The sequence below is a fragment of the Hippocampus bargibanti genome, linkage group LG18, assembly GCF_051943395.1.
Source record: "Hippocampus bargibanti isolate YZ-2025 linkage group LG18, ASM5194339v1, whole genome shotgun sequence".
Lineage (NCBI taxonomy): Eukaryota > Metazoa > Chordata > Actinopteri > Syngnathiformes > Syngnathidae > Hippocampus > Hippocampus bargibanti.
Window position 1 is genome coordinate 9697509 of NC_142751.1, and position 552500 is coordinate 10250008.

Sequence of the window (552500 nt, forward strand, 5' to 3'; positions counted from 1 at the left end):
GTTTATTTATAATTGATAAACTGTTTTATAGTAAAACCTTTGCAACAAATTAAAGTTCTGGACATGTGCCCATGCTTTCAGTCTAATGGGAATGTAATGTTTTGTACTTTACAGGAACAAAACACTGCAAACAAACAGTTTGCTCACCTTAGACCCCAATGTGAGTGGAGTATTCACAGGGCCGTACCCGTTTGGAATCGATCCTGTGAGTTAATACGTTTATCAGTTACAGTTAGTCAAATGCTGAGATTATTATTACTTATTTAATTTGTTTGCAATTTCACAGATCTGGAGCATGGCGGTTAACAGACTGTCCTTCCTTAATTCATATAAAATGAAGATGTCTGTGATCATTGGAGTCATCCACATGAGTTTTGGTGTGATTTTGAGTGTCTTTAATCACTTGTAAGTCGACACAGTTAGGAACCCCAGAAACGATTTTTGCTTAGTAGCGAGACTTTAGCTCATCATCCATCTGTTCTTTCTTTTGCTTTAGGCACTTCCGACAGAAATATGACATCTATCTTCTGTTTCTCCCCGAACTGCTCTTCCTGCTTTGTCTCTTTGGCTACCTGGTCTTCATGATCGTTTATAAGTGGTTGGCCTTCTCGGCGCGGGACTCCAGTCAGGCTCCCAGCATCCTTATTCACTTCATTAACATGTTTGTCATGCAGGGCAAGGATATCGCTCCTCTTTACTCAGGACAGGTGACGCCATGACACGCAAGACTAAGGACCTTAACTCATTCACTGCCATTCACGAATTTATTCTGAAAATGAAAATATGACATAGAGCGCCATTCCAGAATTTGTTCGGCTTTTGTTTGCGCTATATAAACCAATATGTATGTATTGCATTGTATTTTGGACAGCTGCCCTTATTTTGAGCTCATATAACTCCAGACCCATATAATTTAGGAATTAACTTTTATCCCTGATGAAAGAAGAGAGTCTAAGGTTTCTAACGCTGCATTGAATGTTTATGTAGTCCTAAAACTCAATATTCTGTGGGTCCTGGAATTCAAGTAACAATGACAAAAACCTTGGCACTGGAGTGGACACATTTTTGCACATGTCTGGCAGTAAATGAGTTAAAAAATGTATTTTTAAATATAATGTACATATTTTTTTCCTCCTAAATCCCCTTTTGTTTCCCAGACGGGTCTGCAAGTTTTCCTGCTCGTGGTTGCCATGCTGTGTGCTCCTATGCTGTTGTTAGGAAAACCTTTGTTCCTCTACTGGCTGCATCGCGGAGGCAAAGGCCTCCGTAGGCGCAGGGTAGGTCTTACCTTGGCACCAGGGAGTGATGCATGAGATTTCAAAATAACGGTTGATAAATTCTGGTTTTAACCTTTGAAAATATTGGAGAACACTTGTAATTTTGGGGCAGCGAGCAACCAGCTCGCCAAAAAAGTCAACCATCAGAACTAATTTTAGGTTTTCTAAATCATATTTGGTGCGTAAAAGTGTTCTACTGCATTTGCATAGAGGTCAACCAGAGCGTGTGTCTTTCGTAAATTAAGCTGAGAGCAGTAAAACATCACATCCAAGTTTCTCTGACCACGTCCTCAAGGGCTACGAGAGGGTGAGGCGCGTTAGTGAAGATGACGGTTCGGCAGGGCCACCTTACGAGGACGATGAAGAGGAGGGACTGGATGAGATGACACACAGGGATATTCATCCCAGGAAGGTGAGAGAAATCCTAGTTGACCTTTTGAACACATTTTTTGGTGTTTATTTTTAATAATGCATAATAATACATTTCATTTATAAGCACCTTTCAAAACTGTCATGGTCACTTTACAGTCACAGGTTTTTCAGTGGATGAGCATCGGCAGCCACGCGCCAGTAGCTAGTAGCTAGCTAGATAGCTAGCTAATAGCTAGATTGCTAGATAGCTACATAGCTAATAATTATAATTATGTATTTTTAATAATACATTTAATTTATAAGCACCTTTCAAAACTGTCATGGTCACTTTACAGTCACAGGATAGGTTTTTCAGTGGATGAGCATCGGCAGCCAAACGCACCAGTGTTCACTCAACTCGGAAGTAACTCAAATAGAAAGCAAGCAAGCTATTAGCGAATAGGTAGCTAATAGCTATCTTGCTAATAGCTATCTCGCTAATAGCCAATAGCTAGCTAATAGCGAGATAGCTAATAGCTATCTTGCTAATAGCTATCTCGCTAATAGCCAATAGCTAGCTAATAGCGAGATAGCTAATAGCTAGGTAGATAGCTAATAGCGAGCTAGATGGATGGCAAATAAATCAATTAAAACATTTTTTTACTAGCTGGTGGATTTCTATTGCCATTTGAGCGCTTAGTAACTTGTTCCCGTTGGCATTTGTGCAACAGTTTGACTTTGCCGACGTGCTCCTGCATCAGGCCATCCACACCATCGAATACTGTCTGGGCTCCATCTCCAACACCGCTTCGTACCTGCGACTCTGGGCACTCAGCTTGGCACACGCGCGTAAGTGTCGCACATTTTGACACACTCGGGATTGTTAGGTTAAATATCACAAACTAATATTTGCATTAACAATAAGCTTTAACATTTAGTGATTATAAACGTAATTAAATAATTACTTTAATACGGCGACGTTGTAACCTAACAATTGGTGCGTTCATTGTGAGACGGGTAACCAAAAAGCCAGCAAGTTACTCACAGAGAACTTTTTCCTATCAATTCGATCGAATACAGAATTCTCTGTCTCAGCTCACTGACAGAAAATATTTGAGTGTCCTCAAAATCAGTAAGAGACAACACCCAAACTGAGGAGCCCAGATTTAAAGGGTTCTACATGCATATTCAAATTTGGCTCAAACAAAGGAGCATGTTGCAACCTTACACCTCCTTAGTATGTAAAAGCCAGCCGCTCCCCCTTAAAGGACAACCAACACCATTTTTTTGTTTCCTAACTGACATCAGAAAAAGGTTTTCTAGCATCTAAAATACCCAAAACATGCAGGCTGATATTTTTCGTCAAATGCAAAACACCAATTAAAATGAGTTAGTGTCCCAGAAGAGTTAGTGTTTCAGAAGGCCCCGCCCCCTTGTTCGTGACGTCACGCCAGGACGTCTTGCCTTGCTCTAGAATCAAAACAATGGCTTCAGATTCAGAGAAGATGATTTCTTGTTACTCATCCAGTTATGAATATGATTCAAATAGTTCTGAAGAGGAAAGCATAAATGTTTGCAATTGATTAAAGAATTATATGTGCCATTTTGAGCCAACATTGGGGGAAAATCTCTCACCCAAAAAAAAGAGGCACAAAATGGCGACCTCCGGTGGCGACCTCCGGTGGCCCCCTCCGCTTCCACAGGCTGATAAATTCCTTATATGGTGCTTGGACGTCCTCTTCTGGCGGCTTTTGGGTCCAACACGAGGTCCCCAGACCAAACAAGTACAGCAAAATACATTGATGTGATGGAAGGACCGCTACAATGCGTTTTTTTTACAGTCAAGGACGGTCCTTTAGTGACCTCACGTACGGACTCGTCACCAACTCAAAAACAAGTATCCTGATTATTCAGCGCGTATCAATTCGAGCCGTCAGGACTCCAATGTAGCGTCCCAGAAAATGCACAAGATGGCGCCCAATCGCCGTAGGAAATGGGCTGATTTGTCTGCTGGGAACTTGTATCAAATAGTAGTCTTGGTGCAACACACAACGATTCACCAACTCGGAAACAAGACTTCCTGAATATTCAGCGCTCGTCTTAAAACGTAAAATATGCCGTGGAATCTTTGTAAAATACGCTCAGTAGAAGTCATTTGAAGTGATTTTAGACATGATGGGCACAACTTATCCGGAGGCGTCGGTTGTCCTTTCACCTTGTCGTAATGCTCTTGCAGAGCTGTCAGAGGTCTTGTGGGATATGGTGATGCGCCTGGGCTTGAAGGTCACAACCAGAGTGGGCGTGGTGTTTTTAGTGCCTGTGTTTGCAGTCTTTGCACTGCTCACTGTGTCCATCCTGCTGGTCATGGAAGGTTTGTCAGCTTTCCTGCACGCTCTTCGCCTGCACTGGTGAGCTAACGTCATCAACTACGTTCTGAAAGCACACATTGTCCTCTATTCATTAGAACTGGTTTTGACCACTGGGCAAAAATTGCATGTGAACTGGGTGCTAAAATGATCATGTTTGTTAACTCATTCACTGCCAAAATGCAAAATGTGTCCACTCCAGTGCCAGGGTTTTTGTCATTGTCACTCAAATTCAGGGTCCCACAGAATATTGACTTTTCGGACTACATAAACATGCAATAGAACATTAGAAACTTATGGGGACCTGGGAATAGATTATTCTCATTAATTATTCTCATTTCTATGGGAAATTAATTTTTGGGAGACACAATTTTCGCCTTACACACTGTCTGGGAACCAATTATCAGTGTACTTATAAATGCCTCAAATTCCCACCATCTAGAATCAGCCATTGTAAATCCAACTTTGACAGTTTTCTATAATTTTCCCTTAGATTGCCTTCGTTTAAAATGACTGCGTCATCTTATGTTTGTCTTCAGGGTGGAGTTTCAGAACAAATTCTACCATGGGACAGGTGTCAAGTTTGTACCCTTTGACTTCTCGCTGCTGCCCTCTGTTTTCGAGCACGATGGCCTCCTTTAAATTGTTGAATAGGCAAATGAAAGTGGGCATTTTTAAGTGGGAAAAAATGCTGCATACACTGGGACGATTCTCACTGTGAAAATGACAAGGAACCCTCAAGACGATTTACTCTCGTAGCAACATTCACCTCCGGCCCAGCACATAATTTGAAACAAGAAAAAAAAAGACCTGCTTTGCTGACTGCCTTTCTTCTCCACCCAGTTTAAATCACAGGTTGTATATTTGTTAATGACTTTAAAACTACAGTTGTGATATCAGGCACTTCTCCAAAACACACCGGTCGGTCATTTTAAATAACATTGCTCTGTGGATTGTCTATCTTGAATTGAAAACCAATTATTCAGCACAGTGTAGCGTGGATACACATTTTTAGGATCACAATACAGTGGCAAAACCCTTTACTAATTTAAAGTGGGTTTTTGCTCCCCCGGAATGTCAACAAAGAAATGAAAAATTCTCGAGCAAAATAAGCACTTTTCAGAAATGATTGTATACACTTTTTCCTGTTTATGATTGTGATGATGCCAAATTCGAACAGTGTATTGGCTATTTGATTATTCGTTCATTTATTTAAATGTTATATTACCTGTCAAATGTCGAAAAAAATGTCAACCAATGCTTCTTGTATATGTCGATAAGGTTAATCATGGTATTTATTTAAACAACTACTGTATCTGTATAGAGTTGATATTTTGCCATTTTAATGTGTTAAATAAAGCTTTTAATAATTGAAAGCTCTTAGAAAGCATTTTATTTCATTAACACGGAGCGATAATGTAGCAAACGAGTGCATTTGGCACCAGTAAATTTATCACGACAAACTGGCCACCAAGTCACAAATTATGCAGAAATTACATAACCTGAATAAAGGTTTCCATCCATGCACTCTATCTGTGCCGTATTCCGACAACGCTGTCGCAAACGAATCGCCTTTTTTTGCAATTTACTGTTCTGTCTTTAGAAGTTTAAATTAAATAAAAAGTGGCAGTACAAAATGAACCTAACTATTTTTCAACTCGTTTTACATTCAAACAGCGGGTTAATTTTCTATTTCAGTATCTACATTTCATTTTACATATTTTTTCCTCAAACGTTGCCATACACCTGCCGCCACCATTATATGGCAACGTCGTGAACGCTTTATTACAACGTTCGTCGTCAAAGTAAAAGTGGTGAGAAGAAAGATAGTATCACATTGGTTATCTCTGCAGGTTATTGTCGTATCTTCACAACCGTCGTGAAACACACCGCCTCCCCCCATAAGTCATCCCCCCTACCGGGGGACATGGTAGGCACCGAAAGGAATCTTTGACAGTTCGTGCAGTCGGCGTCCAGCTGCAGGCTAGCCGTGGTTAGCATCCGGTTAGCTTCGCCGCACAGCTGGGCTCATCTGGACTGGGAGGCTAACGGCACCGGGCGGCGTTTTCCTGAGAGGAGTCCATGGATGAGCTGGTGAGGAGTTTGCCCTCCCCGACTCTCCCGGGGATCCAGCTCTCTCGTCTGGACACGCACAAGGGCTGGCTGTTTAAATGGACCAACTACTTGAAGGGATACCAGAGGCGATGGTTCGTCCTTAGCAACGGCCTGCTGTCCTACTACAGGTACGGTAAAAAAAAAAAAAGAACGGGCATGGGCTACGGTTAAGTAGTATCGATATTTTATGTATGATATTAAAACAAGCAAACGAAATATGATTTTTTTTCAGTGGTAAAACATTTCCAATATTTATGATTTAACGTCAAATATAATTTTCTTAAATTGATTATTTTACAGGCCTCGATATCCACATAAATATCCTTTTTTCAAGTTATGAAATATTGGAATTAATCCTGCACAGCAGAAGACATTGACTCAACACATGATAAATACAATACTCTATATACAAATGCATACGGTATTGTAGTGGCTACAGTTGTATTTGTATATGATATTTGTCCATGTTAACTCGTTTACTGCTAGACGTGCAAAAATGTGTCCACTCCAGTGCCAGGGTTTTTGTCATTGTCACTTGAATTCCAGGACCCACAGAATATTGAGTTTCAGGACTACATGAACATTCAATCAGAAAGTCTAAGAAACCTTAGACTCTCTTATTTCATCAGACAAAAAGTCTATTTACTCAATTATATTTGTCTGGAGTTATATGAATTTGAAATGAGGGTGGCTGTCCAAAATGCAATACACACATATTGGTTCATATACATAACGCTTTAACAACAGCTGAACTTGGAACAAAGCGCTAACATGGAAAAAAGGGTAATGCTGCCCCATTGTGGAAGGGAAAAAACATTGCTAGAGGTCTGGGCAGCACTTTATCGGCACCCAAGCAAGAAAAAACAAAACAAACAAATTCGGGAACGGCGCTTTATGTCATATTTTCAATTCCCGGATAAATTTGTGAATGGCGGTGAATGAGTTAAGCGCTTTGTTACAGCTTCAGTTGTTGAAGCGCTATATAAATCAATATGTATTGTATAATCAGCGCAAAGATGGAGAAATGATGGAAATTAGTCGATCATGTTCAACTAACGTGCAGTGTATATCACATCAGCTGATTTATCCTGAGATCAGAAAACCTTTATTTGTCCCACAATGTGGAAATTTGCAGTACACAGCACCAATTTGAAAGGGGGGGGGGGGTGAAAGGATAGAATAAAAAGATCTTATAAGCATGTAAAATAATGTCAGCAGACTGAGATGTATACTGTTAATGTTGAAGACAAAATATTTTTTGGGTCAAAATATGACACTGGGTCATAATTTTAAGACGGTGACAACGTTGATTGTGTATGTACCGTACACCAAAGTACATACTCCAGATTGTAAAGGAAGTAAGCAAATATTTTCGTTCGCGCCCACCCTCCAGAACACAGGCAGAGATGGGGCACACCTGCCGAGGCACCATTCCTCTGGCGGCCGCTCACATCGAGCTGGGTGACGCGTGCCACTTATTGATCACCAACGGAGGTCGGAGCTACCACTTGAAGGCCACCTCTGAAGCAGAGTGTCAGCACTGGTTGTCAACCCTGCAGCAAGCTAAAGTCAACGCCAATGCGCTCATTCATCACTCGGGTAAGGCTTACATTCCACATTATGTTTCAACACATTGATGGTGCTGTTTAATGTGTCTGGATTAGACAGGGGTATTATCCTTCTGCCATCTGCACCACCCACCCTGTGCAAAATAGATTTGATGAGATTAGATGATCCTTTATTTGTCTCAGAGTGGAGAAATGTACATTTCATAGCCGTTAAAACAAAATACTGGAGCTGCTGTAAAGGCAGCTACTCACGTGGCGCCATCTTGAAGTCAAAAACAACAAAATATTGTGACAACATAAAGGACACAGATAGTCATTAAGCACTTTCTGCGGCCTATTTGTTACATGAAACAGTTCTAGATGAAAGAGGAGAGGATCAAAGCCTCATTTTCACCAGTGGATCAGAAACGTCATGGTGCAATGTGCACATCTGCTACAAGCTAAATGTTAAAAGCAAACACGAAGCTGTAGCATCCATTGACGAAAACGGACTCGTCTCATCTCACATCTCCTATCCCACGTAAATCCGCTTTCAATTCCAAGCCACGACAGTTACACATACGGAACGGTGCTCTGCGCTGACGCTAAAATAGCTCGCACCTGTGCCAGCTCTATTTGAATGAGGGGTGGGAAATGGGTAAATTACGATGGATTTATATTAATTATAATTATGTATTTTTAATAATACATTTCATTTATAAGCGCCTTTCAAAACTCTCAAGGTCACTTTATAGTCACAGGATAAAGTTTTCACTCGGTGAGCAGCGGCAGCCACAAGCACCAGTGTTCACTCAACCCGGAAGTAACTCAAATAGAAAGAAAGCTATTAGCTAATAGATAGCAAATAGCTAGCTAGATAATAGATAGCTAATAACTAGATAGATAACTACAGAGCTAATAGATATCTAGCTAGCCAGCTAGATAGCAAATGGATAGCTATAGAGCTAATAGATAGCTATATAACTATTAGATAGATAGCTACCTTGCCAGCTAGATAGCTCATAGATAGCATAGATAGCAAAGTTGTCTTGTTGTTGTTTATTATATTGTTTTTAGCAATAATCATGATGCACTCAGGCAAGAACGAGACTCAAGATGGCAAAGATGTGCCGACAAACTCCTTTGTCATGACTCCAATGGCAAAATATGAAAATACTGCCTTAGATTTCTGGCTGAGTCGCCACAACGTGAACACACAAAAAAACTGTAGGAATTCTGTGTGTAGTGTGCTGAACACAAGAGGGAAGTGTTGTTCAAGGAGGACCGCTCAAGGGCGTTTTAAATTTAAAGTGATGTAGAGGGCTGCAAAGCTTGACGTCATCATGTCGTCCTTAACTTCACCGACACTATCATTAATTACAAAAAAATAACCTATCGTTAATTTGCTGCTGGCATGTTTGCCCTTCATGTGTAATGGAGTGTCATAAAATGAATTGAATACACGTCTGGTCATGCGGTCTGAGTGGCACGTGACGTAGGCAAACCCCTCCTTCCCGGTGTGCTCGCTATGACGACAGCAAGATGAATGAATGACCTTGCTTTAGGCTCCACCTCTCCTTCTGCAACCACAAGAGGTAAAAAAAACGAGAGGCAGCCGAAAGATTTTCATTCAAAATATTATTTTGCACACAAAAAGGCAAACATGTTCGGCATGAGTGCAGAACCCCCAATGAAAATGACCTTGTAAGTAGCCAGTTCATTGCTTAACGCTCGGACAAGATTAAGACTTTAAAATAGAGGCGTTCGCCACCTGTGTGTGTGTTACCATGCATGTCGCACGGCTGCTTTTGGTTACCTCTGGTGGGCTTTTCAAGACGGGAGAGAGCGAAAACTTGTCATTTATTTATAGCTGGAGGTTACATGCTTGAGTTGCTCTTTGCATACTCTTGTAATGACGTTTTCTATGTGAATATTTTACTTGAACGATTTAGCATTATTTGAGTCAGAGTTATTCGCTGTCACATTGACAAATTGTGTCTTTGGGCAGATTCCTTTTGGTCAACATGATCGCTTGTCCATGTTAAGAGCTTAGTTTTAGCTGTTGTTAAAGCGCGATATAAATCAATATGTATTGTATTGTATTTGGGATTCAATTTTTACTTTTGTCTATTTTAGCTTTTATAGTATGGTGATACGCTAGCAAAAGTATCCCGATATAAAAACACAAATATTTCTGTATTGGCTTAGGTCACAAGCATACATGTGTGTTAAAATAATGTGATCGTTATAAAAGTGTAAATTAGAAGTCAAAAAAACACCAAAAGGCTTTCATTGTACATTCAATTAGGAGTGTATTTTTTACATTTTCTTTTGTTTCACCTTACAAATGAACTGCCTGTATTGTGTCAATAGTTTCTTTATAAAGTGAGTATTGTGGTCAAATTCGGGAGTCTACCGACCAAATCGTGAGACTTAACATGTATGCATAGGATAAATGGGCTGTGGTGATGCTTCAGCGACTGTTCACCTCGTTAGCGAGTCCAACTTTGATTCTGTCCTCCCACACGGTGTCCATAGTGATGCACCATCCATTAACGGTGGGTGTACTTGCACTCGTTAGTCACCAAAAGACACCCAGAAACATCTCCCAACTCTCCAACATACCGTACTTATATTTACAGATCCACTGTACGTTATTGCTCGGTGTGTTCTGGCAGGAGACCATAGGGTGCTTCACCATATAAATAACATTATTGAGATACATGTAATTTATTTCCTGTTCTATATGGGTCATGAATCTACTCCTAACATTTGCAGGGTTTTCCAACCCCTCCTTTATATAATTTCCCCTGCTAAGATTTTGCTCATTCCAGGCAGAAAAGCCCATCCCAAATGCCCTGCTTTTAAAATCCTTCAAATTTAATTTTTAAATTTAAAGTCTCATAAAAATAAAGGGTGGCGGCAAATTGGACTCCGTCACCCACCACCCCCATCAACGCCCCATTACTAAATATAGCCAAGCGTTCTGACTATACAGACTTATGTTTCCAGGGCAACCATGCCCATTCACATCTTCCCCTTCTCGTAAAAAAAATGCAGAGTACGGGATGGGCTGTGGCGTGTTTTCACCCGCGCTTCTTCCTCAGCAAAATGAGATGAAATTGAGGAAGTTGGATATCTCACCTGTTGCATCTGTCTTGACACCATCAAACATGTCCTTGTTTTTCTTTGCATTTACTCACATTTGAGCCTTTTAAGGAATATACAGGTGTTAGTGACAATTATTCAGAATATGATGATATGATACGTGGACTCATAGACACTTTGCTTCAGATACGTTGACTTCCTCCCGCAATCCAAATACATTCAGGTTAGTTATTAATCATTCATTCATTTTAATTGTAATTAATTACTTTTATTTTTTATTATTTTATTAATTATTAATAAGTAAATGTAAATGTTTATTTTTTTTCTTTGTTATATTTAGATTAGTTATATTTTTTATTTATTTTCTCATTTATTTATTTATTTTATTTGTTCATGTGTTTATTGATTATTGATTTATTTACGTGAATTGATTGAAAATAGTGGCAACAATTATTCAGCATATGATGATGTATTATACGTGGACTCATTTGCTTCAGATACTTTCACTTCCTCCCGTAATCTAAATACATTAAGGTTGTTTATTATTCATTTTTATGTATTTATTAATTAATTTAATTATTTATAATAATAATAATAATAATAATAATAATAATAATAATAATACATTTCATTTCTAAGCGCCTTTCAAAAGTCAAGGTCACTTTACAGTCACAGGATCAGTTTTTCTGTGGGTGAGCAGTAATTATATGTATTTTTATTGTTATTTGATTTATTTCTATTTATTTATGTGAATTGATTGTTATTCCCTGCAATTGACTGTCAAGCAGTTCGGGTTGTACCTCTGTGGATCAGCTCGGATATGCTCCATTTCACCTTCTAACCTAATGAGGACAAACACTGTCGAAAAATAAACGGATGGAATCCATGTGTTCTCTTTGGTGTCGTTGAGCAGATGACTCGGGAGATGAAGAAAGTCCTGGCCCGCATGATGCTCGTTTCTTAAGCCAAGGCGCGCTGAAGACGTTAGCAAGCAAACTGGATGATCTGAGCACCTGTAACGAGCTGATCGGAAAACACGGCGCCGCCCTTCAGCGCTCCCTCAGCGAATTTGAAGATCTCCGCGGGTGCTTGGACGGCACCGATAAACTGAAGACGGTTAACGAGCGAGTCGCCCTATTCCGCATCACCTCCAATGCTATGATCAATGTGAGCGTGAGCTGACAGCTTTCCTCATTAGCTTCTGCTCTCCGAGCCGGCGGTGGGGGGGATGCTTTGTCTAAATTCGGTGTTATTTTCACACCTCAGGCTTGTCGCGATTTCCTGGATGTAGCGCAGTCTCAAAACCGGAGGTGGCAGAAGACCCTGCAGCATGAGCAAGAGCAGCGTCACTACCTGGAAACCACCATTGAACAGCTAGCCAAACAGCACAACAGCCTGGAGACGGCCTGGAGGGAGAAGCCCACCACATACACAGGTAAGACGCACCCGCCATTTACGCTTTGTGGATGAAAGAAAAAGTGCAAGATACTGTATGTGTGATGATTCTTTTTCAGACTGCCACGATATGTTCTCTATTCTGTGATTTAATATACGCACTGTTTAATAACTGTATGCTTAAAGAAAATGAGATGCGAAGTCAAACTCCAGATTTTAATCTAAAGAGTTTGATGTTTCCACAAATCCAGTTTAGATGCAGTTAAGTCTAGTAAACATCCAATATGGCGGCCTTGGAGCTGTTGAGTGAAGAAGAGTGAGCCAAAATTCTTCCACAGTGATTTGAAAGACTTATCGCAAATAATAAAAGTACAATATATACATTTTTTTCCAGTCTGTCTGTGTAGGCTCTCAGTCGTGCAGGAGTGGTCCATCGATGAAAAGAGTTTCTTCAGCCGTCATCTGTACTTCTTTGAAGGGTTCATCCGAAGAGCTTCGTCAGCGAACTAAAGTTGTGCTGGTAACTGGCAAGTTAGAGCAGAGATCTATCACAATAGTGGTCTGGCATCGCCATCTCTGTCCATTAGGGATATATAGGGCCAGAGTTACCAGCACAACTTTAGTTGAATGACGAAGCTCTTCGGATAAGGAGCGAAATGTCCGACAGCTTCAAATAAGTAAATGAGACGGATGAAGAAACATTTTCATGGTTCCAGTGTATAAGGCGCACAGGAGTATAGGTGGCACCCCAATAAATTGTGTATTTTCAAACGTTTTACATATACATATAAGGCTCACCGGAGTATAAGGCTCGCCTTTAATGAATTAAAAAGAAAATGTTTCTGAAAATAATATATAAATACATAAAGTTTCCAAATATAAGGCACACCATATTATAAGGTGCTTCAGAAGAGGCTAGGGTTACGCACGAGGGGGAAATGGAGTCGGTGGTTTGCTGACAGTAGTTCCCCGACCTGTTGTGGCTCAATATTACATCACACATCTAAGGCGCACCTGCGTATAAGGCGTAGGGTCATCTTTTGAAGAAAATGAATGCTTTTAGGTGCACCTTATACACCGGAAAATACGGTATATATTGTACTTTTTTTTCATAAAGCATCATAAGCGAATGATTTTTGTTCTCTTTGATACACAAATATTTGTGACATTACGAATTGAAAAAAATAGCGTTACTGTTCCGTATGTCTCCGCAGGTGCGCAGAGATCTCGCGAGGTGGATGAGAGTGACGAGAACGATGAATTCTTTGACGCCATGGAGGACGCTCCATCGTTCATCACAGTGAATGCGGAAACCAAGCACAGGTGACATTTTGTGGGTAATATGAAATGAATGGTCCTGTTTTTTTTAACAGGACAATTATTTCCTTCAGGCGCTCCGGGAGTAGTCAGAGTATCATGAGTGGAGGAATCCCCAGTGACTGGACCCATAATGAGAACGTAGGTCTCTTTATGCTGCTTTTTTTCTGTCTGACACACAGCAGCAAAGACAATGACACGACAGCCATCTTGTTACAATTTCTCTCAGGAAGCCTTGGACTCAAACCGCATGCAGCTACGCAGAACAAGGCGCAATCGCATTCCAGATAAACCCAATTATTCCCTCAACCTTTGGAGCATCATGAAGAACTGTATTGGGAAAGACTTATCAAAGATACCCATGCCTGTAAATATGCCTCAAACTGGTTACAACCACGATTGGAAGCCAATTTCGCTTCATCGTCATCTTCCGTCCTCCCGATCGGTGGCAGGTCAACTTCAATGAGCCGCTGTCGATGCTGCAGCGTCTGACCGAGGACGTGGAGTACAGCGAACTCCTCGACCGGGCGGCTCGCTGCGATTCATCCTTGGAACAGATGTGCCTGGTGGCCGCCTTCTCCGTTTCCTCCTACTCCACCACCACCCATCGCACGTCCAAACCCTTCAACCCTCTCCTGGGGGAAACGTACGAGCTGGACCGGCTGCAGGAATACGGTTACCGCTCCGTTTGTGAGCAGGTGTGTCAAAGGTTATGATTATCAATCATTCTCAAGCAGTGATTACATTTTTTTAGCCTGAGAAATTATGCCTTTCCTCATAAAAAAAATCATTTTAAAGGACAACTGACACAATTTTTTTGTTTCCTAACTGACATCAGAAAAACGTTTTATAGCATCTAAACACGCAGGCTGCTATTTTTAGTCAAATGCAAAACGGCAATAAAAATGAGTTAAAGTGTCCCAAAACTACTTCAAAATGACCCCGGAAATGGCGAATTATTATTCGTGACGTCATGCCAGGACGTATTGCCTTGCTCTAGAATCAAAACAATGGCTTCAGATTCGGAGAAGATGCTTTCTTGTTACTCATGCAGTTATGAATATGATTCAAATAGTTCTGAAGAGGAAAGCATAAATGTTTGCAATCGATTAAAGAAGTCCTTCCGTATCAATTTGAGTCGTCTGGACTCCAATGTAGCGTCCAAGAAAATGCACAAGATGGCGCCCAAGCTCCACTGGGCATGGGCTGATTTGTCTGCTGGGAATTTGTGTCAACTAGTGTGAAATAGTAGTCTTGGTGCAACACACGATTCACTATCACGTTATTTATCTGTTTTCCTTCTAATTTCGCCATCAACACGATGTTTTCAGACCAAAAAAAGTACCCAAAATGCATTGTGTGTAGCTTTCTCGCTCAGGGGCGTTCCAGACGTGACGTCACATCTGCAATCGTTACAAACTCCAAAACAAGACTTCCTGAATCTTCAACGCGAGTCTTAAAACGTAAAATATAGCGATATGAGGTGGAATCTTTGTAAAATACGCCATTTGAAGCCATTTTACAAATTATGGACACAACTTGTCCGGAGACGTCGGTTGTCCTTTAAGTATTGTGTGTCATTTCTTTTTCACCCGATATGTTTTACTCCCAGGTGAGTCATCATCCACCAGCTGCTGCCCACCACGTCACTTCCCAGCGAGGATGGACGCTATGGCAACACATCACGATTGACAGCAAGTTTCGTGGGAAGTACATCTCTGTGGTGCCCCTCGGTAAGAAGCATAAGCACTTTCACTGTATGTTTTCATGATGCCTTTTTAACTCATTCACTGCCAGACGATGTGCAAAAATGTGTTCACTCCAGCGCCAGGGTTTTTGTCATTGTCACTTGAATTCCAGGACCCACAGAATATTGAGTTTTAGGACTACATAAATATTCAATAGAGCGTAAGAAACTTTAGACTCTCTTCTGTCATTAGAAAAAAATAGTTAATTCCTAAATTATATGGGTCTGGAGTTATATGAGCTTGAAATGAAGACGGCTATCCAAAATACAATGCAATACATACATAATACATATATATTTGTTTATATAGCTCTTTTACAACAGCTGAAACTGGAACAAAGTACTAACATGGAAACAAGGAAATGCTGCCCCTTGTGGAAAAAAAACAAAAAAACGAAAAAAAAAAGCCTTATTGGCACCCAAGCATGAAAAAACAAAACCCGAACAAATTTGGCAATGAATGAGTTAAATTAATTTTGTTTAGGTCACATTATTTGTTATTTTGTTTTTTGTTTTAACTTCAAGATGGCGCCGCGAGAGTGGCTGCCTTTACAGCTGCTGTGTATTTTTTTTTGCTGCTGTGAAATGTAAATTCCTCAACTGTGAGACAAATAATGACTAATCCAGACTGCATGTATTTCTATTCAAAATAGGAAAGATTCACCTGCAGTTCCACTCAAGCGGGAACCAGTACGTTTGGAGCAAAGTGACCTCAACGGTTCACAATATTATCGTGGGGAAACTCTGGATTGATCAGGTCGGCCGGTTTTCCATTATTTTGGGAACATTCGGGGAATGATTCATTCAGACTAAGAACCTTAAAGGACAACCGACACCTTTTTTTTTTGTTTTTTAACTCACAACAGAAAAACGTTTTATCGCATCTAAAATACCCAAAACGCGCTGGCTGACATTTTTAGTCAAATGCAAAACACCAATAAAAATGAGTTAAAATGTCCCTAAACTACTTCAAAATGACCCCGAAAATGGCGAGTTTCAAAAGGTTCCGCCCGCTTGTTCGTGACATCACGCCAGGACGTCTTGCCTGGACTAAAATCAAAACAATGGCTTCAGATTCGGAGAAGATGCTTTCTTGTTACTCATCAGTTATGAATATGATTCAAATAGTTCTGAAGTTAAAAGCATAAATGTTTGCAATCCATTAAAGAAGTTCTTCCGGATCAATTCGAGCCGTCAGGACTGCAATGTAGCATCCCACGAAATGCACAAGATGGCGCCCATGCTCCGTTGGAAATGGGCTGATTTGTCTGCTGGGAATTTGTGTCAACTAGTATCAAATAGTAGTCTTGGTGCAACACACAACGATTCACCAATGCATTATTTATGTGTTTTCCTTCTAATTTCGCCATCAACACTGATCAACGCGATGTTTTCCGACTAAACAAAGTACCCAAAATGCATTGTGTGTCGCTTTCTCGGTCAGGGGCGTTCCAGACCTGACGTGACGTCTGGAATCGTCACCAACTCAAAAACAAGACTTCCTGAATATTCAGCGCGGGTCTTAAAACATTAAGTATAGCTATATGCGGTGGAATCTTTGTAAAATATGCTCAGTCAAAGTCTTTTCAAGTGATTTTACAAATTATGGACACAACTTGTCCGAAGGTGTCGGTTGTCCTTTAGATGCTTTGAATGATTGAAATGTGATAAGGGAATGCAAAAGTCAAATATAATTCTCTCGCTTTGTTGTTTCTGACAGTCCGGGGACATCGACATTGTAAACGTCACCACCAAGGACACCTGCCATCTCAAATTCTCGCCCTATAGCTACTTCTCCAGAGATGTCCCCCGAAAAGTACAACGGCAGCTTTGTTGTTCCAGTAAGACACAAAAACATTCCGCATAGCTATAACGGCAAGTGATTTCTTTTCCAGGTGACGGGAATGGTGGAGGACATCGAGGGCACAGCGCATTACATCTTATCAGGAACGTGGGATGAAAAGATGGAAAGTGCCAAAATAGTCGATAGCAGCCAAGGAAGCGGAGGCTCCGAAGGCAAACAAAAAACAGTTTATCAGACTCTTCAACCAAAACTGCTGTGGAAGAAATACCCTCTCCCGTACGCCCTTTCAAACTTCCTCCCCACCTTTCTCTGCAATGACTGAATGCGTCATTTCTCACTTCCATCTCCGCTTTCCCTCCCTTAGGGACAATGCAGAGAACATGCACTATTTCTCCTCCTTGGCTTTGACTCTGAATGAGCCGGAGGAGGGAGTGGCGCCCACCGACAGCCGCATGCGTCCGGACCAGCGGTTGATGGAAGCCGGGTTGTGGGATGAAGCAAACACCCAGAAGCAGCGTCTGGAAGAGTGTCAGAGGCTAGAGAGGAAGAGGAAGGAGGTCCAAACCATGCATGGCCTGGAGGAAGGTCAGTCCTTTCAATATTTTCTATCATTTAATAAGTTGTACGAAAACTGATTTATACAAATCTGCGCTGTTTGTAGAAGACCTTCCTCTCTTCTGGGAAGACTTATAAATGAAATGTATTATTATTATTATTAAGATTATTTTTCTCTTGCCAGTTATACTGCCCCCCAGTGGCCATATCGGCAACAGCAAACAAATCTGTCATTAATTACCGTATTTTCTGGTGTGTAAGGCGCACCCAAAAGCCTTGATTTTCTTGAAAAGATGACCCTGCGCTTTATACTCAGGTGTACCTTATGTGTGAAGTAATATTGAGCCACAACAGGTCTCGCCACTACGACTTGCAGCCGCATACTCCATTTCCCCCTGTAGAAGAAATTGTGCGTAGCCCCAGCCTCGACTAGTGCCTTATAATGTGATGTGCCTTATATTTGGAAAACTTTTTTCATTTTGACCTCATAATAATAATACATCACATCTCATTTATAAGCGTATTTCAAAACTCTCAAGGTCACTTTACAGTCACAGGATGAGTTTTTTTTTTACTGTGGGTGAGCAGCGGCAGCCACACACGCCAGTGCTCACTCAACCCGGAATAACTCAAATCGATCGAAAGCTAGCTAGATAGCTAATAGATAGATAGCGAGATATTTAATAGATAGCTTGCTACCTATATAGCTAGCTAGTTAGCCAGATAGCTAGATATGTAGCCAGCCATATAGCTAGGTAATAGATAGCAAATAGATAGCAAGCTAGGCAGCCAGCCAGATAGCTAGCTAATAGATGGCAAGGAGATAGCAAATAGATAGCAAGCTATGTAGCAAGCTAGCAGATACCCAGCTAGGTAGCAAGCTAGCAGATAGCCAACCAGATCTACAATTGACTTGACCCCTCTTTTTTTCTAAATCACAAGTGGTCCTCCATTGAGTGAATTTAAATACGCAGCTGTTGCAAAAGCGCCGTATAAATAAAGATGAATCGCGTCGCTATATTGTGAATATTGCCGTTGTCTGCAATGACTAACTTCCTTGTTTTAGGACCTAAAATGTGTACGTCAAATTCTTTGTTTGCTGCACGCCATATTGTAGTTACGGTTTCCTGTAACGGGCCGTTATGAATTTGAGGAAACCATTAGAATGTTTACTCTCCTCCACATATTACATATAATAACTAGTTTTCAAATCTGAAATCCAGAATAATGATTGTTATTGTAGTTTACATGGCACAATTTGAAATTTTGGTTCGGACTTTAACAGGCATGATGGCACTTGACATGCTTGATTTGCTGTAGCGGGCTGAAGAAATTGATGTGTTGGGCCAGATTTGGCTCCCGGGTCTTGACTTTGACACCTGTGTACAAGGTCATTAGCACAAGCATGTTAGCATATTTTCTGTTAACCACTATTTTGTATAAATAGTGTGGTTGGGCATTTTCTAATCTCTGTTTTAGGCCATCTAAAATACAGTGAAATATATAACCCATGATCTGTGTGTAGGGCAAGAGGTGGAGGTATACCAGCCCCTGTGGTTTGAGAAGAAAACAGATGAAACAACAAGAGAAAGCAACTACATCTACAGAGGAGGCTACTGGGAGGCCAAAGAGCGGCAGGACTGGAGCATGTGCCCTGAAATCTTCTAGAACAAATGGAACCGAGTGGCTGTCACTTACATATGATGGACTAAGGTCAGATCATATATAAACCAAAACATACTGTAGATGTAGAACATACTTCTTGAGACTTGCATCTTCTGACACCCTGCTTCATTTACATCACAGATCACAGATGTCAAAGTCAAGGCCCGCGGGCCAAATCCGGCCCGCCACATCATTTTTTTCGGCCCGCGAAAGCAAATCAAACTTGTTAAATTCCATGATGATTGCTCAAATCTGAGCCAAAATTTCATATTTTTGGATGTCAACCACAATAAAAGTCATTATTCTTGACTTGAGATTTGAAAACGAGTTATTCATTAATTTTCTGTGTGCTCTATATGTAATATTTGAAGGGATTTAAACATTCTAATGGATTCCCCAAATTCATAACGGCCCTCGAGAGGAAACCATAACTACAATGTGGCCCGCGGCAAAAAATGACTTTGACACCCCTGATTTACATGATTCAATTCTGAAATTTCCTAAATGAGAGGAAACTGCTTTCCAAGTACAGGTAACATCCGACTTACAACCAGCTCGACTTACGACCACCCGTACTTACGACCACGACCTCCATTTTTTTTTTTTTTTAAATTCCAAGCCTTGCACTGCAAGGCACTAGCAGGCTGGCAACGTGTTCGACAATTTTGGCCAGCCAGCATCTCACTCTCGCATAGCAATCGATCATGTGATGGCACCAGAGGGGGTAGTTTGCGAGAACTCGGTCATAAGTCGGATGTTACCTGTATATCTTATGGAAATGATAATAGTATTTGTTAAGAGGTAGAATACTTGGACATAGTTAGCATGAATGAACTAGTGAGGTCTTTACTGTTCCTAGAAAACAATCATCATCCATGACTGTAATAATTTTGGCTCTGACAAGTTGAACACAGTGAATCGACTCAGGAAGAGCTTGTCTCTACTGCCGGCGAGAGGCGCGTTTTTTTAAAAAAAAAATTATAATGAAGCGACTCTGTGTTCGCTCCTCCAACTAACAACTGACCTCTGCAGCCTTTTCCGGCTTTTTATTAAGTCATTCACTACCATTCACGAATTTGGATTGGATTGGATATGCCGTTATTAGTCTCACAGTGGAGAAATTATTCGGGAATTGAAAATATGACGTAGAGCGCCATTCACAAATTTGTTTGGCTTTTGTTTTTTCTTGTTTGGGTGCCGATAACGCGCTGGCCGTGGCCTCTGACAACATTTTCCCTTCCACATGGGGGCAGCATTTCCTTTTTTTCCCATGTTAGCGCTTTATTCCAGCTTCATATTAACTTCAGCTATTGTTAAAGCGCTATATAAGCTAATATATATGTATTGCAATGTATTTTGGACAGCCACCCTCATTTCAAGCTCATATAACTCCAGACCCATAAAATTTAGGAATGAAGTCTTTTTTTCTGATGAAAAAAGAGAGTCTAAGGTTTCTTACACTGCACTGAATTTTCATGTCGTCCTGAAACTCAATATTCAGTGGGTCCTGGAATTTGAGTGACAATGACAAAAACCCTGGTACTGGAGTGGATACTTTTTTGCACGTCTGGCAGTGAATGAGTTACTGAGCAAAATACATCTAATATTTTTTTGAAATAGAAAATTGAGAATTCAGTTTTTGTTTCAGTTCCGCGGACATCATGTTGCTCCTTCTTGTTTGTACGCCTCGGCCACATGAGGGCAGTAGATTACACACGTGCAGATTTACATGCTATAAAGAAGCTGGTCGAAAGTAAAGAGTAAGTAAGGGACAGGAATATTAGTCATTCTTTGCAGAGGATAAAGAATATATTACTGCAAATGTGTTTTTTTTTTCTGTCTCCATGTGTTATTCTACCGGTTGTGTTTCTGCATCCATTGCTTAAAGGTGTATCACATTGTGACAGAGATACTCTTTTTGCACATGTCTGGCAGTGAATGACTTAATAGCGTATGCAAATTACAAGTAACATAACACTCGCCCCATTTCCATGCCGTAGCTCTCGGTGGACATTTGGAGGCCAAGACACCTCCTTGTTTAACTAACAGATACTTTCTTATCACCTCTCCACCTACTGAAACAACTGTTGTATGTCTCAAGGACATCTTATGACGCATCCTGTCCGCCAAAAGTTACATTTTTCTTCCTCTATAATCAGCTAACAAGCACTTTGACTTCATTCACCCCAAATTGGCCCTGATGTCAAGGAGCAAAATGAAACTTTTTAACCATGATAGTGTTGTGTTTGACTATTCTGCATCAATGACATGAAATGTATGAAATCTGACTTTTAAAAAGTAGACTAAGTAGAAGATTTGAAGAGATTTTTTAATTATGTTTTCGCGATAACGGGGAGTTTGGCTGAGACAAACAAAATGAAAATTCTAAGAGTGCTTTGTGCCATGTAATTGCCATTTAGAGATGTCTGCAATAAGTGAACTCTACTTTTCAAAAAATTAATAGGCTCAGGCAGCAAAATGTGCTTTTAAGCCGCACGAAAAAAATGTATCCTGTATTCTGAATGCCAATTTCTTTATATATAAACATCCTATTTATTAATGATAAATGTTGCTATCTGAATAGCAAAAGTACCGAAGGCCATGAGCTCTGCTTCAGAATGGACAGTTAACATCATATGTTTATTCTTCACATGTATAAGTCGCTGGTAGACTTTTGCTTGCCTTTTGGAAAAAATAGAGTAGAAGTAGAATGGTGTCGTTCAAAATTACTGTGAAAGGGTTTCATATTTATTTGACTCGACTGTTTAATATTATATCAAGAAAATACTGTAAAATATCAGGAAATTTTTGGTTAGCTTATGATGTGTGTTGTTCCGATAAAGCACAACAGTGATGTTTACATCCGAGTTATCCGAATACCAAGCTTTTGCCACACAACATGTAGCTATGCATGTTTTTTATTTTATTTTATTTCTTGGGGGGGGCTTGACTTGAGCGACTATTTAAAGGACAACCGACGCCTCCGGACAAGTTGTGTCCGTAATTTGTAAAATCACTTGAAATGACTTTGACTGAGCGTATTTTACAAAGATTCCACTGCATATAGCTATATTTGACGTTTTAAGACTTGCACCGAATATTGAGCAAATCTTGTTTTCGAGTTGATGACGATGCCTGACGTGATGTCACGTCTGGAACGCCCCTGACCGAGAAAGCGACACACAATGCATTTTGGGTACTTTGTTTGGTCTGAAAACTTCGCGTTGATCCGTGTTGAGGGCAAAATTAGAAGGAAAACGCATAAATAACGCCATGGTGAATCGTGTGTTGCACCAAGACTACTATTTGAAATTGTAAACATTTATGATTTCCTCTTCAGAACTATTTGAATCATATGCATAACTGGATGAGTAACAAGAAAGCATCTTTTCCGAATCTGAATCCATTGTTTTGATTCTCGAGCAAGGCAAGACGTCCTGGCGTGACGTCACGAACAAAGGGGCGGGACCTTCTGAAACTCGCCATCTCAGGTCGTTTTGTAGTACTTTTGGGACACTTTAAGGCATTTTTATTGGTGTTTTTCATTTGACTAAAAATATCAGCCTGCGTGTTTTTTGGGGTATTTTAGATGCTATAAAACGTTTTTCTGATGTCAGTTAGGAAACAAAAAAATGGTGTCGGTTGTCCTTTAAAAATTGGTGTAAAGGTCTTTCAAATAACTGTGAGTAGGACATGTGAACTCACCATTTGTGCCCGACGACCTTGAAAATGTTAACTTTTTTTCTTTTCGAGATCAAATAAAAACACCACGACACTGGGATAGGAGTGTTTACTGTCCATGCTTGCCGGTATTCGCTGCTGCCAGCGTTAAAAGTGGCCATATTTTATACAAGCTTTGATGTAATACGCTTAAAAATCATCTTTTTTTCCAGTTTAGGTATTTGATTATATAGAATTGGAAGTTTATATCTTTTTTTTTTTGCTAGGACTATTTTCCTTTTCTGTGCAACATGACAGATTACAGTACTGTACTGTACCTAAAAACTGAATGCAAGTAAAAGGCCAATCTAGAAAGTTCAGTTATAATAATTGTCTATGGTAATTAGGGAGTGGCTTTGTATCGAATTCCAGAACTGCAGTGGAGTAGGTTAGTATAAAGGGTGGAGGCTGTGGGCAAGACATGTTATATAAAATGTATTGAAAATAAAATTCTAAATATTACGTTTGTACGTACTGAATGATTGTCCTGGCAGAACTAATACGGTGGTCAGTGAGTGTGTTAATACATATAAATTGCTGCATTTGGATGGGAATTAATGTTTGAAACCAAACACCTAAGCCTTTGAATTCCATTTGTAATAATTTTACAGTAGTTTTTCATTTGGGTGTAACGATGACATTGTGCCATTTCAAAACATTTACTTGAGCCAAGGCACATTTAAAATAATTTTCCATCACACCATAAAAAAGAGTGCTGTATAGTCAACTAAAAAAAGACTGTTTCAGTTTGCAAATAGTCTTAGTGTGAATTCATATTTAGTTGGTCATACTTGTTAATTGTGCTTTTTGCCATCTAATGTAAAAACTTTGTAATGTAAAAATTGTTCAACCTGTCACTGAAGCTCGCTGGCATAGATAGCTGAACAAAGATGTTATTTGCAATTTTTAAAATGTGAAAATGAACAAAGTTATTCTAAACAAGGGTTGTTGGGATACTAAAATTATCCAATTTACTTTCCACATTACATCACAAAACAAACCCTTGTCTCTCCTTTGTCCAAGACAAATGGATTGATATAGATGCTTTTAACCATGTTTATCTTCTGGACTCTAACGCCGTTTTGGATTTGGATTTGCCTTTATTAGTCTCGCAGCGGAGAAATTTACATTTCACAGCAGCAAAGTTATGAAATGAATGAAAGTAGTCAAAAGAACAATAAAAAACTAAATAACAAATAACATTACGACACAGACACAGAGAGTCATTCATTCTTAAGCACTTTCTATACCCTCTTTTTTATACGAAGCAGTTCCAAATGAAAGAGAGGATTAAAGCGTCTCTTCACCAGTGGATCAAGGACATCAGTTTTCACTGTCATTTGAAATGAAAATGTCAAGTAATAGAGATTGCCTGGTACTAAGAAAACAAATGTTTGTCAACGGGTAAATTGATTTCAAAATAGGTGTGGTGGACGTTAAGTCAGATCACTGAAAAACTGGTTAACTGAATTTTGTTTGGCGTGTTGATTCCCAGATGCATCGTGTGATGTGGATTTACGTTAGGAACCTGTCCTACATTAAATGATTAATGTTCATATATCAGCAACAAAAAAATCAAATGATCTATATACGTATGTGTATGTTTTTTTCATAATTTAGATTTTTTTTTAAATGTTTGCTACAAAATGACGCAGAGGGGCCATGTCGTGTCGGGGTTTGCCTTTTGGCCTTCAAATGACTTCTGTACACGCATGGCTTCAAAATGGTGCTCTGGCCCTTTAATTAAACAAACACGCTATGCAGTTGACGTTTTTTGAGACCGCCTTGTTGCGGCGAGGTTTCGATGTTGACAACCAGACACTTTCAATGCGTCGGCGAAGGACAACCCGACGAGCTTGTTTGTTTTTATGTATTTCTTGTCTAATTTGAGGCAAATGCGACGGGTTCGTCGTGCTGTCGACGTCTCAACGTTGTAAGGCTAACAGGTTTTTGATACATTGCTAGTGAGCCACGAACGAACGTTAGCATGACAACACGAACAACACGAGGGGGAAACTGGCTCTTTGAAAAGGTCAAATAAGGTAAGCGTTTAAAGCTGTATTAAAAAAACTTCTGCTGTCCTCAACATACATATTTTGGGTTGAACGCGAAGCTTTATCGAAACACGGTCATTCGAAACGGCGGCCTGAAAGGATTCACTAAATAGCTAGTTGGCGCACAAGAGTATGTATTGATCTGCTTTAAATATTCAGGAAAATGTCTCGAAACCTTTATGACAGTAGACTTGTAGATACACTGTAGTTAATTTTACGGTGAATCATGGCGCGTCTGCTTTGGCATTTCTATATTCATTCAACCATTACGTCATCTACATTTTTTCCCGCTGAGTCTTGTGTCGCAAGGAGTTTAGTTAGGTCGGGAAGCAAATTAAAAACCCTAGCGTGACGTTTCTTCTGAGATTCTCGTGTTTTTGTTTTAGTTTTTTTTAGCGATGTACCGCAGTTTATTTGTTCCCCAGCAGGTCGTTTTCGCTACAACTATGTCATCAAAATAGAACCACGTGGACAGAGGCGGAAGAGGGACTGGAGTGGTTTGGATTTGCCTTTGAGTCTCGCAGTGGAGAAATTTACATTTCACAGCAGCAAAGTTATGAAAGTATAAACACAAAATACATGAGCTGCTGGAAAGGCAGCCACTCTCGCGGCACCATCTTTAAGTCAGACGGAACAAAAAAAAACACCAACAAATATGACACCACAAAGACAGTCATTCATTCTTAAGCACTTTCTGTACCCTCGCTGTCAGATTTAGCAATTTCAGCATTGTAATTTTTTCTAAAACTAATTAAAAAAAACAATTGTCTTAATACCTCATCCTTGCCTCCCTGAGTGTAACAAATATAAATACTGTAATATGGATGGAGCACCACGAATTATTCTTGAACAAATGGGCGTGTGACATTTCAATTACTGTCAGAACATATTAATTTGCCATTGTGTACCCTATGTTGTTGAACAAATTGGTGGTGCCATTTTTATTACTGCCAGAACATTTTAAATTTGGCATTGAATCCTATGGTGGCCCTCAAACGTTTTGCATCTAGTATGACCAGGGCCAGAGGAAGAGCCATTAGGCATCTGTCAGTCATTGCAGTGATGTACAAATGCAGGATTGAATGTCACAAACAAGGTGGACATAACCCTCTTCTGCGTCTGGCGCACTCGTTGCTCGGAGCAAATATATTTCAATTAGTGAATTGTTAAAATGTTAACATCAAACAAAGCGTTCAGTTTTTCATTCTCAGTTCCCATTAATGTGCTGTTGGACACTTCCTCAACAGCGAGCACCATGACCCCATCATGATCCACGCCGATGGCTTCTCCAAGTACGATGCAAGCACGCAACCGGGATGCAATAGGAGACCCCCTGCAGAGATGTTCCATTTGCTCTCTGCAATCGTTGTTTGGCTCGTGACCGGCACCACCATCTCCAGCCTCAACAAATGGATCTTTGCCGTGTACAACTTCAGGTACCCCCTACTGTTGTCCGCTCTGCACATGCTGACAGCCATCGTGGTGGACTACGGCTTGATCAAACTGCGAGTGATCAGCCACACGGGAGCGGTGGTGCAGGACTTGACCCCTGAGGCGAAATGTAAAGTCTTCTTGCTGAGTCTTACATTTTGCGCCAGCATCGCCTTCGGCAACATGGGTCTGAACTATGTGCAACTGTCCTTCGCTCAAATGATCTACACCACCACACCGCTCTTCACTCTGGCGATCTCCACGTTGATCCTGGGCAAGCAACATCACATCCTCAAGTACACGGCCATGATGCCCATCTGCCTGGGAGCCTCTTTTAGTATCATGGGGGAGGTCCAGTATGACCAGACGGGCTGCTTGTATGTCATCGCTGCCACCATGTTTCGGGGCGTCAAGTCCATTCAACAGAGTAAGTTGTACTTGATCTTTTTTTTGTTTTTTTTTTCAAGCTATTCCGGCGCAGAAAGCGATTGGATATGGCTAGTGCTTTCTCTAATATGGCTTGCGAAGCATTTATCGGCTAATTTTTGGGATAATATTTAGCCTTGAAGGACAACCGACACCACTGGTCAAGTTGCGTCCATAATTTGTAAAATCACTTCAAATGACTAAGACTGAGCGTATTTTCCAAAGATTCCACCGCATATAGCTATATTTTACATTTTAAGACTCGCGCTGAATATTCAGGAAGTCTTGTTTTGGAGTTGATGACGATTCCTGACGTGATGTCACGTCAGGAACGCCCCTGACAGAGAAAGCACCACAATGCATTTTGGGTACTTTGTTTGGTCTGAAAACTTTGTGTTCATCCGCGTTGATGGCGAAATTAGACGGAAAACACATAAATAACGCAATGGTGAATCGTTGTGTGTTGCACCAAGACTACTATTTGATACTAGTTGACACACATTCCCAGCAGACAAATCAGCCCATTTCCAATGAAGTTTGGGCGCCATCTTGTGCATTTTCTGGGATGCTACATTGGAGTCCTGACGGCTCAATTGATATGGAAGTACTTCTTTAATCGATTGCAAACATTTATGCTCTTCAGAACAATTTGAATCATATACATAACTGGATGAGTAACAAGAAAGCATCTTCTCCGAATCTGAAGCCATTGTTTTGATTCTCAAGCAAGGCAAGACGTACTGGTGTGATGTCACGAACAAGGGGGCGGGACCTTCTGAAACTCGCCATTTTCGGGGTCATTTTGAAGTAGTTTTGGATCACTTTAACTCATTCTTATTGGTGTTTTGCATGTGACTAAAAATATCAGCCTGCATGTTTTGGGTATTTTAGATGCTATAAAACGTTTTTCTGATGTCAGTTAGGAAACAAAAAAAATGGTGTCGGTTGTCCTTTAAAGAAGTTCCAGCAGCAAAGTGGTTGAACTGGGACACATTCCTCTGTGGAATTAAAGTCATGCGCATTGATCGTTCACTCACTAAATGGAACCAATGTTCCAATTCATCTCAAGTTTTTTTGCCACAGGCTAAACTTCAGTAGTTTTTTTTCTTTTTTCAACAAGATTAGATTCGTGCCTGTAACATGGTTAAACCTTTACTTCGCTTTACCCTCCCATCAGGCATTCTCCTTCAGGAGGAGAAGATCAACTCTGTGTTCCTGCTCTACCTGATGTCCATCCCCAGCTTCCTCATCTTGGCCGTGGCGGCCCTGACGTTGGAGAATTGGGCCCAACTGGAGTCACCAATGCACTACGACCAGCGCCTTTGGGTCTTTATCCTGCTCAGCTGCCTCGGTTCGGTCCTGTACAACCTAGCCAGCAGTTGCGTCATCACGCTCACGTCAGCCGTCACCCTTCACATCCTGGGCAACCTGAACGTTGTGGGCAACCTCCTGCTCTCTCAGCTGCTCTTCGGCAGCGAGATTTCGTCGCTGAGCTGCGCCGGCATCGCCCTCACTCTGTCCGGAATGCTCATCTATCAGAACTCCGAGTTCATCGGCAGCTACATGGACACGCGCAGAGTCAAAATGGCGGACTCGCGAGGTGAGAACAAAATGGATGCCGCTGAAATGAGGTACCGCCGGCAAAGAACAGAGCAGGATAAGGAGTGTAAGACTACCTGAACTACGGGGAGTTCTGATTAACTCGTTCACTGCCAGACATGTGCAATAATAGTAATGATAAAAATCATAAATTTCATTTATAAAAATATGTCCACTCCAGTGCAAGGGTTTTTGTCATTGTTACTCGAATTCCAGGACACACAGAATATTTAGTTTTAGGATGACAGAAACATTATTTTAGGATGACAGAAACATTAAATGCAGCATAAGAAAATGTAGACATTCTTCTTTCATCAGAAAAAATAAGTGAATTCCTAAATTATATGGGTCTGGAGTTATATGATTTTGAAATGAGGGCGGCTGTCCAAAATACAATGTAATACATAGATATTGGTTTATATTGCACTTTAACAACAGCTGAAGCTGGAATAAAGCGCTAACAAGGACAAAAGGGAAATGCTGCCCGCTTGTGTAAAGAAATAAACATTGCCAAAGGCCATGGCTAGCACTTTATTATCACTCAAAAAAGAAAAAACCACCCGAAGAAATTCGAGAATGGTGCTGTACATCATATTTCCAATTCCCGAATAAATTCGTGATGGGCAGTGAATGAGTTAAAATGGTGGAACTCAAGTAAAAAAAAGTATATATATCTAATCTTGACAAAAAATATGTTCCGTTCACCCCACTTGTCAAAACATGGCATTTCAATAAAACTTGTTATGGGTTGAGCAGCATGCTTGGCTGAAAATGGCAATCATGCCTCATCTGTTATCTGGGTTTGGTCATGTGACATTCGAAAGGTGAGCCCATAGTTGTTTTCAGGCGATGGCGAGTGGCAGGCAAAATGGCTGACCTGTGAGATGGGTACAAACGGGTGTTTTTTTTTGTTTTTTTAAATCCATTTCATTTCTAAGCACCTTTCTAAACTCTCAAGGCCACTTTACAGTTTTTCTGCTTCATTCATTTCCCACAAACGCAATGTTGTGCCAAATGCCGTGCTTTCGACAAGTGGGGCCCGAATGGAACGTACTCTCAATTTTGAATTTCCCCTTGAATTAGTCGAGAGTGGCCAGCCTTATAAAGTGATCCTCACTGACGATGATGTTCCATGGCACAGGAATCCCTCACCATTTCAGGGCGTAGGGACAGTCCGACTGAAAGTAGTTTAAACATTTGCCTTTAATTTTAAACTTGATCTTGATTTAAAATTGATCACCCAAGTTCTCAATTGATTTTATTGATCAGATGAGACACATAGGTTTGTAATAGGGTATGCACAATATTGGAAAAAAACATACCATACAATATGGATGTGAACCATATTATTATGATATTGAACAAGTGCCTAAAGTAATTTAATTTATTTATGATGAAAAAGTCAAAAAGCTTTCATAAGTAAGCTAAATGGGTTTTTTGATCATATATTGTAATTTGCCTTGATTATGTCCCAACTCTGTGTTGGTGACGTGCATTGAAGTTTGCATCCAACTAGTCCAATTTGGATAAAAGCAACATGTTTCACTTTATGTAGAATCGTCTCTAATAACGTACGATGCAATGCAGTTGCAAGATTTTCCCAGTGAATCACCAATGTGCCCCCCGCCTCCCCCAAAACGATCTGAATTAGTGGTGGATTTCTGTCCTCGACCATCATCCTCATTGTGCCAATTCTACTGTCCCATGGAAACCAGAAGCGGTGGTCTTTGTTTTATTTATTTTTTACATTTTTAAATCCAGCAGAATGAGCACTCCTGTACATAGCCCCGTTGTTTGAATTGCACTTTGACCTGGCCCACAAGTGGGATATTAAAAAGCATGTAAGCACATTTAGGCTGTTTGGAAAACTTTCACGGTTACATAACACGTCACCGAAATTGCACTGTGATATCGGGATGTAACGATAATGGCCATGTACATTAAGGTTTGTTAGTTACCATGTGCAATATGAACAATGTGTCTAATTTTGAACTCAGCGATTGTATTTTGTGTTTTGTATAGACCCCCCCCCCATCCCAAACACACACACACACACACAATTTAACAGTCCAAAGAGAAAATCCGGTCTTATTAGTGCTCACTTGGACAAAAGTATGTTACAACATACTGCAATGGTTATTACTCCTATAAATCTGTTCTACAGGCAAAAAAAATACATCTCAGTCAAGATTCATTTATTCATTCAGTTGGTCAATCAATTTTTTTATATATTGTATTTCACCAAACTCCCCAGAATTTGTCAATTAATATAATAACTATTGGTAGTGAGATAAAACTGTATCATGGCGGTGTCGTTACATCCCTACTGTAAAGAATACATTGACGTTTGAAGCAGCACTGAGTAAGATGGAACTGTTACACCATTTTTTGTTTTTTTTTTAATTGTTAAGATATGCGGGAGCTATGATTTTGGCAGCCCAATTCATGTGTTTAATGGCAATTCCAGAGCGGCATCCATCTTGAATCCCAGCCAATGTCACTTTGACTATAAAAGACGTGCGTCATATTCTGACACACAGCTTTAAAACGGAACCTCTGTTGGACTTTGCCTCTTTAAATATGGTTTACTTACATTTTTTTTTTGCCTATTAAAAATATTTATGTATTTATTCGTCAATAGGAGCAGTCTCTGGTTTAGCGATATTACCAATGTTTGTTGTCGGGCACGCAGCGGACTGCGACTTCCATGGAGGTAAAGGCCCAAGGACGATGGCGGAGATTTCCTTCTCCTTTACATGTAAACGTGTATGTCTGTGCTGTATATGGTTGTACGTGCAAGCTCAACATTAACTTTTGTTGAAGCGTTTTCATCGCACTCCGTTGTCAAACTGGTTTCACGCCAGAGGGATGGCAAAGCCAATTGTTGGGATGGAAATACAATTCATTTCTGTCACTCAATCCAAAAAAGTGAAACTCATATTTTTTTACAGATTCTAAACTAGAGTGAAATATTTATTTATGTATTTATTTTGCAGATGAAAAGGTTTCTTCAGCTGTCATCTGTACTTTATTTGAAGGTGTCGGCCATTTCGCTTCTCATCCGAAGAGCTTCATCAGCGAACTAAAATTTTGCTGGCAACTCTGGCCCTATGTATATCACTAATGGACAGCGGTGGCTGTACCACCTTTGTTCATTAGGTACAGCCACTTCTGTCCATTATGGATAGATATAGGGCTAGAGTTACCAGCACAACTTTAGTTCGCTGACGAAGCTCTTTGGATTAGGAGCGAAACGTCCGACACTTAAAAAGAAGTAAAGATGACGGTTGAATAAAACTTTTCATCGATGGACCACTCCAGTACGACTGAGAGTCTACACAGACTTAATTTATTTTGTGTTATTTCACTATTATTTACAATGAAAAATTCAACCTCTAAATTTGAATATTACATCAATTACTTTTATTGCTTGCGCATAGGGGCACACTCGTGAAGGAGCTGTTGTCAACCGCAGCTCACAATAATTAAAGTATGTTTATAAAGTTGTTAGGTAAGTTTAAAAAGTGTTAAATTCACATTGAGAGGAATCAAACTAGTTTAGCTTTTAATTGGAAGAAGTAAGCCATTTTGAAGTAGGGGTAATGTTTTTTTTTACACTAGACGTTCCAGAATTTGGAGCTGCCATCAAATCTGGGTGTGTCAACTTATCTGACAATCATTAGATTTTTTTTGTGCTTTTGTCTTGGTTGAGGTGTTTTTTTTTTTGTGCCGATTGTAATGATTCTGCACTTTTATGATGTTGCTTTTCTGTAATGTTTTCAGAAGTTCACTTGATGTACCTGTAAAGTGCTCAGTGCAACGAAGGACGGGCCCTTATATTGCTGTTGAATGCAGCTTCATTGGAAATCAAAGGTCAGAATTGGATTTCTGAGAAAAGTGTTCTCAAAGTTGTTTATAGAAACTACAAAAAGATGAGTTTCACTTATTAATTTTTTTAGAATCAACTGTCTCCTATATGTATGGGGCTCATCCGTTGAAGATCAGAATCAGAAAGCCTTTAATCGTCCAACAATGGGGAAATATTCAGATGCCTGGATGGTTTGGTTTGGCAGTGACGTGTTACAAGCAAATTGTTCAATACATAGCTGCTGATGGGATGTACTTGTTTGATTATATATGATATGATACGATTGGTCGCCCGAGTTCCGAATGTATGCTGCCTTATTGAGGCATTCTTTGAGAGTATCGCATTTTGTGTGGAGGCAAATGTGTCTTGGCAAACAAACTGCTGTTTTGTCGTTCAAAATAAACGGACCGGTACAAGAATTTACATTTGAATTGCATAACTTCTTCATTGCAATCGTGAATGTGAGACCAAATGGCACCCCCCTATTTATATATATTTTGTAATTTATTTAGGTTTGCATGCAGTGTTTACTATTGTTTTAAAGGACAACCGACGCCTCCGGACAAATTGTGTCCATAATTTGTAAAATCACTTCAAATGACTTCTACTGAGCATATTTTACAAAGATTTCATGACATCCAGCTATATTTTATGTTTTAAGACTTGCGCTGAATATTACACGGCTTAGAGGTTTGGGGTAGAGGTTTTCATTTTTAGCTGTTAAAGGCTTAGGGTTTTAGGGGTTTCAGGCTTATTCAATGTAATCTTTGAGAATGTGTTTATTGTATTCATGAAATAGTAATCTTAACGTCCATTTATTTCTTTTTTTAACCATTTATCTGTTTGAGAAAAAAAAAATCATGGCCATTGAGCATCAAGGGTGACCCGACCTGGCTCTAGCTCTCTCTGGATTAAACTGCCCTCCCTCCCAGTTTTTCATATTCCGTCACCATTTGGATTTGGACGCATTTGTGACAGTTTTTTTCCAGAGAAATGGAAGCAGGATCTTTCCCCAATATGCATCTCGTTGACGAGAAATGCTCAAGTGAGAAGGAAGCGATGACTGAAAGTCATCCAAAGAAGACCTCAACAACAGGTAAGAGCATCCCGTGTGGAATTGTTATGCTCCAATGCTATTATTCCGGCACGCGTTGCTTTATTAGGGCTTTCCTTTCACTGCCTTATCTGATGCCTGCGCTCTCCCTGTTCCATTACTATATTTGTACGTGTTTTTCCAAACACTGGGGCCAGCACTGCAGTGACGCTGAGAGGCACTTCTGCGCGTTTCCTCTCAGTTTACATTCTTTGTCCTAACATTACAGGCACACTGGATGCTGGGAATGTCCGACTTGTATCTCCGTGCCATTTCTTTCACACTTTAGAAGAAGACTTGTAAGCCTCGGTGATGGAGTCGACGCCTCAACATGAAAACGGAGCAACTGTGAGCGTCAGCAGCGAGCAGCTTGCTGCGATTGATGATGAAGATGTCCTCAACAAGATGGTGAGCTCATGTGTTAAATGTGCTTTGTGTGTATTTTTGATCAGGAATATGTTAGTTTGCATTTTCAATGTTTATACTGTTGTTTGGGAGAAATTCATTAAGAACTAGCTACACTCGAAACATACCTTTGGATTAAAATAGTGTTTACCCCCCCAAGTTGGATAATGCTGGAGAGTTTGAAGAGAGGCGACTCATCCGTGCTGCGTTGAGGGACCTGCTGAAGAAGAAACGAGGTGAGTTCCAATCTGGGAGATGTCCACAGGTGTGAAAAACGCTGGTGCAAATGGCTGCCGCTGCTCACCCGCACACAAAAAAAAAAATCCAGCGACTGTAAAGTGTCCTTGAGAGTTTTGAAAGCCGCTTGGAAATTAAATTTATTATTATTATTAATGATAAAAAGTGTTTGGGCCTTCCTTCAGTCTGTTTTGGTGTGTCACATTTAAATGTTTCCCAAAGACAAAACAAGTAAATATGAAATGCATGTTTTAATTTCTTTCTTTTTGATCCTAATTCAAAAAAAGTGTAGTTATCTATATATCTTTCTAGCTTTCCATCCGTCATCACAGAGGTCTTGGGAATCATTCAGATGTCTTTTATAAGAGTCAGACGCGCTTTGTTTTTTTTGTTTTGTTACGATGCTGTGTGCGTCATTATTTTCATTAAGCACTTACCTGGAAACTATTCAAAAACATTTGAGAATGGATGAAAAATCCTTCTTCGTGGCACGAATGACAAACATGATTCAACATCGACAATTCTTTTGTCAGACAAACGGGAACAGGAGCGAGTGTCCCGTCAGCGGGACTTGAAGCAGCAGGGCCTGAGCAAAGAACCCTTGCCAGGGAGCGCAGTCCTGGGCACGGCGAAAGCACCCGCCAATCAGCAGCCTACAACAAACAGTGACTCATATCTTCTAAGATTTACTCCTGATATTACTGTATTGACAGTTTTGCAATATTCACCATATTCTATGCTTTTTTTTTTTTTTTTTTGTTCCCCATTAGGTCGACCGGCCTACTCCATGACAGCAGGCGGGTAAGAATTTATTTTGCATATAAAATCACACATGATTAGTTGGCATGCTATTGTTTTTCTTTTCGAGCATAAAAAGGGATTTACTTGAAACACTTTTGGCCATTAATTGAGGTCTGGTAAATAAATACGTAGATGGATAAATACATAACTAAAAAAATATATATATAAATGCATAAATAAATCACATGGGAATAATAATAATAATAATAATAATAATACATTTAATTTCAAAGCGCCTTTCAAAACTCTCAAGGACACTTTAGTCACGAGATATTTTTGTGCAGGTGAGCAGCGAATTACTTGATGCACCAGAAATATGAAGGAGGTTTCTGTTTGAAGGAAAACAGTAGCCACAATTGTTTTATAATTATCCTTCTCTCAAAAAATACAATTTTCCGACCCAAAAAATACAGTGGAGATTATTTGGCAAATAACATCATTTTGCAGAGAGGCTACAATTTGAGGGTGTAAATATTAGATGTATTAGATATATTTGATGTATTTTTTACCATACCATGTATGCTTAGTAATGCTAATGAGGTGATACTAGAGCTATTAAGGCAATCAGAGCCAGGGATAGAACATTAAAGGTAATGCACCGCATACATATATTGCCTGATTGCCTCAAGAGCTCTAGTACCAATACAGGTTTCTTATACAAGCCTTAAACATACATTCCATACAAAATATAACACTTAAGCAACTTACGAACGAATTCACCTTACGAACATCCGTTCGGAACATATCTCGTTCTATGTTGGGGAGCGTCTCTATTTGCTGTCTAATTAGATGTGTACTCCTCAGTAAAGCCAGTCCTGCTCAAGCCGCCCTAAAGCCCTCCCCTGTGCAGCCCCCTCAGCTAAAAACGTCAAACAGATGCTTCTGGACTGGTGCAAGGCCAAAACGGAGCCATATGAGGTCATCGCGGCCTCACTGTGCACTCACTGATCTGCTTGTCTTTTGTCAACATTAATGTCTGCACTCTTTCAGGGAGTGGACATCCACAACTTTTCCTCCAGCTGGAAAGATGGAATCGCTTTTTGCGCGTTGGTGCATCGCTTCTTCCCTGAAGCTTTTGAGTATTCCACCCTGAACCCTAACAAAGCCAAGGACAACTTCCAGCTGGCATTCAGTACCGCGGAGTAAGCCCTGCTTCATGTCACCGTGTTTCCTGAATGTACATCTTGCTTTTTTTTTTTGCACACTCTGACGTTACAAGTCTGATGTCGCTTCAATGTCTGCAGGAGGCTGGCCGGTTGTCCCCCACTCCTGGACCCCGAAGACTTGGTTCGGATGAAGGAGCCTGACTGGAAGTGCATTTATACGTACATCCAGGAGTTTTACCGCTGCCTGGTTGAAAAAGGCTTGGTTAAAACCAAAAAGAGGGATTAAGCTTGGTCTGGGTGGTTGGACCTTAGCATTTAAAGGACAACCGACACCATTTTTTTCTTTCCTAACTGACATCAGAAAAACGTTTTCGAGCATCTAAAATAGCCAAAACACGCATGCAGATATTTTTAGTCAAATGCAAAACAGCAATAAAAATTACTTAAGTGTCCCAAAACTACTTCAAAATGACCTCTGAAATGGCGAGTTTCAGAAGGTCCCGCCCCCTTGTTCGTGACGTCACTCCAGGACGTCTTGCCTTGCTCTAGAATCAAAACAATGGCTTCAGATTCGAAGATGCTTTCTTGTTACTCATCCAGTTATGAATATGATTCAAATAGTTCTGAAGAGGAAAGCATAAATGTTTGCAATCGATTAAAGGAGTCCTCCCATATCAATTCGAGCCGTCAATGACAGCAATGTAGCACCCAGAAAATGCACAAGATGGCGCCCAAGCTCCGTTGGAAATGGGCTGATTTGTCTGCTGGGAATTTGTGTCAACTAGTATCGAATAGTAGTCTTGATGCAACACAAAACGATTCACCATCGCGTTATTTATGTGTTTTCCTTCTAATTGCGCCATTAACACGAAGTTTTCAGACCAAACAAAGTACCCAAAATGCATTGTGTCGCTTTCTCTGTCAGGGGCGTTCCTGATGTCACGTCACGTCTGGAATCGTCACCAACTCCAAAACAAGACTTCCTGAATATTCAGTGTGAATCTTAAAACGTAAAATATAGCTATATGCCCTGGAATCTTTGTTAAATACACTCAGTACAAGTCATTTGAAGTGATTTTACAAATTATGGACACAACTTGTCCGAGGCGTCGGTTGTCCTTTAAGTTTCATTTGGGTGGCTGGACAATTAGCATAGCACAAAGTAAAATAGACAACTTGGCTTTCTGTGAAGATATGGAAGGCATAGCTTTTGGTATGTGATCATTAATGGATACTTGATCAGGTACATGCGCACTGTCTGAGTGCAGTCTGCTTTTACAAATAATAAAATGCAGTTTGGAATGACATTTTCATATACAAGGTTTTTTTTAAAGCAGTCCTTTTTATTCATGTGATGATCCGTGACAGATTGATCCAAAAGAAAATAATTATAGGGATTGGATGGAATTTGTGAATGGCAGTGAATAAGTTAACTAACGTTAAATATTTTTACTTTATCAAAACGAATTAGCAACTGTATTTGATTATTGGTTCTTGGGGCGACCTCACTGATTTTGAACTACAGTGATACCTTGGCTTCGAACTTGATTCCCAGACAGTGTGTAAAGCAAAAAGTGTGTCTCCCAAAAATTAATTTACCATAGGAAACCATTAAAATGAGAATAATCCGTTCCCAGGTCCCCATAAAACATAATTTTCTACTTTCTAATTTTCAAAGCCTTAAAACTACACAAAGTATACCTTATTTTATGTATAATAAATGTGCTACGGTATTATAATTAAAGAAATAAACTGTACTGTATGATAAAGTCGTTTTATTTACCTTTGTGATGGTCGTTGATTGCTTGATGGAATGGAGTGGCCGGTTTCCTCAGCATTTAACACTTGATGAGGAACGTAACCTTCTTTCACCATCTTGAGGAATGATCCCTTGTCGGTGCTTTCTCTGCGATAATTTTACCTAGTTCCTCATCAATTGTGTTCTGTTTAGCTGGGTGGATAGCTTTGTGTACAGATGGCTTGTGCGGGTTGTTTGTTGAGCCTGATTGATGGGATAGTTTAACCTTGCAGTCTACACTCTGCCTTTGAACTATCAAAGTTGAAACTCTCACTGTTGTCTGCTTGTCTCTTTAATGTTTAAACCACCCCCCTCGCTGCTACGTTCTTGACCAATCATGTGGCTTTAACCGAAGACTGGGGGCGGGGAATAGAGGACAAAAACAGTCGGCTGCCATTTTGTTGGTAGAAGAACGGGCTCGTTCGCGAATGACACATCACTCATTGAGGCAGCTCCGTGTAAGAAAAAAGTGTGTATGCCAAGGTAAAAGTTTCATCAATTTAATGTTCGTAAACCGAAAAGTTTGTAAGCCAAGGGGTTGGTAAACCGAGGTGTCACTGTAATGACAAAAAAAGTCCGGCGACAACGCTAATTAAATTCCTTACTTTTTGCTCCTATGGTTGGCACGTTCACTCATTGAGAGTATGATCAGAGAAAGCTGGAACTTGCTGGAGTGGTTCCAAGAGAGAGAGAGAAGAAACTGGGCAGGCTAAAGAAGATGATTGGCAGACTGAAAAGAGGTAAAAAAAAATCCAAGGTTTAGAGTATCGGACATGTTTCAGTTCTCTCTACTTTTTAGGAGGAGATGCAGATGTTGCTATTTCAGAATTCTGCGCAGTATCTGATGTGGGATCTGGTACAGTTCTGAGTAACTGCCTGAGGCTTGACTTAAAGGGGGCCCACTTCTCCTTCTCCCAAATCTTCTTGTAACACTGCAGGTTATCCACGACCGCCTTGGAGATCCTTGCATACCTGGCCGTGTCTGCGTCCTCAGCCTTGAATTTAGCCAAGCCTTCCGCTATCAGGATGAAACCGGTCTCCAAGTTCTTGCACGTAAAGTTTTTGCTTTTTATGGTTGATTTCATTTGCGGAGATGACTTCACATGCTCTTGATCCTGAATGACAGTAGACTCGTTTAAGTCAAGCCCGTCGCCGATGTTCCGCTGTGTTTTTCTCCGTTTCGATCGCTTCACGACGTTTAACTTGACATCCATGGTGATGGCTTTCCTTTTCTTTGACGTATGGCCGCCGGAAGGCACCGTCTTGACTTTAGGAGGCATTACCTCAGCCAGAAAGTCACTATAGAAAAAAAATGTATATATAATCAAAGCAACCAAAATGGCCGACGGTGCAAATTCTCTTCAGTCAAAACACGTCAACCTATTTCAAGTCGTTTCTATAACATCAACATAATTTTTGTACGAACATAACATCCTATTCAGGGGTTTCAGATTAGATTAGATTAGCTTTTATTTGTCTCACAGTGGAGAAATTTACATTTCGCAGCAGCAAAAACAATAAAGAAGCTGCTGTAAAGGCAGCCACTCTCACGGCGCCATATTGAAGTAAAAAAAAAAATATAAATAAATAACATAACAGCTTCCATTCACGAAAAGAGATTGTCTCATCTCCTGTCGCATGTGAATCAGAATCAGAAAACCTTTAATAGTCCCACAATGGAGAAATTTGCAGCATCCGCTTCAATTCCAAGCCGCTACAGTTCCACATACGCCTCAGCGTTCTACACTGATGTTCCTTTTCCTTTTTGTCATTTTATGCAGCCCCGAAAAGCAAATCATGCGTCAACTTCCATGTTTTTGCTAAAATCTAATAAATAACAGATATTTTTGCAATAATTTCGTTACCCTGTTTACACTCACTTGAAAAATAACTGGACAAACTGATATTTGACTGCTTTTCAAAACTAGTAATACATCAGTTTCTTGTGTACAAGTATTAATACAATGAGGCGATGAAACGTTTCTTGGGTTTCACTGACATAGCGAAGACAATTTTGTCAATGTAGAGTGGAGACAGTGGGGGGAAAATGAGTTAGGACACTACTGCCGGTGTCATGAAGTATATACGTTTGAACAGCATTTCTGTTCTATAATTCATTCATAGTAAAATGAAAATAAACTATTGCAAACGGGAAGAGACCAATTACTTACCTTTTGTTTGCGGATTTTGACGCGCGGCTGACACTGAACTGCGTTCAATGGCTTCACGGTAACTTGAAATCCATCGTGATGGCTTTGATTTTTATTAAGAGTAAACGCTGGAAGACTACGCCTTCCTCTTTGATGACATTACGTCATCTTCAAAATCACTAGAGATGATATGCGATAACCTTTATTAGTCACAATGGAGAAATTCCCAATTCGAAGCGGCAAAGTTATGAAAGGAAAAAGTAGAACAAAATATAGCTGTAAAGGCAGCCACTCTCGCTGGGCGCCAGCTTGAAATCAATGTAAAATAATGTTCATAAATATGACACAACACAAAAGACACAGTCATCCAATCTTCAGCACTTTTCTGCACCCTCTGTTGAGGGTGAAAGAGAATGAATGAAAGAGATTACCAGTGTCCTTTTCATTCGTGGATCAGAGACGTCACGGTGGAATATGCACGTCTGCTACATACTAAGTCTTGAAAGCAAAATAAAGTATAGAAGGAAAAAACGACGCAGAACCACAGGAAAAAATAACGATGAACGTCGCAAAACAGTGTCCTGTGCCACAACGCGACCAGGTATTCCGAGATCGTTCTTACGCCCATGACGTAACTTTTGTAGAACGTAACGTTAACCATGTCATGCCGCAAGAAAAACGCTTAGGTGCCAAAATTTGATAATAGACGAAAAAAAGCGAAGTTACACACTCCTCGTTAGTCTGAAAGCTACGGTTGGTTTAAAGTCAGAATTTTGATAACATAATCAGATTTGAGTTTAATGTGAGAATTCTGATTTTAAAGTGAGAATTTTGAGATTAAAGTCAGAATACTAAAGTTAATGTGTGAATTGCGTCAACCCTTTTCTTTCTTAATTGGCCCTAATCCTTTTCCGTAGTACAATAACGTCTATTCCTTGAATTATTTTTAAAACTCTATCCATCCATTACCTTACACGTTTATCCTAAAAAAAATAAAGATAATTCAACATCCCTTTATGTATTGTATTGTACTCTGGTGATAGTTTGGGTCGTCAGCCTGCTGACGACGTTCTGTTCAATAAAAAAAATTCTAATCATTAAAACACTGACATAATTTTTGCTCATAATACACACACATTAATGTCCGGATGTCACCGCTTGAGGAAAAACAATAATCACTATTGTTTTATTTTTTTCAATCAAAAACACCTGGAGATTAATTGGCAAACAGCATCATTCAGAAATGTCACGATTCAAAGAAAGAGAATTGTTTATTTCAAAAGCAAAAATGTTTTCCACACAAATGTCATGTTAATGTACACAAATAAGTACTTTGAAGATACAATACAATAAGAAAAAAAAATACTCTCACAATAAAGAAATTACCATTTATAAAATTCTGAAAGGTAAAGCTTGGAGAACCTTTATTTTCTGTCTTATTAGATGTGTACTCTGCTATCCTCACTTTTCCTCCTCAGTAAAGCCAGTACCGCTCAAGCCATGTTGCTTCTCTCTCTTGCAGGAAGCTGGCCAGCTGTCCCCCCACTCCCGGACCCCAAAGACTTGTTTCGGCTTAAGGAGCGCATCTAAAGGTACACGTACATCCAAGAGTTCTTCTGCTTCCTTGGTTGAAAAGGCCCTGGTGAAAAACATAAAAAGATTGCTTAGTCTATTGTCTATAATAGTATTGGAATTGTCATTATAGTTTTTTTTTTTCATGACGTTTTCAGTCATGAAGTTAATTTCAATCAGACATCAGTGGATTTGTCAGGGGTTTTTTTTTCTTCCTGAAAATGCTTTATCGGTTTAGCTTTTTAGAAACCGTCCCAAAAACTAAGGACATTGTGGATGCAATTATAGTCCTTCAAGATGGTGCCCTGATTTGTAGCCGTGTGGATGTTTTTGCCTTGTTTTGTCGAACGATAACAATCTGTGATGGTTGGGCCTTCACATCAGTGTGTGAGTACTGGTATAGATTTTGATTGGGGGAATGATGGCACAAAACTGCTTGGAATTGAAGTGGATTTACACGGGAGAAGAAAAATGATCCAATCTTTGTTTTTTTCATCAGTGGACACTACACCTTATTTCCTTTAAAGGACAACCGACACCATTTTTTTGTTTCCTAACTGACATCAGAAAAACGTTTTATAGCATCTAAAATACCCAAAAGACGCAGGCAGATATTTTTAGTCAAATTCAAAACACCAATAAAAATGACTTAAAGTGTCCCGCGTCATTCTCCTAATCAAATGCTGTACACTGTAGTTACGTTTCCTCTTGGTGGCTGTTATAAATTTGGGGAAACCATTAGAATGTTTATATCACATATGATATACAGAATGTACAAACATTAATGAATAATTAGTTTTCAAATCTCAAGTCAAGAATAATGACTGTTATGGTGGTTTACATACAACAATTTGAAATTTTAGTTTGGACTTTAGCAAGCATCATGGCATTTGACATGCTTGAATTGCTTTCGTGAGCCGAATAAAATGATGTGGTGGGCCAAATTTGGCCCTCTGGCCTTGACTTTCACACCTGTGTCTTAGAACGTGTTCTGGCTATTGTTTTGTTTCACGTCACAATCAAGCCAAGCTCAGTGTTGTCCACAAACAAACATTTGCCACGAGAAATATTGAATACATTGACATTTTATGTCAAATTACGCCAGATAGCTTTGTAGAATGTTTGTACCCTTGTAATTCGGTAGTAATGACCCAAAATATTTGTTTGAAAAAGAAACCTTACCTTTACTTCGACAGCTGGCCGGCGTGTAATTGGAGAACATTGGTTGGAACTTGTTGGTGAGGTTGCAAGAGGGAGACAATAAAAAAACAGGCAGGCTCAAGAAGGTGCTGGAGATACTTGAGGAGGTAAAGAAAAAAATCAGATGAGGTGGCAAATATAGGACATGTTTCAGTTCTCTCTACTTTTGACGAGGCGATGCAGGTGGTTCAGGATCTGACTCAGGATCCGGCACAGGATCCAGTGGAGGATCTGGTACAGGTCTCACTACCATCTTGAGGAACCCCTCAAGGTTTGACTGGAACGAGGTTCTCTTCTCCTCCTCCCAAATTTCATTGTAGCACCTCAAGCTATCCATGACTCCCTTGTAGACCCTTGCGTACCTGGCGGCGTCTGAATCTTCAGCTTTGAATTTAGCCAAACCTTCCTCTATCAGCACGAAACCGGTCGACAAGTTCTTGCACGTAAACGTTTTAAGTTTTAAAGTCGGGGCATCTTGCTCTTCCTGTTCCGGGTCTGCCTCAACCTTCGTGTTTAACGGAGGCTTCAAGAACAACCCCTGACCCAATAGTTGTTGCGCACAGCAATTATTCACCCCCTTCCTGATAACCTCCGCCAAGGCAGCCTGGAAATCACTCGCTGATTCATTTTCACTACTACTCCCGGCTTCCCCTTCCACTTTAAGGTTGTGCAAATTAGCGCGAGCTTTGAATCGCATGAACCAACCTCGACTAGCCACGAACGGTTTTCCACCACTGACTTCTCCCATTTGATTCTTCAGCATCTCGAGTAAACGTTTCGCTTCTTGCTGGATCACTGCGAGGTTCACGGGGAGACACTGTTTTTGCTGGTCCTCCAGCCAAAGCACAAGTCGTCTTTCCATCTCTAGCATAACACCGCTGTTCTGCTTGCTTATGATGGTCGATTTCATGTGGGGAGATAACTTCACGTGCTCCAGTATGCGAGCTTGATCCTTGATGATTGTCGCGACGGTAGAGCGGCTTAAGTCGAGCGCTCGGCCGATGTTCGTTGGCGTTTCTCCCCGTTTCGATCGCCTCACTATGTCTAACTTGACATCCATGGTGATGGCTTTCCTTTTTTTTTGAGGGTGTCCGTCGGAAGGCACCGCTTTACACTTGGGAGGCATTATGTCAACTAGAAAGTCACTCTGAAAAGAAAAACAACTATGTATAAGCAGAGTAAAGCAAAATGGCGAGCGGTGCAAAGTGAGTGCCGTAACTTTCTCTTAACCCATACGCGGCGACGTATTCCGAGGTCGTTCCTACGACACCGACGTAACTTTTGTACGAACATAACCTAACCTACGTCACACATCGCAAACGTAAAACCCGGGGGGAATTTCCATCTCCCTGCGTCATTTTATGTGCCCCGCAAAAGCAAATCATGTGTCAACGTCCATGATCCTTGGTAAAATCTCTTTCGAAATAAATATAATAATAATAATACAGTATAATAATAATACATTTAATTTGTAATCGCCTTTCGAAACTCTCAAGGATATTTTACAGTCACTTATTTTCTATGAGCCAGCATTCACTAAACGCGGAAGAAACACGCATTCACATCACGAACTCAAATATAAAATGGTCATCGGCACAATTACATTCAAATAAAGTGAAATGTTAGTGCGTAATAAATAACATTGAGATGTTTCAATAATTTTGTAATCCTGTTAACACACACTAGAACAAACTACTAGAACAAACTATTGTTGTTGTAGCTGGCCTAAAATATCTTGAATCACGGACTGATGTTAATTATATTTTCTCCGTGAATACCTATTAAATAATTCCAAATTGTCTTTCAGCTTTCCTTCATTACTTTTCCGTTGCGCTGCTTCCAGATGCGTGTGTTCGTCTTTAGGCATTTAACCAATCCCATTTCTGCCATCATTTGTTACCAGAGTCAGAAATCCACCTGGACCCAAAATGCGTACCAACGCCTCTTTGAAAACGCTGGTCAACGTCAGAGGTTTTGCCAACTATGATAGGCTTCACCACTAACCAATCAGAGTTTTTGAAAACTGTTCTGATCACTAGCAGTAGTGACAAGAGCATACTGGCCAGAAATACTAATAATATAGTAATAATGATAATAATAATAATAATAATAATAATAATAATAATAATAATAATAAATTTCATTTATAAACGCCATTCAAAACTTTTTATCAGCAGCGAGCTGAATAAGCACATATAAATGGAAATTTGTTGGAGAGTTACTGTTTAAGCCATTTTCAAGATTGATTTTTTTTCAAGAAAAAATGGGCATCATTAAGAAAGGTCGGTCAGTTATTTCCTGGCTCGTGGTACCCTTGTGGACTTGTAGTAAATCACACCGCAGCGTTTTTCAGTCTGTATTGATTCAGATGTAGCACTACTGAAGGCCTAGTGATGAAATCCACAGCCCGCTATTGGTATTAATATGATGGGACAATTAAACATTTGCTTTCACTCACTGACACAATGCACCTTCGAGGGAAGATGTAACTCCAAAGTAGACCATGACAACAATGTCTCTAACTATGTAATGCCGTATACACATTATTTTTGATATATGATTCGCTAATGGTAAAAACGGAAAAAAAAGTTTGAAAGTTTTTTTTTTTTTTTTTTTGCTCCCAAACTGTGCCGGACATAAAACAATGTGTTATGTATCCACTTCAAGAACGTTAATGCTTTGGAAAAGTCATAATAATAGCAAATAGTTATATGAAATTCTTCTTGACTATAAATTAAGCTTTTGAGACTGGTCCCTCAATGTATTCTTATGCCACGACATAATCCATTTCGCTGTTTCAGTTTTAGAACGCCGAATAACTATTCTCCGCATCTAATCCGTCTTCATCATTAACCTGCCCCATCTGAAGTCATAAGTCACATGAATTATAAAACATTGGAACCATCAATCACTAAATACGTTTGTCTCCACTATCAAATTAAAAAAGAAAATGAAATCTGATAATACCACTTGCCTTTCCGCTGCTGATGGTTTGGCTCCTGTTGCCTTTCCGCTGCTGATAGTTTGGCTCGTCTGCTGTCTGACTGCGGTCTGTTAAATATTCTTAAATCTCATTCAGTGACTACAACTGCGACGTAATTGTTGTGCGTATTACAGCGTAATGTCAAAAACGGACATACACTGACGCGTGAGTAAAAATTGCATAACCAAGCTTCCAGTTTGAAAAAAAATGAGCCATAAAATGTATTATCAATATTACCTGCGTCTTTGTACAGTAATGTACTGTACCGGGGTGAGGGGGGGGGGGGTGGCGACGTAAATTTCCTTTCGGAGTTACGTTGCATGGCACCGACGTAATTTGTACGTAACACACAGTACTGTACTCTATCACTATCCTACGACCACGCTGTCGTAAAATCCTCTTTTCATTTAATATTTTCTGTGGAAAATATATAATGTATTCTTCATATGAAACCATAAAAACTAAAACTCGCGTGACAGTATGGCAACATTAAATACGTTGTTTATTACCCTTCACCGTTCTTAATTCGTTGGGACCATGTTTTTTTTTAAACACTCCAGTATTAGATTCCTGCAATGCAAAGTCGCTCATCAATTCAATGAATATCAAATTAGTACCTCGTGTCAGTAAGTGTGTTAAACAAATGAAGGCAGGTCCCATGCCCTGAGGCATTATCGTCATCGTTTATTAACACAGCCATAATTTGGGCCCCAATTTGACACGTTGCAGTTATTTTAGCGATCAGTTGGTGGCAGCAGGCTGCAATGAAAGTCGGTATATTAAAGCCACATCGAACTGGACTGGCGCCAATATTGAATTATTGTTTGCCATGACAACACAAATAACATTTATTTGGGCTTGTTGGTTTGTAAATGCGTTTAATGTTTTTATGTGAACCTTATTTTTGTTTTTCTTCAAATCCCCCTCATGTTTTATTGCTTGGATCACTTCCGGTTCCGTGTTTCCATGTGCAAGAAATCGCTCGAGACCACATATCAACGTTATCAAAGTTGATCTACTTTCGGTTACCAAAGTGCACACGGTACGTTATTAATTTGCTTATTTATGTCTCGTTGAACATATTTTAGTCATGTCGATTGTTGTTTTAATTGTCTTTTAGTTTTCACGGTGTTCCACAAGAAACGTTTTGGACATCAGAACGAAGCGTCATCCTTGACTGCGGTAGATACAGTGAAAATGTGTCATCAACCTTCTGGAGGGCGCAGGTGCTTCCCGCCTCGCGGCAATCTATCGGCTTCTGCGCACTCCTGTCGCAAGCCACGAGCTACATCTAGCGTCGTCGCACTCAACCACGTGTCACACAGCTAGCCACGAGCTACCTGGACCATCGTCGCACTCAGTGACGTGCGGTGAGATTCATGACGGGTGAGGCACTGGCGTCATCACAGTCAGATTTACAAACATGGACTCTACAGAGTAGCTTATTCACCATTAGATGGGCAGCAGTTAACGTGTTTTGTTTAAAATGTCATGTCAGCATTCTTTATACAAACTAGCATAGAACAAAAGAATAAAAACAAACGTTATTATCGTCTTACCTTTGCTTATAAATGAAGTCCATGCTCCGCTCCTTCTGAAGAACGGCACCGATAATGTCTTTGTAGTAACCTTCCTTATCTTTATTCAGTTTTAAAAGTCTCTCTGTCACAATGGAGATCACTGCCAGTGAAGAAAGTCGTCCTTGATCAGTCCTTTTCCGACTGTATGTTTTCAGTGCTGAGAATGACCGCTCCACTGATGCTATAGTAGCTGGAACAGTGAGCACGAGCTGGAGCAACTTGTCGCCTCAGGAATAGTTTCAATGAGATCCTTCTGGCCCTAAACGCTGAGAAGCTGTCCAGGAGATTTACATCCAGCTCTCACCGTTTGCGAACTATACACTCCCATGTTGGTCTTCCTTTAATTATTATTTCCTGCTTCGATTGAAAGTCCAGTTGAGAAAATTCTTTCAATTTAGACATGTAATCCTCCATTCTGAATATAAACCCAAGCAACATGAAAAAATGACTGGATAGTTGCACTTAACTTGCTGTTTACTGTAGATTTCTGTCACTAATTCTATTATTCTGGAGCCGAGGAGTCGCAAGAAGAATCTAATCACCAGCGCCCTCTGTCATGAGGCAGGAGAACTGTGTGCCTCACCTATTCACAGTTTTGATAAAAATAAAATAAAATAAACACTGCAGTACAGTGTTTATAATGTCCAGTGACTGTACATTATATACACCAGCTAAACTGCAGGAATTTAGTTCAAACTATGTTCAAACTAAGTTTTTGAACACTTTAATCGTGATATGCAGAGGGACAGCAATGCGGTCTCACTGCAAAGCAAGCCAGCACAGTTAGCATAGTCATTGCGCAATCCACGTTGAGGCTCAGCCGGCTGCTGCCTCACCGCTTGTCTCTACTTAGTATTTGAACGGTAAATGTGAAAATTCAGCGATTTTGAAAAAAAAAAAAAATGGTGAAGTTAAACGGAAAAGAACTTTAAAGTACAAATCACTAAATCAATATAACTGTTTATTTTTTCATTTGATATTTGACAGGTGAGGCACCGCACGACATGATGGATAAAGTTGAGAAACTTGAGGGCAAGATGAAATAAATATGACAGTGTCCAAAGCCAGAAATGCTGAAAATCCAGGCATATGTATATATCCTGTGGAGAAGAACACTCAACATAAATGTCCAAGGCTTCTGAGAATGTCTTCAGAGGAAAAGAAGAACATACATTTTCCAAAATAAGTTGTTATTTTGCATGCCTGAAAAGGGGTCACAATTCCAAGCAATGTCGAAATAGAGCTACCTGTGGCGTATGCCAAAAGAGTCATACAACCGCATTACATGAAGATCGCTCTTCAATGGAGATGTCCTCAGCACAAAACACCACTGAAGACATGCTCAATGTCTTGTTGTCTCAATGGAAGTGATGATGAGAACACATGAATGATTGTGCCTGTCTGATCGCAGCACCTCATGCAACTGGTCCTAGCTTATGCGCTCTTGGACACAGAGCTGCCACATGTTTGTCGATCAAGATTTATGTGCTAAACCTAAGGTAGATATGCACCAAGTTAAACTGAAATTCCCCACAATGATGGGAAAGGACTCAGTCCTAAAAAGCAAAAGATTTTGTTGACTTAAAGAGGATTTTCTACAAACATTTCCATTAACCTACCTCCAGCCTACACAAAAGACTTCATGCCTGTTGACCGGACACATATTCCTACCTGCAAAACAGCCTCGTCATGAAAACATGGAAACAGGAAAGGGTTTCTTCAGCCATCATCTGTACTTCTTTGAAGGTGCCGGACGTTATGCTCCTCATCCGACGAGTTTCGTCAGTGAACTAAAGTTGTGCTGGTTACTCTGGACAGAGGTGGTGTGGCCAGACCTCTGCTATGATAGGTCCCTACTCTAAGGTTTGGGGAGCAGATGCCTATTCCCTGAAGCCAATCTGATTGCCTCTTTCGTACTGTGTGATTACCTCTGATGTTCTGTCCCTGGCTCTTATAGCCTCATTAGCCCTGGTATCATCTCATTAGCATGACAAAGCCTACGTGGTAACGACCTAAGGGGTAGAGTAAAGATACGTGCCCCCCCAAAAAAATCCACCCGACCCAACCCGCGGGTATTAAAGCCCGACCAGAGCCCGGCCAATTAACTTGATTTGCAAGCCCGAAGCAAACTCGAAATTGCACGTCATTTACCGGTGCGTGTTTGTCTTAACTTTATCCTCGACTTCTTGCTCCATAGTCCACATCGGGGATAGAAGGTCAAAAACTGTGATGCGGACTTGCCGAAAGAGACGGTCGAGGGATAACTTTCAATAGATCGCAGCGATCGAGCTGCTCTGCTACTTACGACACCCTGACCCAGAATCAGGTCGTTTGCAGGTCATTTAGCACCGAGTCTTTGATACGCATGCGGTGTAGGTAACTGGAGAGGGTGCCCCCATCATCCGGGCGCACCCCGGCCCAGTGTCGAGGAGCGTTCCGCGCGACGGGGGGACCTCCCGCTGCTAACCTTAGCCAGCCGTAAGGCCCCGGCGCCATGGTATCGGCGCGTCTAGGCGGGATTCTGACTTAAAGGCGTTCAGTCATAATCCCGGCTGCGTCATCATTCACAGTTCAAGCCTAGACTCATTTAACTTGCGTTGACTTCAGCATTTTCAAAATTGGGGGACTCGTTCAGTCTCGAGATGGCAGGATTTAGCACACGCCGGCCAGACGTTATTGATTTTATGACGGAGGCTGCGGGCCGGATGAAAATTGGCCACAGGCCGGACTTTGCTTTAAAGTGATTGAGTCCACTTCCTGTCGTGAAAGCGGTCTTCTCGTGATCTTCCTCATTCAATTGCACCTACCAGTATCCAAGGTTAAGGTCCATGGTGGAAAACCAAACGGAACCTGAGTGCATCCAAGGCATCATCCACTCTTGGCAGAGGACGTGAATCTTTGATGGTTACAGTGTAAAGTTTTCTATAAACATAAACAGAAAGTCCATTGTTCTTGCGGACCAGATTAACGGGCGCGGCCCAAGGACTGTAGCACTCTTCGATTACATCTGCTTTCAGAAGTTTGTCAACTTGGTGCTGGATTTCCTGTTGGTGGTCTGGTGTCACCTGTTATGTTCTCTGCTTGATTGGTACTGCAGCTCCTGTGCAAAAATGATGTTTGATTATATCCGTCCTACCATGGTCATCTTTGTGATTGCTGAACACAGCAGAGTACTTAGACCGTAAGGCTTTCAGTGACTGGTTTTGCGTTGGAGTCAAAACAGGTTTCATGTATCTCAACCGGAGGAACACTCATTCCATGTTGTACTTCGCTAAGTGTATGGAACACAACAACATTAGATGAAGGGTTGGGCATCAGGACTTCAACGTAGTCGGTTCGTACTGGAGATGCGGCTGTCGGACCCTCAGCAGATTCCTGTAAACACCAGCTTGTGAAGGAGCATTTGCTCATTCGGAACAAGCTCTGTCATGTCGTCCCATAATGGCCTTCCCAATCTTTGCCTAGCCGTTTCAACTTCACAGGTTCTTTCTGCTCTGCCATTGGGGCTGTGCTGTCTCAGGAGCACCAAACACCAATCACCAAAGCAGAGACAAAATGGTCCATGTATGAAAGAGAACTGTGAGCGATCATCTGGTCTGTCAGACATTTTAGGCATTATCTCTACAAACAACCTTTCATTCTCACTACTACCCCCAGCTTCCCTTTCCACTTCAAGGTTATGCAAATCCAGAATCCAAAAAAGCATGGATCAACCTCGAGTGGCCACAAACAGTTTTCCACCACTGACTTCTCCCATTTGATTTTTCAGCATCTCGAGTAAACGTTTTGCTTCTTGCTGGATCACTGCGAGGTTCACGGGGAGACACTGTTTTTGCTGGTCCTCCAGCCAAAGCACAAGTCGTCTTTCCATCTCTAGCATAACACCGCTGTTCTGCTTGCTTATGATGGTCGATTTCATGTGGGGAGATGACTTCACGTGCTCCAGGATGCGATCTTGATCCATGATGATTGTTGCGACGGCAGAGCGGCTTAAGTTGAGCCGATGTTGGTTGGTGTTTCTCCCCGTTTCGATCACCTCACTATGTCTAACTTGACATCCATGGTGATGGCTTTCCTTTTTTTTTTTTTATGTGTCCGTCAGAAGGCACCACCTTACCTTTGGGAGGCATTGACTGAGACCTCACCATTCCCAAAAGTTGCCGCTGACATCTTGGAATTGCCAGTCACCAGAAATGCCAGGAATGTCTAAATATGTCAACCTCTACGCAATTCTGTATCAAACGTTCAACAACTGTGGCCAAATGCATCTTTGAGAACTTCATCAGAGAATGTGGGATCCCAGAGAATCTTCATACAGAGTCAGACCTAGTGAAACATATTTGTGGTCTCCTGAGAGTGAAGAGGACAAGGACAGCCTTAATGTGACGGTACGGTGGAGTAATTTAACCGGACACTCATCGACCAGCTATCCAAGACCCTTCTCCAGCAGTCTGAAGAGTGGGACGACTGCCTCAATCAGGTGGCCTAAAACACCAGCCCTCACTCCTCCACTGGATTCACCCCTTTTTCCCAACACATGGTCGAGAGGCTCGGATGCCAGTCCACGTCCTGCTCCCCTGCGATGTGCAATCCTCAATCTCCACATCTGCCACTTCAGCTGATTATGCAGTACAATTAACTGAAAAGTTACAATCTGCCTTCAGGTCTGCGACTGTGAACAGTGATCAAGCTCATGTGCGACACAAACATCAATTCGATCGACATGTTAACCAAACTCCTTACGCCCCAGGGGATTATGTGTGGTTCAGTGACCCGACTACCTCACATCAAAAGCTGTCTTTACACTGGAAAGGGGCATTTTGTAATTCTGAATTGTCTTGGATCTACTGAAGAGGACTGACCTACAAGATCAAGTGTCTGTGTGATCCACCAAGTAAAGTTCAAACAGTCCACTAGGACCAATGACGTCCCTTTTACACCGCCCTAAAGACAGTGCCTTTGGATACCCCATCAGCATCTTTGTGCCACACACCAAATCCACTTCTGGCCCGATCAGAATTATCAGGTGCTCTACCTTTCCAGATCTTCAGTGACCCTGAGCAAAAGCCTATCTGACAGTTTATCGCCTTGTCTGGGGCCACTGGAAAGGCCTCAACCTCCTAATGCAGACTCATCTGTGGAATGGCACCGACATTTGTGCAAAAATAAGCTTAACCCTGCATGGCTTCCAAGTAAGCTGTTCCTCAGTGTGTTCTCAAGTCTCAGGGGCACTTGTTAGACAAGAAGCTGAGCGTGCAGCATTGCTGGAATGTCGTGCAGCAACGAGAGGAAGTTGAGTTCTGTCTAAACCTTTAATGGTACCATCCCCATTTGAAAAAAATAACCCTCCAGCCGCAGAAACAGTTTTGGAAATTAACAAGAATATCCATTTCAACATGGTTTGTATGATAGGGGTTGTAATTTGTTGGGTTGTACAAGTCACTTAATGAAACTCACAATAAGCTTTGTAATTCCCAGAATGCTTTAACAACGCAACCAAATGGAATAAAAACAATATGGAGTTTCAATAATTTGATGTGTACTATAATTGATCAATTGATTGGTGTAGTACGATATATTGTTAAATTGAGATTTTTTTTCCCCCCTCTAGTGGTCTAAGTTAATTTCATTGATTTTATTTGAAGTAAGCTATGTGCTTCTTCAATATTCAGAATTTGTTTCTTGTATGGATTTTTGTAAACAACAATATTTTCCCCGATATACTTTATTTTTCAATATTTGTTATGTATTATTTGTACAATTGTGACATCTGGTTGCCTGTTCCGATGACTCAATTTGTTTTCCCTCAGCCATCATGAGTGTAAGATTAATGTAGATTTAGTGATAAACGGATGATCTCTCCTATATATGAGATGCATGCGTCATTGTTAGAGTGAGAGAGGTAGAACGACGTAGGGAGGGGGACCGGAGGGGGCTGACGTGCAGAGTGCTGTGTCCAACTGCGCGGTGTAAGTCAGATCAGCGGCATCATCATCATCATCACCACCACCGCCATCATCAGGCAACATGGCCAAAATCACGTGTCCGCCTCCCGTCATGACAGCCGGGTGGCCCGCGTAGCACCGCCGCCATCACCTCTTTGCGGTCCGGTCCACCATCCTCTTATAGGGAATTGATGAGCAGTGCTCGGCGCTTCACCTTGCAGCAGAACGCATGAAAGGTAGGACAAATATGCTGATTAATTTTTCCATTTCAACATCACTGTCACAAGAGACTCAATTTTAGAGTTGTATATCAAATTCTTCCTTTGTATGGTGCTATGTTAATGTTGGATTTGAGCCTATGTTGGATCCTAATTTGCATGTCATGAATAATTGAAAAGGTGCTCGGGTAAACAACAGTGGAGGTGGGGTTTGTTGGTTGGAGGGTAATGATGAGTCCTACCTTCTGACCTGTCTGAGCTCAGGGACATTGCTTCTGTCCTCCATTGCAAAAAGGAGGTCAGCCTCTAATTAACAATACTCAGAAAAAAAGAGGTCAAAACTTAATTCTTCAGACCCTATTTGCAGACTCATGATGGGATCATCAGTGGTTGTCTGGGGGTTCGCTCGGTGGTGTCGGATAGAAAAAAATATCATCAATTAAAAGAATTGGAGACTCCACTGAAGTAAAATTGACTAGTGGTTTGCATGTCTGTCTCATAATTCTTGGTTTGAGTCTCAGATGAGTTAGGTACTGTGGGGAGTTGACTCTTAATTGTCCTTAGGGTTAGCATATGTCGCATTGCACCTGATCTGCTTCACAATTTAGACAGGAAGTAATCCACTTCAGATCTTGTCCCAATTATCTGGTGTAGAATCCAAACAGCCTCAGATTCAGTCACTGGATAGGAATGTGATCAGATTATTGTGTTTGTCTTTTGATTTAGTGAAACGGCAAGGTTATTTTTTTTACTCTGATCAATTGTATGTTTATAATCATGAGGTAACAGGTTCTCCTCTTTTGCAGAATTAAAACCAAAAAGGTAACAATGTGTTTCCTGGATGTTGTTTTGTGCAGGGCAATGGATCACACAAGGCAGAAACCACCCACAGCGCTTGTGCAAGTCAGACCCTGTGTGCAAACCACGCCAGGTCCAGGTCCACCTCGTAGACAACCGGTCATTGGACAATCAGGGACTTTGCAAGACAACCACCCAGCACTAAATCCTCCTGCGGCGAGAGACCAAATGCAAATCAAGTCTGGGTCATCCCCCGTGACGCTGACCAACATTAGTCGACCAAGACCTACAGCCCTCGGAACAAAACTTTCTCCCAGAGCCACCGGAATCCCGCCCAAGGATATCGATTTAATGCCAGTCTTCATCCCGGGACCTCACAGTGTCAACATGCTGCCTCGTTCCCCGCCAGAGCCCACATCGTCTCCTCACAATCCGCAAGCCTCCCTGAGCCCCAAATCAAGCCTCAATCCTCCACCACCTCCCAACCCAATACAAGGGCACAGTGACAAGAACATCGGATCAAGAACAGATCACAATGACTTCAGGTAAGACTGAACCGATTGACGTCTTTAGAGACACCTTGTCTGTTAAAAACTGTCCGTTTGGCCATTGGGTAGAACTCTCAATGTTCTGTTCGAATGCAGATGCAGTCGTGCAAGATAATATGCTGCGCCTGAAGGCGTCATATCAATCAAAACGCCTTTTTCATTTTACAATTTCTGGGAGGGAAGGGGAGAGAGACAGAGGTAGAGAGAGTGAGACAGAGGTAGAAACAGCGGTAGAGACAGGTAGAGAGGCAGACACAGATGCAGAGTGAGAGACGGAGGCAGAGTGAGAAGTAGAGTGAAAGAGACAAGTAGAGAGTGAGACAGAGGTAGAGACAGACGGGCAGAGACTGAGGTAGAGACAGAGAGGCAGAGACAGAGTGCGAGAGACAGAGGTAGAGTGAGAGAGGCAGAGAGTCACAGACGGACAGGTAGTCAATCCACTTGTTCAATCAGAACAGAACCAGTACCTTTTTAATACAATGCAACTTGCTTTAGAAGCAGGGACAACCTAGCAGGAAAATGGCTGCCGCAGTCAATAGAAAATATCTGCACACCCCCTCATCCGTTTACTGATGCTGCCCCAACTGGAACAGTCTCAATATGTTCTTTTCCTTGTATTATTTTATATGAAATGTTTACCATTGTATCAACTTCACCCATTTACGCTGACAGTGTTCATAAGAACACAGATAAATTCATTAAATAAAATCAAAATAGAGTATCAGATAGGTTCAAGCAGAGTATACAATTAACAATATTATATGTAATTAACAATAATTAATGTGACAAGAAACAACATTAATGCATTTGAAAAATAATTTATCTGAGTTCATATGAACACGCTCGGTCTAAATGGGTTAAGTGTATGATTCCTATTTATTTATGATTTTGCCAAGTGACAATGATGGAGTCAAGCGGTGAATGAGACAAAGTATGGCGCCACTCAAGTGAAACTCTAACCCGAGGGTGTTGTAGTTATGGTTTCCTCTTGAGGGTTGATATAAATTTGGGGAATTAGAATGTTTAATCCCCTCGACATATTACATCTAGAGCGCACAACAAATTGATGAATGACTGGTTTTCAAATATGAAGTCTAGAATAATGACTGTTATTGTGGTTTACATACGACAATTTGACATTTTCGTTTGGACTTCAGCAAGCATTATGGAATTTCACAAGTTTGATTTGCTTTTGCGGGCCGAATAAAACGATGTGGAGGGCCAGATTTGGCCCCCGGGCCTTGACTTTGACACCTGTGCGCTAACTTATATAGTATGTCTATTCTGACTTTGTGTGTCTATATGTAAGACATGTACTGAGAACAGTCCCCCTGCCATCCCGGAAGTAAAAAGAAAAAAAGGGATTAATACTATTAATACTGCTTAACCTCAACCTCTCTATCCAGCCACACTTAACGCTCGAGCGTCCACTTTGACTATGATCGAAAAGCTCATCTGGCGCTTTGACTGTCACAGGGTCCACATCGCCACATGGAACGTGGGCTCGGCCGTCCCACCGGATGACGTCAGCGCTCTGTTTGAGCCCAATGTGGCGGATGGCAGCGTTGACATGTTTGTCATTGGGTAAGTGGGGTGATGATTCCAAGGTGCCCACTCAACAATCTGTCCCTCTTTTGAATTGGTGGGTTTTTTACACTGTCACTGTGCAGGCTTCAGGAGGTGAATTCCATGATCAACAAGCGACTGAAGGATGCTCTTTTCTCGGATCAATGGAGTGAGCTGTGCATGGATAAACTCAGTCCATTTGGATACGTCCTGGTTGGTCTAGACTCATCTGATTTACTGTATTTATTTATTTTTTTTATTTTTATTAACTCACTTTGGGAAAAAATATCTTCCGGTGGTCATAGTTCCAACACAAATCAAACAAAACTTGCAGTGGTGCCTTTATGTACTACAAAAAATGTAGGAATGCAATGTGTTTTTTTAACTCATTCACTGGCATTCACAAATTTATTCAGGAATTGAAAATATGACAGAGCGCTATTCCCAAATTTGTTCGAGTTTTCTTTTTTTTCTTGTTTGGGTGCCAATAAAGCACTGGCCATGGCCTATGGCAATGTTTTTTTCCACAAGGGGGCAGCATTTCCCTTTTTTCATGTTAGTGCTTTGTTCCAGCTTCAGCTGTTGTTAAAACCCTATATAAATCAAGATGAAAGTATTGCATTGTATTTTGGACACACACCCTTATTTCAAGGTCATATAACTCCAGACTCATTTAGTTTAGGAATTAACTCGTTTTTTTTTTCTGATGAAAGAAAATAGTCAGTTTTTTGCCCTGTATTGAATGTTTATGTCGTCCTAAAACTCAATATTCTGTGGGTCCTGGAATTCCAGTGACAATGACAAAAACCCTGGCACTCGAGTAGACACATTTTTGCACATTTCTGGCTGTGAATGAGTTAATGAGCAGAATACATCCATATTTTTGAATAAGAATATTAAGAATTCCATTATTTTTGCCAGTTTTTGTTTCAGTTCTGTAGACACTAATTAATAAAATGTATTATTATTATTATTATTATTATTATTATTCATCTTCTTGTTTGTACGCCATGCCCACTAAGAAGCAGGTTAAAACTCCAGACTGAGCCAAATGAATATTAGTTCATCTTTACAGAGGATAAAGAATATATTGATGTGAATATGTTTTTTTTTTCTGTCTATGGGTGTTACTCCATCTGTTGTGTTTCTGTATCCATTGCTTAAAGGTATATTTACACTGTGACACCGATGCTATTTGGAATTTCACACAAGCGGCACTTGATCACTGAGCCAACTGTTACATTATATAGATGCATGGATTGCCATGCACAAATGCGCATTCCATTCAATTTGTCTATACAGTTTAAAAAAAAATAATTTGAAAGAAACAAGAACATCTCATGATGTTCTACTTTTTGTACATCTTTGTGAATCGTGCGTTAATTTGTGTCACTCTTTTTGCCTGCAGGTAGCATCACAGCGCATGCAGGGCGTGTTGCTGCTGGTCTTCTCAAAATGTGTCCATCTTCCATTCCTCCGAGGCGTACAGACACAGAGCACCCGTACAGGACTCGGTGGATGTTGGGTACGCGCGAGCCACATGCTGTTCATGAATTTACGACAATTTGCCATCATCCGGAGCCGTGAAATGAGCAGGCTTTGAAAAGTGGCGCACGCCAGCAGGTGTTTGCGAGTGCGTATAGGGCAGTGTGTGTGACCTTCTGTACGGCGTCGATGTCGGCGTCACACCAGTGATGCTGCAGTCTCCTTCGTTTTTAGGTCAGTGCTGCAGCGGGCGTCTGGCTTGCTGCTTTGAAAATAAGAGCATCTAAAGGGCGCAGACTGACGCCAAGGTTGTTGTGTTGAGTCAATAATTAATGTTGACCATGGCATCATTTACATATTCTCAGGTCGCATTTCCATTAAAGGACAACCGACACCATTTTTTTGTTTCCTAACTGACATCAGAAAAATGTTTTATAGCATCTAAAATACCCAAAACACGCAGGCTTATTTTTTTTTTTTCGTCAAATGCAAAACACCAATAAAAAATGACTTAAAGTATCTCAAAACTACTTCAAAATGACCCCGGAGATGTTTCAGAAGGTCCCGCCCCCTTGTTCGTGACGTCACGCCAGGACGTCTTGCCTTGCTCGAGAATCAAAACAATGGCCATAAACCAATATATATGTATTGCATTGTATTTTGGACAGCCACCCTTATTTCAAGTTCAGATAACTCCAGACCCATATAATTTAGGAAATAACTTTTTTTTCTTATGAAGGAAGAGACTCTAATGTTTGTAATGCTCTGCTGAATATTTATGTAGTCCTAAAACTCCTAAAATATTCGGTGAATCCAGGAATTCAAGTGACAATGACAAAAGACCCTGGCACCGGAGTGGACACATTTGTTCACATTGTCTGGCAGTGAATGAGTTAAATAATGCAAGATAATCAACTTTTGTTCCTCATGGATTTTTAAATGTTCATCCCCAAAAAATACACTAATGAGGTTGTTTTGCTTTGTGCGCTCTCTGCAGGGCAACAAAGGTGGTGTTAGCGCAAGGATGACCATATTTGGACACCCCGTATGCTTCCTTAACTGTCACCTGCCAGCTCACATGAGGAACCTGGAGCAGAGGATGGAAGACTTTGAAAGCATCCTTCAGCAGCAGCAATTCGAAGGAGGGGCCGCCACCGGGGTGCTGGATCATGAGTGGGTCATGTTTTTTATTTTATTTTATTTTTTTATGTGCACCAGAAAACCACATGTGAATGCTCACCATAACATGTTCTGTTTCTCTAGCGTTGTGTTTTGGTTTGGAGATTTAAATTTCCGAATTGAAGACTACGACATCCATGTAGTGAAATGCGCAATTGACAGCAATAAGCTCCCTCTACTGTGGGAACGAGATCAGGTGAGGTTCACCAACATCATCAGTATCAAATAACCACACTGGTGTTAACGTCAGGAAATGACATTCAAATCCATTTTCATCTTTTATTTTAACCTGCATGATCCTGCGCCACATCATGGCCAAGTACTTAACCCATTACCTTTTTTTTCTTGCTCTTTGGTTTCATTTTAAATCTATCCCTGTTGTGTTTTACTAGCCTTGTCCATGCTAGCGCTAAGGTTCGGAGTCCAAATTTGCATGAGAGGCCACACACAGCTCTGTGTTTTGAAAGGCGCTTATAAATTAAATGTATTATTATTATTATTATTATTATTATTGATGACCTGACTGCTTAACACAGTGGACACCAACTTTTTTTGTCCCATGGACCGGTTCAATGTCAGATAATATTTTCAGGGACCAGCCTTTAACATATGACAGTTAAATACAACTAAATAATGCATGAAAACTGGAGTATTTGCTAAACTGAAATAAAAAAAACACAAGGAACTGGCCGCAACAAACTTTGGACTCTGAGGTAGCAGCGTACCTTCAAAATAAGATATGCAGCAAATCCAAAGTATATGAAAAATACAGCTCACTGTCACCGAATATTATGCAGCTTCTGGGTTTCATTTTAGGAGTAATTTATCACGTGACCGAGAGGCGCTCCTTGACCCTGCATTAAAAGTGACATATTGTAGCCAGACAATACGGTAATTTTCCAAAATTAAACGTTTTGGATTCCAAAATGAATAAAACTGATGACAAAATGAATACAACGGAAGTAAATAAAGTTGTATTCTTTCTCTGTGGCCCGGTACCAAATGACCCATGAACCGCGTTGGGTCAAGAAGATATCCCGAATGTTGTTGTTTTTCCTCTTTTCATAATAATAATAATACATTTCATTGATAAGCGCCTTTCAAAACTCTCACGGTCACTTTCCAGTCACAGGATAAGTTTTTTCTGTTTTTCTGTCACACTCAACTCCAGAATAACTCAAATAGAAAGCTAGGTATCTAGCTAATAGCTAGCTAGCAAGATAGCTAGCTAATAGCCAGATAGCAAATAGATAGCTAGCTAGGTAGCCAGCTAGGTAATGTATTTATTTATTTATTTATTTTGGTTGTCATTGTTAATTCTGGGATGTCATTTATTTTGATTTTTAGAGTGAGAACGACAAAAACAATGTTCTCTTATAAAAGTGGTTGAAAAATTCTACTAATAATTGAGAACTTTTCTGTAAAACTAAACATAAAAAGAGTGCATTACACTTTGTGTCAACATGCAACTTTCACAAGGTTTTTTTGTCTTGTGTCCAGCTCAACATGGCCAAAAGCACAGAATCCATACTTGAAGGCTTCCTGGAGGGTCCGCTCAAATTCCCGCCGACATATAAATTTGATGTGGGCACAAACACCTATGACACAAGGTCTGTCCGGCATCATTCGTACGAGTTCAACCTTTGCCCTTTCATTTCATGACATTTGTGCAGAGAACCTAACCACTATTTTTAATGTTTCCGCATGTGATTCAGCGCTAAAAAGAGAAAGCCCGCATGGACCGATCGGATCCTCTGGCGCCTTCGCCGCACAGGCACACCGGTTCCTACCCATAATGCAGCACTTCAAAGGGGTCTAACCTCCTGGTTGGGCGGCGCAACTAGAGTGACGCAGCGCACTTACGAGAGTCACATGGTGTTTACCATCAGTGATCACAAGCCAGTGTCGGCCATGTTTTCCCTGGACGTGCGTGAATGTTACATTTTTGAACACGGCAATCACATGAGATCTAAATGTTTAATTTTTTTCTTTCATAAAAATGTTTGTTTGTCATAGTTCCCATACAGGGTAGACACGCCTCTGGTGGAGATGCAGGCCAACAAGCAATGGTTCAAAGTCTCCGATGCGACAGTCAAATTCACTTTCGCATGCAGCTATCACCGCAGTTCTTGGGATTGGGTAGCGATATATAAGGTAGAATCAAAAAAAATGTTCATCTGATTGCCTGCGTCGTCACTTTTGACATTTATGTCTGTCCACAGGTTGGATTCAGACACTACAAAGATTACCAAGCATATGTGTGGGCCAAGGGGGAGCATTCAGGGCAGGTGGGACACATTTTGTATATTTCTTATTTCTGGTATCAGCAATCATTTTTGCCTCCACCCCCTTTTTTCCAGGTGTCTTTTTCAGAAGAGGATTTACCAAGAGATGATTGTGAATACATCCTTGGCTTCTTCAGTCATCATATGAACAGCATTGTTGGATTGTCGACAAACATCCAGGTATTGCTATTACATAAACATTACAAAACATTACCTGTACAACCAATGCCATTTCTTATTAAGTCAACCACCCCCAAATTTTCTTTCCGATATGTTCTACGCAGCACGGACAAAAATAATGCTCTGCCAAGAAAAATAATTTGACTAAAGGGACACATTGAACTAAGGTGTGTCCTCTCATTAGCATCACGGGTGTCTCAATCAGCCTGTTTAAAAGGGGGAGGGGTGATAACTGCTGTTTGATAAGATGGAAGCAAATGAGAGATTTGTCCTTGCTTAGACTAAATATTATAATCGAGAACACAGGTGTCAAAGTCAAGACCCGGGGGCCAAATCTGGCCCACAACATCATTTTATTCGGCCTGCAAAAGCAAATCAAGCATGTCAATGCTAAAGTCCAAACCAAAATTTTAAATGTATGTAAAGGTAAAGTTTTTGTCATTGTCACTCGAATTCCAGGACCCACAGAATATTGAGTTTTCGGACCACATAAACATACAATGCACCGTAAAAAATCTTAGGTTCTCTTCTTTCATCAGAAAAATAAGAGTTATTTCCTAAATTATATGGGTTTGGAGTTATATGAGCTTGAAATGAGGGTGTCTGTCCAAAATACATATTGGTTTATATGGCGCTTTAACAATGGCTGAAGCTCGAAGAAAGCGCTAAAATGGAAAGAAGAGAAATGCTGCCCCTTGTGGAACAGAAAAAAGATCCGGCTAGCGCTTTATCGGCAGCCAAGCAAGAAAAAACAAACCTGAACTAATTCGGAAATGGCGCTCTACATCATATTTTCAATTCCCGAATACATTTGTGAATGGCAGCGAATGAGTTAATAAGATCCATTCTCTTCCTGCACAGATCAAACTTCCGATCCACAGCCCATCAGCACACCGCTCCGACAGCTCTGAGATGAGCTCGGAAGACGATAGCACCCTCGTCTTGCTAGCTCCAAATTCCCGCAGCCCGAGCCCCAAACCCTTGAAGCATCATCACTGCCGCCACCGTCGCAGCCGCAGCCCCGCCGTCCCGACTCTTTCGTCCAATCCACTGCCCTCCCTGCAAGGTCTCAGCCTGTGTCCTCTTCCCAAAGAGACAGGTTGCCGCTCACCCGGTTCCAACTCTAAAAAGGAACGGCTATTTTCCACCGGTTCTCTGTCATCTCCATCCGTCAGCCCTCTCAGTCCCCGGAGCCCTCTGTCGCCGGGCAACGGGGTCACTGCACCGGAGGCACTGATTGCCGCCATATTAGGAGAGCATGGGCCTGCTCAGGTAAGCCCCATGGAGCTCAAACAGATTGGACATGCAGGGAGAAACAATCCGACATAGAGAAAATGAAGGCTGAACTATGTTATGTGTGAGTAACAAGCAACTTAAAATGTGTTTATCTGGCAGTCACATCCCTCATACAAGTGCTTTAAAGGACAACCGACGCCTCCGGACAAGTCGTGTCCATAGTTGTGTCCGTAATTTGTAAAATCACTTCAAATGACTTCTACTGAGCGTATTTTACAAAGATTCCAACGCATATAGCTATATTTTACGTTTTAAGACTCGCGCTGAATATTGATGAAGTCTTGTTTTCCAGTTGGTGACGATGCCTGACGTGACGTCACGTCAGGAACGCCCCCGACCGAGAAAGCGACACACAATGCATTTTTGGGTACTTTTTTTGGTCTGAAAACATTGTGTTGATCCATGTTGATGGTGAAATTAGTAGGAAAACACATAAATAACGCCGTGGTGAATCGTGTGTTGCACCAAGACTATTAGTTGATACTAGTTGACACAAATTCCCAGCAGACAAATCAGCCCATTTCCAATGGAGCTTGGGCGCCATCTTGTGCATTTTCTGGGGGCTACATTGGAGTCCAGACGCCTCAAAATGATACGGAAGGACTTCTTTAATCGATTGCAAACATTTATGCTTTCCCCTTCAGAACTATTTGAATCATATTCATAACTAGATGAGTAACAAGAAAGTATCTTCTCCGAATCTGAAGCCATTGTTTTGATTCTAGAGCAAGGCAAAGACGTCCTGGTGTGACGTCACGAACAAGGGGGCAGGACCTTCTGAAACTCGCCATTTCCGAGGTCATTTTGAAGTATAATTTAATTTAAAGCAGATTCTTTACTTACAGACAGTGTACACTTACAGACACCTACACTGTCTGTAAGTAAAGAATCCTATCACGTCCAATTCTAACCCAATTAGTTTTTTTGTGTGTGGTTTCCTTGAAAAAAATCATTTGTTTACATTCTTGGCTGTCTGTGTTTGCTAATAAAGACTGAAAAATAGGACATATACTGTTTGTATACAGCTCTATGATCTTGGAGTGAACACAGCAGCATCACGGGTCAGGGGTTCAAATTTCAGCCACAGGCTTTGTCCAGGTACCCTGATTTCTTTCCACGTGTCAAACATGCTTGTCAGCTGTTGTCCATTTGTGTGAATCATGTCTGTATGTGCTCTGTTGTTTACAAGTTGTAAAGATAGTCTATGCTGTAATTTGGACTTTTGTTCTGATCAGCAGCAGATGCAAAACAGTGTTGACAACTCAGATCCATAAAAATCTAGTTGCAGTAGATTTATTCATCCCGTTTATTTATTTATTTTTAAACTGGAAGGTGAGACGATTTTGGATTAGACAGATTGGCAGGCAAGATAAACTTCACTGGATAAAGAAAAAGGAGCAATTATATCACCAGATTAAAAAGTGTTTCATATAAAAAGATCTGAGGTTCATTTGTTTTTTTTTCATGTAAAGGTTGTCCCATAAAATAAATGTACCAAGAGCTAATTACAGTATAGGTTAATCTGTGAGAAATTATATATTAAAAATAAGATATCGATGTCCACGCCGCTATCTTTGTTTGACATTTTTAACAACACGCCAGAGAATTAAGTTAGGAGCAGTGTTTTCTGGATATCCAGGCAATTCAGACTAAAATATCCGAGCAGCAGAACGCTTCAAAAGTCGTGACACACACGTAATCGTTTTCATTTTGACAGACGCAGGGTCAAAATTTTATATTTTTGCAATTTATGTCTCAATATTCTCTTGTCATTCCAGTTGACAGAGGAGCAGCTTTGCTCACTGATCAGAGATACCTTGTTCACGCGAAGCCACGGAAAAATGTATATTGAGGAAGTCTGCACTGGACTTCGGTATCAACAAAAGTTATGATAGATTTCTGAGCATCATGATCTCCCACAACCTGAAGTGGGCCGCCTTTCTGTCTCTGATAGTCCCAAAAACTGTTGACACGCGCACACCCATCTGCGCCACATGGTAGCACTTGCAACTTTAATAGGCTACACTCCACATAGGCCACTCCTGCCACTACACATGAAAGAACCGAAGCAGCCCAACCAGTTTTTAGATCAGCAGTGGCGGGTAGCCTGAAGCACGACACCGGGCCTTAGATATTTTATCGTGTATCTGAGTCATATACGCAAACTGTTCTCTCCCATATTCCCACTTTGAGAGGAGGCTATCCAAACGCCTAGCTTGTCGGCTAACAGTGTTCAAGATGAACGGCGAGCTGAACGGTTCCCATAACTACTCATTCGTCGACGACGACTGCTTCCTCTTCACCTCCGAATCTGTCGGGGAAGGACATCCCGGTGAGTTTTATTATAATTAGATGTATTTATTTATTGTTTTTACAATGAATGGACGGACAATATGAATGCCGACATTACACTCACTATAAATGCTATTTTGACAGGACCTCCTCTGAGGTCATGTCGCGTGTCTCTTGTGTAGTACGGAGTTTTTTTGTGGTCTTTTACACGTGTTTGAACTTTTAAGGAGGCATTTTATACCCCCGGCCTCCGTGGCAACTATCTTTTATGTCACTATCATAGCCGTGCATAAAGATTAGCTAGTTCCTTAGACACGAAAGCTAAATGTCAATGAAGTACGTACACGTCGTTTAATAAAATATATTTAAAATGTATCCCGGCTAATTTGTATCAGCGTGTTAGAATGAGAAATAAATATTGAATTGAGTTGGGGGGGGGGGGTGTATAAGCTTTCATATAGTTATCACGCACCACCGAATTACATTCTCGCCAGTCAAAATCAGTATCCGGTTAGCTTCCTGCTCCATTCAAAGTGGCAGCAGAATAACGGTCGTCAAGGATACGTTTACACTTCTTGTAAATTGAAAAGTTGGTCAATTTTGCCGTTTATTTGTCTAACAACGTCTTCTAATATTAGAATTAGGAATGATATTAACAAAATACGATGTTATTGGGAATTTGGTATACCACAGATAAGAATGATTAACAACATTAGCAAATGTGAATGATAAATAACAATTGCAGTGAATTTTAAATGAGTTTTCAAAGTCATATCAAAACAATGTTATGTTCACCACTTTCAAATATGTGGTCGTGAACCCAAAATGCCCTGCTCAGCTGACAATGACATACCCCTTCTATGACCTGGAAGGATGAAAGCGTGTTTGTCTGGCATCCCACTTGGACATCTCACTTGCAATTAATTAACTTAGTCTTGACTTGTTTGTAAGGCTGGATTGCATCATTTGACTTTAAAAATGTGTAGTAAGAAGCGGTTGAACCTGTCCCATAACATCTACATGAATAAGCATAAGGTAGGCAATAATGATTCTGTGTTGCGTCATGCGAAAAGGTGTTTCTGTTTTTTTTGGGGGGGAGGGTGAACAAAAGCATGGTGACATTCTGGATGGAGTAGGGGAGTTGTTTACCACACCAACAAACATATTGGTTACTAGAATTTGAAAAGGGAATCAAAACATTATGTTTCAAGTAAGTTGTCATGCGCAGCAAATTATTTTTTTTACCCACACAACAAGATTGCTTTGATTTAATACTTTTTGTTGACATTATCTCAAATCAATTTTTGCTATACAGATAAGATATGCGACCAAATTAGTGATGCTGTTTTGGATGCGCACCTTATCCAAGACCCAGATGCCAAAGTAGCATGTGGTAAGCCCCGCCTCCCCCTTCATTTCAACTATAGTCTCATGATGATTTTATTCTCATTATGACATGTTTTGTCTTACATTTTTAGTTTGATTTTCATTTAAATTGTAACATTATTCTAGTCAAAGTAATGTATTAAAAATGTTTTTCATAGAACTTCAACAGTTTTCACGCGTGAGATTTATATTGTTTGTTCTTGTAGTAATATTTTTAAAACCTGTCACATTATGATTCTCATATTTTCCCTCAATGTTGTCCTTTCTGATAAAGCTAATTGCTTAAATATAAAAAAATTAAAATCACTCTTAATTCTTGAGCTCTCAGGGCGCTACAATATTCCATTTAATGATTTAATGAGCTGTGTCTTCATATAAAGGGAATGGAACATCTCCTGCGGCTCTTTTATTCCCTTCCTATTTTTCCAAAACACAATCTTGTTTGCTTTTTCACTGAAATTTTTATACGGGGGTGTTTACAGTCCCAAGCCTTTAAGATTTCCCTCCCAGAGAAGTTTAACATTCAACATGTTCTTTATTTCTTGAATGCAAGACTCATTTTATGTTGTACTCGAGGATGTTTCACTCTTAAGATTTAACTTAATCTTTCACTCGAACAGAGACGGTCGCTAAAACGGGGATGATCCTGCTGGCCGGGGAGATCACCTCCAGGGCTGTGGTAGACTACCAAAAGATTGTGCGAGAGACAATCAAGCAGATCGGTTATGATGATTCTTCCAAAGGTAAACTTAGAAGCTCAAACAAAACAAACCTTATTCAATATTCTGATTGCTTCCAGTCTTGTGCTTGCTCGAAAAGTGCAGATAATTGTTCAAAACACTCAGTTAGGCAATATCTTCTTAAGGAAGTGGGTTGTTGCTGTAGGATACACACTTTTGTCCTGACACCAAACATGTTTGAAACCTTTTTTTTTTAATCATAGCCTTAACTCTTGGCATTTAAACAGCTTCTTCCCTTTCAACTCTTTCAACAGTAGCCAAAATGGAACTGTATAGTGCCACTTAGCAGTTTTTTTTGACGACGATACTAGTGCAGCGTGTTCTACCGGAAACAAATTCCTTGTGTGTTCTACATACTTGGCAATAAAGATGATTCTGATCAATGTCCACAGACATACGAGGTCTATTTTCTTACTTGACAAATGAAATTACCATATTTTGCAGTATAAAAGGTGCACCGGAGTATAAGGCGCACAAAATCAAGGCTTTTGCGTGCGCCTTATACACCGGAAAATATGGTAATGTCAAAATACGTTTTTCTTATTCTCATCTGGTTGTCAAACACGTTCACATCATAAAAACAGCATTCAAATTGAAATTGTGAAGCTCCTCCATGTCTGTTGCCTTCGAGTAGCTGTCCCCTGCAGCGCTTTTAGTCTTATCATGTAGATTTGCGCAGGTGAGGCATGCGACTTTTGTGTAATGTTTGCTGCTTGGAAGCACACACACACACCACAGGGCAAATTTAAAGCACACTTAAGAGCGGACTTACTTCTTTTGGGGGTATATTTAATTGTCAATGGCAGGCTTTGACTACAAGACCTGCAACGTTCTGGTGGCTTTGGAGCAGCAGTCCCCCGACATCGCTCAAGGCGTTCACCTGGACCGCAAAGAGGAGGACGTAGGGGCCGGCGACCAGGTCTGAGGGCACACCTGTATGAACTTGCTCTCACTACCGTTCATGCTCTCACCCGTGACTAATCTCATGACGACTCCCTTAGGGTTTGATGTTCGGCTACGCCAGCGATGAAACGGAGGAATGTATGCCTCTTACGATCATCCTGGCCCACAAGCTCAACGCCAAGATGGCCGACCTACGCCGGGATGGAACGCTCCCGTGGCTTCGACCAGATTCCAAAACTCAGGTCACATACGAACCTTGTGTCCGTTTTTTTCTGCCCGGTCAAATGAGACAAACTCATTTTCATCAAAGGCTGCACAACAAGTTAAAGTTTCTTGAAAATAACATTAATATATAATTCATTATTTTATTGTATATGCAATTGCCCCAGTGTTTGAGTATTAATTATATAAAACCATTACCAAATATTTGTAGTGGTGTGTAGAAATCTCCCAATTTATTTATTGGCCGATTCATTTTAACTCATTCACTTATTCGGGAATTGAAAATATGACATAGAGCGCCATTCCCGAATAAAGCGCTGGCTACTGGCAATGGTTTTTTTTCCACAAGGAGGCAGCATTTCTTTTTTTTTTCATGTTAGCGCTTTGTTACAGCTCCAGCTGTTGTTAAAGCCCCATATAAACCAATATGTACAGTATGTATTGCATTGTATTTTGGTCAGCCAAGCTCGTATAACTCCAGACCCATATTATTTAGGAATTAACTCGTTTTTTTCTTATGAAAGAAGAGAGTAAGGTTTCTTACGCTGCATTGAATGTTTATGTAGTCCTAAAACTCAATATTCTGTGGGTACTGGAATTCAAGTGACAATGACAAAAACCCTGACACTGGAATGGACACATTTTTGTATAGCGTCTGGCAGTGAATGAGTGAAAGAAAAAAATGTAATCATGCTAACTGTCCTTTAAAGTGTCTTTACGGGGAAAAGGACATTTCTGAGTGTCCCTGAATTTGTTGCTGCATATTTTTACAGTTATCGTAACACATAAGAAAAAGTGACAAGCATTGTTTATTTATAATAAGGGTTTTGCTGGGGGGTGGAAATGCTGAAAATAGCTGTTAAAACAGGGTTAGGCAATTAAAATTGCAAAAGAGTGACACTAGTAGGCGAAACTAGCAGGCTCACCTGAACTTTGAGTACCAGTATTTTATTTTTCATGTATTTACAAAAGGTGTATTTGCTGGTTTCCACAAATTGCTTCATCTGTCACTATTGTATGTATAGTGCACCAACTATCAACTCGTATTAATCCTTCTTAGTCAGGACTCCCAAATATAAAGATAAATTGGCGGTATAGTATTATTGACAGTGTTCTATAATGATACAGGAGGGACAATCTGAGACTGTGGGCAGGCCAAATGTAGCCTAGGCCACATTTTTACTAAGCTCTTCGTGTCTCCTTTATATCAAATATAGTGGGCCTTGATTTTGCTCTTGTGCTTTTTTTGACTGCTACAATATATTTTTTCTCTGACAGGTTACGGTCCAGTACAGACAGGACCGTGGCGCCGTGGTTCCGCTCCGCGTCCACACCATTGTCATTTCCGTGCAGCACGACGAACACATCGGTCTGGAGGAAATGCGTCGCAGTCTGAAGGAACACGTGGTAAAAGTGGTGGTCCCTCCCGGCTATCTGGATGATGATACCATCTATCACCTTCAGCCAAGTGGTCGCTTTGTCATTGGTGGACCGCAGGTAAGAAATGAAATGCTCTGTTGGCCTTGCTAATAGGTCAAAATACAACGAAATGGCTGAGATTGAATGGTTTGCTGCAATGAAAATGGCTGGGATTTAATGAGTTAATGTTAATTTTAAGCATTTTATTCTTGTGTGCGTTTAAAATAAATACACTGATAAATAAATAGACAAATAATTAAATAAATACTACTGCTGCAACTACGACTACTACCACTGATAAAATAATAATAATAATAACGATGGCCAGCCGGTGGCAGCATTTAGCGTCGATTGGAAGTCCTCACTGTGTTACGCACAACGCTTGTATGCTTCTGGCTGCAATTACTGCAATTTGTTAGGATGGTTGTGGCATCACTACCAAATTATTAGCATCAGAGCCACTGTTGTAGATGGATATGTGGATTATATCTTGCCATTAAAAATGTTTCACTCATTCAAAATAAGTGACATCGGTGAAAGCAACCCATAGTGTATACTAAAAATGAAATAAGGTCCAAAGAGGTCAACATTTTTTAATGAAAGAAGAGATGTTACTTTCTGTGCAACGGTGCGAAGATAACACAATTTCTCCACTGTGAGACTAATAAAGGCATATCCAATCCAATCCAATATTCTGTGATCCCAGAACAATCTCTCACAATGTCCATAATTAGCTGGCACTCAATTTTTTTATTTTTTTTATGGCTGGCAGAGAACATGTTAATATAGTGAATGAAGGCGTTTCACTCTAATCAGTGCCGCACCTCCATGGAATTGTCAAGTGTCTGGTTGAACAATTAAAGCATCTCATCTGGGAAAAATGATGTGGTACACCAACCAGGGTATAGTTACATTTTAATACATATTTTTTCAATCTCGTTATCATAGGTTTTGCGTCTCAATTGATTGGCTGATGCATCATCTTAAACAATAAAGTGTCTCATCTAAAAGGCTTTGGAAAGTACTTATGTGGTGGGACTAGGATGGCATCACTATTTTTGAAAGTAAAATAGGAGAAATATGTAAAATAGGAGAAAAAAATTGCTTTCTAGTTGTATTTGGTAAAATAAAGAGCTCAGTTCAAATAGACACAAAAACCCAACGAGCACACTCTGCAGGTGCAGGAATGGTTTTTCATCGATCAGGATTGTCTTGGGGCTCATCCTCCGGTTTCGCTCTGCGCTGAGGCTCCTTTCTTCTCATTGCGGGCTCGTAAAGCCATGCATGCATCCAGCTGCAGACTGTCCAACAGCACCAACCTTTCCGCTGAACGTCGCGGGGCTGTGAAAATGCTGCTCAATACAGGCGCAAATAAGTACAATCGCCCCAGTACAGTCAAATGGCAGCGACATTCCTCTCAATCAAAAACAGTGCTGGCATATTCATGCGGTCGAAAAGGTGCAACCGCTCAGCACAGTCTTCTTCTTAATGAATGTTTCCGCCCGCAGGGTGACGCTGGTCTGACAGGGCGCAAAATCATCGTCGATACTTACGGCGGCTGGGGAGCCCACGGGGGCGGCGCTTTTTCGGGCAAGGACTACACCAAGGTGGACCGCTCCGCCGCCTATGCCGCTCGCTGGGTTGCCAAATCACTCGTGAAAGCGGGACTGTGCAGGCGTGTTCTGGTCCAGGTGAGAGTGAAGCCTATCTGAGCACATCTAGGCAGATTGTGGCTAAACACTGCATGAAACCCCAATGCCTTCAGGTATCCTACGCCATTGGGGTTGCACATCCGCTCTCTATCTCCATCTTCCACTATGGGACATCCCAGAAGAATGAGAGTGAGTTACTGGACATCGTAAGAAAGAATTTCGACCTACGTCCAGGAGTCATCGTGAGGTATCCTCGTGGATTTTTTGGGGACTTTTGACAGCATATTTTACCTTTGTGACTTCGTTTTGTGTTTCTTCCTGTGGCAGGGAATTGGACCTAAAGAAGCCCATCTACCAGCGCACTGCAGCTTACGGCCACTTTGGTCGTGCTCTGTTTTCATGGGAGGTTCCCAAAGAGCTAAAATATTAACTGCCCTACCCTACCGCTAACGGCCTTCTTCGTTTCATGTAGCGTGTGTTTGTCTCTTTCCCATCCTCCTCTTCCTCCGCACAAAGTAGCCACGTTACTGCCCCATCTGTTTCACTATGTACTTTGCTATTGGGCCATTTTGTCAATTTGCTCAACCCCATTCAAGAGCTGAAATTTGTCTTGAAAGGATTTTCTGCTCAAGGCAACCAAACGCACAACCGTCGTCGTTTTTTTTTTTTTTTTTTTTTTTTTTTTTTTTCCGTGCTGCCTCTTCACGCCAATTTCTTTCTGACGTTTTACAGAGAAGTCAGAAGCTGCTACTGACCGTTTTTGGTTGTGTTGGGGCTACACGTAAACTTCACTCCATTTTAAAAAAAAATATTTTGTTACTCAAAATGTCAGGCGGTCATTCTCAACGAGGTTAAATGTTCTGGGTGTCATTTCAGCATAGCCAATCCCGTTTACAGAAAGCGGGGATTCACATGTGGCACTGTCTTGTACTTGAATCATAGAAAGTCTTTTGATTGTCGTGGGACCGATCTTGTTGCCAACGGCAGCTAAAAAGGTCTATTGAGTTCCTGCTTCTCCTTAAATCATTCGTAATAGACGCCCGTTGTGTTGCCTCAGTTTCGAATGCTGACTAACGTGATCAGATTTAATTCATTACTTGCGACTTACTCTTTGCACCTAATTAAATATGACCTACACTCCTATGTTCAATCAAGGTATGGCCAAAGTATTTTTGTAATGGTAAAGCACATATATTCATCTAATCTAAACCACAGATGTCAAAGTCAAGGCCTGTGGGCCAAGTCTGGTTGGGAACATTTTATTCGGCCGGCGAAAAAAAAAAAATAATTGTGAAATTCCATGATGCTTGGCCAAGTCAGAACCAAAATTTCAAATTGTCCCATGTAAACCACAATAACAATCGTTATTGTTTTACTTCAAATTTGAAAACTAGTTATTCATTAATTTTTTGTGCGCTTTATCTGTAATATGTTAAACATTCTAATGGCTTCTCTAAATCCATAACGGTCCCCGAGAGGAACCCGAAACTACATTGTGGTATATACTGTATGTGTGTATATATACATAGAGAGCACGCAACAAATTGATGGAAGACTAATTTTCAAATCTGAAGTCAAAAATAATTACTATTATTGTGGTTTACATATTACAATTTGACATTTTGGTTCGGACTTTTGCAAGCATCATGGAACTTGATTTGCTTTCGCGGGCCGAATCAAATGATGTGGTAGGCCAGATGTGGCCCCCGGGCCTTGACTTCGACACGTGCGCTCTAAACCAATGATCACGGATTGCTCGTCACTATGTTCGTTCCAAAGATTAAAGGACAACCGACACCATTTTTTTGTTTCCTAACTGACATCAGGAAAACATTTTATAGCATCTAAAATACCCAAAACATGCAGGCTGATATTTTTAGTCAAATGCAAAACACCAATAAAAATGAGTTAGTGTCCCAAAACTACTTCAAAATGACCTTGGAGATGCCGATTTTCAGAAGGTCCTGCCCCCTTGTTCGTGACGTCACGCCAGGACGTCTTGCCTTGCTCTAGAATCAAAACAATGGCTCCAGATTCGGAGAAGATGCTTTCTTGTTTCTCATCCAATTATGAATATGATTCAAATAGTTCTGAAGAGGAAAGCATAGATGTTTGCTATCAACTAAAGAAATCCTTCCGTATGAATTCGAGCCATCAGGACTCCAATGTAGCGTCCCAGAAAATGCACAAGATGGCGCCCAAGCTCCATTGGAAATGCGCTGCTTTGTCTGCTGGGAATTTCTGTCAACTACTATCAAATAGTAGTCTTGGTGCAACACACAACGATTCACCATCGTGTTATTTGTGTTTCCCTTCTAATTTCGCCATCAACACGGATCAACACGGATCAACACGAAATTTTCAGACCAAACAAAGTACCCAAAATGCATTGTGTGTCGTTTTCTCGGTCAGGGGCGTTCCTGACATGATGTCGCGTCAGGAATCGTCACCAACTTGAAAACAAGTCTTCCTGAATATTCAGCGCGAGTCTTAAAACGTAAAATATAGCTATATGCTGTGGAATCTTTGTAAAATACGCTCAGTAGAAGTAATTTGAAGTGATTTTACAAATTATGGACACAACTAGTCCGGGGGCGTCGGTTGTCCTTTAAATCACAATATCTTCCTTTTTCTTTCCACCCAATTAAAATTGATTGCATTTTTATAAAATGCTCCTGACCCTCGCCAAAGAAGATTGTGACGATAAACTAACTCGCCCAATTGTGGTGATGAGCAGAAAAAAAATCACCCGGTAACCCAGCCCCCTACCCCCCACCCCTTTGAGAGTCGTGTCCAAGGTGGGGCCAGATTTGTGAGACGCATTATAGGCGAAAGCTTGACAAAGAATGCAAGATTCAACATCTGATACTCTCACTTCACAATTAAATCTGCCCCAAAAGTAGTTAACTCGTCCCCCCCAGATGCTGATAAAATCAAGTCTCTATGTCTTCATGTAAGATTTTGACTATAGTGGTCATATTCTATCTTGCATCTTGGTAGAAGATACAGGTGAGCGATGCATCGATTAAAGTGAAAATAGCATGTTGTGAAATTTCTCTGCATCTGGCAGTCTGGTCCACTGTACCTTATCTTTCCAGGCTTCCACTGACAGTGTAGTATGAAAGGGGGGCTTTCCAAGTTGCTTCGATCTTTGACACCCTTGTGTGTGCCACCGATGTGTGTGTGGTCCAAAGAGCGCCTGAAGGCAATCATCAGGTAAAAAATGACTTGCGAGTGACATAACCTTGTTTAAAACCACAAAATGGGAGAGTCCTTAATTGGTTGGTGTTGTACAGAGAAACCAGCCTGTTTACACAGATTCTCCCATTCAAAATTATTCTGTAAAAAACTTTGTGTAGCGTGAGCGATTATTATTATTATTATTAAGTGCCTTTTTTCATTTTCTGCATTGCCGACAACATTCTGCCCCAATCCTTTGTTGCACACTGTGTCACCTTCAAGAGTCTAACCTGCTGTTCAGCTTCTTCAAGCTCTCAAAATAAACGGCATGCTTATGCATTTCGGATTATGTGTTGGATCTTTTTTTACAGAGAATGGTGCCTCCGTCCATTTATCCAACCGTTTTCGTGATTGCTCTTGGGTTACCACCGAAGAAATCTTAACACTTATTTTTCTTTCTTTTATTTTAATTCGTGAGGAAACCGACACAAGCGGGGGAGAGTATAACACAAAGGCCAGGGCCCGGATTTGAATCCAGAATATCTCCAATGTGCGGGTGATGTTTAACCTTTTTGCAATACCTGCATAAAATTTGACCAACAAATACAAAGCTACATTCTAGAACAAAATCTCAGCTCAAATCAGAATGACTATATGACTGTTTGATGATTATATATATTTTTTGACTCAACAATTGATGCAAACAATTCCAGATTTGGATAAAACATATGACGAGTACAAAATCTGTAGTTACATGACCTTATTTGTGCCAAGCGCTCCCATAAACCAATCCACAAAGAGTGAAAGAAAAACACACACAATGCCTTGAGGCTTCTGTTCAAAACCTGTTAAGCATAGCGGGAACATCAGGAATTAAAAGACAGAAGCCATTTTGAGTTTCTTATAACTGCAACACCAGGCTCAGACGGCTGATGACTCACAATTCCAGCCTGGCCCAAAAAAAAAAAAAAAAACAATAATGCATGATGTTTTTTGTGTGTTTTTTTTTTTTTTTTTGCATGTCAAAAATGTAATCGCATTTACCTGACAACTCTTCAAAGGGTGTTGTAGCTGAGGGGTTTCCGGGCAAATCTTTGACAGTAGAACATAGTCTATATGTAGTGGAAATAGTATTGACATGTTTTAAAAAAACTGGATTTTTGACAATGCAGAAAATACACAAACAGAATATTAAGGTTTAGAAAATGTTTGTTAATTTGACAGATGTCAAATATGGATTATGTGATTCCTAAGTATAAACAGATAAATGGCAATGTTTTCGTTTGATTCGACACAGATGAATTTTGTGTAGTGTAGTTTCTCAAAGAGGAAAAAAAACACCCGCGTGATGACCAATTATTGTTAACTTACCCCACATTTCAGAGACGTTTGTAGGTCCCTGCACCTGTATGTTGGCAAAGTGCAAGGGTCTGGATTTGGGGATGGAGAGGACATGGATGGTCAGTGGTCAAACATCCATCTTGTATATTTGATATGCTTTCCATGAAGACATTTTTTTATTACGATTAGTCTCAATCCTATTTTACAGCATCAAGTGTGGGTAAACTGGAATTTAAAGGTAAGGTTTTTTTTTCTTTATAAATAAAAACGATTTTGCAATACAGTAATCCCTCGTTTTTCGTGGTTAATGGGGTCCAGGACTACCCGCGGTTGACGAAAATCTGCGAAGTAGGGTTGGATCATAATAACACGCGTGATAAAACAGAAGTGGTGCTGGACGGGGCTGAGAAGCTGTAGAGTCAATCCACGTCTGTAAACCATGAAATAACGTGCTGACATTGGGTTACATCAGCGCTGGGAACCAATCAACCTACAGCCATGTGGAAACCTCAGGCATGCGGCATTTTTTTAAATTCTGAACGTTTTTTCCCAGAAAAAAAAAATCACGATGCACTGAAACCGCGAAGTAGCGAGGAATCACTGTAATCAACCGCGATAAGTGAACCGTGAATTAGCGAGGGATCACTGTAATCCAATAATTTCCATGCCCCCCCCCCCATGACTCATCCATAAGCGTTGCGCCACTAGAGAGCAAACAATTAGAACTTAAAAATGCCTTTTTCCCCTCATTGAATCAACCTTTTTTTCCATTTTCCAGACTGGACAACAATAATTGTGTGATTCGGTGTGACTGACCGACGGGAGGACCCTCCTGACCCTGGCACAGGCGGATGAATGTGCAAATGGCCTTTGGGGTGGCAAAACCTAAAAGGGCGTCTAGCAGCGTCTTGCTGAACTTGCCGATCACAAACTGGCACTGAAGACGGTAGGAGATGGGCATGATGTGACAGATGTCCTCCATCAGCTCCACCACGGCCTTCTAAGAAACAGTTAACACAATTAGACCGGGCGCTGCTTCCATTCCTGTCTGAACCTAATTTTCAACAGTTTATTACGCAGCACTTTTTAAACTTTTATCTTGGGTTTGTCGAAGTGCACTCATACTGAGAAATTGAAATTCTGACCCTGTCAAGTGGCTTAGTCAGAAAACCCAAATATTAGAAATGCCACTCTCCACACTTTTCAAATCAACAGCAATAAATATATTGATTAAAAAAAAAAAATGAATAAATAAATAAATAAATAGGCAAAGTATGTTAGATAAATAAATTAGTTAAATAAAATTATATTTAAAATTAAATGTAATTACCTAATTAAAAACAATCAAGAATTCACAGGGGATGGCAAACGTCCCAGCCATGCAAATAGTGAAAATCCCATATTTGACGGCCATTCATTTGTATTAAAATATTGTAAAATATGTTTAATAAATAACAAATAAGTTTTAATTTTTTTTTTTCTACTGCCAAATTTTTGACTAAGCAAGGATTTGCCACCAATAAGCCTTTTCCACAAACAGCAGCGTTTTTACCCCCCAAAAAAACCACATATTTTAGAAATCATTTTTACATGCCTCATTTGTACCCATGTGTAAAGTATCTTTGTGCAGTACTGTTTATATTTATTCGCAAAAAAAAAAACATATTCTCTAAGTGTGGTACAAAAGCCACTGTTGTTTCCCTGTAGTCGTATATGTCAAAAAATCACAGAATTAATTTTGCCGATCTACCTCAGTCCTCTCTTTGGGCAGCAAGTCATCCAGCGTCTTGATGAAAAAAATGCAAAATGAGCACGGCGACGTGGGCTTCCCCTTAAAAAAACAGAAAATGTCAACTATATAGTCACCATCATTGATCTTTTTATCTTATTGACTGTCAGGCGATGTGCAAAATGTGTCCACTCCACTGCCAGGGTTTTTGTCATTTTCACTCAAATTCCATGACCCACAGAATATTGAGTTTTAGGACTATATAAACATTCAATGCAGCGTAAGAAACCTTAGACTCTCTGCTTTCATCAGAAAAAAAGAGATAATTCCTAAATTATATCGGTCTGGAGTTATCTGTGCTTGAAATGGGGAGGCTGGACAAAAGGTAAATGTTGCCCCCTCGTGGAAGGGAAAAACATTTCCAGAGGTTTGACCAGCGCTTTATGAGCAACCCCCCGCAAGAAAAAAAACAAAATCGCGCTCCACGTCATATTTTCAATTCACAAATACATTTGTGAATGGCAGCGAATTGAGTTAAAAAGCGCAGCGTCTCATTGACTGACATTTTCTTGCAATGGAGCAAGCTGGAGCGCCTCGTTGAGTAAAGACCCCAATGTTTTCTGCTGTTCGTCGGAGGCGCACAGCCCCGTGATTTTGCAGATATCATCAGGCTTCTGCAGACAGACACATGGCAATTTAAATATTTTGAAATACATGTATTGAAATTGTGTGAAGGCCCTGCACTACGTACTGCTATGACGGTAATCAAGCTGAGCGCCACTGGAAGGATCTTGTCCACCTCCTCCTTGCATAATGCGGCCACGCCCGCTTTCCCAGGCAGGTGATCACACAGGTTGCTGATGCCACGTGTGATAATTTTCTGAAAGAAGCATGTTTTACTTGGCTCAATAGTCAATTCACGAGAGATACAAGAACAACATAATCGACAAAGCGACTCATTGGCGCACAGTCAGGTGAAACAATCCTTGTCCCGTTTACCTCATTTATAAAATGTATGCGACTTTTACGCCGAAACAGTCAAATTGTTGGTGCCCATGTACACTCCAGTGCCAAGGTTTTTGTCATTGTCGCTTCAATTCCAGGACAGAATATTGAGTTTTAGGACTACATAAACATTCAATATAGAATTCGAAACATTAGACTCTCTCCTTGCATCAGAAAAAAAGTTAATTCCTAAATTATATGGGTCTTGAGTTATCTGAGCTTGAATTGGGAGTGGCTGTACAAAAGACAAATGCTGCCCCTTCGTGGAAAGGCAAAAACATTGCCAGAGGTCTGACCAGAGCTTTATCTGCAAGGAAGAAAAACCAAACCCCAAACAAATTTGGGAATGACGCTCCACGTCATATTTTCAATTCCCAAATGAATTCTGGCATGACAATGAATGAGTTAAAGAGGCCAACAGAATGATTGCCCCTGTGTCACGTATATTTTAAGATAAACCATATTCATTCCAAACTATTTCCATCACTATGCTCCTGCTGATTATGAATGTGTGCCAAGCAACATTCCAGGAATTTGCTGTGGGGGTAGGGAGGACTCTGTGCGATAGCATTGTGCCCAGTAGAGCCTGATAAGGAAGGTCTGATAAGCAAATGTGTTCACCTGGAGGTCTGGGTTGGAAAGCAGGTCAACAAACAGGTTGATTATTTTTGCGCAGTCCTCACAGGGACTCCCGGCCTGAGCACAAAGTCACAGTTAAAGAATACGCTGTATATATCACAGGTGGCAAAGTCAAGGCGTGAGGACCAAATCTGGCCCGCCGCATCATTTTATTCGGCCCGCGATAGCAAATCAAACTTGTGAAATTCCATGATGCTTGCTGAAGTCTGAATCAAAATGTCAAATTGTCACGTGTAAACCACAATAACAGACCTATTTTTTTTACTTGAAATGTGAAAACTAGTTATTCATTAATTTGTTTTTACAAAAGTAGTTTTTTGTAATTTTTTTAATGAGGGGACTACTTCACTTTAATGAATGCCAAATATTGAACCTTAGACACGTTAATAACTTGTATTTGGCCTTCCTTAACATACCTGTATTGCAAGGCTTATTTCTGCCATATCCGGGGGAAAAACATGAAATATGTATGTATATCCTGAAATATCGTATATCCTATATATACGTATATCCTGAAAAGTATAATGACAAACGTGATACTTCCTGTGTTTTGTTTTTCTACTTTCTTTCCTTTCCTCTTCCTTTCATAACTTTGCTGCTGTGTTACTTCCGGGTAGAGTGAATGCTGGCGCGAATGGCTGCCGCTGCTCACCCGTACAAAAAAAAGTTCTTGTTCCGTGACTGGAAAATGTCCTTGAGAGTTTTGAAAGGCGCTTAGAAATTAAATGTATTATTATTATTTTTTTTATGGTTATTATTTTTATGATTATTATTATGATGATGATGATGATTATAAGTAATATCAGCAATATGTGGAGGGGATTAAACATTCTAATGGCTTCCTCACAATCATAACAGCCACCCGAGAGGAATTTGTTATGTAGGTGTTAACCCGTAGTCATAGTATTTGAGGAATATTGTGCAATATAACATGTAGAATGATTCCTGATGACATGATCCACCGGGATCAAAAATAGATGCTCATCTGCTGCAGTGAAATGTATATTTTTTGTCTGTTACCTGCTTGTGCTTAATTATTGTAGAGTAGCGGTCCAAAATATTGTTAAAAATTCAAAACGTAAAGTTTGGTGTGGTCAATATAAAAATCTGTAGTGACGATAGTGTAGCACATAGGTATTCTCTCGTACATTTATCTCGATTAAATTCCTCCAGTGTTGCAGTTTAAATTGTTCACTGGTTGGTTCTACGTGTATGTTATTTATCATTTTAAAGTAGGCGGACAAAGAAACTGACTGTCATCAAGGCATCCGGTCCGTTATTCAAGAATCCATCATTCTCCACGGTCAGAGCTGAGGAGAAGAATGACTCATAAAATAATGTGGGGAAAAAATGATAAATATTATATTTGTATTAAATATCAGATTTCAAAACACTCACCGCAACCTTGTAAACCGGTGAAGAGAAACAACGCAAACGTGATTGAGTTCATCCTCTCTTGAATTTGGCTCAATGCTGTGCCGATACTCAGATATGTGCAAAGACGCTTAAAATCCAGCTTTTATTTGACCACCACCACTTAACACCGCCTGCCCCAACCCTACTTGGTTTTGGGGATGGTAGGGGGGGGGGGGTCACCTTTTGTGTTCTTCACAGGTGTGAATGAGGAGACAAATGTACGTGAGGGTTGTTCCCATTTTGTGAAAGTACCTGAGTGTTACGGGAAAGTCCAGGCTCAGAATTCTGACAAATAAAGCATATCTACGATTTTTCGCACTCTAAGGCGCTTCGCAGTATAAGGCATACATTCCATGAATGGTCAATTTTAAAACGATTTTTCATACATAGGGTGCACTACATTATAAAGCATACAGTCAAACCTCGGTTTTTGACCATAATCCGTTCCAGAACACTGTTTGAAAACCGAAACATTTCCCATTATAATCAATGTCTGCTCAAAATGGAACGCTACATGAGCATAATATGTCGGTCAAAATGAGATGCGACATAAGGAAGTGGAGGGGAGTTGAGTGGTGCATTCAGGTGCGCTCAGTTTGGTCGAGAACCGATTTTCGGTTTGCAAACTGAGGCATAAAAAAAATGAAAAGCGAGGTTTGACTATAGAATAGAAGCTGCAATAGTGATTGCAGTTGCATTACGCGTCCGCTAAATGCTGAAGGTAATACAATACAATACAATACAATACAATACAATACAGTTTTTTTCAATGTTTAGAAGTTGCTATAATGAAGCACTTTACAGAATATTTCAAATACTACATCCAAGAAATCACAATATTGATCCTTATCGAAGGTGCATCAGATTATAAAGTTTGCTTTTGAGTAAATTATATGCTTGTAGCTGCGCCTTACAATACGGAAAATAGGGGACTTGAATTTTAAAATACACAAAACAATCCTCTTGCTTTGTGACTTAACTGACATAAACCTCCAAGAAAGCAAACAATCATCTCAAGTGTTTATCGAGTCATTTTGCCCTTTTATTTAACCTGTTATTAATTATGTATCTCTCTGCCATAGATGCTGTATAAGGCGCACCAGAGTATAAGGCGCACCCCCAATAAATTGTGTATGTTCAAACTTTTTCCATATATGTTGCACCGGACTATAAGGCGCACCTTCAGTGAATGACAAAGGTTTTCCCAATATGATATAGAAATATCTAAAAATATTCAAAATAAATGTCACTATGTCAATGTCAATAAGGCGCTACAGTAGAGGCTGTGGTTACGCATTACTTCTTCTATGAGGGAAATTGAGTCGTGGCTGCTGACAGAAGTTGCGAGACCTGTTGTGGCTCAATATTATTTCACATATAAGGTGCCCCTGTGTATACGGCACACTGTCTTCTTTAGAAGAAAATCAAGGCTTTTGGGTGCCCCTTATACACCGGAAAACATGGTAAAGTCACAAGCTTCTCAACTTTGTGAAACCATTTCATCATGCAACAATTTGGTTATTTGCCCTAACATGCACCTGTAGATAGTGTATATGATCCAAATCAATTCTCCACAATACGTTAAGGGAGGCCAGGTATGCACCGCCGCAAAATGATACAACGCTGTTTTAAGATATCACGTTGGTAAATTTGCAAAGGAATTACGAGGTAGAATAGCATGTTTGTCTAATATGTTCTTACATATTTCCAGTTAGATGTTGAAAGAACAAGGTCATCCTTAGGGCCACAACGCTAGATGGGTGCCCCGTATATTTATTTATTTTTCTCCTGGTGGAGCTTATCCAACGTTATTATACCACCAGAAGTGGAAAGTCCTTCTATTCTCGCCCTCCAAAATGTCCTTATTTGAGTGCCTCACCTATCAAATATCCAGATCCACTCCCATGATCATTCCCACAGTTTACCATGCCCCCAAACCTTATTGTCCTGTTCAAATCCTGCTTACCCTCTGTGCTTACCTTCATTACAGCCATTACATATTCATTCCTCGCTATCCACTGGAATTGTTCCTGCCCTTTCAAAATTGAAGCTGACACTCCAATCGTGCAAAAACTTGGCTCATATCCAAATCATTTCAATAACCTACGCCTCATTCCTCTCCTTCTTTTCATCTCCAAAGTTCTTGACAAATCGTTGCCAATTAACTTCACTCACACTTCACTCATAACAATTTCCACGAACAACTTCAGTGTGGTTTCAGTACAGAAACAGCTCTTTTTATGGCAGCGGACGCCGATTTATGTCCATTCCCATCCTTCTCCACCCGACTACAGCTTTTGACACCATTTTCTCACTCAATCTTAATAGACTCTCTACAATAGGCATGACTCACACCCCCTTGCATTGGTTTCCTATTTCACTGGTCACCCTCAGTTCATCCAAATTTACTTCTTCACTTCACAGACCTTACCCCGTCCGTCCCTTATGGTGTACCCCAGGGCTCTGTTCTGGGACCTCGCCTCTTTGTTAACTAAGTTCTTCCCCGAGGCAATATTTTCTATAAATTTGGTATGCACTTTCATTCCTTTGCGGATGACACCCAGCTCTACCTCTAGTAAACACAACGCCTCGCTCTCAAACTGCCTCTCAGAAATGAAATTGTAGTTTACCCATAACTTCCTCAAACTTAACAGTGATAAAACAGAACCTCTGTACCAAATCCATCCTACACAAAGCCAACAGTTTCTCCCTCGCTATTGATAGCTCAACTGTGTCACCCTCCCTTCAGATCAAGAGCCTCGATAGATCACTATCTTTCCACTCCCATATACAGTAAAGTCTCGTTATATCGATATTCTTGGGAGTCGGAAAAAATATCGATATAACCGGACTATCGATATATCCGATCCTGCGGGCATGTAATTTTCTCCTTGAGTTCATAGAAATAGTATCGTAATAAGCAGTACTATCGATATAACAAGACTTTACTGTATGTAACATAACCTGGTCTGCATATTTCCACCTTCATAATATCAATCGTCTCCAGCTCTCTCTGACCTCTGCCATCACTCCTCTCCTTGTCTACTTTCTCATCACCTCCCGCATCGATTATTGCAATTGTCTTTAGTGTCCATTACACATTCTTCCAAAAACTATAACTGGTCTAGATTTTTTTTGCGCTCCTTTTATCACAAACCCCCATCCATGTGCTTTACTTTGGTGTCAGCCAATCCTCCATGAAGCGTCTTCAGCTGGTCCAGAATGCTGCTGCTCACCTCTTGACTGGTACTCGTAAGAGGGAGCACATAACTCCTCCTCTGGCTTCCCTTCACTTGCTCCCTCCATATTTTAGAGTTCTTTTCAAGATCTTATTTGTTTTCAAATCTTTAAATGGCCTTGCTCCTCCGAGCTCATCCACCCCTACAGACCTTACCAGCACATCAGGTCTGCTGACAAGACATTATTAGATGTGCCAAAATCTAATTGGAGGCTCAGAGGGGATCGAGCCTTTTCCGTTGCTTGTCCCACTCTCTGGATTGACCTGACACTGAATTTATTTCAAGCCCTTGATTACTCAGCATGATTCCGACTTCCTGAATATTCAGCGCGAGTCTTAAAACGTAAAATATGCGCTGGAATCTTTGTAAAATGCACTCAGTAGAAGTCATTTGAAGTCATTTTACAAATTATGGACACAACTTGTCCGTCCATAGGTGTCGGTTGTCCTTTAAAGTCATCTGTAATCGCCCCACCCCCTTGCCTTTTTACATTGTTGTTTGGATTTAATGTTTTCGTCGCACCCCCAAAAAAAAGTCGTCTGTTTCCCGCTTGTATCCCAGCATAGATTTACTGTCACCACAAAATCGCTTAGCCATTAACACTCTGTCTTAATGTATAACCAGCTGTGACGATGAGACTTGATGACGTGATATAGTTCTTCTTCCTTATTATGTTCAGTAAAATGAACTAATAAATCCAAGAAACTATTTCGGGACGGAAATAATAATTCTCAGAACTGCGGAGCAATGTCCGAATGCGCTCTCTTCCTAGATCTGCCAAGTGAACTTTGAATGTCCGAGTGTCTTGGCGCTGATTATTTTTGTTTTCAGTTTTTGACAGTAAAGCAGTCACACATTGCTTCTGTTTCCCAAAATGGGCAAATGTGATGGCTCGCCTAACAGAACCACTGGCGAAATGATATCACTTACGCCATTCTTCAAGGTTGACCAACAACCTTTCCACCAGTAGCGCACATTTCTGCTTTTCGAGGTTCCCTTCAACGGGAACTCAAGCGACTTCATGCAACTCTTTAGGATGTTGCAAACAACAATGGGGACAACGTTACAGTTTACTTATTTGAGTGAGTTATTTTGATAGACGCTAGTTATGGAGGATCGTGAGGAAAAGTCGATTTGCTGTTTTGGAAAACTCTATTTCTGGATATTTAAAGTGACATTCTTAGACTACACAGATGGTACCAACATTTTGACTTTTTATCTTGTCCAATTTTGATCACCTGAGATTCCAAGTTTGAGGAAATTGTAATATTGCATTGAAACTATTGCTCTATGTTAGTATTATGAAAGACTGATGTGCTACAGAAAAAAAGCAATGGCAGAAAATGCCAACAAAAAAATAAATACAGAAATATATTTGAAAAAGTAAAAAAAAAAATGTCATTTTGTTGACCAGTGTTCTGATCCCCAAACATTTCAGAGCAACATATGCATATATGCAAATATGACCTACATTTTTAATAGATAGTTCCATAATTATTTTCTATATGGTGTGGTTGCATAAAGGGGGAAAAACACATTAAGAAACTAGTTCTCCTGTTACACAATTCAACAGGTATTTCATTGTCCCCCTTCTAAAGAACAAAATTACAAGTATAAGTAAGAAATGCTGTTCCAATATTTTCCTTTTATTACAAACACAAAATTAAAATTTTCCTCTTAACCTATAAACCAATAAATTGTCCACTGTAGTAACTGCTGTCCATTAAAGGGTTAAACACTTAACTCAATTGAAAAACAATGTCTTTGTGTTTTGACATGTACCGTATTTTCCGGTGTATAACGCGCATCGGAGTGTAAGGCGTACCCTCAGTAAATGGTCTATTTTCAAATGTTTTCCATATATAAGGTGCGCCGGAGTATAAGGCGCACCTCCAATGAATGAAAACACGTTTTCAAAATATAATATTTAAATATATAAAAGTTTTCCAAATATAAGGCACACCACATTATAAGGCGCTACAGTAGAGTCTGGGGTCACGCGCGACTTCTCCTACAAGATTATTTCTCCTTTATGGTGTTTTGTTTTGAGAAGCAACATTCGAATGCTAACCGCAAGTCACTTTTTATGCCGATTCGCTTATCAACATTCTTTTGTTGCCCGGGTGATGTCTTACGAGTGCAACAAAGATCCTATCATGTTCATGTTTGGCTGTTCGTCAACACACTGTGGTGTTTGCAGAACCATTGATTTTGATCACTTACCAGTTTGACAGTTGGTACTTTTGTAAGCATCTGATTGGCACCACTGATGAGAAAGCTGTCATGGAATGAATGTAATTACGCACCCACCCGCCTCTGTCTTTTCTTTGCTGTGCTGCAGTATCAAGTTGCAATGTAACTTTAAATAGAAAAGTATTTGCTTTGGCAAGTAGAGAACAGCCATGATTCAAAGTCGAGAACATTGAAAATGTTCGAAGCTAGTGCAAAGTGACGTCAGCGTCACGCCCAACTAAAATTCAGTAGAATTTAATGCGAACAACTTTTTGGAGGGTGAGGGGGAAATTTGGGCTGGACAAGTCCTCAAATAGAAATTGACATTGCAATACAATGGAGTTTTCAACTTTATGTGGAAAACAAACAATCTGCTTAGTTTTAGTTGGTTGGTGCTCTATTTCTCATACGAGTCTACTTTATTCATTTATATGGCACCCTGATATCAGAGGACACACCGCACATAAGAAGCTGTTTAAATGTCTCCTGGATTTGGTACACGTGAAACGGTAGCGCCTGCCTCATGGGAGTAGCTGGAAATGGTGGTGGGCAGTGTGCGGAGGGTCCAGTGAGATTTTCCGTGCCCTGGTCTCGCAATGCCCGAGTCCTTGAGAGTGGGTAGGGCAGTGGCAATGAATTTTTCCACAATTGGATTTTTTCCATTTCTGTGGTGGCCGCGAACCAAACCGTGATGGAACAAAACTGGTTTGATTCGATGACTTCCGTGTAAAACTGTCATAGCACTTCTTGAGGCAGGCCATGTTTCTTTACCAGCCTCAGGAAGTACATCCTCTGTTGGTCTTTTGAGCCTTTCTCAGGATGGAGTTGGTGTTGACCTGCCACTTCATGTCTTGGGAGACTGTGATTCCCGGGAACTTGAAGATCTCGACGGTTGACACGGGGCAGTTGGGTCGTGTGAGGGGCAGCTGTCGTGATGGTTGTATCCTGAAGTCCACGTTCATCGCTACCGTCTTGAGCGTGTTCAGTTCTAGCTCCTTTTGCTTCACTTGTTGGTACGGAGACTCTTTGCCGTCTTTGATGAGACCGATGACCATGGTGTCGACAGCGAACTTTATGAATTTGACAGCTGGGTGCATTGAGGTATAATCGTTTGTGTAGAGGGAGAAGAGTAGTGGAGAGAGGATGCTTCCCTGTGGACCTCCAGTGCTAGTGGTGCATGTTGATAATGATATTTTTCCTAGTCTCACCTGTTGTGTACGCCCTGTTGGGAAGCAGAGGATCCACTGGCAGATCGTAGGGGACACACCAAGCTGAAGAAGTTTGGGGGTGAGAAGTTCCGGGATGATGGTGTTGAACGCAGAGCTGAAATCCACAAAGAGGATCCTTGCGTAGGTCCGTGTGTGGTCGAGGTGATCAAGGATGTGGTGTAGCCCGATATTGACTGCATCTTCCACAGACCTGTTGGCCCGGTAGGCAAACTAAAGCAGGTCCCGGAGAGGTCGGGGGATGTTCTTGAGGTGGTTCATCATGAGGCGTTCAAAGGACTACATGACCACAGACGTCACAGCAACAGGCCTATAGTCGTACAGTCCCAATGTAATCGGTTTCTTGGGAACTGGGATGATGGTAGACTGTTTGAAGCAGGATGGGACGTCACACAACTCCAGGGATTTGTTGATTTGTATGAAGAACGGAGCCAGATGGTCAGCGCAGACTTTCAGGGGACAGTCTGTCAGGTCCCGCAGCTTTCTTGGTCTCCTGCTGCTTGAATCTCACACCCAGTTTGTGGATCTGTATGGCAGAGAAAGAGGGAGTGGATGTAGATACAGTAGTTTCTGGTAGTGGTGGGTCGATGTAGGAAATGGTGTCTTTTACAAAACGGCAAAAAAACAAGTTTAGCCCATCAGCCAGACCCTTATTGTTCACTGCTGGGGGGGGGATGGTTACTTTTCTTTGGGATGATAATTTCCTTTGTCAGTTGGTTTCAGGCGTGTTTGTCAAGTGCTTCTAAATGCGGACCCGTTCTCTTTCCTAACCTGTCTTAGTTTGGGAGTGAACCTTGGCTTGTTATTGTTGAATGACTTTGTTGGGCGACACATGTCCTCACTGAAACAAATGTATGAAGTTAGTGTCTGTGTATTCATCCAGTGTGCCTGTTTCAAAAACGCCTCAATGAGTGCAGTGAAAGCATTCATGTGGAGCTAACTTTGCTTTATCTCTCCATTTCTTTACAGTTTTATCAACCGGTTTTACACATTAGAATTTCTTTCTAATGTGTAGGAATAAGTGTATTAAATAGTGGTCAGTAATATCTAATATCAAAATTATGTCCCCTTTTATAATAATAATACATTTCATTTATAAGCGCCTTTCAAAACGCTCAAGGTCACTTTACAGTCACATGATAAGTTTTTCTGTGGGTGAGCAGCGGCAGCTACACCCGCCAGCGTTCACTCAACCCGAAAGTAACTCAAATAGATAGAAAGCTAGCAAGTTAATAGATAGCTATTAGCCAGCTCGATAAGTAGCTTATTAGCTAATTACAAAGATATATAGCCATCCAGCTACATAGCTAGCTAGCTACAAAGCTCCCATAAATACACATTAGTTTTCATTCCTGTTCCAATGGAATATAAGCTGTACATGATTTACCGACTTCTGTTTTTTTTCCATATTTCCTTGAATTTTGTGTTGCTTGCCAAATTCATTAAATGATGGATTTGCCTTTAATTAAAACATGCATGGATAATAAATCTGATGCCGTTTCTTGCAATAGTTTACTGTATTGTTTTAAAAAAATGCATGGACGTTCAAAAAAATAAATCAAATTGTACTCTATCTCATACCACTTGCAATATTGACAGTGGCTGAATTTTCAAAATCATTGGTCCTTTGCCCAAATGACAACACATTTTCACAATAAGGGAGTACACTATAAGCATGTCGTTAATATAATCCTAATGAGTCAGACAATAGTGATTATTTAACTCGGGGGTGACCTGAACCCATTGTATCAAGTGCCATTTAGATGACTACAACAAGAGAACGGGGAAAACAGGTCTGTTTCCTGCCAATGGCCTCCTAGAACATTTCAAAGGGGCGAGGCCTACGCAAGCCATCAAATAAAACAGATGACTCGCATCACTGCAAAGACAGCATTCACACGCTTCTATCAGGTAAACATCTTACCTCTCGCATTGTCTGTCAACGTTTGCTGTACTTGTCTTTCGAGAATTGTTGGAACTGCTGATTATACCTCACATTCATTTTTTCATTTGACAAACTAGTCTGACATTTTTCTTTTTCCAGAAATGATTTTTCCTGTCTTCTTCATACTGGGCACCTGCCTGGTGCCTGCACGCTTGAAATCAACCGGTAGATGGAATATTTTCTACATTTACTTAAATTTGGAATGCTTCTGACTTTTTTTTCACCCTGTCTTTGTAGAATATCTGGGCAGTCCTTTCCTTCAACAATGCTTTGAGGAAGCCAAGCAGATTGTTGATGATGCCTATACATACTCTAGAGCAGAGTAAGTCCTCCCTTTTTTTGTCCTTGCTCCCCTCCGAACTGGAACTTGTCGGAGGGAGCAACATCATTTTACTTCTGAACTCTCTTCACATGCTCGCTGTGCATCTTACAGTTCATTTGAAGATGATTTGGTTTATATTTAAAGGGGTGTTGGGATTTCAACTTTATAAAACATACCGGTACTTAATGCTTGGAATTCACCCTGTGGCTGCTTTTAAAAGCACACTAAAAATAAACTTGAGTTGCGAAATGACAGCAATTCAACCTTTTGTAGATACTTAGCTTTTCAAATAAATATAAAGTCAATGAAAGTCATTTGTGTAAGTTTGATACTTTTTGGAATGAGTATGTTTTTGTGTCACTGTCTCAGCCAGCATGTTCTTGTGCTGAATATGTTGAAATCGGTTAACTAAATGAACACTATGTTTATGTGTGAACCAAAGCAGCATGAGTGAAATGCTTTGTTCAGCCTTCTTTTTTTTTAAGCTAGCTCATTTAGATGTAAATACTTGCCATTTTTCATGGGCCGGTAGTCGTTTTACATGCTAGCATGTTATCAAACTTAAACGTGGGCCTGTTAACCAGCTCTCATTGTTCAATACATTTTTGTGGAATCAAATTAATTAACAGTTTTAATGACCTTGTGGAAGACAACAAGCTAATAATGAAACAACACCTGGCTAGATTTTTGTCTTCCGCCTACTTACCTGTTTTTGAAATGCGGGGGTTGAAAATAAAGTACCCTAGGAAAACCCACTCAGATGCAGAGAAATTGTGGAAGTTTTACACAGGAAGTCCGAAGTTCGGACTGAGACCCGAAACATCATCATTGTGAGGTGGATTTGCTCACCACTTCCGCCTCAATCCAACCATGGAATATTTGCATAAAGATATGTATTTCCTCAAACAACCCCAACAATCAAGTCAAAAATATGAGCGCCTGGTGTGAGGTTGTTAAAGGCAAAGATGAAACAACCCCTCACATATTTTAAATTCAATCCACTTTGCTGCCTTGATGTCACTTTCAGGAGTCTGAGGCGAGTGCGCAAAGAAGTGGTGAGTCCTCATGACGCTCTGCGTCTGTTGAAGCAACCTCGAAGCGAAACGCGTTCGTCCGTGAGGGCCGCAGACTACATGGCCCAGACCCTCCACCTGTTGCAGAAAAGGGTGCACCGAATCCACAAACGCTCCCTCAATGCAACAGGTCAGATGCAGAAAGCTCCGTTTTACAATCGAGGTGATGTGAGGGTTTCCCTCCCGCTAAATGTTACTCCTGTGCGTCGTCATGGCAGATTTGCTCTCGGCGGAGGATCTGCAGACACTGAGCAGGATCACTGGATGTGCCGCTCAAGTCAGACCCCCGCCCTGTAGCAGCACACAAAACCTCAATAAGTATCGCACAACTACCAGTGTCTGCAACAACCGGTGAGGTTCTTAACTAAATCACTGCCAGACATGCAAAAATGTGTCCACTCCAGTGCCCGGGTTTTTTGTAATTTTCACTCAAATTCAAGGACCCACAGAATATTCAGTTTTAGGACTTTCAATGAAACCTTAGAAACTTTAGACTCTCTTCTTTCATCAAAAAAATGAATTATTGCGAAATGATATGGGACATGAGTTATATGAGCTTGAAATGGGGGCGGCTGTCCAATATACAATGCAATACATACATATTGGTTTATATAGCGCTTTAACTACAGCAGAAGCTGGAACAAAGCGCTAACATGGAAAAGGGGGAAATGCTGCCCCCTTGTGGAAAAGAAAAAAACGTTACCAGAGGCCATGGCCAGCGCTTTATCGGCACCCAAACAAGAAAAAACAAAACCCGAACAAACTCGGGAATGGTGCTCTACGTCATATTTTCAATTCCCAAATTAATTTGTGAATGGCAGCGAATTAGTTTTTATTCCGTGTCTTTTCAACTGGTCTCCGTTAAGATTTTTCAAATGTGGGAAACTTTGCATTGATGAAATATATGACGTTTAATAATTTGATAATAGTAGTCAGATAATTAGATTTGGGCGACCCGGTAGTTGAGTGCTTAGCAGTGTCGCGGTCTCGAGTTTGAGTCCTGCTCCGGCCTCCCTGTGTGGAGCTTGCATATTCACCCCGGGGTCACGTAGGTGTTTTCCAGGTCTTTTGTTTTCCTCCCACATTCCAAACACATGCATAGCAGGCTAATTGAACACTCGAAAATGTCCCGAGGCAGGAGTGCTGATGGTTGTTTGACTCTGTGTGCCCTGGGCTGAAATGTCTAGAGCACTGGTTCTCAACCTGGGTTCGATCGAACCCTTGGGGTTCGGTGAGTCGATCTCAGGGATTCGGCAGAGCCTCCGCCAGCACACTTCTGTTAATTACGGAAACGGAACATTTCATCCGGCCTCAGAGGTCGTTTCCTCTGTTGTTATGTCCGTTTAGCAACCGGTAGAGCTCCGGACGAAACGGACAAATACCACAGGAAATCGTGGGGGCAGTATATAGTCAGAAGCGTACCAAATGGGAAAATGAATAGAGAGAGAGAAGTAGAGGGGCCAGCTAGACTGCTGCTGCTTACCCCATTCACAACGAATGAGCCAGTAGCTAGCAGTAATCAACGTGTGACTATTGTACTACATCGTTTTTTATATTTTATCCATACTATGTTGGGCAAAAGAAGAAAGTGGTCGGATGAATATGTACAACATGGATTCTCATGTATCACGGAAAGTGATGGGAGTGAGCGTCCTATCTGCATGATTTGCAATGCCAATTTGAGCAACTAGTCTAGCACCAGCAAAACACAAGGAACACTTCTTCAATCTGCATGGAGACGGGGAATACAAGAACACAACACTTGCTGAATTCAAAGTGAAGATGATCATGATGATGAAAGGGCCACTCTGCCTGCTCTTGGATTTGTACCTGTTGGCAAAGTTTATGCATTGTGTTGGTTTTGTTCTTTGAACAAGGTGATGTTCATGCACGGCTCATTTTGTGTAGCAGTAAAAACATATCTGTCTTGAATTAAAAACAGAATCATTTTATTTTTCAATTAAGAGGGGTTCGCTGAACGTACATATGAAACTGGTGGGGTTCGGTACCTCCAACAAGGTTAAGAACCACTGGTCTAGAGGCATGAGTGTGAGTGCGGATAGTTGCTTGTCTCTGTGTGCCCTGCGATTGGCTGGCGATCAGTTCAAGGTGGCTCCAGCACCCCCGCAACCTTAATGAGGATAAAGCATTCTGAAAAATGGATGGATGGATGGATGGATGGATGGATATCACGACACAAAAAAAAACCCAAATCTATGCTCTTTTTTTTAACCTCTCAGAAAACCGCCAAAGGTGTCGAAACTGCACCGCCGTTTGTGTAAAATGTTGGGCCATGCATAACAGAATGCATACACTTCCGTTGAAGTTACACAAGCTTGGATTTGTAAAGACAAACTCTCTCTACTTTGTAGACAAAACCCCCGCCTGGGAGCCTCCAACACCCCTTTCGCCCGTTGGCTTCCTGCCCAATACGACGACGGCATCTCGGAGCCCAAAGGGTGGCAGCCCAACCGAACATTCAACAATTTTATACTTCCCCTGGTACTTATTCAGAAACTGTACTCTGCTTCCTATCCGATGAGCTGAATGAAAAAAACAATGACCCGTTCCGCCCCACCCTCAAGGTCCGCCAGGTGTCGAATAATATCCTGAGTACGACGGACGCCGGCGTGGTCAGCGACAGGCAGTTCTCTCACATGGTGACCTTGTTCGGACAATGGAACGATCACGACCTCACCTTCACGCCCTTCTCGCCCAGCATCCGCTCTTTCAGCAATGGGATAAACTGCGACGAGAGCTGCGAGCGCACCGAGCCATGCATCCCCATCGCGGTCGGTTCCTGAAACTCAAACCGATTGACGAAAAACAAATTCATTGATCCTAACACTCGGTGTATGTTTCAATCCCAAGATTCCTCCCAATGACCCACGCTTACCCAGCGGTCCCAATAGCTGCATGCCCTCGTTCAGATCGGCCCCCGCTTGTGGAACGGGGTTCTCGGCCTATAATTTTGGAGGAGTACCCAATAAGCGAGAGCAGATCAACGCGCTGACCGCCTTCCTGGATCTGAGCCAGGTGTACGGCTCCGAGACCAAGCTGGCCCTCAGCCTCCGTGATCTCAACAGTGAGGGACTCATGCGCGTCAATACCGAATTTAAGGACAACGGACGGGAGCTGCTGCCCTTTGACACGTTGCCGGTCAACATGTGCGCGAGCCGCGCAGCCACCACCAATGACAGCAATGCCAGAGAAGTTCCATGTTTTATTGCAGGTCAGTTAAAAAAAATGCCTTTTCATCCATCCATCCATCCTATTTTATTTTATTTTATTTTATTTTATTTTATTTTATTTTATTTTACTTGACTCTGTTTCAATTTCATTTGTTTATTATTTAGTTAATTTAATAATTATTTTTTATGTTTTGTTATTTTATTTATTTTATTTTTTATTCTATTTTCTTTTTTATTTTAGTTTTTTTTAATTTTTCGTTTTACTTTTTATTGTTTATTTTATTTTTTCAATGTTTCAAATGAATCAAAACATATGCTTAATATAGCATTAATTAAAATAAAACAATAAATGTGAAACACAGACTGGCTTGCTGAAATATATTGAGATTTGCTGTTCTATGGAAAGAACATAGGCCAAGGTTGCCCTCCACCCCTACATTTTTTAAACACCAAATCTGCCCCTCTTTGCAAAAATATCTGGACACCCTTGGGGTACTTTGTTTTCCTCCCACATTCAGAAAACATCCATGGCATGTTAACATAGCACTATAAAGTTGTCCCGACGTGAGTGTGAACCAAGATGCTTTTTTCGTCTATCTGTGCTTTGCTCTCATATTGCCAGAAAACAACTGGGATCGGATCCAGCATGCCAGCGATCCTGTGAAGACAAGAAGTGGATTTGAAAATTTATGGATGGATTGATAGATAAATAGATAGATGATTGATTGATTGATTGATACAAACGTCAATTTGACCTCCTGCCATCCAGTGGAAAAAAATGAAACTGAAATGAAAAGACAAAGAAACCGCTGCTAAATGTTGCACTGGCTATCAAATAAATCATTTCATGTCTTCCAGGTGACGTTCGTGTGGATGAGAACGTCGCTCTGACCACCCTTCACACAGTGTTCTTACGCGAACACAACCGCCTCGCCCGTGCTTTGAAAAGACTGAACCCCCATTGGGATAGCGAAACGCTCTATCAAGAGGCGCGCAAGATCATGGGCGCTTATACGCAGGTCAGAAACATTTAGGATAAAATGCTTTTTATCTCCAAAGCATGATTCCTTAACTCATCCATTGGTCTTAGGTGTTTGTATTTCGCGACTATCTCTCGCGCATTGTGGGCAACGATGCCATGCGCAGGCTGGTGGGACCTTATCCAGGCTACAACCCTGACGTGGATCCGAGGATCTCCAACGTTTTCGCCACGGCGGCTTACCGCTTTGCTCACTTGGCCATCCAGCCCATTTTAGCTCGCTTGGGCCCGAACTACAGAGAAGACCCGAAATTTCCCAGCTTCCCCTTATTCAAAGCCTTTTTCAGCCCCTGGAGGATCATATTTGAGGGTGAGCATATGTACACTTGCTATAAAGACGCTCCCCAACTTACTAGCATTTGAGTTATGAATAACGGTACATATGAGCATTTTTGCAGGTACAGTAGGTCAAAAAAATCTTTGGACAGAGATGCTGCAAGTTAGATTTTGAGGAAATCCCTCTTTCCCAGTTGACGCTCCGGGAGGACGCAATGCATAACCAAAAGTAATGGCTGCTGGCATGTAATTCAGTATTTACGTGCCAGCAGCTTCAGTAATGGCTTACTGAAGACCCAAGGATATATGTCGTCATACTACAGTGGGTGTAAATTTTATTTTACGACTGTTGAGCATCTGTGTTTTATACTTCCCCGTTCAGTATTTGACTTAAAGGACAACCGACACCATTTTTTGTTTCCTAACTGACATCAGAAAAACGTTTTATAGCATTTAAAATAACCAAAACACGGCGGCTGATATTTTAGGTTAAATGCAAAACACCAATAAAAATGAGTTAGTGTCCCAAAACTACTTCAAAATGAAACCGGAAATGGCCAGTTTCAGAAGGTCCCGCCCCCTTGTTCGTGACGTCACGCCAAGACGTCTTGCATTGCTCGGGAATCAAAACAATGGCTTCAGATTCAGAGAAGATGCTTTCTTGTTACTCATCCAGTTATGAATATGATTCAAATAGTTCTGAAGAGGAAAGCAGAAATGTTTGCTATCGATTAAAGAAGTACTTGCGTATCAATTCGAGCCGTCAGGACTCCAATGTAGCGTCCCAGAAAATGACAAGATGACGCCCAAGCTCCGTTGGTAATGGGCTGATTTGTCTGCTGGGAATTTGTGTCAACTAGTATCAAATAGTGGTCTTGGTGCAACACATCACGTTATTTATGTGTTTTCCTTCTCATTTCGCCATCAACACAGATCAACACAAGGTTTTCAGACCAATCAAAGTACCCAAAATGCATTGTGTGTCGCTTCCTCGGTCAGAGGCGTTCCTGACGTAACGTCACGTCAGGCATCGTCATCAACTCGAAAACAAGACTTCAGCGCGAGTCTTAAAACGTACAAAATAGCTATGTGCGGTGGAATCTTTGTGAAATACGCTCAGTAGAAGTCATTTGAAGCAATTTTACAAATTATGAACACAACTTGTCCGGGGGCGTCGGTTGTCCTTTAAACATGCATTCCATACAAAATATAACACTGAAGCAACATACAAACAAATTCACCTTACAAACGACCGCTCTGGACGTGTCTTGTTCATAAGGTGGGGAGCGTCTGTATCCACGGTTCTGGGGAGTCTGAAGCCTACCCGTTATTCCCGCCCCTCCCCTCTCCCCAGGTGGTATTGACTCACTGATGCGAGGTCTCATGGGCCGCCCTGCTAAACTCAACACTCAGGACCACATGATGGTCAATGCTCTCAGGGAGAGGCTTTTTGAGTTTGAGTTCCACTTGGCTCTGGATCTGGGATCCCTCAACATGCAGAGGGGGCGTGATCACGGCTTACCCGGTAGGTCACACATTCTGACCTCCGAGGAGTTGAGATCCGTCAGTATCACCCTGTCAATCAACGACGACGGCTTCCTAACACCCTCCCCTTTTCGATGATGTGTTTCTTCTAAGGTTACGGCGCATGGCGCAAATTCTGTAACCTGACCGAGCCCAGGAATCGGGCCGAGCTCGCTCAGGTCTTGAACAACGCCAATCTAGCTCGCAGTTTGCTGCAACTATACGGTACTCCCGCCAACATAGACGTTTGGATGGGGGGCGTGGCTGAGCCATTTGTCCCTGGTGGCCGCGTGGGGCCTTTGTTTGCCTGCCTCATCTCCACCCAGTTCCAAAAAATCAGAAATGGCGACAGGTAAGCCTTATGTCTCAATTGATACTTTGTAGATAGACAAACAAACAAATAGCTACCATGCTAATAAATCTCTTGACCGACTCGAAAGGTTGTGGTACCAGAACCCCGGCGTTTTCACGGCGAAGCAGAAAGCCGCTCTGTCCGCCACTACCCTGTCTGGCATCATCTGCGACAACACAGGCATCAAGTCGGTCCCCAGAGACGCCTTCAGTGTCATATCAAATAGTAACCCGCTTGTACGCTGCAACAATGTGAGAAGCCTCAACCTGGAGCCGTGGAGGGAGAGGAGATGTACAGATTTCTTAGGTGAGAAACTTCAGATAGTAGTGTTCTTTTTTTTCATCTTTGGTTGTTTACACATTTACAACCCTTGTCCCCTAATTTTTATTGACATTAAAATAATAACCTTTCAAAATGGATCAATTCATATTGCCTGGATCTCAATGTGATGTGATGTTTTGAAATTTGCAGAAAACGGTACCTGCTCTGATCGCCCACATGAACCCAAGGATGAACAAGTCAGTGGTCTCTTTCTTCATCCACAATCGATACAATATATATTGATTTATATCGCGCTTTAACAACAGCTGAAGCTGTAACAAAGCGCTTAACGTGGACAACTATCATATTCAATGCCTTTCAATTGTAAAAGGCTCCACTTTCTTTGTCTTTCTTGATATACAGCAACAATTTACAGAAGACGAGTTTCGTCCACTGGATAATGAGGTAGCTATCACACTGACGACGGAACCTTAAACAGTGTATTCATTTATACCTAAATATTAAAAATAGCAATAACACCATGAATGAAGTGAATAATAACAATATAGCATGCTGGTTGGCTGCAATTTGCCATTTTGAATTTTGACAATTGTATGACACTGAATTGTAGATCTAAAAACTTGTTTTTCTTTCTTGACAGCTGCCACAGAATGAGCAGGATAATGAGGTACTTGTGTCTTGTATGTTTTCCTCTCTAGTTAAATTTCAAGTGACACAAATGTGAATGGTGATATTCAAAGAATCATGCATGTCAACCTTAATTAATAGCTTCCCTTATAAATGCTTATCAAAGCTCTCAAGGACACTTTACAGTCACAGACATGCATTGGCACCATAATAAATAAAATATAATCACAAATACAATGCAATAAATAAAATACAATTATAAATAGAAACAAGAGAGTACAGTTTATTTCTTTAATTATAATACCATAGCTCATTTGTTATACATAAAATAAGGTATATTTTGTGTCATTTTAAGGCTGAGAAAATTAGAAAGTAGAAAATTATGTTTTATGGGGACCTGGGAACGGACGGATTAGTCTCATTTTAATGGTTTCCTATGGGAAATTAAGTTTTGGGATACACACTTTTCACCTTACACACACTGTCTGGGAACCAGTTACGTTCGTAAGCCAAGGTATCACTGTACTCTGGTCCTCGAGGGCAGCCATCTTGCTTTTTTTGTTGTTGTTTCCCTTTTCCGTCACGCCTGAGTCAAACAATCAGCTAATTAACAAGCTCCATAAGAACCCGAGAACGATCTTTTGAATTTAGTCTGTTGGAGGAGACGAGTGAGTGAGATGAGTTTGACGCCGGTAGCCTCAATCATCAAATGGAAGCTAAACAGCACCATCTTCTGGACAAGGTGGAGAAATAATCCTGTCGCTTTATTTGGTCTGGTTTTGTTTCCCTCAACAGTTTCCAATCTTGCCTGAATGAGCCCCAGCCACTTGACCTCATCCTAACCCACGTCTACCCTCGTCGTCCATTTGCGCCAATCTAGTCAAATGTCCACTGGAGATTGTCTTCAACGAGCAGAACCATCACCATCTTTCTCCGGAAACAAACATGGTGTCACCGCATTCATCACTTCTGGCCAACTGACACCGGGACTTTTTTTGTTGTCCTCCCTTAAACGTGGAAACCGGGCGGCTGACAATGATACGCGCAGTAATATTTGTAAGAAATGGCCTTTCCATTACAGCATGCGATTTGTCTTTTTTTGTTGTTGTTGTATTGTGGTGATTTATTTATGTCTATGAAGCATAGGCGTGTGCAAAGGCGTTTTACAATGAATCCCCCTCATCTATTTTCTGCACTGAATAAAAAAATTTAGGAAAAACAGCTGTTGTGAAGTGTTCTTAATTTGAGGTCATCAACTCAGTTTTTATGAATGCTTAATATTAAACACATGAAACTACCATAAATTGAATCAAAGGAAAAAAAACATTAAATGAAACCCGTTGAAATGTATTTATAATTTGTTCTCTGTATAATATTTCAGATTTCGGTGTGCAAATGGAAGTGACGACTGTGGAAAAGGAGGTAAGACTGGAATCTTCGTTCACGCAATGATGCTTATTTTCCTGTAGATGGCGCTATGTGTTCTACATTTTCCCACTTTCGAATTTGTCCCATTTTGCTCAATTTCTGTTCCCATGTTATATTTTGGGTGTTCGTGAAACTACATTTTCTCACACTTGTTCCATATACGGTATATTGTGAAGGTGCTATGATTGAATTTTATGATTCGCTTTCCCAACAAGATTTTTGATTTTGCCAATTTAAATGGCAGCTTAATGTAACTATTAATGAGACTGGGGCTGTTTTGACAGAAAGATAATGGCACTCGTTTATTTTAGAAAGTACGTATTAAGAATGAGATTAGAACATATTTCTTGTTGTATTCTGGGAAATGTAGTATTTAGTGAATGAATGAATGTCATACCAGAAGAAACCTGCTGTCCATTTGGACCTCAAGGATCGTCTGTGATGCATTCAAGAACATCCTCCAACACTCAGAAGTTATTAGTACAAAAGTAACAAACGTACTCACACAGAAGTTTAGCACTGAGCACACGTTGGGCAAATAACCCCCCAGCACCACCACCACCACATTCCTCCAAGTGTGAGAGGAACTGAGCCAATGGAATTTTCTTTTACAAATCTATAAATCTGCATGAAAGTGTGAGGCAAGTACTGCATATGTAATTTGTGCCGGCTTGATCTTTCACTCCTCCTCCCCCCATGGCTTCAAAAGAGTGCCACGTAGTCCAGCAGACTGTGTGTGCGCATGTGCGCGGGATGCAGGCCCCTGACAGAGTGCTCCTAGAGTAATGGAAACCCAGTATTTATGAAACAGGAGGAAATATTTGAATTTTCTGCATGTGGTAGAGTACTTTGACCTCGGCCGTCGTGTATTTCAGTGGGTTTAGTTTTTGGTAAACAAAAGAAAGATAGATGTCGGGCCCGGGGAAACCCCTATTTAAAGGAAATGAAAATGTAAAGAGATAATACAATGGAACCTCTGGAAGGCAGCAGATGGAAAGTGGTTCGCATGTTTGTCTCCCACATCAAAGTTTTGGGGGTTCAAATTTTAAATACTATACTTCCTGTGTTTGTGTTTTGCATGTTCTCCAGAGACTGTGTGAGTTGTACTCCTGCTGCATCCCATGATCCAAAAATCACTTGCAATATGGTCTGTCAACACATGACGTTTACAGGGAGATGTTTTAGCAATAATCATACACTGAAAGGACAACCGACGCCTCCGGACAAGTTGTGTGCATAATTTGTAAAATCACTTGTAATAACTTCTATTGAGCGGATTTTACAAAGATTCCCCCCCATATACAGTAAAGTCTCGTTATATCGATATTCAAGGGAGTCCGAAAAAATATCGATATAACCGGGACTATCGATATATCCGACCCTGTTTGCATGTAATTTTCTCCGTGCGTGCATAGAAATTGTATCGATATAACCGGGACTATCGATATAACGAGACTTTACTGTAGCTATATTTTACATTTTAAGACTTGCGCTGAATATTCAGGAAGTCTTGTTTTCGAGTTGGTGACGATTCCCGACGTCACGTCAGGAACGCCCCTGACCGAGAAAGTGACACACAATGCATTTTGGGTACTTTGTTTGGTCTGAAAACTTCATGTTCATCCGTGTTGATGGCAAAATTTGATGGAAAACACATAAATAACACGATGGTGAATCGTTGTGTGTTGCACCAAGACTACTATTTGATACTAGTTGACACAAATTCCCAGCAGACAAATCAGCCCATTTCCAACGGAGCTTGGGCGCCATCTTGTGCATTTTCTGGGACGCTACATTGGAGTCCAGACGCCTCAAAATGATAAGGAAGGACTTCTTTAATCGATTGCAAACATGTATGCTTTCCTCTTCAGAACTATTTGAATCATATTCATAATTGGATAAGTAACAAGAAAGCATCTTCTTCAAATCTGAAGCCATTGTTTTGATTATAGAGCAAGACAAGATGTCCTGGTGTGATGTCACAAACAAGGGGGTGGGACCTTCTGAAACGGAAACTTTCTGAGGTCATTTTGAAGTAGTTTTGGGACACTTTAACTCATTTTTATCTGTTTTTCATTTGACTAAATCACCCCACGTGTTTTGGGTACTTTAGATGCTATAAAACGTTTTTTCTGATGTCAGTTAAGAAACAAAAAAAAGGTGTCGGTTGTCCTTTAATGCAAGATACCCTTTTTTTCAGATTTTTGCATTATTCCTTGTTGATTTTCTTTGAAAAGCCGCAATGAACACAACAACCTTTAGAAGGAAAAATGACTTTCCCCCGAAACACCAATGTGCTTCCAATTTGAACGAGCTTCTTACCAAACATTTGCTCAATCATTCATAAAACATCAGAATGAAAGTGGCCCTCCACAACATCCGTGTGGAACACCACTGGATATTTTTATTCTGAAAAAAAAAATCTCCCTGTACTGCCAGTTCGAATTCATCAGAGGCGGAATGAGTTGATTCAAATTCCTGCAGCTCAACGGAACAGCCAAAAAATGTAGACCTGAGGTGGATTCCAGCAACAAAAGAACTTGGCTAATTGCTTACAGATGTGTGAGGGAATGAGAGGAGAAGTAAAAGTTCTGTGAATTATAAGCAAAAAAAAAAACACATCAGTGACCCACTACAGCTGGATCGGGCTCAGAATGTCTCGCTCACCCATGTTATTGCCTTTCACAGTATGTACCATCAAAGAAATGAAACAATAAAGCAGAATAGCAGAGAAGGTCATCGGATTGTTGACTTAAAGAACACTTTTTTTTCCCTCCACAAAGTATGGCTCCAGCTTTTCTCGCAATTTCCAAAGATGTGTATAATTATAAAGCATAAACTTGTATTTATCTTGTGTGTGTGCTCAGTCCAAGAAGTTCTGGAGGAAATCTTTTTGGGTTCCAATCAGGACTGCAGCTTGCACGGGATGAACCGACAACCACACGTGATGCCAAACGGTCTGTCCCGTCTGTTATCTGAGATGAGACGTGTAAGTCTACCACTCACTTCTAGCTACCATTAACCCTCGACAGGGAGCACACTGAAAAGCTCTGATTATCTAAGCGCAGTACAACATTGTTTGTAACCTGAAACCTTCAAAAATTGAAGGTATCCGTGGCTTTCAGAATCTGCCTTGTGAAAGGCATACCAGAGCACAAACGGTGCAGCAACACATGTAGGCAAACAATACAATCGGGCTCGCAGTCATGTGCTATGTTATTTATCTTCAGTGAAAAATGACTAAAAGCTCTCTAACTAGCACATGCTCCGCATTTGGCAGAAAGAATGTCATTGTCAGTGTGAATATGCTAATATCTTGCAGGTGTTATTTTGATCTCAACTCTTTAGTTTGACTTCATGGCTCACTTGTGGCTCAAAAATCTGATTCGACCCAGTGATCATAGCTAAATGGCGCCCTATCAAAGCCTTTGTGACACATAATAATAATAATAATAATAACAATAATAATAATAATAATTTCATCTGTAAGCGCATTTCAAAACTCTCAGTCACTTTACAGTCACAGGATGAGGTTTTCTGTGGGTGAGTAGCGGCAGCCACATGCGCCAGCGTTCACTCAACCCGCAAGTAACTCAAATATGTAGATGGAAAGCTATCTAACTAGCTAATAGATAGCCAGCTATCTATCCAGCCAGCTGAATAGCCATATAGCTAGACAGCTAATAGGTATCCAGCCAGCCAGCTAACTAGCCACATAGCTCTCTAGCTAATAGATAGCCATCTATCAATCCAGCCAGCCAGCTCAATAGCCATATAACTAGCCAGATAATAGATAGCTAATAGATAGCCAGGTAGCTATCCAGCCAGCCAGCTAAATAGATGTAAAACAATTTGAATGCTTCCAAGACATGTTTTGGCTGCGTTGGAATCACGCAGCAAGTGGATCTGGTGAGTAATTAAGTTAAAAGCTACTCAGCGGAGTTGGCAGGCATGGCGTTGAACCGGTGGCCACACACACAAGTACATTTGAAAACGGGTCAAAATGTCAACATTGCAGCTGTCGTTTATGGTGATTTGTGAGGAGCTGCTCCAAATTCCCAGTAGCTGAGACAAAGTCAGCCTGCGGTAGCTTGTATAGATTCCTTTTTTTTTTTCATACACAGGAAAATTAGAGACTTTAATGTTTCCAAAACTTGGATAGCATTACAGCTCTGGCGTTAACAGACAACACTGTTTTTTAATGGGATTTTTGCAAATGTAGTGTGTTTTAACTCAGATCCTAATTTTGTGCTGTGTGTCCATGGTTAGCTAATGTCCGCATGGACATGGCCGAACACAAATACATTTTGAAGGGACTCTCTCCACTCCTAACATGGCCGCCACGTATGTCCATGCGTTACATTTAATGGGAATTCCGCCCCTGCCAACATGGCCGCCACATTGGCGCATTTGTACCCTGCATTCGTCGACTGTATACCTATTTGGTAAAGGGGCTTTTATTTATATCGGCTTTCACTTTCCGAGGTACTCAAAGCGTTTTAGCACTGACTTTTGAAACGTTTTTTTCCTTTTCTCCCCCATATGTGTCTGTTTGTTCGTGACAAAGTCTGTCTCTCTCGCAAAGTCAGTTGAGATTGACTCTCGTTTGCCCATGACTCGAATGAGGACCGTCAAGATCGTACATGGATGCAAGATTATTTGTTCCTTGAAGCAATTCACAAAAATAGTTTAAAGTTTAAATATTTCGGAGAGATGGATTTGAATTTTGGATGAATAGGCGAAAAGACCATCAGACGACAGAAGCATTTCAACAGTTTATTACATTTGAACGTGTTTTTTTTTTTTTTGCCAGGCAAAATATTTTTACTCCATATTGACATCTACACGCTTTCAAATTCAATAAATCTCTTCAGAGATTGTAAAAAAACGTTTTAAATAAGTAAGACGTATACTTTTACACGGGACGTTAATTTTGCTTTGTTTGCAAGCCAAATTTTGTAGCATTAAATAGTATCGTTTACTTAACTGTTTTACAATATATGTTTTGTCCTGCAAAAATGAAAAAAAGACTAGTTTTAAAGCCAGGCAGGATCAGACAGACTTCACGTACTCAGTTGTTATATGACTCGTTAAAAAAACTTGCGTAACCATCCCACAATGCCAACTCACAACTCCGCCTCCATCTTCTCATCTCTAAGTGCATGTGCAGACTCCAGGAGTGGAGAGATGTGACTTTCACACTTTCCCTTGCCTCGTGCGTCCTTTTCGCGTCAGCCTCGCAAGTGACATGCTGGATTTGTAAATTAAAACTAAGACAAGTGCCAGCCTGGCGAGTGACTCCATCATGGGATTACGCATTGGCATGCCGCTTTACGCATTAGCGTGCGTTTATTTATTTGCCTTGACCCTTCGAGGTGCGCGTTGCCAAAGGCCCCCGGGGTCCCCCCAAGGGAATAACCCCGCAGCCGCTCCCAGGCAGACACTACAGTGGTCTCATAATGGCAATATTTTCAGCATTTTAAGCCACGGGGCCGAGTACCAGCCGGCGAGGCGTCGCGGTGCGCCGCAGGAGCAAGTGCGGCACAGACCGATCACCATCATCAGCGACGCCAAGCAGCGGGCGCCGGACACGCCGCAGCACGTCCACGCTCCCCAAGCAGGCTCCGAGCCGCTTCCACCAGCGCTCCAGCGGCTAGTCAGAGGCAGGCAGCACCAACAGGTCCAAGTCCCGGTCCAGGACCACCCGAGCGAACGAAGCAACGGCACTCAGGCCAAATTGACCGTGAGTCCTCCTCAGCCCAGGAGGGAGGACATGATGGTCGCCGACGATCCCTACGATCCCTCCAAGTCCTACGATGTGGACCACGATAACCCATATTACAATCATTATGACGTGTACGAGAGACCCAGACCCAGATCTAGATCGTACAGACCCGGATATGGCACAAGGTACCATCAGTACGGTAAGAGTGAGGGTCTGGATCTGTCGACACTATTTGGACAGCATATAAATGCATTTTTTTGGGCTCACTGGTTACTTCATATAGACACCCCCTGCTACCCAAATAATAACCCATAGAGTATGACATAGTATATGACAAACTATGAATTATAATATTATTCAATAATATATTTAAAATAATATAATATACAAAATGCACTCATAAACGTGAAAACGGTACGTATTCATGTAATAAATTCAAAAATTAAACATAACGATAAATGATGAAAAACAATGTTCATAAAACCAAATGTAAATGTTAAACATGTACAAAAATCCTTGAATACCAAAATTTATAACATATATTTTTGTATAGCAAAATACCTTATAGCTTATATGTCTAATAGCTTATAAATAAAATGTATTATTATTATTTTGTTTTATTTTATTTATGATTATTACTATCATCAATTAAATAATTACATTTTAAAATCAATAAAATAACGCATCTCAAAACACAACGAATCATTCTAATTAAATATACACTAAGAAATATATAAATGTAATTTGATTGAATGTAATGAAATTATTGATACTAAAAAACTAAACAACACTATCACAAAGATTCCTGTCATTACTTTGCTGTGCCGATGACCATTTTGTATTGACCTTTTACTGAGCGAGTTGCTTGTTCTGTAGCCACAAAGGGACATAAGTCTTCTTGTGCCGGTCCCAAGCCCGGATAAATACAGAGGGTTGTGTCAGGAAGGGCATCCGACGTAAAAGCTTGGCCAAAACAAACATGCGGATCATACCTCTAAACATGGAGAACACTGATTGATTTGCTGTGGCGACCCCTTGAAGGGAAAAGCCGAAAGGAAAAGAAGAAGACTTTGCTACGCTCGACTTCATAAAGACTTAACGCCTATGCCCGGTAGGAGGCAGTAATGTATCACTTATTTACTCGCATTTCACATTGCAAAATGTTTTCATATCAAATTACTCCAGATATTATTCACTCACCATAATGATATACATACATACGTCATTGTATTGTAGTCTAATCTTTGTCAAGGCAGCTCTTTTATTGGCGTTCCCGAATGATGTGGGTGCTAGTAATGATAATAATAATACGCTTGATTTATAAGCACCTTTCAAAACTCTCAAGGATACTTTGAAGTGACACCATGCCCAGTATTGTGACCTTCAAAAATGTTATCTCACTGCAAACCATGATGTCTTTACTGCAGGTCTTCCAGACTTGGTGCTTGACCCATACTACATTCAAACTGCTGCTTACGTGCAGAGCACCCCCATGTACAACCTCAGATGTGCATCAGAAGAGAACTGTTTATCAAGGTAGGCTGTTAATTTTTGGGCCTATTGTTTTGTTTTGAAATCAAAACAACACTACAGTTTGAGTGATTCAGAGTCAGAGCAACAATGACTTGAAAGTACTTGCGGCCATGCTCTGAGGCGGTAAAATGATCCGAATCCTACCATTGGCGGGCCCCGTAGGGGCGGATTGGAGTGAATGTAATCATAGTTTTCCTGAGGAAAAGAAGCCGGTATGGTAAACACATCAGCAAACCCAAACAACCACGTGCCTTCGTGCTATTTTCCACCCAGCATTTAAGATCAGGCTGTTTTCCTTCAGAAACTACACCCAGGTCAGGATAGTGTTGTTGGAAAACCACTAATCTTCTCTCTTGTCTGCAGCACCGCTTACTTGGCCCACGACTATGACACCCGAATGCTGCTGCGCTTCCCCCAGAGGGTCAAGAACCAGGGCACTGCTGATTTCCGACCAAGCAGGCCTCGCTACACCTGGGAATGGCATAGCTGTCACCAGTGGGTAGACACACGTTGTCGTTCATTATTACACTGAGTACAAGAGCTGGATCTTTCCTGTTTATTCAATGGACATACATAAAAGTATAACACCAAATAATGAAGTAAAAAAATCAGATCAAAAATAGCTTCATTATTGAGGATTTGCTACAATAAGGTTACGACTGACCATCCAGTCAATGTATGAGACAATTCACACACCGGGCAGTTGGACAATCTTGAAAAATGGCGTTTCTATTTTTAATATCATAACGAATTTTTCAAAGCGAAACACCCCACACACGAGAAGGAAATACATCAGTGTGTGCTTACGTCTTTCATTGCATGTGTCGTATTCCAAATGACCCAAATTGCGCACCACATACACTGTACTGTATGTATACTGTATTCTATGCCGTACGCCACATGTTGTTGTAGTACCACCGTTGCCCTATAGAAGGCAACATATCGGTACAGGACATAAACATCACGGTAAAATACGCAAAGAAGAAGAGATTGGCGGAGCTTGAGCTAACTGCTAGCTTATCTGTTAACTACATTGGAGTGTCGAAAAAACAAATTCCTAAATAGCGAATGTCCAATTTTATGTCATAGTTGTGGATTCTATGGCTCAGTTACACATTAAGGTTTAAATCTAGCAAAATGTAATCATTTTAGGATTGTTTTTGTCCAGTAAAATGGGGAAGAAAATCGTTAGCTGTTAGCTTATCTGTTAACTGCATTGGAGCGTCTCTAAAACAAATGTCCCATTTCACATCACAGTTGTTGAGTCTGTAGCTCAGTTATATACGTATTTAGGTTTAAACATAGCCAAATCTGACCACTTTAGGATTGTTATTGTCCTTGCAGCATACCTGTCAATTTAGGCTTATTGCTGCCCTTATAAATGATTACAATTCAATACAAAAAGTTCGCCGTACATTATTTGAAATTACAGTAAAGTCTCGTTATATCGATATTCAAGGGAGTCCGAAAAAATATCGATATAACCGGGACTATCGATATATCCGACCCTCTTTGCATGTTATTTTCTCCGTGCGTGCATAGAAATAGTATCGATATAACCGGGACTATCGATATATCCGATATCGATATAACGAGACTTTACTGTATTAAAGAAAACGCTAACAAGCGGAAATGGAGGCAGCTTAGCGCGAATGCGCACGTTATGCTTTTATCAATACGACCGTATATATAATTTCATGTCTATATATAAAAAAATATATGACCGAGGATTACTTTTGCTAGTTTGCCTTGACAATAGTAGCGATCAGCGGCAACATTGTCGTTGGCTACCAGCATTTTTGACGAACCGGATTTGAGCCAAAATGGTTTTTGTAAGATCGGTTCCGTTTTTTTCCCGTATAAAAGTGTAGTACGCCGTACAGTATTTGAAATGATAAAAAACGTATACAATACGGGCAAAACGTATACGATGCCAGAATGGGGAAGAAAAATAATTTTTAGCACACTTCACACCACAGAATAATTGGTGACAAGTGATTTATGAGAGGGAAAATGTTCAAATTTAGTGCGAATTATCAGTGTGTGTACACCACTTTAGATTCAATTCGAGGTTTCAGTGCGCTGCTTGAATATATTAGCTCACAAAGCTTCTACTTATGAGAGAACACGGCTTCCAAATTTTTGGTTACATTTGGTAAATGAACACTAAAATCCCACAATCAGGCCATGGCTGACTTGGCATGGCAAAATGTTCAAATTCTGCCTGAGTGCTACCTTCCTAAACAGAAGTTAGGTATGCCTTCTTGCAAGCTTCCATAAGATTGATAGCACTAAGTAAGATGAGCGTACTTACGTGACCTGTTCATTTCCAACCCAGACACAGACATTGTAAAACTAACCGCTATAATGAGCTTTTTTCCCTTAATGGAAAATTAACTGGCTTTTCAATTCCACCCTAAAAAAAAAAACAAAAAAATTACCTCATTCTAAAGATATGTGAGTGGGAGGGAGGCGATCCGAATGTCTGTAGAAATCCTTGTAAATTATGAGCATGTGGCCGTGCTCCAAAACAACTGCTGATGTATATCCTGTTGAATTTTGGGGGTTCGAAAGTTCTTGACTTTGAACTAACCTATTTCAAAGGTACTTTATCTTAGTGGATTTGAATTGTGGTCAAAACATTATGTGTACCCATAAAATTAAATTAAGTTTTATTATTTTAAATAATACATTTTGTTTCAGCTTTTTTTTCTCCCCCACTTAAAGGACAACCGACGCCTCCGCCGGACAAGTTGTGTCCATAATTTGTAAAATCACTTCAAATGACTTCTACTGAGCGTATTTTACAAAGATTCCACCGCATAAAGCTATATGTTACGTTTTAAGACTCGCGCTAAATATTCAGGTAGGTATCGTCACTGACCGGGAAAGCGACACACAATGCATTTTTGGGTACTTTGTTTGGTCTGAAAACTTTGTGTTGATCCGCGTTGATGGCGAAATTAGAAGGAAACCATAAATAACGTGATAGTGAATCGTTGTGTGTTGCACCAAGACTACTATTTGATATGAGCTGACACAAATTCCCAGCAGACAAATCAGCCCATTTCCAACGGAGCTTGGGCGCCATCTTGTGCATTTTCTGGGATGCGACATTTCAGTCCAGATGCGTCAAAATGACACGGGATAACTTCTTTAATCGATTGCAAACATTTATGCTTTCCTCTGCAGAACTATTTGAATCATATTCATAACTGGGTGAGTAACAAGAAAGCATCTTCTCCGAAGTGTGAAGCCATTGTTTTGATTCTCGAGCAAGTTAAGACGTATTGGCGTGACGTCACGAAGAAGGGGGCGTGACCTTCTGAAATTGGCCATTTCCGGTTTCAATTTGAAGTAGTTTTTGGACACCTTAAGTCAAGAGCTCCCCAAACCCTGGGCCGCGGAACGGTACCGGTCCGTGGGTCGTTTGGTACCGGGCCACGCAGAAAAAATAAACAATTTACATAATTTCCATTGTATTTATTATCTGAGTCCGAACTATGTTTTATTTTGAAAAATAGTGAAAATATTGTCTGACATTAAACCGGTCCGTGGCGCAAAAAAGGTTGGACCACTGCTTTAAGTCATTTTTATTTGTGTCTTTCATTTGACTAAAAATATCAGCCTCCGTGTTTTGGGTATTTTAGAGGCTATAAAATGTTTTTCTGATGTCAGGTAACAAAAAAAAAATGGTGTCGGTTGTCCTTTAAAAAAGTATGATGCTGTTTTTAAGTACAGGTCAGTTGTATTTAACCTTTAGCTACAAAAATACATCTGCCAAAAATCTCAAAATCTTTTTAAAATGTTTTAGTAAATATTTAGAATCGCTAATTTTTAATCTTACTTTCATCTATATTTGAGTCCACTTTTTCTTTTTGGGCAAAGGGGGTCATGAATACTACCACCTACTGCTCTATTGTATTTTAATGTTGGTTCTTACAGTGTTATATGACAAGCTAACGTTGACAATCACTGCATGAGTCAGAGGAGATGTTGAATAATATATGTACCGCGAACAAAATTCTCGTAACACGGTGGTGTCGTCCCAAAGGCACTTTCACAGCATGGACGAGTTCAGTCGCTATGAGCTGCTGGACTCCACCACGCAGCGGTCAGTCGCCGAGGGCCACAAAGTCAGCTTCTGCTTGGAAGACACGTCCTGCGACTACGGCTACTACAGGCGCTATGCTTGTACTTCACACACTCAGGTTCAGAAAATAACAAAATGCAAACATAGCTTTTTCTTTATCCATACAGCCAAAATAGTGTAGCATCAATTCATATATGCTATTGTTAATGTGTGGATCATTATTAACCCTGTTGCTAACCAAAACAGCAGTACACACAGGTGGTCTTATAGCATTTTTTATGTGTATGCTATGTGGCTTTCGAGTACTTTCATAAAAAGTCTATAACTCTATGATAAGTGATTGTTCAACCAGATCATTCATATTGGTGCTATCCTTTAGGGTCTGAGTCCAGGATGTTACGACACCTACAATGCAGACATTGACTGCCAGTGGATTGACATCACGGATGTGAAACCAGGGAATTATATTCTCAAGGTGTGTTAGGTGGAAATGTCATGAAAATGCATTTACTGTCTTCTCTATGTCATCGTGATCATCTTGTTTGTTTGTTTGTTTTGTTGTCCGCAGGTCAGCGTGAATCCTTCCTATCATGTTCCAGAGGAAGACTACTCCAACAACATCGTGCGTTGTGACGTCCGTTACACTGGCAACTACGCTTACCTGTCTGGTTGTCACCTGGCAACGTACGAACCGAATTGCTGTATCTTTATTTCTTTTTTTATTATTATTATTATTATTATTATTATTATTATTATTATTATCTTACACACAATCTTTGAAGTATTGACCTAATGCCATTCAATGTTACTTTTCAGGTATTAGTGGAGGAGAACCGTTCACAGCATCTCAATTGTGAAGCTGACATTGAAGATGACTGCATATGTACATCTTTACAACACAAGAAGTTATGGTTTGACACCCTTTGAAACACTCCTAGTTGATATAATTTAGATATAAGTAGAAATGTTTTTCATTGCATGCCACACCCCTTCAGTAATGGTTTTCTTCATATTTTGGATGTTACTTTTCCTTACCTTCATACAGGTTTTTAATATTTTATTTTTTACTTATTTTTTTCTTTTCTTCCCTGTGAAATATAAAATTAAAAACCATAAAAATATTTTAATTGACAAGTGATGACAAATAATCCAATTACTGTACATGACTTATTTTTAATTTACGATTTGTTGTTTTTTATGGTAAAATGTTGTCATTAATAATCTTGTTTGAGTAAATGTTTGTTATAATGTATCATTTGCAAGAAAGATCGATTTGAAGAGACTCGTCTGCCTTTTTGTGTTCGAATGTGTGTTTGTGTCGGTGAGCGTGTACGTGTGTTTGTGTCAGTGAACGTGTATGCGTGTACGTGCGTGTACGTGCGTGCGTGCGCGGCCACCGGCGCTTTCTGCATGTTGGGAAACTACTGTACAGTAGAACTGTAACCTCGTATCAACAAATTACAGTAACGGAAAAAAGTATCTTTCTCTGAAACACCATTGGAGTGCACTAACGAGAACTCTTGTGAGAAAGTCGACGAACTACAGTTACTACAGTAACTACACGATACGTACTTCAATGTGCACGTCTTCCTTTTGGACCTCTGACGTCATCAACAATCGACCCGTCCGTCATTGAATGGAGAAAGTCGTCATTAACAATAATAATTATTATAATTATAATATATCATTTTATGTGACTCAATAAGATAATCTCACTGTTTTTATTAATAGATTTTATATTTGTGTTACTCTCGATGTTCATGATTTAAGGCTGGGGTATGAGCTTAGTACCCGGATGTGTTCCCACTTTCCCCAACGAGTTGAGTCCAACACGCAAGGCATTGTGGGAAATGTCCTACGGTTTTTTTTTTTTTTTGTCTCAAAACTGATTCGCGGTGGCGACCCATTGAAGGGAAAAGCCCACATGAAAAGAAGAAGCCTCGAAGCCCTTCGCCGTGTCATACTGACGAGTGAGCTCGCACGCGAGTATGAACTCGCGTACTTGTTTTAAATGGCTATTTAGCTAGCTGCAACATTTAGCCTTGCGTGCGCCCGTGTGCGCGTGTACGCGCGAGAGCTTCAGCTCACACGCGCGTTAGTGTATTAAATGTTGCTCGGTATCTAAGTTGTACCCTAGTTGTCGTGATGGATCCCATCAGCGTGTCGATTCCGTCTTTTCGTTCAGAAAACAACCACATCGAAAGGGGCTACACGGTGAGCTTATATATTTTTGTGTGTGTTATGATTGTGTTCTCTTCGAAACGAAATGTATTTGTTTTTTTCTCGTTACTTTTTTTACACCACCCATTGTCAATTGTATTGTCTTCTGTTTTGTTGACACTACAACAACGACCATCAATCCTGTGGGAAATTACAAAATTTTAACCCGAAGGACTTTCGTCACTTGATGGTAGAAACGTCAATTTATTTCGAACAAGGTTGCTATTTGTGCAAACTATGTTTACCATAATGCCATTTAATATTAATGAAGGGCTCTGTAATTAACTCCAAAATGGAGGGACGTTCCCTTATATTCACTGATACTTTATATTTTATCACGCCTGACAACATTGGTCAGGTGTTTTCCATTCCAATTCATCCTAATGTTTTTGTGTGTCAGGCAGCCTAATAATAATAATAATAATAATACATTTCACTTGTAAGTGCCTTTCAAAACTCTCAAGGTCACTTTACAGTCACAGGATAGGTTATTTCTGTGGGTGAGCAGTCATTGTTGCCTAAAATGCCCCCCCACACCCCAGTTTTCACTGAGTAAGATCCTATCCATTATATTTTTCATTTTACAAATGGGTGGCTTGGCGCAATAATAATAATAATAATAAAGCTGATAATAAGACACCAAACCTTTAAACCTTCTTTTAGGTTTGTGACTATTAGTATTGTGCGTATGTTACATATAGAGTAACTTTTCCTTTTCACAGGCCAGAAGATAAGAGTGTGAGGAAGTTGAATTGTCATCGGCGCATGTTTCCTCCTGATAATAACTGACACATCAGCTGTCATTCTAATTTGAGGAGTGGCACGACATGCAAACATTCCTCTTTTTTTTATTCTAACCTTTTTTTCAGGTGTTTCGAATTGACGTGCTGACAAGCGGAAGGCAACATGCTGTTGAGAAACGCTACAGTGAATTCCACACCTTGCATAAAACGGTGAGTCAATTAAACGTCACAAAGTTCTGATGTGGTATGATGTCATCAAGCAAACTGGGAACTATGTGAAATGCACAGGGTTTCATTTTGGATGGCTGTTTTTTTTTTCTTTTAACATTTACATATTGTGGAAATGTAAGAGCAGACCTGATGCAGTTTGAATAAAGTGCAGAAAGAACAGTGTGCTTTATTTATGTTAGTTTATGGGGATTACAACTAAAAAGGCTCATTATGGGGGTTCATGGAGAATGACATAAATTGATGTGTGACAATGGGGATGGACTATTTTGAGTGGTGGAGCTTACACAGGAACTCTCAGCCGCAAAAAAATGTTCATCAATTTGTTTGCTTTCTCAGCCATAAGTACTTCCTCTTCCCAGTTTTGATTTTAAACAGGACCTCTAAATAAAACCTTTGCATCATCTTTCACCCGTGGCCTAGTTTCCTTCCGAAAATAGCTGGCACAAAGTTTGCAATAATATTAATGCAGTTCATTTATACGGCTCATTACAATAAAATGAATCACCCAGCAGAAGATAATGCATTTTGGTCGGTGTGTTTTTTTTATTAAAGAAAATGAAATCAACACAACCTTATTTTATTGTTAGTAAAACATTTAAAGAGTCAAAAATAAAGGCAATGAATGAGAACATTTTTTGTTTCTTTCCAGCTAAAGAGAAGCATAAAACCACCTGAAATCCCCTCCAAGCATGTGAGAAACTGGGTTCCCAAAGTCCTGGAGCAGAGGAGACAAGGGCTGGAGCTCTACCTGCAGGTACTTGTCACCACTACATATGTTTATCCGCCTTTTATTGATTGATTGATTTTTACGTTTGCATTTAGTATTTGTGTTCTCAACAAGAGACCAAAATGAATGCTTTAAAGTGCTTTAAAGGACAACCGACGCCTCCTGACAAGTCGTGTCCATAATTTATACATAAAATCACTTCAAATGACTTCTACTGAGCGTGTTTTACAAAGATTCCACCGCATATAGCTATATTTTACGTTTTAAGACTCGCGCTGACTATTCAGGAAGTCTTGTTTTTGAGTTGGTGACGATTTCTGACGTGACGTCACTTTAGGATCCCCCTTGACCGACAAAAAGACACCTTGTAGCAGTCCTTCCATCACGTCAATGTGTTTTGCTGTACTGTTTGTCTGAAAACCTTGTGTTGCACCCTAAGCCGCCAGAAGAGGGCGTCCAAGCTCCATGGAAGGAATTTATCAGCCTGTGAAAAAATAAAAATATCATACTGCGTGTTTTGGGTATTTTAGATGCTATAAAACGTTTTTCTGATGTCAGTTAAGAAACAAAAAAGTGACGTCGGTTGTCCTTTAATACTGCAGTGTGTTTTTCCCTTTTCTCTGCCTTACCAGACTATAATTATGGAGAATGAGGTTCTTCCAAAAATATTCCTGGATTTCCTCAATATCCGACATTTCCCTTCCCTTCCAAAGACAGAGAGCTGTGGGTACGTAGAAACTGAATTCAAACAACAAAGTCAATTCTTGTTTTTGTGCCTATTGGCTATCTACCACGAAGCTTTTTTGCCTGACCCTCCATTTTACCTTCTTTTAGGTCCTTGGATACAGATTCAGTGGAGTCAAGGTGCGTCAGTTTGCTGTCTTGTTTAAAAGAAATACAGTGATACCTCAGCTTACGAACGCTTTAGCTCACGAACTTTTCGCCTTACGAACATTAAATTCGCGAGAATATATTCTTGGCTGACAAACTAGTTTTTGGCGGACGAACCAAACCACATCGCGACACAGTGGCTGGCGGACTAGTTTTACACACCCCCTTTGAATGCAGACGTGGTTTGCTATCGAGTGGAGTACTTTTGCTATGATGGGACCGAAAAAGACCCCACAATAGGCTAATGTTAAGCCAAAGAGGACACAAAAGAAAATTGCGGTCGAGCAGAAGAAGGAGATCATCAAAAACACGAACGAGGTGTGCGTTTGTGTACCTTATCGTCCCAGTACCGGTATGCTACGTTGACCATTGCTACGTGTGGCTAAGGGTGTTTCTGTGTTGTCTAAGCAACAGTCTCAGGCAATAGAAGAGGTTGAAAAACGTCGGATTTGGATTAAAGAAAAGCAGCTAGCAGGGGACATTGTGAGTGAGGGTATTATCGCCGAGAAAGCACAGCAACAAAGATAAATAAAACGACTTTATTATACAGTGCAGTTTATTTCTTTAATTACAAACCAATAGCACATTTATTATACATACAATAACGTATAATTTGTGTAGTTTTAAGGCTTATTTAGTAGAAAATTATGTTTTATGGGGACCTGGGAACGAATTATTCTCATTTTAATGGTTTCTTATGGCAAATAAATGTTTGGCAGATGAACTTTTCACCTTACACACACTTTCTGGGAACCAATTAAGTTCAAAAGCTGAGGTATCACTGTAAATTGGTAAGTCACTCAAATTGATTAAAAAAATAATTAATTGCCGGTTCGTTTTTCGTGACTTCCAGTAAACTCTCCCATCAGCCGATCACTGTGTTTCTGAACGACCCCTACCTGCTTCCGGATGCACACGGTGGGTTTAGCTCCACGTTTATAACATATTCTTTTCAAAGGGCTCATCATATAAGCTCACAAAAGTGCAGTATTTAGTGAACAATGCCTTTTGTGTTGTTATTTCAAGAGCTAATGTTTTTTTTTCCTATCAATAACATTGTCGGCATATATATTATCAGGCCTTTAAGTGTTACATCATTCAATGTATTTATTAGAAAAACCTACGATATTAATTGCAGTTTTTAAGTGTTCCGACTCCTCACTTTTCCTTTCTGGCTTTTAGATGCATTTTCAAACATTGTGATTGAAGGTGTCATCCATGGAGTCTTCTACGCTGATCTCCAGCTCAGGTAGCGCCAAAAAAGGGATGACCGGGGTCAAGGGGGTCTACCTGGAAGCAAGTCCTAAGATTAGCTAAACCTCATTTACTTAAGATAAAATTCAGTAATTAGTCTTTTTTTTCTGTGAAACTTTAATCTCATCGTAGATCTACGGCATTGACAGCAGATAAGTGAAGTTAATCAAGAAGTTTTAAATTACACAAGCAGCAAAGTAATAATCTACGGTACACACTTTTTTAATCATGTCTTTTACTGTGAAATGTGTATTCATAATCAAATGTCGAAGTTTGATGAAAAAGAGTCCGAATACGGGAAGGGAAATTTATTTGACTAACATAAAATGATGAGGGATGCAAGCTGCTCTGCGGCGCCACATAAGAAATGAGGCGTTGAAGGCCTTCTGGGAAAAAAATATGCAGAGCGGGGGAGGTGCCCCACCCTTCAAAATACCAGCGCTTGGGTCACAAAGGACGTGAAAGGGACACTGGGTTCATTTTCAACCCTAAAAACTGACTTACTTTAGTTTGATTTTGTACTTGTAACTGTGAGATTTATTTTTAATGATTGTTGACAAGAAAAAAAAAAGATTGTGACACTTTACCTTTAGTAGCTTGTATGTGACACTAGTACCAGTAATGTCCCATATGGGATGCAAATAATGAAGACGGGTGTTAGTATCACATTGTGTGCAATATGAAATCACTTTGTCGCACGTGCGCATCTCAGTTAATTGTAATACCAGAATCAGCTTCAAAAAGTGAAGTACTTTTTTTCAGAGGGCTAATTCCTACCAAATGTTTCGGATTGTTTCACACGTCATTTCTTGAGATGCTTAAATTGTTTTCCTCGTGGTATCTTTCACATCCAACAAATTCTACTTCTTGAATTTGAAATGAAAATTTTCAATTCAGCTGCTCCTTTATGCCGCTAGATGAACAATAAATCGAAACCCCGAAAGTAGTCGAAGTTATGAACTTGAATCTATGGATTGATGACGATTGTCAATAATAATGTTTTTTTGAGATCTTATCGTCAACATGTACTGAATAACCATTGAACTAAACCGTCTTTTTAGAAGTGTACTCTCCCATATGTGTTATTGTATTATTGGCGTTCTGATTTATCAAAAATCCTATTGTGTCAAAGGATGGATGCAACTAAGTAATTTATGATTAAAACCGCACTGATACTGACATGTTTTTTTTTATTGTTAAAAAAAGTGACTCAAAAGGCTTGACAAAGTATTACTCACAATATGGAGGTTTTTTGATTTGTAGACCATGAATACCGTATTTCCTCAAATAGTGACCTCTTCGCTCATGAAGCCCGTTTCCAATTCATCTGTCTATTTTCTGTCATGCTACGTTGTGGGCGATCAAGAAGCATTTTAGCCAAACGTGTAGATTTTTGGAATGTAGGATGAAACTTAAGATGCTTAGAGAAAACCGTTATGTGATTAGAACCCAGATCTCCTAAGTGTGAGACACACTTGCCAACCACTAGTCAACCGTGCTGCTTCATCCGGAGCCGTGAACACAAAAATAATGTATCATCACGTTAGTTACATATACCAATATGAATGCTATTATTTGTGTGGAAATATTGTCCAGTTCTATTAGCTAGCTCGCTAACTTTCTATCTATTTGAGTTACTTCCGAGTGAACGCTGGCGCATGTGGCTGCTGCTGCTCACCCACAGAAAAACTTAACCTGTGACTGTAAAGTGACCTTGAGAATTTTGAAAGGCGCTTATAAATGAAATGTATTATTATTATTATTATTATTATTATTATTATTATTATTAAAACTTCTGATAGTTCATATATTTGAGGATATGCAAACAGGTGTTGCCACTTTTTCGAGGAAATATGGTAATCAATCTTTTAAATTCATCTAGATAATCTTGAATCAAAACAAAGTGCCATATTTTCTGGAATATAAGGCGCACCTTCAACGAATGACATATTTAAAAACCGTTTCCATACATAAGGTGCACCGCATTATAAGGGACACCTTCAATGAATGACATATTTTAAAAAGGTTTTCCATAAATAATGCGCTCTGGATGATTAGGCGCATGGTCAGCTTTTGAAAAAGTATTTTCTTTTAGGTGCGCCGTGTAGTGCAGAAAATACGGTAATCGTCAACAGAAATGAATGACCATTCACATCCGATCCTTTCAAAAGTACATCTGGTCCCATTTTCAGCTCAAGTAAACAGCATCTTTGTGTTATATTGCACAGGAGGCAAAAATACTGACTTTTCAGAGTTCAGAAGTCATTTGAAATGACAAATGCTTGTACAAAAGTGTCCATTGTTAAATTTTGCTGTGGCTTTGTGTTTCCCATAGTAACAGTCAAGTAGTAGCAACAAATCCAGCAGTAATATCTTTACAGTTCTCCATGACCAACTTCATCTTTAAGACGCTCGTCTTGGTTTCCTTCAGCCTCGGGTGCTTTCATGTTGGCGAATGCCACTTCTTGAGTCAGCTGCTCAAGCGGAGGCAGACCCACCGCTAGGTTTCGCACTGCGATGGCAGTCATCAAGAATCTAAAAGAAAAGGAAACATGAATGGGGAATGGTTCAAGACTCTGGGTGCATATATTCTCACAATCAGACTGAATTGGAGCATTAAAAAAACACAAAGGTCTGTATTTTAGATGTGTTTCAAATATATATATCCAGTACAGTGATACCTCGGTTTATGAACCCCTTGGCTTACGAACTTTTCAGTTTACGAACGTTACATTTATGAAAATTTTACCTTGGCATATGAACTTTTTTCGGCATACACACGAAGCTGCCACAATGAGTAATGTGTCGTTCGCGAACGAGCCCGTTCTAAAAACAAAATGGCAGCCGGCTTGTTTTGGTCCTCTATTCCCCGCCCCCAGTCTTCGGTTAAAGCCACATGATTGGTCAAAAACGCAGCAGTGAGGGGGGGGGGGGTGATTTAAACATTAAAGAGACAGGCAGACGACAGTGAGAGAGTTTCAACTTTGATAGTTCAAAGGCAGAGTGTACACTGCAAGGTTAAAATATCCCATCAGGCTCCATAAATAACCCACACAAGCCTCCATAAATAACCCACACAACCCACACAAGCCATCTGTACACTTGATGCAAAACACTATCAACCCAGTTAAACAGAACACAATTGATGAGGAACTAGATAAAATTATCACAGAGAAAGCACCTACAGGGGATCGTTCCTCAAGATGGTGAAAGAAGAAGGTTACGTTCCTCATCAAGTGTTTAATGCTGAGGAAACCGGACACTCCATTCCATCAAGCCATCAAAGACCATCACAAAGGTAAATAAAACGACTTTATTATATAGTACCGTTTATTTCTTTAATTATAATACCATAGCACATTTATTATAGATAAAATTAGAAAGTAGAAAATTATGTGTTATGGGTACCTGGGAACGGATTATTCTCATTTTAATGGTTTACTATGGGAAATTAAATTTTGGGATACACACTTTTCGCCTTACACACTCTGTCTGGGAATCAATTAAGTTCGTAAGCCAAGGTATCACTGTACTTTTTTTCATGAGTAGTCTGGATGATCCAGTGGTAATTACTGCCCCCTAACGGTCAGTTATTGTATTACAAAAGATCTCATTTGCACTCCAGTGATCCCTCGCTACTTCACGGTTTCAGTGCATCGTAATTTTTTTATTTTCAGGCGAAAAAAAACAAATGTTCAGAATCAAACAAAATGCCGAATGACTCCGAGGTTTTGTACATGGCTGTAGCTTGATTGGTTCCCAACACTGACGTCACCCAATGACAGCACAATACTCACCCTCTTCGAATGGCGTAGTACTTTCTGACCGTAAAGCGCTCAAGTCGTTCCAGCACGCCGGCCTCTCTGCGTTTTTTCACTTCCTTAATGCGCCGCTGCCTCTTAAGGAAGAGCCTCACAACGGGGTCGGTTGCGTTGACTTCCGAGCCGTCTTCGTCACCAGTTGACATGAGAGGTTGCAGCTCGGGCGGAAGAGGTTCTGTTTCTGTTCAGGATAGATGTAAGTTAACTCTTTTTGGGTTTACAAATTCAAATCTGTGTGCATGTTTTCCTGAAACTGATGTTGCTTATCCTTTAGGTATACTCCCAAAACATACAATATGTTAATGGGGATGTCTAAAGATGCTAGGCAATGTCAACTCACTAATGTGGAGTTTTTGTCAAATGAAAAATGTACATTTCGGGATCTCAATCATGTTAATCATGTTTATTATCCATCCATCTATTTCTAACACTACTTGTCCTGAACAGGGTCACAGAGGATGGTGTAGCCTATCCCTGCTGACTTCTGCCGCACTGCCCGCACACAAGTCAGACAAGTGTCCCCCTACACTGGTCAGCGACATAGTTAACTCATTCCCTGCCAGACGATGTGCAAAAATGTGTCCACTCCAGTGCTAGGGTTTTTGTCATTTTCATTGAAATTGCAGGACCCACAGAATATTGAGTTTTGCATTCAATATATCAAACATTCAATACAGCGTCAGAAATCTTACTCTTTTCTTTCATCAGAAAAAAAAGAGCTAATTCCTAAATTATATAGGCCTGGAGTTATCTAAGCTTGAAATGGGGGCAGCTGTCCAAAATACAATGCAATACATACAATTTGGTTTATATAGCGCTTTACCAACAGCTGAAGCTGGAACAAAGCGCTAACATGGAAAAATATTCCCAGATGCCATGGCCAGCGCTTTATCTGCACCCAAACAAAAAAAAAAAAAAAACCCTAACAAATCGGTAATGGCGTTCTATGTATTATTTTCAGATTGATTTATGTAGAGCTTTAACAACAGTTGTAGCTGTAACAAAGCGCTAACATAGACAACAGGCAAATGCTGACCCCTCGTGGAAGGGGAAAAACACTGCCAGAGGTCTGACCAGCGCTTTATCTGCACCCACGTAAAAAAAAAAAACTAAAAACTGAACAAATTCGGTAATGGCGCTCCACGTCATGCTTTTCAATTCCAGAATAAATCCGAGAATGGTAGCGAATAAGTTAAATGGATTTTGAGGGTCTGCAATTTGTGTTCAAAGAAAAGTTATCATAACAATAGTTGAAGATGGATTGATGTTTAGCGAAATCCTTTTGACTCCCACCTGTCCCATTGCGAATGCGCTCCTGGAGGTCCAGCAGTTTGGTGAAGTTCTGCTGCAACGCCGCTTCCGTCGTGTTGACGTAGACGTACATGTAGCAAGATGGCTCCTCTGACACCGTGTACACTCTGTGGTAAGCTCCCGCGGGGACCTGCGCAATATAACACACAGTCAAAAAAATGTTAGGGGTATTTTTTGGGGGGCGGACATCTCTAACCTGTATCTTTTCTCCAGCCTGGAGAGAATAGTTCTTGTTCTCCTCCACTATCTCCACATTGAGGCTACCTTGCAACAAGTGGATGCTGGTGTTGCCCAGATCTTCACTTACAAAGTTCTCCAAGTGCAGACCTGCAAGATAACCGGAATGAAGTAAGTGCATAAACGTGCCATGCGTGTAGCAACAGTTTAGTCAGTAGGTGTGGTAACCTGGGAAGTCAGCGATGAAGACAATCTCGGTCTGGTTGTCCAGAGTGCTCTCAATCTCCTGGAACTTGGTTCTCCATGGCGAGAGGTCCACCAGCAGGGGCATCAGCCACCCGTTGGGCCGGAACGGCGACCAGTCGGCTCCGACGATGTCCACGCGCGGGTCGAAGATCCTTGGAGGACATCAGAGTAAGTATTAACTCATTCACGGAATTTATTCAGGAATTGAAAAGCATGACATGAAGCGCCATTACCGATATTGTTCAGTTTGTTTGTTTTTAACGAAGTCACCATTGCTGGCTCCTTGCTTACTATTTGCTATCTATTAGCTGTCTAACTAGCTAGTTAGCTAGCTATTAGTTATCTATTAGCTAGCTAACTTGATCTATTTGAGTTACTCCCGGTTGAGTGAATGCTGGCGCATGTGGCTGCCACTGTTCCCCCACAGAAAAACTTATCCTATGACTGTAAAGTGACCTTGAGAGTTTTGAAAGGCGCTGATAAATGAAATGTATTATTATTATTATTATAGAAATCAATAGGTGTATTGTATTTTGTACAGCTGCCCCCAGTTCAACCTCAGATAACTCCAGACCCATACAGTTTAGGAATTAACCTCTTTTTCTGATGAAAGAAGATAGTATCATGTTTCTTATGCTGAATTGAATGTTTATGTAGTCCTAAAACTCAATATTCTGTGGGTCCTGCAATTTGAGTGAAAATGACAAAAACCCCGGCACCGGAGTGGATACATTTTTGCACATCGTCTGGCAGTGAATGAGTTAAGTGTGAGCGCTAACACAAAACATGAGATACACCCGCACTGTTGAACAGAGTGATCGCAAACACACCAGAGTATCATGACAGATCATCATGGCCGCAGGAATTTATCCAAATTCGAAAAATATTGTTCCTTGAAGCTTGAGGTTTGGTGTGTTACCTTTGCTGGAAACGCTCATTGATTGACACCCAGATGTCAAAATAGATCTGAGGCTCCGAAATGTTGTATCGCGGCAGGAGATCACTGAGGCACGTGGCATATTGCTTCAGCATGTCGCCGTGGTCCTTCCAGCGCCGGCTTTGTGTGAACACCTGACACGCAGGGTGACTATTTGTTACAATGTAAACCTTGTCATAGTTGCAAAATAGTTGATCATTTAACTCATTCACTGCCATTTCCGAATATATTCGGGAATTGAAAATATGACGTGGAGCGCCATCTCCAAATTTGTCGATCAAGCGCTGGTCAGACCTCTGGCAATGGTTGTCCCTCACACAAGGGGGCAGCATTTGCCTTTTGTATAGCCGCCTCCATTTCAAGCTCAGATAACTCCAGGAATGAACTCTTTTTTTTTCTGATGAAAGAATTTAATGTTGATATAGTCCTAAAACTCAATATTGGAATTTGAGTGAAAATGATAAAAACCCTGGCCCTGGATTACACATTTTTGCACGTCTGGCAGTGTATGAGTTAATATACAGTGATACCTTGGCTTACGAACTCAATTGGTTCCCAGACAGAGTATGTCAGGCGAAAAGTGTGTATCCCAAAAATGTATTTCCCATAGGAAGCCATTAAAATGAGAATAATCCGTTGCCAGGTCCCCATAAAACATAATTTTCTACTTTATAATTTTCTAAGCCTTAAACTTACACAAAATATACCTTATTTTATGTATAATAAATGTGCTATGGTATTATAATTAAAGAAATAAACTGTACTATATAATAAAGTCGTTTTATTTACCTTTGTGATAGTTGTTGATGGCTTGATGGAATGGAGTGGCCGGATTCATCAGCATTAAACACTTGAGGAACGTAGCCATCATCTTGCCACCATCTTGAGGAATGATCCCTTGTAGGTGTTTTTTCGCTGCAGTAATTTTATCTAGTTCCTCATCAATTGTGTTCTGTTTAGCTGGGTTGATAGCTTTTTGCATCAAGTGTACAGATGCCTTGTGCGGGTTGTTTGTGGAGCCTGATTGATGGGATATTTTAACCTTGCAGTCTACACTCTGCCTTTATTGAAACTCTCACTGTCGTCTCCCTGTCGCTTTAATGTTTAAACCACCTCACCTCCCTGCTGCATTCTTGACCAATCACATGGCTTTAACCGAAGTCTGGGGGCGGGGAATAGAGGACAAAAAAAGTCGGCAGCGATTTTCTTTTTGGAGAACGGCTTCACTCTATATCTGTAAACCCCACCGCCCCTCACTGCTGCGTTCTTGACCAATCACGTGGTCTTTAACCGAAGACTGGGGGCGGGGAATAGAAGACAAAAACTGTCGGCTGCCATTTTGTTTTTAGAAGAACGGGCTCGTTCGCGAACGTCACATCACTCATTGAGCCAGCTCCGTGTGTATCCCAAAAAAAGTTTGTATGCCAAGGTAAAATTTTGATAAATGTAACGTTCGTAAACCGAAAAGTTCGTAAGCCAAGGGGTTCGTAAACTGAGGTATCGCTGTATTTCCTTTTTTTGAGGCGATTTCACCATATTGTGCAGTTGTCCAGACTGACGAATAAGTGTCAGAGAATATGAGAATGGTGGCACTAACTCACCCCTGGATTGAGGTATCCCACCTCTCCCGTTTTGCCATCCTTGTATGTGATCTTGACATGCTGGTGGCTACGGGAGTGAACCATCATGTCCCACGAGTACCCGTATAATCCGTTGGTCCAGTTGTTGTAACCCTACCAGACATGATACTTTTTATCGGGCGGCCTTTGACCTTGCTGACCGTCATTGCTCAACCGTGAGTAATGATAAGGCTTTGTTGACAGTAAACCAAAACTTGACGCAACAACGGAATAACGATTTGCTGTACCTGTGTAATGAAGTGGGAGTAAGGCAGAAAAAACTGCTCCAGTACGTAGACCAAAGTAAAAATCGCAGTCAACTTGTGTTTAAATCGTAGTTTCTGAGATTTTGAGGCAGTCGGCTGGCTTTTGCCGCCATGGGGCTTGTTGTAAACGCAGGAGGAGCTGGGCTGGGGGTCCGCCGAAGTGAGAGGGAGGACGCTCCTGAGGCATGTTGGGAAGTGGCTGAAGAACCTCCTCGGCCAGTCGGCGTAGCAGAAGAGCGGACTTGTCGCCAACATTGCGTACGGGAACATGCCTGTTGGAGGTGAGTGTGGATTTGATATCCGGGAAGTGCACTCCTGTACGACTGAGACGTCTCAGTCGTACAGGAGTGGTCCATCGATGAAAAGGCTTCTTCAGTCGTCATCTGTACTTCTTTGAAGGTGTCGGATGTTTCGTTCCTCATCCGAGAAGCTTCGTCAGCGAACTATTTTTTTTTTGCTGGTAGCTCTGGCCCTATATACTGTATACATCCCTGATGTCCAGAGGTGGCCGTGCCAGACCTTTGCTCTGATAGGTCCCTGCACTGAGGTTGGGGGGAGCAGAGGACTATTCCCTGAAGCTAATCTAATTACTTCTTTTGTCCTGACTGATTATGGTCTACAACTGGCCCTGATTGCCCCATTCACTCGGGTATCACCTCATCAGCATGACTAAGCCTACGTGGTAACGATCTAATAAGTATGTTGTCAGCACGATGGAAATTGAACCTCACACCACCATGGCGATTTAATGAAGGGTTTTGCTGTTTTATAGAAATAGCTTCTTTTACTCCCCTTTCAAACCATCTATTTGCTTTTGCTAAGATTTTAACCTCACTGTTGTCAAATGAGTGGTTGCTAGCTTTTAGGCGCATATGTACTACTACTCAAAGCAGAGGTCTGGCACCGCCGGCTCTGGAAATTAGGGATGAATACACACTGTAGGGCCGGAGCTGCCAGCAAAAATTTTAGTTCACTGACGAAGCTTCTTGGATGAGGAGCGAAATGTCCGACACCTTCAAAGAAGTACAGATGACGGTTGAAGAAAACTTTGCATTGATTTTGAGTCATAATTATTATGGACGGACAAGCACACCGATGCTGAAGAGTTGAGAATTCATGCAGTGGAAGTAGGTGACAAAGACCATCACATAAGGCCGCGTGGCGTCGAAGAAGAGCAGGAAGCCAGCGCTCAAGTCCAGCATAAGGCCGCCACCGTGGACCACCAGCAAACTCACCAATTCCACGGGAAGGATCACCCTGAAATAGGATCAAAGCAATGACTCGGAGTGAGCTTTGACTTTAGCGGCGTGTTCTAATACACGCTACTTACTTGAAGGGATCAAACAACCAATGGTGCGCCAGGTATGACATGGAATATCCCTCCACCCAATCAGCATCGAGCTTTTTTACACCAGCGATGAAGTAGACTATAAATATCTATTCAGACACAACGCCATTAAACAATTTGATACATCACGTGGATGAAGATGAATGGCCACAGTGCTCAAACCTGCGTCCTCAACAATGTGTAGTTCCAAAGTGGCACATGTGCGTTTCTGATGGAAGATCTCCTCAAGCCGTCAAGTGACCTAACAAGTAACAAAATAAACATCAAAATCCTCCCGGTTGAGTTTGTATAAAGCAACCACTCACCAGTATCTGTTGCCATCCATAATTGTGAGTTGGAAACCAATAAGACCGTAGAGGTAGGAGTGGTTATTCCACGCCGTTTTGTCCAGGAAGAAGATGTACCAGTACGTCGAGATGAACATTAGACAGGACAAACGGTACAAACAGCCCAGCATGATGCCCAACGCACCTTGAGATACCACAACCAAAAATATCAGAAGGGATTGACCATTGTTTGTTAACTCATTCACTGCTTGAAATATGCAAACGTGTATACTCCAGTGTCAGGAGTTTTGTCATTGTCACTTGAATTCCAGGGCCTACAGAATATTGAGGTTTAGGACTACATACAATTAAATGCAGCGTGACAAAAACCTTAGACTCTCTTCTTATTCAGACAAAAAAGATAAATGAAAGAAATGAAATGTACAACGCACCAAGGAACATCACCAGATACACCAGATACATCCAGTCCATTGGAAGAGGCTTCAGGAAATTGAAAAGTGGAAAGCGACACACGGGGGCACCATCCAGGTACTTGTAGTCCACGTGACTGAGGCCACGCTCCTGTGTGATATCCACGGCCATCAGAAGACCTGTACGCACGCATACGACCTAATGCGATCACAAAGTCGTTCACCTCGATTCGGTAGGTGATTTTTCACAATTATTTTCACAAGTAGTAGTCACCAAACAAACAGCGGAAAATGCCCAGAGATGCGGGGTCCGTTGGCCGGTTCAGAAGCGCTACAAGGCTGGACCAGGAGGTCAAGTCTTCCTTTTTGAATCCGAAGAGCTGCTCCATCTTACTTTGGGGTGCGGATTTAGGCGTTTTCTTAAGAGCTGCAGCCGTTTTTGCAGTTCTTTGCTCTCCATCGCTGCCCACTACAGCACCTATGTTATTACAGTCAAGTTAAAACAAGTTGATTTGAAGACCTCCACACGCATTACACAGGTGTTATCTTGTAATTAAAGTCCTACAATCATAAACGTTTTTCCGGTATCAATTTTAAGGTTTAAATCCAAATTGATTTGTACTCCTCGCGCTTATTACGTTGCCCGAAACTACAACACATTGCCAAGCTAACAATTTCACCTCTGCTCGCCCCTCTCCCTTCCATTGCTCAAAATGTTGAATAAAAGCAGCAGTGCGTTCGGGGCAGGGGCACAGGGGAAAAAAAAACTCGGTCTCCTGTCCTGGCCTTAGTGGGAGGTGGTCCTGCCCAGTGTAGTCAACCAACTTACGTGTCACAGTCCCATTCTGACTCAAAAACCCTGCCGACCAGGGGGCGGTAACATGGGAAATGTTTACAGAGAGAACCTCCCCATCTATTGGATGGTTTTGAGTAAACCCCGCCCCCCCCAAAAAAAAGGCAGTTTTCTGACGTCATATCCTCGTGGCGTAATATAGTCTTTCGACGATTGCTTGCAAAAAAATTAAAAATAAAGTACAAAATACTGGACAGCATTTTAATTAAAATAAGGTTGGGGCTACCTATTGTCTTTATTCATATTTTCCTTCCAGGTGTTTTGATGTAAAACAAACATGTTTTGTTAAAGTGCATGATCCCAAATACAGATCGACTGGACACTTTGAACTCCAGCGTAGGACACACGTTCATTCAAGAAATTCTGACTGTCCTAAATTTGGTTTCGTTTGTAGTGGTGTCTAATTTTTAGTTCAGATACGAGACCCTGGGCAGGTTTGTAATCTGACTTGCTGAAACAATCGAGGTGGATCTAAAATATTTTTGTCAATATCCCCTTCAGTTTTCTACAAGTGTGTTTCCCCGAGCTACCACTAGGGGCGCTATTGAACGGGCAGCTCCGTGCGACGTACTCATTGGACGCTTGTGCGATGGGAGAAGAAGAACTCGGCGATAGAATTTTGTATCGTTACACTTTTCCATGCGTCTCACTTTACATTTATAGTCTTTTATTGTGTATGTGTGTGAAGGGAGGGAGCAGCATGTAAGTAGTTTTCGGCTTTTTTTAACGCGTTTCTATTGATGGTCGATGCTGCCGTCGTTGGAGACTGTTCTGTACGGTAATTCGCAGAGCAAGCCCATCCTCAGCAGCCTGGGTGAGGTGGTAAACAGACGTGGTTTTGTTTTAAAGCCCACGTCAAACCTCTGCGCCTGACCCCGTACTCGTCAAAAGGTAAAGTAACATGTTCGTGCTCAACCAAACATCATATAGATGCAGTTACTTGTAAGAGTGTAGCATTTTAGCCGACTGCAGCATGGATACAGTTACTTGTAAGAGTGTAGCATTTTAGCCGACTGCAGCATGGATAAATGGTGTTCAGTCCTTGTAGGTTGTACACGTAGAACACTCCAACTATTCTCATAGTAATGTACTTAATTTGATACACGGCGATGTTTTTGCAGTCTGTTTTGAAGGAAACGATTCGAAGTACCACGTTGCTGGTTCAACAAATAGCTAATGAACTTATTAAATAATTTTATTGGACTAAAATCAACATCTTGTTTTGAGTAAAATGTAAGATGGAACCATTGTACTAAAATTATCAGATGTTCATTTTGCCATGTGGAGCCAAGAGTGTTTGTCCTGGATGTGCAGGCCAAGATGGGGAATATCGGAAGCAGATTTCATTCCTCGAAAGGAGCAGGGGAAACCGGCGAAAGCAGCCGCAAACACGGGTGCGAATGGAAGAGGAAACGGAATACACAATGTGACTGCGAGGATGGCAAGGAAGATCACGATGCCATTCTCGATACACCGCGCAGGCAAGTTACCTGGTTCAAATTCAGTTAATCTGCAAGTTATCCTCACATGCCATCTTGCATTTTGTTGTCCTAATTTTTAAACAGGAAGAAACTTAAAAGCACCTCCAATTACATTTATCAAACGTTGTTCCTCAATGGAGAAAATAGCGACATTCGAATCTGTGCGCTTGGGCAACAGTGGAACCTTCACAAGCTGTACCTTTGCCAGGTGAAACAGACATTCATATACCGTTTGATGGATGGATTTACATCATAGGTCAAAATGTCAAGTCTGGATTTAACCCTTGCATATGATTTTCCACCCCGCTATCTACTTCTATGTCCATCAATACAGAACATTAACTCATTCACTGCCATTGACAAATTTATGCAGGAATTGAAAATATGATGTAGAGCGCCATTCCCAAATTTGTTTGAGTTTTGTTTTTTCATGTTTGGGTGCCGATCAAGCGCTGGCCTTGGCCTCTGGCAACGTTTTTGTTTCCCTTCCACAAGGGGCCAGCATTTGCCTTTATTTCATGTTAGTGCTTTGTTCCAGCTTCAGCTGTTGTTAAAGTGCTCAACCAATATGTACTCTATTGCATTGTATTTTGAACAGCCACCCTCATTTCAAGCTCATATAACTCCAGGCCCATATAATTTAGGAATTAACTCTGTATTTTTCTGATGAAAGAAGAGAGTTTAAGGTTTCTTACGCTGCATCGAATGTTTATGTAGTCCTAAAACTCAATCTGTGGGTCTTGGAATTTGAGTGACAATGACAAAAACCATGGCACTGGAGTGGACACATTTTTGTACATCGTCTGGCAGTGAATGGGTTAAAAGAAAAAGCCTCCAAAATATTACCCATTCGCTAATACTACGGATGGAACAAAAAACAGCACAATTGGGTTTTATATATGGCAAACTGAATCAAATCGCTATATTTGAAAATTATTGCGTTCGTATCCCAGCCCATTTATCAAGATATGTCTCAGGAAATATAGAAAATAAATCTAAAAATATCGATTCCATGCATTCTTTTTTTTCTATTTGCACTACCAAGACGGATATCTCAATTATGTCACTTGAACCATGTGATGTAAAGCCAGCCTACTGTCATCTTTTATCTTGACCGGTTTCTTCTTTTGGGACCTGCCAGTCGGGTTATTTCTCCAGCATGTTTAGCGGCTCCTGGAAGGAGTCCAACATGATGGAAATCAACCTCGAGATACCTGACCAGAACATTGACATAGAAGGTGAGAAACCGAGTGAAAGGACAACAGACACATTTTTTTGTTTCCTAACTGACATCAGAAAAACGTTTTATAGCATCTAAAATACCCCAAAACACATAGGCTGATATTTTTAGTCAAATGCAAAACACCAATAAAAATGAGTTAAAGTGTCCCAAAACTACTTCAAAATGACCTCTGAGATGGTGAGTTTCAGAAGGTCCCACCCCCTTGTTCTTGACGTCACGCAGGGACGTCTTGCCTTGCTAAAGTGATTTTACAAATTATGGGCACAACTTGTCCGACGTCTCCGGACAAGTTGTGTCCATAATTTGTAAAATGGCTTCAAATGACTTCTACTGAGCGTATTTTAAAAAGATTCCACCACATATAGCTATATTTTATTTTTTAAGACTTGTGCTGAATATTCAGGAAGCCTTGTTTTTGAGTTGGTGACGGGTCAGTACGTGACGTCACTAAAGGAACGCCCCTGGACCGAAAAAAAATAAGACATTGTCGCAGTCCTTCCATCACGTCAACGTATTTTGCTGTACTTGTTTGGTCTGAAAACCATGTGTTGCACCCAAAAGCTGCCAGAAGAGGGTGTCCAAGCTCCATATAAGGAATAAGATTGTTACATATTTACATAAGACATTATGTGAGAGCATAAGACTCCAAAATGGATCCACTTCTTGACGCTTACTTATTTATCAGACATTTTATTGGTTGTGTGTCATTCTGATAAAAAAAATGTTCTGTTTTGTGTGTATTTAGCTCTGCAAGTAGTCTTTGGATCCTTGTACCGCGACGATGTGCTCATCAAGCCTAGTGGGGTTGTCAGTATCCTTGCAGCTGCTTGTATGCTACAGCTGGTCAGTCAACCGAATTCCTGCTTGGCTAAACGAGTGTGATTGTGGTATGAAGTAACCATGAGATGAAGTCTTTATTTATTTTTTGTGATGATAGGATGGTTTGATCCAGCAATGCGGTGAGACCATGAAGGAAAATATCAGTGCAAAGACGGTGTGCAACTTCTACGCATCCTCTTGCATCTACGGATTGGATTCCGTCATGAAAAAGTCAGTGCTTGTATTACCCCACATCTCTAGAAATCGCAAAATGTTCCGCTTAAACACCCAACACTGCCGACAAACTCCACGTGTAAGCATTTGTTTAGTTTATCAGGACTTGTTAAATAGTGAAACTTTTCGACATTGTTGTCAAGAGTGTTGTGCTACAGAATTCCTTGAATGCTCTTTCTTGCTTATGTGTATGTGTGTGTGTGCGCGCCTTTGTGCAGATGTCTGGAGTGGCTCCTAAACAACCTTATGACGCACCAAAATGTGGATTTGATGAAAGAAATTGGGTATGTGGTCTAAAGTGAACCGGTTATTATAGTGGAGCAGGTGAAATGCGCAATACAATACATATTGATTTATACAGACGCTCCCCGAACTTACAATCGAGTTACGAATAACGGTACACATGGACATTTTTGTAGGTACAGTATGTCGTAAAATGTTTGGACAGAGATGCTGTTAGTTACATTTTGTATTACGCGGCTTTATTCGGCCGAGCTCACTTGTGATTGGTTGCGTGCTGCGCTTCACGCACACTGACACATTATAGCAGGGCTGAATGTTTACACGACGGACACCAAGCCTGCCCAATCAACGCCCGCCCGGCTTTGCTGAAGTGATGCCAACGAGTTCAGGCCCTGATCCGCCGAGCTCGCTTACGATTGGCTGCGTAGAGTATGTGGGCGGGAAGGAAATCCCTCTTCCCAGTTGACGCTCCAGGATGACACGATGCATAATAAAAATTAATGGCTGCTGGCACGTAATTCAGTAATTATGTGCTATTTGCTAACCGCTATCTGGGTGGCTATCTAGCGAGCTATCTTTCTATTTGTTGGCGAGCTATCTATCTAGCTAACTATTAGCTAGTGAGCTAGCTTTCTATCTATTTGAGTTACTTTCGGGTTAAGTGAACACTGGCACGTGTGGCTGCCACTGCTCACCCACAGAAAAACTGATCCTGTGACTGTAAAGTGACCTTGAGAGTTTTGAAAGGCGCTTATAAATGAAATGTATTATTATTACTGAAGACCCGAGAATATGTATGTCGTTGTACTACAGTAGGTGTGAATTCATTTTACGACTGTTAGAGCGTCTGTGTTTTATACTTCCCCGTTCAGTGTTTGACTTAAAGGACAACCGACAGCACTTTTTTGTTTCCTAACTGACATCAGAAAAAACGTTTTATAACATCTAAAATACCCAAAACACGCAGCCTGATATTTTTTCGTCAAATGCAAAACACCAATAAAAATGAGTTAAAGTGTCCCAAAACTACTTCAAAATTATCTTGGAGATGGCAAGTTTCCAAAGGTCCCGCCCCCTTGTTCGTGACGTCACGCCAAGACGTCTTGCCTTGCTCTAGAATCAAAACAATGGCTTTTGATTCGAAGAAGATGCTTTCTTGTTACTCATCCAGTTATGAATATGATTCAAATAGTTCTGAAGAGGAAAGCATAAATGTTTGCAATCAATTAAAGAAGTCCTACCGTATCAATTCGAGCCATCAGGACTCCAATATAGCATCCCAGAAAATGCACAAGATGGCGCCCAAGCTCCGTTGAAAATGGGCTGATTTGTCTGCTGGGAATTTGTGTCAACTAGTATCAAATAGTAGTCTTGGTAAAACACAACGAGTCACCATTGCATTATTTATGTGTTTTCCTTCTAATTTCGCCATCAACACGGATTAACACGAAGTTTTCAAATCAAACAAAGTACCCAAAATGCATTGTGTGTCACTTTCTCGGTCAGGGGCTTTCCTGACGTGACGTCACGTCAGAAATCGTCACCAACTCGAAAACAAGACTTCCTGAATATTCAGCGCGAATCTTAAAACGTAAAATATAGCTATATGCGGTGGAATCTTTGTAAAATACGCTCAGTAGAAGTCATTTGAATTGATTTTACAAATTATGGACACAACTTGTCCGACGGAGGCGTCGGTTGTCCTTTAAACATACATTCCGTACAAAACATAGCACTGAAGCAACTTACGAACAACCGCTCGGAACGTATCTCTTTCATAAGGTGGGGAGCGTCTGTAGCTCTAACAGCTGATGCTGTAACAAAGCGCTTACTAACCATGAAAGTAAGCCAATCTTTATCAATGTATCGAATCAATGTATAATTAACATCTACTGAAATAAATTCATTCTTCTGATATGTGCCATTCTTAACATTGAAATGAATGTCGGGAAATGAGGGCCTCGGTGATAAATGACATCTGTGTCCTCGTCTAGAACGGAGATGATGGAGAAGCTCATCCAGTCATCTGACCTGTTCGTCATGCAGGTGGAGATGGATGTCTACACTGCTCTGAAGAAGGTATCGCGAGGGTGTCAATTTTTCGTTTTGTTCTTCACTCATTTGATCAACCGCATGATTAGAATAATGCGTTTTTTTGATGTCTCTTCAACAGTGGATATTTCTGCAACTCAACCCAATGTGGGACGGACCCATAAAGCAGCTTCTTCCCGACGCTGACGCTTGGCTATGCAAGCGCAGGACCGGTACCGCATACTGTATCATCCAAAACACTATCCGTTCCTTTTTGTGTGTTTTTAACACAATTTGTGATTTTCTTAATAGACCTGTGTGAGAGAGAGTCCTTCTTATGTACAGAGGACGGGGCCACCTTTTGCTCCGTCTTCAAATACGTGCGTCTTCAGTATATCATCAACGACCTCGCTTCTGCCCGCATCCTTGAGCGGGATAACATTATACCTCTAGGTACACATCATTTCATTGTTAATTCTAATGTTATTTCATGAGAAATAACGCACACAGTATTGTTGCATTTACCATGTCTTCCAGATTGGTTGACTGCGGTATACAAAACGCAGTGGTTTGCCATGTTGCGGACAGAATTTGACAATGACAACGGGTAAGGAGAGTTTGACTGTGACCAGTACGTACTCATTTTTATATATATTAATCAATGCTTTATTAGTCCACAGGATGCCAACAAAGAGGAATTTGAGTTAAGCAGCATGAGGTGTGGCAGAAAACTGACCAAAGATGGAGATGTGAGTGTGACATAATTGCGATGACATGATTTTAACTAATTCGATGCCATTCCCAAATTTATTCGGGAATTAAAAAGTGTGACATGAAGTGCCATTCCCGAATGTATTCAGGTTTTTGTTTTTCTTGCGGGGGTCAAAAGGATTTCGCTAAACATCCATCCATCCATATTCAACTATTGTTATAATTACTTTTGAACACAAATTGTAACCCCTCAAAATCTATTTTATTTAACTCATTTGCTGCCATTCCTGGATTTATTCGGGAATTGAAAAGCATGACGTGGAACGCCATTACCGAATTTGTTCTTTTTTTTTGCGGTGGGTGCCGATAAAGCACTGGGCAGACCTCTGACAATGTTTTTTCCCTTCCACCAGGGGGTAGCATTTGCCTTTTGTCCTTGTTAGCGCTTTGTTGCAGCTTCAGCTGTTGTTAAAGCTCTATCTAAATCAATATGTATGTATTGTATTTTGTACAACCGCCCCCATTTCAAGCTCAGATAACTGCAGACCCATATAACTTAGGAATTAACTTTTTTTTCTGACGAAAGAGGGGAGTCGAAGGTATTGTACGCTGCATTGAATGTTTATGTAGTCCTAAATCTCAATATTCTGTGGGTCCTGCAATTTGAGCAAAAATGACAAAAACCCTGGCACAGGAATAGACACATCGTCTGGCAGTGAATGAGTTAAGGCATATATTCTCTTTGTAATATATTTTTCTCCAGGCACTCTACTTTCCTCTGTCTACGAACGGGTTAGCCCTCTATCATTGTGGTTTTTAAAGCGCTGCAGAATATGAATATTCATTATAATAATACAATATTGTATATTCATTTTAGATTTCCAAAGAATTGATTAACTCCCATGGAATTTTGTGTTATGTTTTGATGCCTCTTAAGTTGCTCGCATTCATGTAATGTGTCCTTTCTCACTTGCCGTACAGTGACGCAACATGCATAATGTTGGAATTGCCCAAAACTATGATTCATGTTCCCCAAAATTTATGACCTTGTTATTTTGCCTCCCGACACCACATACTTTTCCAGTCAGGGCCGATTAAAAGGACAGATGATGAATTAGAATCAGAAAACCTTTAATCGTCCCACAATGGAGAAATTTGATATTCCATTTAATCTTTTTTTTTTTCCAATCCTCAGTACTGCTGGCGATGGACTGGTTTCAATTTCGGTTTCGACCTGCTTGTGACCTACACCAACCGCTTCATCATCTTCAAAAGGAACACGCTAAGTCAGCCATGTGGGGGCGCTGTGAGTCTGCAGCCACGGCGACATCTGGCATACAGGTTTGCAAGGGGCCAACCTCACTTCCTGTTGTGGCTCTGAGTTGATTTAACTTAATAATAATACATTTCATTCATAACCACCTCTCAAAACTGTCAAGGACACTTTACAGTCACAGGATAAGAACAAGATTTTCAAGTCGTGGCAACAATTTCTGAAATTTATTTGGAGTTATTTGAAAGCATTTAAAGTGTACCAGTTGTGTGCCGGCTCTCATTTAACGTCAGTTCAAATGTGATTGGTTTATTTTTAAATAGGAACATTCCCTGATATAAGAGGATGTGCACGCAATTTGTGCAACTGCATAATCTGTTTAATTTTATTTCATGAAAATATTTTATTCCTATTAACTCATTCACTGCCAGATGTGCAATAATAATACCTTTCATTTATAAAAATGTATCTACTCCAGTGCAAGGGTTTTTATCATTGTCACTTGAATTCAAAAACCCACAGAATATTGAGTTTTAGGACTATATAAACATTCAATGCAAGAAAAATCCTAAAATCTGAGTCTGGAGTTATACGAGCTTGAAATGAGGGCGGCTGTCCATAATACAATGCAATACATACATCTTGGTTTATATATCGCTTTAACAACAGCTGAAGCTGGAACAAAGCGCCAACAAGGAAAAAGGGAAATGCTACTCCATTGTGGAAAATAAAGAAACATTGCCAGAGGCCATGGCCAGTGCTTTATCGGCACCCAAGCATGAAAAAAAAACAACCCGAACAAATTCGGGAATGGCACTCGCCATATTTTCAATTCCTGAATAAATTCGTGAATGGAAGTGAATGAGTTAATTTTACCGGTAGCAGCACTTTAATGGAGGGGAAAAAAAGAAAATGTTATATATGCCCAATTTCTGCTGCTATTTGTACAGGTTACGCTTGGCCTCCTTTGACAATCTTGGCAAGCTGGTTAGCAGCCGTTCAACCGGTTACCAGCTTCTCACACTCGAGAAGGACCAGGTCAGTAAAGGGTGGTCTTATCCTCACAGGAAGCGGGTCCAAAAGTGTCTAACCCTTGCCCCACCGCTCAGGAATACGTGGTGATGAACCTGGATAGCCGCCTGCTGTCCTTCCCGCTTTACGTGTGCTGTAACTTCCTCTACACATCGGCATACGCCGACCACCAGCTGGATCCCATGGAGCATGAGGGAAGCACCCACAGCAATTCCTGATCAGCAGCCGTGTTTCCAACACCCATTCATGTGGTAACGTGGGCACTATTCATACACTCCACATCACGAATGAATCACCTGTAAGGCCATGCGACGGCGGGGGGGGGGGGGGAATAAGTCACTAGTGTTCACTTGGAGGTTGGTGGAATGAGACTGACTACATACCTCAACATAGAAACTTTTTGATTTGTGGACACTTATGTTGATAACAGTGTTCCACAAACCAGTCGCCTCATTTCATTGATGGGATTGTACTACAGACTTCGGGAAATCAGAAGACGGGGACTTTCCACTTTAAAATCTCGGCATCGTAATTGCCGGAATTTCTGGAATTTTTCTTGTACACCTGCAGGTAAAATGCTTCAGCAACAGCTTTAATAAATATGAGTAAGCATTCCTATTTGCAATGGAAGGTTTGGTGTTAGTGGATATTATCTCCAGTTTTGCGGCTTTTTGTTTTCACCTTGTGACAATGTCTACGTTATTTCAACCAAACACGAAATAGTCATCACCACGCAAGTCACTTATAACAAATCTAATGATGTGCTCTAAAATGGGCCAATTCTTGCTTTTTTTTCTCACCGCAACATTATACTTTGTTTTCTTACGGTTTCACCTTCGACTCACAAGTTTAAAACACTTCTGTTCCATATTTGGGGACTCACACATCCATTTTTTTGTGGGTTTTGGGGTTTTCATTGTTGACCGCTTTAGTAATTACGTTATCACCGATATTTTTTTCTACATTTCTTCACCTGCCTATCCGTTAACCGAGATTGCCTCATAATACCAAGAAAGGCAAGGCAAGCTGATCAGTCACACATGCTACAGTGCCATCCCTTGGTTTTTTAGTTGACATTTATTCATATTTTATTTTTTGTACTTTTTTTAAAAAATGTATATAAGATGTTCATTGCCAATAAAACTGCCCAATGATGTGGGCTGCGGTGCTACAATGTCATCAAAATGTACATCTTCCTTCTGTACTCATACTTGACTTGAAGTTGCTCGATCCACTTTTGAAAATTAGAAAAAAATGGAGTTAGATCAAATCTGACGGGTTAAATTCGCCTTTTCTGTACAGGCAGTATTGTCATACAGCTAATACAAAGCAATACATATTGATTTATATTGCGCTTTAACAACAGTTGTGTATTCTAATACACAACTTAGCTGACACACATGAAATGGAGTGGGAAAGAGGGCGGGGCTCATCAATAAGGTGGAGTGAGAGTCCTTTAGAGATCATATTTTACAGAGCCAACTTCTCGATGTTGATGACAAGTTTTACACACAAAAAAGCCAAAGTTCATCCTTGCAGAACTCAGATTGTTTTAACACAGAAGTTAATAATTTGATGAAATTGAACTCCACTGGGTCCGTTTGTATTATTTGGTCTCCTAATTTTGTTACACTGATGTTATATGATCTGTAATTGGGCCCACTTTATGATACAGTACTTTGCAATTATGCCTACTGTTGCCAAGGCAATAACACAGTAATTTCCTTGATGAATGAAAAAAACTCATAGTTCACATATTTTCACCTGATTTGATTAATGTTAGGAACCTAAAGATACCATATGGAATCAAATGAAGAAATGACCAATTGTACAGTGTTGTCTTGACATGTATTGTTTTTTTTTTTTTAACTATGACAAGTAATGCAGTCAAAATGTAGTCGTCGTCTGGACTATATTTAATTGTTTTACAGAAACAGCCCCTCACCACCACCATATAAGGTAGGCTGTACTAGTATTAAAAATGACAAAAACTTAAATATGACAGTTGACATTGTGCATGATTCCAACTGTATTCTGCATATTTCCACTGTTTGGATGCCATGTCTTGTTTTTTTTTTTAAACTTTCACTTCATAGTCACTGCACAGAGTGTGCTCAGTCGTCGACATTTGTTGTTTCATTGGGATATAGAGTCCAGGTTCTCCTGGATTCTACGAGTCATGCTTGGGATCAGGTTCATGTGGTCATCAATGCAGCTGCCAACGCATCGCTCCATTAACGACCGAACGGCAGGCTCCTTGCCACCCGAGTCAAACAGATCCTTTGCTTTGTCGTTGCAGTGCATTGTGCATCTGGCCAGCCGGTCCTGATGGAGAGAAGGAAAAAAAACATTTACTTTTAATAGCAATTCATTTTTTTGCACGGGTTTTTGTGTGTCCTCAGGAGAAAACTGAGCAGGTGAAAAACACATCTCGATTCAAACCCAGATCCTCAGAACTGTGGATTTACCTGAAACTTCTCCAACTCGCTGGTGACAAAGCCCTGGGCTTTGGCGAGAGGAGCGTGACACTTGTCGATGCATTGATGCACTTGTGTCATGGAGTCCGTGGATCGATCACAGCAGTCCGCGCTGCACTTGAACATGCGAGCCTGCCAACACGAACAAATCACGTTAATAACTACACAAGTGGTTAAGTGTGCACGCTCAGAAGCCCTACCTGCATTTTGCGGATGTGATTCCTTTCCAGGCTTTGGACCATTTCCTCCACCACAACCTGAACGCGTGCTTGGTGAGCCTCCGCCATGTCCTCTTCAATATATTTTTAAACACGTTTGTATTGATATGGCGTGAGTGCCTAATACGTGGGGTAATCGAGAAATAGTTTTTACTTAAGTATAAGATAAGGCACTAAGGTCACCTCCATTCAAGCATGGTTAAAAATGAGCAGGCAGTTTCCTCACTTCCGCGTTACTTCCGCTATGGATTTTTTCAGAGACTACCTTTTCCGGCTTTTTTTGGTGGCGTTTTAATCTTTAGTCCGGTTATTTAAAAAAAATAAACGATAAATGCAGTGTTCTACAATCATTTTTTTTACGCTAAACAATCAATATACAAATTTGGTGTATTTTAAATCCGTCACAACGAAAGATGAACGTCTATGAAAATTAAATATACACAAAGATTACTATCATTCCGTCTGTCAATTTTAGGTATACATTTAATTATAATTTGTGGTAATGAAAGTTAATTCAACTAAATTATCGGCTTCTGAATATATCAATGCTTTTATTTTGAAACTTTGAGGAAACGTACCCGAACGTTATTTCCTGTTATTTAAACTGTTCAAACCAAGTGTTTTAGTAGTCTCATTTCACGCCAAACATTGTGGAAATAGTTTGTAAAATTCATCCGTTTTGTGTAAGTCGTCAAATTAATGATATTAGTGGAGTTATTTGTTATGTCGAAGCATTGGAGACAACTGCAGACTTGTAGTCGATAAATTATTATTTTATTTGGCAGTTTTCGAAGAGAAATGTTTCTCCTTTTGCGTAACAATGGAAGGTGAAATAAACACACCCTCCATCCGGCTTGTTTTGATAGGAAGTCGGACACGTTAGACTTCGAGCCATGACTGATAAGACACACCAGTGACCTGTACGTTTTATGTTTCAGATGATCTGCAAACACACCATGAGTGTTGGGTCCATCAGCCTGGGAGTCTTCCTTCTCTTCTCAGTATGTCACAGCGCCAGAAGATGTTTGGCTTCGACCCCAGAGCTGCAACAGCCACCCACAAGCATTGGTGAGATTTTATCAAGAGTTTCTAATATTGAGAAGTTGTTCTGGTGAGCTGTTTTTATTTAACACCGGAAAGAATTTGCTTTGAGACACACCATGGTTGTCAGTCAGGACCGGTTTATTCGTTTGAAATTGAATTGTGTGTGCCTACACACAGTACAACAAAACAGAATCATGGATAGAATCACCTTTCCTATACTTGCTCTCGTATGTATATTGACATTTCATATTTGTGGTGAATAATTGGGTCTATTCAAACTAGCCAGTCTCATATCCTCTGCATGCAAATAGTATTATTACTCCATATTGCATGTATCGTGTTAATTGACAGTCTTGACATTCCTCCCCTCCAGCTGTGGTGGGAGCTGGCATCGGTGGCACGGCTGCGGCGTTCTACTTTAGGCAAGAGTTTGGACCCACGGTCAAAATAGATGTATTCGAATCTGAAGATATTGGCGGGCGACTGGCGACGGCCCAGATAGCAAATCAGGAATATGAGACGGGAGGTGTGGCGATCCATCCCCTCAACCTCCACATGAAGCATTTTGTTGACAAATTAGGTAATGGCGTCCACACACAAGGAACATTGCTGAAGAATTTTGGAAATATTCAATTGGAGGTTTCCCAAATTACAAAATCACTGTTTCTGAAGAGGTTTTGATGTAAAAATGTTGACTTTTCTCCACCTTCAGGCATCTCCGTGCGTCAGGATGCCCCGTCGAAAAAGGCAGTCTTCAATGGCAGCGAGCTCACTTTTGAGGAGAGTGACTGGTTCATCGTCAACTTGTTGCGAATGTTGTGGCGCTATGGGCTCAACTATCTGTTCATGCAGATGTGGACGGAGAGTGTCATGGATAAATTTATGAGGTGAGGGCCGAGTGAGTCACTGAATTTCATATTTTATCACAGCAATTTTAAAACAGTTTCCTGAATCAACAGAATCTACCAGTACCAGCAATACGGTTACTCCTTCACCAGCGTGGAGAGGCTCCTGCACGCCATGGGCGGTGACGATTTCCTCAGTCTGATGAATCACTCGTTGGAGGAAACCATGCGAACCGAAGGATTCACGCAAGTTTTCCTCAACGATGTGGTGTCTCCCCTCACGCGCCAGACCTACGGCCAAAGTGTCCGTATCAACGGCCTCGCAGGTATTGGAATCACACGCCTTGCCGCACACTCAAGTACTTTTGCTAACATGTTTCTTTCATCCCATTTCAGGGGCTTTGTCTCTGACGTGGGCTGACTCGGGGCTGTGGGCCGTGGATGGAGGTAACAAAAGAGTTTGCTCTGGGCTTCTTTACCACAGCAAGAGTGACCTCATCCCAGCCAGAGTGACCAAAGTTTCATTCAAAGTCCGTCCATCGAAGACAGGTAGCCTTCAATAGTCATTCGCATGGGTTTAGGATGTCGGTATTTGATACTTACCGCAATTTCCAGACTAGAGCGCACCTGATAATAAGCCTCACGCAGTCCATTTTTAAAGGAAAAAGAAATGTGCATACATAAAGCACACCTGTTTATAAGACGCATGTCCCCAAATTAAAACGTGACATATTTATAAAGACAGTATGCAGAAAAAGTTTTCAAAGTTTTAATAATATAGCTTAACTTTTCTTTCAAAAGAGTGCCTGCAACGCGGCAGTAACACAGAAAAAAAAAAAAAAAAACATGCCGGTAAAAGTCACTGAGACACGGCAGTAACACGTTAGCACTCGCTAACAAGGGTGCTGACAAAAGCATGGCAAGTCGATGAGAGCCATTCTCATCTTCCTCCTGTGCACTAAAACCATGGAAGACGGATTGGAATAGCGTCCGATATTCCTCGCCACACACAGGCACTTTCATCCTGAGGTAAAGTCTCCCGAGATTGTTCTGTCCTCTCTGTCACGCAGAAAATCGGCTTTTCGAAACCCTTGTTGGTAATGGTTGTTTTTTTTTCACATGGATCCACACTGTCAGTATCCACTGGCAGACCTGTGCAAAAGTTGCTCATTTTCTTGACTAGATTAACAAAAATCAGTTGAAGCCACTCAAATTTACACTATTTCAAAGTTTAAATCATTTTTTTCCACCTACATACCACTAGAGGGAGCCTACACATACCAAATTTGAGAATCATGGTCCCCAGTGAGGATAAAATGTTTAAAAATGGATGAATACTTCATTGAAGGTGTTAAAAAGTAAACTTTCCATTCATCTAACATTTGTTTTGTTGTTTGCAGGGCCCTCCACCAGCTTCTATGAAGTCACTTATGTTGGAGAATCGGGTGCAGGTCACTCGATGTATGACATCGTTGTCATAGCAACCCCACTTCACCAGGGCAAGTCTGACATCTCCTTCTCAGGCCTGTCCTCACCGATGGTGTCCCATTTCCCTGGAATCTACCACCAGGTATTCTCCATTCTGGTCCACGGTGTGCTCAACACGTCCTACCTCGGAGTCACGCGGCCCCCCTCGGAGTTCACAGTGTCCGAAGTTCTCACCTCTGATTCCAAAGACAACGTCATGTACAGTTTGAGATCCGTTGACCCCGTCCGCACCCCGGTCGGCTACAGTCGCCCTGCCGCCAGCCACAGCAAAGTGTGGAAAGTGTTTTCCCCTCGAGCGCTGGACCAGGATGACCTCCGTCGTTTATTCATCTCATGGGACTCGGTCTCGCAGACTGCATGGCTTGCTTACCCCACTTACCGCTCCCCTCAGCGTCAGACGCCGCCCTTCATCCTCCACAACAGACTCTACTACCTCAGTGCCGTCGAGTGGGCCGCCAGCTCCATGGAGATGAGCGCCATCTCGGCCAGGAATGCGGCGTTGTTGGCGCATCACCGCTGGCATGAGCACACAAGCCGGATCGACCAGGAAGACCTGCACACGCGCTTGCGCGGGGAGCTCTGAAGCACACGCCTTTTGGGCTTTAAATGTCAGGTATACGGGCGCTACCAGGGTCGGTTCATTGATAGATTAACTCATTCACTGCCGGGCATGTGCCGAAATGTGTCCAGTGCCAGGGTTTTTGTCATTGTCACTGGAATTCCAGGATCCACAGAATACACGTAACATCCGATTTACGACTGAGTTCCGTTCCGTCGTAAGTCGAAATGGTCGTAAATCGAAATCCATTTAAAATGTTGAATAGACACAAACTCCCCCTCTTAAAATGGTAATAATAGGGTCTGGAGGTCGTGGTCGTAAGTACGGGTGGTCGTAAGTTGAGCCGGTCGTAAGTCAGATGTTACCTGTATATAATTTTAGGACTACATAATCATTCAATACAGCGTTAACTTCTTTTATCAGAAAAAAAGTGTTAATTCCCAAATTATATGACTGGAGTTATCTGAGCCTGAAATGAGGGCGGCTGTCCAAAATACAATGCAATGCAATACATACATATTGGTTTATATAGCGCTTGAACAACAGCTGAAGCTGTAACAAAGCACTAACATGGACAACCGGGAAATGCTACTCCATTGTGGAAAATAAAGAAATATTGCCAGAGGCTATGGCCAGCGCTTTATCGGCACTCAAGCATGAAAAAACAAAACCCCTAACAAATTTGGGAATGGCGCTCTACGTCATATTTTCAATTCTTGAATAAATTTGTGAATGGCAGTGAATGAGTTAATGAACCTAATTAATTTGTTTTAAAGTTTTAACACTATCAGGGTCCAATCACTCTCTAATTTGATTTTATGCTCCCTTGCCAATAATAATAATAAAAAAAATAATAATACATATACATTTAATTTCTAAGCGCCTTTCAAAACTATCAAGAAATTTCACCTATGATGAATGGCCAGGCTCCAAAACTTTAAAGTAAATAATAATAAAGTAAAAGTATAGTAAATTTCATATATGTTGAACTTGAACTGTAGCAGCTTGAACCATCTGCGTTTGTTTTTTTTTCTCATCACGATGGCCTCGCTCTCATTTCAGCCACTCAACAATGACCGTAACGCACGTTTAGCGGAAAAAAATGAAACGCCAATACTCGCTTGTTTCTCAAAACGTGACCTTTTTTACTCCGCACCGACTAATTTGCACTGGAAAGACTTGCAGGCAATGAGGCACGTGCCACTGCCAAGCCCAAACTGTCAAGTTTTTGACATGTCTGCAATGTATCTTAAAGGACATCCGACACCTCCGGACAAGTTGTGTCCATAAGTTGTAAAATCACTTCAAATGACTTCTACTGGGCGCATTTTACAAAGATTCCACCGCATACAGCTATATTTTATGTTTTAAGACTCGCGCTGAATATTCAGGAACTCTTGTTTTCGAGTTGATGACGATCCCCTAAGTGACGTCACGGAGGGAATGCCCTGACCGAGAAAGCGACACAATGCATTTTGGGTACTTTGTTCTGAAAACATCGTGTTGATCTGTGTTGATGGCGAAATTAGAAGGAAAACTACATATAGAATGTAGTCACTGCCAATTGCGGTAACACCATAAAAATGGACAGAAATTCTCAGCAGACAAATCAGCGCTTTTCCAATGGAGCTTGGGCGCCATCTTGTGTATTTTCTGGAACGCTACATTGGAGTCCAGACGGCTCGAATTGATCCGGAAGGACTTCTTTAATCGATTGCAAACATTTATGCTTTCCTCTTCAGAACTATTTGAATCATTCATAAATGGATGAGTACTAACAAGAAAGCATCTTCTCCGAATCTGAACTCTCTGAAGCCATTGCTTTGATTCTAGAGCAAGGCAGTTTGTGAAGGAGTATCCTGCCGTGACGTTACGAACAAGGGGGCGGGACTTTCTGAATCTGCCCAGTTCCAAGCTTATTTTGTGGCAGTTTTGGGACACTTTAAGTCATTTTTATTGGTGTTTTGCATTTGAATCAAAATATCAGCCTGCGTGTTTTGGGTATTTCAGATGCTGTAAAACGTTTTTCTGATGTCAGTTAGGAAACAAAAAAATTATGTCGGTTGTCCTTTAAATGTGTCACAGTAGTGACGCTTCTTTAAAAAAATAATTGAATCACGCGATCTGATTCGGGAGTTGTTTTCAATATTCTGATTTGGATGCACAGAAATGATTGAGAGATTGTATTTTACGTTGTGGTTGTCACTTATTTTGGTGTTCAAGTCGTTCTACATGACGACTACACAGAACCGTTTATTTCTACTGATGTCGCCATGCACTGCCATATACTGTATTTTCCGGTGTATAAGGTCTTGGTTTACGGTGACCACTTCATGTCAGACACGACCTTATTTTCCTTTTTAGTCTTAAATTAGCTTCCCTCTTGATGTTTTTTTATAATAACTCCCTCCATCTGGCCCACCTCAACACACCACCATTGAGTTCTTTTGTTTGAGACATCAAATCGGGTAAATACAGTAATCCCTCGTCTTTCGCGGTAAATGGAGACCAGGACCACCCGCGATAGACCAAAATCCACAAAGTAGAGTTATATAATAAGCCATGTGCTAAGACAGAGGTGGTGGGGGGGAGGGTCCTGGGTGGGGCTGAGAAGATGCACAACCAATCCACATAACTAAACCATGAGATATTGTGACATCAGCGCTGCGAACCAAACAAGCTACAGCCATGTAAAATATCTATTCGATTGGATTGGATTTGCCTTTATTAGTCTCCCAGTGGAGAAAGTTACATTTCACAGCAGCAAAGTTATGAGTTCTTGAGTCATTCAGCATTTTTTTTCTTATTAAACGTCTAGGTAAGCTCGCAGTCGTACAGGAGTGGTGCATCGATGAAAAGGTTTCTTCAGCTGTCATCAGTACTTCTTTGAAGGTGTCAGACAATTTGCTCCTCATGCGAAAAGCTTCGTCAGAGAACTAAAAATATGCTGGTAGCTCTGGCCCTATATATGTCCCGAGGTTTTCTTTCTTTCCATAAAAAAAATCTGTGGTGCACTGAATTCGCGATAAGTGAACCGTGAAGTATCGAGGGATTACTGTAATGCCATTTTGATTTTGAAAGACAACTCCGATCTCACTACCAGGGCCCCTCAGAAGGAAGAAAAATGTTTGCGACGATTGTGCACGTGCTCTTTTGTGCTTTTGTATTTATGTATTACATTACCAATGATATTATTTGAAAGATAGGCCTTCCCCAAAGCACTTTAATTGACAGAATCCAAGATGGCAAACAAACATGAGCACAACTTTTTAACACTACAATTTGATATTTTGTAAAAAAAAAAAAAAAAAAAAAAAAATCAGCCATATTGAATTTTATTTTTTTTTCTAAGGAAATAAAAATTGTTTTCACTGATCAACAGCCGCGCTTTGGATCTGACCACCCTCCCCCCCTTTATCAAGGCCCATGTGATCAACAATAGGCCTCCATTGATCATCTGAATAAGGATGAGTCTGTTGTGCCGATGTGACACAGGTTGTGAGGGTGGGGGGACAATGGTACCAGAATCCAAGCAGGACATGTGATGGGCCTTGTAGGACATATAAGAGCGTCAATACTGTTTGTCCGCGTAACCTCAGAGTGGAAAAAGTGAAGATGAGACTTCTGGCGTCGTTTCTTGTCGTCTTTGCTGCGGCGTCCTTGGAGTCCGGTAAGACACTGACGACCTTCTCATGGGAATTTCACTATGTATTGAATTACATTCACATCTGTTGTGTTTGCTTTTTAGTTTTCTCAGCTCCCCTGCAATCTGGCGAGGAGGCCCAAAGTGATCATAATGGTGAGTTGATGATTTAAAAAAAAAAAAAAGTTGATCAACAATCACACGTTGACCTTATTTTTCATTTTGTCTTTCAGATGCGCTGACAGAACTGCGGAAAATAGGTGATGTTCATTTCATTGTGGTTCATTTTTGACATGTCAGTGAGTTGCCTTTTTTTATTCAGAGCCTTTCATTTGCTGCTTATATAGTGATACCTCAACTGACGGACGCTTCAGCTCACAAACTTTTCCCCTCACAAACATTAAATTCGCGAGCGTATAGTCTCTGCTGACGAAGTAGTTTTCGGAGGACGAACCAAACCACACAGTCGAACAACGCCATGCTTGCTGGCGGACTACTTTTCGGCGGATGAACGCCAAACCACACGGTCGAAAAGCGCCGCGGTGGCTGGCGGACTAGTTTTCATCACCCCCTTTCTTTGAGTACGAACATGGTTTGTTATCGACTTTACTTTTGCTATTATAGGACTGAAAAAGACCCAACCACAGGCTAGTGTTAAGCCGAAGAAGACACAAAAGAAAATTATAGTCGAGCAGAAGGAGATCATCACGAACGAGGTGTACGTTTTTGTGACTTAGCATCCAAGTACCATTATGCTAAGTCGACCATTGCTACCATCCTTAAGAACAAGGAAGAAAAATGGATAGAGTCTCCTAACAAGCAAAGAAAAGAAGCCACACCGGAGGTTGAGTTATTTACAGTGACTTTCCTTCCAAACAGTAACTCCCTCCCTCCTCTCACTCCATTTCATCAAGACCTCAACTATCATCAGAAAGGTAAATAAAATGACTTTATTATGAAGTATAGTTTATTTCTTTAATTACAATACAATAGCACATTTATTATACATAAAATAAGGTATATTTTGTGTAATTTTAAGGCTTATTTTGTAGAAAATTACGTTTTATGGGGACCTGGGAATGGATTATTTTCATTTTAATGGTTTCTCATGAGAAATAAATGTTCGTAAGATGAACGTTTTGCCTCAGACTTTCTGTGAACCAATTAAGTTTGTGAGCTGAGGTATCACTGTATTATAAAATGTGTCACAGGATGATATTTTCAATCATAATCATTAAAAAAATAGTACACAGTCCTATAATCTGGAATGCACATCAAACTGTTATATCTGTTGTAAAATACTTCAAGTTATCACATGCCTTGTGCTGTTCATAAATGCATCACACCGCTAATTATAATTATGACAATACACATATAAGGCACAATATTTTATTGGGATATTTATGACTTTTTGTGTGTTCAGATCAAATGGAGTTCGAGGCTGCTCAGAAGAATGAACCGATTCACTTAAACAGTATGAGTCTCAAAAAAAATATTATTATTACTGTAACAGTGTGTGACGATGTCCAATTCAAGCCCCGTCTGTGTTCCAATTTCAGAAAAGCAAGGTGAAGACGGGCGCTACCAAGGTGAGTGGAGCCCCCATCGCCACTTTCCACGCTGGTCCGAGTTTGTGTCATAATGTCATGCTTTGTATTAACTATCCAAACAAAGGCGGCTTCAGATGAAGCCGGTACTGATTTGAATATTAGCATGTGAATACTAAGTAGTGTCTGATAATAATCATGATGTTGTTTAATGTCACAGAAAAAAATTCCGGGGTGCAAGCAGGCAAGTGCAGTTCCAAAATAATCGTGTACTGTACATATATATACGCGAATAAAGTTGGCTGTAAATTTAAAAGCTCGATTATAAATATACGGCTTGTACTATACTTGCATTTATGCTGCGTGTTTTCTCAACAGATTCCTGTATATGATCGTTATCCATGTTAAGTGCTTTGTGACAGCTTCTGTTGTTGTTAAAGCACTTTATAAATCAAGATGTATTGTATTGTAAATATCAAAACTGAAAACATGACACATCATTGACGATGCAAGGAACACTAAATGACTGCACTGCATAGATGATGTTTGTTCGGACACTGAACAAAGGCTCGAACACAGGAAGATTGTCTTCTACTTCCGACGCCCAACCTCTGCAGCCCACTGCCAAGCTATTTATTAAGAGTATATGCAAATTTGAGTGATACATGAGTAAAACACAGCCTTCTTGATTTGAATACCACGCCCCACGATGCCCCGTGGTATGAGCACCAACATCCATGAACCAACAGAACATAGACATTTTAATGTGCTGTCTTTCCATGTTTGTAACCTGGCTAATGACCTCTTCCTGTGAAGGAGTTTACCAAGTCCTAAATTCCACCCAAGGCCAGATCTACCTGAGGATGACAGTTTAACAGGCTGTGTCTGTTCACCTCAGATTGACCCCAGATTTTCTGTGCTTCCATTGTGGGCCTTGTGTTCGGCCAACTAACCATACAACAGCATGAAACTTTAAAATGTGATAACTTCTATTCTGTCTATTCTCTATCAATACTATTTGCAAAATAGAACATGACGAGCAGCACGAATTGTCCGCAGCATTGTACCGACCATTCATCATCAATACAATCGATACCGATGTGAATTGCACATAAATCGGTACAGAATAGAATTTGCGCAGTGGCATGACTATATGAAGACAAGAATGGCAATTGTAGACAAATAAACGTTCCCATAAGCCTCATGACAATCCATCTTTATCTTTTTTTTGCGCTCTCACAACAGCTGAGGCGCCGCGGCTTGGCGACTTATAAATAAATCATATGCAGTCATCAATACAAGTTATACTAAAATGTGAAGAAGAACAAAAGCAGCGAGAACAAGCCTGCAGCATCATAACACAGAAATAATAAATACATGAATACATAAATAAATACATGAATAAATAAATAAATAAAACTGGACGCTTGCATTGTAAATAGCACGGCCACCTTAGGTTTACTCAATACAGTTACATGTATCAAATATGCTTTTTTATATTTGCACTATGTACAATTTTTGTTATGAAACATTTTTGCAGTTAAACATTTCAGTCTTCTGACTTTTCTATGTGCATAGAATACTTTGTTTTTATCCCCCCCCCCCCCCCCCCACACACACACACACACACTTCAATTTTGCTGCTGTAGATTGAAAATTTCCCCATTGTGGGACTATTAAAGGCTTTCTGATTCTGCTATTTCTAGAATCCCCCCACCACATAATTCCATAAAGTGTCCCTGGTGCATTTATTTCCACAGGGGAGGTGAGAGATGAGACTTTGAGCGATGCAGCAGGTGAGTGCAACACGTGCTCGGACTGTAACTCACACATATTAAGGCCGCATTACATAACAGCACCCTAATCCCCCCCTCCTCTGTTTCATTTGCAGTGGGAGGACAAAGCTCTTCTGACGCTGAGAAGGGTAAGAAGAGCCCTCTAGGTGGCGCTAAAGGCCACTTTAAGGAAGTTGAGCACGAGTGTGAAAAAACGACATGACCTTGTTGTGTTTCCGTGCAGGTGCGAACTGTCGATCCTCGGAGGAGATGGCGGCAGACGGTGGGAAGGACAAACTCCTCGAGTTTAAACGGTCATGAGAAATGATCCAATGTCATTGTCGCGTTTTAGAGCAACGACAGCGTCCGCCCGCGCGCCCTCAGGGCACTTTGGGTAAGTGAGGTGAAAGTGTCAAGAAAATTTGGCAACTCTGTCAACAAAATGAAATATTCACACTGTCAATGTATTGGCGTGAGAGATCTCCCATTATAGTGTGAAGTCAGCCCACGCTTGCTACATACTGAACACATGCAGGTACAAAACACCAGTTTGACACCAAATCCAACACAACACAATGTAAGTCAAAAGATGACGTAACACAAGACAAAACCACGCTAAATAATTTTTGACATTTTTCTTCCATGTCATCAAGGGTGCGGAATATCCTACTGGGGATCCTCCGCACCCTGCCCACCACCTTTTCCAGCTATTTCCTTCAGGCAGGCGCTACCGATCCATGCGCACCAAATCCAGCAGATATTTAAACAGCTTCTTCCCCCAAGCCATTAACTTTAGTCTAAACAGTAACGCAAATATAACTGCATAGTGCTTCTTTGCAATTTTTTGATGATGATACTAGTGCAGCGTGTTCTGCTGAAGACAAATTCCTTGTGTGTTCTACATACGTGGCAAAAAAGATGATTATGATCAAAAGCCGTGTGGACGAGAATGAGTCAAAACACTAAAATGACCACAATGTTGCTTGTGGAGGTGATACTTCCCAGTAGAGTGAACGTTGGCGCGAATGGCTGCCGCTGCTCACCCGCACAAAAAAATCCAGTGGCTGTAAAGTGTCCTTGAGAGTTTTGAAAGGCGCTTGGAATTAATTTATTATTATTATTATTATTATTATTGCTATTATTATGAATACTGTGCCATTTTTCCATTTTTTTGTAGAAGACAAGGATTCAACCAAGGAACAAGGTATGCGCAGACATACACACACATTTTATCATTAACTCATTCACTGCCATTCACAAATTTATCCGGGAATTGAAAATATGACGTAGAGCGCCATTCCCGAATTTGTTTGGGTTTTGTTTTTTCATGTTTGGGTGCTGATACAGTGCTGGCTATGGCCTCTGGCAATGATTTTCCCCTTCCACAAGGGGGCGGCATTTCCTTTGTTTCCATGTTAGCACTTTGTTCCAGCTTTAGCTGTTGTTAACGCGCTATATAAACCAATATATATGCACGTATTGCTTTGTATTTTGGACAGCCACCCTCATTTCAAGCTCATATAACTCCAGACTCATTATTTAGGAATTAACTATTTTGTTACAGCTCCAAGAAGAGTCCAAGGTTTCTTACGCTGCATTGAACGTTTATGTAGTCCTAATACTCAATATTCTGTGGGTCCTGGAAGTTGAGTGACAATGACAAAAACCCTGGCACTGGGGTGGACACATTTTTCCGGGAGTGATTGAGTTAAGTGTGTTTGTAAAGTAGTTGATTTCAAATATATCCCAATCCAAAAGGAAACCTGCATAAATTACCTCATTACCAGTACGGAAACAATACTTTTGCAATATAAAAATAAATTGAACGTGTAGCTTTGCGTTAGAAGAGTTGCAGGTGCAAAGCCAGGGAATGCATATTATATGTGCCTACTTTACATTTTGCGCCACCATGGCAGGTTTCCCCCTTTTTTGTTTTAATTTTAACTCATTCACTGCCAGACAATGTGCAAAATTGTGTCCACTCCAGTGCCAGGGTTTTTGTCATTGTCAGTCGAATTCCAGGACCCACAGAATATCGAGTTTTAGGACTACATAACCAGAATCCATAATTCAGACTCAGACTGATGAGTATCACATGTGCGTGTGTTACTTCCGGGTTGAGTGAACGCTGGTGTGTCTGGTTGCCGCTGCTCACCCGCAGAAAAAATTATCCTGTGACTGTAAAGTGTCCTTGAGAGTTTTGAAAGAAGCTTATAAATGAAATGTATTATTATTATTATTATTATTATTATTAACCTTACATTCTCCTCTTTCATCAGAAAAAAAGTTAATTCCTAAATGATATAGGTCTGAAGTTATATGAGCTTGAAATGAGGGCGGCTGTCCAAAATACAATACAATGCAATACATACATATTGATTTATCTAGTGCTTTAACAACAGTTCCAGCTGTAACAAAAGTACTAACATGGGAAAAAAGGGGAACTGCTGCCCCCTCGTGGAAGGGAACAACTTTGCCAGAGGCCATGGGCAGCGCTTGATCGGCACCGAGCATGACAAACCGAAATCCGAAAAGATTCCAGAATGGCGCCCCACGTTAATTCTCGAATAAATTCGTGAATGGCAATGAATGAGTTAATAACATATGAAACATATCACTCTGTGATCGCAGCTTGTCATGTTTGCCTATCCCAAAGTATCAACGTAGCCTTAGTTCATTCGTCCGCCACAATAACATGGCCGGCCGGCCCTGATGCAATAAAATCGCCTGTCAGATAGATAGAGAGAGAATGTGAGCTTATGCAATGCAGCACATTTTGAGGGAAACTGGACACAGCCAGTCTGGGTCGGCTGAAAATAATCAAAAGCCTTTTATAGACTTTGGCTGAGACCTCAACATTTACAGACAACGCTTTTGGAGCATTCATGATCTTTTTTTCCCCCGCCCCAACGTGTCAAAAACAAGTGAGAATGCTCCCGATCTTTGGACAGTCTCCGAAATATGGGTCACAAACCAGGACAGTTATTTCAGTTATTTTTTTAAGGCCACCCCGCCACTTATTGTCATGAATTTATCCCGCATCTATATTTGCCTGTGCTAGTTAAACGCAGTGTTTAGTGAATGAATGGCACTGTTTAAGCCGGTAGAGACAACTAAGTCAACATGTTACTGCACCTGTTTGAATAAAACCTGCTGAGTGAGTTGCGATCCAACAGGAAGTTGAATGTAAGTCATAGTAATAATGGTCAGTTACCCTTTTGTGTGTGTGTGTGTGTGTGTGTGTGTGTGTGTGTGTGTGTGTGTGTGTGTGTGTGTGTGTGTGTGCGCGCGTGTTCTTTTCCCACCTAATAGAAGAACTCCAGTGAGAGCATACACCAAAGTCGGATGGGAACAATTTTACAGCAAGACAATAATAATAATAATACATTTCATTTGTAAGCGCCTTTCAAAACTCTCAAGGTCACTTTACAGTCACTGGATCAGTTCTTCTGTGGGTGATCGGCGGCAGCCACATGCGCCAGCGTTCACTCAACCCGGAATAACTCAAATAAATAAAAAGCTACCTAGCTAGCTATTTCACAGATAACCACCCAGCCAATAGATAGCAGCTAACTAATAGATAGCCATCCAGCTGGATAGATAGCTAACAGACAACTAGCTAGCTAGACAGCTAATAGATACAATCATGGTGTTTGCTCATGTTGTCAAGAACCCAGTTCAATACTAATTAAAAAAAACAACTTTAAACACTATCATGTCTTCTTGTCTTTGTAAAAAGGACACAGCGATTTAACCTTTAAGGTCTGGTAACTATCAAGTTTGACTGGGGAATATTTGTACATATATTAACTCATTCACTGCCGTATGATGTGCAAAAATGTGTCCACACCAGTGCCAGGGTTTTTGTCATTGTCACTTGAATTCCAGGACCCACAGAATATTGACGTTTAGGACTACATAAACAGTCAATAGTGTTATAAACCTTAGTCTCTCTCCTTTCATCATAAAAAGTGTTAATTGCTAAGTTATATGGGTCTGGAGTTATATGAGCCTGAAATGAGGGCGGCTGTCCAAAAGACAATGCAATTAGCGCTTTAACAACAGCTGAAGCTGGAACAAAGCGCTAATATGGGAAGAAAGGAAATGCTGCCCCCTTGTGGAATAGAATAAAAATTCCAAAGATCTGGCCATGGCTTTATCGGCACCCAAGCAAGACAAAACAAAACCCGAACAAATTCGGGAATGACGCTCTACGTCATATTTTCAATTCCCGAATAAATTTGTGAATGGCAGTGAATGAGTTAAGTTGGACATGTTCTATTCATTTAAGCTAACCATGGGTTATTTGAGACAGGAAGTATTAAGATTCAAAGCACGCTCACCTCTGTCACTATGCTGTAATTGTCCAATTTCTAATCCATGTAAAGGCATACAAAAAAATCCACAGTCGGAACTCAACTTTTATTGAACAACTTAAGACACATCATTACTTCTCCGATTTGATTTTTTTCCACCCTTATTGTGGCTCAGTGTGTTCATGTAAAATAAAAAATAAAATACATGAAAAATTAGAAAATTCTTTGGTACCTAAAGAGCAAATGAAACAATTTAAGGCAACTAGAGCAGGTGTGAAATTCATTTCAAGTTTACGGGCAGAATGATGGAAACGCAAGTTACCAGTAGAATACAACTCATTCGTCCTTAAATCCACCATGCCGCTTACTCAATTGCGGTAGAGAAAGAGGGGCAAGGAGACGGTGGCGAAATTTAACTAGCAGTTGCACACCCCGTGTGTAAATGTAACAAAAGATTGATCTCATCAAGCTATAACTACATCCTTCTTTGACATCCAATTCAAGTAACGATATTGTTCAGTGTTTAAATAGCTGCACCGATGCTGTTCAAGGCGCGTGTATTCGGTAAAGTCGCACAATTACTTTCCACATCTTCTGCCACATTCTTATAAACATTGAACATGGTCACACACGTGCGAGAAAAACGGTTCAATGTCACGTTAACCATTGATTTAGTTAACGAGATCATAAAGCTGCGATTGTTAGCTTGCGTCATCTCTTTGAACATATTTTGCGCACTCCTCGGTTTGAGCGTATATGAAGAAGTAGTATCGTTCAAAGTTAGTTATAATGTCATGAATACATCAGTCGGACTTTCCGAGTATGCCTGAAGCCTGTTCTAAAATAAGTCGGATAGAATCGCGCTCACACAAAACGCACTTCTTTTGCACTGAAGCCAAACTCCAGCTTATGGTTAACAGGAAACTTACACCTGCAAGTCTAATACTGCATTTTAATTGTTCATTTCTTAACGTTTTTTAAACAGAGTTTAAACAGCACTGTTGTATTTACAGAAATGCAAAGTAACGCCCCCCCCCCCCCCCCCCCCAAAAAAAAAAGGATGAGAAAATAGCGTTGTTGCCTTTGACAGAATAAGATATGAAAAAGCATGTGAACAAAAATGCAAGACATTCCTGTCAACGGGCATCAAGCAACATATTGTGGGCTGTTATGTGACGCAGCCACGAACCAAAAGGCCTACACCACAAGTCCCATTAAACATTTTTTTTAATAATCCTATTCCATTGGCTTAAGGTAAGCGATACATGAAACCTCATATACCTCCGCTCCCCTCTTGGTGGACGCCGGAGCGGTCGTTGTCTTTTCTCTTCTTTCTTGCAGGGTACCGAATGCTCACAGGGTGCCATTGAAAGCATAGATGAAGATAGCCATGATGGCGGCGCTGATCAGGCCCGAAATGGGCACGGTGACAAACCAGGCCATGAAAATGTTGCGGAAGAGACGCCAGTCCACCGCCTTCCTGGAGCGCAGCCAACCCACGGCTACCACGGATCCCACCTGACCCCAAAAAAGATAAAAAATACAAATCCCCCTTGAGTCTAGCAGACTTCCTGTTTACCGGAACAAACCACACTTGATGACATCCTGGCGGGAACGCAGCTTACCTTGCAGTGGGTGGTGGAAACGGGCAGGCCGACGTTGGACGCCACCACCACGGTCATAGCTGAGGCCAACTCGATGGTGAAACCGCTGTGGAAGCCAGGGAAGAGGTAAACAAAACTTATTTTTATCCTCTGACTTAAAGGACAACCGACGTCTCCGGACAAGTTGCGCCCATAATTTGTAAAATGGCTTCAAATGACTTCTACTGAGCGTATTTTACACAGATTCCACCGCATAGAGCTATATTTTACATTTTAAGACTCGCGCTGAATATTCAGGAAGTCTTGTTTTTGAGTTGGTGACGAGTCCGTACATGACGTCACTAAAGGAACGCCCCCTGATTGAAAAAAAGACACATTGTAGCAGTCCTTCCATCACGTCAATGTATTTTGATGTATTGTTTGGTCTGAAAACCTTGTGTTGCACCCAAAAGCCGCCAGAAGCGGGTGTCAATATAGGAATTTATCAGCCTGCGGAAACGGAGGCGGCCACAGGAGGTCGCCATTTTGTGCCTCTTTTCTGGTGATCGTTTCTCCCCAATGTTGCCTCAAAATGGCATGGAATAAATTCTTTAATCGATTGCAAACATGTATGCTTTCTGAAGCCATTGTTTTGATTCTCAATCAATGCAAGACGTCTTGCCGTGATGTCACGAACTGGGGGCGAGACTTTCTGAAAATGCCCAATTCGTAGCTCTTTTTTTTGCAGATTTTGGACACTTTAAGTCATTTTTATTGGTGTTTTTCATTTGAATAAAAAGATACTGTTTCATGAGTTTTGGGTATTTTAGATGCTATAAAGTGTTTTTCCGATGTCAGATAAGAAACAAAAAAGTGACGTCGGTTGTCCTTTAAAGGAATTTCATCAATTGTTCAATACGGCATGGATAATTGTTCATTTTGTTGAAATATCTGTTTATTTTATTTTTTTGGGCCAACCGATTTTATGAATTAGAATTTTAATAGAGCCTTTAATACAGTGATACCTTGGCTTACGAACACAGTGTGTAACCCAAAAATTAATTCCTCATAGGAAACCATTAAAATGAGAATAATCAGTTCCCAGGTCCACATAAAACATAATGTTCTAATTTTGTAAGCCTTAAAACTACGCAAAATATACCTTATTTTACGTATAATAAATGTGCTATGGTATTATAATTAAACAAATAAACTGTACGGTATAATAAAGTTGTTTTATTTACCTTTGTGATGGTCGTTGATGGCTTGATGGAATGTGTGGAGGGGATGAAACATTCTAATGGCTTCCCCAAATTCATAACGGCCCTCGAGAGGAAACCATAACTACAATGTGGCCCACCGCAACAAAAATGACTTTGACACCCCTGGTTTAGAGAATGTACGGACGGCCCCCCAGATGTCTCATGTTGCTGAAAGGGACTGGAGGTTACCTGGAGGGGGTAATTGGAGTGAGGTCCCGGCCCATCGTCTGGATCACTCTGCGTCCCCACACCCAAAGGCCGATGCAGATACCCAGACCTCCGTAAAGCAGCAGCCAGGTAGGCGTGTCTTGGGTGGACATCACATCACCGGTGATGTAAACCAGCCAAAGCGCCACCAACGGCCCGATCGCGTTGCTGCATGACCCCAAATGGGAAACGTCAGCATCGGCGTCTTTGATGTGACATCTGAGTCCAATACCAAACCGACGCCGTACCTGACGTCGTTCCCGCCGTGAGCGAAGGACCCGAAGCAGGCGGTGAGAATTTGGAGGAACTGAAAAAGCGTGGACACTTCGGGTTTGTCCGCATCCAGTCCGTCCTCGTCTATGGAGCTTTGGGTGCTGCCCGCATCTTCCTTGCCCATCTCCAGCGCCACGTCGTCCTCGCCGAGGCCTTCGGGCGCGGCGTGCTCGGCTACGGCGTTGCAGTAGCTGGTGTAGCTATCCATGCGGATGCGCTTCCTTTCCTGAGCCTGCCCGGGGGGCTTTTCCCCATCCTGGACTTCGCCGTCCTTGTGCTTGAAGTCGGCGTGCATGCCGATGATGGCCATGGTGTAGGACGTGTAGCTGTTGTTGCGGCGGATGGGCCGCTCGCCGCTCTCGCCCATGCAGTCGCCCACTTTGGCCAAGTGCAGCTTGTGGAGCAGGTCTTTATAGAGACCCGAGTCCTTGTGGACCGTGTGGTACTGGCTGTAGCCGTTGCTCGGGACCTGCGCTGGCCTGTTGCTGAACTGGACCTGATGTGGTCCGGTGGCAGAACCGTTGCTGTGCTGCTTGGGGACTGGAGCATATGACACACGTGCCACTTTGAGAAATTCATTTCGGTTGGTACTCAAGGTCCCCCTTGCCCTCCCCCACTTACCACCATTTGCATTGTTACATTCCATCTCACATTCGTCCGACTCCCCCACGTCGAAGGCCACCTTGCGCTCTTTGATGGCGTCCCCCTCATCGCCGTCCCCGATGTCGAAAGCCACGTGACGCTCCTCATTAAGGGGCGGGTCCACGGGGCTTTGATCGACAACCGGTGGCGACGCCTCCTTGTCGGTTTGTTTGAGGATGGGACATTGGGGCTCCCTCAGCTCGTTCTTCCGCATGAGGGGGCTCTCCGAGGGGCTGGAAGATTTGAGATCTCCTAGTAAGGGGAGGAGAGTTGGCGGTGAGATGTTGCTTGGGACTCATCCAAACAGCCACAAGTCAGTGAAGCGTGTGGGGTTCCTTTCGCATGAGTACACGCGCAACCAAGCGAGGGGGGAGGAAAACTGTTTAAGGATCAGATGAGCAGATTTGTTTTTACATTTGAGCTTATGAAAGCCGTCTTGTATCTCACATGACATTTTTGGGGAAAAATGTGCTTCAAGGCTACATGTTGAGTTTATTTCTTCTTTGATGAATCCGTCAGGCTAGGTCATTTGTATTGGAGGTTAGTTCTGTATATATGTAAATACAAATAAAGTCAAAGTCAGCTTTATTGTCAAATATGCTAATATGCATGACATACAGCACAGATGAAACTGTCATTCCCAAAACTTTACATCTACATAAGATTATTGTATAAATATTTGGAGTAATCCGTACATGTAATCAATAATGTTCAATGAACCAAGTTTAAATATTTATATATTTTACCAGTACAATTATTAAATGACATCTTATGTTATCAATATTCTTAATAATCCACACATTACGTTATTCATATTTTTAATGATTTGTGCATGTAATCAATGTTTAATGAACTACATTTAAATATTTATATTTTTTAATACAATTTACCAATCCAAATATTACAGGATATCTTATCTTTACCAATATTTTTAATAATCCATAGATGTAATCAATCATGTTTAAGAAGCTAAATTAAAAAATATTCTTTTATACATATTTTTAACAATCTGTACATGTCATCAATAATGTTAAATGAATTAAATTGAAATATTTTTATAATTTAACAATCACATATTACAAGCTATATGATCAATATTCCTAATAACCCATACATGTACTCAATCACGTTTAAGAAGCTAACTAAAAAAAAGGATTTTACACATTTTTAATAATCCGTACATGTAGGCAATGTTTAATGGACTAAATATAAATATTTATATAATTTACCCCTACAAATATTACAGGATATCTTATTTTATGAATATGCTTAATAATCCAGACATGTAATAAATCATGTTTGAGAAGCTAAATTCTTTTATACATATTTTTAATAATCCGTAAATGTGATCAACAATGTTTAAGAAGCTAAATTAAAAGAAAAAAATATTTCATACATATTTTTAATAATCTGTACATGTCATTAATAATGTTTAATAAACAAAATGTAAATATCGAAATATATTTATATAATTTACCCACACAAATATTACATGATATCTTTTTATCAATATTCTTAATAATCCATATTTATAATCATAACATTTAAGAAGCTAAATTAAAAATAAGAATAACGTAAAAATATTACAGGATTGCGGACAAGTAATAGGTCAGATGAAACCTGAGCACTGTTAGCCTGCCAATGTGTATTTTGACTATGCATGCGGCCCCCTCGTGTCATTCAAACCGGCTGCGGCCTGACCCGAAGCGGTCGGTCGGGTCACAAAACGCGCATTGCAAATGTGGTGTCAACACTTGGAACGGTCAACAACTTTTTTTTTTTTTGTTTCAAGACATTCGTGTTGAAGGCCAATTCGTTTTAAATCCCGATGACCTCAGTGACTTGATTAAAAAGTAAACGGTGATGAGCAAGAAAACCATTTTTTTCCTCCACTTACGCTCAATCTTCTTCTTCAGACGGGGGCACACGATGAACCACACCACCAGGGCCGTCAGCAGCGCGCAGCCCAGCGAGATGAGCAGGGTGCCCCACCATGGAAGTTTGTCTAACCCCAGCACTGGAGGACCACCAAGACGCACAAAAAAATGGAGGAAGGGGGGTGAAAAAAGGCAAGTTTTTAGACGGGCAGTTGAGGTGTCGTTCAACAGGGATGGGCACTTGACTACATTCTGTGGTAGAAACTACCGTATTTTCCGGTGTATAAGGCGCACCCAAAAGCCTTGATTTTCTTCAAATGATGACCTTATGTTCAGGTGTGCCTTATATTTGAAGTAATATTGAGCCTCAAAATGTCTCGCAACTAATTTCAGTAGCAAACAAATCCATTTTGCCCTGTAGAAGAAGCAGTGTGTAAGCCCAGCCTCTACTGTAGCGCCTTATAATATAGTGTGCCTTATATATTATTACAAACACAACCCAACTTACGAACGAGATACGTTCCGGGCGGTCGTTCGTAAGTTGAATTTGTTGAGCGGTCGTTCGTTAGTTGCTTCAGTGTTCTATTTTGTATGGCATGTATGTTTAAGGCTAATCTAAGTATGTTTAAGATTTATACAGACAATCCCCTACTTACGAACATTCGAGTTACAAACAATGGTACATTTTTGTAATACCATATGTAGTATTCTCTCCAGTTGTACATCTTTACAGCGCATATATTTTATTAAATGTTTATTTTTCAGTACAAACCAATACAGGTTACCTATACAAGATTTAAACACACAGTAAAGTCTCGTTATATCGATATTCTCGGGAGTCAGAAAAAATATCGATATAACCAGACTATCGATATATCCGATCCTGCGGGATGTAAATTTTCTCCTTGCGTTCATAGAAATAGTATTGTAATAAGCAGTACTATCGATATAACGAGACTTTACTGTACTTAAATAAACGTTGAACATCCATTCCATACAAAATATAACACTGAAGCAACTTAACGAACGAATTCACCTTACGAATGACCGTTCAGAACATATCTCGTTCGTAAGTTGGGGAGTGTCTGTATAAATATTTTTAAGGCTTGTATAAGTAACCTGTATTGCTTTATACTGAAAAATAACCATTTAATAAAATATATGCTCTATAAAGATATGTATGTACATGTACAGCTGGATAGAATACTACATATGTTACTACAAAATGTTCATATCTACCATTGTTTGTAACTCGAATGTTCATAAGTAGTCTGTATTTGGAGTCATTGGGGGTGCGCCTTATAAACTGGAAAATAGGCTAAATGACTATACCTTTTTAAGGATGAGATGCAGTAGTAGTGGATGTTGTATTAATGTAGTCTGCTGCTCATAAACAAACATTTATATGGGTATTTTCCATGACATCCAACATTCTACTGCATGTAAAAGGAATATTTGGAGTATTAGTAAACAATTTTGTACAACATATGGTATTTGATCAAGTTAGTTTATTTTCCGGTGTATAAGGCGCACCCCCAATGAATGGTTTATTTTCAAACTTTGCCCATATATAAGGAGCACCGGAGTATAAAGCGCACCTTCAATGAATGAAAAGTTTTCCAAATATAATATATACAGTAAATATATTGCAATATTTCTTCTACACGGGCAAATAAGGCACAGGGTCATCTTTTGAAGAAAATCAAGGCTTTTGGGTACAGTACAGTACAAGTGCTATGTGATATTTCAATTCCGGGTAGACACTACCTGGCTAATACAATCGCTTCCATGAACCTCATGAAGATAAAATCTCCCCAAAATGACCATGCCAATCTATTCGTGTCTTACGATTCCGATTTGAGTCGCAGCGTGTCTCATTGACATATAGCCACGTGCCCTCGCCATGCTCCGTATGTCAATATTAACACGATTGGCAGCGTTTGACTGAAGTTCAACACGGGTACTCCCTTGATGTGAACACTTATGTAACGTCATTAAAAAAAACTATGATAGTGTGTGACAAGGAGTTCCTCAAAGGTGACATTTCCACAGGGAGTGAAAAGGGAAGCAAAAAAGAGCACTTTGATGCCAACACTGCAGCATGACGTCTGCTTGATGCAGTGCACGGGCACAAAGTCATGATTTCAACCTCCCTAGGAGGGGGAGCAAACATCTTGCTCTAAAAAGAGCTTATTGGTAGATTTAAAAAAAAGTTCAGCACAAGACAAGCAAACAGAAAAAGAGCGAGGTCAAACGAGTAGATTTTGAGGGCAGAGCCCGCAGTGGATCTTGGTCACGCCGCAGCATGAGTCCGTAGAGTAACTCGCTGCTGTTTATTCAGTTATGTAAGCCAGCCAACCACGCGCCCTTCACAGTGGGCGTGGCTTGAGAATAAGCAGAGGGTGTTCGAATTCGCCGACAGCTGAGCTCGCTGACCCTTCACATGACATGTTCACAAATAGCTATCCGATTGAAAAAGAAAAAATCAAGTGGGTTTAAGCGAGACTAGACGTTATTCACGCCTGTGTGTCATGGTGACTCGTTTACAGACATCCGGCAAAACAGTTCAACCGCAACCATTAAGTGGAATTGACGGGACTGTGCAGGAATTGGAATTTGGACCGCAGTGGCGTTCCACACCCAATCGCGGAAAACATCCGCGCACCGTGGGCCACGCCGTCCAATTGCATGGAGTGTTTTTCGCCACCCCCCTCCCCTTTCAATGAGCCGCCAACTTTAATTACACAAAGTGACAGCGAGAGAGATAATTCAGACGTGTGGGTGACTTGACCGATTGCTTCCCGCTTTAGCGTTGAGGAAAAAGGGGTCTTTGAGTTCAGTATTAAAGCCTTAAAAATAAAGGTAGTTTCTATAACAGGGGGTTTCAAACTCATTTTTTTGCCGCAGGCCACATTGTAGTTAGTTTCCTTTCAAGGGCCACGAAGTATGAATTTGGGGAATCCATTAGAATGTTTCATCTCTTCCTCATATTACATAAAGAATAATAACTAGTTTTCAAGTCAAGAATCATGACCGTTATTGTGGTTTCAAAACTAGAAAGCATCATGGAACTTCCCCAAGTTTGATTTGCTTTCGCAGGCCTAATAAAATCATGTGGCGGGCCAGATTTAGCCCCCGGGCCTTGACTTTGACACCAGTGTGCTAAAACGTTCATATTTTCACATGGCAGAGTCCATAGTTCAAATATCTGAGCTATTTTCTCAATTAGAATGTTTCATATCCTCCACATATTACATAAAGAACGCACGACAAATTAATAAGTCTTCTTTTCCTTTCGGCTTAAATACTTTTCAAATTTAAAGTCAAGAATCATGACTGTTGTTGTGGTTTAAATTCGACAATTTTTAATTCGGGTTTTGGACTTGAGCAAGCATCATGGCTTGATTTGCTCTTGCGGACCAAATCAAATTATATGGCGGGCCACATTTGGCCCCCGGGCCTTGACTTTGACACCCGAGTGCTAAAACGTTCATATTTTCACGTAGCAGGATTCAAAGTTCAAATATCTGAGCTATTTCCACAATTAGAATGTTTCATATCCTCCACATATTACATAAAGAACGCATGACAAATTCATGAATAACTCATTTTCAAATTTGAAGTAAAGAATCATGACTATTATTGTGGTTTAAATGGGACAATTTGAAATTTTGGTTTGGACTTTAGCAAGCATCATGGCTTAATTTTAGCTTTTGCGGGCCGAATAAAATGGTCTGACAGACCAGATTTGGCCCCCGGGCCTTGACTTTGACACCGGTGTGCTAAAACGTTCATAGTTCAAATATCTGAGCTATTTTCTCCATTACAATGTTTCATATCCTCCCCATATTACATAAAAACGCACAACAATTTAATGAATAACTAGTTTTAAAATTGAACTCAAGAATCATGCCTGTTATTATGGCTTAAATTCGCCCATTTTTAATTTGGGTTTAGACTTGAACAAGCATCATGGCTTGATTTGCTTTTGCAGCCGAACAAAATAATCCAACAGAACAGATTTGGCCCGCGTGCCTTGACTTTGACACCCATGTTATATAAAATCAGATAACTTGGGCAAAGTTCATGATTTAGTTCTAGGAACTAGTCAAACATAAACAAAAACAAAAGGCCATTTTCTGGTGCTCCCCAATGACACCACAGCACCAAACCCAAAGGGGGGGTTTGTTTTTCAGAATGCCTAAGGCAGAAAAATCCCTGTTCAGCTCAACACATTGAGCTCCCCCCAAACCAATGGAGGCTGGCGCAAGGGTGTCAAATTGTACCCTCACAATGACAGCGACCCACATAAGCACTCGCTCTGTCTGCTGTGCAACAAGCGGATTTGTGGACCGCCGTTTGCATGTGGCGTTTCAACCAAAACGGGAGTTTGTTGGCGGGTAGGGTTCTCGTGATATATTTAGTGACTTACGGACAGCCGACCCTCAGTTTTTTCCCCCCCGCCATGTCCTGCGATGGCCTTGCTGACTTAGTCTGCGCCATTGACGTGAGTATATAAAGTGCTGGAATGTTCCCTGGCATGTTTGGTATCCTATAGCACCGCTACGATAGCATCTGAAGACCCCCCACCCTTAAAGGACAACCGACACCATTTTTTTGTTTCCTAACTGACATCAGAAAATCGTTTTATAGCATCTAAAATATCCAAAACAGGCCAGCTGATATTTTTAGTCAAATGCAAAACACCAATAAAAATGACTTAAAGTGTGCTAAAACTACAACAAAATGAGCTGCGAATTGGGGATTTTCAGTTAGTTAGTCCCGCCTCCAGTTCATGACGTCACGCCAGGACGTCGTGCCTTGCTCCAGAATCAAAACAATGGCTTCAGAGAGTTCAGATTCGGAGAAGATGCTTTCTTGCTACTCATCCAGTTATGAATATGATTCAAATAGTTCTGAAGAGGAAAGCATAAATGTTTACAATCGATTAAAGAAGTCCTTCCGTATCATTTCGAGGCATCTGGACTCCAACGTAGCGTCCCAGAAAATGCACAAAATGGTGCCCAAGCTCCATTGGAAATTGGCTGATTTGTCTGCTGGGAATTTGTGTCAACTAGTATCAAATAGTAGTCTTGGTGCAACACAACGATTCACCATCGCGTTATTTATGTGTTCTCCTTCTAATTTCGCCATTAACACGATGTTTTCAGACCAAACAAAGTACCCAAAATGCATTGTGTGTCGCTTTCCTCGGTGAGGGGCATTCCAGATGTGACGTCACGTCTGGAATCGTCACCAACTCGAAAACAAGACTTCCTGAATATTCAGCGCGAGTCTTAAAACGTAAACTATAGCTACGTGCCGTGGAATCTTTGTAAAATACGCTCAATAGAAGTCATTTGACAAATTATGGACACAACTTGTCCGGAGGTGTCGTGCCGGTTGTCCTTTAAGTCCTATATCACAGGAACTATTGCCCACTTCAATATGCAATAGCCGCCTCCTCACAAAGTGTAAAAAAAAGTCGGAGCGAGAATACAATAGGCATTTGTGGATGTGTCTAAAATGCATTCGCCCACCTTTTTTTTTTTTAACCCAAGCACAAAGACAATTGTACAGAATGCGCCTGGCTAAGCAGGCTCATGGGTTACGATGGTACCCGCAAGCGATCGCCTTTCAGTGCGCTGATGTGTACGTTGCACATCAGCGCACCATATCGGGTCCTACTCTGGCCTGTAAGCCACCATTTTAATGGCCCAGGCCAGCTAACATCTCGTTAGGCCCTGCAGAGAGAAGAACACAAAAGGAGCAAAAGTTGCTCGTTTAATCAAAAGTGTTTCTTGACCTTCAAAAGGGGCAAATGTGTATTCAGAAATGGCGACGTATCAACTCCTAAGCACAAAGAGAACCAATGACAACACCCTTGTTACTTCTCTTTTTCCTCTCTGTGTCCGAAGGCCACAGACAGTGACGTCAGGACTAAGTGAATTCTTATTTCCATCTTCCTCCTGCGCTCCACTTTTAACATTTTCATTCCGCCCACGGTCCGCTTCCAACCACAGGCAACCGAGAAAGCAACCCCCCCCCCACCTCCCATGTTCAAATAAACACATTTATAAGGATCAACAGTCTGGTGTCGTCTGGAATATGCGTGGGCACCCCCGCAGTCTGCGTGAAGGGGCGGTTATTTGAAGCTATGGCTAAAGGCAAACACGAAGGGGGAAATGTCAACGAGACGGCGATACTCACTCGGAGCCCCAGTGAACATGATGGAGAACAGGTTGATTCCCATGGTTAGGCCATAGAAGACAGGCAGGGCTTTCAAACCATTTGGAACTGGGTCTTTCTGCCAGGAGAGGGAAGAAAAATGCATTTAGGAAGGAGCCATTTGCGGGTGCAGAGGAGACTCCACAGGAGAAAAACAAATCCTTTTTATATCATCTTATTTTCCAAACTTACCTTGTGCAAGATGAACATGCGCACAAAGTAGAAAACCACAGCAGATGTTATACCAGACAGAAGGGGACTCAGAAACCAAGACGCAACTGCAAATAAAACAAAACGGGCTAGTTAGAACATCAGTCGCAATGTGAAAAAAAAAACCTTCACTAAATCGCCATGGTGGGGTGAGGTTCAATTTGGATCGTTCCTACAATCGACTTCTTAGGCAACATAGGCTGAGTTATGCTGATGAGGTGATACCAGAGCAAATGGGACAATCAGGCAAGTCGTAGACCCCATACTCAGGCAGGACAATAGAAGTAATCAGTGTAGCCGTAGGGAGTACTCCTCTACTCCCCCCAACCTGAGAGCAAGGACCAATCATAGCAAAGTTTGGCACCGCCACGTCTGGACAGTAGGGATATATATGTCGGGTCAAAACTACCAGCAAAATATATTGTTTGCTGACGAAGCTTTTTGGATGAGAAGCGAAACGTCCGACACCTTCAAAGAAGTACAGATGACGGCTGAAGAAACCTCATTGATGTCACCCAACAGGTTAGAAACAGGTATAATGTGGTGTGCCTTATATTTGGAAAACATTTATATATTATGTTTGGAAAACGTTTTTCCATTCATTGAAGGTGCGCCTTATAGTTCGGTGCGCCTTATACACAAAAGTCTCGTTATATCGATATTCTCGGGAGTCGGAAAAAATATCGATAGAACCGGACTATCGATATATCCGATCCTGCGGCATGTAAATTTTCTCCTTGCGTTCATAGAAATAGTATCGTAATAAGCAGTACTATCGATATAACCGATATCGATATAACGAGACTTTACGTATATAGAAAAGGTTTGAAAAAACACCTTATACACCTGTGCGCTTTATACACCGGAAAATACAGTACATATACACGTTTGGCGACAATGTGTCATTTCAAGCCATTCTTCACCATCGGAATCTGGGATGATTCAGTGGTTCTACTTGTGAGGAAGCAACTGTCACCCTTCAGGTTACAAACAGGAAACCCTTGCTCAATATCTCCTGTTACATCAGTTACCGCCAGCACTTGTAATTAGAACCCGCGACGTGAGTGTTTTGCGTCTGTGTGGCTCCGGTGACCAAAACCGTCTTTGCATGGACACAATACGATTTTGGCGACAACTCCTGAAGTACGTTAAGAGAGCATAATAGCCAAGTTCGACACCGAACCGTCCGGTCTAGTCGGCTATTATCCTAACAAAGCAGCCAGAAGCCTTTAGAAGTGACACTAAAGCGTTCTCGTGAGTCACGCATGACTTACCGATGCGGAGAAGCTGGAGCCACCTGACTCCCTGTTGGCCTCGGGCTACTAACGAGAAACCGATGGTAGCGCCGACGATGCAGTGTGTTCCGGAAATGGGTAGCTTGAGGAATGAAGCAGCCAGCTGCCACACAGCAGAACCTAAAGACAAATAGAGACAGCTCGGCTATCGTTAGTGTACCTGTATTGTCTCTATAGAGAAGAAAGGAGCGGCGATGCGTATGTGGAACTGTCGCGGCTTGGAATTGAAGCGGATTTACATGGGACAGGAGATGTGAGACAGTCTCTTTTTGTCAATGGATGCTCCAACTTTGTTTTAGCTTGTATAAGACGTACACATTTCACCATGACATCCCTGATCCACTGGTGAAAAGGACGATTTGATCCTCTCTTTCATGTAGAACTGCTTCTTGGATTCCTAAGATGGCGCCCCCCTGTGTGGCTGCCTCCACAGCAGCTCTTTCCCTTTCTTGTCTACTTTTTCACTTCTTTACTTTTCCGTTTTTGTTTTGCCTGATCTCGCTCCATAAACCTCCGGAGAGGAGATGGGCATCTTTTCTTTTGCTCATCGCCGTTATTTTTCAAATAAAATGGACGAGCTGGCGGCGCTAACGCGACATCAGAGGGAGTACCGGGAAGCCAGCTTGCTACTCGTCACGGAGACATGGCTTTCGGCAATCACTCCGGACGCCCACGCAGAGTTGGAGGGCTTCCAACTCGTACGAGCGGACAGAAATGAAGGCAGCGGTAAGCAGAAAGGAGGGGGGATTGCTGTATTTGTGAATGACAAATGGTGCAATCCTGGGCACATCACGGTGAAGGAAAAACTTTGCACTCGGGACATCGAGCTGCTAGCCGTTAGCCTTCGGCCGCATTACCTGCCACGGGAATTCTCACACGTCATAGCCGTGACGACGTACATTCCCCCTACGGCAAATGGCGGCGCTGCCTCCGATGCCCTCATATCTGTTGTAAACAAGCTGCAAACCCAGTCCCCCAACGCCTTGTTTATCATCTCAGGGGACTTCAATCACATTTCCCTGAAATTCTCCCTCCCAACATTCACACAGTATGTAACTTGTGCCACCAGAGACAATAACATATTGGACCTATTTTATTCAAACGCCAAGGATGCATACAAACCCTCCCCCCTCCCCCCTCTCGGAAGAGCAGACCACAATATGGTTTATCTCCAGCCTGTGTACAAACCCCTTGTCCAGAGGCAACCAGCTGTGACCCGCACGATCAAAAGATGGTCCACAGAAGCTGAAGAAGCTCTGCGGGACTGTTTTGATTCAACCAGGTGGGAGCTCTTTACTGAGATTCATGGGGAAGACATTGACTCACTCACCAACACCATCACAGACTACATTAACTTTTGTGAACAAAACACCGTACCCACCAGGACTGTGCGGTGTTTTGCCAACAACAAACCATGGATTAATCCCGACATAAAAGTCCTCCTGAAGGAGAAGAAAAGGGCTTTTGTGTCGGGCAACAGAGAGGAACTGAAGGCCGTGCAGATCCAACTGAGGAGGAAGATCAGAGAGGGGAAGAAGGCCTACAGGATGAAAATGGAGGAGCAGCTGCAAGCCAGCAATGTCGCTGGTGTCTGGAAGGGCCTGAAAAACATCTCAGGCCACAAAAGCCCAGTGACATTGAACGAAAAAGACAAGGACTGGGCAGATGAAATCAACCGCTTTTTCAATCGGTTTGACAAGACGCCAGCCGCCCCCGGCCCACCGTCAACTTCACCTGTAGCTGCACCTGCACCAACTCTCACTGTGGCCTTACCCTCCCTGCCCCCTCTCACGACCAGCTTTCCGCAACCAACATCTGCCCTCCCAACCGTTGTCACACCCTCAGCCGCCACTCTGCCTCCTGGTTCCTGCCTGTCTGTCACAACTGCGCAGGTGAGGAACCAACTGAGGAGGATGAAGGTGAGGAAGGCAGCAGGTCCGGATGACATCAGTTCCCGACTCCTCAAGACCTGCTCCGACCAGCTGTGTGACATTGTCCAGCACTTGTTCAACCTGAGCCTGAAGCTGGGCAGAGTTCCACAGCTGTGGAAAACGTCATGCCTGGTCCCAGTGCCCAAGATTGCCAACCCCAAAGAGCTCAACAGCTACAGACCGGTGGCGCTGACGTCTCACCTGATGAAGACGCTGGAGAGACTCGTCCTCGCCCACCTGCGACCGCTGGCAAGCTCATCGCTGGACCCGCTGCAGTTTGCCTACCAGCCCAGCATCGGTGTGGAGGATGCCATCATCTACCTCCTCCATACGGCGTTGCTGCACCTGGAGAATGCTGGGAGCACGGTGAGGATCACATTCTTCGATTTCTCCAGTGCCTTCAACACCATCCAGCCCAGTCTACTGGGGGACAAGCTGCAGCATGCCGGAGTCGACCATCACCTCACATCCTGGATTACAGACTACCTCACAAACAGGCCACAGTACGTGAGGGTAAAGAACTGTGAGTCGGACAGGCTTCTCTGCAGCACCGGAGCGCCGCAGGGAACAGTCCTGGCTCCATTCCTCTTCACCCTCTACACCTCGGACTTCAACTACAACACCCCAACCTGCCACCTTCAGAAGTTCTCTGACGACTCAGCTATTGTCGGCCTCATTACAGAGGGAGACGATAGGGAGTACAGGGGACTGACAAAGGACTTTGTGGACTGGTGCCAGCAGAATCACCTCCAGATCAACACTGGCAAAACCAAGGAGCTGGTGGTGGATTTCTGCAGGAAACAATCGTCACCTGCACCATTGAACATCCAGGGTTCGGACATTGAGAGGGTGACCTCCTACAAGTACCTGGGTGTTACTCTCAACAATAAACTGGACTGGACAACAAACACGGATGCCCTAATCAAAAAGGGACAGAGTCGCCTCTTCCTCCTCAGGAAACTGAGGTCTTTTGGAGTTCAGGGGTCACTCCTAAAGACTTTCTATGACTCTGTGGTGGCATCAGCCATCCACTATGGCATTGTCTGCTGGTCAGGCAGCATCACCACCCGGGACAGAAAAAGACTGGAGCGCTTTGTCAAGCGGGCCAGTTCTGTCGTGGGCTGCTCGCTGGACTCTCTTGAGGAGGTGGGCAACAGACGGACGCTAGCTAAACTAAAAGCTATGACGGACAGCCCCTCCCACCCCCTCCTGCCCATCCTGACAGCTCTGGGTAGCTCCTTTAGCCAGAGACTATTACACCCGCGCTGCAAGAAGGAGAGGTACCGCCGCTCGTTCCTACCGACTGCTGTCAGGCTTCACAATTCCCAATGATCACATGTGGAAAAAAAAAAAAACAAAAAACAAAAAAAAAAAACTGGACACTTGTAAATATGGGTTGTTGCAATATATCTAAATGCATCTCTTGATTCTGCACTATGTACAGTCTTGTTTATAGAACGGTTTTTGCACATCTACATTTGCACAGTATACAGTTGACATTTTTATTTTGTTGTGCTTAGAATATCTTGTTTTCTATCCTTTCACTCCCACCCCAACCCCATCCCTCTTCAATTGCTGCTGTGGACTGCAAATTTCCCCATTGCGGGACGAATAAAGGTATTCTGATTCTGATTCTGATTCTGATTCTGCTTCATACGAAAAAAGCGGGTGCACAAAGTGCTTAAGATTGTTGCATCACATTATTGATTTAGTTTTTGTTGTCGTTTCGACTTCAAGATGGCACCGAGAATGGATGCCTCCTGTATTGTTTTTCTACTTCTTCCTTTCCTCTTACTTTCAGCACTTTGCTGCTGTGAAATGTAAAGTTCTTCACTGCGAGGCCAATAATCCAATCCATTTGACAAGCAACTTTTTGGGACGTCAGGAAAAAAGTAAAATGGCGCTCTGTATCCCCAAATTATCCCGTCAAGTTACAATTACGCTGTAGTTAAGTCAATAAACACCCACGGTTATTACAAGTGCGTCCTCAAAAATAAAAGAAACATTTCATAAACAGTTAAACTAGAAAAGTGAAAGTCTTATTGTGTGTATTTATGTTGTATAGTTTTCAATTTCTTGGGGTTTCTTTTACCCATATTAAACAAAAATTCTTCTCTATGGTATTCTTGACTACAAGTATCACGTGTGCTACACAGGCTCCCTCTGGTCAAATAGGAAAGAATCAATAACCCGGGTCCAAATTAGGGTGGAATGCTACTGTAGCTGAGACATTTTTATTTCAATCTACTTTGCTTACGACAGTTTAATTATATTTAAAGGACAACCGAAATCTCCGGACAAGTTGCGTCCATAATTTGTAAAATCACTTCAAATGACTTTTACTGGGAACATTTTACAAAGATTCTACCGCAAATAGTTATATTTTACGTTTTAAGACTCGCGCTGAATATTCAGCAAGTCTTGATTTCGAGTTGGTGACGAGTACTCACCCTACGTCACTGAAGGAACGCCCCTGACCGAGAAAGCGACACACAATGCATTTTGGGTACTTTGTTTGGTCTGAAAACATTGTGTTGATTGCAAAATTAGAAGGAAAACACTTAAATAAGGCAATGGTGAATCGTTGTGTGTTGCACCAAGACTACTATTTGATACTAGTTGACACAACTTCCCAGCAGACAAATGAGCCCATTTCCAACTGAGCTTATGCGCCATTTTGTGCATTTTCTGGGAGATACATTGAAGTCCAGACGCCTCCAAATGATACGGAAGGACTTCTTTAATCGATTGTAAACATTTATGCTGTCCTCTTCAGAACCGTATGAATCATATTCATAACTGGATGAGTAACAAGAAAGCATCTTTTCCGAATCTGAAGACATTGTTTTGATTGTAGAGCAAGGCAAGATGTCCTGGCGTGACGTCACGAACAAGGGGGCGGAACCGTCTGAAACTCGCCATTTCGAAGTAGTTTTGGGACACCTTAAGTCATTTTTATTGCTGTTTTGCATTTGACTAAAAATATCAGCCTGCGTGTTTTGGGTATTTTAGATGTTATAAAGTGTTTTTCTGATGTCAGGAAACAAAAAAATGGTGTCAGTTGTCCTTTAACTTTGATGTGCATTTTTCTTGTATTTAAACGCAGTGTAAACCTTCAAACTGTCCATAGCAGAGTGGTTGACGATGACATGAAATCACTTTCTGGAAATAAAACCTTCCATGTTTATTATAAACTCCACCTTCCAAGTGCCACTACTAAGCTTCTTTGTTTTAATGTTGGTCATTATTGAGGTATGTGGAAAGCCAATTATCTTAGGGAGCACATTGCATGTAATGTTTTGAGCATACATGGTCAGATAAAAAAAATAACATCTATGGCTATAAGATTAACAGCAAAGGTAGCATTTTATGATGTTTATTTCTAGGCAGTTTGCCGACAGCTTGCATAATCCAATCTGCACTTTGTTGACAGGGTCCAGCGAGCCTTGATTTCATCAAAGACGAGACGCGCATACTCACCAAACATGGCACTGATGGATCCCGCCATCAACACCTGCTCGGAACCGTTGTACATGCTCACGTCGATGATGCCCTTGCGGATGGTTTCGCTGACCTTGGCGCCGAGGAGCACCGAGCCCAGAGTCTCAAAAACGGTGGCCAGGATGCAAGCCTGTTTAAGGGTGACCACGCCAGAGCCCACCGCCGTGCCAAACGAGTTGGCAACGTCATTGGCGCCCACAGAGAAGGCCAAAATGAAGGCGATGATGAAGCCGATGATCAGCAGCCAGAGGTAACCAGTCAGGGGGCCTTGCGTCGCTACCGTAGTGGCTACCACTATTGCAGTCACGGTTGCCGTTGTCGAAACCATTGTTTTCGTTTGTTAATGCTATAAAGGTAAACAGTAATTATTGGCGGTTTTCTGGAAGGTCCACCAGTTTTAATGGGACAGGCAAGAAAGGAGAGGTATAGCGTGCCTATTTATGGGGCTTATTGCTATCCTGTAATTATCCTAAACAGGCAACAGTTTCTTTGGGTCTGAGCTAGTGCGCGGTGTGACGAGGCTGCCATTGTGCAATTGGAAAAAAAGCAGGTAAGCAGGGGAACATCCTGAAAGAACACAGAGAAAATTGCTTTTAGATCATAAATTTCAAATTTGTGTCCTATGAGAGAAAGCGGTATATCATCAGAAATTACCTGATTACACTTAACTCATTCACTGCCATTCACAAATTTATTTGGGAATTGAAAATATGACATACAGCGCCATTCCCGGAATTGTATTTTCATGCTTAGGTGCCGATAAAGCACTGGCCATGGCCTCTGGTCATGTTTTTTTTCCACAATGGGGAGGCATTTCACATGTTTCCATGTTAGTGCTTTGTTCCAGCTTCAGCTGTTGTTAAAGCGCTATATAAACCAATATGTATGTATTGCATTTTATTTTGGACAGTTGCCCTCATTTCAAGCTTATCACTCCAGACCCATATAATTTAGGATTTATTTTATTTTTTTTGATTGAAGAAGACAGTCTAAGGTTTCTTATGCTGCATTGAATGTTTATGTAGTCCTCAAACTCAATATTCTGTGGGGCCTGGAATTTGATTGACAATGACAAAAACCCTGGCACTGGAGTAGACACATTTTTGAACATGTGTGGGAGTGAATTAGTTAATTGGCCCAGATAATTTAATACACATATGGCATATGCAATCGACGTATATTGTAAGGCAGAACAATGAAATTCTCTTCCAATGGATGATAGAAAGTAACAAACCTGTATACATCCATTTTAATTAAAACACCGGAGCTTTGTGCTCAACTAAACTCCCTTGAAATACATTTGTAGAGAGGAACTCATTATTTCAGTACGTCTATTTTGTTTGTTGTAACGTTTTTTTTTCAAACTTCAAAGATGTGCGCACTTTAATACTTCACATAAGGATTACTTCAGGCCGGCGACACCATCAAATACAATTTCTCAAAGGCACGATGAACCAATCAAAACAATCACCCACGTTTTGGATATTATAGCCATTTACCAGATATATGCATGTGAATTTATATAGTTTGATTGTCGATGAAGCCACATCAAGATTTTCTTTTTTCTGCCACCGTTTTCGACGGTCCCGAAGACACGAACAGCAAGGGTAGCCATTTTCGCTTCAAGGCGCAGCAGAAACTGGCTTTGTAAGTGCGTATACAGTAAACATATACATGTATAAACTCACGATCCCACCCGAGTCGACTGTATACAGTCGAGCGTTTAACTAAACCGATGGCTTTTCTTGTGAGCGGTGGAAAGGGAAACGATGCACCGAGGCTTTTTTTAATCACGCTCACGTGTCGTCATCCATTCATAAGCCCCTCGCCATCTTCACCGCACCGGCTCAGCACTTGAGTTCGTTTAAACTCCAACCTCGACATTAACGTCAAGTAAATTGTCAGACAGTCTTAATTATTTGCATGTATGCGCGATATCGCGTGAGGAAATGTTAACACGCGGATGTGGTTTTATCGCTAAATGGTGTCGAGCCGTTTTCAAGGACTTGAAAAGTGCTGGACAGATGGCCACCACCGCTCGTCGCCCGCTTGCATTGTGTCGTAAAAATGAGTAATAACTTAAACTAGTTCCCGAATGGGATAGCGGCTACCCTTGTGGTGGTCAAACGACAATTTCGTTTTTTAGACGGACGCGGCGTTCACGTAGCAGTAGTAACAGGACGAACCATCTTTTTGAAGCTAACATGTCAGCAAAGTAATTTACCATGATCTGCTACGACGGATGCTAACACTTTGGCGAAAACCCACTATAAAATCCTTGACACGGGGACGAACACCAGATTACATACTTTTAATCGCCACCATTAAAAAACACTTACCGTACTTCCAGTGGTCAAATCTAGTTTGAAGAATATCTATTTTGTAGTGAATTAGGATGGCGCGCGCGCCCACCGGAACGTTGCAGGGAGTGACCGTGTAAAATTCAAAATGCAGTCACCAAAGAAACCCTCTTACGAAATAATAAAACAAATAAATAAATAGCGAGAACCGCGGTCCGTGTCACAAATTAACACAAATAGAAAGCAGTCTAATTTCCAGAACCGTCTTGATTTCACCAGGCTTCCCCACCGCATGTGTGAGCTCGCTGTTGCCGGCGAACGGGCGGGTGAGGGGAGTTTTATCATGACTTGTCCCTCCCCTCCAGACGACATCACTACACTACCATCACGAAGCTGCCAGTATGACTTCTTTCACAATCGGGCACGACAGAACCCGAAAAAGTACTCCACAGTACCGGTTATGTCAGAAAAAACAACAACTCTGTAAACTGTTGATAAGTAATGGGCAACCACATTGTTGATTTTATCCTCACAAAGGTCGTGGGCGTCTATCCGAGCTGTCTTCAGGCACTAGCCCGGAGGACACCCTGAACCGGTAGCTAGCCAATCGCAATGCACACAGAAACGAACAACCATTCGTGCTCACACTCATACCTAGGGACAATGTATCAATCAGCCTACCATGCATGTTTCAGGAATGTGGGAGGAAACCCGCAGACCCAGAGAAAACCCACGTGGGCCTGGGGTCAACACGCGAACTCCACGCAGGAAGGCCAAAGTTAGTCTTTATTAGTCTCACAGTGGAGAAATGTACATTTCACAGCAGCAAAGTAATGAAAGTAAAAAGTAAAAAAGCAAAATACAGGAGCTGCTAAAAAGGCAGCCATTGTGGCAGTGCCATCTTGAAGTCAAAACAACAACAAAATAACAAATAATGTGACACAACATAAAAGACACAGGGAGAAATTCAATATCAAACACTTTATGCACCCTTTTGTGTATATAAAGCCGTTCTAGATGAAAGCGAAGGCCAAAGAGTCCTTTTTTACCAGACTACATCAACACACTACCACCACCAAACTGACAGTAGACAGTAGAGGAGGAAACCACTACCTAATATTCGTATTGTCTGTGCCGCTCTCTCAAGTTTTATTCTATTTTTAATTACGTTCAAGCAGCGTCTCAAAAATCATTACTTATTGCTTCAGGGCAGTTTAGCTATGGCATCGATATACTGTAATACCGTAAACAAACAGGGGAAAGTCAAAAGTTGTTTCACAAAAGCCAAATTGTTGACATGATCCCAAAAACTCTAGTGTACAAGTCCACCATATGCAGGAAAAAGTATTCGGGGTTTAATTAAAAACAACATTCACTATTTATTTTAATAATATTCAAGTAATCTAATTACATGCTTGCTTTAAAATACAGTACACTGTATATTACTTCGATGAGAGCCAAAATGGAACTGTATAGTGCCACTTAGCATTTTTTTTGACAACGATACTAGTGCAGCGTGTTCTACCGGAAACAAATTCCTTGTGTGTTCTACATATTTGGCAATAAAGATGATTCTGATTCTGATTCTGATTCTGATTCTGATTCTGATGAGATCACGTTTTGTCTGTCATATTAATTGTTTGGACAAATGACGCCACCTGCTGCTAAATATTATCTGGTACCTTCCTATAGGTTTCGCCGAATATCTAATTCATGCTGTACTGCTAATCGCGTTCATTCATTTCGTTTAAGATGTCTGTGGTTGTCATTGAACTATTACATGTTTGCCAATAAAATGTATTTATTTTTATTTTTGGACAACTCGTGTTGTTCCCCAAAATGATAATTAAAAAAAACTTCAATTGAGACTAATGCGGCGTATTTTTCTGCAAAACAATGCCATGTTGAAAAAAATGTGTTCGATAATTAATTAACGCAAAAAAACACAAATTTCCCATGCATTCAAATGTATGTACAGTATGTGGAATTTTATTTTAAATCAATCAATGAAATTGGATTGACCGGATGTAAATACTGCGTGTTAGACAAACTGCCATTTTGACCAATCATAATCACCTTTATGTTTGTCACTGTCGAATCAGAAAACGTGTTAGATTGGTGTAAGCCTTTTAACTTCCGGGTGGGCGTGTCTGGGCGATGGTACTACGAGGTCAAATAAGCTGCTAAGGATGCGAAACGTGTGCAAGAGCGCGCGTCTCTTGGATATTGTCATTTTTGCAATATTTTAGAATTGGAATCGATGCTGTATTAATACATACAAGTGCAGGTAGTAGCACGTTTAATTCATAACTAATCCCATTAAAGTGTGCAAAAGTCGTGCTAACGTTAGCTGATGCTAAATATCGCGTGTTCGCTCAGCGATCATGTAATGGACATTTGCGACCTTAAATCTGCCCAAAGCTTTTAATGTAAACAATGTGTTAATGCTTATATTCGAAACTTTGACTTGCAACTTTGCTCCCCTAGTTTTGGAGGATTTATCCTTTGTTTTGGGAGCTCGTGCCACGGTCGTACCAAGTCATGTTACACTCTGTGTCCCGCCGCGTCTCCACCGAGGTCAGTGTTAGGACATTCGGGCTTCCGGGGTTCAGATCATTCCGGCGGGTTGTGCAGGAGGACGACGGCCGTGGCTCGGCACAATGGCTGGGCAGGGCCGTGGGCCTTTTCCTATCCACGCTCCACCGGGCGTGCGTCCTCGCCGGAAGGACCACCACTCGATCGGGAAACGCAGGCCAAGGTTTGATGTCCATATTCGCGGACCACTGCGGCTTCGTCACCGGCCAGAGACTCCGGCGTGCGTGTCGCATCGCCGAACTGTATTCGAACCTATACTCCGAGAGGACCCGATGGACCCTGGTGGGCAGCTTTTGGCGCAGGTTCCAGAGCAAGCATCCCTCCCCGGGGAAGCTGATCGCCGCCCTAGCTGGGGTCTTCATGTGGGACAATGAGAAGATTCATGATGAGGAAATGCACAGGTTTGGAAGCTTTTACTACATGAATCCGATTTTCTGAAAATACCTGTCAGTTTATATGTTTCCCCCGTATTGTATACGTTTTTTTTCCATTTCAAATAATGTACGGCATAATACAACTTTTATACGGGGCAAAACAATACAATTGTGAAAGATCTTACAAAGACCATTTTGGCTCGAATCCAGTTCGTCTCAACTGCTGGTAGCCAACGACAATAATGCCGCTGATCGCTACTATTGTCAGGGCAAAGCAGCAAAAGTAACCATGAATCGTACTGTATGTATTTTTAATCGCTGCCTAGAGTCGTATTAATAAAAATATAACGTGCGTGGTACAATGTCTGTATTTTTGCTTTTGTTAGCTTTTTTTCATAATTTCAAATAATGTACGGCATACTACAACGTTTATGTGGGAATTGTAATCATTTATAAGTGCAACTACTAGCCAAGGTTGACAGGTATGTTTTCCGATCAAAGGGAACTCTTTCAGTAACATATGTTGAAACTAAGATTTATCCGCAATGTCAAATCGACCACCAAAACTTGTTTTCATTGTGTATTTAAAAAACGCATTACTAAAAATAAAGTAACTTTTACTTTTGAAATGAAATTGTAGATCTGGGATGTAAAATTCATCTGCTTTGCTGAGTGGCGTATTCATTTTAAAGATAAGGGTTTGAATGAAAGAAAAAATCTGTATGTCGGCAATATTTGTGCAGATGTGGGCTGGAGCTGCAGGCCCTCGATGCCGTCAGGAATCTCAATGCACACGCGGGTGTGGCGAGCGGTCACGCGGAGCCCGGCTGGGAAGTTGTTGTGGAAAAGAAGGACTTCCGCGTATGGAAGCGACCAATCCCCGACAGTCACCTATATGAGTACAGAGGTTAGCGATGACCAAAAGTGGCTCGGCATGCGTGTGCACCGTTTGCACTGTCATTATTTGTTTCTCTTTGTGTTTTATTGCAGTTTTGGGATCATACACTGATGTCACACCCAGGCAGTTCTTCAATGTGCAGGTACAAATGTCTTTTTGTATGATCTCATGCTGGTTTAGAATAGCGTAATAATGCTCATGGGTGTCTGTAATTTTTTGCCGTGGGCCACATTGTATTTACGGTTTCCTCTCGAGGGCCGTTATGAATTTGGGGAAGCGATTAAAATTTTTAATCCCCTCCACATATTACATGTAGAGCGCACAATAAAATAATGAATGACTAGTTTTCAAATTTGAGGTAAAAAATAATGACTGTTATTGTGCTTTGCATGGGACAATTTGAAATTTTCATACCTGTCAACTTGTACGGTTTTGGCGTAATTTGTGCAAGTGGTGCACTGGTTTTTAAATGCGTACGTAGTACATTCAAAATCTGTACATTTTCCGCCCATTACATTTTTTATTTATTTTATTTTTGTCACCGCATAATAAACAGTGAAAGGTACATACCAAGCTACAATTTCATATTTAGCTACAGATATTTTTTTTAATCTCAAGAAACATGGCATTTTTTTCAATAAGACTATTTTGGTAAAATTGCTTTATTGAAAGTAAATGTGGCAGTAAATAGATTTGTTGTAATATTGTATGATTGCACAATAATGCCTGATAAATTATTTTTGCTAGGTAGCGCTACGTATAATTATAACAAAAGTCATTCTTCACTTTTTATTTATCTAGCTATCTAATAGAGCTACTAGCTAGGTATCTATTAGCTATCTAGCTACCTTTCTATGTATTTGAGTTACTTCCAGGTTGAGTGAATGCTGGCGCGTCTGGCTGTTGCTGCTCACCCACAGAAAAACCTATCGTGTGACTAAAGTGACCATGAGAGTTTGGAAAGGCGCTTATAAATGAAATAATATTATTCAATTTTAGAATATATAATAATAATGTCAATACAATAAATTCCTATTTTTAAAAGAATTTATTTTTGTTAAATTTTATGTATGCTGTATAAAATATGAGTTTAGTCACCATTTTGTAAGAATATACGGCATTATTTGCTATGAATTTTGGTTTGAACTTTAGCAAGTATCATTGAATTTTACAAGTTTGATTTTCTTTCATGGGCCAAATAAAATGATGTGATGGGCCAGATTTGTCCCCCGGGCCTTGACTTTGACACCTGACCTCTAATTTGAGGTCCATGTTAGACTTATTCAATTGCACAGTAAAATAGCATAGATAAAATGAAAAAAACAACAACCAAAAATAGTATTTAGACACCCAATGAATGTCTGTTTTTGATTGACATTAATATTTTATACCAATTACGATATCATGAGTATCCCTCAATCTGAAATGTCAAATTACTGGTGCAATGTTTTAGTTATAATATTACATGTATAGATTTTTTAATGCATGTTTTTTTGTGATTATTGTGCAGTGTTTAATACACAAAGTATGTTTATTATGATTTTGCAAACCTGTTTCACATACAGAGCCGTGTATTTCTACATTTATCATCTATATTATGCCATTTGCGGAGTTTGTGTTGTCACCAAAGCAATGTGAACATTGTGTTGGAACAAATGTACGGAGTATAAATAGAGCAACACTTGACTGACCGCTGCTTTGTCTTTGGCCAAAGTTGGACACAGAGTACAGGAAGAAGTGGGACAGTCTGGTGATCAAATTGGAAGTGGTGGACCGGGACGTCAACACCGGCTCGGAAGTTGTCCACTGGGCTACTCACTTTCCCGTTAGTACCCCTTCACCTTTTTCTCTATTCTATTTTCTAAATCTATCTGTTCACTTGGTGACTTTGAAAGTGTGGTTGCCGTACGAGAGAGAAGGGGGGGGGGTTAAACATTAAGGAGACAGGCAGACGACGGAGAGACAATGAGAAAATGGAGAGAAAACAGTGAAATTTGGACTCGTTTCAACTTTGATGGTTCAAAGGCAGGGTGTAGACTGCCAGGTTAAAATATTCCATCAATCAGGCTCCACAAATAACCTGCACAAGCCATCTGTACACTTGATACAAAAAGCTATCAAACCAGCTAAACAGAACACGATTCATGAGGAACAAGGTAAAATTATCGCAGAGACAAGGAATCATTCCTCAAGATGGTGAAAGAAGAAGGTTACGTTCCTCATCACGTGTTTAATCCTGATGAAACCGGCCACTCCATTCCATCAAGCCATCAAAGACCATCACAAAGGTAAATAAAACGACTTTATTATCCAGGACTGTTTATTTCTTTGATTACAATACCATAGCACATTTATTATACATAAAATAAGGTATATTTTGTGTAGTTTTAAGGCTTAGAAAAGTAGAAAATTATGTTTTATGGGGACCTGTGAACGGATTATTCTCATTTTAATGGTTTCCTATGGGAAATTATTTTTGGGGATACACACTTTTCACCTTATACACTCTGTCTGGGAACCAATTAAGTTCATAAACCAAGGTATCACTGTATCATAGATGATGTCAATCCATTCTTTGATGGTAGGTTTTTCAGGTTTTAACCACCTTGTGATATCTTTTCTGATGCAAGCATACTTTTAAAAAAAGGTTTTTCTGCAATAACTATGAAATCACAATTTTTGTGTTGGTACATTTAAACAAAAAAGAACAATTACATTTCTACATTGAAGTGTGGTGTTGGTGTCAACATTTTGAAAACCACTGTAGCCACAAAGTTCTCTTTAATCTGATGTCAACTGTTCCTCCACAGTATCCCATGTATTCCAGAGATTACGTGTATGTCCGACGCTATGAAGTCAATTTGCAAAACAACTTAATGATCCTCGTCTCGAGGTAGGCAACAATTACTAAAGGACACATAAACAGTCAAACCTCGGTTTTCGAACGTCTTTGTTCTCGACCAATTCGGTTTCCAACCAAAAATGTCCTTTTTTTATGCCTCGGTTTACAACCAAAAATCGGTTCTCAACCGAACTGAGCGTACCTGAATGCACCGCTCGACCCCTCTGCTTCCTTATATGTTGGTAACTTCCTTCAGTCGTCGTATTATCCTCGTTTCATTGTGAGATTAACTCATTCACTGCCATTCCCGAATTTATTCGGGTTTTGGTTTTTCTTGCGGAGGGGTGCCGAGAAAGCGCTGGTCAGACCTCTGGGAATGTTTTTCCCTTCAACCAGGGGGCAGAATTTGTCTTTTTTTCCATGTAAGCACTTTATAATAATAATAACACATTTCATTTTTAAGCGCCTTTCAAAACTCTCAAGGTAAATTTACATTTACAGGATAATTTTTCTTCTTTCGCCAGCGTTCACTCAACCCGGAAGTAACTCAAATAGAATAGTAAGACAAATAGACAGAAATCTAGCTAGCAAGCCAATAGATAGCTAATAGCTAGCCACCGAGATAGCTCGCCAGCCAGACAGCTTCAGCTGTTGTTAAATCAAGATTTATGTATTGTGTTGTATTTTGTACAGTCTCCCCCATTTCAAGCTCAGATAACTCAAGACCCATGTAACTTGTTAACTCTTGTTGCTGATCAAAGAAGAATAAGGTTTCTCACGCTGACGTGAATGTTTATATAGTTCTAAAAGTCAATATTCTGTGGGTCCTGCAATTTGAGTGAAAATGACAAAAACCCTGGCATTGGAGTGGACACAATTTTGTACATCGTATGGTAGTGAATGACTTAAAAAAGCAGACATTGATTACACTGGGAAATGTTTTGAAATTCCACCAAATCGGGTTTCAAACAGGTTTCTGGAACAGATTATGGTCAAAAACCGAGGTTTGACTGTAGTTATTATTATTGTTGTGATTATTGCATTATTTTCTGCACTTTAAGGCACACATAAAAGCATTAGGGTTAGGGAACTAGAGGGGTGAGTTAGAAAATGTCTAATATCTTGTCGTCTTTCTTGATGTAATTATTTATTTTTGTGTCACTGCGCCCGTTAGAGGCGTGCAGCATCCCCGTGTTCCTGAGTCTCAGGATTTTGTCAGAGTTCACTCCTATCAATCCAAGATGGTCATCCGTCCTCACAAGTCCTTCGATGAGGTTCGAGTCAAACCTGCTCATTGCGTATCCCGCTACAACAGAGGTGTCAAAGTCATTTTTTTAGCCGCGGGCCACGTTGTAGTTAAGGTTTCCTTTCGGGGGTATTGATGAATTTGGGGAAGACATTAGAATGTTTCATATCCACCATATATTACATGTAGAGCGCACAAGACATTAATAAATCATTAGTTTTCAAATTTGAAGTAAAACATAATGACTTATTGTGGTTGTTAGGTGAAAGCTGTTCTCCTGGTTCAGTTCATTTGTGTAGTTTAAATATTCAATCAGCAGGAAGCAAGGTGATATACAAAAAAGAATATTTATTTATCAGGCAACTAGAGAATGTTCTTCAGGGGAGAGGGAAGAAAGCCAAAAAGAGAGAGAGGGAGGGAGAGCGCTTATCAAGCAGATATAGACAACAGGATTGATGTCACTTTGAAAAGGACCTATCAATCATGAATATTATATTAGACTGAAGAAATAGCTTAAAGTTTTAACTGAGCTAAGTACATTTATACTAAACTAACATATACAAATAACTAAACTACATACATATATAGACTAACTAACTGATAAGAATAAGTAGAAATGAAATAACATTGGATGTTTTTAGGATGTGTATATAACTTGTTCTAACAGTGGTTTACACGGTACAATTTAAAATTTTGGTTTAAACTTTAGCAAGAATCATGGAATTTCACAAGTTTGATTTATTTTCGTGGGCCGAATAAAATGATGTCACGGGCCAAATTTGGCCCCCACGCCTTGACTTTGACACCTGTGTGCTAAAACGTTCATATTTTCACATGGCAAAATCCAAAGTTCAAATATCTGAACTACTTTCTCCATTTCAACAGAATGGATTTGACTACTTGCTCACGTACAGTGACGACCCTCAGACCGCCTTCCCTCGTTACTGCGTCAGCTGGATGGTGTCAAGTGGTGAGCATCTTATCTCACATCTCTTGTATTAACCTTCATATGTAAAAATCCACACAAAACAGTCAAATAGGGGACATCAGCAACAACTGTTTCTGAGATGATATAAACATACAGATGCTCCCCTACTTACGAACATTCGAGTTACGAACAATGGTACATTCGAACATTTTTATCGTAACATATGTAGTATTCTTTATCAAGCATATATTTTATTAAATGTTTATTTTTCAGTACAAACCAATACAGGTTACCTATACAATCAGCCCGTTTCCACAGGCTGATTAATTCCTTACATGGAGCTTTGTCGCCCTCTTCTGCCTCTTTTTGGTCCTACACGACGTTTTCAGACCAAAGTACAGCAAAGTGTATTGACGTGATGGAAGGACTGCTACAATGTGTCCTTTTTTTCGCTCAGGGGCGTTCCTTCAGTGACGTCACGTACGGACTCGTCACCAATTCAAAAACAAAACTTCCGGAATATTCAGCGCGAGCCTTAAAACGTAAAATAGAGCTATAAGCGGCGGAATTTTTGTAAAATACGCTCAGTAGAAGTCATTTGAAGACATTTTACAAATTATGGACACAACTTGTCCTGAGACAAAAAAATGTTCATATGCACCGTTGTTTGTATCTTGAATGATCGTAAGTAGGGGAGTGTCTGTACTGGTCTACATTTTTTGGGGTGAAATTTGTATTATTTTGGTGGGTTCATAAAACTCAGCTCAGCCCAAAAAAAAAGACAAAATGTGTCTTATCATGACCGCCCAGGCATGCCGGACTTCCTGGAGAAGCTCCACACGGCCGCGTTGAAGGCCAAGAACTTGGAGGTGGGCATTCACGACTACGCCGCCGTCATTAAGTCCAACGACAACGCGGGGCGCCAGCAGAACCAAGAGCGACTTGGTACCGAGAAGAAACACGCCGGCAGTCCCGGTCAGATATTTGCTTGACGTTGACAAGCGAGCACTGGGATACCTTGGCGAATGAAACCCTCCACTGCCTGCTTTGCGGGCACGATATGAGATGTTTGCTTGTTTTTTTTGTTTGTTTGCGTGTTTTGTTTTTTTAGATTAGATGAAGTGTCAAAGAGAGAAGAGTGGACATTGGCCAGTTTGTGATGTGTGATCCTTTTAGCCAAGCATTTGTTGCTGGGACTTTAATCATATGTAAGTGGACAAACTTTTTGACCTTTTTTCCCAATAGTCGAGATTTCTGTACTGATACACGAAGGCCTCAATGGGAGAAGACTGGTCTAACCCAGGCCCCTGATCAGCCCCCCCCCAACCACCGCCACCTTCTTCTGAGTATGCTTTTCATGCTTTTATGTCCACAGAATAAGAGGGCTTTAAAAACGAGTTAAACCAGTCCTTCCGCAGCAAGGACGCAGTGTCTTTTAAAACAACCATGAAAATCCTCACGTCCAAAGAGGTAGATGCACTTGGTAGTCCTTGTTTCATTGTTTGAAGTGGGGGGGAGGGGCACTTTCGCAAATCGTTCACATGGCACTTAATGGAAAAGAAGCAGAAAAAGGAAAAGCAGTGAACTTCAAAGCAAAAAGGTTATCCCATTTCAACCTTTTTTCTTCAACCTTTTTAGTTGAAGTACTATTTCACACTGTGCTTTTCCACATGGCAACTTCGTCTTTGACTGGAATGAAATGAGACGTGATGTTATGTGATACGCCAGTTCTGCTGTGTTTGTCCTGTGATGAATGTAAGAATAATGTGGCTCTTCTAAATAAAAATAAATAAAGCGTTTATAGCCTAGCCATGTGTTGAATAACACATGCGTTATTCCCAGGCTTTTATTGTGTGTGTTTTTTTTTTTTGTCTCAACCAGCATCAGCGTTGCTGTGTTTGTGTGGTATCGCGATACAGAGCTGCTTCCTGTTGTTTACTAACCCCTCACGGTGGCGTGTTGCGATCTGGTGATTAATTTTCTGCACTTTTATTCACAATCTGTATTTGTTGTGTGAAAAACGAGCTGAAAAAAACAACCATGGATAGTAAGGCGTTTTTAGCTGAAAAAAATGACCATGTATAGTAAGGCGTTTTGAGCTGAAAAAAAACGACCATGTATAGTAAGGCGTTTTAGCACCAAAAAGACCATGGATAGTAAGGCGTTTTTAGCTGAAAAAAAACAACCATGTATAGTAAGGCGTTCTTAGCTGAAAAAAACGACCATGTATATAGTAAGGCGTTTTGAGCTGAAAAAAAACCGACCATGTATAGTAAGGCGTTTTGAGCTGATGAAAACGACCATGTATAGTAAGGCATTTTGAGCTGATGAAAACGACCATGTATAGTAAGGCGTTTTGAGCTGAAAAAAATGACCATGTATAGTAAGGCGTTTTGAGCTGAAAAAAATGACCATCTATAGTAAGGCGTTTTGAGCTAAAAAAAACGACCATGTATAGTAAGGCGTTTTGAGCTGATAAAAACGACCATGTATAGTAAGGCGTTTTTGAGCTGAAAAAACGACCATGTATAGTAAGGCGTTTTTAGCTGAAAAAAAATGACCATGTATAGTAAGGCGTTTTGAGCTGAAAAAAACGACCATGTATAGTAAGGCTTTTTGAGCTGAAAAAAACGACCATGTATAGTAAGGCTTTTTGAGCTGATAAAAACGACCATGTATAGTAAGGCGTTTTGAGCTGAAAAAAACGACCATGTATAGTAAGGCGTTTTGAGCTGAAAAAAACGACCATGTATAGTAAGGCGTTTTTAGCTGAAAAAAACGACCATGTATAGTAAGGCGTTTTGAGCTGATAAAAAACAACCATGTATAGTAAGGCGTTTTGAGCTGAAAAAAACGACCATGTATAGTAACGCGTTTTAGCACCAAAAAAGACCATGGTTAGTAAGGCGTTTTGAGCTGATAAAAACAACCATGTATAGTAAGGCGTTTTGAGCTGATAAAAACGACCATGTATAGTAAGGCGTTTTGAGCTGATAAAAACGACCATGTATAGTAAGGCGTTTTAGCACCAATAAAGACCATGTATAGTAAGGCTTTTTGAGCTGATAAAAAACGACCATGTATAGTAAGGCTTTTTGAGCTGATAAAAATGACCATGTATAGTAAGGCGTTTTGAGCTGAAAAAAACGACCATGTATAGTAACGCGTTTTAGCACCAAAAAAGACCATGGTTAGTAAGGCGTTTTGAGCTGATAAAAACAACCATGTATAGTAAGGCGTTTTGAGCTGATAAAAACGACCATGTATAGTAAGGCGTTTTGAGCTGATAAAAACGACCATGTATAGTAAGGCGTTTTAGCACCAATAAAGACCATGTATAGTAAGGCTTTTTGAGCTGATAAAAAACGACCATGTATAGTAAGGCTTTTTGAGCTGATAAAAATGACCATGTATAGTAAGGCGTTTTGAGCTGATAAAAACGACCATGTATAGTAAGGCGTTTTGAGCTGATAAAAACGACCATGTATAGTAAGGCTTTTTGAGCTGAAAAAAATGACCATGTATAGTAAGGCGTTTTGAGCTGAAAAAAACGACCATGTATAGTAAGGCGTTTTGAGCTGAAAAAAACGACCATGTATAGTAAGGCGTTTTAGCACCAATAAAGACCATGTATAGTAAGGCTTTTTGAGCTGATAAAAAACGACCATGTATAGTAAGGCTTTTTGAGCTGATAAAAATGACCATGTATAGTAAGGCGTTTTGAGCTGATAAAAACGACCATGTATAGTAAGGCGTTTTGAGCTGATAAAAACGACCATGTATAGTAAGGCTTTTTGAGCTGAAAAAAATGACCATGTATAGTAAGGCGTTTTGAGCTGAAAAAAACGACCATGTATAGTAAGGCGTTTTGAGCTGAAAAAAACGACCATGTATAGTAAGGCGTTTTAGCACCAATAAAGACCATGTATAGTAAGGCTTTTTGAGCTGATAAAAAACGACCATGTATAGTAAGGCTTTTTGAGCTGATAAAAATGACCATGTATAGTAAGGCTTTTTGAGCTGAAAAAAATGACCATGTATAGTAAGGCGTTTTGAGCTGATAAAAATGACCATGTATAGTAAGGCGTTTTGAGCTGATAAAAATGACCATGTATAGTAAGGCTTTTTGAGCTGAAAAAAATGACCATGTATAGTAAGGCTTTTTGAGCTGATAAAAAACGACCATGTATAGTAAGGCTTTTTGAGCTGAAAAAAATGACCATGTATAGTAAGGCGTTTTGAGATGAAAAAAACGACCATGTATAGTAAGGCGTTTTAGCACCAAAAAAGACCATGTTTCGTAAGGCGTTTTGAGCTGATAAAAACGACCATGTATAGTAAGGCAGCTGAAAAAAATGACCATGTATAGTAAGGCTTTTTGAGCTGAAAAAAACGACCATGTATAGTAAGGCGTTTTGAGATGAAAAAAACCACCATGTATAGTAAGGCGTTTTAGCACCAAAAAAGACCATGTATAGTAAGGCGTTTTGAGCTGATAAAAACGACCATGTATAGTAAGGCTTTTTGAGCTGAAAAAAATGACCATGTATAGTAAGGCTTTTTGAGCTGAAAAAAACGACCATGTATAGTAAGGCGTTTTGAACTGATAAAAACGACCATGTATAGTAAGGCGCTTTGAGCTGATAACAACGACCATGTATAGTAAGGCGTTTTGAGCTGAAAAAAATGACCATGTATAGTAAGGCGTTTTGAGCTGATAAAAACGACCATGTATAGTAAGGCGTTTTGAGCTGAAAAAACCGACCATGTATAGTAAGGCGTTTTGAGCTGAAAAAAACGACCATGTATAGTAAGGCGTTTTAGCACCAAAAAAGACCATGTATAGTAAGGCTTTTTGAGCTGATAAAAAACGACCATGTATAGTAAGGCTTTTTGAGCTGATAAAAATGACCATGTATAGTAAGGCGTTTTGAGCTGATAAAAACGACCATGTATAGTAAGGCTTTTTGAGCTGAAAAAAATGACCATGTATGGTAAGGCTTTTTGAGCTGAAAAAAACGACCATGTATAGTAAGGCGTTTTGAGCTGATAAAAATGACCATGTATAGTAAGGCGTTTTGAGCTGATAAAAACGATCATGTATAGTAAGGCGTTTTTAGCTGAAAAAAATGACCATGTATAGTAAGGCGTTTTGAGCTGAAAAAAATGACCATGTATAGTAAGGCGTTTTGAGCTGAAAAAAACGACCATGTATAGTAAGGCGTTTTAGCACCAAAAAAGACCATGTATAGTAAGGCTTTTTGAGCTGATAAAAATGACCATGTATAGTAAGGCGTTTTGAGCTGATAAAAACAACCATGTATAGTAAGGCGTTTTGAGCTGATAAAAACGACCATGTATAGTAAGGCGTTTTTAGCTGAAAAAAATGACCATGTATAGTAAGGCGTTTTGAGCTGATAAAAAACAACCATGTATAGTAAGGCGTTTTGAGCTGAAAAAAACGACCATGTATAGTAAGGCGTTTTAGCACCAAAAAAGACCATGTATAGTAAGGCGTTTTGAGCTGAAAAAAATGACCATGTATAGTAAGGCGTTTTGAGCTGAAAAAAACGACCATGTATAGTAAGGCTTTTTGAGCTGATAAAAATGACCATGTATAGTAAGGCGTTTTGAGCTGATAAAAACAACCATGTATAGTAAGGCGTTTTGAGCTGATAAAAACGACCATGTATAGTAAGGCGTTTTGAGCTGATAAAAACAACCATGTATAGTAAGGCGTTTTGAGCTGATAAAAACGACCATGTATAGTAAGGCTTTTTGAGCTGAAAAAAATGACCATGTATAGTAAGGCTTTTTGAGCTGAAAAAAACGACCATGTATAGTAAGGCGTTTTGAGCTGAAAAAACCGACCATGAATAGTAAGGCGTTTTGAGCTGAAAAAAACGACCATGTATAGTAAGGCGTTTTAGCACCAAAAAAGACCATGTATAGTAAGGCTTTTTGAGCTGATAAAAAACGACCATGTATAGTAAGGCTTTTTGAGCTGAAAAAAATGACCATGTATAGTAAGGCTTTTTGAGCTGATAAAAAATGACCATGTATAGTAAGGCTTTTTGAGCTGAAAAAAACGACCATGTATAGTAAGGCGTTTTGAGCTGAAAAAACCGACCATGTATAGTAAGGCGTTTTAAGCTGAAAAAACCGACCATGTATAGTAAGGCGTTTTAGCACCAAAAAACGACCATGTATAGTAAGGCTTTTTGAGCACCAAAAAATGACCATGTATAGTAAGGCGTTTTGAGCTGATAAAAACGACCATGTATAGTAAGGCGTTTTGAGCTGATAAAAACGACCATGTATAGTAAGGCGTTTTGAGCTGAAAAAAATGACCATGTATAGTAAGGCGTTTTGAGCTGAAAAAAACGACCATGTATAGTAAGGCGTTTTAGCACCAAAAAAGACCATGTATAGTAAGGCTTTTTGAGCTGATAAAAATGACCATGTATAGTAAGGCGTTTTGAGCTGATAAAAACGACCATGTATAGTAAGGCGCTTTGAGCTGATAAAAACGACCATGTATAGTAAGGCGTTTTGAGTTGAAAAAAATGACCATGTATAGTAAGGCGTTTTGAGCTGATAAAAACGACCATGTATAGTAAGGCGTTTTGAGCTGAAAAAAATGACCATGTATAGTAAGGCGTTTTGAGCTGAAAAAAACGACCATGTATAGTAAGGCGTTTTGAGCTGAAAAAAACGACCATGTATAGTAAGGCGTTTTAGCACCAATAAAGACCATGTATAGTAAGGCGTTTTGAGCTGAAAAAAACGACCATGTATAGTAAGGCGTTTTGAGCTGATAAAAACGACCATGTATAGTAAGGCGTTTTGAGCTGATAAAAACGACCATGTATAGTAAGGCTTTTTGAGCTGAAAAAAATGACCATGTATAGTAAGGCTTTTTGAGCTGAAAAAATTTTTTTTTTTTTTTTTTTTTTTTTTTTTTTTTTTTTTTTTTTTTTTTTTTTTTTTTTTTTTTTTTTTTTTTTTTTTTTTTTTTTTTTTTTTTTTTTTTTTTTTTTTTTTTTTTTTTTTTTTTTTTTTTTTTTTTTTTTTTTTTTTTTTTTTTTTTTTTTTTTTTTTTTTTTTTTTTTTTTTTTTTTTTTTTTTTTTTTTTTTTTTTTTTTTTTTTTTTTTTTTTTTTTTTTTTTTTTTTTTTTTTTTTTTTTTTTTTTTTTTAAAAAAAAAAAAAAAAAAAAAAAAAAAAAAAAAAAAAAAAAAAAAAAAAAAAAAAAAAAAAAAAAAAAAAAAAAAAAAAAAAAAAAAAAAAAAAAAAAAAAAAAAAAAAAAAAAAAAAAAAAAAAAAAAAAAAAAAAAAAAAAAAAAAAAAAAAAAAAAAAAAAAAAAAAAAAAAAAAAAAAAAAAAAAAAAAAAAAAAAAAAAAAAAAAAAAAACGACCATGTATAGTAAGGCGTTAAAAACAACCATGTATAGTAAGGCGTTTTGAGCTGATAAAAACGACCATGTATAGTAAGGCGTTTTGAGCTGAAAAAAACGACCATGTATAGTAAGGCGTTTTGAGCTGATAAAAACGACCATGTATAGTAAGGCGTTTTGAGCTGATAAAAACGACCATGTATAGTAAGGCTTTTTGAGCTGAAAAAAATGACCATGTATAGTAAGGCTTTTTGAGCTGAAAAAAACGACCATGTATAGTAAGGCGTTTTGAGCTGAAAAAACCGACCATGAATAGTAAGGCGTTTTGAGCTGAAAAAAACGACCATGTATAGTAAGGCGTTTTAGCACCAAAAAAGACCATGTATAGTAAGGCTTTTTGAGCTGATAAAAAACGTCCATGTATAGTAAGGCTTTTTGAGCTGAAAAAAATGACCATGTATAGTAAGGCTTTTTGAGCTGATAAAAAATGACCATGTATAGTAAGGCTTTTTGAGCTGAAAAAAACGACCATGTATAGTAAGGCGTTTTGAGCTGAAAAAACCGACCATGTATAGTAAGGCGTTTTAAGCTGAAAAAAACCGACCATGTATAGTAAGGCGTTTTAGCACCAAAAAAGACCATGTATAGTAAGGCTTTTTGAGCTGATAAAAATGACCATGTATAGTAAGGCGTTTTGAGCTGATAAAAACGACCATGTATAGTAAGGCGTTTTGAGCTGATAAAAACGACCATGTATAGTAAGGCGTTTTGAGCTGAAAAAAATGACCATGTATAGTAAGGCGTTTTGAGCTGAAAAAAACGACCATGTATAGTAAGGCGTTTTAGCACCAAAAAAGACCATGTATAGTAAGGCTTTTTGAGCTGATAAAAATGACCATGTATAGTAAGGCGTTTTGAGCTGATAAAAACGACCATGTATAGTAAGGCGCTTTGAGCTGATAAAAACGACCATGTATAGTAAGGCGTTTTGAGTTGAAAAAAATGACCATGTATAGTAAGGCGTTTTGAGCTGATAAAAACGACCATGTATAGTAAGGCTTTTTGAGCTGAAAAAAATGACCATGTATAGTAAGGCGTTTTGAGCTGAAAAAAACGACCATGTATAGTAAGGCGTTTTGAGCTGAAAAAAACGACCATGTATAGTAAGGCGTTTTAGCACCAATAAAGACCATGTATAGTAAGGCGTTTTGAGCTGAAAAAAACGACCATGTATAGTAAGGCGTTTTGAGCTGATAAAAACGACCATGTATAGTAAGGCGTTTTGAGCTGAAAAAAACGACCATGTATAGTAAGGCGTTTTAGCACCAATAAAGACCATGTATAGTAAGGCGTTTTGAGCTGAAAAAAACGACCATGTATAGTAAGGCGTTTTGAGCTGATAAAAACGACCATGTATAGTAAGGCGTTTTGAGCTGATAAAAACGACCATGTATAGTAAGGCTTTTTGAGCTGAAAAAAATGACCATGTATAGTAAGGCTTTTTGAGCTGAAAAAAACGACCATGTATAGTAAGGCGTTTTGAGCTGAAAAAACCGACCATGAATAGTAAGGCGTTTTGAGCTGAAAAAAACGACCATGTATAGTAAGGCGTTTTAGCACCAAAAAAGACCATGTATAGTAAGGCTTTTTGAGCTGATAAAAAACGACCATGTATAGTAAGGCTTTTTGAGCTGAAAAAAATGACCATGTATAGTAAGGCTTTTTGAGCTGATAAAAAACGACCATGTATAGTAAGGCGTTTTAGCACCAAAAAAGACCATGTATAGTAAGGCTTTTTGAGCTGATAAAAATGACCATGTATAGTAAGGCGTTTTTAGCTGATAAAAACGACCATGTATAGTAAGGCGCTTTGAGCTGATAAAAACGACCATGTATAGTAAGGCGTTTTGAGTTGAAAAAAATGACCATGTATAGTAAGGCGTTTTGAGCTGATAAAAACGACCATGTATAGTAAGGCTTTTTGAGCTGAAAAAAATGACCATGTATAGTAAGGCGTTTTGAGCTGAAAAAAACGACCATGTATAGTAAGGCGTTTTGAGCTGATAAAAATGACCATGTATAGTAAGGCGTTTTGAGCTGATAAAAACGACCATGTATAGTAAGGCTTTTTGAGCTGAAAAAAATGACCATGTATAGTAAGGCTTTTTGAGCTGATTAAAAACGACCATGTATAGTAAGGCTTTTTGAGCTGAAAAAAATGACCATGTATAGTAAGGCGTTTTGAGATGAAAAAAACGACCATGTATAGTAAGGCGTTTTAGCACCAAAAAAGACCATGTATAGTAAGGCGTTTTGAGCTGATAAAAACGACCATGTATAGTAAGGCGTTTTGAGCTGATAAAAACGACCATGTATAGTAAGGCTTTTTGAGCTGAAAAAAATGACCATGTATAGTAAGGCGTTTTGAGCTGAAAAAAACGACCATGTATAGTAAGGCGTTTTGAGCTGATAAAAACGACCATGTATAGTAAGGCGTTTTGAGCTGATAAAAACAACCATGTATAGTAAAGCGTTTTGAGCTGATAAAAACGACCATGTATAGTAAGGCGTTTTGAGCTGAAAAAAACGACCATGTATAGTAAGGCTTTTTGAGCTGGACCATGTATAGTAAGGCGTTTTGAGCTGATAAAAACGACCATGTATAGTAAGGCTTTTTGAGCTGTGACCATGTATAGTAAGGCGTTTTGAGCTGAAAAAACGACCATGTATAGTAAGGCTTTTTGAGCTGAAAAAAATGACCATGTATAGTAAGGCTTTTTGAGCTGAAAAAAACGACCATGTATAGTAAGGCGTTTTGAGCTGAAAAAACCGACCATGAATAGTAAGGCGTTTTGAGCTGATAAAAACGACCATGTATAGTAAGGCGTTTTGAGCTGATAAAAATGACCATGTATAGTAAGGCTTTTTGAGCTGATAAAAAACGACCATGTATAGTAAGGCTTTTTGAGCTGAAAAAAAATGACCATGTATAGTAAGGCTTTTTGAGCTGATAAAAAATGACCATGTATAGTAAGGCTTTTTGAGCTGAAAAAAACGACCATGTATAGTAAGGCGTTTTGAGCTGAAAAAACCGACCATGTATAGTAAGGCGTTTTAAGCTGAAAAAACCGACCATGTATAGTAAGGCGTTTTAGCACCAAAAAAGACCATGTATAGTAAGGCTTTTTGAGCTGATAAAAATGACCATGTATAGTAAGGCGTTTTGAGCTGATAAAAACGACCATGTATAGTAAGGAGTTTTGAGCTGATAAAAACGACCATGTATAGTAAGGCGTTTTGAGGTGAAAAAAATGACCATGTATAGTAAGGCGTTTTAAGCTGAAAAAAACGACCATGTATAGTAAGGCGTTTTAGCACCAAAAAAGACCATGTATAGTAAGGCTTTTTGAGCTGATAAAAATGACCATGTATAGTAAGGCGTTTTGAGCTGATAAAAACGACCATGTATAGTAAGGCGCTTTGAGCTGATAAAAACGACCATGTATAGTAAGGCGTTTTGAGCTGAAAAAAATGACCATGTATAGTAAGGCGTTTTGAGCTGATAAAAACGACCATGTATAGTAAGGCTTTTTGAGCTGAAAAAAATGACCATGTATAGTAAGGCGTTTTGAGCTGAAAAAAACGACCATGTATAGTAAGGCGTTTTGAGCTGAAAAAAACGACCATGTATAGTAAGGCGTTTTAGCACCAATAAAGACCATGTATAGTAAGGCTTTTTGAGCTGATAAAAAACGACCATGTATAGTAAGGCTTTTTGAGCTGATAAAAACGACCATGTATAGTAAGGCGTTTTGAGCTGATAAAAACGACCATGTATAGTAAGGCGTTTTGAGCTGAAAAAAATGACCATGTATAGTAAGGCGTTTTGAGCTGAAAAAAACGACCATGTATAGTAAGGCGTTTTAGCACCAAAAAAGACCATGTATAGTAAGGCTTTTTGAGCTGATAAAAATGACCATGTATAGTAAGGCGTTTTGAGCTGATAAAAACGACCATGTATAGTAAGGCGTTTTGAGCTGATAAAAACGACCATGTATAGTAAGGCGTTTTGAGCTGAAAAAAATGACCATGTATAGTAAGGCGTTTTGAGCTGAAAAAAACGACCATGTATAGTAAGGCGTTTTAGCACCAAAAAAGACCATGTATAGTAAGGCTTTTTGAGCTGATAAAAATGACCATGTATAGTAAGGCGTTTTGAGCTGATAAAAACAACCATGTATAGTAAGGCGTTTTGAGCTGATAAAAACGACCATGTATAGTAAGGCGTTTTTAGCTGAAAAAAATGACCATGTATAGTAAGGCGTTTTGAGCTGATAAAAAACAACCATGTATAGTAAGGCGTTTTGAGCTGAAAAAAACAAAAAACGACCATGTATAGTAAGGCGTTTTGAGCTGAAAAAACGACCATGTATAGTAACGCGTTTTAGCACCAAAAAAGACCATGGTTAGTAAGGCGTTTTGAGCTGAAAAAAATGACCATGTATAGTAAGGCTTTTTGAGCTGATAAAAAACGACCATGTATAGTAAGGCTTTTTGAGCAGATAAAAATGACCATGTATAGTAAGGCGTTTTGAGCTGATAAAAACGACCATGTATAGTAAGGCTTTTTGAGCTGAAAAAAATGACCATGTATAGTAAGGCTTTTTGAGCTGAAAAAAACGACCATGTATAGTAAGGCGTTTTGAGCTGATAAAAATGACCATGTATAGTAAGGCGTTTTGAGCTGATAAAAACGATCATGTATAGTAAGGCGTTTTTAGCTGAAAAAAATGACCATGTATAGTAAGGCGTTTTGAGCTGAAAAAAATGACCATGTATAGTAAGGCGTTTTGAGCTGAAAAAAACGACCATGTATAGTAAGGCGTTTTAGCACCAAAAAAGACCATGTATAGTAAGGCTTTTTGAGCTGATAAAAATGACCATGTATAGTAAGGCGTTTTGAGCTGATAAAAACAACCATGTATAGTAAGGCGTTTTGAGCTGATAAAAACGACCATGTATAGTAAGGCGTTTTTAGCTGAAAAAAATGACCATGTATAGTAAGGCGTTTTGAGCTGATAAAAAACAACCATGTATAGTAAGGCGTTTTGAGCTGAAAAAAACAACCATGTATAGTAACGCGTTTTAGCACCAAAAAAGACCATGGTTAGTAAGGCGTTTTGAGCTGAAAAAAATGACCATGTATAGTAAGGCGTTTTGAGCTGAAAAAAACGACCATGTATAGTAAGGCTTTTTGAGCTGATAAAAATGACCATGTATAGTAAGGCGTTTTGAGCTGATAAAAACAACCATGTATAGTAAGGCGTTTTGAGCTGATAAAAACGACCATGTATAGTAAGGCGTTTTGAGCTGATAAAAACAACCATGTATAGTAAGGCGTTTTGAGCTGATAAAAACGACCATGTATAGTAAGGCGTTTTGAGCTGAAAAAAACGACCATGTATAGTAAGGCGTTTTGAGCTGATAAAAACGACCATGTATAGTAAGGCGTTTTGAGCTGATAAAAACGACCATGTATAGTAAGGCTTTTTGAGCTGAAAAAAATGACCATGTATAGTAAGGCTTTTTGAGCTGAAAAAAACGACCATGTATAGTAAGGCGTTTTGAGCTGAAAAAACCGACCATGTATAGTAAGGCGTTTTGAGCTGAAAAAAACGACCATGTATAGTAAGGCGTTTTAGCACCAAAAAAGACCATGTATAGTAAGGCTTTTTGAGCTGATAAAAAACGACCATGTATAGTAAGGCTTTTTGAGCTGAAAAAAATGACCATGTATAGTAAGGCTTTTTGAGCTGATAAAAAATGACCATGTATAGTAAGGCTTTTTGAGCTGAAAAAAACGACCATGTATAGTAAGGCGTTTTGAGCTGAAAAAACCGACCATGTATAGTAAGGCGTTTTAAGCTGAAAAAACCGACCATGTATAGTAAGGCGTTTTAGCACCAAAAAAGACCATGTATAGTAAGGCTTTTTGAGCTGATAAAAATGACCATGTATAGTAAGGCGTTTTGAGCTGATAAAAACGACCATGTATAGTAAGGCGTTTTGAGCTGATAAAAACGACCATGTATAGTAAGGCGTTTTGAGCTGAAAAAAATGACCATGTATAGTAAGGCGTTTTGAGCTGAAAAAAACGACCATGTATAGTAAGGCGTTTTGAGCTGAAAAAAACGACCATGTATAGTAAGGCGTTTTAGCACCAAAAAAGACCATGTATAGTAAGGCTTTTTGAGCTGATAAAAATGACCATGTATAGTAAGGCGTTTTGAGCTGATAAAAACGACCATGTATAGTAAGGCGCTTTGAGCTGATAAAAACGACCATGTATAGTAAGGCGTTTTGAGTTGAAAAAAATGACCATGTATAGTAAGGCGTTTTGAGCTGATAAAAACGACCATGTATAGTAAGGCTTTTTGAGCTGAAAAAAATGACCATGTATAGTAAGGCGTTTTGAGCTGAAAAAAACGACCATGTATAGTAAGGCGTTTTGAGCTGAAAAAAACGACCATGTATAGTAAGGCGTTTTAGCACCAATAAAGACCATGTATAGTAAGGCGTTTTGAGCTGAAAAAAACGACCATGTATAGTAAGGCGTTTTGAGCTGATAAAAACGACCATGTATAGTAAGGCGTTTTGAGCTGAAAAAAACGACCATGTATAGTAAGGCGTTTTAGCACCAATAAAGACCATGTATAGTAAGGCGTTTTGAGCTGAAAAAAACGACCATGTATAGTAAGGCGTTTTGAGCTGATAAAAACGACCATGTATAGTAAGGCGTTTTGAGCTGATAAAAACGACCATGTATAGTAAGGCTTTTTGAGCTGAAAAAAATGACCATGTATAGTAAGGCTTTTTGAGCTGAAAAAAACGACCATGTATAGTAAGGCGTTTTGAGCTGAAAAAACCGACCATGAATAGTAAGGCGTTTTGAGCTGAAAAAAACGACCATGTATAGTAAGGCGTTTTAGCACCAAAAAAGACCATGTATAGTAAGGCTTTTTGAGCTGATAAAAAACGACCATGTATAGTAAGGCTTTTTGAGCTGAAAAAAATGACCATGTATAGTAAGGCTTTTTGAGCTGATAAAAAACGACCATGTATAGTAAGGCGTTTTAGCACCAAAAAAGACCATGTATAGTAAGGCTTTTTGAGCTGATAAAAATGACCATGTATAGTAAGGCGTTTTTAGCTGATAAAAACGACCATGTATAGTAAGGCGCTTTGAGCTGATAAAAACGACCATGTATAGTAAGGCGTTTTGAGTTGAAAAAAATGACCATGTATAGTAAGGCGTTTTGAGCTGATAAAAACGACCATGTATAGTAAGGCTTTTTGAGCTGAAAAAAATGACCATGTATAGTAAGGCGTTTTGAGCTGAAAAAAACGACCATGTATAGTAAGGCGTTTTGAGCTGATAAAAATGACCATGTATAGTAAGGCGTTTTGAGCTGATAAAAACGACCATGTATAGTAAGGCTTTTTGAGCTGAAAAAAATGACCATGTATAGTAAGGCTTTTTGAGCTGATTAAAAACGACCATGTATAGTAAGGCTTTTTGAGCTGAAAAAAATGACCATGTATAGTAAGGCGTTTTGAGATGAAAAAAACGACCATGTATAGTAAGGCGTTTTAGCACCAAAAAAGACCATGTATAGTAAGGCGTTTTGAGCTGATAAAAACGACCATGTATAGTAAGGCGTTTTGAGCTGATAAAAACGACCATGTATAGTAAGGCTTTTTGAGCTGAAAAAAATGACCATGTATAGTAAGGCGTTTTGAGCTGAAAAAAACGACCATGTATAGTAAGGCGTTTTGAGCTGATAAAAACGACCATGTATAGTAAGGCGTTTTGAGCTGATAAAAACAACCATGTATAGTAAGGCGTTTTGAGCTGATAAAAACGACCATGTATAGTAAGGCGTTTTGAGCTGAAAAAAACGACCATGTATAGTAAGGCATTTTGAGCTGATAAAAACGACCATGTATAGTAAGGCGTTTTGAGCTGATAAAAACGACCATGTATAGTAAGGCTTTTTGAGCTGAAAAAAATGACCATGTATAGTAAGGCTTTTTGAGCTGAAAAAAACGACCATGTATAGTAAGGCGTTTTGAGCTGAAAAAACCGACCATGTATAGTAAGGCGTTTTGAGCTGATAAAAACGACCATGTATAGTAAGGCGTTTTGAGCTGAAAAAAACGACCATGTATAGTAAGGCTTTTTGAGTTTTGAGCTGTAAGGCGTTTTGAGCTGAAAAAACGACCATGTATAGTAAGGCGTTTTGAGCTGAAAAAAACGACCATGTATAGTAAGGCGTTTTGAGCTGATAAAAAATGACCATGTATAGTAAGGCGTTTTGAGCTGAAAAAAACGACCATGTATAGTAAGGCGTTTTGAGCTGAAAAAACGACCATGTATAGTAAGGCGTTTTGAGCTGAAAAAACCGACCATGTATAGTAAGGCGTTTTGAGCTGATAAAAACGACCATGTATAGTAAGGCGTTTTGAGCTGAAAAAAATGACCATGTATAGTAAGGCGTTTTGAGCTGATAAAAAAGACCATGTATAGTAAGGCTTTTTGAGCTGAAAAAAACGACCATGTATAGTAAGGCGTTTTGAGCTGAAAAAAACGACCATGTATAGTAAGGCTTTTTGAGCTGAAAAAAACGACCATGTATAGTAAGGCTTTTTGAGCTGAAAAAAACGACCATGTATAGTAAGGCGTTTTGAGCTGACCAAAAAAGCCGACCATGTATAGTAAGGCTTTTTGAGCTGAAAAAAACGACCATGTATAGTAAGGCGTTTTGAGCTGATAAAAATGACCATGTATAGTAAGGCGTTTTGAGCTGATAAAAACGACCATGTATAGTAAGGCTTTTTGAGCTGAAAAAAATGACCATGTATAGTAAGGCTTTTTGAGCTGATAAAAACGACCATGTATAGTAAGGCGTTTTGAGCTGAAAAAAATGACCATGTATAGTAAGGCGTTTTGAGCTGAAAAAAACGACCATGTATAGTAAGGCGTTTTAGCACCAAAAAAGACCATGTATAGTAAGGCTTTTTGAGCTGATAAAAATGACCATGTATAGTAAGGCGTTTTGAGCTGATAAAAACGACCATGTATAGTAAGGCGCTTTGAGCTGATAAAAACGACCATGTATAGTAAGGCGTTTTGAGTTGAAAAAAATGACCATGTATAGTAAGGCGTTTTGAGCTGATAAAAACGACCATGTATAGTAAGGCTTTTTGAGCTGAAGACCATGTATAGTAAGGCTTTTTGAGCTGAAAAAAATGACCATGTATAGTAAGGCGTTTTGAGCTGAAAAAAACGACCATGTATAGTAAGGCGTTTTGAGCTGATAAAAACGACCATGTATAGTAAGGCGTTTTGAGCGACCATGTATAGTAAGGCGTTTTGAGCTGATAAAAACGACCATGTATAGTAAGGCGTTTTGAGCTGAAAAAAACGACCATGTATAGTAAGGCGTTTTGAGCTGAAAAAAACGACCATGTATAGTAAGGCGTTTTAGCACCAATAAAGACCATGTATAGTAAGGCTTTTTGAGCTGATAAAAAACGACCATGTATAGTAAGGCTTTTTGAGCTGATAAAAATGACCATGTATAGTAAGGCGTTTTGAGCTGATAAAAACGACCATGTATAGTAAGGCTTTTTGAGCTGAAAAAAATGACCATGTATAGTAAGGCTTTTTGAGCTGAAAAAAACGACCATGTATAGTAAGGCGTTTTGAGCTGATAAAAATGACCATGTATAGTAAGGCGTTTTGAGCTGATAAAAACGACCATGTATAGTAAGGCTTTTTGAGCTGAAAAAAATGACCATGTATAGTAAGGCTTTTTGAGCTGATAAAAAACGACCATGTATAGTAAGGCTTTTTGAGCTGAAAAAAATGACCATGTATAGTAAGGCGTTTTGAGATGAAAAAAACGACCATGTATAGTAAGGCGTTTTAGCACCAAAAAAGACCATGTATAGTAAGGCGTTTTGAGCTGATAAAAACGACCATGTATAGTAAGGCTTTTTGAGCTGAAAAAAATGACCATGTATAGTAAGGCTTTTTGAGCTGAAAAAAACGACCATGTATAGTAAGGCGTTTTGAGCTGATAAAAATGACCATGTATAGTAAGGCGTTTTGAGCTGATAAAAACGACCATGTATAGTAAGGCGTTTTGAGCTGATAAAAACGACCATGTATAGTAAGGCGTTTTGAGCTGATAAAAACGACCATGTATAGTAAGGCGTTTTGAGCTGAAAAAAATGACCATGTATAGTAAGGCGTTTTGAGCTGAAAAAAACGACCATGTATAGTAAGGCGTTTTAGCACCAAAAAAGACCATGTATAGTAAGGCTTTTTGAGCTGATAAAAATGACCATGTATAGTAAGGCGTTTTGAGCTGATAAAAACGACCATGTATAGTAAGGCGCTTTGAGCTGATAAAAACGACCATGTATAGTAAGGCGTTTTGAGCTGAAAAAAATGACCATGTATAGTAAGGCGTTTTGAGCTGATAAAAACGACCATGTATAGTAAGGCTTTTTGAGCTGAAAAAAATGACCATGTATAGTAAGGCGTTTTGAGCTGAAAAAAACGACCATGTATAGTAAGGCGTTTTGAGCTGAAAAAAACGACCATGTATAGTAAGGCGTTTTAGCACCAATAAAGACCATGTATAGTAAGGCTTTTTGAGCTGATAAAAAACGACCATGTATAGTAAGGCTTTTTGAGCTGATAAAAATGACCATGTATAGTAAGGCGTTTTGAGCTGATAAAAACGACCATGTATAGTAAGGCTTTTTGAGCTGAAAAAAATGACCATGTATAGTAAGGCTTTTTGAGCTGAAAAAAACGACCATGTATAGTAAGGCGTTTTGAGCTGAAAAAACCGACCATGTATAGTAAGGCGTTTTGAGCTGAAAAAAACGACCATGTATAGTAAGGCGTTTTAGCACCAAAAAAGACCATGTATAGTAAGGCTTTTTGAGCTGATAAAAAACGACCATGTATAGTAAGGCTTTTTGAGCTGAAAAAAATGACCATGTATAGTAAGGCTTTTTGAGCTGATAAAAAACGACCATGTATAGTAAGGCGTTTTAGCACCAAAAAAGACCATGTATAGTAAGGCTTTTTGAGCTGATAAAAATGACCATGTATAGTAAGGCGTTTTGAGCTGATAAAAACGACCATGTATAGTAAGGCGCTTTGAGCTGATAAAAACGACCATGTATAGTAAGGCGTTTTGAGTTGAAAAAAATGACCATGTATAGTAAGGCGTTTTGAGCTGAAAAAAACGACCATGTATAGTAAGGCTTTTTGAGCTGAAAAAAATGACCATGTATAGTAAGGCGTTTTGAGCTGAAAAAAACCGACCATGTATAGTAAGGCGTTTTGAGCTGAAAAAAACGACCATGTATAGTAAGGCGTTTTAGCACCAAAAAAGACCATGTATAGTAAGGCTTTTTGAGCTGATAAAAAACGACCATGTATAGTAAGGCTTTTTGAGCTGATAAAAATGACCATGTATAGTAAGGCGTTTTGAGCTGATAAAAACGACCATGTATAGTAAGGCTTTTTGAGCTGAAAAAAATGACCATGTATAGTAAGGCTTTTTGAGCTGAAAAAAACGACCATGTATAGTAAGGCGTTTTGAGCTGAAAAAAAAGACCATGTATAGTAAGGCGTTTTGAGCTGAAAAAAACGACCATGTATAGTAAGGCGTTTTAGCACCAATAAAGACCATGTATAGTAAGGCTTTTTGAGCTGAAAAAAACGACCATGTATAGTAAGGCTTTTTGAGCTGATAAAAATGACCATGTATAGTAAGGCTTTTTGAGCTGAAAAAAATGACCATGTATAGTAAGGCTTTTTGAGCTGATAAAAAACGACCATGTATAGTAAGGCTTTTTGAGCTGAAAAAAATGACCATGTATAGTAAGGCTTTTTGAGCTGAAAAAAACGACCATGTATAGTAAGGCGTTTTTGAGCTGATAAAAATGACCATGTATAGTAAGGCGTTTTGAGCTGATAAAAACGACCATGTATAGTAAGGCGTTTTGAGCTGAAAAAAACGACCATGTATAGTAAGGCATTTTGAGCTGATAAAAACGACCATGTATAGTAAGGCGTTTTGAGCTGATAAAAACGACCATGTATAGTAAGGCTTTTTGAGCTGAAAAAAATGACCATGTATAGTAAGGCGTTTTGAGCTGAAAAAAACGACCATGTATAGTAAGGCGTTTTGAGCTGAAAAAAACGACCATGTATAGTAAGGCGTTTTAGCACCAATAAAGACCATGTATAGTAAGGCTTTTTGAGCTGATAAAAAACGACCATGTATAGTAAGGCTTTTTGAGCTGATAAAAATGACCATGTATAGTAAGGCGTTTTGAGCTGATAAAAACGACCATGTATAGTAAGGCTTTTTGAGCTGAAAAAAATGACCATGTATAGTAAGGCTTTTTGAGCTGAAAAAAACGACCATGTATAGTAAGGCGTTTTGAGCTGATAAAAACGACCATGTATAGTAAGGCTTTTTGAGCTGAAAAAAATGACCATGTATAGTAAGGCGTTTTGAGCTGAAAAAAACGACCATGTATAGTAAGGCGTTTTGAGCTGATAAAAATGACCATGTATAGTAAGGCGTTTTGAGCTGATAAAAACGACCATGTATAGTAAGGCTTTTTGAGCTGACCATGTATAAAAGCTGAAAAAAACGACCATGTATAGTAAGGCTTTTTGAGCTGACCATGTATAAAAGCGACCATGTATAGTAAGGCGCTTTGAGCTGATAAAAACGACCATGTATAGTAAGGCGTTTTGAGCTGAAAAAAATGACCATGTATAGTAAGGCGTTTTGAGCTGATAAAAACGACCATGTATAGTAAGGCTTTTTGAGCTGAAAAAAATGACCATGTATAGTAAGGCGTTTTGAGCTGAAAAAAACGACCATGTATAAAGGCGTTTTGAGCGACCATGTATAGTAAGGCTTTTTGAGCTGAAAAAAATGACCATGTATAGTAAGGCTTTTTGAGCTGATAAAAAACGACCATGTATAGTAAGGCTTTTTGAGCTGAAAAAAATGACCATGTATAGTAAGGCGTTTTGAGCTGAAAAAAACGACCATGTATAGTAAGGCGTTTTGAGCTGTAAAAAACGACCATGTATAGTAAGGCGTTTTGAGCTGAAAAAAGACCATGTATAGTAAGGCGTTTTGAGCTGATAAAAACGACCATGTATAGTAAGGCTTTTTGAGCTGAAAAAAATGACCATGTATAGTAAGGCTTTTTGAGCTGATAAAAAACGACCATGTATAGTAAGGCTTTTTGAGCTGAAAAAAATGACCATGTATAGTAAGGCGTTTTGAGATGAAAAAAACGACCATGTATAGTAAGGCGTTTTAGCACCAAAAAAGACCATGTATAGTAAGGCGTTTTGAGCTGATAAAAACGACCATGTATAGTAAGGCTTTTTGAGCTGAAAAAAATGACCATGTATAGTAAGGCTTTTTGAGCTGAAAAAAACGACCATGTATAGTAAGGCGTTTTGAGCTGATAAAAATGACCATGTATAGTAAGGCGTTTTGAGCTGATAAAAACGACCATGTATAGTAAGGCGTTTTGAGCTGATAAAAACGACCATGTATAGTAAGGCGTTTTGAGCTGATAAAAACGACCATGTATAGTAAGGCGTTTTGAGCTGAAAAAAATGACCATGTATAGTAAGGCGTTTTGAGCTGAAAAAAACGACCATGTATAGTAAGGCGTTTTAGCACCAAAAAAGACCATGTATAGTAAGGCTTTTTGAGCTGAAAAAAACGACCATGTATAGTAAGGCGTTTTGAGCTAAAAACGACCATGTATAGTAAGGCGCTTTGAGCTGATAAAAACGACCATGTATAGTAAGGCGTTTTGAGCTGAAAAAAATGACCATGTATAGTAAGGCGTTTTGAGCTGATAAAAACGACCATGTATAGTAAGGCTTTTTGAGCTGAAAAAAATGACCATGTATAGTAAGGCGTTTTGAGCTGAAAAAAACGACCATGTATAGTAAGGCGTTTTGAGCTGAAAAAAACGACCATGTATAGTAAGGCGTTTTAGCACCAAAAAAGACCATGTATAGTAAGGCTTTTTGAGCTGATAAAAAACGACCATGTATAGTAAGGCTTTTTGAGCTGAAAAAAATGACCATGTATAGTAAGGCTTTTTGAGCTGAAAAAAACGACCATGTATAGTAAGGCGTTTTGAGCTGATAAAAACGACCATGTATAGTAAGGCTTTTTGAGCTGAAAAAAATGACCATGTATAGTAAGGCGTTTTGAGCTGAAAAAAACGACCATGTATAGTAAGGCGTTTTGAGCTGAAAAAAATGACCATGTATAGTAAGGCGTTTTGAGCTGATAAAAACGACCATGTATAGTAAGGCTTTTTGAGCTGAAAAAAATGACCATGTATAGTAAGGCTTTTTGAGCTGAAAAAAACGACCATGTATAGTAAGGCGTTTTGAGCTGATAAAAATGACCATGTATAGTAAGGCGTTTTGAGCTGATAAAAACGACCATGTATAGTAAGGCTTTTTGAGCTGAAAAAAATGACCATGTATAGTAAGGCTTTTTGAGCTGATAAAAAACGACCATGTATAGTAAGGCTTTTTGAGCTGAAAAAAATGACCATGTATAGTAAGGCTTTTTGAGCTGAAAAAAACGACCATGTATAGTAAGGCGTTTTGAGCTGAAAAAAATGACCATGTATAGTAAGGCGTTTTGAGCTGAAAAAAACGACCATGTATAGTAAGGCGTTTTGAGCTGAAAAAAATGACCATGTATAGTAAGGCTTTTTGAGCTGAAAAAAACGACCATGTATAGTAAGGCGTTTTGAGCTGATAAAAATGACCATGTATAGTAAGGCGTTTTGAGCTGATAAAAACGACCATGTATAGTAAGGCGTTTTGAGCTGATAAAAACGACCATGTATAGTAAGGCGTTTTGAGCTGATAAAAACGACCATGTATAGTAAGGCGTTTTGAGCTGAAAAAAATGACCATGTATAGTAAGGCGTTTTGAGCTGAAAAAAACGACCATGTATAGTAAGGCATGTATAGTAAGGCTTTTTGAGCTGATAAAAATGACCATGTATAGTAAGGCGTTTTGAGCTGATAAAAAACGACCATGTATAGTAAGGCTTTTTGAGCTGAAAAAAATGACCATGTATAGTAAGGCTTTTTGAGCTGATAAAAAACGACCATGTATAGTAAGGCTTTTTGAGCTGAAAAAAATGACCATGTATAGTAAGGCTTTTTGAGCTGAAAAAAAACGACCATGTATAGTAAGGCGTTTTGAGCTGATAAAAATGACCATGTATAGTAAGGCGTTTTGAGCTGATAAAAACGACCATGTATAGTAAGGCTTTTTGAGCTGAAAAAAATGACCATGTATAGTAAGGCGTTTTGAGTTGAAAAAAATGACCATGTATAGTAAGGCGTTTTGAGCTGATAAAAACGACCATGTATAGTAAGGCTTTTTGAGCTGAAAAAAATGACCATGTATAGTAAGGCGTTTTGAGCTGAAAAAAACGACCATGTATAGTAAGGCGTTTTGAGCTGAAAAAAACGACCATGTATAGTAAGGCGTTTTAGCACCAATAAAGACCATGTATAGTAAGGCTTTTTGAGCTGATAAAAAACGACCATGTATAGTAAAGCACCAATAAAGACCATGTATAGTAAGGCTTTTTGAGCTGATAAAAATGACCATGTATAGTAAGGCTTTTTGAGCTGAAAAAAACGACCATGTATAGTAAGGCGTTTTGAGCTGAAAAAAACCGACCATGTATAGTAAGGCGTTTTGAGCTGAAAAAAACGACCATGTATAGTAAGGCGTTTTAGCACCAAAAAAGACCATGTATAGTAAGGCTTTTTGAGCTGATAAAAAACGACCATGTATAGTAAGGCTTTTTGAGCTGATAAAAATGACCATGTATAGTAAGGCGTTTTGAGCTGATAAAAACGACCATGTATAGTAAGGCTTTTTGAGCTGAAAAAAATGACCATGTATAGTAAGGCTTTTTGAGCTGAAAAAAACGACCATGTATAGTAAGGCGTTTTGAGCTGATAAAAATGACCATGTATAGTAAGGCGTTTTAGCACCAAAAAAGACCATGTATAGTAAGGCTTTTTGAGCTGAAAAAAACGACCATGTATAGTAAGGCGTTTTTAGCTGATAAAAATGACCTGATAAAAACCAAAAAAGACCATGTATAGTAAGGCGTTTTGAGCTGAAAAAAACGACCATGTATAGTAAGGCGTTTTTAGCTGATAAAAATGGATGGATGGATGGATGGATTTGCCTTTATTAGTCTCGCAGTGGAGAAATTTACATTTCACAGCAGCAAAGTGATGAAAGGAATGAAAGTAGAAAGACAAAATACATGAGCTGCTGGAAAGGCAGCCACTCGCGCGGCGCCGTCTTGAAGTCAAAAGAACAAAAATAACTAAATAAATAATATGACAACACAAAGACACAGAGAGTCATTCATTCTTAAGCACTTTCTGTACCCTCTTTGTTACATGAAGCAGTTCTAGATGAAAGAGGAGAGGATCAAAGCGTCTTTCCACCAGTGGATCAGGGACATCATGGTGCACGATGACTACAAGCTAAATGTTGAAAGCAAACACGCAGCTGTAGCATCCGTTGACGAAAAGAGATTGTCTCACATCTCCTGTCCCAAATAAATCCGCTTCAATTCCAGCCGCAACAGTTCCACATATGCATCGGCGCTCTGTGCTGACACTCCTTTCTTATCACCAGCTCCTCAAGCCATGCATCCATCCTGCCGCAGACTGTCCAACAGCACCAACCTTTCTGCTGAACAAAGCTGGGCTGTGAAGATGCTGCCCGTTACAGGTGCAAAAAAGTACAATAGCCCCTGTGGTGTCCAGCGATGACAGTCGAATGGCACCGACATTCCTCCCATTCAAAAACAGTACAGGCATATTCATTCTGCCGAAAAGGCGCAACCGACCATGTATAGTAAGGCTTTTTGAGCTGAAAAAAACGACCATGTATAGTAAGGCGTTTTTAGCTGATAAAAATGACCATGTATCGTAAGGCTTTTTGAGCTGAAAAAAAACGACCATGTATAGTAAGGCGCTTTGAGCTGATAAAAACGACCATGTATAGTAAGGCGTTTTGAGCTGAAAAAAACGACCATGTATAGTAAGGCGTTTAGAGCTGAAAAAAACGACCATATATAGTAAGGCTTTTTGAGCTGATAAAAATGACCATGTATAGTAAGGCGTTTTGAGCTGATAAAAACGACCATGTATAGTAAGGCGTTTTGAGCTGATAAAAACGACCACGTATAGTAAGGCGTTTTGAGCTGAAAAAAATGACCATGTATTGTAAGGCGTTTTGAGCTGAAAAAACCGACCATGTATAGTAAGGCGTTTTGAGCTGAAAAAAAACCACCATGTATAGTAAGGCGTTTTAGCACTAAAAAAGACCATGTATAGTAAGGCTTTTTGAGCTGATAAAAACCGACCATGTATAGTAAGGCTTTTTGAGCTGATAAAAATGACCATGTATAGTAAGGCGTTTTGAGCTGATAAAAACGACCATGTATAATAAGGCGTTTTGAGCTGAAAAAAACCCACCATGTATAGTAAGGCGTTTTGAGCTGAAAAAAAAAACACCATGTATAGTAAGGCGTTTTTAGCACCAAAAAAGACCATGGTTAGTAAGGCGTTTTTAGCTGAAAAAAATGACCATGTATAGTAAGGCGTTTTTAGCTGAAAAAAACGACCATGTATAGTAAGGCGTTTAGAGCTGAAAAAAACGACCATATATAGTAAGGCTTTTTGAGCTGATAAAAATGACCATGTATAGTAAGGCGTTTTGAGCTGATAAAAACGACCATGTATAGTAAGGCGTTTTGAGCTGATAAAAACGACCACGTATAGTAAGGCGTTTTGAGCTGAAAAAAATGACCATGTATTGTAAGGCGTTTTGAGCTGAAAAAACCGACCATGTATAGTAAGGCGTTTTGAGCTGAAAAAAAACCACCATGTATAGTAAGGCGTTTTAGCACTAAAAAAGACCATGTATAGTAAGGCTTTTTGAGCTGATAAAAACCGACCATGTATAGTAAGGCTTTTTGAGCTGATAAAAATGACCATGTATAGTAAGGCGTTTTGAGCTGATAAAAACGACCATGTATAATAAGGCGTTTTGAGCTGAAAAAAACCCACCATGTATAGTAAGGCGTTTTGAGCTGAAAAAAAAAACACCATGTATAGTAAGGCGTTTTTAGCACCAAAAAAGACCATGGTTAGTAAGGCGTTTTTAGCTGAAAAAAATGACCATGTATAGTAAGGCGTTTTTAGCTGAAAAAAACGACCATGTATAGTAAGGCGTTTTTAGCTGAAAAAAACGACCATGTATAGTAAGGCGTTCTTAGCTGAAAAAAACAACCATGTATAGTAAGGCGTTTTGAGCTGAAAAAAACGACCAGCATGGTTGTTTTTTTCAGGCTAAAAACGCCTATTATATATATATATATATATATATATATATATATATATATATATATATATATATATATATATATATATATATATATATATATATATAGGTGCTAGTCTACATGGTGGTTTTTTTCACGCTAAAAACGCCTTCCTCAGCATGGTCAATTTTTCCACGCTCTTTTAAACTATACTATACATTGTTGTTTTTTTATGATGAAAACACCTGACTATTCATGACTATTCCTGACTATTTATTTTCATGTTAAAAATGCCTTAGTATACATGGTCGTTTTTTTTGACAGACAGACAGACAGACAGAGACAGACAGACAGACGGACAGACAGACATATAGATAATATTTTTCGCTCGAGAAAGAGCTCAGTGTGTCTATGTACAGTAATCCCTTTCACCTTGTTCATGACCAGGAGCGATTATCCCTTTGTTTTTTTCCAAAACAGCTTAATGGGATAATGTGTACAAAGCTTGTTTCCCCTGGTTGGAGTCTTGAGTAAAGGTCAAGACAGACAGAACACGCATTGACTTCAAGGGTTGTGTGCTTCAATTACGTGCAATAGTTTCCTGTAGTGACAGCAAAGAGACATGAAAGCACGACTGTATTGCGATTTTCAAGTGGCTGTAGCGCTGTTCGTTACAAAAAAACAACAACAAAAAAAACAGTTTACTATGAAAGAGTTTGATTGACATCAAAGTGTAGCAATACATTATTGTGAATAATTAACAGCTCTGACTGTGTTGCGACAAAATGAAAACGCTTTGTAATATTTTGACTCATACGCCTATGGGGGTGGGGTGTACATCACCAGCCATATTTTTTAAATCTCCGTCAGTATCAATGGAATACCGAATATGTCCTATTTTAATATACTAATACTATATCGATAGATCATTTATTGATTGCATGAGTGTTTAAAATATTGCTCTGGTTTAATTTGTTAATTCATATTGTATTCTGTCCATTCAAATCTATTTTATGCTTTTACGAGGTCAAAATAGTGCTGAGAAAAAAAAGTGACAGACACTTGCGTAGTAAATAATAGCAAATTAAACATATATTCCCGAAGATCCAATTTCATACACATCCCAAAAAATTGTGTGTAATCTAACAAGTGCACTGGATCATCTCCATAAGCGCACACGTCGCCATGTACATCTCATTATGCAATGTCTCGTGACTTTGATTGATAGATCTGACAACAGCGTTCATAAAACGACCTTGTTATCCGTACGGTTGAGAAGCACTTATTGTAATTGAGACACTTCACAAATCCGATGTGTTGTCTTTCTGGAAACCATAGTCATCATTTAAATACACGGGATGTTTGTATGATATTTATTACAATTTATAATAGGCAAATGACACAATCTTGAATTTGAAAATAGCCTAAGGTGATGAAAAGAACAACGCCTTTTTGGATGCTGCAAATGCTCACAAGACTCCAAAGTGCTTGGCTCAACCATGGACAGAAACCCACTGCATGGTTAGATCAAGCACAATGGTGCCCCGGGCAGGAAAATCATCCAAAGGGAGGAAGAAAAACAGCCCATCATCTCAACAGGGAGGTGACAGAGAGAAGGAAGAGCAAATATTGGCGAAAACTTCAGTTTGGTTGAAGGGGGGAAAAAAAACCATAAATGACATTTTCAAGATGACGTTCAAGTGTCAATGGATAAGTCAAACAATACATACACACATATACACGTACATACAAATATATACATACACACAGACACAAGGGAGAAAAAATATCGATATATATATATATATATATATATATATATATATATATATATATATATATATATATATATATATATATATATATGAAATTTTGTGTGTATGTATATTATAAATAGATATATACATACTTGTATATATATATATATATATATATATATATATATATATATATATATATATATAATGTGTGTATGTATATTATAAATAGATATACACATACACACATTATATATATATATATATATATATATATATATATATATATATATATATATATATATATATATATGTTTATTATTTTATTTACTGTTTTATTCATTCATGCTTATTTATTGATTTATTGTTTTTGTTTGTTAAACCTACAGTTGTATTTATTTATGTTTATTTACTCTGTGTATATTTATCAAATTATTTATTAGGTGGTTTACTTATATATACATATATATATATATATATACACACACACACATCCACACGAGGACGTGAAGTAAGGAAATAACATTATTATTATTATTTGCCAATATCCCAATTTACCCTTTATTCTAATGATCAAGTGTGAATTTCATTTTACCTTTTCTGCCTTTCATTGATCCGCCCAAAAAATGATCATGGGTCAAAAAGTGACCAGCTACCAGCTGTATCTGTGGGGAAGAAAAATGGCAATAAACTTAATTAAATAATATCAAAATAAACCTAAGTATAATAAAATTAAGAAAATAACAATGATGTCTATTTTCCCCCCATACAAAATATTCCATTGGCTCCCTGCATGCATCACCAATGGTTTTAAAAAAAAGAGATTAAAATTGGCCATTTTGATTTACAACTCCTTGTGATAATGGTAAAAAAAAACACAAATATTGCTAAATAGTGAATCATTTTAAAAAAGAGAAAAAGCTGACATGTAGCTCAGTGCAATTGAAAAAAAAAAAAAATTCGGGGCTCCACCCTTCTTGCGGCTAAACTGCGTCAAACCCCACCCACGCCCCATCCGTCCCCTTTTGGCGGTCGCGCCGACTTTGCCGAAAAAAAACCGAGATACTTTTTCATCATTTAAAGTAGTTCCCAAGCACATCAATTGAAACAAGCAAGGTAGCGAAGAAGCGTCAGCATCAGACATCTTGCTAACTTGGTTAAACGACAATCTTGTTACCTTCACTTGAGTCTTTCTCTTCTCCCGTCGAACCTTTTAGGAAACCATCCGAAAACCTGGCGTTGGTGGTGACCCAATGGTGAAAATGGAACGACTTTGGTGATGTCATGAAGGGATGGATGATGTTTACCGTGGATGATTGTGATACTCAAGTATGCATCCTTACCCGCTGTGATGCTGCAAAAATGAGGGATTCATTACAAGATGCAATTTTTTTTTTTGTACATGGGGGGGGGAAATAAAAATACCACCCACCTTTTTTCCATTGTTGGACCACTCATGAAGGTGACCACCACCACCACCATCGTCGCCGCTGCGCCATTGGCGATGTCGGCGTTTGTTGAGATGTTTCCATGTTGGTTGACTGGAGCCAGACTGTCCCGAATCCGTCCTCAGCACCCTTCAAGTCACCATCGCTTTTGCGCCCCTCCTTCCAAGCTAAAGGAGGGGTCAGCGATGTTCTCCTCTCGGGATAGGTGCGCTGCCAAAGGGTGCTGCGATACTCTACCATTGGACATGAGATGATGATGATTGGGGGGGGGGGGGGGGAGTTCCGCATTTCATAAATATTAATATAGAGGCCTCCCTCCGCCCCCTCGAAATGGTTAGTTTCTTTAATTTTGTTAGTGGGGGGTGCTTTATTCACTAAATGGCTTTTATTAGTGGCTGGTATTCAACTCTTTCATTAGCTAAAGTGCTGCTATAATTTACAGAGGTGGGGAGGGGGGGAGAGAAATGGCGGGCTAGGGGGAGCGGGTGAGGTGGGGGTGTATTGGAGGCCGCGTCTGATCAGTGAGGATGCCGGCTGGCCGACAGTAAAGTCCTTCAAGTGCAAACACACATTACAGTGACATTATTGAAGCGATACAAAACTTTTAATTAGCGACTTCAGCCATTTTGGGCCAAATTTTGCAAGCACATTTCAACAAAAAAAGGGGGGGTAGCATATTTAGCTCGATATTTAGAGTCGCGGGTTCAAATCTGGTCTCCCGCATGAGTGAAAATGTTTTTTTTTTTGTCTAGCTGTGCCCCCGTGAAAGCAGTTCAAGGTGTACTTTTTGCCCAATAAAGGTGATGGGATAGTCTCCAGCACACCCTTGTCTGTTATATTTTGGGATTTGTCATTATAGTTAGTCTTTATTCTTGGTTTGTTTGAGTATTTTTGCAAGCTAGTTTTCTATCTATTTGAGTTACTTCCAGGTTGAGTGAACGTTGGCGCATGTGGCTGCCGCTGCTCACCCACAGAAAAACAGATCCTGTGACTGTAAAGTGACCTTGAGTTTTGAAAGGCGCTTAGAAATTAAATTGATTATTATTATTTGTTAATTCAAACAAGTTGCTGCCTAAAATGGCTGCCATTCCTAATGGCAGCCATTTTGGCAAACCTTTAGCAATGGCAGCCATTTTAGGCAGCAACTTGTTTGAATTCAAAATGGCTGCCATTCCTAATGGCAGCCGTTTTGGGAAACCTTTTCAATTATAGCTGTGAGTCTTTGCTGATATTTCAAATCCATTATGGTGATAGAAAAGTAGTACAATTCATTAAGACCGAACAGCTTCACAATTTAAAAGCACACAACTGGATATGCCGTTCGCCGGCTTCGGCGTACATCTGTTTCATAACACCGCCTTATAACAGTCAATACGCCGGCTCAGTCCATTGTTAAGCTTGAAATGGCCACTCCTCATCTTGCACCACATCACCACGATGCAAAGCACGCCCCGACTCTGATGAAATGCTTTTACACGCATGCGTATGCGCCCAGTGGCGTCTTGTTAGTTGTGAACAGCTGCTGCATGATGTCTCCCAAACTGCGTCTGAGTGAATGAACTGATTAACCTGAGTGGCTGTCCCGAGCGACGAGGGAGAGTAAAAGGGGTTTGTAGGGACGGAGGAGGCTGAATAAGTGCCTTCATCATCAATGTCCCGTAAATCACAGAGCTGGACAGGCCTTTAAAATGAGAATCCTACTCACATCTCCACCCTTCTTCCCTGAGCCAAACGCGAGTGGTTGTGATGATGCAGGAGAGGCCTCTGCATTACAAGCAAACGGTCATATATAATCTACTGCAATAGCGCATTGGGCTCACAATGCAACATTTTTCAATTTTGAAAGAGAGCTGAAAAAAAGAGTAACAGATTGGCAGCCCGAAGACAACATGCCTTTTTATGAATGGCCGCCAAATCAACTTCAGCTGCCCGAATAAGAATTTCCTTATGTTCTTGTAATCATAACTTTTTTTGAGGGTCAAGTAGCAAGATGCTAGCCTCATCACATAAAAACAAAAATGGCTATAATTGCAAAAGAACACTGAAAGTGAATGTGACGTCATGTCAGGGAAAGCTTAGTAGAACACCGGAATGCCATTTGAGGCTAAACAAAGGCATATTTTGGCATAGGTTGTGTGTTGATTTCAGTAGCGGGCCGTGGATTTCATCGCTAGGCCTTCAGTAATGCTACGTCTGACTGAAAAAAGTGTGGTGTGATTTACTACTAGTCCACTAGAGGGTACCATTAGCCAAGAAATAACTGACCAACTTAATGATATCAACTTTTCTTGAAATGCCCGTCTTAAAAAATGGCTTTAACAGTAAATCCATTTCTTCTCCTCCTTCAGCCATTGTGGGTTGACAAAACTGCTATTAAATCAACACAACATATTTGCATGTGCAGCTCGCTACCAATAAAGTGTGCTAACTCTGGACAGTATGCTCTTCACTAGCAGCTAGTGATACTATGATTGGCTAGTGATTAACCAATCATGTGACTAGCCAATCACAGTTTGAGAAAACTGACGATTCCAGCCCACTTGAACTCGCATACAAGCGCTAATCAGTTTAAAACTTAATTCACAATATATTTTTTCCTTGCGTTGTGAGCTATCTAGCTCGCTATCTAGCTAGTTCTCTAGCTGGTTACCCAGCTAGCTATTTAGGTGGCTTCCTAGCTAGCTATCTAGGTGGCTTCCTAGATAGCTATCTACTTGCTATCTATTAGCTATCTAACTAGCGAGCTAGCTATCTCTTAGTTATCTATTAGCTAGCTCACCCACAGAAAAACTGATCCTGTGACTGTAAAGTGACCTTGAGTTTTAAATTAAATGTATTATTATTATTATTAAAGCTACAGTTTGATCGACACATTTGATGCGACAGGGCCTTCAGAACAGATTGTGAAGGCGTCCAGGTAGATTTCTGACCCTGGTAACTGATGAAATGTGATTGGTTAAATCCTTAAAAATGAAAACACACGTCTGGAAGCAGCACAACAGGGAAAAAGTAACGAAAAGAAACTGAAAGACAATTTTGAAATATTTAATAAGAATTCATGGAAAAAATATATTTAACATCAGTCTGTGAGTTAAATATTTTTAGGCTAGCAGAGAAGGCTTTGCAGGCCTTGGTCACTGGTTGATATTTAATGTTGGTTGGTACGTTGTGACCACAGTTACAGTTATAAGGTGGACATTATTTTAGTTATATTTACTTACCGTCGCATTTTTTGTTACAATTGCAATGGGGTGGATATAGGTAACAATAAATGGTGGAATGATTGAAATATAATATTAAATATCACAAAATTCCAGCATTTGGAAAGATGCGTGGATACTTTTTATTTGAAAAATAGATGTGTTCGCTAGTTACGGTTGACAGAAATAAGAGTCAATTTCTTTCAAAGTTTTCTTTTTTTATTCTTATTGTTTAATATTTTGTTTCCATTTCATTGCAAGCATTAATCAATATTCAATATGAACTAATTGTGGTGTTGAAGTGTTTCCCTGTGACATGTACATCCATGTCATCCATTTTAAAATATGACAATCGTCACACGAATATTACACAGATAGGTTGTGTCTGCTTTCGTGATACTGGAGCCATGCACTTCACGCCACACACATTTTATATATACATTGATACCTTGGCTTATGAACTTAATTGGTTCCCAGACAGAGTGTGTGAGGCAAAAAGTGTGTATCCCAAAAAATTATTTCCCATAGGAAACAATTAAAATGAGAATAATCAGTTTCCAGGTACCCATAAAACATAATTTTCTACTTTATAATTTTCTAAGCCTTAAAACTACACAAAATATATCGACGAAAAGGTTTCTTCAGCCGTCATTTGTACTTCTTTGAAGGTGTTGGACGTTTCGCTTCTTATCCAAGAAACTTTGTCAGCAAACTAAAGTCTTACTGGTAGTTTCGGCCCTATATATATATATATATATATATATATATATATATATATATATATATATATATATCCCTACTGTCCAGACATGGCGGTGACGGACTCTGCTATGATAGGTCCGTGCTCTCAGGTTAGGGGGAGCAGAGGACTAATCCCTGCGGCTCCACTGATCGTTTCGATTGTCCTTTTATGTATAATAAATGTGCTATGGTATTACAATTAAATAAATAAACTGTACTATATAATAAAGTCGTTTTATTTACCTTTGTGATGTTCGTTGATGGCTTGATGGAATGGAGTGGCCGGTTTCATCAGCATTAAACACTTGATGAGGAACGTAACCTTCTTCTTTCACCATCTTGAGGAATGATCCCTCGTAGGTGCTTTCTCTGTGATAATTGTATCTAGTTCCTCATCAATTGTGTTCTGTTTAGCTGGGTTGATAGTTTTTTGCAAGTGTACAGATGGCTTGTGCGGGTTGTTTGTGGAGCCTGATTGATGGGATATTTTAACCTTGCAGTCTACACTCTGCCTTTGAACTATTAAAGTTGAAACTCTCTCACTGCCGTCTGCATGTCTCTTTAATGTTTAAACCACTTCCCTTCACTGCTGCGTTCTTCACCAATCACGTGGATTTAACAGAAGACTGGTGGCGGGGAATAGAGGACAAAAACAGTCGGCTGCCATTTCGTTGTTAGAAGAACAGGATCATTCGCGAACGACACATCACTCATTCAGGCAGCTCTGTGTACGAAAAAAGTTCATACGCCAAGGTATAATTTTCATACATTTAACGTGAATAAACTGCAAAGTTTGTAAGCCGAGGGGTTCGTAAACCAAGGTATCACTGTATATATATGAAATCCCCCCCCCCTGGATTACTTCTTCACCAACTGGATAACATCCTCATCTTCCATCACGTGGTCCTTGCCCACCTTTTGAGGGTTGTGTTTGACAGACGATCCCCACACGAGTGCGCTGCAAAGAAGGTGACGGCAACAAATGAATCACGCGAGGAGCGGAGAAAAAAGTAAACGACAGCAAACGACAGCCTCCGGTGGCACAAAAGACTTCTTCTAATGTGCTGTGACACCGCTTGGCCTCCGCCGCCTCCCCGGAGGATCGCTAATGCTCGGCAGCACTCATGTATTGACTGATGGACGACCCCGGCGCTCCCATTTGGAGACAGACCCCCCTTGATTCAAACGCTCGCAGTTAATATGTCTCTGCAGTATCTGGGCAAAAAGGGGCTGACCGCTCTAACTGGTTAAATGGGCTCCTTTTAGAGGACGGTCATTCCTGGTTAGAAATCACTTTGGGAATAGCATATTTTCCTGTGTATAAGGCGCACCGCAATATAATGCGTACCTCCAATAATTGGTGTATTTCGAAACCTTTTCCATATGTAAGGCGCACTGGACCCTTTCCTCTTCCTTTCATAACTTTGCTGTTGTGTTACTTCCGGGTAGAGTGAATACTGGTGCGAATGGCTGCCGCTGCTCACCCACAAAAAAAAAAAAAAAATCTTGTGACTGCAATGTGTCATTGAGAGTTTTGAAAGGCGCTTAGAAATTAAGTGTATTATAGTCGCACGCACCTTCAATGAACGGAAAATGCCTTCCAATATGATACTTTCAATTGTATTAGCTTATACATTAGATTCTTAATCGTCCATCTACTGTAAAATGTAAGAATATTTTGTTTTGAGGGGGGGGGGGGGGGGGACAAAAACATAAACAGGTAACATCTGACTTACGACCGAGTTCCGTTCCATCCAAACGGTCATAAGTCAAAATGGTCCCAAGTTGAACTACATTCAAAACGTTAAATAGAGTCTCGTAAACTCCCCCCTCTGGTGCCATCACACAGTCGATTGCTGTGCGAGAGTGAGATGCAGGCTGGCTGGCCAAAATTGTTGTACGCGTTGCCAGCCTGCTAGCGCGTTGTGGCGCCAAGCGTAGAATTAAAATTTAAAAAATAGGGTCTGGAGGTCATGGTCGTAAGTACGGGTGGTTGTAAGTTGAGACGGTCGTAAGTCGGATGTTACCTGTAAAAATAGGCTGTCATGCATGTTCTTTGGAATGTCGGGAGGGAACCGGTGTAGCCGGAGAAAACCCACGCAGGCATAGGGGGAACATTAAAACTCCGTACACGAAGGCCTCAGCCAAAACCGAACCCTGTACTGTATTTTCCAGTGTATAAGGCGCACCGGGGTGTATGGCACACCCCCAGTGAATGGTGTATTTTCAAAGTTTTTGCATATATAAGGCACTCCAATGAATGACAACAGTTTTCTAAATATAATATTTAAATATAAGGCACACCACCATTATAAGGCGCTACAGTGGAGGCTGGGGTTACACATGACTTCTTCTGAACGTCATCTTTTGAAGAAAATCAAGGCTTTCGGGTGCACCTTATACGCCGGAAAATATGGTAGATCTTGATATTTGGCATAGAGCTTTGATACATTTTTTTGAGTTTTAGACGATGCATTAAAATCCTAATTCTACTCACTCGCTCTAGAACTTACTATTTCAATTCCTTGATGAGGTTCTTGTGAATCTTCAAGCAGAAGTCCTCCACAGCGGTGTGTTGGTCGGGCAGGACGACGGGTGACGTGTAATCGGGGAGCTGGCCTTTGGGTTTGGTGTAGCTGCGACAAGTCGACACACATCATCATCACACCTCAGATCAGGCATGACGAGACGAGACAAAAGAAAAATAATACGTAGACGTACATCCGCACGAGCTTGAGGTAGTCCCACATTCTCTCCAGCAGGTCGTCAAAATTCCAGCGGTGGTGGGCCGAGATGGGCACACAGTGCGGCACCTTATAGATGACGTCGAGCTCCTCGATGGAGATCTGGTCGATTTTGTTCAGCACGTAAATGCAAGGGATGTAAACGCTGTGGGGATACGCAGAAAACAGTCAATGGCAAAATAAAAATGTGATAAGAGGTTATTTTAGCCACAAAGACTAAAAAAAAGACTATTTCAGAATCTGAATCATTTTCATTGGCCAAGTATGTAGAACACACTGCACTAGTATCATCGTAAAAAAATTGCAAAGAGGCACTGTACAGTTAAATTTTGGTTACTGTTAAGCTGTTAAAATGTCTGCTCGATTTGGTGCGCATGGATTGGTAGCGCCTGCCTGAAGGGAGTCGCTGGAAAAGGTGGTGGGCAGGGTGCAGAGGGTCCAGTATAATTTTTCCGCTCCTTGTTTTCATTCTTGCGGTGTGCAAGTCCTAACTGCCCGGGAAGAGTGAACGAATGGCTGCCGCTGCTCACCCGCACAAAAAAAAATCCTGTGACTGTAAAGTGTCCTTGAGAGTTTTGAAAGGTGCCTAGAAATTAAATGTATTATTATTATAACTGTCCGTTGAAGTTTCAATTCAACCACAAAAATGTTCATAATTGGTAAAAAATAAAGACATTAATTCATAGCTACATATAATTGCACATGGTGGACGTTCGTCACCATCTTGTAAAAGATTAGACCAGAAACCTTACGGCACAACGGTGAAGCGAGACATCTGCAGAGTGGCCACGCCCACAAGGGAACGACAAAAAAATAAAAACGGCGGCGACATGTCATCTCACCGATTTCCCTCCACCACGTCGATGAGATCATCCGCCGTGGCGTCGCTGCGGAGGGTGATGTCGGCGTTGTGGATCTTGTACTCGGACAGGATGGTCTTGACCGTGTCGCCGTCCAGCTCACTTTGCGCACACTGGAGAGCAAAACGTGCACACACACTGATTCGTACTGTGTGCAAGAAAACGCCATTCATCATCACCCTCTGAAAATTATGGCCCGTAATATATTTTTCCCCTCCGAAAATCACAAAAATCCCAACAAAATCTATCTACATGATCTTAATGATTTCAATTCACGTAGACGAATAGACAATAATGACTCAGGCCTTTATTTTAAGAGGCTGACGACATTTAAGAACAATTTAAATGTCCACCCAAGAAGTTGGATTGCGAAATACAACTAAAAGGACACTTACAGTGGCGGTAAAATTGATGCCGCCTTTGTCCTTCTTCTTGAAGCCGATGTTAGGCGGCTGCTTGTTTAGTCGGATACCGAAACCCTCCAGCTCGTGTTCGATTAGCCTCTTGTGCAAGAGAGGCTTCAGCACATCCAGCACAATCAGGATGAGGTTGCAAGTTCGAGCCACTAGTGTTAAAAAGGACAGCGTTTGAATTATCAACTGGAAAAAAAAAGATGGTAGATGGCGGGCAGCTATACATGGATGCAAACTAAAAACTAAAACAATTGCTCTTGATCAAAGATAAAATACAGCGCCATAATGTCATATCATTTATCCGAAACACTGTCTGTGCAAACAAATTGGTGTTTGGGTGTTACCTGCAATAACTTGCCTGCCTCTGCCTTTGCCATCTTTGGCTCCTTCAATGATTCCAGGGAGATCCAGAAGCTTTCGAGTAACAGGGTAACAAACTCAAAATAAAATCCCACACTGAAAAGTGTCCATATATGCTCATAAATTGTCTTTTCATGTACCTGAATTTTAGCTCCTTTGTAGCGAATGACTCCGGGTACAGTTGTGAGGGTGGTGAACTCGTATGCGGCGACCTCAGAGTAGACCCCCGCCAGGTTGCTCAGCAATGTCGACTTCCCCACGGAGGGAAAACCCACAAAGCCAATGCGGGCGTCCCCAGTTTTGGCGACGTCAAAACCTGGAGTGACAGAGACCAGTAAACATTCTAAATGTTGTCAACAATGTGTCGTCAGATCCATGTATTTAATGTTTTAAAACACTGTCCATACTTCAGTTCTACGTGATTAAATGCAATATCCATTCGATACTCGTTACCTTCTCCAGTGCCGCCACCGCTGCCTCCCTTCGGCGTGATGAGCTCCCGCCTTAGTTTAGCCAGACGTGCTTTGAGCAGGCCCAAGTGGTGAGCGGTGGCCTTGTTCCGCTGCGTCCTGGCCATCTACAACAAAGCATAGATAGAACAGAAGCGCCAGCCCCAATGAGGTCTCTAAGGCCTGATGACAGTGGAACATGTTTAAGATTGGCATCAACCAAAAAAATCTCAGAATGACTGAAATTGCAACTCTTAAATTGTGGTCTTTAAAAAAACATTATTTTAGAATTGTCCATGATTTTACACTTTATTTTTCATTGTATTACAGTAAAGTCTCGTTATATCGATATTCAAGGGAGTCCGAAAAAATATCGATATAACCGGGACTATCGATATATCCGACCCTGTTTGCATGTAATTTTCTCCGTGAGTGCATAGAAATAGTATCGATATAACCGGGACTATCGATATATCCGATATCGATATAACGAGACTTTACTGTATTTACGACATTATGTCATTTGTGTTGAATTGTATGATTGTCTCGCCAGTATGCAAGGGAAAAGCTAACAGTTTGAGATGTACATTTTGTAATCCAGTCTTGGTTTTTTTTGTATGACAATATTAGTGACAGCACAATACGGCAAGTCAAACTGATTGGCTTATATTTAGAGCGTACATGCGTTTGTCCTACATTACATTAATATTGACTTAATAATTTTTCCGACTGAATGTATATAATTAATTGGTGGGTCACCTTGGTGTCAGTCAACCACGATGAAGTGAAGGCAGGAGCATCATTTAGTCATGCCGTACACAGTTAAATCGGAACAGAATAGCTTTGCCACCATCTTGTGGCATTGATAGGGAATCATAAAAGGGGGACGCGGGGTGCAATTACTGATAAGATTTTTGCTATTCGCAGAATGGCTCGGATCGTAACCGCTGCAGAACTGTTTACCAATATACTAACAACTTAAGTCGAAAAGAAGGGATGTAATTTAAAAGCTCTATTTGTTGTTATTTTGAGTATTCAAAGTAGTAGACAAGGCTAGCAGTCCAGAGTCAAGCAAACAATTGACAGGTAGAATTCATTAAAACGAACGATAACGCCAAAATTTAACGATTACGGGCAGAAAGATAAGACAAAAGGCCGGCGTTCAAAAGCGACGTCATGAAACACACAGAACATCTGAGCACCGTTAAATTCTGCTAGCATTCCAAGCTAGCTTTAGCCACCACGGGACTCGGTTGAATGAGCGAGTGCCACGTTTCGTTCCACGATTACCTCATTTTCAATCTCTGCTATTTTGGCAAGTATGCTCATGATGAAAGAAGTTCGTGCTGCAATTCCGTGTTCCCGATAAACGTTGGGGAAATGCCAAACAAACGTGGCTAAACTATTGAAAGGGTTGCAACTAGCGTATCGCCACCACGCCGGTGTCACCGTGCGCTGCCTGACGCTAAATCTCGCGAGAATTCTGAATCACAAAATTTAGCCCTGGTCGTTGACTCCCATTAGGAGCATACATTTAGTTTTAAAGCACTGTACAGTACTATAGTCCTACAAATAAATAGTCAAACCCTGATGGATAGTTAGTCAGACGGCCAGAGAAATCTATGATATATTATGATAGAAATGTAATATTTAAACAGATCCATTTTGTCATATACATGTGCATAATATGATAATTTTCTTGAGTGAAGTGAAAACAGACGCATAACAAATTTGTTATCAGCCCTGTTTATCATTGCTGCTCTTGAATGCACCTCAGCGGAACAATTTCCTGTAAAAATAAATGCAATTTGAATGACAATGTCATTGAAAACAAACCAGAAAACAGGTCCATAATTACATTTTGTAAAGAACGCGACAGTTCTCACATTTCATACTCAATATATATGTATGTACTCCATTCTGATGAGTCGAACACCACATGCTATATGCTGGATCTGTTTGTGCCCAGATCCCTGTTGCTGTTCATTATTACACTGTAGTAGGTGTGCTTGTACTCATCAAAATATACAAAAATAGTACTTTTTTTATAAGGTAGATACTGTATTCAACGAGTTGTTCTGCATCATCTGTCATCCAGATGAGCTTGAAAAGCAAACAAAGGAAGGAGCAGGAGGGAGACGCGGAAGGGGAACATAGAAAGAACAAGACAAGATTCATCATTACTGAGTTTGTGACAGCTATACTGTATAGATATGTAACTAGCTTGTGGAATGTGGGCTTGGGGGCAATGACTTTGCCATCACTCAAAATATTCTTACATTTAAATACATCACCAAAAATCAGTCATGACAGAATAGTATTGATTAATATAATTCAGTGCAGTCACAGATGAATTCATTCATTCACTTTGGCAGGGGGATTTTTACTAAGTACTGCTGTACGTGCGCAGCAATTACAGGATCAGGTTTGTACAATTTTCCTCGTTTAATCAAAATTTGAAAAGGCCCATTTGTCAGTTGTCACTTATGTTCCGCTTCACGTCAGAAACATCGGATTTGTCATCCATGTCATTTTTGACCCTGACCGATTTCTGGACACAGATCGGCTAGGTCATTTTTGACCGATCGCAGTCCTGTGAGTCATCTGAGACGAGGGCCTTTACAAACTTTGATCGCACCAGTGGAGAAATCTGGCAATTTTCTCTGATTGTCCATGTACATCACTTCACATATTAAAAATCAATATGAGAAAACTCATTTAATTTCCCCAAACTCTTTTTTTGTGCATCTATATAAATACTTATTACCCCAAAAGTTAACTCAATGAAGAGCAATTGGATGATCAAATATTTACATTCATATGCATGAATGGCTACCAAGAGGCTGCAATATAAATGCACAAAACAATCAGTGGGAATCTGTGTGAAATAATTTGAAGGAAGGAAGGAAACAAAATACACTTGATCCATCTGCAACACGGCTCGAGGTCGCCTCGGGTGTCCGCTACCATGGCGCCCTTTGGCTTATTTGCTCCCCACTGTTTCCATTCTGTACTTCTGGAAATGTCGTCAGAGGAGCTGATTATTGCATTTTCTGTGTTATTGCGTGCAGTACCCCGTCACAATAAAACGCCCGAGTGTGGGTATTTATTCTACTGGTGTAATTGGGGCTGTGTGTAAAGTCATTCTAATGCCATTGTTTTTTCTGTGCCTGTGATGTCAAAAGTTTACTGAATCGAGTTTGGGGGTCACTGCCCCAATATATATATATATATATATATATATATATATATATATATATATATATATATATATATATATATATATATATATATATATGTGTGTGTGTGTGTTTTTCATGAAGGAAACCACATAGCCCAAATTACAAAATTGGCTCTTTTTCATGTTGAGAGGCCAACAAGTTGATAGATTGTGCGCCGGGTTGCAGATGAATACACCACTAACAAATTGTGAGAGGCCATTTTTCAAGACTCAAATGAATAAAAAGTCAAGTCTCGGGTCTTCACTGTCAAAGAAGTGACGGAGTAACCTGGTTTTACTCACGACGGGGAAAAAACATTCTTACTAGTGAGGCAAATAGTGTCAAAAGTAGTAATAAATTAATATATTTGTTTCAAAATGAATAAATAATTGAATTTCCATCTCTGTTGACATTGTCCGAATGTCATTCTCCGAACAGTGAAACCCCGCTGTTACTAAGTGATCGCGCCTTGCCCCAAATAGCCAAAACGGACGTGTCATGGACACCAAGGTTTGTTAATATTTGCTAATAGATGCCACAAAATGGCAGGATGGAGTTTTAAAGCGAATCAAATGTGAATTCTCTCTTCAGATCAACATGGCTGCCAACAGACATTGCCGGTGATACTTTTAGATGTTGCTTTTGCATGAGTACTTAAAAAACAGTGAATAGGTTAGTTTTCAGCAGATAACAGAAGATACATTAACTCAAAGTATCCGTGAATAGGTCAATTTGTGAGTGTTGATATGTAAATTTTCAGGGGTTCTATATACTCAGACTCATATTTAATACTTAAGATCTTTTGTTCCTGTTTGACAAGGGTACAACCTAATCAAATGGGAATTCTCTCTTCAGGTTAACATGGCTGCCAACAGACATTGCCGGTGATACATTAATGATGTTGCTTTTGCCTGAGTATTAAAAACAAACAAAACAGGGAATAGGTGAGTTTTCAGCAGATAACAGATCGATACATTTACTACAAGTATCGGTAAATAGGTCAATTTGTGAGTGTCGATCTGCACATTTTCAGGAGTTCTATGTACTAAAGCCTCATATTTAAGACTAAAGACTTTGGTGGGAAGACACAATCAAGGAGTTGGCTCTGGGTATCAGGCCAATTCTGTACTGACGTCGATGGCGTATGTAAAAGTCACTATGAACCTGTTCAGTTCACCCCGCAATATCACTGTCATTTTCCAGCGAGAAGCACTATTTTAGTGCAGTAGTTTCCCACTTGACAGGCCTTGACCTAGGGAAGCGCCATGCCAACATTGAGGTAATAGAAAGCAAAAAAAATATAAAATCAAAAATATAAATACTGCATGTATCCACGACGATGGGATTCTGTCATCAGAATTGGGATAATACTTATTGAAGCCATAAGGCTTTAAGATAAATGCAACTTGGCCATATGATGGCAAAAGTCTTCAATAGAGGCTATCCCTTGGGACCCTAGCTGCTCTCAGAGGAGGTGGGCGGGGCCGTGGAGGCCGATCGCCGCCGCGCCGCCGACTGTGAGCGTTCGGGGCTATGTTTGTCAGAAGGCTGCACCTCCAGGAAGTCCCTGTGCTGCTGGCCGATCACCTGACTGATGAGCGCGGGTAGAGCTTGCAGGTTGCTAAGCAGAGTCTCCAGTTTGGTCTCCAGCAAGGCGATTCTCTTCTCCATGTCCTCTCCTCGCTCGTTTAAGTCCGACACCATATCGTACATGATGTTTTGAGTCTGGGACAAGGCAGAGGAAACACAGCGTGAGCTACACATGCTTCTTTTCCCGTTACTTACTCGCTTTATGACATGACAGTTCAATGCTGCGGCAGGAATACAGATTTCTAAAAAGAAAGAAGGATTTTGGAGTTATCTTGCAATGAGCCGATTTCCACAAATAGTCACTTGTGCTTCAAATGCCAAGTTGTCATTCACTTACACTAAGTCAATACACACCTTGAACTTGAGTTTCAGATTAAAATAGAAGTAAATATTTATAAAAAAAAAAGTTATGGTGACGCTTAATTTTTAAACAAATCACCATTGACTCCCACCCCTACAAAAGACAAATAAGGATGAAAAACAAACAAACAAACAAACAAACAAACAAGAATGAGCACATAACTGCTGACAAGTGAAAGCACTTTGCTGTATGAGGAAAAATAATATTAACAGTCAGTGAGAATGAAAAAAAAATGTTTGGAGGAATACTTTTTTCTTTTCTAATGCAGTATTGTATACACTATTTGTCTTAATGCTACAAAGATTGGAATCGCTCCCTTGAAGATCCAAGTGAATGACTTATTTTTTTCATTTCTTTTGAAAAAAAAAAAGAAAAACAAAGATAGCAAGTGCAATATAAAGCATCGCTCATAATGTGGGCAGACGCAAATGGTACCGCAAGCATCTAAAATGCTCTCTTGCAGAGATGCACTCTTGCGACAAAAGGGCCAGGAACCAGCTGGCAACTTGCAGGTTTTTTTTTTTTTTAATTGCGTGATCCATCGCCAAATATTACACTTTACGACACATTGGCCCTCATCCAATGTGACTGCGGTGTTCTTTTGAATGTCAAACACTCTCCCCTCTTTTGCTACCTGTGTGTGTGTGTGTGTGTGTGTGTGTGTGTGTGTGTGTGTGTGTGTGTGTGTGTGTGTCTTTCTCCCAAGTTACTGGCTCTGCTGTGTCAGGTTGGCCCTTCGCCCGGTCTTTGCCTTAAAGGTTCTGTTTAGCGCAACTGGAGTTAACTTTTTTTTCTTTAACACTCTCCGCATACATATGGTGGCTGTATTGGCAAAACACACTGTGGAAGAAAAAACAAGGTGATTGTAGACCACAGCGATTATGAAACGCCCGTCTGTTCATTTGACACCTGTAGACTTTGATTGAAGAGTGAAGCAGCAGGCGTCGCAACAACACATCGACAGACAAGCGTATCAATCTTTCCTCATGGGCAATGCGTTAACAGTCCACATGGCTTACCTTGGCGAGGTCCACCAGAGAGTTTGCTTGGTCATTCAGCTTGCGTTGCTCCATTTTAACACTTCTCAATCTGAACACAAGACCATCCAGAGGCCAGTGAATGAACGCTGCCATCAATAGTGGGGGCAGGGGGGTTGGTTAGCTTTTGGTGTGCACACACACACACACACACACACACACACACACACACACACACACACACACACACACACACACACACACACACACACACACACACACACACACACAAGGGCATACACACGTAGCACGGAGAGAGAGGGAGATGAGTAAGGATGAAGAGAGAGAGAGGGGGGGAGAGAGAGAGAGAGAGAGAGAGAGAGAGATAAAGAAGAGAGAGAAAGAGAGAGAGAGACAGAGCGAGAGAGAGAGAAAGAGAGAGAGAGAGAGAGAGAGAGAGAGAGAGGGACAGAGACAGAGAGACAGGAAGTGAGAGAGAGAGAAAGATGGAGAAAGAGAAAAATAGTGAGAGAGAGAGAGAGAAAAAGAAAAAGTGAAAGATAGAGAGATAGACGGAGAAAGCTAGAGATAGAGAGAGATAGGGAGAGTGAGGGACAGACAGAGCGAGAGAGTGAAAGAGAAAGAAAGACAATGAAAGCAATAAAAATAGAAAAAGAGAGTGAGAGAGAAAAAAGAGAGATTGAGAGAGATAGAAACCCATAGAGAGAGCGAGAAAGAAAGTGAAAGATAGAGAGATGGAGAGAGAGAGAGCAATAGAGATAGAGAAAGCTAGAGAGAGGGCTAGAGACAGGCAGATAGTGAGAGACAGAGAGAAAAAGAAGAAAGACAGAGAGATAGAGAGTGAAAGAGAGAGAAACAGAGAGAGACAGGGAGAGAAAGAAAAAGAGAGACAGAGATAGAGAAATAGTGAGAAAAAGAGAGAGAGAAACAAGGAGAGAAAGAGGAAGAGGGAAAGAAAGAGGGAGAGGGAGAAAGAGAAAGATACATAGAGAAAGTGAGAAAGAAAGTGAGAGGGAAAAAGAGAAAATGAGTGAGAGAGAGAGAATGCAGTGGTCACCATCTTTGGTTGGAGCTGCATGCAAATGGCATTCAAAAATGGATTTGACTTAATTTCAATGAGCATTCCCTCAAAACAAATTATTTAAATGTCATGAGAAACAATAAGAGTAGTTTTTGCCACATGTTATATTATAATTTATGACTTCTATCAAACACGTATTTATAATGGCAGAACTAGAAGTTTTGTCGTCATTTTTTTTTTTGGCCAATGGATGTGTTTAATTCGATGTTGTCCTCTCGGTGACCTTACAAAATAAGCTGTTTAGTTTTGACCACGTATGCTTTTTTGGAAGGGGCCGGGGGGAAGCATTGCTCCATACATAAAGCAAAAGACAAATTTAATGCACCGATGGGATCAGTCGGTTATGTAAACAAACACAAGGGAACAAAATTACGATTCTTCGCCTGTTCAAACTGGAGACATCCACATATGACCAGCAGAGAGCGCCAAAGGAGTCCAAACATCTCCACACAAAATGTCTCTTGATAAATCCAAAGTGTGTGGAGCAGACCATACGTAACGCGGACATGCACCTTCTGTTACACGAATCGAACTGTAACGGGTGTAAGACTCGAGGGGTGACCAATAGTTGACAACGGTGTGAAGATCAGCGCTAAGAGTCCTCCTCATCTTGCTTTTTATTCCCGGTCTGTCTCATTGCCCCAGGCAATCGCTCGTCATGTGCGCCGGTGCATGGGAACGGTCTCTCTAAATCTGCTTGCTATTCTTTGAGGCATCACAGCATTACAAAGCTGCAAGTGCCGCGTTGTTATTTATTTCAGCGTTTATTGTAGCCCTCTTCATTGTTTTGTATGGCGCATAAAAGGACGACGTGGACATTTGGGCCACGAGTCATATTTTTATCTTAACTGGCAGTTTTACGGCGTCTTCTCAATGGGCTGAGCAAATGATGGGTGGTTGGTTGCCTTTGGCTTAACCTTCCTCTAGGGTCAGGTTCCTCCTCACATATCTCAGGGACTGCACTGACGTCACTCCGACCTTGATTGCCACATTAACCTTGGGAACAGGGACGGACGTCGCCTCACAATGGGATTGATACTATGAAACCGCCAATGTCGAATGGCTATGCGGTCGGACAATTTTGGTTTTCTACACTATTTCGAGGATGCGGAAATATCAGCGTATCCTGCCGCTAAGATTGGTTGAAAGTCAAACCGACTGTGTTCAGACCCACAGCGGAGCATGCTACCTTTTATTAATTCATTCACTTCCATTCCCAAATTTATTTGGGAATTGAAAATATGACATCGAGCTCAATTCCCGAATTTGTTCAGGTCTTCGGTTTTGTGCCGATACAGCGCTGGTCAGACCACTGGCAATGTTTTTTTCCCTTCCGTAAAGGGGGCGGCATTAATTAGTTGAAGGTCAAATCACCGGTGTTCACGCCCACAGTGGCGCAAGCTACCTCTTATTAACTAATTCACCACCATTCCCAAATTTAAGACTTGCTTTCATATAAACTCAATACAGCGCTGGTCAGACCTCAGGCAATGTTTTTCCCTCCCACGAGGGGCAGAATTTGCCTTTTGTAGAGCCGCCCCCATTTCAAGCTCAGATAACTCCAGACCCTTATCACTTAAGAATTAACTATTTTTCTGACGAAAGAAGAGAGTTTAAGGTTTCATATGCTGAATTGAATGTTGATGAAGTCCTAAAATTCAATATTCTGTGGGTCCTGAAATTTGAGTGGAAATGACAAAAAAAAAAAAAAAACATGGCACTGGAGTGGACACATTTTTGCACGTCTGGCAGTGAATGAGTTAAAAATTAAATTGTCATCACACCCATGCAGAAATGGAAAAGGAACAATCCCTCACCGATAAGTGAAATTCAATGGACGAACATTTGTGCAAAAGTAGTTTTACTGTAACATTAAAAAAAAACATGGCATGAATTTCACTTAGCGAATGAGTCGGCGACATTTATTTATTTTTTATAGTCGTTCTATCGGGTTGGAGGACAAGCTCTCGTTAAGCATGCACACCACAGGCCTGTATGCAAATATGAGGCGAACACTTACTTTCGAGCTCTATTGCATTGAGTGTGGGCGACAAACAGGGAGGAAAAAAAAGGAAAGATGAAGTCGACAAATGAATTATTGCAACATCATATAGACTTATATTCAGATGGCAAAAAATAATAATAATAATTATTGGTTTCTCTCGAGTGTGGCTGAGATGCAAACCTCATCTCCGCCTGCTTGACTTACTGCTTCAGCAACCACACTCATCAAAACAACCTTAAAGCTGATGTCAGGACGCTTACGCTTCGCCAAACAGACAGACGCTGCCTCGAAGCGTTAACGGCCTTCCAGCTGTTGGCACCTCGCATCTTTGACTGCCATATGGGAAGACGTCCCACAGCGACACGATTTGATGTTTTCACATTGCCACACGGACGCACAGTGCATTCGCAAATGATTCCAAACTCCCTTGGAGTTTATTTATTTCTTTATTTTTTGGGTGACTTACCATCGGCTTATTATGTAGGGACGGAGTGTGTCACCGCTTTGGTTGTATTCCAAACCACATTTTATTTTCTTTGATATTTAAAGGACAACGGACTCCTCCGGAAAAGTTGTGTCCATAATTTGTAAAATCACTTCAAATGACTTCTACTGAGCGCATTTTACAAAGATTCCACTGCATATACCTATACTATTTTACATTTTGAGACTCGCGCTGAATATTCAGGAAGTCTTGTTTTCGAGTTGATGACGATGCCTGACGTGACGTCACGTCAGGAACGCCCCTGACCGAGAAAGCGACACACAATGAATTCTGGATACTTTGTTTGGTCTGAAAACATTGTGTTGATGGCGAAATTAGAAGGAAAAACACATAAATAACACGATGGTGAATCGTTGTGTGTCGCACCAACACTACCAATTGCGGTAACACCATAAAAGTGGACACAAATTCTCAGCAGACAAAACAGCCCATTTCCAATGGTATCGGTTGTCCTTTCACGAATCAGGCCAAAGTTTAGCAGCTAAACGTAAAAGAGTATCAAACCACAAATCATGACACTGGCCCTACAAAACAATAACTTAAGTTTTTATGATGAGACAAGATCATATTTGTCAAATGTGGCACAGTGGTTAACTGTTTTGTATATGCGCCTCACAGTGCGGATGTACAGGGTTCGGTTCCGGCCTTCATCCACTGTACATGGTAGCGCAGTCTTTTCTCATGCACTAATTTATCTATTAGCTATCTATTGGCTATCTATTAGCTAGCTAGCTAATAGATTTGAGTGTAGTCTATTTGAGTTACTTATGGGTTGAGTGAACGCTGGCATGTGTGGCTGCCGCTGCTCACCCACAGAAAAACTTATCGTGTGACTGTAAAGTGACCTTGAGAGTTTTGAAAGGCACTTATAAATTAAATGTATTATTATTATTATTATTATTATTATTATTATTATTATTATTATTATTATTATTATTAACTTGATTTGTGTGCAAATGCTCACTTCCTGTCCTGCATGCCTTGTAATCCAAGCACAACACTCAGTTCAAGCTGGTACCCGAGGCGCTGGGAGATAACACACACACACCCACTCATATACAGTAGATAGCAGTTCCCGCGTGCAATAATCTCGATAGGATGCTGAGCGCCTATTTCTCACACAGCCTGCTTCATTCCCGGGGTTAGCTTTAACGCAGAGGGAACTCCTCATATAGGAGAGCACAAAGTATCATCATCACATCAAACCGCCAGCGCAGGAGGTCACGCTTAGAAAAAAAAAAAAGCTTAAAAAAAAAAAAGCCATAATTAACAGTGCCAAATGTGGATGTGCAGCAATAGCGGCAGCGGACATTTTTGTTCACTTCAGGCTTAAAACCGTACACACAAAAAGCAGCACAGACAGTATAGTAGGGTTCTGAAACTAAGTCAGGAGCACAGTCAGTCACCTTTAGTTGAACAAAGCACTGAGCTGATTCTTGCCGAAAGAAGCCTCTGTATGTGTCAGTGGAGGAAAAAAAACCATGAGCAAGGTGAGAGGCTAAGATCGATACTTTAGTGGAATTACGGTGCACTTTTGGCTGTCCTCGGAGGCTCGGGCGGAAAGTGCATTGTCTGAACGAGCCCGTAAGGGAAAGCGTCATAAAACCAACAACAAATATAACCCTCATATTATGTTGAAAAAAAAATCACGTTGATTATGTTGTGGGTCGTTTTTACGCGTATGAAAAAATGCACACAAAACAGTCACAATACAACAAACAACGCAAAACCGGTGACATTAGCACTAACTGTTTCTGAGATGTTATACTTGAAAGAGAGACAACCTAGTTTCTATCCCATTGGGATATTTTAGAACTGTTTTGAAGAAACAAAAAAGAAAGGATATCCAGTGCTTTCGTCAACACAAAAATGGAAACGGGTCAAATTGACCCGTAACATAATATGAGAGTTAGAAAAACGCTCAAGTTAGCCTGCCGGCGGACTCTCTGGAGTGACGGCAACATAAAAATCAGCATGTGACGGCTAAATAGTAAGTTGTGGTGTTTCATCACCATAGCAACACACATACACACGCACACACCCACGCACGCACACACACACGCACGCACGCACGCACACACACACACACACACACACACACACACACACACCACGCACGCACGCACACACACACATTTCTGTTTCAATGGTTTTGTGAGGTCCGGATAACTCCAGATAAGGAGTGAGGACCACCGTTGCTGATAAGTTTAGAGAAGAACTAGTGTTACATTTGAACACTAAATGTCACCTCATTTCCCACTTCAACTTCTTTAAAAATAAAGCAATAAAAAGTGGTATTGAACCTGAAATAACAGCAGAAGTGAGGTTTCTGAATGGGTACATTCAAAGTCCTCACACCTGTGTGAATTTGGTTAAAATATCGTTTTACTTCTTGTGGTAAGAACTTTTTCCTCTCATTAACAACACACACACACATAAACACACACAGCGAGTAAAAAGTGTATGTATCCAAGTGAAATGAAAATACACACCAAAAAATCATTTTGGGTGAATTTGTGAGGATCTCTATGAAACTTTAACAGATGCATATATAGAACCTCTAGAAGCCTTTAGAATGAAAAACTTGTGAGGACTGTCCAAAAGGTCCTCACTTGTCAAAAATGTCCTCACTACGTATGGTATAAAAGGTTAGTGGTCCTCACAAGACTAGTCATACAAACACACACACACACACACACACACACACACACACACACACACACACACACACACACACACACACACACACACACACACACACACACACACACACACACACACACACACACACACACACACACACGACAGGGAATGTTTTTGACATTTCTCAGACCAAGCCAAAGCCTATTTAACAGCTTTCACGCCGACAACTTCAACCCTGCATTTAATATAAAAGGATTACAAGAGCCTCTTAAGGCTGATGTGGCGACGGGGGTGATTTACATACATTTATGGCATTCGCATAATCGAACACAGAGAGCACGCAACGGCAGATCAAACTTTCACAGCCGAGGAAAAGTAATTCAAGGAAGAAGTTTGATTGGCCCTTTCAAATCCATGTGTGACCTCATCGAGTTTGCTACAGGTGTCAAACAATTCAGGATTACGGTTTGGTCGTGTGTAGCGTGTGAGAAGTGTGGCACCTACTGATGTATGGCTTGGAGAAATTTCCTCTGGTGCTTCCTGACTCTGGCATGGTCCATCTTCCTCACCAGTTTGGTGTTCTTGTAGATGAGCCACGTCTCCCTGAGAACATTCGCTGCTGTGTTTTTCACCTGAAAAGGTCAAAGGGCAAAAAACGTGTTGAATTCGATTACAGACATCCACGTATAGGGAGCGCGGGGATGACTTACTCGTTTGGTGAGCTGGGTGTCCATCATGAAATTGTGAACGTGCTTTTCAGCTTTGGTTAACTCCAACTTCTTTGCCACCACAGCCACCACTAAGGCGGTGCAGCCTGCGCCCTGTGAAATAGGCAGTCAAGCAGCGCTTTTATGTCATTGTTATGACAATAGGTGACAATGTCATGGCTCGCATGCAAATCCATATCACTGGATGCACTCCGGATTGTTTGGTGAGGTTTAAAAAGGCAAATGGAGGGGAGCAGTTGTGTTGGGCGGGGGTAAAGTGGTAGTGGAGCATTTTGGGATTAAAAAAAAAAAAAAAAAAAAAAAAAGGATGGCTATTCTGTAGCAGTAGCGTATTTGCAGTAAATATAACAGGAAGCAGGGCCACATACAGGAAAAACCAAGAGATGTAAAGGCAACTGTTTTATTATTGTATCTGTTTTCTTTTTCCATGCTTGTCTGTGACTGTAAAGTGTCCTTAAGAGCTTTGAAAGGCGCTTGAAATAAAATGTATTATTATTATTTCATACAATATTCCAATAATAATTCATTAATCAGCAAATTATAACCGAAAATATTAATTTTGAATAAACAAAGAGACTACGGTATTTTCCGGAGTATAAGGCGCACCCGAAAGCCTTGATTTTCATAAAAAAAAAGACCCAGGCCTTATACGTAGATGCGGCTTATATGTGAAGTCATATTGAGCCACAACAGGTCTCGCAACAACAGGTCTGCGATTGGCTGGCCACCAATTCAGGGTGTCCCCTGCCTCGTCCCCGAAGACGGCTAGGATAGGCTCCAGCAAGGCGCAGGGTCATCTTTGGAAAAAAAAATGAAGGCTTTTGGGTGTGCCTTATACATCGGGAAATACGGTACAAAAGCATAATAGGTGATTAAATCAATCAAGTCTTGGGTCAAATGTCTGAATTGATCATTCTCAGTAGTGCAGGATTCTAAATATGCGCGGCAAGTTACAAGGCGGCACTTTTCGGCTGCCCCCCTGCTGCCCAAAGCAAGATCTATAAAAGCATGCTCGGATGGGCTCGGCGTGGAAGAACTTAAATCACCAAACACCTTTGCAATGAACTAGAACAGAGATTGCCAGCCAGACCCTGGCTCTGACCTCACAAATGTTATGAATGATGAATGGACAACGTGTCTACAAGACTCCAGGGAGGTGGGGTAGTGGGGCCTCAATTCCAGATTGTCTTTGATTTTCACTTTTTTTGGTTGATGTCATTTCCAGATATCCCCATTCTTTCCGGGTATTGCATCATCGGTCAACGTAATGACGATCTGCTCACCATAATGCCAGTCAGGAGGCAGACTCCTTTCCCACAGTATGTATTTGGGACCATGTCTCCGTATCCGATTGTAAGAAAGGTGATGGAGATCAACCACATGGCCCCGAGAAAGTTGCTGTTGGTATCCTGTTGGTCGTGGTACCTGCAATAAACAAGGAATGTGAGTCTTTCACTATCTGAATGGAACTTTTGTCAAGAATCTATCTGTTTTAAGGTATGATAACTGCATCCGTTTTCTGTTTAGCTTCACAAGGGGCTGGGGTGACTTTGACCGAGGTGCGGACTTGTCACCTTGGCATTGAAGACACAAACACGTTCCAACTTGACACCTGCATACGTGTTGAACTATTGCTGTACAGAAAACAAAAATGGACAGCTCACGATTCATAGAATATATTGTAGAAACAATACCGTTCCAGTGCGATGCTTGGTGTAATTCTGTACAAAACCGTGTTACACCTGTTCTTGGTCATTTTAACTCATTCGCTGCCAGACGATGTACAAAAATGTGTCCACTCCAGTGTCAGGGTTTTTGTCATTTTTACTGAAATTGCAGGACCCATAGAATATTGAGTTGTAGGACTACATAAACATTCAACGTAGCATTAGAAACCTTAGACTTTTTTCATTAATTAGAAAAAATAGTTAATTCCTAAATATATAGGTCTGGAGTAATATTAGCTTGAAATGGGGGCGACTGTACAAAAGGCAAATGTTGCCTTTTGTACAAACACTGCCTGAGGTCTGACTGAAGCTTCACATGGACCCCCTCACACAAGAGAAAATAATAATTTGGGAATGAGTTAATAAGAGGTAGCTTGCGCCGCTGTGGGAGTGAACACAGCTGATTTGGCTTGCAACCAATCAAAGTGGCAGGATATGACGATGTTTCCGTGGAAAATGGAAATTGTCGAACCGTATAACTTATTTTTACACTTAGGTGAAGGGTCAAATTAAAACTTGATAACATGCAATCCTAATGGGGATAAAAGTAAAATAAAATGGACAGATTGAATAATAAAGTAGTTAACTTAATGTTACACTTGTGTGACAGTAAATCAAATATTTGTGCATTGAAATGATTACATTTCTATTCAGGAACAAATTAGCTACAATGGCTGACGTCTGCAGCAGTGGTGTCAAACTCATATTTGTCACGGGCCACATTGTAGTTATGGTTTCCCTTGGAGGGCCGTTATGAATTTTGGGAAACCATATAATTGTTTCATCATCTTCACATATTATATACATAGCACACAACAAAATAATGAATAACTAATTTTCAAATTTGAAGTAAAAAATAATGATGTGGTGCACATGGGACAATTTGACATTTTGTTTTGGACTTTCGCAAGCATCATGGCGCTTGACATGCTTGATTTGCTTTCGCGGCCCGAATAAAATGACGTGGCGGATCGGATTTGGCCCCCGAGCCCTGACTTTGACACCTGTGGCTTGCAGGGTTATTGTGAGCAGGAGCACGAAAAAAAAAAAAAAAACAGAGGTTAAATATCAAGCTTCCCAAGACGGATCATGTTTGACCTTACGAATTCAAGCGCATGTTGTAGCCGTATGCTAATTGAGCTCTTGGAGATGATCTATTTTTATGCCTTATCTATGTTTGATGCTAAGAGGCGCAGCATTGCGTGAGGAGAGAAAAAAAACATGGATCCAGGCACCTCTCGCAAGCTCTCACGGTCCACGCCGCGATGATCCACAGTGAGATGGTGAAGACCAGCAGTACCGTCCCGGGGCAGATGGTCATGAGGGTCTTCATGACAAAGCGCGTGTTGAAGTTGATCTTATTGAGTGCCCCGATGCTGCGAGAAGAGGCGTCCGTGAAAAGCTTGCTGTGCAGCAGCATGACGCGGGCGATGAGGTACAATCGCAAGAACATGGGGATGGACAGGATGATGTCCACGTCGGCATCCGCCTGGGATGACGCGTAGGAGTAAGCCAGACGGGCGTTCCAGGTGAAGGTGTAGTTGCCCGGAATGGGGTGGATGGCGCACACCAGGATTTCCAGGCAGATGAAGAAGATGCGCTCGTAGGTCATGGCTATCCTCCAGTCGTCGGCCGCGTTGTCCACCATAAATAACTGCGAGCAGAGCGGACAACGTTTTCATCAATGTGACAAGAACCGGGAAACGGGAAATCATTCAAGCTTCGAAATAATATGTCAATCATGGCCTCGGATTATTTCAGTCCATTTCTCAAGTCACATTACTTAAACGCTCTTATTTTTGATTGGGTCCAAATCATTACGTAGGTGACAATTACGTGTATGCACAACATCCATTAGCCTGTTTAAACTTGCTTTCATGGTGTAGTTTAATCTGCTATTTTATTATTTATTGTTTTATTGTTTTATGTATTGTTTTTATTGTAAAGTGTCTGAGGGTGTTCAGAAAGGCGCTTGTAAATTAAATGTATCATTATTATTGTTTCGGGTCAAAACCTAATTTCAAACTTCCTCGCCAGAAGTCTCGCTTATACGAATAAATTACATATTGAGCTAGCATCGGCGTCCGCATACAAATGAATGGGAAAAAGAACACTAGCGTATGACAGGGAACGGGAATCAAAAAGTCCTTCGTCAAGAAATGGCGTGGCGGCTTGATGGATCAATAAAACAGCTTACAGCAGTTCACTCTGACAATCTGCAAGCCAATAAAAACGCCGGCCAACAGTCAGGGAAGGCTGCGATAAAGGAGAAGATACATGGAAAAACACAACAAGATGGCTTTTTGCATCAAGTGACTCGTTACAGGAAGGTGGTATTTTAATACGCTTATATTGTAGTTAGCGTGTAAATTGAGGGGTTGGTTATTTATGAATATTTTTTAAAACAGCAAAAAGCACTTCTTTAATTCATTTACTGCTAGACAATGTGCAAAAATGTGTCCGCTCCAGTGCCAGGGTTTTTGTCATTTTCACTCAAATTGCAGGACCCACAGAATATTGAGTTTTAAGGACAACATAAACATTTAATTCACCGTAAGAAACCTAAACCTCTATTCTTTTGTCAGGAAAAAAGTGTTAATTCCCAAGTTATATGGATCTGAAGTTATCTGAGCCTGAAATGGGGCTGTCCAAAATGCAATACAATACATACATATTGATTTATATAGCGCTTTAACAACAGCTGAAGCTGTAACAAAATGCTAACACGGACAAACGGCAAAAGCTGCCCCCTTGTGGAGGGAAAAACATTGTCAGAGTTCTGACCAGCGCTTTATCGGCACCCCCACCCCGCGAAAAACAAAACCCAAACAAATTCGGGAATGGCGCTCCATGTCAGACTTATTAAATTCCCAAATAAGCGAATGAGTTAAAATGACCAACAACATGTGTAATGTGCTTCTGTGCAGAAAAAAATGTTAATTCCTAAGTTATATGGAGTTATCTGATCTTAAAATGGGGGCGACTGTAGAAAAAGCAAATGCTGCCCCCCCAGACGTAGAGCGCCATTCCCGAATTTATTCGGATTTTGTTTTTTCATGCTTGGGTGACAATAAAGCGCGTGGTCTCTGGTAATGTTTTCTTCTTTTCCACAAGGGGGCAGCATTTCCTTTCTTTCCATGTTAGCGCTCTGTTCTGGCTTCAGCTGTTGTTCAAGTGCTATATAAACCAATATGTATGTATTGCATTGTATTTTGGACAGCCGCCCTCATTTCAAGCTCCTATAACTCCAGACCCATATAATTTAGGATGTAACTTTTTTTCTGATGAAAGAAGAAAGTATAAGATTTCTACTGAATGTTTCTGTAGTCCTAAAACTCAATATCCTGTGGGTCCTGGAATTCAAGTGACAATGACAAAAACACATTTTTGCACATCGTCTGGCAGTGAATGAGTTAAAGTGAGAATATTGAAACCACTCAAAATGCAGTGTACTGCACCACCAGCACCTTTTATTATTCCACTATTTACGCGTTTTATGCACGGGGGGGGGGACACACGCTGCAGCAGAGTTCAGTGTCATGATGTCTTAAATTCCACAACCTCGCGTCTTGACAAGAAATCCTGAAAATGTTGTCTCATTTGGTCAGATTGACGTGAAAGGATTTCAAGCACTCAAAATGCAATAAACGCATGCAACGTGGATTTCTTTCTTCCACTTCTGTGATTTCTCTCGCCGCTTGGAGTCTTTGAATAAAACAGGAGCAGAAAAAGGTTAGCGGCGTGCAGTCAGCATTTTCACTTGCTGCGAATGGGAACATCTGCTGCCGTCACATTAAGCGCTTTCCTTCGAGTGGACGGTGCCAGTGACCACCGGTGAAGTCAACTCTCTGGGGACTTAAATGTGGCTGTAATTTAACACCCTTCATCACTTCCCTAAACACACACGCACAGGTTCTTACTCTTCATCATTTTCAGCGCAATTTACAGCAATCTAAAAGGACAAGAGTGTATTCAACCTGAACTAACAGCAGCAGACTCATCTCATTTACACATTATCTGGAAGTCTCCCTGTTGCATATTAAAGGCCGTCAAAGCGCATTGGCTTCCACAACGTTTGTCAAATTGATTTTTCTCCTGCCATTCCCATCGGAGCTCCCATTAAGGTCCTGGTCTGTCGATATGTATATGCGGTCTGGACTACTCGCAGATATATCATAACATGGATCTGTTAGCAAGCATAAACGGTGGTTCCCGGGAGGTTGTTTTGTCGTGAAGTAGAAGCTAAATTGGCAGCATATATTAGGAGGGCTATTTTTCGCAACTAGCGCAAAATGTAGGTATAGTAAGTGTGTGTATACATGGGTGGAGGTTTCCTTCTTTTGATATTTTCCTGGAGGGGCTCCGTAGTGGGTGTGAACACGGCCGACACCCAGCAGCAACCCATAAAAAAGTAATAATAATAATAATTATTATTATAATACAACAACAGTAATCATTATCATCATCATAATACAAAGCCATGTCCATTTCTTAGCATTGTTTTTTTTTTGTTAACTTGAACATGTAACAACAAGATCTTTCTGATGTTACTTCAAATTTAAAATCCACAAAGAACCTTCTCTGTTTTGCTGGCTTAACACCGTGCTTGTATTTCACTTCCTTCATTTCATTGATCGGGACGTTGCAATTTACCATAGTTCAAAGACAGGTCAGGAAACAGAAGTGCCGCACAGACTTGATAATTATTGGCTAATTTACCACTGCAGTCCTTAGACGAGCTAAGTCGGATCTACATAAACAGACGGAGACTGATTTGAGTTATGAGGCGCACTATACTTTGTAATCGCATGTGAAATGTATTGATTAGACGTCATAACATCAAACTTGCGTTTGGGGATACGGTCATCCCATCATAGAGGACAGTCACAGAAAGTTCACGTCGGAAACTTGCCAGGAAGTTTCCATTTAGTCTAATTTGAGATTCCTCATCATGGAGGTGAAAACAGTCCTGAAGGCCTAATGGGATCATTGACCCAGATTGTAAATTTAGCAGAGATACGAAAAAATTAAACTGCTGAATCATCGTTTCTCTTTGGGTGTGAAACTGGAAGCCCCTTTTTGTCATTTTTCAAGCTAACATTCATTAATATGCTGTCATGCCACATTTCCTTAGTAGGATACGAATGAACACACCTCAAGGCCATCCATACATCCATCTTTGTTTTTCGATGGATGCCACCGCTGCCTGCTTTTCCCCAACACACGTCAAAAGCTGGTTTGTATGATTCAATGAGAACAGAGCAAGCTACAAGCCCCCCAGAGTGGCGCCACAAAGCCTGCCCGACTCCTCTAGAATTATTTAAAAGCCACAATCCGTTTCCCCCTAAACACACACGCGTCAATTAAATTTTCAGTGGCCGTTGTTCATATCAGCAGAGTGACACCAAACTCTTTTGACAAGCAGGCATCTGTGCGAGAAGTATGTACACACGTACGAACACGCACACACACATTAACACAAACGCAATCAGTTAATATCGTGACTCATGGGCCTTTGCTAAAAATGTCACAGGCAGGCACATTCAGAGCAGCTCCTGTAACATTTTTTCATGTTCAAGAGCAATTTTGATTGGATGGTAGCCGTTGATGTCGAAACAGGTAAACACCCCTTTTTAAATAAGCCCGACGAGTAAAAAAGGTGACGAGTATCGTACACTACAGGTTGAATGCAATGAAACAATACAATCGATGAAACAGTCGAATGTCAGTGGCACTTTGACAAGCCCCATGCTAACGTTTGCATCAATATATTTCTGCGAGAGACAGCGGAAAGCAAGTGTGGAAGCTAATGAGCCATGTGCAGGCTAGTTAGAAGTAACTTCGCGTATGGGCCCAGCAAGTTGACTTTCATTCAGATCGTTTGGATGGATTTTTACGAATTATGAGGAACGGATAACCATTCATGCTAATGGTGAGGACTATCACAGTTATTTTAAATAATACATTCTGACATTTTTGTTGAAAAGTGGTGCGCGTGCGCGCGCGTGTGTGTGTGTGTCTGGCTCTCACTGAAAAACATTTTTAAATATTTTACTTTTATGGCTCTCTTAGTCAAAAATGTTCCGGACCTCTGCGTTAAATGGTCCCCAGGAGGTGACTGTGTTTACAGTTTGTGTCCCCACAAACATACAGAAAAGAGAGAGCGCGCACATACACATACACCTGTAAATGTCAGTTCTTCTCCCACTGGCCACCTCCAACTTTCTTTACACTAGCAAAAACCTCAAACTGCGTTTTACTTTACATTTTAAACAAGACACATTTCCCCGGGCGAAGCGTTTACAGAGCTCGTTACCTCAAAACAATGTAATTAAACATTTAAACCCTGGTTGGCTAAGGAGAGCCTACACAGCGGCTGGAAGCAATTAGGGTAATGGTTGACCTGAAATACAATCTGCAAGGGCCCTTTAATGCAGAGTGTCAAACATTCAACGGTGGCACAAGGACAACAGTTCTGACACACTGGATGCATACGAAGCGATAAGGCATGCAGACAAAGGCTAAAACGGATGCTCATTGTCATGTTAGAAGCGAGTTTTTTTCTGCCTGTAAGGTCAGTCGAACTTTTAATATAGTATGTCGGTAAAATTTGATTTGAGTCAAATGTGATGAAAAAAAAGCCCAGTCAAATTAATTGAGAGGAAAAAAAATACAAAGACTTCTTAGATCGTTACCACGTAGCCTTAGTCATGCTGATGAGGTGATACCAGAGTAAATGGGGCAATCAGAGGCAGTCAGACAGGACAAAAGAAGTAATCAGAATAGCTTCAGGGAGTAGTCCATTGCTCCCCCCCCAACGTCAGTGCAGAGACCTATCAAAGCAGAGGTCTGTCCATGAGGGATATAAATATATAGGGCCAGAGCTACCGGCACAACTTTAGTCCGCTGACGAAGCTTTTCGGATGAGGAGCTAAATGTCCGAGTCCTTCAAAGAAGTGCAGATGACGGCTGAAGAAACCTTTTCATTGACAAACAAATACACCTCACTATTATGCTGAATTTTGTTGTTATAATTAGTGGCACCCGTGAATTATTATTTTTTTGCTCTTTCACAAGTTAGCCGATATCATCTTGTGTTTTAAAGCATAGCGTGTTTTTGTATGTCCACAATGCAACCAACCAGCCATTTATAAACTAAGAACAACATAGCGGGCACCTCATCCTCTGAAACCATTTCCTGATTACATTCTAATGGGACCTTCTTGAAAAAAAATCTGATGTGGCGTTAGGAAACGCCAGCAAATCACATATTCATCTTTTTTTGTGTACGGGCTGCAAGTGACTGCACACATCAACAGAATAATTAATAAGTTTTTCTTTTTTTCTATCTTTTTTTTTTAAGGAAAAAAATCATGCAGCGTGTTCGCCTGTAACGGTGTAGCTGATGTAAAACTCATCAACTTGAGCAGGAGAACGAAAGAAAATAATTGTTTTCAAGCTGCAATGAACACAGACCAGATGAATTGTATACGTTAGTGTGAATGCCATATGCCGCAGCCTCATGTAGAAAGGCTGCGCGGCAGATTCATTTAAAGGCCCACTCAACACATACGGCATGTCAGAAAATCGTTTACGTCTTCATATTTCTATCAGGAAAAAGAAAGGTTTGTAAAATCAGCCTTTGACAGAATAATTGCTTCTGTGGCCCGTAGAAGGCAAGGAACAAGTCCAAATTCATTTCAAGCTGCCGCAGACGCAGGCAGCGTATTAATAAAGTCAACAAATGGCCTATTCCTTTTTCGTCCTCCATGGATTGACCCTCTTCTCTTGACCGAACCATATTTGATCCTATCAGCGTCAAAGGGAGACATTCCTGTTTGGATCTTTTAACACACAATCTGATCCTGTTAACCTTCGCCTGGCAGACACACACACTCACTTTAGACATGCACTAATCCCATGCGCTGTACAACAAGGCTTGAAAAAGATGTAGCATTGAAATCTAAAAGAAGCTGTTGATGTATGAGATAGCTTGGTAGATAGCTAGCTAACAGCAAAAAAAATTGAATTCATTAATATAACAAAAGACGTGTCCAACATGGTGGAATTATTCATTTTGAGATGTATATTTCCAAAAAGGGAATAGAAATAGAAATCTAAAAGAAGCTGCTGATATATGAGCTAGCTGGCTAACAGCCACAGGGAAACCTTGTCAATTTGTTAACTAAATTCATTTATATCACAAAAGCTGTGTCCAACATGGTGGAATTGTTCATTTTGAGATGTGAATTTCCAAAAAGGCAATATAAATAGAAATCTACAGGAAGTTGTTGATGTATGAGCTTGCTAGCTAGTTAGCTAAATGCAACAGGGAAAACTAGTCCATTTATTTACTAAATTCATTTACATAATAAATCAATAAATCATCTTTACGGTTCTAAGAGGGAAGCAAAGAAGTATGTCTGCCCCAAAAGCTTGTATGTTCTGAGAAAACATTGAGGTCGGCAGCTAATTGAGTCACTTGACGCTAGTCTGAAGTCTCATGTGTTGAGAAAATTTCAAGGTGGGACCATTTGGAGCAAAACTGTTCTATCTTTCAGGTTGAGAAATGGTTTTCATTTAAACATTTACTGCAGCGTTAACGTATGGTACAATCGCTGGAGCTAATGAGTCCCAAGTTGCCAACCGACTGTGTCAACCTGTGACATTGAAGACAAAAAAAGAAGGTTCTTTTGTTGATCTATGTTGCTTCTCTTGCTAGCGAACTAAACTTTTTATTGTAATCTGGAAAGCTTGGTATTTATCACACAAGCATGTTGTTTATGGGCGCAATTGCATCCAAGATGGTAGTTATTGTATTGAAAAATCATTAAAAACCACAAATGAAATAAAACACAACACAAAATGTCTTCCTCTTGAGAGGGTCAAATTCTCTAAAACTAGTACTAAAACTAAGAAAAACAAAACGAAAATGAAACATTTCCCCTCCAAAATAAAAACAACTCATCAACTTCCATTCAAAAATTTCTTCGGGAATTTGAAATATGACGTTGATGGAGAGTAAGAAGTTATCATTTTTAAAAGTTTCATGCTGTTATATGCTTTGTGATCATGTGTGACTCGAATACAATCACAGAGAAACTGGGGTCAATCTGAGGTCAACTGACACAGCCTCTAAAACTGTCATCTTGGATTGGATTGGATTGGATTGGATTTGCCTTTATTAGTCTCACAGTGGAGAAATTTACATTTCATCTTCATCTAGGAGATCTGGCCTTGAACAGAATTTAGGACTTGGGAAACTCCTTCACAGGAAGAGCTCATTAGCCAGGTTACAAATTTATCAATTCATGGAAAAGACAATGTTTTTTTTGCTTACAGCTGTTCGTGCTTAGAACTCAAGAGGTGTGGTATTCTAATCAAGAAAACTATGTACTATGTATGTATATACTCTCAATAAATAGCTTGGCAGAGGGCTGCAGAATTCAGGCGTCTGTCATGAATGGCTGCGTCTCCTGCCGGCAGTAAAAGACAATCTTTCTGTGTTCGAGCCTTGGTCCACAGTGTCCGATCGAACATCTCTGACAAACGTAGAGCGCCATTACTGGATTTGTTCGGATTTTGTTTGTTCATGCTTGGGTGCCGATAAAGCGCGTGGCCTTTGGTAATGGTTTTTTCTTTTCCACATGGGGGCAGCATTTCCTTTTTTTCCATGTTAGCGCTTTGTTCCAGATTGAGCTGTTGTTAAAGCGCTATATAAACCAATATGCATGTATTGCATTGTATTATGGAAAGCCATCTTTATTTCAAGCTCACATAACTCCAGACCCATATAACTTAGCAATTTTTTTCCGATGAAAGAAGAGTGTGTAAGGTTTCTAATGTTGTACTGACTGTTTTTGTATTCCTAAAACTCAATATTGTGTGGGTCATGGAATTCAAGTGACAATGACAAAAAGCCTGGCACTCGAGTGGACAAATTTTTGCACGTCTGGCAGTGATTGAGTTAATAACCTTCTCAAACAAATAAAAAACTATAAATAATTCACAGTCAAAACTAAATAAAACTTTCTATACACTAATGAACATTCCAAAACAATGACAACGGCTATTACAATGACATTGCCCCAAATAGGTATGCCAAATATAACTCCAATCACCAATTTTAAAGGTGCCCTTTCTCTCGCTGCTTTGCTTGGGAAATTATACTATGCAAATTTCAAAACGCACCTCAAGGGCACAGGAACCCCCAAAGAATTTAGAGTTAGTCCACATTTCAGAAACCTCAGCAGTACTATAGGCACAAAGCATTGCAATGTAAGCCCGAACAGAAATGGCCCTAGGGCAAAGAAAAATAAAAGCCCTTTGATGTGAGCGTGAAAAAAAAAAAGAAATAAAAAGGGAACACATCACCTCCCTCCCTGGAGAAAAGGAAGGTGAACCGGCTGACCATTTCAAAGCAGGATGACACCTGCACGCCGACAATGACAAATCAAAGTCGGGAGAGACGCAAAGCGATCCCCCCGCCACTACGCTAAGTCGCCGCCTGCCAACACAGCGAACCGCAGCTCAAGTTAAAAGGTCTAAAAATTCCTTTGGCGGACGGCCACGTGTCAACAAGAGGAATCGAGGCAACTTGATCATACGCTAACACTTCAAGGAGGACTAAAAATAGAGACCGACGTCAGCATCGGGGGAAATGCGGGATTTCGCGTGACAGTGATCGCTGATCGACCTCGTTGATCAAATCTCTTCCTCGTATTTATTTTTTATTTATTTATCCATTTATGTATTTATTTATCCATTTATTTATCCATTTACCCATTGCTTTCCCGATCAATCTACTTATTGATCGATCTATTTATCCACTTCTGACCGATCTATCTACTTACCGACCGATCCACCTACTTTCCGACCAATCCATCTAATTACTGACTGATCCATCTACTTACCGACCGATACATCTATCTACTTACCGACCGACCGATCTATCTACTTACCGACCGATCTACCTACTTAGCGACCGACCTACCTACTAACCGACCGACCTACATACTTACCGACCGATCTGTTTACTTACCGTCCAATCTATCTGCTTACCGACCGATCTATCTACTTACTGACCGATCTATCTACTTACCGACCGATCTATCGACTTAGTGACTGATCGATCTACTTGCTGACCGACCGACCGACAGATCCATCTACTTACTAACCAATCTATCTACTTACCGACCAATCTATCTACTTACCGGCCAATCTATCTACTTACCGACTAATCTCCTTACCGACTGATCTATTTACTTACCGACCGATCTATCTACTTACCGACCGACCGACAGATCCATCTACTTAACGACCGATCTATCTACTTCCCGTCCCGACCGAATCTGGAGGCCTTCTGAGCCCCTGGACATGCTTCCCAAACTAATTCCTGTGACAGCAGGTAAACCGCATCCATCCCTGTCGGCCCTGACCTTTTTTCCGACAAGCAAAAATATTTTCTGTTGTAGGAAAGCAGATAAACGACTGACAGTCATATTTGCTGAGTTTGACAAGTGAATCCGTTTTCAGATGGCTGGGAGTGCTGAAATGTTGCACTGTGGAGACTTATGATGGCTCGGTGTGTGACGGACATTTGGGAATGCACAGGGACGTGCATGCATAATGGCTTTCATTGCACGGGGGCAAAAAAAAAAAGACTATTTTCATCAGTCTGCAACTAAAAAGCACCTTGGAGACGCTTCACGACTCTAAATATGGATGAAACTGATAATGCACCTTGTCAAGAAATCACATTTCTTTTTGCAAATTCCAAAATTTGTAACGGGAAGGCTCAGTGTGCTAATTGTTCTTTCTTTGTGTTAAATTATCGCTTCAAAAAGTCGAACATATTCAAAAGTTTTTGAATTGAAAAAAGGAAGCTTTCGCACTGTAATTAAACGAGGCATTTTTATATTTTTATTCGATGATGAATTATTCCACCAATGAAGCTTCGTTTTTAATCTCTGTCCGCGAGCAGAATTATGCAAAGACACATTGCTCAAATTTTGCAGGTCAAAGGATTTAAAAAAAACTTCATATCTTGCTGCGGTGGATAAACGTTGGGATCCAGCATTTGGAATGTCTACTTGTATTAACATTGCATGATAGAGCACTTTTTTTCACCCCTCCCCTTAAAAAGTAAATCATTCATGAATCTTAATGGTAAAATGAAGGCATACGGGCATATAAATAGAAAGGCCCCATGAGATGGGTGTGATGCAAATTTAAGGCTGTTTTACACAATTCCAGTTTAATATGGCAACATATTACTAACCCGCCATGCGCACAATGCTAAAAAATTAAACACCCAATTAAAGTGTCAATCAAATCTAATACGACGTGTATTTCCGATATGAGGCGATGTACAGGTGCGCCTCATGACGTGAAACCAAAATTGCAATAAACAAGCAGCCACAGCGTGTATGTAAAAATATCTGGCATGGATTAAATTGAAGATTAATCGGATCTCAAAGTGGGCACGCTGGCAATATTTATCGCAACACTTCCACTGCCACGACAAAAACGTGCACTCGACAACGTCAAAGACTATCCAACGTATTCTTGATGCACATGCACTGAAAGCGTTATGGGGACGGGAGCCAATAAATGTGCGCTGAGGCGACGCTGAAAGACTCAAGGCAACCTGTTAGAGGCGAGTAATGGAAACCCGCTAGAATGAAGAATGAAGAATGCACGACGGCACAACGTCAATCACAAATAAATCCGCCTCCCCCTCCCCGGGCGGAAAGAAAAGTTCAGAGAGGGCCTCATTCATGAATGGAATAATGGATATGTGTAATCTGGAAAGGCTGACAGAAGGCAAACAGCGAATGCGCGACTTGAATGCCAACATGAACTTTGTAATTCATCAGCAGTTACTTTAGGAGGAATCGAACTACAGTGATACCTCAGTTTACGAACTTAATTGGTTCCCAGAAAGTGTGTACAAGGCAAAGTGTGTCTTCCAAACATTAATTTCCCATAGGAAACCATTAAAAATGAGAATAATCCGTTTCCAGGTCCCCATTTTTTTCCGATGAAAGAAGAGAGTTGAAGGTTTCTTATGTGAAATGTAATGCTTATGTCGTTTAAAACTCAATATTCTGTGGGTCCTGCACTTTGGGTGAAAATGACAAAAAAAACCCTGGCACTGGAGTGGACACATTTTTGCACATCGTCAGGCAGTGAATGAGTTAAGGAGTTATGATTCTGATTCTGAACCAGGGGTCCGAGAATGCTTCCTACAGGGTTGCGAGGATATCCTGGAAATTGATATTTTTTCAAGGATAATGGTCGGGTAACCGAAAAAAATGAAACATTTAAGAAAATCATTGTGCTAATTCGCATTAGGGATAATGCTAAGTAAGCCTTATACCTATAAAGTAAACCAATTATTATTCTAACAAGTATTTAATATATATATTTTTATATTTATTTATTATGTGTCATTTCTGCAGTTTTTATTGATTTTATTGATTGATTGATTGATGTTACTTCCGCATTGTGATCTCAATGTTGCTTTTCATCAATTCTGGGAGGGGTTGCGAGAACTGGTTGGTGAATTGAATGGATATACGAACAACTGAACTACACTTTGAAACATTCTCCTAATAAAGACCCACGGGTGCCTTACCCCATCTGCTGTTGAGTACAAGTGTGCATCCAACACCCATTTATAGAAAATTGTCTTTTCGCGACAAAGTTGAGATGCTCCATTTCTAAAAACAGTACTTTTGTAAAAGCAATTGTGACTATTCTGTATGAACCCGAATCACCCTTGGGCAACTCAGCATGTAAAAAAAGTAGTGTGTATTTGTGTGATGGTTACACAAAAGGTGTGTTTCATTACCTGGATCTCTCTTGCATGGTAGATGATAATCAGGCCCAGGAGAATGATTGTAGAAAGGCTTATCAGGCATTTTAGCGCTAATGAATACAGGGACTCCTGGAAGAGAGCGACACCACTAAAAACCAGCGACAAGACTGTGGCGATCACAAAGAAACATCACAGTTAGGGGTACACGGTTGGATCAAAAAAAAAAGACTGCTGGTTGTAAAAGCACAAATCATTTAGCTTAGTTGTCGATGTTAAGCGCTTTGTTACAGCGTCAGCTGTTGTTAAAGTGCTATATACTGTAAATCAATATGTATTGTATTGTACTGTATTGTATTAGCTTAAAATATGGCTCATTAACCCCGAAAATAGTGAACACTTTAGCTCGAAAGACTAAGAAAAATTAACATTGGAGCCTACTGATGTGGTTTGAGCACATAGAGGGGACCCAAACGATAGTTCTGTTTGTATGTGTACTTTTTGTGTATTGGAAAAAAAAGTTGCAAAAATTTCAAGATACACACCTTTCCATAGGATCCCCAAGAGAGTTCCGTCTCTACAACCATAACAACAATCCCAAACATTCCAAAAATTAAAGCATAGTCGCTGAGCCGCTTCCTCTTCTCAAACAAGGCCCTCCTGTGACCGAGCTTCTCCCCAATGTTCTGGTTTTTCTTCTTTCCCGATTTCCCCCCACCTCCGTCCCCAGACGCGTACGGCATGAGCGTGGCCGAGTGGCTCTCCGGCTTGGAGATTGCCAAGGTGTCCGACGCGTCCGCGGCTGAAAGGGGCTGCAGGGGCTGGGATTCGGAATCGAACTCGTGCACGTTCCTGCGGGACGAGCTCAAGTGGCTGAGCGGCCGCATGACGCCGCCGTTGTATCTACAGCTGCTCATGGCCGTCTCATGGCGGGAGGCGTGCGCGTGGCTGGCCCCGGGATGCTGCGGATGTTGCTGCTGACGACGAGGATGAGGAGGATGATGGGGATGCCTGGAGGAAGTAGCATGACTAGATGGGGTCCGGTCGCGGATGCCTCGCCTGGAAAATGTCTCTGAAGATGTCCTCAAAGTTACCCCGCCGCGTGTCGGTGACGTCCCGCGGACGACGGAGCTCTCCCGGGCATGGCAGGTGCAATGGTCGGTGCAGGTGCAGGTGTAGCGCGGCGGCTGTTCGCAGGGGTGCCGGTGGCACTGAGTCGGTTCCGACCGCTGAGCTTGCTAGAAATGGTTCCGCAGCTGCAACGGGCTTCCCATATCACGTCTCTCCCTCTCTCTCCTTTTTTTAAAGCAGCAGTCGTCGGTCTACTACGTTCCAGGACAGAGCCATTTCGGCTCCTGTAGGAAAACCAAAACACATTCGAATGGGCAACGTGGAACAAAACAACTGCTTCGTCGTCAAGAAACGCTGAAAGCTGCGGTTTAATTCGTTCTCCTCAATATACACTGTCGCACGTATACAGTATAAACTAATTAAGTACAAGAGTTGTGTAGCGACTGATCAAATACATAAACAAAAACGCCCCCAATGCAACAATAGTTTCGTCGCGTACTTGTCTACTTCTTTGATATTGTCTCCATATCTAATACGCATCGCTAGCTTGTTGTCGCTCAAGCTAAAGAAAAACAACGTTTTATTTTTTCCATTGCCCCCCCCCAGCATGCTTTTAGTAAAATCTTTGTATCCATAAAGTATCGATCGCATAACCATCAATCCATCTATATCGCTCTATTATAGCGCATGTCCAACTAACAATCGACCAAGCCATCTGTTCATCTGTCCGCACCATTTATATATGAAATATTAATCAATCCATCCTAAAAACGTATCGATCAAATTATTATCTTTCCATCCGTTTGTTCGTCTTGTAACGCACCCGAAAATTCCTCTCGATATAACTCTTGAATTTTTGTTTGTCACCAAATGCTGTACTTTATCAATAACTATATTACAAATCTAAACACAGCCTGTCATTTAGCAGCGACCGGAGCCATGTCGGCTCCTCGTAAAGTCCGGACTCGAAAATATTTATTGTCGCTCCCTCGAGTTCGACGTCTGAGTTACGCCATGGTGAGTTGATTCATTTGATTGGTCGTTGGTCACGTGGGCGGACGCGAGTTTGTCTACACACATACACACACACACACACACACACACACACACACACACACACACACACACACACACACACACACACACACACACACACACACGCACACACATACACACACGCGCGCACACGCGCACACACACACACACACACATATATATACACTCACTGAAGTTGCTTCCGGGTCCCGTGAACGAACTTCTCACTCTATCTTTTTTAACGATTTTTTTTAATTTACATTATTCACCAGGTCCCAACAATGCTGGATTTTGCATGTGTAAATATTTTGTGTCACAACTTGTTTGAAAGAGGTGAATGACTTTATATCAGCATGTTCAAAGTCAGGCCTTGGGGTCAAATGCGACCCGTAGTCAATTTTCATTCGGCCCGCAGCCTCCGTCACAAAATCAATAACATTTGACCCGCATTAGAATTTGACTACTTTATTTCCTGTACATGATCGTTGTCCACGTTAAGTGCTTTGTTACAGCTTCAGCTGTTGTTAAAGCGCTATATAAATCAATATGTATTGTATTATATTGTATTGTATACATTGGGCAGTAGCACTGTTTCCTGTGTGTGATAAGTGCTGCCATCTAGAGGCTAAATTAGGAACAGCAAATTAGTATATGAATAATTGACCGAATAAGGCCCCAAATTTTCTAAAATGGCAACAATCAACAAAATGAGGAAAGTTAACTGTCAATATCCATTCAATTTTGAAATGCATGTTTCAAATGAACCTATACACATGCTTAAGATAGCTGAAATAAAAAAAAAAAATGTGAAACGCAGAATGTCTCGCTGAAATGTAGTTTAATTAATTGCTGTTATATGTAAAGAATGTCCGCCAAGGTTGTCCCCTCCTCTACATTTTTCACACACCAAAATCTGGCCCTATTTGTAAAATTTTAATGTGAGCATTTTTGTGGTCAAAATTTGCCCTACGATTGCCTGGCAACTTGGCCCTGGTTATATGCCACTGCTCCCCCTAAAGTCAGCTATGACAACCTTCAGCTCAACCATAACTGTAATGGGTACAAGCTTAATCGCAAATGGAATGATGGTGTTTGTGAATACTGTCTGCAAATTATCAGAAAAAAACTACCTGCAATAGAAATTTCATGTGCCAAAATGGACTGCATAATGTTGTTGATGAACTCCCACACTAAATTTCATCTGGGTTTCCATAGTAAGATCCCGCCATGTCTAGTTAGTGTCGTCTAACTAAAGTTAATGACCCCAAAAGCCATTTCGATATTGCAGAGGGACACTGGAAAGTTAACTTTTATTCAATGTTATAAATAAAGCCTTTGTATGTTAGAGCTGGGGCCTATCATAGTTCCCCTAGCTGCAAAAAGCTATTAAAGGTGAAACATCCCACCACACAACACATAATAATTCCAGAGTCAGCCCCCACTCCTGCCCCTCAACTTCCTCAATTTGATTTGGATCACATACGAAAGTTAACAGCTTGCTCAGTGGGTTCCTTACGGAAGTTCTTTTTGGATCAAAGTAGCAGTCAGTCCATTATAAAAACGAACCCGTTGACCCGGTCTTACCGAGAGTAGCGCGTTCCGTTCCAAAGCATTTTTTCATCAGTCCAAAGCACTGATGAAGGCACTTCATCAAATCCGAGACATCTGTTCATTAGTCTTTTGGAAACACGCTGATGGAAAAAAATTCAAATAACGTCATTGGAGCTGAATAAATCATATCCTGTCAAGCGGTCACCTTTGCATTAAATATGAAAATAAGCAAATAAATAAATAAAATCCCAAACCCAGAATCCCGGATGGCTGTAAGTAAGATTGATTTATATAGCACATTTCATAGCTAAAATCACAAAGTGCTTCACACAATTTAAAACAGTCAAAATAAAAACAATACACAAAAAAAGTATGAAAAGTACTGAAAATAACTCCCAACGATGAAATCTACATAACTTTCAATGTACACGCTGTCACTGCCCCACTTGGCCTCAATGCAAATATATATTCTAACTTCTTCTGTGAGATGTTCTCGCCGGATTCATATACTGTTATTGAGGGAACAAATGTAGGTTGCTATGAGAAAAAAAAGAAAAAATAAAATCCCTGTGATGTTCAAGTGGAGTAATTACTTTCACTTGCTTTAGGCTTTTAAGGCATTGAAGGAATGAGATGATTACGACGACAGATGCCAGAGGATCAAAATCGGTATTTAGATGAAGAGCATCAATTAAAAAACACGAGAGATGACAGCGACGTGAAGGAGGAAGGGTGTATTAGCGAGAGAGCGATTATGAGGTTCATTACTTCTCTATATGTCTTTCTGACGTTTGTCGACAACTTCTGACAGAGGTGGACGGGGGGGGGGGGGGGGGGCGTCACCTCCATCAAATTTGCTCTTGCTTTTTAATGAGATTTTTCACGTTTGGCCGAGAGAATGTGAAAGTGTCACTTGCGACTTAGTGAAGTGTGTCACGATATCATTGTGTTTAACACCTGTAGCCATTAAATAAATAAATCAATAAATAAATAAAAGTGTGTACTTATCACGTTGATACCTTTCCGGTTTGAGGCAATTGCAGACATGAATGGAAGTGATCAGGGCTTCTTTAATGAAAGTGACAACCTGGAGGACAAATAATATGCATTGAATATAAGATTCAAACGTTCAATGCTTAAAATACAAAAAAAGAATCATTAAATAACAACCCACTGGCAAACAACAATGGCGGGCCGCCACGCCTAATGGCCAGTCCAACCCGAATCGTCACATGACCCAAGTGACAAAAGGTGTTCAGCCCAACAACAACATCCTTTCACACTTTATCTCCACTTCCTCTCTAGCCCGATGCTTAAAATCCAGCTTGGTTTTAGTCACCCTGCAACTGACATAACGTTGAGTGGGAGATTTATGGTCAATCGGCCTTAAATGTCCCGCTCACGGCCATGATGGCACCACACGGGATTAGGACTTGCGGGTTTATATCCACTGTCACACTTGATAAATGGCAACTGTGCCGATGTCTTGCTAAATTCGAATTCACAAGAAGGGAGAGCAGAGAATGGGCGCAATTGAGGAGATGATCACGCCATGGCCCAAAAGTTGAATTGTTTTTTTTTGCAGCTATAAATGTTCTCATTATAGATACAAATGGGAATATGTATTCACTCTAAAAGCAAGGTTTTAAATGGTGTGTCGCAATTGTAACGGTGTAAAAAATGTAGGTGTAAGTGTAAAAAAAAAAATTCAGCATTGTAGAGTCAAATAAATTGTAATTTCCGGTGTATAAGGCGCACTTAAAAGCCTTGATTTTCTTCAAAAGCTGACCCTGCGCCTCATACGCAGGTGTGCCTTATATGTGATGTAATATTGAGCCACAACAGGTCTCACAACTACCGTCAGCAGCTACCGACTCCATTTTCCCCTGTAGAAGTAGTGCGCAACCCGAGCCTTGGCTGGAGCGCCTTACAATGTTGTGTGCCTTATATTTGGAAAGCATATATCTTCATATATCATATTTAGGGAAACGTTTTCATTCATTGAAGGTGCGCCTTATAGTCAGGTGCGCCTTATATATGAAAAAAGTTTGAAAATACACCATTCATTGGAGATGTGCCTTATACACCAGAAAATACGGTATGTAATACTTTTACGAAAACAAGACATCAATGACAATATCATCCTTTTAAATGTAAATGAGTCGCTGAGACTCCCCAAATTGTAGCACTGTCGTCCATTTAGCTATTTTGGACAGCACAGCTAACATAGGCTAACACCTTTGGCCAATTCAGAAACATACAAACTCGATTTGAAGGAGATAAAGCAAAAACAAAAAAGAACAAAAAAAAGCAATGAAGGTTAACCATTAACTCATTCATCATTTCATCACTTTGCTGCTGTGAAATGTAAATTTCTCCACTGTGAGACTAATAAAGGCAAATCCAATCCAATCCAATCCAATCCAATTCACTGCCGAACGTGCAAAAATATGTCCACTCCAGTGCCAGGATATTTGTCACTGTCACTTGAATTCCAGCACCAACATAATATTGAGTTTTAGGTCTACATAAATATTCAATACAGCGTTAGAAAACGTAACTCTCTTCTTTCATCAGTAAAAAGAGTTAATTCCTAAATTATATGGGTTTGGAGTTATATGAGCTTGAAATGAGGGTGCCTGCCCAAAATACAATGCAATAATAATTAACAACAGCTGAGGCAGGAACAAAACACTAGCATGGAAAACAGGGAAATGCTGCCCCATGTGGCAGGGGAAAACATTGCCAGAGGTCTGGCCAGCACTTTATTGGCACCCTAGCAATGAACAAAAAAAACTGTTGCTAAGACATTTCTCTCTCTCTCTATCACTTCATAACAATGCAAAGTGATATAGTACATTGTTATTAATTATTCACGTCATGTGAATTAGATAGGATAGCCGTAAACATTCCTAGAACTCGATCATTTTTAGACATCTACTCGAAAGTCCTTTGGGTCCATGTCACTTATCCCTGAGAATGAAAACGCTTTATGGGTTTAATCATTACTTTGGACCCAGGGGGGGCGATTGGGACAGAAAAGATTGTCATTTTTTTTCTCAAAGGTTCTTCTGAACCGTTGATTTGAAATACACGGCAACGGGGAGGGTGTGAAACAGCATTTTAGTTTACATATCTGCACCGTTTTGGAGTAAATAACATTTTGGGTGCCTTCACATTGTATTTAAGGAGCTCCAGAAATGTTGGCTTCAATTGGGGATGAGGAGAGAGAGTGAGAGAGAGCTCATTTTTATCTGCTTGAAAAGTGCTCACTCGGCAAAGCCTGCAACTTCCAGGACGGCTTCAGCCGCATTTACGGCCACGTGGGGAGCATTTCAGACGGCGCATCGGTTTTATACGTGGGTGGCTGATATGAAGTAGCCCGACAGTTGCAAATTGAGTTGTATGTAACAGCGCAAAGTAGTCGACTGTGATTTATGTGCCTGTGTGTCTATGCTGATGTTCTTGACTACCTTTGGAGGCAAACATCTTTTTTTTCTGTTTTTGATCTAGATGAGGATATCATCAGCAAAAGCACCGCAACCCTCCAATCAGTATTGGGTGCGCTTTCCTGGGTCTGCAGGTACCCAGGACGCAGCACCTATATAGATGCCATTGTGGGACCCAGTTGGAGCTAGCTAAACAGCAACAACAACATCAGCTAATGGATGTTTGTGAACACACAACAAAGGAACACTTACTGTATTTTTAAGCTCATTCGGAACCAGTCCAGTCTCATTCAAATGGATCTGCTTTTATACACTAACACACCTCTGCAAAAAGATGCGGGTATAGGTTCATCGTTTTATGATAATCAACCACTATTTACACATAAATACAAAACAAGTGAGGACTTGAATTCCCGCACAAGACAAATAATCAGTTTTGAAAGCTCCCAGTAATTTGCATATGGGACGCCACGTGGAAGGAGATAATCATCACGAGAGGAAGGACTTTGTTTGTAGAGGGTATGCAGTCCGTGAGAATGCAGCAAGTTCATCTGGATCTTTATTTGATTTGAAGACGGTGGTTAAATAATCCCTTTGCGACGGGCTGCCCAAAGTTCTTACTTTCTTCTATCGATACAATTTTACACGCTCACACATCACCATATGCGCACCGTTGACAAGGGAACTCCTTAGCCTGCCGGTAAGGTTAATCATTTCCGGGCAGCGTTATGAAGGTGGAACGGTAGATTAACATGTCAGTGATTCCTCAGGTTAGCCATGAGCAGAGAAACGATATTTCAGCACTTAAAACGTCTGGTAGGACCCAATTCTGTTTTCCTGATGCAATTTTGGATGTCGCCGTATAGTCCGAGCACTCATCGTCTGGATACTAAGAAGCTAAAAACACACCTTCATCTCCCGCTTTTTCTTTGCAGTGGAACTGTCCTCTTGTGATCGGTGTCATTCTCATATCGGGGATCGGCGGGACATTTCAGTATGGATACGGAATATCTTCCATGACCTCGCCTTCGGTTGTAAGTCCAGCATGTTTTGGGTGTTCGGCGATGGCGAGCTGTGAGGAAATCAGACAATGATTACGTTACAGTACATCAAGAGGCTGGTGAACCAAACGTGTATACAGAGGTATGACGTCTACCTCCAGGACTGGCAGTTGTCACTCATCTGGTCCTTCACCGTCTCCATTTTTTGCATCGGGGGCTTGCTGGGCTCGTTCCTGGCAGCGCCGTGCCTCTCGGCAGTTGGCAGGCTAGTGTACAAATTAAGGCTTCTCATTTCTCGATTACACTTGGCATTCATGCAGGTTTCCGTTTGCCCATCCCGTTACAGGAAAAAATGTCTGTTGTTCAACAATTTGGTGGTCATAGTTGGCGCTGTGCTGATGCTCTTAAGCCAAAGAGCCATGTCCTTTGAGATGATCATGGCGGGGAGATTTCTGTATGGCATCAATGCAGGTGAGATTAAAAAAAGAAATGCAGTTATACATGGCTTAACTTAAAGGACAACCGACGTCTCTGGACAAGTTGTGTCCAGAATTTGTAAAATGGCTTCAAATGACTTCTACTGAGCGTATTTTAATAAGATTCCACCGCATATAGCTATATTTTACGTTTTAAGACTCGCACTGAATATTCCGTAAGTCTTGTTTTTCAGTTGGTGACGAGTCCATACGTTACGTCACTGAAGGAACGCCCCTGACCGAAAAAAGGAGACATTGTAGCAGTCCTTCCATCACCACAATGCATTTGGCTGTACTTGGCTGGGCTAAAAACTTCGTGTACCACCAAAAAAGAGGCAGAAGAGGGCGACAAAGCTCCATGTAAGGAATTAATCAGCCTGTGGAAACAGGGTGATTAATTCCTCACACGGAGCTCGGTCACGATTTTCTGCCTCTTTTTTGGTGATCAATTTCCCCCCAATGTTGCCTCAAAATGGCACGGAATAAATTATTTAATCGATTGCAAACATGCTCCAGAAGTCGTTGATTCACACCTGCTGTAGTACAACATATATCCTTGAGTCTTCAGTAAGCCATTACTTTTTACATGCATCGCGTCCTCCTGGAGCGTCAACTGGGAAGAGGAATTTCCTCTCCGCCCACATACTCTATGCAGCCAATCATAAGCGAGCTCGACAGATCAAGGCCTGAACTCATTGGCAACACTACAGCTGATTGGTCCAGCCTTTGAAACCGTGTGCGTGAATCACAGTATGCAGCCAATTGCGAGCAAGCTTGGCCGGAAAAAAAGGTGCGCAATACAAAATCTAACTTAAAGCATCTCTGTTCGAACATTTTTCGACATACTGGACCCGCAAAAATTTACCGTTATTCGTAACTCGTATGTTCGTAAATTGGGGAGTGTCTGTACTCAAGATGGTTTCACATCATAATTGCTGAGTTGCGGCTTGGCCAAACTCTTCTGATATAAAAAAAAATGCTTTCAATATACTGTTAAAAACAACAACACACACAACTTGTATTTTGATGCTTAATATAGTGATGGAGAATAATAATTTATCATGTTTAAAAGTGCCGTGCTTTGCTGACCAACTAAACAATGGGCCTACAGTCAAAGCGCAGATGGCCACAGTAAATCTGAGTGAAACAGACACGGCAAGGTGAACTGTCGTCTCCATCAAGATTCTAGAACAGACATGGGCAAACTACGGCCCGCGGGCCACATACGGCCCGTTAGGCTTTTCAATCCGGCCCGCCGAATTTGCCCAAATTATAGTACAGTGTCTAAAACTCAAGACAAAAAGCTAGCGAACAACAGGGCAGACAACTGAAAACCAATCCCATTAAAAAACATTGTCACAAAGTATAGAGTTTTTTTTAAATCAAGAATGCACCAACTACAAATGCTACCTTGCTTAATTTACAGCAAATACGCATAGCTGTAAATTTTGCTACAGTAGTCGATTGCCATTGTGGTGCACAATGCAACGTTTGCATTGCTTCCTACGAGCCACTAAGCCCCTTTCATAAGTCTCACGTACACTTTACAGTCACGGTTTAATGTAAATTTACGTTTTGTAGCGTCACATATGTTGTTAGCTTCTTTTGAATCTTTCTTCTAGTCTTAGGTTCTGTGCATCTATTTTGGAAAATGACATGCAATTGCACGACTTTGTAACGCTTGCGAAAGTCCGGAAAAAAGAAGCAGGCTTCTGATTGGCTGCCGAGCCGAGTATGCAAATTTCAACTGCAGGTAGTCTATGTTTGTGTGCTCGGCGACGGTACACGTGTATTGTTAGCGTGTGAAGGCGAGAGCGTCAGTGAGGAGTTTGTTGAGCGCGCGGTCAGGACAAACCATCTATGATTTGGCGGAATTTAACACAAGTAGGTATTATTGAGCTTGAATATTTCGTTGTGTAATAATATGTTTTGAATGTTGAAATTTTTCAATAAATGTTGATTTCTTTAACTTTGCCCCTTCGATGGAAACTTAAAAACAGACGCAATCTTGACAAATCACAGTGCATATGTTATTTTAATCTATTTCCATTTCCTCCTCCAAGTATCTGCGAAATAGTATGTAAACGCCATATTCCTTGAGACAAATTTACCTGATCAGGGATATTTTTCACATTTGAAAGACAGTTAATAAATTGGGGTCTTACTGTGCTATGAGGTTTGTACACACTACATTTAAAGGACAACCGGCACCATTTTTTTGTGTTTCCCACTGACATCAGAAAAACGTTTTATAGCATCTAAAATACCCAAAACAGGCAGGCTGATATTTTTAGTTAAATGAAAAACACCAATAAAAATGACTTCAAAATGAATCCGGAAATGGCCAGTTTCAGAAGGTCCCACCCCCTTGTTCGTGACGTCACGCCAAGACGTCTTGCCTTGCTCGAGAATCAAAACAATGGCTTCAGATTCGGAGAAGATGTTTTCTTGTTCTTGTTCTTCTGAAGAGGAAAGCATAAATGTTTGCAATTGATTCTAGGAGTCCTCCCATATCAATTCGAGCCGTCAAGGACAGAAATGTAGCACCCAGAAAAAGCAGAAGATTGCGCCCAAGCTCCGTTGGAAATGGGCTGATTTGTCAGCTGGGAATTTGTGTCAGCAAATATCAAATAGTTGTCTTGGTGCAACACACAACGATTCACCATGGCGTTATTTATGTGTTTTCCTTCTAATTTCGCCATCAACACGGATCAACACGAAGTTTTCAGACCAAACAAAGTACCCAAAATGCATTGTAATGCTTTCAATATACTGTTAAAAACAACAACACACACAACTTGTATTTTGATGCTTAATATAGTGATGGAGAATAATAATTTATCATGTTTAAAAGTGCCGTGCTTTGCTGACCAACTAAACAATGGGCCTACAGTCAAAGCGCAGATGGCCACAGTAAATCTGAGTGAAACAGACACGGCAAGGTGAACTGTCGTCTCCATCAAGATTCTAGAAGGTCCGGCCTTGCACAGAATTTAGGGCTTGAGATACTCCTTTTCCACCAAAGTTATTTACGGCTTAAACATCCTGCACAAGCGCCAGATTACAAACTTATCAGTTCTTGGAAAAGACAACCAATTAAAATGTCTTATGTTTTACTGCTTGTAGCTGTTGGTGCTCAGAACGCCCAGAGGCGTGGCATTATAATCAAGAAAACTGTGTTTTACTAATATATCACTGTAATTTGCATATACTCTCAATAAATAGCTTGGCAGAGGGGCGCACAATTCAGACGTATGTCATCTGATGACTGCGTCTCCTGCCGGCAGTGGGGACAATCTTTCTGGTTCTGAGTCTCTGTCCACGGTGTCTGTCTGTCATATCTCTGACATATAGTCAATTGGTTTTGGAAATAAATGCTAAGCTAAGCCGTATTTTCTGCACTATAAGGCACATCTATAAGAAAAGATTTTTACAAAACCTGACCGTGCGCCTCATAATCCGGTGCACTTTATGTAAGGAAAAAAGTGCTAAAATATGTCATTCATGGAAGGTGCCCCTTATAATGCGGTGCACCTTAAGTATGGAAAATGTTTTTAAATACAGTAAAGTCTCGTTATATCGATATCGGATATATCATGGCATTATAAAAACGACTGGCCCTGTGTGTCTTGATTTTTTGAACCGCCCCTCCCCCACCTTACCCCCCAAATATCTTGACATATACAGGAAGCCAATGCGGTTAGTTTAGCCCTTTCAGGACAAGCAGTTACAACAGTGGACAACAGACCAGGTTACAGGGTACATGAAAGGATAAATTGCTATTCAATTTTAAACACGTACAAAAGTGAACTGAGAGTGTGAAATTACTCTCAAGGTTTAAAATTTATGATAACGAGTTTTAAGTATATGTACTTTGCTTAAATTCTAATAAGCATTAAAGCGAACACAAAAACAATTACAAAGTAACTTCAACGAAGGAGGAGTTCGTAATAATAAAAAAGAACAAATTAGCTACAAAATCATCAAAACAAAGTTAAACCTAGAAAAAATACAGTCGAAAAATTCTAAACTATTATCAATTTGGCTCACACTGACTGCGATTGCTTTCGCCGGACCAAAATTTTTGAAGGAGGATAATTCCTGGAAAGGGTTCATTTGGAAGCATTCACTGCATAATCACATGTTCTCATTGAGATGCTATTTCATAGCCATTCTAATTGCAGTGAGTTACTTGGCACAGAAGAAAGATGGCCGTGGCTGCTCGGCTTCAGTGGTTTCACTGCGCTGTTTCAGCTGGTCAGCCTCCCGTTCCTGCCGGAGTCTCCCAAATTCTTGCTGCTCAACCAAGGTGACCAACAGGCCTGCGAAAAAGGTGAGAACGCACATTTGGGCGCGTAATGTCTGTCACATCCGTCGAGTTATTATTTTTCTTCCTATCACATCACGGTTACTTAGCTTTGACGAGGCTTTGGGGTAACAAGGACCACAGCGTGGAGGTGAAGGAGATGCTGGAGGAGAAGGTCGCTCTCCAGAACATCCGAAGCCGCTCTGTGATGGAGCTGTTTCGGGAAAGAAGCATTCGCTGGCAGCTGATTACCATCATTGTGACCTTCTGCTCTCTGCAATTTTCTGGCATCAATGCAGTAAGTCGAAAATGGTTCCTGCAATAGTAAACACACAATACATGCTCTGAACAAGTATGTAGTTTTCTGGACAAATACAACTGTAAAAAAAAGACTACAATAAAAAATACAAAATAGGCTGTAGTAGCATTCAAAACTAAAGGTATTTTATTCCTAAAGCGGGTTTATTCCTTAAAAGTCTCGACCAGACTAATTTTTTGCCACAGCCCACATTGTAGTTATGCTTTCCCCCCGAGGGCCGTTATGAATTTGGGGAACTCATTAAAATATTTCCTTTCCTCCACATGTTACATCTATAGCGCACAACAAATTAATAACTAGTTTTCAAATTTGAAGTAAAAAATAATGACTGTTATTGTGGTTTACATGCCACAACTTGAAATTTTGGTTCGGACTTCAACAAGCATCATGGCACTTGACATGCTTGATTTGCTTTCGTGGACCGAATAGAATGATGTGGTGGGCCAGATTTGGTCCTTGGGCCTTGGCTGATAGTCCCGCTTATATCGATACTATTTCTATGCACGCACGGAGAAAATTACATGCAAACAGGGTCGGATATATCGATAGTCCCGGTAATATCGATATTTTTTCGGACTCCCTTGAATATCGATATAACGAGACTTTACTGTATGTCATTCGTTGAAGGTGCGCCTTGTATTCCAGAAAATACGGCAGTTACTTAAATTGCTCAACTTAACAAGTTATGGAAGTCAAGTGTCTTGAAATTTTGAGTTCACCTCATGGTATCCCCTCTGAAATCGGCTTTAGGTCGCCGTTGTTCCTAGTGGAAACCACTTTTTGGGCCATAAACATCTCCTCAAATGTGCCTTTTTTATGCATATGCAGGAATCAGTCTCTCTGCTCATACCTTATACGTCATCGAATGCACCCCAAAGATCCTGCAGGGTATGGTGGGTGTGACCATCGCGTCTTTCATCGCTACGGGGAAGTTCGTTGGGCAGCTTTTGGGGCTCAGGTGAGGGATCATATACATAACTCATGGCATTATAAAAACGACTGGCCCTGTGTGTCTTGATTTTTTGAACCGCCCCTCCCCCACCTTACCCCCCAAATATCTTGACATATACAGGAAGCCAATGCGGTTAGTTTAGCCCTTTCAAGACAAGCAGTTACAACAGTGGACAACAGACCAGGTTACAGGGTACATGAAAGGATAAATTGCTATTCAATTTTAAACACGTACAAAAGTGAACTGAGAGTGTGAAATTACTCTCAAGGTTTAAAATGTATGATAACGAGTTTTAAGTATATGTACTTTGCTTAAATTCTAATAAGCATTAAAGCGAACACAAAAACAATTACAAAGTAACTTCAACGAAGGAGGAGTTCGTAATAATAAAAAAGAACAAATTAGCTACAAAATCATCAAAACAAAGTTAAACCTAGAAAAAATACAGTCGAAAAATTCTAAACTATTATCAATTTGGCTCACACTGACTGCGATTGCTTTCGCCGGACCAAAATTTTTGAAGGAGGATAATTCCTGGAAAGGGTTCATTTGGAAGCATTCACTGCATAATCACATGTTCTCATTGAGATGCTATTTCATAGCCATTCTAATTGCAGTGAGTTACTTGGCACAGAAGAAAGATGGCCGTGGCTGCTCGGCTTCAGTGGTTTCACTGCGCTGTTTCAGCTGGTCAGCCTCCCGTTCCTGCCGGAGTCTCCCAAATTCTTGCTGCTCAATCAAGGTGACCAACAGGCCTGCGAAAAAGGTGAGAACGCACATTTGGGCGCGTAATGTCTGTCACATCCGTCGAGTTATTATTTTTCTTCCTATCACATCACGGTTACTTAGCTTTGACGAGGCTTTGGGGTAACAAGGACCACAGCGTGGAGGTGAAGGAGATGCTGGAGGAGAAGGTCGCTCTCCAGAACATCCGAAGCCGCTCTGTGATGGAGCTGTTTCGGGAAAGAAGCATTCGCTGGCAGCTGATTACCATCATTGTGACCTTCTGCTCTCTGCAATTTTCTGGCATCAATGCAGTAAGTCGAAAATGGTTCCTGCAATAGTAAACACACAATACATGCTCTGAACAAGTATGTAGTTTTCTGGACAAATACAACTGTAAAAAAAAGACTACAATAAAAAATACAAAATAGGCTGTAGTAGCATTCAAAACTAAAGGTATTTTATTCCTAAAGCGGGTTTATTCCTTAAAAGTCTCGACCAGACTAATTTTTTGCCACAGGCCACATTGTAGTTATGCTTTCCCCCCGAGGGCCGTTATGAATTTGGGGAACTCATTAAAATATTTCCTTTCCTCCACATGTTACATCTATAGCGCACAACAAATTAATAACTAGTTTTCAAATTTGAAGTAAAAAATAATGACTGTTATTGTGGTTTACATGCCACAACTTGAAATTTTGGTTCGGACTTCAACAAGCATCATGGCACTTGACATGCTTGATTTGCTTTCGTGGACCGAATAGAATGATGTGGTGGGCCAGATTTGGTCCTTGGGCCTTGGCTTTGACACCTGTGGTCTAAACCAAAGAATCGTTACGCACAGTTTTGAATAGATTGCAGATTGCCTTTCAATAAATGCAAACATAATCATGAATAAGGATTCAATTTGAAATTAAACCACACAGTGACATAAAAATGTCAACTTTTTTCAACAAAGATGATGTATGGCAAAGGCAAATGTACGGTATAGTACATGAAAAGTACAGTAAATAGCCAATTTGTTTGAAGGCATTTTAGTTTGTATCCACACACACACACACGCATTAACTTGAGCTAGTGACCAAGTGGGCGTATTCAGCAACAGCAACATAGGTCAGTATCATCCAATTAAAATTGCTCTTTCAACCCACTGAAGCCTAAACAGGAAATAAGCAGCCAAAAAGCAAGAATATTTTGTTTTATCTGCGAGCCAGATGTAATCATCAAAAGAGCCATAGCTTCCCGACCCCTGGTCTAAATGTTGAGCCATTTCAAGCAATCATTTAAGAAAACCGTTATGTTAATGGTTAATTAAGCTGGCTGTTTTGCCCAGAAATGTTCCATAAGAAATATTACACTTACATTTCTTTATTGAGCGGGGTTAATAGTTTGTCTCGATAGTTAAACCATATTGTTACAATTCACACTACAGGTGTACTTCTATTCTCAAGAAGTGTTTCGGGCAGCCGGCATTCACGAAGATAAGCTCCGGTACGCCACGTTGGGAACGGGAATGTGTGAAATGCTGTTCTCTTTTGTTTGTGTAAGTGCCTGTTCACTAATATTCCGCGTATCGTCGTGCCCATTTAATGACATATTTGGAAGAAATTATGCAGAAAGAACATACCGCAATCTTGGTTAAATGCCATGATTATTTTCCTGTGTTAGTTGCAGCTGTTGTGAAAGTTGCTGTCTTAATAAAGATATATTTAATTGAATAACAGTGATTAGTGGCAGCCGTGATCATGTAACTCTTCTGTCTATTTTTAATTCATTATTATTAAAACGTAATACCCCAAAACATACGACAACGGATTAGAACTTTGTTCAATTTTTTTTATGTAAAAAAAATTCACGACTTCTTGACGGAAGTGTCGTTATAGCCCCACCTTGTGGTAGTTTCGGCAGCCCTGCTCATGTAACACTTCCGTGTATTTTTTATTCATTATGGACGGATTAGAATTTCCTATTAGAAAAAAAATCGCGACGACATATTGTAACTTCTTGACGGAAATGTCGTTATAGCGCCACATTGTGGTCGTTTCTCTTCCTGTCATCATCTTTCCACTTTAACTCTGAATGCTTGCACTTTACTTGGTGTTTTGTTCTACTGTTGACGCTCCAGTTCGTGATCATTGAGGGAACAGGAAAGAAAATGCTCGCCTTTACAGGATATATGGCCATGGCTGTTACGCTCATCCTCCTCACCACCACTCTTTATTTGCAGGTGAGCCACACCACCAAGTGCATTTCAGCATCCTAAGCCAACACTTAGAAGTGACTTTTGTTTCTCACTTAAGCATCACATCCCCTGGATATCGTACTGCAGCATGGTCCTCATTTTCATCTTCCTCTCAAGTTTTTCCATTGGGCCAGGTAATTTTTACGCTATAATAACTCATTAACATAAACTACATCTAAAAATAAATAAGTGACAAAATAATAATAAACTGGGCAGGTTTAACACTAAATTATTCAGCATTACTTGGCCACCATTTTGTTGTGTTTTAGGTCCATGAAGCTAAAAGGGAGTTGAAGGCTCACTTTTAGACAAAAAGTGTACGTTGCCCGCTTTTTGTGCCATTTTCAGTCCAAGAAATGATGTTGTTGGGAGTTAATTTTAAATAAATATCAACCATGTTTGTGAAGGGTACGCCATAAATCTTGTTGCTAACTAAGCAATGCTCATTGTGGTCATTTTATGCTTGAGTCAGAATCAGAATACCTTTATTCGTCCCACAATGGGGAAATTTGCAGTCCACTGCAGCAATTTTAAAGGGGATGGGGGGGGGGGTGAAAGGATAGAAAAACAAGATATTCTAAGCATAGTAAAATAAAAATGTCAGCAGACTGAGATGTATACTGTAATAGTGCTCACATTTTCTTACCTCAAAGGCGGAGTAGTAGCTCCTCTTCCAGGTGTTATTTTCACGCAGGCGTTCAAAGCGAGCGCATACACCGTCGGGTGCACCATCAACTGGATTGGAATGTTCATCGTGGGGATGATCTTCCCCATCTTAGTGGTGAGCTCCTTTGAGTCTTTGTGTACATGCTCAAAGTTCCTATTGGAATCACAACGCAATCGTTTCCATTCCAGGAGAACCTCGATTCCTTCACCTTTCTGATATTCCTGTTGGTATGTTTGACGACCGGATCGTACGTGTACTTCCACATGCCGGAGACGAAGAATAAAACCGCTTTGGAGATCGCCGTCGACTTTGAACGGATGCACAGCAAGTCTAGAAAGTGGAACGGGAAAAAAAAGGATGAGCAGCCACCCGACAGCCGTACAATTTACGAGACCGTATTTTAGCCTGAACTGGTGAAGATCAGGTAAAAAAAAATTGAAATCTCAAAGATAAAGCATGTTGAAACAAGGCACATTAATATATGGTATTCTTTCTGACATTTTTTTGTGAGGACATCATATTTCACTTTTTTTGGGGTGCGATAACGATACTAGATTTTTGAACGTCACATACAAACTGTGTTATCAGGTTACAGGGTACATGATTGTAGTTATCTATTTGACTTGGCGGATGTACTTTTCCTGTTGGCACTCTTTTTTTCCATTACTTTTAGCACATGTATGTCGATATGAAACCTGAATGTGATTTGATTCCGCTGAAATGGATTTTGTTGTCGTCCAATGTGCTTTTTTTCCGCAAGGGAACAATAGAAGGCCTTTGTGTCATGTTAAATTGTCGTGGTTGTCCGTAATGCTCGACCACACAGGTGTCAAAGTTAAGGCCCGGGGGCAAAATCTGGCCCGCCACATCAATTTATTCGGCCCGCCAAGGCAAATCTAACGTGTATAATTCCATGACGCTTGCTAAAATCGGAACCAAAATTTCAAATTGTCCCATATAATTCACAATAATAGTCATTATTCGTGACTTCATATTAAAAAAAACTACTTATTCATTAATTTGTTGTGCATTCTGTATGTAATATTTGGAGGAGAAGAAACGTTCTAATGGTTTCCCCAAATTCTTTACGGCCCCCAAGAGGAAACTGTATCAACAATGTGGCCCATGGCAAAAAATGACTTTGACACCCCTGCTCTACCCTGACCTCAGCGTGAAGAACCCTCACCACGCTTATTGTATTTTCCGGTGTACTGTATAAAACGCACCCAAAAGCCTTCATTTTCTTAAAAACATGACCCTGCGCCTTATACGCCGGTGCGTCTTATATGTGAAGTAATAATGAGTCACAAAAGGTCTCACAACTACAGCCACGACTCCATTTCCTCCTGTAGAAGTCGTGCGTAACCGCAGCCTCTACTGTAGTGCCTTATAAAGTGGTAATAATAATAATAATAATAATAATAATAATAATAATAATAATACATTTCATTTCTAACTGCCCTCAAAACTCTCAAGGTCACTTTACAGTCACAGGATCAGTTTTTCTGTGGGTGAGCAGCGGCAGCCACGTGCCAGCTTTCACTCAACCCGAATGTAACTCAAATAGATAGAAAGCTAGCTAGCTAAGATTTAGCTAATAATAACTCAACCTAGAAGTAACTCAAATAGATAGAAAATAATAATAATACATTACATTTTAAGCACGTTTCAAAGCTCTCAAGGACACTTTACAGTCACAGACAAGTATAGGTACTATCTTCTTTTCCATACAATCGCAATAAATAAAATACAATTATAAAGCTAGCTAGCTAACAGTTAGCTAATAATCACTCAACCCATAAGTAACTCAAATAGATAGAAAGTTAGCTAGCAAGCTAAGAGTTAGCTAATAATCACTCAACCCGGAAGTAACTCAAATAGATAGAAAGCTAACTAGCTAGCTAAGAGTTAGCTAATAATCACTCAACCCGGAAGTAACTCAAATAGATAGAAAGCTAACTAGGTAGCTAAGAGTTAACTAATAATCACTCAACCGGGAAGTAACTCAAATCGATAGAAAGCTAGCTAGCTAGCTAAGAGTTAGCTAATAATCACTTAACCCGGAAGTAACTCAAATAGATAGAAAGCTTGCTAGCATATTTGGACGAAAGGGTAGATTTGACATTTAAATGCCTGCAGTGGAGAACTCTCATTTGGAAACTGACTTCGGGGTGCAGCGCCCACCACGCAAGTGCGTGTGCATGTCTGATAACGCAATCGGCTCGGCAATCTGTACGAACGTATAGCTGTCTGCAGTAAACAAACAAAAAAGCAGGGGAGGGTGGCGGCATTCTGCGCCATACGTCACTCGGGGAATTTAAATATGGGCTGAGCGAGGTCAACCCCGAGAGAAGTTGCCTCCTTCATCAACAATTATTCTTGTCTTGTCAGTGTTTGTGAACACCATGGACAGAGAAACTTTTTTCTGTGACGACTCCAAGGGGACCAAAAACAAAGAGCAAAAGTGAGTTTATCATGATGTCATAGTTCAAATACAAATTTCTGAGTGACATTCTTTATCTGACGAACCGGAATTTAAATATTCTGATGATGTCTTGCTTTTCAGCTTCTGTTATTAACAACACGTTAAACCTTTTTTGTCAAGGTTATATGGTTTGTTTTAATTGTTAGCTTGCCTGCCGCTACCGACTGCCTGTAGATTGACACGGGATTTATAAACCAGTTAAGTTTTGAAAGGTGCTTATAAATGAAATGTATTCTTATTATTATTAAGATTTTTAGAAGAAAAAAAATTGGGGAAAAAAAACAAGGTGAAAGGACTTGTGGGCAGTTAAAAAACCCCTCTTCCACGCCATGCTAGCAATATGACAATGTTAACAAAAATATTCAATTTGTTTTTTAAACATTTATTTTATACACGCGGCATCGAGAACAGCACAAAGGAACACTAAAACCTCATTGAAAAGAAAAAAATAAGGCAAATGTAATATTAAAAATACCAAAACATAAAAATAAAAAAAATAAACCTTGAAATAATACATCATGGGTTTTGAACACAAGGCTCGGGGGCCAGATCTGGCCCGCCACCTCATTTTTACTTTTTAATGTATTTTATTTATTTATTTATTTTAAACCAAATCAAACATGTCAACGACCATGATTCTAGCAAAATCTGCACCAAATTTTTACATTCTCACTTCGAATAAATATATTTTTAACTCATTCACTGCCAGACATGCAAAAATGAGTCCACTCCAGTGCCATGGTTTTTGTCATTGTCACTCGAATTCCAGGACCCATAGAATATTGAGTTTTAGGACTGCATAAACATCCAATGCAGCGTACGAAAGCTTAGCTGGTCTTTCATCAGAAAAAAAAGTTAATTCCTAAATTATATGGTTCTGGAGTTATATGAGCTTGAAATGAGGGCGGTTGTTCAAAATACAATGCAATACATACATATTGATTTATATAGCACTTTAACACATTTAAAGTGCTAACATGTTAAAACATGTTAAAAAGGGAAATGCTGCCCCCTTGTGAAACTAAAACAATGCCAGAGGCCATGGCTAGCCCTTTATCGGTACCCAAACAAGAAAAAAAAACAAAACACAAATTCGGGAATTGCACTCCACGTCATATTTTCAATTCCCAAATAAATTTGTGAATGGCAGTGAATGAGTGAAAGCATTTTTGGGAGCTAAACTCACTTGAGAGCAACAGAAAGAAAAGTGGAGTCAACCATTATTCTCAACTTTTTTGTATGGTTTCAGTCGTAACGGTTACTTAAATAAAGCCCATGACAAAAATGAATTTGACAACCCCCCACGTTGAAATCACAATAGAATTTAAAATCCTGAGCCACACTATTGTTAGCGTAGCATAAGGTTTCCTGAAGGATCATTACAAACATTTATCTCAAAAGTCATGTTGAGCGATGATAACTCCGCGATGACGTCGACTGTCCTTGTGTTCCGCCCAATGTGGCCCATGGCAAAAAATGACTTTGACACCCCTGCTCTACCCTGACCTCAGCGTGAAGAACCCTCACCACGCTTATTGTATTTTCCGGTGTACTGTATAAAACGCACCCAAAAGCCTTCATTTTCTTAAAAACATGACCCTGCGCCTTATACGCCGGTGCGTCTTATATGTGAAGTAATAATGAGTCACAAAAGGTCTCACAACTACAGCCACGACTCCATTTCCTCCTGTAGAAGTCGTGCGTAACCGCAGCCTCTACTGTAGTGCCTTATAAAGTGGTAATAATAATAATAATAATAATAATAATAATAATACATTTCATTTCTAACTGCCCTCAAAACTCTCAAGGTCACTTTACAGTCACAGGATCAGTTTTTCTGTGGGTGAGCAGCGGCAGCCACGTGCCAGCTTTCACTCAACCCGAATGTAACTCAAATAGATAGAAAGCTAGCTAGCTAAGATTTAGCTAATAATAACTCAACCTAGAAGTAACTCAAATAGATAGAAAATAATAATAATACATTACATTTTAAGCACGTTTCAAAGCTCTCAAGGACACTTTACAGTCACAGACAAGTATAGGTACTATCTTCTTTTCCATACAATCGCAATAAATAAAATACAATTATAAAGCTAGCTAGCTAACAGTTAGCTAATAATCACTCAACCCATAAGTAACTCAAATAGATAGAAAGTTAGCTAGCAAGCTAAGAGTTAGCTAATAATCACTCAACCCGGAAGTAACTCAAATAGATAGAAAGCTAACTAGCTAGCTAAGAGTTAGCTAATAATCACTCAACCCGGAAGTAACTCAAATAGATAGAAAGCTAACTAGGTAGCTAAGAGTTAACTAATAATCACTCAACCGGGAAGTAACTCAAATCGATAGAAAGCTAGCTAGCTAGCTAAGAGTTAGCTAATAATCACTTAACCCGGAAGTAACTCAAATAGATAGAAAGCTTGCTAGCATATTTGGACGAAAGGGTAGATTTGACATTTAAATGCCTGCAGTGGAGAACTCTCATTTGGAAACTGACTTCGGGGTGCAGCGCCCACCACGCAAGTGCGTGTGCATGTCTGATAACGCAATCGGCTCGGCAATCTGTACGAACGTATAGCTGTCTGCAGTAAACAAACAAAAAAGCAGGGGAGGGTGGCGGCATTCTGCGCCATACGTCACTCGGGGAATTTAAATATGGGCTGAGCGAGGTCAACCCCGAGAGAAGTTGCCTCCTTCATCAACAATTATTCTTGTCTTGTCAGTCTTTGTGAACACCATGGACACAGAAACTTTTTTCTGTGACGACTCCAAGGGGACCAAAAACAAAGAGCAAAAGTGAGTTTACCATGATGTCATAGTTCAAATACAAATTTCTGAGTGACATTCTTTATCTGACGAACCGGAATTTAAATATTCTGATGATGTCTTGCTTTTCAGCTTCTGTTATTAACAACACGTTAAACCTTTTTTGTCAAGGTTCTATGGTTTGTTTTAATTGTTAGCTTGCCTGCCGCTACCGACTGCCTGTAGATTGACACGGGATTTATAAACCAGTTAAGTTTTGAAAGGTGCTTATAAATGAAATGTATTCTTATTATTATGAAGATTTTTAGAAAAAAAAAAATGGGGAAAAAAACAAGGTGAAAGGACTTGTGGGCAGTTAAAAAACCCCTCTTCCATGCCATGCTAGCAATATGGCAATGTTAACAAAAATATTCAATTTGTTTTGTAAACATTTATTTTATACACGCGGCATCGAGAACAGCACAAAGGAACACTAAAACCTCATTGAAAAGAAAAAAATAAGGCAAATGTAATATTAAAAATACCAAAACATAAAAATAAAAAAAATAAACCTTGAAATAATACATCATGGGTTTTGAACACAAGGCTCGGCGGCCAGATCCGGCCCGACACCTCATTTTTACTTTTTAATGTATTTTATTTATTTATTTATTTATTTTAAACCAAATCAAACATGTCAACGACCATGATTCTAGCAAAAATCTGCACCAAATTTTTACATTCTCACTTCGAATAAATATATTTTTAACTCATTCACTGCCAGACATGCAAAAATGAGTCCACTCCAGTGCCATGGTTTTTGTCATTGTCACTCGAATTCCAGGACCCATAGAATATTGAGTTTTAGGACTGCATAAACATCCAATGCAGCGTACGAAAGTTTAGCTGGTCTTTCATCAGAAAAAAAAGTTAATTCCTAAATTATATGGTTCTGGAGTTATATGAGCTTGAAATGAGGGCGGTTGTTCAAAATACAATGCAATACATACATATTGATTTATATAGCACTTTAACACATTTAAAGTGCTAACATGTTAAAACATGTTAAAAAGGGAAATGCTGCCCCCTTGTGAAACTAAAACAATGCCAGAGGCCATGGCTAGCCCTTTATCGGCACCCAAACAAGAAAAAAACAAAACACAAATTCGGGAATTGCGCTCCACGTCATATTTTCAATTCCCAAATAAATTTGTGAATGGCAGTGAATGAGTGAAAGCATTTTTGGGAGCTAAACTCACTTGAGAGCAACAGAAAGAAAAGTGGAGTCAACCATTATTCTCGACTTTTTTGTATGGTTTCAGTCATAACGGTTACTTAAATATAGCCCATGACAAAAATGAATTTGACACCCCCCCACGTTGAAATCACAATAGAATTCAAAATCCTGAGCTACACTATTGTTAGCGTAGCATAAGGTTTCCTGAAGGATCATTCCAAACATTTATCTCAAAAGTCATGTTGAGCGATGATAACTCCGCGATGACGTCGACTGTCCTTGTGTTCCGCCGTCATAGGATTTTTGTTAACAGAAGTTTGACGCTGGAAGATATCAAATGTTATGGCTTCGACATGGACTACACACTGGCAAGTAAGTATGGCAATATGGAGATTAAAATGGGGGGTTGAATTTGCAGTGAGAGTGACCGAAATACTCACACTTATCAGTATTAGAACAATTAATCAGATTTCGTGGTGATCCCTACGTCAAATTATGATCTATGTGATTTATTTGCACCTCACAATACTGTACAAGGCTTAGCTCGCCTTTTTTTCCCCTCTTTTGGACAGACCCATCTTCAGAATTCTTTTTTGCTTTTATATTTAAAGACTAAATGCTTGCTTCAAGTTTATTGTCACGTCCATTTTAAGTTTACTCTAAAAGACAAAGAAAATGGCAAAGAAAATGGCTTTGACCACATTGAACTTTGGTGTCCGATGTCTGCTAGCTTAACGGCCACAACGAGAAATGACATTGGGAAATAGAATCGTGACATAAACTATTTTTTTTTATCACAACAAGACAATAAATAGCCACAAATATGTATTTTTATAATCAGTGAACAACAAATTATAAAAATAAATATGGAATAAGCATGTGGTACCTCTATATGTAATATAGCTGATACGTCTGTGTAAGCTCTCAGTCGTACAGGAGTGGTCCATCGATGAGAAGGTTTCTTCAGCCGTTATCTGTACTTTTCCGACACCTTCAAAAAAGTACAGATGACGGCTGAAGAAACCTTCTCATCAATATAGCTGATAGTATATAATAACAACAATTTGTATTTCATCTTTTTTTGCTTTCTCTGAAACTTTTCATGCTTTGAATGAAATTCAGATCCGATTAATTCATTCACTGCTATTCATGAATTTTTTTGGGGAAATTGAAAATATGACATAGAGCGCCATTCCCAAATTTATTCTTTTTTTTTCATGATTGGGTGCCGATAAAGCGTTGGCCATGTCCTCTGGCAATGTTTTTTTTTCCACAAGGGGGCAGCATTTCCCTTTTTTCCCCCATGTTAGCGCTTTGTTCCAGCTTCAGCTATATAAACCATTATGCATTTTATGTATATATAACAATGTACTTTGGATAGCCAACCTCATTTCAAGCTCATATAACTCCAGACCCATATCAATTAGGAATAGTCTAATAATAATAATAATAATAATAATAATAATAATAATAATAATAATAATATATATTTACTTTTTAAGCGCCTTTCAAAACTTTCAATGTGACTTTACAGTCACAAGATAAAGTTTCTAACACTGTACTCAATGTTTATGTAGTCCCAACACTCAATATTCTGTGGGTTCTGGAATTCAAGTGACAATGACAAAAACCCTGACAATGGAATAGAGACGTTACTTCCGGGTAGAGTGAATGCTGGCGCGAATTGCTGCCGCTGCTCACCCGCACAAAAAAATCCAGTGACTGTAAAGTGTCCTTGAGAGTTTTGAAAGGCGCTTAGAAATTAGAAATTATTATTATTATTAGTGGTAGTAGTAGTAGTAGTAGTAGTAGTAGTAGTAGTAGTAGTAGTAATATTCTTATTTATTATTATTATTACAGTAAAGTCTCGTTATATCGATATCGGATATATCGATAGTCCCGGTTATATCGATACTATTTCTATGCACGCACGGAGAAAATTACATGCGCGCGGGGTCGGATATATCGATAGTCCCGGTTATATCGATATTTTTCGGACTCCCTAGAATATCGATATAACGAGACTTTACTGTATTTATTTTTTATTTTTTTTGCACATCTGGCAGTGAATGAGTTCAATTGTCACTCTGCTCTTCTTGCGCAATGTGATCGTAGTGTACAAGTCTCCGGACTATGAGAGCCTGGGCTTTGAGCTGATAAGGGACCGAATGGTGTCTGTCGGTTACCCTCATGAGATTCTACGGTATACATATGACCCGAGCTTCCCTACAAGGTGCGTTTGTTCACTCAAAACCAACATGCTTCAGTCGTGATGGGATGGGATAGTTTTCAATCACTAATAATGTCACCTACATTCCCTTCAGGGGCTTAGTGATCGACACAACATACGGCAACCTCCTGAAGGTGGACTCCAACGGGAACATTCTCGTGTGCAGTCATGGCTTTTGGTTCTTCAGAGGGTAAATATGAAAACAAACGGCAATGGATTATTATTTTTTTATTTTTAACAATGAGCTATCTTTCTTTTCATTTGTGCCTTGAAGCGAAGAGATTCACCGCTATTACCCCAACAAGTTCATCCAGAGAGATGACACAGATCGTTTCTACATTCTCAACACCCTCTTCAACCTTTCAGGTGTTACATTGATCGCTTTTTTGATTATTTTTTTTTTTGCCACCCCGGCCAATCGTCGAACTTTTAAAAATCTTTCTCAACCACACCACTTCACCATGCAGGTGGCATCGTCACACTGAACACGCACACACTGATGGGTTAAAAGTGATAGTTCGTCCCTGGTTATAATAAAGTGGTTTTAGTTAGCTTTGTGATGGTCGTTGATAGCTTGATGTAATGGAGTGGCCATTTTCATCGGCATTAAACACTTGATGAGGAATGTAATCTTCTTCTTTCACCATGTTGAGGAATGATCCCTTGTAGGTGCTTTCTCTGCGATCATTTTACCAAGTTCCTCACCAATTGTGTTCTGTTTAGCTGGTTTGATAGCTTTTTGCATCAAGTGTACAGATGGCTTGTTTGTGGAGCCTGATAGATGGTATATTTTAACCTTGCAGTCTACACTATGCCTTTGACTAAAGTTGAAACTCTCTCATTGTCATTGTCGTGTTATATATGGAAATTTTGTAAATACACCATTAATTTGCGGTGCGCTTTATACTCCAGTGCGCCTTGTACACCGGAAAATACAGTACATAAAAATAAAGGCATATTTGACATAAGCCCCCCAAAACATTCTTTGCAAACGTTTACTTGCATCTCTGATTTAAAAAAATAATTCTAAAAATGTAAGAATTTATTGACCAATGTTGCATCATGTGAGGACTTCATTGCCATTACAGTTAAGTCACATATGATTGCTCCACAATCTTGTATGTGTGTGTGTATGTATATGTGTATCCATGTGTATGTTCCAGGGAACTACAGTAAAGTCTCGTTATATCGATACTCTCGGGAGTTCGAAAAAATATCGATATAACCGGACTATCGATATATCCGATCCTGCACGCATGTAATTTTCTCCTTGCGTTCATAGAAATAGTATCGTAATAAGCGGTACTATCGATATAACCGATATAACGAGACTTTACTGTATACGACTTGGCCGCCCCCCTCCCCATCTGCCTGATGCAAATCTGTACATAGTTTGCTATTACTCCAAAAATGTGTTTTGGGACCAATAAACGCCTGCCCCGAATTAACTAAATTGCCTTTTCTACTTTTTGTCAGAGACATATCTCTACTCTTGCCTTGTGGACTTCTTCACCAAATGCGCAAGATACAAACCGTGAGAATGCATTTTTTTTCAGCTACCTGCTTGCTTGGCTAACGACCCCACTTTTTTTTTTTTACATAGCAAATGAAAACTAACACATTTTCAACCCACCTCCATCTCATTCCCTCCCTCAGCGTTCTAAAAGGTTACCACCACGGCGACTTGTTCATGTCATACAGAAGCATGTTCCAGGATGTTCGAGACGCAATGGATTTCATTCACGACACGGTAACCTTTACACAACATGAACATTGTTCTCCCCCGTCGCTCCCTCCTAAGCGTTACATTCTCTATTGTGCATTGCAGGGTATCCTCAAAGACATGACCATCAAGAACATTGACAAATATATTGTTCAAGACGTGAGTGGGAAAATAAGAAAAATATAAAAATTAAAAGACTGGAATATATTAACTCATTCACTGCCATTCCCAAATTTATTGGGGAATTGAAAATATGATGTAGAGCGCCATTCCCGGATTTGTTCTGGTTTTCCTTTTTCTTGTTTGGGTGCTTATAAAGCGCTGGCCATGGCCTCTAGCAATGTTTTTCTCTTCCAAAAGGGGGAAACATTTCCCTTTTGTCCATGTTAGTCCTATATAAACCAATATGTAAGTATTGCATTGTATTTTGGACAGCCGCCCTCATTTCAAGCTCATATAACTCCAGATCCATACAATTTAGGAATTAACTAGTTTTTTCTGATTAAAGAAGAGAGTCTAAGGTTGCTTATGCGGCATTGAATGTTTATGTAGTTCTAAAACTCAATATTCGGTGGGTCCTGGAATTCGAGCGACAATGACAAAAACCCTGGCACTGGAGTGGACACATTTTTTGCACGTCTGGCAGTGAATTAGTTAATAGATGACGGATGCTAGACAAAAATAAGCATTTTGTTTACTTTTTTGCATCTATTTTTTGCTAGGAACAAAGCAAAATTGCATTAAAATAATCACATTTTCTCTTTTTTTTAACCCCCTGTCCACACACAAATTCTATTGGAGTTTAAAAATTAAGACAATTCATTTTCTGTGATAAAATCCCATGTTTAAATCAATTATTCAATTATTGAATGGTTCATTTATTCTGATATAAACTCATTCAATCAGGGTTTTTGTCATTTTTCACTCAAATTGCAGGACCCACAGAATATTGAGTTTTAGGAGTACATAAAGATTCAAGGCAGCGTTAGAAACCTCAGACTCTCTTCTTTCATCAGAAAAATAGAGTTATATGGTGCTGGAGTTATCTGCGCTTGAAATGGGGGTTGCTGTCCAAAATAAAATCCAAAACATAGTTGATATAGCGCCTCAACAACAGCTGAAGCTGGAACAAAGCACTAACATGGACAAAAGGCAAATGCTACCCCCTCGTGGAAGAGAAAAAACATTGCCAGAGGTCTGACCAGCGCTTTATCGGCACCCCGCGCAAGAAAAAACAAAACCCAAACAAATTCGGGAATGGCGCTCCACGTCAATATTTTCAATTCCCGAATAAATTCGAGAATGGCACTGAATGACTTAATCGACTTATCAATCAATATTGATTTCTATTTCTTTTCCTCACACAGCCCAATATTATTGTTCTCCTGACCCGAATTAAAAAGGTGGCCAAGGTGTTTCTTGCTACCAACAGTGACTACAACTACACTAACGTAAATAACCGAAAAGACTCAAATCATATCTAAACCTGCTGCTGCAAAGATGAATCACAATGACTGAACTTTATCCTCCTTTTTATCAAGGCTGTAATGACACACCTTTTAGAACACGACGCCAAGGTAAGATCATTTCACTTGAATCTTCATGTGAAACGTGGTAAAGCAAAAAAAAACGTTCTAGAAATGTACGGGTATTATAGGATAAAAAAATGTTCAGGGTGCAACAGAGAGGTCAACGCTACACGTTGCTACACTTTGATTATTTCACCCACTGGAAAGACAACATCATGGCCGATCTCAATTTATATGATGTAATATGACTTGAAATTGTGTTATTTTAAGGACAAAGCAGTAAAAAAAAATGTCCACTCCACAGCAGTCTGGAGATTCCCTGGAATCATGGCGCTCCTTTTTTGACCTGATCGTTGTGGATACGAGGAAGCCGCTGTTCTTCGCAGGGGGTACGGTGCTAAGACAAGTTGACACGGTATGAAGAAATTTCTGCTTTTGGGATGCATTGTAGGTGAGGTTCTGCAATTCAAGGGTGTCAAACTCATTTTTTGCCACGGGCTTTCCTCTCGGGGGTCGTTATGGATGGATTTGGGGAAAGCATTAGAATATGCCCTCTACATATATATAGAACGCACAAAAAATAATGAATAATCAGTTTTCAAATCTGAAGTCAAGAAAAATGACTGTTATTGTGGTTCACATACGACAATTTTACATTCAACAAGGTTGATTTGCTTACATGGGGCGAACAAAATGATGTGGCGGGCCAGATTTGGCCCCCGGGCCTTGTCTTTGACACATGTGTTCTAGATTAACCCTTTTGTTCAAAACCTTCCAAACAAAAATGTCACACAAACTCACAGAGGTGGAGTTATAATCAACCACTCGTGTTGACTGAAATTCAATCTCAACAAACTGATACAATTTAGAATTGGGAAATTCAACAAAATAATTTTGGATCAAGTAAAAATTGGCTTTCCCACTATCGGGATAAAGAAAGTTTGCAGGACCAATTTTTCCCTTGTGTTTTATAATAATACATTTCATTTCTAAGCGCCTTTCAAATCTCTCAAGGTCACTTTACAGTCACAGGATAAGTTTTTTTTTTTCTATGGGTGAGCAGCGGCAGCCACACTCAACCCCTAAGTAACTTAAATATAGCAAGCTAGCTAGCTAATAGATAGCTAATCTATAGCTCGCGAATAGATAGCTATTAGTCAGTCAATAGGTAGCCATTAGCCAGCCAATAGGTAGCCATTAGCCAGCGAATAGATAGCCATTAGCCAGCGAATAGATAGCCATTAGCCAGCAAATAGGTAGCTATTAGCTAGCGAATAGATAGCTAATAGCTAGTGAATAGATAACCACTTGCCAGTAAATAGGTAGCCATTAGCCAGCAAATAGGTAGCCATCAGTCAGCGAATAGATAGCCATTAGCCAGCGAATAGGTAACCATTAGCCAGCGAATAAGTAGCTATTAGCTAGCAATAGATAGCTAATAGCTTGCGAATATATAGCCATTAGTCAGCAAATAGGTAGCCATTAGCCAGCGAATAGGTAGGCATTTGCCAGCGTATAGGAAGCCATTAGCCAGTGAATAAACAGTCTTCCACTTATTTAAAACTCCTTAGTTGTGCTCAGCAACAATTTTTGCCTTAGATGTCAATAATTGATATTTTAAACCTGCTTACTATTTTTAGCTCCAAAATAGATTTTTTTAAATCAAGCGGCAGGACACACCGTGTGATCCCAGGCTATATTGGAGAGTTGTTATCACTTTCTGAACAAAGACAGAGAAGAACCGCCTGTCAGATGTTTTGTGAAGATTGGTGGGGAGTGTCTCAAGAGTGATGTTACTCCCCTGATCAATTCACAAAATGGTTACTCACATGTTCAATTTATCCGATTTGCCTTGAAATACAGCAGAAGCCAGTTTTCTATACATACATGCTGCAAATCAAACTAAAATGCACTCTGAACTGCATCATATCGACTTCCCGCAAGAAAGATGGAAGTTGAAAACACATTTGAACATGGAAAAATGGCAACTGTTTTTGGGACACAGAATACAGGGAAACTACGGATCGGGACATACACCGGCGCACTCCAACATGGAACCGTGTACTCCGGAGGTGAGACGAACGAGGACTTGCCGCGTTTCAACTGTCAGTCAAGCAGCTCGATGTCACTTTGCGCGTTTCGTTTGGATTTTTTATTTTTACGCATTCAGGCTCATCAGACGTGGTGTCCGAGCTGTTGGATGTCAAAGGTAAGGACATCCTCTATGTCGGGGATCACATCTTTGGCGACATCCTCAAATCGAAGAAGCGGCAAGGTTGGAAAACGTTCCTGGTGGTTCCCGAGCTCACCAAAGAACTACGAGTGTGGGAGGAGAAAAAAAGTACGACGCTCGTTCATTTATGGATGCCGCAATTAATTTGTAGCTGAATTTGCTTTTTCACTGTTTTTTTTGTTCAGACTGGTTTGAAGAGCTGAAAGGTCTTGACATTTTCCTTGCTGAGATTTACAAGTACGTACGCATTTCAACGATTGTTTCAAATCTTTCACGCATAGTGATCACCACAGTGAACTGTGATAGCTAGCTAGCTAGCTAGATACATGTAGATAGCTAGCTAGGTAGCTAGCTAGATACTGTAGCTAGATAGCTAGCTAGCTTGCTAGATAACTAGCTAGCTAGATACTGTAGATATCTAGCTAGATGGCTAGATATATATAGATATATCTAATAATAATAATAATAATAATAATACATTTCATTTATAAGCGCCTTTCAAAACTCTCAAAGTCACTTTACAGTGACAGGATGTTTTTTCTGTGAGTGAGCAGCGTCAGCCACACGCGCCGGCGTACACTCAACCCAGAAGTAACTCAAATAGATAGAAATAAACAGATACTGTGAATAAAACTGCCGCCTACCCCAACTATAAATGAATAAATACTTTTTAAAACAGACACTTTTGACTTCCCTAATATGAACATTTCATAATGCCTTATGATTAATATCTCATTGCATGCAGGGACATGGACAGTGGCAGCCAAGACACTCCCGACATCAGCAACATTCAGACCAGAATGAAGGTAAGGCGGAATATCGCTCGAGTGTACTGCAGATACATTAGCTCAACTTTTACACCACATATTTGGTCAGATTGGATTGGATTAGCTATTATTAGTCTCGCAGTGGAGAAATTTATATTTCATAGCAGCACAGTGATGAATTAAGAGGAAAGGAAGTACAAAAACCAAATCATATCTCCTGTTCGACATAAATCCGCTTCAATTCCACATATGCAATATGGATGAAGTTTTTCCTTCTACGTTTTCACTGATGTGAATAATTTTTATATCACTGTCTGGCTGTGCGTGTAACCCCCTTTTTAGATTCTGACCACCTGGATGGACATGTCTTACGGCCGAATGGGCAGCTTACTTCGAAGTGGCTCCAGACAGACGCTGTTTGCCAGCCAGCTCATGCGCTACGCTGATCTGTACGCGGCCAGCTGCCTCAGCCTGCTGCATTACCCGCTCAATTACCTTTTCATGGCTCCTCCTGTGCTGGTCAGTCCTTTACTCATCACAGAAGTTACGCTGCTGGATTTTCACCCGCAAACGTCAGATATCGCTCTTCCTAGATGCCACACGAGGCTCCGACCGTCACCACCATGCCGCTCACCAACTGTGAGTGTGAGCAGGCCCTGAGGTAGTCTTTGTTTGTTTTCCTTTTACACCAAATCTTGAAGATATGAGTAAAGGTAAAATTGTGAACACTTTTTTTTTCTCTTAAATGCAGCCTGACAAATAAAAGACCATGAGGACGACACTTTCTCAACAGCCTCTGCATGAAGACTTAGCGTTTCAGAAATCATGGGGGGGGTAAACGTATTCTCTTATTCAATGTATGGCTCCCCCATCTGGAGGGTTGTTGGTATGCACCCTCTATTGAGTGAACCACAACTAATGATAGAGCTCAAATAAACTGTGAGTATGGCAGAAAAGATAATTTCCCTCGCCTTTAATTGCGTACTTATATATTTAACGAGTGAACTACAGCATATTGATACAACTGCTCACCAGTGATGTGATATTGGGGTTTCATAAGCAGCTCGGCGGATAATCATTTGAAATTAAAAGCCTGGTGTTTCATTTAATCATTCACTCAATGATTTTGAGAAATCCTTATCAATTTCTTAGCACAAATAAAACTATGAGAAATCTCTGGTGAGAAGAACATGCAAACTCGACACAAAGAGACATTCCAACCGCTGCGCGCAACAAAAGGTCTTACTGCAAACCTAAAAACATTGGCATTCTTCACAACTGGAACGATGAACTTTCCAGATAAATGTGTGCCTTTGATATTAATTAATAATAGCCACAAAGTAGTATTAGGTTGTGCCTATTTGAAAACCACAAACAAGGCGAGTACGACGTCAACTTAAATCCTTTTAGGAGACAATAGCGTGTTGTTCCGTAAATGTCCACTGGATGGCAGTAAAGCATCTCTGGAGCAAACTTGCCCATCCATAAATCGTTCACGCCCACAAGTCCATATATACATACGCTCCATGAAATACCGGATATTATTTTCTGTACGAGGGGGGCAAAAAGACAATACAGCAGGGTTTAATCCAAAAAATATAAGGTGCAAATTACCAATCCAGCTAACATACGATTTTATTTTACATTTCCATTAACAGTGAAAAATGCATAGGTGCTCGGGTTTCTGAATTTCTACGGAAGTCGGTAGGCGTCAGACTCAAAATCACTAACCGACAATACCGCAACAAATTGAAAAAAATAGTTGCTCATCATTCCTATATTAACACGTTTACAAAAATTAAATTACACCACGCAGCTCGTTTCTAAAATTCACAATTTTCCCCTAATTCACTATTTTCACCCCCCAAAAAAGTCTCCTTTCATTTTCAACGAGAATACTCATTCATACAGATCACAATATTAACAATTGATTCAGCTTCATTGAATTCAACTTGAAATCAATTTTTCAACTCGCCTAAAAATTATATGCCTTATTAAAAAAAACATGAAAAATAAAAACATAATTCTCACAGTTACTCATTTGTCTTTTTCTTTTCATGACGATCCAGTGCAGTGTGTTCTACCAGAGACAAGTTCCTAGTGTGTTCTACATACTTGGCCAATAAAGATGATTCTGAAGTACTTTTCAGACATTGGAAAACACACTCGCAATTCTGTTCAAAGTCACTGCGAATCACATCTATCGCCATTCTTCTAGTAGAGAACCTTGGCGCTAGCTAATATTAGCCGTACTGTCGATGCTAGCTGCTATTTAAGGCAATCGTGTAGGTTTTGTGTCCGTCTTTGTGGCAATTCTCCTTACTTCCATCGCTCTTTTATATTTTTTAAGCCTCACAAAACCTAGAAAATAACATTTAAAATAAATAAGGATGTAAATAGTTGTGGGAAAAGATGCAATAAACCTTTGTATCCACCCGTTGCTAAACATATAACAGAGGTTCCTGTTTGTACGTAAATTAGCTTCATGTTCAATAAAGCAGGCCCAAATTTCATAAAAAAAGTAAATTTGTGAGCAAATACTCGCAGAGATTGTCGTCATAATGAATTGAGACCTTTTTAATGACAATTTATTGGTGTATACTGTTACATTTTTCGATTGTAAAATGCGCACCTCTGCGCCATCGCGGCGGACAATCACTGAAATCGATACGGATAGATCGACAGGCAGATAAGACAAGATGAGTGGAGATGTTCCCATTTTGTCACGTGAACCGCAAAACTTCACCAGACAAGTTTAAAGAGCCGGTTCAGTGCTCATATGGAATGTGTTTCTTCTGTTGAAGTCACCGCGGCGTGCATGAGAGTATTTTGCGCCTATCTTTTTTTCTTCTTCGATGTGTTTGATTAAAACAATAATGTCCAAATTATAAGAATGATGAAAATAAGAGTGAGGATTTGTAAAAAGGGTCAACAGCGGCTGTGTGGGCGAAGATAATCGGATATTTTAATTGAGGTTCTCAAAGCCGTCTGTGCTTTAATTCAAGTCAGAGTCAGCTAAATACTCAATGAGTGGAAAATCCGGTGAAAAGGTGGAATCATGAAGTGGACAAATGTCGGCAAATTGGTGTCAAGTTGATAGAGTGACGCAATGTGGATGCTATTAACTTCTTTTTTCCCTCTCGAACATGAGAGGAAAGTCCACAAGAGGTTACACTTCCCTGCCTCCCGACCCCCTCTGTTGCTTTTAGCACCACCTCCTTCTACAACCAGACACACACACACACACACACACACACACACACACACACACACACACACACACACACACACACACACACACACACACACACACACACACACACACACACACACACACACGCACACACAAACACACTTCCCAGATGATTTCATTTCCTGTATCAAGTGCTATTTCGGTTTATTTGGATTTCCCTCTTCATTGTCTGCTTATCGGCGGGATTTATTATTGTTACTGTTTGTTTTTGCGTTTTTTTGCGGGTGGTTAAACGTTGCAGTTATTTGTAATAAATGTTGGCTTTAATGTTACTTTTCTAGATTTTTTTAAGTTTTATGCACTGCTTTTGAGACACCAATAATAAACATTTTCTAAAAAGTTTAATATGAGGGAAATTTTTGATACTTTTAATGCTTTTAATGAAAATAAATTTTCCAGGTCAACTGTCTGTTTAATCTCTCATGGACAAAAGGGGCTTTTTCAAGTCTGTTTTATTATTATTATTATTCTAGAATGTATTCAATTCGGGCACTATGAATATGGAAGTTTTTTTGTTTTTATGTGTGCAGTTGCAGTTTCATCTTGTACAAACAAACAAACTATTTGAGTGAACGCTTTAATGAGCATATGTGCATATCAAAGTGTTTAGAAGCATTCTAGAACCAACGTGCATTTTTTTAATAACTTTATTGAAATGCAAACACAAGGCAAAAAAACAAAGCTTTTTCCTTTTTTTCCCCCTCCAAATAGTTGTTTGTGTCACTCTTTTTGCACCCGAAAGTGCTTCTTAGCAGCCATGTGTGGTTCTCATGGCAGGATACTCCGCAGCCTGCAGATGCAGAGGCACCACCACCGTCCCCCATTCCACACATTCCAGAATTTCCCAGCAAGCATTGCAAAGCAAGCCCAAACAAGTCACGTTCTTGTACTGGGGGTGGAATTTCACACAGTCAAGTGACTTGAGGCGGCCTTCTCTTTCTTTTTTTTTCGAGGGGTGCTTAACCAACCAACACATGGCCTTCAGAGGACGTTCGCAATCACACAAACAAGTAAACGGGTCATTTTGTGTTATCACAAAAACGTTTTTTTTTTTAAATCAACGCACCAATGCTTAAAAAAAAGATGTTTTTTTAAAATTCACCGCAAACTACATTAGGTTGCCCTCAGGGTCCAAACATGAGGCGCACACAGGAGCACTGACACCTAATCTCAACACAACCTGAGAGAAGAACAGAACAAGATGGACGGAATAGAGGGGGTGAGGGGCCCACATTCCTCGCTGAATGTCTGCCGCCCTTTCTCTCCCCCACCCGGACCTGCTCGACGCCACAAGGATGCCCCCCCCCCCCCTGAAAAAAATAGGCTTTCAACCCCCCTCCACCCTGGCCACTTCCTTTTAGTATAAACTCACACTCCCGTGTCGCAGTGTTTGATGACACAACAGCACGCGGGTGCGGACGACAGTTGGTGTCAATAAAGCTCATGTTAGCGTTTCATGTAAGAAACAAAGCTGTTACCTCAGCTGGGGAGGTCATGTTGACACAATGAAAGGACAACCGACGCCTCTGGACAAGTTGTGTCCATAATTTGTAAAATCACTTCAAATGACTTCTACTGAGCGAATTTTAATAAGATTCCACCGCATATAGCTATATTTTACATTTTAAGACTCGCGCTGAATATTCAGGAAGTCTTGTTTTCCAGTTGGTGACGATTCCTGAAGTGACATCACGTCTGGAACGCCCCTGACCGAGAAAGCGACACACAATGCATTTTGGGTACTTTGTTTGGTCTGAAAACTTCGTGTTGATGGCGAAATTAAAAGGAAAACACATAAATAACGTGATGGTGAATTGTTGTGTGTTGTACCAAGACTACTATTTGATACTAGTTGACACAAATTCCCAGCAGACAAATCAGCCCATTTCCAACGGAGCTTATGCGCCATTTTGTGCATTGTCGGGGAGCTACATTGGAGTCCAGATGCCTCAAAATGATACGGAAGGATTTCTTTAATCGATTGCAAACATTTATGCTTTCCTCTTCAGAACTATTTGAATCATATTCCTAACTGGATGAGTAACAAAAAAGTATCTTCTCCGAATCTGAAGCCATTGTTTTGATTGTAGAGCAAGGCAAAACGTCTTGGCGTGACGTCACGAACAAGGGGGCGGGACCTTCTGAAACTGAAACTTTCTGAGGTCATTTTGAAGTAGTTTTGGGACACTTTTAAGTCATTTTTATTAGTGTTTTGCATTTGACTAAAAATATCAGTCTTCGTGTTTTGGGTATTTTAGATGCTATAAAACGTTTTTCTGATGTCAGTTTGGAAACAAAAAATTGGTGTTGGTTGTCTTTTTAAGTCACACTAAAATGAATAAAGTTACACAAAGCATTTTTTAGGTCTGGGTTCTCAACTAATGTGGCGGAGTTTTCATACATCAACTGTTGCTGATTTCATTGTTTTGCGTTGATCGCCGTGAATTTAACACCACAAAAAAAATGATAAATTCCAAATATGGAAAACATAGTAGCAAAGGTGTAAACTACTATTTTAGTAGTGTTTTTGGCAATTTTCACAATAGGAAGGTTTCATGTATGTTGCCAGCAAAAAATAAATAAAAAAAGAACTCAATAATCACACGCTGAAAAAAAAAATGGACACTTGGACTGAATATATGGTTTGATGCAATACAGCTACATAAATCAATATGCCTTTCTTGATACTTGCACTATGTAGTTTTTTATTAAACGGTTTCGCACATTTACAGTATACAATTGATATTTTTATTTTACTATGCTTAGAATATTTAGTTTTTGTATCCTTTCACCCCCCCCCCCATCCCCTTTCAAATTGCTGCTGTGGACTGCAAATTTCCCCATTGCGGGATGAATAAAGGTTTTCTGATTCTGATAACGCAAACTTTCGAGACTTGACTAAAAAGGTGAGTCGACAAACATACCTGTCAACCGGCCGTATTCTGCACGATTTTTGCACATTTTTGGATGTGTGCGGCATACAAGAAAGTGTGTACAGGAAAGGCAAAACATTGTTAAATATTTTGAGATATTTTCCATTCCGTTTTCATCATTAAATATTAGCATTAATGTTAATTATAACAAATATCGATACGCGTAAAATGCGAAGTTGACCACAGAGAAAACAAGTCCGTGCGTAAAGTCTCAAGAAGAAACAAAAGTTCCCAGAAGACAAGTTCCGGTCAAGTGGAATTTTATTTTGAAATCAGTTAAATTAAACATTATACAGTACCGTAGTTTTTTTCGTTGTAATAGCATTCATATTTTTATAAACATTATACATCGTAAGAACACAAATTCATTTTTTTGGTTGCTTTGGACAAATTCAATTTATCCACAGCAAAAAAAGCCACAATCCACTACAACAAAGAACATACTTGATTATTGCTAGATATATGTTGTCACTTGTTAAAAGTATTAATGTGAAATTTAGATCAGAAAATTGCGCAATGAAATATCACACACACACGTTTGTTTTTTTTCTCAGTAAGGAAAAATTGAGCCATTAGAAAGGACACAGTGTCTTGCTGGTTGACAGCTATGCGAAACGTGTCAAACTAAGATTCCTTAGATCGCTCAATCACTCACTCAGAAAGCGCATGAAAAATAAAGGACACATGCTTGGGCCTAGGCGCAAATTTTGGTACAACCACGGTTTGCCCTCGTCTTGGGGAAATTCTTTCAAGTGACTTTTGACAAAAGGTGTCTCGCTTTGTTTAAACACCCCCCCCCCTCAAAATAAATAAATAAAATAAATAAATAAATAAAGTCAGGAAATAGCAGCAGGAGGCTCAAGCAGCTGCTATCGGTCATAAAGTCAAGAGGTCCACTTCCACAGGGCCAGTTCTGGGGCCAAATGCTATGACAATACTATTGCACTGCTAGAATGGATGGTACAGTAGTGCAACATTGTCAAAGCAGCTGACCTCAGCATGTGTCAGCAAACGGAACGGAATAAAGGGACAGGCAGGAGGGGGCGGGCATTAGTTTGGCTGCCAATCTACATCTAAATAGATTGAGTTGCAATGATGAGGATAATATGTATATATTTTTTTCTCTCGTAGGTTTCTAATCTTGTAAGGTAGAGTATGTAAACATATGAGAACAAATGGGGTATTTTATTTTTAAAGTACTCATGACAGACGCTCCCCTACTTACGAACATTCGAGTTACAAACAACGGTACATAAGAACATTTTTGTAGTAATATATGTAGTATTCCCTCTAGTTGTACATGTACATATCTTTACAGAGCATCCATTTTCCGTACCACTTATTCCTCATTAGGGTTGCGAGGGGTGCTGGAGCCTATCTCAGCTGTCTTTGGGCACGAGGTGGGGGACACCCCGAATCTTTATAGAGCATATCTTTTATATTTCAGTACAAACCTATACAGTCTTAAACATACCTATATAAGTCTTATACATACATTCCATACAAAATATAGCACTGAAACAACTTATGAACAAATTCAACTTACGACCGGCCGCTCGGATCGTATCTCTTTCATAAGTTGGGGAGCGTTTGTATACTTGAAAATAATGTGGAGGAAGTTGTTTTAGTGAATACACTGAAGTACTCGGGAAGCTCCAACCATATTAAATGCACCATAGCAAGCCAGTTGGTGCATTTAATACCAGACCAGTTTTAAAAGCAAAATTTCCACATGGAAAAACACAGAAAGGCTCACTTTTTTAAGTTGATTTTGACTAAAACAGAAAAAAAAGGTTGCTCATATCCAACTAAAAGTCCATACATGCACATATTTTGTATTAACTCATTCACTGCCAGACATGTGCAAAAAATGTCCACTCCAGTGCCAGGGTTTTTGGTCATTGTCACTTGAATTCCAGGACCCATCGAATATTGAGTTTTAGGACAACATAAACATTCAATACAACGTTAGAAACCTTAGTCTCTCTTCTTTCACCATATAAAGAGTTAATTCCTAAATTATATGGGTGTAGAGTTATATAAGCTTGAAATAAGGGCAGCTGTCCAAAATACAACGCAATACATAGATATTGGTTTATGGAGCGCTTGAACAACATCTGAAGCTGGAACATAGCACTCACATGGAAAAGGATAATGCTGCCCCCTTGTGGAAAAGAAAAAAAACATTGCCAGAGGCCATAGTCAGCGCTTTATGGGCACCCAAGCATGAAAAAGCTGAACAAATACAGGACTATGGCTCTATGTCATATTTTCAATTCCCTAATACATTTATGAATGTCAGTGAATGAGTTAACCATTTGTTGGATGGCAAACCTTTTTTTTTCTCAATGGATTTCCACCATAGACGACCCCCCCATATAATATTTTTATATCATAGTAGTGTGGGTCCATCAACCAATGCCCTTTTAATATTGCACTGCTCATCCCCAATGGCCAGTAGTGCAACAGAAAAAGGGCAGTGGTCAACAACCATGGAGCAACCATTGCACAGAAAAAAAAAACTTAAAAGAGAAGGAGGGGAGGGGCAACCTGGATGAAGACACATTTATAAAACAAAAACAGACATAAAATAAAATAAATAAGCCCACGTCTGTGTGTGGTTGATTGAGGTAAGGGGGGGGAGATACAATCACAAAAGCTGCTTGAGTGTTGAATTAACTTCCTAAATTTAACAGCGTTGCTTCTACTCTCGCCCTGGGAGAGAAGGGGAATTTCCCAGCATGTGGGCCCATACTATTCTCTTCAGTCAATGACATGCATTCTAATTTGGGGAAAAGGAGGAGGAGGGGTGAAAAGCTAGAAAGAAAAGGATCCCATAGGAAGGGGGAGTGGGGAGGGGTGTCGCACATGAAAGCCTCCCCGCACCTTGCTGATCAAACTATGAAGTCAAACGTGGTCGCGAGTTTCATCTCTTTCCCAAAGTGAGAGAAAAGCTCGTTTTGATTGACCAAAAAAAAGTGGGAAAAAGTGCACGTGAGGCATTTGCGCAACGACGCCGCCGTCGCCGCCCGTGGCTGTTACACAACCGAGACAATCCATAGCATGACGCCAAGCCATTGGACGGCGGCTGCAAACGGGAACATCATGTGGTGTTTACCTGCTTTTCCCTCCGCCATGTCTACAAAGAAGAAGAAGTAGCGTGCGCAGCCAATGCACCCCCTCCACTCCACTCCACGCCACCCACCTACCTACCTACCCACCCAACCAGCCCGGGAGTCTCTTTTCCTGCCAGCTCACGGCTGCAACACTGACGACTTGTGAGATTGCACAACAGGCTTGGCTGCACGCACACGCCCGCAACGTGAAAATGTAACCCCACACCCACACTTCCACCCCCTCCTCACCCCTCCTCTATACTCCCTCCCCTTTCTTCCGATCATCGGATACCCATTAGGTGGCCAAATAAGGTGCACTTTATCCTCTAATAAGTCCCGGACCCAACCTCTGCCTGTTTTCAACGCGTGGAATCAAGTTTGCGCATAAAAAAGCCACAACTCACCGTGGAGAAACCCCCACCTCCCCTTCCTCTTTTCTCACACACACACACCCCCCCCCCCCCCATTTTTTTCTACCTCTTGTCTTCCCACGGAATACTATCAGCAGGAGAATCCGTGGATAAGGCAAGAAAAACAACGACGACAAGGGAGAGGGGGAAAGCGAGCCTCTTTCCTCGAAATCACGCCGCGTGGAAGAAGGGTGGTGGAAGGGGAAAAAAGGGGGGGCTATGCCTTCCGTACTCGTTGTCCCCGCGTCGTTAAAAACCGCACAAAACGGAGCGGGAAAAAAAGCATCTGAAAACGAGCGTCAAAATCCCGCCAACAAAACTCTTCATCGTCCTCATAACGGGATATTGTTGGGGTGGAAAAAAGTGTTCCACGCACACGTAGCACGCACGGCCACCGAGCATACCGGACTCCATCTTTGACTACTTGACATTCACAGGCTGGCGAGGCTCGAGTCGCCGCTTTTGCATTGCGGCGAGCCCATTGGCTGCCTCTTGCGCTAGTCCGTCCCGATTGGCCGGCAAACAAGGCCCGCCCCACTTCCTGCCTGCCGCTCATTGGCCGAGAGAGGCGACGCGTCACCCACCGCAGCGAATCCCTGATTATCTGTGTCCCATTCACAAAAATCCACCCAAGCTCCGCCCTCTTCTCTTGCGGTATCCTAATTATTTTATTCACTTTTTTGGTGGGCCAGTTAAAAAAAAAACATGCTCATGATATTACAATCATGCCTTCAGTCACTTAATTAACAGTGGACATTTCACTAATTATCTCGTCATTTCGCTTACTTCCGAACGGAATATGTCTGAAAAGAACTGATTATCATTAATATACTTAAAACGACAAAAATAAGCAAGAAAACTTTTGCATAAATGCACACGGGGGGCGAATCACTAATACAGTGACAAAATGTGCCATTCGAACGTCTCAATCTGTCACCCCCGATGGGTGCACAAAATGGAAGCGAGGCCAGTCTCTCTCTTTCTCCCTCGCTCTCCCTCTCTCTTTTCTCTCTCTCTTTCTTTTTGATTGATGCTCAGAGAGAAGCGGCCTGTGAAATTTGGCATTCCTGGCCAAGAGGAGCTGAAATAATGGCATTATCCCACACTCAGATCTGATTGTTCAGCGACTAGCATTCCCCCCACCCCTTTTTTTACGTATAAGGTGGGAGGTAATCAAGGTTCTTTTTCGAGTCTTCTCCCCCTTTTCTCCTAAAGTGTCCAGTCAAGACACACAAGTTAATTTAAGGCACCTAGCCATCAGAACTCTGGCTCTCCCTTATCTAGTTCCAATAATAAGTTGTGATAGTGATGGCTGGTGGTCCGCAGCGTCCTGCTGCTAATACACAAACTACACCGGGACTCACACTCGTATAATGCTGCAAATGCCTGATTAGCTCATTCATTACTGTGGAGAGGCTTCATACACCGACACACACTCGCACGAGGGATATCATCTTGTCCAATAACTTTGCTGCTGTGAAATGTAAATTTCTCCACTGCGAGACTTCTTCTTTTCCTTTCGGCTTATTCCCTTCAAGGGGTCGCCACAGCGAATCAGTGTCCTCCATCTTCAGAGGTTTGATTGGCATGTTTGTTTTGGCCAAGCTTTTACGTCGGATGCCATTTCCTGACACAACACACTGTATTTATCCGGGCTTGGGACCGGCATAAGAAGACACTGGCTTATGTCCCCTTGTGGCTATAGAACAAGCAACTCTATGAACTTAGTAAAAGATGAAGATGCTCAGTAAAAGGCTTCCAAACACAAACACAAAATGGTCATCGGTACAGCAACATTGAAAAAAGCTAAACTATACTCACCATTTGATGACAATGCTCTGATCTTACGGTGAAATGGCCATCTCTTTCCCTACATTACATCACAAAAGAACTTCAAAGTCCTTTAAGATGCTTTATTTATTGTTTTTTTTTTTTTTTTTCTCCCAAGATGGCGGCAAGTGAACGCGCAGCGGCTCCCTTCTCCCTCCCGGCAAATTGGCGTTTTCATGTTTATTATGTTTGTTAAGTCATTATAAGTCCCTTGCACGCTGGGTCTTCCACTCACACTATGTTTTTTTACATTAGTGATTCATTTTACCTTATTTTTGGTAGTAAATTAAAGCAGCAAATAAATCAAAATGTATTGTATTGTGTGAAAACATTGAAAGTGTCTCGTATTTCTCGATTTTTATATTGGACCCATGGCATTTTCTTTGAATTATTCATTTTGATAATTATTGTTACATTTATTGTTTAATAAATTTTATGTATTTGTTTATTACACATTTACTGTCTAATAAACTAATAAACATCAATCCAATCTTATAATAATAATAATAATAATATTATATTTCATTTCTAAGGGCCTTTGAAAACTCTCAAGGTCACTTTACAGTCACAGGATAAGTTGTTCTGTGGGTGAGCAGCGGCAGCAACACGCGCCAGCGTTCATCTTGTTTGACATTAAACTACCCTACATGTTAAGTCTCACCATTTGGTCGGGAGACTCCCAATTTTGACCACAATAATTTGTAAGGTGAAACAAAAGAAAATGGAAAAAAACAAAATACATTTTTATACTAAGAGAATGTATAAATAAACAATGAAACCATTTTTTTGGTGTTTTATTTACTTCTAATTTACACTTTTGTAACGTGCACATTATTTTAACACACACCAGTCGCAAGTAGCAAAATTTCCCGATTTATGATATCTGAAACGTAACATGTATGAACTACAGAAGAAATTTCATCTGTGCTGTATATTGCAAATAATAATAATAATAATAATCATAATAACCATAATAATAATAATAATTTTTATTTCTAAGCGCCTTTCAAAACTCTCAAGGACGACTAGCATATTTGACAATAAAATTATTATTTCATTTTTTTCTTCTTTTGACTTCAGGATGGCGCTGCAAGAATGGCTGCCTCTCCAGCAGCTCCTGTATTTTGTTTTTCTACTTCTTTCTTTCCTTTTATCTTCCTTTCATAAATTTGCTGCAGTGAAATGTAAATTTCTCCACTGTGAGACTAATAAAGGTAAATCCAATCCAATAAAGTTGAGACGAACAGGAACATGAAAAATTGATGATAAAATAAAAAAAAAGATCAAGATATGTATAAATGTGATCAAAAAATATATTCACAAAATAAGACAATAAAACTGTACAAGATATGTTCATAAATCTGCTTAAACATACAAAAAAATGTATGCCATTTTTTAAATGTATTTTAAAAATAACCAGGTTATTAAACTGTTTTTTTGCATGTTTTTTTCCCTTTCTAGTTTTTAAGAGGGGGATTAATTAAAATATTACATTTGCTTCACATAACTACTAATAATTAGCTTGATATTTTTGAATGTTGCTGTGCCGATTACCATTTTGTGTTTGGGAGCCTTTTACTGAGCGAGTTGCTTGTTCTGTAGCCACAAAGGGACATAAGTCTTCTTGTGCCGGTCCCAAGCCCGGATAAATACAGAGGGTTGTGTCAGGAAGGGCATCCGACGTAAAAGCATGGCCAAAACAAACATGCGGATCAAACCTCTAAAGATGGAGGACACTGATTCGCTGTGGCGACCCCTTGAAGGGAAAAGCCGAAAGGAAAAAAAGAAGAAGATAAAAATACAACTAAAATTCAAACAAAACAGTGTGTGGATATGAAAATAGAGTAACTTCTGAGGCTCCTAATTTAGTGACAATAATTCCAACTCCAAATGCTAATTTGTTTAGACACAAATTATAAATCCCTTCCAGAATTGTTTTGTGTGCCCTTTAGAGATGCATCTGTGTAAGCTCTCAGTCGTACAGGAGTGGTCCATCGATGAGAAGGTTTCTTCAGCCGTCATCTGTACAAAAGTGAAGGTTTCGGACGTTTCGCCTCCTATCCAAGAGACTTCGTCAGCGAACTAAAGTCTGACTGGTCGTATCGGCCCCATATATATAACCCTAATGTCCAGACCTGGTGGCGCCGGACACAGCTATGATAGGTCCCTACTCTCAGGTTGGGGGGGGCGCGAGACCCCCCCCCTGTGGCCCCACTGATTGTTCCTACATTCCTGACTAACGATTGGCCTATTACCCCCACTCCCCCCGGTATCACCTCATCAGCATAACGACCCTCATCAGCATTGCGAAAGTTGCCTAACCTGTTTTGCCTGAGCAGGCTATTGTATGAACGATCCAAATTGAACCTCACACCACCCGACCGGTTTAATGAAGGATTTTGTTGTTTTATAAGAATCGCCTCTTTTACCCCCCTTTCAAACCATCTATGTTCTTTCGCTAAGATTTTAACCTCATTGTCGTCAAATGAGTGGTTAGTAGCTTTTAGGTGCAAATGTACTGCCGATTGAGGCCCACTAGTATTATCCCTGCGATGTTGATAAAGTCTTTTTTTGAGAATTTGTTGAGTCTCCCCAATGTACTGCTCTTTACAATTTTCATTCATAGGGTTATATATATGGGGCCGATACGACCAGTGGGGCCGATACGACCAGTCAGACTTTAGTTCGCTGACGAAGTCTCTTGGATAGGAGGCGAAACGTCCGAAACCTTCACTTTTGTACAGATGACGGCTGAAGAAACCTTCTCATCTTTAGAGATGCAGTGAAGTTAAAATAATTAGGTAATAATGATCAAATTCGGACAATACATATGAAGGATTCAAACTAAGGATCGTTTTTTGGTACTGCTATGTGTGTTTATGTACCGCTGTTGAATGAATATATTGGATTTACTAGCGTGTATTTTTATTTTTAGACTTTTATTTTGAAATGGGCCTTATATATGTTAATTAGTATTGTGGAGTGAAAACTACAGTTTTTTTTAAACACAAGTTTACTTCAAATAATTGTGTTGGAATTGTATTCTACCTTTTGAAGAAGTTACAGTAATTTCTGGAATATAAGGCGCACCTTCGACGTTAAAAACATTTTCCATACATAAGGTGCACCGCATTATAAGGAACACCTTCAATAAATGACATATTTTCAACTATTTTCCATACATGATACTGCATCGAAATAATAATAATAATAATAATAATAATAATAATAATAATAATAATAATAATAATAACAATAATAATGCATTTTATTTCAAGCGCCTTTCAAAACTCTCAATGACACTTTACAGTCACAGAGTGGCATAGATACAATTATAAATAAAATACAATTATAAATAGAAACAAGAGATAGAGCTACAACGAAAATGCAACTTTAAATAAGTGGCTTTTTAGATGGGAAATGTGATCAAAAATATATTCACAAAATAATGAAGACAATAAAAACTGTTCAAAATATGTTCATAAATCTGCTGAAACATACAAAAAAATGTACGTCATTTTTTTAATGTATTTTAAAAATAACCAGGTTATTAAACTGTTTTTTTGCATGTTTTTCCCTTTCTAGTTTTTAAGAGGGGGATAATTAAAATATTACATTTGCTTCACATAACTACTAATAATTAATTAGCATGATATTTTTGAATGTTGCTGTGCCGATAACCATTTTGTGTTTGGGAGCCTTTTACTGATATATACAGAGGCGATGTTTACTTCAATTTTTGTGACTGAAAACTTTGAAAGAGGAAATTTTGTGTAAAATCAATTCATGCTTATTATCTATCTCACATTGAACCGCCACTCCTCCCCTATCGTTGTAAAATGTCTCATAATAATTTGCACACTTTCCCTGTAGAAATTAAACATACCGTATTTTCCGGAATACAAGGTGCACCTTCAATGAATGACATATTTTCAACCGTTTTCCATTCTTAATACTGCATCGAAATAGTCGGTTAGTTCAATTTTTGTGACTGACATATATTTAAAATGTTTTCCATACATAAGGCGCACAGGATTATGAAGCACGTGGTCAGCTTTTGAAAAAAAAAAACACTTTCTTTTAGGTGCGCCTTATAGTTCAGAAAATACGGTAAATCTTGTTGGAGAGGTGGTGTTTTTATGAGTCACGCAGATGGGCGGGGGAGAGAGACAAATGACTTTCATGCAATGGAAAATGTTTCTGTTTAAAGGGAGCCTGGGGGGCATATGTGTGTGTGTGTGTGGGTGTGTGTGTGTGGGGGGGTGGGCTTTAAGGCCACAAACATGCGTGTAGTCATAGTAGTAATACGGCTTCCTGCCTCTGAGCGTGTGTGTTTGTGTGTGATGAGAAAAAGCCTTTAAAAGATGCTGCTTATTGTTGTGCATATTTTTTTCCTCTCCCTTTTTTCTTCCCCCCACGTTGCAACTCCCATCCTCCCAAAAATGTACCTCCTTTCTTCCTCTGCACTTTGACCTCGTCCCTTCCCCCATCCCCATTTCTATCCACCACACACACACACACACACACACACACACACACACACACACACACACACACTCACACACACACACGCACACACACACACACACACACACACACACACACACACACACACACACACACACACCACCTCCTCCTCCTCACCCCCTTGGACTCTTCCCCCATCAAGCCAAGTCAGTGTGATGGATCGTCATTGATAATTTGGAAGAAGCTTAATGGTGACGTTTCGGCTGACTGTGGGAGGTTTCTTCTCCTTTCTCATGAAGGAGAGGTGGCCGGACCCCACCTTGAGCCACCCCCACCCTTTATTTTCCTCCCCCCACCCTTAAAACACACTCTATAGACTGCATGCATGACATTCCAGCTGTGTGGGTGGCAGGCTTCCTTTTTCTTCTTCTTCTTTTAACTGTGTCTCCAGCAGTACACAGCAGCAACTCCCGAAGCGCACACAACCGCACGAGAACCGCCGCCGCCGCCCTGGCAGCTGTCTCCCCTTTTTTTACGGGCCAAAAATAACCCCACAACATTAGCCACCCCAACACGTTCATACGCAGAGCCCGTATGTAAACATTTATGAAGCTAGTGAGGCTCAATGAATTAGCAGTTGGTGTGCAACTGCCACCGATTCACGCTGGCTTTGAAATCTTTTCACTCTAGATATGGTGATTATATTATGGCAGTATTTAAAGGACAACCGACGTCTCCGGACAAGTTGTGTCCATAATTTGTAAAATGGCTTCAAATGACTTCTACTGAGCGTATTTTAATAAGATTCCACGGCATATAGCTATATTTTACGTTTTAAGACATGCGCTGAATATTCAGGAAGTCTTGTTTTTGAGTTGGTGACGAGTCCGTACGTGACGTCACTAAAGGACCGCGCTTGACCGTAAAAAAGACGCATTGTAGCGGTTCTTCCATCACGTCAATGTATTTTGCTGTACTTGTTTGATCTGAGGACCTCGTGTTGCACCCAAAATCCGCCAGAAGTCCAGAAGAGGGCATCCAAGCGCCATATAAGGAATTTATCAGCCTGTGGAAACGGAGGTGGACACAGGAGGTCGCCAACATGTATGCTTTCCTCTTCAGGACTATTTGAATCATATTCAAAACTGGATGTGTAACAAGAAAGGATATTCTCCGAATCTGAAGCCATTGTTTTGCTTCACAAGCAATGCAAGACGTCTTGGCGTGATGTCACGAACTGCGGGCGGGACTTTCTGAAAATGCTCAATTCGCAACTCAATTTTTTGCATTTATTATTATTATTATATTTTTTTTCAGTCTCAAAACATCATCACATTCTGAAACACTGAAAATGTTCGTTTGGACAGTTTACATCTGTCACGAAATAGTTTATTATATTTTACAGTAAACATGAAATTGGAGTGTTAATTAATTAATTATTTTTTACTTCTAGATGGCGCCGCGAGTGTGGCGGCCTTTCCAGCAGGTCCTGTATTTAGTTTTTCTACTTCTTTCTTTCCTTTCCTTTTCCTTTCATAACTTCATAACTGTGAAATTTAAATTTCTCCACTGCGAGACGAATAAAGGTACATCCAATCCAATCCAAATAGGTAGCTAGCTAGGTAGCCAGCCAGATATTTTACAGTAAACATCGAATTGGAGTGAAAAATAAAGTGTGAATTGTTAAATAAAATAGCCAGCTATATAACCAGCCAGCCAGCTAGATAGCTAACACATAGAAAATAGAAAGCAAATTGATATATTAGCTATCTGTCAGCAAGCTAGCTCACTTTCTATTTGAGTTACTTCCGGGTTGAGCAAATGCTGGCGCGTGTGGCTGCCGCTGCTCACCGAGCGAAAAACTCATCTTGTGACTGTAAAGTGACATTGAGTTTTGAAAGGCCCTTATAAATGAAATGTATTATTATTATTATTATTATTATTATTATTATTATTATTATTATTATTATTATTATTATTAAGACATGTTATGGTGAAATTTATATTAACATTTGTTAATGAAGCATTTTGACTGTTACTACTATCATTATTCGTATTGGTAGACATTGGAAGATTAGCTAAATGAATCCAGAACTAGAAACATCTTTGAGTGTTAGCTAGCTAGCTAGCTACACTCAAAGCTGTTTCTAATTCTGGTTAGTTAGCTAGCTAGCTAGCGAGCTACACTGAAAGCTAGCTATCTGGTGAGAAACAAACAAGTGGCTTTTGTCTCCTAGTCGAGCAAACAAGCGTTACTCGTGCGCAAACAGTGAGTCACCCTGAAACACTTCCAAGCGAGCTCGGCTATTGACGGGCACATTGATGAGTTATTGATTATTTCCTAGTGCCGTGCGGGCGATCAACATCCATAAGCCACAGTCCACACACTCTTTTCCCTCCATGCAGTATACATACATGCACATGTCATTCACCTCTCCCCCTTTTTTCCACCTCAACTATAGTGCATAGCATGAGCAGAGTCCAACAGGGGGGGGGGAAGGGGATGCGTGGGGGGGGCTCAAGCCCATTAAGTGAACTTCAGAGGAATTCCTCACTTTACATACGGAATGCACTCGGGGGTCGAAGGGCAAAGGGCCAGAGGGGAATCCACCCGCGCCCGGGCAGGCAGCCTAACCTTATTTCAAAAAGCCTGGAATGCCTGTCGGTTGGTGTGCAGGAAGAAGAAGAAGAAGAAGAGGAAAAAAGAGGAAGTTTTCTGCTATGAACCTAAACACAGAGTGCATACATGTTAAGTGTCACAATTTGGTTGGGAGACTTTCGATTTTGACCACAATACTCACTTAATAAAGCAACCATTGACACAATTACAAACAGTTCATTTGTAAGGCGAAACAAAAGAAAGAAAAAAAACGAAATACATTTGTATACTCATTGAATGTGTAAATAAACAACTAAAGCATTATTGTGTTTTATTTACTTCTAATTTACACTTTTGTAACGCTCACGTTATTTTAACACGCACCACAGAGTACGAAAATCTCCCGATTTATGATTTCCCATCTCTACACCCACCTATTTAAAATTGCATTTTCTGTGTACCTGTATCTCTTGTTTCTATTCATAATTATATTTATCGCATTCTATTTGTGATTGTATTTTATTTATTATAGTACCTATGCTTGTCTGTGACTGTAACGTGTCCTTGAGAGCTTTGAAAGGCGCTTAAAATGTAATGTATTTTTTTTTCTGAAACTTAACATGTATGAGAGTGGCCATTTTTATTGCCCGTCATTAGTGATTTGAAAGATGCAAAATGCCCAACCATTTATAGCCACAATAACAAGCTAATTCCGACCCTTCGGTTTTACTTTTACTCACAAACACCAACTCCTAGGTCAATTTTGACCAGAAAGAAATATTTAAGTGTTTAAAAGTATCCAAAACAAATAAAGAAAAACCTAAACAAACAATTATTTGCATGATTAATAATAAGTCAAGCTCTACTGTATTACATGTTTGATTATATTACACAAATTAATCCGACATTTCGTTTTTGACTTCCATGTGGATCAATTCTCCATAATAGTCACATAAATAAATATCCCTCTCACTGTGTCAACACAAATTTATTATAAAAAAAACACTCATCATGATTTTATAATCTAAGCGTTTTTCTTTTACAAGAACTGGATCTCATTAGGTTGCTTGTTCAGCTGGGGGGCTGAACAAGCAAATGAAAACTTAGTCTGCCGTTGTTCAAACTGCTCATTTTACTGCCGTATTGGCTTTTAAAATAGCTTGCGAAATTGTTGGCAACAAATAATGCAATGTCGCCTCACTTCCTCCCCTTGAATCAGTCCTCTTGAAGGTATAGGCGGCCCCCTTTTTTGCAAAGAGGCCCTCAAGCCAAAACCACACACTAGAGTTCACTTTTGGGGAAAGACAGTTTACAAACCTTCCAAACTGCTTGTATAACTTATTTTAATGATAGCGTGTATATGCTGCGCAACGGATGACGGCGCTGCTGAAATGTTACATTTTGCGGTGATGTAAGGAATTATTCCAACACCAACCCCCCCCCCCCCTTTTTTTTTACTACAACATAAACAGAGATAAACGCACATTCAAAAACACAAACACACACGTGATCCACACCCCAAAAAAGTGTTTATATGATTATTTTTTAATGATTTACATGTGTGTAACATTAAAAAAAAAAATCACAATTAAATGTGTGGTCCGTTTACAATGATACAAATAAGGAAATCGAGAAAGGTGTCAACTAATCTCTTTGTTGGGCTATTACATACCTGTCAACCTGCGAGACACCGTGACCTTATTAACGGCTCAATTTTTCCTTACTGAAAAAAAAACATTGTGTGTAATAATTCATTGCGCAATTTTATTCACAAAATTTCACGTGTAAACATTAATACAGTAAAGTCTCGTTCTATCGATATTCTCGGGAGTCGGAAAAAATATCGATATAACCGGACTATCGATATATCCGATCCTGCGGCATGTAAATTTTCTCCTTGCGTTCATAGAAATAGTATCGTAATAAGCAGTACTATCGATATAACCGATATCGATATAACCAGACTTTACTGTACTTTTAACAAGTAACAACAAATTTCTAGCAACAATCAAGTATATTCTTTGTTGTAGAGAATTGTGGCTTTTTTTGCTGTGGATAAATTGAAGTTGTCCACAGCAAAAATAGAATTTGTGTTCTTACGATGTATAATGTTTATAAAAAACAATAATCTGAATGTAGGTGAAAAAAAACACAGTAAAATGTTTAACTGATTTCAAAATAAAATTCCACTTGACCAGAACTTTTATTTCTTCGAGACTTTTCGCAAGGACTGTTACGAATGGCGATATTTGTTATAATTAACATTACTGGTAATATTTAATGACAAAAACAGAATGAACAATATCTCAAAATTATATGTAACAATTTTTGCATTTCCTGTACAAACTTTCTTGTATGCCGTACACATCTACAAATGTGCAAAAATCGTACAGAATACGACAAAATACTTCCGGTTGACAGATATACTATTTAAATACTTACAATGCTGTGCAAGGTATTACGGCGCCATCACATTTTTTTGGGACTTGCGGTGGTGAATTATATTTTTATTTGGATATAACCGGCAAAAATGTGCTTCTATGAAGTATGAATCGAGAGGAAGACTTGCATTAACTTGCATTAAAAAACAACAAACTAAACAAATTCATTCCTTATTAAGAATCACTAATTATATTATATATTCACGCACACATTTACTGTATTTTCTGCACGATAAGGCGCGCCTAAAAGAAAATATGTTTTCAAAAGTGGACCATGCACCTCATAATCCGGTGCGCCTTATGTATGGAAAACGTTTTCAAATACAGTAAAGTCTCGTTATAGCGATATCGGATATATCGATAGTCCCGGTTATATCGATACTATTTCTATGCACGCACGGAGAAAATTACATGCAAACAGGATCGGATATATCGATAGTCCCGGTTATATCGATATTTTTTCGGACTCCCTTAAATATCGATATAACGAGACTTTACTGTATGTCACTTGTTGAAGGTGCCCCTAATAATGCGGTGCACCTTATGTATGGAAAAATGTTATAATGTCATTTGTTTGAAGGCGCCCCTTATAATGCGGTGCATCTTATGTATGGAAAAGGTTTAAGATGCCATTCGTTGAAGGTGCGCCTTATATTCCAGAAAATAATGTATGTTTAATTTTTACAGAAAATCATGCAAATTATTATGAGATATTTTACAAGTGACGGTTCAATGTGATATTTTAAGCATGAACTGATTTTAATTAAAAATTTCATTCATATCATATTTATATCAATCATTCATAAAAATTGAAATAAACATCACCGATGTATCTGACGATTTTGATGCAGTATTACTCTAAAAAATGAGTAGTGCCATTAAAATAAAAGAAGGAAACTACTTTTAGGTACTTTTTTTGGGGGGGGGGGGGTTGATAATAGCTATTTTGTCGGTTGCAACAAAATGAATCAATCAATTCAAGAATCAATTCACTAGTTTTGTGCTCGTGCATGTGTGTGGCTGTGTTAGGGGGGTGGTGTAGGAGTGGTGTCACTACCCAATGAATGAAAGAGTGCTCTAAATGTAAATGAAGGCATGGAATAGCAGCTGGCCACCATCACCTGGCCTGCCCTGGTCATGCGACGTCCGTATGAACGCCGCTGGACAACAAAAGCCAGCAATCCCGGCGAACCCCACCCCATATCCACATCCTTCTGTTTTTAGGACCACCTCGTCAAATTTCTTTTTCAAATGACATGCTACAATCCCCATAGCCGTGGCGGAATTCTGGAACACTTCAAAGCGGCGCGGCGCCGGGCCAGGTTGTGCGGCCAATGACGGACGAGGGGCGGGTCCGTGCCCGCATTGACCTATGCGACCTTCCATCCCCAACCCCCGCAGTCCACCCCCGCCTGTCGCTCAGCCCTTCAGCAATCCCACCACCCAGTTCATGCTTTTCAACCCCCACCTTCCATGTCGGCAGCTAAACGACTGGTCACTTGAGCCTTCCTATCTTCACATCTGTCACTTTGAACCAATGCTGGGAGTCCATGAAACAAAGCAATTTAAAGGACAACCGATGACTACGGACAAGTTGTGTCCATAATTTGTAAAATGGCTTCAAATGACTTCTACTGAGGATATTTTACAAAGATCCCACCGCATATAGCTATATTTGACGTTTTAAGACTCGCGCTGAATATTCCGGAAGTCTAGTTCTCGAGTTGATGACGATGCCAGATGTGACGTCACGTCTGGAACGCCCCTGACCGAGAAAGCGACACACAATACATTTTGGGTACTTTGTTTGGTCTGAAAACTTCGTGTTGATGGCGAAATTGGAAGTAAAACACATAAATAACGCGATGGTGAATCATTGTGTGTTGCACCAAGACTACTATTTGATACTAGTTGACACAAATTACCAGCAGACAAATCAGCCCACTTCCAACGGAGCTTGGGCGCCATCTTGTGCATTTTCTGGGACGCTACATTGGAGTCCTGATGCCTCAAAATGATACAGAAGGACTTCTTTAATCGATTGCAAACATTTATGCTTTCCCCTTCAGAACTATTTGAATCATATTCATAACTAGATGAGTAACAAGAAAGCATCTTCTCCGAATCTGAAGCCATTGTTTTGATTCTTCTAGAGCAAGGAGAGACGTCTTGGCGTGACGTTCCAAACAAGGGGGCGGGACCTTCTGAAACTGGCCATTTCCAGGTTCATTTTGAAGTAGTTTTTGGACATTTTAAGTCATTTTTATTGGTGTTTTTCATTTGACTAAAAATAGCCTGCGTGTTTTGGGTATTTTAGATGCAATAAAACGTTTTTCTGATGTCAATTAGGAAACAAAATAATGGTGTCGGTTGTCCTTTAATGGCACGTGGTTGTTCGTGTCTAAACACTTCACTTGGAATATGGTATAAATTGACGTGTCGCAAATTTCTTTCTAAACTACAGTATGTCTTCACATGGTCAATGGCACAAAAAATTATTCAAGGATCTGTATTAAATCATCTTGCATGCAATGTGTTGCTTTTTGTCGCCCTGCTTGTCGGTGGTAAAAACGGGCTTGCAATTGAGTTTAAATATCAACATGTCTTATGAAGCAAAAGGACTTTGACTGTACAACGAAAATGTATTCAAAACTCAACATGTTCCATAAACAAATTTATCATTTGAAATGATTATTTTTAAATCACACATAAACTTCTTTTATCATATTATTTAGGATGCATTTCAGTTCTTCTCTATATTAAATTCTAGGTGTTTATCCTTTATGTGACCATCAACCCCATTGGCTGAGCTGGTAGGGCTGAACAATGAGCTCAAGATCCACAATAGTCTTAGAACACTATTTATCATTTATATTAAAATAAAAACCAAGGCTATAACAAGCAAATGTATTATTTTTACGACAATGTCACTCAGTCGAACATAGAAATTCGCAAGTTTTGACAAAGACCCCAATAACAAAATTGCCGAAGAAAACGGATGATACCATTCTGATTCCGCGGGGGTTGACTCAGAATTGTAAAGACTTTCACGGACTAAAAACCAAAGACAAAAAAAAACAAACGTGTTAACTTGAGTAGCACAAAACATTTTATATTGAAGTTCCAGTGAGAAAAAGAGCGCTCGAAAAGTGTTCGTTTCTGAAGTTTTACTTTAAACTCTTGACTCAGCGTCTTTGCTTTGTCATTGTAGCGGCCATTTTCTGTTCGTGAAGTAATCGGCAACTCAACAATCCTTCTTCCTTCTCCTAACTTTCCACACTCTGAAGGAACATCCAACGTTAAATTTTGTTTCATTTCGTAAAAAAAAATCAACCAATATATTTTCCTTTTTTTGTCAATTTATATGATGAATATTTGATGTTTGTTATGGAAAGACCATATTGTTAAAAAAAAATAAACGTTTCTGTTTTCATTCAAGATGACTGATATATTAATGCACAAAAAGATAATTTTTAGATTATAGTAGCTCATGTGATACTTATATTTATGATGATGATGATTATTATTATTATTCATTATCATAAGCCGCTCTTCCTCTCCGGCTCGCAAGTATTTATCTGTATTGCGACGCCCTCTGCTGGAGAACCTTCCCTCATTCGGCTTATTTATCCATTTTCCGATTTACTTGTGCGGGGTTGGTGGGGGGTAACACAGCCAATCACAGGACAACCATCCATGGTCACACTCACGCCTCAAGACAATTTAGAGAAGACTCACATCCCGGAAGAACGTGCAAACTCCATTACAATATCGTAATTTTGTTTTTGCATCTTTGTTAAAACCAGTGCCAATGCACCACACAGTATAGCATTAAACGAATAAAACAATGCAGGCTTTCAATGGCTCGGAAATATGTGACAAAATATTCAAAGCAAGACAAATATAATAAATGTGGATAAAAAATGGTAAGAAAAACAAAACATGCTTTAAGAGCTGGAACGGCAACATATTGGTGATTGGAATTCCTGCTCTTTTCAGAGAGTCGGTTCTTTTGCCTTGGCTCACTAAAAAGATCCGGATCTTTTGGGGCCCAAATGGCTCCTCTGTTTGTTTGTTTTTTTGTTGCTTAAATTAACTACCAAAAATCATGTAAAATGATGTGAAAAACGAATTACTCATGTAAAAAACACACTATATAAAATATTTTTATTTATATGGCTTGATTTATATGTGAACAGAGAGCATCCACTTAACTTTCACTTTCCCTGTTGTTACTCTGGTCTGGTGATCAGCTGTCACTAATTTGAGTTTCATATTAATAATGCTATCATACTAACTACTAAAAAAATATAATCATTGAATAATAAGAACAGCATAATGTGATAACATTTATCCGCCTGTCTACCCTAAGCCCCCCTTCTCCTCACTGCTGCGTGTGTCTCAAATGCTCTCCTCTCTCCTCTACCACGGATTTCGACCAATCACGTGCGGCTTTGACCGAAGACTGGGGGCGGGGAATAGAGGACAAAAAAGTCGGCACCCATTTCCGGCTCCTTGTTCGGAACCGTCTTTCTTCGTTCACTTCAGATATGCGGCTCTAAGAACCGGGTCGTTCGCGAACGACACATCACTACAATATATGATCCGGACGAAAATGAGTTGACATCCAAGACTATTTTGCGATGGAAGTCTCCATCAAACATATGTTGTCAGAAGGCATTTGGCCGGTCTTTTACGTGTCCTGACATGTGGTGGGGCCATGCATATCAAAGTCAGATTTACACATTTCCAAGCCTAACGCAACGCATATGGCCTAAAACAGCATTTTACACGCACATTAGGGCATAAAAAGCGTTATTTCTAGCGATTTTGTGTTTCGTTGTTGTGCTAAAAATGAAATTCCATTTAGGCTTCCCCCGAAAAATTTAATTAATATTTTGATAGATTTTTAGAATGTTCTAATATTTTAAATGCATACCGTCAACACCCAGATATATTTTATTGTTTTTTAAAACACAACATTGATTGGTTCATGTTGTATTTTTTAGATCATGCTCAAAACGTTTCATTGACTTAACTTTATCTCAAAAGTTTCAGTCTTACCTTTATCTTTGTTACTTTTCCTGCACAGCTACTCATCTTCGTTGATCTTTAAAAGTCTCTCGGTAAAAATGGAGGTTATATTCCGCAAAGGAAGTCTTCCTTGGAAGAAAAAAAATCCCATTCCAAATGTTTGTTGAGTCCTTTTAAATCCAACGACGATCTTTCCAGACACCCATGTCGCTAGCATTGTGAGCCAAAGGTAGATTAACTTTGTTATCTTTGCTCCAGACAAGGTAAAATGCATTTTAACCCAGAAAAAGAGAATCGGTATGTATTGTTTAAAAAAAAATTTTTCCACGTTTGTGCAATGTAGTCCGACATTGAGATTTAGGTCTTCTACGCAAGTGATTTGGAAGATTAAAGCCACCACCTTGAAGCTATGTGCTCTCGTACGCCCTCTTCAGTGTAGGTATCGATACTGCAGTGTAGAGGTCGAAACCACTCCGTTTTACCTCAAGATTCATCTGCAGTTGTATGAAACCAACAAGGGGATTTAATGTTCGTTTATAGTTGGGGCAAAATAGCCTATGTTCCAATTGGATAAATTTTTATATCTATTTTTAAGGGGGGGCGTCTCCTGAAAAGTGATTAGTTTTTATTATGACAGATAGACGGTGCTGTTGAACCATGCCAAGTCTACATTTTATGTACAGTGATACATCGGTTTTTGACCGTAATCTGTTTCAGAAACCTGTTCGAAAACCGATTTGTTCAAAAACCGACACAGCACTTTCCATTAAAATCAATGTAGAAAATCTTAATGCGTTCAAAATTTATAAAACAATTGAACTATTTCATCGCATAAACCGGATAAAAACTTAATAGAGCAGGTGATGTGTAAAATTCTATAAAAACAAACTTATTTTCACAAATTTTTAACATCAACATTAATATATGTACATAAAAATCTATCTTTCTGCCATGGGGCGTGTTGGCACCTATCCCAGCTGTCTTTGGGCAAACACAGGGCGCACAGACTTTTCAAACCATCCTTTGCTTGCTTTAAAATCATACTATTCAGGAGATCTTAACCAAATACGTCAGCATTTTCGCAAAAGTAAAACAACAACAATGTTAATGCGTCGCTCACAATGAGAAAATGAGGAAGACGTGACATCTAAGGGAGTGACGTATAAGGAAGCGGAGGGTAGTCGAGTGATGCATTCAGATGCACTCAGTTTGGTTGAGAACCAAATTTCGGTTGTATACCGGGACATAAAAATGACATTTTTGGTTGAAAACCGAAAGGGATGAGAACCGAGACGTTCGAAAACCGAGGTTTGACTGTATTTCAATAGGAATTACACATACCCACACGGCAATGAGCTTAATTTAAGATAAATTAATTGGGTTTTGGACTGGCCACAAAGCAATAAATAGTTTATTTATTATAATGCAGAGCAGAAAGTAATTTCATGTCCTTTTTTTGTGACTGGTCACAATCGAGTGAGCCTTTGCCCCCCCCCCCCCCCCACCCCCGTGACTACATCCCTGCGTGTGCGATTGGCTTCTCCATCCAGGATTCAGCCCATTGAAGACAACAGCATTTACAGTTAGTCATATTTATTTACAACACAATCCTGAATGACGGAGACAATGTATCCTTTTTTTGTGTGTGGATAAAACGCATCCAGATTCATGTTTCATCACAACACGGTTCTTAATTTATTGAGTCACCATTTGTCTATACACAATCCATTCAGTCGCAGTGTCTAGAGAGCTGCAATCCTCTGCTGGAGACAAAATGAAATGACTGAAAATAAATCCATTAAAAATGTCCACAACGATCGTCTTCACTTGTGTGTGTCTGTATACATATACATGTATAATGTATACACACACACCCAGAGATATGTAACCATGACAATTTCAATTGTGGCTTTGATTAAAAAAGCTATTTATTTTAAATTACAACCACACATTATTCAGTTTATGGAAGACTATTCACCAGAGTTTCAGCTACCTCGGTCAATTTTTTTGGGGGAGGGTGACACAAAAAGATGCGTTCTACTGAGTCCCTCACTGCAGCAATTTTGTCTTTCGAATGAGGAGTGTGTAAAAAGTGATTGACAACTTTGTCAGATGAGTACAGGTTTGCTTGCAACAAAATGGTGGACGTTTGTAAGCCATAAATTGAGTAAAAATTGACAGAAATAGCTGAAACTCTGCTGAGTGGTCTTCCATAAACTGAATAATGTGTGGTTGTAATTTGAAATAAATAGCTTTTTTAATCAAAGCCACAATTGAAATGTTCATAGGTACGCATCTTTTTGGGTCACCCTATATCCTTGTGTAGTATATGTATATAAATCTATATATTTTCTTGCCATGTTCATGTGGAGGTGTGATGGGCTTTGTGGTTTTGACAGTTCAGGCTTGGAAAGGGTGCTTAGATCCCAAAGACTGAGCCATCCCCCAAATCACAAATGTCCCGAGTCCAAACTCTGCTGTGTACTTTGGGGGAGGGAGGGGGGGTGAGGTGGGAGGTCATAGAATAGGTCCAGTCCAGCCTCCAAAAAGAGTTCAGCAATAGCCGTCCCAAATGATTACAATGCACACTTAACATGCACGTCCAGGAGTAAAAAAAAAGCAAAATAAAAATATATGGACCCCCCCCCCCGCCCAAAAGAAAAAAAAAAGCTGCAATGTCCAGTGGGCTTCCTTGCCTTTTGCAGTATAAATTAGACAGGCACCACAAAGCAGTGGCAAGACCAAAAAAGTAATAATAAATAAAAAAACAACAAAGACGGGTTAGAGTAAAACAAACGTCTTGTTAGCTTGTTGTTCTAATTTCCATTGATCAATTTCAGATTTTTTTTTTGAGCGATTTCCAACCACCCGCCAGGTCCAACACGCGCACACACACACACACACACACACACACACACACACACACACATTCAGCTGTATCTATACATGTAACCAGAGTACCTGTGCATCTCCCACTGACTAAGTCCACATTGCGCTCACTCACTCATTCTGTGGCCTTTTAACTTCCCTTTTGGATGTGCACCAACAAAATAAAAATAGAATAAAAAATATGAAATGAGAGCAACAGAAAAGGAGGGGACAAAACAGGTCTCTAGATGAACTTAACATACCTTCAAATTAATTCAACATTCATTTATTTGAACAAACATTTATTAAAAAAAACACTGCTTACATTTCCACCTGTCTGGACTTGTCCTCCTATCTTGAAAAACAACCCCCTTTGACAGCGCTCCCCAAAAAGAAGATATTTTACAAAACATTTGACACATTGGTGAGTCAGTTAGTCCACCCGCGTCGACGCCAACCTGACTATTGTCACAGCCAGTCCAAATTAAAAGCAAATAAAAGCGGGTCATCATTCTCTCTCGCGAGCACGCACTTTTGAACTGGAGCAGGAAACTAACAACCGATGACACTGTTGGATTTGTTTTTTTTTTTTTTTTTTACCTTTATGTTGCTATTGCATCGGCCGTCAATTTTCAACGTGCTCCCCAACACAAAAAAAAAAAAAAAACTGAGGAGATGGCAAAAAACACAAGTGTACACATATATACAAATGGGAGCCACGCCCACCGCGTTTGCGCCATTTTCATAATGCATCATTTTTTCTGTATATGCAGAGAATAAAACCTTTTTTTCTCTCAATAAAATACATTGTTGTCTTTGTGGAATTGGGGAGTGAGGAGAGCATATGACAAGAGAGGAGGCGATGTCTGCACTCCTCCTCTCCTTCACTGCATGTCCCCCACCGCATCCCCTTTCGTGTCGCCACGGCAACACTCCGTGCTTGTTTGACATTGCTCTGAAATAATAATGTCAGGAGTAATGACCACGACAATGCTAAAAAATATATATTTAACCCCCTCCCCCCCCACCCGCATGTCTCATAATCGCAAGTCCGCAAAGGGAGGAGGGAGGTCACGTGATCTGCCGTGACAAATCAATGCGGAGGAAAGACAGGAGGAAGGGGAGGCGAAACATGAACTGGAGAAAAAGGGGTGCGATCATGAAGATGACGTGCGTTGGGGTATTTATGATCCACACGCACTCACACCCTTGTGTCCTCCTCATGGGTTCTTTGCAGATGGCTGGAAAGCATGAACACGTGGTGACGACATGGCCTCACTGTGGGGGGGGGGCGCCCCCCACTCCCCCGCCCCCTCTTACAATTCCATCCATCCCCCGCTCTTCTATGGGAGTGGGGGTCCGTGATCTTGCTCTTCGGTTGCTGGTCGCTAATTGCCTGGGTGCATCATACCTCCAGGAAGCGGGAGCTGGGCTTGGCGTGGAAGGGCTCGGACCACATGCGCCGCAAATCCCCCTGGAACACGTGCACAGACACACACACACATTAACGGACAACCGACAAAGCCGCCGGACAAGTTGTGTCCATAATTTGTAAATCACTTCTACTGAGCGTATTTTACAATGCGTGTTGTGGTATCCAGAAATGAGCAAAACACAAGTAATTCCCTTCTCCCCCCTCCCCACAATCAATGTAACCTCTATAATGCAATTGACAAAACTCTTCTAAAGTGCAAGTAGAAATAAATGGTTGCAAAAGTGGAGTTTTGAAAGGTGCTTATAAATGAAATGTATTATTTTTTCCTTAGCACAAGGGTCAGCATTTCCTTTTTTCCATGTTAGCGCTTTGTTCCAGCTTCAGCTGTTGTGAAAGCGCTATATAACCCAATATGTATGTATCGCATTATATTTTGGACAGCCGCCCTCATTTCAATCTCATATAACTCCAGACCCATATAATTTATGAATTAACTTTTTCTGATGAAAGAAGAAAGTCTAAGGTTTCTTACGCTGCATTGACTGTTTATGAAGTTCTAAAACTCAATATTCTGTGGGTCCTGGAATTTGAGTGACAAAATGACAAAAACCTTGGCAGTGGAGTGGACGCATTTTTTTCACGTTTAGCAGTGAATGAGTTAATTCCATCGCACATATCTCAAAACCAATCAAGGCAATGCGCGACTGTGACGTACCTTCAGGTAGGCCATCGTGAGCAGAGGCAGCAGGGTGAAGGGCACCAGGTAGAGCAGAGCAGGCTGAGCAGCACGATGGATCCTGGATGCCACGGTGGCCGTCAAAAGACCTGATCTCACACAAACACACAAACATTATCAATCGTGTAAAATTCAACGAGACTTTGTTTCATTTTTGGAATAATATCCCAATTTTTGAATACAAATGACTCATTTAAAGGACAACCGACGCCTCCGGACAAGTTGTGTCCATAATTTGTAAAATCACTTCAAATGACTTCTACTGAGCGTATTTTACAAAGATTCGACGGCATATAGCTATATTTTATGCTTTAAGACTCGCGCTGAATATTCAGGAAGCCTTGTTTTTGAGTTGGTGACGATGCCTGACATGACGTCACGTCAGGAACGCCCCTGACCGAGAAAGCGACACACAATGCATTTTGGGTACTTTGTTTGGTCTGAAAACTTCTTGTTGATCCGTGTTGATGGCGAAATTAGAAGGAAAACACAGAAATAACGTGATGGTGAATCATTGTGTGTTGCACCAAGACTATTTGATACTAGTTGACACAAATTCCCAGCAGACAAATCAGCCCATTTCCAGCGGAGCTTGGGCGCCATCTTGTGAATTTTCTGGGACACTACATTGAAGTCCAGACGCCTCAAAATGACACAGAAGGACTTCTTTAATCAATTGCAAACATGTATGCTTTCCTCTTCAGAACTATTTGAATCATATTCATAACTGGATGAGTAACAAGAAAGCATCTTCTTCGAATCTGAAGCCATTGTTTTGATTCTAGAGCAAGGCAAGACGTCCTGGCGTGATGTCACGAACAAGGGGGCGGGACCTTCTGAAACTCGCCATCTCCGAGGTCATTTTGAAGTAGTTTTGGGACACTAACTCATTTTTATTGGTGTTTTGCATTTGACAAAAAATATCAGCCTGTGTGTTTTGGGTATTTTAAATGCTATAAAACGTTTTTCTGATGTCAGATAGGAAACAAAAAAATGGTGTCGCTTGTCCTTTTACTCACCCACAAAGTATCCGATGAGAGTGCAGTGAAAATAGGAGACCCTCTGCATGCGTCCAGACACGTTCCCTGGCCCCTGGGCCTCGCCGCTTGCTTGCTTCTTGTAGTTGTCGTAGCGCAAGACAAAGCACAAGAGCAATCCGGGCATCACAATGTCTCCAATTCCCAGCATTGAGAAGTGACTTCCCGTGGAGCTATGACAGAAAAGGGGTACAACGGACATGTTTTGGAATGTGAAAATTCCTCCATATCTTGTCATTGTGTGCAAATAAAGGACAAAGCGACACATTTGGTGGAATGATGTTCTTTAGCGGCCCACGAAGGCTGTAATGCTCATTCCGGTGGAAAATTAAAAGTCGGGCAAAAGAGAAAAGACGGGGGGAAAAAAAATTCAATACAGGGGTGAAAAAAAATGAATGACAATCTGCAATAAAGAAAAACTGGAGGAACCTAGCGTCATTCCTACCTGGGGAAGACCAGTTTTCCGGGTAAGGAGAGGCGAGGGACGTCACGGGCCATCCCGGGACCCAAGTGGAGCTTCCTGGACAGGACGTCAATGGGGTTTTCAGCAGGTTGGGTGGCAACTTTGACCATCACGTTGCTGTTGAAGATGTAGGCCGAGAAGAAGACCTAGAGGGAAACCCAGAGAGAAATCGGCACGTTATGTTCCTCTGCTTAGCCAAAGCGGTCGCTAGGTGCCCGTCGGGGATGGAAATGAGACACACTGCAGCGATGGAGATTGATCATTTGGTTTTATTGATTGTGTAATGCACCATTTTACCCCCCCCCCCCAAATCCACTTTCATGTGAATGTGACGGTAAAACTAATAAAAATAAGAACACATTTACTTTTTAAGCGCCTTTCAAAACTCTCATGGTCACTTTACAGTTTTTCTGTGGCTGCAGCTGCTCACCCACAGAAATTCTTATCCTGTGACTGTAAAGTGACCTTGAGAGTTTTGAAAGGCGCTTAAAAATGAAATGTATCATTATTATTATAATAAGTCACTGCTCTATAATAAGAATAAGAACATCTTTATTTGTCCCACAATTGAGAAATAAAGGTGTATAGACGGGAGATGGCGCATAACCTGATTTTTGTTTAATCTCTATTTTATCTCAAGTTAGAAGTTAAATAGCAAATATTCAACACTTCTTGGCCACAAGTCAACTTTTGTTCACCTTGTAATGACATATCCTTAACCCTCGCACAAACTATTTCACCGTGTGCCGTTTGCCGACTGAAAAATGTCATCAAACAGTCCATATTTGTAAATATAAAATAGGCCACCAAAAACTCGTCGGTAGCATGCTGTCAGGTGACATATTACTATTAAGATCCCCTCCACGTCATAAATGTCAATTTGGGTTGATAAAAGCGTCAGAAGGGAGATCCATTTTTCAGTGACGGTTGCTTATCATGCCATAATCCGTTAGTTTCTTTGACTGACGGCGGCAATAATATCACATGGAAGTTCATAAATCCTGACGACGTCAACCAAAGTCGACAAGACGACAGCTGCATGCGAATGTTTTTTAGGCGCAAACTAATTTGGGAGACAGTGAGCTGATGACAATGAGCTTGTCCTCATGTATCTTTTGCTCATGGCACTGTGTGTGTGTGTGTGTGTGTGTGTGTGTGTGTGTGTGTCAGAGGCGATGGTGATGTCCTTACCCAGAACACGTCATAGATGAGCAGCCCTGACAGCAGCAGGCACGACACCTTCAGACTGGGCAGTCGAACAAAGGCAATCATGGCCACGCACAAACCCATGGCTAATGCTGCAATGAGGAGAAAAGCCCACCCACAACAAATACGTTTAAAATACGTTTGGTGACAAAAAACAAAACAAAAAAAAAACAACAATTCTTCACTTCAGACAAGGCTAATTCACTCATTCACTGCCAGGCGATGTACAAAAATGTGTCCACTCCAATGCCAGGGTTTTTGTCATTTTCACTCAAATTGCAGGACCCACAGAATATTCAGTTTTAGGACTACATAAACATCCAATACAGGGCGAGAAACCTTGGACTTTCTTCTTTTTTCATTAGAAAAAAAAGAGTTAATTCCTAAGTCATATGGGTCTGGAGTTATCTGAGCTTGAAATGGGGGCGGCTGTACAAAATACAATACAGACATTCGTCTACTCGAACATTGGAGTTACGAACAACGGTACATACAAACATTTTTGTAGTAACATACAGGAAAGTCTCGTTATATCAATATCGGATATATCGATAGTCCCGGTTATATCGATACTATTTCTATGCATGCACGGAGAAAATTACATGCAAACAGGGTCGGATATATCGATAGTCCCGGTTATATCGATATTTTTTTGGACTCCCTTGAATATCGATATAACGAGACTTTACTGTATGTAGTATTCTCTACAGTTGTACATATCTTTATAGAGCATATATTTTAGTAAATGTTTATTTTTCAGTACAAACCAATATAGGTTACTTATACTCGCCTTAAATATACTTATATAAGGCTCGTATAAGTAACCTATATTGGTCCAGGTCAAGCACATTTTCCATGTATTTAATCTCTGGGTAGAGTGAACGCTAAGGCGAATGGCTGCCGCTGCTCACTCGCACAAAAAAATCCAGTGACTGTAAAGTGTCCTTGAGAATTTTGAAAGGCGCTTAGAAATTAAATATATTATCATCATTATTATTATTAACCTTAAACATACTTATATAAGTATGAGGACATGCTCTCGACTCATCCACATCCTACAAACCAATGTTTTCCACCGGTGACGCTCTTTCACTCCTACTCTTTTCCACCTCCATACACGACAGTCATTGAACTATACGTACTTTCTTAAACACACATTTCATACAAAATATAGCACTGAAGCAACTTATGAACTAATTCGCCTTACGAACGACCGGTTGGAACGTTTCACGTTTGTAAATTGGAGAGCGTCTGTTCATCCATATTGATTTATGGAGCGCTTTAACAACAGTTGAAGCTGTAACAAAGCGGTAACATGGACAAAAGGCAAATGCTTCCCCCTTGCGGAAGGGAAAAACATTGCCAGAGGTCTGACCAGTGCTTTATCAGCACCCCTCGCAAGGAAAACCAAAACCCGAACAAATTCGTGAATGGCAGCGAATGAGTTATTGAGTTATTGAATATTTGAATGGCTGTTATCCACGTATGTTTTAAATTGGTGAAGGGTTATCAGCGCAATCAAAAATAAATGTATAAAATGTTCATGAAACACTTAGTGTTGTGCTTATCGGAGGAGTATGATGTCAACTCGGGCGCGGCGATGCCATCCCGACCGGGACAAGCGAGGTTGACAGGGTGACGCACCGTCCATGAGGAGCCAGTGTCCGGTCAGCACCCAGATGAGCACCAACATGACGGAGAGGGAGAAGGACAGGAGCTCGGCCAAAGTGAAGCGGCCGCAGCAGCCGAATGAAATCCTAACATTTAAACGCGGGAGGAAAACACGGAGAGAGTACATCATTAACACGCACCGCATGGCGCTATAGTGAGGAGTCCAAATAAACATTTCAACAAGTTGGACGAGGCAGGTTAGAAAGGACGATGTCAGACAAGTTTGGACTGTGTGCCAAAGGATTCACATTGGTTGCAGAGTGGGTGGTGGCCGCCCCTCCTTGTGGGTCACCATTGCAAAATTGAACCTTCTGAAGACGGCATGGCATGGCCAGCGAGCATGCATGTCCTCATGTATTTTATTTATTTATGTATGCATTTATTTATGTAGTTATTTATGTATTTATTTATGTAGTTATTTATGTATTTATTTATGTGTTTGTGTATTTATTTATGTACAGTAAAGTCTCGTTATATCGATATCGGATATATCGATAGTCCCGGTTATATCGATACTATTTCTATGTACGCACGGAGAAAATTACATGCAAACAGGGTCGGATATATCGATAGTCCCGGTTATATCGATATTTTTTCGGACTCCCTTGAATATCGATATAACGAGACTTTACTGTATTTATACATTTATTGGTTAATTAATTTAGTAATTTATGTATTACGTTATTCATTTATTTGAAATATTGGTTTAATAATGTGTTCGATGTATTGTTTTATTAATTAGTTGATTTGTGTATTTATTTACGCGTATTTGTTTATTTATGTTTGTGTATTTATTTATTGTGTATTTATTTCTGAATTTATTGATTTAGTAATGTAGTAATTTATTTATGACATGATTCATTTATTTATTTGATTTTTTATGAATAATTTGTTTGATTTATCATTTGTGTATTTATTTAGTTATGTATTTATTTTTGAATTTATTGATTTATTAATTTATTACACTATTCATTTATTTGATTCATTGGTTTAACAATTGGATTGATTTATAAATGTATTAATTTGTTGATATATGTATTTATTTATGTTGGTGTATTTATATATGTATTTATTTATTTATGAATTTTGTATTTTATTTATGACTTTATTTATTTATTTGATTTATTGGTTCATTAATTTATTGATGTATTTATGTAGTTATTGATTTTTAGATGTATTGGTTTGTTAATTTATTGATCGATATATTCATTTATTCATTCATCTATTTTTTAATTAGTTATTTTTCATTTTCTAACAATTAAGCAGATCCATTTCTGTCGCCTGCTTTCATATTTATCCTAAGACGATGAAACCCGATTGAGACGTTGCTGGCGGTGAATGTTTACAGGTTACGCACTATAAAAATATGATGGCAAATGTTTGCAAGGTTCACCACATCGCCAATGATGCTGAAACGGGTCGGGGAGGAAGGTTTTCAGTATTTTCCATGTTGTGATTGGCTAGCAACCAAAAAAAAAATACATAACGGCCATTTTATGAGCAAATACAGTGCGTCATAAACCTTTTGTTGTTTTTAACAATTCGACTGGAACGCAGGCGGCTGCATATGGAGCAATGAATCATGAAAGGATTACATTGAAATAAAAAAGAATTCTTACTTGTTCTGCGGGGAGCAGGGTCTTGTCAGATACTGGCACATTGGCAACAAGAGGAAAGCAAAAGCAATTGTAGCGAGCACTGAGGAGGAGAAAGACAGATATGAGAGTGTTAGCTACTTCTCACTCATCATTTCAACCATCATTTTCACGAGCAGCTAATGATCTTAGCATATCCATTGGAGAAGCGCAAAAAAAAAAAAAAAAAAAAACACTGCGCGTAAGCCAAAAAGCACTCAATGGCTGCGCTTTTGCCGGATGTGGCGCTCACCTGCCGTGCAGATGGTGAAAACCACCTGGACCGAGTCAAAGAAGAAAAACATGACGAGCAAAGACACAGAGGCTCCTATGGGTAGGAACAGTGCCTGCGTTGAGTCTATAGTTTGAATACCTGCAAGAAAAAAAAAAAGAAATATCAGATTTCTCCACTGTGAGACTAATAAAGGCAAATCCAATCCAATCCAATCAGCGGTGTTTGGATTTAAGTGACGCTGCAAAGAATTGTACTCACTGTTGTTTGTGTTGCTGTTGTTGAAGGAGCCCGTTGTGATGGGGTTGCCATCTTTGTCCTTCTCTTGGTTCTCACAGTCCATGTTTAATGACCTGCGGTGGAAAGGAAGAAAACTCATATTTACAGCGCCCCGCCCGTCGTCCCCCGCTATTCAGCACTCAAGTTTAATTGTCGGTCTGAAGGGTAATTGACTCGTCCGCCGCTGTGGCAGATGCAAAGCCGGTTGAGTGCACGTTAGACACCAACGGGACTCGTCAAGATGATGACGGAAGAGCAGGAAGATCAAAGTCAATTACTCTGGGGTGAACGATTTAGACAAATAATCAAATTGCCATTTTTCTTTCTCGCCATCGGTCTTGTAATTAAGATTCAAAACGTGATTATTTTATGTGAATATCCTTTTCTTGTGTATTTGGTTTGAAGCAAACGAGCAATAACTGAATCTGTACAACTTTAAACAAGATTCGATTTATTATACAGAAATATTTTGGTATGAGACATCAGGCAACGGAATCCATCGGAACGTCACAACAGCTGTGGACCAGAGAGTTACGGCATCATCTATCAACCCATCCATCCATGATTCCTGATAGCTAGATAGCTGGCTAGATAGCTAGCTGTATAGCTAGATACAGTTAAATGGATAGCTAGCTGGGAAGCTAGCTGGATAGGTAGATAGATAGCTAGTTGGATAGCTGGCTAGATAGCTAGCTGGATAGCTAGCTAGCTGGATAGCTAGATGGACAGCTAGATGGATAGCTAGCTGGAAAGCTAGATCGATAGCTAGTTGGATAGCTGGCTAGATAGCTAACTAGCTGGATAGCCAGATAGATAGCTAGCTGGACAGCTAGACAGATAGCTGCCTGGATAGCTAGCTAGCCAGGTAGTTAGATAGAAAACTAGCCGGGTAGCTAGATAGATAACTAGCTGCATAGCTAGATAGATAACTAGCTTGAGAGCTAGATAGATAACTACTTGGATAGCTTGATAGCTAGCTGGATGGATAGCTGAATGGATAGCTGCATAGCTACCTGGATAGTTAGCAAATCGCTAGCTAGATTGACAACTAGATCGATCCATCCACCTAGCTAGATATATCTGGGAAGCTAGATAGCGAGATAGCTAGCTCGATAGCGTGTGTGTTTGAACTGGGAAACGTATCTGTGTTCGTGTTTTACGTCGCACTTGCATTCCCGAATATCTGATCCGTTTTAATCTACATATCAAAGAGGCCTGAAACTGAAGATATGCGCTTTACTCATCATATGATGCCACAAAACACATTAATTGTAACACTTGGGAGGAAGGAGAAAAAAAGTGATTGTGTCACTTGAAGCGTGCAGTGCAAAGGCATGTCGAAAATAAAATGGAGTCACATCTTGAGATATGATTTGATATTTTACCAAGTACCACTCACCTGAAACTGCCATAGACGATGAGAAGGATAGAAATGAGGAAGGTGGACACCTGGCTGGAGTCAACTAAAGAATACGCCCTAAAGAGAAGAAAATATAATATTTAAAAACATATTTTCAGCATGAATGAATAAATTGTGCCACGCCTTTGAGGTTTGACGTCATATGGAAATAAGATTCTATATGGAGGAAATAAAAGGTTGCATCCAGCAACTGAAATGTACAAAAACACGACACACGTGTAGCATATAAATGTGAATTGTTTAAAGGTATTGGACAAACTCAATCTGAATGGCGAGCTCTTACCACAGCGAACTGGGAATGTTCAATTGAACACATTATTGCAAACATTCCATGAAAGTGACAAGACACATTAAGTGCACCGTGCATCACTTTAAGCTATGAAGAGAAAAAAACAAGAAGGACCGCTGCTTTACAGAGAGGCTAAATATTCTATTCCCTTGGGAGACTGGTGGACCTTATTAAGAGCAAGCAATAAGTGGAAATGGAGAAAAATTTTAATTGATAAAAAAAGGATGGAAAAAAATCACTCTTTACAATATATGGAGTAAGCATTGCTGATACATGTATGGCAGTGGAAATAAACTATGGAGAGATAGCTTAAAATTTCAAACAGGAGGCCTTTTTGGAACAAAAAGTTACACCTAACACACCTTTGAAATCGTTGAAAATATTGCACGTCAATCTCAATTTTAACGACTGCAGACTGATGCCTTTCGAGGAAGGTAGGGCGGGTGGTGCGGTTAAGTGGCGTGTTGGCGCAAAACCGTAGGAGTGTCCCCTTGCTGGCGGTTCACTCCCTTTCTTTTGGCACGAGAGACAGAGAAAGAGACTGAAAGAGAGACTGAGAAAGAGAGAGACTGGGAGAGATAGAGCCCGGTAGAGAGAGCGAGACAGAGAGAGAGACAGAGTGCCTGAAAAAGAGATAGAGAGACTGGTAGAGTGACACACTTGTTGAATGACCACTGAGAGTAGGGACCTATCATAGCTGTGTCCGGCGCCACCATGTCTGGACATTAGGGATATATAAATAGGGCCGACACGACCAGTCAGACTTTAGTTCGCTGACGAAGCCTCTTGGATAGGAGGCGAAACGTCTGAAACCTTCAAATTTGTACAGATGACGGCTGAAGAAACCTTCTCAAGAGTTGGTTGCACTTGGATTAGAACACAGAGAGAAAAAGAGTCAACAAGTTGATTATTCCGGAGGAACAGCTTCGACCCTGAATGGATCACAATCAATGATACACAAACGTGTGGCTCACTTGGCACAGCTGACATTGAATGATCGACACGTGTCACGTCCGTCATATTGAAATGTGCAAACTGGAATATCGGGGGGAGGAATCACGGATGCAGAAAATGTAATAAACACGCGAAGCATATTAGTCTTAATGGGTCGTCACTGTGCCGTCATACGGTTTGGCATTTAGGGAATGCTACAATATTTTGCTGTGACGCAATCCGTTTCAGTCTTTGGGCATTTTGGCACATCGTCGCATCCGCATCCAACATTTTGCACCTTGTCGTTGCAAATATTCCACTGGCGGCGCCTAATAAAAACATAAAACCGCAACATTTCACCCACCAATCGCCGCTTTGTGCTTATGCTAAGGATTTGCCTTTCAGATGAACGCCAATCCGCAAAATAGGACTTAATTGAAAGGACAACCGACGCCTCCGGACAAATTGTGTCCATAATTTGTAAAATCACTTCAAATGACTTCTACTCAGCGTATTTTACAAAGATTCCACGGCAAATAGCTATATTTTACGTATTAAGACTTGCACTGAATGTTCCGGAAGTCTTGTTTTTGAGTTGGTGACAAGTCCTCACCCGACGTCACTGAAGGAACACCCCTCACCGAGAAAGGACATACTTTGCATCACCTCAATGCATTTTGCGGTACTTTGTTTGGTCTGAATACTTCGTGTTGATCAGTGTTGATGGCGAAATTGGAAGGAAAACACATAAATAACGCGATGGTGAATCGTTGTGTGTTGCACCAAGACTACTAGTTGACACAAATTCCCAACAGACAAATCAGCTATTTCCAACGGAGCTTGGGCACCATCTTGTGAATTTTTAGGGAGCGACATTGGAGTCGAGACACCTCAAAATGATACAGGAAGGACTTCTTTAATCGATTACAAACATTTTTGCTTTCCTCTTCAGAACTATTTGAATCATATTCATAACTGGATGAGTCACAAGAAAGCATGTTCTCCGAATCTGAAGCCATTGTTTTGATTCTAGAGCAAGGAAAGACATCCTGGCGTGACGTCACAAACAAGGGGGCGGGACCTCCTGAAACTCGGGATTTTCCGGGGTCATCTTGAAGTAGTTTTGGGACACTTTAACTCATTTTTATTGGTGTTTTGCATTTGACTAAAAACATCAGCCTGCGTGTCTTGAGTACTTTATTTGCTATAAAACGTTTTCCTGATGTCAGTTAGGAAACAAAAAATTGGTGTCGGTTGTCCTTTAAATCAGATCCAGCGTCTCGATTCAGGTTTTGAATGTTTTGACACTGCTTGGACCTGACCCGCAATCTTCTCGCGGGTGCGAGACAAGGCGGCCATTGTGGCTGGCTGCGTTCTGACCGAGATGCTGACTTGTCAGTCACTTGTCAAACTCGCCCTTCTTGGCTGAGGAATGCACTCGTGTATACGTAAACGCTCGGCGTTCTATATAACATGATGATTGCGCTTCGACATTCGTTTCCACTGGCAACCATCAGCCAGTTTATTTGCTCACGAGGCCTCAGAGGGAGAATCGCATTCAACGTTGTTGAAAATCCAATGCAACAATTCAACAAATGGTGATTAGATTTTATTGGTTTGATTTTAACAAAATTGCCGTGAGGTTTTACTTGTGTTTTTTTTTTTTTGCAATTGATTGGGTGGTTGGGACAAAATGATCATTTCCCACATCTCCTCTACAATAATTCCAGGATATAAACCAAGCGCCTGTGAACATTTTGAGATACTTGTTGGGTGAACTGCTGTTTGGGGCACCCCAGGACAGAATATGCATAAATCCAGGCCATAATATTAAAAGACGCTTTTGATATTTTGTCTCTCCCATTGCTAAATATGGTAACAGATACAATTTATGTAACGTGGAGGAGATGAATCATTCTAATGGCTTCCCCAAATTCATAGCGGCCCTCGAGAGCAAACTGTGGGCCACTACTATGTGGCCCGCGGCAAAAAATGAGTTTGATACCATTGAGTAAGATTATACTAAGAATAATATTCACACTAAGTTGAACTCTCCACTCCATATTACAATTAGATACGGTAACATCTCTTAAACCGGCTAATGTGGAACATTGTGTGAGTGTGTATGTGTAAGGGATATCGTTCAAAATGGCAGTAGTTCAAACAGATGTCGGCATCCAAGCCTCCAAGGTATGAGGAGAGAAAATATCATGTTTCGAAGGCACGGAAAAGACATCTTGCATTTTGTTGCTTTAAAGACATAATCTGTAAATACAAGTACAGTGATACCTTGGTTTACGAACCCCTTGGCTTACAAACCTCTCGGTTTACGAACATTACATTTATGAAAATTTTACCTTGACAGAGAGAGTGACAAAATGGATAGAAAACAGTGAAATTTGGACTTGTTTCAACTTTGATAGTTCAAAGGCAGAGTGTAGACAGCAAGGTTAAAATTCCCATCAATCAGGCGCCACAAATAACCCGCACAAGCCACCTGTACACTTGATGCAAAAAGCTACCAACCCAGCTAAACAGAACACAATTGATGAGGAACTAGGTAAAATTAGCGAAAGCACTGACAAGGGATCATTCCTCAAGATGGTGAAAGAAGAAGGCTACGTTCCTCATCAAGTGTTTAATGCTGATGAAATCGGCCACTCCATTCCATCAAGCCATCAACGACCATCACAAAGGTAAATAAAACCACTTTATTATGCAGTCCAGTTTATTTCTTTATAATACCATAGCACATTTATTATACATAAAATCAGGTATATTTTGTGTAGTTTTAAGGCTAAGAAAATTAGAAAGTGGAAAATTATGTTTTATGGGGACCTGGGAATGGATTATTCTCACTTTAATGGGAATAATTCCATTTCCTATGGGAAATTAATTTTTGGGATACACACTTTTTGCCTTACACACTCTGTCTGGAAACCAATTAAGTTCGTAAGACAAGGTATCACTGTAACGTCTTAAGTGTATCTTTCGAAAAATTCAGGTGATATTCCATCCATAACAAGCAAGCTAATTCAAATATGACATTGGTTGAGGTGACATCTGAAAAGGGCGAAAAAAGAAAAGAAAATAAAATAAAACAAGCTTGATAGAATGAGAGAAGAACATTTGAGAAAAAATGACCTTGTTCTTCACAGATTCTAATGATGTCACCACAGCGGCTAAATAGTCGCCTGAGTTTCATCCACCGCCGAGCTAATTCATATTCCGGCACCAAACTGGTTCGTCTGAATTCTGCGCACAGACGCCCGCGAGATAGATGAATGGAACATTTAAAAACAAAATACAATCCCGGACTGTTGGGGGCTGGACGCAAGCCCAAAAGGAGCCATAAGCCCTCCTTGTCCAACGACAGAGCACCCTCCCCCCTTACTCCGCCCTCAAATAACAATCTCAAATCTGACTTTCAACCGGCTAACATGCGTGACTTGACCACAAAAGGGTCAGCGGGAAGTAAAAGAGTCTGCTTGGGTGTCCAAAAAAAAAATCTACTTTGTCGCATCGAATGTGGCGCATGCGGATGCCCTGTGCTGTATTTAAAAGTCTTTCACAGTAGCTACAGGGAGGAGTTGCCTTGAGACCCCCAATTGGGGATTAACAATCATCTCCCTCCAACATCTAATCCAATTATGGATGTAATGGTCTAAATCCTCCAGGAACGAGAATGTAATTTGTTATCAACGGCAACCTTTTTTGCCCCCACATTAAAACAAGTTTGCTTCCTCTTCCCTGTTTGGATGTATGGCGCGTTTGCATCTTTGTTGAGTGTTTTGAAGAACAGTACAGGTGGGGTTGTCGGTTTGAAATCGAATGTTTTGAGGCTTCAAATGACACGGAATCAATGTGTTCAGGGTTTTCATTTGATGGTTTTGCATGTGAGGCTCAAATAATTACTCATCACATGTGCGAGTTTTGTACACATGCCGAGAAGTGTCATACTGCCATAACATGTAGGGAAAATATTTTAAAAAATTGTAAGTCAGTAAAAATCACAAGTTTTGCCTTTGGCAAAACCGTTTACTCTTAGATAAATCCAACCATTATCCGAATTGCTTTATCCTCACAAAGGTGGTGGGTGTGCTGGAGACTCTCCCAGCTGTCTTTGGGCTCTATTTTTTTCCCTCCACCCCATACATAATTTGTCCCATTAAAAAGAATCTTGAATATTGTTGAGATATATGAAGCATTTAGCTGAACCTGTATTTGTCTCACAATGGAGAAAAACAAAATACAGGAGCTGCTGTAAAGGCAGAGAGACTTTTGCGGCACCATCTTGAAGTCAAAATCAGCTCTTTTATTATTTATAATTGTATTTATGGATTTATTTGTTCTGGTGTTTATTGTTCTTTTAATTGTAAAGTGTCATTGGGTGCTTTGAAAGGCACTTGTAAATTAAATGTATTATTATTATTATAAAAAAATGTGACTACACAAAAGACAGTCTTCAATCTTAAGCACTTTCTGTACACTCTTTGTTGCATGAAGCAGTTCTAGATGAAAGCGGAGAGGATGAAAGCCTCCTTTTCATCAGTGAATCAAGGACATCATGGTGGAATGTGCACGCCTGCTACGAGTTTTGAAAGCAAACACGAAGCTGTAGCATCCATTGACGAAAACAGATTATCTCACATCTCCTGTCCCACGTAAATTTGCTTCAATTCCAAGCCGCGATTATGCACCGACCCCTCCCAACCAATTAATATAAAAAGTAATGCCAACATTCAACCATTTTAACATAGTTGGGCAATATATCCGGCAATTGGGGGTCGGTGAATGTATATTTTCGAGTTCTTCTGGGCCGTTTATGCTAATGCCGCCGTGATATTTTCAGGAGTGGAGAATATTGGCGCGATTGGAATCGAGATTGTTTGGATTATGGCGACGGGACGTGCTTTGCTTCAAAGTAAAATCAACTGAGAGCAAAAAAAAAATAAATAAATAAATAAAAAAATGTAGAAAAAGGAACGGGTGGCGGGGATTAATCCTATGTGTGTTACTTGCCAACGGGCAAATTATCAGCTGCGGAAAAAAAAAAAAAAAATGTTCGTTGAAATTCAAAGTCACCTTGCAGAAAATGGAAGAAAACATCAAAACTAATAAAAACTTTGAAATTGGACACAAAACTTTGCAAGGGAATACAAAGATGAACATTGACACACACACACACACACACACACACACACACACACACACACACACACACACACACACACACACACACACACACACACACACACACACACACACACACACACACACACACACACACACACACACACACACACACACACACACACACACACAAAGATCGCTTTTTAAATCTATTTTTCATTTTGGAATCAATCAACCAAATGATCAAGTAACTAATTAATCACCAAATAATCACTTTAGACTCTCATCTTACATCAGAAATTAATCAATCATTCATGAAATCAGTCATTAATTCCTAAATTATATGGGGCTGGCGTTATATGAGCTTGAAATGGGGGTGGCTATTCAAAATACAATACATACGTATTGATTTATATAGCGCTTTAACAACAGCTTAAGCTGGAACAAAGCGCTAACATGAACAGCTAGTTGCGGACCATCAAGGCCTGCAAAGCCTTCTCTGCTGGCCTAAAAATATCTGAATCACGAACTGATATTAATTATAGTATGTCCACAAATTCTTATTAAATGATTCCAGATTCCTTTCATTACTTCTCCCCTTTTGCGTTGCTTCCAGATGTGTGTTTTCGTATTTAAGCATTTAACCAATCACATTTCAGCCATCATTTGTTACCAGGGTCAAAAATCTACCTGGACACCTTCACAATCAGTTTTGAGGGCCCTGTCGCATTAAATGTGTTCATCAAATTGTTGCTCTAGATTTCTGACCAGCACTTTATGGGATTATTGGAGCTTTTTTACCCGCGGGAAAATTCAATCAAATTATAATTAAGCAAACTTATAAAATGTGTTTTTTTTTTGTTCATTTGAGGACCAATTCAGTGAAAATGATTACCGCACACGACAAGCTAACACAGCGGTACACTCTAGGCACCCATACAGTTAGTCAGCTCAATCAATTTTATTTATCGAGGCAAAGCCTATGATGCATTTTTACAGGGTTCTTCATCTTTTGACGAGATACGCCGGTATGACTCCGCACACACCTTCCAATTGACTCTCTGCTTATGGAAGCGTCTTGAATCATATCCCGTTCTACTTGATAGGACACAAACACTTCTAGCAAACACTTGACTTAAAGGACAACCGACGTCACTTTTTTGTTTCCTAACTGACATCAGAAAAACGTCTTATAGCATCTAAAATACCCAAAACACGCAGGCTAATATTTTTAGTCAAATGCAAAACACCAATAAAAATGACTTAAAGAGTCCAAAATCTGCAAAAAATTGAGCTGCGAATTGGACATTTTCAGAAAATCCCGCCCCCAGTTCGTGACGTCACGCCAAGACATCTTGCATTGCTCTTGAATCAAAACATTGGCTTCAGATTCGGAGAATATGCTTTCTTGTTCCGCATCCAGTTATGAATATGATTCAAATAGTTCTGAAGAGGAAAGTATAAATGTTTGCAATCGATTAGAGAAGGTCTTCCGGGTCATTTTGATAGATGTGTAGCGTCACATAAAATGTAGAAGATGGCGCCAGAGCTCCGTTGGAAATGGGCTAATTTGTCTGCTGGGAATTTTTGTCAGCGAAAGTCAAAGAGTTGTCTCGGTGTAACATACAAGGATTCACCATTGCGTTATTTATGTGTTTTCCTTCAAATGTCGTCATCAACACGAAGGTTTTAGAACGAACTACCGCAAAATGCATTGAGGTGATGCAAGGTATGTCCTTTCTCGCTCAAGGGCGATCCTTCAGTGACGTGACGAGAGGACTCGTCACCAACTCAAAAACAAGACTTCTGGAATATTCAGCGCAAGTCTTATAACGTAAAATATAGCTACATGCGGCGGAATCTTTATATAATACGCTCAGTAGAAGTCATTTGAAGCAATTTTACAAATTATGGAAACAACTTGTCCGGAGACGTCGGTTGTCCTTTAAGAGTTGCTCACGTTTTCCCATGGGAACTGCATTCAGAGTTATTAAGAATTGTCAATGTCCCAAAACATTATATTGGTGTTCAAGGAATGTTTTATGTAACTATCTAACCGTTCAAGAGACATTAACCACAAACACATGGAGATGGAGTTGATACAGTCACCTGGTGGAGCTTTTTAAAAGGTAAGAACAAGGAAAGCCTTGACTATTCAGGGTTGGCACCGGGTCATAAAGTCTCTCATGCAATGTGGTTGAGCAGTAATAAAAAAAAAATGTATCAGCACGTCAGTGATGTTTGCCACAATAGCACGACGTTATGTTTTTGCACTGTCTTGTTACATGCGCTGAGGTTCGACAGGACGATGGCTTGAATTCACAAAATTGTTTGACTTGGACAATTTGGACGCCTTGCAGAATGCAGCAAAGTGGAATTGTTTGAAGGTGGATTTGCGTTTTTAGGAGATTACCCAACTAAATTTAAACTCATCTTTGGCCCACGCTTCACCTCACCACACACAATCAAGAACAGCAGCTCCTTGGGGAAGGTCAGACATGTCTCACAAATTCCAACATTGGCCTCGATAGACGTGTGAAACGGTAGCTCGACAAGACCGGATTGCATCAGTGATAAATGTGATAGTGGTAATGATGATGGATAACAGAAAGACACTGCTAGCCAAACGCAACAGAACACGAGGACAACATTCAAAAACTGTAATTTTGAAAATATAGGCTTCGGCCTTCTCTCACAGGCGGCAATTACAAGAATAGAACATGTTTCTGTATTTAAAGAGCAAGAAAAACAAGTCGCATTACACAAATATGTACATATGTGCAGTAAGAGTGGTATCGCTTTAAATTTGAAACTTTAGATCCTTTTAGCACGATGTCCGCGGAAAATTAGCCATGCTACACTGACAGAAAGATTGCCTCAATATTATCACCAACAAACAATACTTGCTATTTTAAGACATCTGGCTGTTTCCAAAAGTAATTGGACACATTCACTGTGACGCAAAACATGTGAAAAGTCATGACAATGACAGATGGGAAGGTGCTAATGTTTTTGTATTCAAAGAATGTCTTTGAAATCATCGAGTTAAAAACAGAAAATAATTACAGTGCGGACGTGACTAAAATTCTGTGGTGTTATCTTCTTATCCTTTCGGCTTTTCCCTTCAAGGGGTCGCCACAGCAAATCAGTGTCCTCCATCTTCAGAGGTTTGATACGCATGTTTGTTTTGGCCAAGCTTTTACGTCGGATGCCCTTCCTGACACAACCTTCTGTATTTATCCGGGCTTGGGACCGGCACAAGAAGACTTATGTCCCTTTGTGGCTACAGAACAAGCAACTCGCTCAGTAAAAGTCTTGTGATGACTGATTAGCACATCGCCCTCACAGTGCATATCTCAAAATAGATGAATAAAATGAAGATTACACAGTTAGATCAGGCAGTTTATATAAAAAAAATCAGGTGAATCAGAGAAAATGTATTAAGATAAATGAAAATTGTACCTAATTTAATATTTTAAAACAGTTTCAGAGGATTGATGGCAAGTGTAGTTCATAGATGAAAATCACCTGACCTCCATTATAATCAATGTAATTTTTTAAGTCAGTTCCAAGTCTAGAAAACAACTTTTAGAAAGCAATTTTTAACTATTTTACAGCATGAACTGAATAAACGCGTAATTATAGAGCGTGTCTTTTGTAAAATACTATAAAAAACAAACTGTAATCTTTTTTTATTTTCACTAATTTTAACATCAGCAGATTTATGTGGAACAGGATATGTGAGACAATCTCTTTTCGTCAATGGATGCTACAGCTGCATGTTTGCTTTCAACATTTAGCTTGTAGTCGACGTGCACATTCCACCATGATGTCCCTGATCCACTGGTGGAAAGACGCTTTGATCCTCTCCTCTTTCATCTAGAACTGCTTCATGTCATCACAAAGAGGGTACAGCAAGTCCTGAAGAATGAATGTCTCTCTGTGTCTTTGGATTGTCATATTGTCTCTATGCTGTCATATTATTTGTTATTTAGTTTTTTTTTGTTCTTTTGACTTCAAGACGGCGCCCCGAGAGTGGCTGCCTTTCCAGCAGCTCATGTATTTTGTTTTTCTACTTTCATTCCGTTCATCATTTTGCTGCTGTGAAATGTAAATTTCTCCACTGTGAGACTAATAAAGGCAAATCCAATCCAATCCACATTAACATTTGATTAACATAAATAATATCAACTGTTCCACTTTGCCGTTTCCAGTGGAACTAGTTGTCGTGATCAATTAATTTCATGGAGTTCAACAATGCACAATTTGTGTTGAACTGCATTTAACCGATACATTCAATTACTCATTTGGTTGAATGAATGTCAGGATGATAGCTTTATTCACTAAAATTAATTGCATTCAATCAATTTGATAATGTGAAGTTTATTCTAATTCGGGTTTATGTTCCACTGGTATTTTAAGACTGCAATTGACACATTACAGAACTGCGAAATGGCAACTCAGAAAAGAGAAAATGTTTTTCAGTTGTTTTTATCAATGGCTGCGGAGAGAATGGTAACATACTTATCACCGTATTGACTAGAGAGGATCTTTTTAAGGTCAACAGTACTTTGCGGGACACTTTTCAAGAGGGAGGAACAAAAAAACAGCATCTGTGCAGGAATTTTAAGTAGTATTTTAAATGTCATGCAATTGTTAAGCACATTAAAGGACAACCGACGTCTCCAGACAAGTTGTGTCCATTATTTGTAAAATGGCTTCAAATGACTTCTACTGAGCGTATTTTACAAAGATTCCACCGCATATAGCTATATTTTACGTTTTAAGACTCACACTGAATATTCCGGAAGTCTTGTTTTTGAGGTGGTGACGAGTCCGTATGTAACGTCACTGAAGGAACGCCCCTGACCGAAAAAAGCACATATTGTAGAAATCCTTCCATCAATGCATTTTGCTGTACTTGTTTGGTCTGAAAACCTCGTATCGCACCAAAAAGAGCCAGAAGAGGGCGACCAAGCTCCACGTAAGGAATTTATCAGCCTGTGGAAACGGGCTGATTAATTCTTCACACGGAGCTTGGTCGCCATTTTCTGCCTCTTTTTTGGTGATACATTTCCCCCCAATGTTGCCCCAACATGGCACGGAATAAATTCTTTAATCGATTGCAAACATATATACTTTCCTCTTCAGAACATTTGAATCATATTCATAACTGGATGTGTAACAAGAAAGCATTTTCTCCGAATCTGAAGCCATTGTATTGATTATCCAGGAATGCAAGACATCTTGGCGTGACGTCACGAACTAGGAGCGGGACTTTCTGAAAATGCCCAATTCGCAGCTCAATTTTTTTGCAGATTTTGGACACCTTAAGTCATTTTTATCGGTGTTTTGCATTTGAATAAAAATATCCTACTGCATGTTTTCGGTATTTTAGATGCTATACAACGTTTTTCTGATGTGAGTTAGGAAACAAAAAAAGTGATCGGTTGTCCTTCAAGCACCATTAGTAAAATAATCACATCTGTGAAGAAAAATAGTGCTGAATTGAAATAACAAATCACTACACCTAACCAAATTAGAATGCGTTAGCATTCATTGGACTTACCAGTTCAATGATTCTAAATAGAAAGCTTTTCAGCAAAATCCTCCATGAAACAATCCATATGCTGTTTCACAGAGATTCTAGAAATGAAAAGTGCAAAGTTTAAAAGGGAATGACATAAACTGCTAGCCTATTATGAATAGTGCCACTTAGCAGTTTTTTTGACAACGATACTAGTGCAGCGTGTTCTACCGGAAACAAATTCCTTGTGTGTTCTACATACTTGGCAATAAAGATGATTCTGATTCTGATGTAAATTTCTCCACTGCGAGACGAATAAAGGTACATCCAACCCAATAACGTACTGCGTTTCACACAAGTGTTTTAATAACACTTCAAGGATATCGAAGGAAGCTTCGAGACACAACACATTTACATAAACACACTGAAATCCTGAATCTTAAAACAAACCAGACCAAAGCTCGACAAAGACGCAACGCAGCATAAGTCTTGATTTTTAGATTACTTCCCTGGGCAAACGAAACCCCACAAAAAATATTTTGGGTGGGGGTGTTCACCGCACATTGCCTTGAACTGCGTTTATTTCGATTTAGTCTTCACTGTAATCTTTGATGACAGAGGGTGTATGAAAAAATACCCATTTGCTGCTCTGGGTTGATCCGAGAAAGCTAAATCTTTGATGCTTTGAATTTTCAAACCTTCAAAGTTGCTGAGGTAGTAGAAGGCTCATCTTGTCAGGCCTCAGCAAAGTGCAAGTGATTTTCATTCGAGGGGCGTTTTGAATGATCGAGGCATCTGAATCGAGTGTCAACATTCAAGGTAGCTTCAGGTGCTCGCATCTTTCTCCACCTGTTGGGAACTGCGATGTGAGGCAACCTATCAAGTGACACGCCGTGCGAAAAGGGGTGTCACATTGGGACACCATTGCTACCACACTGCAAATAGCTTGAATCCCCCTCAAACAAGGGGAGCCATCGTTATAATGTGCGTCTCGTCGATGAACGCTGGCCCTCGCTCTCTCACTCTCATCAGCTAACGCTAATTTGTTTGCTCACTAATCAGCTTAACGCTCCCATGCAATGTCGCGTTCCCCCTGAGGTTATAAATCCAACTCGCGCAAATTATATGAATAGACACATTAAAGCACAAGTGTCCAGTAAGGTAGCTGGTCGGTTAGCTCGTTAGCATTCGTTCACAATAGCACCATTGCAATTGACCTCAGCTGAATGGCGGTAGCACGACAGCATCATTAGCCGCGGCCGGCTAAACACATATTTTTAGCCACCCTCAGAAATATTAAAACGACTGACATGTTTTTGTCGGCGTTTAAACATATATAGGGTGGTTAGCTACGATTGGAGATGCACGCTTTTAAGTCAAAATGCGTGCCTTCGTCGAAGGCACTTGCCAAAAGCAAGCTAGGTGGCTAATACTAGCGGGTGGCGAGGTTGCCCGTGCACACTCACCAAGATGTGTAGCCTTGCTCCGCCATATCGCCGTCAACAGTGGGGCTCCGCGACTGGCTCACACGGACTGGGGTCCCCGACAACGACCCGACCAGGAGGGGGTGCGTGGCAATTGGGGAGTAAGCTCTTCGGCGTTTCCCTTGTTCTTCGTCGCCCTAGCGGCTACTTGACGGTGACAACATGGTGCTGCATCCCGACGGCAGCTAGCCGAGCCACTAGCCGAATGTGGTGCACTTGAAGCGGCTCCGATGATGGGGGTTGCTGTGGTTAGATGAACGAGACAAAACCACCCGAAAAACAGCCACGCAAATCGTTGCTTTACGATCTTCTTTTTTTAATATTCTTTGCTCCCGTCCGTCATCCGCCCCAGCCAAGAAGGCTCCGTCTCCAGCGATGTTACACCCACTGTAAATCCATATTCAGCGCGATGTTGCCTGAATAAATCGTGCTGTTTCTCAAGTCTGCAGCCCTCGCTGTTATGGAAGACGGAGAGGCTTTGTTGTCTACATGAGAGTGGCGGGGGCGCGCACACTCGCCCTGATGCGTGTGCACGCGGAGAGAGGTTTGCAAGTAGGACGAGCACTGGAACGCTTTTGTGCACCCAAAAGCGTCGTTTGCACTTCTAGCACAGCACGGGTTTGAACCATTGGCGTGCGGCGAGGTTAATGGCTGGTGAGACAATGACGTCATCAGATTTACAAAGAAGAAGTCAGGTTTACAAAAATACGAACTCTACAGAGGAGCTTATTCACCATTTGATTGGCAATAGTTAACGTGTTTTGTTTAAAATGTCATGTCAGCATTCTTTATATAAATAGTAGCATTGAAAAAAAAAAATACAAAAATGTTACTATCGTGTTACCTTTACTTATAAATGAAGTCCATGCGCCGCTACTTTCTTCCATTCTTTGTAGAAGCCTCCCTTCTCTTCAGTTTTAAAAGTCTCTCTATTTCTTTCAATTTAGATATGTAATCCTCCATTCTGAAAATAAGGTCAAACAACACGAAAAAAATGACTGGATGGTTGCACTAAACATGCTAACTGTTTACTGTAGCTTGCTCTCACGAGTTCTATTATTCTGCAGCCGAGGCACAAGAAGAATCTCTGTAATCACCATGGCTTCAGATTCGGAGAAGATGCTTTCTTGTTACACATCCAGTTATGAATATGATTCAAATAGTTCTGAAGAGGAAAGCATACATGTTTGCAATCAATGAAATCATTTATTTGTGCCATTTTGAGGCAACATTGGGGGAAAATCTCTCACCCAAAAAAAGAGGCACAAAATGGCGACATCCTGTGGCCACCTCCGTTTACACAGGCTGATAAATTCCTTATATGGCGCGCATCTGGCCTTCTGGCGGCTTTGGGGTGCAACACGAGGTCCCCAGACCAAACAAGTACAGCAAAATACATTGACGTGATGGAAGGACTGCTACGATGCGTCTTTTTTACGGTAAAGGGCGGTCCTTTAGTGACGTCACGTACGGACTCGTCACCAACTCAAAAACAAGACTTCCTGAATATTCAGCGCGAGTCTTAAAATGTAAAATATAGCTATATGCAGTAGAATATTTGTAAAATACGCTCAGTAGAAGTTATTTGAAGCCATTTTACAAATTATGGACACAACTTGTCCGGAGACGTCGGTTGTCCTTTAAAAGAAAACCGTAACTACAATGTGGCCTGCGGCTAAAAATGACTTTGACACCCTCGTCATAGAACAATTCTTATGTCTGTACCTACAATCCCATGAGTACCGAATGACCGTATGATTGCCATGTCACTCCAAAACATTCTGAGGGGGACTCTTTGAACTGAACTGGACAGGGTGGACTACACGCTGCCACTCAAATGACACAATGGCAAACCATCCGAATTGATGGAACAAAACTGCTGGCTGTGCACACACCTCTCCCCTCTAAAAAAACTGCAGTGCTGAGCAGGTTGACAGGGTTTTCTTCACCAACTAACAACAGTTTGTCCACGTGCTGATTCCCCACCGCCACCAATGCAACAAAGGTTTGTGTTTCGACACTGGCAGCTTTGGTGTTGAGGCCAAGCAGTGTTGCAAGCCCTGCAAATTATTGGCATCTATGGGTTACTGACTCCATATCCATCTGACGTCTGCTGGTCCACTCTGGCGTGAAGCGCAGCATCCCACAGGCACAGTAATATAATGAATATTGTGACTTTCAAAACAAAACTTTCCTATTATGGCTTAGTGGAGGCAATCTAAGATGTGTCTCCGGATGGTGGAGATTGCATTGGGGTTTAGAGGGAGGTCAACAGGATTCCCTCTCTAACCGAAGAGTGCGAGGATTACAGAAATCTGCGGAGAGCTGCTTTTCTTTCAGATTATGCTCAATCTGTCCACAGAAATAGAGCCATGTCCATTCAGCAGACACTCAATAATTTTTATTTATAATGTGTAATTATTTGTATTTATAATTACACATGAATTAACCTTTGAGGCCAACTGAGGTTTAAGACTCACTTTCCCCCAAATTACACTCAACAACAGTCCTGACGCAAAACTCCTGTTACTTGCTGATTGGTCTGCCAGCAACACAAAAATAAATTTTCATATGTAAAAAAACATTGAAAAAAGACGGCCATTGCATTGAAAATAAAAAAAATAGCAAAATCAATGACGATCCACTCATTATCAATGCTATAAATGTAGCCTTCTGTAGGCCCGTGTTTTGTTTTTCTACTTCTTTCATTCCTTTCATAACTTTGCTGCTGTGAAATGTACATTTCTCCATTGTGAAACTAATCAAAGTAAATCCAATCCAATCCTTTTCAAAAATACAAATCTGTGGTTAGATCTGAAATTGATGAAGAGATTTGCAGCGTGGAAGAGTAAAATAATACAATTGAGGGGTGTCCTTTCCACAGTGAATATCTCATCGGCTGCAACTCACCAGCAACCTTGACGAGGACAAACTTAATCCAAAATCGGTTGAATGACACCAGTGTCACACAAAAGCGGGACCAGGCTTTAATTCCACACATGACCACAAGAGTGCAGTCTTTACATATCACCAGCAAAATTAGACAGCTACAATGATTAAAATTCTTATTTTGAAGTTAGGATTTTAAGATTTTTAACGTGACACCAAAGACAACTTCTCACAATAGTTTTCGATTTAGAATCCCAGCAACAACTTCCACAACAAACACACCCATCAAGACACAAGACAATTGTTTTTACATTGTACACCACAGGCTACAATTATAATTCCAGTACAAATTGTTTACACTGCTTAAAATATTTTGATGATGGCAATAGATAAGATCGTGCCTATGATTTAATGCATTATTTTTTTATTATGTTTGAAAATATTCACTCATGAATGCATAACATATGTTGGTTTAAATAATGCACTCCCCCTCCCAGATCCCAAATATTGTGTATGGCGCAAGCAACACGATAACAATTGAAATACCCAACAACAGAAATGACAAAGTACGTTCTGGCCAAAAGATTTGAATACCGGTTTCATACCTTTGTATAGTTCTGAAATACCGGTTTTTCATATTTGTGGGAAAATAGCTTAACTCATTTTTAAAGGTTAAGTCAGAGTGCGACAAACCTTTTCTGCTTGCAAGGGTTGTATAATGTCTGCTACAGGCCGTACTCCGTTTGGACAATTTCTAAATGGTTATATATAATGAACACATTTGTTGGTTAAGTGTTTTGGGGGAGATTCAATAGCAGTTCTGAGATTTGCAGTTTCAAAGGGATGATCATATTATGACTTACAAAAAAGTGTAATACTTATTCACAGGCAACAGAGGGAGACTGCACTTCCTGAAGGGGAAGCCTAAAACATAATTTGAGCTACAGTGATACCTTGGCTTACGAACTCATTTGGTTCCAAGACAGAGTATGCAAGGCGAAAAGTGTGTATCCCAAAAAATAATTTCCCATAGGAAACCATTAAAATGAGAATAATCCGTTGCCAAGTTCCCATAAAACCTAATTTTCTACTTTCTAATTTTCTAATCCTTAAAACTACACAAAATATACCTTATAAATGTGCTATGGTATTATAATTAAAGAAATAAACTGTACTGTATAATAAAGTGGTTTTATTTACCTTTGTGATAGTCATTGATGGAATGGAGTGGCCGGTTACATCAGCATTAAACGCTTGATGAGGAACGTAGCCTTCTTCTTTCACCATCTTGAGGAATGATCTCTTGGAGATGCTTTCTCAGCGATAATTTTACCCTGTTCCTCATCAATTGTGTTCTGTTTAGCTGGGTTGGTAGCTTTTTGCATCAAGTGTACAGATGGCTTGTGCGGGTTATTTGTGGAGCCTGATTGATTTGGTTATTTTAACCTTCCAGTCTACACTGTGCTTTTGAACTATCAAAGTTGAAACGAGTCCAAATTTCACTGTTTTCTATCCATTTACTCACAATTTCACTTTTATTTTTTTTCTTCCACTTTTTGTTTCAAGCTCTGTCATCTCCCTTTTGTGTGTGTGTTTTCTCTCTCTCTGTCGTCTGCCTGTCTCTTTAAAGTTTAACCCCCACACCCCACCGCTGCGTTCTTGAGCAATGACGTGGATTTAACCAAAGACTGGGGGCGGGGAATAGAGGACAAAACAGTCTGCCACCATTTTCTTGTTAGGAGAACGGGCTCGTTCGCGAACGACACATCACTCATTGTGGCGGCTCCGTGTGTATCCCGAAAAATAGTTTGTATGCCAAGGTAACATTTTCATAAATTTAACGTTCGTAAACCGAAATGATCATAAGTCAAGGGGTTCGTAAACAGCGGTATCACTGTACTTAGATGATAAATCGTTGGAATCATTTCCCACGTGACCAGTGCGTGCTTCATGCACACCTTGAACAGTTGATTGCACATTTTTATTGAACTCTACGTGATATCCGGTGCATGTTAGGCTGTTGCAGTTATTACAACAAACATTCAAACATTGCTGGGACATTTCAAATTCAGGTCAGAGAGATATGATCAGGAGAGGAGTTACCATCCCGTCTTCAATGAAGAACAATGGGCTTGGTTGGGCACAACCGAGGCTTGCACATCCTGTTCTGACATGGCCACACACAATGCTTCATTTCTCAGGCTGATTTAAGGCACCTGATTACGCTTATGAACTGATGTAATGGAAAGGCAGACTACACTGTCAGTATTGTTGCAGCTCTGACTGAGCCCCAAATTTCCAGATCATGTGGCTGTGACCAGAGGAAAGCACTTCATGCCCATATCTTCAGTGAGTTAACCATTTATGAGTCCTGAAAAGTAATCAGGGCGTTAAGTCTGTGTAAGCTCTCAGCCGTAAAGGAGTGGTCCATCGATGAGAAGGTTTCTTCAGCCGTCATCTGTACTTCTTTGAAGGTGTCGGACGTTTCGCTTCTTATCCAAGAGGCTTTGTCAGCGAACTAAAATCTTTTTGCTGGTAGTTTTGACCCTATATATATCCCTACTGTCCAGACGTGGCTGTGCCAGACTCTGCTATGATTGGTCCCTGCTTTCAGGTTGGGGGGAGCAGAGGACTACTCCCTGCGGCTACACTAATTACTTCTATTGTCCTGCCTGAGTATGGAGTCTACGACTGGCCTGATTGCTCCATTGGATCTGATGTCACCTCATCAGCATAACTAAGCCTATGTTGCTTTAGAAGTCGCTTGTAGGAACAATCCAAATTGAACCTCACACCACCACGGCGATTTAGTGAAGGGTTTTGCTGGTTTATGAAAATAGCTTCTTTTACACCCCTTTCAAACCCTCTATTTACTTTCGCTAAGATTTTAACCTCATTGTCATCAAATGAGTGGTTGCTAGCATTTAGGTGCATATTTACTGCAGATTGAGGCCCACTAGTATTATCCCTGCGATGTTGATCAAGTTTTTTTTGAGAATTTGTTTAGTCTCCCCAATGTATTGCTCTTTACAATTTTCATTTTTACAATGTATTGAATAAACTACATTACTTTGTTTTTCATTTGGCATCCTATCTTTTGGAGGCAGTAATTGTTACCTTAAAGTGTTTATCGGTTTGAAATAAGTAGGGATTTTGTGTTGCCAAAGGACAGGTAGTTTTTCAGAAACCCCTGCAATGTAAGGTACTGCTACTCCTCTCCTTCTAGTATTTTCAGAATTTATTAATTTTTGTTTCATTGTCTATTCTTTTCTTTTGACATTTATCGAGAGTAATCAGGGCATGTATGTGGCCATTGATGAACTCACAAATCAATTTGATTTTGCATTCTATTAAATCTTAAGGTCTTATTTCAAGTAAAAGTGGAATGGTAGTGTTAACACGTAATGTATAATCAGGCCAAATTTGAGCATTTGCAGTTTGACAGACATCCGGTTTGAGGGGGAAGAGTATGATTGTTGGGGAAGATAGATTTCTACTGTATGTGGTGTGTAGTTTTGGTCATCCGTAGTATACCACATACTATCAGTCAGAACCTACGTTTTTACATATTTTTTTCCATGTCATGTGAAGAGACTCGCCTCATATTTCAAAAGTTGGCTATGATGTTAAATATAGGCATGTGCGTAGCCTGTTTCACGATCAACTAAAATAAGGGCACGGTACACGAGATTGCTTTGACATAAACACGAACGTTTGTGTATGTTTTTTTTTTGTGACCTTGATGATCTGTGTTTGGGATTCAATATTGCAAGATGAAATCCTTGGGCCTGATGTTCCTGCCCGATGAAAGTCTAGCTGAAAGTGCAGTCTGTGTCACAATGGTTGTCCATAGGCTACTCGGTAAAACATCATGAGAGTCAACTTCAAAATAAAAGTGACAGAAATACTTGATATCAATACCAATGCTTTACTTTAAATAAATCATTGTGGTGAATGACTGGACTTCAAAATGAGGCTGGTTTGATAGCACACACAGATTTGACGCTGAGCTTTCACCACTTTTTACAAGGAACTGCAAGATCTCCACATATCTCCAAAAATAGTTTACCAATGCTTATTAATGTCGGTATAATTTGCACTGATGAAGAATCAAATTGCAACATACTGGGAGATGTTTCCAATATTTGACCCCTCTAATGTAATATTATTATTATTATTATTACATTTAATTTAATAACAGCCTTTCAAAACTCTGATGTAGTAAAAAAAAGTACTATAATGCAGTAAAAAAACAACGTATTTTCCGATGTGTAAGGCGCACCCCAATGAATGGTGTATTTTCAAACTTTTTCCATATACAGTACACACCTTCAATGAATGACAAAAGTTTTACAAATATACTGTAATATAGGAATATATAAAAGTTTTCCAAAGCCACGCCACATTACTGTATCAGGCACTACAGTAGAGGCTGGAGTTACACACGACTTCTTCTACACGGCGAAAAGGAATGGGTGGCTGCTGATAGTAGTTGTGAGACCTGTTGTGTCTCAATATTACTTCACATATAAGGCACAGGGTCATCTTTTGAAGAAAATCAAGGCTTTTGGGTGCGCCTTATACACCAGAAAATACAGTAAGCAAATTATCACTGTAACAGCGGGAAAATCATCAAAACGGCCAAATCAAGACTGTCATTTTTTTGGGGGAGGGAGGGCTGCTGTGGTATACCCTATGCAATGCTGGGAAAGTGGGGGGTTCCACTCCCCCTTTGAAGACGCTCCATCACCCGCCGCCTATGGACTCCAGGGTTCTGTGGGATCCGAGTGCGCAGACAGTGTTAGCACGCCAGATATTAGGGCCTGATCAAAGCTGGCTCATTCTGCCTGACCGATTTCCACAGGATTAAGGATTAGGTAGACAGGAAGCTGGGAGAGGCACACAGACTATCCGGGAGAGACCACAAAAAAAACGGGATGGTGATGGGAGAGTGAAAACGTTGGCGGAGACAAAGAGTGGTCATGAGGCACTAGTAAAGTACATCTTGGGAAAAGAATGCAAGTCCAAGGTCGTGTGACTCGTTATGCTATTGTACAATATATGAAACCTGAAAGTTCATTTACTACACAGTCAGAAGCAAGTTAAGTAAGATTTATAGAACACATGCTTTTAGTATTGCCATGTAGAGATGCCAATAAATTGCGAAATCATGAAATCAGGAGCAAATCCAACAGGCAAGCAGCATTTAGGTCCCATTGGGTTGGAAAAAAGAGTCAACGCGACGTGAGCGGGGAAAGGAGAGAATTACCATCGTCAACAAGATTAAGCAGGGGGAGTTGTATTATATAGTCACCAAATAAGAAAGCGTTGGAAATTAATTTGAGAAAAAATGAGCAGCTGCACCTCATTACCAACAAAGCAGTAAAAATGGCTGAAAGGCCACATAGAAATTCTTTCCCCATTGTCCAGTATTATCGTGCCGAGTGATCAGTTAATCCAAGATGAATCTCGCACAGATTGCCCACAGCATTTAGGAACACCTTCACATTCACATGCCATCCAATGCAAATACAGTGATACCTCGGATTACGAACGCTTTAGCTCACGAACTTTTCGCCTCACGAATATTAAATTTGCAAGTATATAGTCTTGGCTAATAAACTAATTTTCGGCGGATGACCCAAACCACACGGCGCCATGGTGGCTTGCGGACTAGTTTTCGGCGGATGAACACCAAACCACATGGTTGAACAGCCATTAGTTTTCCACATCCCCTTTGAGTGCAGGCGTGGTTTACTATCGAGTGGAGTACATTTGCTATTATGGGATGCAAAAAGAACACACCACAGGCAAGTGTTAAGCCGAAGAGTGAGGGTATTATCGCAGAGAAAGAACGGCAACTTGACTCGGATATCATCAAGAGGCAACAACATCAACGACCATCACACAGGTAAATAAAACGACTTTATTATATAGTACAGTTTATTTCTTTAATTACAGTCCTTATGGAATGTGACTCTCCTTCCAAACAGCAATTCCCTCATTCCATCAAGCCATCAACGACCATAACAAATGTAAATAAAATGACTTTATTATACAGTACAGTGTGTTTCTTTAATTACAATACAATTGCACATTTATTATACATAAAATAAGGTATATTTTGTGTAGTTTTAAGGCGTATTTAGTGGAAAATTATGTTTTATGGGGACCTGGGAACGCATTATTCAAATTTTTAATGGTGTCTTATGGAAAATAAATGTTCGGCAGACGAACTTTTTGCCTTACACACACTTTCTGGGAACCAATTAAGTTTGTGAGCTGAGGTATCACTGTATTTACTTGTTGTGAAAAACTTCCCCTGTGTGTCTTTTTAGATAATATAATACAATGTAAACTTCTGGTTTCTACTGGAGATAAAGTCAGCTTCTACATACCGTAATTTCCGGACTATAAGCCGCGACTTTTGTCACAAGCATTCGACCCTGCCGGTTATGCAACGGTGCGGCCAATTTATGCATTTTTTTCCTCACGACCACTAGATGACAAGCGGCGAGAAATCGTTTATCAAAACTGGCCATATGCAAAGAGCAACTTTTTCAGTAGTCTACCAGTGGAGCAGTGTGAAAATAAATCACCAACGGGTTTCGAAAAGCCGGTCTGCCGCGTGACGGAGGGGACAGCACAAGTTCAAGAGTGACTTTACCTCAGGATGAAAGTGACACTTGATGCGACAACGAAAGAGAGAATGAGAACATCTGTGGCGAGGAATGTCTGACGCTATTCAAATCTGAAATGCAGAAAGAAGACTTCCATGGTTCTTGTGCACAGGAAGAAGATGAGGACGGCTCTCAGCGACTTCCTATGTCTTTGTCTTTCCGTGTCTCAGTGACTTGGTATGTTTTTGTGCCTAGACCTGTTAGCGAGTGCTAACGTCTTGCTGCTGTGTTACAGCCGTGTCTCACTTTTACTGGCATGTTTTTCTAAGGGCTGTGTTACGATCGTAATGCTTGTTGTGTTGCTGCCACGTAACAGGCACTGTTTTGAAAGAACAGTTAAGGTAGATTAATAAAAATGTGAAAACATTTTCTGTGTACCATCTTTATAAACAAGCGTCTTATAGACAGGTGTGGTTTATGTATGTACTAAAAGATTTTTTTCCTTTAAAAATATACTGGGCGAGGCTTATAATCAGGTGTGCTCCTTAGTCTGGAAATTACGGTAGTAGAGACAAAATGCTATTTGCCTCTAAGATATGAAACAAAATGTGAAGTAAGCTCATTTAAGAACCAAAAAGAAAACAAAAACAAAGAACACCGGTTGACACCCTGTGACACGCTATCTCATTTGCTCGGGCTTCTGTCAATCTCTGCTGTTGACCAATGGCTACATATGAAACAGCCCCGCCGTCACAGGGGCAGTTGGCACGGAAACAGCACATTACACCATCGTCCAAACCTCCTCCCATTCTGCTGCCGTCATTACTCCCCTCCCTCTCCCTGACCCCCACACCCCCCTGCCTCCCTCTCTCCCTAGTATGTTTTTTCCATCATTAATTAAATCACGGGGCGATGCCAGCGTTAAATGTAAAAACACACCCGTATCTTCACACCTCCATTCAATGCAAATCTCAAGCTCCTTAAAAACACATTTGTCATTCCGGTCGCATGAAATAACGACCCCCTTTTTGCTTCATAAAAAAAAATCTCCGTTAGTCTCATGATTTAATCCTGACCATTTCCCCCTTCTCTCCCTTGTGCGCTTTCTATCCCTGCTGCTGACTCCTCCCTCCATTTCTGTCCTGCACTCCCTCTCTCTGACAAACACACACATACATACACACACATGCTCAGACACACATACACGCCCTCCACCCCCATCGCTGCAGTGTCTCAACTGCCTCGGAGCAAATCAGAGAGGATACAGACGTGTTAAAAAAGGCACATTAAAGATAGAGACGGGCATCTTTACGTGTGTGAGCGTGTGCGTCCGTGCGTTATTTGAGAGTATGAGGGAAATCATGGAAATGAAGAAGTGCGACTAAAAGGGTGGATTGCTCAGAGGCTTTCTCTTGCGCGCAAGGGCTCATCTGCAGTATCCTTTTTGTAAATGGATGCTGGCTTGTGAACACGGTAAGGCTAACTACTACTCAGACTGTTGTTTTTTCATCTTTTTCATGAGAGTCCATTCCAAGGCCGGTTTGGGCATAGGATAAGGAAAATGTGGGGCGCCGGTGTGCGTTTCGGGTGTCTTTTCCTGTACAAAACAAGCAAGGTGATGTTCATGAGATGACACCAGGGCAACCAGCTTGTCCGCCTCCCCCGCCCCCACCCTGTGGTCAGTGGACAATGCTATCATATCCTTGATATTTGACTCTCTAACAAATGCCATTCACTTGTCCTTAAGGATGCTTTTGCTACATCCATGTGCTCAAATCTGGCAGTTAGCTTATGTAGGACAAGCATGTGTGTCTGTGCGTGTGTGTGTGTCTAGGCCACTGGGCTTGGAAATAGGGGAAGCGATGAAGCACCATATGATCAGGCGTAGGTGTCAGAAGATGTTGGATGGGACTGTATAGTCGGAAAGGGGACATAATGTTGGACAGATTGTAGGAGCAGTGTCGGATTGGCGCCGACCGCTGCTTTTACGCCTGCGTTAAATCAGCATTGATCATTGTTGAGTTGATTTATGGATTGTGACGGCAAGGATGTGGGGGGCGGGGGGACAAGTCTCAGCAGTCTTCCAGATGTAGTCAATGTAATAATAATGATATTTTTTTGTTGTATTGTAAGCTTGTGCTCCATGCCTGTGAGATGTGAGACAGGGAGGGAACCATTGCAGTTGAGAGGTGGAGGGGGCCTGGGGTGGTGGCAGTGGTGGTGGTTGGTTAACAGTAAGGAGGCAGATGGGGCCGAGGGGGGGCGGTTGCTGCAGAGAGTGGGGAAAAATAAGATTTGGAGAGACTGGCTTGTTAAAAAATATATATACACATGTATACTGTATATATTATCGGAATGCTGGTTGCTTATAATGATGGGCGTACACAGACAGACAGTATAGGTATTAAGGTAAAAATGGTGGATAAAGGGGTCTTCAAAACGGATTAGGAAGATGAGTTTACGTAAATTCCCATATCGTTTGGACTCGTTTGCAAAGCAAGAGAAGGGAAAGGAATATTGATCAGTCTGGGTCGGACACATGGGCTTTTATGGCTAGCTGTTCTTCATCAAGTCCCCCACTTAAGGCCTTTTTACAAGTCCGATTTTAAAACGATCCAGTCAGGTTTGTTATCCAAAATGTGTAACTCATCATTTGCCGAGATGCCTCTTTTCCTTCCATTTGATTAGTTCAATATGTCCGAAATAACATCAGCGATGTAGCAATGAGGCGCTTTCCACAGACAAGATGGAAGAAGGCTATATGCTATTTTTTGCTTTAGGAATTTTTGTCATGCTAATTACGAGTGATAAATCATACATCGTATGTAACTGCCAATATATTCACCTGTTTGCCCACTATTTAATCACTGCTCAGAAACAAATGAGGGGGCCAAGCAAGGTCAAGCTCACTGTGACAAAAACTCTAATCAGCCGTTACAAGCTGCGGTCACATCTGAGTGGCTTCTCCCCCCCATTAAACAGTTTACTTTTTTCACTTGTGATGTCTGATGGACAAGGTCCAAGTTGATATAAAGTACAATCGGAGGGTGTAAAGTGAGTCAAGCTCAAAATTCACAGAATAGCTTTTACTACCATGCATTGGGAACACCGTGTTCAACTTCAAATTAAACAGATTGAAATGTCACTCTGGTGGATAGTGTAACCCATTTTTTATGACATGGCATTGTCTGGTTAACAACCTAGCACAGCAATTATTTGTGTGTACAAACAGTTGTCGGCCAGAAAATATCAAGTCAGACGCAAATTGAGCGCACCTTTATTGCTTGACGAAGTACCGTATTTTCTGGAATATAAAGCGCACCTTCAACGAATGACATGTAAAAACCTTTTCCATATATAAGGTGCACCGCATTATAAGGGGCACCTTAAATGAATTACATATTTTATGTTTTCCATACATAAGGTGCACCAGATTATAAGGCGCATGGTTAGCTTTTGAAAAAATCTTTTCTTTTAGATGCACCTTATCGTGCAGAAAATACGGTACTCGCTGCTAGTTTACTAGTTTATCAACATTTTCCTGTCCGCACATGGGCCGTCCCCATTTCAAGCTCAGATAACTCCAGACCCATATAACTTAGGAATCAACTATTTTTTTCTAATGAAAGAAGATAGTCTAAGGTTTCTTTCGCTGAATTGAATGTTTATGCAGTCCTAAAGCTCAATATTCTGTGGGTCCTGCAATTTGAGTGAAAATGACAAAACCGCTGGCACTAGAGTGGACATATTTTTTGCACATTGTCTGACAGTGCATTACTTAATTAATCAATTGGTTTATTTATTAATGTATTTGTTTATTTATTTGTTCATTTGTTGATTTGTCTATTTATTAATTATTATTTTAGGTTACATCACAAGGTTACTTTTGCGGTAAGGTTCATTGTTATACTTGTGGCTCTGGAATCAGGATGCTGCTACCTTCCTGGTCTATTTGAGCTTTTTTTATTGGGGGGGGGGTGTAAGGGGTGAGTAAAAACACCCGTTTTGGGGGCATTTTCTCTCTGAGAATTGAGGCACTTTGGGCTAACTTATCATGTATTCAAACATCATCGTGGACGTGGGGAAAGTCGTTAAGATCGGACAACTGTCCATGTTTTTATGTTCCTGTTGTGTTTATTATTTTGCTTTGTGTTGACTATTATGTGAAGCGCTTTGTTACAGCTGCAGCTGTTGTGAAAGCGCTATATAAATTAGGATGTATTGTAAAATAAGTCATGATTCCCTGGTATACAACAAATGAGCCCCCAAAACTAAGCATTAGTAACATACAGAACTTCACTATACTTCACAATGCACTGCGAGCTTGATTTGTGTTTGGCAGATCATCTGCAGACCCTTATGCCCATTGAAATAAACCCGCTTTTATTGGTCGACAGAATGTTGGAGATTTACACTGTAGACCAGCAAACACGTTCTTTGGCAAATTTAAACCCCTTTGGCAGTTTTTTATTTATCTTTTTAATGATGTTTAGCTGGACTACCAGTTTACAGGCACCGGACATTGCTCAACTCCATTCAAAGCAGATGTGAAGCAATTCTCAGAAAAAATCATCATACTTAATTGCTGTTTTTGTGATTCACGGGAAAAGCTTGTATTGATTTGAACGGTTTGAAATGTCTTTTTATTTCACCCTCTGAAAAGCACTATCAAATGGATATATATATATATATATATATATATATATATATATATATATATATATATATATATATATATATATATATATATATATATATATATATATATATGGGATACAATGCCCAATGTTCCCAATATAAAAATAAGATCTAAAGATTATATTATTCAGCTGGCAAGCCCCAAAAAAGGCAAATTCAGTACGCACATGAGTAGGTTAGAAACAAATGTTTAAAGGACAACCGACGTCTACGGACAAGTTGTGTCCATAATTTGTAAAATGGCTTCAAATGACTTCTACTGAGTGTATTTTAATAAGATTCCACCACATATAGCTATATTTTACGTTTTCAGACTCACACTGAATATTCAAGAAGTCTTGGTTTTGAGTTGCTGAAGAGTCCGTACGTGACGTCACTAAAGGAACACCCTTGACCGAAAAAAAAAGACACATTGTAGCAGTCCTTCTATCACGTCAATGTATTTTGCTGTACTTGTTTGGTCTGAAAACCTCGTGTTGCACCCAAAAGAAGAGGGCATCCAAGCTCCATGGAAGGAATTTATCAGCCTGTGGAAACGGCCTGTTTCATTCCTCACAACAGCTTGGTGGCCATTTTGTGCCTCTTTTTGGGTGAGACATTTCCCCCCAATGTTGCCTCAAAATGGCACGGAATAAATTATTTAATCGATTGCAAACATGTATGCTTTCCTCTTCAGAACTATTTAATCATATTCATAACTGGATGTGTAACAAGAAAGCATATTCTCCGAATCTGAAGCCATTGTTTTGATTCTCCAGCAATGCAAGACGTCTTGCCGTGACGTCACGAACTGGGGGCGGGACTTTCTGAAAATGCCCAATTCGCAGCTCAATTTTTTGCAGATTTTAGAGTCTTTAAGTCATTTTTATTGGTGTATTGCATTTGACTAAAAATATCATACTGCATGTTTTGGGTATTTTAGATGCTATCAAATGTTTTTCTGATGTCAGTTATGAAACAAAAAAGTGACGTCGGTTGTCTTTTAAATATGTCAAGATGTCAGCCAAGAGAAGAATTTGGACTAAATGGTTTCAGTCAGTCGAAATTCAAAGTCCTCAATTAGACAAACATGAGGCACATAAATAAATGATGAGGCCTCCTTCGCAACTGTGCCAATGGAAAATGATTGCTCTTGGGGATATATTCGACTAATTCCAACAACAGGGGGCACTAATGTTATGAGAAAAAGGCTGGCATGGCTCAACGCTTGTTTGGCAACCCAGAAACCAGTGGTTTGACCCCTGGTCATTTGCACCTTGTTGAAGTGTCCTTGAGCAAAATACTGAACCACCGGTTATTCCTAGTGCTGCGTCATCAGGGGAATGAGGTCATAATGGAAAGCGCTACTTCATGCGAGTGCCTGCTTTTCTTCGGGGATGACAAGTACTACGAACTGTGAAACTCCGCCAGAGTGACACAAATATAAAATGTTTTGTAATTGACTAGGGATGTAAAAATTTTTTGGCAGAGCACTTTTTTGTCACTGCGCTGACGTCGGACGATATGAATGTATTCCGATTTTGAGCCGACAAAGTGTCGCAGGCAAAAGTCGTGTTTCGTTGTCGATTTTGAGTTGACGCATCAATGGACGTGTAGTGTGTGACATACCCGATGATTGATTGTGAGGCATCTGGGAAGACACAGAATGATTTTATTCAGGTGGTCTGACAGAATGAACGGTGCGGACGACAAAATAGTGGTGTGGTTTGGCAAGGCCATTAGACAGAGATACGTCCTGACAAATAGATGCTGAACACCCTCAATTCAATATAATATAGTTGCTTGTCTCTAACATGCCACCTGATGACATCGAAACAATTCATTTTTAGACATGGCTTTGGCCAGAGGTTGAAAAAAGCAAATAGGTGAATTTTTGAGTGAAAAAAAAAGACGTTTATCCCATAAATTTGCAAAGTGTTAAATGCCGTACCTTAACTCATTCACTGCCAGACATGTGCCAGGGTTTTTGTCATTTTCACTCAAATTGCAGGACCCACAGAACTAGCTATTTAGGTAGCTATCTATTAGCAAGCTAGCTTTCTATCTATTTGAGTTACTTCCGGGTTGAGTGTTCGAACGCTGGCGCATGTGGCTGCCGCTGCTCACCCACAGAAAAACCTGTGAAACTATCTACTACCCACAGAAACTATCCTGTGACTGTAAAGTGACCTTGAGAGTTTTGAAAGGCGCTTAGAAATGAAATGCATTATTATTATTATTATTATTATTATTATTATTATTATTATTATTATTATTATTATTATTATTATTATGATTATTAGAGTTGTATTATTATATAGAGTTTTAGGACTACATAAACATTCAATTCAGCATAAGAAACCTTAGACTATCTTCCTTCATCAGAAAAAAAGTTAATTTCTAAATTATATGGGTCTGGAGTTATATGAGCTTGAAATGAGGACTGCTGTACAAAATACAATGGAATATACATTTTGGTTTATATAGCACTTTAACAACAGCTGAAGCTAGTACAAAACTCTAACCTGGAAAAAAAGGGAATGCTGCCCCCTTGTGGAAGGGAAAAGCATTGCCAGAGGTCTGGTCAGTGCTTTATCGGCACCCCCGCTAGAAAAACCAAAACCCGAAAAAAATTCAGGAATGGCGCTCTACATCATATTTTCAATTCCAGAATAAATTCGGTAATGGCAGTGAATGAGTTAAAGATTCTGGGTTCACCACACTGCAATTATGACTTTAGGTTAGTGTTCATCTAATACGGGTTGTCAGAATCAAACACGAGAAGGTATACGCAGCTCCAACAAAACTTGCCGTCTTTCATTTGACTTTTTATATTTATGCTTTCGGTGTTTTTGAACAGAAGTATTTCCTTGAATTATGACTTTGCTACGGTGTCAGCAAAGATTCGGGAGAGGCTATTGGGGGTGTTTTGATTAAGCTACAAATTCGTTTTATGTCAGTGGTGTCAGAACAAACCTGTGCCGTGCTCTGAGGACCTCCATTAATTCTTACAGTCTGTCAGTCAGCGTAGGAATTAATTCATTAAAAATGTCATGATATTTGGATGGAATTTGAATTTTTCAGATCAGGCTCAAAACGATCAACCCTCACACTTCACGATTAGTGCAAAAACACACGTCATATTTCATGCAGCTGCGTTCTCGGTCTTTGTCTTCCAAAAAGTCAATAATAGTCTCATTCAGAGGCTTCAGTATTGGTGTTTATCTTGGATTTTTAAGCCCGGCCAGGTAATTTGAGACATTTTTGGGGGCCTATTCTGTTGTACAGTGGGTGACACATAGCGTGCTACCTGTATTATCGGTAGATTAGATTAACCTTTATTAGATGAGCCTTTGTTTGTCTCACAGTGGAGAAATGTACATTTCACAGCAGCAAAAATAAAACACAGGAGCTAGGCGCTGTCTCGTGGCGACATTTTGAAATCAAAAGAACAATAAATAAATAACAAAATATGACATAACACAAGACACCGAAATTCTTCAATCTTGAGCATTTTCTGTACCCTCGCTGTTGCATGAAGCAGTTTTAGATGAAAGAGGAGAGGATCAAAGCGTCCTTTTCACCAGTGGATCAGGGACATCAATGTGCACATCTGCTACAAGCTAAATGTTGAAAGCAAACACAAAGCTGCAGCATCCATTGACAAAAAGAGACGGTCTCACATATCCTGTCCCACGTAAATCCACTTCAATTCCAAGCCGCAACAGGGCTGTGAAAATACTACGCATTGCAGGCGCAAAAAAAAGCACAATCGCCCCAGAGCTGTCCAGCTCTGACAGTGAAATGGCACGAAAATTCCTCCCAAATCAAAAACAGTGCTGGCATATTCGTGCTGCCGAAAAGGCGCAACCGCTCAGCAATCTCCTCTTTCATAAATATTGTGGCCAAAAATGCTGAAAAACAATCAGCATCAGTTCCACACGACGCACAACAACACAAAGTGACAAAAGGAAACACAAAGACAAAAAAAAGCAAGGCCTGTGACAGCACTTGATGACGGCTGCTTACTCGGGCGCCATCTTGGACTTCTATGTGTCTCATAGTGGAGAAATTCACAATTTACAGCAGCAATAATAACGTCATGCTGAATCAAACCCAAATTAAGGGAGGGGCTCAGCGACAGTGTTGTTTGAAACATTTGCTCGACTCGCTTCTTTCTTTCTCACTTGACCTCCCTCTCATCAATGGCCGTCGTTGCATACAGGGGCCCGTCTGTTTCCCCCCCGCTGAAGGCCAACAAGTGAACGGGCCTTCACTTGCCGCACTCAAATGTGAGAGGGCAGATTGACGGGGACAAACAGACCAACTTTGTGTTCGATTGCGCACACATAACAGTGGTCATATGACAACAAGGAAAGCAAGGGAGAGGAACGGGAGGAGCGGTAATTGTGGCGTTGGCTTGATGTAGTGCAATGAGAGCAGTTCAAGGTATTAGTGTGCGGATGTGGATTGGTTTCAGTAACATGTGCAGACATACAACTTTATATGGGGGGAGTCAAAAGGTCAAACACAAACCCGTTGGAGGGTCAAACTGCCATTACCACAGTTATCATACTCTTCTTTTCCTTTCGGCTTTTCCCTGCAAGGGGTCGCCACAGCAAATCAGTGCCCTCCATCTTTAGAGGTTTGATCCGCATGTTTGTTTTGGCCAAGCACACAAGTGCAAAAATTAATTAACCACTGTTCATCAATTCTTGACTCCACTTATCCTTGTTAAGGATCTTGGTGATTTTGAGCAAAAGGCAGGCTACGCTTTGGACTATCAACCAGTCAACCAGAGGGCACATATAAAGGCAGACAACCATTGATACGGCCATTCACGTCATGTCTGAGTGGAAAGTGAAATGCAACATAAAAACAATGAGACTCTCAGTCCCAACTTTAATGACCATGGCCATTCCAAAAGTTACAGCGAGGATGGAACACGAGCATCACATTTATGGTCACCCAAAAAAATAATCAAAATTTGATTCTGCACATAGTGCGGTAAAAATGCTTCAAATGTGACTCCTTGGATATTTTCCTTGATATTGGTCTGTTGTTCAAAGTGTTAAAAAAAGATCAAGAAGGGAAAAAAGTGTATTAATGCTCGCTCAACTGAGCTATTTTTTTCAATTATTTTGTGCAACCGCCATAGTAACAGATCTCTGTTGCATGTCCTCCATATCTTTTCGTAGTACAAAAAAAAGCAACAAAAAGTGCAACAAAAAGCAGCAGGGTGCATCCCTCACGATTGTGAACTGAGGCAGAGAGAGATTTGAGGACGTTTTGCGCAACATTTTTGCTTTATGGTGATGATGATGAGTCACACATGTATCATGAACACAAAACAAACAGGAAAACAAGCTGTGATTGTTGAAAAGGGTTGCCGTTGGAAAATGCCATTCGGTTTTGAATGGTATCCAATTCGGAAAGACCAAAAATTCCCCAAAAGTTTTTTGTTTCAAGGAACCTGACAGCTGTGGATAATCGGCAAATTCAATCGGTCATGGCCCAAAACAACGTTGCGCCTGAAGAGCATCGAAATTCTTTTTTTGTTGTCATGTAACTAGTAGACATACTGACAAACAGTAAAGTCTCGTTATATCGATATTCAAGGGAGTCCGAAAAAATATCGATATAACCGGGACTATCGATATATCCGACCCTGTTTGCATGTAATTTTCCCCGTGCGTGCATAGAAATAGTATCGATATAACCGGGACTATCGATATATCCGATATCGATATAACGAGACTTAGCAGTTTTTTTTTTTTGACGATACTAGTGCAGCGTGTTCTACCGGAAACAAATTCCTTGTGTGTTCTACATACTTGGCAATAAAGATGATTCTGATTCTGATTCTGATTCTGATTTACTGTAGACTAAACTAAAATGATGCGGTTGTGGGGTACAAGGAATGGCATGTTATACATTGAGAGCATAAATATCGTGACAGTAATTATGACTTCACGACAAATTTCGTCGTATACTGCAGTATTTCAATGTATCTGTGATCAAACAGAAAAGGAGACATCCGACGGAAAAAAAAAATGGGTGTCCACCTTGTGCCGTCTTTATCCTTTCGCGTCTGGTCGGCTACTCGTCGACTTAGGCTGCGCACAAACATGCCATTGTCAACGCTGGCTGGCCTTGTGACTCAATGTGATCCGCAAGATTGACGAAAGGGGAACAGAGACTCCAACAATGTTTTCGGGCATGATTGCTACAAAAATAAATACATGTCATAAATAATCAATAGAGAAAGAGAGGGCGAGAGGGAGAGAAGAAGAGAGAAACAGAGGGCGAGAGAGGGAGAGACAGTGACTATTCAAAGCTTCTTTCCCCCATGCGGCAAGAAAAAAAGGTTCTCATTGACTTCCACTACAATGCATTTTGTCCAAAAAGTGACATCGAGCCAAGACTAACATTAGTCAAAGCAATTTAATTTTCTGCGATTATCAAGCATGGATGAATCTTGATTAAAGAAGCTTTCAGGATGAATTAACGTAATCCACCAGAACAAACCCTCACAATTTTGCCCTTTAACAGCATTTTTTTTGTCATAACAATGTAATCTCCCATAAGAGACAATACAGTACTGAGAAAAAAATATACAGTGATACCTCATCTTACGAACGCTTTAGCTTACGAACATTTTGCTTTACAAACATTAAATTCGGGAGAATATAATCTTGGCATACAAACTAGTTTTCGGTGGACGAACCAAACCACACAGCGCCACGGTGGCTGGCGGACTAGTTTTTGGCGGATGAACACCAAACCACACGGTCGAACAGCGCCACCGTGGCTGGCGGACTAGTTTTCGTCACCACTTTTCTTTGAATGCAGGCGTGGTTTGTTATCGAGTGGAGTACTTTTGCTATTATGGGACCGAAAAAGACCCCACCACAGGATCGTGCTAAGCAGAAGAGGACACAAAAGAAAATTACGGTCGAGCAAAAGAAGATCATCGAAAAACACGAACGGGGTGTGCGTTTGTGTGACAGAGTGACCCAGTACCAGTATGCTAAGTCGACCATTGCTACGTGTGGCTAAGGGTGTTTTTGCGTTGTCTAAGCAACAGCAAACCATTTTGTACAACCTGGTTTCACTTCCCTGGTTGCTTTCTACTATCTTTGTGACTGCTTTATTTCCTGTATATGATCGACGTCTATGTGAAGCACTTTGTTACAGCTTCAGCTGTGGTTAAAGCGCTGTATAAATTAATATGTATTGTATTGTAACCTCAAAGGAGTTCCACTACGGAGACCGTGTTATACATTTTTGGTGTATTTGATCGAAGCGCAAGCGCTAGGACTCAATATCTATCATTATTTTAACTAAGATCGAACAAAATCTATAATCTCATCATGTTACATGAACATATCAAGTTACATAGGGCTGTTGGACGCTGCATTTAAAAAAACAAATTCCATTGTCTGACCGATGTCTACTCTAATTCTGATGTGGGAGCAACACAGCTCTGACTCATCACAGCCTAGCAGGCTTTCGAGGTTGTGAGTACTTTGTGTTTTCGTTCCTCTGAGGTACACACAGTAAAGCGTGGATTATGCTGCTGTACTGCAAAATAAGGCATCACGCATGTTTTTCAAAGGCATCACATGATATAGTTTCAATCTGTGCTAAAATGCGGGAGGACACTGATCGATCTCTCTGCGGCTTGTACCACATGATTGACTATTTGCTATTTCTGCTGTATTTTATTTCTTTATTTTGTCCAAGGTTGCGGGGTGTATTTGCTGCAGGGCAATAACGTCATGGGGTGCATCACATGTCTTTGTTTTCTTCAGAATTTGTGAATTTCGCATTTTTTAGAAACAGTTTTATAATATGCGGCCTGCTGGTGAGCACTTCGGCCTCGAGATGCAGAAGTGCAGGGTTTCCTGTGTGCAGTTGGCATGTAGTCCCCATGCCTGCATGGGTTTTTTCCGGGTACTTCCACATTCCAAAAACATGCACTCTAATTTGTCCCTAGGTATGAACGCAAATGGGTGTATGTCTACGTGTGCCCTGAGATCTGCTGTAAACTAGTTCAGGGTGTCCCCGCTTACTGCATGAAGACAACTGAGACAGGCCCCAGCGCACCCGCGTGCCTTGTGAGGAGAAGGGGAACAATTTACAACAACAAATTTCAGTGCAGCACTATATTGCAAAATGTTTTTTCCTATGCATTATCTAAAGCACGACACCAAAGCTTAATGATCATTTTTAAACATGGTTAAATTATTGCAGCTTTCATTGAAAGTATTCGGTGCTCCATTCGATTGAAAATACAAAGGTGCTGTAGTATTTATGGCGCCGTTGTTTGGCGGACCCTGATGACAGGGGTGATTTATCACTCGCCCCCCCCAAGCATATTCCAACGCATAACGAATAGCAACATTCAACAGTCAGGCCTCGGACTGAAATCAAATAGTGATTTCTGGGAATAAAACACGTTCAAATTCGGTTACGCGGTCTTTGTTGACTGTTTTTCCGCCGCAGGTAACAGCGTGTTTAAACTGTGTCGCCTACAAACACTGAAATTCACATCCTTTTGAAGGAGGCACGAACGCGGTGGAACCTTTCATAAGGGCTCCACCGAAGTCACCTTGACTCCTGCCCCGACCACGGTGTGTGTCACAAACGTCTTTCCAAAGGAATATTTGACATAAACAAGAGCTTACGTGCGATGCCACGCGTTTGAATCCCCCCACCCACTTAACATTTTCCTTATTGGAATTCACCAGTCCCCTGTCAGGAAAAGCTGGTTGGCCATGTTTACACTAAACAGGCTTATGTGTCACCTTGTGGCGGCTGCACAACATGAGAGACAAACGCAGCCAAGCGCATTGATCACCTCGCTACTGCATTGCTCATTCATCACATATGAATAATATTCCTCCGGAAGCACCTTGTCTCACTATGGAGGCTGGTTTTATTTTTTGCAAGGCGTCAGAAACTCTTCGTAAAGTAAATAATCACAAAGTCATTGGTATTGTCATCTATTGTCATCACCGCCCTACCCACTCTCGAGGACTTGCACACTGCAAGAATCAAAACTAGGGCGCGGAAAATCCTACTGGACCCTCCGCACCCTGCCCAACATCTTTTCCAGCTACTCCCCCCTGGCAGCCGCTACGATCTATGCGCATAAAATCCAGCAGACATTTAAACAGCTTCTTCCCTCAAGCCATTAACTCTCTGAACAGTAGCCCAAATGGAACTGTATGATGATACTGATGATACTTGTGCAGCGTGTTCTACCGGAAACAAATTCCTTGTCTGTTCTACATACTTGGCAATAAAGATGATTCTGATTCTGATCTACCATAAAGATATGTCATTTAATATGATGCACAACACAGGTGTCAAAGTCAAGGCCCGGGGGCCAAATCAGGCCCGCCACATCATTTTATTTGGCCTGTGACAGCAAACTTCCATGATGCTTGCTAAAGAAATGTCAAATTGTCATATGTAAACCACAATAACAGTCATTATTTTTTACTTCAAATTTGAAAACTAGTTATACATTAATTTTTTGTGCGCTCTATGTGTAATATGTAATAACATATTACATAAACATTCTAATGGGATCCTCAAATTCACAACGGCCACCCGAGAGGAAATCGTAACTACAATGTGATATATATATATATATATATATATATATATATATATACATACATACATACATACACGATTTTGACCCATCTGACTACAAAGTATGAAGATAAATTCCCATGATTTGACACAAAGCTTGTTTTTTTTGGTATGAAGCTCGTGATTTGGGAAGCCATTGGGAAGCTGTACGGCCGATGGCGTAAGCAAATTTGGAGCAGGCCTCCAAACCTTGAGACAAAGGAAATATAGTCATCTTAAATGTCCCGTGTTTCGTCTGCACCACTGACAAAGGAATGTTCATACTAAAGTTGAATATCTTGGTGCTCATACAATTTATAACACAAAATCCATCCATCCATCCATTTTTCTTATCTGGTCACAATGGTCGCGGGTGTACTGAAACCTACAGTATCTCGGTTGCCTTTGGGAATTACCCTGAATTGGTTGCTAACCAATCAGACGGCACAGATAGATGAACAACGCTCCATGGTCACACCTAGGGACAATTTTGAGTGTTCAATCAACCAGCCATGCATGTTTTTTTAATGTGGGAGGCAACCGGAGGCCCCGTAGAAAGCCCACGCAGGACCCGGAGAAAACCCACACAGTACCAGGGAGAACATGTAAACTCCACCTAGGGAGGTCGGAGCTGCAATTGAACCTTGTACCTCCACATTGGGAGGTCAGTGCACTAACCACCTCCACCTCCAGGACGCTTCATAATTTTTTTGTCATTTTTTTTTTACATTACAGGCTGCAGCTCGCAGATGATGCTCCCCGTTTTTTGTGGAGATGTTTTCTGCTTAGCGTCACACTTTTTTGAAGAACAAATCACTTTTTTCAAACTCTAAGAAATACTTCTTTCCTCTCTTTGTTTGGGTCTGGTCAGTCGGCAAAGTTGACTTTGGCCAGAAAAAACAGGCCAAAGTATCTTTGTTACTACGCCAACAGAGAACAGATTGTCTCATTATGTGTCTATTTACCACGGGCCACCCCTGCACCTGCTAAGCGGAGTTTTATTAATATCCAAAAACATATTTCCGTTTAATAACTCCCCACTAATTCATTCCCCCAAAGGAGCAAAATGAAACTAGATCCTAATGAAAATATTTGTACTACTACTACTAGTCGTAGTACATAACCTGGTGGAGAAACTCCCGGGTCTCTGAGAACCAGGACATAAAAAAAATCTTGGCTCTAACAGAAATTGTCTTTTCACACAGTGACGCACCATTTCTCAATTCCACAATGAAATGCATAACCATGTCAAGGCCAGCATCTGTTTGCAATCCAAAAATTGAGATCTTTTCTCTGTTTGTGTTTGACCAGACACAGAGAAGAATTAATCTACAAGCCCGAGAAGCTAAATCTCACTCTGCGGTGGATGATCCCAGTGGACTGACATGGAGAACTCAACACAGGTGCCATGTGGGAATGGAGTGAGAGAATTTTCCCGACTGTACCCATCGATCCCAAACGACTTCCTCTACTGACATAAACTGAAGGTAGCACTTGCCTTCCTCAGGAGTTTTTCCTCAAAGGAGTACCCCTGCTATGGTCCCTATCTCCTTTGGCGTCAGCAGGCAGTCCAACAACCACGGTGCAAGGCGCTGTGTGGGCATCCCCCAAGTCTGGGTTTTGCCCACACAGAACTGAGACCGCCCCGGCGTGAAGAGAATGAAACATTCTTGAATCGTTCATTTCTGTAGAGGCTCTCCCAGCTCTTGGTTGTTCTACCGTAGCACCTGCTCACCTCCTGCGCTTCCCAACTATCCTCGCCCCGTGCTCCAAACTTTCCATCCTTCTTCTTTCCAATTAGTTCACCCGTCAAGCAGCAGCACGAGTTCCTTTGCTCTCACCACGTGGTGGAGGACCATGGGATGCCGTCAGAGCTCGGAGGAGAAGGAAGCGGCCCGGCGCTCGAGGCGAATCGACCGCCACTTGCGATCAGAGAGTCAGCGACAGAGGCGTGAGATTAAATTATTGCTGCTTGGCACCAGCAACTCCGGCAAGAGTACCATCGTCAAGCAGATGAAGATCATTCACAGCGGCGGCTTTAACCTTGAGGCCTGCAAGGAGTATAAGCCCCTTATCCTGTACAACGCCATTGACTCGCTCACACGCATCATCCGTGCCCTGACCACCCTTAAGATTGACTTTCACAATCCCGACCGCGCCTATGACGCCGTGCAGGTTTTTGCCCTCACGGGGCCGGCTGAAAGCAAGGGAGAGATCACTCCAGAGTTGCTGGGAGTCATGAAACGCCTCTGGGCAGACTCGGGGGTCCAGGAGTGCTTCCAGCGATCCAATGAGTACCACTTAGAGGACAATACCGCTTACTACCTAAACGACCTGGACCGTATTTCCGCCCCTGAGTATATCCCCACGGTGGAAGACATTTTGCGATCCCGCGACATGACCACTGGCATTGTAGAGAACAAGTTCACCTTCAAGGAGCTCACCTTCAAGATGGTGGACGTCGGCGGACAGAGATCCGAGAGAAAGAAGTGGATCCATTGCTTTGAAGGCGTGACGGCAATCATTTTCTGCGTTGAACTGAGCGGCTATGACCTCAAACTCTATGAGGACAACCAGACGGTAAGGAAAAATGCATTTTAAGGTGCTTCATCACATGGATAGCCATAAATCATAACTCATACATGTCAGAAGTGCCGCAAGCAAGACTATTATAAAAAGAAAGAAAAAAAAAACAGAAGGCACAATTGTTCTGCAATGAACATTCTATTTACCATATTTTTCAGACTACAAGGCACACCTTTCAGATTATAAGGCACACCTTCAATGAAAGACACATTTGAAAACTTTTTCCACATATAATGCACTCTGGATTACCATTTTTCCCCGAAAATATATAATAAGGAGTTTAGCTGCCACTTATAGAGCGGAAAATCCAGTACTCAAAATCACAATCATTTATTCAACTATAATACTCACATACAGTGCAGGGTGTATCCCCCGCCTACTCCTCAAAGACAGCTGGGAAAGCCTCCTGCACCCTCGTGAGGATAAGCACTTTTTATTCAAACTTTTCTGAATGATAGAGCTAATCAAACCTTAATATATTTTTTACTCGAAGACGTAACACAGAAAGCCACCCAAGTTTCATTTTAAGTCTGGGCCGACACGTCCGCTCTGATGTAATCTTGTAAAACCAAAGCATTATTTGAAGTGTCTCAGATGGAAGAGAGATGACCGTGTTATCTCTTTCTGGCAGTTTGGGAATTTCAACTATTTCCTACCCAGAGTATATCTAGTTCCTTATTTAACAGTTTTGGTATGTTGTTAATGTTTGCTTAACTGCCATTTTGAAAGAAAATAAATCACCTATTTCAGATTTTCATCTGCATCAACGGGTCCAGCTATTTTTATAATTCCACAAGCCTCTTTTCTATCCTAAAAGGCACCTGTGTCGGCAACTGAGGCCTTTCGAGCACCGGGTCACCATTCTGTGTGGTTATTGGAGTGGGCTAATAATGCATAAATTACGAGTTTAAGAAAGACAGGTTGGAACTAAAAACTTAGTATTGGTTAAAAATAGAGTCTTCGGAGAGGGAGAAAAATCATATGGTGTTAATTGAGTTCACGGAACTACGTGTTAAGTGTTACCGATGAGATTTAACAGTTTGGAAAAGGGTGTGGAATCTCTCCGGGAGGTCATAGGTGTGAGGAAAATAAAATAAGAATAACTTGTCAATTTTCAGAATGTTAACTAACGAGCAAGAAACTGTGTCCTGTGAGTTTACTATTGCGATACAACAAAACCACACTCAGGGTTTTGAGTTTAAGATCATGACTAGCACATCTTCATTTTTATGGTGGACCGAGTCTAATTGACCGTGTTTATCGGTTCAACATTTGGGCATTCCGGTAGGAATTGCTAAACTCTTGAACAATCATCATACTATGACAAGAAATATGAGTGATGGTAAAATATCACAAGTGAGAATCCGCAAGCTGTTAAAAAAAAAAAAAAAAAAAAAAAAAAAATGTCATTTTGCCTCTTTCAAATGTTCGAGTCAAGTTCATGGCGGGGGAATGTCAAAAAAAGGGCAAATTGGATGTCATGTGTTTTGTCTCGTGTGTGTGAATCAAATCTAAATTTGACTGATAGAACCAAATTCACTTGCAATTTTCCCATTTGTGTCAATGTATGACTTTTTATTTATTTTTTTACTCACACAGTAATCTGCTTTCATTTCAGGAAATAAATCTCGCTGTCTCATTTTTAACTTCAAAGTTGCGATTAAAAAACATTCCAAATTGTTTCATGGTTTTGTTGCGCCAGCTCACGCAAGACTTAAAACACACCATAATTACTGTACATCAACCCACCCGTCAACTCATTCCCAGTTGCATTTTCCCTGTGCCATCTTTGTCCTCATAATGAATCAGTTTCCGTGGTGATCGTTGCCTAGCAACAAGCCAGTCAAATGCTCCTAATCCTGCAATGTTGACAGTGAGCTGTGACTAGGGAAAGGAGCATGAGAATGAAACAGGAGAGGAGGACAGGGTAGAGGTAGTGAGGCTGGCGGGGGGCATGTCCAACAAACAGAATCACTGGAGAGAATGCAAGGAGATATTCCAAGGTGTGTCACAAAAAAAGTTCCAGGGCTGCAGTCACAAATGTCATATTTGAAATTCAAATCACAAACTACAAGATTGTCGCCACGCTGCATTTAACACGGCGAAGTAGGCCGCGTCAACCAGCCGCAACAGGGAACACGCCCCAATTGTAAAATTTGCACCGCCGTGAGGACTGACAGTGCGTACAATCGGAGATTTGTTGGCGGTGGTGTGATTTCAGAGTTACACCAACAAGAACGTTGGCGTAGTTGGCCAGGAAATGTAATGGATGAAAAATAAATCATCAGGGTCAAGTCTTCAACTCTGGGACAGTGTGTCCAAATTTGTAGTTGTGGGAGTAGGTCCCAAACCGAAGAGAATTTGGACAGGCCTAAAGTGTTTTATCATAAAAGTGGTGTTTTAAGATTAAATAAAAAATTGAGACTAAAATCCACCTCATTGTATTAAAATCCATTGAAGGTGGAATGATATTTCTACCTCTGCCAGGAACTATTGGATGCTCAGGACATTGTGAGGAGGCGTATTGTGAAGAAGCCAAGAGTTGTCCCGTCGCGACTATCGCCTCTTCTGCTGCACAATAATGCAAGATGTGGCCCACGGTGACTTGCAGTTTGGATTCGAAACCTTTGCTGGAACTTGTCTTGCACACTTTGTATCTACATATTGTGCGACACATGATCAGAGTGGAAGTGAATACTGGTGGGGGGCGGGGATGGATTATGAAGGCATGATTGCATAGTCCAGATTTAAATGAAATTACTGATGCTGAGAAAATCAATGCAGCAAATGAGTTATTTAACTCGCTCACTGCCAGATGTGCAAAAATGTGTCCACTCCAATGCCACGGTTTTTGTCCTTTTCACTCAAATTGCAGGACCCACAGAATATTGACATAAACATTCAATACATCGTACGAAACCTTAGACTCTCAGACTCTCTTCTTTCATCAGAAAACAAGTTAATTCCTAAATCATATGGGTCCGGAGTAATATGAGGTGCAAGTGCCCCCTCGTGAGAGAGAAAAGCATTGACAGAGCTCTGACCAGCGCTTTATCGGCACCCCATCGCAAGAAAAACCAAAACCCGAACAAATTCGGGAATGGTGCTCCAGGTCATAGTTTCATTTCCCAGATAAATTTGGAGATGGCAGCGAATGAGTTAAGATAGATGTGACTGACCAAACTATGGAACAAAAACCATGAAAATAATCAGATTGCATTGTAAGATTGTGGTCCATCAGTCATATAGTATTTATTTATTTATTTGTTTATTTATTTATCCACATATGTATTTATATATTTGCCTATTTATATATTAGTGGTATTTATTTCTCTCGTTATTCATTCATTCACTCATCCATCTATCTCTTTATTTCAAAAGTTCATCTTCATGTTCCCAAAAGCAGTAACTTTGTCCAAGCATGAGAGGGGCATTCTCCTTTTGCAGGCACACAAGCAGATGTCTGCCGCCATCTCGACCAATCAGAGGCAGATTAAGAGCTGACCGAGTACTTGGGAACTAGATGACGACGCTATCATGCAATCAAATTGTTCTTATGACATAACAGTGTCACTTTAAAAAAACCCTCACGAATAAGATGTACAGTATTTTTAATTATTTGGCTAACGCTATGACAGCAATTGACTGCAAAAACACTATCTAGTGTTGCTGTTCAATACAGATGGCATCGACCCGTCGGGTGACTTGATACTGCAATTTGCCCACTTCGAAAGTAGTATCATATATTGAGCCACAAAAGACACACAAGGCTCTTCCAACATGCTTGGACGGGGGAGATGAGCACAATACTCATTGGCAGAGACTGCGAAGGAAATATAAAAGATTGTATGATTTTTTTTTTTTCAACTTTGTGCTGCAATAATAAACCAAAGTGACACGCTACCTAAAGCGTGGAGACAGGAACTGTATAGTCTGCTGATTAGTCCGCAGAGACACATCGCTTTCATGTGACAAACAAGAATGAAAATGATTGTTTGTCAAAGAAAAGCTATTGGTGCTTATGTAATAAACACCCAAATGCCAAGAAAGAAAGAACACAAATTGCTGGATGGGCTCCATCGTTACCTTATTATTTTTCCTTTTTGTGAAAAAAAATTGAACATTGTGTTGAGATGAAATGAAGGAAATCACACAGATGCCATCTGGCATGCGCTCTCCACGGTGAAGACGCAAGCCGGGACTATACTGTGGTGAGGCAAACTGATTTTGTCCTCAGAGAATTAATACGACTCTCCATTGTACTGCGCACAAACCATTATAAAGCATTTTTTGATGTACTGCCACACACTGAAAATGACATTTTCACATGTTACAATAAATATGAATTTTATTTATGAGTTAGTGATTGAAACATGCAGGGATGAGAATGACAAATGAAAAAAAGGGGGGGGGGGGGCGGCACACGCATATATACTCTTATATATATATATATATATATATATATATATATATATATATATACATAAAGTCTCGTTATATCGATATTCAAGGGAGTAAAAAATATCGATATAACCGGGACTATCGATATATCGATGTTTGCATGTAATTTTCTCTGTGCGTGCATAAAAATATCGATATAACCGGGACTATCGATATATCCGATATCGATATAACGAGACTTTACTGTATATATATATATATATATATATATATATATATATATATACACACTGTTTTTTTATTTTAAAATAACTGTGATAATACTCACCATTAATATGAATGGTTTTCTGTTCCTCGTGATTGGTAAAAATACAGCCAAACTATCAGGATAAAAGTCAATTTGCCGGGTACATACGCAAGGTTACTGCTAGCTAGCCTGCACACTGCTCATTAGCTTGCACGCTTGCTTTCTGCTGCCTCTCACAGTAGTATATTGATGCTAACGTTAGCATGGGGCTTGTCATAGTGCCACTGACATTCGACTATTTCATCGATGCTATTGTTTCATTGCAAATTAGAATCTACCAAATTAGAACCTGTTCCCTCCACAAAGGCAAATCCTACGGTGTATTCAACCTGATGTGGCGTATGCCACGCTGCCACAAGTTGTCTCCTCGCATTCCTCCGACATAACACCTGATTTTTTTTTTTTACTCGTTCGCTTGTTTAAAAGGGGGCATTTATCTGTTTCGACATCAACGGCACCTAAATCAAGATCATCAAATCAAAATGACGCTGTTCGCCAACTGGCGTCAGTAGCATCCAATCAAAATTGCGATTTCCGCCAACACAAGCCGAAACAGGAAATGAACAGTGAAAACGTGAGAATACAGTACATATTTAGTTTTATCTGGTCATTTTGGTTTGAAACAGTCAGAAATCTACCGATCAGCGGCAAATTCTCATCCCTGGAAGTGGGACGAATGTAAATAGCAGCCAAAGATGATTCGATTAATCATAAAATGTCATTGTTATTTTCCTTTTTTTTTGCATTCGTGCCTGAGGAAGAGTGTAGTGAGTGTGCATGCAGGAGTTAAAATTGCCTACCGCACGTCGGTTGTAGAGGACAGGGTGGAAAGACGAGAGGCTTACTGGGCTCAGATGGTCATCTCTTGTTTGGACACTCTGCAAGTGAGAGGACAGCGGTCAAATGGCAGGTTCAACTTGATTTGGCGGATAGGGGTAAGGGACTAGCCGACAGGCTTTTCGACATGGACTATAAGTTCGAATAAAAATAGTCTTTTAATCCTTCATCCCAAAACAGCGCATTGAAAAGATGAAGATGTTCAAAATCAAGGTTTATGTTCCATCTGCACTTTGCTTGTTTCCTATGTATGATATTTTGTGCCTTTGTGTTGTGTGCTCATGAAACATGCCGGAATGACCTGCTTCCTACGGTTCAATTGAAACTATGAATTAGAATCCTAATTGTGGTTGCATTCTCATTTTCCTTTCAGTCACCATTTTTTTCCCAGCAAGTGCAGATCTTGTGATATGCTCGGAGCATTATATTGTTCCTCTAAACTTTAAAACCACTGCCTTCCATCTGACAACGCCCCAGTCACAAGCTACTGGCCGGTCACCAGAGGCCAGCAGCTGCTACGGAAGACTCAACATGCCATTTTTCTTTCTGCTGTTGTGCATCACATGATGACAAACTGTATGAGAACAAAGATTTATGCATATCCGCTAAGTGCATATGAACCGAGTTCAAGATTCTTCTCCATCATGTGATTTCACACACGGCAAATGCCAAGAAATATCTTGTCTTCGAATGACTCCAGGCCAACAAATGTTTCCTGTAATACAATAAGAATCATAAAACCCCCCAAAGAAAATTGTCGTCCGAATGGTGACTGTGCAGCATGCCTAAATTAAGTCACTTGTATTACCAAAGAAGTAATTGGGTTGATAAAACACATGAGAAGTAAGACGAGTAGAAAACAATTGCGACAGATGACGATGGACGGATACACAGAATTATGGCATTGTGTCATGTTCTGGAAATGCACTTTTCTTTGCCATGACAGAAATAGAATCCTTTGAAAAGACTAAGCCGTTGTCAAAATGTGTCAAATAAATACATACAGCCATTTTCTTCCGCTTAACATGGGCAGCTGCCAAAGAAGAGTTCCCTGAAAGAAAATCAAATCTCTATTCATTTGGTTATTACATGGGAGTTAGCAGTGTTAGCCACGCTAGCGCTAGCATCAATGCCATTGCTCCTGTTTGATGTTTAATGCTTGTCAAAAAATGACGGGACCTTCTAAAACAATCTGCTTCACCCCATGAACAGATGTCTCAGAGGCACCTCTGAAAGACAAGGCAAACGTGGGCTGGAATTCCATTGTGACATTACCATGTTTAGCGAGTAAGCTCGGTGGCTAATTTTCCAAGATTTGAGAGCCCTGCGATTTGAATATACTTGGCATTGTTTTATGTTCTCATGGTTTATCATCCAACATGGTACATATTCTGAATGTGCCATACATAAATGTTTTTTTTATATCTGAGTAGGGTGAGGCAACTGATTTCAAAGAGGCCCATTTTAGACAAAATGCACAATGTCTAGAAACTCAAGTCTTTTAGCGCTTTGACATGTATCCAAAATAGCCGCAAAGAACATTTCTCAACGCAGTTATCATTCCCATATATCCATTTTCATCCATGTTAAGTCTCACAATTTGGTTGGCAGACTCCCAATTTTGACCTCACTTTATAAAGCAACTATTGACACAATACAGACAGTTCATTTGTAAGGTGAAACAAAAGAAAATGTAAAAATCAAAATAAATGTTTAGACTAATTGAATGTATAAACAATGAAAGCATTTTTGTGTTTTATTTACTTCTAATTTATACTTTTGTAACACTCACATTATTTTAAAACGCACCACAGAGCCGAGAGTACGAAAATCTCCCGATTTATGATTTCTGAAACTTAAAGGACAACCGACACCATTATTTTGTTTCCTAACTGACATCAGAAAAACGTTTTATAGCATCTAAATTACCCAAAACACGCAGGCTGATATTTTTAGTCAAATGCAAAACACCAATAAAAATGCCTTAAAGGGTCCCAAAACTACTTCAAAATGACCTCGAAATTGGCGAGTTTCAGAAGGTCCCGCCTCCTTGTTCGTGACGTCACGCGAGGACGTCTTGCCTTGCTCTAGAATCATAACAATGGATTCAGATTCGGAGAAGATGCTTTCTTGTTACTCATCCAATTATGAATATGATTCAAATAGTTCTGAAGATTATCGATTAAATAAGTCCTTCCGTATCAATTCGAGCCATCAGGACTCCAATGTAGCGTCCCAGTAAAAGCACAAGATGGCGGCCAAGCTCCGTTGGAAATGGGCTGATTTGTCTGCTGGGAATTTGTGTCAACTAGCATCAAATAGTAGTCTTGGTGCAACACACAACGATTCACCATCGCATTATTTTTGTGTTTTCCTTCTAATTTTGCCATCAACACGGATAAACACAAAGTTTTCAGACCAAACAAAATACCCAAAATGCATTCTGTGTTGCTTTCTCGGTCAGGGTCGTTCCTGACGTGATGTCACGTCAGGAATCGTCACCAACTCAAAAACAAGACTTCCTGAATATTCAGCGCGAGTCTTAAAAGGTAAAATATAGCTATGTGCGGTGGAATCTTTGTAAAAAAGTAGAAGTCATATGAATTGATTTTACAAATTATGGACGCAACTTGTCTGGAGGTGTCGGTTGACCTTTAACATGTATGCTTTTTCCGTTTTCAGGATGCATATTATCGTTCTGATTGTCTATTTCATTCCTTCTTGCCCACCTGCACAGAGCCGAATGGCAGAGAGCTTGCGCCTCTTTGATTCCATCTGCAACAACAACTGGTTCACCAACACCTCGCTCATCCTCTTCCTCAACAAGAAGGATCTGTTGGCTGAGAAGATCAAACGCATTCCCCTGACAGTGTGCTTCCCCGACTACAAGGGCCAAAACACCTACGAGGAAGCGGCCGTGTACGTGCAGCGGCAGTTTGAGGACCTCAATCGCAACAAGGAGACCAAGGAGATTTACTCACATTTCACCTGTGCTACCGACACTAGCAACATCCAATTTGTGTTCGACGCCGTCACGGACGTGATCATCCAGAACAATCTGAAGTACATCGGGCTGTGCTAGGTCAAGATGTTTGGTTGGTGGGTGGGCTGGTTGAAGAGGTGATGTATTTGTTTGTCAGGTGGGTTCATTCAAGTGCAACTGTGACAAGAACCAAAAAAGGCAAATGAAATGAGGTAGGGAAGGGTGGTTAGCATTGCTTTCGTGGGTCAAAGATGGGAATTGGTACCTGATGTGTTTGCACTAAATATGAGTATGCAGAGACACTTAAACACACTTGACGTTTGCTCACACAAGATTAAAAGTCAAGCACTTGACGTCGCAACACTGGATATGTCGGATGGTTTCCCCCACCCGCCTGCCAGACATAGGACAAAAGACAAGTGGGTTTTCCTTCATTTTTTTCTCAATTATTTTGTTTGCCTGATGACAGTCAATGCTGCTTTACAGGAAACATTAGGGGCAAAAATCAATGTTCACTTTGGGATTTTTTTTAAAATCACTTTTAATAATGGTTCACAATGAAAGTTGTCGCGGGGTTATAGGCGGAAGAGCCCGTGTTTCAAAGCGTGGCGAGGTGAGATGTCAATTTTTTTTTCCCAGTGGACACAGTTAAAAGTTGAACTGCAAAAATATTTTCTAGACATTATTTCTGTTCTTCTCCACCTAACTCTATAAAGGCTGTTCTGTTCCTCCTTGGCTTCGCTTTTTTCTGTGCTTTTAAAAAGAAAAAAAAAACATGGCAGATTTGTCCTTTATAGCAGGCGACTGATGTACCGGGGAGTGTTGTGCTCGATTGCGTCAAGCAAAGACGACAAAAACAGTGCCAAGATCAGTTTGTAAATAAAACAGCCTCCATTGATGACAATTATTTTTGTTTTTAATCGAGGGGTGAGGGGGGCCGGGGGTTTATTAGCTTCGAGCTTGCATGATTTTGTTACTTTGGGATACTACTCTATTTTCCTTGGAATTTTATTTCTGTTTTCCTAGGTTCCCCCAAAAAAATATATATATTCCTAAAAATATATTGAAGTCAAACACTGTGTAAGATTGTATAGTTGTCGAGAGGAATCTATTGAAGAGTTCTATCAACTTTACTGCAGCGATGGGGGCGTCACGTTGGTCAGAAAAAAAAAACTAAACGCTACAAAGTCAAGTTGCATTCATGAAAACGCAAGGATTAAAAAGGACAATGGAAAATGTGAAAGAGATGACGCAAAGTTCAATCTTCCATGCATTCTCAAAGTGGAAATTGCCCAACAGTTGGTATGATATGTAAATAGACTGTAAAGTACACTCTTTGTCTAAACAAATAATAATAGTGGTTGAGCTGAGAGATGGCAAAACACAAAGAAAGAAAGAGAGAGAAAGAGAAGAAGGAGAAAAGGGGAGAAATTCCATTCCGCTCCTCCTCTCTTGCCCTTTCTTTCCGCTTTCGATGTGCAAACAAATGAGCTAAGTAAGGGCTTCACGTTTGACTTTACAGGATGTCCACTTCAAGAAAAAAAAGAGGAAAAAAAATATTCAAGTTAAATGAAAAAGGACAACTGCGAATAAAACTTATGCAAGTTTTCATGGAGTTGTAAGTGTGTGCTTTTTTTTTTTTTTTTTTGTTTTGATAGTGACGGTTTGTCTTGACCATAACTATGCAGCGCCTAGCGAAATGGCAACGAGCAACATACTGTCCAAAACCATTGAATGGGTAGTGATTGTCCCCTGTGAACAATGAAACTGCTGGGGCACAACTAATAGCCACATCAAGAATGTAATTAAATTACTCCTGAATAAATTGGGCCTCTCCGTTATGGGGTGATATCACAGAGTGCCCCGCTAAAGCTTTGACAAAGTTACAGCAAAAATTCATCAACAGCGTTAGACGCCGTATTACAAATAACATCTCGCGCACACCAGCTGTGTTCAAATGAAAGAATGGTTCATTCGGTGGTGATTCGCTCAATAAATGTTTGACAAAGTGAATTAGGCCCCCGGTTCATTCTTTTAGAGACCCCCTTCAACAATGTGGGGAAATATCAGATAAATAAAACTATCTGAAGATTGCATAGCTCTACTGCCAGTCTCATGAATGTCATGGGGAGTTGCCTCAATGCCAAACAAAAACAAACAAACAAAAAATAAGAATCAAATGATTTCATAGAAAAAGAATCAAATGATTTCATAGAAAAAGAATTCAGAATTTAAAAATATAATGGAACACCAAGAATACGCAAGTCAAGTAAAATACAATTTACATCATCCCTGCCATAGCCACAGCCTTGACAACTTTGATGTTTTTTTTGAGTCTGGTGAAATAATAAGGACATTGTATCTATTTATACCAGACCTTTTTAAACGACAATGTTCAGCGCTGTTCTGTATAGAAGTATTTATATCCTCCAAAATAAGATTTGTAGAGCCACACACCTTAAGGCTCTTGTGAATTTGCTTGTGTCGCCATCCTACCTCAGCTTCATCGGGCTGAAGTGTTCTCAGTATGCCCTCTATGCCCCCTCAGTAGCTTCTATATCTCCACCCACCTGCTCCTTGGGTACAGACTTCCTGGTGAGTAAAAAAGAGAGAAGTCTCTACCTTCATCATCATGCTAACAAAAGGAGCATTGCCTGATTTCTGATTACAGCAACCCATCCTAAATGAAGCATTTAGACTTAACTTGTGCCCTTCTGCATCCCTTGTCGCCCACAACATTACTGATACTGTGTTCTTCCTCCAGACAGATATAATCATCCAACCTGGTTGAATCTGCTCATGAACCATTTTTAGAGCAACCGTTCTCTTTGAAAAGCCGCTTTCTGATCCACAGAAAATCAATAAGCTTGTTGCGCAAATCATCTTTTATGATTGACGTACATAAAATTTTGTCTGAGATATGATGAGAGAATTGCGTGGTCCAGTCACTGTCAATTCACATTGGGAATACTCCGATTCCTATCTGTGGATATCCAATGTGATACATCCGAATAAGGCCCACAAAGGGAGCAAAGAAATAAATATTGAGTCATCTGAAACGTGTAATGACATTTTGGGTAGACCAATGAATATCATTTTATCACTACACAAGGTTTTGGGTCGATTGAAAAAAAATATGGTTGGGACTGCGGCTTTATAAATCAATTTCTGGTATACAATATCTCATAACAACAACCAATATTCTACAGTCATGCTTTTTTTATTTACTTTGCAACCAGAATACCAATTCGTTGTTCAGAAGTGAAGACTGAATGCTGAGTCGTTTCCCATTACCAAACCAACTCGTTTGTGCAGTAAAATAAATGTGTTTGCATCCACATCAACAACACAGATTTAGGGGAACCACCATGAACTCAGGGCCACAGCTAATAGGTTGCAGACTCACTTCAGCAATTTACAAATTGATCCCCCTCTTTCGACTGTTAAGAAACAAGAACAATAATAAGCATTTCTGACCGACATTACAGCTAACGTAGCTAACAACGGCTAGCATGCAGACAGAATGAAACGATTTTACATAGCCAGGTTTCATTGAATGACAATTGCAGTTTACCTTAAACTGTTTCATTGCATTTATACAATATTATTTGTTGGTGTAATATTATTAGTTTCATTGCACGCTACTGTAACGTCGACGTTAATGTACCGTAGATATGTAGGTTAATGAACGTACCTGGACATTATTATTGCCAACTGTCAGCAATATCCGGTGATGATTTTTATCAGTTTCTGCTGCCATCTACTGGACGCATTTGGTTCGTAGTAAAATAATTAACGGGTGAGTCGTGGGCCTATAAATTCAAGGTTACCCTTATATAACCCATATATAAATGCGTTATATTAAAACAAGAGATTTGTTTATATTTTAAAGTGTAACATCCTCACGAAACTGTATTTGTCCGTTTTTGAAATTCACCATAGAGATGCACCGGCGTGCTCTGTCCGTTAGGGGGAGACATATCCATTGACACTGCAGCGAGAACGATGCAAACAGACAAAAGCAAAATGGTGAATACCAAAGCACATTATTGGATTGGGAGCTTTATCATCGTGCTGGCTTGTGATGTAAGAGGCCTTACTGAAGTGAACTTCCACCTTTAAATCTGTGGACACTTGGTCGCAGGGATGATAATTCGTCCCAAAATGATGATAATGTGACATATGTCAATTTGAAAGATGCCTTGTGACAATTTCAGCCTTAATTTGGCAATAGGGGGCCTTGCCCTCTCACTTGAGTAAATAAATAAATAAACATGTTTCATTTAATTTTGATTCAATTGGACCTCAGTAACTATTCTGTGTTATAAAACACAAATGTTATCATCAACATAATAAAGCAGGGTTATACATTTAATAACAAGCGCTTGAGTCATTATCTTACAGTTCAGTGACCATTAATTTCCCCGTGGAGTGAATCTTTATTCATTAGCCAATACCATCATGTATTGATATTACTGATAACCTTCCACATGAACACTGCACTAAATACCACAGAAGAATACCTCTCTGACTCCACTCTGTAAACTTGTGTCACTGATTGACAGAGTCTGTGTTTAAGACATAGTGCATGTTTAAAACACCAGAGTGAATTTAATGGCTGCACTCACTAAGTGATTTGCAATTCTTTGTCATATGTTCACGAGGTAAAAAGATACTGGCTGCGGGCATTTATCTGTTGGGTTTTGTTCTAATCACTCTAATGGGAAAGTATGTGTGTGTATTTCCTTGTATGTGTTGATGATTAACAACATGACTGGCTTTCAGTGAACACAACCTCACATTATGAACCTATCTACTTGCAACTAAAATAATCACACGTTCCCAACCCGTTCCCACACCTGACTCCACCCCCCATGAGGTACCGAATGGGTAAAGGTACCTAGATGACCACAGGTGCTTCATTCACCGATACTTATGCTTATGTGAAGGACACTTTCAACAATGTCTCGTGACTATTTTGGCTTCTCCTTCGTGAGGAGCAATGCCAAAAACGATACAGGCGGACCTTCCATCAATAATCCTGCTGATATTTCTGTCATTGTAATTTATTTTTTGGTGGTTTTGGCTGTTGGATTATGGGTGAGTTGTTTCAACATTTCCTTTGGGTATCTTCTTGGGTACAAAAATAGTCATTCTGTTTTGAAACCTAATCCCGGAAATAAATCGTAAAATCACAAATGGAATACCAAACAGTGGTGTTCGTTCAGAGGGGGCTGAAGATTACACATTATTTTATTTTCCCAAATAAAGGGGCTTTTATTGACCGCAAGCTGACTTTGTTTTTAGACAGTGTGCATTTGATTGACAGGTGAATGTTGAGCGGGCCAAGTTTCATCATTCTGATGATTGTTTGTTTATGTGTGTCCTGCCTTGCTTAATATTACAACCATAGGACATAAAGTATAATTTAGCATGATCAAATTGTTCCGATTGCCTTTAATTTCAGGCAATGGTTCGCACCAACCGTGCCACTGTCGGTGGTTTCTTCCTGGCAGGCAGAAGTATGGTGTGGTGGCCGGTGAGACTCTCATTTTTACGTCACTTGCACAATGCTAAATATCACAGGAAGATTGAATGCTTTCTGAATGAATCAATTGAAATAAGATAATAATAATAATAATAATAATAATAATAATAATAATAATAATAATAATAATAATAATGACTGTATGCCTTCCGAAGATTGGAGCATCTCTTTTTGCCAGTAACATCGGGAGTGGGCACTTTGTGGGAATTGCCGGGACTGGAGCAGCCGCCGGAATAGCCATTGGTGGATTTGAATGGAATGTAAGTTGAAATCATGAATTTGAATTTGATTTGAAATAACTGCAACTCAGTAGAATATACTTTTATCGTATGATACGTTTTCAAATGTGCTTCCCAGGCTCTCATTGTGGTGGTCATTCTGGGTTGGCTCTTTGTGCCCATCTACATCAAAGCTGGGGTAAAGAGACCAATGAACTTAATTTTTCATCAATTGAAATAATACGGACGCTCCCCAACTCACGAACAAGATACGTTCCGAGCGGTCATTTGTCAGGTGAATTTGTTTGTAAATTGCTTCAGTGCTATATTTTGTCTGGAATGTATGTTTAAGGCTTATATAAGTATGTTTAAGGTGTATATACGTATGTTTAAGTCTTGTATAAGTAACCTGTATAGGTTTGTACTGAAGAATACATATTTAATAAAATATATGATCTATAAAGTACAACTGGAGAGAATACGACATGTTACTACGAAAAAATGTTCGTATATACCGTTCATAACTCGAATGTTCGTCAGTAGGGGAGCATCTGTACATGCCGAAAATATGGCATAGATGAATGAAAACAGCCTTTGCATCTGTTTAGGTGGTCACCATGCCAGAATACCTGAAAAAGAGATTTGGGGGGCAGCGCATTCGCATCTACCTCTCAATTCTCTCCCTCCTCTTGTACATTTTCACCAAGATCTCAGTAAGTTGTCTTTACATATCTCTTGATTGTAATCAATCGCCATAAAAATGTCATCTCCTGTCTACTCAGGCGGACATGTTCTCCGGCGCCATTTTTATCAATCAGGCTCTTGGGCTAAATATCTACTTGGCTGTCGTGGCATTGCTCCTGATTACGGGGTTGTACACCGTCACAGGTCAGACCCCACACCCAGGAGCATTGTAATAATAAAATATATTTTTACATTATATATATATATGGAAATAAATGGCAGGTGACGTATACGAGGGGGTTAAAGTCTTTTCAGTGGCATGTTATTGTTGCCCATGGCCCATAAAATCTGATAAGCGCAAGCTAGCTTTCTGTAACACCGCTAGCTTAAGTTGGTTATAACGTGTAAGAACAATTTTCAAGAATTACCCAGAGTAGTACATACACAGGGAAGGGTAAAATGAAAATAATAATGGTTAGCACAATTTTACTCACAGATGAAAGATGCCATGTTTGAACCTTGGCTGCGGCCTTCCTTAAAATGGAGTCTGCATGCTTTCCACAAACCCGGTGGATTTTCCCCAGGACATGTGAAGCAATGTCACCGTCCTACATTTAGATCAGACAAGTTAAATGTTAACTTTTTCCACAAAAAAAACCCCAATATAGAACTAGAATAGCACCCGTATACCTCCACCAAGACATCCCGGGACCCTTCAGATTTGGAACCATTTTGTGTTTTATCTGCTATCTGTGATGCTAAATTATCTCATCATACTTGTTTTTTTGGGGGATTTCATTCATGATTTATCACCCCTTTTAAAAAAATGTTAAAAGGATATAAGGATAAATTAACGCTCAAACTTGAAAATCGTTCGAACACAAGTGCTATAAAGCTGTTGTGTTTTGTTCTTAAGGTGGCTTAGCTGCAGTGATCTACACAGACACCTTACAGACTATCATAATGATAGTCGGATCGTTCATCCTAATGGGCTTTGGTAATCCTTTTTTTCCTTCTCGCCGCCTTTCGCTCATTCACTGCCATTCACACATTTATTCGGGAATTGAAAATATGACGTAGAGTGCCATTCCAGAATTGTTTAGGTTCAGTTTTTTCCTTGCTTGAGTGCAGATAAAGCGTGAGCCAGACCACTGGCAATGTTTTTCCCTTCCACATGGGAGCAGCATTTCCCTTTTTCTATGTTTGCACTTTGTTCCAGCTTCAGTTGTTGTATTATGTATTGCATTGTATTTTGGACAGCTGCCCTCATTTCATGCTCATATAACTTCAGACCCATATAATTTAGGAATTAACTATTTTTTCTAATGAAAGAATAGAGTCTAAAGTTTCTTATGCTGCATTGAATGTTTATGTCGTCCTAAAACGCAATATTCTGTAGGCCATGGAATTTGAGTGACAATGACGAAAACCCTGGCACTGGAGTGGACACATTTTTGCACGTCTGGCAGTGAATGAGTTAATATCCAAATTAATACAGTTTGACATTTGTCTTAGTAAAACATCCGTTTTTGCAGCTTTCAATGAAATGGGCAACTATGAAAATTTCCAGGAACGCTACATGAAGGCCATTCCCTCCATCACAGGGAACATCAGCGAGAGTTGCTACAAACCTCGACATGATTCCTTCCACCTTTTTAGGGACCCCTTCACAGGAGACCTGCCCTGGCCCGGTTTGGTGTTTGGACTCACTATTCAAGCCACGTGGTACTGGTGCACCGATCAGGTTAGTCAAACGGCAAGCCGTGTGACTTGGGACACCTCTGCGGTCAATAAAAGGACAACCGACACCATTTTTTTGTTTCCTAACTGACATCAGAAAAACGTTTTATCGCATCTAAAATACCCAAAACATGCATGCTGATATTGTTAGTCAAATGAAAAACACCAATAAAAATGACTTAAAGTCTCCCAAAACTACTTCAAAATGATCTGAGAAAGTTTCGTTTCAGAAGGTCTCGCCCCCTTGTTCGTGACGTCACGCCAAGACGTCTTGCCTTGCTCGAGAATCAAAACAATGGCTTCAGATTTGGAGAAATTACTTCTTGTTACTCATCTAGTTGTAAATATGATTCAAATAGTTCTGAAGAGGAAAGCATAAATGTTTGCAATCGCTTAAAGAAGTAATACCGTGTCTTTTTGAGGCCTCTGGATGAAATGTAGCGTCTCAGAAAATGCACAAGATGGCGCCAAAGCTCCGTTTGAAATGGGCTGATTTGTCTGCTGGGAATTTGTGTCAACTTGAATCAACTCGTAGTCTTGGTGCAAAACACAACGATTCACCATCACGTTATTTGTGTTTTCCTTCTAATTTCGCCATCAACACGGATCAACATGAAGTTTTCAGACCAAACAAAGTACCCAAAATACATTTTGTGTCGCTTTCTCGGTCAGGGGCGTTCCTGACGTGACGTCACGTCAGGAATCGTCACCAACTCAAAAACAGGACTTCCTGAATATTCAGTGCGAGTCTTCAAACGTAAAATATAGCGATATGCGGTGGAATCTTTGTAAAATACGCTCAGTAGAAGTCATTTGAAGCCATTTTACAAATTATGGACACAACTTGTCCGGTGGCGTCGGTTGTCCTTAAAAAAAATCTTGGTGGATCGCTTTCTGTTTGTTTTTTTCAGTAGACAGCTTATCACGTTGTCAGGTTACAGGGTGCAAAAAAAGGGTTAAATGCAGATTTATCTTAATCGTTTTTGGCCAAGCGGCACTAAAATGGACACTTGCCTGGCTATTGTGTGCTTTTATAAATTCCCATTGATGCATGAGATGTTTTTTTTTTTACTACTTTTATCTTCTATTTCTCATGGAACCAAACGACAAATGCTTTGGTGTCTCGGGGTTGTTGTTGACCAAGACGATTAGCTGCGCTTCGGTGACCCTCACAGGAAGACATGGCAGTGAGACATTGTCCATTTATGGTTGGAACCTTCATCTGCAACCTTCTGTTCAGAAAAATAAAAAGTAAACACCTAAAAATAGGGAGTTTTATATTTGGCTGCGTTGGGTACATGAGCAGGCGACTTTCTTATTCGTAAGACCGGACTGCACCATTTTTGGGGAGAGGGGTCAAAGGCGCAGTGTGAGCTGCGGTGGGATACTGATACGTTTTGCAATTTTTATTAATACCAACATTGTCAATAGGTTAAAATAAAATAGATAAAGTCAAAACAGGAGTGGCTTGAGTCAAATTTGTTGCTATGACTTTTCACAGCAGGCCTAAGAGGTGTTTCACATCTGGGTTATAAAGAACTATTAAGACACAGCACCATAGTTGTGAACACAACTATGCAGTATTCCAGTGGCGGGCCATGCGTGTCACTTCTAGGCCTTCAGTAGTGCTACATCTGAATCAATCAGCTACGTGTGGTGTGACATTACTACACGACCACTAGAGGGTGCCATTGGCCAGGAAATAATAACTTGAAGAAATACTGTAATTAAACTGTTCACATTTTTATTATGAACGTGTGGATTCATGATAACCTCCTAAAACTGTAATATTATTTGCTATTTTTGCTAGCTTCTGAGCTGTCCAACCTTTCTTAATGATGTCCATCTGTTCTTGAAAAGTCCGTCTTGAAAATGGCTTTAACAGTAAATCTGCAACCAGATCCATTTCTTTTCCTCCTTTAGGCATTGTGGGTTGACAAAACCGTAATTAAATCAACAACAATATATTTGCTTATGTAGCTCGCTACAGATACAGTGCGCTAGTTTTGACCAGAATTCTCTTCACGAGCGGCTATGATTGGCTAGTGACTACCTAATCATGCGATTAGCCAATCATATTTTGCGAAAACTCTGATGTTTCCAGCGCCTCCAAGCAGGTCTTGGGTTGCCAACTTGAACTCGGATTGGTTAAGGCCTGCAGAGAAGGCCTTGCGGGGCCTGACGGCCCACCACTGCAGTATACATGACGTTGACTTGTCTGTCTCCACTTTCCAAACAACGTAGGTGATTGTGCAACGTTGCCTGTCAGCCAAGAATCTATCCCACGTTAAAGGCGGTTGCATCTTATGTGGCTACCTGAAGCTGCTTCCCATGTTCCTGATAGTTTTCCCCGGAATGATCAGCAGGATCCTCTACACTGGTGAGTCACGTTGAGGTTTCTAAGCGACTTTCCCAAAGCGAGCTGAACGGCGTCGTTTTGCAGATGTGGTGGCCTGCGTGGACCCGGATGAATGCCTGAAGCACTGTGGGGCCAGCGTGGGTTGCAGCAACATTGCTTATCCCAAACTGGTTTTGGATCTGATGCCCGCAGGTGGGTAAAGGAGAACCTTGGCTCTGGACCGGCCTAACCTTACTAAATTCAAACCGTGTCATTCCCAGGTCTGCGTGGACTCATGTTGTCGGTCATGCTGGCGTCGCTCATGAGCTCCCTGACTTCCATCTTCAACAGCGCCAGTACTCTCTTCACCATGGACATCTACACCAAGATACGGCGTTCCGCCACCGAGAAGGAGCTCATGATCGCCGGCAGGTTAAACCAAAGCTTGACGACAAGCGATTCGTACACTTCGGGTGTATGGACGGCCCCCCCCCCCCCCCCCCCCCCCCCCCCGTTGTGCTTGGATTCATTACAGATTGTTCATTTTGGCGCTGATTGGCGTGAGCATAGCGTGGATCCCCGTGGTGCAGTCGGCTCAGAGCGGTCAGCTCTTTGATTATATCCAGTCCATCACAAGTTATCTGGCACCGCCCGTCACTGCCGTTTTTATGCTGGCTGTCTTCTGCAAGCGTGTAAATGAGCCTGTGAGTTCCTTCTGTTTCGTTTACCGGAGGCTTGTACAAACACAGAGATGAACTCTGCTCTGTTTATCATCACCTTAAAAGGACAACCGACACAATTTTTTTTGTTTCCTAACTGATATCAGAAAACGTTTTACTGCATCTAAAATACTCAAAACATGCAGGCTGATATTTTTAGTCAAATGCAAAACACCAATAAAAATGAGTTAAAGTGTCCCAAAACTACTTCAAAATGACTCCGGAAATGGCGAGTTTCAGAAGGTCCCGCCCCCTTGTTCGTGACGTCACGCCAGGACGTCTTGCCTTGCTCGAGAATCAAAACAATGGCTTCGGATTCGGAGAAGATGCTTTCTTGTTACTCATCCAGTTATGTAAATGATTCAAATAGTTCTGAAGAGGAAAGCATATATGTTTGCAATCGATTAAAGAAGTCCTTGCGTATCAATTAGAGCCATCAGAAAATGCACAAGATGGCGCCCAAGCTCCATTGTCTGCTGGGAATTTGTGTCAACTAGTATGAAATAGTAGTCTCGATGCAACACACAATGATTCACCATCACGTTATTTATGTGTTTTCCTTCTAATTTCGCCAACAACACGAAGTTTTCAGACCAAACAAAGTACCCAAAATGCATTGTGTGTCGCTTTCTCAGTCAAGGGCGTTCCTGACGTGACTTTTATCACTTTTATCACATCAGGAATCGTTCAGGAAGACTTATTGAATATTCAACGAGAGTTTTAAAACGTAAAATCTAGCTATATGCGGTGGAATCTTTGTAAAATACGCTCAGTAGAAGTCACTTGAAGTGATTTTACAAATTATGGACACAACTTGTCCGGAGGCGTCAGTTGTCCTTTAAAGAATCACTGTGCAAAGGTCTTTAGTGGCTGCTTTTTGTTTGGGCCTTGTGTAATGAGGTGAGATTGGCTTTTACAGCATAAATATTTGTCTCTTCAAAAGTTACATAATCACCATCATTAACTCTTTCAGTCTCGTTGTTGCGGCAGAGTACTTTTTAAGTGGTGGCATCCAACTTTGTTTTTTTTTTTTCCAGGGTGCCTTTTATGGGCTGATGATTGGCCTCCTCATCGGCTTATCCAGGATGATCGCAGAGTTTGCTTATGGCACAGGCAGCTGTGTGGAGCCCGGTATCTGTCCCACCATTATATGCGGCGTTCATTACCTCTATTTCGCCATCATCCTCTTTGTGGTCTCCTGCGTCGTCATCCTCGGCTTCTCCCTCGTGACCAAACCCATCGCCGATAAACACGTACGAAACAGTTGATGGAAGAGTAACCTCGACAATAGGCGTCGTGTGTCATTCATTTGAGATGTTTTGCCTTGGGTTCAGTTGTATCGACTGTGTTGGAGCTTGAGGAACAGTACTGAAGAAAGAGTCGACCTGGAGAAAGATGACTGGGTGGAAAATGACAACAGTATGGAGCTGGAAGGTAATTGTGATTAATAATAACCCACTTGGTACATAAATGACCATTCATTCATTCATTCATTCATTCATTCATTCTTTGTTTATTATTTATCAATTTATGAAATTTTATATTTATTTATTCATCTATTTATTTATTCATTTAAGTGTTTATTTATTTATTTATTTCCCCAGTCATTGTGTATTTATTTATTTATTTGCGTGTTTATTTATTACTATATGGAGTTGTACAGTATATCTCTGTATTTATTTAGTTACCTATTTATTATTTATTTATTTACATATTTATTGTTTATTTATTTACCTATTCATTTATTTCTTTGTTTATTATTTATTCATTTATTTATGTATTCATCACATTCCTTTATTCATTCTTACTTTATATATATTTTTTCATTTATTTATCCCCCTCTTTATTTACTTAACTTTCCCACTTATTGATGTATTTGTACAATTATGCGCTTATTTATTCAATTATTTATCTATTTATTTGTTTATTATTTATTTATGTGTTTATTTATTTAGTCTCTGTTCATTTATTTACCTTTGTTACTTATTTATGTATCTTTGTTCATTCATTATTCATCCTTTAGTCATTCTACATTTATTCATATTATTTATATTTATTTTTCTGTCTATTTATTTCTTTATTTGTTTGTTTATTATTGATATACTCATTATTATTATTATTATTATTATTATTATTATTATTATTATTATTATTATTATTTAATACTGTTAGTTAAAGTTGACCCTCGCAAAGCATGGGGGATTATAACCCCAGTAGCCAACAAATAGTGGAAATCCATATACGTACGTATATATTTGACACCCCTTAAAATTTATCCGAAAAAAAATAAAATAAACATTTCAATCCCTTCAGAAAAATCTTCAAAAAACACACATCAATATTCAATATAAGTTTCCCACGACTGAGGCAGAAATGAGGATAAAAAAAATTACCGGCAGAACAGAAAAAATGGCTTACATAAATACAGTCCTGTTATTCAATCAAAATAATATTTGTCACTTCCAGAACAATTCAGAAAAATAACCCCCCTTTTGCATTCTTTTGTGACTTAGAACCGAAGGAAGAACCAGGTTTCTGTCAGAAGATGCTAGCATGTTTCTGTGGCCTGGAGCAGGAAAAAACTCCAAAACTGAGTGAAGAGGAACAGGCCGAGCTGCAAAGGAAGCTTACAGACACATCCGAAGTGCCGCTGTGGCGGAACGTTGTCAACGTCAACGCGCTGCTCCTTCTCTGCGTCGCTGTTTTCTTTCACGGGTTTTATGGCTAAACACAATAAACGTCTTCTCATGTCTTCCAACTCCAATGTCGTCAACGTACCATGTAAAAACAATGGAATTGACCTTGCCATTCCAATACTATTGACGGGGACTCGAATTCATATTGTAGCAATGCGGAATTTTTTCTTCAATTCATCATTTTAAACACTCAAAACAAGTTGAGTGAGTGGAAACATGTCCGGCGACTTGTTTTGGAAGGTATCTTGTTTATTCACAACAATACAACCTCACTGGGTGAAATAATGACATTGACAGAGTGACAGTGTCAAGATTTTCAGATTTCACTGAGCTATGACAGTGCTAAGCTCCTTTTTAATGTTTGTTTTTCATTAGCGACTGCATCTTCTCCGAATCTGAAGCCATTGTTTTGATTCTAGTCTAGTGCAAGGCAAGACGTCCTGGCGTGACGTCACGAACAAGGGGGCGGGACCTTCTGAAACTCGCCATTTCCGAGGTCATTTTGAAGTAGTTTTGGGACACTAACTCATTTTTATTGGTGTTTCGCATTTGACTAAACATATCAGCTTGTGTGTTTTGGATATTGTATATGCTATAAAACGTTTTTACTGATGTCAGTTAGGAAACAAAAAAATGGTGTCGGTTGTCCTTTAAAGGGCAACCGACGTCACTTTTTTGCTTTTTAAATGACATCAGAAAAACGTTTTATAGCATCTAAAATACCCAAAACATGCAGTATGATATTTTTAGTCAAATGCAAAACACCAATAAAAATGACTTAAAGTGTCCATTTATTGAGCTGCGAATTGGGCATTTTCAGAAAGTCCCGCCCCCAGTTCGTGACGTCACGCCAAGACGTATTGCATTGCTGGAGAATCAAAACAATGGCTTCAGATTCATACATACACATACACACACACATATATATATATATATATATATGGCGACCAGCTCCCGTGAGGAATGAATCAGCCCGTTTCCACAGGCTGATACATTCCATGCATGGAGCTTGGAGTCCCTCTGCTGGCGGCTTTTGGATGTAACACACAGTTTAAAAAAAACAGTACAGCAAAATACATTGACGTGATGGAAAAATGCTACAATGCGTCTTTTTGTCGGTCAGGAGGCGGTCCTTTTCTGACGTCACGTGAGGACTCGTCACCAACTCAAAAACAAGTCTTCCTGAATGTTCAGCGCGAGTCTTAAAACGTAAAATCTAGCTATATGCGGTGGAATCTTATTAAAATATGCCCAGTAGAAGTCATTTGAAGCCATTTTACAAATTATGGACACAACTTGTCCGGAGACGTCGGTTCTCCTTTAAGTAACGCTTCTTTTCTACCATGGTTGAAACGCATTTGAGTCCGTATCTTGGCAGTCAGCATTTTTTACCAAACATAATTTGTTCCTGAATTTATGCTTCATTTCCTTTCTCTCAGCACTCTGGAGATTAGATCTGCATGTGCGCCAGCTTCCCGTGTGTGTGTCTCAATACTTGTCTATGCGTGTATATATATATACGTATATACACTGTCATTAGTTAAGGAAGGAGGGTGGGTGACGGTGGGGTGAAGGGCTGGCTTTTTATGGTTCTGATTGGCTGAAATATTTCCTCTGGCAAGCGCGCCGCCACCGCTTGTAGAAACACTGCAGTGTGTGGCTGCGGAGAGGGAATGGGAGGGAGTGTGTGATGGAGAGATAGCGGGCGAGAGAGAGAGAGAGAGAGAGAGAGAGAGAGAGAGAGAGAGAGAGAGAGAGAGAGAGAGAGAGAGAGAGAGAGAGAGAGAGAGAGAGAGAGAGAGAGAGAGAGAGAGAGAGAGAGAGAGAGAGAGAGAGAGAGAGTGAGAGAGAGAGGGAGAGAAACAAAAAAGGCAAAGTGAAGAGAGTGCGCATGTGCAGCAGTGAGGTGCGCTCGCCTGGAATCGACGGAGGAGGACAAGAAGGAGGAAGAGTAGGTGCTGTTATAAAGCGCGGCTGACAAGAGCTACACGAAAAGGAAAGCAATTTGTCTTGATTCAAACCCCAGGGAGGACTTAAAGCGACAACAGAGAGAGAAAAGATGGAGGCATCTTGAGAGAGACGTTCCGACCCCCCCCCCCCCCCAAAAAAAAAGAGGCAAAGCGACGGCGTGAAGGACAAAAGAAGAAAGATGTGGACGTGCCTCCACCTTGCCTCTTCCATCTTTCACATCTCATCCAATCAGGAAACAAACGCCGCCACTTTGCCCGTCCTGCTTGCTGAATAAAAACCCCATCGAGGTTTAAGGTGAGGATGATGCCATTTTGCCCGTTTGTTTACAAGCTAGAAGCAATCGAGATCTAGAGGAGGTGCGGGGAGGCTTACGGTGCTGTTGCATCATCGCATATGCATGATTGTCATTCGCCATCCCAGGGCCAGTTATTTAAAAGAAATGTGTATGAACTAAGTTGGGGTGTTTGAAATGCCATTATTGACTCTGTGTAGCCCACAGGCGGCAGCTTACCCACTCCTTGTTGTGGGAGTTGGAGATCTTGAGTATGCTTGACATTTGGCAGACTTTTTGGACCGTGTGTGTGTGTGTGTGTGTGTATGCGTGTGTGTGTGTATGCGTGTGTGTGTGTGTGTGTGTGTGTGTGTGTGTGTGTGTGTGTGTGTTATCTTGACATGTCCAAATTGCAGATAGAAATGTTGCCATTGCATAACCAGGTTAACCAGTTAACCATTTTAAATATCATGCGCATCAACAATAGCTTTTGAACTAAAAAAAAAATATAAATATAAATACAAAAATCAATCACCCTTAATCCATCGAGCCGGCGTCGCCATTATGCGGAAACTCATCAATCATCCGTGATGAAGCAGCAGGTGACGCTTATTGCTTTGTCACTTTTTCTGCCTGCGTGCACCTCTTGCCATGTTGTTACCGTGGCAGCGACAGGAACGGCGAAGAGCACTTAACGGGAATGAGTTTCAAAATGGCCGAAATCAACCATGGATGGTGGGAGGAAAGAACGGTTTCAAAAAAATGGACGTTCAAGTGAGCAACTACATTATCTTCGCTGTGTAAAAGCGGAGGATTTGCTCACAAGGTCACCGCGTGTTATGTAATCAAAATACAACATAATTCCCTCCCCGCGCTGCTTTATTTATTTATTTGTATTTTTTTTTAACCAGTCGGGGTAAGAATGTGGAGAATTGGCTCAACATAGCTGACAGCGGAATGCACGCCATCGCCATGGCGAAGGCGTGCGGCGGTCTCTAACTCGTACGATGAGACAGATGTGGCGGAAAGACAGGTTTTCATTGAGAGAAGAAGACGAAGGAGGGAGGGAGGAGAAAAGAGAGAGAGAGAGACGGGGGTCAAAATGGAGACAGCCTGATGACTCATTCAGAATATTTACACTCCTTCTCCTGGAATAAGAGAACCAGGTAAAAAAAAAAAAATGCTATTTGATAGCAAATGTTTGAAGACGACTGCAATGTTTTGATCAACAACGTTTGACGAGGTGTTCCAATACAATAAAATGCATCTTTATTTATCAAGCGCTTTCCCAACAGCTGTACGTCTGTCGTACAGGAGTGGTCCATCGATGAAAAGGTTCACTCAACCCGGAATAACTCAAATAGATGGAAAGTTAGCTAGCTAGCTAATAGATAACTAATAGATACATAGCTAGCTAGCTTATAGATAGCAAATATATAGATAGATAGATAGCAAGCAGCCTAGCTCATAGATAGCAAATAGATAGATAGCTAGGTAGCCAGCTAGATCGCTAGCTAGATAGTTACCAGCACAACTTTAGTTCGCTGACGAAGCTCTTCAGATGTGGTGTGAAACATCCGGCACCTTCAAAGAAGTACAGGTGACGGCTGAAGAAACCTTTTCATCGATGCATCGGTGCAGCTGTCGCAAAGCCATTAAATGAACAGTTGGCATAAAATAACAAAATAAGGTCATAAAATATAAAATAGGACATGGATAGCCATTGAATTGTAACCGGGAGATGCTTTTGTTGTTTGAAGCAGTTCTAGACGAAAGAGATGAGAATTTAAGTGCCTTTTCACCAGTGGATCGGAGACATCATGCTCAAGAAATGCATGATGTTCCACACGATGGCTTTAAGTTAAGTTGCGTCCACTGATGAAGAAAAAAAGATTCATTTCTCCTGTCTCATGTTAATTCGCTTCAATTCTAAGCGGCGACTTTTCTATCCAAGTATGCAAATGTTTGCTCTGACTAGCAACAGATCCGATGATACCGACCTTGATTTCATTCGCTGCATAGCGGCCTCGCGCACGCACTGCTATCGGAGGTCGCCGAGACACCATCGGGATAACTGCGGGAAAATCTTGCAGCCGTTTGCACTTTTTGCATTGGGAGAGGTCGCGGCTGGGATGAGCTTCTTACATAACAGCAGAGGGCTAGCATTGATTAGCGCGGTGGCTGCGCCAAAGGCGGATGGCCGTCGGCAGGAGGAAGAGGAGGTCTCTTTTCGTCCTGTCTTGTGTTGTGTCATCTATAAATCAGAGAGGGATAATTTTAGACGCTTTGTCTCATCCGGGCTCAAAGACTGCTAGCGTTTGAACTCTGATAGGTGATTGTAAACGTGCCGTTTATAGCCAGCAATAAAATAAAATAAAATAAAATAAACCATTACTTTCTATGTTTAACTTATTCACTGCCAGATGATGTGTGAAAATGTGTCCATTCCAGTGCCAGGGTTGTTGTCATTTTCACTCAAGTTCCAGGACGCACTGAATATGGAGTTTAAGGACAAAAAAACCATTCAATACGTTATAAACCTTTGACTCTGTTCTTTTATCTGAAAAAAGTTAATTCCTAAGTTATATGGGTCTGGAGTTATCTGATCTTGAAATGGGGGCGGCTGTACAAAAGGCAAATGCTGCCTCCTTGTGGGAGAGAAAAACATTGCAAGAGGCATCGGTACAATTCATCATTCATTCTGGACCGAATCTCTGAATCCATTTCCATCAAGTTAGTATGGCAATAATTTTCAAAGTGCAACAGTACAAATAAGTTGTATTTAACTTCTAACAATAATAATAATAATAATAATAATAATAATAATAATAATAATAATAATAAATAATACTTGTCATTTATAAGCGCCTTTCAAAACTCTCAAGGTCACTTTACAGTCACAGGATAAGTTTTTTTCTGTGGGTGAGCAGCGGCAGCCACACAGCGTTCATTCAACCCGGAAGTTACTTAAATAGATAGTAAGCTAAAGCACTGGTCAGACCTCTGGTAATATTTTTCTCCCCTTAGGGGGAGCACTTGCCTTTTGTACAGCCATTTTAAGCTCAGATAACTCCAGACCCATATAATTTAGGAATTAACTCTCTCATTAATGAAGAAAATCTAAGGTTTCTTACGCTACATTGAATGTTTATGTAGTCCTAAAACTCAACATTCTGTGGGTACTGCAATTTGAGTGGAAATGACAAAAAAGAAAAACTGGCACTGGAGTGGACGCATTTTTGCACATCGTCTGGAAGTGAATGAGTTCATGTTAAAAATGTGTGGAATGCTAGAGTGTCTTGGAATCATTTTCTATGGGATGTACAAAGCAAAATATTGTCTTTTGTGTGAAAACTTTGGGAACCACTGATGTATGGGGAACGCCTATTCTATATAAATGGACAAAAAAACAAAAATAGTTATTTGTAATTGTGATTTATAAGGAAAAAAAGACAACAAAAGGCAATGGGTGACAAGTGTACGCTACTTGAAAACAAAATAAATAAATAAAACATGAACTCAGCAGTGTAAATCAAAGAAAGGTGAACTTTCTCGCACAATGACAACTAACTCATCTGACACGGAACAGCGTTACACACTGTTCCGACCTGGCTGCTCAGTACAAAGAACGGAACATGCACATTCATCACAAAGGGGGTCGATATCGAAACATAAAACTCACTGGTGTAAAAGGCAAGGCCCAGGGCCCAAATCTGGCCCACCACATCATTTTATTCGGCCCGTGAAAGCAAATCAAGCATGTCAAGTTCAATGACGCTTGTAAACCACAATAACAGTCATTATTTTTACTTCAAATTTGGAAACTAGCTACAGTGATACCTCAGTTTAAGAACTTAATTGGTTCCCAGAAAGTGTGTAAGGCAAAAAGTGTGTCTTCCAAACATTAATTTCCCATAGGAAACCATTAAAAATGAGAATAATCCGTTTCCAGGTCCCTATAAAACATAATTTTCTACTAAATACGCCTGAAAACTAAACAAAATATACCTTATTTTATGTATAATAAATGTGCTACGTTAGGGTAGACAGGTGGACAAATGTTATCACATTATTATTATTCAATTTTTATATTTTTTACTAGTTGGTATGATTGAATTATTAATATGAAAAGCAAATTTGTGACAGCTGATCATCAGACCAGAGTAACCACAGGGAAAGTCAAAGTTAGTGGATGCTCTCTGTGCACATATAAATCAAGCCATATAAATAAAAAATATTTGATATAGTCTATTTTTTACATGAGTAATTCGTTTTTCACATAATTTTACATGATTTTTGGTAGTTAGTTAATTTAAGCAACAAAAAAAAACAAAAACAAAAACAAACTGAGGAGCCATTTGGGAGCCATAAGAGCCGGATCTTTTTAGTGAGCCGAGCCAAAAGAACCGGCTCTCTGAAAAGAGCTGGAATTCCCATCACTAGTACAAACAGATGCATTATGAGGAGACACACGTGAGTCTAATATGGCCGCGGCATCATGTGAAAGCCAAGTCAGTAGAGGATGTGCACGGGAGGGGCGCAGGAAGCGCTAATGTGTGCATGCATACACAAACCAGAAATAGAAGCCGGCTGTGCTGTGCCGCTGTTTTCCTTCTTCTTCACTCACCATGTAGGTCATCCCTGCCCGTTTTATTTCCTCCCAGTGAATCGACACTGTGCATAAAAATAAAGAACCAATGTGTTGTCCTGCCTCTTCATTTTCTCTTTGTTCAAGAAAAAATAAATAAATAAAAGGCTCACCTACGTGCTTGATGTGTAGAGGGAACGGAGCAAGAGTATCCGTCACGGTCACCTGCTTTTGGGATGACATCGGTTTATACTTTACACGAGCTGTAGCGATGCTGCCTTTAACGGGGAAGTCAATATCGTGAAACAGTGTGGATAAAATGGAGGACTCCATACTAAATGCAGTTTCCAGTACCCTGAATTTTGCAACACTGGAAATGACAAGGCACAGGTGTCCAATTTGTTTTGCAAAGGGGGCCAGATTTGGTGTGTTAAAAATGTAGGGGGGGGGGGGGGGCAACCTTGGATGACGTTCTTTACATATAACAGGAATTAATTTAAATAAATTTCAGCGGGCTATTCTGTGTTTCACATTTGCTTTTTTTATTTTAATTTTAGCTGTCTTCAACATGTGTTTTGGTTCATTTAGATTGGATGAGCCTTTATTTGTCTCGCAGTTGAGAAATTTACATTTCACAGCAGCAAAGTGATGAAAGGAAAAGGAAAGGAAAAAAGGAAAGGAAAGGAAAGGAAAGGAAAGGAAAGGAAAGGAAAGAAAGAAGTAGAAAAACAAAATACAGGAGATGCATCAGCGCGGTGCGATCTTGATGTCAAAGAAACAAAAACACTAAATACAAATATGACAACACAAAGACACATACATTTATTTAATCTTCAGCACTTGCTGTACCCTCTTTGTGACATGAAGCAGTTCTAGATGAAAAAGGAGCGGATCATAGCATCCTTTTCACCAGTGGATTGTGCACGTCATGGTGAAATGTGCACGTTTGCTACAAGCTAAATGTTGAAAGCAAACACGAAGCTGTAGCATCCATTGACGAAAAGAGATCGTCTCACATCTCCTGTACCATGTAAATCCGCTTCAATTCCAAGCCACGACAGGTCCACATTGAAACATGCATCCCAAAATTGAATTGACAATGGAATTGAATATAGTGAAAACGAGATGCGGGATGAAACTGCAAAGCCAAATCAGTTTCTTGAATTAAGTCACAAAAATCCTCTGCCCTGGAGCAAGAAGAAACTTGTTTTGTCACTGTTGGTTTCTAAGCACTCTATCAGTCACCAGATCAACACTCGCCCGGTTTCACAATACTACATAAAGCACAATAAATTGCTATGTCACGGTGTCACTCATATCCTGTCCTCGATGACAAACGTGACTGTCCCATGCATAGCGAACATTTTTTTGACAGATACAGAATCATTTGCTTTTAAAATGTTGGTTACGTACTGATGGATAAAAAGAAGTTATCACATTTAAAAGTTTCAAGCTGTTATATGCTTAGTCAACATGTGTGACTCGAATACACAATTGAAGCACAGACAACCTGGGGTCAATCTGAGGTCAACAGACAGCAAGTTAAACTGTCATCTTCATCTAGGAGATATGGCCTTGGACAGAATTTAGGACTTGGGAAACTCTATCACCGAAGCAATTTACAACTCGAAACTCCTTCACAGGAAGAGCTCATTAGCCAGGTTACACATTTATCAATTCGTGGAAGAGACAATGTTTTATTGCTTCCAGCTGTTCGCGCTTAGAATGCCCAGGGGTGTGTTATTCTAGTCAAGAAAACAATGTTTTACTAATGTATCACTTAAATTTGCATATACTCTCAATAAATAGCATGGCAAAGGGCTGGAAAATGCAGGCGTCTGTCACGAATGGCTACGTCTCCTGCCGGCAGTAAAGGCAATCTTTCTGGGTTCGAGTCTTTGTCCAGAGTGTCTGATCTAACATCTCTGACATATACCAGGTCAACTTGAGCACTCGTTTCAATTTCCCACCCAAATGAAATGTTTCCTGTGTTCTGTTTTCATAGGGAGACACGCCAAAGCTATCAGGAAGATGCTTTCTCACCGCCTAGAAAGGGAGACCGACAGAATCTCACATTTTTAGACTATTATCACCTCACCCAGGCGCAATCTCAAAGGACGCCTTCCCTTAAATAGTCAGCCGCCATCTTGTCAACAAAGACGGGAGTCTGCCGAGTGAATTGAGCAGAGCACGATGTAACGTTTCACTTGGCCCGACACCGAAAGCACTCGGAGATATTTTGGAATTGGAATCATTCCGCCCTGTGAACGCAACCAACCAACAACCCGTCGCGTATGTTTATCTAATGCTAACGCATGGTGCTAACTGTGTGAAGGTGATGTTATTTTAAAAGCTAAGGTGCCAACACCGGTCAAGAAAGCTGGACTGTTTCTTCTTAAGCTTTGATTTAAGGTGCTCTGGCTCAACTCTTCAACCCAGCGAGCCCTCCCAAGGATTCAGGCTGACGGGAGCCTTGATTTGGGCCACGGGTGGGGTCTCTCAAAGCAACATGGAGGCAGTGCTTCGTCCACACGTGCCCTCTAATGGCTGACTTTAACATCGCAACGCTGCAGAGTTCTCTTGCCTAGAACCAGGCGAAGGGTGTCCACTCCCCTTTCGAGCCTCTTTGCGTCCTCCCCCGAAATCCAAATGTCTTGCCTCAGGCGTCAGCCCGTCACCATCCCGATGGACACGGTCAAGATCATCCAGTCGGAGAAGTTCCCCAGAGAGTGCACGGTGCCCGTCACCCGGCCTCGTTTCGCTCCGGCCCCCAGGGTGGCGTGGAACGGCGGCGGCGAGGGGGAGATCATCGTCAACCAAGCCTGCAGCGACCTGACGCTGGACGTAACGGTGGCGACCCCCAGGCCCATGCCGTCGCCGCAGACCCCCGTTATCCGCAGGGAGCAGAGCTTCTTAGCGCAGCGCAAAACCAGTGCCAATGAAATCTGCTACCACCAGTTCCACTACAAGATGGAGGACGTCATCGTCAATCAGTACGTGCTGCGCTCCTCCTCCACGTCGTCGTCGTCCTCTTCGGGGCCCCCCGTGCCCTGCGAACCCTTGGACTGCCCCACCTGCGGCCACACCTACAACTTCGCCGGCAAGCGACCTCGCATCTTGTCCTGCCTGCACTCCGTGTGCGAGGAGTGCCTGCAGATCCTTTACGAGTCGTGCCCCAAGTACAAGTTCATCTCCTGCCCCACCTGTCGCCGCGAGACCGTTCTGTTTACCGATTACGGCCTGGCGGCGCTCGCCATCAACACCAGCATCCTGAGCCGGCTTCCCGCCAACCCCAACGGTCCCGTTCAGTGGGGCGGGGACGCCGACCGCAGCTGCTACCAGACTGTGCGCCAGTACTGCCAGTCGGCCTGCACCTGCCACATCGCCAACCCGCTGTCCTCCTGCGGCATCATGTAGACAAAACGCCGGCGCCACGTAACGCTGCTCAGCCACACCTTTGTCAACTATAAGCTCTCTCCCTTACGCACACACACACACACACACACACACACACACACACACACACACACACACACACACACACACACAGTCAATATTCCCTCCACAGATGATTTATCTCTATATATTTAATAGCACAGATGGATACTGTGTGGGACTCCTGGTTGAAGATGGTACGATAAATAGTTAATATATGTATTTTATGTATGGACTGGAATCCTGTTCACCCTCTCTTGTTTGGTTTGATGTGTTTGTCATCTCTATTCATGGGAATGCCAGGGGAGGTCGGGGGTACTCGACCTCCCCCAACTCACCACTCCATCCATTCAAAGGTGAATAAAGATTAAATTCATGACAAAACTCTTGTCATTGAGGGATATCTTTTAACCACCAGGACAGTGGTTTCTATAGCTTTTATACTATACAGCATGTTTGTGTGTATTCATCTATCGATGTCAGCGGCGTAGAGTGACAATCATAGTAATAATAATAATCATCATCATATTATTATTATTATTATTATTATTAGTAGTAGTAGTAGTAGTATTAGTCAATAATAATATTTAAAATTATTATTATTATTATATTTTTACACAGTCCATTCATGCCCTACTTCAGAGATTCTGCCGCCAGGTTGAAATAGAATACCTAATAATAATAATAATAATAATAATAATAATACATTTCATTTGTAAGCACCTTTCAAAACTCTCAAGGACACTTTACAGCCACAGGATATTTTTTCTGCGGGTGAGCAGCGGCAGCCAAACGGGCCAGCGTATTATTAATAATAGTAACATTTATTAAAATATTTACAACAATTATTATTAGTAGTAGTACTAATAGTAGTATATTGATATTATTATTACAATTAATTACTATTATTATGATTATTATTATGATTTTTATTATCATTATTATTATTAGTAGTAGTAGTGGAAGTAGTAAAAGATATGATAATCATTATTATATTTATAGTATTATTAGTAGGAGTAGTCGTAGTAGTAACATGCGAATCAAACCTCTGAAGATGGAGTACACTGATTCGCTGTGGCGACCTCTTGAAGGGAAAAGCCGAAAGATAAGTAGTCGTAGTAGTAATTGTAGTCAATAAATTACAATTATTATTATTATTATTACTAGCATGAGTAAAATAAATGATTATCATTATGGTGGCAAAATCTCTGATGTAGGAAGTGAGTGGACTGTATGTTACTCTGTTCCAAACATGGTATTGTGATGAATTAAATTGATAAATGAGGGAAAAAAAATACCTGTTTTATACATCCCAAGAGGTGGCGGCCATTTTGCCACTTACCTCATTTCTGATTTCGGTCATGTGACATTCACGAGCTGATGTCATTTTCAGTCGACAGCGAGTGTCAAAATGGCCGCCTTGTGAAATGGCCAAAAATGGATGTACAGTATTTCCCTGCTTAATTTTATATTCCACGAACATAATATTAATCAGAATGTTTAGACTAGCGAGGGTGCAAGGAACATATGGTCAAGAAAATATTTGCCTTGACTTCCCCTTTAAATAATCATAATTGCACATGATTTAATGACAGGCACCAAAACATTTATTGACAATAGGTTATTCTAACTGAGCAGGTATTATAGTATCCCTTGTAGTATATTCTGTAAATATTATTATTTATTTTTTTACAAGTATCTACACAGTACAATGAGATAATATTTGTAGTGAAAGCTATTGCACACTACAGATAAAAAATACTGACAAATTTGTATATTTATAATAACTTACATTCTTTTCAGATGCCTACAGCTAAATGTATTGTTAGTCTTCCTGCCGTATCATCGCGTTCATCAGTTTGTGCGCTCTATTGTTCAGAAAGAGTTTTCCACCTCTTTCTGAACAATTGACTTAGTTGTCGCCGGGCGGCATTTCTTTCAAACTGCATCGGTTGGCTGGAAAACAACAACAACAAGAGCACGTTGAACAGAGTGGCGGGGAGACAACAGGAAGCAGTCGGTAGGGTGGCCAAATGTCAAGTTGGAGCAGCCTTGCGCCGCCGTGCACCATATGGCGCTGGCACGCTAACAGCTGATTTGGTCAACCATGTTCAAGCTCACCTATTTGTATTTTGAAGACTGGGTTCATTTCTCTTCAGTGACAACAACTTGATCTTCCTGTTCTTGGTGCTTACAGGTGTGAAGTCGTCCTTTGTTGAGTTTGAGAGAGAGCGAAAGAGAGAGAGGTCAACTCAATAAAAATAAAGCACAAAACATTAATAATAAGGCTTGATATATGCACCATTACCATAAAAATGCACAACATATTTATCACCAACTTTAGTGAGGCAAATTCTAAATATTCTCCCAGGACTTTGAAATTCATATTAATTTGACAGATATAGTGATTCATGCAATGAAATATTTAAACTAACTCATTCACTGACGATGTGCAAAAAATTGTGTCCACTCCAGTGCCAGGGTTTTTGTCATTTTCATTCAAATTGCAGGACCCACAGAATATTCAGTTTTAAGATTCCATAAACATTCAATAAAGCGTTAGAAATCTTAGACTTTCTTCTTTCATCAGAAAAAAAGAGTTAATTCCTAAGTTATATGGGTCTGGAGTTATCTGAGCTTGAAATGGGGGTGGCTGTACAAAATGCAATACAATGCAATACATACATATTGTTTTATATAACGGTTTAACAATTGCTGAAACTGTAACAAAGAGCTAATATGAACAAAGGTAAATGCTGCCCCCTCGTGGAAGCGAAAAAACATTGCCAGAGGTCTGACCAGCCCTTTATCGGCACCCCCCTCGCAAGAAAAACGAAAACCCGAACTAATTCAGGAATGGCGCTCCACATCACACTTTTCAATTCCCGAATAAATATGGGAATGGCACTGAATTAATTAATCATACCATAAATAATCAAATAAATTAATCAACATAAACAACAAAATAATATAATTTCTTCAAGTAATATTGTTAGCAATATAATCAATGTGAATTTAAAGGAAATAGACTAATTTATGACAAATTATTTTTTATATTTTTGTTGGTAGTACAAGTCGTGGTTGTTGTCGTAGTAGAAGTAGTAGTAGTAATAGTAGTAGTAGTGGTGGTAGTAGTAGCAGTAGTAGTAATAGTAGTAGCAGTAGTCGTAGCATTATTAGTAGTAGGAGTAGTAGTAGCGTTTTTAGTAGTAGCAGTAGTCGTAGCATTATTATTAGTAGCAGTAGTAGTAGCATTATTAGTAGCAGTAGTAGTAGCAGTAGTAGCCGTAGCAGTAGTAGTAGTAGTCGTAGTAGCAGTAGTAGTAGTAGTAGTAGTAGTAGTGGCAAGTGGTGACAACGACAAGTTCTTGTTATTAGAATACGACAATCAAAATTTACTGTTATTAATATGATTGTTATTAGCATATGTTAATCAACATAATACAATACGACTACTGATGATAACTAATAAACAATAGCAATACACAAATTGTACCTGTATTTTATTCCCCTGGGCCTCCTTATCCAATAGATTGAGTGTGATGAACTGCTGTCCTCTGGAGCCTAGCTTCAACTTTCCTGCTTACAAAATAAAAAAAAAAAAAAACAAATCAAGAATGACCCACGTCCATTTTTTTTTGTTATGGAATATTTCACACCAACCCGAAAAGTTGCGTGGCTGTGTTGATGACGTGGTCGTTTCTGAAGCTGATCTCTGTCGAAAATATTCCGGAAGTTCCTTGAGATGTTTGTCCTTATCGGAATGGCTCTCCAGCCGTGCGCTGGAAAATGTCAGAGGCTGAGACGGCTCTAATGATTGAAAGCTGCTGGAAGCCTGACAAGAGGATGGGCGTGATGTAATTAGTAATCGGGATAAGATCCATGTGAAAAAAACTTGAAAAAAATGCAGTGTTGTATTAATGTGTATTTGTGTGTGATTACCTGAGCCCTGTCCATATTGTTGCCACCATTGACAAGCTGCTGCTTGGCGACGTCCTCCCATTTTTGGCATACCTGCTCCAAGTACCTTAGCCCTGGACTCAGGCCTGTGGAGAACACTTCAGGGGTTCCCTAAAATGCAGCACAAGTTCAGTTACAACTAACAAACAAATGAAAGAAAAACGATGAAAAACTCATTGTTGATTAGCATTCGCATTTCAAAGCTAGCACCAAATTTGTGAACTTAGCACTGCCCTGACACTCACCCAAAAGAAAAATACATTAGAAGAATATTTACAAATATTCCTAAAATGAAAACGTTTTGATATTGGTGTTCATATATTTTTAGTTGACACAATACAATACAATACAACTGATTGTGTGTCATACAGAAAGCGACTTGTGGCCAATGTAAGGTTTCGCTGTAGTCACAGATTAATTATTAGTTATAAGTGACTAATGTACATTGGGAACAGAACATGTAGAACATACCATTTGCATTTATTTTTTTTACGTCTGAGTTGAGCTCTTTCACATTTATTAATTTGAGAAATGCCCTATGGGTACAATTTAAATGTTCTTGGGCTTGAGTCCTCTTCTCAGAACTACATTTCAAAGATATCCGATGGTGTTCATTACTTTCTCTGCCATTCTGACAAGAAACATGCAATGTTATTTGTAACCTGTTTAGCCTGACTGATAGCATCACGCTCCCCCGCCCCCCTTTCAAAATCTCGATGTACCTGCTAGAGTGTTTCAACTCAACAACAAGAACGATTTAATTACATATAATTGGAGTTTGTAAATGACTGGAAACTAACTTGTGCAGTGCTGTTAAGAGCTCAGGCACTTGCTTCTGAACTTGCAGATTCATCAAGTGAATGCTTGAGAACAAAGGCGGTCTCGAAAGGGCGTTGTGAATAAACAGTGCGATTAATTGTGCCGTTCAGGAGGTGACACAGGATTATAATTAAACCCTACAGCTAAAGGAAACTGAATAAAAGGTTGATTTTGGTTTCTTATTTGCAATCCTAATAAACTATCATTGCAAACAAGTATGGGAAACCATGGACAACACTGCCCGGTAGAGGAAATGTTATTATGTTTAACCTATATTAGCCTTTGCTTGTCCATTTAACGCTCTTAACGCGAAAGGACGAAACCCCAAAGTTCTAACAGTTATGTGATCAAATCTGATAACTTGAAGTACATGGACAAAATCGATATTAAGAGTGTAGAAAACATGCAAACCAGGTTTGGATCTTCCGAACTGGATATCAAACTGCAGCAGTGCAATGCAATTGTGCAACTATCTGTAGCGTGATGGTTTACATAGCTAACTTGGAAGTTGGATCATTGGAGCGAGATGACAACTGGTTTTCCGTTAGCGGAAATTATAGACTGCTGTGGTGCGCATATAAATTGTTTGCAAAGAACCGGAGTCTCGGTTCTTGTGTTCCAGTGTAAGTCATTCTGAATTCTTCAGTACAGACGTTTTGGACAGTACCATGACGGTGCGCCGGTCCACAAAGCTAGTTCAAGAGGTGACATATGGATGGGGAACTTTGGCGAGTCATGAAGCATAATAAGGCAGGCTCAATTACCATCAATGTTGTCTTTTGGAATGACTGGACTTTTTCGTTCGCATGTAAGTGTTACTTATGTGCTAGTTTGCATTCTGGCACAGGCACAGGAACAGGAATGGAACCCTGACGACCTGCCTTGTCAATCCAACTGCAATTCGAAGCATCACATTCCCCTGTGATTAACCCGTGGCGCATCAAGGGTGAGCTAGGAAGGTCCGAACGTGACGGAAAATGGACGGACGACGTAAAGGTCAATGGAACATGAAGACTCAAAGGGAGACGACAGAGTATGGCCCATGATTGATTGATTAATTAACTCCCAATCACTTCAAAAGGAAAGTGAACATCCCAGACTACCTGCTGAAGTTTCCCTTCCATTACTTCCACAGCCTGCGGGTGCGAAGTCATGTAGGCGGACTGGTTTCGGATCTCCTGCAGCAGAGAGATATTTGGGTCAGGCCGCCACTGACGGCGGTGCAGAGTTAATCATGACATGCGTGTGATGTGAATAGAGCTTGGAAGAAAGTACAGAGGAGACGACCACCTTCTCTAGCTTTACAAGGGGGACAAGACTCTGCATGTTACGATAGGATTTATGTCATCTACAAACCGCTGCTGGCATCCTACAACTGCCAACCTTCAAGCTAACCGCATCACTAGCGCAAAATCCTGAGCTAAAACCTACATTTTGGTGCGGAATTTAACATGAGTCCCTAACTCCATACACAGACCAAACCCCCTCCAACCATAACATCCCGTCCCTAATCCAAATCTCAATCCCCAAACTCACCTCTGATTTCAACTGCATCGGTTCCATCCTTCTTCTGGTAGACAGAATTTGTTTTCTCACGCCCGACGTCTGCCAGCCTGGAACCGAAGGCCTGGCGGTCTCCCATGAGCCGAAACTCTCCGACCTCAGAATGGAGGTTCTGCGTCGAGAAGCGATATAATCACGTTGATTGATTGCGCGGGGCTCAGGAACATGCCGGGATTCTGATCTCTGGAGAGCTTGTCTGAGTTTTTGGTTAAAGGCTACGGATCCCTGTACTCTTCTGAGGTCTGTAGGCTGGGAGAGGGCAGGGGGTGACAAATAAGGGGGCAATGAAGCAGATCCATCTGATGAAAATGGGATGTGATTGTCATTCCCTAACCCGGATGCACAGGAGTCCATCTCTGCCGTATCCATGGACAATGTTGAGGCGGGAAATAAAGTATCAGTGCTGGCTGTCTCCACTCCGGAGTCCACCGATTCTGTCCGTGCATTTTTCTCCAAAGCAGAATAAGAATGCGAAGAACGTAAGGGGAAATCTTTGGAAATATCCTCCAGCAACTCGGAGTCCGGATGTTGTTCAGCCACCCAGGCCTCCATTAGGTTCCCAAAACTCCTGTACAGATTCATTGCAACCTGGTTTTGGTGGCACTTCACAATCCAACTGCAACAAGAACGTGAGCAAGGATCCACTTCCGAGAGTCTTGAGGTGACTTGCTCAGGTACAATTCAAAACATCCCATTCAGGCCCGCCCCCGCACGTTTTGTCACCACGCCTTCTCACAGTGAATCTGCTGCAGCCAGTCCCCCTCGGCAGCTTTTGGGACTCACATGTACCTGTGAAACACGGCAGACATGACATGACCCAGTTTTCAAAATGCACAATGTAACAACAGGGTCAATAAATTACCATTTTTGTCATGTGAGGAAAAACTGCAGAAATGATTCACATGACTGACAGTATGCAAATCATCTAATCCTGTGTGTTTGTGTGTTATTTTTTTCTGAAAAGACCATCAGGCTTCTCATTCAAAAATCGACTTTCTGTAAATTAATTAGCATGTGCATACCATTTTTTCCCCCAAAACATATTTGGCAGATGTTGAATGTATTTTTTATAAATTGTTATTGGTTTATTTAACTATAGGTCTGGTGGGAATTGTGTGGAATTTTTACAAAGCATCTAACTTAGGTCATCAACGTGACTCATTTGAACGATCATTCTTGCTGTCACTGAATGCCTAAAGGAGATTCAATCTGGATTTCACAATAGCGGTGACGATCTGTATGACAGTAGGAATGTGTAGAATGGACATTGCAATGTGCTGAAATGATCGAGCTGTCTACCTCAACCATACGAGCACCCCCTGGCCCCCCCACACACACATGAGCAAGACTTTTACAGAAAAGCAAATGTGCTAGTTTCCCTCATACTGTTTACATACCGGTTTTCACAATGCATGACACTTTGAGCAACTGACATCATCTAGTGACCTTTCTTCTCAAGACGTGAATGCCTTTTCATGATTTGATGTCGCATTTTACTGAGCATCTTCATCTTTATTAAGTTCATAGAGTTGCTTGTTATGTAGCCACAAGAGGACATAAGTTCTTCTTGTGCCGGTCCCAAGCCGGATAAATACAGAGGGTTGTGTCAGGAAGGGCATCCGACGTGAAAGCTTGGCCAAAGCAAACATGCCAATCAAACCTCTGAAGATGGAGGACACTGATTCGCTGTGTGGGAAAAGCCGAAAGGAAAAGAAGATGTACAGTAGTTATTTTTAAATATTACAGAATTATAAAAAGAGAAATAAACAAAAATAAAACAATAAACAAACACAAATACTAAATAGCTAGATAGATAGCTATAATATAATAATAATAATAGCGAACTAGCTAGCAAGGTAGCGAGCTAGATAGCGACCTAGCTAGCGAGATAGATAGCGAGCTAGCTCAAGAGATAGATAGAGTGACAGAGAGAGAGAGACAGACAGACATAATTAACTATCTTGTCGTTCAAACAAATGCTTCGCAGATGACAAATTCCAAGGCAATTTAGTGTCACCCATTCCAATACATTTTCAACTATCTACCACTAGAGACCGCTGTTGGACGTGAATGCAGACTATCTCACATTCCTTTCAATGCCAAAATTGTAAATTGGTTAACTGGCAACCAAGACGACAAAATTAGATCTTTTGATGATTCTCGCTGTGTTTTTCTATCATTTTACAATGCCATTATTTAGAAAAGGAGATCTCTAGGTCATCACCCTGTTTAGTTTGTTGGCTATTGTGTGTAGCAACCTAGCAAGCCAATACTGTACCTGAGCAACCGGCCAACAACAGTGTAAGTGACCAGGTGGTGCCTCTCAGAGCACCGATATGGAGACAGAACTCGGCACTGTTTTGTTGGAGCGTGATCCGCAATACATGCCAGGGTGAGTACACTGCTCCAAGCCAATCAGCATGTCATTTTTGGGCAATAATTTTTGTTTTGGCACAAATGGGGTTTTTTTTTAATGTTGGGGTTGTTTGTCTATAGCTACTCAGGTTATCGTCCACAGCTAAAGTTCAAAATAGGCAAGTCGTACGGGCAGCTGATGGCTGAGTTGTATCACCCTGTCCTGGACTCGGATGGTGAGAGGACTCTCGGAAGCATCCCTGAGAGACACGCCGGGCGGATCATGCCTGGTTACAGCGGTATCTCCCACCCAAAACATGCTACAAATCACATGAATCAACTCTAAGGGTCTGTGGGTGCTTGGGGTCAGAAGGTCATCTCAAACCAGATCGACAGCCTTCATTAAAGTGACACATTTGAGGATTGATTTGCCATGTCCAGGGATGTTAATCACATATTTTCAATTTTGACTGTCAACTTTAAAAATTCTGTTGTCATGAGAAAAACTAACATGCAATGTTTTCAGCGCTAAAGAGTGATTTCATGGACACATGATACAATATCTGGCATATTTTTTATTTATTCATGGATAAAACACCTTTGACCCTTACAAACCTTGCACTCTCGTGTTCTTTGCCTGTAGGTTTCATCCCGAAAAGGCAAAACTATATTGCCTGCAGCTACGCGGAAACGTGCCAGAGAGCATTTTCAGACTTTTACAAGGAGATGTATACAAATATTCAACGGGTGTCGCCGAATGCATCGCTTGCTGATAAGTACTCACAACCGCATTCAAAGGTTTATGAAGTTATGATTTTTTCTCTGATCTGGTGACTAAATGACATTTGATAACCTACTTTTTATTATAATTGTATGACTCAGAATCTTTTTGAAGGCAGATTTTTGTTTCAATAACTCAATATTTTTTGTTTTTTCTTGTTTGGGTGCCGATAAAGCACTGGCCATGGCCTTTAGCAATGTTTTTCCACTTCCACAAAGGCGCAAACCTTTCCCATTTTTCCACGTCAGTGCTTTGTTTCAGCTTCTGCTGTTGTTGTTAGAGCCCTATATAAACCAATATATATGTATTGCATTGTATTTTGGACAGCCACCCTCATTTCAAGCTCATATAACTCCAGACCCATATAATTTAGGAATTAACTGTTTTTTTCTGATGAAAGAACAGAGTCTAAGGTTTCTAACACTGTATTGAATGTTTATGCAGTCCTAAAACTCAATTTTCTGTGGGCCCTGGAATTTGATTGACAATGACAAAAACCCTGGCACTGGAGTGGACACATTTTTGCACATTGTCTGGCAGTGAATGAGTTAAGGTGTACCTAAAAAAGTGTCCTACGAGTCTGTTTTTGCATGGGGCATACTTGAATCAGTTCCCGCATGCTGAATTATGTATGGAGGGGCTCAGTTTCAGCTCAGTGTCACGTCATCCATCCTTTCAAAAGTGAAGGAGACCTAAATAGTAACACTCAAAGTAATAAATTTTGTCATGTTGATTGTTTGATTCCCAAATGCAAGTATTTCCTCATTTTTTTCCTCTTTTCCACAGTCATGTTTTGGTAAGGCATGTTGTTGATTTTTATGTCCAGAGGACAACAGCGCCCCGAACCACAGTTTCAGAACAAGTGGGATCTTACAATCCCTTAAAAAGCTTCAATCCGATTGCAAAACCACATTTTTTGGATGATGGTCACCCTTACAAGTACCACATGTCAGGTAATGTTCAACTTTAGTTTTGGCAGGGGGGGGAGGGATGACGCAAATAATGCAGTCTCCACCATTTGTATGATGTATTCTCTTCTTATTATATGAAAAATTTAGTACGGACTGACCGTCTGAAAAACATCATCTTGAAAAATAGATTTTGGACTTTTATTTTGAAAGGCTTTACAGGACATGTGCCGAAATCCCGCTTTGTCATTGGGAAAAGCTACCCCGTTGCCACAAACGAGGCTCTTGCCCACTTGGGGAGGCAGCACGGCGACAGGGGCGACTGTTCACCGCCATCCGTACCTGAGAGCTACCCATCACGCCACAGGGGCGTGGTTCCAGCTTTCACGGGACATCTCCCTGGTGTGTATTGCAATATGGCTCATATTAACTCATTCACTGCCAGATGATGTGCAAAAATGTGTCCACTCCAGTGCCAGGGTTGTTGTCATTGTCACTTGAATTCCAGGACCCCATATAATATTGAGTTTTACGACTACATAAACATTCAGGGCAGCATTAGTAAATTAGACTCACTCTCTCATCAGGAAAAAAGTTAATTCCTAAATTATATAGGTCTGAAGTTATATGAGCTTGAAATGAGGGTGGCTGTCCAAAATACAACACAATACATACATATTGGTCTATATAGCGCTTTAACAACAGCTGAAGCTGGAACAAAGCGCTAACATGGAAAGAAGGGATATGCTCCCCCCTTGTGGAAAAGAAAAAAACACATTGCAAGGGGGTATGGCCAGCGCTTTATCGGCCCTCATGCATGAAAAAACAAATATGACAGCGACATGAATGTCGCTATGACATATTTTCTATTCCCAAATACATTCGTAAATGGCAGTGAATAAGTTAATGAAAAGCTGGGTGAAGTCCATCTCAGTTTATTAAATAGTGTAAACCATCCCACAGGATACAAATTCATGTATGGGCACACCTTTGGCCGTCTTTCAAAGAAAGCTTTGGAGAAAAGTGCCAAAAGGAGATCTCATCTCCCAAAATAGTGAGAAGAATCCAACAATGTGAATCTAGATCGGCTACTGTTTTATTAAAACGATTGTCTTTGGACATTAAAGGATGCATTCCAACCTTGTCATCATTTTTGACCCGTTACACCCATCTATTGATCATCGCAGGCAACCACGCAAGTTCCCCGTTTATATACAGTAAAGTCTCGTTATATCGATATCCAAGGGAGTCCGAAAAAATATCGATATAACCGGGACTATCGATATATCCGACCCTGTTTGCATGTAAATTTCTCCGTGCGTGCATAGAAATAGTATCGATATAACCGGGACTATCGATATATCCGATATCGATATAACGAGACTTTACTGTACTTATGCAACAAGTTTTTAATAGCAGACTATCAAAATAAGACTCTTTACAATATGGCTTACTGTTGTTGATCCCAGAGGGCTTAGTCACATCGGTCGTTTCTGAATCTTAGTTACCAACCATATGAATGCAACGTCATGCAAATATGGAGGGAAAACGTGCAAAGAATGAATTTAAAAACAGTCAAAAACACGCGAGTTCAACATTGAAATCGATCTACAGTTTACGAGGGGCGGTGGGGTAAAAAGGAAGAATATGTCAACAGGGCTTATTATCGGCCATTGAAATTCAATACAATGGCTGAAAATGACAAATGAAATTCAATTTGCTAATTTTACTGGAACAGTCTCAAATATAATGAAATAGGATGACTGACGTGGAGCCATCAAGGTACAAAATCGGAAAGATTTGACAACAATAATACGAATCATCATAATACTACTACTAGTACTCCTACTACTACTAATAGTACACTTTGAATTTATGTGATGAGTTATAAATCGGCTCATCAGTCTAGTTTCAAATATTTCCAAAGACATACAACGGAAATTTAATGACAAACTTTTTAATAACTGGCTTATCTTTAGATTTAAAGGACAACCGACACCTCCAAACAAGTTGTGTCCATAATTTGCAAAATCACTTCAAATGACTTCTACTGAGCGTATTTTACAAAGATTCCACCGCATATAGCTATATTTTACATGTTCAGACTTGCGCTGAATATTCAGGAAGTCGTGTTTTAGAGTTGATGACGATGCCTGACGTGACGACATGTCTGGAACGCTCCTGACCGACAAAGCGACGCACAATGCATTTTGGGTACTTTGGTCTGAAAACTTCGTGTTGATGGCGAAATTAGAATGAAAACACATAAATAATGCAATGGTGAATCGTTGTGTGATGCACCTAGACTACTATTTGATAGGAGTTGACACAAATTCCCAGCAGACAAATCAGCCCATTTCCAACAGAGCTTGGGCGCCATCTTGTGCATTTTCTGGGACGCTACATTGGAGTCCAGACGCCTCAAAATGAGACGGAAGGACTTCTTTAATCGATTGCAAACATTTATGCTTTCCTCTTCAGAACTATTTGAATCATATTCATAACTGGATGAGTCACAAGAAAGCATCTTCTCCAAATCGGAAGCCATTGTTTTGATTCTCGAGCAAGGAAAGACGTCCTGGCATGACGAACAAGGGGGCGGGACCTTCTGAAACTCGCCATCCTGAGATCATTTTGAAGTAGTTTTGGGACATTTTTACTCATTTTTATTGGTGTTTTGCATTTAACTACAAATATCAGCCTGCGTGTTTTGGGTATTTTACCGTTTTTCTGATGTCAGTTAGGAAACAAAAAATGGTGTCGGTTGTCCTTTAAGTATAGCTAACGCGTGATGAGTGAGGCTGCCAAAGCTGTTAATCTCGTTCTTCGTGTTCTCTGTGACTAACGTTCTTAGGCGTAGCATAAACTGGAAGACGTTTTGTGAAAAAAAAAAAAAGCCTTTAGGCAGTCTGACCGCCTCAGGGCTTTGATGACCTTACGGATTGTGTCAGGAATTCAAGGTGCGATGTGTCTAGATGGAGCCACTGTGATGGACGATAACATCTGGAAAAACAAGTGGGAGTGAATCAAAATCAAAATAAATAAAAATAGAGTAGGAACTTATTATAGAAGAATTTCTGTGACATTGATCTCGATATTTCATGTTGAAGGTCTTGCACAAGATCTTACTTACCCTTTGATTTGCGAAATCGCCTGCAGCCTGCTGGAAGAACTTGCTGCTCCGAAAAGTTTGGCCCAGCGAAGTCCAGGTCTCTCAACATGAACATCGGTCGCAGTTTCATCAACGTTCTTCATTTTCCTGGAGTTCGTATTCAGGGAAGGTTTAGCAACAAAGCAATTGTGGCTGAAGTCAACCCCTTGCACCACATAACCCCCCCAGTTCCTCCATTCTGGAGAAGAACCGAGAACTGTCTGGTTACTATTGATCAACGTCCCTTCACATTTAAAATCTGTATCCGGCTGAGGACATCGGACATGCCCGTTGGTCCGTTGACCGGAGATGTCTCCGAAGAGCAGAGTCGGGGAAACGGAAACTCCCGTGGGGCATGGTTGCCCGTTGTGTAACAACCTGGGCTCCAGAAGCAAGTCGAGCTCAAAGGGTAAGACGGAAAGAGGCTGCAGGAGAAGCAGAAGCTCCTGAAACAAAGGCCTGCATCGACCCAGTGACACGGACAGGAAGCCCCAACCGTGGTAGTGAGAAGACACCACGTCTGTGCACAAAGGGAGAGCAATTTATTATCTTCTGAATTTTTTTCAGGACATTTTGAAATATGCACTCACCTCTTTGACCATGGAGGTGACCGAGCCAGAATTCCAAAGCTCTCAAGCTGCAAGATGTTAAAGGTTTTTTTTTTGTGAATGGCATCTGGTAGTGTCCATGTTAGCGCTTTGTTACAGCTTAAAGGACAACCGACGCCTCCGGACAGGTTGTGTCCATAATTTGTAAAATCACTTCAAATGACTTCTACTGAGCGTATTTTACAAAGATTCCACCGCATATTGCTATATTTTACGTTTTAAGACTCCTGCTGAATATTCAGGAAGTCTTGCTTTCGAGTAGATGACGATGCCCTAAGTGACGTCACGTGACGTCACTTTCAGACCAAGAAAGTGACACACAATGCATTTTGGGTCCTTTTTTTCATCTGAAAACCTCGGGATGATCCGTGTTGACGGCGAAATTAGAAGGAAAACACGTAAATAATGCGATGGTGAATCGTTGTGTGTTGCACCAAGACTACTATTTGATATTAGTTGACATAAATTCGCAGCAGACAAATCAGCCCATTTCCAATGGAGCTTGGGCGCCATCTTGTGCATTTTTGGGAACTATATTGGAGTCCAGACGCCTCAAAATGATCTGGAAGGACTTCTTTAATCGATTGCAAACATTTATGCTTTCCTCTTCAGAACTATTTGAATCCTATTCATAACTGGATGAGTAACAAGAAAGCATCTTCTCCGGATCTGAATCCATTGTTTTGATTCTCGAGCAAGGCAAGACGTCCTGGTGTGACGTCACGAACAAGGGGGCGGGACCTTCTGAAACATTTTCAGGTCATTTTGAAGTAGTTTTGGGACACTGAGTCATTTTCATTGGTGTTTTGCATCTTACTAAAAATATCAGCTTGCATGTTTTTGGGTATTTTAGATGCTATAAAACGTTTTTCTGATGTCAGTTAGGAAACAAAAAAATAGTGTCGGTTGTCCTTTAAGCTGCTGTTAAAGCACTATATAAATCAATACGTATCTATTGTATTGTATTGTATTTTTTACAGCCGCCCCATTTCAAGCTCAGATAACTCCAAAGCCTTATAATTTAGGAAGATTGGAAGGACAAATAAAAGACAGAAAGACTCACTTGAGCAAGCCCATGATGAAGGCCCTCAGCTTCATGCTGTGACTGTTGAGCTGTGGACACTTGATGATTTTACGCACCAGGTTGTCGAGAATCTCGGTGGATGGACCTGTTTGCATCCAGGTTAAGAAAAGTTAGACGAAACTCATTATTCCAACAGAGTCAAACTTGTAAATTACCAAGTTTGGTTGACACTTGGACTACGGTCCAGGAGGAGTTACGACGCTGACCAATGACGATGTCTAATTTGTGATCCCTGAGTCCGTCTTCTAGAATGTTCTGGACGGCTGGACACAGGTGATCCAGGACCAGACTAGCCATCATGGCACTCAGATAGCTGTTGCCGAGACGCATCTGTGGTTGGAAGAGTTAAAAAAAAAAAAAAAAAAAAAATCGGGATCAGGGATTTGGGTAGACTCCGTTTAACCTCCTTCAATTTGTTTGACTTGTGCAACGTGTAGAATAGATAGGGTTTGATTTTCAGCATTTACTGCTGAGTGGTTGCGCCTTTTCGGCAGTTTGGAGCAGCAATGCCTATGTGGAAATGTCGCGGCTTGGAATTGAAGCGGATTTAAGGACAGGAGATGTGAGACTATCTCTTTCCGTTAATAGATGCTATAGCTTTGTGTTTGCTTTCAACATTTAGCTTATAGCAGGTGTGGGCATTCCACCATGATGTCCCTGATCCACTGGTGAAAAGGACGCTTTAATCCTCTCCTCTTTCATCTAGAACTGCTTCATAGAACAAAGAGGGTGCAGAAAGTGTTTAAGATTGAATGACTGTATGTGTTTCTTTTGTGTTGCGTCACATTATTTGTTATTTAGTTTTGACTTCAAGATGACGCCGTGAGTGTGGCTGCCCTACAGCAGCTCCTGTATTTTGTTTTTTTACTTCTTCCTTTCCCTTTCCTTCCATAACTATGCTGCTGTGGAATGTAAATTTCTCCACTGTGAGACGAATAAATACTAATCCAATTCAATTCCTTTTATTAGCGCGTTTGGATGCAAACAGGCTCATTTTACCTTTTCTTTTGGATCTCTGCTGTTGCCAAAATGAGCTACGATGAGGTCCACTGCTCTACTCACCGACCTTAGCAAACCTGCAGACAAAGATGAATAAGCTGTTGACACATTTAAAAACGCTAAGGTGCAAACTCTCTTTCTCTGATTAGCTATACATTTGCTATCTATTAGCTATCTGGCTATCTAGCTAACTATGTAGCTGGTTATTCATTAGCCATCTATTAATCTCGCTATCTATCTATCTATCTATCCAGCTATATATATCTAACTATATATATATATATATATATATATATATATATATATATATATATATATATATATATATATATATATATATAATCTATTAGCTAGCTATCTGGCTAGCTAGTTGTTAGCTAGCTATCTATTTGCTGTTTATTAGCTATTTAACTGACTGGCTGGCTATCTAGCTGGCTATCTATCTATTAACCAGCTATTAGTTAGCTATCTAGCTAGCTAATAGTTCCTAGCTATCTAGCGAGCTAATTTTGAAAGGCGCTTAGAAATGAAATGTACGATGATGATCTATTAGCTATCTGGCTAGCTAGCTAGCTATGTAGCTGGCTATTTATTAGCTATATTGCTTTCTAGCTAGTTAGCAAACTGCCTAGCTGGCTATCTATTAGCTATCTGTTAGGTAGCTAGCTGGCTAGCTTTGTATCTATTTGAGTTACTTCCGGGTTGAGTGAACGCTGGCGCATGTGGCTGCCGCTGCTCACCCGCAGAAGAACCAATCCTGTTATTGTAAAGTGACCTTGAGAGTTTTGAAACGTGCTTAGAAATGAAATGTATTATTATTATTATTATTATTATTATTATTATTATTATAGCTTTGTTTCCATTTTTGACCCGTCTAGTTGCAATTGTTCTGTCCACAAACCAGAAATGTGATATATTATAGATATTATGACATTCCTATTGAAATACAGTCGTATTTCAGTGATAGTAGCTACTGTGGTTTATTCCCCGGGCAGATTTTTGTATGCCGCACAGTTCCATGCTGAGGCTGCGTCGCACCAACTGTCTCGAAAACAAACACGGTGATGCAGATCATAAATTATGTGTGCGGTTCGTACTGCACGTTTTTCTTTTTGCACTTTCGCATAGGCCAGTGAGCAGTTGGCTCAGCCAATCCCGTGCAAGGGGGAGTTAAAAATGGGTCATGTGCGAGAGGAAACCCCTTAAGGGCGTTGAAGGAGCCACTGAAGCAAAGTGCTTTTACCCTCCTCATCATTGGACGCCCCCCCCCCCCGCCTCTTAACTCAGTCACTGCCATTCTCAAATTTATTTGGGAATTGAAAACCATAACGTGGAGCACCATTCCAAAATTTGTTCGGGTTTTGTTTTTGTTTTTTTACGAGTGGGCCGCCGATAAAGCGCTGGTCAGACCTCTGGCAATGTTTTTCTCTTCCACGAGGGGGCAGCGTTTGCCTTTTGTCCATGTTAGCGCTTTGTTACAGCTTCAGCTGTTGTTAAAGCCCTATATAAGTCAATACGTATATATTGTATTGTATTTTGCACAGCCGCCCCATTTCAAGATCAGATAACTCCAAACCCTTATAATTTAGGAATTAACTCTTTTTCTGATGAATGAGGAGAGTCTAAGATTTCTTATACTAAATGTAATCTTATGTAGTCCTAAAAGTGAATATTCTGTGGGTCCTGGAATTCAAGTGACAATGACAAAAACTCTGGCACTGGAGTGGACACATTTTTGCACATTGTCTGGCAGTGAATGAGTTAAGAAAAAAAAATCGGACTAAATTGCAAACTCTGATTACACTGTCGCTCTCACCTCTCCTCTGTAGATGACTGATGGACAGAGACTCATAAGAGGTGTCGGGCGAGAGGTCCGTCTCATTCAGGAGTGGAGGTTCGTCAAATTGACTGTCATCGGGGCCGAAGAGCGTTTGTCGATGTCGTCGACCCGAAGCAGCGATTGACAGCAGAGAACTCAAAGAGGAAAGTGGGACCACGGAGGAAAGTGCGGCTGTGAGACTAAATGTTTGTGGTTGAGGGCTTTGTGGGAAAGGATTCGCTTGATAGGCGTCGGTTCGGGTGATGAAATCTGAAAAGATGGATTCTGAGATGCTCTGTTCATGGATCGATTGGTCCTCCTTGGGGGGTGTTAGGCTTATAAGATCCCGGTAGGTAGGAATCCGAACAAACTTGGGCTGGATGGGGCCCGAAAACAATTCTGTCGCAGTTTGTGGGCTTGTTCTGTCCCGAACAATCTTCGAGTTGGCCTGAGTTGGATTATTTTCGGATGACCCTGGACTACGGCGGGCTTTAAACCAGGCATTTTGGAGGTTAGCGCAGTCCGGACTCGGCGTGCAAGTAGAGCAGGTGTCGGAGCTGGAACAAGCTTCCATGAAGATGGAGCAAGGGTTCGTTTGTGACGAGAGTTTGGGATTTGACTTGAAGCTGCGGGACTTCCTATTGATTTTGTGTTTCATGTAATGTTCAACGAGGCAACCCAGCGGCTCAGCCTTTGCATGGACTTTGTCATGAAGGCCAAGCACTATAGGCTGGATTGGGAGAGATGTCGGCCTCTCTGGTCTGGGGGTGCACGTCAAATTTGACCCTGTATAAAAGCAACAAAAAATATCACTTTATTACCACTTTGAACAAAATATATATACAGACACTCCACAAGTTACGAACAAGATATGTTCCAAATTGTCGGTCGTGAGGTGAATTCGTTCATAAGTTACTTCAGTGTTATATTTTATATGGAAAGTATGTTTAAGGCTTATATAAGTATGTTTAAAGGACAACCGACATCACTTTTTTGTTTCCTAACTGACATCAGAAAGACATTTTATAGCATCTAAAATACCCAAAACATGCAGTATGATATTTTTATTCAAATGCAAAACACCAATAAAAATGACTTAAAGTTTCCAAAATCTGCAAAAAATTGAGCTGCGAATTGGGCATTTTCAGAAAGTCCCGCCCCCAGTTCGTGACGTCACGCCAAGACGTATTGCATTGCTGGAGATATAAAAACAATATATATCAGATATCATATATATATATATATATATATATATATATACATACATACATACATACATACATACATACATACATACATACATATATATATATATATATATATATATATATATATATATATATATATATATATATATATATATACACACACACACACACACACACAATATGCTTTCTTGTTACACCTCCAGTTATGAATATGATTCAAATAGTTCTGAAGAGGAAAACATACATGTTTGCAATCGAATAAAGAATTTATTCCGTGTCATTTTGAGGCATCTGGACTGCAATGTAGCGTCCCAGAAAACAGGCAGAAAATGGCGACCTCTTGTAGACATGACAGTGTATTGCGTTTCCACAGGCTAATAAATTCCTTATATGGAGCTTGGACGCCCTCTTCTGGCGCAACACGAGGTTTTCAGACCAAACAAGCATTTATGTGATGGTAGGACTGCTACAATGTGTCCTTTTTTTTCCGTCAGGGGCGTTACTTCAGTGACGTCATGTACGGACTCGTCACCAACTCAAAAACAAGACTTCCGGAATATTCAGCACGGTAAGGTAAGCAAGGTAAAATATAGCTATATGCGGTGGAATCTTTGTAAAATACGCTCAGTAGAAGTCATTTGAAGCCATTTTACAAATTATGGACACAACTTGTCCGGAGACGTCGGTTGTCTATATAAGTCTGTTTCAGGCTTGTATGAGTAACCTATATTGGTTTGTACTGAAAAATAAACATTTACTAAAATATATGCTCTCTAAAGATATGTACATGTACAACTGGAGAGAATACTACTGTACATATGTTACTCCAAAAATGTTTGTATGTACCGTTCTTCGTAACTTGAATGTTCGTAAGTAGGGGAGTGTCTGTATATATAGAAAACTCAGACTGTCCTGACCTTTCTGAAGATGAGATTTCTCCTGGCATTTACAGCTACGGTCGAAGCAAAGAAAACGAGGCACGTGACCTTGGTTGTGGACGTGGTCTTTCATTCCGGAACAGGATTTCTCTTTGGAAGTGTCAGTAAGCAAAAAATCATGGGCTGGAAAAATGTCCCTTTGTTGATCCTTTGACAAAAAAAGTCAGAACAAATGCATTATTCTGTGTCCAATGACAATAATGTTAGATATTGTGATGCTTAGGTAAAATAATGTCTGGATCAGGATGAAACGGAGCTCTTTTTTAGGAAATAAAATTATCCGCTGTTAACTCATTCACTGTCATTCTCGGGGACTGAAAAGCATCATCCCCGAATTTGATCGGGTTTTGGTTTTTGTTGCGGGGTGGTGCCGATCAAGCACTAGTCAGACCTCTGGCAATGTTTTTCCCCTTCCACGAGGGGGCAGCATTTCCCTATTGTCCATATTAGCGCTTTGTTACAGCTTCAGCTGTTGTTAAAGCGTTGTATAAATAAATACGTATCCATTGTATTTTGGGCAGCCGCCCTAATGTCAAGATCAGATAACTCCAGACCGATATAACTTAGTAATTAACTATTTTTTTTTCTGATGAAAGAATAAAACCTAAGGTTTCTTACGCTACATTGAATGTTTATGTAGTCCTAAAACTGAATATGCTGTGGGTCCTGCAATTTGAATGAAAATGACAAAAACCCTGGCACTGGAGTGGACAATTTCTTTGCACATCGTCTGGCAGTGAATGAGTTCATTTCAAATTCTGGGTCAGCTTTATTGTCAAATATGCTAATATGCATGACATACAGCACAGATGAAATTACTGTCCTCTGGGACCGAGCGTGCAAGGCACTTATCATGACTTACCAAACATAATAACTTCAAGATGGCGCCGCGAGAGTGGCTGCCTTTCCAGCAGCTCATGTATTTTGTTTTTCTACTTTCATTCCTTTCATAACTTTGCTGCTGTGAAATGTAAATTTCTCCACTGTGAGACTAATAAAGGCAAATCCAAATCCAAACATTTGTTGCTTTACCTGGGTGATCCTGTTGAGGTTTGCTCAAATTATGGATTAAAATGGTAATGATTTTTTTTTCAAACTTACTTGAATTCTTGAATGGTCTGGTCCACTTATCATTGGACTGACATCCTTGAAGCACTCATCGTCCGGGCAGCTGGTGAAGTTGGACCGAATCGCGCCGAGTGACTGGGACGAAAGATCGAAATTCACTAGCTTGTAGTACGTCTGATTCGTCCCAGTGAGTAGTGCGGCTTGGCTTTGGAGACAGGCGGCTTGATCGGACGACTCCGGAGAAGGAGGTTGGTCCTCCAAGGGATGGAGAGTGCAGATTGAGTCCCGATCTTGAGGCGACTGGCAAGACGCAGCCCAAAAAAGCTCCTCTCGCAGCGGACTCTGCAAACTTTGGTCATTGCGCTCGCTTGGAAGAGGTCGAAGGTGAAGGAACACCGACCCCTCTGATGATGGTGATGGATGAGCTGGCAGGCCGGTGAGGTCGTTAAGCACGGGAGGGTTGCTGCTGTGGTCGTACATGGTGCCAAAGTTCACCAGGATTCCGTCGGAGCTGCCGCAGGAGGTGTCGCTGGCGTAGTCGGTTTGGCTAGTGGGGAACATCTCAGAGGAAGACTTGAGTCGGTTGCGGTCACAGCAGGAGATGTGATCACCAGATCTGCTGAAAAGGGCCCCCCGAGTTTGCAGTAAGTCTTCCCGGCCGCAGTCCGCGTCGCTTTTGGGCCACCTACAAGTCCCGTGCAACACAAAAGATGAATCCTCGCGGTATTTATGAAGGTTGTCTCCATCGCTATCCTCATCGTCCTCATCGTGGTTGGGAAGGAATGAGTTGTGCCAGCGCTGACTTGCTCTTGCCTGAACCGCTTCCTTTCTGCTTTCTTGTGCTGATGAGGGGGAGACGCCGTCACTGGTGCCATCCTCCTCCTCCTCGTCTTCCTCGTCCACTCGGCCTTCGTGTAGACGAGCAAAACTGTTGGAAAAATGCGTCGGACTAATCGCGATGGGATACTCCTGGCTGATCCCGTCTTGCTCTGGGAGGGAGGCGGCTCGGGGCAGACCGGAGACGCCCTGCCTCCTTGCAGAGCCGCACAGGACCCCAACGGGATGTTTCCACGCGGGAAGCGGAAGCAGCGGCAAGTGGCACGCAATCAGGGTGTCCCCCGACAGACTGGATGCCTCAATCATAGTAGCGCACTCAGATGAATCATATCCATTGTCTTTGTGATGCGGGAGATGAATTCTGAAAATATACAATAGGGGAGTTTAATTTGTGAAGGGGAATAATGTTAAAATAACCCCGGCCATGTTTTGGTGCTAATTCAGGTTTAAAAAATGTCGACAAGAATTTGTGGTTTTATTTATCCTCTGCATCGAATTGATTAATCTGAGTCATCACATAGACTAAGAATGTGTTAAAGTTGCCTGCGTATTTGCTTAGCATGCATTTTCCTTGTTCTTTTTTTTCCTGCGGCGAACTTGAGTGATGATGATGCAGATAAACAATGAGCTGCATTTAGTCGCTCTACGTATAATACGGGTAATATGAGAAGCGATCCAGGAAGTGGAAACAAATGCCTCTTCAATCATCCAGCATCTCGACAAAGTAAGATGGCACTAGTATGAATTCAAATATGACGTTTTCGTAGGCCTACTTCCTCCGGGTATAATGTAAAAACTGTCTCTCTCTTAGCCTTATCCCACCACTAAAGTCCACTTTTCTCAGCCTGCCTAAGTAGGTCAGCGGCACTGCAGACAATAACCGCCAGCGCTGCTATAAGGAAAAGCGTGCTCACTGTGGACTCACACGCAGTCATTGAAACACCCAGTTTACATGGAAATATCTATTTATATTTTTAAAATTCAATTTGTTATTTTTTTTCTCATTCATCGAAACAGTTTTTATGACAACAAAAATAAAATTACCAAGAAGACACCACAATGCAGGTGGAACAGTGTATACAGGAGGAACAACTTTTGCAAGTCACGTGAATGAGAATTGCGTGCATACATACATATATATATATATACATACATACATAAAATGTTTGTTGTGTGTATATATATATATATATATATATATATATATATATATACACACACACACACACACACACACACACACACACACACACACACACACACACACACACACACACACACACACACACACACACACACACACACACACACACACACACACATATATATATATATATATATATATATATATACACACACACACACACACACACACACACACACACACACACACAGTCTAGTTTGGTCCTCATTCATATCAACACGGGGATAAAATTGTCTTTAATGGGACATGGTTTTGTCAAAAACAAACAAAAATAGAAATAAATAACACAACCCAGGCATGGTACTAAAGAGTACATTTAATACTTAATACCATACTATCAAGAACTATCTGATCATATAGTCGAGGTTTAGAAATTGGGTTAATCTCCGGCATTGGTGGCAGAATTATCAACAACAACCAAGATAATCTGTTGACTGTTTATCGTGTTGAAAAAAGGAAACTTCATGTCGCCACACCAGACTTTTGTCTCGCAAATAAGTCCATAAATAACTGTGGGTGTGTGTTATTTAGGTCCGTCCGTAAGTGTGGGAATTATTATTATTACAAATTATTGACCAACACAATGTTCATGGTCAAACAAACGTTTTTTTTTTTGGGTGGGGTTACAGGTATTGAAAAGTAACGATTTTTATGTTTCTAAACAAATACATCGCATCTGGCCATTATCGGTACTCCCCTGACAGAAAGTGATTGCACATTATCTTTCATTCGCTTGGTAGAGACTCTGACAATTTTGAGTGCATCTATGGAAATTTCTGTACATTTGTGACGTTGCTCTCGCCTTTTTCCACAACAAATTAATCAGCATAAACCTCGATGAAGAGCAAATCCAAATACTGCTCTTCAAAAAGCTAAAAAAAGGTACAAAAACAAAAACATGGAAAAATGTAAACGCCAATTCAGTGCCTCACAGACAAAAACAACACACAAAGAAACAGTACAAATAATAAACTAAGTATAACAATAATAATTGACACTTACCAAGTGAGTCACGAGTCATCTCCATCCTTTACTATCACGGGCACTTTCTTGTGTAAGCATCTTCTTGAAGGAATTCAAAATGCATCTTGCGCCCTAAATTACTGGCATGCAAATTAAAATTAGGTGATTTATAAATTTTCCGGGTTATTCTAAATTGCAGGTTAAGGATATGGAAAGGTGCAGAGACCGTATCACCAAGGTCTGGACAGACCCCCTGTGCCAAAGATCCGGCACCACCGTCAGTCAGCTGGAGGAAGTGTGACGTCACGGCCTTGTCAACAAATGAGCAAAGAGGATTTGCAGTATCCAAGAGACACGTTGGGAGGGGGCAGAAATAGAGCTACAGTTGAAAACATGTTTAAAAAAACATAAATAGCAATACTACTCGAAATGGCCCCATTATTACCGATTACTACGATATATTAATCACAATTACTACTGACGATACAGTGTAAAACAAATCACACAAGAAAAAATAATTAAAAACCATATTCAAAGGTAAACAGGCACCTAAATTTTGGAATGTAAAAATATCCCCAAATCATTTTAAATGCAAGTAGATTCAAAGTTAGTCATGCACACTAGTTTTGCATTCTTAGACATTCTGTTTGAGTTTGTAGTATGTATGTTACTTACCGGTTAAGTGAACGCTGTCGCTAATGCTACCGCTGCTTACCCGCAGAAAAACTTATCCCGTGACTGTAAAGTGTCATTGAGAGTTTTGAAAGGCGCTTATAAATGAAATGGATTATTATTAGTACTGGGAAAAAAGGGTATTTTATGATTATACGTTGATGGACTTCCCAAACGAAATAAAAAGCTAGCCAAGCCCGCCCCCTCGTGGCAAGATACAAAATTGCAAAAGCTGACATTGTTTACACTATGTCAATACAAATATATAAAACATTGTTTTATATTAATATTGTTTCTACATTTAAATCGAAATAATCATATTTTTTTGTCTTTTGTGACTCTTTTTGAAATAGATTTAACGCGACAAACACTGGTGAAACAAACATTGGATTACATCCGATGAGGACCTAAAGTGGTATCATTTGGTCCTAGTTAGTGTTTTGTTTTTATGCGTGTGTGTCAAATGATGAAACCTGGAAACAGCCAATGAAAAGTTGCTTTCAATTGCCTTATCAGTATAAGTAACGGCAAAAAAAAAAAAAAAAAAAAAAAAAAACATCTTACCGCAGAACCGTGCCTGTAGTGTCCTTGAGCAAGGCAGTGTGTGCCTCGAACTCTTCATTTGCCTACCTCGGATAATGGTTGAAAGGCATTTTGTATATATACAGTACATGCAATGCATGTCACAACAACAAAAACATTAAAATTTTCTTCAGAAATTTCCAATGCCAAGACACGAAGGCCTGCACAGAAGCAGACTGAGCACGATTAAAGAGTATAAATTTGATTCAATGTATGACCAGATGCTAACGTGAAGCACAATAATTCTGATTTATTATTGTATTCTGGTTTATGGAAAATAACAAATGGTTTGGTAGATTACCGATTAAATGTGCAGGATGCTAATTTATGCGAGTAAGTGATCCACGTGCAAACACATTTCTCTTTTGCAACTGAAATTGCACAAAGCTCATAAAATGACTAAAATTGCTTCTAGTTGTGACAGTGGTGAATGGTTATTGTGATCATTTATGTCAGACACTAACTCAATTCATGCAACCCATTTGAAAGGATACTCATGAATATACTAGCCAGGCAAAATGTTGCCGATAAAAGCAGTCATTCAAAAAAAAAGGAGGCGGCATTGCCTGTGAGCATCATCCAACGTAGTTTTGAGCTTTTTGTCAGCAGGATTTGGGTGGTGCGATCTTGGAAATTGGTGGAAAACAATTGCTTCCATACAAAAACTTTCCCTTATACTGTTAGTGTTGCGATACTGTGTAAACTGAATTGCAGTTTACATTTTCTCAAATAAAATGCAAATTAAAAAAAAACTTATTTACAAGTAGTTCAGTTTCGGAAGGTTCAATGAGTTCAATACTACCAGGTTGAGCAAACGGAAAAGAACACAAAAGCAAACTTGAGCTTAGACCTCAAAAAGTGCAGGTTCTTGGGTTAGTTATGGTGAAAAAAAAAACCCTGGCGCCGCTACACCGACTGTTACTTCCTGTCTTGGGGTGGGGAAGTGGGTGGCGCGGGGGAAAGCAGTGGCTGCCGTTCCGCAGCAGTACTCTGGGGGAATAAAAACAAACAAACAAATAAATATATAAATCAAATACAAATGTGTTTATGATACATAATATAAATATATTTGAACAATATGCTGAGCGAATATGTCCCATATGGTACCATGTTTACGTAATAAAAACAAAATGTATTACTGCATATTACATGTTATATGATTTTTTTTAACATCAGTCCAAACTTCTGATGTGCAGAGTGATACTTTATTAACACATTCACTGCCAGACGATGTGCAAAAATATGTCCACTCGAGTTTTTTGTCATTTTCAGTCAAATTGCAGGACCCACAGAATATTGACTTTTAGGACTACATAAACATTCAATTTAGCGTAACAAACCGAAGACTCTTTTTTAACACGAAAAAAAGTTAATTACTAAATTATATGGGCCTGGATTTATCTGAGCATGAAATGGGGGCGGCTGAACAAAAGGCAAATGCTGCCCCCTCGTGGGAGGGAAAAACATTGCCAGAGGTCTGACCAGCGCATTATCGCCACCCCTCCCCGCAAGAAAAACGAAAACCCGAACAAATTCGGGAATGGCGCTCCATGTCATGCTTTTCAATTCCCAAATAAGTTCGGGAATTGCAGCGAATGAGTTAATATGCTGAGTATGTATTCAAAAAGAAATATAATTATGACAAATGCATGGTTTGACAACACTATTTAGCAGATTATTATTCTTTTTTTTTAATCACGAAATACCAAACGCGAAGAACTGACTCACCTCGGGCATTTTGTGACGACACACCAGCAACATGAAGATGCCGCTTAGGATGATGCCGATCCCCATCAGTATGAAAGGAACGTTTATCAGCACGTTCTGCTCAATCAGCACAGCGTTCAACTTGGCCACAGATGAGTCATCGATGACGACGCTCTGAGGAAAATGGGAGGGTTATGCAGGCGGTGGTTTGTTTGTATTTTAAAGGTAGCCTGAATTTTGGGCTCAGTACGTCCCTGATGATTGGATACTGGTGGTGTGTGTGTGTGTGTGTGTGTGCGTGTGTTCGCGTGTGTGCGTGTGTGTGTGTGTGTGTGTGTGTGTGTGTGTGTGTGTGTGTGTGTGTGTGTGTGTGTGTGTGTGCGTGTGCGTGCAATACTGCATCTACCTCATTCAGGTGGAGAACAGGAAAAATGACACTGGTTACGTTTCCTGTTTGGCTGAAAAATGAGGGGGAAAAAGCCACAATTAAGACTGCAAAATTTCAAACTGACTGCAAATAATGTAAATGGTAATAATAGAGGTCCACAATTGGGAGTTAAACAGTAAACTTAAAGGACAAGCAACACATTTTTTTTGTTTCCTAACAGACATCAGAAAAACGTTTTATAGCATCTAAATTACCCAAAACACGCAGGTTGATATTTTGAGTCAAATGCAAAACACAAATAAAAATGACTTAAAAGTGTCCCAAAACTACTTCAAAATGACCTCAGAAAGTTTCAGTTTCAGAAGGTCCCGCCCCCTTGTTCGTGACGTCACGCCAAGACGTCTTGCCTTGCTCAAGAATCAAAACAATGGCTTCAGATTCGATGCTTTCTTGTTACTCATCCAATTATGAATATGATTGAAATACATGTAGTTCTGAAGAGGAAAGCATAAATATTTGCAATCGATTAAAGAAGTCCTTCCGTGTCATTTTGAGGCGTCTGGACTGCAATGTAGCGTCCTAGAAAATGCACAAGATGGCACCCAAGCTCCGTTGGAAAAGGGGTGATTTGTCTGCTGGGAATTTGTGTCAACTAGTATCAAATAGTAGTCTTGGTGCAACACAATGATTCACCGTCGCGTTATTTATGTGTTTTCCTTCTAATTTCGCCATCAAAGCGAAGTTTTCAGACCAAACAAAGTACCCAAAATGCATTGTGTGTCGCTTTCTCGGTCAGGGGCGTGCCAGACGTGACGTCAAGGCATGTATCGTCACCAACTCGAAAACAAGACTTCCTGAATATTCAGCGCGAATCTTAAAACGTAAAATATAGCTATATGCGGTGGAATCTTTGTAAAATACGCTCAGTAGAAGTCATTTGAAGTGATTTTGCAAATTATGGACACAACTTGTCCGGGGGCGTCGGTTGTCCTTTAAAGGTGATGGGACTTTTGGATCTTGCATTTCATACACCAGTTACAATAAAAAAAATTAAAAAGTATAATTTAAAGTGTTATAGTAGTAGTTGAGAAGTAACTGGCAGTCTCTCCAACAGGTGACCAGTCACAAGGACAAAAGCGTGATTGAAAAAAAGTACAAAGTAAAAATTCAAGAAAAGTATAAAACAAATGTAGCGTGCATGCATTTGACCCTCTTTACCTGAACTTGTTCATTTTTTCAACGTAGACGTTGACCTGGAGACGTTTGGCAGCTTGCAGTACGACACCGGTGAGCTGTAAAGCGTCATGATGTTTGTGGTTAGTACAATGGGGTTTCAGACCCATTTCAACAGCACAATATGATTATTATTTTTTTTTGTAATATTTTCAGCATAAATGTCTTGCTGTATGTGCATTCGTATAAACCAGGGGTGTCAAAGTAATGTTTTGCCGCGGGCCACATTGTAGTTATGGATTCCTCTCGAGGGCTGTTCTGAATTTAGGGAAGCCATTAGAATGTTTAATCCCCTCCACATATTACATATAGAGCACACACAAAATTAATGAATAACTAGTTTTCAAATCTGAAGTCAAGAATAATGACTGTTATTGTGGTTTACATCCAAAAATATCACATTTTGGTTCGGATTTTAGCAAGCATCATGGAATTTCACAAGTTTGATTTGCTTTCGTGGGCCGAAAAAAATGATGTGGCGGGTCGGATTTGGCCCGCGGGCCTTGACTTTGACACCTGTGATATAAACGCATTGGACTCCAATGATCTAGCTCGACAAAACTAGCTAGCCTTGTGTCAAAGTTCAGAAGCCAACATGACATTCACGTGGTGGCGTTCCTGTTGAGCTACTGTGCGGTTTAATTGTTGTTATCTTCAATGCAGTCTTGTCATGGCGACAGCAGGTTTACTACGGCAGATGATAAGAGCTACTGGATTATTTCCATCCAGCACAACTGCTCCGCTGAGGACTTTTTACCCATAAACTGCCATTTTCAAATTTACTCGGGAATTGAAAAGCACAACATGGAGCGCCATTCCGGAATTTGTTCGGGTTTTGTTTTTTTCTTGCAGCGGGGTGCCGTAAAGCGCTGGTCAGACCTCTGGAAATGTTTTTCCCTTCCACGACAGGGCAGCATTTCCCTTTTTTTCCTTTATAGCGCTTTGTTACAGCTTCAGCTGTTGTTAAAGTGCTATATAAATCAATATGTATGTATTGCATTGTATTTTGGACAGTCACCCCCATTTCAAGCTCAGATAACTCCAGACCAATATATCTTAGGAATTAACTCTTTTTTTTCTGATCAAAGAAGAGACTAAGGTTTCTTACGCTGAATTGTGTGTGCCCTTCAAATGCCTGGTAGCCAGTTCAGGGTATCCTCTGTGTAGTACTTTCGTTACCAAAGCTTAATACTTAGTTACGAAAGCATAAAAAGACACCATATTGCCAGCTTGTTTAATTATATGAGTAGTTTTACTTTATTTAAATATTATTGTGCCAATGATATACTTATACTTGAGTTAGTGAATTATATCCGGGTTGAGTAAATAGTGGTGCGTGTGGCTGCCGTTGCTCACCCGCAGAAAAACGTATCCTGTGAAGTCGGAATTTTGAGTTAAAGTCGGAATTTTAAGTTAAAAGTCGGAATTCTAAGTTAAAGGTCAGAATTCTGGGTTAAAAATAGGAATTCAGAATTAAAAATCAGAATTCAGAGTTAAAAATCGAAATTCAGAGTTAAAAATCAGAATTCAGAGTGAAAAGTCGGAATTCAGAGTTAAAAGTCGGAATTCAGAGTTAAAAGTTGAAATTCTGAGTTAAAGGTCAGAATTCTGAGTTAAAAGTCAGAATTGACAGTTAAAAGTCAGAATTCTGATTTAAAAGTAAGAATTGTGAGTTAAAATTCAGAATTCTGAGTTAAATGTGTTACTTCCAGGTTGAGTGAACGCTGGTGCGTCTGGCTGCCGCTGCTCACCCGCAGAAAAACATTTTTTTTCTTATCCTGTGACTGTAAAGTGTCCTTGAGAGTTTTGAAAGGCGCTTCTAAATGTTTATGTTTTATTATGTATTATTATTATTACTGAAAAGTGAGTTTTGAAAGGTGGTTATAAATACATTGTCTTATTATTATTATTAATATTATCATTGTCACTAGCATTATCATCATTATTATTATTATTATTATTATTATTATTATCATGATTATTATTATTATTATTTGTATGTTTATGTAGTCCTAAAACTCAACAAACTGCGGGTCTTGCAATTTGAGTGAGAATGACAAAAACCCTGGCACTGGAGTGGACACATTTTTGCACATTGCCTGGCAGTGAATGAGTTAAAAAGCTCACACAGTGCACCATCTTGTGGTTGAGATGAGAACATTTTTCAGGTAGACCTGCACAAGTCGAAAGTGAGGATTTGTTTTTCCTCTTTCGTGTTGCGGCTGTGCTGGTTCCCACTCCGAGTTGTTCAACGTATGAGTGTGCAGTGAAAGAAAGCAACTTGACCAATCACAATCCATTTAAAAGAGAATATATCTCACCGGATTAAGATCGATAAAGGTCTGGTGATACTCCTTACGGGGCCTCATGCCGAATACAGCCCGCACAAATTTCTCATCTCCCTGGTAGAAGTGCGGCGAGGACATGATGATGGGTGCACCTGAACGCAGCACAAGGCACCCCGGTTATTAAGGAAACATGAGATGCGTGTTTAATTCAACGTAACGGTTCGTCACCTTGTTTGCAGGGCTTGACGTTCAGGACTCCTGAGCCGAGACAGTTGTCGGCGGGAACGCAGAAACCCGCGTTGGACGGGTTGACAGATGAGTTGGCGAACACTTGGCTCGGGGGAGAAAAGCGATATCCGGGGATGCCCTTCACTGCCACGTCCTTCTCAAATACAGCGTATATAGACCTGAGATGAGAGGACGATATTCATGAAGCTCGAATGGTGAATTTTTAATGGATTTGGCGAAAAAGAAAAGATGTGTATGTGTTTTTTTTTTTTTTTGCTTTAAGTTGCTTGTTGTAAATTTTGAGCAAAATTTAAATACATTCAGTGCATGTGCATGAGCAATTTTCTTATTAATAATTTAATCTGTGGCTTTATTTATGTCCCTGTTTTGTGATTGTAAAGTGTCCTTTAGCGCTTTGAAAGGAGCTTATAAATAAAATGTATTATTACGTATTTTGCAAGTCGCATTTTGATTTTTAATTTTTTTGGGGGTGGTCATCTTTTTAGGAAGTGAATGGTGCTATTATCCACCCCATCCACTTTCATCATCTTCTGTGAAAAGGGAACTAGCCCACTAAAATACACATGAAAAAACAACATTACATAGCATTACCGTATTTTCCGGTTTATAAGGCGCACCCAAAAGCCTTGATTTTCCTCCAAAAATGACCCTGCGCCTTATACGCAGGTGTGCCTGATATGTGAAGTAATATTGAGTCACAACAGGTCTTTGGTCACAACATTTCCACCTGTAGAAGAAGTAGTGCGTAACCCCAGCCTCTATTGTAGCACCTTATAACGTGGTGTGCCTTATATTTGTAAAACTTTTATCTATTGTATTTGCAAAACTTTTGGCATTCATTGAAAGTGCGCCTTATACTCCGGTGCGCTATACAAATGGAACAAGTTTGAAAATACACCATTCATTGGGGCTGCGCCTTATACGCCGGTGCGCCTTATACACCGAAAAATACAGTACTTTTTTTCTCGCGTCACTATTGTTTTCACTTCAACATTACAAAGGCTTCAAAAAGGCGTTCTAGTTTATAGCACTGTAGAAGCCGAATGATCTTCAAAGCTGATTTCTGTCTTTCAAATCACTTGATAAGTTTTCGGAATCTCTGTATGAAAACACAAACGCCGGAATGGTTCCAGACAGTGTTCCAAAAGCACTAAGAAAACAGAGTCTCATTCATGAGGCAGCCTATCAAGACCAAATCTGAAATGATTACACACATATCCAGACTCTGCATAATGAAGGAGACGTTTCTTCACTAAATCCAGACAGAAAGATCAAACAAGGGCAATAACAGACTCGGTCATTGTTGATGTTCTGATTCTTCAGTCATGCTTTTTTGCTTTTTGGCTGTGCCAAAACACTTTATCTTTGTTCATTACCAGTGTCTGAAACTCATGGCAAAAAGTTAACAGACACCCGGGCAGACAAGTCTGAAAAGTTGCCTGCCCGGCCATAAAGTTGCCCGTCCCATTTTTCTCAACTTGAAACACAATAAGACGACTAATCGCAAAAAAATATATGTAGTTGCGAAGTATAAAGGATTTTTCTAAATTAAGGAAGTACCTACCACAAATACTCCCTTGTTTAATTTATGGTAAATATCCCTTGCTGAAGATTTTGCTCCAGTTGTCGTTTGTAGTCATGGTGCACAATGCAATGTTTGTGTTGCGTTGTCTGCTCAAAGCCACGTGGACTCCTCTTTCTAAGCGCCTTTCAAAACTCTCAAGTACACTTTTCCGTTACGGTATAGTCCAAAGCACGAAACAGGCTTCTGATTGGCTGCCAAACAGTTTTGCAATTTGCATGCTCGGCACCAGCAGCCAATCAGAAGCCTTTTTCGTGCTTTGGACTATACCGTGACTGAAAAGTGTACTTGAGAGTTTTGAAAGCCGCTTAGAAAGAGGAGTCCATGTGGCTTGTAGCAGTTTGCTTGTAGCTTTTGCTTTATTGAATAAAACAAACGTTTGATTTAAAAAAATTTTTTTTTTAAAGTTTTGAAAGTTGTATGGCCTACGTAAAAGTTGTACGCCCCGGGCCTGCGGGCACACGTTATTTCAAACACTGTCATTACATGTGTTTAAAGCAAAAATTTTTTTTTTCCTGAACGCATTTTGAAATAAAAATCACCCGAAATAACAACAAAGTTGTGTGAATGTTTTCTGAGCCACCTGCACAGGTCTGAGGAGAACATGTAGAGCATTTCATTCTTCGTGAGGACAGGGTGGAAGAAGGCGCCGTTGGTTCCGTTGATCATGTTGCACTCATCGGACGTCCACCAATTCAATGACCTGCATGAATAAACAAACACATTCCGGATAGATTAGAATGCAGGTTGGATTTTGTTTTTATGGAGCATTCAGGCTTTATTAAAATAACAACACATTTTCATTGTTTTTATGGGGAATACAGTATAGGAGTCGTAAGAATGTTACAGCCTCTGCATAAATCAATCAAAAGCTCACTGATGAATCAAAAGCTGATTGAATGTATCAGTCGTGACAGAGGTAAGATGAGTGAGAAAGATTACCTTTGATTGTTCCAAGTATCCACTCGAGCAAAGTCCTTGTAGTCCTGTTGCCCTGTGAGGAACACGTATTCTCCATCATTGCTCGCATTGCTCTGGAATCACACCAGCAAGGCGTTGTGTCAACAAAACATATAAAGCGAAGCGTTAAAAAAAATTGATTCAACCCCTGATTGGTTTTCATGATGTGAATTCTAAGAACCTTGTAGAAGAGCCCGAAAAAAGGATCCACATCAGGTTTGAAGGTGTGGATGGCTTTCATGAGAGCATCTTCGTAGCCCCAGAGAAGCTCTCCCACAGTACGTGTGGTGAAGAGGCCCTCGTCTTTTTCCTTCATATACGATGAGATCAGGTTGGCAAAAACGGGCTGATCCTTGAACCGCTCCATCACTGTCTAAACGGCAGGCAGCAAAAAGAGAACAGCTTTTTTCCTCCTCTGACCAAAAGTAAGCTCGAAGTTAAACGCAAACACGAAGAGCCTTGCTCACCACCGCAGGGATGTTAACTGTCCTGATCAAGTCACTCTCCGGACCTCGTGACATGTTGAGTTGGAATATGTATGTTTTTGTGTTGACCGCGGTTACTTTGGTACCGTTATCGTGGAAGATCACTTCTTCCATGGGCCGATACTCTCTGAAATGAAGAAATGAAATAAGTGGGTTAGAGTGGACATGAGGAACTCTGCAATGACGATGTTTCCAGTATTTCCTCATAAAAATCATCTCGGCCAAATAAGACACTGTGGAAAATTAGCTGAATTCACTTATTTCATCAGAAAATGATAGCTGTTCTCAGGATGAGGTTCTGAAATTATAAACCAGTGCAGATTTTGATTGTGACAATATCAATTCATTCACACGCCATTCACAAATTTATTCGGGAATTGAAAATACGACGTAGAGCGCCATTCCTGATTTTTTTTCGGGTTTTGTTTTTTCTTGTTTGGGTGCCAATAAAGCACTGTCCATGGCCTCTGGCAATGTTTTTTCCCTTCCACAAGGGGCAGCATTTCCCTTTTTTTCATGTTAGTGCTTTGTTCCAGCTTCAGCTGTTGTAAAATGCTATATAAACCAATATGTATTGCATTGTATTTTGGACAGCCACCCTCATTTCAAGCCCATGTAACTCCAGACCCATATAATTTAAGAATTAACTTATTATCATTACAGTAAAGTCTCGTTATATCGATATCGGATATATCGATAGTCCCGGTTATATCGATACTATTTCTATGCACGCACGGAGAAAATTACATGCAAACAGGGTCGGATATATCGATAGTCCCGGTTATATCGAATTTTTTTGGACTCCCTTGAATATCGATATAACGAGACTTTACTGTATAATTATTATAATAATAATAATATTATTATTATTATTTTATGAAAGAAGAGAGTCTCAGTTTTCTTACGCTGCATTGAATGTTTATGTAGTCCTAAAACTAAATATATTCTGTAGGTCCTGGAATTCGAGTGACAATGACAAAAATCCTAGCACTGCAGTGGACACATTTTTGCACATCGTCTGGGCAGTGAATGACTTAATTATCATATTTTAGGTTAACCGAGCAGGGGTTTGGTAGCTATGGCCCACTGAATTCTGACATTTTCAGCAAATAGGGGCATGGGAATCGTACCTGTCCAAATTATTCTGTTGTGTAATTACCTATAAGTGTACGGTCCTATCTCCAACACAGCAGGCCTGTCACCATCCAGCACCTCAAGTGGATTGGTCAGGTTGAAGAAATAAAACTGCATGTATATCGGCGCCGGTGGATCCTCCCAAGCATTGAATGCATCGGTGCCATTTTCCAACACGATTTCCTGTTGATGGGATACAGAGATATGTTTAGTTTCAGATAAAAATATATACATATTTTAAATTGTCAATGAAAAATCTGAATCATCTTTATAGGTATGTTACAAGTCACAAGGAAATTGTCCCTGGTAGTTTGAGTCATGCCGATATTAAAGCAAGAAGCAACCATAAAAAAAAAACATTTAGGAGGCAAAATAAGATGCTGACAAAGCTGAAATTGGTATCATCACGTGGGAAGGGTCAGATGGGAGTATTTCACAACAAGGAGGCCAGTGAAGGATTAAATAAACGAGGCGTTATTTTTAGTATTAAACTGTGTCCAACCGAGGTCATCACATGTACTAGATTCGATATTAGTGGTAATAGCCGCAAACAAACATGTCTGACGACCGACGGTGTTCGCTCACCTTTTCCACCACCGACTGCACCAGTTTTGAAAACACGTTTGACAAGGACAGCGCGATGCCCCCAATGAGAATTAAAAACGAAAATAACCCGCATGTATAAATAAAACACGATTTAATCATGACGGGGCGGCACCGGGTCACGTCAGACGCGGACAAGTGATGCTAAAAATGACGCCAGCGCACCAGAAAACGCGCAGTTGTTTTGGTCTACCCGGAAGTTACGCAAGGAAACAAAGATTACATACCAAATTAAAATACTTGCAGCCTGCGTTTTCCTGTTTCTTCGAGAGTTGCTTATTTTCGTTTGTCATGCTGCACAACCGCAAAACACGCCATGTGTAACCCATACAATTTAAGTCATACATAAAAATGCAAACGTTTTGAAGTATTTTGTTTTATAGCGCCAAAATAAAGCGTTTTAAACAGAAAATCCGCTGTTTGTGCTGTCATTTACTATCTTGTCGATTACTGTGCTTTGTCACAAACCACGTGACATTTACAAATCTGATTTTCGTGGTTCGCCTGATGTATTTTTAATTAGCATTTCATAGTAAATGTTAATCGCATTTCGGCTGAAAAAAAATGTAAAGATGAAAAGCTTTAATACAATTCAATAAATATGTTACTTTTTTTAAACGCAGGCTCATTGATAGACGTCGGCAGACAGATCAAGTAAAATAAAAATGTAACGACTCGTATCATTATTAAATCTTGGCGAAAACGCAGAACACCTGATCAGCAACACTGCGTCACCGTGGCGAAACAACGACCACGCCGATCAGATCAGACCATTCACAATATTTATGTGGGCAGCAAAATTGCCATAAGCCTTGAAAACCCCTTCAATTCCCAAGTTTTAATTTTTGTCAAGTCAAGTCATCAAAACGACTACTCGAGTTGCATGCAGCCTCACCACCACGTATGCATTTCTAAGAGCCAAACAATACGTCGTACCAAAAAAGACACTGACTCTAATAGTATCTCCACTAGAGGGCAGTGTCTTTCTTTTTTTAATTAATCGCCGAAAGACAGTATAGTATGTTCATTATTGACGTTCAACACTCAACAATCTGACCACCCTTATGAGAATCATTTAGTTTGACAAAAAATATTCGTGCCAAAACGTACCACTTAAGACATAAGAAGTATTTTAAAGTCTGTTATTTTGAGCCCCCTCCTATTTTCTTAAAATAATTCCTTTACATATAAGATTTGTAAATTATTGGTTTACATTACCGTTTTTTCATTAAATTGTATACTATCTGTGGATAAAATAAAAGCCAAAGAAGTGAAGAACTGAAGGGTCTCATTTTCTTTCCAGCACTGTATGCATGATTGGTTTCTCTCTCTTCTTTTATTGACATATTTACCCTCAAAACACATTTGCTTTTGTCATCTTGTATAAGGTTGCAATAAGCCCTCATATGAGTTCACCAAATCAGATCAACACATTGCACCCATAAAGCACTGACAAGTTGCTGCTTGCATTTAATATTTTTTTTTCTCGACATTGTGATTGCATCATAGACCAACATGCACCAACTCACTAACATAGTTTAAAATCAAAAGAAACCAAATACCTGTGGTGCAAATGAAGAACGAGTCAAGTATACAGACGAAAGCTTATGACATACAAAAATGGCTATTTCCAGTTGAAGTTTACTGTCAAACTAACAAACCAGACGAACAAAAAAAAAAAAAAGAATATTTGGTGCATTTGAAACGACCACATAACTTCGACTTAGTCTGCTAGCTTAAGATAACGAAAACATGGCATGTAAATGGGATGTTTAGACTTCATATTCATTCAGTGGTAGGCCGTCAGGGCCCGCTAGGCCTTCTCTGCTAGCCTAAAACCATCACAGACTAATGTGGATTATATTTTGTCCCTGAATTCTTATTAAATTATTCCAAGTTGTCTTTCAGCTTCCTTTCATTGCTTTTCCCCTGTTGTGCTGCTTCGAGATGTGTGTTTGTGTATTTAAGCATTTAACCAATCGCATTTCAGCCATCATTTGTTACCAGGGTCGTTCCATCCCAGGGCTTGCACGCACTGAAATCGTCAGTTTTCGCAAACTATGATTGGCTAGTCACATGATTGGTTAGTCACTAGCCAATCATAGTATCACTAGCCGTAAGTGAAGAGCATACTGGCCAGAGCTATGAAAGTTATGAACTTTAATAAAGCATGAACTACACTGAATTAAAGTTTAGAAACTATGCATCCTGATTGTACTAAATTTTGATCGGAACGTTTTTGTAACATTTAAAGGACAACTGACGCCTCCGGACAAGTTGTGTCCATAATACTTAAAATCACTTCAAATGACTTCGACTGAGCGTATTTTACAAAGATTCCACCGCATATAGCTATATTTTACGTTTTAAGACTTGCACCAAATATTCAGGAAATCTTGTTTTCGAGTTGATGACGATGCCTGACGTGACGTCACGTCTAGAACGCTCCTGGCCGAGAAAGCGACACACAATGCATTTTGGGTACTTTGTTTGGTCTGAAAACTTCGTGTTGATCCGTGTTGATGGCGAAATTAGAAGGAAAACACATGAATAACGAGATGGTGAATCGATGTGTGTTGCACCAAGACTACTATTTGATACAAATTCCCAGCAGACAAATCAGCCCATTTCCAACGGAGCTTGGGCGCCATCTTGTGCATTTTCTGGGACGCTACATTAAGTCCTAACGGCTCAAATTGACACGGGAGGACTTCTTTAATCGATTGCAAACATTTATGCTTTCCTCTTCAGAACTATTTGAATCATATTCATAACTAAATGAGTAACAAGAAAGCATCTTCTGAAGCCATTGTTTTGATTCTAGAGCAAGGCAAAAAATCCTGGCGTGACGTCCCGAACAAGGGGGCGGGACCTTCTGAAACTCGCCATCTCCGAGATCATTTTGAAGTAGTTTTGGTACATTAACTCATTTTTATTGGTGGTTTGCATTTGACTAAAAATATCAGCCTGCCTGTTTTGGGTATTTTAGATGCTATAAAACGTTTTTCTGATGTCAGTTAGGAAACAAAAAAATGGTGTCCGTTGTAGTTTTTATTTTTATTTAACGTGTTCTACATTTTTAATTGAACCTTTATTTCCAGCTTTATCCGTATTTCCGTTCAAACAAGCTGCGAAATCCTTCCATTGAGTTCATGAATGAAGCACAAAGGAAGCCCCCCCCCAACCTTCCCCATCTCGGTCACGAGAGCCCGGGGCGGTATGACGTCACACTCCACAGGCAGCCAACTGCTTTGCATGTGAGGTTGGGGGGGCAACAGCCCCAACTTTTAATGTATGCGGCCGGGGTAGATCCGGGCCAGTGTGTCGGTCTGTCCGTCTGCCCTCACCGTTTTTTTCAGCTTTCTCTGCATCCTCCCACTCGAGAGGAGGCAGAACAACGACTCGCTGTTCACTAGCTAATTCGCCTTTTGGCTCCTATTAGGAGGATCTCCAGCCCATTTCCCCCGACTACATAAAAAAACGGTAAGTAAGAGTATTCTGGAAATAACTGTGCGCGATTTAGACAATTCCCCTTCTAAGAGTTGTTTGTTGCAGTCTCGTGTTACGGCGGCGAAGATGCACGTCGCGCGTCTTTCGTTACTTCGGTACTGCAAACAATTAGGTTGTACCGTTCGCGGCCACAATGCAAAAAAAAGGCTGGCAATTTGAACATGCTTTTGGATTATTTGTACACTGCAAATACGTTTACTCAAGATGAAGGACATCTATGTTGCACGAACATAACAAACAAACGATGGCGCGGGTATTTTACAATGAATTGGCTGAACACAAACACAAAAGAATTTGAATTGATTTGTGTGGACAACCTGTAACATTACAACGCGATTAACTCACCAAAGTGTAAAAAGAAGTGAACTGGTAAATTGTGGTAGTCTGCTAACGTTGGTTGTGTACGTTTCAGCACGTTTAACTGTCATACAAGTGGATGAAGAAGTTAACCCCCCCTTTTTTACAATTTAAAGAAATTGTTTAAATTTGCTGAAGACATTTAGTAATATTCCAAATTACACATGTTCTATGGGAACTATGAACGTATAGAAATGAACGAGATTAAACTGCAAATATGGTTTAGCATATCAATTGCTATTTTTTTCCCCATTTTCTGAGTTGAACATGTCACGTGACCGTAGCTCAAACTCTGAAACATCTTGATATCACTTTCGACTCTTGGTAAGACTGGTTAATGACACGCTTAATGGTTAAACTGGTTAATGACAATAACCATATTTCTAATTCATTTGTGATTAAAATGTTTAAAAAAATGTATTTGTGAAAAAAAAAAGATTAAATTAAATCATTTCTGAAGTCCTTGATGCAGGTTAAGATTTTGTAAAAAGAATTAAGGTAAACCTGAATACTGTCATTGCCATTTGCTTTTTATAACCACCCACCTAGCTAAATCACTTACTGGATTTGTTTGGTGGGGAAAAAATAAGACATATTTTCACCAATATTCACTCATTCACGAATTCATTCGGTAATTGAAAATATAATGTCGAGCGCTATTCCCGAATTTGTTTGAGTTTTGTTTTTCCATGCTTGGGTGCTGATAAAGCGCCGAGCGGCCGTGGCCACTGGCAATGTTTTTTTCTTTTCCACAAAAGGGGGCAGCATTTCCTTTCTTTCCATTTTAGCGATTTGTTCCAGCTTCAGCTGTTGTTTAAGCACAATATGTATGTATTACATTGTATTTTGGACACCCGCCCTCATTTCAAGCTCATATAACTCCAGACCCATATAATTTATGAATTAACTCTTTTTTTTCTGATGAAAGAAGAGAGTCTAAGGTTTCTAACGCTGTCCTGAATGTTTATGTCGTCCTGAAACTCAATATTCTGTGGGTTCTGGAATTCGAGAGAGAGTGACAAAAACCCTGGCACTGGAGTGGACACATTTTTTTGCACATCGGCAGTGAATGAGTTAAAATTGTAACATGTGAAAAGAGGGGTTGCCCAACACCAGTGTGTGCCCCTACTCACACCGTATAAAACCTGATTATGTTCTTGCCTGTGTCCTTTGAAAGAGCCAACCACGGGTAGGTAACCGTGACATTGAAATAGCTCCGCATTGCTTGCATGCTGGAAATTCAAGTCGCTACAGGAGAGCAAAAGTAAAGGCTGGAATATATGCTGTGATACTTTGGCAGGTAAATCATGAACAAGGTCATGAAGGAAAAAATAAACTGAAAAAGAAAAAAAAATGGCGCTTGCTTGAGGGAACTAAGGCAGAAATACGGTTGCCAGACATCCCGGAGGATTTGGAGGTGATTTAGAACAACGGAAGAAAGCATAGAAAGCTGGAAACCATTTGCCGTGAGGTTCAAATTAGAATAGCATGTGCGGTGTCTACTTCGAAACAGCCTGTTGCTTGGGGATTTAGTGATAATATAAAAGTGGGATCAATGTGAAATGAAGTTTTTTTTTGTTACTGCGAGACAAATCAAAAGACAAGTTTGACAGAAAAAAAAAAACTTCAAATGAGTCAGTTGTTCAACATTTGTGTTTTTTTTTCCTTCTTCTCTCTCTCTTCTTCCAGTTGCAAGTGGGCGAGCGACTACATGGACTACTAGACCGAACATGAAGAGCCTTAAAGCCAAGTTCAGGAAAACTGATGTAAGTACTAAAACATATGCTCGTGACGAAATCACAAGTGTGCGCACATGCCCGCATGGCAGACGGCCGTGTGCATCTAGGGAAGCTACGGATGATTTATAGCCACCTCTCCCCAACCCCGGGCGGCACAAATGACTAATATTTTTGCAAAAACAACTAAATAAAGCAAACGGTTTGAAATCATAACAGGCGTATAATCACCCCTGCCCCCCGTCTCACCCTTTCGCGCTTTTGTAAACAGAAAACACATGAGAAAATCTCCGTGTGCCATGGCATGCTCTGACGGATTTAATTGCGGGTGCCATGAGAAGCCGAGCACCTCCAGAAAAATGAGGTCAGTCGGGAGACGAGGTCGCCAAACCGTGATTGATGGCGTTTGAGCGGCGTGAAACGAACCGCACTTTTCTCACACTGATTCATCTAAGAGGACCACATTGTGGGAGTGCCCGGGCTTAATTCCAGCAAAGGCCGCAGTTCTGAAAATCTCAGCGAGCACATTTTACCCCACAGATGATTAATCCATTTATGGTGAAAGCACGGCTCTATCTCAGCCTCGCAGTCCAACATATTGAACACTCACAGGAAGTGAGGCGTCTCCGCTGAGTCTGACTCATCCGCTGTCACCGTCGTCCTGTCGGCGACAGAGCTAAACGGCAGACGGGAAAAGTTTGGAAGTTTTCGGGTTAACTTGGATTTGAAGAGGAAGTTGATTAAGTCGATGATTGGTGAATAAGGACCACGACACTTGCCCTAGCCCATTTATTCATTCATTTATTTATTCACTCATTCATTCATTCATTTATTTATTTATTTATTTATTTATTTATTTATTTATTTATTCACTCATTTATTTTATTTATTTATGTATTTACTTACTTATCTATCTATTTATTTACATACTGCACCAATTTATTTATTTACTTATCTATTTATGTATTTATTTACATCCCTATTTACATACCTATTTATTTACTTATTTACTTACTTCTCTATTTAAGTATTTATTTACATACCAATTTATTTAGTTAATTATTTATTTGGCCATTTATTTATCTGTTTATCTATTTATTTACATACATATTTATTTATCTATTTATGTACCTATATATTTATTTACATCCTTATCTATTTATTTGTATATTTATTTACACACCTATTTATTTACTTATCAATTCATTTACATGCCCATTTATTTATCTATTTATTTACTTAACTATTTATTTATGTATTTATTGATTTATATTCATTTATTTTGCAGTTTATGTATTCATTCATTTATTGATCCATCCATTTATTAATTTATTTTATTGATTTATGTACCTATTTATTTACATCATTATCTAATTATGTGTGTATTTATTTACATACCTATTTATTTATTTACTTATCAATTTATTTACATACCTGTTTTATTTATCTGTGTATTTATTTACATAACTATTTATTTATGTATTTATTTATATTCATTTATTTAGCAGTTTATTTATTCCTTCATTTATTGATTCATCTATTATTTATGTATTTATTCATTCATTCAGTCAATATGCGACATGAATGTTTTTTTTCCCCATGCAGTGTGAACAGTATATATATATATATATATATATATATATATATATATATATATTTAATCCCACTCCTAAATTAGTATGCGAGTATAAATCGTATTTGTATCCACTGCATCAGCAGAATGGAAGAAATATATTTTGCGGAACCATCGAAGCTTTTGTAAAATGTCAACAAATGTCATGGAAAGCCAACTGGAACAGCTAAATGTCATTATTCGGAGCTACAGAAAATGGTGATGTGTGCGTCTCATATTCCTTTTTTTTATTGGCATTTCGGGAAATAGAACCCAAAATTTGGCGGATGCTCTTTTGCATTTCTTGCAAACCCAAATATGAATCCCTGCGATTTTGCCTGGGCATGCAGCCAGTTGAAAGTAAATGATTTCTAATTCGCTCTGCTATGTGGGAGAGAACAACGGCGTCCATTGTTTGGAAAAATGTCATGCTCGGCATCGAGCTGCTTGATTAACGTTAGGCTATGTGTTCATCTCACCTTCTCGTATCAATCTCCACAACCTGCATCATCTGAGAGGAATCCTTTGAGAGCGTGTCACGCATCCTCATCGTTACATCAGCCAGTCGAGCAGAAAAAAGGGAGAAAAAAAAGAGAGTTAGCGCTGTGAATGTATATGGAAACGTTTGCAATGGCATGTTTGCAACACATCACTACCACATTCGATTGAGCACTCTGATCGGCCTTCTTTTGATGGTCATTTTGTAGAAAAGAATGTGACAACAGTTTTCATTCAAATTTGGATTTCTCACCCATCTCGCATCAATTTCCACAGAAATAATCCAAATACATGTCATCTTTTCTCTTGGCTGCACTGTATCCTTCTAAATTTATGACGATGTAAGACTATTTTGTCCCATTGATTTCATTGTCTAAGTGCTGCCTCCTTAATCTAATCTGCCCTGGGTATACAGAATCAATTGTGCTGACCGATGAAACTATGTCAGCCTTGCGACAGTTTTTTGAACCAATCAGATTTCAAAGTTTCACGTGGTCAGCTTTCGATTGATTGTTTGAAGCAAGCCGTTTTCGACCGAGCAAAACAAGTCTGTAGTGACCAGCACCCATTAACAGATTTAAAAATCATCATTGATGATCTGGATGATGCCACATATGGTCGCTATTGTGTGGGAAAAAAACATTACTATCCACTTTGGTAATGAAAAAAATATTTATGTGATTTAAGCTACGAATATGTCATCATATCAAATTAGGTCATATGCATTGACGGGCGTTTTAATCTTTTTCATAATAGCTGCTGGGCGTACATACTCATTTTAACTCATTCACTGCCAGACGATGTGGAAAAATGTGTCCACTCCAGTGCCAGGGTTTTTGTCATTTTCACTGAAATTGCAGGGTCAACAGAATATTGAGTTTTAGAACGACATACACATTCAATGTAGCACAAGAAAACTTACTCTCTTCTTTCATCAGAAAAAGAGTTAATTCCTAAATTATATGGGTTATCTGAGCTTGAAATGGGGGCGGCTGTACAAAAGGCAAATGTTGCCACATCGTGGGAGGGAAAAACATCGGCAGCGGTCTGACCGGAGCTTTTTCGGCACCCAACCCCGCGAGAAAAACCATAACCCGAACAAATTCGGGAATGGCGCTCCACGTCATGCTTTTCAATTCCTGAATAAATTTGGGAACGGCAGTGAATGAGTTAATATATGTGGCCTTTTGTTGTGTTGCGTCTGTATGACAATAGTGCCTCGCACAGGGCCTTTGTCTATTGTCACGATTTAAAAACTGCTCTCTCAGCTGCCAGGGTAGGTAGGATTACCCTTCCCCCATTCATACCACTGTAACTTCCATGTACAGTACATTGTATCCATGTTATATGTGCACACACACACACACACACACACACACACACACACACACACACACACACACACACACACACACACACACACACACACACACACACACGCGCGCGCACACACACACACACACGCACACACAAACACACACACACAACACACACACACACACACACACACACACACACACACACACACACACACACACACACACACAATTTAATTGATGTACGGATTACATTTCCTGTTCCCACATCTGTTCCATGGCATCAATTAATCCGAGGTGGAGAGTGTTGGGGGCACGACATGAAGTTGAACACCCGTCCAAATTTTTTTTTTTTTTCTGCAATTCCACCACGTACGGAATCTAATTTTAGCTGTGTAAATATCGCAGGAATGGAGAGCTCCTTATCAGGCATGATGGAATGTCTGCTGTGTTAAATAAAGCGCCGCTGCCCATAGGGCACTTGGTCACATGATGATCATCTGAAAACATTTCTGCAGAATGTTTTCTGTACCGCGGGCATAAGAGCGTGGAGTTACACCATTAAGGTAGTTTGGTACATTATGGGGAAATACAGACCACATAAATTCAATTATTTGCAGAGCAATACGTTTTTGAGCTGAACATCATAGCGGCCGAAGCCTTGGGGCCCAAACGATGACTTCTTATACAGCTGAGGCATCGCTTTGGTGGTGAATGTTTTATTTGGCGCAGTTTGACTCGATGTGGCCAGTCTGAGTTTATTCTGGCTGGGTGCAGCAAAAGAGTATTAATGCGAGAGTGACAGTAAAGCCTTAGGGAGAGACCCTTGTTAATCCGGGGGAGGAAGGGCGAGTGTCTGTGTTGACAAATTGGAGCCAGGGAGAGAGAAAAAAACACTCCACAGAGATGTCTTCATTCAAACAAACAAACCTGATGAACTAACTCTATGTTTGCATTGAAGACAATGCAATAAAAGTTGTATCCAGGTACACCGGCTGAAGAAAGGATGCTCCTTGGTCTTTGATCTTTTTTTTTAATTCCTACATATATTGTTTAATCCACTAAAATATATCTGCTTAAAGCCTCTGATGGTCGGAATCTATGTCACCATTGTCGTGAGAAAGAGGTGCTAGCTTGGGAGCTAACAGGCTTGGCAGGAGGAGAGACATTGGGCGCAGTGTGGTGTCGTCTCCTTGCTTTGGGAATGAACCAAAATTTCAACATAACTGAACTGCTAAACTTCCACTGAGTTTGGCTTTAAGTTAAAACCAAAACAAAAAGTGGCAGAGTGTTCCCTAGCTTAGCGCTGTCAGGATTTACAAGGAGGTGGTGGACCCCCCAAAAAGGAGGTTGGAGGGAGGAGCGGTGTGTATTTGACAAATTGTATTAAATAGTGTTAACAGGAACTAAATCAAAAACAACAAAGTCATGAGAACAAAAAGGTCCAAAGTAACAAACAAAACCATGACTAAAACATGACTGAAAACCAAACAAACGGACAAGACGAAATTTAACGTGACAGGATGAAACAAAGACCCGGCACTGAATGGTCGTGCCAGCAGTCTAATTATCGGTCGAATTATTTCACTGCCAGACGATGTGTCCACTCCAGTGCCAGGGTTTTTGTCATTGTCACTCAAATTCCATACCACGGAATATTGAGATTTAGAACTATATAAACATTCAATACAGTGTTAGAAACCTTACTATCTTCTTTCATCAGAAAAAAATAGTTAATTCCTAAATTGCATCGGTCTGGAGTTATCTGAGCTTGAAATGAGGATGGCTGTCCAAAATACAATGCAATACATACATATTGGTTTTTATGGCGCTTTAACAACAGCTGAAGCTGGGGCAAAATGCTAACATGGAAAAAAGGGAAATGTTGCCCTGTCGTGGGAGGAAAAAAAAACATTGACAGAGGTCTGACCAGTGCTTTATCCGCACTCAAGAATGAAAAACATAAAACCTGAACAAATTCGGGAATGGTGCTCTATGTCATATTTTCAATTCGCAAATACATTTTTGAATGGTAGTGAATGAGTTCACTGCAATTGATTAAAACGACAGCTGTGCAGCTGCAGGCAGGCCCTACATTGCCAGCCATGGGTCGTAAACCGAAACGTGACAGGCGGCATCTCTTATAAATTTAACTGGAAATTGTGAATACATACTGACGGTCACTAGGTTCGAGTTAAGGTGTTGCCATGATTATAATGTGACTCCGAATTGATGACAGATTCAGTCTACATGAGTTCATTTGATTAAAAATGTCTACCTTTTTAGCTTCACATCAATTCTTTGCGACGCTGAAGTCACTCCGAGCATACCTCACCGCTGCCAAATAATGCGTCACGGCTATTCACGGCCATCGGCTAATTGAGCTGAAAATCATCCAGATGTTTTCTTTATTCTTTGTGTACTCGAACCAAAGGAACAGTCTGGCTCCTTGCTTTCATTTTGGTTCAAACATCTTGTTTAGTTTGGCTTGTTTGGCCGAACTGGAACAATCTATCAGACTCGGATGTGGACGAAGCAAAGGTTCGTTTCAGGCCACCTGAAAAAAAAAATCTACAATTTCCTTCATGAGAGACTTTTGGCTGAGGACCATTTTGATTTGTGGATTGTAATGTTTTTGCTTCCCAGTTACCGTTCTGTGTGTTTAGTTGTACCCGATGATTTAAGTACTCAAAATGACAGATTTGCAGCTACGGCATATCAAGTGGCCAAATGAAGCCTGTTTCTCGTTTATATCGGACAGCTTGGACTCCGTGTGCTGATTAATGTAAATGAAGCATCAAAATAGCTTCGGGTCACAGTTGGTTTCATCCAAAGTCTTCGTAATGATGTTGTTTTATTTCAAAGTTGGGTGGTGTTTTATCATAGGGCGGGAATGGCTATTAGTAGCCTGAGGAAGTGTTTCCAGTCAATTATTTTTAAGTCGGGGTTGTCTTGACATGAAGCCACAATGCCGGACATGCGGCGTAATCTTTCTGTTTTGAATAGCAACTTCCCTTTTGCTCAAATTGAATGCTTTGTGTGTGACTTGCGTTGCAAATCACACTTACAAAGTTGCAGCGGTAAAGTGGGAGACTGTTTAAATGTGAGATAGATTTGCAATGGAGGAACACAATCGGTTTGATGTTTTTGTTCCTGGAACTGCACGACTTGTTTAGAAGCAGACTCGGATTGCTTAAAACTCAAGAATGCTTTAGTAGAGATGACTTAATCTTTTCCAAAAGGTCCGTGTTACGGGAAAGTGTCTTTTTACGGTACAGGTACACATGCTGTTCATTGTTTTTATGATCTTGACTTGAAATCCAGATCATTCTGAGTTATTATGAACCTCTGAATTCAGATTCCAGGGTAGGAGAGTTTATTAATTTTACTTTTTCTTACTTTAAGGTCTTTTAATGCAGCTGTCTTTGCTCTGACAAGAATGACAAAAACGAATGCATTGTTTGAAGACATTTGAGAACATCTGCTTTGTTATAGACAAGGCGTTTGCAGTTACAGCCACAGACATTGTAAATGTGTCAGTTTCTAGCTTACCTTGGCCATTTTAGTTCCTTGGATTCACTCTTCCGGACCTCTCCTTCCTGTCTTTTCCAAACAAAGGATGTTCCTGTAAAACGAGGAGGTTATTCCCTTCTGGACTGAGTGTTGTCTTTCTTTGTAGATTTCAAAGAAGTCTGAAGTCTGCGGGTGGTATTTCGGTTCTGTGATTTCAATTCTCAATTCAGGGTAATGGATTGATTCACTTGGCTTCAAACAACAGATTTGCTGTCAAATACTTTGTGGTCAAAGATATTTTGTTGTTGATTTCGCAAACAAACGAACATTGAAGATGTGCGCAAAGGCCTTCAAGGAAAAAATTGTAGAAATCTATTTGCTGTGCAGAAATAAGTCTAAATCCAAAGTCCCTGACTGGTCCAACTTCAACACCCTTTATGCTTCCTTCAACAAAATTAGCTTTGGTGATATTTTGAAGGGAAGTGTCAGGGTCTTTGGAAAGTTTTTCCGTGTTGTTCCATCTGCTCACAGTAAATGTGGCGCTATTAAAGAAATAAAAAATGAAATACTCATGCGCCATATAAAGTACTGTTTCCAATTCAGTGTTTGTTTTTTTCTCTTGAAGGAGCAGAGGAAGTTCAAAGAAACGGAGTAGTCACTCTTCATGGATTTGTTTGAGGAAAAAAATAATAAAACCGGTGGATAAACAAACATCCACAGGTGCTTAACCAATTGCACGTTTTCTTTGAAATTTCACACAAACTCATTGTTTGAGCATTAAGGCGGAAAAAAACAGGCAGAGGGGTAAGGATACAACAATTTTTGGGGTTTTATTTGCATTTTTCCCCTCCTCCTTTTTCCCCCAATTGGCCCCTAACTCTTCATCTGAATTCTTATCCCAACCGCCAACCACAAGCTTGGACAAACAGGAAACTCTTAGCGTTATCAGCAAACTCTCTGCGTGTCTTAATGAGGAGTGTCAAGCTAAAAACAGTAAGGAGGAAAAGGGACAAGTGTCCACGCCCTGTTGCATTTAGAACATCAACTAAAAAAGAACGAATTGGAGACAAACGTGGCTTGAGGTGGGTTGCCCGACACTCCTGCACGTTTCTCAGTACACAAAGAGGAACAATGATGTTCCCTGCTTACAGTATCACTGCAGGATGAGTGACCCCACCGACGCACCGCCTGGGTTGTAATGACAAGACTACCGTCTTTAAATTGTAACGGGTCACATGACCTTATTTTGAGTCACTTTCGACAAAACAAGTGCAAATTTGCGCAGTTTAATTCCAGTACATCCAATTCAAAATTGCAAAGTTCCTGAAATAACATGAACCAAAATATTAGCCATGAGTGACATGAAAACAAATAGAGGGGGGAGGAATGACTGTAATGGCAAAATATTCCCTTGCAACACTGTTTATTTGTTGCTGGGAATGTCGGACTGATTCAGCAGGTCACCATAGTTCAAAATCAGGCTCGGTGGCCAAATGCGGCCCATGGTCAGTTTACATCCGGCCCGCAGCCTATGTCATAAAATCAATAACGTCTGGCGCGCATGTAGAATGAATATGCGATTACCTGTGTGTACGTAGTGCTGCCATCTAGAGGTTCAATTAGGAACAGCAAATTAGTAGATGAGTAATTGACTCCCGACATTCTTACAGTGGCAAGGCCTTCTCTGCTGGGCTAAAAATATCTGAATCACGGACTGATTAATTTTGTCCATACATTCTTTTTAAATAATTCCAAATTGTCTTTCAGCTTGCTTTCATTGCATTTCCCAATGTTGTGCTGATTCCAAATGTGTGTTTTCATATTTAACCATTTAACCAATCACATTTCAGCCATCATTTGTTACCAAGTTCAGAAATCTATCTGGACGCCTTCACAATCAGTTCTGCAGGCCCTGCTGCATAAGGCGATTAAACTGTTGCTTTAACAAATGTCTGTTCCTTTAACGAAACAAAATTCGAGTTGGTGACGCGTAGGGCCTTCTCGCAGGCATGGGTAACGTCAGAGTTTACACAAAATATGATTGGCTAGCACTCTGTATCTGAAGCGAGCTGCATAAACAAATGCATTGTTGTGTTGATTTAATTGCGGTTTTGTCAACCCACAATAGTTGAAGGAGGAGAAGAAATGGATTTTGTTGCAGATTTACTGTGAAAGCCATTTCAAGAAAAAAAATGGGCATCATTAAGAAAGGTTGGAAAGGCTTCCCAATCCTGTTGTTCAATCTTCTCTGCGGAGTGAAAAAACGACATATGATCCATGAATCCACATGTTCATGGTTAAAAACTCGGACAGTTTAGTGACAGCGTTTTTTTATTCACAAGTTATTTCCTGGCTAACGGGACCCCTAGTAAATCACACCACACTTTTTATTTACAGTCACAGCTTGGATTGTTTTAGACATAGCACTACTGAAGGCCCAAGGGTGATATGCACGGCACGCCACTGCATTTTTAACACCCCAAATCTGGTCCCCTTTGCAAAAAAAAAATAGTAGTTCCTTTAAAGATATCAGCATACAAGCCCCATGATGTATTTCTGTTCCACTACTCCCGCGTTTCAAACTTTTAATGCACCCGCCCACACTCATGTCACACATATTGTCTACATTGGGCCACTTTGTTGGCTTTTGTCAAGGGGGCTTAGTCATGCTCACTGCTAGCGCATGATTATTTCATCGGCCTTCACACCAGGATGCCACACAAGCCGCGAAAGTAGAGCAGCGCATTCCGCTCCACTTGAACCTGTCCGTGGCAATGTCATCGAACGCTGTCACACTGCTATACGGGGGGGGGGGGGGGCAGCCTTTCACTTTTGTTTCCCCTCTTTACAACTAGGCTGCGTAAGAATCCCAATTTTGGTTCGGTCTGAGAAGAAGACAAAAGTAACCAAAGTTACCGTAGGGCAGGCTTCATAGGTTTAATTCATGACAGCCTTTGCGGTAATAAGTGCAGCAGTGTCAATGTTTGTATTTGATGCGGAAACACGTGGTAGTCTTTAGCCTGTACACACACGCAGAGGTTCGCATAAGGTGAAAGATTTTCATGAACTTTACTGGCACTTGCAGTAACTATTCACGCCGATGGACAACTTAGTGAACCCAACCCGGAACGGATCGCGTTTAACTTTTACGGTTGCTGTGTCATGTTGTATAACTCTGTTGAACAGCTGCTGGCCATATATCTCCTCAGCATGATCCTTGCCTTGGACTTCATGTACAAATTGCTCATGTCGCGTTTCCTTGGAAAGAGTCTCACACTTTGTTAGTGGTACCAACTACTTTCGATTAACGATCAACTTTACCGCAAATAAGGGTGGATCATGAGCGAGTCGCCATTTCGAAATAAAATATCGATATAACCGGGACTATCGATATATCCGACCCTGTTTGCATGTAATTTTCTCCGTGTGTGCATAGAAATAGTATCGATATAACCGGGACTATCGATATATCCGATATCGATATAACGAGACTTTACTGTACATATATCGAATTCACTGCCATTCTCAAATTTATTCGGGAATTGAAAAGCATAACGTGGAGCGCCACACCCGAATTTGTTTAGGTTTTGGTTTTTAAGTAGGGTGGGTGCCGAAAAAGCGCTGATCAGAACTCTGGCAATGTTTTCTCCTCCCACGAGAGTGCACCATTTGTCTTTTGTACAGCCGCCCTCATCCCAAGCTCAGATAACTCCAGGTCCATTTCACTTAGGAATTAACTATTTTTTTCTGATGAGAGAAGATAGTCTAAGGTGTCTAACGCTGCATTGAACGTTTATGTAGTCCTAAAACTCAATATTCTGTGGGTCCTGCAATTTGAGTGAAAATGACAAAAACCCTGGCACTGGAGTGGACACAATTTTTGCACATCGTCTGGCAGTGAATGAGTTCAAATGTATTTGGAGCTTTTTCCACAGAGGCTATTTTCGCCATCAATTTCTATATTGGCATACATACAGTGCTGGCATGCACAGGCCTCAATTTGCGCAGCATAGTTTATAGAGTCAAAGAGTTCACAATTCTATCATGGTGTGGGTCAGTAGGCTATCAGGTCAGCTATAACCCTGCCCAGTATTGTCCAAAGTGCGGTTTAGTTACATGAGTTGATAGGATATGATATAGACTGCGTAAAATTGCTTTGTTGGAATTTAAATATATGCCTGCTCAAGTTTGCAGGTTTTTGTCTCAGTGTGATCTCACGTTATTAGTAATGGGATACGTAATTTTGCAGCCTGCTCATGTCCAAACTGGAAGTGGCTCATGAGAACTGCGGGCTTGGATGACGCCAAAAGAAAAAAAAATGTCTTCCTCAGGAAAAACATGACTCACATTAAGTATTGGTGTGAGGATGACATTTTGAACAGTTTGTGTTTAAACAGCTGAGCATCTCGGGGCTCTGTGTGTTATAAACGTGGCGCAAACTCTGAAGTTTAAGCACAATATGTTTTGTTAGGTGACTACAATCCGTTGAATTTAGAAATACTGTATACATTTTTTCCTCACAGAAAATATTGGATAGTAAACTTTATGTTCATCTTTTTAACTCATTCACTGCCATTCACAAATCTATTCGAGAATTAAAAATATGATGTAAAGCGCCATCCCAGAATTTTTTGGGGTTTTGTTTGTTTGTGCTTGGATGCCGATATGGCGCTGGCCATGGCCTCTGGCAATGTTTTTTTCTTTTCCACAAGGGGCAGCATTTCCCCCTTTTCCATGTTAGCGCTTTTTTCCAGCTTCAGCTGTTGTTAAAGTGCTATATCAAACAATATGTATGGATTGCATTGTATTTTGGACAGCCACGCTCATTTCAAACTCATATAACTCCAGACCCATAGAATTTAGGAATTAACTTTTTTCTAATGAAAAATGACAGTCTAACGTTTCTAACGCCGCATTGAATGTTTATGTAGTCCTAAAACTCAATGTTCTGTGGGCCCTGGAATTTGAGTGACAATGACAAAAACCCTGGCACTGGAGTGGGCACATTTTTGCACATCGTCTGGGAGTGAATGAGTTAACTAGAGATCGGCAACATTTAAACATTCCTAACCGCCTAGCATAAATAGTTCAACTTTGGTTGTCCTCAACGGGCCATAAATTTAAAATTCAAATCAAAAGGCATCTATGGTCAATGATTTATGATTTTTACCATCGGCTAAGTAACTTTCACTTTGTGCCCCCACAGGTCAACGAGTGGAACAAAAATGACGAGCGGTTGCTTGCTGCAGTGGAGCACGGCGAGGCGGAGAAGGTGGCGTCGCTTGTCGCCAAGAAAGGCGCCAGTCCTATCAAGCTGGACAGCGAGGGCAAATCAGCGTAAGGAAATTGTTTGGAAAGTAGTCTAAGGTCGGATTTACACAGGAAGACTAAGTGGCAATTCATATTTAATGCCCATATGCCTGTTTTTGCTCTATTTTTTATTGGTTGTTATTCCATGGCACATCGTGTCCGCTTTGTATTCATATTCGACCTTATTCTCTTCCCCTTGAAACAAAACACCCGCTGACCCGCTGCTTGTGTTCAGCAGCCAATAAAATCATAAACCAGCGAGACGCTACCGACACCTGAGCGTGCTGGCGAAACAAATGCACCACACATTTAGTTCATGTCATTGACCTTTTCTCACACACACACAAACACACACACACACAGACCACGCACACACACACACACACATACGGTCGCAGATACTCGCAACCTTTGTTCGTCATAAAGAATGTGGCAGTTTGGTCTTTGCAAGACAACAGCACAAAGGGCGAGTCCACGGCGGCTCCATGGTGATAAAAAGCTCATCGAAAGGCATGCGGGTATAGTGTGTGTGTGTGTGTGTGTGTGTGTGTGTGTGTGTGTGTGTGTGTGTGTGTGTGTGTGTGTTTGGTCAACATTCAAGGGAATCTGCATGTGTAATTCGCTCATTGGGCTGGAAACAGTTTCAGTTGATTGCCTTTCTAAAGTCACACACAGACGTCCGCCATTCACACCAAGGATGACCCCCCCCCCCCCAAATGAAGGTGTTGGTTATATTTGCTTTTATCACGGCTATTGATCTTTCAGGAAGTTAAAGAGCCATTTGTTTGCGTTTGTAGAGACCTCCACCAAGTGGATACATGTACTTGTTTATAGTCATGCCTATTTTTTTACAGGGTTTTATAGTTAGCATTACTGCAATCCATTGTTTTTATGGGCCTGTGTCCCAGGTCATTTTTTTTTTTTTACACATTAACACATTCCACCATAGGACAGAGATGATGACTTTCATGACGTCTTACATCATTCTTCATGAATGAGTAAGTAGCCTGTTAGGTAACAACTCACCAAGCGTGAAACGCTCTGCTAAGTGGACAAACAGTGCAAAACTTGATGGAGGTCTGTACTCTCCTACGTGCATTTTTAGCCATTATTCATCCCCCCCTCTCGCTCTTGTATGTAGTCTTCACGTAGCAGCGTCACGTGGTCAGACCGACTGCCTGGCTGTCCTCCTCTCACACGGCGCTGACCCGACAGTGGCGGATGCTACAGGTTGGTATTGAACACAAAGCACGATGTTGTTGTGGCGTTGGCTATACTTGCTAGCTCGTTGACATCGACGAACGTAGTAAGACCATATGAAATTCAAGTTCACGTTTATATCAACTAAAACAGGTAGTGAAGAGTGCTAATTACAAAGGAGTATGAAGGAACCACACAAAAAAGACAAAACCAGGGCTCGACAATCAGTTTGCCAGACGTAGCGTTGATGCAACCACATTTTTTTTTTGTCGGTTGAACATTGCTGCTCAGATTTGGTCACATGCTTTTATGGGGCGGTACACCATAAGCATATTTGCTGTCGTACACTCGCCTCAATTGTCATACCACAGTTTCATATGATGGAAAGATTGACATGTACTGAAGACCTATTTCCCAAATATTAAGAGAAGGTAAAAATTGGGAACTACAACACTGAAATAGCATTGTATAACACTGAAAACATTTTTGTACCGTAATTTCCGGTTATAAGCCGCGCTGAAGTATAAGGCGCACCCCCAATGAATGGTTTATTTCATTTCCAGATGATGTGCAAAAATGTGTCCACTCCAGTGACAAGGTTTTTGTCATTTTCACTCAAATTGCAAGACCCTGAAAATATTGAGTTTTAGGACTACGTAAACACTCAATGCAGCATCAGAAACCTTAGACTTTCATCAGAAAAAAAAAAAAGTTAATTCCTAAGTCATATGGGTCTGGAGTAATATGAGGTGCAAGTGGGGGCGGCTGTACAAAACGTAAATGCTGCCTCCTTGTGGGAGGGAATAACATTGCCAGAAGTCTGACCAGCACGTAATCGGAATAAATTCGGGAATGGCAGTGAATGAGTTAAAATATGTGTATTTTCAAGAATAAATATTTTTTTAAATGCAGTGTTTTGGCTCATTTCCTTTTTTTATCTACTTTTAACTCATCTTCATAAAACTTTGTTTTGATTGATCCCTAGGTTTAAATCCGTTACACCTGGCAGCCAAGAACAATCACGCTGAGTGTTGCAAAAGGCTTATTCAGGTAAGGACCACTTTTAGAAGAATATTTTGTTCAAGCTAGTCAGAGAACTAACCGGCTTTTGAGGAAATGAGCTTTTCCCATGAAGTCATTGACAACGTGTTTGCTTTCCAGAGCAAATGTCCTGTTGATTCAGTTGACAGCTCAGGAAGGAGCGCTTTGCATCACGCTGGTAAGAGTTCCAAAACAAGTGTAAAGTTCACCATATTAATTTATTGAGGAGGAATCTTTAGATCAGGTTATGGGAAAGTATCTTTTTTTATTAGCCCTCGTCTCATATATCGCAGGAATCATCTACCATTCTTAGAATCAAGTGATGAAAAGGAATTTAACGCCAATTCTTTGAACACAAAGTGAAAAAATGATGAATGTTGAATCACATTGCTCGTCTTGAATTATTGGAGGAAATAATCCTCTTTTAATTGGTTTGGTCTATCAGAAGTGGGTGTAGTCCAGTTCTGCAATCTCCAAGGAATGCGTCTTTTGTAAAAAAAATAAAATAAAATGTTTTGTCTATCTCATTTGACCCGCAGCTCTTGGTGGAAGGATTCAGACTGTCCAATTTTTGTGCGAACTCAAAAGTGCTGTCAACCTAAAAGACGCCGTATGTATATTCTCATTTTGTCTACCTACTCTGTGCAACCTGTCATGCTTCGGTTTGTGACCAATGGTTGGCACTGTAGGGCCGTGCCTGCAGCTGCACAGGTCGTTTTAATCAGGACTCCGGCACGACCATTCAGGGTTGGGTCATTCTGTCACAATTTGCAAGGTGGTGGTGGACCCCAAAAAAGCAAACAGGAGGGAGGAGCAGGGTGTATTCGACAAACTGTATTAAATAAAGTCAGCAGGAGTAAAATCGCAAACAACAAAGTCACCAGAACAAAAAGGTCCAAAGTAGCAAACAATAGACGTGACAGGGTAAAACAAAACATTGGCCGCAAACCGAAACGTGACAAAACCAACTAAGCCAATCCCACTTTGGTCTTCTGCATCTGTTTGTTGTTGATGTTTCCCCGCATAGAGTAAGTAAAACAAGTGACAGCCAATAAATCACCAGCACCCAAAGCGCTACTACTCATAAATGAATTGAATTTGTTTTTCTGTAAAATTTTCGCATGCCTGCGCGTCTATGCTAGAGGGGTCATCGTACTGTGGGAACTGCACTCTCAAACCGCAGACATGTGGTCTCCATTGCAGTGGAGCTCCATACCTGTGGTTTGATCCGAGGGGTATTTACTGAGTGTTCGTGTTAAGTCATTGAGATTTCCAGCGCCTGTCATTTGCATACGTATGTGTGGCATTCTGGAGATTTTTGAACAAACGCTCAGCACGTTACTGAAAGGAAAGCCAGGCCACGTGCTACGTCTTACATATGTCGGAAACAGATGGATCCGTTGAATGGGATCCCAAATTCCTAAAACAACTTGGTAGTATGTTCTTTAAATGACCCCAATAACTGTCACGAACACACGCCTGCTTCAGTCTTAACCTGGTGCAACCGAGCATGCTACAACATATCTTTTCCAATTCTGCACGGGCGTGCGTGCGGAAGCACGACAGGGTTGTAATATAAAACACAACATGGCTATTGCTGGGACAGTCTTTCACTCTCTGCAGCTGCACACGACTGTCAGCAAAACGCTTAATTGTAACCTGCTGTGGATGGATGAAAGCGTCGTGACATAATCCAGGAGACATGACCTCACCCCCTCCCCCATTTTTTTCATACACTACAAAGCAAGCAACAACAATGGCAGCAAAATGAACAGGTGCTTCTGCCCTGACATCGCATTGTATCCACAGAGCATGACATACTTTTCAAGTATAACATGCTGGGGGAAAGAAACCACAGCACTGAATTAACTCATTCACTGCCATTCCTGAATTTATTCTGGAATTGAAAAGCGCTGTTCAGGCCTCTGGCAATTTTTTCCCTCTTCCACGAGGGGGCAGTATTTGTCTTTTGTCCATCTTAGCGCTTCAACAACATCTTCAGCTGTTTTTAAAGCACTATATAAATCAATAATGTATTTTGTACAGCCGTCCCCATTTCAAGCTCAGATAAGTCCAGACCCATACAACTTAGAAATTAACTTTCTTTTGTGGTAAAAGAAGAGAGTCAAAGGTTTCTAACGATATATTGAATGTTTATGTAGTCCCAAAACTGGAGTGGGCATATTTTTTGCACGTCTGTCAGTGGATGAGTTAAACCCGCTTAACCCATTCACTGCCATTCCCGAATTTACTCAGGAATTGAAAAGCATGACGTAGAGCGTCATTCCCGAATTTGTTTTTCTTGTGGAGGGCTGCCGATCAAGCGCTGGTCAGACCTCTGCCAATGTTTTCCCCTTTCACGAGGAAGCCTTTTGTACAGCCGCCCCCATTTCAATCTCAGATAACTCCAGACCCATATAACTTAAGAATTAACTCTTTTTTTATGATGAAAGAAGAGAGTCTAAAGTTACTTACGCTGTCACGCTCCAAGTGCAAAAGGGCAATTACATAGAGATGTGCTACTCAATATTTGCAATGAAAGTAATGTAAATTGTATCCATTTGAGGCGGAAAAAAATTAACGCTCTCTTTGCTCATTCTCACTTGGCCATTTGTGTTTGTGTGTGATGACGCATTCTCTACACTTTTCACATAATGGCGAGACTTCTCTCACCACACAGTCACTGAACATACCATTCGTGTCAAACGGCAATGTCTAATGTCCAGGTTCATGTCCTGGTGTGACTCCACATGAGTTTTAACAGGAGCTAGGGCTCACATTTGAATCCACATGGTGGATTTATATTTTCTGTTGTGTATCTAATGTTGGCAATGCTACTTTTCCACACCCCCTAAGGACGGGCACAGCCCTTTGCTCCTGGCAGCCAAACACGGCCACGCTGAAGTGTGCATCACTTTGCTGGACTGCGGCGCTGACATCAACACTTCTGACAACAGTGGCAGGTATGGGAGCACAACAGCAGCCAAGTTGCAAATACGGACCAAAAAATTGGGTCTTGGGCACAGTGCAGGGGCTTCTTTCTTTATGGATTATGAACGATGACAGAATATGCGGTCACGTGGCAGAAGAAGACACGCTCAATTTCTGTTGGGATGACCGTATTTCATTCAACTGTTTGATATTCAAGGCCTTGAAGTGCTGTTCTGACAAATATATATATATAAGGGGTGTCCCCCTGGTTCTCATCAAAAAGTAAATACATAAATATAATTAAAATAAATTATTGGATGACACCAATATACAATCAAATCTCCAAAATTAGCACTAATTACAAGCAGTCCATTCCAGAATGCTATTCTGGTCTTCTATCCTGCAGCACCTTTATCTGACATGCACAATTGAAACAAATGGGCCCTATTTTGTACGCCACCATTGCTCTTTGTTTGAAAAGCCTGTTGAGCCATTTCAAACTAAAAGGTAAAAAAAGACATGTAGTTGTCCAATTATATCGGATCGACTTTCGGACAAGCTGCTGCTTGACTACTGCATGTATTGCATTGTATTTTGGACAGCTGACCGCATTTCAAGCTCATATAACTCCAGACGCATATAAGTTAGGAATTAACTTTTTTTTCTGATGAAAGAAGAGAGTCTCAAGTTTCTTACGCTGCATTGCATGTTTATGTAGTCCTAAAACTCAATACTCCTGGGTCCTGGAATTTGAGTGACAATGACAAAAACCCTGCTACTGCAGTGGATACATTTTTGCACGACTAGCAGTGAATGAGTTACATTGGACAATTTGTGGGCCAACCACTCACTTTCAAATGCACGTTGCAGGACGGCTTTGATGCTCGCCACGGAGTCCAATGCAGTGGCTGTCGTGGAAGTTCTAGTTCACAGAGGGGCAGTGGTTTCCACAGTGGATTTTCATGGCCGCGATGTTCTGTACTATGCCAACATGTCTACCAACTGTGAGGTCAAAGCGGCACTTACTGCTGCTTTGACGAGGCAGCTCCCTGGTGAGACACAAACACAAGTGCGGGGTAAATAAAGACATGCAAATTTGGAGTACACACTCGACCCACTTGCAATTCAATACTGTTCAACTCTCTTGGTTAACGCCGTTTCTGTGTCACTGCAGTCAACACTGCCATCTAGTGGAATGTCTCAGTAGTTCTTTTGGATGTCAATGAGTTAATGTTTTCTTCTCCTTTTCACTCACGTTATAGATTCCAAGTCTCCCATAAGTCATGCGGTAAGAAACTATGCATTTAAGTGTTTTTTTCGCAAATCAATTAGGAACTGTGAAAAGAAAGCCTTATGTCCTCCTCCGGTTCCAGATTTAATCATCTATTTCCTCATATAGTGTGTTTTTTATTTACTGAACAACAGAGTGTAAGTAGGTTAGGTGTTCGTTTCATGAGATTTTAAATGTAAAATATATATTTATTATACGTTTTTATTTTGTGGAGGAAAGTACTGTGCACTTTCGGTTTCGGAGTCCCTTCCTTAATTTTGCATGTTCTCCCTGTACTTGCCTGAGTTTATTGATAACTTTCAGTGTTGTGATTTTGTCATTTTCAGTCGACAACAAATGACAAAATGGCCGCCGCATGAGACGTTTAGAAATGGCTGGAGTTTGCTGATTGATTTATATTCAACAAACACAATATTAATAGGAATACAGTACTGTGTTTAGCCTTCTCTGGGTGCACAGCACAAGAACCTGTTGAATTTAGCTTATCCTTCAAGTTTACCAAGCACGATAGAAAATGTATGGATATTTTTTTTTATTTTTCCACATTAAATCATCGGTGTCTACTGTGATAGCTGATGTTGTTTAATTCTACCTGTAGCTAACCAGTACCTACAGTCATTACTGAATTGGGACATGATGGCGATGAGAACAAAGACCACTATTTGAGGAAATATGATGCATTTCTGAAATAAAGATGGTCATTCTAGTCACATTTAAATGATCTCCACGACTTACGACCAGACGCAGCTCGTGTAAATTTGTTTGCTATGATTAGAAGAAACTCAATTCTCATCACTCAGTCATTGAACTAACCACCACTGATTCCATGTATCCCTTCGCTTTCTGCTGACCCCTTATAGCATGATCAAGTAGCTAAGCTAAATGATGAACGGATCACAACTCCCAAAAAACGAAAAGCACCTCCACCTCCTATTAGCCCACTACAGGTAAAATGCATGTCTCTGTACGTCTGCTTGTATCAATGTCCTGCACTCTTGTATTAATACACATTTTGGAAACTTAGTAGTTTAGTCGTAGTCCAGGCTGTTTTTTTGTGAGTGAAAAAAAAAACAGACACCAGAACAGCTGTTTCCCAAAAACAAGTATCAAATAAGATTAGCAGATACAAATCTTCATTCAAACAAGCTTTTGGGGATTTGTTGTGTATACAAATCAAAATCAATATTTCAGAGATAAAATCACTTTCCACTTTGTCGGCCTTCAGAGGTCTGGAACGTGTACGCCTTCAGTTTCTGGAACCCCTTCATCCAACAAAAGTGACACTCCGAAACGATTCATCTACAAGGTGAATATGATACACTCATTGGCCAATGCATAAGGAAGTCCCACCTCAACTTCCATGTTATCCTTTCCCAATCGCCACTCCCACTCCCCCCCCCCCCTGTTCTTGTATGGAAGGATGATGAAGCCCGAGAGGAGGATGACAGGCTGCACAACAACCAGAGCACCATGTTGCTGGAGACAATGGACGACTCAACGAACTGCGGTGAAATGGATCCCAAGGTAATTACAAAATTAAAATGCTGTACTAGCTCTAGAGAAAAGACGAATGGGATGACGACGACAATTTCTATCACTCCAGGGTGACATTCTTGTCTTTGACTTGAAAAGTACAGTGTGAGTTATAACAGTGACAGAATCGACAGTACTATCCGTTTTCTAAAGGCATACGTATTTCTCCTTCCGTTCACCCTAAAATGTTTTCTCATTGCAATTGTTGCGCTTTGGGTCGATACATACGGATGTAGCGAGTACAGTGCCACGGGACATCTGTTTTGAGCTCAACTTGTTCAACCTTCAGCATTCTTGTAGAGGTCGAATCAAAGCTGACATGTCGGGGCCTGTTTTTGGTGTTGGCTGACTTGCGAGTGGTCTTAAAAGCTCAGGCTTCTCAAATGTCTCCAGCTTGTAATGTATAGGACATGTTGTTTGCGCCGGCAGGCTGAACCCGCTGTTACGCCATCAGCCGCTCTTGTTTCAGCCCTTCAAGCCAAGATTACCGCTCTTACCCTGGAAAACCAGCAACTGGCGAGCAATTTTAAGGTAAGAAGCCCAGAGAACAATAAAATACTCATGCCGCTTTTTCAATGTGTTGTACCAACTACTCAGCTTTACTTACATTCCTCAGTTATGGGTGTTATTATAATGATCCCGTAGCCTCACAAATTCACCAATGCAAATTAATTTCAATCTCCTTCACTCATTCACTGCCATTCCTAAATTTACTCGGGAATTGAAAAGCATGATGTGGAGCGGCATTCCTTCTTCTGTTTTTTTTCTTCCTTCTTGCGAGGGGGTGCGTTTAAAGCTTCGCTCAGACCTCTGGAAACGTTTTTTCTGATGAAAGAATAAAGTACAGTAAAGTCTCGTTACATCGATATCGGTTATATCCATAGTACTGCTTATTACGATACTATTTCTATGAACGCAAGGAGAAAATTTACATGCCGCAGGATCAGATATTATCGAGAGTCCGGTTATATCGATATTTTTTCCGACTCCTGAGAATATCGATATAACGAGACTTTACTGTATATTGTATTTTGTACAGTCGCCCCCAATTGAAGCTCAGATAACTCAAGACATATATAACTTAGGAATGAACACTTTTTTCCCTGATGAAAGAAGAGAGTCTAAGGTTTCTTATTATTGGATATGCCTTTATTAGTCTCACAGTGGAGAAATTTACATTTCACAGCAGCAAAGTGATGAAAGGAATGAAAGTAGAAAAACAAAATACATGAGCTGCTTGGCATATCCAATAATAAGGTTTCTTACGCTGCATTGGATGTTTATGTAGTCCTAAAACTCAATATTCTGTGGGCCCTGCATATTTAGTGAAAATGACAAAAACCCTGGCACTGGAGTGGACACATTTTTGCACATTGTCCGGCAGTGAATGAGATGCAAATGGGGAAAAAAAGCACGACTCATTCATATTTTTTGGGATGGGTAATAGGAAAGTGGTAATTGATGTGACGCAGGTATGTTCAATGATCCAACTCAACAGAGGTGGATAGCTTCATGTAGCTAAATATATGCGGAACTGTAAAGACCCTTATTTTATGAGTAATGTTAGATGAGTTTGAAATGCGATGACAGGGTTTTGGGATGATAGTTTTTGACATATAAACATACAGACACATTGTGATGTTTTTTTCTCTCGCTACTCATCACAGGAATTGGTCCCTATTCCCCACAAAACGTATGCCTCTTCTGATTATCACATTCACGAATAGTATTAAACACACACACCTTTTTTGTCATCGTGTGTGATTGCTCACGTCTTAGAAATTGCTTATGTTGCTAAGACGACTGTTAAGAGGAACCCCACTTTTGTTAGCAGCAACGTTAGCTACAGTGATGCTTCTCTAATCAATCTGCTTAATGCCTGAGTGCCCACTGTTTAGTCACATGTACCCCTGACTGATCAGCTGTTTCAAATAGTACATTGTTGTCCCTTAAAAAAAAAAGCACATAGCATGTTTTCCATGCAAAGCCAAGAACGGATCACAAACCAGAAAGAGACATTAAAGAAGTCACTGAGTATTGTTTATGTTCATCCCCTGATTCCTGTTTGCAGAAACATCCAATTTCTCCAAGCAAACGAGGACCTGAAAGAAACCAGCCGCCCCGACAGCATGACCTCTAACTCCTCCTTCCATTCCACACGGGATGACTTAGAGCTAGCCGCAGCTGTACCTTGCACCGCCCACGCACCGCGGGAGGACGGCATCGAGGAGGAAGGGATAAGGGGCAGCCAAGAGGAAACGAGACTCTTAAGACAGGCGCTCGAGAACGTCCAGATGAAGCTGCTGGAAACTAGAAAAGAGAATCGCTCGCTCCTAGCGTTGATCCACCAGGAGAGGAGCAGCGAAGCAAGCGAGGAAGGAAGTGTAAGAGGGAAAGCAAAAGAAGAAGAGTTGATCGAAAGTCTGGCCGAGCTGCAGGCAAAGCTGACAGACACCCAGGAGAAATACCACCAGGCTGTGGAGGAGGTGGAGGAGTTGAAAGCGCAGATGGGAGGCGACTTGGCCAATCACCAGCGAGGGTCGGCGCTCGAACAGGAAGTAAAGCAGCTGAAGGCGCTGCTCGTCCAAACGGGCTGCGAGCACGAGAATGCGACTCAAAGATTGAGACAGTTGGAGGAGGCGCTGAGGAGTACAGAAGAATGCAGTCAGGAGAAAGAAATGAGGATGGCAAAAATGGAGGAGATGTATAAGGAGGCACAAGAGGAAATTAGGATGCTCCAGGTATGTTTTTTTTTCACACCAGTTAGCCGTCCATCGATTATTGAAACCTCTAGTCCTCACAAAGTGCTTTTTTTAACCCAATATATCATCAGGAGGCTCTGAGGGGCACCGTTCCTGTGGAGTCTGCAGCTAAAGATTTCGAGGAAATGAAATCTGAGCTCAACCAAGTCATTTGTGGACTGCAGCGTCGCCTCCTGGAGTTATCGCACTCCTACAGCGAAACACGAGCTCAACTCGGGGTCACGCAAAAGCAACTGGCCGAGACAGGCCGGCCGCCGTCTCCGCCCTCAGAGGAGTTGCATCAGGAGATGCAGAATCGGCTGGAGGAGATGCAGACGCTACTCGCAGACACAGAGAAAAAGTACTCGGCGGCTCTGGAGGAGATATCGCAGCTGAGGGAGGAAGCGGAAGTGCAGGCGCAAAGCACCGTGGCCCTCGCTGACCACGCTCAAGTGATGTCATCGTTAGGCAACGCCATCAAACGATTGGAAAGTCAGTCCGAAGAACTGAAAGAGCAGCTCCGTCACAAGACCTTGCAACTGGACGCTCTTCAGAATAGGTGAGCGAGGGAACAATGTTTTGGATTTTAGATTAGATTAGCCTTTATTAGTCTCACACTGGAGAAATTTACATTTCACAGAGAGCAAAGTGATGAAAGGAAGGAAGGGAAAAGAAGAAGTAGTAAAACAAAATAGAGTAGCTGCTGTCATGGCGTCCACTCTCGCAGCGCCATCTTGCAGTCAAAAGAACCCCAAAAAAATACTGTAACAAATATGACAACACAAAGACACAGATAGTCATTCAATCCTAAGAACTTTCTGCACCCTCATTGTCGTATGAAGCAGTTCTACATGAAAGAGGAGAGGATCATTTTCACCAGTGGATCATGGTGAAATGTGCGCCTCTGCTACAAGCTAAATGTCGAAAGCAAACAGGAAGCTGTCGCATACCCTTGACGAAAAGAGATTGTCTCACATCTCCTGTCCTGTGTAAATCCGCTTCAATTCCAAACCGCGACAGTTCCACATACACAACGGCGCTCCAAACTCATCTTACATCAGCAGATGCATCATCTCAACATACTCCCTTGATACCAATCGCTACGTGACTATGATCCATCTGTGTCTAACCATGTGGTCATCCTCCAGGATCACGACGGAAAATGAAACCCTCCTGGAGGATTCAATCTCCGGCGAGGAGTACAGCAAAATGCGAGAGCAGCTGGAGGGCGAGGTGAACCACCTCACGCAGCTCCTGCAGGAGGCCTTGAGGAAGCAAGACGACATGGCTTTGGAGGCGGCTGATGCCTGGCAGAAGGTGAGTGGGAAACCTCAGGCTTCTGCCAAAATGGGGATGGAATTGCCCAGCTTGATTTCTGGGAATGGGTTGAGGTCACATCTTAACTCATTCCATGCCAGGCGATGTGCAAAAATGTGTCCACTCCAGTGCCGGGGTTTTTGTCATTTTCACTCAATTTGCAGGACGCAGAGAATATTGAGTTTTAGGATACAATGCAGCGTGAGAAACCTTAGACTCTCTTCTTTCATCAAAAAAAAAAAGTTAATTCCTAAGTTATATGGGTCTGGAGTTATCGGAGCTTGAAATGGTACAAAATACAATCCAAACATATTGATTTATATAGCGCTTTAACAACAGCTGAAGCTGTACTAAAGTGCTAACATGGACAAAAAGCAAATTTGGCCCCCTCGTGGAAGGGAAAAACATTGCCAGAGGTCTGACCAGCGCTTTATCGGACCCCCCCCCCCCCCCTCCAAGAAAAAACAAACCCCGAACAAATTCGGGAAGGGCACGCCACGTCACGCTTTTCAATTCCCGAATAAATTCGGGAATGGCAGTGAATGAGTGAAAGCTCCTAGGTGGACACACAGCAGGCTCATGACCAACAGCCATTTTCTTCCAACCAAAAGGCACGAGACAATCGAGCAGAGCGGGAGACCATCCAAGAGGTTCTGACATCAATGGAGAAAGAGAACCAAAGTCTGACTTCCAAGCTGGCTGAGTCCCAGGACGCTGTGGGTCAGCTCAAGCAGCTGGTGGAGAATCACGTGGCCTCCGAGAGGGAGAAAAACAAGCGGGTCAGTCGTTTTGAACCCTTTCAGAGAAGACTTGCCCAGAAGCCTAATGCACCCCATTCGTCCCTTCCAGATAGACGACCTGTCCCGGGAAGTGGCCAAGCTCAAGGACGCCTTGAACAGCCTATCACAGCTCTCGTACAGCTCAGGGTCACCCTCCAAAAGACAGCAGCAGAACCAGCAGCTGGAGACCATGCAGCAACAAGTCAAACAATTGCAGTACCAACTAGCTGTAAGATTTAGTCTACCTTTTGCTTTTTTATGAAATTACATACGTATTCTCTCACACGCGGCTTCTGTTGCCACATTTTAGGAGTCCAAGAAGCAGCACAACGAGATTGTGTCAGTGTACAGGATGCATCTTCTTTATGCTGTTCAGGTACGATGACTTGGCTCAACTCGGGGTTGACCTTGCACATTATGAATGACTGGTCAGCGTAATCTTTTAGACTGTGAATTTTCCGACATACACTGACTTGAACACATTCACTGCCGAACGATGTGCAAAAATGTGTCCACTCCAGTGCCAGGGTTTTTGTCATTTTCACTCAAGTTGCAGGACCCACAGAATATTGCGTTTTCGGGCTACATAAACATTCAATGCAGCGTAAGAAATCTCAGACTCTCTTCTTTTATCAGAAAAAGGTTAGCGCATTTTCTGGTGTGTAAGGTGATGCATCGGAGTATAAGGCGCACCCCCAATGAATGGTGTATTTTCAAAGTTTTTTTTCCATATATAAGGCGCACCGGACCATAAGGTGCATTTTTAATGAATGACAAAAGTTTTTCAAATATAATATATAAATCTATATTGTTTCCAAATATAAGGCATACCACATTATAAGGCGCTACAGTAGAGGTTGGGGTTACACACGACTTCTACAGGGGTGGATGGAGTCTGTGGCTGCTGACAGTAGTTGCGAAACCTTTTGTGCCTCAATATGACTTCACATATAAGGCGCACCTGCGTATAAGGCCATCTTTTGAAGAAAATCAAGGCTTTTGGGTTCACCTTAAACATCAGAAAATATGGTAATTCCTAATTTATATGGGTCTGGAGTTATCTGAGCTTGAAATCGAGGTGACTGTACAAAATACAATACAATACATATTGATTTATATAGCGCTTTAACAACAGCTGAAGCTGGAACAAAGCGCTTAACATGGACATGTATCATATACAGGAAAATAAAGCAGTGACAACGATAGTAGAAAGCAGAAGGACGTAAAACCAAGGAAAATGCTGCACTATAGTGGGGGGGAGACATTGCTAGAGGTCTGACCAGTGCTTTATCGGAACGCAAGAAAAAACAAAACCCGGACAAATTCGGAAATGGCGCTACACGCCACGCTTTTCAATTCCCGAATGAATTCGAGAATGGCAGTGAATGAGTTAATCATAACGAATGGAAAATGATTCCGATTGAGCCCAGATCGCGTCTGCCTGCACGCCGCTTTAGTTGAATGTTTGCCTTTTGCATTGCACTCCAGGGTCAGATGGATGAGGATGTGCAGAAAGCCTTGAAGCAAATTTTGATGATGTGCAAGGTGCCAAGTCAAACCAAGGAAACCTGCTGAGAGGCGCCGAGCACGTTCCAAAGCCAACAAACCCTTAAATAAACACACTGAAGTCAACTGCTGCTGCCGCCAACGTCCCGCGAGGCTGCAAAACGGGCGTGCCTCTGAACTCACGTGGTCTACGAGCAAAGTCACAACGAGAAAGTTCAAGGCAAACCACCCAAAACTCAACATTCATCAATATCAATCAACAACACACCTTTCCTGTGTGTTATACAAACATGCGAACTGTCACATTGCTACGTGAAAGCAGCGACTATGATCCACTTCTGTTACACGGCGTGTCAATAAAAAAAAAGCCTCATTGGTGCTGCCATTTAAAGCGTCTATTTTTACAATGACATTTTTTTACTTAGCTTTCCTAATGTGTAAAACTTTCTCTGGTACAATCTAAATTATTTTTGTCATGACGGTGAAGCATGAGATTGTGGCCATGTTTGCATGATAATGTTTGTAATTATTTTACTGTAGTATTTTTTTGAGGGGGGGTCCAAGTTACTGTACACTAATAAGAAGGCTCCTCTTTGAATGTTTTGATTTTTTTTTTCCATCCTCCAAACGTAACAATGCACTATTTGGTCTACTGACATGTATTTTTATTCACGCCCTCTATTGAACTGTAAACCTTTGAATATTTAGTATCACAAAATGATCGGCTTGATAAGGCGATTGTCTTGAATGTCTTGAGTCTGCACTTATTGATCAGACAGTTGACTATGGCTCTGCCGTGTTTGCATCTCAGTCCAAATGATCTGTTAAATGCCATATTTGAGTCATTGAATGTCCCAGATGCCATCTCCATCACGTTTGCAGCACTTTTTATGTAGTGTATCTCCTTAAAATGTTTACTCCACTGCCATCTTTTGCCTTAGTACTGTGCCAATAGCCATATGATTTCATAAGGTGACATTTGCTGGAGTGTTTGACTGTTAAAAATAAATAAAAGAAAAGAAACAAATCTGCCTGATTTCATGATCATTTATCGCGTCTTATTCAGGAAGAGTGTTCAAAGCACTCTCGAAAAATATATCGCAGCCCCCTATCCCCCATTCGAGAAGACTTGTTTTCTTTTTTGCATGTTTTCTATCACATCTGGGTGTCTCTAAGGGAAAGTTGTATTGATAACTGTAGTTATGTGGGAATGGACAGCTGATTTTTTATGCCCTTCGCAATAAACTTAACACAAAAACATAGTTGTGTTAATTTTTCGCAGTGTACATAGAGACCACCACAAATGCATATAAACAGAATACTATTGTGAGATCATCACTGATACGTTCAAATTTGGCCACTAGATGGCCATATTTACCAAACTCTTAATATTTCTCTGGCATCCCCAGTAACGAGTAGTATATTAGTGAGCTCTTGTGCATCACAGATTGAGATTTCGTATCTCGGTTCAATGCTCTTCCGTGAAGTTTTGCAAATTCGTGATCATGTGACTTTCCTCTGGACACTCTGGATTTCCAAAATAATGTGTGTTAGGTTCACAGAAAACTCAACTGTTCATAATTGTGAATTTTGTGCATCTTGGGATGTGATCTAGCTCGCCTATGCTTGCCTATTATTCTCCTCGATTTGGGATTAATTAAAAGAAATTTCTTGGATCATGTTCAAAAGATTAAATCAACATCCTCGTGTGCTTTACATACACTGGTGAAGAGAAACTAGGAGGTGAACTTCTGGATGCTCCAAGAAAGAAACTCTTTACGTTGTCCATGCCATCAGCTTTAGGTGATGATAAAATCCCCAGAATAACTCTGGATCATTTATCTTCTTTTTTGTTCCCTCTAACCGGTTGCACAAAACCATTTGGTTTCCTGTCCTGGCTCCTGCCCGCTGGGCACACAAACACAGATCTGTCTTTACACGATAACTTCCTGTCAACCGTGCTTCCCCAGACGTTGCAGCCTCGGGGTGCTGCATGCTGTGATCCCAATACATCATGGGCTCGTATTGGTCAAGCAGCACAAGCCGCAACACCATATCCAAAAGAAATATGCGGTTGTAAACTTTAATAAAGTGGTAAGAATAAAAGAGAAAAAGTGACAAGTTTTTCTCGTAAAAGTCTTAAATTGATGAGAACCAAGTCAAAATAGTCACAATGAGACAAATTCATGAGGGGAAAAAAACACGTTGTAATAGTGCTATAAAAAATAAATACAAATAGACTAAAGTTTTGTTTTGAAACTAGTCAAAAACTTTCCAAGAAACAAAATAAATTAAATTAAATTAAATTAAGGAAATGTTCAAGTCACAATTTTTAGAAGAAAAAAATGCTGGTGAATCAAGTCATAAAATGGAAAGATGAAAACAGCACAATAATTGTTTGTTAGTTGTGAAATTATCAAACCAAAATACTCTGAAAAATACATTATGACATGAGATTAAAAAAAAAGAGGGGCGGGTTGGAAAAATGTGGGGATGCACAATAACTATCAGATTGATGACAGCTGGTGTATGAGAAAACTCATACACCAGCCCTGGTTTGGTTACTGTCACTTTAAGATCGTGGATTTTGGTTTTGAGAGGCAGCAAGTTATTAGTATCAATGGGAGAGGGGTGATAAAGTGGAATATTACAAAAGAAATAGTAAAATATTAGAGACAGAAAAAAAGTCAAAGGTCAATTTGATGGGAAAAGTTGCAATTCTAAATTTTGCAAGAAAAAAAATCGACTCATTCACTGCCAGACGTGCAAAAACGTGTCCACTCCAGTGCCAGGGTTTCTGTCATTTTCACTCAAATTGAAAGACACACAGAATATTGAGTTTTAGGACTAGATGAACATTCAATGCAGCATAAGAAATCTTAGACTCTATTCTTTCATCAAAAAAGAGCTAATTCCTAAATTATATGGGTTTGGAGTGATATGATCTTGAAATAGGGGCGAGCTGTCCAAAATACAATGCAATACATACATATTGGTGTATATAGCGCTTTAACAACAGCAACAGCTGACAGTGGAACAAAGCACTAACATGGAAAAGGGGAAATGCCCCCTTGTGGAAGGGGAAAACATTGCCAGAGGCCTAGGCCAGCGCTTTTTCGGCACCCAAGCAAGACAAAACCAAACAAATTCACAAAATGGCGTGGTCATATTTTCAATTCCCGAATACATTTGTGAATGGCAGTGAATTAGTTAATTTTATCGTGCCATTTTAAGACTGCAACCTTCATATTTGCCTCAAAAAAGATATTCTGTCCTTTTAATTGTATTTCTATTTCCGCCTCCCAATTTGTGTCAACTGCCAAAAAGGAAGCGGCAAATGAATGGGTCATTTTTTTTTTTTTTTTTTTTTGGGGGGGGGGGGGGGGGGGGGGGGGTTGTTTTGGTGACCGAAACCAATTCATCACAGCTGTCACAGGGTTTTGCAGTTTTGGCTGCCAATTTGTCACTTTAAGATTCAACTCCTCTTCTTATACGGTGTGTTTCTTAATAATGACATGATCAAGAGCCTGGTTAATATTTTTAGATGATTCCCACGAAAAGTACGTCACAATGTGGCGTGTTTCCCACAAAGTGAGAGCGTGTCTCCGTATGCACTTAAGTGTTATCCTCTAATGGCGCTTGAGAGATTTGACACAATTTCTTCTAAATGTGCAATTGAAAATGTCATGTTCTTATTGTTGCTGTGGAAAGTTTAGGCAACAGATGAATAATAATGGTGACTTTTTGATTAATTGTCTACACATAGTCGGGGTCTCTGGGGTTTAAGCGTATTCGTCCAATGTTCAACCACAAATCTTTTGTGAACTGCCAATTTCGGCTGCACTCTGTGCGGTCAATTTACACGGAAAATAAAAGAACAACAAATATAGTGATGAGTAAAGGCTTCTAAGAAATAGATTTAGAAGCTATCACTGTAACTGTGGCTGAAAAGTCATAAATTTTCAAAGATGAAGATGCACATTTCCCAACAGGCATTTCTATTGCAAGCCACTCACATGACATGTTTGGCACAGTCTTGACATCAGACCGCCTTCTTGATACCACCCACCCATTTTTAAGCAAAATTTCTCCTTTGAATCCAAAATGAAATAGGAATTGAAATGTGATTACCTGTGATTGTGTTTCAGTATTTGATCTTGAATATACTTGCAAAAGGAAATCCCATGTTTGGGAAATAAAATGTGATACAGATATTCTATTTCATAATCTCACACAAACACACACTGGGGAAACACCAATCGGCAATGATATCTTTGTTACTCTTGGCGTACAGCTAAAAAAATATTGGGTGACACTGAATCCATGTTAAGTGGCGCTCAAGAGTGAAACGCGGTCTCTGGGGAACATTTGGGCATGTCAGTAATGTCAGGCATGAGAAATGCCAGCATGAAGTTACAATCAGGGAACACCAAAGGAAACAATGGAAATAGAAAAAAAATGCACAGGTAAGAACAACTATTTTCTTTTGGTTTTTAGCCTTGCTAGCCTTAAGTTCCAAATACATCCATTAACGTATTGCATGGTTGTCTTCATGGGGATTTGAAGCTTATCTCAGCTGACTACGGGTTAGGTAAACACACAAAAACCAAACAGCAAAGAACAATACATTATATTAACCTTTACTAGTCTCGCTCTGGAGAACTGTACATTTCACAGCAGCAAAGTGATAAAACCAGGGAAGGAAAACAAGAGAGAAACAAAATACAGGAGCTGCTGTCAAGGCAGCTACTCTCGCAACGCCATCTTGAAGTCAAAAGAAAGAAAGAAAGAAATAATACGACACCACCAAGACACAGACGGTCATTGAATTCTATCAGTTTCTGCACCCTCTTTGTCATATGAAGCAGTTCTAGAAGAGGAGAAGAACAAAACGTCCTTTTCACCAGTGGATCATGGACATCATGGTGGAATGTGCACATCTGCTACAAGCTCAATGTTGAAAGTAAACGTGAAGGTGTAGCATCCATTGACAAAAAGTGATTGTTTCACAGCTCCCGTTCCTCGTTAATCCGCTTCAATTCCAAACTGCGACAGTTCCACATTGCGCTCTGCGCTGACGCTCCTTTCTTGTCATCGCGGGCTACTCAAGTCAAGCATCTATCCAGCCTCAAACTGTCTAACAGCAACTGGCCTTTCCGCTGAACAAAGCGCGGCTGTGAAAATGCCGGTGCAGCGATGACAGTCAATAAAAACACTGCTTTGTATGACATTATCCGACTTGTGGGATTAAATTTATTCAGAAACCGTCAACCACAAAAACAATCAAGTTGTGATGGTCCACTGTTAACGTTGAACAAGATGAACGTTAACTGGATATGATATTTAGAATTTAAGTATGCAGGCTGTATTATTTCTCATGGTCCGTTGTTAGTTCAATGTCATTGTATTTTCAAAAACGGTGCAAAAAAATTGTGACATAAGACATAATATCCCCGATTGCGACATAACACGTTCTTGCCTGACCGACTACTCCATATTTTTGCGCGTCACTTACTAAAATGAATACAGTTAGACATTATGTCCAATCTCCGACTGAGTTCTCATGAGAACATGTGGTCCTTCATCACTTGCCACCCACTCGTCCCCCACCACATCATCACAAACACATGACGTTCCATCTAATACGACCGCATTTTATTGTGTCCATGACGTGTTGTTGCAATGTCGGCCCTTCCCACCTCCAGTGCCAAAGCAGTCTAATGTCTTCAGTTTCGATGTGCCGCGCTGGCCTTGAAACTGAAGCGTGGTCGAGGTACACACCAATAGATACAAGCGGCTTAATTGCTGCAAGATGTAACTTGGCCCGCGGCCCACCCTGGCCCTCACATACATTCACAGACCTTGTTAAAGTGTGTGACTGAAAAGCAAAAAGGGGGTTGGGGAGGGGGGGACGGGTGGATGCGTGCCCCACATGGAGTCGGCTCAAAGACTTCACAGACTTTTGTTTATTTGCTGGCAATAGACCAAAATTTAAGCAAAGAACTTTCTCTTAATCAAACCGAATCAAAATATGAGTGCAGAGGCTCTTTGAGGGATTGAAAGGCAACCGAACAACAGATTTGTGGATCAAAGACGATATTAATGCATAGATGCCTGACTGATCTACATTTGGCCGGCGGTGGAAACTGATGAAGTGTTACAAAGCAGACTTGATGAGAGGGGCCGCAGCGGAGGGAGTTTCTGGCTTTGTCTGACATAGCAAAAAGCAAAAACAAACAAAACAATTAAAAAAAAAAAAATCACACAACCAATTTATAAAACTATTCAATTTGGCCCCCAAAATAAATGTATTATATTCTCGTGCATATTCATGTTGATTTTTTTTTACAAATACAGTAAAGTCTCGTTATATCGATATTCAAGGGAGTCCGAAAAAATATCGATATAACCGGGACTATCGATATATCCGACCCTGTTTGCATGTAATTTTCTCCGTGCATGCATAGAAATAGTATCGATATAACCGGGACTATCGATATATCCGATATCGATATAACGAGACTTTACTGTACATTTAATTCCAAAAATTTCACGTCAATTCAAGAGGGAGTTTGCAATATTCTGTCAACAAATATTGTTTTGTCATATTTGTAGATGTGCCGACGGTGATCGACAGATAAGCCACAGGGGTTTTGTCTATTTCATGTTAGAAGTTACTAATTATTTATTTTTTTTATCACAGATTGAATTCATGACGTATTACAGTCAAGCCATAGCGAATGTGTGTTTTAACAAATATGTTTTTTTTTTGTTTTTGTTTAATTCTACAAACCATCAACTTAAAAGTAGCCCGCAAAATAATAAAAAAAATGCCTTGGTCATATTTCTTCATCTTATTCTATTTTTTGTTGATTTTAATGACAACAATGTATTGTAGCAGTGAGTGTAAACACATTCCTGTTCTTTTTTTTTGTTTGCCCACTTATTCTCATCTGCTGCCTCGTTCTCAGGATAGAAACTGCTGCCCGCCACATCGTAATCAGACGTTCCAAAAAAAAAAAAATGTTTTCCAAAACAACCTTTTCCCACCCGTTTGCTCAATTTGACAAGTCTTCACTTCTCTATTGATGATTGTTATTCTAATTATGCGATATTTTTTTCAAGGGTTACTAAAAATAAAAAATGTTAAAAAAAAAATCTGATTGTTAGTCGATGAAAAGGTCTCTTCAGCCGTCATCTGTCCTTTTTGAAGGTGTCGGACATTTCGTTTCTTATCCAAGAAACTTCGTCAGCAAATTAAAGTCTTACTGGTAGTTTAGGCCCTATATATATATACAGTAAAGTCTCGTTATATCGATATTCAAGGGAGTCCGAAAAAATATCGATATAACCGGGACTATCGATATATCCGACCCTGTTTGCATGTAATTTTCTCCGTGCGTGCATAGAAATAGTATCGATATAACCGGGACTATCGATATATCCGATATCGATATAACGAGACTTTACTGTATATATATATATATATATATATATATATATATATCCCTAATGTCCAGACATGGCGGTGCCGGACTCTGCTATGATAGGTCCCTGCTCTCAGGTTGGGGGGAGCAGAGGACTACTCCCTGCAACTCCACTGATTGTTCCTATTGTCCTGACTAACGACTGGCCTGAAATCCCCACTTCCACCGGCATCACCTCATCAGTATTCCTAACCCTATTTTGTCTAAGTAGGCTGTTGTATGAACGATCCAAATTGAACCTCACCCCACCATATCAGTTTAAAGAAGGATTCAGTTGTTTTATGAAAATCGCTTCTTTTACTCCCCTTTCAAACCATCTATGTTCTTTCGCTAAGATTTTAACGTCATTGTCGTCAAATGAGTGGGTGCTAGCTTTTAGGGGCATATGTACTGCCGATTGAGGCCCACTAGTATTATCCCCGCCATGTTGATAGTTTTTTTTTTGAGAATTTGTTTAGTCTCTCCAATGTATTTGTCATTACAATCTTCATTCTTACAATGTATTGAATAAACTACATTACTTTGTTTTTCATTTGGCAGCCTATCTTGATTGATCAGATTGTTAGCATCTCCTGTTTTTTTAGACAAGCTTTATCAAGTAAAAACCCAAGTTTGCCGTATATTCCGGTCTATAAGAACACCAAAAATCTTTGATTTTCTTCAAAAGCCCCTTATATGTGTAGTAATATTGAGCCAGAACAGGTCTCGCAACCACCAAATCCCTTTCCCCCTCAAGATCTCATGCTTAACCCCAGCCTCCACTGTAGCGCCTCATAATGTGGTGTTTCCTATATTTGGAAAACTTTTATCTATTTATAAATTATATTTGGAAACTTTTTTTCATTCATTGAAGGTGCCCCTTATAATGTGGTGCGCTTTATATATGGAAAAACTTTGAAAATACTCCATTCATTGGGGGTGCGCCATATACTCTGGTGTTCTTATACATCGGAAAATATGGTACATAGATTCTATTCAAATATTTTTTGTGCTCTAAAAAAAAACAGGATATAAAATGAACTTTTAAATGTTATTTGGTTAACATTTTATCTACTGATGATAATCTTCGGACAACACGAAAGATTTCAATTACTGGAATTGCCAAAATCATCGTCTAGAACCGACATTTTGCAGCCATATTGAAGTGCACATTCCTCAAATAGATATCAAAAATCTTGATAAGATGGCTATTCAATATTTAGGGGTAGCACAAGGCCATATTAATTAACTGATTGATTTTGCAATTAATATGCCCTATTCCCTCCATGCCCAGGAACATTGTATTTATTTTGTGGAACTTCTCTCTCTCAGGCTTTTATTTCAAACGAACCCTTGGAAATGCTCATCACTCAGCAATCTACCTGAGGACTGAAATAGTGGAAGGCCCTGTGATTTAATCAACCAGCTCCCCATTGGAAGCTGAGCAGCCTCGTTTCCAGTCCCTCTCTCGTTCACTGTGGCCTCCCAACATCGGGTTCTGATGAGGCTAACAGGAACCATGTGGCTCCACGCTGGCTCCCCAGACACATTGGACAATATTGTGTTATTAATGGCCAAAATGGAGAGTAAAGGAAAGGAAATCGGTCCCTTCTCAAAGGCTGAGCTGCTTCTGAGGTAGTTCTTCAGAGAATGCGGTATGTCCGTGTTTCAATTTGGAACATCACTTCAATCAGATGGATGCATGTCACTCAGTTTATTGGATTTAACTTGTTGCTGGTGAATGGCTAAAATTCGGTTAAATGTTTAAATGAACACCAAGGAGTTCTTTCCACCCCCCCCATGATGACAAAGTCCACTCGAGGAAACACGTACAGGAACTTGAATCTGGATCTCCAGTGCATCTAATGCCTCTGAGACAGGATTGAACCCGACTGATGAAAGCTTTAAAGGCTCGGCCCAACATTCCAATTCATGAACAAGGACTAGTGTTGGAGTCAAGACCCGACCAACGGAGACAAAGACATTACCGACATGAGAGAGTATGGAGACCGTGACAAGAACGAGACCGTGACAAGAACTAGACCGTGCCTATCAAATCACAACAAATGAATGCAGCGCCCTGTAGTTTTCTTCCTTGTATTTGCAACTAAAATCAATTCTACATTGGCCTGCATAGATATACAGTAAAGTCTCGTTATATCGATATTCAAGGGAGTCCGAAAAAATATCGATATAACCGGGACTATCGATATATCTGACCCTGTTTGTATGTAATTTTCTCCGTGCGTGCATAGAAATAGTATCGATATAACCGGGACTATCGATATATCCGATATCGATATAACGAGACTTTACTGTATTTAGGATGCATCCAATGGAACCAGGAAAATGTGTAATATAGATGTGTCAACACGGACATCAGCCCGCCTTAAGTTTAGATCAAGGTCAAGCTATGTGTGAGCGTTGCAATCCTTCCTCAAGGTGAGGCAAACGTTGTCATTGGGACAATTACGTATTTTCTGGTGTATAAGGTGCACCCAAACGCCGTGATTTTCTTCAAAAAATGACCCTGTACCTTATACGCAAGTGCGCCTTATATGTAAAGTAATGCAGAGCCACAACAGGTCTTTCAACTACTGTCAGCAGCCACAGACTCCATTTCCCCCCTATCAAAGCAGTAGTGCATAACCCCAGTCTATACAGTAGTGCCTTATAATGTGGTGTGCGTTATATTTGGGAATCATTTATATATTATATTTGGAAAAAGTTTTGCATTCAATGAAGGTGCACATTATAGTCCAGTGTACCTTATATATGGAAAAAGTGTGAAAATACACCACTTAGGGGGTGCGCCTTATACTCCGGTGCGCCTTATACACCAGAAAATACAATACTCTGATTTGGAAATATTTTTAAAATGATAAATGACTATAATAATACAAACTGTGAGAACTGAAAAATGTGACAAACCCATGTCTCCAGTACTGTATATGCAAAGCATTTCTCCGAATATGCATATTGGACACAACAGTGAAAAAGCGGGTAGGGAGGGATCCTGTTTTACGCTTTGTTTGGACTGTGAATCAACACTCAAAATAATTTACATTGAGTGCAGCTGACATTGTAAATGCCGAGCGACAGTTTAGTTTAGTGCGTTCCTGCCCTAATGGCTTCCTTAACATCCCTGCTCCTTTTCCCCACCTGCTGCCCCACATGGTCACTTTATGATTCACTTTGTATCAAAGTAACGGAATCAACATTCACAGTGAGTCAGAATTCCACAAAAGACTGTTTTCATTTGTCTTCACTCATTCAAACACGTGCGCGCGTGTAGTGTACAGTACCACAGCTAAGAGTCACTACGTTTACAGCCGAGTGACAAAGAATTTACAGGAACGTTGTAAGGACCCGCAGTTTGTGAGAGTGCAAAATAAAGGCAAAAGGAAAAAAAGGAGCGACGCTTGTCTATGAGTGGCTTATTAAAAAGGTGAGAAGTGAGTGCGGTGTCTGGAGGAGGAGGTAAATTGTGCTCTTAAAAGTGCACTTCAAAGTGAGGACGGTGTCAGAGCTGAGGGGCACGACAGTGGGAAAGAAGGAAGAGATTGAGCAGGAGGGCTAAAAGATACAGATGACAAAGACTCAGGGGAAGCCCGTAGCGGGGGTTCCATCAGCGATGACTCGATGTTGAAAAAAATGGAGGAGAGAGACCACATGAGAGGGCCGACACAGGAAGGATGTGTGGGACAAATTAGCAACATCGATGGAGCACAAAACAAGAGACCAAAGAAGCTACAGGAAATATTTACGACATGCGCCATCCATCATGAAAACTTTCAACATTGTAAACCACTCACCGGCCACAACATTAGGAACACCTGCGCACGCTAATGAGATCCAAATACGAGAACACCGTCGAAAACATTCTTGTTTAACAAAGACATGGTTAAGTCTTAAAGGACAACCGACGCCTCCGGATAAGTTGTGTCCATAATTTGTAAAATCGCTTCAAATGACTTCTACTGAGCGTATTTTACAAAGATTCCACCGCATTTAGCTATATTTTACGTTTTAAGACCTACGCTGAATATTCAGGAAGTCTTGTTTTTGAGTTGGTGACGAGTCCTCACGTCACATCACTTAAGGAACGCCCCTGACCGAGAAAGGACACACCGTAGCAGTCCTTTTATCACGTCAATGCATTTTGCGGTACTTTGTGTGGTCTGAAAACTTCATGTTGATGATGTATGCTTTCCTCTTCAGAACTATTTGAATCATATCCATAACTGGATGAGTAACAAGAAAGCATCTTCTCCGAATCTGATTCTCGAGCAAGGCAAGACGTCTTGGCGTGACATCACGTATAAGGGGGCGGGACCTTCTGAAACTGGCCACTTCCGGTTTCAATTTTTTTGCAGTTTCAGCACACTTTTTAAGTCATTTTTATTGGTGTTTTGCATTTGACTAAAAATATCATACTGTGTGTTTTGGGTATTTAGATGCTATAAAATGTTTTTCTGATAGTTATAGTATATAGTATATATAGATAGTTAGGAAACAAAAAAGTGATGTCGGTTGTCCTTTAAGGCCCCTTTATTTTGTGGTACTCGTGCTTCCTCTTCGGATATCAACAAATTTAAAGGTATCTCCTACCACTTGACCAAAATATCTGTTTTGATTCCTGATAGGTCAGATGAGATAAGTGCACCGCATGCTTGCTTGACCGCATTCCATGGCTTCACGGCCCACAAATCTCGGCAGCTAAGAACTATCAATCACGGTTCTTGTCCTTGTCAAACTATTGCACTTCTGTTCTCACACGTTTTGGCAAAATTTAACTCATTCAATGCCAGACGACATGAAAAAATATGTCCACTCCAGTGCCAGGTTTTTGTCATTGTCACTCAAATTGCAGGACCCACAGAATAATGAGTTTTAGGACTACATACACATTCAATGCAGCGTAAGAAACCTTAGACTCTCTTCTTTCATCAGAAAAAGAGTTAATTCCCAAGTTATATGGGTCTGGAGTTATCTGAGCTTGAAATGTACAAAATACAATACAAACATTGATTTGTAAAGTGCATAAACAACAGCTGAAGTTGTAACAAAGCGCTAACATGGACAAAAGGCAAATGCTGCCCCCTCGTGGAAGGGTGAACATTGCCATAGGTTTGACCAGTGCTTTATCGACACTCCCCCCCCACAGGAAAAACCAAAACCCGAACAAATTCGGGAATGGCGCTCCGCATCACGCTTTTCAATTCCTGAATATATTCCAGAATGGCAGAGAATGAGTTAATTGAGGCCGTTGTTGCTTTACAATCCGTCCCAAAACTGTGGAAGTCATTTTCTTTTGAGCAGAGCATTGCCTCTTTAGTCGAGATTTTTGACAAGCCGTGGAAAAACACATTTAGAAGGCAAGCATTGTCATAAGTTAGAATTACAAAGTTTGAATTTTGCAGTGCACTCCAATTACAACTAAGTGGGCAGCACCAGTTGCAAGTCCCTAGTTGCCCACTCAAATTTGCGCTCCGTTTAAAAAATATAAATGTAAATTGACTCTGTTTAACAAGAACTGCATCACATTTAAAATAAATGGTCTCAGAATAGTTAGTCACTTACGCTTGACATTGACCGCTCATCTTAATGGCCTCCATCCCTTGTTTCTCCTTGACCTGATTGGTTGCCAAACTTGTTAGCAAATTACTGTATTATCCTTATTCTCATTGCCTTCTAGGAAGGCAGCTGTAAAGCAGATGGCGGAGTGGCGAGCGCAGACTAAACACTTTGGAGTCATGGGAGACTTTTAACAGACTCACGTTCATGGTTGCAGTATGTGAAAAAGGGCAAATATGGGGAACAAAACAAATCATCAAGCCACTAGTCATTTTTATATCAGTGTATTATATCAGTATGAGGGGTTAAAGAATGTTACATAATAGTCATACTGACACGGTGAACCTTTACCATAGTATCCTTTTTCCTATGAGGGCCCATTACAGCTTTAAGGGCCATTTCGTGCCCAAGGACCATATGTTCCTCACCCAACCTAGGACCGGATGTATTTATTCATGTAGGCAATACGAGAACACTTTGCCTGAGCAATGCTAGGCTAGGGTCATTTTTTTTGCAGCAGGCCACATTCAAGTTACGGTTTCCTCTTGGGGGACATTATAAATTTTGGGAAGCCACTATAATGCTTAATCCCCTCCACATATTACATATAGAGAGCACAACAAATTTATGAATAACTAGTTTTCAAATTTGAAGGAAAAAATAATGACTGTGATTGCGTTTTCCACAGAACAATTTGAAATTTATGTTAGGACCTTCGCAAGCATCACAAGTTTGATTTGCTTTGTGGGCCGAATAAAATGATGTGGAGGGCCAGATTTGGCCTCCGGGACTTGACTGTGACACCAGTGCCTTATATGATGAATATGAAGTCTTTTTCACATTTTTAGCTTGGTGGAGGTCACAAATATGGCAGTAAGTCTAAGTCTTAGTTTTGGGTAGTTGCAATAGCACAGAGGATCAAGTGGTCTTTGCAAATCATCACCAAATTTCAACTTTATAGACCAAAGCATTCCTTAATATGTTTTTAAAAGAGTTACTTAATCCACATAAGTGTCCTCCCACCCTCCCATCAGCCATTGTTTCACCTGACACTGATTGCTTTCATGCTTTTCCACCAGGTTTTAGGGATGCCTGTCAAAACAAAGCAGTACATAAATGAAAATATAATTTAATGAATCAACTTGGCTATCAAAGACAACTTGGAAATATGAAGATATTTAGTGACATTCGCGGAGCGTGTTATTAGTGCAATTAGTCCTCAGTATTTTTTCTTGTCACCACAACGCGAAACACCCCTTGTTTGAACAAATTATGACACACAATAAAGCTAAGCAAAGACCATGATACTCAAAGACTCAGAGGTACTCCCTTCCAGCATCCGTATGAGAGTAATTAAAATGACTCATTTAGTTTTAGCGCGCAACTAACTTGTCTTTTTTGCAATGTCGTCATTTACAAACACTCAACAAGCAACAGCAAATGCATATGCTCCTCTTCACCGTAACAAGAGAGCTATGAGAATAACGTCATTGATATATATATTTTAAACTAAGGGCTAGATATCACATTCTCAGTGTTTCATCTTCGCACTCTGGCCGCGGCTCTTTGCTCTTCATCTTGCTGTAAAAGGCAATCATCATTAGTGTATGTTTGGTAATCCAATCTGCTGATGCTGCTTTGATCGGCCTACGTCAACCAGGCCCAAAGTCTCAGAGTCCTCGCGGTAATGAATGAGACAGAGAGGATCTGGCCCTCACTCACTTCTCATCAGGCCCTCGCATGTGTTTCTGATCTGCTCAAATAATCTATGTTTATCTGGCTATGGTTAATTTTGCACTGGGAAATAAATACAACCGCCAAACAACTGAAATCAACTTTTCCTCCATGTTGTTCTTCATTTTTTGTGTCACCTGTTGGAAGTGGGCTGGAGTGACGAACGCATAAAGAACCGGAGGTGGACGCCATTTGTCTTGCTCTTCCAAATGTGTTTTTGGCAAAAGTGTGACTATGAGCAGAAACCCCAATCAGACGTGAGTAATGCCGCTAGTTTTCACATCTCCCGTGTGCAGCAATGTCAGAGCCCGTTAGTAACGAATTAATCAAGCGGCTTTGCTGGGCCCGTGGCGTCTGATAGCGTTTTTCCTGGAAGCTCTGGAGTTTGTCTTCACAGCTGCATTTTTACAAGACCCCGGCACTGCGAGGGAGTGACAAAGAGAGGAGCGCTCAGGGGTTGCAAAACAGTCAAGAGAGTCATCTAGGACAGAAAAGAAAACATAATAAAGAAGCCTGAGGGTGACATATAAGCACGACGTAGGCCACGGCCATATTCAAGTGAGGCTGTCAGTGTTCCAATTATTCAGCAACAATGCTAAATTCTAATTGTTAACTGTCTGCACGACCAAAATTAAGGCGATCAATGCACGACCGTAGATCTATCATTAGAGTACTACATATGCGCCACAAATGAGCAAATAACAGTAAATATTTACTGTGTGAAAAAGTGTCATAACTTCATTCTGATTTCAGAAAACTCAATAATAGGGCGGTGTGGTGAGCAGAGTGTGGTTTTCTTGAGTGTCACAAAATTCAGCACGCGTGATGATGGCCAATTTATTTTTACTGTCGCGTGACCAGAATGTTAAGATGAGTTGAATCGGAGCTTCAAAAAGGCGACTAAAATTAAAGTATGTCATATTAAGGCATTTTGTCCTCAATTTGACTCTTGTATGGCAGTTGAGAATGATTAAAGTACTCTGTAGGGATCAAAGCTTAATGACAGCGATCGTTAAAACACTTTATTTGAAATTCTTTCCAATATGAAAAAAAATGTTCTAAATATGCGAACAAACAAAGTCACATCCTGCCGCATTTCTGAAATTAAATGAATTCAGTGCCTCAGTCATATAGCACAATAACAAAGTTGCATTGAACCTTTTCAGCTTCTTCCATCACCCTGGGTTAAAAAGCACAATTTGTCTTTATCGCCCCAATGATATCATACCAAAGCCCACCCACAATGTCTCAACATTCCCTCCTTGTTGAACACACCCATCTCCCAAAAAAATCCATCACCCCTAAAAGCTTTGGCTCATTGCTCAGTTTACCCCACACTGTTATCTTATCTAACTGTACAAGATGATGAACAACTTGGGTTAAAAAGCTCTCATCCATGCAGGTTCTTTTTTTCTGTTCCAGAACTAAAACAACACAACCAATTGATCCAGAGGACTGTATTTGGAATCTCAGGCATCTTTATTTTCCCGACAAACGCCTCATGACATGAATCCGCATCGATTTCCTGCCATTGGCGGGATATGCTGAATGTCCGAAAAACATGTACAGTTTGTAAACATCGTGGTTGTGTCAATGTAGCACCACCTGCCCACAACTTGGAAGCTCACTGTGTAGCAGTATGTGTCTTTGTGACAAACTTGTGAATTAGGAGAAGAGACACCTGTAACCGAGTCAGCGACTCAGAAGGCCCCAAAAAGTGTGCTTATCTAATACACGCTCAATCAGTGCGAACTGGCGGGTTAGCTCTAGGCATGACTAGTCGATAGGCACTAACGTAAAAATTTATTATTCTTGGACCCAGTCATTATGCCTGGAGATGGGAAAATGATGACATCACGGTTCAAAATGTGAGCTTACCAGTTTACTAATCACATAAAATGCATATCTCAATTCACCAAATTGCTTTTTGTAGCCCAATCAGTTTTCTTTTTCACAAAATAATAGTCAATATATTGATTAATAGGACAATGGCGATTTAATGAAGCCTTTTTAATGTACACTGTTTTTATTTATTTATTTAAAATTAGTGCTGGTGCCGTCGCAAGACCAGTTTGTTTATTAAGAAAAAAAGCAGTTCCAACATTTTTATTTTAGTGCTTTTGGAAAGAGAAAAAGTACCGATATGTTGGTTTGTAAAATCTATTTGAAAATCTCCTTTTCCTTTCAAGGGGTCGCCACAGCAAATCAATCAGTGTCCTCCATCTTTAGAGGTTTGAGCCGCATGTTTGTTTTGGCCAAGCTTTTACGTCGGATGCCCTTCCTGACACAACCCTCTGTATTTATCTCAGCTTGGGACCGGTACAAGAAGACTTTTGTCCCTTTGTGGCTACAGAACAAGCAACTCGCTCAGTAAAAGCCTTCCAAACACAAAATGGTAATCGGCACAAATGATGAGTGATAATTACTGCCCTTTTTAAAAAAATAAAATAAAAAATGAATCCTTTCATTAAAAGCAACCTACTTGTATTTGAAAATGAGTTACGAAAGAGATATGTATGCATGTTGATGCCAATATTATTCCAAAATATGGGACATCAAAGTGACAAAAAAAGCAGCTCCATAAATCGAAATTTGCAGTAATTCTGATTCGAAGCGTTAAACTTGGAGAGGGTTCTTGTTTTGGTTTGAACATAGAATCCAAATACATTTTCCTGTCTTGGATTTTAACGTTCCCCTCAATAAATCATTTTGGCAAATAATATATTGTTTTTTCTATTCATCCTATGAACACACAAGAAAACAAATAATTACTTGTCAAGTACCCTAACGCTGGCCAATAACTCAAGTTACATGTGAATGAATATTTTGCAGCAGATGTTTGCACTTTATTTGAAACGTTTGATAAACATAAATATGCAGATTACGATGATCAAATTTGAAATGATTTTCAATTCCGATGTTGATAATATGTTTTACGTTTGTACATGTTAGGGCAAATTCCAAAATCTCATCACCCCCGCAAAAAAAGAAAAAACAAAACAAAAAAGGAATTGCGTAGTTTCTGAGTCAGCTGAGCAGCTATGATGGGAAATCTGCAGTGTTTGTTGTTGGGAAGTGACCCGGACCTCAACAGTGGCAGGTGGTTAATGCGTCTCTCGTGACATTGTTTAATTTTGTAAACGCCTCAGCTGTCTCGGACGCTCACTCCATACAACACTCCTTACAACACATTGCAGAATCAGATTTAGCCAGGCTAATGAGCGCGATTGAAGGGTGACATATGAGTATTATGGAAAAGAGAGAATGACAAAGATTCCTAGATGCTAGTTTTAGACTTTTATGGAATGACGGTTAACAATTAACTCATTCACTGCCAGATGATGTGCAAAAATGTGTCCACTCCAGTGCTTGGGGTTTTGTCATTTTCACTTAAATTGCAGGACCCATTGACTATTGAATTTTAGGACTACATAAACATTAAATACGGGGTCAGAAACCTAACACTCTCTTCTCCCATCAGAAAAAAATAGTTTATTCCTAAATTATATGGGTCTGGAGTTATGTGAGCTGGAAATGGTGGCAGCTGTACAAAACAATACATACATATTGATCTAGATAGCGCTTTCACAACAGTTGACGCTGTAACAAAGTGCTAACATGGACAAAAGCAAATGCTCCCCCCTCCTGGAAGGGATAAATATTGCCAGAGGACTGACCAGCGCTTTATCGGAACACCCCTTAAGAAAAACCAAAACCCCCCAAAATTTTGGAATGGCACCCCATGTCACACTTTTCAATCCCCGAATAAATTCGAGAATGGCAGCGAATGAGTTAATCGACTATTGTACCCACAATTGACCCAATTTATGATCTCCACCAAGTGTAAAACTGCAAACACAAGAGTTGAGTTTCCGTTTTATAGCTATTCGTAAACTAGATTCAAGACAAAGGCACAGCTCGACGACAGCACGGTCGTTTTTGTCTTGTAAGAGTACAAGGCTCGCAGAGTTTGCCCGATCAGCAATCCTCTACCGCAAAACAGCGTGACAACATTCTGTTCGGCCAATATCATTGTGCACTGCGGACGTATGCAAACAATTTAGGGATGATGCAAGATTGAAAACGTTGATGTTTCTTGGCAGGAGTAAGGCAGTTTCTCAAGCGAGACATACACAAGTACGAATCAACCTCCCTTGACTTATTTGTAAAGCAACATTTCATCAGAGTCCCCCTGTTACGTTCAAAAGGCTTTTCAGCACAATCCTTTTTTTTCTCTTTGTGTCTCCTGCAGGCTGTATTGAGCGCGTCTTTGCTTTGTGTGTGTCTAGACAGTCTATTTCTTCAGCCTTTTGCAACCTTCGGGGATGGTTGACTGGCTTCACCACATCACACAGGTTTGTGTGCTGTAGTTTGTTCTCCCATCAGAGTGCAGGCTAAATTGTCTTTGAGTTCTTGTTTCCCTCTCTTGTCCCGGCTGATGTCACGAGTGGGTTGGCGGCTATGCCGTGTGTATACATCGACGTGAGAGGCCATACAACTCACGTGAACCTGACACCTGAAATCCAACCTGCGTGCATGGAACATTGCAGGTGTCTCGTTCCAAAGTAATGCAAGACAATGATAGTCTGTTGAGCGTGCACATAATGCTATCATACGCGGCCATTTGACCATCATCTGACCCCCGCCCAGGACTGACCATCTTAATTGTGATTCTGCACCTGAAACTGTCTTGACAGAATCCAGATCACAGTCAGAAATTAATCAATTGTTCTTTAATACGGCAGACACATTCACTTAAAACCTATTCATAGATAAATTAATACTTCTGTTGGGGTAATTCGCCATACAAACATCTCTAAACATCGCTCTGTAATCTTTGTTTACATTTTGGACTTCCTGATACGTCATATCCTGCCTTCCCTTACATGATGTCGCATTTACATATAAACCCATCAACTTCATTCATCCACATGGTGAAATTAAACACATTCCAAAAGCAAGTGAAAACAAATTTCACACTAGCTTGATATTAGTTTTACTCCCTGGTGCTTTTTACTATCTTTGTGACTGCTTTATTTTCTGTATATGATAGTTCATTCATTTACCAATCCACTTATTAAACACAGGGAGGCCGCAGCAATACACCATACGACTAGTATGGTGTATTGGTGGTCTTCCAACTTAAAACTAGACTTCAAATGCAAAACATAAATTCCCAATCCTTCAAATTATCTCAGTATTGGTCGACAAAATTAGGTGTAACATCTTCCTGAACTGCATTTCAACTTTGATGGCACATTGTGGGGTCATGTGGGTTAGATCGATCCATCCATCCATTCATCCACCCATTTATTTAATGTATTAATTTCATGTTTGTTATTTGTTTGATCTATTTAGATATGTATTTATTTATCTTTTATTTAACAGCTCTAAAGAATTTGAGGTGGATATGGATAACTTGATCAATGCCTGGCAAGGAACAACCAGAGAAAATTACCAGTAATAAGTAAAAGGCAATTCAGCATTTTGCCCAAAGGCGCTTTCAGAAAGGCACTTGTTTTATAACTAGCGATACAAACCGAGTTTTTCCAGACTGATGTACTACCACTCAATTTGAAAATACTACAATGCCGACCCAAAAAATCTGGGATCATTTTAATTAAATAACTTCTGTTTCAAAAAGGCACACCTGGCATTCCCACTGAGCAGGTTTTGGTTTCTGATTACGAGCCATAACCGTTGGTGGCTGCCTCCAACTACCTTTCTCTTGTTGCAGCGATCAATGAATCTGCCCGTGATTGGTTTTGGCGCTTGTCTCAATTTTTTTTTTTTTCTTTAAATGATGACCACTGATTGGTCACAGGCGTATTCCGCTTTCCACTTCCTGCCTGATGAAATAAACAAGAATGGCATGAGAATCATCAATCATCACAGACATTTACCTCTCTCTCTGACTGGTTGACCCTAGCCCGAACCACCACCTTCCCCCCACACCCCCACCAGCTTGCCGATTTTGTGTACCGTTTCTTTGTCTCGCTTTAACAACGAACATGCCTGGACTGTGACAGATATGCCAGTTTATGTAGAATGTCAAACTTTATTATGCTCATGTGGGAGGTGCTCAGTTTGGGGCCAATTGAAACAAATGATGCTCGGTTTTAAAAGTCTTTGGTGGCAGTATAATTCAAGAATATGAAAACCCCATGACTCATTTCATGCCTGTCCACTGCCAAGGATGTAAACCACATTTTTTTTTTTCGTGATCAGAAGTTGCATGTGACAAAATGCTATTCAAATTAGTCCGTTCATATCTCGGGCCAAAGCCTGATGCCAAAAATGGGGTGCATTCATTCCTCCTGGCTTTGTGGCAAGGAATAATGGTGAATTAAAAAAGGAAACTGCCAATTGTGCAGTGAATCATCTAGTTTTTCAAATATTTTTTCGGATGAACAAAAGTCGTGAACGACAACAATAACCAAGGCATAACCATACCGGTTAGTGATGCAACATACATTAATAATAGAATGAAAAACTCGGTCACGAATATCATTCATCAACAATCAAACAAAAATCTTCCATCATATTACACATTTCAAAAGGCTTTTCCTCGATTTGTGACATACCCGAGCAATGTAGAGTGCAAAAGGCATTGCACAGTTTAACACACTTTCTGTCATAAACACAACAATGTCTTTCATTAGTTATTGGACGTGGTAATGAAAGCAATGTTGATTTCTAAAAAAGTCATGAGGATGGCAGACTAATTTGGAGTAAACACAAAAGACATTAGCAGTATTGACGGACTGGATTTGCTTAACACGCTATCAGAGGACCCATTGTGAAGTAAGAATTGACTACCTTGCTAGACAAATGCATAGCTTGAGGAGCCCACGATGAGAAGAATGGAGCGCAGAGTGCTGATGGCTATGTGGAACTGTTGCGGCTTGGAATTGAAGCGGATTTTCGTGCGACGGGAGATGTGAGACAGTCTCTTTGTCAATGGATGCTACAGCTTTGTGTTTGCTTTCAACATTTAGCTTGTAGCAGACGTGCACATTTCACCATGATGTCACTGATCCACTGGTGAAAAGGACACCAGTGGTTTGATCCTCTCCTCTTTCATCTAGAACTGCTTCATACAACAAGGCGTGTGCAGAAAGTTTTTACGATTGAATGAGATGTGTCACATTACTTGTTATTTATTATAATTTTTTTGTTTTGATTTCAAGATGTCGCCGCGAGAGTGGCTGCCGTTACAGCAGGTCCTGTATTTAGTTTTTCAACTTCTTCCTTTCCTTTTTTCTGACTTTCATCACTTTGCTGCTATGAAATGTAGATGTCTCCACTACGAGACTAATAAAGGCTAATAAAACCCAATCCAATCCCAAAGGCTGCTGGGAATTATTTGAGAAAATGGCGTTTTTTTAAGGACCCTATTAAACCAGTGTTGGAAACACCTTTTTTGATATGATAAATGATGGAATAATGAAGCAACCTCACTGAGTTCTCATCTCATTTTGGATTTCATTAGCCTGTTCAGGTCACCGAGTTTATTTCATTAACACTAAAATGTCTGCCAATATGCCCAAAGCCAGCCAAAGTGCAGAAATTACAGTACACCTCACAACGGGTCAACAAGATTGATCACCACTGCCTTTATCATAATTCATGTGCTTTCAGCCGCACCCAAACATTTTTCTGACGTATTACACTTACAGTATAGTAATTCATAAGGCACTTTGCATTACAAGAAATATGAGTTTAGTTGTAGGACTTGAAGTTTATCCTGATGAGCAACCTTGGCTTGTTTCTGAGACTGAATTTTTTTTTTAAACAAGCAATTAAGTTTGAAATAAGGCCATATTTAACTCATCAACTGCCAGACGATGTAAAAAATGTGTCCACTCCAGTACCAGGGTATTTGTCATTTTCACTCAAATTTCAGGACCCACAGAATATTGAGTTGTAGGACTACATAAACATTCAAGAAGGCGTAAGAAACCTTAGACTCTGTTCTTTCATCAGAAAAAAAATAGTTAATTCCCAAGTTATATGGGTCCTGAGTTATCTGAGCTTGAATTGGGGGCATCTGTACAAAAGGTAAATGCTGCCCCATTGTGAAAGGAAAACAAACATTGCCAGAGGTTTGACCAGCGCTTTATCGGCACCACCGCAAGAAATAAAACCCAAATGAATTCGGGAATGGCAGTGAATTATTTAATAAGTGAAAGTAAAATGTTATTTGAAACAAAATACCATGTATACAAACATGCAAAGCTTGAATTTGTCCTAGATAAAATTGAGATTCGTGATCAGTAACAATCTTGTTGGACAAATAACGATGAATCAAACTCAAGCCAAAAACAATCTGACAACTAAGCCAGCACAAAATTGAATCAGAAAATTCTTTCAATGAGCGTAACAGTCAATAAAAACTTAGCCCTCCAGCGCTTTATGAAATATTTGAAATGTTTGTGGGCGCAAGGGTTGTCGGGCTTTACGCAGGGCAAATGTCAAGGAAAGACAACTGCTTCACAGATGCAAGGTGCTATGTTTATAAAAAAATATTAAAATACAGCATAATTATCCCCTGCTATGACTTCATATTGGGTCACAAGCTTCATTCAGCGTGGCCCGAAGGAATAAACTAAGTGTCCTCAGTGTCAATTTTTAGAGGACAGTGGCGGCTGAAGAAGAACAGCTGCCCCCGGCGCCAGACTGTTCTGCGTTGTCTCCATTGGAAATGACACTGTATCCCTCTGACCTTCATAGGTTCGTTTGTTCTGATGGATCACGAAGAGTCAAGGGGGATGAAAGACATGTTGCGATACAATCATCTGGATTGCGACACCAAGCCAAACAAACAACCACAACCTGCGAAAGTCCATATTTCGATTGTACTTTTCCACTTGTTCCTAAAGTGCAACTCTTGGATTTAAGATTTGTGATACTTGCGATTGATGGTCAGTGACTGATGGACTCAGATGATATAAGTGATTATCACAATTGCATAAAAATGGATGACGGACAATCACAAGTTTTTGTTTTTAACAAGCATGACACAGCGTGACTCATAAACGCCCACGTGGCAAAGAATTAGTCCTGGCTTTCTGTTATAACCCTCAATTTTTTTTGTTTACATGATGTGAAGGCCGAAGAAGGCTGGCTCACCTTCAGACGCTGCCTAACAAAGAGGTGTTTACTTCTGTTGGTAGACTCGCTGATCCGTGTTTGTTTCTTTTCAAAGAGGAGAACATTCCAAGCAATGGGTTCAGCGGTGAACGGGAGAAAAAAAAACTTTGACTTCTAAAGCATCAATATTAATGTATGTATTTGACACGCTGGTGCAAATTGGATCAAGGAGGAGGGGGGATGGAGAGGGGGGACCCCTCTTTTGTGTCTCTAAGAGGTTTAATGTGTCTTTAATTAAACTTAAGTGCCAAGGCCATTTGTGCGGAGGTGATTTGAGGACTGTAATGTGCTCAACGCCACCGGCCCAAAACGCAATGAAACAATTAGAATCACTGAGCCAAACTGCTGGTCCCTAATGATGTCTTCCTTCCAGGCATAAGCAATCAAGTTTCATTTAAGGTACGACCGACGAAGCCAGAGGCAACGAGTGTCGGTCCAGTCCATGGCATTTTCTGATCTGGAGTTTGCCTGATTTGAGCCAAAACGCCGGGGCCTTTGGATTGAACCCCCCCCAAAAATTGTGACCATATCGAAAGAATTTTCGGTCATGTAATATTTCCTCCAAATTTAATACATCTAACTGATCAGCCTCCAACTAATGGTCTCTTCTTTAACTCTTGCTACCTCAACCAGTAAGTTGCTTTTAAGTGGATGGAAATTGCCAAGTGGGCCTGGTGGGCCACAAACCCGCCACCACCATCAGTAATGTTGGGGGCCTGGAGGGGGTGTGTGTGGAATTCCCCACCAACCTCAACAAATCGGAATGTATTAACATGGTCCTAAAAGAAGGCCATAACTAGGTCAGCGACCACCGTGCAATGTAATATCATAACTTGGGCAAGTTAAGAACAGATGTAATGTAAAAGTAGTACGACTATGAAAGAAGAAACATTAATTACAATTCAAATTATAAAGAGTTTTGGTTGTGGAATGAATGGATGGTATTGATTTCAAGACTAAGAAATGCCAGCTTTTGCAGAACAACCACTTTGGTTGAATTCGCAAAACATTTTTCTCATTGATGGAAATGGAAATAAAGTGTGTTTTAATCACTTTTATAATTAAATTAACTCATTTACTGCCATTCCCGAATTTATTCGTGAATTGAAAATACAGTAAAGTCTCGTTATATCGATATCGGATATATCGATAGTCCCGGTTATATCGATACTATTTCTATGCACGCACGGAGAAAATTACATGCAAACAGGGTCGGATATATCGATAGTCCCGGTTATATCGATATTTTTTCGGACTCCCTTGAATATCGATATAACGAGACTTTACTGTATGTCATGCAGCGCTATTGCCGAATTTGTTTGTTGTTGGTTTTTTGCTTGCCGATAAAGCGCTGGTCAGACCTCTGGCAATGTTTTTCCTTCCTACAATGGAGCAGCATTTGCCTTTTGTACAGCTGTCTCCAATTGCACCTCATATTATTCCAGACCTATTTAACTTGGGAATTATCTATTTTTTTCTGATGAAAGAAGAGAGTCGAAAGTTTCTTACGCTATATTTAATGTTTATGTAGTCCAAAAACTCAATATTCTGTGGGTCCTGGAATTTGAGTGAAAATGACTAAAACTGGAGTGGGCACACTTTTGCACAAAATGCTCAATTCATTTGATTCTTACAGAACGCACGTTAGTCTCACGTCACAGCAGCTCACCCGGGCAGCATCACATAAGAAAAACTTCAAATAAAAATGACAGTGGAGATGTTGGAGTTGGGGTTTTACTGTCTAGTTTATTACTGTAACTTATTACTGTAACTGTATTTTGTTAATATTAATTTGTCTGTACAATTATTTCAGTTTAAACCTTTTCGCAGGTGGCCTCTTGAAATAATGTAAACGAACTTCAAATTGTGTAACTGCCGCAAATGCAAATGACATTTGTCTGAAAATATTTTTCAAAAGAGGGGAAACCCCTACAGCCTTCCTAAGTAGTTTAGAGGAGAGGGGAAAGGGGGAATGTGGGTCGGGGTGGAGGGGATCAACGAGGGAGAATGTGTGCCGCTCGGCGGCATCCAACAAATTGTTTTCTGCTGTGACGAAACATTTCTTCCCCTCACGGAACGAGTGACATCTGAATCGTGTTAGAGGGCCTGCACACAAAAACGCGGGACTGCACAAGTTGGCATCATTGATCGCTAACTTTTGTAATATCAGTTACATGTTTCATCGACAATGCAAAATGTTAAAAAAACAAGTCGCAATGAATTGATTTGAACCAATGCGTGCACCCTTTTCCGAGCCGTGTCGCGGTTGACCACGCCTTTTTTTTCAATTGATATTTCTCCAGGCAAGGACTAGACACACATGTGCTACAGAGCAGCTCCACACGCTCGCCCGGAAATATATCAAACCACTTGACACAAAAGGAAGTAGTGATGTCACAGCGAAAGGTCTTCAATTACACGGCGGCATGTCGAAGAAGTGCGTCTGAAAGTGCTGTCCGTGGTGCTGAAGCTTATCGCCCAAAGTGGTCCTTGATGTGGAACTGATCATTATAGATGCAATTAACAATGACGCAAGGTATACATGTCTGATACGCAGCAGTCAGGTCTGTCTTTGGAATTGTTACGAATGATTGCAGAAAATCAAGAAAATAACTCTGTAGAAGGTTGAAACGTGAAAACGTGTTATGAATGTCTACAGGTTTGTCCATCTGTATTCTATCAGGCAAGCTCCTGGTTCAAGATGACGTAACAGGTCGAAGCCGTTTTTTTGAATCTGATGCAAGGGAAGAGCTCAGACAGATGGACAGATAACAACAACAAAAAAAGATTATCTAAATAACTAGTCAAAATTACAAAATAAGCCAGCTAACACATTTAAGTCTTCCTCCATCTGTTTGGTAGTTCATCGGCTACTTTCTTATTCATGGGAAAGTATTTACAATATTGCGAAACAGAAATGTTTTGACTGTGCTTTAAGTGGCAAAAAGAGAAAAGACACGCTATTAGGTGATAAGCACAAAATACACAGTATTGCAAAAAACAATTCCCATTCGAGACCCGTATCAAATATTCTGCCTTTAACAAGGATAATCTTTATTTTTGATTGACACAGAGATATTCACTTAACATGTGTTTATTATTACAGTTGTAGTTTGCGGTGCTTGTAGCGCCGCACTGGATCAGACCAAGAGCTGTTTCTAATATTTTGATTTTCTCATGTTGCTAAACAAATGAAAACGCCTGTCAGTATGAGGCAGTGCAGATTTACACAATACACAACACAATAACTAATATTAAAAACAGAAGAGAGAGCGACATGACGGATTAAGAATGGAGGACACAATGAAGGAGAAAACACAGCAAAGCACGGCAAGTCTAACCCCATTTATCTTCTCGCGGCGGCACAATTCAGTCAAAAAAAAGGGGGAGGGGTGGGAGCCGAGGGAGACCTTTGAAAAAGATGAGAAGAAAGCGATGTTGTCTGACAATGTGAAAAGGAAATTAAACAAAGCCGGGACCAGACAGAACACCTGGATTCTTGAACGGTGAAACACTGCGACTCAAAGTTACAACCTCCTTCATGTAAGCGCCTCAGGCAGATGTTTATCTTGCCGTTTAAAGCTCCCGACGATCCAGGTAAAGAAATCGCGAGATTGTATCTGAGATGAGAGAGACTTGACTCAGCTGAGACCTTGGCCAATGCAAGACGGGGAGGATAGTGGGAGCAGGGTGAAATTGTCACGGATGACGGGTTTTACGGGTAGGAGGACAGAAGTAGTAAAAAAATTCCAATTATAAGCATCATCGATGCCGTCTGCCGCAAATGTTAGTCGGCTTCTCGGCAGAAATAATTTGATTCGAAGATTAGTGTTCGAAGATTATGATGATCAAGATCATTATGCGGAGCCGGCAGAGTCACAAGTCAACTCCCTTGATGTCCCTCTCACAAGGCTTCACATGGCTATAGTTGACAAAGGAGGCGCCACCACATCACTCCACAGCAGTCACCGAATCAATCATGTGTTCTTCTATCACAATTTGATTCGGGGCCGCCATAAAAATGGCCAAAATCCGACTTCAATGGACAGTTAGGACGGCGGAAAAAAATTCATTAGCACCACCCTTCCCACTCTTGAGGACTTGCACCCTGCAGGAATCAAGACAAGAGCGCGGAAAATTCTCCTGGACCCTCTGCACCCTGCTCACCACCTTTTCCGTGTACTCCCCTCAGGCAGGTGCTCCAGATAAAAGCGCACTTAATCCAGCATACATTTAAACGGCTTCTTCCCCCTAGCCATTAACACTATAAACAGTAACCCAAATCTAATTGTATAGTGCCTCTGCAATTTTTCAGAACCTTGCGGAACAGCATCCCGTGTATCATCTTTGTAGCTCCAGCTCTGTACTCACTTGAACCGCTGTCTGCTTGATACTTTATATATTGTCTCACAGCTGTTCCTGCGAGGTACCACTTACATTAAGGAATTCAACTAGATTAGATTAGCCAATATTAGTGTCCTCTATACTTATTTGTCATGTCTTTTTTATGATGATACTAGTGCAGCATGTTCTACCGGACACAAATTCCTTGTGTGTTCTACATACTTGGCCCATAAAGATGATTCTGATTCTAATATTAACGACATACCCTGATTCTTAACCCCTGCAAGAGCTAGAAAAAACTCATCACCTGGGGAAAAATAAGAAACCTTGAGAAGGGGCCACAGATGATATAATCCCCTTTCAGGATAACAGGCTGCAATGGATGCCGAGTGAGTTTCGCAGCAAAGAGAAATGAGCAAAAATATTTTGCAGTGGGTCACTGATGGTGTAGTGATACACTTGCCCCACGTTGGCAGCTCATTTTCAGTTCAGGTGACTGTGTGAAAATGAGTGACTAAACTTCTAACTCTATGTGTCCCAAAACTGGCGTGGTCTGCTTTTCTTATGAAGTCAGCTGGGTTAGATTCGAGCGCTCAACAAAACTGAACAGGACAAACAGCGGAGAAAAAAAAAATTGGATGGATAGATTTTTTTTTTGCATAGATACAAATTCCATCTGCACCAAATTTAATGGTTTCTCCCTTAGCCGGTGAGTCATTCCTCCAAAAGGTTTTGTGAAACTGGCGGTTTGTCAGCAAGACCCTGCTTACAAATGGACTAAAACCGCTGTTCTTGGGCATAGAGTTACTAGAAGTAATAATTTACAAATTTGTAGCTTATGGACCCAAAAAACGAACACGGGACTTTGTTTTTTTTGGAATGAGATGTTCTGGAATTTGTGTCAATTCATCTCTAATGTTGGAGCTGAAAGGTGCGAGCACAAAATATTTGTTGTAGTTCAAACTGAAAGTGCTTGATGAGCATGACGTTGGACGTCTTCCACACTAGATTCACTGAAATCAATTCAGCATATTTGCCGCCACATGGACAAGAGAGACATGAGATGGACACTCTGGAAATATGAGAAACCTTTTTCTTCCCTTCTTGCTCAGCTTACGAGCTTTGGCCAGGCGAGGGGAGGAGAGAGAAAAACGAGGGGGAGGGAAAGAGAAATAGGGGTGTGTCAGACCCCCCCCACCCGACACACACATTCAACCAGACGCACAAATGCATAGAGTTCTTCAAAGTCTCTGGGTCTCCGTAGACATCCAATCGCACTAAGAGATGACATGTGAGGCGATGTAGGGGGGTGTGCCGATAAATAAGGTGAAAGCAGAGACATCAAGTCCGCACAGCTGATAGAGAGACAGAGAGAGCAAAATAGAGAGAGAGAGAGAGAGAGCAAAAGAGAGAACGAGAAAGAGAGAGAGAGAGAGAGAGAGAGAGAGAGAGAGAGAGAGAGAGAGAGAGAGAGAGAGAGAGAGAGAGAGAGAGAGAGACAGAGAGAGAGAGCTATTGAAGAGAAGAAACGCACTGGACGGAGCGCTCACACTCGAACAAGCGAGACAGAGAGAGTAACTCCGTCAAGCCATTTGGATTCCTTTGCTGATTTTTTTTCTGCCCAACTTTGTTTGGAACTTTGGTGGCCATTTAACAAGAGCCGTTTCATTCCCCTTTAAATTTATTGCTGTTAAACAGAAGAAGTACAGCATCATCTGAATAAGTTCTATCGGCCTTCCGGGACGAGAGGAGAGGGTAACACGTGTTTGGACGAAAGTTTAATACTCCCAAGATTGAGTTTTTTGAATATTAATAAGGATTTTAAAGTGCACTGTGAGGAGGACTGGGAGTAAAGTATTGGACGGGAAGACGGAGGACCCCCTCCTTAGCCCCCCACTGCAGTTGTTCAAGCTATGCATGATTTGACTTATGGATGTCGAGACATTCCTACAGACCTTCTGAGGAATAAACAGTGAAGCAAGTCCAAGATTCTGATCTCAGTACACAACCGACAGCGTCTTGAGATTTAAAGCGCACGAGTCGAGGTTGTGGGAAAGAGGGCATTTGGAAGCACGGGAGGGGGGACTCTCCCGCTCTTGAACCCTTCTCCCTGCCCCCAGCTCAGCATGCCCCAGCCCCTGAGCACCTCCACAGCTCCTCCAGCTCCACTACCATGTGTAGATGGACAGTGACACAAGGTGCACCGGTCGCCTGGCTCTCCTCCCAAACCCGACAACGCCGCCCCGCAACCCCGCCGCACCTCCTCGCCTGCTTCGTTTTCCTCCTCTTGCTCCTCCTGCTCGCACCGTGCTCGCCCTCGCCCCTGTCTTCTCCGGCGCCGCTGAGTTTTAACGAAAGCCATCATGACGGAGGGGGGAGCCCACATCGGCATTTCGTCTTGCGGGAATCATCAGCGTCATTATCCTCACCAGCACCTCTGCACGCCTCCTCCGCCAGGTTGCCAAGGGCAACTAACCTGTCATCGCCGTCTCCCGCCGCCGTGGTGGGGCGCCACGTGCGCAGCAGCTACAACCACCTGCAGGGAGATGTGCGGCGGCGGAAACTGTTCTCCTACCAGAAGTTCTTCCTCCGCATTGACAAGAAAGGGAAAGTCAACGGCACCAAAAGTGAGGACGACCCTTACAGTAAGTCACTTGTATTTAATTAGCTCAGCAGCCTTAAAACAACTCTATAAATCACGTACAGCCACTGTATTCAATCTTCTCCACTGCGAGACGTACCAAATTTGGGGTTTAAATCAAAGCAGTAAGCCAGAAAGACCAAAGAAAGAATCCACTGTATCCAATTTAAGAAAATTACTCAAAAGGAAGTCATCTATCTTTGAGGAAACACAGCTATCATCACATCCTTAATGAAAGACATTGATTTCACCCTCACTATCTATGGCAGCGGTTCATTCCCTTCACTAAATGAAGTCCGTGTCAGAGACGATAAATTCACAGCAGATTGAAAGGATGCTGGACCCATAATCGTCGTTTAGACAAATGGACTTAAATATGAAATGATCACTTTATGAGTTAATAGTTCGTGGGTGATTTTGATAGAACGTAAGGCGATACGTGAGCACATGCTCCTCTCAATCTCATTTAGCAAATGTTTCAAATTTCCCCATTGTGGGACAATTAAAGTATTTATCTTATTTTTATTCCAGAACTCTAACTTAGAATCAATGCTTCCATAGCTGTGGGTTTCTCTAAATCAGTGGGTCTTAAACTGAGTTCGATCGAACCCTTGGGGTATGGTGAGTCGGTCTCAGGGGTTTGGTGGATCCTCCGCCGCAGAGGTCCACCCCTCAGTCTAGTCTGCAGTTAGTGGGCACAGTCATTGAAAGAAGGGTTCGGTGAATGAGCATATGAAACCGGTGGGGTTGCGTGCCTCAATCAAGATTAAGAATCACTGCTCGAATTTTAAATTTCCCTATTGTGGGACGATTAAAGGCTTTCTGATTCTGATTCTAAATATTGGAGGTAAATGAAATGCCCTTGGCACATGAACACAACAGTACTGTTCATCTTGCAAAACAGAGAAACACCACAACACTCAAAGGTCACAGACCACCTCTCCATGTAAATGAATCCATCAATCCATTTTCCACATCCTCATTAGGGTCGCGAGGGGTGCTGGAGCCTATCCCAGCCGTCTTTGGGCACAACGCGGGGGACACCCTGAATTGGTTGCCAGCCAATCGCAGGGCACACAGAGGGCACACGCTCTCACATTCACACCGAGGGACAATTTGGAGTGATTAATCAGCCTGCCATGCATGTTTTTGGAATATGCAAGGAAAAAACCTGGAGAAAATCCACGCGGGCCCGGGGAAAACGTGCAAACTCCACACAGGGAGACCAGACTAGGTCTTGAACTCGCGACCTCTGCACTGGGAAGCCGGCGTGCTAACCACTCGACTTCCGGGCCGCTGTGTACAGTAATGTCTTTATCAAGTATGGTAAACGGCGCGGGTGGCGGTCTTTGTCTTCATGCTAGTCAGTCACATACTTTCAAACACGTCACAGGGTTCAATGAATCTGTCTGCGGCGCTGTACAAGCTTCTCCTGCTGAGCACACACATGCATATACACACACATGAAGCTACACATGGGCACAGGGAGGCCAGTCTTGCACATGGCCTCCATATGGCAAAAGCCCACTTTTATTAGGGGCCGGATCAGTGTGAATGTGGTGGAAAAGGGGAGGGGGGGGGGGGTTGCCACTCAGACACCAAGCCTCTGCCAGACATGGCTGAAGGAATTTCAATTAGCATCTTTTCCATCTCTTACACACGCATGCAACTTACACTTGGAGGCTGCAACAAGTCACTGATGCCATAACAGCATCAGGTCATGGTATTAAAGTCCTCATCCATCATGCAGTTTGTTTCCCGGCCAGAAAAGAAAGTTATAGATAAATCAGATCTTGCATTATCGCAGATATACATCGTTGTAACCTCACGTTCTACAAGTGGGAATGATTTGATGATCGGGGAGGAATCTCTTGGTGATGAATCATGCTTTGACATCTGCGCACATCTGCACGCAAGCTTGCATGTATGTTTACCACCTCCAGCGATTCTCCAAACAAATCACCGTCTTGAAATAAAAAAAGATGCAGCTATATTGCGTTGCGGTTTCACATGATCATTTAGCACGTGACCTTTTCTTGACGTGAGCACACATCTGGACTACGTTGTCAATTAGCTTGTTTGTAAAAAGCTATAGAGATACATTTATGTAGATATGTAAGTAACACGGGGGTTGGGACCGCCAATGCCAAGAGCTTCAAAAGCCTGCATGTACTGTAAATGCAAAAATGTGTTCTCTTGAATCTGATTTGTGCTCATTTAAAACACATGGCTGGTGAGACAAGCGCGAAGGAGACTTTCTGACACACACACACACACACGCACATCACAGACACACACACACACAATAATGTCAGATACTATCACGGCTCAGCACTGCAGCAACTCAGGTGTTGAGCTTCCACAAGAAGAGCCATTTGGAATCGTCCTTTTTTTTATCAAGCTCACTCGGTCTGGTAATGTTCAGGAGGTCATATTACAAATGGGCCTCATTAGATGGTGTCAGAGGTGATGAAGACATTTTTAGTCAAGCTCTTGGGTCATGAATCTCCCCTCCCAGGCTGGATTTTGTTTGTTTCTAATCAGGTTGTCGCAGTTCGGCGTATTACATCGCTACAGCCTATATCCTAAACATGTGATAAAGTGATTAACAAAGCAAGAAACAAGGCTGTCTGGGTGACGGTCGGCGTCCCCCCTCACGCATGTTTTCAGGCCACTTGGTGGGAAGCAATTGAAACACAGCCCAAATTGTGGAGGCACTCATGTTCCCATTCAGCGGATGTTTTTCTACCTCGATTCTAATTACACCACTGTGCTCACTTGACACCCCACCCCCACTTGGATTGACCCTTACCTAGTGACCCCTCAGTCAGGAAGATTTGTTAATGGCAAAGTCCCTCCATGTGTTGCATTACATTTGAAGTAAATGCTAATTTTACAATATGGATGACTAAATCACTTTGATATTGCAATTAACTCATTCACTAGACATATGCAAAAAAATGTGTCCACTCCAGTGCCAGGGTTTTTGTCATTGTCACTTCAATTCCAGGACCCACAGACTATTGAGTTTTAGGACTACACAAACATTCAATGCAGCTTAACTAACCTTAGACTCTCTTCTTTCATCACAAAAAGTTCCTAAATTATATGGGTCTGGAGTTATATGAGCTTGAAATGAGGGTGGCTGTCCAAAATACATTGCAATACATACATATTGGTTTCTATAGCGCTTTAATAACAGTTGAAGCTGGAACAAAGCGCTAACATGGAAAAAGGGGAAATGCTGCCCCCTTGAAGAAAAGAAAAACATTTCCAGAAGCCATGGCCAGCGCTTTATCGGCACACAAACAAGAAAAAACAAAGCCAGAACAAAAAAAAGGCCCTCTACTCCATATTTTCAATTCCCGAATAAATTTGTGAATGAGTTAATAGTTACTGGGGATCAGGGTTGCTCATATCCTTTAGCGCAATCGTGTAATTTCTGACCTACAATTGACCATGAAAAAAAATCCATTCAGGGATGGTAGTTGACCACTGATGGCTTCAGATTTAAAAACAGTTTTTCCTCACAAAGACACTGAAGGCACAAGTGTGGCGGATAATTCAAAGTACAAAATAAAAAATAGCTCCTGAAAGCTACATTTTAAAAATTCTCACGTGATAGCAAGTGATGTTAATATATACAGTAAAGTCTCGTTATATCGATATTCAGGGGAGTCCGAAAAAAAATCGATATAACCGGGACTATCGATATATATGCGCGCATGTATCCGTGCGTGCATAGAAAAGTATCAAGAATATCGATAACGATATCGATATAACGAGACTTTACTGTATTGTCAAAACAAGTAAAACGTGCTATTAACCACTGCTATGGTAAAATAAATAATAAAAAAAGTGATGCTTCATAACAAGCAACAGATATGAACAAAAATTCTTTCACTTTCATGTGCTTGAGTGAAAAAGTATTTGTCCAGATTTCTTGTCGTTAAATAGGCTGGAGTAAGGTCACAAAAAAGAAAGAACCAGAAAAACACAGGCAGACTTAACACTGACGATTGTGGGGAACTCTTTTTTTCCATTAGGAATTGAGCTTAAAGAGCAAACAGAACCACGTATGTGTTGTCACTCGATCTTCATGTCAAATGACATGAAGTACAAAAAGCCATTTAACACATGTTTGATCTTGCTACGTTATCCAAATTCTTCCTGAACTGAGTCCAAGTCGTCACTATTCTCGATCCTCATTCAGTTACAACGTCGGTCCACTTTGCCCTTCTTCTCTACTTGATGAGCGTTTAGGGTTCTCGTGGGAAAACGTATCAGTGTGGCCCATAAAAAAGAGTGATGAGGAGCTATGGGACGCGGCAGAGGTTAGTGTCAGCCTTGCTTTGGCTTCAAAGTTACTTTGACATCTTCATGGACTCCTCTCTGAGTAAATTAAAGTGGTGTGCAAACGTCACGGGCAAGCCTGCTCCGAAAATACCAAAACCATCAGTCGTCTAAAACCTGCCAAAGTCAACAACTACATTCAGCTGTGCTCTGAAAACATACACTAAAACTAAACTACCTGCACGCTTCCTCATACATCTACTCCATTTGCTCCACGGAAACTAACCAGAAGGGTTACAGTATATTTGCTTTTATTTTACAGAGGTCGTGGAGCACATTAGTCAAGGTAATTGAGTGGCGGGAGACAAACGTGGACTTGAAATGTGCAATGTCATCCATTTTTGAATAATTTTTTGTTTATTTAATCTTGAAGCAACATTGGAAATATTCAGTGCATGGCTGTAACAATCTATTTAGTTATAGCAACTGTCCTGGTTAGGGTCGCGGAGTAGCTGGAGCTGATCCCAGATCTTCCAATGTCCAATTGACAGACAATGTGGAAAATGCAGCTCCACAGAAAAAAATGGTGTGGTGGATTTAATCGAATTCCTTTCGTCGAGTGGTTGTACAAAATAAAATCATCTGGTTTGAGATGCGATTTTTAAGGAGATGCCACATCTGGATCCAGAGGATTTTATTACGTGCCACCACTTGTCAAAATTAATTTGAGTCAATTCAATAAAAGCTTTTTTATTTTTTTGTTTTCAGTGAAGGCATCACTAGAAGATGGATGACTAAGAGTTGAAATAAATTGCACTGATGCCATCCCTAACCCACTCCTAGCCACAAAAAGCATATTTGGATGACAATTGGCCATCATATGTTTTAAGTAACCACTACTTCTTCCTATACAATGCAATACGACACAATACATATTGATTTATATAGCACTTTAACAACAGCTGAAGCTGTAACAAAGCACTTAACATAAACAGCTATCATATCCAGGAAATAAAGAAGTCACAAAGATAGTAGAAAGCACCACAGAGTGAAACCAAGATCAAGTCGGAATCATGCGGAGTTGAATGTCAAAGAGTACAAGTGAGTTTGAAGATTAAAAGGACAACTGACGTGTCTGGACAAGTTGTGTCCATAATTTGTAAAATGGCTTCAAATGACTTCTACTGAGCGTATTTTACAAAGATTCCACCGCATATAGCTATATTTTACGTTTTAAGACTCACACTGTATATTCAGAAAGTCTTGTTTTTGAGTTGGTGACGAGTCCGTACGTGACGTCACGGAAGGAACACCCCTAACCGAGAAAGGACATTCCTTGCATCACCTCAATGCATTTTGCGGTACTTTGTTTGGTCTGAAAACTTCGTGTTGATTCGTGTTGATGGCGAAATTAGAAGGAAAACACATAAATAACGCAATGGTGAATCGTTGTGTGTTGCGCCAAGACTTCGACAGTGTATTTGATGTTCGCTTACAAAACGTCCCAGGAGACAATTTACACAGAGCTTTGTCGCCATCTTCTGCCTTTTTTTGGGTACTGTGAATATTAAAGAGTTTGTTACTACATTTCTCTCCAGATGCATCAAAATGATCAGAATAAATTCTTTAATCGATTGCAAACATGTATGCTTTCCTCTTCAGAACTATTTGAATCATATTCATAACGGGATGAATAACAACAAAGCATCTTTTCCGAATCTGAAGCCATTGTTTTGATTCTCGAGCAAGGCAAGACGTCTTGGCGGCACCTTCTGAAACTGGCCACTTCCGGGTTCAATTTGAAGTAGTTTTTGGACACTAAGTCATTTTTGTTGGTGTTTTGTATTTGACTAAAAATATCATACTGAGTGTTTTGGGTATTCTAGATGCTATAAAACGTTTTTCTGATGTCAGTTAGGAAACAAAAAAGTGACGTTGGTTGTCCTTTAAAGATGGGCAGCGAAGGGGCCCCACTGAGCTTCCATTCAGTTTTCAGGGTTGGATGAGCTCGGAGAGCTAAGGAGGAGCGAGAACATTTAAAGATTTGAAGACAATAAGATGAATGAAGGGATGGCAGAGTAGGAGTTATGTGCTCCCTCTTACAAGTAGTACCAGTCAAGAGGCAGATAGAACTGATCAACATTCACAAAATCACTGAGGAGATTCATCATCATTTAGGTGAGCTGACAATTTTCACCTGAAAATTTAAGCCACATTTGAACAGTGAACAAAGCGTACAATTACAGTTCTCGCTTTGAAACACAGCTGAAGTCTGGATCAAATTATGCCACTTCTGAATCATGACCCCTTTTCTTTTACTGGAACCCACCAAACACTCACCATTTAATAAAAAAGAAAGCTGCACAATACTGATCACTCATGTGAATAAGAAGACTCTTATGTGGTTTTATTGTAACTAAAATGCAGAAACTTAAGATCACAAAGCATAAAATGAAGCATGGCATTGAAATTCACCTCATTAGGAAAATACACAAATTGAGGTCTCGGTCTGGATGCGTACAGCACCTTTTTGTAATTGAGATTGGATTTATTAATGTGCATTTCTGCTTGGTCCTCAAGAACAACGCATATTAAAGATGTAAATTCTGCATAATTAAAAAAACAAAAAAACAAAAAACATTTCCGAGGTGCTGCTGTAGAGTTCCGAGGATCAGAAAGAAGCAGAAGCATCAGAAGTTGATTATGATGCTAAAGAATGCTAAGATGATGGGAAGCTTTTTGATTGTTTATATTATGCTCAGGATTCTTGCAGACTATCATCATAATGTAAACAGACGAGATTGGGAGGAAAGGTGTGATATTAAGCCAAAATATGGACCTTCAATCAGGTTTTAGGGCTGTAACGGCATATGTCACAGATGATTTGACCTGCAAGTTGGATTTCGGAGCACAATAGCATGTGCAGGTTCTCCATTCCTGATATTTTACAGTCCCGTGGAGTAGATTGATTCACCCCGCCAGTTTGGATTCTTGGCCTCTGATGACAAAATAGTGACAGGCCGTAAAAAAAATTAACAAATCATCCAGTTTGGCCACAAACAGCCAAAGAGAACCACATAGATAGCCTCACTTTGCTATTTGTCTTCTGGCACAGCCAATAACAAATGAGGATATTCCTTTAACTGCCCGACATTTTATATGACATTCATCGTGGTAGTAATTAAAACAAAGTTGGCAGAAGCCAAAGTGCCAGCCATGCCTCGCAGAAGCTAGTATTTGCAGTAGTTTGTATTTTTAGCCCATTTGTCTGTCTCTCTGCTTTAAGTGACAGAAAGTGTCATTGTTGTGTTACAAAGTGGAGCATGCGAAGCGGCACAATTAATGGCCAGTAAAGCAGTGGGAGGCGAAGAACAGCATCTGTGATGGATAACATCCAGGGCTGCTGCCATCAAGACACCATGTGCTTCCCACTCTCCGACATTCCCTCACCGTCGTCGCGACACCCCCGCCTCAAATGGCCTGCATGAAAGTGAGGCTCTTAATGGAGTCATCAAAGTTAGCGCTGAAAGGTCCCAAGTTAAGTCCGGGGAAGCATCTGGACAGAGCGGCTTGCAAGAACAGAGCGGCTAGGAATGCCAGTTAATTAACCTGTGTCTTACATCGACAGCGAGTGTGAACACTGGCCATGTGTAATGACTTCTACCATTTTTTTTTAACATGCCAATTTTGTTGAAACACAGAGAGGTGTCAAATAATTTATTCAGCAGACAGTTTGTTTACATTCCCATGCTTACATTGTTATTTCTGTACAGCAATAAATCTTTGGTATCAAAAAATCCGAAAGTGCAGACTCTTATTGATTGGCAATCTTGCTGAAGTTTAACCAGAGCTGCAAAATGCTACAATGAATGACACAATGTGTTGTTTAAATTTGAAGTGTTTCAATTGATCATCTTTAGAGGCTTTGTCGTGGATTAAGATCAACTGCCAGTTATAAGTATTTATCTAGTTAGCCTGTTTATGATCTAACAAGGAAATACTTTGTCGTTTAGGCTACTCAAAGTAACTTTATTAGAGATTGAAAGGTTGATAATCGTAAGATTTGAGGAAACATACCTATGAGTCAAGGAGTTTGCTGGTTCGTAAGAGTTGAGGTGTCAGACGACCAGACTTCTACAGCCGAAAGCTTAGTGCCAACACCTCTCGCCGCAACAGGCGGTTGAGGGGCGAATGAAAAATGTGTGAAATGCAGATGACCGTCACAGCACATTAGCTAAAAACATAACTCCTGCCGTGGAAGGCCCGTGAAATGTTTTGACAGAAACTGGCAGCTTTGGCACTTTATCATGTTACAAAGTCAACTGTGGTGCAGGAATGGCAATACCTCAGGTGGTCACCCCCCCCCCTCCCCACCAGCCTTCTCGCACCCCCTCGCTTCTCTATCAATCCCCTGAATTTACGTTGGGTTTCTCCCAGATGCTTTCAAACGTCTTGTATGTGACATAGCTGGGGAAAGGTGATCTGAACGTACATAGTCTCAAGCGGTGTGATCCAACTCCCAATTTGTCTTTGAGCAGCAATCTCTGGAATTTCAAACAACAAAGCTTTTTGGGTGGTGTGATTTGGTTTGGTGTGTTTTTCTGGACGAACTGCAGATTGTTTTTCTTTACGTCCCACAGACAGTTTTAGAATCAGACAAAACATGGAAAATCCAAACGTGGGAAAGAGATCAAACAGCTAAAGGGACAACAATGAATTATGCGACACATTATGTGTCAACTATAATCATGGTTGTGAAGGAAAACAATCCTTAAATATGAAATTGAGCAAGCATTTAATGTACAGATCACTGAAGGGTTGGGTTTGTGGGGGCACTCAACTAGTTTTGGGGCAAATGCGGTATTATTTGCATCATATGGCATTGTTTTGCTGAAAATTTGTTTTGCATTACGAATAATCGGACTCAGTTGCTGTTGCGTTACTGCAGCGATGTCAGTATAATTGAAGTTTGGGGTGTTACACTTAGCAACCTTTGATCTACTTCAGATAAGATCTTTTTTTCCCCATTTTTCTTTTTCAAATCCAGCGTGGATCATACAGGCAGTCACACGGAATGAGGTTGGGGTGGTAATTCCGAATGAAATGATCGAGCTGTGGCGAGAAACTGACGTTCAATTTGAACTACTGCAAAATCCATAGACGGACATGCACCTGGGAATTATACGGTGCCCCCAAATCAACCGGAACAAGCATTTTTCCCCCCTCAATTTGTGCAAAATACAGTCCCCATCGCGTTTTACTTCAGAGTAAGTCACATGGATGAATAAAGATGAAAAAAAAACACCCAAATGAGTGCACCGGTAATTCGTTTTGAATCTAAGTGTATTCATTTCAGTAAACTAATCAGAATTTCTTTACTTCTAAATCTCAATGTATTGTTTTTACAACAGTATGGGCAGCATATTGAATGAAATCAAATGTTGTTGCGTCAATATATGTATTACTACTTCTTTCTTTCCATTCCTCTCCCTTTCATAACTTTGCTGCTGTGAAATATAAATGTCTCCACTGCAAGACTAACAAAGGTAAATGCAATCCACTCCAAATATACAAGAATAAAGTGAATATGTCGTGAGAAACTTTGTGACAAATAAGAAAAAGAAAGTACTGGACCGACCACACCATGGTGTGTGTTCCAACAACAAAGTCAAAAGCTCACTCCTGCAAAAAAAATTGATGCTTACAAATGAACCCATCACAACCATAAAACATCCAACATGGCTTCAAATGACCGCTGCTCCCTTTGCTGTATTGAGATGAGACCTTATCAAATATTTTCAAGAGACTGATTTGATATTCGCTCTGAATTGAGTTATTGTGCCATCTTATCAAAAAGCAGCAAGGAAAAAAAACATGTCTAATAAAATAGCTTTACTCCGCTAATAAATCCTCATCCGTGTCACATTTGATGTGGGTGGCAGGGGGTCAGCTACGAGTCCAGTCTTGCAGTTCCTTTTTATGGTGACAAGCAGTGTGTATTTAGTAGAAGATGTCTTCCCATGCCTTTTCGATTAGGTGAACCTTGAACAATTTGTGCTTTTTCGTAGCCTTTTAAAACACAGATAATTAAGATGCCGGGCTATGATCCAGAGGACACATGGAGGGAGTTCACGGCCTCTTTCAGTAATAAGACCATATAAATGAGTATGTCAAAAAGGCAAGGCGAAAAAAAAGGAGGGAAAAAAGAACATTTAGCAAGGGTGCCGTAAAGAGTGTTGTTGCAATCTACGCCTTTTTTTTGTGGGGGGGTTCATGCGTCAGTGAGCAAACAGGCTGCTTCTGCTGACCGGGTCATACAAAGAGCTTTTTGAAACCGCATCAAATAGAATTGAACAGGTGAAGCAGCCTTTCGCGTTTCACTGACGGACTTCATTTTGACACATCTTAGAAAATATCTGCCGTGCAAAATTTTGAGGAGGGCGTCCGAGATGTTATGAGGCGTTTTGTGTGCATGTCACTTAGATGAATGGTCACGTCATTGCAAGCCAATAATGTTTTTAGTATGGACAAAAATATACTTTTATTGATGGGGAATATAAGGATTGGACTGCTGTCAAGACGCTTTGGGGAATATGACAGAATAATGGTTTACATATGTGATTGTACCACCAACATCCCGTTTAGGATTTGAAATACGACAAAAACTACAGAATGTAGAAAAGCTTGCACATGTCTTGGGGGGAAGCCCACATTTTTTTCCTAAAGGTTCAGAACGGAATTTATTAACTTGTTGCCATCTAAAACTGGAGGATGTCTGAAAAGGGAAGAGGATAAGTGGCATCTGGTTGTGATGCGTCATGGTGACATATCGTCATTTGATGAGAAGTCCAGGCTACAAAGAGGCGACGAAGGCCACGCTACAAACTTGTTTGTGCAACATGGGGTGAACGAGTCTTCACGTGACTCCTGAAAGCACACTCTGTTAATGTGATACTCGTTATCCATTGGATGGTTTGATTTTGAAGGCCTAGAGGGTTTATAATGCGGAAAAATAATTATAGAATTTTACGGTGATTGGCTATGGCACATTGCATGTTGATTAGATTAGATGAGCCTTTATTTGTCTCTCAGTGGAGAAATTTACATTTCACAGCAGCAAAAACAAAATACAGGAGCTGCTGTGGCTGTAAAGGCAACGCACCGCAACATAAAATAACAAAAACAAATAATATGACACAACACAAATCGTAAGCACTTTTCTGCACCCTCTTTGTTACATGAAGCAGTTCTAGATGAAATGATCAAAGCATCCTTTTCACAAGTGAAATGTGCAAACATGGAGCTGTTGCATCCATTGACGAATAGTTGTCTCACATCTCCTGTCCCATGTAAATCCGCTTCAATTCCAAGTCGCAACAGTTCCACATGCGCATCGCCGCTCAGCACTGATGCTCCTTTCTTCTCATCGTAGTCTCCTCAAGCCATGCATCCATCCAGACCGTCACAACAGCAACGGCCTTTCCGCTGAACAAAGCGGGGCTGTGATAATGCTGCCCATTACAGGAGCAAAAAAAGCAATCGCCCCAGAGTTGTCCAGCGATGACAGTCTCTCAATCAAAAACGGTGCAGGCATATTCGTGCTGCAGAGAAGGTGCAACTGCTCTGCACAATCTCCTCCTTGATGAATGTCGTGGCCAAAAATGCTGAAAAACAATCCGCATCCGGTCCACAAAATGCACACAACACAAAGTGACAAATAAAACACAAAAAAAAAAAAAAAAAAAGCAAGGCTCATTAGAGCACTTGCAGACGGCTGCCTACTCGGGCTCCATCTTGGACTTATGGATATACATATATATAATATATAATAATATAATGTACACGTTCGGATTACGATGCCACCGGACTCAGTCGTAACCAAAGACGCTCTTCCGAGAAAAAAGCACCGCTGACCACTGCGTAAACCAGTAATTGGTTCGGGCTTGAAAACCGATGCACACGCAATGACTTCTTCCGAGCCTGGCAGCCGGAACACTTGTCTCAGTTTCGTTTATGTGCTTGCCTGCCTACATGCGTTCCCCCTGGGCAGAAAAACAAACATAAGAGGGGAAAATGTTTTTTCCTGGCTTACACCTCAGTCCCGGGGCGAGCAGCCAGCGAGAAAAAAAAAGCGAATGAGTAGGGGGCAAGAGGCTGCTCTGAGGTCTGACTGTAACATTACGGGCCATGCTGAGATGAGGACTCACTTGGAAGGGGGTAGGCTGGGGAGGGGTGATCTATGGATTCTACCCTTCAAAATCTAAAGGTCAACATTTTGTGGACTCACAGAAGTCTGTTTTTAACAACAAAACATTACATATCATAAATCACTTACCTCCTTCAACGGTTGGGATGACATTTACAGAGTTCTTAAATCTCACGAGCTAAACACACCTAGCATGTGGTACAATTAGTTAACTATTCAAGTTGCATGCATGCAAGGACGTGCCTTGTTAATTGGATTGTTCATCCGTGATTTATTATCAATAAACTATAGATTAGGTCAAGAAATGTGTTTTCTTCACAATAGATAAAACAAGGATCATTTGATGAGTGAAATCTGCATATTCTACTACAAAGGCAATTCCTTTTAATGCCTATGCACATCACAATGTTTTTAACTAATAAGCGATGCACAAAAAAACACTATGCATTGTTTCTGTAAGAGTGCTTTGGAAATGAGAACATTCATAAAATATATTAAAAATGAAAAATCCTAACAATCATGCCACTCCTGTCCAACAGGTATTCTGGAGATCAAGTCGGTGGACGTGGGAGTTGTGGCCATCAGAGGCCTCAGCAGTAATTATTACCTGGCCATCAGCAAGAAGGGAGAGCTGTACGGCGCGGTGAGTTTATAACCGAACTACTTTCCAAAAAGTAAACAAACAGTATATTTTGCGCATGGGACGGGAACACTCAGAGCAAACTTGCTCTGAATTAATGTCAACCGCTGACACTTTCAAAAGATGCTCTTGGTGCGGTTTGCACTTCAGTTCAACGGCGTAAAGTGAGGTACGCAGTTCACAAAGTTTACATTGTCAACGCGGCGTAACCCCAAATTAATTTTCCTTTTTTGCTGGGCACCTTCGGTTCACTTCGAGCCCATAAATATAAAACAAACAATAGAAAGCCTGAATGGTAGCAACTAAACAGGCTTTCATACATTTTAAGTTACAGAAATCATAAATAGGGAGATTTTTGACCTTGAGACTCAGTGGTGCATATTAAATTAATGTGAGCCTTACCAAAGTGTAAATTAGAAGTACATAAAACACACGCCCGCTGGTGATGTTCTGTAGATGTAACTTATGCCCATGAACAAAAATGTCCAATGTCGAGAACTGATATGCACCAGAAAGTAACGTGGATAATCACAATAGAACCCCCCCTTTTTTGTTGGCTAACATTAGATGAGATAACCTTTATTTGTGTCACATTGGACACATTTCCAATACAGTATATTGCATGAACAGTACTGAGTTTGTCTGACTTTTAAATGAGTAAATAAATGCTTCAAAAGTGCGAATAATTTAAAATCTCTATATACTTGTTCTATACAGTATGTTTCATATTCAAAATTATATCCATCAGTGTTTATTTAAAACAAACCTCGAATTGAAAATGTTAGTCAATATTCGACACATTACACTGACAGCAAAATAACACATAATTGCGGTGGTTTCTGGGCTGAGAATTTAAACTTTGGTCTCAGCATCCATTTAAATGAAAAACATCAGCTTTGTAGTAATGGTAAATTCAGAATCTGTGGACTCACTCTTCACATGACCATTTAACCCCTAAAAGAAGTCAACATGCCCATGCAGACTTTTTCAAATCGCAACAAAAGAAAGAAGCTGTACCTTAAATCCAACTTGTATATTGATGAATTCCTCTTCGGTGCAGTGAACGGTGAAATCTCACACTGGTTGTTTAAGTTTAGAGGCAAACTCGTCTTTCAAATGTCCACCTGGTGAAACGTAAAAAGTGCCTTATATTCGACACTAAGGCTAACGAGCGTCGATTAATTTGACTGCTTGTAGACCCACCTGTGTTTTCAAATGTCAAACGTTGACAAAAGAAGCTCCAGGTGCTCGGGCAACACTGAAGAAATCCGTATATAAAATATTTATCATATTCACAATCATAAACACAATTTATGCTTTGACACATTGTCGTATTACCTTCGTTCGGCTCAGGTGTTTTAATATATTTTTTTTACATTGCAACACTTCCGCTATGAAGGGAGAATTTCAAAATAAATCAAGTACAACATCCCCTTTCCCAAAATAATTTAAAATAGGAAGCATATAAGAACATTCAGAACCAACTTTTTAAAAACTTGGTTTTTATCGTGTTCATAAACGAAACGACTTATGCTTATATTATGTGCAATTTATTTATTTATTTGATTACATTCTTATCTATATATTCTATATGTATCTATATAAAGATTTGATGGATCGATGCTTTGTCATTTTAGGTGACAGCGGGTGAGGAAGTAATTCATTGAAAAAAATACATTTATGATAATAATTAAATAAGCCTGGATAAATACAGAGGGTTGTGTCAGTAAGGGCATCCGGCGTAAAAGCTTGACCAAAACAAACATGCAAATCAAACCTCTGAAGATGGAGGACACTGATTCGCTGTGGTGACCCAAGGAAAAGAAGAAGATAGTAACTAAATACTCTGTGTATCCCCCTGCTGCCATTAATGTATCATAATTTAAGATTCATTTTGAGGCCAACAAACACTAATTGGTAACTTTTAAATACAAGAAACAAGATTGGCATAATTTCTTTACAATTAATATAGGATGCGAAGCATAGTATGAATCTAGTAGTGTCATTTGATAATTGGGCTTTTGCTGACTTTCAACAGGAGGGGAAAACCATCTGATTAATTCTGAGTGTGTGTGCACCTTGCAATAATAAAGACTTGCCTTGTGGTATATTGGTAGATTATGGCTGGTTGTCAATCCAAACTGGTGTTTTTTTCCCCCATTGAGCAAGCAAAGGCTTCATGTCTTCCAGGAGCAGGAAGTAAAGTTAGTCGATGTGAGTTCTCTTCATTCACAGGAAACACAATCCCCTACCTTTTCTATTCTTTCCTCAGTTCCTCTGCGGGGAGCGAGGGTGGAGAGGGGTGAAATGCTCTGTTTCATCTCTTTTCTCCACCACTCATTCTTCCTCTCTCGGTTTAAAAGAGGCAACTCTCAGCATGTCTCTACGGAGCAGTGGCGGCGGCTAAGATGAAATGACACCCGCTAGAATAGAAAAAAAGAAGCATTCTGTTGCACGGCACCCCAAACTGAATTCCCATGACGTGTACTTGTGCTCTGCTGCAACACAAGACGTATTCGCATTGGCCCGAAGGGCTGGCATTTGATTACACTTGATGGCTTTGCAACACTGACTCCAATGAAATCTTTGTTTCATTCTGTTGGCGGATTAACAAGGGCAATTAGGACCTTAGCATACCTGACAACTTTGGCTAATAGCTGCCTTTATAAATGATTACAATTCCCAGATAAAAGTTGAAATTCGCCATACATTATTTTAAATTATTAAAAAAAATGCTAACGGGCTGAAATGCAGGTAGCTTAATGCGCATGCGCACGTTATGCTTTTATCAATACGACCGTATAATAATAATACATTACATTTACATAAAATCGGATGTATAAAAAGTACTATATACGATTGAGGATTACTTTTGCTGGTTTGCCGTGATTGGCGGCAACATAGTCGTTGGCTACCAGCAGTTTTGACGAACTGGATGTGAGCCAGAATAGTCGTCGTAAGATCGGTCCAGTTTTTTTCCCGTATAAAAGTTGTAGTACGTCGTACATTATTTGTAATGATTAAAAAAAATGTATACAATACGGAGAAAAGTTGACAGAAAACCCGCCAGAAACAATGCTTGATTCAAATGATATGTTTGATCATCTTAATTGTAATTGCTATCACAGTACTGTGTGTGCAATAATGTGATCAAAAATACCTCAGAAACAGTGAAACAAATGTTATCATTTCAAAATTAGCCATCGTTCATGCTTTCACACTTGTACCTTTCTTCCACAGAGGGATTTTGGGCCGGACTGTCGCTTGATCGAGCGCATCGAAGAAAACAAGTATAACACGTACGCTTCTGCGGAGTGGCGAAATAAGAGAAAACACATGTTTGTGGGACTCAACGCCAACGGCAGAGCCGTAAGAGGAAAGAAGACCAGGAGGAAAAACACAACCACTCACTTCTTGCCCATTGTGGTGCATCCTCGGTGACGGTGCATCCGGTTAAAGGAAGCGCCAATCTGGAAACTGCGTAGCATCTGGGGATGGATGGACTTTGTTTGGAAAGACACCGCAGGCTACTTGGCATCCGCAGGAGCAACAAGGGGAAGAAACCTAAAAGACATTCAGTATCTGCCAGATGAGGACATTTCTATTTTTTAAAGAAAGATATATTGCTATACAATGTATATAATATTTTGGGGGTTTAACTTATAAAAGCACGCTGGCACAATAGGAAATATGGGAATAATAATAATAATAATAAAATATGTGATCAGCAACTTGATGAAGAGAAAATAAGGTGCAAAGTGGAAACAGAGCGATTGATAGAGGAGCAAATAAAACTCTATCAAACGTATTTTTGGGGGGGATTTATTTATTTTGTGTAATATTTAACAGAAAGAACAAATACATGCTCAAAAGACAATTGAATGTCTTTTTTTGTTGTAAACCATTTATGCTTTTCTTTTTTATACTACTCAATTTTAAACCTGAATAAATATATGAATATATGTGTCCTGAACTTGCAGTGAGTCATTTGTGTATTTCGCTCATTTTATTATAGATGTGTTATTTTTATCATGATGATTATTATTTTAGAAGCCCCGATGCTGAAAATGTTGTCATAAAGACCAAGATGGCGCCCGAGTTGCTTTTTTGTTGTTGTTTTTGTGTTTTCTTTTGTCACTTTGTGTCGTTGTGAGTCGTTTGCAACGGATACGGATTGTTTTTCAGTATTTTTGGCCACGACATTCATCAAGGAGGAGACTGTGCTGAGTGGTTGCGCCTTTTCGGCAGCACAAATATGCCAGCACTGTTTTTGAGTGGAGGAATGTCAGTGCCATTTGACTGGGGCGATTTTGCTTTTTTTGCGCCTGTAATGGGTAGCATTTTCACACTCCTGCTTTGTTCAGATAAAAGGTCGATGTGTTGGTCAGTCTACGGCTGGATGGATGCATGGCTTGAGGTGCCCGCGATGAGAACAAAGGAGCGTCAGCGCAGAGCGCCGATGAGTATGTGGAACTGTCGCGACTTGGAATTGAAGCGGATTTACGTGGGACAAGAGATGTGAGACAATCTCTTTTCCTCAATGGATGCTACAGCTTCATGTTTACTTTCAACATTTAGCTTGTAGCAGACGTGCACATTTCACCATGATGTCCCTGATCCACTGGTGAAAAAGACAATTTAATCCTCTCCTCTTTCATCTAGAACTAATTCATTCAACAAAGAGGGTAATGAAAATGCTGAAGATTGAACAACTGTCTGTTATTGTCTTGTCATATTATTTGTTATTTAGATTTTTGTTGTTGTTGTTTTAACTTCAAGATGACGCTGCGAGAGTGGCTGCCTTTCCAGCAGCTTCTGTATTTTGTTTTTCTACTTCTTCCTTTCCTCACTTTTCTGCAGTGAATTGTAAATTTCTCCACTGCGAGACTAATAAAGGATAATCCAATCCAATCCAAAAGTGAAATATGTTAATATCAGAGTGTAGTTTTCAACTCTTTTCCCTCATGGTTAACCAATTAATTACTAGCAATCATGTCATTCATGTAAAATTAAAAAAGACTTCCTTGAATAAAATTAAAAAAAAAATCAGCATTGGTGAACCAGCAGCTGAGGGGGAAAAAGCCTCCGCCTTGACCTTACTTGTCTGAAACCTGTTCTGGAGACACCCCTCTACCCCATCCCTTTGCCCCCCCCTGAGACAGCAGGGCATATGGCGTAACATAAATATCACCCTCTTGTTTATCACCTGATTCTAATTAACCATGATGTCATGTTTTCTTAATCTTCTGTCAAGTTCTTAACGCCGTCCATGTCATGTGGTCGATGTCTGGTTCCTGCGATTTCTCTCATTCAGGTTGCCCACCCCCACTGATTCTTGTCATGCCTTGGTGAGGGTTGGGATGAATTTTTCAAGAATCACACTTGGAGCAAGGTTATTATTATTACACAGACTAGCAGTCTTCCTCTATCCAGGGCTGCAGTTGTTGGAATTTGCATCCATCACTTTTCAACTCTCTGCCATCTGTTTCTTTCTCTCTTTCTCGCTCTTCATATGTGTGTGTGTGTGTGTGTGTGTGTGTGTGTGCGTGTGTGTGTGTGTGTGTGTGTGTGTGTGTGTGTGTGTGTGTGTGTGTGTGTGTGTGTGTGTGTGTGTGTGTGTGTTGAAAGCTGCTTCTACCGTGTCTGAGACTCCGAGAAAAATGGAGGATTCAGGTTATTTGCGAAGCAATATAAGTTCAAATCCAAATGTGAGTTAAGTACGACACATCATGGGGGTGGGAGGGGGGGGTCTTTGAATTTCTTTTTATTCCCAATGGGGAAAGCTGCTCTTTGTTTACATGATTACTTGGGTGTTCCATAAACGACATATCAAGTACAATTACTCTGAAATGTGTCCAAGGCACGGAACCACCCACATTTTCCCACCATGATAAAGTTCAAGGGTAAGTAGTCCAAAAAGCAAGGTACACATTCATTGGTTAGGGTTACTTTTACATGACAAGGTGAAAAACGCAGCAAAAAAGATTGGAAATGATTGGACATCTTGCAATTTGCATATATGGCCTGGAATTGACAATGTTCATTTCGCACGCCCCTGGCTCGGTTACGATAAAAACTGAGAATGTGATAAGAGTAGACTGCTGCATCTTGATTTTCGTGCTGGAGTAAATTTAATTCGTTTTGTTTTGGGAATTTGGCCTTGCTGGGCATTCCAGTGGACTGAAGGCATTGGACTTTTCAGGCTTTTTCTGACATTGCGGTGACAACTTAGACTAGAATGTTAGTGCAGATAATGTAACGGATTGGTGGATATGTTCCAGGTGCGGGGAGAGAATGAATAATTATGAATATCTTAAAAATATTTTTGAAAGCTGACTTTAACTCATTCACTGCCAGACGAATATGTAAAATGTGTCCACTTCAGTGCCAGGGTTTTTGTCATTGTCACTTCAATTCCAGGATCCGCAGAATATTGAGTTTTAGGACGAGACAAACATTCAGTGCAGCGTTAAAAACCTTAAACTCTCTTATTTCATCAGAAAAAGAGTTAATTTCTAAATTATATGCATTTGGAGTTATCTGAGTTTGAAATGAGGGTGGCTGTCGTAAATACAATGCAATACATACATATTGGTTCGTATCGCGGATCAGACCTCCATTTTTTTTGGCACATCTAATATCTGGTCAGCAAGGGTGGATTAGGGCATGTGCTCCCTCTTACGTGTACCAGTCAAGAGGCGAGCAGCAGCATTCTAGATTTACATCGACGCGACCTCATTTTGCCAATGGAGCAAAAAAATTGCAAGAACACTTTAAGGTTGTAAATATAAGAATGAAAAACAGTACATACAGTAATAATTGAGCGTGGCTTCTTGTGCCGCATGTATTAGTACACATACATATGCAGTTTACCATACTGACTGCTCTATACTGAGTAACAATTGAAGGAACAACGGTATTTGGTGCGAACGGGTCAACTTGTTAATTGAGGGCGCTTCGAATGTTACTCAAAAATCAGCATCCCGTACCACGTGTGGACTTTTTAGAAAGATCAGTGCCATTTTATTCTTCTTCTTTTCCATTTTATTGCGACAGCAAAATGACTTTGTGCGGTCTTGCATTCAAGCGTGATGCGCAACAAGGCCACACTTTTCCACTTTTATTTGACGCAGATGTTCCTGACTGACATGGGAGATGAAAATGTGTACATCGTCGCTTGCGTTCTCACTCTTGAGAAGAGTTACCGGAAGTTCTTTGCCAAAGTCAGTTTTGCGGCAAACTGTTCAGGTTGTGTTGGTTCAAAATTTAGTTTGTCGAGGCATGCGGTGAGGCTCGAGGTGCGGTTTCTGTTTTGACCGCATCGTCATCTATTGAGTCTGTGTTGTGGCTCGACTGAAATGCAGTCCGGAGGCCTTGCATGTTCTGTTTGCCCTCGGAGTCCCGCGGTCGCACTGATCGACCACGAAGGTAGCTATAAATATTTGACTTTGTAATAAAAATCCAAATAATACTTTAACAAACATGATAAACATTCTATGGTAAGATTTTTACAAGAAATAGGAAGATATTGGGGGGGGGGGGGGGGGGGGGGGTGTAACAAAATCTTTTACCCCTCTCCCCCCAACTGTTCACAGCAGGGCTGTGGTTAACTCATTCGCTGCCAGACGTGCCAAAATGTGTCCACTTCAGTGCGAGGGTTTTTGTCATTTTCACTCAAATTCCAGGATCCACGGAATATTGAGTTTTAGGACTACATATACGTTCAATGCAGTGTAAGAAAACTTCACCAGAAAAAAAAAGTTAATTCCTAAGTTATATGGGTCTGGAGTTATATGAGCATGAAATGAAGGTGGCTGTCCAAAATACAATGCAATATATACCTTGGTTTATATAGCGCTTGAAGAACAGCTGAAGCTGCAACAAAGCGCTAACATGGAAAATAAGGGAAAAGAAAAAAAACATCGCCAGAGGCCATGGCCAGAACTTTATCGGCACCCAAGCATGAATAATCAAAACTCCAACAAATTTGGTAATGGCGCTCTAAGTCATATTTTCAATTCACGAATAAATTTGTAAATGGCAGTCAGTGAGTTAAAGGGACAAAGGGGAGACGCTTCCAACGGCGCAAATGGGTCTGCAGTTATCTGACCAGGAATTGGGGGCGGCGGTGCAAAAGTCAAATGCTGCCTCCTCCTGGGAGGGAAAAACAGGTCTGACCAACGCTTTATCGGCAACCCCCCAAAAAAGAAAAAACAAAACATCCACGTCATAGATGAGAAGGTTTCTTCAGCCGTCATCTGTACAAAAGTGAAGGTTTCGGACGTTTCGCCTCCTATCCAAGAGGCTTCGTCAGCGAACTAAAGTCTGACTGGTCGTATCGGCCCCATTTATATATCCCTAATGTCCAGACCTGGTGGCGCCGGACACAGCTATGATAGGTCCCTACTCTCAGGTTGGGGGGGGGGGGGCGCGGGACCCCCCCCCCCCAACCTGAGAAACCCCACTGATTGTTCCTACATTCCTGACTAACGATTGGCCTATTACACCCACTCCCCCCGGTATCACCTCATCAGCATAACGACCCTCATCAGCATTGCGAAAGTTGCCTAACCTGTTTTGCCTGAGCAGGCTATTGTATGAACGATCCAAATTGAACCTCACACCACCAGACCGGTTTAATGAAGGATTTTGTTGTTTTATAAGAATCGCCTCTTTCACCCCCCTTTCAAACCATCTATGTTCTTTCGCTAAGATTTTAACCTCATTGTCGTCAAATGAGTGGTTGCTAGCTTTTAGGTGCAAATGTACTGCCGATTGAGGCCCACTAGTATTATCCCTGCGATGTTGATAAAGTCTTTTTTTGAGAATTTGTTGAGTCTCCCCAATGTACTGCTCTTTACAATTTTCATTCTTACAATGTATGGAATAAACTACATTACTTTGTTTTTCATTTGGTAGCCTATCTTTTGGATGCACTAATTTTTGCCTTAACGTGTTTATCGGTTTGAAATAAGTAGGAATTTTATGTTGCCAAAGGACTCTTTGTAATTTTTCAGAAACTCCTGCAATGTACGGTACTGCTACTCCTCTCCTTTTAGAATCTTGAGAATTATTGGTTTCGTTCGCTATTCTTTCTTTCTGACATTTGTTGAATGACCACTGAGGGTACCCACAGTTAGTGAGTGCTCTCCTGATATGTTTTGACTCCTTTTCTCTACCTTCAGTGCTAGTTGGTATTAGTTTAGCCCTATGCTGGAGGGTTCTGATAACTCCTAGTTTATGTTGTAAAGGGTGGTTAGAGTCAAAAAGTAAGTATTGGTCAGTGTGCGTAGCCTTCCTAAAGACTTCTGTTTTTAGCGCTCTGTCCTCTTTTATAATTACTTTACAATCCAAGAAGGCTAGTTGGTTCTCTTGAATGTCCTCACGAGTAAATTTAATGTTGAAGTCTACAGAGTTGAGATGATCTGTGAAGGATTGAATTTCTTGTTTCTTAATTATGACAAAAGTATCGTCCACATATCTAAACCAGTGTCTAGGTTTTGTCCCTGGGAAGGATGTGAGGGCCTGTTTCTCCATCTCTTCCATGTAAAGATTAGCCACTATGGGTGAAACTGGTGAGCCCATAGCACAACCATGGATTTGTTTATAAAATTTTTCCCGAAATTGAAAATACGTAGTATTAAGGCAGATTTCTAATAATTGGCAGATGTGATCCGGTTTCAGTTTGGTTCTTTCATGCAGAGAAACATCCGCCAGCAGCCTCGTCCTCACCACTGAGACTGCTGCTGGGGTTGGGACAGATGTAAAGAGAGAAGTCACATCGTATGATGCCAAAGTTTCCTCAGGTTCCAATATGAGGTCTTTGATCCTCTCTACAAACCCTGTGGTGTTCTCTACGTGGTATTCTGTGTTACCAACCAACGGAGCTAAAATAGTTTTTAAGTATTTGGCTACATTGTATGTAGAGGAGTCAATGCTACAAACAATGGGTCGGAGGGGGAACCCTTCTTTATGTATTTTTGGCAGGCCATAGATACATGGCGTGGCCTCTCCCGGGTATAATCTAAAATACATCTGTTTATCTATATGTTTTCCTTTCTCTAGCTTTTGGAGACAGTCAATCATTTCTTTCTTGTATCTATTGGAAGGGTCCCTTTTTAGTTGCTCATACGTGTTCGAATCACCGATTAACCTATTTATTTTGTCTTCATAATCCAATGTGTTGAGCAGCACTGTGCATCTGCCCTTGTCTGCTGGCAAAATAGTAATATTTTTGTCTTTTTGTAGAGTAGTTAACGCCTTTCTCTCTTCTAATGTTATGTTGGACGGAGGAAGTTTGGCACTACTGAGAAGAGCTGATATTTTAATGCGTAGATCATCTGCCTCTGCATACGAAAGTTTGTTATTTTTAATAGCCGATTCAGTAGCTGTGATATAATCTATTGTAGGTATAGTTTTAGGAGTCACTGAGAAATTTAAACCTTTGGTAAGTACCGCCTTTTCTGTCTCTGAGAGATCTCTGTCTGACAAATTTTTGATCCAATTCTCCCTTGCAAACTGTTCATACCTAATTTTACGCGTGTTTACCAGTAGCTGAGATTGTTTCAGTAAAAGTAATTTTTGAAATTTACCCTTTTGTCTCTCTTTGGTTTTGCTGTGGTGCCTCATATAACCGGATTTAGTAAATTCACACACTTCCTGATAGATTTTGTGGGTAAGATTAGTTTGTAATCGCTGATAATAAGTTTCTATTTCTGACTGTTTGTTTTTTATCTCTATGTTAAGTCTCCTAATTCGCAAATTTAGAATTTTCCTAGTATAATTTTGTTGCATTTTATCGGCTAAGTATCCGGGTTCCAGGGGTGCTTGCTTCAAGCATTTAGGAATTAACCGGCTCTGTCTACATCTAAGATTGAATCTGAGGTGGTTCTTTAAATCAGCTAATTTCACTTTTCAACCTTCACTTTTGTACAGATGACGGCTGAAGAAACCTTCTCATCGATGGACCACTCCTGTACGACTGAGAGCTTACACAGACATCCACGTCATATTTTCAATTCCCGAATAAATTCGGGAATGGCAGTGAATTACTTCAGTTTGGGCTATCACGAACCTAAACTTAAAGGACAACTGACGCCTCTGGACAGGTTGTGTCCATAATTTGTAAAATCACTTCAAATGACTTCTACTGAGCGTATTTTACAAATATTCCACCGCATATAGCTATATTTTACGTTTTAAGACTTGCGCTGAATATTCAGGAAGTCCTGTTTTCGAGTTAATGACGATGCCTGACGTCACGTCACGTCTGGAACGCCCCTGACCGAGAAAGCGATACATAATGCATTTGGGGTACTTTGTTTGGTCTGAAAACTTCGTGTTAATCCGTGCTGATGGCGAAATTTGAGGGAAAAAACATAAATAACGTGATGGTGAATCGTTGTGTGTTGCACCAAGACTACTATTTGATACTAGTTGACAAAAATTCCCAGCAGACAAATCAGCCCATTTCCAACAGAGCTTGGGCGCCATCTTGTGCATTTTCTGGGACGCTACATTGGAGTCCTGACGGCTCGAATTGATCCGCAAATACTTCTTTCATCGATTGTAAACATTTATGCTTTCCTCATCAGAACTATTTGAATCATACTCATAACTGGATGAGTAACAAGAAAGCATCTTCTCCGAATCTGAAGCCATTGTTTTGATTCTAGAGCAAGGCGTGACATCGCGAACAAGGGGGCGGGACCTTCTGAAACTCGCAATTTCCTGGGTCAAATTTAGTTTTTAGACACTCTATGTCATTTTTATTGGTGTTTTGCATTTGACAAAAAATATCAGCCTGCATGTTTTGAGTATTTTAGATGCTATAAAACGTTTTTCTGATGTCAGTTAGGAAACAAAAAAATGGCGTTGGTTGTTCTTTAAGTCCCCTAAAAAAGTTGCTTTAGTTTATTGAAAACTTGAGTTCAATAATTGTCTTTCTGCACCCTGTGAACCAGTCGTGCCTCTAACCCAATTTCTGCTGGAAAAGACTCCATCCAACCCACCTGCAACCCAAATGAGGACAACCGCTGTGAAAAATGAATGAATGTATTGGAAAATTGTTTGCTACACAATGGATGGTGTCGCAATATGGCGGTGCCAATATGTTCGCGCAAACATTTTCTACCATAAAAAAAAACTAACATAGAAGAGCGGTTGAGATTTGTGGTTTGGAGGTTTATGTACTGAAAGAACCACAGTCCTAGGGGATTTTTTTCATTTTTTTTTTACAGACGAGGTGGGGGCACGGGGAAGAAAAAAGTGAGTATTGGGAGAGTAAATGTTAGCTGAGGGAGCAGCAGCGGGGACTTGGTGCCAAAAAGTGAGGCGCAGGGGGCCGGGGAGGGGGTGCTTGAGATGAAGACGGCGTGATGGAGGCGATTAAAAAACGTGCCAGGCTTTGGGGGAAAGGAGTTGGGGGGGTGGGGGGGTTCCAAAGAGGCTTTGGGGGCATTCATTGAAATCAGACTAAGGGAGTTCCAGGAAGCATCAGGACGAGAAGCATCAGTTGAAGACAACTCTTCAACTTAATGTCTTTTTGTCCACTTTGAGCAAAGTTACATAAATGTTTGCGGGCTTGCGAACTGTTTGCTCACATCAGTGTTTTATTTTATTTTATTTTTTTAAATAAGCAATTATATGCCGTGGCTGCTTGTCATGTTTGTGCTGGACCTTGTTGCTTTCGTAGCGGCCAACAAGCACAATCATTATGCAGGCAGGTAATTACGGCGGACGCTCAATGCATCACACTCGTCGCTCCATTTATCATGCTCACGCAAGACAGAAATTTGAACTGATATAATCACTTTCCTTGTGTTCGGAATATTAGCTGGTAGTAATATTAGTTTATCCTACCGTAATTAACATTTTCTGTCCAGTCCAGAGGAAGGCCAGGCCTGGAGCAAAGCCTTATATTCTCCATCTTGACATCTCCCGAGAGCTTCATGTTTCCTGCAACAGGTGGCTCAAACATTTGCCTTGGCTGCCACTGAGCCAACTTTCTGTTTATCGATTCAGGGATTGAAGGAGGGGGAAAAAAAGTGAGGACAGGAGGTAAAATGTGAAGCAAAGAAAACCATAAATTCAAGAACTGGAGAGTTGATGTGACCGTACCATTCCCCTTTCAGCATGCTTCATCTGTTTTTTCCCCCCTGCATCTTCATCTCCTTTCCATAAGCGATGATGTTAAAAAATAACAACAATAATAATCGCTTATAGGGTGAGGTTTACTCAAGATGACGAGCACACCGCAATACAGTATGTATGTATGTAGGTAGGTAGGTAGGTATGTATGTATTTATCTAGCTAGCTAATAACAACACATTGTTATTAGCTAGCTACATTGTTATTATGTATGTACAGTAAAGTCTCGTTATATCGATATTCAAGGGAGTCCGAAAAAATATCGATATAACCGGGACTATCGATATAGCCGACCCTGTTTGCATGTAATTTTCTCCGTGCGTGCATAGAAATAGTATCGATATAACCGGGGCTATCGATATATCCGCTATCGATATAACGAGACTTTACTGTATTTATAGCTAGCTAATAACACATTTCATTTATGAGTGCCTAGCTAGTTACCTAGCTACCTAGTTATCTAGCTACCTGTCTGTCGATCTATGAATCTATCTATCTATCTATCTATCTATCTATCTACACACACGCACGCACGCACGCACGCACGCACGCACGCACGCACGCACGCACGCACGCACACACACACACACACACACACACACACACACACACACACACACACACACACACACACACACACACACACACACACACACACACACACACACATATATATGTATATATATGGAAGCATAGTATACTACACACACATACCCACACACATACACACATGATGGAGGACAATGATTCGCTGTGGCGACCCCTGAAGGGAAAAGCCGAAAGGAAAAGGAGAAAAAGATATATATATGGAAGCATAGTATTTTCAACTAATATTTCTTTTAGGCGTTGATAAACCTATTAAACCTTTTCCAAAACTGGAGCCAAATTTTCCAATGGCGTCTCCTCTCCTGTCCAGTTTTTTTTTTCTGGCCTTCATCTCATATCTGGCTTTCTTCTGCCTGGATTCCCCCTACCCCTCCTTCTACCCCCACCACCTCCTCCTTTCCTCACCTCTTCCATACATGAAGCCCCCACCCATTTCTTGCCGGCCAGAGAAATACGCCTGCCGTTCAAATGAAAATATATTTGTTGTTTTGCTTGGCCTTCTTGACTCCCCCTCGGCTTGCGTGATTGAGGCCGAGACCCCGGTCGGGCCCGTTGGAAGCAGAAAGCCTCCATTAGTCCTTGATCAGCAGACTGCCTGACAGCAGTGGCAACATGCGCAGCATTAGGGCCTGACACGGGATTAAATAAAGACTAATTTATTGACTGCCCGTCCGGATGAACGAGGCATTAACCGTTTCCTTTCATGGTTTAATTAAATATGCAGGGATGGGATCACAGGAGATTGATCAGCTGTTTTACTGAAGATAGCGTCAATGGTGATGCAACACACTGCAACGTGGACGATCACCGGCCAAAATATTAGGTACACCGACACAATAACAGCTGTATTAAAACAAGAAAGAAAATCAGCATTCCTCCAAGTGTTTATTTTGTGTCTCTGCAAACCTCAATCATATAAATATTGCTTAATCTGTACAATCTTGTTGAAATCGAAACCATAACGGTGCGTCCTGTCAACGCAGGTCATTCAAAATAAAGAGAAACATTTGCTGACCTTATTTTTGGAGCATTGAAGAACTTTTATAGGAGACATAATTACATGTTAACTAAGTGTCAAAAACAATTAAAGAAGGCCATCTACCAGAACTCCATCATTAACTCATTCACTGCCAGATGATGTGCAAAAATGTGTCGACTCCAGTGCCAAGGTTTTTGTCATTTTCACTCAAAATAAAGGACCCACAGAATATTGAGTTTTAAGAGTATATAAACATGCAATACACCGTTAGAAACCTGAGACTGTCTTCCTTCATTAGGAAAAAAATAGTTAATTCCCAAGTTATGGAGTCTGGAGTTATCTGATCTTAAAATTGGGGCAGCTGTCCAAAATACCATGCAAAAAAATTGGTTCATATAGTGCTTTCACAACAGCTGAAGCTGGAACAACGGGCTAACATGAAAAAAAGGGAAATGCTGCCCCCTCATGGAAGGACAACAACATTGCAAGAGGTCTGACCAGTGCTTTATCGTCACCCTTGAAATGGGGGTGGCTGTACAAAATACAATACAATACATACATATTGATTTATATAGCACTTTAACAACAGCTAACATTATAACAAAGCGCTAACATGGACAAAACGCTAATAATGCCCCCTCGTGGAAGGGGAAAAACATTGCCAGAGTTCTGACCAGCGCTTTATCGGCACCCCTCGCAAGAAAAACCAAAACCTGAACAAATTCGGGAATGGCGCTCGACATCACATCTTTCAATTTTCGAATAAATTCCGAAATGGTCGCAAATGAGTTAATTATATTTATAAAGTTTGCATAAGCAGTTGTGAATATCTCCAATGATACTTTCTGATTGTAATTTTCTCATGCAGGTGTACGAAACGTTGCGGCGAGTGAGACGTTATTTACTGCACTGTAAATGGAAAGTATGATCCAACCCAGACTGGATAATGGAACAACATGCTTGTGTAATTTATACATCATTTTAAAGAAACACTTAAAGATACTCTGGGGTTAAAAAGGGTGGGGGGACACAACACCCCCAACGGTAAATGAATGTTTGGAGCATCTGCAAATGATTTGTGTCGATTTTCACATTGCAAAGTGTCAAACGGAATTTCACTCCCCTCTTGAGTACATTCTTAATTGTGCATACCGCCAAAGCTGTTTTGAGGATGATTTAAATATATTTAAAGGACAAGCGACACCATTTTTTTGTTTTCTATCTGACATCAGAAAAATGTTTTATAGCATCTAAAATACCCAAAACACGCAAGCTGATATTTTTAGTCAAATGCAAAACCAATAAAAATGAGTTAAAGTGTCCCAAAACTACTTCAAAATGACAAGTATCAGAAGGTCCTGCCCCCTTGTTCGTGACATCATGGCAGGACGTCTTGCCTTGCTCTAGAATCAAAACAATGGCTTCAGAAGATGCTTTCTTGTTACTCATCCAGTTATGAATATGATTCAAATAGTTCTGAAGAGGAAAGCATAAATGTTTGCAATCGATTAAAGAAGTCCTTCCGTCTCATTTTGACGCGTGTGGACTCCAATGTAGCGTCCCAGAAAATGCACAAGACGGCGCCCAAGCTCCATTGGAAATGGGCTGATGTGTCTGCTGGGAATTTGTGTCGACTAGTATCAAATAGTAGTCTTGGTGCAACACACAATGATTCACCATCGTGTTATTTATGTGTTTTCGTTCTAATTTCGCCATCAACACGAAGTTTTCAGACCAAACAAAGTACCCAAAATGCATTGTGTGTCGCTTTCTCGGTCAGGGACGTTCCACACGTGACGTCACGTCAGGCATCGTCATCAACTCGAAAATAAGACTTTCTGAATATTCAGCGCGAGTCTTAAAACGTAAAATATGCCGTGGAATCTTTGTAAAATACGCTCTGTAGAAGACATTTGAAGTGATTTTACAAATTATGGACACAACTTGTCCGGAGGCATCGGTTGTCCTTCAAACATCCGCACAGTGAGCCAAAATGACGTCACCCTAAAGAAGGAGATGAGGGCAGAAAGGTCAGAAATTTTGATGCCATTTCACCTACAGGGTGTATAAAACGATCGGGTTTGGCCTATTAAATTGCGATAATAACAACACGGTAAGTCAAAGCAATGAAATCGGTGGAAAATGGCTCAAAGAACTCAACAAGTCGGGTTATATCCCCCGGCACTATTGTAAAACCAAACGACCATTCGCGCTCTATTTTTAGAATCATATGAAATTATTTGGTTATAGTACAACATGAGACAATAATTTAAGAACAGTTGGATACATTAGATGCGTTGGCAAGTGCTGTTGTTTTGCTTGGCAACAAATGGGCTCGCAGATAAGTCTTTCATGATTATGTGCACAATAGCGTCTATGGTCTAAGGCCATTTGTGTTACGAACTGTTGGGGTTTTTTTCCATCCTTGAATGGAAGACAGAAGCAATTTTTGAATCATTAAGAGCCATCTTTGAAGTAATACACTGAAATTGAAATGTCACAACATAAAACAATGTATACACAATATATATATATTAAAAAAACTTACTCAAAACTTGGAGTGCAGAAACCGAAAGAGGAAAAATTGCATTTTGTACCTAATTTCACCGCCTTACTATGAGATATACAGTGATACCTCGGCTTATGAACTTAATTGGTTCCCAGACAGAGTGTGTAAGGCGAAAAGTGTGTATCCCAAAAATTAATTTCCAATAGGAAACCATTATAATGAGAATAATCCGTTCCCCGGTCCCCATAAAACATAATTTTCTACTTTCTAATTTTCTAAGCGTTAAAACTACACAAAATATACCTTATGTTATGTATAATAAATGTGCTATGGTTTTATAATTAAAGAAATAAAAAGTACAGTATAATAAAGTAGTTTTATTTACCTTTGTGATGGTCGTTGATTGCTTGATGGAATGGAGTGGCCGGTTTCCTCAGCATTAAACACTTGATGAGGAACCTTCTTCTTTCACCATCTTGAGGAATGATCCTTGTAGGTGCTTTCTCTGCAATAATTTTATCTAGTTCCTCGTCAATTGTGTTCTGTTTAGCTGGGTTGATAGCTTTTTGCATCAAGTGTACAGATGGATTGTTTGTGGAGCCTGATTGATGGGATATTTTAACCTTGCAGTCTACACTCTGCCTTTCAACTATCAAAGTTGAAATGAGTCCAAATGTCACTGTTTTCTATCCATTTTGTCACTCTCTCTGTCGTCAGCCTGTCTCTTTAATGTTTAAACCACCTTCCCTCACTGCTGCGTTCTTGACCAATCACGTGGCTTTAACTGAAGACTGGGGGCGGGGAACAGAGGACCAAAACAAGCCGGCTGCCACTTTCTTGTTCGGAGAACGGGCTCGTTCGCGTAGGACACATCACTCATTGAGGCAGCTCCGTGTAAGGAAAAAGTTCGTATGCCAAGGAAAAATTTTCATCAATTTAACGTTCGTAAAACGAAAAGTTCGTAAGCCAATGGGTTCGTAAACCGAGGTATCACTGTATATAAAAGTGAGGTCTCAAGGTAAGAGGACCCTTCATTTTACAGTGAAAAAAAAACGGTTCCCTGGAAATGTGAACCACATGTTGACTCCATATGAAAGCAATAAACGGCTTGTGGCCCCCACGTCCCCAAATCTAGCAGTCAGATAACTGTCACGATGACTGTGTAACGCACATTTATTTCATCTATTTATTCACGTTACCAAGGTCACATGAGATGCACTTGTCTGCCCTGAACTCATTCACTGTCAGACATGTACAAAAATGCGTCCATTCCAGTGCCAGGATTTTTGTCATTGTCACTCGAATTCCAGAACCCGCACAATATTGAGGACAACTTAGGACTACATAGACATTTAATGTGGTGTAAGAAACCTTAGACTCTCTTCTTTTATTAAAAAAAAAGAGTTAATTCTGTGTATTTTGCAACTAAGACTGTGCCAAAAAGTTGTTGGCTATCTGGCTATCTATATTTGCTATTTATTTGCTATGCATTAGCTAGCTAGCTAGATATTAGCTGTCTAGCTGACTGTAAGTTGGCTGGCTAGCTAGCTGTTGGATATCTGGCTATCTATATTCACTATTTATTTGCTATCCATTAGCTAGCTACCTAGCTATTAGCTGTCTAGCTGACTGTAAGCTGTCTGGCTGGCTAGCTGTTGGCTATCTGGCTACCTATATTCACTATTTATTGGGTATCCATTAGCTATCTAGCTATTAGCTGTCTAGCTGACTGTAAGCTGGCTGGCTAGCTGTTGGATATCTGGCTATCTATATTCGCTATTTATTTGCTATCCATTAGCTAGCTACCTAGCTATTAGCTGTCTAGCTGACTGTAAGCTTCCTGGCTGGCTAGTTGTTGGCTATCTATATTCGCTATTTATTTGCTATCCATTAGATAGCTAGCTATTACCTGTCTAGCTGACTGTAAGCTGTCTGGGTGGCTAGCTGTTGGCTATCTGGCTGTCTATATTCGCAATTGATTTGCTATCAATTAGCTAGCTAGCTAGCTATTAGCTGTCTAGCTGACTAGAAGCTGTCCGGCTGGCTAGCTTTTGGCTATCTGGCAATATTCGGTATTTTTTTGCTATACATTAGCTAGCTATTAGCTGTCTAGTTGATTGTAAGCTGTCAGCTTTTTAGTGCGGTTCTAAGCGAAATTGCATTTCAGTCCAGTCGGTGTTTTTTGCTTTATCTTGAACAAAACAACAATTGATAGAATTAGACATGGCCGCCCTGTAGGGTGGAGATAGCATTCTTAATGTATTCTGGTTCTGAAGAAAAAAAACATTTTGGATCTTTGAAACACAATCTAATATATTTGAAAGGAACAATGCTGAGAGATGACAAAGACCACATTGCAATTGAAAGTTTGATGACAGATGGTTGTGTCAAACACTTGTAAAACTGCTGAGTGCTTTCATACACTTCAAAATTGAACTCATGTCATTCTGACGTACAGTGAGGGAAATAACCGATTGAATCCTCTGCCAGATGACCTTTCACATAAATCCACATCGCCACGTCACAAAGGTCCAACGAACGCGGCTGCGGAAAATTATTGGATGAAAATCAGCTTTCCACAACAAGAACACTGAAGATGGGTCATGGTTAGGTCTTCCAACATGACAATGACCCAAATCATATTTCCAGGGGAAATAAAAGAAGAATCTTATTAACTCCTTCTAGGCCATCGACTAATAAAAAAGCGGAAAAAAATGGATGATTCTGACTCACAAAATATTATTTTGTGATATACAACCACATAAACTCTTCTTTTCCTTTCGGCTGTTCCCTTCAAGGCGTCGCCACAGCGAATCAGTGTCCTCCATCTTCAGAAGTTTGATACGCATGTTTGTTTTGGCCCAGATTTTACGTCGGATGCCCTTCCTGACACAACCCTCTGTATTTATCCGGGCTTGGGACCGGCACAAGAAGACTTATGTCCCTTTGTGGCTACAGAACAAACAAATCGCTCAGTAAAAGGCTCCCAAACACAAAATGGTCATCAGCACAGCAACAATTAAAAAAGCAACTACCAGATGAATTGTACAGCAGCTTTTTTTTTTCATCACAGAAAAAAGGGGTTGTTTCTACCTCATTCAGGATAAAAGTAGTTGCTTTCAGTCAAAACAGATATGTGCAACACACAACGATCGACCATCGCGTTATTTATGTGTTTTCCTTCTAATTTTGCCATCAACACGGATCAACACAAAGTTTTCAGACCAAACAAAGTACCCAAAATGCATTATGTGTCACTTTCTCGGTCAGTGGCGCTCCAGACGTGACGTCACGTCAGGCATCGTCATCAACTCGAAAACAAGACTTCCTGAATATTCAGCGTGAGTCCTAAAATGTAAAATATAGCTATATGCCGTGGAGTCTTTGTAAAATATGCTCAGTAAAAGTCATTTGAAGTGATTTTACACATTATGGACACAACTTATCCGAAGGCGTCGGTTGTCCTTTAAAAGTGGCGGAGTAACGAGTGAAGTCACGCGCTATTTAAATTTTGCGAGCAGCTTGAATACTGTAAATAGCTATTGGCTGCTGACTGCTGCTTGGAAATTTCGAGCTTTAGTTCCTTCCATAGACATTCTTTTGGGTTGAGCTCGAGAGGCTGACAAGAGAACTCCATGACCTTAAGTCTTTGAATGCAATTCCTAACAAGGTTATCAATATAATTTGTCATCAATTTATTTTTTGTTTTGTCTCAAATGGGAATGTGTGGAGAAAAGTCGGGGCCAAGGCTTGTTTGATCATTTAACTAATCATGGCCATCAGATGGCAGAATGTCATCTTTTGTATGACATCAAAACATTTTGGATATGCATGGACACATTTTCTCTCTCAAAATTCAATGGTCACAGTCAGCTTGCGATTGATGAACTTCATTCACTGCCAGACATGTGCAAAAATGTGTCCACTCCAGTGCCAGGGTTTTTGTCATTTTCACTCGAATTCCAGGACCCATTTAATATTCAGTTTTTGGACTACATAAACATTCAATGTAGCATAAGAAACATTAGACTTGCTTCTTTCATAAGAAAAAAAGAGGTACAGTGATACCTCAGCTTACAAACGCTTTAGCTCACAGACTTTTCGCCTAGTGAACATTAAATTCGTGTGACTATAATCTTGGCATACAAACTCGTTTTCGGCGGATGAACCAAACCACACAGCGCCACGGTGGGTGGCGGACTAGTTTTCATCACCCCGTAGTTTGTTATCGAGTGGAGTACTTTTGCTATTATGGGACCGAAAAAGACCCCACCACAGGCTAGTGATAAGCCGAAAAGGACACAAAATAAAATTACGGTAAAGCAGAAGAATGAGATCATCAAAAGACACAAATGAGGTGTGCGTTTGTGTGACTTAGCATCCCAGTAGCAGTATGCTAAGTCGACTATTGCTACGTGTGGCTAAGGGTGTTTCTGTGTTGTCTAAGCAACGGTCTCAGGCAATAAAAGCGGTTGAAAAACTTCTGTTGATTTGGATTAATGAAAAGCAGCTAGCAGGGGACAGTGTCTGAGGGTATTATCGCCGAGAAAGCACGGCAACTTCACTCAGATATCATCAAGAGGCAACTAGATCAACAACTATCACAAAGGTAAATAAAATGACTTTATTATACAGTTCAATTTATTTCTTTAATTACAATACAATAGCACATTTATTATACATAAAATGAGGTATATGTTGTGTAGTTTTAAGGCTTATTTAGTAGAAAATTGTTTTACGGGGACCTTGGAATGGATTATTCTCATTTGTAATGGTTTCAATTGGAAATAAATGTTTGGCAGACGAATTTTTCACCTTATACACACACTTTCTGGGAACCAATTAAGTTTGTAATTCCCAAAATTATACAGGTCATGTGTACTATGAGGTTGAAATGAGGGCGGCTGTCCAAAATACAATGCAATACATATACGTATATTGGTTTATATAGCGCTTTAAAAACAGCTGAAGCCCCATTGTGGAGGGGAAAAAACATTGCCAGAGGCCATGACCAGTGCTTTATCGGCAACCAAGCCTGAAAAAAAAACAGAAAAAAAAAAAAAAACTAACACATTCGGGAATGGCGGTCTACGTCATATTTTTAATTCCCGAATAAATTTGTGAATGGCAGTGAATGAGTTAAACAAACTGATGTCAGCCACGGTTGCTCCGTCTAATTAAAGCAAGAAGGACGAACGACTGTTGCACTTTTTCCTTCATGTCTCAAAATCTTTTGGCCTTCATAAAAGTCCATCACGCTCTTATCAATTCAACCTGGGCTTTACATTCAGCCATATAGCTAAGTCAGAGCAGGAAAACACGTTCTGGGTAGCAATGTTCTTTTTTGTCCATTTCAGATGGTTGCCAGTCGCCACTGGCGAAACTAATGCGGTGTCTGGAAAACAACCCCCAAAGTTTTTCCTCACCATTCGCCGTGGCTATCAGGGAATCTTCGTTCTATACCTTCATGACACGTTTGCGCATGATTTAGCTCAAAAACTAAACACGGATTGAGGACCTCCAGCAGCGCTTTGCATCAGCAGCTGCTGGATGATGTTATTTTGGATAGAATTAGTTATCATCTGTGTGAAAGATTTGTATCACATGTCCCAGAAGGGTTGTTGGATCACTTTGTAAACCGTCCCTAAACACAGTGCTGTTGTTTGTTTGGACAGAGAAAACAACTCGAGTTAAGACACAGGAAACAGACTCCTCAATTCCCTTATCTCTGATTGTCGTTGGGAAGCGTCCAATGTCCCTGCGGTGTTTATTTGTCCTATTGGAAATTGTATTGAGGAACTCAATGTTCTCCTTTGCAATGAACATAATTTCAGACAGTAACAACTGCGCAACTAGCTATGTTGAAGAAAAAAAACGTTTTGGAACTATTTTTAAGATGCAAATTTGAATATTAACTTCCATCAGAGGAGGAACAAAATTGGGAAGCATATAAACTTTTCAGCCCGGGGCACAGAGCTAACTGAATGCTGCTAACCAGACAGAACATGATTGTTGATTTTTGACCAATTGAAATGACCACATTGCATTATCTGGGTGAGCTTAAATTTTTTTGAACGGGGCGGCATAGCGAATGAGCGGTTAGGGCAGCCGCCTCACAGTTCAGAGGTCGTGGCTTCAAATTGGATCCGGTTAGCTGTCCAGATAACGTGCAAACCCGATGAAACAAGGGGAAAGTGAGTAACAAGAAAGCATCTTTCATGGAAAATACGTCCGGTTGACAGCTATGCATGAGGCCCATCACCCAAGGCTATTCCTGTACACAATTGTGTGCCAAGCGCCCGCACTATCGCTCTATTAATCAGAAAAGCTTGTAGAGCGCCCTCGGCAAGCTACTCGAACACACCACTTCTCTTCCACGAATGAAAAAAAGAAATACAGTAAAGTCTGGTTATATCGATATTCTCGGGAGTCGGAAAAAATATCGATATAACCGGACTATCGATATATCCGCTCCTGCGGCATGTAAATGTTCTCCTTGCGTTCATAGAAATAGTATCGTAATAAGCAGTACTATCGATATAACCAATATCGATATAATGAGACTTTACTGTAAATAAATGACAAAAAGTAATCCGCCATGTTTTCCTGCGCTTATTAGGGCAATATATAAAATACAACGGAGAACATAAGGAGTGCAAGAAGAACTGTGAGATGAGTTCGGAGAATTAGCTCACATTATAGCAATGGCCAATTTACTTCCACATACTTTGCTGTCTTGCTCCTTTTGCTTTGCCAGCAATATTTCTAGAAGCTGTCATCGCTCTGGCTCTCCCTTGCTTACTCTTAATAAGCGCAAGCCTCTTGGCCAGATGTACTGCAACGTCCAGGTTTTTCTTACCTTGGCTTTCAAACTCTCCTGTATGATTACAAAGAACCAGGAAGTGAGGATGGACTGAAGAAAATGCGGTATGATGAGGAGCATTTTTTTGTTTGTTTCATCTGATATTCTGGAATGAAACCGAGATAAATTCAATCAACATAAGGATTCCTCCTATTGCAGTAAATCTGTTTTCATCAGCCTAAAAGGACAACCTGTTAAGACTCGCGCTGAATATTCAGAAAGTCTTGTTTTCGAGTTGATGACGATGGCTGACGTCACGTCCCGTCAGGAACGCCCCTGACTGAGAAAGTGACACGCAATGCATTTTGGGTACTTTTTTTCATCTGAAAACTTCGTGTTGATCTGTGTTGATGGTGAAATTGGAAGGAAAACGCACAAATAACGTGATGGTGAATCGTTGTGTGTTGCACCAAGACTACTATTTGATACTAGTTGACACAAATTACCAGCAGACAAATCAGCCCATTTCCAACGGAGCTTGGGTGCCATCTTGTGCATTTTCTGGGACGCTACATTGGAGTCCAGACGCATCAAAATGACACGCAAGGACTTCTTTAATCGATTGCAAACATGTATGCTTTCCTCTTCAGAACTATGTGAATCATATTCATAACTGGATGAGTAAAAAGAAAGCAACTTCTTCGAATTTGAAGCCGTTGATTTGATTCTCGAGTAAGGAAGACGTCTTGGCGTGATGACACGAACAAGGGGGCGGGACCTTCTGAAACTCGCCAATTCTGGGGTCATTTTGAAGTAGTTTTGGGACACTAAGTCATTTTTATTGGTGTTTTGCATTTGACTAAAAATAGCAGCCTGCGTATTGTGGGTATTTTAGATGCTATAAAACGTTTTTCTGACGTCAGTTATGAAACAAAAAACTGGTGTCGGTTGTCCTTTAACCAAATTCATAACAGCCCACGAATGGATAGTCGCTGAAAATATTGAATGTCTGGTCTGTGTTGGGGACCGCTGTTTTACACAACAAAACATTAACTCACAATATTTTAGCACGTGAGTGGTCATAAAGGACAGCAGTGATGCATTGTGGGTAAAAAAAAACGGGAAAAATACTGTATGACTTTGCTTGGTGTTGTGACATGATTGGGCCTTTGAATAAAATCCTCTCACGGAGAATGTGAAATCGCTACTGTGCGGGTCCCTTCATAGTGCTAATGTGAGATTATGATTGGAGGCTTACAAATGAGAAACGATACACTCCTCTGAGCCCACCAATCACTTACAGATGTAAATCGTCTCTGACACAACGGACATTCAATGAGCCGCAAGTCATTCCAAGCAGACATTAGGCGAAAAACAGTGTCAAAAATCTGGCAGATGCCAAAAGGAGTCATCCTTGGCGCTAAGCGTAGCGTTTCATCTCATACATGTTTCATGTATGTGACAACAACCCTCCGGGATTCCAAAATGAAAGCCATCTCCTAATTCTCATTGAACATGAGCAAAAGCTTACAATGGGATTGACGGATGAATCGCACTTTTAAACTTTTCCCAGCTTTGTTTATGAGCTCCATTATACCGCGTTCACTCCGAGTTGCCATTTGGATTGTTGTGCGTAGCGGGAGGGGGAGGGGAGAAAGGGGGGGACTCCATTCCTGTTGCTTTCAAGGTTGATGCGCATATTTGACAAAGGATTTCACTCCGAGTTATTCTCAAACGTGTTTATTTGCGAGGACTGTGAAGCAACAGTTTTCTAGGACTCCAGACTACCCAAGGCCATGTCGGATTTCAACCGTTTGCAACGTTCACGACCATTTACATCATGTTTATGTATCTCTACGACCGTCAGTTTTAAGAAACGCAGTTCAATATGCCAGCACTGTTTTTGATTGGGAGGAATGTCGACTGTCATCGTTAAACAGCTCTGGGGCGATTGTGCTTTTTTTGGATTGGATTGGATTAGCCTTTATTAGTCTCACAGTGGAGAAATGGACATTTCACAGCAGCAACGTGGTGAAAGGAAGATGAAAGGAATGAAAGAAGTAGAAAAACAAAATACAGGAGCTGCTGTGAAGGCAGCCACTCTCGCGTTGACATCTTCAAGTCAAAAGAACCAAATCAAAAAACAAAATAATGTGAGAAAACAACGACTCAGTCATTCAATCTTAAACACTATCTTTACCCACTTTGTTGCATGAAGCAGTTCTAGATGGAAGAGGAGAGGATCAAAGCGTCCTTTTCACCAAGTGGATCAGGGACGTCATGGTGAAATTTGCACGTCTACTACAAGCTAAATGTTGAAAGCAAACATGAAGTTGTAGCATCCATTGACGAAAAGAGATTGTCTCACATGTCCTGTCCCACGTAAATCCGCTTCGATTCCAAGCCTTGACAGTTTTATTAGCTAATAGCTAGCCAGCCAACTAGCTCACTAATAGATAGCCAGCCAGCTGGATAGATAGTTAATAGATAGCCAGCCAGCTAGATAGCCAGCCATTAGCTTGCTAGCTATCCGGATATATAGCTAATCGATAGCCAGATAGCTAATAGATAGCTAATACAAACCAATCCAAAGAACGCGCATGTCCATCAAACGTGACTGATGACACAGAGGAAGTCTCGACCGTTGTACACAAACAAACACACGTGTTCTGCTTTTCCAGAAGTGACTCTTAACAGATACAAACAACAAACGAGAAAGCGTTCTTCTCAAAGTCATCTCGCAGCTCTGCTCTTAGCCAACTTGTTTATCAAAGACGAAAAAGGGGATTTTGGACACACATACACACAGACGGACAGACGGATAGGCAAACAGGTCTAATGAGTCACAGCTGCTACGAACGCTTGCGTGATACGGGCAGCAATTAATGTGGACTTGATGCAGAACATGTTGAACTCCTAAAACAGAGCGAGGATGAAGAGAAAGGCCGCCAGTTACGTCCAGCCAGACAAACGCACGGGATGGCACGCCCGCTGACCCTCATCTGGCTCGACGCCAACCCGAGTTTTAGACAACGTGGCACGCCTGCGAGACCCCATTGGAGCGATGGCGGGAAAAAGAAAACACAAGAAGTGGGAGTGCGATGACGACACTTGCGGCACGATATCATCTGACTCTGTCTTGCGTTATTGTTACAACAAAGTAATCCCCGTTGCCGTAAAATTGCATTACACGGCTTAATGGCCAACATGACATGTTCAAAGCTCGGATTAGTGAACGCCTCCATTTTCAAAGTTACGATCGTTGATTATGTTCTGGAGTAAAACATGAATCGAGGCACTTCTTTCACACTTTTCACACTTCTATTTTAAATCAACAATTACGATTTAGGTTTTTCAAAGTCAAAGTCTGGGTCAGCTTTATTGTCAAATATGCTAATATGCATGATAAACAGCACAGACGAAATTACTGTCCTCTCGGACCCACCATGCAAGGCACATAAAATAAGGTATATGTTGTGTAGTTTTAAAGGACAACCGACGTTCCTGGACAAGTTGTGTCCATAATTAGTAAAATGGCTTCAAATGACTTCTACTGAGCGTATTTTACAAAGATTCCACCGCATATAGATACATTTTACGTTTTAAGACTCGCTCTGAATATTCAGGAAGTCTCATTTTTGAGTTGGTGACGAGTCCGTACGTGACGTCATGAAAGGACCGCACCCTGACCGTAAAAAAGACGCATTGTAGCGTCCTTCCATCACGTCAATGTATTTTGCTGTACATGTTTGGTCTGAGAACCGTGTTGCACCCAAAAGCTGCCAGAAGAGGGAGTCCAAGCTCCATATAAGGAATTTATCAGCCTGTGGAAGCGGAGGTGGCCACTGGAGGTCGTCATTTTGTGCCTCTTTTTTTGGGTGAGACTTTCCCCCAATGTTGCCTCAAAATGGCACATAATTCTTTAATCGATTGCAAACATGCATGCTTTCCTCTTCAGAACTATTTGAATCATACTCATAACTGGATGTGTAGACGTCTTGGCGTGACGTCACGAACTGGGGGCGGGACTTTCTGAAAATGCCCAATTCGCAGCTCAATTTTTTGCAGATTTTGGACACTAAGTCATTTTTATTGGTGTTTTGCATTTGACTAAAAATATCATACTGCGTGTTTTGGGTATTTTAGATGCTATAAAACGTTTTTCTGATGTCAGTTAAAAAACAAAAAAGTGACGTTGGTTGCCCTTTAAGGCTTATTTAGTAAAAATTTTTGTTTTATGGGGACCTGGAAACGGATTATTCTCATTTTTAATGGTTTCTTATGAGAAATAAATGTTTCACAGACAAACTTTTTGCCTTACACACACTTTCTGGGAACCAATTAAGTTCGTAAGCTGAGGTATCACTGTATATTTGGTTTTATTAACGCAGTTTTGCTGACGGATGACTCCAGTACACAGCACATAAATTTTCCACCACCGTATTGCAAACGCTGAAGCTCGTCCGTGTATTCAATAGCTCGGAGTTGAAAGTCGATCCATTCCGCAAGACAATGAATTGACAATAGGGAGTCTGTCTCTCTTTCCCGACGCTCGGCTGCCTGGCGAGTCAGGAAGCTGCGCTTTTTCCTCATCGGAAAGTCCTGTTTGTCATCCTGCTTCTCTTAAGTTTTTATCCACTCTGCACCACGCAACGTTGCGATAGATGTTTTTCCATTCTACAGTGATACCTTGGCTTCCGAACTTAATTGAATCACAGACAGTGTGTAAGGCGAAAAGTGTGTATCTCAAAAAATATTTCCCATAGGAAACCATTAAAATGAGAATAATCCGTTCCCAGGTCCCCATAAAACATAATTTTCTACTTTTCTAAGCCTTAAAACTACACAAAATATACCTTATTTTATGTATAATAAATGTGCTATGGTATTATAACTAAAGAAATAAACTGGACTGCATTATAAAGTGGTTTTATTTACCTTTGTGATGGTCGTTGATGGCTTGATGGAATGGAGTGGCCGGTTTCATCAGCATTAAACACTTGATGAGGAACGTAACGTTCTTCTTTCACCATCTTGAGGAATGATCCCTTGTGGGTGCTTTCTCTGTGGTAATTGTATCTAGTTCCTCATCAATTGTGTTCTGTTTAGCTCGGTTGATAGCTTTTTGCATCAAGTGTACAGATTGCTTGTGCGGGTTATTTGTGGAGCCTGATTGATGGGATATTTTAACCTTGCAGTCTACACTCTGCCTTTGAACTATCAAAGTTGAAACAAGTTCAAATTTCACTGTTTTCTATCCATTTCAATTTTGTTTCAAGCTCGGTCGTCTCTCTTTCGTGTGTGTGTGTGTGTGCGTTTTTTTTCACTCTCTCTCTGGAGGCAGCGCTAAATGTTTGAAACAATAAAGAAAAGTTCACCAAGACGGTTAAAAAAAGAAAATATCCATTCAATTTTCTATCACAGATGTAGCGCTTCAACACTGATCAGTTTCTGGAACAGATCAGTGCAAGTGGTGCACGCAACCCGTTACTCTGCCCTCCCTTTCGAAAAAGCCCGCCAACCAAGTTGACATTTACTCCGTGTATAAAAACGTCACCAAACAACGCAATAATCGCCTCAGAGGCCAATACCACGGCAGCTGCTTTGTATACATGAACTCACATACGCACACACACAAAAGTCATCTTTACGGTGCCTTACCGGCGCACATGCTTTCATAACAATAATCACGCTCATAAACTATTTTGGGTTGCAGCCCAAAGAGGCGCACGCTTCTTCTTTCGAGGGCTGTGGTGAGTAAACAGAGCTTTACAAAAACAATAACAAGGCACCTGTGAAGTGTTGCTTGTTTGTAAAATGAGTGGAAGAGAGATTTTGTAGCCCAAATGCAACGCGAGAATAATAAATAAAAAACATAACAAATTACAAGCTTACTTGGGATGCTGTTTTCAGTCGGTAGCGGGTGATTAGTGGATTTTGCTGCTTGATTTAGATAATTTAGACATTGCAATATTTACCTGAATTTAACATAAACAGTTCTGGACATCAAAACAGATCATACATCACATAACAATCCAGGTAGTTTTTATATTTTAATTCCAAATCTCTGCATGTTTTCAAACGCACACATCTCAGAGTGTGAACTGACAGTATTTTCCAGTGTATAAGGCGCACCCAAAGGCCTTCATTTTCTTCAAAAGATGACCCTGTGCCATATAAGGTTTCGTTGTACGGCATCGTTGTACCTTATATGTGATGTAATATTGAGCCACAACAAGTCTGGCAACTCCTGTCAGCAGCCGCCGACTTAATTTCCCCCCTGTCAAGTAATTCTGGGATATGTAAAACGGTGTTTCATCTCTTAAACATGTCATGACATGCCTTTTAAACATGTCATTCATTGGGAGTGCGCCTCATAGTCCAGAAAATACGGCATTCTTATCAAGAACATCTGATTGTTAAACCTGACAAACTTAGTATAATATGGAATATAGTTTGTACTCTACATATGGACACTACTCACACACACATATACAGAAGCCAAGGTCAAGGCATATCAGAGCAGTATCCTCAGTCTGCGGTTGACGGAATAATGTTCACAGTGGCAAAGACAAGCCGCAGCGTCCCTCCAAAGAATGACTTGTCATAACAGAATTCCTCGTACGAGCCACGGGAGAGTGCAAGGTGTCGCCACAAGCCAACCTTTTACCAAAGAATAACATTTTGGGGAGAATAGAAGCCTTTGCATTTTTCATGCAAAGTAGCAGCAATATTTCAAAGGCACTCTATAAATATCTGCTTTTTGTCCATCTGCCGAGCCAATGGCAATACAATGTTATTCCATTTGGATAGCCAGCGTGTGTATCATAACATGCCGAGCAAGCAGAACCCCCGAAACGGCCCACAGAAAGCCAAACCGCACCGCACAAAAGAATTTCGGGTATGTTTGCCTTCCTTTGCTCCGAGAGGAGACGAGAGCGCCTGAAACAGGTGCAGGAAGCAGATGGGAAACTCACTCGCGGATTTCCAGGGCAGCAACATCTTTCTGTCACATTCTCGTCTACCTGTCCGCATCCCCAAGGGATGGACGGAGGGACGGCGGGTATTATTAGCGAAACTACCGGTTGACAGTGACATCAGACAGAAAGCATTTGTGGGGCTAATGCTAGCAAGATGAACACATCATTGGTTGAGCTACTTCACAGCAATCACAATTTTTTAATAATAATAATAAATGTCATTGATCATTGATGATTGATTCGGACGTTAGCAAGCATCATGGCACATGACATGCTTCATTTGCTTTTGTGGACCGAATAAAATGTAGCGGGCCAGATTTGGCCCCCGGGCCTTGACTTTGACATCTGTGATATAGGCCGTCATTATCCATTGTTTTTATTGTGTGGACATTTTATGTATTGTAAGCACAAGTAGTATCGATACTTGGTATTGATATTCGTTTGAGGTAAAGTAGCTGAAGTCAAAATTCAGGACAGCATAATAATAATAAAAATAAAAATAAAAATAATAATAAGATTACATTTCATTTATCAGCGCCTTTCAAAATTCTCAAGGTCACTTTAGTCACAGGATCAATTTTTCTGTGGGTGAGCAGCGGCAACTCAGATAGAAAGTTAGCTAGGTGGCTAATAGCCAGTTAGATAGCTAATAGATAGCCAGTTAGAACGCCAGATAGCTAATAGCTCGTCAGCTAGCTAATAGATAGCCAGCTAGATAGCAAGCTAGCATATAGATAGCGAATAGACAGCCATCTAGGTAGCCAGTTAGATAGCTAGTTTGCAAATAGATATGTAGCAAGGTAGCCAGCTAGATAGCCAGTGAGATTAGCTATCTAATAGACAATACTCACCTTCTCCTCGATCCATGGACACAAAATAGTCTATGGATGTGAGTCTGATGATATTTGTCTACATGGGCACCAGATGGTTTTTGTTGGTGATGTAGTTTGCAAGCGTCTTTCAAAACTCTCAAGGTCACTTTATAGTCACATGATAAGTTTTTCTGTGGGTGAGCAACGGCAGCCACAAGCGCCAGCGTTTGCTCAACCAGGAAGTAATTCAAAAAATGTCAGTTGAAGTCTGGTGGGTAAATTCACCAAAAAATAACTAAACAATGCTGATTTGGAATTTATTCACTCACTGATGCCAAGTAAGCAATCCCGCACATGTGAAGAGACGGCCTTGTAATTTGAGACGGCGGGGGAGAGGGTAAAAAATTGGTCCGTCTCACCCACTCAAGTCAATCAAGACTTTGAGGAGAGGGAAGAAACAGTAAACACGGACAAAAGAGCACAGGAGAACAAATTGGGGAAAGACGGCGAAGGGAGTGTCTCGCCATCCATCCCCTTTCGTTGGTGGTCTCGCTTCCCACCGTTTAATTGGCCAGGTGGGAAAGGAGATGAGAGCAGAGGGATGGCGGGGAGAGGCCTTCATCAAAGCAGCAGTTGCCGCTTATTAGATTATTATGACAGAACGGCAGCGAGAGAGCAAGCGAGCAACTTGATTACGGCCGGGAGGTCTCCTTTGACTGAGCTCCAAAAATGTCTAGACAACCAAATGGAGAACATGGTAAAATGATAGTTACAGATGATTGGCATTATTATGGATTGGAAGATATATTATTTTTAATGACGAATCATGATGTGCAATTATTTTCATAATTGTAATATTAAATCAAGGCAATTAATGAATGAACCCAATTTTATTTGTAATTTACATATGGAATTTACAATAGAAATTCTTTGCTGCTTACCTTTAACTCATTCACTGCCAGATAAAAATCAAAAATATGTCCACTCCAGTGCCAGGGTTTTTGTCATTGTCACTCAAATTCCCGCACCCAAAGACAATTGCAAATACCTCCAAGGGATCATTCCTCATGACGGTGGAAAGATGCTGGCTACGTTCCTCATCAAGTGTTTAATGCTGATGAAACTGGCCAGTCCATTCCATCAAGCCATCAACATTTTTTATTATATAGTACAGTTTATTTCGATAATTATGACACCATAGCACATTTATTACACATAAAACAAGGTATATTTTGTGTAGTTTTAAGGCTACTAGAAAATTAGAAAGTAGAACATGATGTTTGACGTGGACCTGGGAACGGATTGTTCTCATTTTAATGGTTTCCTATGGGAAATTAATTGTGGGGATACACACTTCTCACCTTACAAACTCTGTCTGGGAACCAATTAAGTTTGTAAGCCAATGTATCACTGTATAGCGCTTTATTTAACAACTGCTGAAGCTGTAACAAAGCGCTAACATGTAAAAAAGGGAAATGCTGCTGCCCCGTGAAAGGGAAAAACATATTACGAGAGGTTTAACCAGTGCTTTATCGGCACCCCCCTACAAGAAAATCCAAAACCCAAACAAATTCGGGAATGGCGCTCCACGTCATGCTTTTAAATTCCTGAATAAATTGGGGAATGGCAGTGAATGAGTTAAAATGTTAAACCATGATATGCAATTTTTTTCATAATTGTAATATTAAATCAAGACAATTCATTGCGGAAGACAATTTAGGATGGAATTTAGATACATTTCCTTTGCTGCTTAGCCATAATAAACTATTTCTTGACCTCCAAATGAGGCGTGTGTGGTCGATCACGAACCCAATCGATTACCAAGTACAGTAAAGTCTCGTTATATCGATATTCTCGGGAGTCGGAAAAAATATTGATATAACCGGACTATCGATATATCCGATCCTGCGGCATGTACATTTTCTCCTTGCGTTCATAGAAATAGTATCGTAATAAGCAGTACTATCGATATAACCGATATCGATATAACCAGACTTTACTGTATATATAAATGACAAATAATACACTCAACGGAGTGAGTGTGTAGTATTGGCGTTATCCTATCGGAATCCAATTTCAAACGCACGCTGAAATGAGAAATGAGACGAGGGAAAAAGTAAAATCACATGTCAAGCCAACTACCCACGCCGCGGCCATGATATAAACAAAAGCCGTAATAAAAAACAGACCAAATAGTTGCGAGCTGATCTAGCGGCGGCGATTCTTCTGGGCAGCAACTCGCAATGAATCGGGATGGCATTTGGCGAACCCTAATTTGGAAAGAAATTGCCCCTGATGCACCGCTTGAGTGGACATCATTAGACAAAGCAACGTATGGCCGCAAGTGCGCACACACACTTGCTCAGACACTTAGTGTGGTCCCCGCAGTGACCACCGTGACTGAAAAGGACACAATTGCACAAAGCCACAAGCATCCATCTGTTTCAATGGGAAACCAAACCTTATAGACGTGTCTTGGGGGATGTTATATTGTTGCTAATTTCTCAGCAAAATTGTTGTTTGGTTGCTTTTTGTCTTGCCATTAGTTAGCTATCTCGTGTTTTCACCACTGTCGGTTATTAAGAAGTAGGGCAAAGATTTGGAATACAGCAACCCATCGGCATCCATTTGGTGGGGGGTGTAGGCAAGGGGGTCATATTTTAGACCAGACCCGTGAAATAGAAATACCCGAATTAACTCATTCATTGCCATTGACAAATGTATTCGGGAATTGAAAATATGAAGTAGAGCGCCATTCCCAGATTTTATTTTTTTTTCATGCTTGGGTGTTGATACAGCGCTGGCCGTGGCCTCTGGCAATGTTTTTATTCTTTTCCACCAGGGGGCAGCATTTCCCTTTTTTCCATGTTACCGCTTTGTTCCAGCTTCAGCTGTTGTTAAAGCGCTACATAAATCAATATGTATGTACAGGTAACATCCGACTTACGACCGAGTTCCATTCCGACCAAACGGTCATAAGTTAAAATGGTCGTAAGTCGAAATCCATTCAAAATGTTGAATAGAGACTCTGAGGCTTAATGACTCGCAAACTTCCCCCTCTGGCCATCACACGGTCGATTGCTGTGCGAGAGTGAGATGCTGGCTGGCCAAAATTGTTGGACGCGTTGCCGGCCTGCTAGCGCGTTGCGGTGCCAGGAGTAGAATTAAGATTTCAACAATAGGGTCTGGAGGTCATGGTCGCAAGTGCGGGTGGACGTAAGTCAAGCCGGTCATAAGTCGGATGTTACCTGTATTGTATTTTGGGCAGCCGCCCTCATTTCAAGCTCATATAACTACAGACCTATATAATTTAGGAATGAACTATTTTTTTCTGATGAAAGAATGTAGTCTAAGGTTTCTTACGCTGCATTGAATGTTTATGTACTCCTAAAAGTCAATATTCTTTGGGTCCGGCAATTCGAGTGACAATGACAAAAACCCTGGCACTGCAGTGGACACATTTTTGCACATTGTCTGGCAGTGAATGTGTTTAATATAGCTAAGTATGGCTTCATAGTATTTGTGGCGCACAATATGAAAACACTACAAACTAATTTGAAATACACATAAAAATATGCCACCATCTAGCGTCCGACAGTGCAATTGCACCGAAAATAAACAGTAGTCTAAAACTGTACCAAAATGTAACAGGACTGTAAAGCTAGTCTCCAAGATGGAGGGTCGAGGAGAGATAGTGGTCAGGGGAGATGGGGGGGAGGGGTACTATTGTCTAAATTCACTCGGGAAATAGTATTTTAATGAGGTCCAGGAACTGCTTAAGGAGAGTTGGCTAAACATATGTAGTTGGAGCTTTTTGGTTCCAGGAACCTCAATCCTTGTCCAATATATAAAAAAAATCTGGTGGCATTTTAGTGCCAAGGAACTATGTTGAACTCAGGAGAGGAATTTCAATAAGTTAGGCCATGGTCTAAAAAATGATATTAGTCGATGATACTTTCTGTTAGTTCTCATCTTTCCGAAAATGGAGGCCAAATCCGAATTGCATGACCCTCTGTCCTAAATGAGGTATATATTGCGGGCGCTTGGACATGTGTGTGTGTGTGTGTGTGTGTGTGTGTGTGTGTGTGTGTGTGTGTGTGTGTGTGTGTGTGTGTTGACCGAACTGATTGTTGTTTGGATGTCGACACGAAAACGGAGTAAAAGAAGCGGGGCAGGTGGCCTCCTTCATCTGGAGCGCAGCTGTACCGAAGGATGACTCACACGCTCCTTTCCTACCTTGACCAAAACACGCGCACCAGTGTACCTTCAAACACATACTTGCGACGATGAAACACACACACACACACACACACACACACACACACAAAACCCTCAGACATCTCCAATCAGACATTGCAGACCTCCCCCGTTGTCCGCCAAAGTGCGCTTTGATGTGGCATTTCATGAGCATCTAAATTTAAGAAAATAAAAAGTTATGATGGAGCCGTTTCACTCTTGCTGCACCAGAACTCATGATGCGAGATAGACGGGCTCTCTAATACACTCGACACGTAAAGTCTTGAAATCTCCCCCCCCCCCCCAAAAAAAATCTTATGATGGTTGCGGTCCAAGAAAGTCTACAGAGCTGTAAATATACATTTCGGTAACCTGTCATGGATAACAAACAAAAATGCTTACCAGCGGGAATTTTTTGGGCAGTAATGTCAATATAATAGTTAGAAACCGTATTTGTTACCAAAGTCAATGCTATTTTTAACCCTTTCATGCAGCCTGTAAAGTGATAACATGATAAACGGCCCACTATCGTAGCCGCTATCCCTCAAAGGGTTAAAAAGAAAACAAATATTCCAGAATTCATTATATCATTATTTATTATCTCGTGTCTCTTGTCTCTCGTCTCGTATTTTGTATTTTTTATTCTTTTTATTTTTGGTTTATTATTTTTTTATTTATTATTTCTCATTTCTCATTTATTATTTATTATTTATTATTTGTCATTCATTATTCATTATTTATTGTTTATTATTTATTATTCATTATTTATTTATTATTTATTGTTTATTATTTAACATGTTTATCATTTTTAGTTATCATTTATTTTTTATCAATTATCAAGTATCTTTAATCTTTAATCATTTATTATATATTACATATACCGTATATGTTGCACGCACACAGCAAATTAATGAATAACTAATAATGATAATACATTTAATTTATAAGCGCTGTTCAAAACTACTAAATTTGAAATTAAAAAGATAATTTATTGTGGTTTGCATGGGACAATTTGAAATTTTGCATCATGGAATTTCAAAAATGTGATTTTTTTTTTTTTTGCACGCGGGCCAGATTTGGCCCCCGGGCCTTGACTTTGACAACAATGTGTTTCAGGTTATTTTTTTACACGTGCTGGCCCTCTCAGACACAGTAATGGTACTTTAGATCCACACCACCCCCTTCAGCCTTGTTACACTTCGATTCTTGGAACACTTAACATTACGCGCGTACACACACACAAGCACTTTAGCAGTCGGCAATGCTTTGTTGACAACCAGTTGGGCAATAATTCAAATCCAGGCTTCAATTAAAGCGGCGAGTGACAAGCTCACAAATATCAACTTTTTTTTGTGGCTTTTAAGTTATTTTTGTTGTGTGTGACCAGATTTGACTCAGAGGGTTCTAAAATGGTATTTAATAAAACTAAAACGTTGATTGAGTCATTGTTGTAGACCCCCTTTCGCCCCCCCGAGACACACACACTCAATTAGCCCAGAAGTATATGAGGCGGAGTTTATGGCTGCTCACTTTCATGAGACAGGTCACCCCCTTAAAACAGTGAGACAAGAAATCATAAAGTGTCCTATAATTCTTGATCCTTGGGGTATTTTAACAAAAAGTGTCGCAGACATGTTATTAAGACACCTGGGAACTGTTTTACATTGTTTTTTTTAACATACAAAATACAAACAAACTTTAGGTCTCCCTAAAGCAACGTCTGCATTCATGTTTGCGCACGTTTAGTGAGGTTGTGTGTTTTCCTCAAAGCGTCCCGACTGTAAAACAAATACAGTGATAACTTGGCTTACTAACTTAATTTGTTCCCAGACAGAGTGTGTAAGACGAAAAGTGTGTATCCCAAAAATTAATTTCCCATAGGAAACCATTAAAATGAGACTAATCTGTTCCCAGGTCCCAATAAATCAATTTTCTAAGCCTTAAAACAACACAAAATATACCTTATTTTATGTATAATACATGTGCTATGGTGTTATAATTAAAGAAATAAACTGTACAGTATAATAAAGTTATTTTATTTACCTTTGTGATGATCGTTGACGGCATGAAACACTGAGGAACGTAGCCTTCTTCTTTCACCATCTACAGAAATGATCCCTTGTAGGTGCTTTCTCTGCGATAATTTTACCTAGTTCCTCATCAATTGTGTTCTGTTTAGCTGGGTTGATAGCTTTTTGCATCAAGTGTACAGATGGCTTGTGCGGGTTATTTGTCGAGCCTGATTGACGGGAAATTTTGACCTTGCAGTCTACACTCTGCCTTTGAACTATCAAAGTTAAAACTCTCTCACTGTCATCTGCCTGTCTCTTTTATGTTTAAACCACCTACCCTCACTGCTGCGTTCTTGACCAATCACGTGGCTTTAACCAAAGACTGGGGGCGGGGAATAGAGGACAAAAAATTTGCAGCCATTTTCTTTTTTGGAGGATGGCTTCACTATCTGTCTGTAACCCCCCACCCCCTCACTGCTGCATTCTTGACCAATCACGTGGCTTTAACCGAAGACTGGGGGCGGGGAATAGAGGACAAAAACAAGCCGGCTGCCATTTTCTTTTAAGAGAACAGGCTCGTTCGCGAACGATACATCACTCATTGTGGCAGCTCCGTATGTATCCTGAAAAATAGTTTGTATGCCGAGGTAAATTTTTCATACATTTAACGTTCGTAAACCGAAAAGTTTGTGAGCCAAGGGGTTCGTAAACTGAGGTATCGCTGTATGGTTAGCGGTGGCGAGTAAACGTTACCACAAAGGGCGGGAAGGCCATGTAGAATAAACGAGCACACTATTTAAAAAAAATGTTTATCTCTCGCTTGCTTTGGATTGTTTATCTATGCAATTGCATGTGTAACTTTGTGCAATGCATGTCCATGTTTTCCGCATTTTTTTTTCTTCTGCTCACCAAAACAGCAGCACCCACAGAGGCACACACGCGTTTGGTTTCTCATACGAAAGACCGCATGTCTTTAATCTTTGGCCTCTCTCTGCCTTTCCTCATAAAATTCATCTTTTGTTATAAACTCCACTCTCACTTGGCATAAACATAGTGGTAACATTGTTTAATATGATGCCAAAACTGAAAGAAATCCTCCCCGTTTGGATGCTTCCCCCTATCTGCAGTTGAGTAAATAAACTCCCCGGGCGACTAATTTTGTGAAAATACTCGATTATATTTCAACGAGCCTCTTTCGTGTGATTTTTATGTTGAACATTTTTTTCACAATTCCTTTCATTGTGATTGCGGTTATGATTAAAACTCACGATTAACCCTTTGAGGGACAGCGGTTACAACAGTGGACATGTTATCATCTTATCTTGACATGTTATCATATTGTCTTTATTCTCTTTTTAAAAATAACTTAAAAACAAAATTCACTTTGTCTACCTTTTCTTTTTAAATTGTGTCGATTTGCAAAATGCTAAAATGAATAACAAGATTTGAAAAGGTTTCAGGACATTGATAGATAGCGAGCTAGATAGATTGCGAGATAGCTAGATAGATGATAGCTAGCGAGGTAGCTAAAGATAGCTATCGAGATAGCTACAGAGATACCTAACGAGATAGATAAATAGCTAGCGAGACAACTAGAGATAGCTAGATAGATAGATAGATAGCTAATGAGATAGCTAGCGAGATAGCTAGCCAGGTAGCTAGTGAGATAGTGAGATAGCAAGACAGCTAGCTAGACAGACAGACAGACAGACAGAGATACAAACAGACAGATAGATACTGTAGATAGATATATCATCACTAGACTGACGAGTAGATAGACAAGTAGATAGCTAGATAGGCGCTTATAAATGAAAAGTATTATGATTATTAGCTTGAAATAGCTAGGTAGCTATCTAGCTAGCTAGCGCTTATAAATGAAATGTATGATTATTAGCTAGCTAGATATCAAGCTTCAGCTAGATAGACAGGTAGATAGATAGATAGGTATCTAGATAGCTAGGTAGATAGATATTTTGCTAGCAATTATGAATGAAACATATGATTATTAGTTGCTAGCTAGCTAGCTAGAGAGCTAGCAAGATAGATAAATGGGAGGTTGGGGTCTCATCATCATGAACATCTCGCAGCAGAAGAAACAGTGCGATGCTTGCACAGCAAGGTCGTGTTGAGCAAAGATTGTTTTGGCTACATTACTCGTGCGGATGTTTCAGAGTGGTACAAAGATACTTTTAGGGCGTGGGGGAGGGGCTTGTGTGTGTATGTGCATGTGTGTGTGTGTGTGTGTGTGTGTGTGCGTGTGTGCGACTGTGTTAACAAAAGGGTGAATCATCCCGCCGTTGGCTTGGATGCCTCCCCACTGGCCTCTTGTAAATATTTGAGAGGCACTGTTGACATGAAGATAACACGAACTAATGCACTTGCGAGTCAGGAGAGCTGGCGATACAGCTGTGTGTCTCTGTGGACGCTAGTACTAAAACTTGGCGGTCCGCGAGATATATTGCAATAAAGGATGGCGTGTCGGGATATATTAAAGTCCAGACATTTGTGTTCAAATGCCAATTTTTTTGTGAGGTAATACTATTTCCCGAATGAATTATTATTAGAATTTTTTTGGGGGGTAGATGGAATCAAATTTTACTTTTCAGAGAACAAAATGCATTTTTTCCCCTTCCGATGGGAAGTTGCGTAAGGATGTGTGTTTTCCTCAAAGCGTCCCGACTGTAAAACAAATACAGTGATACCTTGGCTTACGAACTTAATTGGTTCCCAGACAGAGTGTGTAAGGCGAAAAGTGTGTATCCCAAAAATTAATTTCCCATAGGAAACCATCAAAATGAGAATAATTCGTTCCCAGGTCCCCATAAAACATAATTTTCTAAGCCTTAAAACTACACAAAATATACCTTATTTTATGTATAATAAATGTGCTATGGTATTATAATTAAATAAATAAACTGCACAGTATAATAAAGTCGTTTTAATTACCTTTGTGAGGGTCGTTGATGGCTTGATGGAATGGATAGCTTTTTGCATAATGTCTCAAGGAGCTCTGGGTTGTATGTTTTGGAAGTTGTGATATTGCAACAGATGCAAGCAGACACAATAGAAACATCATTAATAGCTGGTTCCCTTGCTTGTCTTTTCATTTCAAATTGCACTGATGGCTAGTGCTGGTTATTTGTGGAGCCTGATTGATGGGAATTTTAACCTTGCAGTCCACACTCTGCCTTTGAACTATCAAAGTTGAAACGAGTCCAAATGTCACTGTTTTCTATCCATTTTGTCACTCTCGGTCGCTGCCTGTCTCTTTAATGTTTAAACCACCTCTCCTCACTGCTGCATTATTGACCAATCACGTGGCTTTAACCGAAGATTGGGGGTGGGGAGTAGAGGACAAAAAAAATGTGGGCAGCCATTTTCTTTTTTGGAGAATGGCTTCACTCTCTCTCTGTCTGTAACCCCCCCCCCGTCGCACTTCTGCGTTCTTGACCAATCACGTGGCTTTAACTGACGACTGGGGGCGGGGAATAGAGGACCAAAACAAGCCATCTGCCATTTTCTTTAAAGAGAACGCGAATGACATATCTCATTGTGACAGCTCCGTGGGTATCCCGAAAAATAGTTTGCATGCCAAGGTAAAATTTTCATCAATTGAACGTTCGTAAACCGAAAAGTTCGTAAGCCAAGGGGTTCATAAACCGAGGTATCACTGTACATCATTTAGTGAACGCAATCAATCATCTCAGTCACCGAGACAAATCGCATGAGCAGTCGTTTTCAATTCCAAGTTGTTGCGTAAAAGTCCATTTGAGGCGTTTCTGTTTTGCATCACAGATTGTGCGCAATAACACCCCAAGTTGGATGTGCGCACCCCCCTTAGTAACCCCCCCCCCCGTCCCTTCCGAGCTATTTGACAATGACCTCGCCCTTCCCACTTTGGAGCAGCTGAGGGACATCTCGCGCTGAGGTTGAAAAAGAGTAGCCGTCATAAATAAATCGACAATTTCCAAGACGCAGAGCAGTTGGTCCAGCCGGCAGCGTATTATGAATAGTTGCTATTCTCGAGTGTTCTGTTGGCAGACGCTCCCGAGCTGCAGTGTGTGGGCCGCTTTACAAAAACACATCAGTTTCACCAAAAAGCCCTCTAAATTAGCTTTTATTGCCATTCCGATGGCTGACTCATCACACCGTCACACTAATGAGGGCTTCCCCTCGCTCCATCTTTCAGAATGAAGAGTAGCTGTTCCAAAACTTTGGATTGCGATTGAATTGCCACATTGTTTCTTTTCTCTTCCTTGTACAGAAACGAATCCGAGCTCATGGCAAAAAAACGCATCTACAGTGATACCTTGGCTTACGAGCTTAATCGGTTCCCAGAAAGTGTGTGTAAGGTAAAAAGTGTGTATTCCAAACATTAATTTCCCATCGGAAACCATTAAAATGAGAATAATCCGTTCCCAGGTCCCCATGAAACATAATTTACTACTAAACAAGCCTTAAAACTAAGCACAATATACTTTATTTTTTATTTTAATAATAATAATAATAATAATAATAATAATACATTTGATTTCTAAGCGCCTTTCAAAACTCTCAAGGTCACTTTATAGTCACAGGATAAGTTTTTTCTGTGGGTGAGCAGCGGGAGCCACACGCGCCAGCGTTCACTCAACCCCGAAGTAACTCAAATAGATAGCAAGCTAGCTAGCTAGGAAATAGATATAGCTAATAGCTAGCGAATAAATAGCTATTTGCTAGCGAATAGATAGCTAATAGCTAGCGAATAGATGGCTAATAGCTAGCAAATTGATAGCTACTAGCTAGCAAATAGCTAATAGCTAGCGAATTCATAGCTATTAGCTAGCAAATAGCTAGTGAATAGATAGCCAATAGCTAGTGAATAGATAGCCATTAGCCAGCAAATGGATAGCCATTAGCTAGCGAATAAAGTGAAGAAGAAATCCAGACGTGGGGGTGGCCGACGGGGGGTTGAGGCGAGGGGGTGATTTATGTATAATAAATGTGCTATGGTATTTTAATTAAAGAAATAAACTACTATATAACATCATTTTATTTACCTCTGTGATGGTCGTTGACGGCTTGATGGAAAGAATAGCTTTTTGCATAAAGTGCCTCAAGGAGCTCTGGATTATACATCTTTGTTTTATCTTTAAGATTATATTCTCGCAAATGTAACGCTCGTCAAGCGAAAAGTTCGTTAGCTAAAGCGTTCGGAAGCCGAGGTATCACTGTACTAAGCAACAGGACACTGTTTTGTTGTGCTCCCAAAATTCCATCAGGAAAAACCATCCGCTTTGGTGGCACGACATCTCCATTGTCCGTCCCTTACGCATGGACTTGAAACGCACACGCAACCACAACAAGAAAGCTTGTTTTTGCGCGGCGGCCACACCTGACTGATAAGGACGGACTGAGTATGGGGGCATCTCGCTACTTTCAAGCTTCGAGCGGTGCCGCCATCAACATTGTCGTCATGAGCAGCAACCCGCATTGGAGAGGGTAGTCGCGCGATAGCTATCAAATGCCATTTTGTTTTCCATTAATCATGGATTTGCTGTGATTCCAACTTAAGATGGTATTTAATTGATGATTTTAGTAGTGTAATAGCATTTTGATTCTGATTTATTAAAATTTTAATGAGATAGTTATGCATGAAAACAGATCGATAAATGGAGTGTCCCCGATCGTACAAAACATTGTACAGCATCTGTTCGAAGCTGTGTAACACAAATAAGATAAGAAAGCAATTAATAGTCCCAAAATGGGGAAATTCACCTCTTCAGTTTTTTTCCTCTCAAAAAAAAACAGTCTAGTACACAGGCGTCAA

The 552500-nt window shown here is 40.5% G+C and overlaps 32 protein-coding genes, 5 long non-coding RNA genes and 1 pseudogene across 71 annotated transcripts in view; 23 read left to right on the forward strand and 15 right to left on the reverse strand.

Annotated features, from left to right (window-relative positions):
• Positions 1-5370, forward strand: part of atp6v0a2a (ATPase H+ transporting V0 subunit a2a) — a 14242-nt gene extending 8872 nt beyond the window's left edge. The window contains exons 13-20 of the mRNA XM_089020050.1: positions 115-205; positions 287-405; positions 497-707; positions 1158-1277; positions 1573-1689; positions 2360-2477; positions 3865-4036; positions 4534-5370. Of these exons, the coding sequence (XP_088876176.1) occupies positions 115-205; positions 287-405; positions 497-707; positions 1158-1277; positions 1573-1689; positions 2360-2477; positions 3865-4036; positions 4534-4636 (1051 nt within the window). The 3' untranslated portion in view covers positions 4637-5370. The remainder of the gene's footprint in view (positions 1-114; positions 206-286; positions 406-496; positions 708-1157; positions 1278-1572; positions 1690-2359; positions 2478-3864; positions 4037-4533) is intronic.
• Positions 5371-5472: 102 nt separating this feature from the next.
• Positions 5473-20364, forward strand: osbp2a (oxysterol binding protein 2a). Its single transcript, XM_089020054.1, has 14 exons — positions 5473-6237; positions 7503-7708; positions 11678-11931; positions 12031-12199; positions 13374-13482; positions 13551-13617; positions 13706-13843; positions 13929-14174; positions 15089-15209; positions 15877-15980; positions 16944-17039; positions 17119-17303; positions 17392-17612; positions 19108-20364. The coding sequence occupies exons 1-14, from the start codon at positions 6077-6079 to the stop codon at positions 19248-19250; spliced, it is 2220 nt and encodes a 739-aa protein (XP_088876180.1). The 5' UTR covers positions 5473-6076; the 3' UTR covers positions 19251-20364.
• A 4374-nt stretch (positions 20365-24738) lies between these two features.
• On the forward strand, positions 24739-33697 carry slc35e4 (solute carrier family 35 member E4). Of its 10 annotated transcripts, XR_016118228.1 has the most exons (7): positions 24739-25009; positions 26269-26879; positions 28056-28478; positions 31119-31190; positions 32261-32350; positions 33335-33441; positions 33668-33697. XR_016118228.1 is itself a non-coding variant. In XM_089020065.1 (5 exons), exons 2-5 carry the CDS (start codon positions 26288-26290, stop codon positions 32281-32283), a joined length of 1110 nt encoding a protein of 369 aa, XP_088876191.1. In that variant the 5' UTR covers positions 24739-25009; positions 26269-26287; the 3' UTR covers positions 32284-32767. The 10 variants fall into 10 exon arrangements, 2 of the variants coding, with proteins under 2 accessions (XP_088876191.1, XP_088876189.1); XR_016118229.1 differs by lacking the exon at positions 33668-33697 and having other exon boundaries at positions 33324-33412; XR_016118227.1 differs by lacking the exons at positions 33335-33441; positions 33668-33697 and adding an exon at positions 32437-32767.
• On the forward strand, positions 33324-38354 carry smtna (smoothelin a). Its single transcript, XM_089020077.1, is given in 9 exon segments — positions 33324-33441; positions 33728-33846; positions 34004-34079; positions 34614-34745; positions 34851-34881; positions 35686-35708; positions 35711-35799; positions 35872-36023; positions 36126-38354. Coding segments are annotated over 8 exon segments (747 nt in total). The 5' UTR covers positions 33324-33441; positions 33728-33750; the 3' UTR covers positions 36274-38354.
• Positions 38355-38358: 4 nt separating this feature from the next.
• Positions 38359-49984, forward strand: LOC148884520 (uncharacterized). 4 transcript variants are annotated; one of them, XM_089020079.1, is made up of 7 exons: positions 38359-38525; positions 38585-38641; positions 38716-38838; positions 41458-41527; positions 46666-46732; positions 46811-47076; positions 48258-49984. In XM_089020079.1, exons 2-6 carry the CDS (start codon positions 38591-38593, stop codon positions 46983-46985), a joined length of 486 nt encoding a protein of 161 aa, XP_088876205.1. In that variant the 5' UTR covers positions 38359-38525; positions 38585-38590; the 3' UTR covers positions 46986-47076; positions 48258-49984. The 4 variants fall into 4 exon arrangements, with proteins under 4 accessions (XP_088876205.1, XP_088876204.1, XP_088876208.1 ...); XM_089020078.1 differs by having other exon boundaries at positions 38359-38641; XM_089020082.1 differs by lacking the exon at positions 46666-46732.
• Positions 49985-50634: 650 nt separating this feature from the next.
• On the reverse strand, positions 50635-51418 carry LOC148884521 (putative CENPB DNA-binding domain-containing protein 1; annotated as a pseudogene).
• Positions 51419-53311: 1893 nt separating this feature from the next.
• inpp5ja (inositol polyphosphate-5-phosphatase Ja) lies at positions 53312-64195 on the forward strand. 2 transcript variants are annotated; one of them, XM_089020053.1, is made up of 13 exons: positions 53312-53451; positions 54291-54776; positions 56256-56363; positions 56450-56558; positions 57754-57870; positions 58828-59003; positions 59094-59205; positions 60510-60619; positions 60725-60935; positions 61026-61163; positions 61232-61297; positions 61370-61474; positions 62336-64195. In XM_089020053.1, exons 2-13 carry the CDS (start codon positions 54295-54297, stop codon positions 62801-62803), a joined length of 2202 nt encoding a protein of 733 aa, XP_088876179.1. In that variant the 5' UTR covers positions 53312-53451; positions 54291-54294; the 3' UTR covers positions 62804-64195. The 2 variants fall into 2 exon arrangements, with proteins under 2 accessions (XP_088876179.1, XP_088876178.1); XM_089020052.1 differs by having other exon boundaries at positions 61232-61474.
• Positions 64196-64797: 602 nt separating this feature from the next.
• mat2aa (methionine adenosyltransferase 2Aa) lies at positions 64798-72534 on the forward strand. Its single transcript, XM_089020459.1, has 9 exons — positions 64798-65102; positions 66378-66455; positions 67069-67191; positions 67995-68107; positions 68190-68333; positions 69592-69810; positions 71241-71423; positions 71498-71631; positions 71712-72534. Exons 1-9 carry the CDS (start codon positions 65009-65011, stop codon positions 71812-71814), a joined length of 1191 nt encoding a protein of 396 aa, XP_088876585.1. The 5' UTR covers positions 64798-65008; the 3' UTR covers positions 71815-72534.
• Positions 72535-75030: 2496 nt separating this feature from the next.
• Positions 75031-80773, reverse strand: sftpba (surfactant protein Ba). 2 transcript variants are annotated; one of them, XM_089020462.1, is made up of 10 exons: positions 80677-80773; positions 80533-80588; positions 79261-79335; positions 78386-78514; positions 78198-78308; positions 77656-77736; positions 76722-76902; positions 75936-75994; positions 75609-75676; positions 75031-75514 (listed from the first exon to the last, which is right to left on the reverse strand). In XM_089020462.1, exons 1-9 carry the CDS (start codon positions 80726-80728, stop codon positions 75620-75622), a joined length of 801 nt encoding a protein of 266 aa, XP_088876588.1. In that variant the 5' UTR covers positions 80729-80773; the 3' UTR covers positions 75031-75514; positions 75609-75619. The 2 variants fall into 2 exon arrangements, with proteins under 2 accessions (XP_088876588.1, XP_088876587.1); XM_089020461.1 differs by having other exon boundaries at positions 75033-75514; positions 76722-76905.
• Positions 80774-89220: 8447 nt separating this feature from the next.
• On the forward strand, positions 89221-99241 carry mpx (myeloid-specific peroxidase). The gene is made up of 17 exons (XM_089019818.1): positions 89221-89302; positions 89436-89501; positions 89574-89658; positions 90686-90861; positions 90950-91082; positions 93104-93233; positions 93317-93523; positions 93603-93963; positions 94781-94941; positions 95013-95271; positions 96592-96762; positions 96876-97113; positions 97202-97419; positions 97585-97631; positions 97798-97839; positions 98036-98062; positions 98818-99241. Exons 2-17 carry the CDS (start codon positions 89438-89440, stop codon positions 98836-98838), a joined length of 2340 nt encoding a protein of 779 aa, XP_088875944.1. The 5' UTR covers positions 89221-89302; positions 89436-89437; the 3' UTR covers positions 98839-99241.
• Positions 99242-104608: 5367 nt separating this feature from the next.
• On the forward strand, positions 104609-112083 carry loxa (lysyl oxidase a). The gene is made up of 7 exons (XM_089019819.1): positions 104609-105374; positions 106603-106711; positions 107072-107203; positions 110763-110919; positions 111181-111276; positions 111370-111485; positions 111618-112083. The coding sequence occupies exons 1-7, from the start codon at positions 104756-104758 to the stop codon at positions 111622-111624; spliced, it is 1236 nt and encodes a 411-aa protein (XP_088875945.1). The 5' UTR covers positions 104609-104755; the 3' UTR covers positions 111625-112083.
• A 589-nt stretch (positions 112084-112672) lies between these two features.
• On the forward strand, positions 112673-118046 carry snx24 (sorting nexin 24). 2 transcript variants are annotated; one of them, XM_089020146.1, is made up of 8 exons: positions 112673-113015; positions 113891-113974; positions 114645-114749; positions 115355-115449; positions 115557-115586; positions 116467-116531; positions 116796-116862; positions 117000-118046. In XM_089020146.1, exons 1-8 carry the CDS (start codon positions 112947-112949, stop codon positions 117025-117027), a joined length of 543 nt encoding a protein of 180 aa, XP_088876272.1. In that variant the 5' UTR covers positions 112673-112946; the 3' UTR covers positions 117028-118046. The 2 variants fall into 2 exon arrangements, with proteins under 2 accessions (XP_088876272.1, XP_088876273.1); XM_089020147.1 differs by having other exon boundaries at positions 116796-118046.
• Positions 118038-128123, reverse strand: ggcx (gamma-glutamyl carboxylase). The gene is made up of 15 exons (XM_089020144.1): positions 127970-128123; positions 127564-127767; positions 127311-127469; positions 126898-127063; positions 126755-126833; positions 126575-126681; positions 126338-126501; positions 125227-125516; positions 124961-125092; positions 123342-123493; positions 122405-122574; positions 122196-122326; positions 121982-122129; positions 120665-120869; positions 118038-119402 (listed from the first exon to the last, which is right to left on the reverse strand). The coding sequence occupies exons 1-15, from the start codon at positions 127992-127994 to the stop codon at positions 119243-119245; spliced, it is 2292 nt and encodes a 763-aa protein (XP_088876270.1). The 5' UTR covers positions 127995-128123; the 3' UTR covers positions 118038-119242.
• Positions 128124-128340: 217 nt separating this feature from the next.
• gmcl1 (germ cell-less, spermatogenesis associated) lies at positions 128341-138956 on the forward strand. The gene is made up of 16 exons (XM_089020145.1): positions 128341-128844; positions 128932-129033; positions 129457-129627; positions 129712-129831; positions 130765-130861; positions 131612-131709; positions 131804-131916; positions 132138-132203; positions 134157-134241; positions 134336-134426; positions 134506-134646; positions 134731-134800; positions 134867-134942; positions 136100-136245; positions 137128-137215; positions 137287-138956. The coding sequence occupies exons 3-16, from the start codon at positions 129463-129465 to the stop codon at positions 137425-137427; spliced, it is 1497 nt and encodes a 498-aa protein (XP_088876271.1). The 5' UTR covers positions 128341-128844; positions 128932-129033; positions 129457-129462; the 3' UTR covers positions 137428-138956.
• A 146-nt stretch (positions 138957-139102) lies between these two features.
• On the reverse strand, positions 139103-140130 carry timcc (TIM double twin CX3C motif chaperone). Its single transcript, XM_089020148.1, has 3 exons — positions 139887-140130; positions 139678-139818; positions 139103-139534 (listed from the first exon to the last, which is right to left on the reverse strand). Exons 1-3 carry the CDS (start codon positions 139971-139973, stop codon positions 139346-139348), a joined length of 417 nt encoding a protein of 138 aa, XP_088876274.1. The 5' UTR covers positions 139974-140130; the 3' UTR covers positions 139103-139345.
• Positions 140131-140495: 365 nt separating this feature from the next.
• On the forward strand, positions 140496-146427 carry pcyox1 (prenylcysteine oxidase 1). The gene is made up of 7 exons (XM_089021276.1): positions 140496-140587; positions 140843-140972; positions 141322-141528; positions 141661-141835; positions 141908-142119; positions 142190-142342; positions 143194-146427. The coding sequence occupies exons 2-7, from the start codon at positions 140843-140845 to the stop codon at positions 143862-143864; spliced, it is 1548 nt and encodes a 515-aa protein (XP_088877402.1). The 5' UTR covers positions 140496-140587; the 3' UTR covers positions 143865-146427.
• An 895-nt stretch (positions 146428-147322) lies between these two features.
• On the forward strand, positions 147323-156161 carry LOC148884532 (uncharacterized). Of its 3 annotated transcripts, XM_089021278.1 has the most exons (11): positions 147323-147510; positions 147589-147639; positions 147717-147743; positions 148907-148957; positions 149043-149072; positions 150791-150826; positions 150922-150954; positions 151050-151088; positions 151158-151199; positions 151983-152009; positions 154118-156161. In XM_089021278.1, the coding sequence occupies exons 1-11, from the start codon at positions 147456-147458 to the stop codon at positions 154129-154131; spliced, it is 405 nt and encodes a 134-aa protein (XP_088877404.1). In that variant the 5' UTR covers positions 147323-147455; the 3' UTR covers positions 154132-156161. The 3 variants fall into 3 exon arrangements, with proteins under 3 accessions (XP_088877404.1, XP_088877403.1, XP_088877405.1); XM_089021277.1 differs by lacking the exon at positions 154118-156161 and having other exon boundaries at positions 151983-154073; XM_089021279.1 differs by lacking the exons at positions 148907-148957; positions 154118-156161 and having other exon boundaries at positions 151983-154073.
• slc20a1b (solute carrier family 20 member 1b) lies at positions 155211-176725 on the reverse strand. Its single transcript, XM_089021275.1, has 11 exons — positions 176470-176725; positions 174110-174697; positions 168678-168818; positions 167386-167471; positions 167176-167272; positions 160986-161105; positions 159068-159340; positions 158422-158986; positions 158156-158341; positions 156747-156831; positions 155211-156639 (listed from the first exon to the last, which is right to left on the reverse strand). The coding sequence occupies exons 2-11, from the start codon at positions 174456-174458 to the stop codon at positions 156475-156477; spliced, it is 2067 nt and encodes a 688-aa protein (XP_088877401.1). The 5' UTR covers positions 174459-174697; positions 176470-176725; the 3' UTR covers positions 155211-156474.
• Positions 156710-164463, forward strand: LOC148884534 (uncharacterized). The gene is made up of 3 exons (XR_016118357.1): positions 156710-156851; positions 161005-161157; positions 163515-164463. It is a non-coding gene; the product is annotated as an uncharacterized LOC148884534 (long non-coding RNA).
• Positions 176726-178581: 1856 nt separating the features above from the next.
• On the forward strand, positions 178582-187156 carry stard7 (StAR related lipid transfer domain containing 7). Its single transcript, XM_089021006.1, has 9 exons — positions 178582-178717; positions 178918-179426; positions 180143-180306; positions 180390-180439; positions 182012-182122; positions 183108-183190; positions 184314-184413; positions 185271-185355; positions 186124-187156. Exons 2-9 carry the CDS (start codon positions 178972-178974, stop codon positions 186303-186305), a joined length of 1230 nt encoding a protein of 409 aa, XP_088877132.1. The 5' UTR covers positions 178582-178717; positions 178918-178971; the 3' UTR covers positions 186306-187156.
• Positions 187157-218441: 31285 nt separating this feature from the next.
• On the reverse strand, positions 218442-224676 carry drg1 (developmentally regulated GTP binding protein 1). Of its 2 annotated transcripts, none has more exons than XM_089020857.1 (9): positions 224502-224676; positions 223216-223339; positions 222903-223078; positions 222747-222816; positions 222385-222554; positions 221972-222102; positions 221107-221274; positions 220899-221021; positions 218442-219343 (listed from the first exon to the last, which is right to left on the reverse strand). In XM_089020857.1, exons 1-9 carry the CDS (start codon positions 224538-224540, stop codon positions 219244-219246), a joined length of 1101 nt encoding a protein of 366 aa, XP_088876983.1. In that variant the 5' UTR covers positions 224541-224676; the 3' UTR covers positions 218442-219243. The 2 variants fall into 2 exon arrangements, with proteins under 2 accessions (XP_088876983.1, XP_088876985.1); XM_089020859.1 differs by lacking the exon at positions 224502-224676 and adding an exon at positions 223971-224416.
• Positions 224677-226527: 1851 nt separating this feature from the next.
• kcnn2 (potassium calcium-activated channel subfamily N member 2) lies at positions 226528-260041 on the reverse strand. 7 transcript variants are annotated; one of them, XM_089019995.1, is made up of 12 exons: positions 259905-259998; positions 259248-259319; positions 256566-256633; positions 255580-255686; positions 252435-253244; positions 251926-252021; positions 239306-239724; positions 237627-237768; positions 236326-236436; positions 236120-236247; positions 229403-229472; positions 226528-228157 (listed from the first exon to the last, which is right to left on the reverse strand). In XM_089019995.1, the coding sequence occupies exons 5-12, from the start codon at positions 252804-252806 to the stop codon at positions 227888-227890; spliced, it is 1608 nt and encodes a 535-aa protein (XP_088876121.1). In that variant the 5' UTR covers positions 252807-253244; positions 255580-255686; positions 256566-256633; positions 259248-259319; positions 259905-259998; the 3' UTR covers positions 226528-227887. The 7 variants fall into 7 exon arrangements, with proteins under 7 accessions (XP_088876121.1, XP_088876123.1, XP_088876120.1 ...); XM_089019997.1 differs by lacking the exon at positions 259248-259319 and having other exon boundaries at positions 251926-252018; positions 259905-260041; XM_089019994.1 differs by lacking the exon at positions 259248-259319 and having other exon boundaries at positions 259905-260041.
• On the forward strand, positions 259530-270104 carry slc2a11l (solute carrier family 2 member 11, like). Of its 4 annotated transcripts, none has more exons than XM_089019999.1 (12): positions 259535-259695; positions 259766-259811; positions 259931-260029; positions 260101-260467; positions 265926-266055; positions 266667-266815; positions 266899-267086; positions 268205-268315; positions 268898-268999; positions 269073-269148; positions 269668-269795; positions 269870-270104. In XM_089019999.1, exons 2-12 carry the CDS (start codon positions 259773-259775, stop codon positions 270083-270085), a joined length of 1605 nt encoding a protein of 534 aa, XP_088876125.1. In that variant the 5' UTR covers positions 259535-259695; positions 259766-259772; the 3' UTR covers positions 270086-270104. The 4 variants fall into 4 exon arrangements, with proteins under 4 accessions (XP_088876128.1, XP_088876125.1, XP_088876124.1 ...); XM_089020001.1 differs by having other exon boundaries at positions 259540-259811; positions 260101-260261; positions 260343-260467; XM_089020002.1 differs by having other exon boundaries at positions 259530-259811; positions 269709-269795.
• LOC148884539 (uncharacterized) lies at positions 266972-311068 on the reverse strand. Its single transcript, XR_016118220.1, has 4 exons — positions 310744-311068; positions 269933-270011; positions 269661-269834; positions 266972-267104 (listed from the first exon to the last, which is right to left on the reverse strand). It is a non-coding gene; the product is annotated as an uncharacterized LOC148884539 (long non-coding RNA).
• On the forward strand, positions 271594-285591 carry nt5c2l1 (5'-nucleotidase, cytosolic II, like 1). 4 transcript variants are annotated; one of them, XM_089020004.1, is made up of 18 exons: positions 271594-272145; positions 276447-276520; positions 278264-278381; positions 278473-278568; positions 278653-278744; positions 279855-279912; positions 280035-280128; positions 280207-280260; positions 281469-281552; positions 281643-281678; positions 281935-282045; positions 283636-283702; positions 283801-283971; positions 284049-284100; positions 284609-284669; positions 284973-285149; positions 285224-285291; positions 285382-285591. In XM_089020004.1, the coding sequence occupies exons 1-18, from the start codon at positions 272087-272089 to the stop codon at positions 285401-285403; spliced, it is 1494 nt and encodes a 497-aa protein (XP_088876130.1). In that variant the 5' UTR covers positions 271594-272086; the 3' UTR covers positions 285404-285591. The 4 variants fall into 4 exon arrangements, with proteins under 4 accessions (XP_088876130.1, XP_088876131.1, XP_088876129.1 ...); XM_089020005.1 differs by lacking the exon at positions 271594-272145 and adding an exon at positions 274423-274962 and having other exon boundaries at positions 281938-282045; XM_089020003.1 differs by lacking the exon at positions 271594-272145 and adding an exon at positions 274437-274962.
• Positions 311069-313824: 2756 nt separating the features above from the next.
• On the reverse strand, positions 313825-337625 carry sppl3 (signal peptide peptidase 3). The gene is made up of 11 exons (XM_089020956.1): positions 337043-337625; positions 323674-323751; positions 322257-322348; positions 322017-322136; positions 321749-321827; positions 320103-320215; positions 318444-318550; positions 317235-317398; positions 316772-316962; positions 315732-315841; positions 313825-315055 (listed from the first exon to the last, which is right to left on the reverse strand). The coding sequence occupies exons 1-11, from the start codon at positions 337066-337068 to the stop codon at positions 314987-314989; spliced, it is 1149 nt and encodes a 382-aa protein (XP_088877082.1). The 5' UTR covers positions 337069-337625; the 3' UTR covers positions 313825-314986.
• A 10137-nt stretch (positions 337626-347762) lies between these two features.
• Positions 347763-373614, forward strand: gnaz (guanine nucleotide binding protein (G protein), alpha z polypeptide). Its single transcript, XM_089020957.1, has 4 exons — positions 347763-348042; positions 362203-362378; positions 362693-363471; positions 371760-373614. The coding sequence occupies exons 3-4, from the start codon at positions 362749-362751 to the stop codon at positions 372102-372104; spliced, it is 1068 nt and encodes a 355-aa protein (XP_088877083.1). The 5' UTR covers positions 347763-348042; positions 362203-362378; positions 362693-362748; the 3' UTR covers positions 372105-373614.
• A 3332-nt stretch (positions 373615-376946) lies between these two features.
• slc5a1 (solute carrier family 5 member 1) lies at positions 376947-386238 on the forward strand. Its single transcript, XM_089020954.1, has 15 exons — positions 376947-377105; positions 377473-377544; positions 377709-377813; positions 377911-377970; positions 378380-378484; positions 378554-378659; positions 379372-379452; positions 379991-380199; positions 382440-382575; positions 382639-382746; positions 382815-382965; positions 383069-383237; positions 384290-384505; positions 384587-384686; positions 385766-386238. The coding sequence occupies exons 1-15, from the start codon at positions 376968-376970 to the stop codon at positions 385978-385980; spliced, it is 1971 nt and encodes a 656-aa protein (XP_088877080.1). The 5' UTR covers positions 376947-376967; the 3' UTR covers positions 385981-386238.
• A 1540-nt stretch (positions 386239-387778) lies between these two features.
• On the forward strand, positions 387779-396690 carry rnf208 (ring finger protein 208). Its single transcript, XM_089020836.1, has 2 exons — positions 387779-388213; positions 394784-396690. The coding sequence occupies exon 2, from the start codon at positions 395428-395430 to the stop codon at positions 396193-396195; it is 768 nt and encodes a 255-aa protein (XP_088876962.1). The 5' UTR covers positions 387779-388213; positions 394784-395427; the 3' UTR covers positions 396196-396690.
• LOC148884545 (uncharacterized) lies at positions 388226-403258 on the reverse strand. Of its 4 annotated transcripts, XR_016118316.1 has the most exons (10): positions 402529-403226; positions 402096-402170; positions 400156-400284; positions 399877-400048; positions 399710-399795; positions 398335-398423; positions 398006-398169; positions 392952-393006; positions 392818-392864; positions 388226-390444 (listed from the first exon to the last, which is right to left on the reverse strand). XR_016118316.1 is itself a non-coding variant. In XM_089020835.1 (7 exons), exons 1-7 carry the CDS (start codon positions 403135-403137, stop codon positions 398082-398084), a joined length of 1248 nt encoding a protein of 415 aa, XP_088876961.1. In that variant the 5' UTR covers positions 403138-403258; the 3' UTR covers positions 397171-398081. The 4 variants fall into 4 exon arrangements, 2 of the variants coding, with proteins under 2 accessions (XP_088876961.1, XP_088876959.1); XR_016118315.1 differs by lacking the exon at positions 388226-390444 and having other exon boundaries at positions 392551-393006; XM_089020835.1 differs by lacking the exons at positions 388226-390444; positions 392818-392864; positions 392952-393006 and having other exon boundaries at positions 397171-398169; positions 402529-403258.
• A 1633-nt stretch (positions 403259-404891) lies between these two features.
• On the forward strand, positions 404892-408791 carry cimip2b (ciliary microtubule inner protein 2B). The gene is made up of 6 exons (XM_089020580.1): positions 404892-404947; positions 405052-405209; positions 405554-405708; positions 406518-406644; positions 406813-407001; positions 407563-408791. The coding sequence occupies exons 1-6, from the start codon at positions 404892-404894 to the stop codon at positions 407652-407654; spliced, it is 777 nt and encodes a 258-aa protein (XP_088876706.1). The 3' UTR covers positions 407655-408791.
• Positions 408792-409191: 400 nt separating this feature from the next.
• LOC148884547 (uncharacterized) lies at positions 409192-421617 on the reverse strand. Of its 2 annotated transcripts, none has more exons than XM_089020406.1 (10): positions 420518-421617; positions 417508-418672; positions 416455-416554; positions 414258-415046; positions 412442-412518; positions 411598-411772; positions 411422-411527; positions 410341-410387; positions 409733-410270; positions 409192-409602 (listed from the first exon to the last, which is right to left on the reverse strand). In XM_089020406.1, the coding sequence occupies exons 2-10, from the start codon at positions 418615-418617 to the stop codon at positions 409518-409520; spliced, it is 3027 nt and encodes a 1008-aa protein (XP_088876532.1). In that variant the 5' UTR covers positions 418618-418672; positions 420518-421617; the 3' UTR covers positions 409192-409517. The 2 variants fall into 2 exon arrangements, with proteins under 2 accessions (XP_088876532.1, XP_088876531.1); XM_089020405.1 differs by having other exon boundaries at positions 416386-416554.
• A 340-nt stretch (positions 421618-421957) lies between these two features.
• Positions 421958-432569, reverse strand: scarb2c (scavenger receptor class B, member 2c). The gene is made up of 12 exons (XM_089020811.1): positions 432344-432569; positions 431784-431941; positions 430607-430751; positions 430321-430512; positions 430122-430213; positions 429763-429882; positions 427577-427755; positions 427382-427500; positions 425046-425119; positions 423846-423897; positions 423461-423613; positions 421958-422722 (listed from the first exon to the last, which is right to left on the reverse strand). The coding sequence occupies exons 1-12, from the start codon at positions 432461-432463 to the stop codon at positions 422651-422653; spliced, it is 1476 nt and encodes a 491-aa protein (XP_088876937.1). The 5' UTR covers positions 432464-432569; the 3' UTR covers positions 421958-422650.
• A 3052-nt stretch (positions 432570-435621) lies between these two features.
• On the forward strand, positions 435622-465575 carry rai14 (retinoic acid induced 14). Its single transcript, XM_089020550.1, is given in 22 exon segments — positions 435622-435844; positions 437918-437994; positions 450110-450240; positions 451355-451443; positions 452399-452463; positions 452575-452632; positions 452994-453064; positions 455311-455417; positions 456256-456437; positions 456648-456673; positions 457537-457623; positions 457902-457982; positions 458096-458200; positions 458639-458740; positions 460281-460289; positions 460291-460950; positions 461043-461509; positions 462099-462267; positions 462879-463046; positions 463117-463275; positions 463357-463422; positions 464535-465575. Coding segments are annotated over 21 exon segments (2925 nt in total). The 5' UTR covers positions 435622-435844; positions 437918-437958; the 3' UTR covers positions 464622-465575.
• LOC148884550 (uncharacterized) lies at positions 438005-456372 on the reverse strand. The gene is made up of 4 exons (XR_016118279.1): positions 456237-456372; positions 444943-445015; positions 440056-440121; positions 438005-438640 (listed from the first exon to the last, which is right to left on the reverse strand). It is a non-coding gene; the product is annotated as an uncharacterized LOC148884550 (long non-coding RNA).
• A 28746-nt stretch (positions 465576-494321) lies between the features above and the next one.
• fgf10a (fibroblast growth factor 10a) lies at positions 494322-513454 on the forward strand. The gene is made up of 3 exons (XM_089020820.1): positions 494322-495471; positions 508506-508609; positions 511847-513454. The coding sequence occupies exons 1-3, from the start codon at positions 495000-495002 to the stop codon at positions 512045-512047; spliced, it is 777 nt and encodes a 258-aa protein (XP_088876946.1). The 5' UTR covers positions 494322-494999; the 3' UTR covers positions 512048-513454.
• Positions 504190-510032, reverse strand: LOC148884552 (uncharacterized). The gene is made up of 3 exons (XR_016118312.1): positions 509810-510032; positions 509624-509730; positions 504190-507802 (listed from the first exon to the last, which is right to left on the reverse strand). It is a non-coding gene; the product is annotated as an uncharacterized LOC148884552 (long non-coding RNA).
• On the reverse strand, positions 510215-511949 carry LOC148884553 (uncharacterized). The gene is made up of 3 exons (XR_016118313.1): positions 511834-511949; positions 510859-511029; positions 510215-510789 (listed from the first exon to the last, which is right to left on the reverse strand). It is a non-coding gene; the product is annotated as an uncharacterized LOC148884553 (long non-coding RNA).
• Positions 513455-552500: the final 39046 nt, after the last annotated feature.

What these genes read in the sequence shown, in the direction of transcription:
- osbp2a (XM_089020054.1), top strand. Translation starts at nt 6,077, where the DNA reads ATGGATGAGCTGGTGAGGAGTTTGCCCTCCCCGACTCTCCCGGGGATC. An exon ending in GGAAACTCTGGATTGATCAG is followed by an intron (nt 15,981 to 16,943) that starts GTCGGCCGGTTT and finishes TGTTTCTGACAG; the next exon opens with TCCGGGGACATCGACATTGT. An exon ending in CCAGAGATGTCCCCCGAAAA is followed by an intron (nt 17,040 to 17,118) that starts GTACAACGGCAG and finishes TTTCTTTTCCAG; the next exon opens with GTGACGGGAATGGTGGAGGA.
- slc35e4 (XM_089020063.1), top strand. Translation starts at nt 26,288, where the DNA reads ATGATCCACGCCGATGGCTTCTCCAAGTACGATGCAAGCACGCAACCG. An exon ending in CGTCAAGTCCATTCAACAGA is followed by an intron (nt 26,880 to 28,055) that starts GTAAGTTGTACT and finishes CCCTCCCATCAG; the next exon opens with GCATTCTCCTTCAGGAGGAG. An exon ending in CAAAATGGCGGACTCGCGAG is followed by an intron (nt 28,479 to 31,118) that starts GTGAGAACAAAA and finishes ATTCGTCAATAG; the next exon opens with GAGCAGTCTCTGGTTTAGCG.
- LOC148884520 (XM_089020078.1), top strand. Translation starts at nt 38,591, where the DNA reads ATGCAGATGTTGCTATTTCAGAATTCTGCGCAGTATCTGATGTGGGAT. An exon ending in AGTATCTGATGTGGGATCTG is followed by an intron (nt 38,642 to 38,715) that starts GTACAGTTCTGA and finishes ATCTTCTTGTAA; the next exon opens with CACTGCAGGTTATCCACGAC. An exon ending in CTTAAGGAGCGCATCTAAAG is followed by an intron (nt 41,528 to 46,665) that starts GTACACGTACAT and finishes TCCATGTGCAAG; the next exon opens with AAATCGCTCGAGACCACATA.
- inpp5ja (XM_089020052.1), top strand. Translation starts at nt 54,295, where the DNA reads ATGGATCACACAAGGCAGAAACCACCCACAGCGCTTGTGCAAGTCAGA. An exon ending in GTTGACATGTTTGTCATTGG is followed by an intron (nt 56,364 to 56,449) that starts GTAAGTGGGGTG and finishes GTCACTGTGCAG; the next exon opens with GCTTCAGGAGGTGAATTCCA. An exon ending in TACTGTGGGAACGAGATCAG is followed by an intron (nt 59,206 to 60,509) that starts GTGAGGTTCACC and finishes TCTTGTGTCCAG; the next exon opens with CTCAACATGGCCAAAAGCAC.
- mat2aa (XM_089020459.1), top strand. Translation starts at nt 65,009, where the DNA reads ATGAACGGCGAGCTGAACGGTTCCCATAACTACTCATTCGTCGACGAC. An exon ending in TTATGATGATTCTTCCAAAG is followed by an intron (nt 67,192 to 67,994) that starts GTAAACTTAGAA and finishes TGTCAATGGCAG; the next exon opens with GCTTTGACTACAAGACCTGC. An exon ending in GCAGGCGTGTTCTGGTCCAG is followed by an intron (nt 71,424 to 71,497) that starts GTGAGAGTGAAG and finishes CAATGCCTTCAG; the next exon opens with GTATCCTACGCCATTGGGGT.
- sftpba (XM_089020461.1), bottom strand. Translation starts at nt 80,728, where the DNA reads ATGAACTCAATCACGTTTGCGTTGTTTCTCTTCACCGGTTTACAAGGT. An exon ending in TTGCTCCATTGCAAGAAAAT is followed by an intron (nt 77,737 to 78,197) that starts GTCAGTCAATGA and finishes TGTTTTTTTAAG; the next exon opens with GGGAAGCCCACGTCGCCGTG. An exon ending in TGCCCAAAGAGAGGACTGAG is followed by an intron (nt 76,906 to 77,655) that starts GTAGATCGGCAA and finishes ACTGTTTCTTAG; the next exon opens with AAGGCCGTGGTGGAGCTGAT.
- mpx (XM_089019818.1), top strand. Translation starts at nt 89,438, where the DNA reads ATGATTTTTCCTGTCTTCTTCATACTGGGCACCTGCCTGGTGCCTGCA. An exon ending in TGCACGCTTGAAATCAACCG is followed by an intron (nt 89,502 to 89,573) that starts GTAGATGGAATA and finishes CTGTCTTTGTAG; the next exon opens with AATATCTGGGCAGTCCTTTC. An exon ending in TCATGGGCGCTTATACGCAG is followed by an intron (nt 94,942 to 95,012) that starts GTCAGAAACATT and finishes CATTGGTCTTAG; the next exon opens with GTGTTTGTATTTCGCGACTA.
- loxa (XM_089019819.1), top strand. Translation starts at nt 104,756, where the DNA reads ATGGGATTACGCATTGGCATGCCGCTTTACGCATTAGCGTGCGTTTAT. An exon ending in GAATGGCATAGCTGTCACCA is followed by an intron (nt 107,204 to 110,762) that starts GTGGGTAGACAC and finishes GTCGTCCCAAAG; the next exon opens with GCACTTTCACAGCATGGACG. An exon ending in CTTGTACTTCACACACTCAG is followed by an intron (nt 110,920 to 111,180) that starts GTTCAGAAAATA and finishes GCTATCCTTTAG; the next exon opens with GGTCTGAGTCCAGGATGTTA.
- snx24 (XM_089020146.1), top strand. Translation starts at nt 112,947, where the DNA reads ATGGATCCCATCAGCGTGTCGATTCCGTCTTTTCGTTCAGAAAACAAC. An exon ending in ACATCGAAAGGGGCTACACG is followed by an intron (nt 113,016 to 113,890) that starts GTGAGCTTATAT and finishes CCTTTTTTTCAG; the next exon opens with GTGTTTCGAATTGACGTGCT. An exon ending in ACAGATTCAGTGGAGTCAAG is followed by an intron (nt 115,587 to 116,466) that starts GTGCGTCAGTTT and finishes CGTGACTTCCAG; the next exon opens with TAAACTCTCCCATCAGCCGA.
- ggcx (XM_089020144.1), bottom strand. Translation starts at nt 127,994, where the DNA reads ATGGAAGGGAGAGGGGCGAGCAGAG. An exon ending in GTATCTGGTGATGTTCCTTG is followed by an intron (nt 127,064 to 127,310) that starts GTGCGTTGTACA and finishes TGGTATCTCAAG; the next exon opens with GTGCGTTGGGCATCATGCTG. An exon ending in TGGGATACCTCAATCCAGGG is followed by an intron (nt 123,494 to 124,960) that starts GTGAGTTAGTGC and finishes CCTGCGTGTCAG; the next exon opens with GTGTTCACACAAAGCCGGCG.
- gmcl1 (XM_089020145.1), top strand. Translation starts at nt 129,463, where the DNA reads ATGGGGAATATCGGAAGCAGATTTCATTCCTCGAAAGGAGCAGGGGAA. An exon ending in GATTTGATGAAAGAAATTGG is followed by an intron (nt 132,204 to 134,156) that starts GTATGTGGTCTA and finishes GTCCTCGTCTAG; the next exon opens with AACGGAGATGATGGAGAAGC. An exon ending in CGGCGACATCTGGCATACAG is followed by an intron (nt 136,246 to 137,127) that starts GTTTGCAAGGGG and finishes CTATTTGTACAG; the next exon opens with GTTACGCTTGGCCTCCTTTG.
- timcc (XM_089020148.1), bottom strand. Translation starts at nt 139,973, where the DNA reads ATGGCGGAGGCTCACCAAGCACGCGTTCAGGTTGTGGTGGAGGAAATG. An exon ending in ATCACATCCGCAAAATGCAG is followed by an intron (nt 139,819 to 139,886) that starts GTAGGGCTTCTG and finishes TCGTGTTGGCAG; the next exon opens with GCTCGCATGTTCAAGTGCAG. An exon ending in GCGAGTTGGAGAAGTTTCAG is followed by an intron (nt 139,535 to 139,677) that starts GTAAATCCACAG and finishes TCTCTCCATCAG; the next exon opens with GACCGGCTGGCCAGATGCAC.
- pcyox1 (XM_089021276.1), top strand. Translation starts at nt 140,843, where the DNA reads ATGATCTGCAAACACACCATGAGTGTTGGGTCCATCAGCCTGGGAGTC. An exon ending in GTCATGGATAAATTTATGAG is followed by an intron (nt 141,836 to 141,907) that starts GTGAGGGCCGAG and finishes CTGAATCAACAG; the next exon opens with AATCTACCAGTACCAGCAAT. An exon ending in AGTCCGTCCATCGAAGACAG is followed by an intron (nt 142,343 to 143,193) that starts GTAGCCTTCAAT and finishes TGTTGTTTGCAG; the next exon opens with GGCCCTCCACCAGCTTCTAT.
- LOC148884532 (XM_089021277.1), top strand. Translation starts at nt 147,456, where the DNA reads ATGAGACTTCTGGCGTCGTTTCTTGTCGTCTTTGCTGCGGCGTCCTTG. An exon ending in TGCGGCGTCCTTGGAGTCCG is followed by an intron (nt 147,511 to 147,588) that starts GTAAGACACTGA and finishes TTTGCTTTTTAG; the next exon opens with TTTTCTCAGCTCCCCTGCAA. An exon ending in GACTTTGAGCGATGCAGCAG is followed by an intron (nt 150,827 to 150,921) that starts GTGAGTGCAACA and finishes TTTCATTTGCAG; the next exon opens with TGGGAGGACAAAGCTCTTCT.
- slc20a1b (XM_089021275.1), bottom strand. Translation starts at nt 174,458, where the DNA reads ATGGTTTCGACAACGGCAACCGTGACTGCAATAGTGGTAGCCACTACG. An exon ending in ATCCATCAGTGCCATGTTTG is followed by an intron (nt 168,819 to 174,109) that starts GTGAGTATGCGC and finishes ATTTGTCTTTAG; the next exon opens with GTTCTGCTGTGTGGCAGCTG. An exon ending in TCTGAAGAAGAAGATTGAGC is followed by an intron (nt 159,341 to 160,985) that starts GTAAGTGGAGGA and finishes TCCCCTTACTAG; the next exon opens with GAGATCTCAAATCTTCCAGC.
- stard7 (XM_089021006.1), top strand. Translation starts at nt 178,972, where the DNA reads ATGTTACACTCTGTGTCCCGCCGCGTCTCCACCGAGGTCAGTGTTAGG. An exon ending in CATGATGAGGAAATGCACAG is followed by an intron (nt 179,427 to 180,142) that starts GTTTGGAAGCTT and finishes ATATTTGTGCAG; the next exon opens with ATGTGGGCTGGAGCTGCAGG. An exon ending in CTCACAAGTCCTTCGATGAG is followed by an intron (nt 184,414 to 185,270) that starts GTTCGAGTCAAA and finishes CCATTTCAACAG; the next exon opens with AATGGATTTGACTACTTGCT.
- drg1 (XM_089020857.1), bottom strand. Translation starts at nt 224,540, where the DNA reads ATGAGCATACTTGCCAAAATAGCAGAGATTGAAAATGAG. An exon ending in ACAAAGGAGCTAAAATTCAG is followed by an intron (nt 222,817 to 222,902) that starts GTACATGAAAAG and finishes GTTACTCGAAAG; the next exon opens with CTTCTGGATCTCCCTGGAAT. An exon ending in AGGCAGGCAAGTTATTGCAG is followed by an intron (nt 222,555 to 222,746) that starts GTAACACCCAAA and finishes TTTTAACACTAG; the next exon opens with TGGCTCGAACTTGCAACCTC.
- kcnn2 (XM_089019991.1), bottom strand. Translation starts at nt 252,806, where the DNA reads ATGAGCAGCTGTAGATACAACGGCGGCGTCATGCGGCCGCTCAGCCAC. An exon ending in ACACCCAGCTCACCAAACGA is followed by an intron (nt 236,248 to 236,325) that starts GTAAGTCATCCC and finishes TGACCTTTTCAG; the next exon opens with GTGAAAAACACAGCAGCGAA. An exon ending in TTTCTCCAAGCCATACATCA is followed by an intron (nt 229,473 to 236,119) that starts GTAGGTGCCACA and finishes TCTTGTGTTCAG; the next exon opens with ATTGAGAAGTGTTAAAATGG.
- slc2a11l (XM_089019998.1), top strand. Translation starts at nt 259,773, where the DNA reads ATGAGCAGAGAAACGATATTTCAGCACTTAAAACGTCTG. An exon ending in TTCAGCACTTAAAACGTCTG is followed by an intron (nt 259,812 to 259,930) that starts GTAGGACCCAAT and finishes TTTTCTTTGCAG; the next exon opens with TGGAACTGTCCTCTTGTGAT. An exon ending in CCACCACTCTTTATTTGCAG is followed by an intron (nt 269,000 to 269,072) that starts GTGAGCCACACC and finishes TTCTCACTTAAG; the next exon opens with CATCACATCCCCTGGATATC.
- nt5c2l1 (XM_089020004.1), top strand. Translation starts at nt 272,087, where the DNA reads ATGGACAGAGAAACTTTTTTCTGTGACGACTCCAAGGGGACCAAAAAC. An exon ending in CACCCTCTTCAACCTTTCAG is followed by an intron (nt 278,745 to 279,854) that starts GTGTTACATTGA and finishes ACTTTTTGTCAG; the next exon opens with AGACATATCTCTACTCTTGC. An exon ending in AAATGCGCAAGATACAAACC is followed by an intron (nt 279,913 to 280,034) that starts GTGAGAATGCAT and finishes TCCCTCCCTCAG; the next exon opens with CGTTCTAAAAGGTTACCACC.
- sppl3 (XM_089020956.1), bottom strand. Translation starts at nt 337,068, where the DNA reads ATGGCGGAGCAAGGCTACACATCTTG. An exon ending in GAGCAAGGCTACACATCTTG is followed by an intron (nt 323,752 to 337,042) that starts GTGAGTGTGCAC and finishes TCTTCTCTTTAG; the next exon opens with GGCGTATTCTTTAGTTGACT. An exon ending in TCTCATCGGATACTTTGTGG is followed by an intron (nt 315,842 to 316,771) that starts GTGAGTAAAAGG and finishes GTGTGAGATCAG; the next exon opens with GTCTTTTGACGGCCACCGTG.
- gnaz (XM_089020957.1), top strand. Translation starts at nt 362,749, where the DNA reads ATGGGATGCCGTCAGAGCTCGGAGGAGAAGGAAGCGGCCCGGCGCTCG. An exon ending in TCTATGAGGACAACCAGACG is followed by an intron (nt 363,472 to 371,759) that starts GTAAGGAAAAAT and finishes CCACCTGCACAG; the next exon opens with AGCCGAATGGCAGAGAGCTT.
- slc5a1 (XM_089020954.1), top strand. Translation starts at nt 376,968, where the DNA reads ATGTCTCGTGACTATTTTGGCTTCTCCTTCGTGAGGAGCAATGCCAAA. An exon ending in TTTTGGCTGTTGGATTATGG is followed by an intron (nt 377,106 to 377,472) that starts GTGAGTTGTTTC and finishes CTTTAATTTCAG; the next exon opens with GCAATGGTTCGCACCAACCG. An exon ending in GGTACTGGTGCACCGATCAG is followed by an intron (nt 380,200 to 382,439) that starts GTTAGTCAAACG and finishes CAAACAACGTAG; the next exon opens with GTGATTGTGCAACGTTGCCT.
- rnf208 (XM_089020836.1), top strand. Translation starts at nt 395,428, where the DNA reads ATGTCTTGCCTCAGGCGTCAGCCCGTCACCATCCCGATGGACACGGTC.
- LOC148884545 (XM_089020835.1), bottom strand. Translation starts at nt 403,137, where the DNA reads ATGAATCTGTACAGGAGTTTTGGGAACCTAATGGAGGCCTGGGTGGCT. An exon ending in CGATGCAGTTGAAATCAGAG is followed by an intron (nt 402,171 to 402,528) that starts GTGAGTTTGGGG and finishes TCTCTGCTGCAG; the next exon opens with GAGATCCGAAACCAGTCCGC. An exon ending in TGGAAGGGAAACTTCAGCAG is followed by an intron (nt 400,285 to 402,095) that starts GTAGTCTGGGAT and finishes GCTGCATTTTAG; the next exon opens with GGAACCCCTGAAGTGTTCTC.
- cimip2b (XM_089020580.1), top strand. Translation starts at nt 404,892, where the DNA reads ATGGAGACAGAACTCGGCACTGTTTTGTTGGAGCGTGATCCGCAATAC. An exon ending in GATCATGCCTGGTTACAGCG is followed by an intron (nt 405,210 to 405,553) that starts GTATCTCCCACC and finishes CTTTGCCTGTAG; the next exon opens with GTTTCATCCCGAAAAGGCAA. An exon ending in ACTCACAACCGCATTCAAAG is followed by an intron (nt 405,709 to 406,517) that starts GTTTATGAAGTT and finishes TTTTATGTCCAG; the next exon opens with AGGACAACAGCGCCCCGAAC.
- LOC148884547 (XM_089020405.1), bottom strand. Translation starts at nt 418,617, where the DNA reads ATGATTGAGGCATCCAGTCTGTCGGGGGACACCCTGATTGCGTGCCAC. An exon ending in GAAATCTCATCTTCAGAAAG is followed by an intron (nt 415,047 to 416,385) that starts GTCAGGACAGTC and finishes GCTTTTATACAG; the next exon opens with GGTCAAATTTGACGTGCACC. An exon ending in CAGTCATCTACAGAGGAGAG is followed by an intron (nt 412,519 to 414,257) that starts GTGAGAGCGACA and finishes CTTTGTCTGCAG; the next exon opens with GTTTGCTAAGGTCGGTGAGT.
- scarb2c (XM_089020811.1), bottom strand. Translation starts at nt 432,463, where the DNA reads ATGATTAAATCGTGTTTTATTTATACATGCGGGTTATTTTCGTTTTTA. An exon ending in GAAAAAATGAACAAGTTCAG is followed by an intron (nt 423,898 to 425,045) that starts GTAAAGAGGGTC and finishes CTCATTTTTCAG; the next exon opens with CCAAACAGGAAACGTAACCA. An exon ending in CTGTTCTCCACCTGAATGAG is followed by an intron (nt 423,614 to 423,845) that starts GTAGATGCAGTA and finishes CATTTTCCTCAG; the next exon opens with AGCGTCGTCATCGATGACTC.
- fgf10a (XM_089020820.1), top strand. Translation starts at nt 495,000, where the DNA reads ATGTGTAGATGGACAGTGACACAAGGTGCACCGGTCGCCTGGCTCTCC. An exon ending in AAGTGAGGACGACCCTTACA is followed by an intron (nt 495,472 to 508,505) that starts GTAAGTCACTTG and finishes CCTGTCCAACAG; the next exon opens with GTATTCTGGAGATCAAGTCG. An exon ending in AGGGAGAGCTGTACGGCGCG is followed by an intron (nt 508,610 to 511,846) that starts GTGAGTTTATAA and finishes TTTCTTCCACAG; the next exon opens with AGGGATTTTGGGCCGGACTG.